The sequence below is a fragment of the Bos taurus genome, chromosome 15 (genome assembly GCF_002263795.3).
Source record: "Bos taurus isolate L1 Dominette 01449 registration number 42190680 breed Hereford chromosome 15, ARS-UCD2.0, whole genome shotgun sequence".
In the NCBI taxonomy this organism is placed as follows: Eukaryota; Metazoa; Chordata; class Mammalia; order Artiodactyla; family Bovidae; genus Bos; species Bos taurus.
Genome location: NC_037342.1, coordinates 40,978,500 through 41,555,215, shown reverse-complemented (window position 1 = coordinate 41,555,215; position 576,716 = coordinate 40,978,500). Strand labels below are relative to the sequence as shown.

General features: G+C 46.2%; 1 protein-coding gene and 2 non-coding genes across 4 annotated transcripts; 2 read left to right on the top strand and 1 right to left on the bottom strand.

Annotated features, from left to right (window-relative positions):
* Positions 1-135,225: 135,225 nt before the first annotated feature.
* Positions 135,226-491,041, bottom strand: GALNT18 (polypeptide N-acetylgalactosaminyltransferase 18). 2 transcript variants are annotated; one of them, NM_001076316.1, is given in 11 exon segments: positions 135,226-135,643; positions 152,269-152,433; positions 186,287-186,382; positions 191,709-191,846; positions 203,313-203,498; positions 241,940-242,054; positions 247,055-247,252; positions 248,788-248,971; positions 305,867-306,033; positions 319,119-319,311; positions 490,390-490,812. In NM_001076316.1, coding segments are annotated over 11 exon segments (1,824 nt in total). In that variant the 5' UTR covers positions 490,625-490,812; the 3' UTR covers positions 135,226-135,496.
* Positions 491,042-527,464: 36,423 nt separating this feature from the next.
* Positions 527,465-527,537, top strand: TRNAG-UCC (transfer RNA glycine (anticodon UCC)). The gene has a single exon. It is a non-coding gene; the product is annotated as a tRNA-Gly (tRNA).
* Positions 527,538-566,364: 38,827 nt separating this feature from the next.
* On the top strand, positions 566,365-566,473 carry LOC112441706 (U6 spliceosomal RNA). The gene has a single exon (XR_003029567.1). It is a non-coding gene; the product is annotated as a U6 spliceosomal RNA (small nuclear RNA).
* The last annotated feature ends 10,243 nt before the right edge of the window (positions 566,474-576,716 follow it).

Genomic DNA, 576,716 nt, shown 5'->3' with positions numbered 1-576,716 from the left:
AACTAATTAAAAATAATTTGAGCACAACTCTTTGACCATAATATACACCCTTGATTTAGGGGAATGAAAGAACTACAAATGCTTTTGATTGTGTGGGTAAAGCTATTTTGAAATCAGTTTTTGGGGGACTTCCCTGAAAGGTCAGTGTACTGTGCTAAGTCGCTTCAGTTGTGTCCAACTCTTTGCGACCCAAGGACTGTAGCCTGCCAGGCTCCTCTGTCCATGGGGTTCTCCAGGCAAGAATACTGGATTTGGTTGCTGTGCCCTTCTGCAGGGGATCTTCCCAGTTCAGGGATTGAACCGACGTCTCTTATATCTCCTGCATTGGCAGGTGGGTGCTTTACCACTAGCACCTCCCGGGAAGTCCAGTGGTTAAGAATCCATGGTTCTCCTGTAGGAGGCATGGGTTGGATCCTTGGTCAAGGAACTAAGATCCCTTCTTGCCATGCAGAGCAGCCAGCAAACAACAACAACAAAAAAACAGCTTTTAAAAGTACATTGTATGACTGAATGGTTGAGTAAATGGAGGCTAAGATTTTCAATGTGGAAGAGATCTAAATATTAAGTAAGAAAATGTGAGGAAGAACTCTATAGGGCTGGACTGGAATTTTAAGTACCAATATGAACTCATGGGAGAAGGCAATGGCATCCCACTCCAGTACTCTTGCCTGGAAAATCCCATGGATGGAGGAGCCTAGTGGGCTGCAGTCCATGGGGTTGCTAAGAGTCGGACATGACTGAGCATCTTCACTTTCACTTTTCACTTTTATGCACTGGAGAAGGAAATGGTAAGCCACTCCAGTGTTCTTGCCAGGAGAATCCCAGGGATGGGGGAGCCTGGTGGGCTGCCATCTATGGGGTCGCACAGAGTTGTACATAACTGAAGCAACTTAGCAGCAGCATGAACTCATGATTTCTTATATATAAATATTCCCTAGATACATATATTGAAAAGAAGCAGTAACACTCCAGTAGCAATGAGTACACTCAGTGCCAAAGTCTTGGTTTCTAAATACCATTCCTCATTAAGATAAACCAAGTATCTTTAGAGAAGCATTAGGGAGGGTACAAGATAAACCTGAACATCTTTTGTGCCAGAAAATAAGAGAGTGTTAAAACAAAAAAAGAATTTGAGCATGTCACAAAAGATATAGAAACCACTTTGAAAGAGGGGGGGCAACCAAGGTAGGATAATTTGAGCAAAACAAATTAAGATTTTAATGGGCTAGGAATTATATTTACATAGGAATTATAAGTTCATGAATAAATAAATGGATAGATAGATAGGTGAGAAGAGAGGTTTCATCAATATGTTGCAAATATTTTCTTACAATGGAACATGAACTAGTATATGCAAGGGAGTCGTGGAAGTGGAAATCCACCGTTTTATAACCATCAGAGTAAAGACTGGATCAGACAAATCACCCATAAATGTTAAATCAAAGGGAAAAGTTTGACAAGGAGCAGGACATTTCAGTTCAGTTTAGTCGCTCGTGTTCACCTCTTTGCAATCCCAAGGACTGCAGCATGCCAGGCTTCCCTGTCCAACACCAACTCCTGGAGTTTGATCAAACTGAAGTCCATCGAATTGGTGATGCCATCCAACCATCTCATCCTCTGCCATCCCCTTCTCCTCCCACCTTCAATCTTTCCCACCATCAGGGTCTTTTCAAAATGAGTCAGTTTTTTGCATCAGGTGGCCAAAGAATTGGAGTTTCAGCTTCAGCATCAGTCCTTCCAATGAATATTCAGGACTGATTTCCTTTAGGATGGACTGGTTGGATCTCCCTGCAGCCCAAGGGACTCTCAAAAGTCTTCTCCAACACCACAGTTCAAAAGCATCAATTCTTCGGTGCTCAGCTTTCTTTAGAGTCCAACTCTCATATTCATACACGACTACTGGAAAAACCATAGCTTTGACTAGATGGACCTTTGTCGGCACAGTAATGTGTCTGCTTTTTAATATGTTGTCTAGGTTGGTCATAGCTTCTCTTCCAAGGTGCAAGCATCTTTTAATTTCATGGCTGCAGTCACCATCTGCAATGATTTTGGAGCCCAGAAAAGTAAAGTCAACCATTGTTTACACTGTTTCCCCATCTATTTGCCTTGAAATGATGGGACTGGATGCCATGATCTTAGTTTTCTGAATGCTGAGTTTTAAGCCAACTTTTTAACTCTCCTCTTTCACTTTCATCAAGAGGCTCTTTAGTTCTTCTTCGATTTCTGCTGTAGGGGTGGTGTCATCTGTGTATCTGAAGTTATTGATATTTCTCCCAGCAATCTTGATTCCAGCTTGTGCTTCCTCTAGCCCAGCATGATGTACTCTGCATATAAGTTAAATAAGCAGGGTGACAATATACAGCCTTGATGTACTCCTTTTCCTATTTGGAACCAGTCTGTTGTTCCATGTCTGGTTCTAACTGTTGCTTCTTGACCTGCATATAGATTTCTCAGGAGGTAGATCAAATGGTCTGGTATTCCCATCTCTTGAAGAATTTTCCATAGTTTTAGTGATCTACACAATCAAAGGCTTTGGTGTAGTCAATAAAGCAGAAGGAGATGCTTTTCTGGAATTCTTTTGCTTTTTCAATAATCCAGCGGATGCTGACTCCTTTGCCTTTTCTAAATCCAGCTTGAACATCTGTAAATTCACAGTTCATGTACTTTTGAAGCCTGGCTTGGAGAATTTTGAGCATTACTTTGCTAGCATGTGAAGTGAGTGCAATTGTGTGGTAGTTTGAGCATTCTTTGGCATTGCCTTTCTTTGGGATTGGAATGAAAACTGACCTTTTCCAGTCCTGTGGCCACTGCTGAGTTTTCCAAATTTGCTGGCATATTGAGTGCAGCACTTTCACAGCATCATCTTTCAGGATTTGAAATAGCTCAACTGGAATTCCATCACCTCCACTAGCTTTGTTCATAGTGATGCTTCCTAAGGCCCCCTTGACTTCCCATTCCAAAATGTCTGGCTTTAGGTGAGTGATCATACCATCATGGTTTATCTGGGTCATGAAGATCTTTTTTGTATAGTTCTTCTGTGTATTCTTGCTACCTCTTCTTAATATCTTCTGCTTCTGTTAGGTCCATACCATTTCTGCCCTTTATTGAGCCCATCTTTGCATGAAATGTTCCCTTGGTATCTCTAAATTTCTTGAAAAGATCTCTAGTCTTTCCCATTCTGTTGTTTTCCTCTATTTCTTTGCGTTGATCACTGAAGAAGGCTTTCTTATCTCTCCTTGCTATTTCTTGGAACCCTACATTCAAACAGGTATTTTTTAGGACAGAACATTTGCTGCTGCTGCTGCTGCATTGCTTCAGTCATGTCCGACTCTGTGCGACCCCATAGACGGCAGCCCACCAGGCTTCTGGTCCCCGGGATTCTCCAGGCAAGAACACTGGAGTGGGTTGCCATTTCCTTCTCCAATGCATGAAAGTGAAAAGTGAAAGTGAAGTTGCTCAGTCGTGTCTGACTCTAGCGACCCCATGGACTGCAGCCCACCAGGCTCCTCCGTCCATGGGATTTTCTAGGCAAAAGTACTGGAGTGGGGTGCCATTGCCTTCTCCGACAGAACATTTAGATGTCTGCAAATGTCTCCCCATAGATTTAGAAGAAAGTCTAGACAGGATGTTTTGGACTAAGAATTGCAATATCTGAAATTTAGATCTCAATGCATGGGCTCAATAGCAGATTGGACACAACAAAAGTCGGGTCATTAAACAATATTCAAACTTGGCACAGAGAAAAATACTAAAACACAGAAAGTTTGGAAGTAAAAGAATAGAAAAATATTTTTTCTTCTAAACACTAACCACAAAAAAAAAAAAAAAAAAAAAACGAAAGCAAAATCCCCCAACCCCACAAACCATTGCATAGTTATATTAATATTAGACAAAATAGAATAGACCTTAAGACAAAAAACATTACCAGAGATAAAGATGGACATTTGAGAATGATATAATACTTGATTCAACTTTAAGATATTACATTTAAAAATGTTAACTGCATTTAATAACATACTCATAAAATGTATAAAACTTGACAGAACTGTGAAAAGAAATAGGTAAATCTGTACTTGTACTTCAAGATTTTAACACATGAATCTCAATATTTGGTGGGCAAAAAAATAAAATAAAATAAGGTAAGTATATAGACATTTGAAAAGCATGATTAGCAGAAAAGCCTCATAAACTTTTAAAAACGATTCCACTTAACAAATTGAGACTACACATATTTCAAGTTACACATGGAACACTTTATTCTAATTGACCTTATGCTCCGTCATAAAACAAGTCTCAGCAAATTTCAAAGAGTTGAAATCACAAAGTGTGTGTTCTTCTTCCAAAATACAATTAGACTTGAAATCAATACTAAAGGCATGATGATAAATTTTGTATAATTTTAGAATTCAGAAATACATTTGAAAATAGCCCCTGAGTCAAAGAAGAAGTCACAAAGGACATTAGAAAAATTTTTGAATTGAATGATAATAAAAGTATCAAAATATTTGTGTGTAGGTAGGTAAGTAAGAAGAAACTATCTTTATATTATGATAGTACAAAGTAATGAGGGCTTCCCTGGTAGCTCAGTTGGTAAAGAATTCGCCTGCAGTGCAGGAGGCCCTGGTTCAATTCCTGGGTTGGGAGGATCCCCTGGAGAAGGGATAAGGCTACCCACTCCAGTATTCTGGCCTGGAGAATTCCACTGACTGTATAGTCCACAGGGTTGCAAAAAGTCGGACACGACTGAGCAACTTTCACAAAGTAATGAATCAGATATCTTTGTCAAGAAGTTAGAAAAAGCATCACATTAATAGCAAAAAAAGAGTAAATTAGTAATAAAGATAAGCAGAAATTAATGAAACAAAACAGTGAAAAGGGTCAACAAAAACTCAAGTTGGTCCTTTGAAAAGAGTAATGTCCTTGATATACCTCTACTGAGTATATAAAAAGGAAAAGAGAGAAGGTATCTACCCAATGTTAGGGATGGAAAGGCAGTACAGTTAGAGATTCTGCTGATGCTAAAAACAAGATGATATTCAGTTCAGTCCCTCAGTTGGGTCTGACTCTTTGAGACCCCATGGACTGCAGCAAGTCAGGCTTCCCTGTCCATTGTCAATTCCCGGAGCTTGCTCAAACTCATGTCCATTGAGTCAGTGGGGCTATCCAACCATCTCATCTTCTGTTGTCCCCTTCTCCTGCCTTCAATCTTTCCCAGCATCAGGGTCTTTTCAAATGAGTCAGTTCTTCGCATCAGTTGGCCAAAGTATTGGAGCTTCAGCTTCAGCATCAGTCCTTCCAGTGAATATTCAGGACTGATTTTTTTTTTTTTTTTTTTTAATGACTGGCATCTCTGGTGTCTCCAGCATTGGCAGGCAGATTCTTTACCACTGCACAACCTGGGAAGACCAATTAATGTATAATTTCATTTATATTAAGTTCAAAAACCAGGCAAAATGCTGGTGTTTAGGGATGTGTGCGTAGGTAGTAAAACTATGAAGTAGGGAACTGATTGCTCTAAAATCAAGGCAATGTTGCCCCTATCGAGGTGAAAGCATGACGTGGCTTCTGAAATGCTGATAATCATCTAAATCAGAGGTCAGCACCCAAGTCTGGTGCTTATTTAAAAAAAATTTTTTTTGATGTGGACCATTTTTTAAAAGTTTGTATTGAATTTGTTGCAATATTGTTTCTGTTTTACATTTTGGTTTTTCAGCCATGAGGCATGTGGGATCTTAGCTCTCTGACCAGGGATCAAACCTACACCCCTTCCCATTGAAAGGTGAAATCATAACCATCGGACCTCTGCATGGTCGCAAAGAGAAGTCCTGTCTGGTGCTTATTTTTGTAAATAAAGTTTTATTAGTACTTAGGAATATATCTACCTAAAGAAACTAAAGACCTATATATAGAAAACTATAAAACACTGGTGAAAGAAATCAAAGAGGACACTAAAAGATGGAGAAATATACCATGTTCATGGATTGGAAGAATCAATATAGTGAAAATGAGTATACTACCCAAAGCAATTTATAGATTCAATGCAATCCCTATCAAGCTACCAACGGTATTCTTCACAGAGCTAGAACAAATAATTTCACAATTTGTATGGAAATACAAAAAACCTCAAATAGCCAAAGCAATCTTGAGAAAGAAGAATGGAACTGGAGGAATCAACCTACCTGACTTCAGGCTCTATTACAAAGCCACAGTTATCAAGACAGTATGGTACTGGCACAAAGACAGAAATATTGATCAATGGAACAAAATAGAAAGCCCAGAGATAAATCCACGCACATATGGACACCTTATCTTTGACAAAGGAGGCAAGAATATACAATGGATTAAAGACAATCTCTTTAACAAGTGGTGCTGGGAAAACTGGTCAACCACTTGTAAAAGAATGAAACTAGAACACTTTCTAACACCATACACAAAAATAAACTCAAAATGGATTAAAGATCTAAACATAAGACCAGAAACTATAAAACTCCTAGAGGAGAACATAGGCAAAACACTCTCCGACATACATCACAGCAGGATCCTCTATGACCCACCTCCCAGAATATTGGAAATAAAAGCAAAAATAAACAAATGGGACCTAATTAAACTTAAAAGCTTCTGCACAACAAAGGAAACTATTAGCAAGGTGAAAAGGCAGCCTTCAGAATGGGAGAAAATAATAGCAAATGAAGCAACAGACAAACAACTAATCTCAAAAATATACAAGCAACTCCTACAGCTCAACTCCAGAAAAATAAATGACCCAATCAAAAAATGGGCCAAAGAACTAAATAGACATTTCTCCATAGAAGACATACAGATGGCTAACAAACACATGAAAAGATGCTCAACATCACTCATTATCAGAGAAATGCAAATCAAAATCACTATGAGGTGCCATTTCACGCCAGTCAGAATGGCTGCAATCCAAAAGTCTACAAGCAATAAATGCTGGAGAGGGTGTGGAGAAAAGGGAACTCTTTTACACTGTTGGTGGGAATGCAATCTAGTACAGCCACTATGGAGAACAGTGTGGAGATTCCTTAAAAAACTGGAAATAGAACTGCCTTATGATCCAGCAATCCCACTGCTGGGCATACACACTGAGGAAACTAGAAGGGAAAGAGACACATGTACCCCAATGTTCATCGCAGCACTGTTTATAATAGCCAGGACATGGAAGCAACCTAGATGCCCATCAGCAGATGAATGGATAAGAAAGCTGTGGTACATATACACAATGGAGTATTACTCAGCCATTAAAAAGAATACATTTGAATCAGTTCTACTGAGATGGATGAAACTGGAACCTATTATACAGAGTGAAGTAAGCCAGAAAGAAAAACACCAATATAGTATACTAACACATATATATGGATTTAGAAAGATGGTAACAATAACCCTGTGTACGAGACAGCAAAAGAGACACCGATGTATAGATCAGTCTTATGGACTCTGTGGGAGAGGGAGAGGGTGGGGAGATTTGGGAGAATAGCATTGAAACATGTATAATATCATGTGTGAAACGAGTCACCAGTCCAGGTTCGATGCACGGTACTGGATGCTAGGGGCTGGTGCACTGGGACGACCCAGAGGGAGGGTAGGGGAGGGAGGAGGGAGGAGGCTTCAGGATGGGGAACGCGGGTATACCTGTGGTGGATTCATTTTGATATTTGGCAAAACTAATACAATATTGTAAAGATTAAAAAAAAATAAAAAAGTTTTATTAGGACAAAGTCAGGCCCACTTGTGTGGTATGGTCCATGGCTGCTTTTACAACACTATGACAGGGTTAAATAGTTGCTAAAGGGACCGAATCAGTTAAGTATTTATTCTCTGGCTCTTAAAAATAGAAAGTTTGCTGACCTTTGACCTAAATCTTCACCTGGAAATTGATTTCACAGGTATTCTTTTGTGACACATCACTGCCCTCTACATTTTTTCTTTTTCTTTGCTGTTCACTCTTGAATATATATTTTTCTTGTATATATCTTATATTTCACATTAAAATGACATTTAGACTCTATATTAACTTTGAGCCAAGATTACCAGAGAAACACCTTACATACAGTTTGTTCTGACATCTCAGCAAATGTACACTTTACGGATTTTCAGGGATGCTCAGAGTAAGTGATCTTGCCAGGATCTCAGAGCTTGTACGGGGAGATCAGATTTGAATCCAGTCTCTCCTGTAAGTCTCTGATGCTTCCATCATATCCTTGAAGTTGTCTCCTGGATATTGTTAGAAAGGCAACAAGTAGGAAAAGAAAGCAAAAACAGCCTGACTGTGAAGCATTTTAAGGGTCCATTGTTGTTGAGTTGCTAAGTCATGTCCAGCTCTTTGCAACCCCATGGACGGTAGCCAGCCAGACTCCTCTGTCCCTGGCATTGTCCAGGCAAGAATACTGGAGTGGGTTGCCATTTCCTCCTCCAGGGGATCTTCACAACCTAGGGATCAAATCCACGTCTCCCATGTCTCCTTCCATGGCGGGCAGATTCTTTATCACTGAGCCACCAGGGAAGCCCTAAAGGGCCCATGCTGTTGCTGCTGCTACGTCGCTTCCAGCCTCTGAATTTAGCCAGTATGCTTTTTTCCAGGAAACAAAAAGAGAAGGCTTAACTGAACCATGTTTTTAGTCTCCTGAATAAATGCTTTACCAAAAGGCTTGCAGATGAGGGGGGAAAAGAACAGAGTTCCGGAAACTTCTAGTTCTAGTAATTTACCTTTGGTGATGCAGGGGAAGCCATCTTCAAACCCCAGTTTGACTCTGAAGCTTGTGGAAGCTGGCAGTTGATTGATGGTTTTCATTGCCACAACACCTGTAAACCTTTCTGCAAGCCTTGAAAAAGAAGTGTCAAGACTGGTCCAGCCACTCAGTCCCTGTGGGAGCTTTATATTCTGCTTCTTCTGCAACATACCGAGTCACAGATGAAACAAGTGCTTTTATCCAGTAATAATTAAAGCAGAGATGCCGTCTCAGAATCTACTCTGCTTAGGCAAAACGTTTATTGCCTCTGCTCTATAGTTCACCAAATGTAAATAATGGGGCGGATTAACCTACCTATTATTATAACTGTTCACTCAAGTCTTTATACCAAGAGCCATTACATGGAAATTAGCCCTGGGGGAATGCTATTTACAGCTGCTGGCCAAGCCCCCAGTGGATGTTCCTAAATTTGTTTACATGTTTTCCCCAGCGAAATCCTCAATGGATTTAGATTACTCAGTCTTGTTCTTTACGTGACCTTAAATTCTCCAGGTCATCCTAGTGACATTTCTTTTTCCGTCATACTTATTTACGTAATTGACGGGATTATGCCCAGTGCTCTTGTTGGCCCTCAAGATATCAAAGGCACTGTGGACTAAGGTGCTTAATTTTGGCACCAGACAGACTTGGGTTCAAATCCCAGGTTCTTCCTCTTACTGGTAGTGGGGATAATGTTAGACAAGTTATTTAACCTCTCAAAACTTCAAATTCTTTGCCTATAAAACACACAATTGTTAAGATTCAATAAGATAATAGAAACAAAGTATTAAACTTGGTGTCAGGCCTATAGAAAGCAATTATTATTATTATTAATTATATATTTTACTCTCTTGCTTAACTCTTAGTATCTATTATTATTGTTGTTTAATGAAATTTATTTATAGACTGGACAGACAGGGAGGCACCAAGAGCAGTGGGGAGAGTTTATGGAGCCTATTGGAAATGGATGGTGTCTGGATGGTCTGAGTTAGTTAGCAAATGGTTTAGGGAAAAAATTCTGCCCCCATCACTAGCTCCCACCAACCATCCACATTCCCTGGGCTGGGGTCTCTGCTTCTTGATCTTCCAGACCTCACATAGTCCAACAGCCCAGGGCCTGGCATGGTCCTTGATTAATCATAATCTCTGTTCACCATATTGTGCTCTTCCTGGCTCTGGCTTCTCACAGCAGAAGTTTTACAAACCTCTTGTTCTGTTTTTTTAAATTATAATATGGTAATTTAATTAGGATAAAGCAAGGCACCATTTCCTCACCTCTCCAGTCCTTGCCTTTTTCTGAAGTCACACGGTTTCTTTGCTCCTAGGGGTTGGGATGCCTCTTCCCTGCTGTGGTTTTGCTATGCTGCATTTTAAAGCCCATGTACAAATGAATCGCCTACAGCAGATGTCATAAAATGGGCACCCATGTTTTCTCACTTGATCCTTAGAACATGCTTATGAGGTTGTTGGGCACTAGTATCATTCCTACTTTACTGGTGAGGAAACCAGGACTCGTTTGATGTTATTTAGTGGCTAAGTCATGTCTGACTCTTTGCAACCCCATGGACAGTAGCCCTTGAGGCTCCTCTGGCCATGGGATTTCCCAGGCAAGAATACTGGAGTGAGTTGCCATTTCTTTCTCCAGGGGATCTTCTAGACCCAGGAATCGAACGGGTGTTTCCTGCACTGGCAGGCAGATTCTTTATCCCTGAGTCACCAGGGAAGCCAGTAGGAACTCTGAGACCTGGGTATATCTGGGTTGAGATGCCAGATCTCCTGGGTCTGTGCCAGCACATTGAGTTTCTCTAGAGATGATCATCCTATCCTCCCTAGACTAGTTGTGGATACAGAAGGATGGGAGCTCATTAAAGCCAGTCCCTTTTAAGACCAGTCTCTGGTCTGACTTGGGTTTGATCCCTAGGTTGGGAAGATCTCCTGCAGTGGGATGTAGCAACTGATTCCAGTATTCTTTCCTGGAGAATCCCATGGACAAAGAAGCCTAGAGGGCTACAGTCCATAGGATTGTAAAGAGTCAGGCACAACTGAGTCGACTTAGCACAGCACACACTGGTCTCAAGCAGACCCCAGGTCCTATGTAAAAAGAGGGTCTAGATCACCCTTCTGCACATGCTGACTTAGCTCATGAACACACATCTCTCTAGTGGCTGCCTTCTTCCATATTCTGACCCGCTTAATATCAACCCCTTCCTGTCCTCCATTCCCTCCCTGTCCCGTCTCTTCCGTGACTGCTTCCATCAGCTCCTTCCACTTTCCAACCTCTGGCTTCATTTCCTGGCTACTGACACCCTCAATCCTGCTTTATGTGGCCCCAGCCACCTCCATACCTTTGTGCTACCCTCTCCAGCAGCCTTCATCTGGAATATGCCTCCTGGACTCTGACACCAGCTCCGGGAGCCCGTCCTGGTTCCTAGTGCTCAGTAATGTTATCCCAGGGGTTGTTAAGCTCTAGACCTTGCCTAACTGGTGCCATTCCTGTCTCATCTGCAAAACTCTAAAACACCCAGGTACCTGGGCAAAATTTCTAGAAGGAAGATAATGTCCTGCATGGTTGGGTTAATGCCTCATCGTTCCTTGCCTCTGGGAAAAGCTGCTCCCAACCTGGCTAGCGTCCAGAGGTTTAGTAGCTAGTATCACATTTGGAAGTCATCCTCAGCAAGCCCTGTCCCTGCTACCTCTTGCCCTTGGCTGCTCAAAGTCCCTCCCCCAGCTTCAATATCTCAGCCTGTTTGCTTCAGACCTGTCTCTACCTTTGGACCCTAGTTTACCTGCATCTCTGAACTCCATTCCACCATTTTAGTTATTGACTTACAGTAATCTGTTCTCTCTTCAGATGTGACACTGTAGGAGGAACTGGCTAATATAGGGAATATTTAAGAGAGTGGGTTTCAGTACCTGATTTAAAAAATTGATTTATGAATTTTAAGTCATATTAAAGGCTATGCTTTTTACTTTCTATTGCAGCAAAATATACATAATATACCATGTACATTCTAACCATTAAAAAAAACTTCTTATTTTGTATTGGATCATAGTTGGTTAACAATGCTTTGATAGTTTCATGTAGACAGCAAAGGGACTGAGTCATACATGTATGCATTCTCCCTCAACACTTTAACCATTTTTAAATGTAGAATTCTGTAGCACTAAGTACATTCACATTGTTGTGAAGCTGAAACCATGCAAATCAGATGGGACTTGAACTCACAGTCTTTTAATTGAAACCACACACCTGGGTCTCAGTACCAAATAAAGCTCAGGTACCTGATGTCTCATTGCAGAAAGAATTCAGTGAGAAACAAAGGGATGGGTAAGAAGTGGTTTTATTTAGAGAAATACACATTCCATAGATAGAATGTGGTCTGTCTCAAGGGGCCAAAGTGGCCTTTGGAGAAATGCACTCCACAGACAGAGTGTGGGCCATCTCAGAAAACGAGAGGCTCAAAATATGGGGTTAGCTTTTATGAGCTGGGTGATTTCATAGGCTAATGGGTGGGAGGATTTTTCCAACTGTTTTGGGGAAGGGGTAGGGATTTCCAGGAATTGGGCTACTGCCCATTTTTCGGCCTTTGATGGTTGGTCTCAGAACCATCATGGAGGTGGTGGGTGTGTCATTTAGCATGCATGTTAAAGCATTGCAATGAGCGTGTATGAGGCTCAAGGTCCACTGGAAGTTGGATCTTCTGCCATCTTGGGCATAGTTCTCACTAGTTTTTGTTATGTTCTATGGTTCCTTGCCTGGAGAATCCCCGTAGACAGAGGAGCCTGGCCAGCTGCGGTCCACGTGGTTGCAAAGAGTCAGACACGACTGAGCGACTAAGCACCCAGCACACAGGGTTGCGTCATTCTTTCAGAGGCTGGGCCCTGCCCCCTTTCCTCCTGTTTCAAAATGGCAGGCAACGTTCTTCTTTTGCTGACAGAATCCTTGGGTAATTTCCTTGCCTACTTGGGTTTCCCATCTGTAAAGTGGGAGCTGTCATGGTGTCCACCTTATAGTGGTGTTCTCTGGCCATCACACCCGCAGCTCCTGGCATGTGGCTGGCTCTCAATGAACATCTCTATCATGAGCATATGAATCAGACTTTTACTCTCCCCAGTTGTGGCCCCAGGGGTCAGATGAAGGACCAGCTCTCTAAGAGGTGACAGGGAGAAAACTGGGCTCTCTTGAGGACCACAGTGGCTTCAACTCCAACAGTTTTCAATACAGTACCCAAAGTCCAGTGGGAATGAGTTAACAGGTTACTGTCAGAATGAAACAGGAAGCAATATTGTCCCCACTGTAGAGCTGACAGGCCCAGGGCATGGCTTAAGATCGTGTTTCGCTACGGGTTGGGGGTACACCTCAGACTAGGAACTTCCTCTTGACAAACTTCGTTTCCTCATCTCTCAGCAGGAACAACAGTCCCTATTTCCCAGGGCTGCCGTGAGATCACGATGGGAACACATTCTGTGTATTCTCCCCTCCAGCACCCTCCTTTCTACCCTTCCTGAGTTCTTGTGGCTAGACCAATAATAACATTGACGCAAGGCAGATTAACAGGAGAAAAAGAAACACATTGCTAATTCGTCACACTGATGTCACAGAAATGGAACCCAACAAGTGGCCAAAGCAGGCAGCTTTTATACTTTGTAGACAAATAAATAATAAATTTGTGAGAAATTGACAGGACTAAGAAATTTAGATTTTTAGGTACTCAGTTGAAGACTCTAAACAGAGTTTGGGCTTGGAGTAGTAAATTAAAGGAGGAACAAGATCTGTATATACAGACTTCTAAGCCCCAAATTCCCCATCTCTGGTGATGAGGGCCTCCTTCCACCTTCAGATGCAGGGAGGGCACCTTTCATATGAGAGATCTATTTCCTGCTTTCAGGGAGACAGAGGAGAGGGTTGGAATGTCCCTCTTGTATCAGTTGTTTCTTAAGTAACTTAAATTCAAAATAATCAACATGCCACTGTGGTATATGTTGGGGTGGACCCTGTCCTGGGCCCCAACAGAGGTCACCCCTTTCCTTGAGGAGCAGCCAAGCTTGGGGGTGGGTCTCAGCTGCAGAGGAGCAACAAGCAATTTGCAGTTTGGATTCAGTCTCTTCCTAATTCTTCTTTTTGTTACTAATGTAACAAAAGTGAAAGAGACAGATGGCAGGACTTGATTCACTTCTACAGTGTTTTTAAGGTGCGAATATAAAACTGAAAACTGGAGGAATGAGTGGAGGGTCCGTCTCCAGGAGAAGACAGAGCTAGGCTGGGGAGGCCCAGGGCTCGGACAGTGTCTCCCAGAGTCTCTTCCGTCACACTGGCCAGTGAGGGGACTCTGTGGTCAGTCAGGAGGGGCTTCTGCCTGGACATGGCATCCTCCCCAAGGCACATGCTGGCTGGGTCAGACCAAATGATGCTGCCTTTCCCAGACAAGGGAGGGCAACACCCTCCAGCCCACACAAGGGCCGTGCAGCACCTGTGCTGAGCCGGGGTTCTTCTGGAACATTCGATCAGGCCAGATGTTCTCAATCTCAGACTACTGACATCCTGGCTTAGAGAAGTCTTTGTTGTGGGGGCTGCCCTGTGCATTTTTGTATGTTTCTCTGTCCTCCTGGCCTCAACCCACTGATGCCGGCAGCACCATCCCCCTTCCCTCTCCAGACTATAAAAATCCAAACTGTCTGCAGACAGTGCCAAGTGCCTCCTGGGGCAGAATTTCCTTCTGCTGAGAACCACTGGTTGGCCCTTCTCCCGGGTGGGCAACTCTGGGCAACACAGGTGGGGGTTACTGAAATGAGCCTCTGTGTCCTTGTCTTTTGAAGTAAAATGCTGATTCATGAGTTAATAATTGCAAAATAAGATGTAGAAGCAATAGGCTGTTGTTCTAGGAAACTGTTAACAATTTAGACTATAATTCTATCACATAACAGATTCGTCAAACTCACAGTTCCCTGAAAGATATAGATATCCTCCTTGACACATATTCCTAAGTTTTTTTTGCAGAACACAGGCCCCCCACCCCAGATGGAAACTGCTGACCACAGGAACATAAACTCTAGACTGGTTGAAACCAGATACTTGATGATGTTCAAAACTTCACCTTGATGACAACCCATCCAAGAATTGTCCATGAACTGATCATTCCCTGCTCCTTGAACACTGTAAAATTCCTCACCACCTCTCCAGGGTGGGTCACTATAAAATTACTCACTACCCTCTACAGTCCTGAGGGCATTAGACCATCGTGGTCCCCCTTGCATGGCAAAGCAATAAAAGCTACTCTGTTCTACTTCACCCAAATCTTGGTCTGGATGTTTATATTCGGCACTGGTAAACAGAGGTTGAGTTTGGCAACAGAATTCCACAGTTCTGTACTTTGCTTTCCCACCGCCCTTCTCCACCTGGAGCGAGGGGTGGCTTCTGCCCTCTGGCTTCCACTTGGCTTCAGTGGAAGGGGGACAAGGGAGGAGATGTGAGGAAGGGAGGACATGAGGTCAGAGTTTCTGCCCTGCAGTCTCTCTCTGCAGATCGAGAGGGACTGGCTGCCTTCCTTGTGAAAGACCACAGCTCCCGTCTGGTGGTCCTCTCCAGGTTTGTTCACTGCTCTCCATCAGCCCTGGTGTGACAATGGCTTCGTCTCCACTCACTATGATGACCCTGGGGTGCTGCCTGTCTTAGCCAGTTCCCTAATTCTGTCTTCACCTTCTAAACTCCTCTCATGACCCAATTTGAATGTGCCCTCTGTTTGTTGCTGAAACTTGAATACATCATGTGACCTTTACAAAACATTTTCACAAAAGATGTTCAACACTGCTAATTTTTAGAGAAATGCAATTCAAACTCCAATGAGATATCACCTCACACCAGTCAGAATGGCTACCATAAAAAAAATCTGAAAACAATAAATGCGAGGGAGTGTGGAGTGAACGGAACCCTCCTACACTGTTGGTGAGAATGTAAATTGGTATAGCCGCTATGGAGAACAGTATGGACCTTCCTTAAAAAACTAAAAACAGAGCTACCGTATGACCTTGCAATCCCACTCCTGGGCACATATCCAGAGAAAAACATGATCCAAAAGGATACATGCACCTCAGTGTTCATTGCAGAGCTGTTTACAGTAGTCAAGACATGGAAGCAACCTGCATGTCCATCTACAGAGGACTGGATAGAGATAATGTGGTACACATACACAATGGAATGTTACTCAACCATTAAAAAGAATGAAATGATGCCATTTTCAGCAACATGAGTGGACCTAAAGAGTGTGTCATACAGAGTAAGTCAGACAGAAGAGAGATATCATATGACATCCCTTATATGTGGAATCTGTAAAGAAATGATACAAAAGAACTTACAAAACACAAAGAGATTCACAGACTTAGAGAATGAACTTATGGTTGCCAGGGGCGAAAGGATAGTTAGGGAGTTTGGGATGGACAGGTACACATGACTATATTTAAAAGGGGTATCCAACAAGGACCTACTGTATAGCACATGGAAGGAACTCTGCTCGGTGTTATGTGGAAGTGGGATGGGAGGGGGGTTAGGGGGAGAATGGATACATGTATATGTGTGAGTTCCTGCTGCTGTTTGCCTGAAACTATCACAATATTGTTAATCAGGTCTACCTCAATAAAAAATAAAAAGCTAAAAAAACCCCCACATTTTCATGAATGAATATTTACTTTTTCTTGCATTAGGACATTTGACTGTTCATTGATTCACTGTTTTTTTGTTTTTGTTTTTTTTACATCCACCTATTCTGGGTCAGGTTCATATGATGCCAGGTGCTGGGGACACAGGAACAGATGTGGTCCCTGCCCAAAGGAATCTTATGTCTTACAGGAAATCAGAAGGGTGGTGGTTATGACAGGTGTTCAGCTGCTTAGAGAGCGGTGTGACAAAGCCTCACTCCTTCCATGGAGGGGGGAGCTCGGAGAGAGTAGGGTCCAGTGGAGAAAATGCTGCCTCTCCCCCAAAGATGTGGCTCTGCTCTAGAAAGATGTCCCCAGATCACGGCAATGTGTCCTTGGAAGGGGCACAGTCTCCAGGCCCTGGGGACTCTGTCCTGGAGGAACAAGCCTTCCTCACCGTGGGCCCCAGAGCACATTCACCATGAGACCCTCCACCCTTGGCTGTCTGACATCCCTGACAGATGCAGTGAAGAAGGAGAACATTCCAGAGCGGAGAAGTCCTTCCCCGCAGCTGCTGCTAAACAGGCTTGCGTCCCAGGCACCCCTCCCCTCACCCCCACCGTTTGCCAGCCAGTTATATTCCAAAGGTCACAGTTTCCTCCCAGCAGTTTGCTTCAGAGCTGCGGTCTCCTGGACCCTGAAATAAATTAAAATACTGATTGATTCTTAATATTCTCTCAAATCTCTCAAAATCTCTGGGTCTTATATAAATCAATGTGCCAGTTACAGGGACTTATTCAATAATCTGCAAAGTATCCTGGTAATTACTTTCGGGTTCACTTCACAGCAGAGGCTGGCTACCTCTCCATCATTTTTGAGGCCCTGGATATAGCAACTTATCAGGGGAACTCTCATTTCTTACTTTAATTACTGAGTCTCTTCGACATGGTGCCTGTACAGCAGAACAAAGCCCACGTGTTAGAATGAGTCTGTTGGGCAGACCTGGGTCAGGAACTCTCAAAACTGGCCACCTCTGCTGCCTTGTCTGTCTCCCTGGCTCTGTCCTCTCTGCCTGTTCTCCAGCGTCCTTAGCTTTCTGACAATGACAGCTCAGAAATTAATTTAATAGCACCTCATTTCCCCAGATGAAACAAAGAACTTGTCTGATGAAGGTTATACTCTCTGAAAACCTCAACACCTCTGCACTTGGGCAGTGGAGGAAGAGCAGGGAGACGGACTGTACGCCTCCCAGAACGTGCTTGTTTCTTCTGCTCTAAGGAACAGAGTGACTTCGGCTTGTTAGGGACCGACGTGGTTCTCTAGGATGGTGGTGTGCTTCTAACAAAGCTGGAGATGCTGCCACAGGCCCCCGCTACTCCGGAGCCTTGTCTTCTGTGCCGACATCCTCCCATGCTAAGCTCCAGCTGTACGGAGGCCCAGCCATCCCAGGAACGCGTTCTGCCCTTCTGCAATGTTTCATCTGTGAATGAATACTCTTCTCTCTGTCTGGAATGCATTCTTCCTCTTTCCTTCACCCAACAAACTCCTCATCAGCTCTCAAAGCCTAGTTCAGATCTGAACTCTTATGGGAAGCTCTGTGCCCCACCACACCCTGCATTTTCCTCTGTTAGGAATCTAGATGAGCTTCCAAGGTCCCTTTTTTCGTCTGTGTGGTGATGGGGGGAACATGCCTGCAGGTGTCTGGCTTCCCATCACCTTACAATGAAGTTCCGTGGTGACCTCTAAGGCCCTAGGTCATCTGCCTTCCCCTGCCTCCGAGCTCACGCCCTGTACACTGTGGAGCTCTCTGGGCTCCAGGTGCACTGGCTACCCGGCTGTTCTTCCAAACCGCAGGCGTGGGCTGCTTCATTTGCTGTTCCCTCTGCCTGGGACACCTTCCCACACCATGTGTGCCTCATCCCCTCCCTCCCCACAGGTCTCTGACTAAATGTCACCTGTCCCTGGAGTCCTTCCCTGACCACTGGGTTTAAAAGAGCCCCTCTTTCATCTCCTCAGCCTTCCTAATTTTTCTTCACAGCTCTTAATACCATCTGATATTACACAATGTGCGCTGCATGCTCAGTCACTAAGTTGTGTCCAACTCTTTTGTGACTCCATGGGAAGTAGCCCCCCAGACTCCTCTGTTCATAGGATTTCCCAGACAAGAATACTGGAGTGGGTGGCCAATTTCCTTCTTCGTGGGGGTCTTTCCAACCCAAGGATCGAACCCATGTCTCCCGCATTGGCAGGTGGATTTTTTACCACTGAGCCACCAGGGAAGCCCTGGTATCATACAATGTTTCTGTTTATTTATTATCTATGTTTCAAACTAAACTGTAGGCTATATAAGGGTAAGGATGTTTATCTGTTGTTTTCACCACTATGACCCTGGAACCTAAATGGTGCTTGACATGCAGTAGGGATATCCACGCCTCTGTTTATAGTATGGAATGAATAAATTGATGGTGAAGCGCTGTTTGTGGGAGCTGATTTGCTGTCTGGTCCATTCCCAACCCCTGGACAGGAATCCAAGTCCCTTGAGGAAGACATGGCAAGCAGAACCTGAAGGAGCTTTTCTCACCAAGGACTGGGAGGCCACATGTTTAGATCTCCAGATGAGCGTGAGGGATGATGTCAGGCACTGGGGCCTTCTGCCAGGGGCCTAGCCACGCTCTGACCTGCAGACAGCTCCAGGGCCTCAGTGGTGCCACTCTGAAGAGGAGCAAGGGGTCTAGAGCCCATGGGAGCTGATAGGATGCTGAGGATGCAGAAGGTCACCGGCAGTGTACGGGAGTGGCTAGTGTGTGAGCACAGCAAAGACATCACCTGGGGCCCCAGGGTTGCAGTCTGGGGTGAGCAGAGGGAAATAATGAGACAGTGAATCAGAGGTAAGACTGCTACTTTTTGAGGTAGGGACTGCATTCCTGCTCACAGGCCAGGAGAGGGGTTTATTGCTGTGTTGATGGGGTTGCTTTGGGTTATAAAGTGAGATTCACACTGAGCCACGTGTGTCCCTGTTCAAAGTAGCCGCAGGTTTAGGTCATCGCCATAGAGAATGCTCTCCAGCCAACCTCCTCAGGCCTTGTGGGAACTGGAACTCATACTCACGCTTATTTTCTTCTCACTGCTGAGAAGAGAACTCTTTGTGTGTCTTTGTACAGACTCCAGCAGTGGGGTGACCGATCCTTTACCACAGGGCGGCCCTGGGCTACATCATCCATGGAGGGGGCTGCCCAGCTGTGGGTGGTGAGTAATCTGTCTTCTGCTCCCCAGACAAATGGGTAAAGAAGACCCTGCAGGGAACACATTTTTGTTTGTTTGCGCAACATCCTTTCTTTCGGGGACCCACCCCTCCCTGACTCAATGTGGCTCAATGTGGAGCTGCAGTCATGGCACCTCGCCCTCTCCACCCCAACACCATGCTTTGAAGCAGCTCGTCTCTGGCTGTGTGGTTAGTCCAGGGCTGGGCAATCAGTACTGCAGAGCTGACCAGCCTTTTCTGAGAGTCTGCTCTGTTTCTTTTGAGAGTCAGCTCTGAGAATAAGGACTGGAGTCTACCGGCAGCCACTTCCCTGAACCTGGAAAACGTCAGCTTGCAGAATAAAGGCACCACTTCCACGGAAGCCAGGTTGAAAGAAGGAGGAAGAGGCAGCCTGGCTGACTCCACTGGAGCCCTGGTTCTGGCCAAGTCTACATCCATGACCCTCTAGGTTTGTTAGGTCATATCCAATAAACCCCTTTTGCTGTGGCTAATTTGAGCTAGATTTCTGTCACTTATAACCAAAATGTCCTGATAAACATAGGTCAGTTCCCTCCTCTCTGCAAACCTCAGGGCTTGAGAGCCCAGGTCAGGGAATGCTATAGGAGAAAACTGGGAGAATTAGTGTACTCCTCTACCCTGAGCCCCTCTCTGCCCACCTTCTGCCCTCTGCCACATACACCTGTGCTCTGGCACGAGGAGCATGGGCCATGAGGCTGGACTTCAGCCAGTAGCACTTGGTACAGTTAGCATCAGCTGCCCTGCCCTTTCTTCAGCCAGCATTATGGATTTTCTTTTTTTTGTCCCACTGCTTCAAATTCCCAAGAGATGGCTTATGGAGAGTTGTCGTAACCTCATCCCTTACTCCCAGGTGGAAACGCAGGGGTCAAGACCAAATGTTTTATTTGTGAGGCCTGAGGCTAGTCTGGCATATGGGCCTGGATGAGGTTGCAGCTAGAATTGGGAGTTTCTCAGTAGGACAGAAGGGGATATTAAATAGGGTGCACCTAAAAGCCATGCAGAAAGACAAGGTCCAAGAAAAGGGGGTAAGTGACCAATCTGAAAAGGCCAGAAGAAAGTTCAGAACTGGGAGCAGTTGCAGAAATCTGGGAGACAGAGACACAGAGCAGGCACAGTGGACACAAGAAGTGCAGTGGCTCCAGGATGACCACCTAGAACAGGGGCAGAGTTTGCTGCTGACTTTCATGGACCCTCAAAGAGTGTGATCAGTGAGTGGACAGACAGCCACTTGGATGGTTGATGTCTTCCTTGCTTTTTGGCTGTGCTGGGTCTGCATTGAGGCAAACGGACTCTTGCTGAGGCACACGGGGGCTTCTCTAGTTGTGGTGCAGGGCCTCTCTGTAGGTGCGGCGCATGGGCTCTAGATTATGCAGGCTCAGTAGCTGTGGCTCATGGGCTTAGTTGCCTCAAGTCATGTGAGATCTTAGTTCCCTGAGCAGGGATTGAACCTGTGTCCCTTGCATTGGAAGGCGGATTCTGAACCACTGTACCACCAGGCAAGTCCTGGATGGTTGACTTCTATGGGAATCAACTGCTTCTTTCCTACTCTTGCCTGTACATACTCATGTTAGGATAATCTTTTTTCTTCTTGCTTTCTTTAAGCTAATGAGGGGTAATAACTTGGGGAATTTTTTTTTTTTTTCTGAAGAGAAGTCAGGTCTGAATTTATTTCTCAATCTTGGTTCATTTTCCCTTGTTTTTCTCTGTGGCAACCACATGCCTCTTACTCTGCATTTCCTTCAGGAGACACTTTCAAGGACCTTCCTTTCACTCCCCCCAGGGGCTGCTACAGCTCTGAACTGGGACTCAGGACCATGGAGTTCTCACCTGCCTGTATCAGTTACTAGCCGTGTGACCTTACTATGTCACTTACCCTCAGCAGGCAGATTAAGTCATTTTCAAAATTCCTCCTAGCTCTGTTATTCTGGGATGCTGTAAATCAGTGTCCTTTACTGATCAGTCTCTAAACCATAGTAACCTCATTCAGAAATACGATTCCTAAGTCTCACTGGTGAGCAGGTGTCTGCCCACAGACCCTGCTCCCCAGATGCTACAGGCAATTTGGGAACTATATTTTTAAAATCACCACAGATGGGAAGACTAAGCTGAAATGAGACTTGTTTAAAAATGCTGCTTTTAGCATTTTAGCCCCATCTCTTCATCCCTCATTGCTTTCAGCTTTTTGGATGGCCGCCCCAAATAGCCCATGATCTTGCTGATTGCTCAACAAAGTCTCCCAGAGAAGAGCCTTGGATCACTGCTGGTCCACGGCCCCTCCTCCCTGCCACCCCATAATTCTCCTCCTAGTCCATTGCAGGGCTATTGAGATCCCACATGATCAATGTTAGGGCCTCTTTAACAGCCTCTGCTATCTGCATAAACATGGGCAGATTTGTGTTTTCATTGTGCCCGAGAGGTCTATAACAGCTTCCATTATCTTCCCTACCATATCTGTCTGTAGCCTTAATCTAAGTCTTGGCTCTATGGGTTCATTTGCATATGTCATCTTTTTATCCACACAGTAATGCTCTTCTTGCCTCCATATTGCTATTTTCTTTTCCTGGAAACAATCCATCTTCAGATAATATCCTCAGAATTGGGATCACCTCCAACCCTAACAAGCTTGTCCCCAACTGGTTGAGTAACATGCCTCTAGGGCTTGGGGCTTGTCCAGCATCTGGTCTTGTCTTTGGGGCAGCATGGCAATGGGCAGGGCCTCCAGTTGGTAGAATGGTGAGTTGGGAGTTGGGCCAGGAAGCAGCATGAGTAAGAATGCAGGGGTGGACCAGGGTGCAGGCCAGGAAAACTCAGGAGCCAGGGTGGATGGAGTCAAGTTGGGAAGGGTTAGGAGGCAGAATGGGAAAACTCAGAGGTGAGGGTCATAGTAACTGGGTGGAATCCAAAAGCTGGGGGCTTGGAATCCAACCCAGCCAGGCCCAAAACTACATTGAGAACCCAGGCAATGTGACAGCTCAGGGCCCAGGGAGACTTGTGCTGGGGACTTTACATGAAAATCTGGAGCTGGACTGTCCGGATTCAAATTCTGGCTATCCTGTTAACAACTGAGTGACTTGGAGCAACTTACTTCCTTCTCTGTGTCTCAGTTTCCCCATGTATAAATTGAATGACTCTAATACTACCTTCCTTATACTGAATTAAAACACATAAAAATCTTAGAAGTGGTACTTGACTCATAGTAGCATTGAATTCAGTTATTATCTTTACATTAAAAAAAATTAAAGAAACAAGATCACTTTGCATATGGAGAATTCTTCTCCTCCCACCCCACAGCCCCATTCCCAGGTATGCTACAGGCTCTGAGCAACTACTGATGCTGCTGTGTGAGGCTTTATCTCCCACCCAGGGGAGGTCTAATCTTGGGGAGCACAGTGTCTCACTGCCTCCATTTAGTTCAGTTCAGTCTCTCAGTCATGTCCGACTCTTTGTGACCCCATGAATCGTAGCACGCCAGGCCTCCCTGTCCATCACCAGCTCCCGGAGTTCACTCAGACTCACGTCCATTGAGTCAGTGATGCCATCCAGCCATCTCATCCTCTGTCGACCTCTTCTCCTCCTGCCCCCAATCCCTCGCAGCATCAGAGTCTTTTCCAATGAGTCAGCTCTTCGCATGAGGTGGCCAAAGTACTGGAATTTCAGCTTCAGCATCATTCCCTCCAAAGAATTCCCAGGGCTGATCTCCTTCAAAATGGATTGGTTGGATCTCCTTGCAGTCCAAGGGACTCTCAAGAGTCTTCTCCAACACCACAGTTCAAAAGCATCAATTCTTCGGCGCTCAGCCTTTTTCACAGTCCAACTCTCACATCCATACATGACCAAAAGAAAAGCCATAGCCTTGACTAGACGGACCTTTGTTGGCAAAGTAATATCTCTGCTTTTGAATATGCTATCTAGGTTGGTCATAACTTTCCTTCCAAAGAGTAAGTGTCTTTTAATTTCATGGCTGCAATCACTATCTGCAGTGATTTCGGAGTCCCCAAAAATAAAGTCTGACACTGTTTCCACTGTTTCCCCATCTATTTCCCATGAAGTGATGGGACCGGATGCCATGATCTTTGTTTTCTGAATGTTGAGCTTTAAGCCAACTTTTTCACTCTCCACTTTCACTTTCATCAAGAGGCTTTTGAGTTCCTCTTCACTTTCTGCCATAAGGGTGGTGTCATCTGCATATCTGAGGCTATTGATATTTCTCCCAGCAATCTTGATTCCAGCTTGTGTTTCTTCCAGTCCAGCGTTTCTCATGATGTACTCTGCATATAAGTTAAATAAGCAGGGTGACAATATACAGCCTTAACGTACTCCTTTTCCTATTTGGAACCAGTCTGTTGTTCCATGTCCAGTTCTAACTATTGCTTCCTGACCTGCATACAGATTTCTCAAGAGGCAGATCAGGTGGTCTGGTATTCCCATCTCTTGAAGAATTTTCCACAGTTTATTGTGATCCACACAGTTAAAGGCTTTGGCATAGTCAATAAAGCAGAAATAGATGTTTTTCTGGAACTCTCTTGCTTTTTCCATGACCCAGCGGATGTTGGCAATTTGATCTCTGGTTCCTCTGCGTTTTCTAAAACAAGCTTGAACATCAGGAAGTTCACGGTTCATGTATTGCTGAATCCTGGCTTGGAGAATTTTGAGCATTACTTTACTAGCATGTGAGATGAGTGCAATTGTGTGGTAGTTTGAGCATTCTTTGGCATTGCCTTTCTTTGGGACTGGAATGAAAACTGACCTTTTCCAGTCCTGTGGCCACTGCTGAGTTTTCCAAATTGCTGGCATATTGAGTGCAGCACTTTCACAGCATCATCTTTCAGGATTTGAAATAGCTCAACTGGAATTCCATCATCTTTCAGGATTTGAAATAGCTCAACTGGAATTCCATCATCTTCACTAGTTTTGTTTGTAGTGGTGCTTTCTAAGGCCCACTGGACTTCACATTCCAGGATGTCTGGCTCTAGGTCAGTGATCACACCACTGTGATTATCTGGGTCGTGAAGATCCTTTTTGTACAGTTCTTCTGCGTATTCTTGCCACCTCTTCTTAATATCTTCTGCTTCTGTTAGGTCCATACCATTTTTGTCCTTTATCGAGCTCATCTTTGCATGAAATGTTCCCTCGGTATCTCTAATTTTCTTGAAGAGATCTCTAGTCTTTCCCATTCTGTTGTTTTCCTCTATTTCTTTGCATTGATCACTGAGGAAGGCTTTCCTATCTCTTCTTGCCGTTCTTTGAAACTGTGTATTCAGATGCTTATATTTTTCCTTTTCTCCTTTGCTTTTCACTTCTCTTCTTTTCACAGCTATTTGTAAGGCCTCCCCAGACAGCCATTTTGCTTTTTTGCATTTCTTTTCCATGGAGATGGTCTTGATCCCTGTCTCCTGTACAATGTCACGAACCTCATTCCATAGTTCATCAGGCACTCTATCAGATCTAGTCCCTTAAATCTATTTCTCACTTCCACTGTATAATCATAAGGGATTTGATTTAGGTCATACCTGAATGGTCTAGTGATTTTCCCTACTTTCTTCAGTTTAAGCCTGAATTTCGTAATTAGTGCTGGGATAATTGAACTATTTGTTTTTATTTCTAAATCCCACTGGGAACACAGAGAGTAAACACTGTATATTTCCACAATAACCAGAATGTGAGCTTTGTCGTTAGTCAGTCCTGTGTTCAAATCTCTATTTTCTATTCACTTATCATAACATGACATTTTACAAATTATAGCCCTTCTGAGTCTTGATTTCCCCATCCACTCCTTGGAGGTAACAACATGTATCTCACAGAATGAGTTCAAAGGTCAAGGTACAGTGTGCAGAGCATGTGACTCAAGCACTCTCTTCCACTCACTGTGTCAGCTGGGGTTGCAGTCTCATCTGACGGCTCTCCTGGACGGAGGTCCCTTCCAAGCCTCCTCCTGCGGCTGCTGGTGGACTGAAGGCTCGCAGTAGGCTGCTGGCTGGAGACCCCCTCGGTTCCTACCACATGGGTCTCTCGATAGGGCAGCTCACAACAGGGCAGCTGACTTTCCTCAGAGCACGCGAATGAGAGGGTGAGCAAGGTGGAAGCCAGAATCTCTTGTGACCTACTATTGGAAGTGATATCCCACACTATTCATTACCAACTCCCACTCAGGATGCGGGGATTAACACAAGGGCATTAATACCAGGAAGTGGGGAAACTTGGGGCCACCTTGGAGACTGCCTACCACACTCTGAAACTGCCTCTCCCCACACATGCCCTCCAAATCCCCCCTCTCAAAAGGCACCACTTTGGTCACCACCTCTAAGTCATTTCTCACTTTATTTCCTCTCCACCCTCAACCAGAGCTAAACTCCACATGCACCAAAGCTTTCAATCTTTAAGCAAGAGATTTACCTTAATAGAAGCTCTTAATATTGTAACTTGAAGATGTTTCTTTTTCTCCTCTGCAGCTCTCTAAGGTTTCCGTTTCTTTAAACAGAGAAGAAACAGCTTTTCCCTATGGGCTTCCCCGGTGACTAGTGGTAAAGAATTCACCTCTAGTGCAGGAGACCTGGATTCAATCTCTGTGTCAGGAAGATCCCCTGGAGAAGGAAATGGCAACCCACTCCAGTATTCTTGCCTGGGAAATCCATGGACAGAGAAGCCTGATGGACACAGTCCATGGGGTCACAAAAGAGTCGGACACGACTTAGCGACTAAATACAATAACAAATCCCCAAGGAAATGTAGTAGCCAAATTCTGTCTTAGGCATGTGTTTACAAGGATATTCAAAATCTACCTTTATCTTGTATTCAGAAATCTTCTAACCCTATACTGTTTAAAAACTGCCTTTGGCAAGACTTAGGTGATAGGGTATGTTGCTTCTATGGGAATGGATCAGCCCTGCCATCCACTCCAAAGCTGAGACACATTTGCCTAAGGTTTGCTGATTTCTTCCAACAGGACTCAGGTTGACTTCAGTAGCACTCTGGCTGAAAAGGAGAGAGCAAAGAAATGCTGAGATGGGAAAGCTGAGAGCAAGCTGGTACCCGCCCTGTGAGGAGAAAGAGAACCATGGGGTAGAGGGAGACACAGGGAGCCTATGAACAGCTAGTCTTGGTCTCGGCAAAAAGTCCCAGTGCTTTTTGTGCCATAGCCCTAATCCAAGCCTGGGTCAGAGTTCACAAGAGGTCAGAGGAAGCAGTGAAATCAGATAATTGGGATAATCCTGGAGACTTCAAAAAGCACGCAGAGTTAGCCACTAGTATTACTGGGAACTTGAGGCTCAGAGAGGCAGAACAGTTCGTTCAAGGTCACGCAGCTTGAAGTGACACCATATCCCCCAACCTTCTTTTCCCAAGGTTACATCAGGGGCCCTGACCCTGGAATGGGGGAATCAGGTAAGTCCAGCAAAGTTACAGAGCAGATTTCTCCCCACTTGTATCCTAAACTCTTCCTACTGGCTTTTCACTTTAACAGACTCAAACCAATCCAACAAACTTTCTTCGCTCTTGCTCCCACCCCTGGTGTTCTTATTTCAGTGCTCCCAGCCTTCCCATCACCATGGATACCCTTTGTATTGTTTTTCCCATCAGAGTCCATGCTTTGGAAAATTCTCTCTACCATGTACTCTCCCCTTGCAGACAATAATAAATTTGTTTCCATGGGTTTTATTCATCAGAACCATATGTAACTGCCAATCAGAGCTTCTGATCCATAAGAGATCATCATAGTTGGTATAAATATTGAGCTGTCTAAATAGAAGCTTGTAGCTTCATTTAGTTTGGGGGCGGGGTTTACTGAGGAAAACATGTGCAGTTTCCATAAGGAACTTTAAAAATTTGAAAAAAGCACATAACTATCTGTCACTGCTCCAACTGTGGAGGTAAAACAAGACCCCAAAGCCCCGCCCCACAGCACAGAGCTCCCTGAGCCCCATGCTAGAAGAGATCTAAGCAACAGTTCCTCCCGTCAGGCACTGAACCCACTACCCCTGGACTCTAGGTGCCCGTCGGAGCCTCAGGGCAGGACCAGATGCCTTCCTATTTAAAGAGAAAGTGGGCAGGGCTCTCTGCCCTGTGGCCCTACTGCCTCCCCTCTCCTTTCTACCATTAGCGCTCCATTCTCCTGATTCTTGGATCCCATGGACAGAGGAGCCTGGTGGGCTACCGTCCATAGGGTTGCAAAGAGTCAGATATGACTGAAGCGACTGAGCATGGGTGCATGTTCCTGATTCTTGAGGCAGATACACTTGAGGCAGGCGAGTAGGCATGATTTAAACTATGATTAGCAGTTTCCTCCACATTATCAGCCAAGCCCTTTGTAGAGTTTCCTATGGCTCCTTCAACATGATGGTCTCAGCAGACCCTCTGGGAGGTGCAGAGGGTCTGAGGTGGGCTGGGAATGGTTCCCCGTTCTCCATATCCTGTCTGTGCACATGCTGTGTCCAGGCTAACAAAGCTGTGGGCACCTCTGCCCAGCATCCCATCCACAGCCCAGACGTGCAGTCTCCATGGAGCTGCCTCAGCAGGAGGCTCAGCCTGCATGTGAGGAGGAGACACTGGGCTTTCCACACCATACCTCATTATTCCTCACGTGCTGGCCACCAGGCCCACAGCTTTCAGATCTCATGGCTGCCTAGGGGTTTGTCCAGCTTGCCTCCAAGGTGCTGTTGGCAGTGTGGCCAGGTAGAACAGTGAACTCCATGAAGACAGGGGAGATAGAGTTGCCCAGAGAGCCTAGCTCTGTCTCCACAGGCCTGTGTGCTGAGGTCCTTTTCCTGCCAAACCCTCTGTAGATCTTCCACTGCTCTCCCCAGGGCCACACACAGCTCCTGGCATCTTCCCAGTGGAGCGTGGGCGTCATGAGGAGGTCAGACCTTATGGCGGGGGAGGAGTTTGGCCCGTGGAGCTGATCTCTCCTTCCCTAGAAGATAGTGAGATGTACAGGTCACTCTGATCCTGCCCCAAGCAACCCTCAGTGGGGTATGCACACACCTATGCTAGAAATCAGATTATCAATTTTTTTGTGTATGACAAAATAGGTAGGATATGGTAGATAACCTTTGTCTTCTTGGATAGATATATATACTATATAAATGTATATTTTAAAAATATATATGCATTTTAATTATTTAATCTTTATTAAAGGAATTGAAAGAAATATATATGATCCTTTCAATGAAATCTAAATTAAAACACTTTAAAAGTTTTAATTTAATAATAGGGACTGGGAACCTAAATAAGGATTCAAGTTAAGAAAGCTGATGGAATGGTTATGAGATGAGTCATTGAAAGCACACAAAATGATAAATAATGAGTTTAAAAAAAATCCTTGTCTTTTAACAAATGCCATGGAAAAACATCAGTTTATTTCTGGATAGTCTGGTTTGGGATGCCCAATTTTATTTTATTTTTTTAAAGTAGCATAAGAGGAAAACATAAGTACCTAATAAATAATAGTAATAAATAAAACAAAATCCTATAGGAAAAGGCTTATCCAAATGGAATCATCAAGGAGCCTTCAGAAGGAGTTTATTACATGAATTTTTCCAGCAACCTTAAACGAGGTCAGGCTCCAGTGGGCCTGGAAACCTGGGTTTAGGGACATATCAACACCTATCAAGCCGTGAATCCTGTGCCTTTACATCTCTAATTGTTTCGACTTCTTCCAGTCCCAAAGGCAGTAATTCAAATGTCTGACTTTTTAAGCCATCCTGATTTCCAAAAGCTCAAGCACTGCATCTCTTTTCATGCCTAGAACTTGAAATTGGCCTCAACAGATTCCTTTTTCTTCTCTTTAAACTCCTAAATATACTGCTCTTGGGCAGGCAGGGAGCCTGTGCCCTCCTTCAAACCAAACTGCAGGGCCAAGGGCAAAGTCAGAGAGACAGGAGGAATAGTCACCTCTGACCTGTGGAGGAGGACTGCCTTCAGCACTGACATTAAGAGACAGCAGGGCTTGGATCAAAAGACCCCAAAGAAAGAAACCCAAGTCTATAGCTCTAAAACTTCTGAAAACTCAAGCTGCAGCATTAAAGTAGGTATAAAGAGGTCAGAAAGGGCCCTTCTTCTCTTAAAACCTCAAGATTGTTTCTTAACTTCTCCAGGTTAAAACCAACAGCTGCAGGAGATGTCCTGAGGCAACTTCCCACAAATAGCCCAAACCTATCTTCCCTCAGTAACGTTTTGTGAGTTTGTGCTGTTTGACAGTGATCTTGTTGCCCTGGTGACAGCTGATTAGACAAGAGAGAAGCCACCCTCTGCTAAGGGGTACCAGCATGAAACCTCTCAGGGAGCTCCATTAGCATGACCCTCTGTTCGGTAGGATGACTGCATATTAGATGGTGATGAACCAACTCATTCAAACCTTTTGGGAAAGAGCACAGGCACACAATAGTAGCTTGGACTCAAGTTGCATCCTGAATGGCAAAGAGCTGTAGTTTTGATTCTTTAGAGAAGCCCTGGATTCCAGAGTGCATGTCGAGTTAGGATGATGATGGCCTATGATTCCCCACTGTATTAGTTTCTTACTGCTGCTATAACAAATTAGCACAACTTTAGTGGCTTGAAAGAAGACGCACTTGTTCTCTGACAGTTATGGAGGCCTAAAGTCTAAAATCAAAATGTTGATGGGGCTGTGTTCCTTGGAGGTTTCAGTGGAGAATCCATTTCCCTGTCTCTTTTAGCTTCTAGAGGCTGCCTGTATTTCTTTTTTTAAAACTAAAGAACATATGTTTTATTGGGGTATAGTTGCTTTGCCTGTTGGTTTCTGCAATACAATGAAGTGAATCAGCTCTAAGTATACATATATCCTCTTCCTCTTGGACCTTCCTCCTTGCCCCTCATCCCATCCTTCTGGGTTACCACAGAACACTGCACAGCTGAGCTCCCTGCGCTATGCAGCACATTCCCACCAGCTATTTCACACAAGAACAGCTGCCATGGATAACATTATGGAGGTTCCTTAAAACGCTAAAAATAGAACTACCGTATGACCCAGCAATCCCACTACTAGGCATATACCCTGAGAAAACCATTCAAAAAGACACTTGCACATGTGTCTAACCATGGGAATATCTTGTCTCTCTAAGGTCACCTGCTCGCTCTATTTCTGTTTCCATTTGATTCTTCTCCTGATTAACTGGCTTCCTCTGCTTACACATACTATTCATGACCCCCATAGCAGCTATCAATCCGGATGCTAGATCATTTTTCAAACTTAAAGAGCCACCATCAACTGGCCACAGTCCCTGTGCTATTTATCCAAAGTCTTTGAAACTGACTGACCATTGGCAAGTCATGCTTGCATGATTTAACTTCATTGCCTGCATTTCTTAACTTGTGGCCTCTTCCTTGAATCACTCCAATCTCTAGTATCTGTTATCACATCTACCACTGCTATGTCTAAGACATTCCCTTTTAAGAGACCTTTGTGATTACATTAAGCCCACTTGAGTTATCCAGCATAATCCTCCCATCACAAGATCATTTACTTAGTCCCTTCCCTGGTGGCTCAGAAGGTAAAAATGTCTGCCTCCAGTGGGGGAGACCCAGGTTCGATCCCTGGGTCAGGAAGATCCCCTGGAGAAGGAAATGGTAACCCATTCCAGTACTCTTGCCTGGAAAATCCCATGGGTGGAGGAGCCTGTTAGGCTACAGTCCATGGGGTTGCAAAAAGTTGGACACAACTGAGTAACTTCACTTCACTTTTGCCATATGAGGTTACAAATTTGTGAGTTCCAGGGATTAGGATGTGGATGTTTTGGGGGACATTATTTGGTCTGCCACACCTGCTCTGCTATATATTCTTTCAACAAATCTGTATTTCTGGTAATTATATAATTCTATACTACTTAGTCTTCAGCATCTGGCCTGCCCACATCCCCTGGAAGGAATAGTGCAAGTTTGGTATGATTCTATCCTCCATGGCAATAACTGGTGAATAGCTGAACTATTTTCTGGTTAATGACCTATTGAGTAATGATGCATTGACTTGCCATTAGCAGCCAATGATTCATTGACTTGCCAATGGTCAGTCAGTTTCAAAGACTTTGGATAAATGGCACAGGGACTGTGGCCAGTTGATGGTGGCTCTTTAGGTTTGAAAAATGATCTAGCATCCGGATTGATAGCTGCTATGGGGGGTCATGAATAGTATGTGTAAGCAGAGGAAGCCAGTTAATCAAGAGAAGAATCAAATGGAAACAGAAATAGAGCGACCAGGTGACCTTAGAGAGACAAGATATTCCCATGTTTAGACTCTATGGGGCCTGGCTGTGTTTCTTACCCTGAATTTCAGTGTAAATTCTCTCTGTGCAGCTGCAATGAACCACATCTCTGCTCTGGAGCCAGATTGTCATTTGATTTTTTGCAACAAAAACAGCTCCAAATAGAAGAATCTTTTTTGCTTGACTTCTTAAAAAGATGACTTACACAACTGAAGAATTGACGCTTTTGAACTGTGGTGTTGGAGAAGCCTCTTGAGAGTCCATTGGACTGCGAGGAGATCCAACCAGTGTATTCTAAAGGAGATCAGCCCTGGGTGTTCTTTGGAAGGAATGATGCTAAAGCTGAAACTCCAGTACTTTGGCCACCTCATGTGAAGAGTTGACTCATTGGAAAAGACTCTGATGCTGGGAGGGATTGGGGACAGGAGGAAAAGGGGACGACAGAGGATGAGATGGCTCGATGGCATCACCTAGTTGATGGACGTGAGTCTGAGTGAACTCCGGGAGTTGGTGATGGACAGGGAGGCCTGGCGTGCTGTGATTCATGGGGTCGCAAAGAGTCAGACACGACTGAGCAACTGAACTGGTCTGAACACAACCCTTTAAACCAAAGATCCTGTCTTCAGGCGGGGGTCTTTGAAAACTCAAGAAGGGCAGTTAGGAGGTAAGGTGTTACCTCCTATGACCTACTTCTGTCCGTGGTGCTTCCATTCCTTGCCCTGGCTGTCCTTCCATCCAGCAGCTAGAACTCTTAAAGGGCAGACCCAGGTTCTCCAGCTCTGATCAGGATGGGGTTTTATGTGACAATTTTCTCAGGGTTGAGTTGCTGAGAAAAAAACAAACTACTCTCACATTCCTATCCTCACCATATCATCTCAGTCCATACTCTGGTCTTCTGCTCTAGTTTCCCTGTGCTGAACTCTGGTTCCTCACCCTCAGCCCTCCCCATCCAGCCCCTCCCAGAATTGACTGCCATGCGCTTCACTCCTAGACCTTGGCTGGGGCTGTGCTGTGACTGAGCACCACTCAGAATCACAGACCAGAAGTGCCCCTACTGCGTAGACACCTGTTGCCACCACCCACCCATCAGGCACTGGCACCTGCTCCCGCCATTCGTGAACTTGCCACACCCTCTGGGCATCGGAACCTGCATCTTCCAGCCTCCCAACACGCCCCTATTCTTTCAGATCAGGGTCTCCCCTTGATCCCCACAAGTAAGTATCAGTGAGAACCCTGCTGCCTTACCCTCCTTGCCGCTCCCTACTTGCCCAGTGTAGGACACTTCAGGAATCCCAGAGCTATGAACTAATGAGCAGATTTTTGTTCATCAGCATGCATTTTGTGAATCCAAGAATGAATGAGATCTCTGCTGCCTCCAGTACCTTTGCTGTCAGGGAAAAATTGAAGAAGACCTGAAATGGCTGAGGAGCCGGCTGGTGATTTAATTTCCTCCTAATTTTTCTGCCTCTTGGGAAATGGCAAATTAATTGGAAGCCAGACTTCTCAACTCTGCTGCAACGTAAGTGGTTGCCCCAGGAATGCAGGTCCCTGGGGTCAGCTGGGAGGTCTCAGACACTGGGTCCGGTGGTACAAGGCCACCTGGGGATCCTAGGACAGTCCTTCCCGTCCCCTGCAGCTCGGCTGCGGGATCCTGGGCACATGTGGGCCGTCCTGTTTCGGCATCCTGTGGAGAGCATCCTGCTGCTCAGTATCATCTATTTCCCTCCCCTGGCGCTGTTTTTGCTGTGGAGCTGATCTTGTTTTGCCTTAATCCATGGGGTGCCAGACAAGACCTGGGTAAGTAGACAGGCCCCCAAGGTGCAACACATTGGTTTCCTAAGCCTTGAGTATAGCACTGGGAGCCCTGTCGTGGGTGCTGCAGCCTGGGTTGAGTCTGCAGCGTTTCCCAGCTGTATTCAATCCCAGAACACTTTGGTTTCAGAGCACTGATGAACATCTCTCTCAAAGAGTGTTCAGTGACACACATTTAGGAAAATGTTATTCTATTACAGGATTTATCACACTGGATTGAAGTGATTTATTTGCATGTCTGCCTTTCCCACCAGGCTGTGAATTTCTAAAGGGCGAGAAATATATCTTATTTATGTTTTTATCTCCAGCACCTGGCACAGTGCTTCTTTGTAGAGTTGGGCCCTTAAACAGCTCTTGCCAAGGTCACCAGTTACCTCCTCTTGGTTCCCATCTTATTAAAATTCCCAATAACATTTTACCCAGTTTGGTGCTCCTTCCTTCATCACTTTTTTTTTTTCTTTTTAAAAAATATTTATTTATTTGACTGTGCTGGGTTTTAGTTGTGACATCCAAGATCTTCAGTTGCAGCAAGAGGGATCTAATTCCCTGACCAGGGATTGAACCTGGGCTCCCTTCTTTGGGAGCAAGGAGTCTTAGCCACTGAACCACCGGGAAAGTCCCCCCACCTTTTTCCCTTTATTTTTTTCTGTCTCGGTTCCTGGGACACCATAGTCTACACAGGACCAGCGACTCGTTTGCATCCCCTGGCTGAACACTTCTCTCTCCGTTATCTAAGCATTGAAGTGCTCAGGGCTCCATCCTTGGACAGTGCCTCTGCCACCAGCTCCACCCTTATCCCGGGTGACCTCGGGCAGATCCACGCCATAAATCACTTTCTGTAATCTGATGATAATCATGCTTATATCTCTAAATGTGGCCTTTTTCTTGAGCCCTGGACACATATCTGGCTACCTATTTGACATCTTCTCTTAAATTTAATATTTAACATGTTCAAAGCAAACCTCCTGATTTTACCCAGTAAATCTGTCCATAGGGCTTTCCTGGTGGCTCAGTGGTAAAGAATCTACCTGTAATGCAGGAGATGTGGGTTTGATTTTTGGGTTGGGAAGAGCTCCTGAAGAAGGAAATGGCAACCTATTCCAGTATTCTTGCCTAGGAAATCCCATGGACAGAGAAGCCTGGCAGACTACAGTCTACAGGGTCTCGAAAGAGTTGGACACAACTTAGTGACTAAACAACAGCAAACCTGTTCATTTTCCAGTCTTTCTGATTAGTAAGTAACATTGTCAGCTACTGATAACTGCTTATATCCAAACTCTAAAACTTATCACATTAAAAAAATTTCCCTTTCAATCCATCAGGACATCACTCTAGTATCCTCTCTATGATTGTTTAGATTATTATTTGGCAACTATTCTTTCTTCTCCTCCTGTCTCTATAGAGTAGGCTTCCCCTGCCTCACCCCCATGCCCCCAAATTGATAATAGATTTGGTCAAGTGACTTGCTTTGGCCATCGGGATGTCAGCAGTGTGTCCAGAGCTGAGACCCTAACTATATTAGCAAAGTGTGGTTTGGCACTTACGTCCTGTGCTGTTATCAGTGTACTACCTGTCAGCTCCAAGTTCACTGTTTGCTGCCTGAATTACGGAAATAGATCAAGGCCCTTTACATCTTTTCCCTTTGCCAGCTGGCATGATGTTAATTTTGTCAACAGAGGGCACTGGATATGACTGCTGAGGAGTCTGTGATGCCCTGCTCCTCAGAGGGCTTCCTGGTTGCTGCTTCTCTGATGATTGTGGAACTCTCTACCTGAGGCACCCAGAGAACCTCTTCATTATCATATTCCTCTTTGACTATTTCAGTAGCCTCTTAACTGTTCTCCTTTCTTGCATTCTTGTTACTCTGGACCATTTCTGGGTCCCAGCTGATTAATGATGCTTCAGTTGGTTATATGTAAATTTAAATTATATCAGGTTCTGTTTCAAACTAATTTATCCTATCCCAGCATCTTGATCCATTTATTTATTTGATTTTGGGCCCTTATCACAACATTTGAATTATGAGATCTTTATAAAGTATCCTCATATCTGGTAGGACAGGTCTTCCTCTTCAGTGCAATTTTTTAGGTTTCTTTTTGTTGTTGTTTTTACAACACTTCCCCACCCCCTCCCCCAAACTGGAGTACAATTGCTTTACAATGTTGCGTTAGTTTCTGCTGTACAACAAAGTGAAGCAGTTATATGTATACATATGTCCCTTCCCTCTTAGACCTCCCTCCTACATCCTTCCCCTCTAGGTCATCACAGAGCACTGGGCTGAGCTCCCCGTCTATACAGTAGCTTCCCGCTAGCTATCTACTTTACACCCAGTAGCGTATATATGTCAATCCTACTCTCCCAGTTCGTCTCACCCTCCTCCTCCCACCCTATGTCCACCCCTTCAATGCATTTTTTCCCAACCTTCTTTTCTATAAACTCTTCCAGTTGAATTTTAGAATCATTTTGTCATGTTCCAAAGAAACCTCAATATTAGAAATTCACTTGGAAACATTCACATCTTTATGCTATTGAGTTTTTCCATCTAACAGATTGACACATCTATATTTAGTTATCTTTTATATCTTCAATAAAGCTTTCTGATTTTCATTATATAGGCCCTGCATTTTCTTTGTTAAGATTATTTGCAGGCATTTATGTCTTTTGTTACTATTCTGCACCAGATTCTTTATTTTTCTATTATATCCTTTAAGTGAGTACTATTGTTATTTAGACAAGTTATTGATTTTTACATGTTTATTCTGTAATGAATCATTTTATTGAATTCTCCTTATCAGTTCTACATGTTTTCAATGAATTATCTTGAGTTTTATGGGTTTGAAATTCATCTTGACTGTAAATAATGATGGTTTTCTTTTTCTTTCCAATAATTATACTGCTTGCTTATGTCTTGCATCCCATTATATCAGTTAGAACTTTTAGAACAAACAATGTTATATAATAATAGTAGTCTGGTACATTTTTACATTTAGATGCAAAAAATGAAAATTGACCCTTTTTTCACTCTCTTTATAAAAATTAACTCAAAATGAATCATACACTCAAATATAAGAGCTAAAACTGTGAAAGTTTTAGAAGCAAGCATAGAGAAAAAATCTTTGGGTCCTTGGGTTAGGCAATAATTTCTTAGATAAGACACAAAAAGCATGAATCATGAAAGAAAAAAATGATAAGCTGGACTTGATCAAAATAAACCTTTTGCTTTTTGAAGGACACTCTTAAGAAAATGAAAAGACAATCCCAAATAGAAGAAAATACTTTCAAAACACAAATCTGACAAAGAACTTGTATTTAGACCATATAAAGAACCCTTGCAGTTCAATAAGAGGGAAAACAACTATATAAAAAATAGATGAAAATTTGAACAGACACTTCACCAAAAAAGATATATTGGTGGGAAACAGACACATGGAAAGATGCTCAATATCACCAGTTATTGGATGAGTGAAAATGAAAGCCTAACCAAGATATTACTGTGTATTTATGAAAGAGCTAAAATCAAAGGACTGATAATACCAAGTGCTGATGTGGAAGTAGAGCAGTACAGAGTTGGTAGAAGTGCCAAGTGGTACTGCATTTTGGAAAACAGCTTGGCAGTTTCTTATAAAATTAAATATTTACTTAAATTTCTACTTTTAGCTTCTCGATGGAAAAATTCCATGAACAGAGAAGCCTGGCAGACTACAGTCCATGGGGTCACAAAGAGTCAGACCATACTGAGCAACTGAGCACGCACGCATGCAATACTTTTAGATATTTCCCTAGTAAAAGTAAACATATATGTTTACATGAACCCCTTTACACAAATGTTTAGAGAGACTTTATTCATAATACTCTGAAGCTTAAAACAAACCAATGTCCATCAATCACAGAATGGGTAAACACATTTGGTACATTTATACACAGAATATATGCATTCAGCAACTTGGATGAGTCTCAAAAGCAGTATTCTAGGTGAAAGAAGCAAGACACCAAAGGCTGCTGCATGATTTCATTATCTGACATTCTGGAGGAGGCCAAAGTATGGGGACAGAAATCAGATCAATGGTTGGCAGGGCTGGGGAAGAGGAAGGAATTGACTCTAAGGGAACTTAAGGGAACTTTTGGGGATGATGAAAATAGTTTATATATTGGACATTGTGGTGCTTAAATGATGGTATATATTTGCTAGAACCTATCAGATTGTACACTATTAAGGGGTAAATTTAGTGTATGCAAATTGTACCTCAACAAACCTTTTTTTAAAAAGACAAGGATAGGACTTCCCTGGGGGTACAGTGGATAAGAATTCGTCTGCCAATGCAGGGAACACAGGTTCGATCCCTGGTCCAAGAAGATCACACATGCTGCAGAGCAACTGAAGCTGTGTGCCACAACTACTGAGCCCAGCTCTAGAGCTCACAATCCAAAACTGCTGAGCCTGCATGTTGCAACTACAGAAGCCCGAGTGCCTAGAGCTTGCGTTCCACAACAAGAGAAGCTACCGCAACGAGAAGCCCGGCTCCACAACCAGAGAGGAGCCCCTGCTGCTGCAGTTAGAGAAAGCCCACACTCAATAATGAAGACCCAAGTACAACCTACAATAAATCAATAATGAAAAGGACAAGGATACATGTATTAGCTGTAATCCTTGTTTTTCTCCTTGTTTTAATAAGAATGCCATTATTTATGTATTATTTTGGCACAGCTTTGAGGGAAAAAAAATGCATTCTTTATTATGTTAAGAAAATAGCCTTTAGTATCATTAAGATTGGGCTTCCCAGGTGGTGCTAGTAGTAAAGAATCTATCTGCCAATGCAGGAGATGTAAGAGAAGTGGGTTTAATCCCTGGGTTGGGAAGATGCTCTGGAGTAGGAAATGGCACCCTACTCCAGTATTCTTGCCTGGAGAATTCCATGGGCAGAGGAGCCTTGTGGGCTACAGTCCATGGGGTTGCAAAGAGTTGGACGTGACTGAGCAGCTGAGCACATCACATTGTAAAGATTTCTGAGTTGTCAGGATAATCATCAGACAGAAACTGATCTGGATGATTTAAGCAGAAAACGAATTTACTAACCAGATCCTGGATAGTTAAGAGAAGCACTGGAAAGTCAGGGCCAAAGGGAGCCTGGGCAACTTGCCCCACAGCCCAGATCATGACACAGAACAAAGAGGAACGTGCTGCCATCTTGGAATGTGGGATCCACCGCTTGAAATACTTGCACTGCTGGGCCTAGGGCCAGGATGCAGCTTCTGTGCTTCTGTCGTGGCTGTTCCTGCAAACTGATGCTGCTGCTACTAATGGAACCACTGTAATTTTTTCCCCTGCATTCAATAAAGTTGAAATTAAAAAAAAAAAAAAATCTCTGCTCCCTGTCATCTTTGCTCCACCTTTTGAGTTTAGGTCAAGTGCCTCATTGTTGCTGCAAGGGTGGGGCTGGCACCCATGGCAGTGAGCATTCGTTTTCTCCATTTCTAAAGGGGAAGAGCTCTGCCTCCACCCAAATTCAGAAAGTGAGGAGTTTCTCAAATACAGGGAGGAGGAGGGATTGCTCTCCCACATGTGTGGAATGCTATCCCACTAAAAAATTCCCACCAGGTGTCCACTGGTATCATCTGTTTCTAGTATTTTGGAGAATGTCCTCTTTAAGAATAAACGTTGAATCTTCATACATGATTTCCCTGCTCCTGCTGAGATACTCATGTGATTTCTCTTATTTGACCCACTGATGTGTTCTATAAACAGATTTACTCATATTAAAATGGCTTTGCATTGCATTCTTTGGGTAAACCCTGCTTGGTTGTGGTAAATTATTCTTTTAATAGACTGTTGAATTCCATCTGCTGGGTTTTGTCTCGAATCTCCATGTCTGTATTCATGAGGGAGCTTGGTCTCGTTTCCTTTTATTTTATGCTGTTTGTCAGTTTCAATGACATGCTGGACTCTTCCTCTCAGGAATTTTCTACCCCCTGGTTGGGATTTCAGCTCTGAAATCTTTTTAATAAACTGTAGTCTTCACTACAGCCCATGTGGCTCATCAAGCAATAGGAAATTATGGGGATGGACACAGATCTGATGAGAGAGTCCAGATGCCTGAGGCACCCCTTAAATTACTCTGGGACAATTACCAAGGGCCGACCATGTGCCAGCTGCTCAGTTATTTAACCTGAAGCTTAAATAAGCTTCTCCTCTGTGGGTAGAATTCAGATGACCCATGAGAATCATCTGGAAATAGAGAATGTGAGAGCACACCCCAGGCCATCTCATCTACCCGTGTGTTATGGTTGGAAAATGTAGGCTCACAGAAGCGAAGAGACCTGCCCCAGGTACATACCCAGCTTTGCCTGATTTTTTCGAAACTTGCTCTTTCAAAGACTCCACTTCAAAGACAGGGCAGCCAAAATATAGATTCAGACCCTGCTGAAAATATCTTTTGGGCCCCTCAGTAAGTGTGGATGAGCTGAAACTCCTAACACAGCTGGTACTGATGTCCGGTACTGTTGGGCCTCAGGTCCCCTGAAGACCTCTGAGCCCCTGCCAGCTGGCCCACCCCTCATGAATCTTGTCCAAAGAGAAGTATGAGGAACATCATATACGGCCCAGAGCCTAAGCCGAGGGTTTGGAGTCTGGTACCCTGGTTTTAAACCCCGCGTCTAGCACGTAGTAGTCGTGAGGCCTGGGATTCAGAAGCCTCAGTTTCTCATCTGTACAATGGGAGACTGAAATAGCCTAAAGTGAAGCCCACCCTGGGCTAGAACAAGCGCTCAGTTATTTCTATAAAGAATGCGCTCCATGCCACACCTGTGGCCGACAGTAGGGCTACAACTGAGACTGAAGATGGTGTAGTGCAAATGTATGTTCAAGACACACTTTTTGCTCATAGGAATGGCATCTTTAAAAAGCCTCATCTTTCACTTTTCTCTGGAAGCAGTGTTTAACATAATAAGAAGGCCTTTGAAGAATTATCAGGACATGTCTTTCTCATCCTCTCAAGCTCTTTGATTTTTATGGAGACACTTTCATGATCTCTCACCTGTGCTCACCTCTTCTACATTGCTCACAGCCCAGGGGTTCTCTGGGAGCTGTGTCCAGGGCCAGAGGCCCAGGCCAACATCCCACAAAATTCTTCCAACCATCTCCTCCATTCCTCACCTCTCCTGTTCACCCAGATCCCACTTGGGAGCTTAGTAGTGTCCTCTGGGCCTATGGCCATTGTCTTGTTTCACAGCAGAACTGTCAGCAAAGCTTTCCCTTGAGTATTTTACCTTGTATCCATGTCCCCAGGTCTGGCATCCCAAGAGTCTATCCCATGTTACTTTCTAGAATACATAACAGACCAAGGTAAAAACTGATCCATAGCAGAGTTCTGCAGACAGTCTGACTCTGTAACAGCCTTGGCCTGTAAAGATGAGGTGCCATGCAAAGGATAAGGCCCCTGATGGTGTGTCTGGAGAAATGACTACACTGAGTCACTGAGTGACCTTGGTGTGTCTGTCCCTCTCTGGGTCTCCATTTTCTCCTCTGTGCAATGAAAATCCTCCCTACAGCACTGATCTCCCTGGTCTAATGGACTTTCAAATGGGGCCAGTGAAGTCAGAGGTCTTTGAAAAGTGTAAAGCTGCAAGGCACTCTTACTGGTTGAGGTTTTGTTTAATTGGCAATATGAGAAGACATCTTGGTCAGAAATTGTTTGGTTACCAGGACACAGGAGAATTTCCAGGCACCCCATGGAGGAATTATAACTGGGCTTCACAGGGGCTGAAAGTCACCAGTCCTCCTCTCTCTGCCTCTGCCTGGGGTCACCTTCTTCTCTGCTCCATTCTCCTCTCTGTTAAACTAGTCTCTTTTCTAAAGCTTGCAGTGATGTTCCCCAGATTCAACTCCTCCGCCACTCTGCCCGGCATTGGTGCAGTAGTTATGGCGCCCAACAGCATATAGTTGACTCTGCCCTTGTGGCCTAAGACTCAGCCTGGGTGGGGCATCCACCCTTAGTGCCATCAGTTTCGGGTGCTGAGTGTGACCCCATGTTACCCAGAACTGACTTCAGTCTGGTGGCAGGTTCTCAGAGAGGAAGAGAGCCCAGAGCAGGCTTGCTGGAGCTAAGTCAGCCATCTTGGTGCTTCCTTTCATAATGGAGTAGAACCAGTCAGGAAACTGGCAGGTGTAAAGTCACACAGAGAAGTAATATAAGAGCTGGCGCTTGAATGCAGGCCTCCCAACCCATGAAATAGGATTTGTTTTTTAATCCCTCCTGCCCTTCTCTAGTTCCGATGCAGAGAACTGTCTGTACTGGGTGGACCTTCTCCTGTAATGGAGAAATGGAAATCAATATGACAGGCCTTATGTGGCTGGGTGGGACCCACGGGTGTGTCTTTTGGGCTGAGGAGCTGGTGTAGGTTTGGAGGGCTGCCTTGCAGGGTGAAGCCTCGGAAGTCAGGCTGTGGCTGCACTCTGCAGTCCTCTGGCCACGTGGGTAGTTACCACTTGGAGCTACAGGAGTTCTAGCGGGCCCTTGAGCTGATTTAGTGCCTCTCCTCAGGGCTCGCGTGCAGGACTGGGCAGGCCACTCACTCAATGTCAGCCACAAAGGCCTCCCCAGGACATGCCTCTTGCATCCCAATCCTCCAGCTCCATATATGGTCATTGAAAGCCTGAACCTCATCTCACATCCACACTCTTTTGATTGCCCCAGAAAAGGAAGCCTTGCATTCATTTTGAGAAGCTTTGCTAGGCTCTGGGGATATAGTGATGAGCAAACAGAAGCGTTTCTGCCCTGAAAGGGGTTCATGGCCTGGAGCAGAAGGCAGACAAATCCACTCTGTGCTGTAGAAGGAAGGAACCAGGAGCTAGGAGGACATAGAACAGCCCCTGACCTGGTGCGGGTGGGGAGGTCCCACCAAGAATGATCTCCCTGAGAAAGGAGCTGAGGTTGGGGCTTGCAGGATGAACTAACAGTTTTGAGCACTCAGGGCTTGCTTGGCCAGGATGAACTAACAGTTTTGAGCACTCAGGGCGTGCTTGGCTCTAAATTCTATACATGCATCATCTCCTTCACTCCTGCAGCTACAAGTGCTATTGTTGCCTCCATTTTACAGACAAGGACATCAGGGTTTGCAGAGCTTTTGTAAATGGCCCAAAGCCACATTTTTTTTTTTCCTTTTAAATGCTAGAGCTGGGGATTTGAAGCCTGGCTGTCTGGCTTCAGGTCCTGCATATGTAACCACTAACCACAGCAGATGTTAAGTAAGCAGAGGTGGCAAGATAATAGCCAGCCTGGGGGAGGCAAGCGAGGCCAACTCGGCAGAGCTCAGCACCATGAGTGAGGACAGCCAGGTGCCAGAGGAGGCCTGAAGCCTGGCAGGGCCTTGTAGGGGCTTGGGGGACCTTGCAGGCCACATTATGAATTTTACTGTTTATCCAGAGCACAACAGGTTAGAAAACGCAGAAGGAATTTAAGGACAGGAAACACAGGATCAAAATTGTAATTTTAAAAGATCATTCTGTTTACAGAATGGAGAACAGATTGGAAGGGGGCAGGAGTGGATGTGCGGAGACAAATTTAGAGGCCACTGCAGGGCCCAGGGAGGGATGATGCAGCTTGGAGGAGGGGGCTGTGAAGACACAGGGTGGGTGGGAAGTAGGAGTGCAGAGTTCTCTAGGAGGGAAAATTGACAGTGTTTGGTGACTGGGGCTGCAGGAGAGGGAGGCCTCAGGGAGATGCTTCAGGTTCTGACTTGTGCAACTAGATGAAGAGTGCGGCCATTCACGGAGAGGGAAGACTTCGGGAGAACGACTTATTTTCTGCATTCATCCACACGTTTATGTGGCTCTCCAATTCTAGGGGCAGTTTTACTTTGCGAATGTTTAATACTAGCTGTGTCTAAGGGGGGTGGTGTGGCACTTCTGGGAAATGACAAAATGGCAGCCTTGCCTTTTCTGCCCCTTATGGAGCCTGCACTGTCACCAGGAAAGTGACTCACCAGGGCCCACTCCAGCACGTGAAGGGAATGAGCTTCTAGGCAGCTTTTCTGGAGGCAAAATCTCAGCCCCTTCTTTCCAAGCTCCCTCTGCAAGAAATTCATACTCTTTCTAGAATTCCACATTCCCCAAAACCCAGGTTCTCCCAAGGACGGCTGAAAGTAAGGTGGGGATGGGAGACATACACTTAAGCACATGATGTGGTAAGTATGAAGCAGTTCAACAGAAAATCCCAGGGAAGCTGTTCAAAGTCCCACTTCCAGCCTAGAAATTGAAGTAGAGATGAGGCAGTAGCCACTAAACAAATAACAGTAAGCAATGGCTAAGAAGAAGAACCAGCCAACTCCTATCAGTAACACAAAGTTTCATTGTCCCACCTGAAAAACTCTCCTCTGGCAGGTGCTTGTTCCATTCCTCACAGTCCAGGCATTTAGTGAAGCAGGTTTGCTGGACATGGTGGTGCCCATCCAGAAGCCCCCTTTCAGACCAGGGCTTTCCATCCTCCAGCTGCCAGGAATGGAAACTTCTGGAAGCTCATAGCCAAATCCACTCTGGAAACTGCCCTCCACCTCCTTGCTGCCATACTTAAGGTTGGGTGCTCTCCTGAGGCAGCCTTGCCTTAATCAAGACAATCCTAAAGGCCACCCCAGCTGCAGAGCGCCAGCCCCAGAGGGTCCCAGTGTACTGGGCATCCCTGTGGGATTCAGTGCTAAGTGAAAATGTGGGGCTCCCTGTTTAAATTATTAAGCATTTCAAGACAGCAATGGATGGCATAGCACTAAACCAAGCACTGGGTCTGTCTGAGCACAGGGCCCTGGTGACTATAGTCTGAGCACACCCACAAAATCAGCTCTGCCAGCTTTGGGGCAGTGGGATAAAGTCCAGTCCCATAACCTGAATCAGGCTATGCTGAAGAGCACGCAGTCCTGCTGGGTCCCAGGGCTGTGCTGCTCACTCCCCCATGGCTGGGAACCACCCGGGAGCTTGCGATCCAGCAGTTCTGGTGCAGGACTTGCATTTCTTACCAGCTCCCTGGGGACACCCGAGGCTGACAGTCTTCAGGTCACACTTTAAGTAACAAGGTCCCAAGAGACAGCTCAGGTCAATGATGTGGACCTGAGCATCAGTGTTTCTTTTCACTTGGCCTCTCCGGCTACAGATCTTATCTTTAGGGACCTGGCACTTCTGTTCTGAACTGTGAGTAGATACCTGAGAGTTAGACTCACCTGTTATGTCGTGAGTCAGTTTGGGTTTAGTCAAAGATAGAATCTCCTAAAGGTAGGTAGTCTGTATCAATCTGTTCCTGGTAACAGGAACAAGGACAACACAAAGACACCTTAACAGGTTGTATTTATTGAGCACAAACCATATGCTAGAAACACAACTAATCATCTCACAGGCATTGTCTTTTTTCCCATAGTTTGTAACTGTATTTAGTTGAAAAGTACTATTAACATTAGCAAATACACATTTTCCAGGCCCTATAACCAGTAATTATATTATATATATAAAAAGTATTTAAAGACATAAACTTTTTACTATTAGTTTTATTTGTTTAAAATTTTTTAATTTATTTTTATTTTTTGGTTGCACCATGCAGCATGTGGTACCTTAGTTCCCCAGCCAGGGATCAATGCATATCCCCTGCATTGGAAATGTGGAGTCTTAACCACTGGGCCACCAGGGAAGTCCCTACTACTAATTTTCATGCATAATCTTGCATATGCCCTCTAACATCCTTGGAGTAGGTACCACCTTGATGCCCATTTTACAAATGTGGAAACTGAAATAAGAACTGTTCAGTAACCTGCCCTTTCTGCCTGGCTCCCAAGTCCTGCTCTTGAATACTCTCAAGCAGTTGGTCTTAGTTGTGAATAAATGGGAACAGGTTTACACTAAACACTTTGCAACGTGAACTCACAGGGGATTGTCCACTTGCTCTTTACAGCCATCCTGAGACACAGCACAGGGATACAGATTATAGATAGAGTGATTGAGGCCTGGAGCTGATGAGTGACTTGCCAAGTTCAGAGCCAGTCTGTGGGAGATGGAAAGCCCAGGGAACTAGGGCTTTGTGGGCACCCCATGCTGTCACTTCTCCATGGGAGGGCTAACAGGAGGAGGAGTGTTTGAGGAGGTGGGGACCCAGCTCCAAGACTGAGGTGTTCAGGCAGTGGCTCCAGGGAAAGGACAAGTCCAGGGACAGCACTGGGGAGACATGTGTTCCCAGGAGGGGCCTTCCTGGAGGCTGGTGCTGAGCTTCTGCTGCCATGGGAGAGGGTGAGAACTTACCCCTTCCTAAGGACTCTCCTCTGATCCTGGAGCAAAGGGCTGGAAGGGAAGCCTCAGACCCTTGGGTTGGAAGACTGACTTCAAATATTGATGGTGAATCGGTCTCAGTGTTTATGCAGTGGAATTAAGAATAGTGCCCTCCCTCCACCCCCAAACTGGCTTGTTAGGAGGATTAAATGATTTCTTCCATGGAGGGCTCTGAGAAGAATGGGTGGTCTTCCTCCTCTGGTAAGAACTGCATGTGTGCTAAGTAGCTTCAGTCGTGTCCGACTCTTTGCAACCCTCTGGACTGTAATCCACCAGGCTCCTCCGTGCATGGGATTCTCCAGGCAAGAATACTCGAGTGGATTGCCACACCTTTCTCTAGGAGATCTTCCCGACCAGGGATCGAAGCCGGGTCTCCTGCATTGCTGGCAGATTCTTTTACCACTGTGCCACCAGGGAAGCCCTGTAAGTGAGTGTTAGTCGCTCAGTACTGTCTGACTCTTTGTGACCCTATGGACTGTAGCCCACCAGACTCCTCTGTCCATGGGATTCTCCAGGCAAGAATACTGGAGTGGGTTGCCATGCCCTTCTCCAGGGAATCTTCCTGATCCAGGGGTCAAACTCACATCTCTCACATCTCCTGCATTGGCAGGCAGGTTCTTTATGCTAATGCCACCGAGGAAGAGTTCATGCAAGTGGCTCTCACCTCCAACATTGGATGCGACCAACAGCAGGTCCCCTTGAGCTGAGGGCCTGGTACATCCTTGTCTGATCAACTACCAGCCTTCACCGTGTTGGTGGGACCCAGCCCCTACATTTCCATCCTCCAGATCTCCCTTCTGTTGACATGTTGGGAAGCAGATCATTGTTGAAATTCTTCCCCATCCATATGGAATATACACAACCTTCAAAGAAAATGACACCAATTTTCTCTCCAAGTGCGATGAAATAGAAACAGCTCACCTCAGGGTCAGGATGACTTCATTTTGGTCACAGCTTTGCCCTTAGGTAGCTGTGTGATTTGCGGAAAGCACCTAAACTTTCTGGACGGTGGTTTCCCCACGTAAACTATGGAGAAGTTGGATCGCATTTAATTTAAGAAAAAAGTGCCCTGAGCTCCTACTCCAAGCTGGGCAATGCATGGGGCCCCAGGGACATAAGACTAGAGAAGCCAAGCCTCTCTCCTCAAGGAATTCCACTCCAGAGGAACACCACTGGAGGAATGCATCATTTAATACTTGGGTTTGGCTCTGACATTCTAGAATTATGCCCATTCTCAGTCTTGACTCCTACCAACAGTCTTGTGTTCAACAGTGAACAAATAAATGTCTGTTGTTAATCTTTGTTCTTCCATCAGATACCCACCCATTCTGGTCAAAGAAACATTCCAATGACAACCATCTAAATTCTGAACCACTGACTTGGTTCTGACCATCTGAGTTCTGAACCACTGGCTTGGTTCAACAATCTAAGTGCTGAACCACTGGCTTGGTATCTGCCCAAACAAGGTCCTCTTGCTGGTCAAAGTCCAATGGCTTCCAAAGTTTAGATCTAGTGATATTATAGGTGACCTTTACTTTCTCTGGGTTAGTGGAGACAGAGACATTGCGAGGTCCCCTCTGACATTCTCCCAGCTTACCTGTGCCCTTTTCCAAGAGGCCTCTGGCTGGTACTTTACATCCGCGGGCCTGGAGGCTTATGTCTCTGTAATTCAACAACCACGGCAGCTGGTTCTTTTCTCTTAAGATTTAATACTTGCCATTTATCTGTGTCAAAATTGCAAAGGACCAAGTTTCCAAAGACAGATTTATTATGTGTGTGGAGTGCCTCAGGTGCAGCAGTGCATAGAGATGGGCTGAATTCCATATTTTCTCTCAGTTTTTGTTCTATAAAAATAGCCACTTTGACTCTGCATTCAGACAAGTGAGAAATATACAGTCTTGAGCTGTGAGTCACCACAGGGCATTCACAGGAAGTAACATTATTGTGGGACTGGGTTCTAGCCGTTGGTTTCAGGGTCAGCTGCCAGGCTTACACAGGCACTGGCTTAAGCAAGAAGCATGCTGTAACCAGAACCGACCACATCATTTGGGAGGCTCAGTGCTAAATGAAAATAAGGGGCCTCGAGGTTAAAAAGTAGGAAAAAATTCTGTAATAGATAAAGCTTTTCCCTTTCTTCTGTGGTCTTTCTTTCACTTGTCATGGTGCTTTTCATTTGCTATTTAATGTTATCCTAAGGAAAGTTAAAGTTTTCCGTTAGAGGTACAAAATTTTTAAATTTTCATAAAGTCTAGTTGTCTTTTTTTGTTTGTTTTTTATAGTCGGTACCTATGGCGTTCTTTTGGAGAAGGAAATGGCAACCCATTCCAGTATTCTTGCCTGGAGAATCCCAGGGACAGAGGAGCCTGGTGGGCTGCTGTCTATGGGGTCGCACAGAGTCGGACACGACTGAAGCGGCTTAGCAGCAGCAGCATGCTTTTACTGTTTACCTATTTATTGGGCAATGCAAACTTAAATGCAAATGTAAAGCATATAACTCCTAGGTGGAACCACTGAAATTATACAATTGTATTTCGCAGCTTGTCCCCAGTGGGTGTCTTGAGTGCTCTAGAAAAGACAAACCCAAGCTAGGATCAGGAATATAGAAGGAAGAAAGGATCTTCAGGTGGGGAGTTGGCTGAGGGGGTGCTCCAGGCGTGCAGTGTGAATCCTCACTGGTGTCCTGGAACTCCTTCCCAGGATGCAAGGTGCATGTGTGCTCATTCTGGCCTGAGAGCTTCCAGCTTTGCCTTCCTGCCGCCCCCCACCCTATCTTGTGCATCTTGGGGATGGGGGCTGGAGACATCAAGCCAGGCATCTCCTCTTCCCATGAACTCATCACCAACAGGCACAGCAGATGGGTTTCTCCACAGATTTTTAAATGTTCATGCTGGAATGGACATTATTTTCTAATCCTTAGAAACTGTTTTGTCTTATTTGGGCAAAAAGTCTTTGCAGATGTGATTAAGCTGAAGAACTTGCAAGGGAAAGATTATCCTGGGTGGTCTGGGTGGGCCCTAAATGCCATCATAAGTGTCCTTATAAGAGAGAGGCAGAGGGAGATTCCACATGCAGACAGAAGAGAAGTCAGTGTAAAGATGAAGGCAGAGATGGGGTTGATGAGCACAAGGAACGTGGAGCCACCAGAAGCTGCAAGAGGCAAGGAACAGATTTTCCCCTAGAGCTTCTGGAGGGAGCTAAGCGCTGCTGGCAGCTTGGTTTTAGCCAGTGAAATTGATTTTGGACTTCTGACTCACAGAACTATGAGAGAACAGTTCTGTTTCAAGCCACCGTGTTTGTGGTAATTTGTTACAGCAATTTTAGAAAACCAAAACACAAGCTACTAGAATAAGAAGTATAATCAGGGAAGTTGCTAGACACAAGGTCAACACACAAAAATCAACTATATTTCTATCAGCAACTAATAAATTAAAAACTAGAATAAAATATTGCATTTATAATAAACATCAAATTCCTATTGTTAAATCCAATGAAAAAAGTATTATTGAGATAAATTAAAGAAGACCTAATTAAATGAAGGTATATACTGTGGTCATGGATTGGAAAACTGCAAGATTCAGTTTTGCAAGATTGCAATACTGCAAGATGTCAATTATCCCCATATTAATCTATAGATTGTATAATGCTTATAAAATTCTGGTAGTTTTTTAAAATTGATAAACTGATGCCAAAATTTATATAGAAATGCAAAGGGCAAAGAATAGCCTAGGCAATCTTGAAGAAGAGTAACATCAGACAGCTTACATTACCAGACAAGATCCATTATTAATTTACTGTAATTTAGACAATATGAAACTGTCACAAGGATAGAAACACTTATCAATGGTATAAAATAAAGCTCAGAAACAGACTCACATATATAATGACCTGATTTATTAATAAGGCAGTGCATAGGAAAAGTTTGTTAGTAAATATTTCTCAATTGATTTTATGTAAAAGATAGTATTTCTATTCCTACTTCATATCAAGCATGAAATCAAATACATATGGATAGCAGCTCTAAGTGTTAATGATAAAAAATAAAGTTGTAGAATAAAGCATAGAAAAATGTCTTCATGACTCTGAATAAGCAAAGCTTTTTTTTTTTAAAGGACACAAAACTGCTAACCAACCAAAGAAAAATATATTGATAATTTAGAATAACTTTGGTTTTCCAAAAGACATCATTAAGAGAGTAAAAAGGTAATGAATGCCCAGAGTAGAAAAGATATCTGCAGTACATATATCTAATTAAGAACTTGTATCCAGAACATACAAAGAACTCCTACAAATCAATTAGAAAAAGACAACCCAATAGAAAAAATTGGCAAAAGGCTTTAATAGACACTTCACCAAGAGAACATCTGAAGAGTGGCAAACAAACAGAAAAACAAAAAACAGCCCTAAACCAACCACATGAAGTGAAGTGAAGTGAAGTGAAGTCGTTCAGTCGTGTCCGACTCTTTGCGACCCCAAGGACTGCAGCATGCCAGGCTCCTCGTCCATGGGATTTTCCAGGCAAGAGTACTGGAGTGGGGTGCCATTGCCTTCCCCACCAACCACATGACGAGGTACTAAATGTCATTAATTATCAAGGAAATGCCTCAATTGTACTACCATACACCCACCAAAATGGCTAAAGTGATAAAGATGAAAGGTTTCAAATCAAGGTAGGTGAGGGTATGGCGCAAAAGGAATTCTCCTACACTGCTGGCAGGAGTGTAAATCAGTGCAATTATTTTGATCAATTGTTTGTCAGTGTCTAATAAAGCTGAACATATGCATACCTCATGACCCAGTTATACACCAAATAGAAAGGCATTCATGCATTCACCAAACAATATGTACTACAATGATCATAGCAACATTATGGGTATTACCCATATTTATTCCACCAGAATAAATAAATTGAGATATTCATATAATGGGTGTCTATACAGATGTGAAAATACATGGTCTAATTCCATGCAACATGTATGAAACTCAGAAACATAATATTGAGTGAAAAAAACTAGATTCCAGTAAATATCCATTTATTATTCCATTTGTATAGAGCCCAAAAACCAACAAAACAAATCTTTACTGTTAGACTCTGGAACAATGTCTCCCCTTCGGTAGGTGCAGTAACTGGAAGGGACCACAGAGAGGGACTTGGGGGTACTGGTCATGTTTTGTTTCTTTTTTTTTTTTTTCTTTTTTAAGATTACTTAATTTATTTTAATTGGAGGATAATTACTTTATATATTGGGATGGTTTTTGCCATACATCAATATGAATGAGCCATGGGTGTACCATGCGTCCCCCATACTGAACCTCCATCCCACCTCCCTCCCCACCCCATCCCTCTGGGTTGTCCCAGAGCACCAGCTTTGAGTGCCCTGCTTCATGCATCAAACTTGCACTGGTTATCTATTTTGCATATGGTAGTATACACGTTTCAATGCTATTCTCTCAAATCATCCCACCCTGGCCTTCTCCCACATAGTCCAAAAGTCTGTTCTTTACTTCTGTGTTTTGTTTTTTTTTTTTGCTGCCTTGCATATAGGATCATCGTTGCTGTCTTTCTAAATTCCATATACATGTGTTAATATATAGTATTTGTGTTTCTCTTTGTGACTTATTTCACTCTGTATAATAGGCTCCAGTTTCATCCACCTCATTAGAACTGACTCAAATGTGTTCCATTGTGTGTATGTACCACAACTTCCTTATCCATTTGTCTGCTGACGGACATCTAGGTTGCTTCCATGTCCTGGCTATTGTAAACAGTGCTGTGATGAACATTGGGGTGCACGTGTCTCTTTCAATTCTGGTTTCCTCCGTGTGTATGCCCAGCAGTGGGATTGCTGGGTTGTATGGCAGTTCTATTTCCAGTTTTTAAAGGAATCTCCACATTGTTCTCCATAGTGGCTGCACCAGTTTGCATTCCCACTAATAGTGTAACAGGGTTCCCTTTTCTCCACACCTTCTTTAGCATTTACTGTTTGTAGACTTTTTGATGACAGCCATTCTGACTGGTGTGAGATGGTCTTCTTTTTAAGATCTGACTTGGATTCACTGGAATAACCGCACAACTTAAAATACATACTTCTTCATGCCCTCCAAGGAAACATGTGGAAAATACAGTCATTTGACTATGAAAAATTAGAAAAAAAAGTCTGTTAGAACTTTGCAATACTTCACAAGTCATCTGGCCCAAACCTCTGATTTTAAAGAAAATGAGATCCAGAGATTTTTCTCAAGGTTGCATTGGTCAGTTCAGTCACTCAGTTGTGTCCGACTCTTTGCGACCCCATGGACTACAGCACACCAGGCTTCCCTGTCCATCACCAACTCCTGGAGCTTGCTCAAACTCATGTCCATTGAGTCGGTGATGCCATTCAATCATCTCATCCTCTTGTGGTCCCTTTCTCCTCCTGCCTTCAATCTCTCCCAGCATCAGGGTCTTTTCAAATGAGTCAGTTCTTCACATCAGGTGGCCAAAGCATTGGAGTTTCAGCTTCAGCATCAGTCCTTTCAAAGAATATTCAGGACTAATTTCCTTTATTTTTTAATTTTTTGATTTAAATTTATTTATTTTAATTGGAGGGTAATTACTTTACAATATTGTGTTGGTTTGCCATACATCAACATGAATCTGCCACGGGTGTACACATGTTCCCAATCCTGAACCCCCCTCCCACCTCCGTCCCTGTACCATCCCTCTGGGTCATCCCAGTGCACCAGCCCTGAGCATCCTGTATCATGCATCAAACCTGGACTGGCAATTCGTCTCTTATATGATATTATACATGTTTCAATGCCATTCTCCCAAATCATCCCACCCTCTCCCTCTCCCACAGAGTCCAAAAGACTGTTCTGTACATCTGTGTCTCTTTTGCTCTCTCACATACAGGGTTATCGTTACCATCTTTCTAAATTCCATATATATGCATTAGTATACTGTATTGGTGTTTTTCTTTCTGGCTTACTTCACGCAGTATAATAGGCTCCACTTTCATCCACTTCATTAGAATTGATTCAAATGTATTCTTTTTAATGGCTGAGTAATACTCCATTGTGTATATGTACCACAGCTTTCTTATCCATTCATCTGCTGATGGACATCTAGGTTGCTTCCATGTCCTGGCTATTATAAACAGTGCTGCAATGAACATTGGGGTACACGTGTCTCTTTCAATTCTGGTTTCTGCGGTGTGTATGCCCAGCAGTGGGATTGCTGGGTCATAAGGCAGTTCTATTTCCAGTTTTTAAAGGAATCTCCACACTGTTCTCCATAGTGGCTGTACTAGTTTGCATTCCCACCAACAGTGTAAGAGGGTTCCCCTTTCTCCACACCCTCTCCAGCATTTATTGCTTGTAGACTTTTGGATTGCAGCCATTCTGACTGGCATGAAATGGTACCTCATAGTGGTTTTGATTTGCATTTCTCTGATAATGAGTGATGTTGAGCATCTTTTCATGTGTTTGTTAGCCATCTGTATGTCTTCTATGGAGAAATGTCTATTTAGTTCTTTGGCCCATTTTTTTGATTGGGTCATTTATTTTTCTGGAATTGAGCTGCAGGAGTTGCTTGTATATTTTTGAGATTAGTTGTTTGTCAGTTGCTTCATTTGCTATTATTTTCTCCCATTCTGAAGGCTGTCTTTTCACCTTGCTTATAGTTTCTTTTGTTGTGCAGAAGCTTTTAATTTTAATTAGGTCCCATTTGTTTATTTTTGCTTTATTTCCAATATTCTGGGAGGTGGGTCATAGAGGATCCTGCTCTGATGTATGTCGGAGAGTTTTTTGCCTATGTTCTCCTCTAGTTTTATAGTTTCTGGTCTTACGTTTAGATCTTTAATCCATTTTGAGTTTATTTTTGTGTATGGTGTTAGAAAGTGTTCTAGTTTCATTCTTTTACAAGTGGTTGACCAGTTTCCCCAGCACCACTTGTTAAAGATTGTCTTTAATCCATTGTATATTCTTGCCTCCTTTGTCAAAGATAAGGTGTCCATATGTGTGTGGATTTATCTCTGGGCTTTCTATTTTGTTCCCATTGATCTATATTTCTGTCTTTGTGCCAGTACCATGCTGTCTTGATGACTGTGGCTTTGTAGTAGAGCCTGAAATCAGGCAGGTTGATTCCTCCAGTTCCATTCTTCTTTCTCAAGATCGCTTTGGCTATTCGAGGTTTTTTGTATTTCCATACAAATTGTGGAGTTATTTATTCTAGCTCTGTGAAAAATAGCGTTAGTAGCTTGATAGGGATTGCATTGAATCTATAAATTGCTTTGGGTAGTATACTCATTTTCACTATATTGATTCTGCCAATCCATGAACATGGTATATTTCTCCATTTATTAGTGTCCTCTTTGATTTCTTTCACCAGTGTTTTATAATTTTCTATATATAGGTCTTTAGTTTCTTTAGGTAGATATATTCCTAAGTATTTTATTCTTTTCGTTGCAATGGTGAATGGAATTGTTTCCTTAATTTCTCTATTTTCTCATTATTAGTGTATAGGAATGCAAGGGATTTCTGTGTGTTGATTTTATATCCTGCAACTTTACTATATTCATTGATTAGCTCTCGTAATTTTCTGGTGGATTCTTTAGGGTTTTCTACGTAGAGGATCATGTCATCTGCAAACAGTGAGAGTTTTACTTCTTCTTTTCCAATTTGGATTCCTTTTATTTCTTTTTCTGCTCTGATTGCTGTGGCCAAAACTTCCAAAACTATGTTGAATAGTAGTGGTGAAAGTGGGCACCCTTGTCTTGTTCCTGACTTTAGGGGAAATGCTTTCAATTTTTCACCATTGAGGATAATGTTTGCTGTGGGTTTGTCATATATAGCTTTTATTATGTTGAGGTATGTTCCTTCGATTCCTGCTTTCTGGAGAGTTTTTATCATAAATGGATGTTGCGTTTTGTCAAAGGCTTTCTCTGCATCTATTGAGATAATCATATGGCTTTTCTTTTTTAGTTTGTTAATGTGGTGTATTACATTGATTGATTTGCAGATATTGAAGAATCCTTGCATCCCTGGGATAAAGCCCACTTGGTCATGGTGTATGATCTTTTTAATGTGTTGTTGGATTCTGATTGCTAGAATTTTGTTAAGGATTTTTGCATCTATGTTCATCAGTGATATTGGCCTGTAGTTTTCTTTTTTTGTGGCATCTTTGTCAGGTTTTGGTATTAGGGTGATGGTGGCCTCATAGAATGAGTTTGGAAGTTTACCTTCATCTGCAATTTTCTCGAAGAGTTTAAGTAGGATAGGTGTTAGCTCTTCTCTAAATTTTTGGTAGAATTCAGCTGTGAAGCCGTCTGGACCTGGGCTTTTGTTTGCTGGAAGATTTCTGATTACAGTTTCAATTTCTGTGCTTGTGATGGGTTTGTTAAGATTTTCTATTTCTTCCTGATTCAGTTTGGAAAGTTGTACTTTTCTAAGAATTTGTCCATTTCTTCCATGTTGTCTTTTATTGGCATATAATTGCTGATGGTAGTCTCTTATGATCCTTTGTATTTCTGTGTTGTCTGTTGTGATCTCTCCATTTTCATTTCTAATTTTATTGATCTGATTTTTCTCCCTTTGTTTCTTGATGAGTCTGGCTAATGGTTTGTCAATTTTATTTATCCTTTCAAAGAACCAACTTTTGGTTTTGTTGATTTTTGCTATGGTCTCTTTTGTTTCTTTTGCATTTATTTCTGCCCTAATTTTTAAGATTTCTTTCCTTCTACTAACCCTGGGGTTCTTCATTTCTTCCTTTTCTAGTTGCTTTAGGTGTAGAGTTAGGTTATTTATTTGACTTTTTTCTTGTTTCTTGAGGTATGCCTGTATTGCTATGAACTTTCCCCTTAGCACTGCTTTTACAGTGTCCCACAGGTTTTGGGTTGTTGTGTTTTCATTTCCATTCATTTCTATGCATATTTTGATTTCTTTTTTGATTTCTTCTGTGATTTGTTGGTTTTTCAGCAGTGTGTTATTCAGCCTCCATATATTGCAATTTTTAATATTTTTTCTCCTGTAATTGAGATCTAATCTTACTGCATTGTGGTCAGAAAAGATGCTTGGAATGATTTCAATTTTTTTGAATTTACCAAGGGTAGATTTATGGCCCAGGATGTGATTTATCCTGGAGAAGGTTCTGTGTGCACTTGAGAAAAAGGTGAAATTCATTTTTTTGGGGTGAAATGTCCTATAGATATCAATTAGGTCTAACTGGTCTATTGTATCATTTAAAGTTTGTGTTTCCTTGTTAATTTTCTGTTTAGTTGATCTATCCATAGGTGTGATAGGGTATTAAAGTCTCCCACTATTATTGTGTTATTGTTAATTTCCCCTTTCATACTTGTTAGCATTTGTCTTACATACTGCAGTGCTCCTATGTTGGGTGCATATATATTTATAATTGTTATATCTTCTTCTTGGATTGATCCTTTGATCATTATGTAGTGACCTTCTTTGTCTCTTTTCACAGCCTTTGTTTTAAAGTCTATTTGATCTGATATGAGTATTGCTACTCCTGCTTTCTTTTGGTCCCTATTTGCATGGAATATATTTTTCCAGCCCTTCACTTTCACTCTGTATGTGTCCCTTGTTTTGAGGTGGGTCTCCTGTAGACAACATATATAGGGGTCTTATTTCTGTATCCATTCAGCCAGTCTTTGTCTTTTGGTTGGGGCATTCAACCCATTTACGTTTAAGGTAATCATTGATAAGTATGATCCCGTTGCCATTTACTTTATTGTTTTGGGTTCGAGTTTATACACCCTTTTTGTGTTTCCTGTCTAGAGAAGATTCTTTAGCATTTGTTGGAGAACTGGTTTGGTGGTGTTGAATTCGCTCAGCTTTTGCTTGTCTGTAAAGCTTCTGATTTCTCCTTCATATTTGAATGAGATCTTTGCTGGGTACAGTAATCTGGGCTGTAGGTTATTTTCTGTCATCAGTTTAAGTATGCCCTGCCATTCCCTCCTGGCCTGAAGAGTTTCTATCAGCTGAAAGAAAGGTCAGCTGTTATCCTTATGAGAATCCTCTTGTGTGTTATTTGTTGTTTTTCCCTTGCTGCTTTTAATATTTGTTCTTTGTGTTTGATCTTTGTTAATTTGATTAATATGTGTCTTGGGGTGTTTCGCCTTGGGTTTATCCTGTTTGGGACTCTCTGGGTTTCTTGGACTTGGGTGATCATTTCCTTCCCCATTTTAGGGAAGTTTTCAACTGTTATCTCCTCAAGTATTTTCTCATGGTTTTTCTTTTTGTCTTCTTCTTCTAGGACTCCTATGATTCGAATGTTGGGGCGTTTAATATTGTCCTGGAGGTCTCTGAGATTGTCCTCATTCTTTTTTCTTTTTTCCTCTCTGATTCATTTATTTCTACCATTCTGTCTTCTACTTCACTAATCCTATCTTCTGCCTCCGTTATTCTACTATTTGTTGTCTCCAGAGTGTTTTTGATCTCATTTATTGCATTATTCATTATATATTGACTCTTTTTTATTTCTTCTAGGTCCTTGTTAAACTTTTCTTGCATCTTTTCAATCCTTGTCTCCAGGCTACTTATCTGTGATTCCATTTTGATTTCAAGATTTTGGATCATTTTCCCTATCATTATTTGGAATTCTTTATCAGGTAGATTCCCTATCTCTTCCTCTTTGGTTTGGTTTGATGGGCATTTATCCTGTTCCTTTACCTGCTGGGTATTCCTCTGTCTCTTCATCTTGTTTATATTGCTGAGTTTGGGGTAGCCTTTCTGTATTCTGGCAGTTTGTGGAGTTCTCTTTATTGTGGAGTTTCCTCACTGTGGGTGGGGTTGTACGGGTGGCTTGTCAAGATTTCTTGGTTAGAGAAGTTTGTGTTGGTGTTCTGGTGGGTGGAGCTGGATATCTTCTCTCTGGAGTGCAATGAAGTGTCCAGTAATGAGTTATGAAATGTCAATGGTTTTGGAGTAACTTTGGGCAGCCTGTATATTGAAGCTCAGGGCTGTGTTCCTGTGTTGCTGGAAAATTTCCATGGTATGTCTTGCTCTGGAACTTGTTGGCCTTTGGGTGGTGCTTGGTTTCAGTGTAGGTATGGAGGCGTTTGATGAGCTCCTATCGATCAATGTTTCCTGGAGTTAGGAGTTCTCTGGTGTTCTCAGGATTTGGACTTAAGCCTCCTGCTTCTGGTTTTCAGTCTTATTTTTACAGTAGTCTCAAGACTTCTCCTTCTATACAGCACCATTGATAAAACATCTGGGTTAAAGATGAAAAGTTTCTCCACAGTGAGGGACACCCAGAGAGGTTCACAGAGTTACATGGAGAAGAGAAGAGGGAGGAGGGAGTTAGAGGTGATCCGAATGAGATGAGGTAGAATCAAAACAGGAGAGAGAAAGCTAGCCACTAATCACTTCTTTATGTGTGCTCCACAGTCTGGACCCCTCAGAGATGTTCATGGAGTTATACAGAGAAGAGAAGAGGGAGGAAGGAGACAGAGGTGTCCAGGAGGATAAAAGGGGGGAATCAAAAGGAGAGAGACAGATCCAGCCAGTAATCAGTTCCCTAAGTGTTCTCCACCGTCTGGAACACACAGAGATTCACAGAGTTGGGTAGAGAAGAGAAAGGGGAGGGAAGAGACAGAGGTGACCTGGTGGAGATAAAGGAGAGTCCGAGGGGGGAGAGCACAGTCAAGCCAGTAATCTCATTCCCAGGTAAAAATGGGTACTGAAGATTGGGTTCTTAAAGGTACAAAATTGATAACCAATACCAAAAAGCAAAGATTAAAAATCTAGAGTAGAGGTTGGATTTTCAAAAATACAATATTAAAGAAAAGAAGAAGAAAAAAAAAGTCACAAAAATTATTATGATCAGATCAGATCAGTCACTCAGTCGTGTCCGACTCTTTGCGACCCCATGAATTGCAGCACGCCAGGCCTCCCTGTCCATCACCAACTCCCGGAGTTCACCCAGACTCACGTCCATCGAGTCAGTGATGCCATCCAGCCATCTCATCCTCTGTCATCCCCTTCTCCTCCTGCCCTCAATCCCTCCCAGCATCAGAGTCTTTTCCAGTGAGTCAACTCTTCACATGAGGTGGCCAAAGTACTGGAGTTTCAGCTTTAGCATCATTCCCTCCAAAGAAATCCCAGGGCTGATCTCCTTCAGAATGGACTGGTTGGATTTCCTTGCAGTCCAAGGGACTCTCAAGAGTCTTCTCCAACACCACAGTTCAAAAGCATCAATTCTTCGGCACTCAGCCTTCTTCACAGTCCAACTCTCAAATCCATACATGACCACAGGAAAAACCTTAGCCTTGACTAGACGGACCTTTGTTGGCAAAGTAATGTCTCTGCTTTTGAATATGCTATCTAGGTTGGTCATAACTTTCCTTCCAAGGAGTAAGCGTCTTTTAATTTCATGGCTGCAGTCACCATCTGCAGTGATTTTGGACCCCAGAAAAATAAAGTCTGACACTGTTTCCAGTGTTTCCCCATCTATTTCCCATGAAGTGATGGGACCGGATGCCATGATCTTCGTTTTCTGAATGTTGAGCTTTAAGCCAACTTTTTCACTCTCCAGTTTCACTTTCATCAAGAGGCTTTTTAGTTCCTCTTCACTTTCTGCCATAAGGATGGTGTCATCTGCATATCTGAAGTTATTGATATTTCTCCCGGCAATCTTGATTCCAGCTTGTGTTTCTTCCAGTCCAGCGTTTCTCATGAAGTTTGATTTAAAAAATAGGGTCTTTTTTTTGGAAAAGTAATAGTAGGGTATAAAAATGAAAATTAAAGGAGTAATAGAGGACTTAAAAATTAAAAAAAAAAAAGAGAATGATCATAAAAATAGTAAAAATATATCTAGGACTTTTCTCTGGTGTTGTTGTGGGCAGTGTGGGGTCAGTTTATTTTCGGATAGTTCCTTGGTCCGGCTTATATTTCTCAGGATCTATAGGCCTCTTCCTATGTAGTCGGTACTAGCTACAGGGTTTTAATCTATTGCACCTGTCACTTCCAAGGCGGTTCCCTCTGTTTTAGCTTCTTCTGTTTGCTGGTCTCTTCAGTGTCTGATTTCCGCCCTGACACAAGGGGGCGGTGGTGGACACTTTTTCCAGGCTCACTTGTTCAGTCGCGCTGTGGGGAGGGAGGGACGCTGCAAACAAATAACACTGGCGTGTGCTCCTAGTGTACCAGCCACACTGGGCCTGCCTCCGCTCACAGTGCGTGCACCCTCCCTGCCCACACTGTTCAGGCTCTAGGTTGCTCCACTGGGAACCGTCCAAGGCTGGCCCTGGGCTGCATGCATCTCCCAGGTCTAAGCCACTCAGGTTCAGGCACTTGGGTAGTCCTCAGAGGCGCAGACCCGGTTGGGCCTGCGTTTTGTGTCCTTCCCATGTCCGAGCAGCTCAGGTGAAGAGGTGTTTGGTGAGCGCGGTCGCTGTGACTTATCGCTTCCCCTGTCCCTGCCGCTTGGTTTTCTGGGTGTACAACCAGCGCACCTTCTCAGGCGGATGTTGACTGTCCAGAACCCCAAGATGTCTTAGTTAGCAAAGAAGCCTGCTTGCAGTTTGGTAGATAATGCTTCTCTGGGGCTGCGATTGCCCCCTTCTGGCTCTGGCTACCTGTCACCAGAGGGGGATGGTCTGCAGCGGGCTAGCTCTGTTCAGTCCTTTGTTCTGTGTGCGGGCCTGGCGGTGTCTTAGGTTAGGGCTTTTCACGTGGTAGCTATCCCACAGTCTGGTTTGCAAGCCCAAGTTAGTTCCCTCAGATTGCCCTCGGGGCATTCAGGCACGGTCCTTACTCAAAGCCATGCAGCCCGCGCCTCCCTGCACAGCCCCCGCTTGCTAGTGGTGGGTGCAGGCATCTGCGCTGCTTCTCCGCTGCGGGAGTTACCGTTGGGCACGTAATCTGTGGGTTTTAATTATTTATTTATTTTTCTTCCCTGTTATGTTGCCTTCTGTGATTCCAAGGCTCACCACAGACTCGACAGTGAGATTGTTTCCTGGTGTTTGGAAACCTCTCTTTAAGACTCCCTTCCTGGGACGGAGCTCCATCCCTCCCTCTTTTGTCTCTTTTTTTGTCTTTCATATTTTTTCCTATCTCCTTTCAAAGACACTGGGCTGCTTTTCTGGGTGCCTGATGTCCTCTGCTGGCATTCAGAAGTTGTTTTGTGGAATTTATTCAGCGTTTAAATGCTCTTTTGGTGAATTTGTGGGGGAGAAAGTGGTCTCCCCATTCTATTCCTCTGCCATCTTAGGACTGCCCCCCCCACCCCCCCTCCCCCCGCGCCATGTTTTGTTTCTTGACTCTGGTTACCTGTGTATGTTTAGTTTGTGAAAATTCATTGAGCTTGAAGCATATTTTGCTTCAACAGAAAGTATATAAAATCTCATTTTATATAAAAACATTAGGACTGGGATTAATGAAAGTAATTTAGCACAGGTCCTGGCACATTGTAACTATTTTAAAAAGACTTCTATTTTTTTCTTCTTCCAATTTATTTTATATTTTTAACTTTTTATTTTATACTGGAGTATAGCTGATTAACAATGTGATAGCTTCAGGTGGACAGCAAAGGGACTCAGCCATACATATACATGTATCCATTCTCCCCAAACTCCCCTCCCATCCAGGCTGCCATACAACATCGAGCAGAGTTTCACATGCTATACAATAGGTTCTTGTTGATTATCCATTTTAAATATAGCAGTGTGGAAATATTGATCCCAAACTTTCTAACTAACCCTTCCCCTCATTCTTCCCTCCTGGCAACCAAAAGTTCAATCTCTGCTGTGAGTCTGTTTCTGTAAAAAGACAGCTATTTTTATTATTGCTACATAATAGAAATGATTTCCTGAGGGACATCTGCTACAGCTGCTACTGCCTCCTTCATTTTGCCTTGCTTGATGTTAGCCTGACAAATGAGGCCCTGTCCAGTCCTGACTCTGCTACAGTGACTCTGAAATTTGTCAAAATTTGTGCAGCAATGCAGATCATCATCAGACGTGTGAACTGAAATCTGGTGAACGGTAATGTCTGTTAACAGGGAGTTATTGTTCTCCACTTTCAACATTTTTCTAAAGCAGTTCTGGCAAATGAGACCAAGACCCATGAAAGGGCAATGACTAAGGTTTTCCAGAATCGTGTCTGACATGGATTTCACATACAGGCACCTTATCTAGGTGAGATTTAGAAATGGCTTCAGTGGGGACTTTTGCAGGGGCCAAGGTATTCTCTGTGTGTGTGTATGTGTGTGTGTGTGTGTGTGCACTCTCAGTAGTGTCTGACTCTTTGCCACCCCAGTGACTGTAGCTTGCCAGACTCCTCTGTCCATGGAATTTCCCAGGCAGTAATATCGGAGTGGGTCGCCATTTCTTACTCCAGGGTATTCTAGGAGTGGCTGTAATGTTCTTTGCTTTTGCCTCCTCAGCACATGCTGGCCCCATTTGCCCTCTGTATGAAGCTTTGTATTGTTTCCCATTGTGATAAGGATCCTAAGGCTGAAGGCTCAGATGCAGATGTAATTCATGTTGCATCCCTATCCATTTGTTTGTCTACACATTTCCTTTTTCCAGAAAGGCACTAAGTAGCTTACATGAATATTACTGTTGGAGTTACTTTTAGGGTATTCGTCTCACTGTCCCTTCTCTTATAAGCTGCCCCTCTCAGTTTTAGTGGTGGGTCTGGAAGGCATGTTTGCATTTCATTAGGTGAAATGACCATGGCCCATGGTCATGGTGACCCATGACCCCAAGTGAATAGATCAGGTGGAGGGGACTGACCCAACGTGGGCCACTTGCAGTCTTTCTCCTGAGATTTGAAACTGATGCTTAGAGACAGTAGTCACTGTGCACTGAGTGGCTGAATGGACAGTTGTACTGACCTATTTTCAGAAGAAGAGAAAAAAGGATGTCTACAGTGACAGACAGAAGGAAATAGACTCAGAGAAGAAAGTAGAAAGCAGGTATTTGAAGAAGAGAAAGGAGAGAGACGGGGATGCCTTGGTTTCTTGTATTTCTCTCAATTCTGGTTCTTGTCTCTCCTGTGGGCCAACTGCACTCTCTCCTCTGGGGCCATGGGATGACCTTGTACTATTACAATGTCCTTCTCTTCTTCTTTGTGCCTGAAGCTAGCTCAAGTAGATTGTCTGGTTTCAGGCTAAAATAAGAAATATTCCAACAAGAAACTCATATTTAAAATGTGTCAACAAATGGAAAATATGTCAACAAATGACATTTAAAACTTGTCCTCATAATGAAGGCTAGTATGATGTCAGGAGAGAGGAGAGGATACCAACGGCAGCCACAGGACCCTGTTCATTTTCTGCTAGCAGCCACAGATGCCAAGGAGGATGAGTCATCAAGATCAGGTAGTCTCAACCCTGATTTGCATAAAAGGGACATGGGAGCTTCTAAATTATACTCCCAGGCTCCACCCCGCAGACCATGATTCAGTTATTCTAGTCTGGGATCTTGGTGTTGGAAAAGCTCCCTTGTGATTCTAAAGTGTGGCCAGGGTCAAGAGCCACTGAATAACATTATTCACAAGATGTAGAAATAAAAATGCATAATAAACCAAACAAAAACAGTTCCTTAAGAGAAGTATAGAAATAGTATTGAGGCCACAGAGAGAAATCCCTTCCACAGAGCCTCATTTGCAGGGCATGTGTGCTCAACAATGTCCCCACAGCAAGCACAGATGTGGCTCTGAATGTGAGCTGATGGATAATCCCAGAGCACATCTGGTAAAGCACTTTTACCTGGTGGAGCAAAGTGTCTCAGTTGTGTGGCTTCATCTTAGAGTGAGTTTTAGACTACTTAGAACAAATGTTTATACTAAGACTCCTGAAATTTAAAGCAACTTTTCCCCCCCGAGGAGAGGGACCATAATTTTCATCAGATCAGTGGTAACTCTGAGTCCCAGGAAGTTTCAGTTGAAGGAGAAGCTTTCACAGGCTAACTATCTTTTCAATGATTCTCTATCATACAGGGGTCTCCCAGCTGCCCAAGCAGGCTTCCAGATAAACCCATTTATGGGCACCCAACAGGTGTAGAGCCTGCTGTGTTGCTGACTAAAGCATGGGGCAAATCTGCCTTAATAGTTGGTTAGCAGGATGAGGATTGGTGTCCCCTTAGGATAGTGAGGAACCTGGCAAAGACACGTGTGTGAATAGAAAGCAAAGAGGAAGGCTGAAGAGGGGCCAAGATGCTCCTTAGAAAGCATCTGAGATACACTCTAGTGCACAGGCAAAAGGGCAAAAAAAACCCCAAAGTTCTCTATCTGAGTATAAACAGCAATAATTTCTGCTTGAAAAAAATTTAAAGCAAGTGGACCAAATACCCATATTGTTCATAAAACATCTCTGTAAACACCCATGGAACATTTAACCTTGAGAAATATAGTTTCCTGGTGCTGTCTCTAAGCTAAATTGTTTGCAAAATATATGGCTATGTGACTGAATTAGTTAACTTCTTCTTTAGGGTTATTGACCATAAGTCAGTTTAATGCTGGAGGCTGTCTACCAAAAATGATGACTTTGTTTTTAGAAGCATTTGATCTCTAGTCCTTCTTTACAACATTAATTAGATAGTAGGTAAGTCATCTATCAAGGTCAGTCTTGGCTCATGACATTGGACTATGATATCTAGGAATAAAGAAATATATACCCTTTCAATTTTTTTATAACTAGGGGTTATATCCTGATATCCTACTCACTGAAGAGGAATAGCAAGACTTTGAGGTGTGGCAAGCCAGAATAAATACCTGTTTTATCTCTTTGGGAAATGGCTTCTGATTCATCAAAAGGATATTTTTATTAGGTAGTACCTAAATCAGGCCTTGGGGCTTCCCTGGTGGCTCAGTGGTAAAGAATCCACCTGCTAATGCAGGTGATGTGGGTTCAATCCCTGGATCAGGAAGATCCCCTGGAGAATGAAATGGCAACCCACTCTAGCATTTTGCCTAAGGAGTCCCATGGACAGAGGTGCCTGGCAGGCTAGAGTCCATGGGGTCACAAAGAGTCAGACACAACTTATCAATTAAAACAACAACAAAATCACGCTTTGGCTAACTACAGCCACAGGCCAAATCTAGTCTGTAGCCTGTTTCTGTGCTGCCTACAAGCTAAGAAGTTCATGGTTCACATACTGTTGAAGCCTGGCTTAGAGAATTTTGAGAATTACTTTGCTAGCATGTGAGATGAGTGCAATTGTGTGGTAGTTTGAACATTCTTTAGCATTGCCTTTCTTTGGGACTGGAATGAAAACTGACCTTTTCCAGTCCTGTGGCCACTGCTGAGTTTTCCAGATTTGCTGGCATATTTAGTGCAGCATCATCTTTTAGGATTTGAAATAGCTCAACTGGAATTCCATCACCTCCACTAGCTTTGGTCATAGTAACACTTCCTAAGGCCCTCTTGACTTCCCATTCCAGGATGTCCGGCTCTAGGTGAGTGATCACACCATTGTGATTATCTGGGTTATGAAGATCTTTTTTGTATAGTTCTTCTGTGGGACGACAGAGGATGAGATGGTTGGATGGCATCACTGACTCAGTGGAGATGAGTTTGGGTAAACTCTGGGAGTTGGTGATGGACGGGGAGGCCTGGCATGCTGCAGTCCAGGAGGTTGCAGAGTTGGACACGACTGAGCGACTGAACTGAACTCTGTGTATTCTTGCTACCTCTTCTTAATATCTTCTTCTTCTGTTAGGTCCATACAAATTTCTGTCGTTTACTGTGCCCATCTCTGCATGAAATGTTCCCTTGTGTATCTTTAATTTTCTTGAAGAGATCTCTAGTCTTTCTCATTCTATTGTTTTCCTCTATTTCTTTGCCTTGATCACTGAGGAAGGCTTTCTTATCTCTCCTTGCTATTCTTTGGAACTCTGCATTCAGATGGGTATATCTTTCCTTTTCTCCTTTGTCTTTCACCTCTCTTCTTTTCGCAGCTATTTGTAAGGTGTCGTCAGACAACCATTTTGCCTTTTTGCATTTCTTTTTCTTGGGGATGGTCTTGATGCCTGCCTTCTGTACAATGTCATGAACTTTCATCCATAGTTCCTTAGATACTCTGTCTGTCAGATCTAATCCCTTGAATCTATTTGTCACTTCCACTGTATAATTGTAAGGAATTTGATTTAGGTCGTACCTGAATGGTCTAGTAGTTTTCCCTACTTTCTTCCATTTAAGCCTGAATTTGGCAATAAGGAGTTCATGATCTGAGCCACAGTCAGCTCCCGGTCTTGTTTTTGCTGGTTGTATAGAGCTTATCCATCTTTGGCTGCAAATAATATAATCAGTCTGATTTCATTATTGACCATCTAATGATGTCCATGAGTAGAGTCTTCTCTTGTGTTGTTGGAAAAGAGTGTTTGCTATGACCTGTGCATTCTCTTCGCAAAACTCTATTAGCCTTTGACCTGCTTTGTTTTGTTATCCAAGGCCAAATTTGCCTGTTACTCCAGGTATCTCTTGACTTCCTACTTTGCATGCCAGTCCCTTATAATGAAAAGGACATCTTTTTGGGGTGTTAGTTCTAGAAGGTCTTGTAGGTCATCATAGAACTGTTCAACTTCAGCTTCTTCAGCATTACTGGTCGGGGTATAGGCTTGGATTACTGTGATATATAATGGTTTGCCTTGGAAACAAACAGAGATCATTCGTTCTGTCGTTTTTGAGATTGCATCCAAGTGCTGCATTTTGGACTCTTTTGTTGACTCTGATGGCTACTCCATTTCCTCTAAGGGATTCTTGCCCACAGTAGTAGATATAATGGTCATCTGAGTTAATTTACCCATTCCAGTCCATTTTAGTTCACTGATCCCTAAAATGTCAATGTTCACTCTTTAGAAAAGGCAGAGGAACCAGAGATCAAATTTCCAACATCTTGCGGATCATAGAAAAAGCAAGAGAGTTCCAGAAAAACATCTACTTCTGCTTTATTTTTTGACTACGCCAAAGCCTTTAACTGTGTTGATCACAACAAACTGTGGAAAATTCTTCAAGAGAAGGAAATACTAGACCACCTGACCTGACTCTTGAGAAATCTGTATGCAGGTCAAGAAGCAACAGTTAGAACTGGACATGGAACAACAGACTGGTTCTAAATCGGAAAAGGAGTACATCAAGGCTGTATATTGTCACCCTGCTTATTTAACTTATATGCAGAGTACACCATGTGAAATGCTAGGCTGGATGAAGCACAAGCTGGAATCAAGATTTCTGGGAGAAATATCAATAACCTCAGATATGCAGATGACATCACCCTTATGGCAGAAAGTGAAGAAGAACTAAAGAGCCTCTTGATGAAAGTGAAAGAGGAGAGTGAAAAAGTTGGCTTAAAACTGAACACTCAGAAAACTAAGATCATGGCATCCAGTCCTATCACTTCATGGCAAATAGATGGGGAAACAATGGGAACAGTGAGAGACTTTATTTTCTTGGGTTCCAAAATCACTGCAGATGGTGACTGCAGCCATGAAATTAAAAGATGCTTACTCCTTGGAAGAAAAGCAATGGCCAATCTAGACAGCATATTAAAAAGCAGAAACGTTACTTTTCCAACAAAGGTCCATCTAGTCAAAGCTATGGTTTTTCCAGTAGTCATGTATGGAAGTGAGAGTTGGAGTATAAAGAAAGCTGAGCACCGAAGAAATGATGCTTTTGAACTGTGGTGTTGGAGAAGACTCTTGAGAGTCCCTTGGACTGAAGGGAAATCTAACCAGTCCATCCTAAAGGAAATCAATCCTGAATATTCATTGGAAGGACTGATGCTGATACTGAAACACCAATACTTTGGCCACATGATGTGAAGAACCGACTCATTTGAAAAGACCCTGATGCTGGGAAAGATTGAAGGTGGGAGGAGAAGGGGATGACAGAGGATGAGATGGTTGGATGACATCACTGACTCAATGGACCTGAGTTTGAGTAGGCTCGGGAGTTGGTGATGGACAGGGAAGCCTGGTGTGCTGCAGTCCATGGGGTAGCAAGGAGACGGACACAGCTGAGTGACTGAACTGACTGACAAGCGAAGAATGTTCTTTTGCATTTTCAGTTCAGTTCAGTTCAGTTCAGTCGCTCAGTCATGTCCGACTCTTTGTGGCCCCATGAACTGCAGCACGCCAGGCCTCCCTGTCCATCACCAACTCCCGGAGTTTACTCAGACTCGTGTCCATCGAGTCGATAATGCTATCCAGCCATTTCATCCTCTGTCGTCCCCTTCTCCTCCTGCCCCCAATGCCTCCCAGCATCAGAGTCTTTTCCAATGAGTCAACTCTTCACATGAGGTGGCCAAAGTATTGGAGTTTCAGCTTCAGCATCAGTCCTTCCAATGAACACCCAGGACTGATCTCCTTTAGAATAGACTGGTTGGATCTCCTTGCAGTCCAAGGGACTCTCAAGAGTCTTCTCCAACACCACAGTTCAAAAGCATCAATTCTTCGGCACTCAGCCTTCTTCACAGTCCAACTCTCACATCCATACAAACCACTGGAAAAGCCATAGCCTTGACTAGACGGACCTTTGTTGGCAAAGTAATGTTTCTGCTTTTTAATATGCTATCTAGGTTGGTCATAACTTTCCTTTCAAGGAGTAAGTGTCTTTTAATTTCATGGCTGCAGTCACCATCTGCAGTGATTTTGGAGCCACCAAAATAAAGTCTGACACTGTTTCCAGTGTTTCCCCATCTATTTCCCATGAAGTGGTGGGACCAGATGCCATGATGTTAGTTTTCTGAATGTTAAGCTTTAGGCCAACTTTTTCACTCCACTTTCACTTTCATCAAGAGGCTCTTTCTTTAGTTCCTCTTCACTTTCTGCCATAAGGGTAATGTCATCTGCATATCTGAGGTTATTGATATTTCTCCTGGCAATCTTGATTCCAGCTTGTGCTTCTTCCAGCCCAGCGTTTCTCATGATGTACTCTGCATATAAGTTAAATAAGCAGGGTGACAATATACAGCCTAGATGTATTCCTTTTCCTATTTGGAACCAGTCTGTCGTTATTTTGCATTTTAAACTGGTTGAAAAAATCAGAGGAATAGTATTTTGTAACCCATAAAAGTTACATAAAATCAAATTTCAGTGTTCATAAAGAGTGTTTACTGAAACACCACCCTGCTTGTTATTTATTGTCTCTGACTGCTTTCATTCTACAGTGGCAGAGTTGGGTAGTTGCAACACAGGTTATATGGCCTCACAGCCTAAGTTATTTACTCTCTGGCCTTCTACAAGAAAAGCTTGTGCATCCTGTGCTAGTGGAATGCAAGCAGCAGCCACACTGAGGCCATATGTGTGTGCTGTTGCTTCAGTCCTGTTTGACTCTGTGTGACCCTATGGACTTTAGCCTGTCAAGCTCCTCTGTCTGTGGGATTCTCCAGGCAAGGATACTGGAGTGGGTTGCCATGCCCTCCTCCAGGAGATCTTCCTGACCCAGAGATTGAACCTGCATCTCTTATGTCCTCTGCATCGGCAGGTGTGTTCTTTACCACTGGAGCCACTTGGGAAGCCCACATTGAGGCCATGTAACACTTATCCACAAATGTCAGTTCAGTTCAGTTCAGTTCAGTTGCTCAGTCGTGTCCGACTCTTTGCGACCCCATGAATCGCAGCACACCAGGCCTCCCTGTCCATCACCAACTCCCGGAGTTCACTCAGACTCACGTCCATCGAGTCAGTGATGCCATCCAGCCATCTCTGTCATCCCCTTCTCCTCCTGCCCCCAATCCCTCCCAGCATCAGAGTCTTTTCCAATGAGTCAACTCTTCCGTGAGGTGGCCAAAGTACTGGAGTTTCAGCTTTAGCATCATTCCTTCCAAAGAACACCCAGGGTGGATCTCCTTCAGAATGGACTGGTTGGATCTCCCTGCAGTCCAAGGGACTCTCAAGAGTCTTCTCCAACACCACAGTTCAAAAGCATCAATTCTTCGGCGCTCAGCCTTCTTCACAGTCCAACTCTCACATCCATACATGACCACAGGAAAAACCATAGCCTTGACTAGATGGACCTTTGTTGGCAAAGTAATGTCTCTGCTTTTGAATATGCTATCTAGGTTGGTCATAACTTTCCTTCCAAGGAGTAAGTGTATTTTAATTTCATGGCTGAAGTCACCATCTGTAGTGATTTTGGAGCCCCAAAAGATAAAGTCTGACACTGTTTCCAGTGTTTCCCCATCTATTTCCCATGAAGTGATGGGACCGGATGCCATGATCTTCGTTTTCTGAATGTTGAGCTTTAAGCCAACTTTTTCACTCTCCAGTTTCACTTTCATCAAGAGGCTTTTTGGTTCTTCTTCACTTTCTGCCATAAGGGTGGTGTCATCTGCATATCTGAGGTTATTGATATTTCTCCCAGCAATCTCAAAGAACTGTCAAATACTACAAACCATCTTATATCATTCTTAGGAAAATTTTTCCCCATAAGAAATAGTACAATAGTCAGTAGTAGAATAACCATGCTTAAAACATATTCTATTCTAGAATAGAACATTGGACTGAGAAATTCAAGTTTAACTTTGGATCAGAAGGCAAAAAGTCAACCGTCATGCATTTAGATGAAATATTGAATAATTGTGGGCATATAGGAAATGCTCTCAAAAATGGCAGATACCACTTTTGAAGTCATTTAATTATTCAGGCAAATATTTATTGATAGATTACTGTGTGTAAAATATCATGCCCAGAGTATTTATAGCAGACTTAAATCTAAAAGCAGACCACTGAGACCAACCCTGAGTAGTTCTGGGCACAGGAGATTTTGTTCAGGTGTTTTATTTAGCTTGAGGCCTTTGTTTTAATCAACTGTATAAAATGAGATCATCACCAGGCCTGAGTCAGCAAGTGGCCTGGGATCTACAAGACTTGAATAATTGAACTTGCTTTGTACAGTTGTGGAAATTAAGCTTCTGGCCTCTCAATCGTCAAATGCGTACATCCTGTAATTATTTTCTAGACTGTTCCCATTTCTGGTTGTCATGGCACGGATCAGGTACACCTGTGGGACCTTAGCATAAGATCAGGAGTTGCCAATGAGTTTTCTCTCTTCCTTGGGGTTATTGTTTGACCACACACTAGGTGAGTAAGCACCTTATTTCCTAGGATACAACACGGAGAGAAGTGTATCTAAGTAATTAGCATTTCTACCTGGGAGGGAGTCCAAGAGAAAACATCTCCCTTGAGGCAGGGGAAGCAAAGATTAATAGCTGAGTAGATAGAAACTGGTGGCTCAGTGATGAAGAATACGCCTGCAAAGCTGGGGATGCGTGTTTGGTCTCTGGGTCAGGAAGATCCCCTGGAGAAGGAAATGGCAACCTGCTCCAGCACTCTTGCCTGAGAAATTGGCTGAACAGAGGAGCCTGGTGGGCTATAGTCCATGGGGTCACAAAAGAATCGGATAAGACTCAGCGACTAGGCAACAACAACAACGAGACAGAAACTGGTCCTAGCAGGGTCTCATTGATTTGGGGATGAAGGATTTAAAAACAGGAAGTCTGTCCCACAGTTTTGGAGGTCATGGGAGGGCAGGCTGCCACACAACTCCCTCCATCAAATGTGTAAGGTTGTATGAAGAGCATTATCGTTCTGGGGAGAGCTAACATGAGTCTTCTGGGTTTTCAGTGGACGGGGTGGATTGGAGACTACTGAATAAGAAAGGGAGCCTCTAGGGACAGGGTGTAATTTTTAGGTCAAATACAAGGAAGAAGGGTCTCAACCTCTTCTTACAGGTGAGCTTTGCTTTTGCTACCACAGGTATAGCAATGAGTTCTGACTAGCCATTGTAAAAAGAAATAATGACTATAACATACATATAAGAAAAGGGAAAAATGAATAAGATGATATCAATTATGAGAGTATAGAAGGTTAGGAGATTAAAACAGCAATAAAAAAGCAATACACATTTTTAAAAGAATATAAATCACAATAAAGTCAGTTAGAAACTTAAAAATAGCAATCAATAAAGTGGTTGAGATTTAAAAGAAAATGTAAAAGGCTATAAACCAACAAAATAGAAGGTTAAAATATAAAAGTAAATGAGATGAAAGATTAAGATAAAAGAGCAAAAACATTAGTTAAAAAATAAAAAAAAAGTACAAGTAGATGGAATTTAAGGATTAAAAACTAAAAACTATAAAGGTAAAAACAGAAATCACAAGAATAATAACATTAAAGAAGCATCTTTAAATAAAAAAATTTAAATGTGTATAGTGTGAGACAGAAAGAGAGATATATCTATATACATATATATATGTATATATATATATATATATATATATATATATAGCCATGAGGAAGGAACCGGCTGGAAGAAATAAGAACAAGTCTTAGGATATTCTAGCCAATGGATCAAACCCTCCTGACTAGGGAACTAAAAGAGAAAGGTGGAGCCTTACATTCTGAGAATCACCTTCTACACAAAATCTTTTTATTTAATTTCTTTTATTGTCCACTCTATGCAGCATATGGGATCTTAGTTTCCCAACCAGGGGTCAAGCCCATGCCCCCTACATTGGAAGTGTGGAGTTTTAACCACTAGACCACCAGGGAAGTCCCATCTACCCAAAATTTAGTGCAGTTGGAAAGCAGTCAAGTCTTGGCTCTTGTCTGTAATGAGAGGAGGCAGGATGCCTTAACACAGGTAGGTGTCAGAGTTGGCCCAGATCTGCCTTTTGAAACAATCCAGCCAGAATGATCATTTCAGGTAATTATCAACATTCCATGGTTCAATTAATATAATTACTTACAATTAGATAACAGAATTGACAATAAAACTCAAGTCTAGTTTTTTATTCTGTAGCTTTGTTCATCCCAAAGCTTCCAAAGTCTAATCTTCAGTCGCCAAACTTGGGAACTGCCCTTTTCTGTTTGTTCTGAATGTTAACTACTCACTCCTGGCTATTAGGAATGAAGGAATAAATTCACTTATTTTCCATTCTACCACATTCCACTTTTCTCCTCTCAGTTTTAAATTGTTGGAGTGTATACTGGAAAAGGTCAGTTTTCATTCCAATCCCAAAGAAAGGCAATTCCAAAGAATGCTCAAACTACCACACAATTGCACTCATCTCACATGCTAGTAAAGTAATGCTCAAAATTCTCCAAGCCAGGCTTCAGCAATATGTGAACCGTGAACTTCCTAATGTTCAAGCTGGTTTTAGAAAAGTCAGAGGAATCAGAGATCAAATTGCCAACATCCACTGGATCATAGAAAAAGCAAGAGAGTTCCAGAAAAACATCTATTTCTGCTTTATTGACTATGCCAAAGCCTTTGACAGTGTGGATCACAATAAACTGTGGAAAATTCTTCAAGAGATGGGAATACCAGACCACCTGATCTGTCTCTTGAGAAATTTGTATGCAGGTCAGGAAGTAACAGTTAGAACTGAACATGGAACAACAGACTGGTTCCAAATAGGAAAAAGAGTACGTCAAGGCTGTATATTGTCATCCTGTTTATTTAACTTATATGCAGAGTACATATTCATGAGAAACGCTAGACTGGAAGAAACACAAACTGGAATCAAGATTGCCGGGAGAAATATCAATAACCTCAGATACGCAGATGACACCATCCTTATGGCAGAAAGTGAAGAGGAACTCAAAAGCCTCTTGATGAAAGTGAAAGTGGAGAATGAAAAAGTTGGCTTAAAGCTCAACATTCAGAAAACAAAGATCATGGCATCCGGTCCCACCACTTCATGGGAAATAGATGGGGAAACACTGGAAACAGTGTCAGACTTTATTTTTCTAGGCTCCAAAATCACTACAGATGGTGACTGCAGCCATGAAATTAAAAGACATTCCTTGGAAGGAAAGTTATGACCAACCTAGATAGCATATTCAAAAGCAGAGACATTACTTTGCCAACAAAGATCCGTCTAGTCAAGGCAATGGTTTTTCCTGTGGTCATGTATGGATGTGAGGTTGGACTGTGAAGAAGGCTGAGCGCTGAAGGATTGATGCTTTTGAACTGTGGTGTTGGAGAAGACTCTTGAGAGTCCCTTGGACTGCAGGGAGATCCAACCAGTTCATTCTGAAGGAGATCAGCCCTGGGATTTCTTTGGAAGGAATGATGCTGAAGCTGAAACTCCAGTACTTTGCCCACCTCATGGGAAGAGTTGACTCATTGGAAAAGACTCTGATGCTGGGAGGCATTGGGGGCAGGAGGAGAAGGGGAGGACAGAGGATGAGATGGCTGGATGGCATCACTGACTCTATGGACGTGAGTCTGGGTGAACTCCGGGAGTTGGTGATGGACAGGCAGGCCTGGCGTGCTGCGATTCATGGGGTCGCAAAGAGTCGGACACGACTGAGCGACTGATCTGATCTGATCTGATCTGATACTATTTATGTTCTATGATGTTGCCTTTCTTTCCACCCTTGTTTGTATTGAGTCTGCATGAGTGTGTGTGCTAAGTGGCTTCAGTTGTGTCTGACTCTGTGACCCCATGAACTGTATCCAGTCAGGGTCCTTTGTTCATGGGGATTCTCCAGGCAAGAATACAGGAGTGGGTTGCCATGCCCTCCTCCAGGGGATCTTCCAACCCAGGGATTGAACCCTCATCTCCATCATTGACAGGGGGGTTCTTTACTACTCTAGTGCCACCTGGGAAGCCAGGTTGCTGCTGCTGCTGCTGCTAAGTCGCTTCAGTTGTGTCCGACTCTGGGTTAAATATATTTAATGCTTAGTGATATTCTTTTTGCCTGGTTTCCTCCAATCATCTCTTGAGTTCATTCTCTACTCTAGAGTCAGTGTTCTCCAGAAAAACAGAATGAACAGGGTGTGTGTGTGTGTGTGTGTGTGTGTGTGTGTGTATAAATATACAGAAAGAGATTTATTATAAGGAACTGATTCACACAATTATGGTGGCTGAAAAATCCCCTAGATGTGTTGTTTTCAAGCTGGAGACCCAGTAGAGCTGATGGTATAGTTCCAGTTCAAAAGCGAGCAGGCTTGAGACCCAAGAAGAGCTGATGCTTCAGTTCAAGTCCAAGTCCAAAGGCAGGAAAAGACCAGTGTTACAGCTCTGTGGTCAGGCAGGAGGGAATTCCCTCTTACTTGAGGGAAGGGCAGCCTTCCTGTTCTTTCCAGGTCTTCAACTGACTGGGTGTGATCCACCCACTTTGGGGAGGGCTACCTGCTTTACTCAGTTTACTGATTTAGATGTTAATCTCATCCAAAAACCTTTCACAGACATACCTAGAATAATGTTTGATTATATATCTGGGCCAACCTAGATAGCATATTGAAAAGCAGAGATATTACTTTGCCAACAAAGGTCTGTCCAGTCAAGGCTATGGTTTTTCCAGTGCTCATGTATGGATGTGAGATTTGGACTGTGAAGAAAGTTGAGCACCGAAGAATTGATGCTTTTGAACTGGTGTTGGAGAAGACTCTTGAGAGGAGATTCAACCAGTCCATCCTAAAGGAGATCAGTCCTAGGTGTTCATTGGAAGGACTGATGCTGAAGCTGAAACTCCAATACTTTGGCCACCTCATGTGAAGAGTTGACTCATTGGAAAAGACCCTGATGCTGGGAGGGATTGGGGGCAGGAGGAGAAGGGGACGACAGAGGATGAGATGGCTGGATGGCATCACTGACTCGATGGACATGAGTTTGAGTGAACTCTGGGAGTTGGTGATGGACAGGGAGGCCTGGCGTACTGCAGTTCATGGGGTTGCAAAGAGTCAGACACAACTGAGTGACTTAACTGAACTGAACTGAACTGAGATATCTGGGCAGCCTGTGGCCCAGTCAAGTTGACACATAAAACTTAATATCACATGCTATTATTTTCCTCAAGAAAGGCTCCTGAGAACAATATTCCCAGAGCTCTTTCATGTTTAAACCATTAGGCTTGAAAGTTTGTCTATATATAAGACCTTTGTTTTAAAATTCTTTCCCTTCATTATCTTATAATTGCTTTGAGAGAGTAGCATTGACATATATACACTGCCATGTATAAAACAGATGGCTAGTTGGGAAGGTGCTGTATAACACAGGGGAGCTCAGCTTGGAGCTCTGTGGTGACCTAGAGGAGTAGGATGGGATTTGATAGGAGGAAGGTTCCAGAGGGAGAGGATATACGTATACTTATAGCTGATTCACTTCGTTGTACAGCAGAAACTTCGTTTCACAACATTGTAAAGCTATTATCCTCCAATTAAAAAAAAGAATGGTTTCACTATATGGGTGTTCAACAATGTCGTGAGGAAGTTTGAGGCAGTTTGGTTTATTTCCTTTACATGTGATTTAATAATTGTTCTTGGCTGCTGAAAGAATCCTTTATCTTTAAAATATAATAATTGCATTAGGATACATCTCAGTTATGATCACTCGGAGTCAGTTTTTCCTAGCACATGATTTGTCTTTTCAATACGTAAATTCAAGTCTTCTTTTACTTTAGGAAAATGTTCTTAAATCTCATTTTAATTATTTTTTGTTGGTTTTATTGTCTCATAGTTTGGTTTTCCTCTTTGGAGACATGACTTATGCATATGTTGGATTTTTGGTGTATCTTCCTTGTCATTTGCAGGCATCTTCTGTGTTGTCTGTAGTCTTTTCTTTGTTGTCTTCTTTCTAATTTCTTCTTTTCTGAAAAGTTTATTTTTTGGAGGAAGGATCTTCCTATTAATATTCTAATTCTTTTACTTCTCATCTCACTTCTTTCCTGAATTCTTGTTTTTCTGATTTTTTAAAAATCATTGCCGGCATCAAGTTTTAAACAGTATGGTGGAACATTTGGTTATAATATTTAGATAGTGAGTTTTCTAGGAAAGTTTTTCTAGGCTTTCAAAGTATATTATGTTTGTGAGTGTTTGGGCTCGTCCTGTGCCTATTCAGTATTTGTTAGCTTATTGTATTAGATGAATTTCTGGACCAACTAGCCGCAGGCAGTTCCTTTGTTCATCTACTGGAGGTGGTTGTGAGATGAGATGAGAGAAGACGTGGAAAATCTCCAGACTTTGCAACTCAAGGGCTTGCTGTTGTATTACTAATGTGCTGGGCCATTTCCTTTAAATACGGCACCCCCATGTAGCCGTACCCACTCTGCCCTAAACTGCTCAGATGGGCTTCTAGAGTCATCTTTGTTTTCCTCTGTTTCTTTATACAAAAGTGTATTTTTCATGCCTTCTGAGCTGTGCCATTCCTTGGTCCTCTTGGATACAATCTCTGGTCCTTCTTAGCCTCACTCACAGAAGTCCCCCCCAGGCTAGTTATTCTCTCCTTCTGGGGATGGAATTTTTGTTGATGATCTGAAGTCTGCACACTCAGTTCTTGTTCCTTTTGGCTTCTCCCATCACTGTGTCTTATGAGGATTCCCATAGGACTCAGCTGGTCACACCTGTTTTGGTGATTATTTAAATGTAACTGGGGGTTTGTGGGTTTTCTCCTTTTATTTAAAACAGTGCTTGTGTTTTTCTTTTCTCAACCTCTCCCTTCAGTTCTCCTTGTCTCTCTATATGGCTTCCAAAAGGGGAGAGGAAAAGTCCAAAACAGAATCAATCAACGCAGTAGTTTTAAAAAATCTCCACAGTAATTTTGATGTCCAGAGGAGAAATGATGGTTCTAAAAAACCCAGGGAATGATAATCACAGCACTTAACATAATGGTTATCCCTGGATACAGGAAGTGTGTGGCATGCAGGAAAATGCAACTGGGGAAAGAAAGCTTTAATGGTACAGGTAATATTTTATTTCTTTTTTAAAATTAATTTTGTTTGTTTGTTTATGTTTGTCTGTGCTGGGGCTTCGTTGCTTTGCTCATGGTTTAGTTGCATCGAGCAGGGGCTGCTCTGCTTGCAGTGCACGGGCATCTCATCGTGGTGGCTTCTCTTTTTGCAGAGCACTTGCTCAGAACCAGTGGGCTTCGGTAGTTGCTGCTCCCAGACTCTAGAGCACAGGCTCAGTAGTTGTGACACATGAGCGTACTTGCCCCTTGGCAAATGGGATCTTCCTGGACCAGGGATTAAACCCATGTTTGCATTGGCAGGTGGATTCTTTACCACTGAAGCACCAGGGAACCCCAAATTTTATTTCTTAAATTGAGTACTAGGTTCAGGAGTATTTACACTATTGTTTGCCATGTATGATTAAAATATTTCGTAATAAAAAATTTAAAAATCCTTTAAACACTCAAGGAGAGAATTATATTTTAGTGATTTGAAATAATGATTTATATTAATTTGACTTGCTGAAAAATGACTGTAATAGATTGTGTTTAAGGACAACAAAAAAACAGCTCTATTCAGGAAGCTAACCAGCCAATCTTACTACTTCTCTCATCCCCAGACATATGAAAGGACTTTCAGAAAGCCCACCAGGGTACCTAGGATACTGGTATTCTTTTTTTATTTCTTCTTTTAAATTTGAGGTATAGTTGATTTACAATATTATTTTAGTTTCAGGTATATAATGTAATGATTCACAATTTTTTTAAGGTTATACTTCACTTTCTATTACTGTAAAATATTGGCTATATTCCCCGTCTGTGCAATATATCCTTGTAGCTTCTATTATATATAATAGTTTGTGTCTCCATCCCCACTCCTATCTTTTCCCTCCTTCTTCCCCTCTTCCCACTGGTAACCACAAGTTTGTTCTCTATATCTGTGAGTCTGTTTCATTTTTGCTATATTCATTAGGTTTTTGTTTTGTTTTGTTTTTAGCTTTCACATGTCAGTGATGTGGAATACAGTATTTGTCTTTCTCTGTTTGACATTTCAGTAAGTATAATATCCTCCAACTCGAACCATGTTGTTGCAAATGGCAAAATTTTGTTCTTTGTTATGGCTGAGTAGTAGTCCATCATGTATACGCACACTACTTCTTTAGTCATCTGCTGATGGACACTTAAGTTGCTTCCATATTGGCGTCCTTATTTTAAAAGAATACCCGCTATGGTATCTTTAACTGGACTCTGAAACAAATGGGATATCAAACAATACATCCATGCTCTATTAATCTTGTTTGGCCAAAACCAGGAGAGCCTGAAGTGGTAACTAGAGGTCTAGTTAATAATGACATGGTCCTTGACACCACAACTCCACACCCCCTTCTGTTTTACAACCACTTCTCAGAGAACTTAAAACATACTTCCTAAGAATAGGATCAGAAAACACATGGCTATAGTAATAATAATAATGATAGAAAAAACAACTATAATTTTCCATATATTGACATGAAAATTTACGTTGCTAAGGAAAAAATAGTCGTGTGGACTAATATATATGACGTGTTCTAGTTTGCAAATAAAATTTAAAGGTATCTGTATCTTTTTTCTGTAGACAGAAGGGTAGACAATGTTATGGCACAGTGAGGACTGATTGGTGTTTAGGATAGAGAAAAGGAGCTTCATTTCTAGATTTAATAATTTGAAAAGTTTATACTTTTAAACTTCTTGTGCATGATTTTATTTTATTGTTTTAAACATATTTTTTCAAATAAAAAATAAAATGCATCTCTTCTTGTTGTCACCAGCCTCCAGAGCACTTGCCACCAGTTCCAGCCCGGGAGTGAGTCCCTGTTTCCTTCCCAAGGGGCTGGACAGCCTTTGTGCCCCTCTTTTGCAGGAGTCCAAGGGCTAGACCATTAGGACTAAAATCCCCAACCTCATTTCTCCAGGACATCCGGGTGGCCTTCCCTGGTAACACAAGTCTCCCAGGCTCAGCTTCAAAGCTAGCCTCCCCCTCCCCTCACTTCAGGTTCTTATTTTTTTAAATGACAGAAGAGATGTGTTTAAACATCCAGTTCAAAACAGAGAAGCTGTGAAGGTGTCTGTGTTTCTTCTCCTCTGGGAGCCCTGACCTGGGTTATGAGCTGGATAGGTGTTTAGGAGTCCTGCCTTGGGTTGCTAACCTCAGCCCCTCATGGATTCCAATCTGCACCAGTTCCCTGTGCGTCAGGGGAGGAAAGAGACCCGGATGCTGAGGTTATCCTGTGGTCAAGAGGCTTTGCTATCCCCAGGCGCTGGGTGTGGCCCATAGGGCTGAGCAGTCCAGATCTGCAGGACAACGGTGTGCGCTGGCCCAAATCAGAACCCAAATGGGGACCGATGATGGCAGGATGTGTGGTTATGGAGGGAGGCTTACTAACGATTCATAGAATTTTCCATCGTTTCCAAAAGGTTTCTCTAAAAATTTCAAACTTGCCATTTTATTGGGGGAAAAAAAGGAAATAGATTTTTTTTTTTCATTTATTGCTGAACTCCAGAGACATCTCCTTGTCAGATGAGGCTCCTATTGCTCCTACAAATAGAGTTCATTATTTTGTCAAAGTGAATTAAAATAGAATGTCACTTAGTGAATGTCACATTTCCAGATTTGACATAGTATATAAAGGTCCTTTTTTTAAAAAAAGGAGAGAAATCTGAAAACCTTGGTCAGAAACCCACTTGAAGAAGAAAGAAATATAGGCATTAAAAAAATCCCATTTGGGTTTCATAAAATTCCTTTCAAATGTGACAGTCTGGTAGAAATCAAGTAGTTTTCAGTTCCAAAAATGCAATTTTGATTAAAAATTTATCAAGCTATTTGGAGGAAAGATACTACATAAACTGAGAATAAGTCTTATGGGTCCCTTAGAAAGAAGCTGGGAAATTTCTACATCGAAGTGGTAAACCGTGTTCACTCCCTATGAACAAATATGCTTTTTAGTGTTTGGAGTGAATCTCTAATCACATTCCGGTGGTTTATGCCTGTGGCAGCTGAGGATGACCAGAGACACTAGAGGCTAATTCAGGAGGCCACACTCAGGAGGTACTCAAGGATCCGATACTTCTCACCTCACAGTGGGACAGGCTTGGGACCTGGAATCCTGTGCTGCAGAGCCTGCATGTGGACACACCTCTCCTCAAGCTACAAAATACAAAGAAACCATATGGGACTAAAAACTGCGTACATGCAAAGTTGGGGCAAATTCTGGACCAAAAGATAACACAAAGACGAAAAAACCTGACCGCCAAATTAAGATTGCCAGGAGAAATATAAATAACCTCAGATATGCAGATGACACTATGTTTATGGCAAAAAAGTAAAGAGGAACTAAAGAGCCTCTTGATGAAGGTGAAAGAGGAGGGTGAAAAAGCTGGTTTAAAATTCACCATTCAAAAAACTAATGTCGTGGCATCTAGTTCCATCACTTCATGGCAAATAGATGGGGAAACAATGGAAAGAGTGACAGACTTTATTTTTTGGGGTCCAAAATCACTGCAGATGTTGACTGTAGCCATGAAATTAATAGACATTTGCTCCTTGGAAGAAAAGCTATGACAAAACTAGACAGTGTATTAAAAAGCAGAGACATCACTTTGCTGACAAAGATCTGTGTAGTCAAAGCTATGATTTTTCCCAGTAGTCACATATGGATGTGGGAGTTGGACCATAAAGAAGGCTGAGTGCTGAAGAATGGATGTTTTCAAATGGAGCTGGAGAATACTCTTGAGAGTTCCTTGGACAACAAGGAGATCAAACCATTCAATCTTAAAGGAAATCAAGCCTGAACATTCATTGGAAAGACTGATGCTGAAGCTAAAGCTCTTATAATTTGGCCACCTAATTCAGAGAGCTGACTCATTAGAAAAGACCCTGATGCTGGGAAAGATTGAGGGCAGGAGAAGAAGGATGTGACAGAGAATGAGATGGTTGGCGGCATCATTGACTCTATGGGCATGAGTTTGACAAAACTCCAGGAGGTAGTGAAGGTCAGGGAAGCCTGGCATGCTGCAGACCAAGGGGTCGAAAAGAGTCAGACATGACTGAGCAACTAGGTAACAACAAGAGTGGGTGTCAGCAGCAAAAGCAGGGTACTCTGATGCCCCCCTGCATGCACCACCAACAGAGGGGTGGGCAAACCACCTAAGCCACCCCTCCAGCCTGATCCCTGGGCACATCCCCACCCTCACCCTATATAAGGAACTACTTGCACTCTCCAGCTTGGGGAGCAAGCAAAGGAACCTGTTATTCCCCATCCCTCCTGCAGCTGGCACAGGAGCCCCAACAAAGCCTTGCCTGAATTTCTTGTCTGGCCTCTAGTCAATTTCTATTGATTGGGGAAGGCCAAGAACTCTGATCATTATCAACAGGATTTCCTGAAAGAGTGAAAACCATCACCTCCATCTTCTGGTGGCAGGTAGAAGTGGGCAGCTAAGTGAAGAATGTTTTGTCTTGTTTTCTGCCCACAGGACACAGGAATCATGAGCCTCTGAGATGAGAGGGAATTAGGAATTATGGGAGCTATGGGCTCACTTCTATAACGTTGAATTTAGGGCTCTCTCTTTTCTTTACCCATACTCTGCCTCAACCTTCTTTGATTGATGAACTCTTATTCAAATATTCTTTGTCCTGGCAAGATTCCCCCTCACTTTTAGGCAAGGATAATCAATTTTGAACTCTCCAAATATATCATATCATACATATACAATGAACCTAAAACACTGCGATGCAATTATGTATATAAATGGCTGTCTAATCCTTTAAACAGTTCTTTAAGAAGAAGGATTTTGTCTTATAGAATTCTATATTCCTAACATAATATGGTACTTAACACATAGTAGATGTTCAGGAAAAGTCTGTTAAATAAATGGTTAGATGGATTGACAAGCAAGTGAGTGAATGAGTGATTGAATAGGTAAAAATATAAGTGAATAAAATTCAGGCATGAAAAAATAAATATGAATGAATGGATCAATGAATAAATCAAATGTCTATTCTCTATATGCATATTTACATATATATTATGCATATACACTTACACAAACTTCCCTATACATGTTATTCATATTGAAGTCATTTCCTCCCCTGTTAAAATTCATTCTGCATCCTCAGGAAAGACACCAATAGGGTTTGAGATCATTCTGTTAGGGAGAGTCAGGAATCAGAGCAGCCTTGTCCCCTGTTGGAGGCTGTTGGGGGGAAGCTGCTTCTTGGGGATTGGCCATGATGATTTTATTTCTGGGACTCTCCCCATTCAAAGACCTGCTTCCTATTTTTGGCCCTGACATCTTGACTCATTGGCTTCCATCCTCCTACAATGAAAACTGAATCCCAACAACTTTGTCTAGAGCATGACCATGACCATTAGTACCTGCACTCAGTCCCTGATACTTGCTCTCTCCTCCAGGAAAACGGGGCAAGAGGTCTAGACCTGAGGTCCACAGACACTTCAGCTGAAATGAGGTCCAAATATACACCCAGAGTATCATGATCCAGGGCCATGCACAGGAGACAGTGTATAGCTGATCTTGCTCCAAATCCTCGCTCTGTCGCTTGTTTGGGTGTATCTTCTGTGAGCCTCAGTTTATTCATTTGTTGAGTGGGGATAACCGTGTCTATGAAGAAGGTACATACAATAAACATAAGAAAGACCAGTTTCCTTCATTATTGATACAAAATTTAAAAATAGCAGCTGAAGGAGGAAAGCTGCTCTTGGACTTGTGGCTCTGGGCATTGACCACCCAAGACATGGCTCCAGAAAGGCATTAATTCCACTGAATCCCACCAGTAGCCCCCTCCCTTCACCTTCAGTGATACTAGCATTCCTGGCTCATCTCCCAGGATAGCCTGTGGCTCCCAGTGGCTACAAAAGCTGCCCTACTGAGCAATTATGACTGGAGAGTGTCTTGTGGTTCAGGGATAAAGACAAGATACGGGACACCTTGGACTTCCCTGGTGACTCAGATGGTAAAGAATCTGCCTGCAACACGGGAGATCTGGGTTCAATCCCTGGATTGGAAAGATTCCCAGGAGAAGGAAATGGCGACCTACTCCAGTATTGTTGCCTGGAGAATTCCAAGGACATAGGAGCCTGGAGAGCTATAGTCCATGGGGTCACAAAGAGTCAGACACAGCTGGGTGACTAACACACACACACACACACACACACACACACACACACGGGACACCTTAGGGCTTCCCAGGGGGCTCGTAAAGAACCTGCCCATCAATGCACAAGACACAAAAGGCTTGGGTTTGATCTCTGGGTTGGGAAGATCTCCTGCAGGAGGAAATGGCAACCCCCTCCACAATTCTTGTCTGGAAAATTTCTCAGACAGAGGAGTCTGGTAGGCTACGGTCCATGGGGTCCCAAAGAGTCACACACAACTGAGCACACACACACATGGGACACCTTGGCTCTTATTTCAGGACAAAGTTTGTTCTGCCAGAAAACCTTGTTCCGCCATCTTTGTCTACCAAGAATCTAGGGTCTTGCTACAGCCTGGATGAGACTGATGGGTCCTCAGCCCTGCTGACACTACTGTCTTATACTGTGTCTGTTAGAGAAAACAGGAGAGAGTGGGCAGTTTCTGCAGAGAGAATGGTCAAACCAGTGTTGGGCTGGAAAAGTCCCTTGATCGCCTGGGTCACAGCCAGGAAGAAGAGTTAAGAAAACAGGGGGTCTCAGTGAGAGCTCAGGGATTCTAGAGTCATCCTGATCTCGCCCCACGCTAAGCAGATGTGAATAGATCATCCCGGCAAGGACTCTGGTGAGGCAGTGACCCTGAGAGGAGGCACCTCCTTAAATTTACACCCTGGGTGCCTTCCTCATTTGCATCACTGTAGTACTGGCCTATGTGTGTGCGTGTGTGTGGACTCAGTTGTGCCTGAGTGACTCTTGGACCTCATGGACTGTAGCCGGCCAGACTCCTCTGTCCATAGGATTTTCCAGGCAAGAATACTGGAGAGGGTTGCCATTTCTTCCTCCAGGGTATCTTCCCAACCCAGGCACTGAGTCCACATCTCTTAAGTCTCCGTACGTCTCTCTTACGTCATTGGCAGGTTCTTTACCTCTCTCACTACCTGGGAAGCCCACTGGCCTAGGTCACAGAATTGTAGCCACCTCATCTATAAAGTGGGATGTTGCGAACTTAAAAATACTATTAATAGTTAATGCTATTGAGCACTGTTATGCTCCCTTTACACACATTAACTGATTTAGTCCTCACAAGTTTACAAGGTAGGTTCAATGATAATCTCGATTTTACAAATGACCACATGGAGGCTTGCCCATGTTCTCACATCTAGTAACTTGGCAGAGCTGGTATTTGAACCCTGGGAGCCTGGCCCCAGTGTCCAGCCTCATCACCATCCTGCCAAACTAGCTAGAGCGCAGGATGGTGTAGGGAGGACCACATGGAATGACGAAGACAAGAAATCAGTGCCAAAGAGAGAGACTGTCATTAATAACCTGAGAGGTGCCCAGTAAGCCCCACCTTAGCTCCTCCATACTTCTTGGAGCATAGCTGGGCAGGTCCAAGGTGACATACACCCTGAAGACCTGACTGGGCAGCAATAGCCTTGGGACACACTTGCTCCAGCAGATCCTGGACTGGAGTTTTCTGGACACACTGAAGACCTGGGTTCAGGGCCATTGGCCTTCCTCCCAGGACCACCATCTGACAGCATTAATCCAACTCCTGTGAAGCTGTCACAAGGTTCATTCACATGCATATTAGATAATGCTGTTAGTGATGCCCATTAATTAAGTAGAGCAATTTGTTTATAATTAACTTGAGAAATTTATGGCTTTAGAAAACAATTACAGGAGCTGATATAAACACATTAAGTAGTGATAGCAATGCCAAATTTAATTGCTTTCAAGAAGAACCACTGATATTAATGCCATGGCCATCACTAGTCATGTTTGACAGCAGCTTGTAAATTTATCAGTTTGTCTATGAGCCAGCTCCTCAGGCAATTTGGAATGAAAAACTTCAGCCCTTGGAAACTGCTTATGATACAGTGCTAAGTAAAAAAGGCAGGCTTAAAAATGTACATGGCACATTCCCAACTTGGTAAAAACATTCTTTGTATATGTATTTCCCCCTCTTATGATATATATATATATATCATATATTTATGTAATACATGTATCTATGAATATACATATACCAATATAAATAAATATATTTCTCTCTGGTGAAAGAAATACATAAAAGTGAAAGAAATACATAAAATGAAAGAAATACGTATGGAGTACATAGAAAAAGGTTTTGGTTATTTTTCCTGGGCAATGAGATTACTGACTTCTTTTATCTTTTTTCTTTATGGTGTTTTGTATTTTTCCAAAATTTCAAGGACTCCCCTGGGAGTCCAATGGTTAAAACACCACACTCCCAGTGCAGGGGGCCCAGGTTCAATCCCTGGTCAGGAAACTAGATGCCATGTGATACAGCTAAGAGCCTGCACACTGCAGCTAAGACCTGGTGCGGCCAAAAAAAGAGAATTGATTCTTTTTACAGCAAAAAAGAGTAAAGGTTATGGAAAGTGTAGAAGTAGAAAAGACTAAAAAGAGATACTTTCTTTTTCAAGTCAATTACTTTTAAAGTTTAAGCAGACCTTCTGTAATAATTGTGTGTGCTACTTCATTGGCATTTTAAGATGACTTTTATTTTTGGATGAGAAAATGACAAAACAAACTCACCATGTTCACAAATGTGATCCCCATCATTGGGATAGTCTGGTTCTTTAATTGGGGAAGAAAGGCAGCACCCTTCAACTTTTAAGAAAGTCAGCTCACGGAAATACTGCAGGAGGTTGTTGACTCAATGCCCACACTGTGGTTCCTGCAAATTCAGGATGAGACACACCAACCAGCCATTCTGGAAAAGGATGAGCTCTCAGAAGACTCCTTGAATAAACCTCCTGCTGACAAGTATGTGTACTTTGAATAGGGGTGAAGACCCATCCTTGCCAAATGATGCATCTTCAAAATGTCACAAGCAAAGAAAAAGGGCATTTGGCTAAAAACTGTGAATGTCTTCTCAGAAAATGCACTCCCAGAATGTCATAAGTCATTTGACCTCTGTCCCCTCCCCAGCTAAGAGGAGACAGTGTGACCTGTGGGGTCATGTGCTTGCCAAAGACAGTGCTCGTTATGAGCACAGATGGGATCCCCTTTCTGTTAACATTTCCTGAACACCAGCTCTGTGTCAGGCAGTAGCTCTCACCTTTCATAGTATAGCACATTTGTAATTATTCTTTGACATCTGCCTATTAAAGATTTTTTAAGCCAGGATCTTGTGCTCCTCTAAGTATGGTCACTGGAACATTCATTTGGCTAGGTGTTCCTTGAAAAAGATTTTGTAGTCCAGAAAGTTGGGAAACACAGATTATTCTTCCCCTTCTTGGAGAGTCCTAATGGCATCAGTTTATCCAAGTCTTTGAGGAATCCCCTTGTAAAGAATCTTACTTATCCTTGTTTAGTATGTTTAACAAGTTTTCCAAACTTCTTTGTGCACAGAATGCTCTTGATCCTATAACATCTCTTAACATTTGAAATTAGTGTTCCTAAAATGAGTGTTTGGAAAAAGGGCAATGTCTTATCTTAGTATGAAGAGGCAGAACAATTGAGTTGAGGACTAGCTGGGCAAGTTATTTCACCCACAGCTCATTGGGTTATTGACAGAATATATCTAGCATGGAATAGACCCTCAAAAAAGTTTCAAAAATTTTTGAGTCAGAGCAAAGTGTGAAGCCCAGACCAGTGAAGCAATGGGCTCAATTGAAACTCACAATCAAGGCTCTGTTTTATTTTTATGACACATGTAGAGAGATGTTCCAGAATCAAATAAAGTAGAAATGCTGTCTGTAAAACTTTATTCATTTGACAGTGAGTCATTCTCTTGCTTGGCTTGGAAACACAACTGTGGGCCTGCATGATCCAAGGCGCCTCGTTATTTTAGAGGCAAAACTGATGCTTGTGAAGCCACATGGTTTATCCAAGATCATAGGACCATCAAGGGGGCTTCTCAGGCTCTGACCCTTCCTGCCTGCTCTCAGTCCCTCCAAATGAGATGGCACAGAAAGGATCTTCTAGATGAGGCAGCTTAAGGGTTAAGTCCTGGCTTTACAGATCTGTGTGCCACTGGGCAAGTGGTCTGAATGCTGTGTGTCTCGGTTTCCCCTTCTGCTGTATGGTGATCACGGGAATTCCCTGGTGGTCCAGTGGTTAAGACTTTCACTGCTGTGGGCCCAGGTTCAATCCCTGGTCAGGGAACTCAGATCCCACAGGCTGCATGGTGTGGCCAAAATAAATAAATAAATAGTAATCACAAACTCTCCACACAAAGCTGTTGAGAAAATAGAATGACATCAGAAAAAAATTTTTTTTAAAAAATCCACTGTTATAAGCTCAGTCGGTATGCGATACATTTTATCCCTGTCTTTTTATTACCAATTTGCAGTGCTTTTGATTATTTTTTCTCCCCAGGATATGCATTCAAGTTTTCTCTTCTCTCTGGCCATTTGTCATTCTGGAACAGTCCTTTATATGTGAGTAACAAGAACTTTCAATATCAATAGAAGACAAATGGACTAAATATATAAATTGCCTGTTGATAAAAAAAATGATGCTCAATTCTAAGGGTGTGAAATTGAGAAAAACAGAGCAGGTGATTTATCACACCCTGGCTCTGTCTTCTAACAGGGCCTGAAGATTCGGAAATCAGGTCACCTCAGATGGAGGCACTGAGGGTCATGTTCTGACTTCTGCCTTGTCATTAGCTCCAGCCCAGAAGGACGGCCTCACTGACTTGACCCCGATGCTATCATGGGTCAGCATAAGGCTCTGGGTGCAGACACCAGCGTGTTTCCCTGGGAGAGTCATTCATTTCAGGCTGGCAGAAGGCTTGCTTCCCCTTGTAGTCAGGCAGTACTTGGAGCATTCTGCAGACAGCTGGGCCCCAGGCAGCCTTACCAAGCTCTTTGGTGGCAGTACAAGAAGAATTTATTTATTCTGACTCCTTGGAGACAGAAGTCTTGCTATCAACATCTAGAGAAACATCCTCCCTTTCCCATCACCTCTAATTCCACCCTCTCATGCCTTTACTCCATGCTGTACCTCACATTTGGTCCATTTTATTGGCCTTCCAGGGGCTTCCCAGGTGGTGCTAGAGATAAAGAACCTGCCTGCCAATGCAGGAGACATAAGAGATGTGGGTTCGATCCCTGGCTTGGGAAGATCCCCTGGAGGAGGGCATGGCAACCCACTCCAGGATTCTTGCCTAGAGAATCCCAGGGACAAAGGAGCCTGGGGGGTTATGGTCCATAGGGTTGCAAAGAGTTGGACAGGACTGAAGTGACTTAGCACACACATTGGCCTTGTAACTGACCTTCCAGCATCTTCTCTATCCACCTTCCTACTGACCATCGGCAGCCAGAACCATTTCCCAAAACTGCTGAGTTTAGAAACTTCAATGACTACCTTTGTTTTCCAAAATCCTTAATCTGATATTTGGGATCCTCCAAATCTGGCTAGCTTACCTTTCACCTTATTTTACATTCCTCTCACATGTGCTTCCTTTGCTGCAATAATATTAAGTTTCTTGATGCTTATTTTTTCCATTCTCAGCCTGTTACTTTAAGTCTGTAAGTCATTGCAGTGGCTATTTCCACTGGATGGCCTTTTCCCCCCTCTTCATCACATGCATAATTCAGCTCAAATGTCAACTTTTTGATGTCATCTTCTACACTCCCTAGAATTAATCATCTTCTGCCTTGGAATCTCATACTGCTCTCTTCATATCCTTCATAAACATTTGCAAAAATTTCCATTTTCTTCACCAAATTATTAGCACTTTTAGTACTGGGCCTGTGTTTACCCAGCTCAGCAGGCCCAGCACCCAGTTCAGTTTCTGGTACACAGGATCCACTTAATCCATGGATAACTGAATGGATGGATAGAAAGATTGGATTGATGGATAGATGGATGGAAGGAGCATTAGATGGAAGATGGCTGGCTGGATGAGTAGATGGAAGGCAGGAAAAGAGGAAGGAATAAAAAAGAAAAGAAGGAAGAAGAGGAGGGAGGGAGGGAGGCATGAAAGAAAGAAAAATCAGTGAGTGACCACGTAGATGTGGTACAGAGATTGTACCCCAAGTAGATTTAAAAGGTTGAAATCTAGTTAAGGACAGCTGTTTTGCCTGTGGGGAGGTTGTGATTGATTTTGTGATAAAACGAAAGGAACTTCTAAAATAAAATAGAAAAGAAAACTTGCTTTTCTCCCTGACGAAGTTTGGGCTTCAGGGAAATTGTAAGAATCGCAGAGGAAAAATGGAGGAAAAATGTCAGGCTCTCTTGGCCAAGACTCAGGGGACAGAAAGTAAAGAAGGCTGAGAGAAAACTGTAGTAGCAGAAAGAGTGAGTCAAAATTTGAACCATGGAGAGGGATTTTGCTATTCATCTGTGAATTGTCCAGAGCCTGGCACATCATTGACTCAATGAACATGAGTTTGAGCAAACTCCAGGAGACAGCAAAGGATAGGGGAGCTTGGTGTGATGCAGTCCATGGGCCACAAACAGTCGAATACGGCTGAGTGAACAACAACAGCAGCATAATGGCTGGCACACAGCAGGTGTACGGTAAATATTACCGAGCGAGCGAGGAAGCATGTGCACAAAGCACGTGTGATACCCAAAGTAGGTATATTCTCCTCTGGGAGCAATAAATGATCCAGAGACTTCTTAGTCTCTGAGCATTACTGAGAGAGGATTCCATGATTTCCATGGTTGCCAAGTTAATGCCAAGGGGCTCAGGTAACAGCTGATTTTTCTCTTATTCTTTTTTTGTATGTTACTATTTTTCTCAAACGCTGAGTGTTTGCACGTGGGTAGCTCTGGACCATGGAGTAGAAGACCTTCCCCTCCTGAGAGTAGAGACTTGAACCAAGAGAAGGAATCTATTTTTCCTGATGGTGGGATGAGCAGAATGAAACATAGCCCAACAGCTGAGTTTCAGCTCTCCACGTGGAATATCAGGTATTGGGTCTCTGAAACAGAGGTTCAACCCTAATTCTAAATAATTAAAACAACACAATGGGAGAGGAGACAAGGAAATTTCCTTACAAAAGGTTTCCTGGCTATTGAGAAAGGGATGGGCTTGCACTGCATGGATTCAGTTGCTAAAGGATTCAGTATGGCTTAGGTATTTTGAGTCTGCAAGTAGAAAGATATCAACACAAAATTCAATTTCTATATCCCTCAGGTAAAAGAGAAAGAGGATTTTGAAAGGCCCCTGTCCTCCTTATTACAGTATTCTTTAGATCAATAAAACACTTATGAGACATTAACTGCTTGCCAAGAGCTGAGTTAGACACTGAGACTCAGAGATGAAGAAAACACGGCCCCTGCTTTCAAGGGGCCCCAGGGGAGAAAGATGGGCCAAAATCAATGGCAGGACCCCATGACCAGGGCTCAAAAGGAGGCATGGGTGCCAGCGCCCGGGGGCTCACTGGGGAAGGGGTTAGGTTTCACTTTATGTGGGGAAATCATAAAAGGACTCCCAGAGGAGGAAGCATTATGAGGAGGGAGAGTTTGCCAGACAGACAAAAAAGAGGATGTTCTAGGCAAATGGACTAAATGTTGAGGCAAGCGTGCTAAGTCTCTTCAGTCACGTCCAACTCTTTGTGACCCCATGGACAGTAGCCTGCCAGGGTCCTCTGTCCATGGGGTTCTCCTGGCAAGAGTACTGGAGTGGGTTGTGATGCCCTCCTCCAGGGGATCTTCCTGACCCAGGGATTGAACCCATGTCTCTTTGTGTCTCCTGCATTGGCATATGGGTTCTTTACCTCGAGCACCAGCTGGGAAGCCCTGTTGGTGCAAGACCAGTGCAAAAAAACCCAGTGAAAAGAATCCAAATGTCAAATGCTGAGAGAAGCTTTAACTTGAATGATTGCAGCAGGGATGGGAAAATGTATATGGATTTTATATATATCTATATCTATCTATCTATCTATCTATCTATCTATATATATGTATCTCATACAGTAAAGAATCTGCTGCAATGCAGGAGACACAGGTTCAAACCCTGGGCCAGGAAGATGCTCTGAAGAATAGAAAGGCTACCCACTCCAGTATTCTTTCCTGGAGAATTCAAGGGACAGAGGAACCTGGTGGGCTACAGTCCATGGGGTCACAAGGAGCCAAGCACAACCGAGTGACGAATATGTTCACTTTTTTCATGTGTGTGTATATATATATGGAATGGGATGGGCTGGATGAATGATTGGACATGAGGGATGGAGAAGGTGGAAACAAGGATGACACCTGTGTTTCTAGCTTGAATGACATGATCCACAGAGGTGGGAAAAAACAGGAAAGATCAGACCTGAGAGCAACATGGAGAGGACAGATTTCAGTTGTCTTGGGGACACTCAGGAGGAAATATCTGGATAAATGGATCTGGGGCAGAGGATAAAGGACAGAATGGAGATACAGATTTGAGAGCCTGTATGGAAATACATGGGGCCCTGGTGATGCACTTTGAAGTCAAGACCCATGAGTGGGGAGCCCTGCCGTCTCTGTGATCAGAGAGGGGTGCAGCTTGGTGAGACGGTGTGATTTCAGAATGGGAGAAGGAGTGAGCCCTTCTTAATAGCCTTAGAGACTTTCCCCACCTATTGTTTAAAATCCATAGAGTGTCTGGAGGGAAGCCCCCCTTCAGTGTTTTTCACTGTGCTCTCTAGAGGCAGAGCTATGGGCTCCAAGGGTTGGGGGATTTTGTGTGAAAAGCTGTGGGCCCAGAGAAGAGGGGACCTGCTGGGTAGATGGTGTCAGTGCTGGATCCTAAGATGGCATTAGTGCCCTTCCTCTTTAATATTTAAGATGTTCTTATCTGTTGGGCATCCAGAGGGGGCCAGGAAGGGGGCCTGAGCGCCTTGTGGGGGAAGCCTGCCCTCATCCCTTCCCTTTCAGCAGGCTCACCCATTGGGCAGCACTATGGCCAGCCCTCCTGAGCCAGCCCCCTGCCTCTCCATCAGGAGAGTAAAGTGTCCCTGATGGAGCTTCTGGCTTGTGCTGCTCAGACCGAGTCAGTGCGCTTCCCGCCATTTCACGTGTCACCTCTCACTCCTTGAGAGGGATTGTTGGGTGGGAAGGAAAACAGCTTCAGTTAGGAGCAGGTATGATTGAGATTCAAATATTCGCTTTCTCTGGCCCCCAGCATAACCCTAAAAGACCCAGGCAACCCCATATCCTGCACAGGAGGCAATGTCCAGGATGGGTCTCCAGGGGCGGGACCAGGTGGTGGGGAGCAGAGAGGGTGGCTGAGAGCACCTCACGGCCTGGCCTGACAACGAGCTGTGTGATGGGAGGTGGGGCTTTTACTTCCTTCTGTCTGGGCAATGCCAGAGGCAAGAGAGTTGCTCTACAGAGCTAGTTTGTGGTTGTTGCTAAGGTCATGTACATTCAGAGAAACAGGGGTAGAGCAGGAGGCTCTAATTCTGGCACAGACACACCCTTCTGCCCCCTGCCTCTTCACACAGAGAGTCAGAAGCTACCTCATTGGACTCCCTGAAGGTGTGGGTCCCTAGAATGCCATTCATGTTACAGTCTAAGAAAAAGGAGGGACAGAAAGTAACTTTTACAGGCTCCTATCACGGGGAGCCCCAAGTTTTATCTACCTCTGCTTCATTGACTATACCAAAGCCTTTGACTGTGTGGATCATTATAAACTGTGGAAAGCTTGTAAAGAGATGGGAATACCAGACCATCTTACCTGTCTGCTGATAAACCTGTATGTGGGGCAAGAAGCAGCAGTTAGAAACATGTGTAGAACAACTGATTGGTTCAAGATCAAGAAAGGAGTATGACAGGGCTGTCTGCTGTCACCCTTTTTAATCTATATGCTGAGCACATCATGAGAAATGCTGGGCTGGATGAGTTACAAGCTGGAATCAAGATAGGCAGGAGAAACACCAACAACCTCAGATATGCGGATGATACCACTCTAGTGGCAGAAAGCGAAGAGGAACTAAAGAGCCTCTTGATGAGGGTGAAGGAGAGTGAAAGAGCCGGCTTAAAACTAAATATTAAAAAAATTAAGATCATGGCATCTGACTCCGTTATTTCATGACAAATAGAGGGGGAAAGTGAAAGTAGTGACAGATTCTTTCTTCTTGGGATTCAAAATCACTGTGCATGGTGAAATGCATCATCAATGAAATGCACTGCAGCCAAGAAATTAGAAGACATTTGCTTCTTGGCAGCAAAGCCATGACAAACCTGGACAGTCTATTGAAAAGCAGACACATTACCAACAAAGGTCTGTATAGTCAAGGCTATGGTCTTCCCAGTGGTCATGTTTAGTTGGACCATAAAAATGTTTAGTTGGACCATGAGAGTTGGACCATAAAAAAGGCAAAGTGTCAAAGAATTGATGCCTTTGAACTATGGTGCTGGAGAAGACTCCTGAGAGTTCCTTGGACAGCAAGGAGCTCAAGCTAGTCAACCTTAAGGGAAATCAAGCCTGAATACTAATTGGAAGGACTGATGCTGAAGCTGAAGCTGCAGTATTTTGGTCATCTGATATGAACAGATGACTCTTTGGAAAAGTCCCTGATGCTGGGAAAGATTGAAGGCAGGAGGAGAAGGTGTCAGAGGATGAGATTGCTGGATGCCATCACGAATGCAGTGGACGTGAACTTGGGCAAACTTCACCATCTGGTGTGCTACAGTCCATGGGGTTGCGAAGAGTCAGACACACCTGGGTGACTGAAGGACAGCAACAATCATGGGGCAGCTGCTATGCTGAGCAGCTTCTCTATGTTGCCCTCACAGAATTCTATGCAGGGATTCAGAGAGGCTAAGCCACTTGCCCAAGGTCACTCAGCTAGTGAGTGGTAGATCCAGGACTTGAGCCCTGGGTGGTCTGGCTCCCGATGCGAGGCTCTTTCTGTCCATCACCCTACCCCTCTGATGGAGGATGCCCAACACCATGCATCTTGTCCCACACCCTCCACTCTGGGCTCCAATCCAGCTCATCCTTACCTGGCTCACTTGCTTACAGCTGCCTCACAGAGGTGTCTAATGCCCCATCCTCCTTCCTGAAGCCCTTTTCCTGCATTCCAATTCCTCGTACTTTTCAAGGCAGTTCAAGACCCAGAGTTTCACCTTTGGAATCTCCCCTTTAGCAGACTCACTCTCCAGTATCACCTCTGCCGGATGCTTCCCAGACTCTGTCTTGGATAATGGGTTCCCTTCCCATTTACCATTTGCCCATTCTCCCAGTCAGTACAGGACCAAACTAATAACTGTCCTCTCTATTTTCAACTGGAGGAAAGCTGGCTGTTGGTGGAATGGCTACTGGTCAGAGCTCCAGTGCTGACTGAGAAAGTTCCTTTTGGGCTGGACTAGCTGAAATGACCTTAGAACTGTCCTCTCATTTCCAACTCCAGGCACTCTGCTGACTTTTCCTATTTCCCCACATCTGTTTCTGTGTGTATTTTCATGTCTCTGACTTTACATCAGAGAATTTGACCCTTGTTTTCAGTCTTTTCTAGAGATTTCCGAGTGAGGACTCGGGCTGTCAGTCCATGATTTTGTCTCTTGGGCCATGGAAAGAACTTAATGATATGTCAGTGATTGACACTCTCCCTGTAAGTCTTCTTGCCTCTTTCTGCCCAGCCTGGCGCAATTATAAGGAGAAGACTACGGGTGTGTAACATGCCCTGCCCATCGCCTCTCATCTCTCACTACTCAACACTGATGCTTCTTTCTGCAATACTGCAACTTTCTGCCTGAGGAGGAGACTGGAAGGACAGGGTTCTGACGCCCCTGGGAGCAGCCCTCAGCCAGTGATGGATGGGAACAGGGGACAGCCAGCCAGCTTCCTCATCCCTCAGGTAGGAGAACCCAGAAGTATATTCTACATGACCAGGTGTCCCTGATGAGGCTTTCCTCAGCTTCCCGCAGCAGTGATCCCCTCACTTGCTCATCTGAGTTGCATCCCTTCCTGTCCCTATCTCACCCCTCACTCCCCTAAAAATACTTCCTGTACAAATTGCTTGTACTCAAATCCTTCTTAGGGTCGGCTTCTGGGGGAGCCCATCCCAAGAAGTCCTCGGTGGCTCTGGCGTCCATGTGGCCACTTTCCAGTGGGGTCACAGTCACACCAAACTCCTGTAATAGTTTCAGAATCCAGTTAGTGCACATGCCAAAGCTCCAGCAAGTGTGGGAGGCCAAAAAAAATGTTGAACATAGTCATCTTAATGGAAGCAAGTTATGGAGCTAATAATACTGATATTTTCAATGGACTGAATTAAATTATGCTTCCCATCTTGTATCTTAATTAAAGGGATAAAAACCATTTTACATTTTAATTAGCAAGCATGTCTTGGAAAGACTTAAATTAATATGGGAGTCATCACCATAGGAGAGCAGCCTCTGCCAAGATTCACGAGGCCAGAGAGAGCTCGGAGAACAGGCTAAGGCTTCTGGTATGGATGAGCGTGGCCACAGCAGGAACTTGGAAACCTCTGAATTTTCTGAAAGAATAAAAACCGGATCCTGGTGTTAGCTGGGAGGCATGACCCCTTCCTTTCCTACAAGGGTTTCTATGCATGAATCTTGAAGATATTGGAACATTTGATCTAGAAGATGTGAGAGTTATGAGGAACCGTTTGAATGATGACTCTGCTTTGGCTGTCTTCTCGGATGAGAGTTCCTGGGGGTTCTGGAAGCCCTGTTGGCAGAGCCTGAAATGAAAAGGGTTTGCCATAGAGCTGGTCTAGCAAATACCTCAATTAAATATCCTGTGCTGGTTTCAGAGAGGAGTTGGGCTCCCAAGGCTGTGTGCTTTCCTTTGTCCAAAGAGGAAGACTATCTGGGGCCGTGCTTGTTGGCTCGCGCTGAGTACATAAGCTCCATGGCGTCCTGTAGGCAAATTATTATTATTAGGTTTTAGTTTTACTTGTAAAAAATGTTACAAGGAATACCTGTGTTTAAACATTGAAAGCATATACGAGAAAAGAAGAAATTCACAACAGAAAGCATAACCCCTCACCCAGAGATAATCGCTGATGACACTGTGCATGGTTTCTTCTACATTTCCTTGGGTGCACCTGGCTCCTGGTATCTCCCTGGCTAACGATTCTGAGCATCCCGGGCAATGAGGGTGGGGTGAGGGGGTGGAGTCTAGTGCTCACGTTCTCCTGCTGCTTCTGGTTCTGAACTCCTGTCCCATCTCCATTCTTTGTTCCTGCTCAGCATCCTCCTTCACTCTTGCAAGCTGCTCCAGGGTTTTTGGTTCATTTCATCAGCCAGGAGCTGGCTCCCCCCGTTTTCATTTCCCTTAACACAGCCCATTGTATAATGACCGGTATTGAAGGATTTAGGTAAAACAAGACTTCAGCATGGGAAAAGGAATAGTAGTCACCATTATTCTTTCCTCAAGGACTTTTTACTGCCTTTCTCCATTTCATCCAAGGTCCTCCCACTGGACTTCTTGGCTTTGCTCTCTCTCCCCAAATTCTCCTCCCATTTCCTCTCTTTTTGGTTATCTCATCATCCCCCAAACTCCTTCCTCCTGAGTTGCCAAGGGACCACCGGAGTATTTCTATTACTTGTGTTATGCTGGACAATTTAGTTTTTTTTTTCCCCTCTATCTCTTACAAATAGGCTAGCCCAAGGACTTTCCTTTCATACCCAAAAAAGCCAGGAATTTTCTAAATCATGTAGCCAACTACTTTTGAGATGAATTTACCATTCCTCTAAAAGATAGAAGTAATTTTATTTTATTTGATCCTTCCCCTGAAATATTCTTTTACCTAAATTAAGGGGGTGGGGAAGTAGGGGGACCTGTGCAAACCCTTATCCACATCTTTAGATTCAGTTCTTAAACATGAGAGTCTAGCTCAGGAAATACAAAACAATTTGAGGTTTCTGATACATTTTGCCGAGTTTCCATAAAGAAAAGAGGTACCATCCCACACTCGCTCTAGCACTGCCACGTGAGGATCTGTTTCTCTCTACCCTGAGTGGCTTTGGATAACATAATTTACAGGGGTAACTGATGAGCTATTTTGATCGGTCAAAGTCACACCTGCATGTTGATGTCATTCCAGCAGCAGTTTCTGAGCCGTGTGTGGGCCAAGACTGGAAGACAGGAGCCGTTGGTGGAAACCCCACATGTCACCTATTTGACATCCCGTTCCCAAATGGAATCTTAAGCTCTGCACAACGATTTATCAAAGAGTTTCTAAATGTCACTTTCCAATTTGCATCAGACCTTTTCTACATATTAATGTGATTCTGTAACTAATGTATATATTTTTGCTGCTCTACCTAAATTTGCATTTGAAACACTAATGAAGCTACAGAGTGAGCCAGCTCTCTGGGGAAAAATGATTCAGTTGCTTCCCTTCGTGGCCTATGAGGATGTCCTCCCAGAGTCAGAGAAAAGTCAGAATTGACTCAGAAAGTCCACTCTCCAGGATCTCCACCAATTTTGGTGCTCAGTTTGGCTCCAGCTCAACTCTCTCTCTCTCTTTTTTAAATATTAGTGGGTTCCATCCCTGGGTTGGGAAGATCCCCTGGAGTAGGAAATGGCAACCCACTCCAATATTCTTGCCTGAAAAATCTCATGGACAGAGGAGCCTGGCAGGCTGCAGTCCATAGAGTCACAAAGAGTTGGACACAACTGAAGTGACTTAGCACAGCACATTTATTTATTTGGTTGAGTTGGGTCTTACTTGTGGCACACAGGCTCTTCCAGTGGCAGCGTATGGGATCTAGTTCCCTGACCAGGGATTGAATCCAGCCGCCCTGAATTGGGAGCATGGAGTCTTAGCCACTGGGCCACCAGGGAAGTCCCCGGCCCAACTCTTGACTCCTGCATCCTCTTGCTCTGGGTAAAGCCTGCTCCAGTTTGTTTGCTTTTCCTCATTCAAAGACGATGAGCCGGCTTTAGAGGGATGGGTCTCTTGCTCCCCAGGAATTTTGTCATTGAGGGGATGGCCTGGTCTGGGGTCCAGAAGTAAGAAGTTTCTTCAGAGGTGACTCACAGCAGGGAGAGCCAGACAGCCAAACCAAGTCCAAGTGCTCTGGGAAAATACCTTTGCTGTGTTGTTCTGGGCTGAAATGGATATCTTTGAGCATCACTTCCCTGGTCAGGGTCTCCAACTCTGAGACCATGGGGTTTGCACTCTAGAGAAAGATTCTGGAGTGTTCACTGCTCCCCATCCTGTCACCCTCTGCTCTCCTCCTCCCCTTTCCTGGCCTGACCTCGAAAACAAGATGTGGCTCCTGGTTGGACACTAAGGGCTTGCTTCAAAGTGTGGGAGGGAAGGGAGCATTCAGCCACTTCCTTCTCCAGAGGATCTTCCTGACCCAGGGATTAGAACCCACTTCTCTTGAGTCTCCTACATTGGCAGGTAGGTTCCTTACCAGCTGAGCCACCAGGGAAGCCTTCAGCCCTACTCAGCAGCAGTCTTTGACCTCTTCACTGTCAAGGCCCTGAATCTGCTCTGACTGGGACCAGGAGGGCACTTGAAGCCTCAGCCACAACCTTAAGCCAAGGAAGAAGTTTTCTAAACTTCTAGCTTCAGTATCTGGTCACTGAGGAGAGACTCTGGCCCCTCATCTCTGACCCAAGACCAGCCTTGACCCATAGCTGCTAGATTGCTGGCATTCCCCGGTCTATCGATGAGTCTCACTGGGAACTGATCCTGTGTTATTTTGCTAAGGCTATTGTAACAAATTACCACCACCTGGCTGGCTTAAAACAACAGAAATTTATTCTCTCACAGTTCTGGAGGCCAAAAGTCTACAATCAAGATATGGGCAGTGTTAGTCACTCAGTTGTGTTCAACTCTTTGCAACCCCGTGGACTGTAGCCTGCCAGGTTCCTCTGTCCATGGGATTCTCCAGGCAAGAATACCGGAGAAGGTTGCCATTTCATTCTCCAGGGGATCTTCCTGACCCAGATGTGGGCAGGGTTGGCTCCTCCTGGAAGTTCTGAGGGGGCCTCCCCTGGCTTCTGGACACTGTAAACAATCCTTGGTGCCCTGTGGCTCACAGATAATGTTGTTCCAACCTCTGGTTCTGTTGCCACACCGCCCTCTCCTCAGTGTGTCTCTCTCACCTTCTCTTCTCTCATAAAGACACTGGCCATTGGATTTAGGGCCCACTGAGGCAATTCAACTAACCTCAGAGCCCTCCCTGAACGCCAGCCATTGCCCATTCTGTCCAGCTTCTTGCTGACTCCCTGCTGCCATCTCTGACCTCAGGTAACCTTCTTTAGCTCCAAGTGCTGCTCATGTCCAAGCTCCCCCAGTAACGCTCTCCCCTTACTTGTCGGCAGAGTTCTTCCTCCACTCAGAATGTCAGAAGTCAACCAGAGTTGACTGTGCCCCACAAGGCACAGAATAATGGATTCCAGACTGTGGTCAAGCCAGGGCAAGGGCAGAAGCTGGGGGGAAAGGGCAGGGGCCTTGGGAGAGACCCGTCTTGGTTTTTGGCATCGACACTTACTCCCCGTGTTAGTGGTTCACTCAACAGTTCTGAGTCCCTGCTTCCTCAGTGTGGCTGATGCTGGACCACGATGGGTGGCTGTGAGAGAGCTGAGGGCATGTGGGTGAAGGGACTAGGGAACCAGTGATGCTATAGGATTGTGATGCTACGGGATTGTCCTGCTCTCTCCTGCTCACCTCACCTTCTACAGTAAGGCCTTCGTTACTATGGAGATGAGGGGTAGTAATTCTGCAATGTGGAAATTCTGTCATGTAGTAACAGCAAAGTTATCCTTAAGAGGAATAGCTGCCTCTTCCCTTCCCTCCCCCCAATAGGAAATAAGATGAAACTAAGCCGGAGCCAGGGGATCCAGCAACACGGTGAAAAGACTGAGGTGACTACAGGGAGAGAAGAGGAAGAGAGGTGACACTCAGCATCCACCAGAGACAGATTCTGAATGAAGTGTCCACTCTTGTAATAGTCTGTGCCTGTAGAACTTTCTAGAATATAAAATATAAATTAAAAACAAAAACCCTTAGGCATCACTAAGGGGTTGCAGATAGGAAGTGCTCAATAAAAGTCAATTCCCTCTCCTCCTATCTTCTTCTGAAGCCACTGCTCTTGGTCCTACCTTCCTCCTTGGCACAGGAAAGCACCACTAAGTCAAAACTTGCCCCTCAGCCCCACAGATCTGACCCTCCCACCATTCCCTGTGCTCTCCTTGTGAGTGGGTTAATCCAGAGTCCTGAGTGCCAACTTCAAAGCCACGGTAATGACTGTGAAAGAAAGGATGGTTAAGGAGTCACCACCTTTCAGAGCTGAGATACTAGTTGCCCTTGGGTAGGGTGAGGGGGGGTGGTGTTTAAGCACAATCACTGCTCGGTTGAATTAGAGGGGAGTCTTCCTTTGTGAGTGTCCAGAAGGACAGGTTTTCAGTCTTCTCTATTCCCCCAAAAATTCAGGCCTAAGGGTTCTTAACATTTTCTGACAGTCACTATGGGTTTTCCACAATGAGTGAATTTAAACAATTCACAGTTGAGGATGAATATGCAAACAGGTGTTAATTAAGACCTTTGCTCTTCCTGCCTCATTTTGAGTGTTCAGGGTATTCAGTCACACTGGGTAGGGTTAGTCTATTCCTCTGATGCCCAACCCTGGGTACCCACGGCCCTGTTGCAGGTCGCCCTCCCCAACCTCTCAAGATTATTCAAGGCTAACATCACGTAGATCTGAGCCCAGGCCAGTCCTTCTCCACCAGTGAGAGCGCACCCACTCACACGGCCTCTGGTTAATTAACCGAGTTCTGCTGAGGGCCTTTTTGTGGATGGATGGAGGAGGGCGTGTGGCCCTTAAACACGCTTAATTAAGCTGGAGGAAATGCTGGGGTCCGTGGCAATGAGCCAGGCCTCAAAGCCAGGCTTGTGGAAAGTTCGCACAGCGCGCTCTGTGTTTGTACCTTTGAAATGGGATCCATCTGTCCGGGGAATGCCTTGTACCTCTTGCATTCCCTGTGTTCCTTCTTGGCAACAGTCAGATTGGGGAGAGCTCAGAGACGTGTGGCTCTCCTCTGCACTCTCCTTAGAGATAAGCTGTGACTTTACCGTTCAGGGAGCTTGGCCAGCTGCTGCTGAGGAAGCGACATGAGATATACATGTAACCATAGTATTAAAGAAAGGAAGTGAAAGTGAAAGTCGCTTAGTTGAGTCTGAAGCTTTGCAACCCCATGGACTATATAGTCCATGAAATTTTCCAGGCCATAATACTGGAGTAGGTAGCTATTTCCTTCTCCAGGGGATCTCCCCAATCCAGGGATCGAACCAAAGCCTCCCACATTGCAGATGGATAGCATTAGATATGGCATTTGACATATTCAGTAACAGGGAGATCACAGGTCCAACCAGAGCAAACAACAGCCATAAATAACAGAGCTAGTCTGGTGGATACTACCTGAATACCAGCCATGGAAAAAGGTATCTATTACAAAGAGTTTCACATACATTTGGGGGCTTCCCAGGTGGCTCAGCAGTAAAGAATCTATCTACCAGTGCAGGAGACTCAGATATGGGTTCGATCGCTGGGTCAAGAAGATTCCCTAGAGAAGGAAACAGTTACCCACTCCAGTATTCTTGCCTGGGAAATTTGATGGACAGAGGAGCCTGGAGGGCCATAGTCCATGGGGTCCCAAAGAGTTGGACACGGCTAAGTGTGCCTGAGCATTTGATTGTTGCCACAATCCCATGAGTTGGGTTGAGATACTTTCTTATTCTAGAGATGGGAAACTGATGCCCAGAAATGTGTCTTCCCCAAGGCCACAGAGGTAATGTCACAGTGGACGCCAAGCACCCTCCTTATTCTTTCTACCACCTCACTCGTTTGTGCCTGTGCAGATGCTGGGACTCTACCAGGTCCAGAGAGATCAAGAGAATACTTCCCAGTGACTGGATTGCTAACTGATAAGTCCAGGGCCAAGGTGACCATGAGGGCAGAGATGTGTGTGTGTGCTCAGTCACTCAGTCGTGTCAGACTCTTTGAGATCCACTAGGCTCCTCTGTCCATGGGATTTCCCAGGCAAGAATATAGGAGTGGGTTGCCATGGCTTCCTCCAGGGGATCTTCCCAACCCAGGGATTAAACCCATGTCTCCTGCATCTCCTGCAATGCAGGCAGATTCTTCATCAACTGAGCCTCTTGGAAGCCTGGAGGGCAGGGATGGGGGATAGCAATACTCTGTGATTTGTGGTCAATCAGGATGAAGCCTAGAGCCAAGTGTAGGCCTTCTTATGGCCTCTGCTCACAAAACCCTGTGATTCTATGGGAGGCTCAGGGGAAGGAAGGATGGTACAGAATATATGCAGAGAGGAACATTCCTGGAAGACAAGGACATGGGTATTTATTTTAGGAGGTCCATCAGGAAGCACAGGAGGAACTGAAGCAAGTTAACTCTGGAAGACAAAGAGCCATTGAAGTAGATGTCAGCAACCAAGTCACCCTCATGGGTGGCCAGCATTAGTCCCCGGGGACTTCTGAAACCAACAAGGCTTTTGCCTCGGAATTGTGCCAATGGAGGATGGGGAGGCTGGAGCACTTACCCACCCACTTCCTCCCCCAGCCCTGGGCATTAACTTCCCAGCACTTTGCAGTTGTTCTTGGCCCCTCAGGGAAACCAGCAGGCAGATAAGAGAGACTGGGTGCTCAGAGGATGGGGTGTTGAGAATGATCTCCATAACCACAGGTGAACTCACGTGGGCTGGGACACGGGACAGGACGCCCAGGCATCTACAATGCCCATGGATCCCCAAGGATGCCAGAAAAGAGCGGAAGGCTCTCCCCTTCGTGGGGCTGGTTTCCTCCAGGTGAGAGGCAAACACGGAGGTTCCTGGCCTCTGTGCATGCCCAGGATTTTCCGAGAAACTTGGAGACTGTGCCCTGTCCCTCTCCAGCTACAGAATGCCAGTGTCTAAACTTCCCACTCCCCACAGCCTGACTTATTTGGAGACTCTCTGGAGCCTCCAAGGTTGGACAGAGACTTCTTGTAGCTCTGGTGGGAAATGCCACCCCGCTAAGGCTGACCGTCTCCCCTTCTCCACGGCCCCCACCTTCACACCAATCTGTAGCTGGCACCTCCACCCTCCAGAGGGCCTGGTAGGGACCTGTGACAGATACAGAACGTTTTAATTTTGGAAGCCATTGATCTAGAGCACATTAACAAATGACACCTGTCATTGGAAATGTTGTTTGCCATTCATCTTGTCTTATCGGAGCACCAACTTCATCAGATAGGATATAGGCCAGTTTTCAGGGACAAATTGCTTGCAGGTCCTCCCTCGCCCCAGAGCCAAGAGGAATTGTTGCACAGTGGCAGTGCCTGTGAGGATGGCTCCAGGGCCAAGGGCAGGAGAAAGTAGGAGGAAATTGCCTGGGAGTGGCTAGAATAGGGGCTCCTTATTTCCACCATGAAGGGAATCTTCTGGTGCCTTTCAGTGGTGAGTTGGAGAGACCTCTGTCACTTGCACATGGACCTCAATAGGCAGCTTCATGCATGTGAAAAGCACCGAGCCAGGGGTTCATCACAGGTGCCTGGAGCTTGCTTCCATCTAGCAAGATGTGAACCTGGGCAGATAGCTTTCCCTCTCTTTTCTTTCAGGACACCATCTGTAAACATAAGCTCCCTGCCCTGTTTCATTAGGCTGCTCAACAGAGTTGAGGCAGAATGGCCCTAAGAAAAGTAGAAGGAACCATGGAGATGCACTTTGTTTATAAATTGATGTGGATGAGTCAAAGTCAAGACAACCTGCATAGGCTGGGCAAGGCTGGGCAGAGTGACTCACCTAAGCTCTGCCACAGATTCAGTGATGCTAATCCCTCTGAACAAAGGCAGAATGTTCCAGCAGAAGGAATGGGATCCAGCACAAAAACCAGGCTCCAAGGAGGGTTGCTAGTCTATCCCCAGCTCTGCCCTAGACACAGGTCTTCTGCATTGGCGTGGGGACAATTCCTAGATCTTAGTAGAAGCCTTCTTGCTCCCTAATATTCCTCTTGCCTCATTTGGACACACTAAGTAAGCCTCTGCAGAATATTTTCGTGTCCTCAAGGGGAGGATGGGACGAATTGAAAAAGTAGCATTGAAATATACACACTGCTGCTGCTGCTGCTAAGTCACTTTAGTCGTGTCCAACTCTATGCGACCCCATACCATGTGTTAAATCGACAGCTAATGGGAAGCTGCTCTATAGCACAGGGAGCTCAGCTCGGTGCTCTGTGATGACCTAAAGTGGTGGGACGGCGTGGGAGGTGGGAGGAGGGGCTCAAGAGGGAGGAGATATGTGTACACATACAGCTGATTCACTTTGTTGTGTAGTAGAAACTAGCACAGCATTGTAAAGCGATTGTACTCCAATAAAAAAGAGTGTTTTGGTGTCCTCAATGTATAAAGGAGTGTCCTGGCATATGGGCATTGGTTGGATTTGCTGCCTAGCGTTGTGGTGCCCTCTTGCCCTCCCTCTTGTCTACTCTCAACCCTTCTACTTTAGATGAGGCATCAGCTATTGGTGGAAGGATGAAACGTCCCTGGATCTCAAGGTGATCTAGGATTCAGGCACTCAGAACATAACATTCCTCTCCTGGACACTGAGCTGAGTTCAGGGTTGGCTATATGATCTAATTAGAACCCAAGCAATGCAATGAAATGCTTTCTGAGGCTTCCAGAAGAGAACCTTTCATTCTTGTCAGCTAGACTTGAAGCTGAGGATGGGATCCTGGAGGGCAGGAAGCATTCTTTCCACCATGTGGAGCCTAAGATGGAAGTCGACACGGTAGAAGACAGAATTCAGAAAAGGAAGAAAGTTGTTTTCCAGTGGTACCATTTGAGCTTTGAATCCAGCTGTGCCTGAAGCTGAACTCACCCCCTGGGACTTTCAGCTTTGAGAGCCAATAAATTTCTTTAGTGCTTAAGTCATTTTGAATTAGGATTCCTGTCTCCTGCAACTGTAACACCTGGAAAAGAGACAGCATCTTTACAAACAGTTCAGTTGGCATTCTCACTTTGCACCAGTGTCTTTTCAGCCTGGATCATGTGAGTTTGCCCTGAAAAACTGATGATTTTGGATGCACTGAAAAGGTCTACATTCTGAACTTGAATGGTGGAGAACTTAGCCAGGGTATAATCCACCAGTGAAGGACCCTTCCCAAGTGGCCATCTCTGGCCCTGAGCGAGAACTTGGTGGTCACCATGGATGGTACCTTATTTGTCAATCGACATGCTGCCCTGGACCTCCTTCCTTCATGATGAGGCTAAGAAGATAACAGGAGTTAGATTATATACCATTCGTTCCTTTATTTACTCAGATGTTCTTTAATTCATTCAACAAATAAATGAAAAAGGGAATGGTGAATGATAAGTCTAATACAGTTGACTGATGCAGAAGTAACATTCACGATACTGCATTTAACAACCAGTGTGGTATATACTGTAGAAGCTGTGGTTCCCAAAGGGGTTCAGGCAAGGGTATCTATCGGGAGTGCTGGGCCATGTCAGGGGCCTCAGTGCAGTGTATGTCCCTGGGGAGCCAGTGCCAAATGCCACCTTTGTCAGAGGTGGCATCTCTCCCACCAGGGCTCTGGCCAGGAGACATACGGGCTAGGATGTTGGTTAGTGGATGGTGAATAGCCATTGGAGGAGCAGAAGTATTTCAACATTTTAACAGCTGGCATGGTGTTTTGGGTGAGTATTGGCTGCATTTCAGGTCTAATGGAAACCAGACTTTGAAGAGCTTGGCACAGCAAGTTGAGAAATCTGCATCCTACTTTGAAGACAATGCAGAGCCATTGGGGGCATTAAGAAAGAGAGTGACATAACCAGATTTGTGATGTGGAAGCACGTGTCTAGTGACGGCCTGGAAGATGACTGGATATAAGACCAGAGACAGGTAACCGTAACGGGAGGCTGGTGACAGTTGTCCAGGCAAAAGATGGTGTGGGGGACCATGTTAGAACAATCTTTTCCCCTTCAGAGGTTATTGGACTGAGTGGCTTGGAAGAAGGTGGCTGTGTGGTGATGTGGGTGGGTTAGCTGAGTATAATACCTTTTCTGATGGTGCAGGGTAAGAGTTGGCTGTTTGATGCAATTCATTTCCTGTTGTATGTAGAAAGTTCCTGAACACTCCCAAGAAATCTGCCATTGCAAGATATCACCCTCCATTCCTTAACTTGGATGCTCCACTGGGATTCTGGAAAGCTTCAATCCATAGATAGACATCATTGAGGACACTGAGCTGCTTAGCTTTGACTATCTCTACTTGAAAGGCTCAAGATAACATTTCCGAAGAATGCTCCTGCCTTCTCTGCTGGAGAGGAGGGCACTTAAGTGTCTCAGGCCCTTAACCAATCACACTCTTCCAGCAACCCTGAGAGTCCCTGAATATTCATGACTGTAAGTGAGTGGGTCACGAACTCTGGGAAATTCACTCATCAAACATTTGCTGAGTGCCTACTGTGCACCAGGCCCTACTGTTAGGGAGAATAGTGACTGAAATTGGCCACCCTGCCCAGGGACCACAGTAACCCTTTGCATGAGTTATTTTACAACAGGAGATAACAAGCCACCACCAACCAGAAGAATTTGGGAAAGGTCAAAAGGAGACACTACATGTCCTACCAACCTCCCAGAATCATCCTTGCTGGAATCCAACTTGGCTGAACAATGTGTACACCACCAGGAAGGACCCTGAGTCAGAATAATTACCCAGAGAAAACCCGGAAACTAATCCTATCACCATAAAACCCAACACTAGGAGCCATGTGGCAGAGCCGTTCTCCTGGGTTGACTTACCCTCTTGCTCCCTACCTGGGTGCCCTTTCCCAATAAAGTCTCTTGCTTTGTCAACTTGTGTATCTCCCCAGGCAGTTCATTTCCAAGTGTTAGACAAGAGCCCACTCTCGGCCCTGGAAGGGGTCCTAGTTCCTGCAACACTGCTGCTGTTTTCACACCAGTGCATCACGGGACACTTCACCAATCCATACATGGAAGTCGTCATCTGCTGCTGCTGCTGCTGCTGCTGCGTCGCTTCAGTCGTGTCCAACTCTGTGCGACCCCACAGATGGCAGCCCACCAGGCTTCCCCATCCCTGGGATTCTCCAGGCAAGAACACTGGAGTGGGTTGCCATTTCCTTCTCCGATGCATGAAAGTGAAAAAATAAAGTGAAGTCACTCAGTCGTGTCCAACTGCTAGCGACTCCATGGACTGCAGCCCACCAGGCCCCTCTGTCCATGGGATTTTCCAGGCAAGAGTACTGGAGTGGGGTGCCATTGCCTTCTCCGGGAAGTGGTCTAAGCAAATCCAAAGCTGTATTTTATTTCCCCATTAGGGAAAATAGCAGCCCATGTTGCTGGGCTTTCTGTACGTCAGTGTCAGGGTTATCTAGGATCTCCAGCAGTTACTCCCTCCTTGGTTCTTCTGTTCCCCTAAGGTAATTCTTAGGCATCCAAAGACTATGGATCTAAGAGGCTGTGGGTCAAAGCAAGCACCAGTGTGGCAGGTCATCTCTGCTACTCCCAAGCACTGGCGAACAGTGTTCTCATAAACATCCTCTTTATTGCACCCTGATGTCTTCTGAAGAATCCGAAAGGAGTAGCTCTAAGGACCCAAATCTGCCACTCAGTCCAAACTAGACTTTGGCCTTGGGGATGGTTTTGCAATTAAGTATGTGACATGGTTCTCTGCTGATAATCCCCTTGCTGCCACTAGGAAGCAGAGTCAAAGCTGCTTCTCGATGGAGAGCTCTCTTTTTGATTCAAAACTGGGCCCTTAAAGGAGACAACTAACTCTTTGTACTGAACATTCAAAAAATACTATTGTTAAAGGCAGCTTTTGAACCAACAAAGACAGTATCATTTCCTCACAGAGACTCAAGGGAGAGCCTGTCTGACTAGGTGTGGGTATAGGGAAGGGGACTCATGGGGAGGAATTGTTGAAGGTATGGGGGAGGAAGAAGGGGACTCAAGGATTGGAGAAGGCTGAGAAAAACCCAGGAAGAGTCTGGATTGTCTTGAGGGCCAGCCTTGTGGTGGGTAAAGAGAGGTTGAGCAACTCCCCTGAGGGCACCAGGGATGCCAAGTAACCTAATGGGAGGAATCTGCTGGAATCCTGGATTAGGGTTAATGCCAGTAATTGCTAATACTTCCATTGCACTTAATGTGTGTCAGGGACTACTGTGTTCTTTGCACTTATTAATACATTTAATCTTCCCATCAATGCTATGAGATAAACATCAGTATTGCTACTATTCGCATATTCCAAATGAGGAAATTGAGGCAGAGAGAGGTTGAATAATTTGCTCAAGCCACTGAGCTCGTGGCTGGTGAAGTGGGATGCAGAGCCGGGGAACTGGCTCCAGGGTCTGTGCTGAGAACCGCTGTGACAGGACGAGGCCTGGGAAGTGGGTCCCCAAGTGCACCAGCAGGAAAGCCAGGCTGAGTTCCTCGGGTCCTCATTTTACCACCTCTGTGATGGAGGAAGTGTGGATAATGATGCGTCTGGTGAAAGTAAATGGAACAGAGTGAAGAAAAAGAGCTTTGTGGGTTGAAGGGTTCTGTACACACATTCAGGGAGGTGGTTTAGTTTGCTCCTGGGGTGAGGGGAGAAGAAGAAGAGGCTGGAAGACTGACTTTCCCAAGGAGAATTCAGCTGGTGCCCCAGCAACAGGGACTTCAGAGAGGCACCGAGGCCAGAGAAGAGATGAGAGGCAGGAGAGGACACCTGGGAAAGGAAGCCAGCCTGGTGGTCAGCACCCATCAGGGATACATCCAGACGCAGAGATGGATTCAGAGTGCTCGCCTCCATACAAGACCCCATCTGGAGCCCCCCTGGGGACTCTGAACACTTGGTTGGAGCCCAGCTGAAGTGCTCCTCCTGCTGACCTGCTTGCCACACCCCGTAGGTCCCCAGATGCTCAGCATACCCTGGAGGTCCCCGGATGCTTGCCCACCGCCCTCCCACCCAGAGGTCCCTAGATATTGTCATCAGGATCCTCCCTCCATCCCTCTCCCTCCTCTTGAAACCATCCTCATCTCTCCAGGGCCAGTTCCAAGGCTGCCGCATTCCTGAAGCTTCCATGCCATTTTTAAGGCTAAAGAGAACCCGGCTCCCTGCATGATTCACAGTGCAGTGTTTTCTGCTTTATTCCATTTGTTGGCCTTATTTGATCTTCCTCCCATGAGCTCCCTGAGCTCAGGGAACAACTCTTTGTTAAACTGAATTGAGGAGAATTTGGGGAGTACCCAGAGCCCTCCCTCCAGCTCTGCGTGTGACTGCAGGTTAGTCACGAAACCTCTCTGGGCCAGTCTCCCTGTCTGATGAAGAGAGGGTTGGGCTGGATGATTTTGAGGTCCTTGCAGCACTGACCTCTGTGCTGTTCTAGGGACGGGACACCACCGGGTGGGGAATCACTGGGCAAGCAGAGGTCAGCCTGTGTGTCTGAGAGGCTGAGCCCACCTCCCCTGTGCTCTCTGTGGACCAGACTCTATGTGTCTTTAGTGGTGGCTGAATCTCACAGTTGGCTCTGAGAGGTGGTTTAGGACCCAGAGTGGATAGAATTAACACCTACTTTATTTAGCTGGCAACAAGAATTTGGTTGGCAATAAATTGTTTTGCCAATGAGAACATAATCACTTCTCATCAGATTACCCCTCACCAGGAGCTGTTCTGAAATCCTTTCCATGTCCCATCCAGCTCTGACTTGGAAGAAAAAAAAATTAAAAATAAATTAGATGTTAGGATGATGAATTTGACAAAGGGCAAAGATTCCCCGAGGCTTTTCCTCCTGCAGAGACACTCAGGAAGTGGGGAGGGGGTTCACCAGCAAGCTTAAGAAGCTGCAAGAGGAATCTAAGGCTGTGAGAGCCAGCTGCACTCCCACAGTCTCACCCCCATGTTGCATGAAACTGGGGTTCAGGCCTGGTTCCACTGTACATGCACTTACTCACTCACAAGGCAACAAATAAAACCGTCCCCAGAGCCTGTTCTGTGAGCTCTGTCTCAGCCCTCCATCCTTTCACATCTAAACTTACCTTGAAAGGAGGATGCAGATGCAACAAAATTCCAGTTGTGGGATTCCATGCTCATAGTCAATATCAGACAGCTGGAAGGCCTCCTAAACCAGTGCCAGACCCAGCACCAGGCCTCGCGGTAAAGGGCACAGGTCTCTGGGGTTCTCCTGTCCTGACCGTGCTCAGGGGAGCATTGTCTCCAAAACATTTTCAGCCAGTCCATATATCCGAACACCTTTCATTCCTTCAATGCAAGCCCACTTCTGATACTCATCTTGCTAGTAAACAGGCTATAGTTTTCACCAAGAAGTCCCATTTGTGGCATGCAAATATGCAAATTTTCAGAGTCTCAGCTGTCGATGGAAATACAAATAATAGAAGTGTTGATAACAGTTGCTTGTAACACATGGGCTTTCTCTTGGGTGTGTTGTTAGCAGCTGTCCCCAGGTCTGGGGGTTCCTGATTAGGGCAACAGCTCTGAAAACTGAATTCTACTCTAAGCTGAAGTATTGGAAAGTAAATTACACACATCATAACAAGGAGCCACAAACGGGAGACCTTGTGACCCTGCCAATCACTGAGTTTGGAGAGAGAAAGTAATTTACTAAATCGTATCTCATGTAGAGTCCTGATCCCTTGCTAGAGATTCAGTCCCTGACTGAGTTCACAATCCCAGATACGGACCCCAACCCCCATCACTTGCTGACCACTGACCCTGGCACAGATGGAGCCACCGTGCTCTGCAGAGCCTGGACCCCCGGCAAGTCTAACGCCAGCCCTGGAGGCGAGCTGGCATGGAGTTTAGAACAGCGTGTGATTGTAACTATTCAGGCCACAGGATAAGCCTTCAAGCCTGAAAGTCCCTAGTAAATTTAGCTTGGTTTGAATATTCTGTCAGTTGCTTTCCTGGGAGAGATGTGGATTTTCACCTCCTTAGGATACAAACCACTAATTCAGGCCTCTGGGAGTTATTTCATTGGGGGCTTTCACTTCCTATAAATGTACTGCCTAGATTTTTGGCACATCTGGGGACTCAGAGTCAGTTTAGCATTTTAAAGAAGCTAAAGAATATGTAAAACGTCCTAATAAAAATATAGTTAGAGCCCAGGTGGGAGGAATACTTATTATATTAATGCATTGGGCTCCTATTCCCAAAGGCAATTTTGCTTATTTAAAATCTGTCCCCCTCACCTTCCAATCCTTGTTAACTGGTCTCAGGGAATGACAATGTATTTACATTTTCTTTCCTGAGAGCTCTGGAATTTCTGAGTCTGGTATTTGAAGTCCCCTCACTTTTTTAAAAAAGTTATTATTATTGGAATATAGTTGGTTTAAAATGTTGTGTTACTTTTTGCTGTACAACAAAGTGAATCAGTTATATACATACATGCATCTGCTCTTTTTTAGATTTCTTCCCATATAGGTCTTTACGGAGTACTGAGTAGAGTTCCCTGTGCTATGGGCTTCTCAAGTGGTGCTAGTGGCAAAGAATCTGCCTGCCAGTGCAACCTGTAAGAGATGCAGGTTCGATCCCTGGGTCGGGAAGATCCTTTGGAGGAGGGCACACAACCCACTCCAGTATACCTGGCTGGAGAATCCCATGGACAGAGGAGCCTGGCAGGCTGCAGTCCTTAGGGTCGCACAGAGTCATACACATCTGAAGTGACTTGGCATGCACGCACCCTGTGCTATACAGTAGGTCCCTGTTAGTTCTCTATTTTATACTCAGTCATGTGTATATGTTAATCCCAGTCTCAGATTTGTCCCTTCCCCCTTTCTCCCCAGTAACCATAAGATTGTTTTCTACACCTGTGACTCTATTTCTGTTTTGTAAATAAATCCATTTGTACCGTTTTTTAAGATTCCACATATGAGTGATATTACCTGATGTTTGTCTTTGTCTGACTTTACTTAGTATAACAATCTCTAGGTCCATCCATTTTGCTGCAAATGGCGTTATTTCATTCATTTTTATGACTGTAATCTTCCATTATCTATATGTACTATATCTTCTTTATCCATTTCTCTGTTGATGGACTTCTAAGTTGCTTCCATATCCTGGCCCCCTCACTGTTTTTATTTATGATGTAACACATAATACAAACACTACCATGAACGGGTTCCAAGCTTCGGAATCAGACATCTGGGCCTCCTCTCATAGCTCTGCCCCCCACTAGCTGTGTAACCTTGGGCTCTCAGCTTCAGCCTCTCTGAGCCTCAGTTGTCTGCATTTGAAAAATGGGGCTAATAAAACTTATCTTATTAGGAGTTAGGGGATGACTACACTGTATGGTAAAGTACTGGTCATTTAGTAAGTGCTCAGTTAAGGGTAGTTGCTATGAATTCAAGGCTAACCCAACAGAGAAGCTGTGTATGGAAATAGCATTAGGAACATTTGCATTTGGGTGCTGTGATTGCTTCTATTTGAAGAATAATTATTCATGAGCCTTAGTAGACCTAAAGCCTGGCAAGTGGTCTTTTAATTTCATGGCTGCTGTCACTGTCTGCAGTGATTTAGGAGCCCAAGAAAATAAAGTCTATCACTGTTCCCATTTTTTTCCCAATCTATTTGCCATGAAGTGATGGGACTGGATGCCATGATCTTAGTTTTTTACAGTGCTTTACAATTTATAAAATTTTCATGCATGACCTCTTATAGTCCATAATAACCTTTTTCCCTTATCCCTATCTTGCCCTATCCCTTCCCTTTCCCTACTGGTAACCACTCGTTTGTTTTCTGTATTTCTGAGTCTGCTTTTTTTTTGTTATATTCACTAGTTTGTTGTGTGTTTTAGATTCTACATATAAGTGATATTATATATATTTGTCTTTCTCTGTCTGACTTATTTCACTTAGCATAATACCCTCCAAGTCTATTCAAATATCATTCTTTTTTATGGCTGAGTAGTATTCCATTGTATATATATACATCACATCTTCTTTATCCATTTGTCTGTTGGTGGACACTTATGTTGCTGTCATAACTTGGCAGTTGTAAATAATGCTACTATGAACACTGGGAGGTTCCCAGGTGATGCTAGTAGTAAAGAATCTGCCTGCCAATGCAAGAGATGCAGGTTTGAACCCTGGTTTGTGAAGATCCCCTGGAGTAGGGAATGACAGCCCACTCCAGTATTCTTGCCTGGAAAATTCCATGGACAGAGGAACATGGCAGGCTACAATCCATGGGGCTGCAGTGTCAGACATGACTGAGCACAGCAGCAGTAGCATGAACACTGGGGTTCATGTTGGGATGGGCTCTTTTCTATTAGTTTTTGGATTCAGTTCTCACTAGAATCCAACTGGGGAAGTATTACTCTCCTCCCTGTGTTACAGTTGAGGATGACATAGAAGCTGAGAGGGGAAATGCCTGCCCATTTCCCAAGGCTGGTATGGAAGGGAGTCAGAATTCAAACCAGATCTGTTTGCCTTGAATTACTTTTATTAAAGGAGGACATTTTCTTCAAGGTATGTGTTTGGGTTTCTAAGTAACACACAGAAAAACCTCCAGTGGTCACTTGATCTAAAACTCCTCTGGTCACTTTATAGTGGAAAAAGCATTCTGAGGGAGATGAGGAAGAGAGAGAAGTCTTATAACTCCCCACGGGAACTGGAGGTGGTGGGGACAGAGGAATCAAGTTGTCTGGTGGTGATTTTCACTCTGTTGTTCTGTATTTTTATCTCTAGAGCATCTTCTACAAGCCAGGCTTCTCACTTGATCCTCATGGCATCCTTTCGAGGTAGTTATTATTACCTCCACTTCACAGATGAAGGGAAGGGTTGATGAGAAGTTTTATCCCCAAAGTGACATAATCTGGTAAATTTTAGAGCCAGTATTTGAACCCAGGTTTGCTGATTGGAAAGCCCTTGCTGTTTTCACCATGCAATCTTATCGATTTAGGAGTTGGAAATTGAGACTTAGAAAGAATTATGATTTTTCTTTCTGGGATTCATGGTGACTGAAGTGAGAAAATAGAGAGGTTCAAGCAAATGCCTCAGAAGCCTACATTAACATCTGAGTTGGCATGATTTGGGAAGGAAGATGTAGACACACCAGTTGGGATGGACGAGAAGGAAACATCTGGTCCAATACCGAAGCTCAGGCACAGAAAAGGAGCACGATCTGATAGGCCATTGCAGAAAAGAGAGAACATGCAGAAAGAACACGAGATGGGACCAAATCCTGCTCCACCACTTCCTACTGGGCACGCTTGGGCAAGTGATATATTGAGCCTTAGCCTTCCTACTTAAAAGGAGGATAAGTGGGGCCTGGTAAAAATTAGAAGAAAAGAAAAGCCCACGGTAGGTACCTGGCAGGCCCCAGCTTTCCCAGGCTACACACCTCTAAAAGGTGAGGACCAACACCTCCTGCCTGGGCATCATTCCTGGAGGCGCTTCTGAGGCATATGGAGGACACTGGAGGCTGGAACCTCCCCCTTCCCCAGTCACTGCTGAAAAACTGGGTTCTCACTCATAGGGCTCCCTGACTCTAGAGGTCACAGAGAGCAGGGCCTGGGGTGGTCAATACTTTGGGGCCAAAGAACTTGCAGAGTTTGGAAATCCAGCTCAGTGTTTCCTCAGTCTACAGCCCCAGGAGACTTGAGTAACAAAGATACTGCAGTCCCACTGGCGGCTGCTTCCCTGTTGCTAAGCAACCAAATATTTGATATTAAGTTCCTGTTGATTAAGCTAATTGCAAAGGTTAATTGTCCTCTGAAATGAAAAAACGCTGCAGGAATGTACTTAGGAGTTGGTCTCTGTACTTCCGAGAGAACGCGATTTTTTTGAAAAATCCTGTTTTTCAGACGGTGATGGCATCAGCACTTTGTTCTTCCTGCATTGTTCACCCCCTCAAGCAGAGGTTTTCAAAGTCAACGAAGGAGATGTTCAAGGGGACTCTTGCATGGAACCTCAATCTATGGAAGAGATCAAGGAAAGCTCACCTGGAGAGGCAGGGTGGATTTCATAGCCCCACCCACCAGAGCCACGCCCATGCAGGGACACTCCCACCCAGAGCCCTTCCTCTCTCTTCCATCCTTCTACCCAGGTCTTATCTGTTGTGCTCCTTGCTGGTATCTCAGTTGTGTCTCTGTCATTTCACTGTGAGATCCTTGAGAGGGTCTCACTTGCGTCTTCATCATTACACATTTACCTCCTTGAGAGGTAAAGCTGTGCTCAGTCTACCTCTGTGTCCTGAGTGGCCAGCATGGAGTCTGATGCAGGGCAAGTGAGTACCAGTGCATGTCTAATAAATGATGCCCTTATCTGTTGTGAACCAGGCTGGGTCAGGTGAATGCAGCTAAATTACTTAATTCAAAGATCATATCATGGAGTTCCAACACTGTTCCAGTTACTGGGTCATGGGTCCCTGGGAAAGCAGGTCAGGGACACAGACAAGAGGAGAGAATGGGTTTCCATCCCACCTCCAGTACTTCCTGGTTATGTGACCTTGGGGAGATGGCCTCACCGTCTTTAAATGGGGATTATAAAGTCCAGTTTGCCTCTGAGGGCTGTCCTAAGAACTGGTGTTGATTCTGTAAAGTCCAGGACATGATGCCTGGCACAGGGCAGGGTTCAGTGAATGGCAGTTGGTTTTATTGTTGTTGTTCTGTATTTGTTGTTGTTGCTGTTTTCCAATAAGAGGTTGAAGCGATCGCTGTAGGGCAGTCTGCCTCAGGAAACTTCTGATTCAGTTCATGAGAGATCTAAGGAAAGGCACAGCCACAAACCTGGGGACAGAAGAGAGCAGGCAAAAAGGAGTAGGGTACGCTCTCCAAACTGTCTCCAGTTGCTTTTCCATTTCACCAATGAGGTTTCCTTCCAAGTAGACGCTGGTCGTGTCATTTGGGAGGCTAAGTGGTGATAGGGTGATATCGTGGTGACCTGTTACTGGTCCTGACTCAGGGTTACCTGTGGGGACCAATAGGCAGCTGGCAGCATCACAGAGTTGAGGGGCTCCCCAGGATCTGAGTGGGGTCAGATCCTGACATCTGGGTTCCTGATGGGGTTGCTCCTTCAGAAGCGGCATCTATTCAAGTCTGACACATCTTCACTCTTTTCCCCACTCAGCATCTACTTAGGGGGCCCCCATCGCATGCCAGGATGAAGGGGTATAGACAGAAATACATGAGTCCTATTTAAGGAGGCGTGGTTCATGTGTGTATACTCAGTCACGTCCAACTCTGGGACCCTGTGGACTGTAGCCTGTCAGGCTCCTCTGTCCATGGGATTTTCCAGACAAGAATATTGAAGTAGGTTGCCACTTCCTCCTCCAGATGATCTTCCCAACCCAGTGATCCAATTGGCATCTTCTGAGTCTCCTGCATCGGCAGGCAGTTTCTTTACCACTGAGCCAGAGCTCACAGTCTAATGCAGGGGTTGGCAATCTTTTAAAATGAAGGGCCAGCTAGTACAGTCATCACTCAGTATCTGCAGGGAATTGGTTCCAGAATACCTGCGTCCCCACCGTGTGGATACCAAACTCCTCAGATGCTCAAGTCCCTTATGTAAAATGGTATACTATTTGCATGAAATCTGAGCACATCTCCCACATACTTTAAATCATCTCTAGATTACTTACAACACCTAGTACAATGTAAGTAGCTGTAAATACAATGTAAATGCTATGTAGTTAGTCACCAGTGCACAGCAACTTCAAGTTTTGCTTTTTGGAACTTTCTGGAACTTTTTTCGCAAATATTTTTGATCTATGGTTACTTGAATCCACTGATGCAGAACCCACAGATATGGAAGACTGACTACAAATATTTTTAGCTTTGTGGACCATATGGTCTCTGTTGCAATTACTCAGCTCAACTATTGTAGCATGAAAACAGCTATAGACAATGTGGAAACAGACATGACTCTGTTCCAATAAAACTTTCCCTAAAAACCCAGTTTGGCCCAAGGGCTATAGTTTGCTCACCCCTTAGAGAGACACAAGGTGGTAAACAGATCGTGACGATGTGTCACCATGCAGATATTACATGATGTGGTAATGGGCCCATAAGGGGAAAAAGTATTTCTTGTTTAAGAAATTCCTGAAGAAATCAGCTGGGTGCTTTTGGGAAAGTCACTCTCTACATCTTAGTTTCTCCGATAGGATTTTGATACTATTATAGATCACAGGATAAATGTGAGGACCTATGCATGCAACATGCTGTTTGGGTCACAGTGATGTCCATAAGTCAACTTGATAAATGTTAGCAATAATAATAATAATGATAATAATGTTTTTGAGGGTTTTTTAGATGTGCTAGCCACACTTTCATGTACTTGGCACATATTATCTCATTTAAACCTGAGAACTATACTCTGGAAGATCTATACTCATTTCTTCCATTTTACATATGAGAAAACTAAGAAACAAAGAGGTTAAATAACTTACCTAATAAGGGCAGAGCCAGGATTCAAAGAGAGTCCAAAGCCAGAACTCTAACATTACATCTACAATTACCACTGATTTTATGTCTGTGGCCCCACTCAAACAAGGAGGGACAGTTGCTGGTCAGTAGCCTCGTTGCTGTGGACAGCTGGCAATGGGCTTCATTGGTCTCCTCTGGCAGCAGAGCCTGAAGCCAAATGTCTGGGTGTTGCAACCGATGAGGGACACCCACACTCTGTGAGCATGACCCCAAGGGTCATTCTCACTGTGTCTGCCTTGGGGACTCAAAGGCACAGGTCTGGGGTGGTGTCTTCCAGCCCTCTGCCCTTTGCAGTTAAGTGTGCTTCTTATTGTATCAAGCTTCGTTCCTCCCCCATCCTTTCGCCCCTTATCTCTTATTACCAGTTACCCCCAAAAAACAAAGAAAAAAATATGAAGTCCTGTAAGGTTGGGTGATGATATCCTTATTCACTAATTCGGAGCCATCTCTTTAGAGTTCAATTTTCATTCTGTGCTCACAATGAGGGCAAATGGACCAACTCTGTCAAGAAACAGAGCCATAAGCCCTCTGGACTAAGGATGACTTTGTCTACTTCTGAGTGATGGCCTCCCAGGGATTGGATGGTCTGGCTTGCAATCATGCTTTTAACAGCTAATTGCATTTCTTAACTATGCTGCTTCAGACCAAGTTACACAAAGTATTGAATACAATTCCTGGAAGTCTGACATAGCTTTTCAGAGTAGCAGGGTAGAGCTCATCTTACTGGAAATCTCCCTTGGCCTTTGGAAGGGGCTCAGAATAGCAAGAGTCAGAAGCCCCCACCCCCTTAGTGTTCTCCAGGATTCCAGTGAGAGTTGGCCCTTGAAGTCGGGGTGGGAGCCAGCCTAGGATAAACCTGTTAAAGGCAGCTTTTACTTGGCCCAAGGTTGAAATTCAGAGCACCAGACTCCAGGGAAGATGCTTGTGTTCAAGGATTGGTATCTGTGGCTAGCTCATAATGATAATAATGACAATAGATACCACTGATTTCACTCCTGTGGATCAAAACCCTCTTAAGCAGCACTTCTCAGCATCACCTTTCTTTTGTTGCAGCTGCTGTTGCCATGGCCACTTCTGCGTGGGATGTGGTCGATTTCCCATGGGTACCGCCAGACAGGTTCTCAGACATGTGTGTGTGTCACTTGCCTCCTATCCTGGGACTTCCCTGTTGATGCCACTGTAAATAGAACCTCACTCTGCACCCACACAAGTGCAAGGAAGTTAGTGTCCCATGAGATGGAATGTTGGCCAATGGGAGATAGAAGCCACTGAGGACATTCTTTTTTCTGTCCCTCCCCTGATAGATGGTCCTCAGACACAACTTGCGTGGCTCAAGAGCTCTCAGAGATGCCACTGTGATTGAGCATTATGGGATTGCTTCTATCAGTGATAACTGGAGTCTGGCGGCTACAGTGTGCTCAGACTGGATTTCTGGGTGTGGGTGGTGGGGAGCTAGTCCACAAGGGTCTCTTTAGGACAAGGGGTTCCCACAAGTATAGAAGGCATCAATTTCAATAGTGAAGATGGGCTGGATGGGGTTAAGCTGGAATCAGGAAGAGGTAAATTTGCTTCAATACCAAGAAGTCTCAGGCCTACATTCTTGACTTTCTGAGGATGTTGGCTATTTACTGCCATAAATGTGGAGTAGGTTAAATGCTACTTTTTAGCTCTGGAGTGCACCCCCTTTGGCTAGTCCGGGGGTTGGGCTATGTAGCTATTCGAGAACTTTCTGGGCCAAGGGCTAATGGACTATCAGGACAGAGAGGGGGTGTTTTGGATGATTTTATATCAGCACTTGAGCCAAAACTCCCACACAACTTTTGAAAGCCCAGACAAAATAAAATTGGGACAGACTCCACTGTGGTAATATCCATCTCCACTATGACTGATGCTGAGCCTGGAATGCATTAATTCCCCATTCATGGTTAGAGGAGATCTACATGCTTACACACAGAGGACAATCAGAGATAATCTAATCTAGGGTTTGTTTGTTTGTTTTCCCTGTCCATGCTGACTGCTGGTCCCTCTTCTACCGGTATTAACTACTAACGATTTTACCCAGAAGTCACAAACGTGGTGTAACAGAGACAATGCTTGTGTGAGAACACGGGAATGTTATATTCCACAATTTCCTTTGCAGTTGTGTGTGGCCTCAGACTAGGTTCTAGCTATTAATAATGGGAAAGTAGGTAGATATTCTTCACTGCCTGGTGGCTCAGGTGGTAAAGAATCCGCCTGCAATGCAGGATACCTGGGTTTGATCCCTGGGTTAGGAAGATCCCCCAGAGAAGGGATAGGCTACCCACTCCAGTATTCTTGCCTGGAGAATCCCCATGGACAGAGGAGCCTGGTGGGCTACAGTCCACGGGGTTGCAAAGAGTCGAACATGACTGAGTGACTAAGCACAGGTAGATATATGCCACTTTCAGTCTTGCCCACAAAACTCTACATATACTACCCACCATTTCTCTCTTTTCCCCTTCTCCTGGCTGGAAGCCAAGAAGTCCAGTTGAGTGGAGCCCATGATGCAAGGGGATTGATCCTTGACACTGCTTGGAGGTGGAGACACCCAGGAGATGCCCCCAGGGGGAGGCACCTGTCCCAGGCAAGGCTTTGTTAAGCCATTGAGAAAGGGGATTGCTCATTCTTGGAGCTTAGCTCACTAATGCTAACAAAGCAAGGAGACAATGCCCTGCCAGCCCTTTGTGTCTCCAAATCTCCATGAGATGGTTGGAGTGCATCTCCAGCCATCTCTTCCACTGGTATCCTAAGGTTCACAGATTTTGCCACACTAGATCATGATGGAGGTATAGGAAGGTTTTACTAATTGGCCAGGTGGGTTCCAGAATAGCAGCCTTCTGTGGGAAGAGCAGAATTTGTAATTCACTGTGATAATTTCTTTCCCTGTGCACACTGGCGAGGGACTGCTGAGAATCAGCCTGCAAAACTCCAGACCTCTCCCTTTGGTTCCATCCAGTGTCCTTTTGAGTCCTTTGAGTTTTGTCCTCAGGCTTGGTTACTCACAAGAAGATGAGGTTCCACTCTTTCGATCCTGTTGGTTTTGTAACCTGGATTGCTGTAGAATTTCCTTACACAGATACGGTGTGGATTCTGCTGTCCTGGGGAGGGAGGGATCAGGGTGCCACCCCTCCTTTCATCTCCTACAAGGGACTCACCTGAGAGTGAGTCCTCTCAGGGGCACCTCTCATGGGGAACGTTACTTTTTTCTCAGAGACAACCTAGCATAGATTTGTTTGAAAAAAGGAAGCTTTTTTTTTGGCAGGAAGTTTTGACCTTATTGCTTTACCAAACAGTGACCTCTGTAATTAATATGTAGGGCATTTGGCTCTTGGCTGGGGTTGGATTAGCTCATAAAGACCACCAACTGAGCTACAAATAGCTCACTTGTTGACATTCAGAAGTGACAGCTCATCCTTTTGGGAAGGATGATTCCCAAGTTGTTCTACTCTATTGAGGGAGTCCCAAGTTATTTTCATATCCTTCCCAAATCATCATTATACATATATATGCACACATCCCCTAGAAGGTGGATAACTCTGTTCCCTATCCCAGCACTCAGATGGTAAAGAATCTGCCTGCAATGCAGGAGCCACAGGAGATCTGGGTTTGATCCCTGGGTCAGGAAGATCCCCTGGAAGAGGGCATGGCAACCCACTCCAGTATTCATGCCCAGAGAATCCCATGGACAGAGGAGCCTGGTGAGCTGCAGTCCATAGGGTTGCGAAGAGTCGGACATAACTGAGCAACTAACACTTTCACTTTTTCACCAGCCCAGCACACCCGGTGCATTCCCACCTCAGAGCTTTTGCACTGGCTGCTTCCTCTGCCTAGAACACTCTTCTCCAGATCTCTGCCTGGCTTGCTCCTTTCTTTCCTTCAAGTTGTTGCTCAGCTGTCATCTTCTCAGAGAGGTATTTCTTGACCATCCTATAAAATTGTATTCCCCACCTCCCAGCAGCTTAATTTCTCTCCCTGTTTTCAATAACGTCACCACAATTATCACCTTCCAACATGCTATTTTACTTATTTGTTATTTACTGCCTCTGGTTTTCCTTAAACAACATATAAGCTCCAAGAAAACAGGGTTTTCATCTGGGTTGTTTCCCTTTATCTTAAACAGTGCCTTTATCTTTATCCCTTGCATCTTAAACAGTGCCTGGACTATGGCAGATGCTCAGTGGATCCTTGTTGAATGAATTAATGACCCCGTTTTACAGATAAAGGAGCAAAGTCTTAGAGGTGGTGGTTAGATTCAGAGCTAGTGAGTATCAGGAAAGATTTCAAACCCACGAATTTCTGCTTCAAAGCGTGTGTACTTTTTCCTCTGACATCAGACTTCAGACATGTTCGATGTGGCCCTGGGGTAGGTATATGGGATGATGTGGCCGTGAGAAGAATATCTGTTGTCCCACATCAGGCACCAGTGAGTGGACTGTTCGGGGGGAGGAGGGGGCATGGTCTGCGATGCTTCTCTTGTATCCACAGAGGCATTTATCTCATCAGCAGCATCTGTGGCCTCTTGAAATCACTTCACCTTTCTGTGGTTCAAACGCCTTGAGCTCCCCACCTGCAAATATCGCCTTTGAGGTTTTTCAAGCCATGCTGAAGTCTAGTCATGCTTGACGGGACTTGGGTTGGGTGTGCCATGACCCCATTGGCAGCCACACACTTCTAACCAACGTGCTGTCTGCGCCCTTCTCTCCCAGGTGACTCGCCTTGGAGGGGGTGACTTGTGATCAGCTGCTCATGTTTTGCTGATGGGCTTGGAACTGCCACAGTCACCTCAATTTGAGCCATAAAATTTTCCACGGAAGGGATCCAGTCTTGCTTTAAATCAGTGGGTCTTCAGGTAGGCTGATACCTGAATCCAACTCCCAGACATTCTGATTCAATTGGTCCAGACATCGTGATTTTTAAAACCTCCCAGGTGGCTCTACATAGGCAGCCAGGGCAGGAAATGCAGCTTAGGTTGATTCTAGAGCCTCGTTGCAAAAGGAGAGGTAGAAAATGCAATTTGACTGAAAGCAGAAGTATTTCCAAAAAGTCACATCTCATCCTCCAATTTTCCTTACTTCTCCTGACATCCTGCTAGTATCTGGAGACCTTGGCCTCTTTAATTTCATTGCAGGATTTTGATGTTTGTTTTCTTGATGCTTTTCTTACTATAGATGATGGCAGCTTTGGTTCTTTCCATTGTCTATCAGTAAAATAGGCATCAAACTAATAGCACTGACCTTATAGGTTTGAGACTAAAATAAGTTAATACATAGTTAAGTGCCTGGCGTGCAGGCATGTATGGATCAGCTACCATTGTTGCTATTAAGCATCTTGCTTATAAAATGCCTATTCCAGAGTCTGTTGTTACAGTAGTTGGTATGAGCTCCACCATAAACTTCCCCTAGATTTTGCATGACTCTTCAAGGGTCTTTGCTGTGTCTCTGGCACAATCCAAAGATTATCACCAGCAAAAGTCTCATCCCATGTCTCTTTAAAGCTTAATTACCACAAATTTTGGATTCTTTGCTGAGAATTTCCTGTTTGGGCACCAGCCAGTCTCACCTGCTTTTGGACTAGCTTTCTGAGCCTGGTACCATAGTGGTGGGCTTCTCTGGTGGCTCAGCGGTAAAGAATCTGCCTGCAATGCAGGAGACTTGGGTTTGATCCCTAGGTGGGGATGATCCCTTGGAGGAGGGCATGGCAACCCACTCCAGTATTCTTGCCTAGAGAATCCCAGGGACAGAGGAGCCTGGCGGGCTACAGAGTCAGACACGACTGAGGTGACTTAGCATGTATGCACCACAGAGGTATCTATTCCAAGGATGCCTGTGACTACTCCTGCCAGCTCTGTGGCCCAGCTTTGTACCCCCAGGAAGACTCTGGATCGTGTCTCTACTGGTCCAAGCCTCAGTTTTCTTCTCTCATTGATGCAGTCCAGGAAGTGGCTGTGGACAGATGCCACCCAGCCTGTGAAAGTGACCATGTGGAAAGAAACAGGAAACTGAATGGAGGGGGCCAGCACTGGCAGGACCTGTGAGCAGAGAGCCCGGGGCTGGTGGGCTGGTGTAGCCAAACTATTTGTTCCAATCATACATACAAAGATCTCCTAGAACTGGACTTGGGAAATTAGCTGTGAGGGCCTGGGATGCTGGATCCAGACCAGGGGAAAAGCACCTACATCTACCCATGGCCTGCATGGGTGAAACAAGGGCACCTACTTTGGGGAGAGCACAGCAACACGAGACAGTGCAATAGATGGTTGTTCCCATTTGGAGAGATCGGCAGAGCGACCTGTGTCTGTGGACTAGACAGACTAGGTGATGCAGACACCAGCTCAGACTCCTGAAACTGCTGGCTGGGGGTGGGGCAGACTAAATATTTAACAGGGGAGCCATGTAGTGTGACATGCAGTTGACTGTGGGCACAAGTCACAGGAAACCCAGCTTCACATGGGACTCCCAGTGGCAGCCACTTCCCTCAACTGTGGCTGAAGGCTGTTTGACCACAAGTTTTTGCTTCATGACCACCCCATTCTGCACATGAGGGAAGCCAGGACACCATGCTTGTTTTGAGCTGGGCCTCATGCAGTTGTCCTGGCCCAGCACCCCTGAGAGGAGGGATTAGGTTCTCTTGTTTACCACCGTCTCTCTAGGGCACAGAAAAGTATGTGGCCTTAGCAGGTGTTTTATAATTACTTGTTGAGTAAATGGATGAATGCATGAACCAGTGAGTGAATCTCAACACAGCACAATGATGGGAAATAGACGCTACATGGCAGGAAGCTGATGGGTACCACAGTCACCTGTACATCTGTGCTGTAAATAAAGTAAATAATGTAAGACTTCAATGCTCACAATGACTGGCATGGGAATTTGCATCAGAGACCAAGATGAGCACAGAGGGAGGGCTGAATGGGTCTCTTTGAATCAGGGCCCAGGACCTGGGCATGTTTGGGCCTGTGGATGGGAAATCAGTGGGCCCAGCAGTTGGGAACGGCTGCCAACGGAGGCAGGACTGACACAGTAATGAAAAAGACATATGGTCCATTCAAGAGAGAGCTAGTTAGTGAGTAAATTGCTCTGAAAGTGGAATATTTCTGAGGTGGATGCAGAATTCACAGGCTTTAACCGTAGATCACGTCACGTTTTAAAACACATTTCTCTGTGTCGACAGTTTCACTTATTTTGCAAATTGTGCCTGATTCAAGAGCCATAATTCCTACCAGTGAGGCTGGAGCCATGTCATTTGTGTTCCCAAACTGGGTTTGCAGATTGCACCTAAACAGCCATCTCTTCATTTAGGGTAGCTGAAGATGCACCATCAGCATGGCCACGGTGACAGACAAGAAACCCCGTGTCTGGTAGGGTTTCCCCCAAGCAGAGCTGACTCTGCAACTGGCAGGTCTTATCCATTCCTGATGATGTTATCATCCGTGTGTGGCCTTCTGCCTTGGAGGCAGGTAGGTGCCCAAGGCAGCTGGTATGCTGAGAGCACTGGTAGAGTCTAGAATTTGAGGGTCATGTCTAGTACCAAGGACAGCTGCGTACGAGGCTCCCCAAGCACAGTTCACAAGGATCAGCAACGGACAGAGACAGCAGGTTGCTGGGAAGCCCAGGCTGACTCCCAGGGACCTCGGGTGTCTGTGTGAGGCAAGGCAGCTGCAGGGATGGGGAGCCTGGTTGAGTCTCAAGGGGAGACACATACAGACAAGCTTCAGTGATGGGGGTTATTACAGGTGTACAGTGGGGTGTGGAGCAGCTCAAACATCTCCTCAACTGACATATACATTTCCTCTGTGTCCAGAGTTTCTGGGACTGTACCAAGATGCCAGATTCCTAGAGAGCCCACTGTTCAGTATCTAGGTCAAGGATCTATTTTTGGGTGATAGGATACCAAATGGGACTTCATCTGTTTTCTTGGAATTGGAAGTAAAAATCCAAAGTTGAAGTGAATAGGGGCTGTTGTGTTTCCATGTTTCTAGATGGAACCATCTGACACATCTCTGTGGGGCAATGACGGCCCACCGTATGCGGTGCTCAGTCATGTCCGACTCTTTGTGATTCTGTGGACTGTATCCCGCCAGCTCCTCTGTCCCTGGGATTCTCCAGGCAAGAATATTGGACTGGCTGCCCTGCCAGGGGATCTTCCCAACCCAGAGATCGAAACCAGGTCTCCTGCGTCTCCTGCATTGGCAGGCAGATTCTTAACTACTGTGCCACCTGGGAATCTCATATGTACATATATACACATGTACCTACCTACATACTTTTTTTCTTTAGATAATTAGCTCCTGAGGTAGACCCTGTATTTGGTTCCCCCCTCTTAGACTCCTTGTGTCCGGTGCTTAGAAACGATGTCTCAAAGAGACTAAATGTTTATTTGGGGATTTGGCTCCCTCAGAGCAAACTAGCCCTGACTGGCCTTTCAGCATGGGATGACTCCAAGTGACAAGGTCCCTGTCCTCTGTGGTAAAGCAGAAGAGAGCATCCCTCTTCTTCCTGTGCTGGGCCATGCTAGCAGCCAACCTCAGGAGAGCACACAGGGGAGCAGAAACTTCCCGTCTCACTTCCCAGGGGTTAGGAAGATTCCCTGGCAGGGGAACCACTCCAATATTCTTGCCTAGAGAATCCCAGAGACAGAGGAGCCTGGTGGGCTACAGTCCACAGAGTCATAAAAAGTCGGACATGACTGAGTGCGTGCACATGGTGTGTGAGGGGCCACTTCCAGGCTCCCCTGTTCCCTCTCAGCCACCGTCCTCTGCACGCTGTGTGCCTGGGCTTCTGGGAGAGCTGACCCGGGAGAAACCGCTGACGGGCAGACACTAGGCTGTCCTCAGACTCGCTCCTGGGTCCTGTGGACTAATGCTTTCGCACTGAATCTTAGGTGCTTGGATTCCTCTTCTCTTAGGATTAATTTTCTCCCAGGAAGCTCCTCAGTATTTCATGTAAACAGCCTTTTGTGTACCTGGCCCCACCAATCCAATAGATTGAACCACAGGAGTAATAGCAGTTAATGTGTTTTGAGTACTTGACTATATTTGAGGTACAGTGTTAAGCACTTTGTATTCTTTAATTGATTGAATTCTCAAAATAACCTTATTAGTCAAGATTCTTTTGATTGCACATTACAGAAACTCCAGCTAAAACCAGCTCAAACATGACAGGCCATGTATCGACTAATGGAACTGAAATGTCTACTCTCAAGCACCTGCCAAAGTTAGACAGAACAATGACCTGGGTACCTCAGGGTGGGACCTGGATACTCTTTCACTTTTTTTTACAGTTCTATATTATGTATTTGTTTACACTAGACATTATTTTTTATAATAAGAGAACTTTTCTTTAAATGAATCTTCTATGGTATTCTCCCACATTGCTTCGTGTATTACAATCAGTTGGGGCTCTTGTTTTCTGGTCTATGATCTCAAGGGCAGGGGCTTTTTTCTTACATGTCTTTGCAGCCTTTCCTTTGCCTTTTAAATTTGTGCTCAAGGATGTATGTAGACTGGATTGGATTCAAGTGTCTCATAAGGGAAGCTTTTTGCAGTTTCAATTCTTCCAGAAGGCAGATGATAATAAGAAAGTAGTTTACCCTTGATCCAATACATGATTTCTCAGGACAAATCTTGTAACCTCAAATGGAGGTAATAATCCCAGGTTCTTGTGAAGCTCAAATGAGTTAGAGCCCCACGTGGGCTGTAAAACTCTGTGCACCTGGCAGTTGGTAATGACCTGGGTTTATGGAGCTGCCTCCTTCCGAAGCCTCTATCCAAGGTGAGTCATGTCTATTTCTACATTTCCTAAGAACCATCATCATTATCTCTTGATGAAAAGAAGTGGTGGAAAAGAGAGAGAAGCTGAGAACATTAATTTAGGACACACTATTAATCCCCTGACATGAGCACCCACATATCCCACTGTCAGATTGTCAAATTCTCCTGACATCTCATTCTGGAGAGCTTGAAGGGTCCTCAAACTCATGATAGACTTAAGACTAAGTTCAGGATCTTGCTTTCCAAATGGATCCTCATGACATACTCTTATTCCAGGGAGTGGTGCCCTTCATACCCTCTCTTCCTCATGCTCCATATTCAAACCACCACTGTGATCCATCTACTTTACCTGCTCTGTGACCTTGGAATTTTTTCTTCTCTCCATCTTCATTGCTGTGACCCTGGTCAAAGCTAGCATCATCCCTACCTCCTCCTTGATCTACCTGGGAAGGGATTCGCCCTCCTCCAATCAAATGCAGCTCTGATCATGTCACCTGCCTGCTTAAAACTTTTCAGTGGCTTCCCTTATCCTGAGGATAAAGGCTCCATCCTTAGCAAAGCTTACAAAGGCCTTCGTGGTAGGGTATCACCTACTCCACTCTCCTATTTTGCCGCTTCACTCTTTCAGACCCTCCTACATGAGCTGTCGGTAGGCCCCCTCACCCGCCTCTGCATGTGCTGGTCCCCAGGATGGAAGGACATGTCTCAGTCCTCCAGTTATTGCTCCTCAACATAGCTCAGCTCAGATGTCACTTCCTCAGCACCCAACTCTTGTCTCCTTCTTAATACTTAACTACCGTTCAATTTCATATCATTTGTTCAATTATGTGGTTAACATTTGTCTTTTCCGCTAGTATGTGAGCGCTATAGAGGTAGTGGCTGTGTCTCTCTTAATTCACTGTTGTGTCCCCAGCACACAGCACCCTGTAGATGATTGGTACACGGGTGCTGAATGACACACACATGCGTGCTGGGCACTGTGCCAGGAGAGAGGGCTACAAGACAGAGTAAGTGATGCCACTGCCCTCAAGATTCTCACAGTCTAACAGGAGGGACAGCACAGGTACACTGATCATTTCAAGGGGTCTGTGGAGATCCTCCAAAGAATTGTTTGATGGGGATAAAACACATGTAGAAGGGAACATAAAGAGGCCCAGTCACACCAATGTCAAAGAAAAACTAGCTTGCATTCTCACAGACAGATCATATCTATATGAAATACAGCAACACTGCTCTTGGAGACTGAAGACCTAGATATGAATATGAACTCTCACTTACTAGCTCTGAGAACTTGTGCAAGTAACTGATATCTTCAGAACCTCTTCTATTCCTCATCTGTAAAATGGATGCTTAATATTAACCTCATGACCTATGTTGAGACTTCATTAGATGTACATCAAAGTCTGTAGATGGGAAATGCACATCATGAATATTTAATTGTTGAATATCTGTTACTTCTGATCACACTGAACCTTCGTGATCTACCATCCCACCCAAGACAACTTTCAAATGGTGAGCACCCCACAAGAGATGCCTGACCTTCTGTCCTTCTGCCCTGTGTCTGCACAGAGGGACCTGAAAAAGACATCCCGTTGAGTACATGACTCTTCACCCCCTGTAGAGGAGGTGAAGGCCTTTTAAGGTTTGGCCCGTTGGATGGAGTTTGGACACACTGTCCCGTTTGGCCAATCTACCCAAGTTTGAAGCAGAGGAAAGAAGTTTCTGCCATGTCTCTGTCCTTGTCCTTCCTAGTGATTTTCCTTGAACCATTAATTGTGAAGCTAGATGCTGAGCCTCCCTGACAATGGTTTCCACGTGTGGGCACTGGGCCTCCAGGGCCAGGGCTCCAGAGCTCTAATCATTCTGCCCTCTGTTCACCCTTCCCCTCGGTCCGCCTTTTCCTGGGGCCCCACCTGCCTGTCTTGCTGTTAACATCGAAGGACAAATGCAGTCCTATATTTCAGAGTCATCTGGCAGATCTGATTAATTTTGGAAATGAACAACGCAAAGATTCATCACAAACTCTCAGGTATGAGCAGCCATAAACAAAACCAGAGCACGGAGCACTATTTATTTATTAAAACTGTAAACTGAAGGGAAATGGGCTATTTATTTTGCACAATGTCTTCCACAGAAGTAATTGGCTCATTAATCACACTCTCACTGTGGTCACGTTTGGAAGGTCAGAATCACCAGGGAAATGAAACAGGGGGTGGTGTTTACAGCTCTGGCAGCATGTGGAGCCCCATGAGGCTGGCTCCTGGGGACCGTGGCACATCCCAGGGAGATTCTATATCATGTGAAGGCAGCCACGCAGTTGGGAGGTGGTGTGGCATAGTGACTGGAAGTTCCCTGGGGGCACAGCAGTAGAGAATCAGCCTGCAATGCAGGAGATGCAAGAGACGTGGGTTCAATCCCTGGGTAGGAAAGATTCCCTGGAGGAGGGCATGACAACCCAGTCCTGTATTCTTGCCTGGAGAATCCCATGGACAGAGGAGCCTGCCTGCTTAAAACTTTTCAGTGGCTTCCCTCATCCTGAGGATAAAGGGTCCATCCTGAGCAAAGCTTACAAAGGCCTTCATGGTAGGGTATCACCTACTCCACTCTCCTATTTTGCCCCTTCACTCTTTCAGACCCTCCTATGTGAGCTGTCACGTAGCTCCGGTCCATCGGGTCACAAAAAGTCAGACATGACTGAGCGACTGAATACAGGGACATACTGGGGAAGGGATCCAGTTATACCAGGGGCACTTCCATGGCCAGGAACTGAAGATGGATGAAGTGTGAGTGGAACATCTTAGGTGAGCAGAAAGTATTGGGAAAAACAACCTCCATGCTCCTCTTTGCTCAAGGGATCACTTTCTTGGATAGTCCCTTTAGTTCAATCCCTTTTGGAAATCTTGGCGCTGCTCGCCAAGGAACCCAGGGGCGGAATTTGAGTGCACCCTTCAGGCAGAGCACAGTGCCCCCTAGGGGCTATCGTGAGGGTGGTGGCAGCAGGAAGTGGAACGTCCTGGAAGAGGACAGGGAGGGATGGGGGCGGGAATCAAGACTGGTTCTGAATTTAGGCCACTGGGATCAGCTGCTTCTCTCACCAGGAGTGGCTCCTCCTGGGAGAAGGTTCTGTGCCATGGACTGGCTTCTGGGTGTTTTCTACAAAAAACGCTGTGTCACAAGAGGGATCTGCTGTATACTTTGCTGGGCCCAGTACAAAGTAAAGATACCCAGCCCCTTGTTCAGAAATTATCAAGACGGTGACAGCAGAGCATCAGACTAAGCTGGGGCTGGAGGTGGCTGGAGGGGACTCTGAACTCAGGGTCCCATGCCACACAACCATGACGCCACCTCTGGCCTTAGCTTCTCCCTGTGGGGACGAGGGATGGGTCTGGGCCCCCTCCCCTGGGTACAGTGATGAGAAGGTTTAACAGAGAGAAGAGGCATTATGTGATGACGATCTTTAAAACCTGGGTCCCAGGTGTGACCACACTGTGTAATCTGAAAACATATCCACGTTAAGGCTGATGCCCCTGAGGCCCTTTCTGGCCAGGCAGTTGGTAAAGCACCGGGGAAAGACAGAACTCCTGTCTGTGGGCAGACAGATGGACTGAGGCCAGAGCCAGGCCGTGGGGGTCTCGTGGGATCAGGAGCTGGGGGTGTGTCCACCGCCTTCCCCTCTCTCCTCTTGGGTGCCGAGGGCTGGAGAGTGAGCAGGGCTGAGCACACGCTTTCGGGTGACTGTGTCCTGCACTTACTTTTCCATGATGAAGAAAGCAAGCAAACCCAGACTCTTAAGGCCAGGGAGTTTCTGTCTTGCCTCAGAACTCCCTTGGATCTCTTGTCTGCATTTAGAAAGAGATGATGAGAATAAAAGGGCTCTGATTTCCAGTAGCCTCTGCTTCATAGGCACCATGTTAAATAATGTTAAATCATGGCAGCCTCGTGGCTGTAAAAAGACTTTTGGAGAGTGGACAGAAATAACTTTCCATTTGGGGTCAGTGTGTGTGTGTGTGACACACTGCACGCGTGTGCACACACATGGATGTGTGAAGCCTGTGCATGTGCATGCAAACACTGAAGGTGGAAACGCATGCCTCCCTGTTACTTGTGTGCACAGCAGTTGTAGGGATTGTGTGTGCGTTCACACACAATTGGTCTGTGCATGAGTAGAGCCTGACGTCTGAAATCTTTACACCCTGCTTCTGGCAGTCAGTCTTGTTTGTTGTAAGGAGCAGGGGCAAGAGTCAGCAGCACATGAGCGGGTTGGGTCTGGGGTGAGGGGGGCTGTCTGTCGTCCCCTTCTGTGTCACGGCCACATCAGAGCTCCATGGGGTGGATCCGCTGCCTCTGTTCACTAGCCTCCTCTGTCCTCTGCTTGCCTTGGCTTCCCCCTCTCAACCTCAGCACACACAGGCTCTGGCTCACTCAGCTCTCTGGGGCTCATCTCTGTGTATGGTCGTGGCTCCTGGCCTTCTTCACGAACTGTGTCACGGTGCCAGTTTGCAGGCAGAATGTGATCAGCCCAGCTCACGTTCTTGTGTTGTCATCAATCACTGACCAGTATCTGGATCCTGCCCACAGGTCAGGTCCGATCAGCTTTGGAGGGAAACCTGGTCATGGTACAAGTGGGGTCACTACTGGGGCTCTGGTTGGGACAGTTTTCCTTAGAAGTGCATGGACACAGAGGGCCATGATGAACATCCCAGGTCCTTCAGCAAAGCCTCTGTCACCTGCTCAGGACCCACCCTGTGGAGGCGGGGACACCTGGGCTGCCCCACAGGCAGGACTTGCTGGGCAAAGTGGGCTCAAGGGGAGGCAGCCATCTGCAGCCTGGGGTCTGCTCTTTACCCCCCTCTGCTCCCCTGTTAGGAGTTAAATTGTGCCCCCTATTCATATGTTGAAGTCTTCACTTCAGAATGTTACCTTGTTTGGAGATGGGGTCTTAACCAAGGTACTGATGCTAAAATGAGGTCATTAGGATGGACATTCAGTTCAGTTCAGTTCAGTCACTCGGTTGTGTCCGACTCTTCGCGACCCCATGAATCACAGCACGCCAGGCCTCCCTGTCCATCACCAACTCCCGGAGTTCACTCAGACTCACGTCCATGGAGTCGGTGATGCCATCCAGCCATCTCATCCTCTGTCGTCCCCTTCTCCTCCTGCCCCCAGTCCCTCCCAGCATCAGAGTCTTTTCCAATGAGTCAACTCTTCGCATGAGGTGGCCAAAGGACTGGAGTTTCAGCTTTAGCCTCATTCCTTCCAAAGAACACCCAGGGCTGATCTTTAGGAAGGACTGGTTGGATCTCCTCGCAGTCCAAAGGACTCTCAAGAGTCTTCTCCAACACCACAGTTCAAAAGCATCAATTCTTCAGCGCCCAGCCTTCTTCACAGTCCAACTCTCACATCCATGCATGACCACGGGAAAAACCATAGCCTTGACTAGATGGAACTTAGTTGGCAAAGTAATGTCTCTGCTTTTTAATATGCTATCTAGGTTGGTCATAACTTTCCTTCCAAGGAGTAAGCGTCTTTTAATTTCATGGCTGCAGTCACCATCTGCAGTGATTTTGGAGCCCCCAAAAATAAAGTCTGACACTGTTTCCACTGTTTCCCCATCTATTAATCCAGTACAAATGGTGTCCTTATAAGAAAGAGAAATTTGGAAACAAGACACAGAGAGAAGATGGTTATTTGCCAGCTAGGGAGCAAGGCCTGGCAAACCCCCTTTCGTCACAGCCCTCGGGGGAATCAACCTGCCGACACCTTCATTTTGGACTTCTGGGCTCCAGGAACATGAAACACCACATTTTCGTTGTTTAAGCCACCTGGTCTATGGTATTTTATTATAGAAGCTCTAACAAACACACCAAGAAAAACTTTCCGAAAAGAAGGGAAGAAGCCATTGGACACCACCGTCCCTAGAGGGTGGACTGGGGCTACAGACGTCCAGTGAGGGTGACAGCCAGGAGGCCAGGCCTTCTTGCATTCACAACCACCCCTGTGTGTAAGGCCTCTAACCTGGGTGCTTCCGACACCTGGCCCCTGGACTCACCGCAGGAGGAAGCTCTGAGTCCGGTACCTTAACTAGGTGTTTACCATCTTTGGTGAGACCCACTGAAGGCCAGGAAAAAAAAATCTCACCCTATTTGTATTTCAGAAAGACTCCTTGAAAACTAGTGTGGAGGGTAGGTAAGATGGCAATGGAGGAAGGCTGGAGACAGGGAGGCAGGCCCTCGTGAGTGATGAGGGGGCCCAGGGAGGGGATTTGGGGGCTGTTGAAGAGGCATCACTGCCACGATGGACTGACAAGATATGGGAGTGAGGAGCAGTGGGGAGGTTAGAGACAGACGACTCTGGTGTGAGCGCCTGGAGGAGGGCGGTGCTGGTCAAGTGGGTGGGCCTGGAAGGATGAGGGACAGGTCTGTTTTCTGCATGTCAGATGAGCACTGTCCAAGGGACAGCCACCCAGCTGCCTGGGGCCTGTCAGCAGCGGGAGACTAGACCTGGGGCGCAGAGGAGAGGTCCGGGCACAGATGGGGAGTTGAGTATCACTGTGTCAGGGGTGGGGGCCCTTGTGCAGAGGGACTGGCTGTGAGCTGCTTCTCCCAGTAACAGGGCTAGAGACTGGCACTCAAGAGGTGATTGGGGTGAGCACAGAAGGAGTGGGGGTGATGACACGGGGAGGGAGGAAACACGCAGGCAGAAGCCGGCCACTTACAAGCCAAGGAACCCCTGAGGCCTCTAGATGCTCGGGGAGAGGCCTGGACCTGATTCTCCTCACAGCTCTCAGAAGGAGCCAGCCCAGCTGACACCCCGACTTCAGACTCCTAGCCTTCAGAACCGTGTGACGACAGCTGTTTAAGCCACCCAGTGTGTGACGTTGTTGCCCCTGGGAACTAATGCACCGTGATTCATGGAAGGAGTTAACGGTCTCGGCAGCTGGACGTGACAGTTGCTGACACGAGGCTCACTGCTGAGGGCCTGGGCCGTGGACGGCTCTGGGAGGTGAAGGCGGTGGCTTCCAGAGAGCAGTGTGGTCTGAAGCCCAGTGGCTGACGAGCCTTCCTGGTTTCTCAGGATGAAAGACTAAGGCGTCTTGTAGAAGCAGAGGGAACCCTCTCTCTGGAGGTGACCCTGAGGTCGAGGTGCCCGTTTCGTCTCCCTGGGCCCCACAGAGAAAGCTGGCAGCTTGCACAACAAGCTCCCACTGTCTGCCCGGCCTTAAAGCCTCGTTTCTCAGGCATGGGAGCAGGGAGGGCAAACAGCCACATCTTGGGCTCCAAGTTCAGAGGAGCCAGGCCTGAATCTCCACCAAATGACTGCAACACCCCTTAATCAATGGTATTTTATTGTCAGTTATAAATATTTTCCACGTATCCCCTATTTACAGTTGCAAAATAGTTTATGATATTATACCCTCACCCACCATTCAGCGTCTTTCTATAAACTCCATGAAAACTGAATAGGAAATACAAAGCTCTTTTGGGGGCCCACCAACCTGGTTCCCCAGACTCCAAACACCCCCACACGGACAGCAGGCAGCGTTGCAGCAGGTGCTACACAGTAGCAAAGGGGCGGGGCGTGGGGGCAGCTCAGGCGGGGTCAGGACGCCAGGCTCCTCAGGACGTTGGTGATGCTCCAGTGCTGGCCCGAGCACCTCTGCAGCACCAGCTGGAAGCCGAACTCCGCTTCGCTGTTCTCCTGCAGCTCCAGACAGCGCTTGGACTTGCGGTTCTGGATGGGGCCTCCCTAGGAGCCAGGGTGGAGAGTGGGGTCAGAGGGTGTGGGGGAGCCTCAGGCCCAGTGGCTGGTGGGGATTACTTGTGGGTGCAGATGCGTGGGATCCTGGGAAGCTGCAGGAGGTCTGGGGTCAGCATGCCCACAGAGCCTGAGGCTTCCCATCTCCAGGTGCTGGTTTCCTCTCCAAGATGGAACCCTGTGCCTCTGTTTTCTTCACAGGGCCCTAGTCCTTTGTTAGGAAAGAGGACAGAAATGCCCCAGCCCAGCTTCCATCTATCTAGCTGCGTGTGGCATGCTGGTTTGCTTCTATTGCACCTGCCATGGGGGCTGGGTCCTGCTCCCCATTTGTTCTGCAAATCCTAGTTCCTTGGGACCGCCCTATGATTGGCCTGAATGTAAGCATCACCAGAGGCCCAGGACCTCCTGCTTTTAGGGTCCTTGCTCCCAAATGAACCTCTGGAGTCATCAGTGCTGGCCTCAACCAAACCCAGGCTCCTAGATACTGTCTTACTGCCCTGGGCTTGGTCAGCCCTGGATATGCTTGGTTTCCCTCTATGCTGCTGATGTCCCAGAAGGTTCTGTAGCCATGCATACTCAGTTTATGCTCAAAGTCCGTGAAAGAAGGGAGGTTCTGCTTCTTAAAGCAGCTCTACAGCAGCAAAAAAGAAACCTCCAATTTTTGCTTTTAGTGAGATCCTTGCAGGCCTTGGACACTCTGAGGCTGCTGGCTGGCACCTGGGTGAAGGTCCAGACTCTCAGAGTATCTCTGAGTTTCATCAAAGATGTGCTCAGCCCGACTTTGGCCTCCCAGGCAGGCAGGCTCTTATAAGTTGGCCTCCTGGAGCTTCATGGTACTGGAGTATATGGACTCCAGTATATGGAAATTCACTTTTCCCCAGAATACTCCTGTGCTTCCCATCTCAGCAATAACCAAGCATTTCCACTGACACCTCTGCTTATCCCCAGGACTGATTAGGCACCAAGTCCTACCAATTCCTCCTCATGCCCTGTGACTGTCCCCTTATCCCCATGCCATCACATCTGCCCTGGTTCAGGCCACGGTCTTCTGTCACCTGGACAACTGCACCAGTCTCCTAACTGACCCCCCTCCACAAGCAGGACTCGGTAGTGCACCCCCAGCTGCCCCCATGCCCATCCCAGTGAACAGCACCCTGTGATAGAGGGGGACACACTCCTCTTCTGTAAGGAAGCCATCCCCTTGGCCACTATTGTCCCCATGGCGACCACTGACACCTCAAGAGAACACTGAGACTCAGTTCTTCCAACCACCTGGGAAACAGGCAGCATCTCCTGCAGCTGAGTGTACACCGCCCTGAGACCCACCGACCCCATGCCCAGGCGGGTATCCAGAACTGTCTGCACCGGTTCTGAAGCATGGTTTATAAAAGCTCCAAATGTCCATCATTTGGACATTTGGACATCAATGGACAACCCAAATGTCCATCAATAGTACAATGGATAAATAACTTGTGGTTATTCACATAACATACTTAGCTTTAAAAATGATCAAACCAGAGCTCCATTCATTAAGGACAAATCCTACAAATATAACGTTAGCAAAAGAAGCCAGACAAAGAACACATACACAATTAGACTTATACATACTTTCCAAACAGGCAAAATAAGGCCACAGGCTCAGAGTCAGGGGTGGGTATCTTGGGGAGTGGGGAGTGGGAAAATGATTGACAGTAGACCAAAGGATGCTTCTTGGGAGTAGGGAGTGTGCTATTTCCTGACCTGGCTGGCGGCCACCTAAATGTTGGCTTTGTTTTAAATTATTGAGTTGAACATTTACTTTGGTATGTATGTTTGGATGGTTCTATCTGGGTATATGTTATTCTTCAGCTAAAAAAATTTAAAACAAAAATCCAGCTCTCTCAGAGGGACTTTGAACAGCAGGTGAAGGAGCCAGGGTGGCAGAGGGGGTAAGGAGTGTGTTTTATATGTATGTCTGGGAGGGGCTGTGGGACTCCCCATTTCCTGTGTGTGGGAGATGGCCCGGGGACTGCAGACCTCCTTAGAAGCATTCGAGGGAGCAAAGCAGTGTCTCCCCATGTGCCCCGGCCCCAGCACCTCCCCCGAGGAGAGTAGGGACTCACTGATCCCACGAGTGGAGAGAGAGCACAACAGAAGCAGCTCACCTGGGGCCCAGAGGTGCAGCCAGAGAGAAGCCCTCAGGCTCAGGCTCTGAGGGGCCGAGGGACGATGGGCCACCAGGCAGGGGCTCAGAAAGGCCCCTGGGGTCCCTGTGTTGGAAGAGATGTGGAAGGCTGGTCCTCTCATTCTCACCTGCAAGCTGACTGAGCCCTCCTGGCTGGGCACGCTTCCCTGGGCCGCTCCATCTTGGGAGAATTCTCCTCTACTGAAGGAAAATTGTTGTCTCAGGGGCACCCAGCAAGGGGCCCCAGACTGTGCCCTGGGGTTTCCACAGGCGGGTGGGCTCCTTCTTCTCCACCTTCTCCTTTACCATAGGGGAAGATGGGGCCCGCAGTCCCCCCTAGTTCCATTCTCTACCAGGTGAAACATTTCCAGTTCCTTGTGAGACAATCTGGTTTCATTTTCCCGCCTGGTGCCCTCCCGTGGACAAACTCCAGCAGTTGTGTGTCACTCAGAACTGACCACAGAGCAGAGGGTCCCCACCTTGTCTCCACTGGACAAGAGGCTCCTTGGACATAGCCAAGGACTTTGTACTTTGGTGGCCACACCACGCTCCCGAGCCCTGACTGGATGACTTTGTTGGCCAGCCCCAAGTCGTATCTTCAGAAGCTGTGCTCCACCTTGGGTCCTCTCCCTGTCCCTCAAAATCTTGGCTTTTGAATCCAGGGGTATCCCTTGTGATATCCGCTCTAAGTGAGGCCAGGCAGCCACTCAGGTTTCCAATGCCTGAGCGCTCTGCTGCCCACACCCAGGCTGGGTCTAGTGCTTTGTGGGCCTGGGGCTAACCCCTCCGATCCTCCTGTGTCCCCAGCAGCCTGGTGGTTGTCTTATTCTATGAGGCTGGAGGAGAGCTCAGGCAGGATGGGAATGAAACCAGCCCAGCTCTCTAATCACAGGGTCTGCTGGTGATTCGGCTGGTGAGACAGAGGAGAGGCCTGGACAAAGATGCTTCTGCCTGGGGCAAGCTGCTCTGCCCTTCTGCTTCCTTTCTCTCTAGGGCCAGATGGTAACTATGGTCCTGATGACTGAAGAATGAGCAGAAGGATCGATGGGCAACCCCTTTAACAGCTATAACACAACAGATGGATATGAAGCTATTCATGGTGTCAGGATCGGGGCTCCAGAAAAAGTGCACAACAGGCAGAAAAGGGGACAGTCGAGGATTCCGACAGCTCAGGATGTCCTTAAGGCCAGGCCAGGCCAGGCCTTGACAACCGTGAGGCTGCTGCACCAAGCCCAGAGCACTGAAGTCTGGAGAAACTTGTCCAAAACAGAGGCATCCATAGCCCTCTCCTTTCCTGCCAGCCACTCGGGCACATTCTAAGCCTTCCCCAGGGGCGCCGTGCCAAGGCCCAGAGAGGGAGGTGGGGCAGAGGTCTCTGAGAAGCAGAGTGTTCCTTCAGAGACTCAAATATGGCATTTCCCAGGCCCTACCCTGACCCAGACGCACTCTCAGCACCCAAGACACAGGAAGCATGGTGACCCTGAGGCAGAAACAGCCGGTATGGCCTCCGGGAAGGCTGTGAGAGAAATGGAGTCAGGCCAAGAGCAGGGCTGTGAAGGAGACACAACCTCAGTGAGGGCATCCGGACCTGAGGGTGGAGAATGAGGCCAAGAGAGCTCTCTCCCCAGAGGCTTTGAAGGAGGATCTTCTAGAACAGAGCAGTAAGGCCACCTTGGAGGCCTGGTATACGTCTTGGGGCATATGTGGGATATGCAGAGAGGAGCCAGCCCACTCTGATGTGCAGCTGCGCTGGTCACCGGCCAGTCTCCCTCCTGTCTTCCTTCCCAGACCTCAAGCTCTGTCATTGAGCAAACCCTGGAATCTCACCTCATTCCTGGGCAAATTTGATTTGCCACAATTATGAAGGAGACTCCTTTTCTCTATTGGGTCCCTTCACAGTGAGCTCAGCACCTTTGGGGGCAGCCTGGGGGTGAGGGGCTGCTATCCTTCCCTCTACCTGTAGGCTCTGCCCTGAGACAAAAGTAGTGACGGTCAGGGCTCATTCCCCGTGTCCCCGGCACTGCGTTAAGTGCTTCACACGCTGTTTCAAGTGTTCCTCACAATAACGCTGAGCAGTGGAGGTAAGAATTATCCCCATTTTGTAGAATTGGAGACTGAGGCTCAGAGAGTTGGGCCACACGGTCAGTCAGTGGGAGAGTCGGGCTGGGAGTCTGCTGCCTTCACTCTTCCCCACTAGGCTGAGTGGCCAGACGCTCCCCTCCATTCATCCCTGCCCAGGCCTGTTGGTGAACTAGACTGAGAGCTGCTGGTGCGCCACAGCTTGGGGTAGGGGAAGGCCACCCGATGAGTCCCAGGGGCTCTGGAGTCAGGTTGATCTCATTCTTTTGAGAGTTCTCTGCAAAGACGTGATTCATCGCTCTATCCATCCATCCAGTATTTAATGAGTGCCTATCACATTCTGGGAACAGTTACTGGCCACTGACACATATCAGTGACTAAACAGAAGGAGAACTTCGTCTTTGTGGAGACTGTATTCTAGGAGGAAGAGAGAACAGTAGATTCTTTAGTGTGTTAAAGGTGCTAAGATTATGCACAAAAATGGAGAACAGTGCTGTGGATTGAATGTGTTCCCTATAAATCCACGTGTTGAAGCCCTGATCCTCAGTGTGATGTGAGGTAGGGACCTTTGGGGAGGAATTAGGTCCCAGGGGCAGAGCCCTCCTGATGGAATTAGTGCCCTTATAAGAAGAGACACAGGAGAGATGGTCTCTTTCTCTGGGCCACGCAAGGACACAGTGAAAATGTGGCCATGTGAAAACCAGGAAGAGGGTTCTCACCAGACACCAAATCTGCTGGCACCTTGATCCTGAACTTTCCAGCCTCCAGAATGGTGAGTAATAAATGTTTGTTGTTCAAGTTTCCCAGTCACTGGTCTTCTTTTTATACCAGCAGCCCAGATAGACTAAGTCCAGCAGGTTGGGAGGATTCGGGAACTGCTGTGAGCAGGAGGCAGGCTGCAGCAGCGGGAGATGCTTGGGGGTAATCCTGAGAAGATGCAAGCTGGGCAAAGCATGAGGGAGGAAAAAAGGAGTCTAGGTGAATTGGGGAGCCTTGTGTCCCAGAATGAAGCTCCCGCACCCCCAGAGGCCTGGTGTGTGCTGGGAACAGCATGGGGTCGGGGGAGGAGAGGACACCCAGGAGCTGAGAGAGGGGCAGGTTGTGTGAAGGGACTTTGGCTCTTCATCCAGTGACAGGACTGGCCACTGCGAGGTGGGACTGACATGCTAAACGGGTCCCTCAGGCTGCTGTGTGGCATGTAGAGCACAGGGGTGGGGAGCGGGGAGGAAGGAGCCAGGACCACCTATTAGCAGGTTCTCAACCAGAGAGCCCCTGGCAGCCCCGCCCTCAGGGGAGGGCGAAGTTGCTGGGTTTACCAGTCCAGTTATCTAAATTATTTGTGTAATACTTACAACAGGATCTGGAAACACACAATACTTTTAATTAAAGAATTTAAATAAGGGCAATTAAACCTGGCAGGAGAGAGGCCGCAGCACACAGAGAGCTTAATTGGAACGGAAACCGAGTTAAGTATGGAAACAGTGTTTAAAAAAAAAAAAAAAAAAGGAAAGCTGAATGTATGGAATTAAGAAGGCTAATAATAATTCCTAGAGCTGGGTTCCCAGCCCCCAGCCTAGCTCCTTCTTCTTCCAAGCCTCTCTGGCGTAGAGACTAGAATGGGCATCAGAGTTGGGATGAGTGGAAGCAAGAACATGGGACTCTGCTCCCAGCCCTGCTTCCAGCTCTCCCTGGCTGTAACCCTGGTAAGTGGCTGAGCCATCCTGGGCTTCAGTCTTCTTGTTTTTAAAAGGTACCATAGGACCGTGGGGGTACAGACACATGGAGCACTGACTATGGACCCAGCGGGGCACATGGTACTATGGTCCATGAGCTCTTTGGGCTGAGGTGCTAAGGAGCCGACTCCGGATTTCACAGCCACGCACTTCCTCTCTGCCTGTTTGCCCAGGTGTGTGTCTACGGCAGGTGACTAACCCTGGGGATGTGGGCAGGGCAAATGGATTAGACAGCCCCTGAAGGGCTTTCTGACACCGTTGATCATTGGGCCCCACCTTCTGACCCACACAGGCCTAGTGTGTACAGGGAACAGCATGGGGCTGGGGGAGAAAATGAGGCCCAAGATCTAATGTGAATGGACTTTGGCTGTTCATCCCATGACAGGACTGGCCACTGCGGGGTGGAACTGACATGCTAACCAGGTCCCTCCGGCTGCTGTGTGGAGTGTAGAGCACTGGCAGGGGTGGGGAAGGAGGAAGCAAGCACATTTTTAAGCTGCCTGTGCCCCACTCCAGTACTCTTGCCTGGAAAATCCCATGGATGCAGAAGCCTGGTGGGCTGCAGTCCATGGGGTTGCTGAGTTGGACACGACTGAGTGACTTCACTTTCACTTTTCACTTTCATGCATTGGAGAAGGAAATGGCAACCCACTCCAGTGTTCTTGCCTGGAGAATCCCAGGGATGCGGGAGCCTGGTGGGAGGCCATCTATGGGGTCGCACAGAGTTGGACACGACTGAAGCGACTTAGCAGCAGTGCTTTTCACAACTGCCGGTGCTGCTGGTCCAGGGACCATACTTTGGGGACCACAAGCAAACCGTGATCCTCTCTGGGGAAAGGATGAGGCTTGGCTTATCGCCCCCAGCTGGAGCACCCGGAGCAGCTGAGCTAAGCTCAGGCTGCTCTCGTGCTTGCAATCAAGGTGTTTACAAGGAGGTTGCGTGAAGACTGAATCCTGTATTCCAAAGACTGCTTCTTTCAGAGCTCTGTTTCCACTTTTCGTTCTAATTAGTTTTCCATGGGCAAGTGGCCCAGTGGGTCTTTGGCTTTAAGCACAGTGGATGTGGGAGTTTCCAGGTTAAGTCGTTAATGATTAATAACCAAGTAATTCAAAGCATGGGTGGGATGTTAGTGCTAGATAAAGAAATCCTGAGATTAAGTCTTTTTTGTAGAGGAAAGTGGTCTTTCTGTACTATGAATATTCAACACTTGGTTTATTTAAAAAGTGCTTTGGTGTTTGTTGTTTTTAAAGGAGACGCACCTGTTCCTGAGTGAGATTCTGCTTAGGATTTGCTCTGAGGTCTGTTGGACTGAAAATAGGGTAATGGCAATGTCAAATGCAAAAGGAAGGGTGAAGGAGGGTATCCAGCAAGATGACTGGAGGGAGTTTGCTGAGGAAGCAGGAATACAGCCTGTTCATACACATCTACAGCTGGCTGTCAAACTCCTACTGCAGTAATCCACGGGTTTTCTAGAGACAAGACAAAGCCTCCTTGGCATTAAGGTTTAAAGCATGGGCCCTGGAGGCAGAATCCTGATTTGACCTCAGACAAATACTATAATCTCTCTGTGCCTCAGTTTCCTCATCTGTAGAATGGGGATATGAAGCGCCTGATGGCAACGTCATGAGGATGAAGTGATATTTATACAGCAGTTACAGTAGTACCTGGTGCACAGTAAGAACCACGTGAATGTTTGATACATAAAATTTAAAATCCCACCCACAGGTTCCCTGGTGGCTCAGTGGTAAAGAATCCACCTGCCAATGCAGGAGACACAGTTTGATCCCTGGTCTGGGAAGATCCCACATGCCTCAGAGCAACTAAGCCCCTGAGCCACAATTACTGAGCTTGAGCTCTAGAGCCCAGAAGCCACAACTACTGAGGCTGCACAACCTAGAGCCCGTGCTCCACAAGAGAAACCACTGCAATGAGAAGCCTGCACGTCGTAACTAGAGAGTCACCCCCACTTGACGCAACTAGAGAAAAGCTGGTGCAGCATGAAGACCCAGCTCAGCCAAAAATAAGTAACTAACTAAAGGAAAATTTTAAATAAATAAGTAAAATTCCCCCTGGGTCTGAACAGTGAGGTACTGAGCCTTCACACCTGGTCCTGGCTCCTGATCTAAAGTGCTGACAGCCATAAACTAAAAATAACTAAGAAAATATTCAGGGCCTAAATAAAGCTTTGTCAGTCCTTCAAAACCGGACAGTTCTACACTTGCCCCTTCATGTGACATGGAAATGAAAAGCTGCTTTATTCCAGAGCTGCAAAGAAACACCCAATTATAGTCTTTTCTTCTCAGTACAAAAGGTTCTCCAAGTTGGACTTCCTGACAGCGCCTGGGGATTGGAGCAGGAGAAAGTCAAGGACTCCTCCTCCTTGCGTGCTGGGAAATTCTTTGGCAGAATCAGTGATGCTCCCTGGGAAATGTGCTCTGCAAATAAGTTCTTTTTGGAGTGAGTTACTCATCTTGCATCAAATTATCAAATTAGAACCCACAAATCAGAACAAGTGGTCCATGGCCAGGCTCTGCACTCAGCTCTCTTCCAGGCAGTCTCTGCAGGCTCTCGAAATGCTTTCTCTCCCGGCCTTAACGGTCATCTCTGCTGTTATCCTTGATGCTCTCCATTTGGAAAAGGCATTAAAAAGCCTTTTAAAGCCCTTGCCTCTGAGCTGAGAATGAGGCAAGACTGGGGGCTGAGATGGGAGGACAGCCCACCAGTGGGAAGGCTGCCCTGTGCACTGAATGGGACTTGCCTGTGTTCCTATCACCCTCAATGGCCCACAGGGATGACAACACATCTCAGAGTCTGGGGCAGCATGAAGTGCGGTCAGAACACACTGACATCTCATCAGAGCCTCTTGTTTTAACAAATATTCATACAAATTGCTACTCCCTTTCATACAGTATGCATACTTGTTTTAGTAAAGATCATTTCCACCTTCCTCCCCCAAATCTGAAGCTATTGGAAGAGTAAGCTGGAGCAGCCTGCTTCAATCATGGCTGTGTATCGCGGCTGGACGCACTACCCTCTAAAAATGTTCTTGCAGGGATTTCCCAACTAAACTGAGCCCTTTGACTACCATGTTCAAATGTCCTTGAAATACTGTCGTACGATTATTTTTTTTTTTTCAGCATGCATACGTGCATGCAAGGAGGAGTTGTTGAGGGTAGAGTTCATCTTTGGGTCTCCCACAAACCTGTCTCGAGATCTGGGACACAGAATATTTGTATTAGTATTTGTGAATTTTTAGAAAGGATTCTTTCATTTAATCGACAGCATCCTGAAGTATCTCTTCTGTTTCAGGCTTTCTGTTAGGTGCTAGAGACACTGAAAGTATAAGATAGCCCATCCCTCCAGTCTATTAGTTGATGGGAGAAAGAGTTATGGAGAAAAATAACAGATAAACAATTCCATAAAGTGGGATAATGATGACCCTCATAGCAGACATGCAGCTCATTTTCAAGTTCATGGTGCTTCTTAGTAAGGTGGGCCCACTTGGGGCTTCTAGGTAGAAAAAGCCCTTTTCTGGGCATTAGGAGCTTAGAATTATAGAATTTCAGAGTTGGCAAGCCCTGAGAACCATCCAATCCAAGTCTACTTAGAGCTGTGACACCACTAATGGCCTGCTGAGTGGTTCTCTGAGTCCACCTCTTCCTTGAATGGCCAATTTCTTTTATTTTTTTTTAATTAAATTTTATTTTTTAACTTTACAATATTGTATTGGTTTTGCCATATATCGAAATGAATCCGCCACAGGTATACATGTGTTCCCCATCCTGAACCCTCCTCCCTCCTCCCTCCCCATACCATCCCTCTGGGTCGTCCCATTGCACCAGCCCCAAGCATCCAGTATCGTGCATCGAACCTGGACTGGCGACTCGTTTCATATATGATATTATACATATTTCAATGCCATTGAATGGCCAATTTCATGTCCAGACATCTCTATGAGAAAGCTGCTCTGTAAATTGCCCTTGTATCCCCCTCCAGCTGGTCCTTCCTCAGAGATGCCTAGGACAAGCCTGTTCTCTTTGCCTACAGAAACCCTTATGATATTTGAGGGTGGAGATCATCCATTCCTGAGGTCATTTTTGCTTCAACCATGTATTCAAATAGACTTTAAGGAAGCTGAAATTTAAAGGACACACATCATAACAGCCTTCCTAGGTCATGAATTCCCTCAATAACATCTTGGAGAGAGGACGTGGCATTTGCTTAACCATTCAAAGCGATAGTGATGGGGGGTGGTGGGGAGGATGGGTGCCTCACTGCCCCTGAGAGGCAGTCCATTGCTTTGGTGCCACACAGTTCTCCTGTGTAGTGACCTAATACCTGCTTCCCCCTGTCTCCTTCTCTTGGTCCAGGGGCACTTATTAGATGCCTCTTTCACTGACACTGCGTTGCCTAATCCCAGAATCCCCCAGATATCAGTATGTGGGGTACTCTGAGAAGATTAAAGTCTTATGCACGTGTGTGTGCTGAGTTGCTTCAGTCATGTCCGACTGTTTGCGACCCCAAGGACTGTAGCCTGCCCAGCTCCTCTGTCCATGGGATTCCAAGTATGGCAAGAATACTGGGGTGGTTTGCCACGCCCTTCTGCAGGGGATCTAACCTGTGTCTCTTATGTCTCCTGCATTGGCAGGCAGGTTCTTTACTACTAGTGACATCTGGGAAGCCCTAAAGTCTTATACCTAATGTATATGAGTCTATGATCCCAGGACATAGTCAGTTTAGGAAATTCTTTAATTCTGGATGAGTCACAAGTTAGAAAAATCATGAAGGAACAAGTACCACTTCTGATGTTAATGAAGTCTCATCACTTGTTGACATGGGAAATGTTGGCTGTTTAGAGATAGGTGCTAACTGACTTCTTCAAACTCAGAGCCTGGGGTGGCCCTCAATTCATAATCTCCCCTCACAACTACCTCCATTTAATTCATCACTACTTCCGATAGACTGATGAACTGTCTCTCAATGTTCTCCCCAGCAGTTGCCTGGTTCCATGCCCCCATGGCAACCTCATCCATCCCTTTTCTCACAAGGGTGATGGAACAGCCTCCTACTTTCTTCTCTGTCCTCCATTCCACCTTGCACTCTGCTGCCAGAGGTATTCAGACCACATCATGTCAATCTAAAGCTTATCGAACCCCTCCTGTGAAAAGTGAAGTGAAAGTGTTAGTCGCTCAGTCTTGTTGGACTCTTTGTGACCCCATGGGCTATAGACTGCCCGGCTCCTCTGTCCATAGAATTCTCCAGGCAAGAGTACTGGAGTGGGTAGCCATTCCCTTCTCCAGGGGATCTCCTGACCCAGGGGTCAAACTCAGGTCTCCTGCACTGCAGGCAGATTCTTTACCATCTGAGCCACCAGGGGAGCCCATGAACACTCCTAGCTCCTCCCTTGGCTTTTAAGGTAAAGTCAAACCTCCTGGGCTTAATTTTCAATGACCATTACCTGCCTCCAAACTGACTCTGTGTCCCATCTCTCTCATACCCAAATTCTAAATTCCACCCACAGCGACACTGAATTTTTATTCCTCAGACATACCCTGCCTTTTTCTGCCTTTGCCCATGCTGAGCCTCTACATAGGCTGTTCTTCCTTTCTACACCTGGGAAGTATCCTGCAACTTTCAAGATCCAGATCAAACATGTCTCGAATGTGAAGCCTTGCCTGAGCTGTGCAGACAGAGCCCGTCACCCTGGGCTTCCAGAACACTGTATCCATCCCCCTCATTTCTGTTCTTGCCATCCAGTTTTGTTATGTGTTTATACACCCAAGAGCTCCTCCAGGGCAGAGGCCGTGTCTGATTCATATCTGCATCCCTCCTGCCCAACCACTGTGCTCAATAAATGTTTGATGAATGACTGAAGGAAAGAATGTTCATCATTGGAAAATTGCTCATCAGAGCCCTGTACATCAGCGTTGCTGAGAGATGTTTTCATCAAATGTGGTTTCTCAGTGTCAGTATCTAATGCTGTTTTGATTCATCCTGAAGCACTGGAAATTCAGAAGAGCGTGCAGGGGTTAGAGGACAGGCATTTTATTTGTTAAACAGAAAAGCAGGCTATGAGATGGAGCACTAAGATATGCAAATACTATCTTCTTTGTAGGAGAAACTGGGAGAATCACACTAGATTATTTTGGAATTAATTCAGCCTAAATGTCTGTGGAGTTTAAATGCAGCCCTCAGGAGAGTAAATAATGCAGAATGTGAAAGTGAGAAGAAGATTTGAAATGCACCAGTAAAATCTTTCAGCCCAACTTCTGCACCAGAACATTTTAGTTGGTAGAATCCCATTGTAATTTGCAAAGATTAAAACCTGTTGCAAGAAAATTAGCCCAGGTCATAACTTTAATCATTTAAGAGGCTTCCAGCTTCCTCTGGCCTCATCAACAGTAGTTCCTAAACAGTAAGGGCTTGAGGACAGATTCCAGGATGCTTGATAAACATTGATCATTTTGCATGAAACAAAAATTTCACAAACATTAATTTTTAAATATCAAGTGAGAGTGGCTGCTCTGGGTTTGCAAATTAGGGATTTAAAAATATTATTTCCAAACAGTTTCCTTGGTAGAAGGATCAAAGAGGTGATGCCAGAGTGCCCTGGGGTTCTAATTAGATTTATGTATAAGGAGCAAAAAACTGCCCGGTCCTCAGGGCTGCACATGCTAACATGGCCTGCTTTTGTCAGAGTGTCCCTTTCAAGCATGAGTGTGTGGGGCTGCCTGTTCAGGGCTGTGTATATGCTGAGATGAGTGAAGGATGGAGCTGGATTTTGGAGGAATATTCCTCTCTCTGCCCAAGTCAGAAAAGGGCAGATGAGATGAGGGCCAGCTGGGGCACCAAGGCCTTTGGATCTGGGCATGGGTGGGAAGGCCATCTGTCTGCGAGGGCTGGAAAGGAGCTGGACATGCCTGTGTGCAGAGATGGGATGTCAAAGCAGTCCAAGTTCAGATTCAAACTGCATGAGGCTAGGCACAGAGAGGCCGAAGCCCCACAGACAATCTAAGACAATCTAAGGAATAGCCCCTCGTGATTCTGGAGCTTCTGGGAGGAGCAAGGACTCGAAAAGAGCCCAGGGAGCTCACTTCAGTTCAGTTCAGGGGCACTCATAGCCAGTGACACACAGTTCCCAGAGTGGCAGGTGCCTGGCTGGGCCCTGATTTCTCGATGGTATTCCAGGGCAACCTGGGTCCTTTCCTCCTCCCTCTCCCAGTGCGTTGAAGTAGCGTGCCTGCCCATCCCAGGACCCCCAGCCACAGCTGCCTGCTTGTTTGGTCCACCCCACCAAACGCTGGGCTCCTGGGGGCAGCCTCAGATTCTGTCCTGACAGGAGATCGTGGGGGCCAGGCAGGGTCCTGAAGACCCCAGGGTCATAGAGGAGAAGGAGGAGGAGGAAGGAACGGCTAAACTTTCAAGCTGCATCTCAGCCTCTGGTAACTCTCCTACCTGTCTCTTCCCCCCTTCTAGAATTTCTCCTCACCATTCAGCTCCACAATTCCAGCCACTGCGGGCTTTCAAAACACAGACCTAACACACCGGTCCCCACATGAAGCCTCACCTTCCATGGGACCAGGTCCATGCCAGTCTGCCCCTTAGACGCATCCCCAGGTGTGCCCCGCGATGCCCGCCAGGATCCAGCCACACGCACCATCTGCAGCTCCCTGCACGTAGCTTGGGTTTGGTGCCTTCAGCTTGCACCTATGCCATTCCTTCTCCCTGGAATGCCCCCTCTCAACTCCTATATGGAGCAAACTCTCATGTCATCTACAAGAGCCAAGTTATGTACTGCTGCTGCTGTTGCTAAGTCACTTCAGTCGTGTTTGACTCTGTGCAACCCCATAGACGGCAGTCCACTGGGCTCCTCCGTCCCTGGGATTCTCCAGGCAAGAACACTGGAATGGGTTAAGTTATGTAGTATCTCTTCTGAAAAGCCACCAGCTCTGCCCCAACCCACCACCCCCATCTTCCTGCATGGTGGCATACAACTCCCAGGAGGAAACTGAAAGCAGGGGAGAAGCAAAGTGACTGAAGGCAGCACTGATGTGAGCCACGACAAGACCCTCCAGATGGTACAGTCCCCATCTCACCCAGCCCAGTCAGCCCCATTCACCTCCGCGGGCCGATGTACCCATTTCTCTCTGTTGCCTCCAGCCTGCGAGTCTATTTTGCATCTAACGTGAGCTGGGAGACAATAGCCACTTCACCACCAAGCCCACGGTTAGCCTTCCTCCCTGACCGCACATCTTCAGGGCTCCCTCTGCCTTGTAATTTAAAGGTGGACAGAAAGTCTGTCTAGTCAAAGCTATGGTTTTTCTAGTAGTCATGTACAAATGTGAGAGTTGGACTATAAACAAGGCTGAGCATTGAAGAATTGATGCTTTCGAATGGTGCTGGAGAAGACTCTTGAGAGTCCCTTGGACAGCAAGGAGATCAAACCAGTCAGTTGTAAAGGAAATCAACCTTGAATATTCATTGAAAGGACTGATGCTGAAGCTGAAGCTCCAATACTTTGGCCACCTGATGGGAAGAGCTGACTCATTGGAAAAGGTCCTGATTCTGGGAAAGATTGAAGGCAGGAGAAGGGGGTGACAGAGGATGAGATGGTTGTATGGAATCACTGATTCAGTGGACATGAGTTTGAGCAAGCTCCAGGAGATGGTGAAGGACAGGGAAGCCTGGCATGCTGCAGTCCGTGGGGTCTCAAAGAGTCGGACATGACTGAGCGACTGAACAACAGAGGGGAGATGCAGCCCTGTGCTGTGTTGCTCCGGGCTGGAAGCCTGGCAGAGGAAACTGATAGAGCCTTCCACTGGGCACAGTGTGGGGCCACAACAGGTCACAGCTGGGCCATGTGGGCTCCACCAGGAGAGAGGGAGGGGGAGGAAGACGTGTCCTCTATTCTAAGCCTCAGCCCTGACCCTGACCTGCTTCTAGGGGCCACTTCCAACATCCTTACACACTTACAAGTAGAAAAGAGAGTCTGAAGTAGGTCAGGAGTAATAATAATAACCAGTGAGCGCCTTGGGTCTGTTGTTTGACATCTTTGTGCCTCATCTATGATCTTGGGCTAACGGTCCACAGCAAATCACACACAGTCGCTGTGATGACTGAATGAGCTGGTGTGTGTCCGGCACCCAGAAGTCTGGCACAGGGTAAACACTGTATGAACCTTAGCTAATTCTTCCTATGGGACAGAACTTTATCGTTTGCAGCACGTGTCAAAGGTCACATGGATAGGGAGGGGCAAGACCAGAGGCCCCAGTCCCTGGGCACCATTCCCTTTCACTGAACCCCACGCCCTGCGCAGGCCCAGCCTGGACTCTGAGCTGCATCCTCTACCTGCCCTTAGGCGTGCTGTCGTTTGTCTCCCTGTGCTGCTCCCCGACATCTGCTTTTCTGGGGTCACAAATTCCTGGTCTGGACTCTCACTCCTGCCCTCCAAGTAGCCCGTGAATCTATGACTTAGGTTGAACTTGTTGCTGAGAGTTGACCTTCACCATCCATTTAGGACCCAACTGAGGGTCTCTCTCAGGTCTATCTGGTTCTGCACACCCAGACCACAGGTCAGAGGTGCCCTGTGCCAGACTTGATGTAGCAGGACCTCCCTGCCCCCCATCCACCACTACAGGGGAGAGTAACTGGACGTGAGGGCTGGAATCAAGGTCAGGCCGACCGAACACCTCCTTCCTGTGCCCGTCAGCCTCCTTCCAGGGTGGAAGCAGCTTGCTGGGAGTCTTGAGTCGGGGCCTCTGCCTCTACATCCTGCGAGTATAGACTTTCTGTTTCTGACTTCCCCAGGAGCATCTACCACGTGCAGCGCCCAGCAGCCTTGAGGCTCTAAAAGAACTCCCTTACCTCCTGTGATGAACGCTTTCCCTGTACTCCCTGGGAGGTGGATGCTCCTATCTGTGGGTGGAAATGGATCCTAACTTAATGGATTCCCTAGGGGCTGGAGGCCTCTGGGCCAAGGCACGGGTTTTCTTCAAAGCTGGGTCATCATGGGGTGTCTGCAGCTGGCGCCCTGCTCCTGGGCCATCATCTTATAACTGGGCCATTGCAGAGCAGGAAGATAAATACAGTCCTCAGAATTGATGGAGACTTAATAAAGGAATGTTTCATGGTCACCAGTGTGCAGACTGCCCTTCACAAAATGGTCCCCAGACACTGCCCTTTGAGGAAACCTCATTCCCCGCAGAACGAGGAGGAAGGCAGAGTGGCTCACAGATCACAGATGACCCAGCACGGTCTGTACCTGGGATACTGGGGCTGCGCTTGTCAGAAGGGGCTTATGCAGAAGAAATGTGAGTTTTAGAGTCAGAGACTCAGTTTCAATCCCAGCCCTGCCCGCTAACTATGTGACTTCAGGCAGGGGACTCCCACCTCTGAGCCTGTTTCCTTATATCTAAAAGTTAAATAAAATACCACTAAAGCAACAACAATGACAATAATAATAAACTCCCTCAGAGCCAGTATCAGGAGTCAATGAGCTAACCAGTTCCACCCCCGCCCATAGTAGGTGCTCTTTAAATCCTGAGACTGGCTCCTCTGCTCTGCCCCTCCATTCCTCCCATGCCTCCCAGGCCTGGCCCCTCCCTTGTTCCTCTTGCTGCTCCTTCGGGCGGGCCGCTACCTGAGAGAACTGCCAGTGGAGCTTCATCCTCTTGGCTCTGGCGTAGCTGCACTCGATGAGCCGCGGCCGGCTGTTGACGTCCACCAGGCACCGGTTGTCGTCGTCATCCACCGTGGGGCTCAGGATGCCCACGTGGATCTGCTGGCTGCTCGTGTAGTACACATTCTGGGGGCCGGGGGTGGGGAGAATGAGGTCAGAGGTTAACAGCCAGAGAGGTGGGGAGGGTCTGCGGGGCATCTCCTTGGGCAGCCGGCCAAGAGAGCACAATCCAGGGGCCTTCAAATAATCTTCCATTGTAACAGACAAGAAGAGACCCTTTTACGTTATGATTCAGTACAGTGCCTGGTCCACAGATATAACTGATACAAAATTCTCAAGAAATCAAACTTAGCCTCACTATATGCAGCATACTCAGTTTTCTATACTTTTTTCATTGAAAAACAGGGGTTATAACCTTTTAAATGGATTTCACCACCCACAGTTTAAGAAACACTGCTTGAATCCATTATTTGCAGGCTTGCTGACTTCTTCCCTCCATAAATATTTTGTGTAAGATGCTGCACTTGACCAGGAGTTAAAGAGCAAAAGACCTGGGCGACGTCTTAGGGAGCTCAGAGTTCTGTGGGAGGGGTGATATGTAATAGGCAATTTCCATCCATCCTAAGACTGTGTAGAGCAGTTGGCAAACTTCTTCTTAAAGGGCCAGGTGGAAAATAAATATCCGGGGCTTTGCAGCATGCTGGGAGGTCTCCCAACCACCACCAGGTTTGGTGGTTCTCTAGGACTCAGAAGATTCAGCATATAGTTGCCCTCACAACTATGATTTATTCTGGGGAAAAGATATAAATCAAAGCAGCAAAGAGAAAGGCATGAGGGCAAAGCCTGGAGGAAACCAGGTGTCAGCTCTCAAGGCTCCTTCTACAGCAGTCACAGAAGATGCCCAGGAGTCCCCAGCAAGGAGTTGAGATAATGCCTGTGAAGGGTTATCTACCAGAGAAACATTTAGAGACTCAGCACCCAGGCTTTTTACTGGAGGCTGGTCACACAGGCAGCCTCTGCCTGGTACATACCTATCGCAGACTTCCAGCAGGAAGGCAGGTGTTCAGCATAAACCATATTAGTTGTATAATCAGTTTGGGCACAGTGAGCTGCTCTTACCATCTGTGGGAGTGGTGGGAACCTTCCTGCAATCCAAGCTCCCAGATGCCAGTCAAGGGCCAACCATGTCAGTGGGCCTTTCAAAGGAGAGCAGTCAGGCTGCTGTTTTAACCATTTTTTTGCACAAAGGGCCAAATGGTCTGGAAAATCAGCTCTGTGACTCTAGTGCAAACACTGACATGGGCAATACAAATGAATGACTTTATTTACAGAGATCGGGGCTGACTCTGGTCTAGCGGAAAGCCATAGGACCTTGGCCTTCACAGTTTTCAGTCACTTCCCCCAACTTTAGGCAATGGTTCCCAACAAGGACAGTCATAGGGTTTGTGAGCTCTCATCCTGTATCACCAAAGAAATTTAAAACCCCAACCTATGATTAGGTCACATGGACAAATCAAGACACCGTACTTCTCTGCTTTAGGTTAGATTTCAGGGTAGGCCCTATTGTTATCTTGATCTATTAAAAAAAACTCTCACTGATAAATATTTTTGATTAATTTCAAATGGTAAAAGGAAGTATTTCTTGTGTTAGTTAAAGAAGGTGATTCTCGAGGACTTTTAAAACAGGGTGCAGAGCATGAAAGGGACTGTGTGGGGAGAAGGGCAGTGCACATGAGGAGAGCAAATAAGGGGTGGACTTTCAGGGCCATATTCTTCCTGAACTTCAGCATCCAGGGAAGGGGTGGAGAGGCAGTCATCCTTCAGATGTTAAAAAGAGCCTCAGGTCAGTGGATCAGCTAAGGTCCCAGCAGGAAATAGGCGGCACGCTCAGGTAGAGGAATCCAAGGAGGGTAAATACAGGCAGGGTTCTCAGCAGTGTGGGTCTACGGGAAGGGAGCACAGGGATAGTTTAGTTCCTTGGGACAGTAACATGGAGCTGTTACCGTCACCAGGCTCAAAGGGATGAGAGGAGACAGCAGGTACCAGAATGTGTAAAAGTTACATGGAGAGACTTGCGAGAAGGGTCCAGGGAGGGAGAGGTTTGAGGTGATGGTGAGTGGTGGTTAATAACCACCCCAACATCACTTTCCCTTCCCCAGTCTGTTCCTCTGCTGGGTTGGCCCATTGGAAGAACCCAGCTGGAAGTCAGACAACATAGGAGCCCATGGAAACTTCTGTAAAGTCAGCCTCACAGGGCAGGACAAAAAGGATGGAGAGACAGATTGTAGACATTCATTACAGCTGGATTTGCTCTCCAAGGAAGTTTTATGAATCCATGGAAATGGACATCAAAACTACCAGGGTGACTGATTCTTCCCGTAAAAGAGGTAAAGGGTGATCAAAGTTCTAAGCAGAGGCCAAATGTAGAATGCCTGCCTTCAACGTGGAAATGTGACTAGAACACAGAGCCAAGGAGGCCCTAGTCAACACCTAAACTGGGTAAGAGATAGGCTTCTCATCAGAATCCTGAGACCGTCCATCGGGTGGCCTGGGTTCCCAGTTCACCATCAAGGGGAGTTGATGACCTGCTGTGGCTTCCAGTTTATTGGCATTGAGGGAGAATTTGATGACTGGTAGGATTTAGGAAGGATTGGGGGCAGGAGGAGAAGGGGACGACAGAGGATGAGATGGCTGGATGGCATTGCTGACTCGATGGACGTGAGTCTCAGTGAACTCAGGGAGTTGGTGATGGACAGGGAGGCCTGGCGTGCTGCGATTCATGGGGTCGCAAAGAGTCGGACACGACTGATCTGATCTGATCTGAGGATTTAGGAAATTAAATTAGATGCAGGTAGGAATCTCATCCATCCATCCAATCATCTAACAAGTAATCTCTAAGTTGGGTCCTGAGGGTCCACAGTTGAGAAAGCCATGGTTCCCTGTCCTGGATGATCCAACAGTCAAGTTGGGGAAACTAACATATCAGGAAATAGTGGTCATAAACACACTGATATGGGAACCGTCCGCACTTCCTCCATCTCTTACCCCAACTCTTGCTATGTTGAAAGTCAATATAAAAGCTCACTACCTCCAAAAAGCCTTCCCTCAATGCACGAAAGTGTGAGCCTGCTACCAGAGCCTCTCTGCAAAGATGCACAGCTATATATTTGCCCTTGGGTTGAACACACCATACTCTGTCCTCAGGACAGTGTAGCTCTTAGTCACATAGCAGGTCAGGACCCGAATTTCCTGAAGCTCCAGGGTGTGGGCCGCCAGACAAGGACAGCCAGGAAGGCAGTTACTGTCACTCCTTCCTTCGTCCCTGTCACTAGGACTTGGCTCTCATTTCTAGGGCGGGCTCCACAGACACAAGTAGCTGCCCAGGTAATAGCTAAAACCAGTTTTATCCACTTAGCTGCTCTGAAGTGCTTGGGGGAGATGCTCAGAGAGTCATGTGTCCACTTACTTACTATCTGGTACCACTGTCATCAGAGCTGTTTATTACTCCAGAGTCTGGGAAAATCATAATAAGGACAGACAGTTGTTTGTTACTTAAAAAGCAAGCAACAAAGTGCATCTCGAGTGGGGTAGCCACCAGCCGGTCAGATCACAGGGCAACTTAGCAAAGAAGATTCTGTTAAGCTGTCGCTTAGACACCTCAAAAGCCCAATCAGCGGTGGACTGAATCAATAAATGGCCTGAACACTAAAGAGGGAAATAGTTTTTTACAAGACACCATGCTTTTAGTGCCTGTAGGTCCAGCAGGCCCAGCTATGCTTCTGAGCAACAGGGAAACTGGAGATTTAATAGAAGATGACTTAGAATTGTGATTCCCAGTGGCGGGCACTTTTGCCAACTAGAGGATATTCGGCAGTGTCTGGGGATATCTTTGGTTGCCACGATGAGGGTGGGAAAGGCTGCTACTGGCATCCAGTGGGTAGAGGTCACGATGCTGCTCAGCACCCTACAATGCACAGGACAGCCCCCCACAGCAAAGAACTATCCAGTCTCAAGTGTTGAGTGCTGCTATGCTTTATCCCAGTGAATCCTAGTAACAACTCTATGAGGCAAGTGTTACCATCACCCCCATCTTGTGGATGAGGAAACTGAGGGACAGAGAAATTAAGAACTTGTCCAAAGTTACACAGTTGGAGAACAGTAGCTGAAATCTAAACCGAGGCAGTTTGATGCCAAAGCTGTGCCTGTAACCTCTCATCTTCCTCGCCTCCCTCCCTCCCTCCAGTTACTCCAGCTCCAGTGACCAGGCTGGAGGGGGAGAGGCCAGCTTGGAGGCTTCCACTGTGATCCTGTGAGCAAAGGGTGGGGCGGGGCAGTCCTGGATTAGGGAACAGCCGCGGGCTGGAGGATCCTTGACAAAAAGGCCTAGAATACAAGGTGCTACCAAGTGCTAAGACCGCAACAGCCCTCCTGTGACTCACATCAGAGGTGGAGGCCGAGCTATTATCCTGTCTGTGGATGATTTATGACTCCCCCTGCCTCCCAGGGCACAGATACACATCCCTGACCCCCCAGCTCCTCCTCAGCCACAAATGACTGCTTCAGCTCACTGTCCTCTCAGCCCACACAGCTCAGCAGGCCTACAAACCCCATCTGATGCTGAAAGAGAAAAATCACCAGCGAGGGAAACGGACAGACATATGGTATACCGGGTCTCGTGCCAGGGGCATCTTCCTGTCCCTCAGGCTGGGGTCAGGAGTAAGGACCCATCGCTGAGCGGGACTGCCAGCCAGGGAGCCTGTAGCGCCCCTCGGGGCACACTCCTGCCTTCAGGGCCACGGAGGCGAGGCTAGGCAAAGCCCCCCAGGGCGAGAGGTTCCCCTGCTGTGTCACCTCATCTCCCAGACAGGCAAGGGCCCCCTCCCTGCAGGAGCTGGGTGGGCCCCCTGCCAGCTGTGCCCAGCATCCCTTCTCTCCCTGGCCAGCTCGGAGGTGGGACCCGCCTCTGTCAGACTGAGGTGCAGCCTTCCAGAGGCTCTACCCCTCACTGTATAAAAGGTCACCTCTCTGGGGGTAGAAACGCTTTGGAAGAGAAGAATGAGAAGAAAACAAACATTTGTATCCTGCACCACGCCAGGGACCGTCCACACCTGAGGCCACCCTCGGCTGTAGGGGTGAGGAAGCAGGCTAAGAGAGCTCTGAAGACCCTGCCAGCTGCACAGGCAGATGGCTCTGCTCCCTCCGTGATGAGGGGGAGATTCCCTGGGAAGGCTGAGATCCTGGCAGTTCAGGGCTTTCCTCCCCCTCCCCGGGCCCAGCCGCCCAAAGGGGCCTCCCATCAGCCTGGCTGGAACTGGGGTGCAATCTCCCCCACAGCCCCAAACCCTCAGTTCAGGCAGGGGAGTGAGGATCCCAGAGGGCCCTCCTGGAGTCACCCCTGGGAACCAGCAAGGGAACTGCCAGGTCATTTCCACCAGATCATTCACACTGAGTCCTGGGACGCCAAGAAAGGGTCTCAGGGGCCCCTGAAGACACTCAGGTCTGGGAGGACGGCTCACTGGGTGGGGTTCTAGGACCCCCTCTCCCAGCCCAACCTGGGCTTGCTTTCTTTATTCAACTTTCACATAACATTTTACTTGAACAAAAGGTTATGAAGAATTTACCAAAGAAGTCTGAAAACCACTGAGGTCAACCATGAGACCTTCATTTGGGAGAAGGTCATTAATGCCCAGTAAACCTTCATCAGCTTAAACCCCACCAATCGGAATTTGTGAACACTGGACGACCAGCTTTAACTTCCTGTCTCCAACCTCCTCCAGGCCGCTAGTACCATGCATTCTTTCGTAGGGTCAGTTTACGCATGTCCCAGTCATTCCGTCCCCTCTTCTGTCCAGGCTCCCATACCTGCACTGGCATACCTTAGCCTCTGTGGAAAGGCTGCAGCCCTCACAGCAAATCATGGGATGGGCAGGGGAAGGGGTGCTGCTGGTGGTGGGAGAGGGCCTCCTAGCAAATCAGGAACAGGGAACAAAATGGGGTAGGATAGATAACTTAATAATACATTTTCAAGGTACAGCAGAAGAACCGGCTCTCCTGCAAACAATGGCGTGTGGATTGTGAGCGACTCTGTTTCTTCCATTAAGCGATGTTTCCTTGGCAACACTGCTGGCCTATTGAGTAAGTGCCCTTGAAAAACGAGGTGTCTTAGAGACAGAGACACTCTCTCACCAGGAGATGCGGCGGCAGTGGTAGTATTTGGCTAAAACATTCCTCGGCCTGGAGAGGGGTGAGGGGGAGGCAGGGGGAGAGGCAGATGGGGACACGCTCAACAAGAAGCTCTAGAACAGGGAGAAAACAACTCTTTCAGAGTGCTTTCATGGGAAAAGTGGGGTCTTTGTGGACATTTCTTAGGATACTTGGAGGGGATCTGTACCCTGGAGGACTGTGGTGGCCCAGCTCTGTGTAGGGGTGGACGTCACCCCAGGGGAGTGACAGTCTAAGGGTTAGAAATTACACTAATTGGATGACCAGAGGGTATCAAAATGGGGGTGTTGACAAAGTCCATCAAAGGGTGAACCAACCTGGGGGCTGGAGGGTGGGTTTCCTGGACAAAGGGGAGAGGAGAAAGATCTGTGAGCAAATGAAATGGGGGAGGATAGAGAAATGAAGAGGACACAGTCCTAAATGCAATCAAGCTCGGGGTGTTCCTCACATCAGAATCACCTGCAGAACTTTAGAAACTATAAACACAGTCTTAGGGGTGGGGCTCAGGTGATTCCAGTGAGCAGCCAAGGTGGAAAACTGGGTGTATCGAGGGGCTGATGGCAGCCTCAGGAGTAAATGTAGCGCCAGCACATACAGCCAGCTGGCTTCCCAGCCTCCCTCTCATCGTGGGGGGCCAGCGGGATCTGTCTGCAGGGCATTGTTTGGAGGACTCTGAGAGGTTAGGATGCACTGTGTTTAGGACAACAGTTCTCAAAGTGTGGTCCCAGCACCAGACAGGAACTTGTTAGAAATGTATATTTTTTAAGCCCAACCCCAGGCATGTTGAATCAGAAACTCTAAGAGTAGGATTCAGGAATCTGAGCTTTCACAAGTCCTCCAGCGAAGTCTGATATAAGTGAACATTTGAGAAGTGCTCGTCTAGGAAACGGGTGGTCTGGTGGGCTTACAAGTCAAGAGGGCTCGGGTCTTCACTTAGCACCCCCACCCTCGCTGACTAGCTGGGAGCCACTCCGAGCCTCAGTTTCCTGACTGTAGAATACAGCTGTGGATGACGAGCCTGATCAGTCCTCTCGTCTGGCCACAGGGACTGGGGCAGGAACCGGCAGCCAGGGAGAAAGGGAGAAAAGAGACTGGGGGGTCCTGCTGCCCTGCCTCAGTGCCCCCATGCCTGGGGTCCCCTCCCCGAGTCTGCCGGGCCAGTAGACCTGTTGTAAGATTCACAGAAACAGCGGGCTGTGTGTGGGCACGTTGGCTGGCTGGGGCAGAGGGGATAAGGAACAGGGCCTTGCTTTCTTAAATTTCAGTCTTGAGTGGCCACTGTGATGTTCGCAGTTTGTACTAGAAATGGCCTTTGTCTTCTTTACCAAGAATGAGCTGCTGGCTCTGCTGCAGGCAGGGAGGGCTGATTTAAGGGCTTGGTTACTGGTCATTAACCCCTTGACACAGAGGTTTCCATGCTGAGAGCTGCAGGGCACTGATGCTAAATCAGGAACAGAGAGGACTCATTTACAAAATGATCTTATGTTCACTAACCACAGGACCGGTTATATTTAAGGAATGGAAACATTTGTAAACATTCTGTCTTGGTAACCGTGAAGGAGTGTACATGTGGAAAGCAAGGTCCCTTGCTCAGGAACCCCCTTTCTGCCCCTGCTCTCGTGAGTCCAGGAGGCAACAGGTGGTGAGGCTAAGCACATGAACCCCCCAGCCTTGTAACTGGCACTCAGCCCCTAGACAGCAATCCGTCTAGTTTAAGTCAGCAAATACTCCTTGGTGCCCTCTACGGTGTGGGCCTGTGCCAGGCAGAGAGGCGGCAGGTAGGGCCTCCCTCAGGGCTCTCAGACTGGAGGGGAGTCAGTCATGCTGAACAGGGCAGTCAGAATAGCCCCCTGGCCAAGCTTAGCACAGACTAGGAGCAGACCAAAGCGCTCGAGAACTGGGGGCCAGAGCTGGAGTGACGAACTCTACTGGGGGCTGGTCAGTGAGTGATGAGCTCTGAGAACAGCCTAGGAAGAGAGCATGGGTGCATGCTCAGTCGCTTCAGTCATGTCTGACTCTTCATGTTCATATGGACTGTAGACTGCCAGGCTCCTCTGTCCATGGGATTCTCCAGGCAAGAATCCTGGATAGGGCTGCCATGCCCTCCTCTAGGGGATCTTCCAACCCAGGGATTGAGTCTCCTGTATCTCCTGCATTGCAGGAGAGTTCTTTACTGCTGAGCTACCAGGAAGCCCAGGAAGAGAGCAGTTTGCCTGGATAACTGACGAGGACAAGCAGCCTCTGGCAGAGCAACTGGGATACACAAGATCACCGAGGCCCAGTGCTGCACTGCCGTCTGGGGAAGGAGAATGCCTCGGGGACGGGGAGGTGAGCTGGGGAAGCAGCTTGGGGTCTGCAGCACTTGGACAGTGTCCTGATGGCCACGGGGAGCTGTGACTTCAGATTAACCAGCCCTCTGCTTGTCCGCACACATGGGGGATCCTCGGAGGAGTTAAAGACATTTAAGGGGCCTGGCAGTGAGCTGAGGTTAGAGGTGACTCAGGCTGCTGGGCAGGAGTACCTGGGAAAGCCCGGTGGTGGGCTGGCAGGGCAGCCAGGAGAAGAGAGGAGCTTCGGACTGAGGGGTGGTCTCTGAACATAAGACTGAATAGAAAAGGCTAAGTCAGGCCCAACTTTTGCCTCCCACTGTGCGCCTGACCCCCTGAGGGAGGGCATGGCAACCCACTCCAGTATCCTTGTCTGGACAATCCCATGGACAGAGGAGCCTGGTGGGCTACAGTCTATAGGGTCACAAGGAGTCAGACACGCTGAGTGACTTAGCACCCGTGCAGCACGTGCACCTGACCCGAGCAGCTGGGGAACAGTCATGGGCACTACTGCTGGGCTCAGAAAGTCTGCCTTCAATTCCCGGCTGGCTGTGTGTTTTCATGTTTCATCCCAGGCTTTGTGCCTGAAGCACAGGTGTCAGCTCTGTACCACCACCTGTGAGGTTGTGTGCAGCCCAGTCAGTCCCATCAGCGACCCTAATCCCCGGCCTTGCACTGTCTGTTCTCCCTGGGTCTGCTGGGGTCTCCTGGCTAGGAGTATGTCCCAGTGAGCCCCTCATTCTCAGGAGAGAGCCGAGTGACAGGCGTCACCCTGGGGTTCCTGCATGGGAACCCGTGAGAAACCAGAGACAAACCGGAAAAGAAGGCTGCCGGATTCCTGATGCTGAGAGTCTCATTCACTTTCTTGTAATAGCAACTTGCTCACCCTGGCCATACGGGGAGGCCTGATCCACAGGCTGGCCAAGTAGAGCACCCCATTGCTTGGTCTAGGGTTGGTTCCAGAATGGGACCCAGTCTGGGCCAATAAAAGCCCCCTGGTTTCCCTGTTTGTGGGGCCAAGCTGGGAGGCTCTGCTGCCCTTTATCGTCAGGTGAGTCGCAGAAGCCCTTTCCTCTTTGACTAAGGAGAGAGTAAGTTTACACATAATGGAAACCAGAGTCATAGAGTGGTGAGAGAAAGAGAGAGAGAGGGAGGGAGGGAGAAAGTTAGGTAAATGCCTTTCAAGCCCGTGAATCCAGCCCTGCCTGAAGCCGGGACAGACATGAATTTGTCAATTACATTAGGTGATAAAATCTGTTTTGCATTTAAGTTGATTTGAGTTGAGTTTCTGTCACTTGGAACCAAGAATCTCAACTAATACAGAAGATACAGGAGACCTTTCCAGAATACCAAAGGGAATGAGGCAAAAGTTTCATGGAGTCATACAGCCCAGTAGTCCTTGGCACAGGGTGTATGCAGATATCATGCATGTATAACATTTATTCATTCTTATATTTATTATAAGAATGTTTTCAAATAAAGTACTGAAGTTCTGAATGTCTGCTTTTTTTTTTTTTTTTACAAGGCAATCTCTCACTCATATGCATGCCAGTATACTTTCTTCAGAGAGTGAGAAGCTAGTGAGGCTAGAGGTTCACATGACCCTAGTAAATCCCCAGGAGTGGGCTGAGTGTCTGAACATTATTCATTATGTGGGTGTAAGCGGAGAATTTGAGAGCTGCAGAGGGAGCCCAAGTTTAGGGAAATAAGATCAGCACTGGTCCAGGATAAGGCAAGGAACAGGTGCCCTGGAATCGGGCTTGATGGCTGAGCCCATCATTTTCTGCAGCCTCCAGTGTCTGTCTCGAGGGAGCAGTGCCAGCCAACTGCCCCGGCCTGGACCTCAGACCCACACCCAGTTCTGCTCCTGCCACCCCTCCCTTACCCCTCCTGCAGAGTCTCTGTCTGCACCCCGCACCTGACACAGGTGCCTGCCTGAACAGCTCTTCCAGCAGAATCCCACGGATGGAGGCTGCAGATGAAGGCTACTTCAGGCAGAAGCACACTGCCGAGGGACAGATCAATAGCCCCACCCATAGCAATGGCCAGTGAGGTGGGTCAGGGTCTGCGCTTGTCACAGAGAGGAAGCATGGCAAGGATGGGTGCTGCTGTCAGAAGCAGGCAAGGAGGGCAGACCCAGCGACTGGTGCCGGCAGCTGCGAAGAGGCAGGACTGAGCCTGTGATGCCTAACAGTGAACCATCTCCCCCGAGAATGGCTCTGCCCAGGGATGGGCCCCTGGCGGTCTGTATGCTGTGACACTACCACCTGCCCACTGGGGAAAATAGAGCTGTTAAGGGGTTGAGAAGCCTCCCTCCTCCCAGGAATTTAAACCATGAAATGGAGAGACAGAGATGAGGCAGTGCGATAGCTATTAATAAGACACATTTAGGGGAACTCCCTAGAGAAGATCTATGAACTTGTACTGCTGAGGGCTGCCCCATTTCTGCCTTTCCCCAGGCAACCCTCCTTTTGAGTCTAGAAATGAATCACTATTGGCTTTCTCTAACAGCACCCACCCTTTGTGTTTAGCTTAAGCTACCCGTATCTGCTTCAGCTCTTGATGATTGTCATTCCTTTCTATCAAGTCCAGTTGTGCAAGTAAAAACAGCTGTCTGTTGCTTATCTGTGCTTTCTCCATCTTCAAGAAAGCTCACACACCTGCTGTCTGCCTGCTGGCCCTTTGTAGGTCCTTATTCTGGAAGGTGCTTTTCAAAACCCTTTAAAGCTGTGTCTGGTCGTCTACCACCCGCTCCATCTGCTCTCTGACAAACAGCTAAGAGCATATCACATGCCCTGAGGAAAACACGCCCTGGCATTCCTCTCTTCAAAACAGTGTCTGCCAACTCTGCATCCGCCTGTGACAATCAATGCTGGCTCCTTAGTGCCTCTAACAGATTGACTCACTGTCCTGTCCTGCCACCCCGTGCCTCCCTCCAGACCGAGCTCTGGTATGTCCCTTCGTCATTAGTGTCAGACTGGGCCACGTGCCTTTAACCAATGGAACGTGAGTGGGAGAGACGCGTGTCATTTCCAGTCAGAAGCTGTAAGAGCAATCATGTCATCTGCCGTGTCTCCTTCTGCTCTCGGCCACTGGACTGGCAGTGTCCCAGGGCAGGGCTGCTCCGCTGGTCCCAGACAGAGACGAGGTGACACAGAGCTGTAGCTGAATCCTGATGACCATGTAGCCTGAGCAAGAACTCAGTACTTTTTGTTGTAAGACCTTGAGATTTGGGGGTCATCAGCCTAAGTTGAACGATTAAGAAACTGATTCTAGATAAGGAGTACTGCCAAACCCTAAAATGTGAGACACTGACTTTGAAGCCACAAGGTGGGTGGTAAGGAACCACCCCTGGAGGTATAAAGACGGTGACCTCTTTATGCAGTGGTGAAATACTTGACTAAACTGTTGCCTGCCATAAGCTGGTAGACAAAACATGGCAAGTGAGCTTGTGCTTTCCATGAAGAGCACGCCTTTGTTACTGTCGGCTGCTCGTGACAAGCACTGCAAAAGGAAGATAAGGTCAAGAAAGACTTGGACATGGAGCATGATAAAGAAATGTTTGTTATTGTAAGGCACTGGGATTTTGAGGTCATCTGTTACTGGAGCATAACGAAGCCTGAACTGGCTGACACCTATTTTGCTACGCTCCCTCAGCAAACAATCACGCACAGATAGAATCACAAAATGCGATGCGTGAGCTTAAAGACGAGTAAAAGGGGTTTGCAAAGTATATACCGAGAGGACTTGCTCCAGCAGGGAAGGGGAGGGAGAAGGATCCAAGAAGGACTGACTCTGGATGCATGTTCCCAGTCTCATTCATTAGCTGTGTGACTGTAGACAATTGACTTGGCCATTCATTCTTTTGATTTACTCATCTGTGAAAGCAGGAGATAACAACAGTACCCATGCATGTTGATGGGGGACTGCCTTGTACTAGTTAACGTTAGCCATTAGTAATGCTCCAGCAACATCGGTCTTTCCCAATCAGATTCCAAGATCTCTAAGGGTTGGGACCGTGCTTGTCTTGCTCACGATTGTATCTCTCTTATCCAACCCAGAGCTTAATGTGTAACGTATACTCAAAACATATTAGTTGATTAGATGAATCAGTTACTAAACTATTCCAGGGACACTGAACTCCAGCTCAGACATCCATCCAGGCTCCCTCCCTTGGTGCCGGTCACAGTCCTTACTCTAAGAGTCCTCTAAGCTTCTCTCTGTTTAGTTTTGGATCAGTACCTTGTAGCTTCATGTAGCCTTGTGGATTAGTAGTTTGGCCAGAAAAGGATTCTCTCTCCAAGATAAGATCCTCAATATTTGCCCCAGCACACCATCTGTGCCAGGCCTAACTCTTACCTACCCCTCATGAGCAATGAGGGGCTTGCTCCCTTCCTGCCACAGTACAGCTGTTAACCTGCACTGAATTGAGAAGATCTTACTAACAGAATGTTCCCAGGAAGAGTGTGTGTGTGTGTTTCATAGAGTTTTTAACATGCGGTCAATGGTGACCTAGACTCACAAGTAATCTCAGTGATTTGGAAGATGGAGGAAAGAATATGGTAATAAAATCTACGGGTTAAGATCCAGCAGGGAGAAGTTAGCCCAGAAAAATGGGCTTCCTGAGGATGAAATATTGGTGCTTGATTTCGATTTGCAAATATAACTCTTCCTGTTTCATATGTTCCAGCACCATCCCCCATGCCATCTCTCCTCCCTGGGAAGAGTATAACCTGATATACTGGGGAAAAAAGGTCCATCCCACATCTCTACTGGATGTCACAGGCCTCAGATAGCAACGCCTGATGGGCTGCACTGGGACGGGGAAACTGAGGCCGTTCCTCTGGGGACTCCTCTTCTTGCCATCCCACAAGATAGGCACTCCATTATTATTTTTTGTATGAATGAATGAACAAATGAATGAGTGAATTAGTGAGATAATACAAAGTGAACACAGTAGGACATTGTGATATATTATAAAAATAGTTACAGGTTTTCCTCATCCTTGCACTGAACACTTTGCAAGGTGACTTTGTTACTCCTCCTTTCAAAGATAGAGTCTGTCTCTATGCCCATTGAGTTTGTGCTTGGCTGTGTGACTTCTCTGACTCCTGAAAAAGTTTCCATAGGCAAACGTCATCCAAGCAGAGACAGGAAAAACATTCATGTGGTCATGCTTGCTGTTTCTTGCTGCCCTTAGAGTCCCTGTCACCAGCATCATGTGAAGCAGCCTGGAGTAGCCTACTGGATGAGAAACCACTCACGGCCCAGAAGCACCATGACTCCAGCAGTCAGTCAACCCACCTCCAGAAGCTGACTCAACCAGCTAACCAGCAACTGGCCACAGCTGCCTGACTGAGCCCAGCAGAAGACAGGGCCAGCACAGCCCAGCCAAAACTGTGGACCCTCAGAATCTGGAGCTAAGTCAACGGATGTGTCTTAAGCCACTAAACCCTGGGGTAGTTTGCTATGTAGCAGAAGTGTACTCATCCCGGTCCCTCACTTCACAGGTGTATCAAGGATGCTCAGTGTTTTACAAACACAATTCCTTAATCCTCAAAATAACCCTGCATAAGTGGGGGTGCTATCCACTGTTAGGTGAGAAAACAGAATTAGATAGAGGTAAGCAGACAGCAAATGGCAGAGCTGGGAGCTGAACTCGGGTCATCTGGCTCCATAGCCCAGCTCTCAATCACTCCAATATCCTGCTTTTAACTAAAGAAAGAAAGGAAGGCTCAATTCCACCCTTTCCCATGTGAGCTGTGCTCCTGACATGTCTTCCTGCCCTTCTTTTGCCCCATGCATCCTACTCTTTCTTTAGGGTCCAGGCGCAGCTCCTCCTCCAGGAAGGCTTCCCTGACTCTTCAGGTTGCCAAGACCCAGTTCTCTTTGCCCTTGGAAGCTGAGACTCTGATTGCTTTTTCCAGCTGAAAGGAGGCTTCACGGAGTCCTGCTGACCCTGGACCGAAAGCAGCATGACATGACCAGGACAGAGTTCTACTGCAGGTGTGGTACGCGGTCTCCACACTGTACCTGTGGAGCGAGCTTTGGAAGTGGGTGCTTTGTCCTGACCACAGAACCTGGGGGCTGAGGGTAACTGCAGTGGCAGCAGGAAAGGGGATGTGGCCCCCTCACATTCTTTCCCTCTCACCCTCCCAGTTCCCATGGGGCCTAAACATGCACCTAAGATTTAATTTGTGTTGTCTTTACGGGACTTTCTCACCCTCTCTCACCCCTGATATGTTCTGTGTGTACTTCCTCTCCTGGTTGATCTTTTCTGATTTGCTTTCCTCCTAAGCTTCACTTTAGGGCTCCCCTGGTGGCTCAGAGGTTAAAGCATCTGCCTGCAATGCAGGAGACCTAAGTTCGATCCCTGGGTCAGGAAGATCCCCTGGAGAAGGAAATGGCAACCCACTCCAGTATTCTTGCCTGGACAATCCCATGGACAGAGGAGCCTGGTGGGCTACCATCCACAGGGTTGCAAAAAGTCGGACACGACTGAGCGACTTCAGTTTCAGTTTTAGTTAAGCTTCACTTTGAGTCTTCTGAAAACACCTATTAAAATCCTGGTGTATTTCAAAGACAGTCCTTTCCAACCAAAAGGGCCTTTGACTGTCTAGATGGTTAGGCCCTTCAACATGGCTATTCTCTTGCTCTCTACAGATCCCCGGCTTCACTCACATGACTATCCAATCCTCTTACTTATAGGGCTCAGTAAGCCCCTGGAAACTGATGAGTCTACCTGACCTCAATCTGCCCTCTGGATGGTAGCCTCCTTCCCCTCCTAGTAGCAAAGACTGCTGCCACGTCCTGTCCACCCTCTGCGCACACGGTGGGGTGTCACCCTTTGTGTAAGATCCCTGGGTCCAATGAGCCATTGATGTCTCTGTTGCTGTCCCTGGGCTTTTTCTTCAGTCTCGAGGCTAAGCAACTACAAGGCTGGCAGGCCTATGGGATGTAGCCCCACACTGTCCCTACCAAAATAGCTTTCCTGGAGGGTACCGCCACTCTTGTGTGCCTCTGAAACGTGCTGATTCTCTCATCAGGGACATGGGATGGAGTCAACCCTCTCCTCTCCCTGTAGCTCTCCTTCCACACCTCGCTCCTCCATCCTGGCATAGAAACATCTCCGCCTTAAGTATCAGACATTAGACACCACTGCACTCTGCACACTTTGTTCTCATCAGGTACTTCCCAGGTAGCTGTCACATCCTGGGATGTGACAAAGACAAAGGTCTTTGGCATCAGGCTCATCCCTCTATATCCCGCCAGCAAGACTTTGGCATCTCAATCAATGAATGCACCATGGCCTCAATTCCAGGGAGGGCCACCCGCCCCCAGGCCCCAGCTCTCAGTGCTTGAACTGCTGTGCCCCTGAAATCTTAATCTTGATTACTCCCTCTTTTACTTCCCAAATGCCTTCTCATCAACCTGAAACCTTCAGAATAATAACCCTTTTCTACCTTCCTCTCCCTTCTGGCCTCTCAAGTCCCTAGAAAGGCTGTACTCACATTCTTGCAATCACCCCCTTGCCATCATCTTCAAGTCTTTAATTCCTCATTTTTTTCTGTCTTTCACACCCTGTAAACCCCACCTCTGCAGCCTCATTCACCTTCTCCACACCTGTACCCTGGATGTAGCATGTGTGTTATGTTGCTTCAGTCATGTGTGACTCTTAGCGACCCCATAGACTGTAGCCCGCCAAGCTCCTCTGTTCACGGAAGTTCTCCAGGTAAGAATACTGGAGTGGTTTGCCGTTTCCCCCTCCAGGGGATCTCCCCAAGCCAGGGAAAGAACCTGTGTCTCTTATGTCTCTTACACTGGCAGGGGGGTTCTTTACCACTAGTACCACCTGGGAAGCCTCCATCCTTTCTGTAACTCCAAGAAAAGTCATAGCACCGGGCAAGTTAGACCCATCACAAGCTCCTGGTCTTCAACATCAAGGGGGCCCTGCAGAAATACCTGGTGTTCCTTCTTCAGGTGCCTGCCGAGCCTCTGCACCACTTCCCCTGAGCATGCTTCCTAAATTTTCTTTACTCTCTAATGCAGCCAGATCCCCCCGCTCTACTTGCAAGGCAGCTGCCAACTTACTCCTTTTGAACCTCCCTCCATCCTGCCCTTGAGCCTCAGAGGCAACTGTTCTTCTCCAATCCCAGTGCTCACCCCTGGCCTTGGCCCCCATCCTCTCCCATCCCTGCTCTATGCCCATCCTGAGAATGTGGCTTCATTCTCTTTCCAGTAGACATCTTTCTCTATAGACTTCTCATGTTCCTTTATTGCTTTCCTTAAAAAGCACTTCTTAATACACATGGCCTTATCTCAACCCCACTCACTTCTAAAAGGCAGCCCCTTTGTCCATCCTTTCATAGCAAACTCGGAGGAAGAGGAGTCTTCACTCATTGGTTCCTCCTCACTCACTTCCCTGGATGGAGACTCTCTGGCTACCAGGTCCTTCTAGTCTTTCCACAACTACCACCTACATCATAGGGGATAGAATGTCCCCATCATATCAGCAGTCCTCATTTTCCAGGGCAAAATTTGTGTGCATACACACGTGTTAGGCCTCTTGAGTCGTGTCTGACTCTTTGCAACCCCGTGGACCGTAGTCCGCCAGGATCCTCTGTCCATGGGGATTCTCCAGGCAAGAATATTGGAGTGGGTTGCCATGCCCCCCTCTAGGGGAATTTCCTGACCCACAGATGGAACCAGCATCTCCTGTGACTCCTGCATTGCAGGTGGATTCTTTACTGCTCAGCCACCCGGGAGGCCGGCCAGGGTGAAACTTGCCACCCCAGAAACCCCCAGGGGGATTGAGAAGGTGAATACTGATCAGCCCATACTGTGGTCATCACTTAAAAGGCTTAAATTTTCCATGAATTTAGTCATTTCTGTATCCAACACAAATTTGTTAAGCACCTATAATGCCCCAGACAAACATGACTGTTTTCTGAGTAGCCCAGGATGTTCCGAGGAGCTAAAGATACTGCAGAGACATAAATGTGTTTTGTAGCTCAATTCTACAAGAATTAAGACCAGCGGGTCCTTTTTCCTACAGAAGAAAGGTATGAAATTTTCCTTTTAAGCATGTCCTTCACCCAAGTCAACCCCACTCCCACACATGTTCCCGCATTTCAGAATGTATTTTTGAGCAAGGAAAAAAATAAAGCTGTTTTGGTGATAGATTTAGAGAGCCCAGCTCTGCTGAAATTCCCAGTGTATTAACACAGTGCTAACCTCAGGGACTCCGCTAAAACTCGACACTGGCAGGACTAATGTACAGCAGTGAATAGATTTCAAGAAAAGCAGCTGGGACAAAGGCAGTGCGGGGACAATGGAGGCAGCTGGGAAAATCAAATAGAAGGCTCCATTTCAGCCCATGATATATGCTGAACACGTCTACTTAGAAACTTTCTTGAAACAGACAAGCATGTTCTTAAGCTTTCCTGATGTAAACACAATTCAGACATCCCCACTCAATGCCACCAGCCGTTTTCAAGTCCCCACGACTATTTCTTACACTCCTTTGTCACATTCTTAGCGAGGGGGTGGTACGACCTCCTCCAGGGGACCCTTGGGAATGCTTGGGGGATGATTTGGTCCCACGCTGACACTCATGATAGTCAGGGTGCAGGGATGCTAAACATCCTGCATTGAGGAGGATAGTCCCATGCAGTGAAGAACTGCCCCAGCCAAAATGCCACTACCATCCTAATAAAAAGCAGCAGGGCAGGAGGGGGCAGCCCACTTCTTGATGGCTAGTGCTTTGTGCAAAGGGCAGTGAGAACTCATATAGACTATGTGGAAAACTCCCCACTCCCTGCTCCAAATGGATGAAAGAAAGAGGGAGTGCCCTTGAACAGGTGTGGAATGTACCTGTGCTGTTCAGGAGTAGTCTCCTGAGACGGAATGCCTGCAACTTAGATTTTGTCGTTGGCTTAATGTTCTGATCCTGGGCTCTCCTCAGTGCAGTTGTGCAAAACCAGCTTGAGTGGGGGATTGAGTTATAGAAAGCTCTGGGGGTGGGATGTGTGTGTAAGTACAGCCCTGCCAATAGGGCAACCCTTAGAGTCTGAGCGGAAAAGGCAATGGCACCCAACTCCAGTACTGTTGCCTGGAAAATCCCATGGATGGAGGACCCTGGTAGGCTGCAGTCCATGGGGTCACTGAGAGTCAGACATGACTGAACGACTTGACTTTCACTTTCATGCATTGGAGAAGGAAATGGCACAGTGTTCTTGCCTGGAGAATCTCAGGGACGGGGGAGCCTGGTAGGCTGCCGTCCATGGGGTCACACAGAGTCGGACACGACTGAAGTGACTTAGCAGTAGAGTCTGAGAGTCTTTCTCGCTGGGGGTTGGGTCAAATGGAAAGGCAGCTGATAACTGGGTGACTTGAATGTGTCACCTGATTGCCTTGACCCTGGTTTCTCTCCTGTACACATAGAGTAATAGCAGCACCTCCTTCCCAGGGCTCTTGGGGATTTCAACAGAGATTATACACACAGAGCATTTAGAAAAATGCCTAGAAACAGTAAACAATAAATGTAGGCTGTTATTAGCATTATCTTTATTTAGACTAGCAAGTTCCCCAAACTGTTGAGAGATTGCCCCAACCAGAACAAGAAGCCACATTACTCAGCCCAGTTCTGTGCCAGGCTTGGTGCCAGACACACGAGAGTTTGTTACTTAACTCCAAGTACCCACCCGCATTTTCCTGATCAGGAAGCTGAGGCTCAGGGAAGTACAGTGACTTGTCAGAGAACACAAAACAAAGTCCTGGGAGGCTGGTTCAGTGACCCATCTGCAAGGCCCAAGGCCTGGGAGGCGAAGCTCTCTAAGAGTGGCGGGCTGGTGGTGGGTGGGAGGCTCAGACCCTGGGTAGTGAGCCGGAACTGGTCTCCTCATTGCTGGCCCACTGTGGGGCCTCTGATGACCGCTGCTTCCCAGTCTGTGGGAGATTAATAAAAGGGACACAGAACTTGCTGTTTACAACTCTAATTGTGGAGTTCGGACATGAAGTGAAGAACATATCATGTGAAATGAATAACAAGCCAAGTGGCTCCCGCTGAAGCTGGGGGAGCAGCCCGTGCTAAGTTGCTTCAGTCCTGTCTGACTCTTTGCAACCCTGTGGACTGTAGCCTGCCAGGCTCCTCTGTCGAAGGAATTTTCCAGGCAAGAATACTGGAGTGGGTTGCTCTGCCCTCCTCCAGGGGATCTTCCTGACCCATGGATCGAACCCACGCCTCTTACACCTCCTGCATTGGCAGGTGGGTTCTTTACCACTAGACTGCCTGGGAAGCCAGGGAGCAGCCCAGGGTTCAGCATCGCTCGGGGGAGGAGGAGGTCACCGCTGCAGCACTGACATCTGGGCAGCAGACCCGTCTGTCCGCTGTCGCCCTGTGCGCCTGCACCACACACCAAGCACATGTCTGGGCCATGGCTCCGCTCCGTGTGTCACTACTGAACGGGAAATGGCAGTGCGGTGCTTTCCTAAAGCAGGGTGGGGCCAGCTCCAGGCAGATGCTCACAGGCAGGCCCAGTGGGTGTCAGTGATGGAGACGGAGCCCTGTGATGGTCACCGAGGCCACGCCCTGTGGAGGAGCCAGATCTGGGAGGTAGTGCTGTGAGAGAAACAGCAGGGGGGGTCTGCCTGCTCCTCCCGCCCTCAAGTGTTCCCCTTCTGCTCACATGGAGAGGCTGCCCTTGGGCGTGACATAATCACACCAACCATCGTGTCCTAGGCACTGGGCTAGGTGCTGTCACATATGGGCCATCAGAACCCTCAGGCCCATTTAGTGAAGCCCCTGTTCAGGGGTTACAACTGGCATTAGAAAGATGGAGTCACCAGCCACAATCACACATGTGCTGTGGGAAGTATTGGGCCTAGATCCCAGCCTCGCCTGACCCCAAGTTTGTGAAGGTACAATCACACTGCCCTGAGTCCTCTGGTGCAAACGCTATCCCCTCGAACAAGTGGCCTGCACATGGATGGGGGAGTGCTGAGGGATGGCTGCCCGTAGAGTGTGCAGAAAGTGGGTCGTCCCAGGGCCAGGCATTGCATCACCCCAGAGGCCTCACTCACCCTGTATTCCATAGAAATGGTGGCCCCTGGAATCATGTGTGGTTATAGCTTAGAGACTGATAGAGAGCCACTTTATAACCCAGTGATTCCATTCCTGAGTATTTATCCAAAAAATCCAAAACCACTAATTAGAAAAGGTACGTGGCACCCCAATGTTTGTAGCAGCACTATCTACAATTGCCAAGATGTGGGAGTAAGCTAAGTGTCCATCAACAGATGAATGGATAGAGAAGATGTGGTTCATAGATACAATGGAACACTACTCAGCCAGGAAAAGGAACAAAATTTGCCATTTGCAGTGACGTGGATGGACTTGCAGTGAGACAAGGCAGACAGAGAAAGACAAACATTGTATGATAGCACTTACATGTGGAATCTAAAAATAATGCAAGCCAGTGAGTATAACAAAAAAGGAACATACTCACAGATACAAAGATCAGAGAAGTGGTTACCAGTGGAGAGAGAGGCAAGGCAAGGGTGGGAACTAACAGGTACCTACTAGAAGGCAATGGCACCCCACTCCAGTACTCTTGCCTGGAAAATCCCATGGAAGGAGGAGCCTGGTGGGCTGCAGTCCATGGGGTCACTGAGGGTCGGACACAACCGAGCAACTTCACTTTCACTTTTCACTTTCATGCATTGGAGAAGGAAATGGCAGCCCACTCCAGTGTTCTTGCCTGGAGAATCCCAGGGACAGGGGTGCCTGGTGGGCTGCCATCTATGGGGTCACACAGAGTCGGACACGACTGAGGTGACTTAGCTGCAGCATTAGGCACATCATAAGCCACAAGGATATATTTTACAACACTGGGAATATAACCAATTTTGTAACAACTGTAAATGGACTTGTTGTTTGGTTACTAAGCTGTGCCCTACTCTTTGTGACCCCATGGAGTATATCTGGCCAGGTGCCTCTGTCCATGGGATTTCCAGGCAAGAATACTGGAATGGGTTGCCATTTCCTTCTCCAGGGGATCTTCCTGACCTAGGGATCAAAACCCATGTCTCCTGCACTGGCAGGTGGATTCTTTACCACTGAGCCACCAGGGAAGCCAAATAAATGAAGTATAATCTTTAAAACTGTGAATCACTATTTGCACACCTGTAACATATAATATTGTATAGTAATTATACTTCAATTAAAACAAACAAAAAAAGAATTATAAAGGATTCAACCTGCTAACAAGCTAACCTAATGGATGTTGGTAGAAAACACGACTTCTGGGTCAGGAACAAAGGACCATTATCCTCTGTATCTTACCACAGTCCATTTCTACTTTACTGAAAGAGTTAACAATTTACAGAATTTTTATTAATAAAAACATGATCAAATTAGTATTTGGAAGCTCTAAGGATTGTATTGTAAAATAAAATATTAAATGCAGAAGATGTCTTAAGAAATGAAGGGACCCTGTGTGGATTAGTCCTTGAACAATTCAGACTTGGAGGTGGCCAGCTAGAGCTTCAGGCTTGGGTGAGGCTCCTCCCAGACTGTAATTGAGTCAGGACCCTGTACTAACAGTCCTCAGCTGACACCTGGGTGATACAACCACACACGAGGAGCCAAGAAACAAACTCAGGGAAGTTTTTCAAAACCTTACAACAACTTGATGCCTGGCATTCTTATTTATTTATAGATAAAAATTGTAGAGAAGTGAAGAAGTCCACCAAAGTTCGCAGAGAAGTGGCTGGCGATTTAAATTCTCAGCCCACGAAGTAAAACTTTTCAACTGTCTCTGAGATGTTACTTGAAAGTTCTGGGGATGCAAACACAGTGCAAGAAAGGCCTCTAACACCCCATGCGTTGGTCTTGGGAGCACTGCCAACCAGGCCAGGGGTGATGGCTTTATTATGACCCCGTGTGGGAATGGCAGTTTCTAGAGAGTGATTAGCAGACAAATAAGCTAATCCTTTCTCTCATTTCTCTCTCTCTCTCTCTGCCTGTGTGTGTACATGTACGGAGAGCCAAGTGAGAAAAAATGAATAAATTCTAAAAATTCCAAAAAGCGAAGGAAACAAATTCCATTTACAATCCCACACTTCTCTTAAACACATTACCTGATCTAACATGAAATTCATCTCCAGGATGAGTTCTAATCTTTATACCTTGAGTCAAAAACACTTCCTGAAGCATAAATGTGACAGCTTCGGTATTTCAAAAATTTTAGAAGGAATTAAAGTCCCTTTCATCTTCCTTCTTCTACGGAATTTGCTTTCCTATAGAAAAAACACCTACCCCTCCCCACTCCATTCCCATCCCCACCGCCCCACCGGGTGTCTTTCACAGGCTAGAAGATTCAGGCAGAAAGAGTGGGAAAGGCCCTCAGAACCTGTCTTGACCCATCTCTCCTCTGAAGGCCTAATGAGAAAGTGGTTTGGGGCCATAGGTTGCATCATATGAATGGTAATTATCCAAGTGCCCGCCTGTCTCTCCAGACCAGGGCTCTTCCAGGTCAGAGACCTGGGTAACGCTGTCTCTGCCTCTCACAGTTCTTGGCTGACATGATACTCAATGCAAGTTTGTTGAATGAGCAAATGAATATATGAGTGAATGAATGAGTGAGTGACTGGATGAATAGAGCCTGTGGGGAGACCCCACTGCTGTATTTCTCCCAGCAGAAGAAATTTTCCAGGCTGTTACACTAATTAGGGCTAATATTCTCAGTTATTTTGAGGATTGCTTGAAATTTGCTGCTAATTAAAAAAAAAAAAAGGTTACGTTTACTCATTAACCAATTAGCATGCTTCCCAGCATGCTTCACTTCATGAAGCTTCACTTCACTAATTTGATTAGTTACACTAGGCTTTCTCCTACCCAGGGCCTTCTCTGAGACCCAGGAATATCACAACGCTGACAGAGTGAACTTTTCAAACATTTAAACAGAACTTCTCAAAGGGCTGAACCCAGATGTGAACATGGCCCCTCTGCCCCACCCAAGCTGCCTGTGGGGCCCTGATGTCTTTGAGACCCACTGGGCTCCACAGGGAGTAGCTGTTCTACAGCACCACTCCGATTACTAGACGACATTTGCTCTTCAAGGGAAATGAAACTTCCCAAAATGTGAGGACTTCCTAAAAGACAATCCAGCCTGTGTCTGATGAATGAATGAACAAAACTGGAGGAGAAAATGGAAGGCAAAATACAGGCATCCTTCCCAGCCCTGGTCTGGGCCAGTAACTCATAGTGTGACCCAGGCAGGAAGTTCACATTCCCAGATGCCATTTTCTTGTTTTCTTATTTGTCAGAGGAGGAACTGATTTAGAAGATACCTAAGTTTGTGTGGTAGAGACAAGGCTTCCCGGGCACCCAGAAAACCCTGACTTCCCACGTCCTCTGTTTGAGGCAGGGCCATGTGATAATTCTGGTTAATTGAATGTGAGGTGATGTGAGGCCCTTTTCATCTGAGGCACGAAAGTCAGGTTACCAGTCACATTCTTTCTTTTTAGGGATGCTGGGGGTTGACCTGTGTACCTCAAAAATTCACATGTTGAAGTCTTAACATCTAGTACCTGAGAACGTGACCTTATTTGGAAATACAGTTAGCTGCAGATATAATTATAAATTAGGATGAGAGTGGAGTGGGAGGGCCCCTAATCCAATATGACTGGCATCCTCATAAAACGGGGGATGTGGACGCAGACAAGCACTCGGGGAGAACACATGTGACGGGGAATTTCGCTGCCACAAGCCAAGAAACTACAGAAACCGAGGACAGAGTCCTGGAGTAGGTGCTTCCCAGGTGCCTTCAGAGACAGCATGGCCCTGCTGACACCTCAGTCTCAGATTTCTAGCCTTCAGAACTGTGAGACGATAAATTTCCATTCTTTAAGCCACCCAGTTTGGGCTTCTTTGTTACAGCTGCCCTAGGAAATAATAGGGGGAAAGACCATGTGCTTAGGCTATGAATCCACAAGGGTTTCTGAGTCACTAATGGCCTGGAAGTCACCCCACCTTTAGCCAACATTGTGAAAAGACTAAGAGAAATACTAAAACCTGGGAATAAGGCAAAAGGGAAGGGAGGTGATCTATCCATTCAGTATCATACTGGAGCATTGTCTAACAAGCCCACCCGAGAGCATGTAATTTTCCAAGAGAATATACCCATGTTTGACTTTGTTATTAACCTTTCGATTAGTACTCAGACACACTAACTTCTAGACTTCTGTCTGGGTTGAAAAGATCACATCATAGGCTCTGATTTTATTTCTGTGTAGGGTGTTAACTACTTTTGGATCAAATTCACAGTCTTATTCTAACACTCTTCTTTAGAAAATGCCCACAGACATTGAGTTCCTCAAATGCTTTCAGTACTTGCTTGCTGCTTCCCTTATTAATGAGCTAAATATGTTTTTATTACATGTTCATTTTAAGAGTCATGTTTTCCTTTTTTTTGAATTGATTAGTTAATGCTAGTGTGATTTGGGATTGATTATTACATAGTTGATACCGGTTCTTTCTGAGAACCTGTATTTTTAAAACCCCAAATGGAAAAACTTAGAAATTTGGATGAAGAAAAGAAGGAAGGGAAGTTCACCTTCAAGTCAGCAGGACGAACTTAGCCAGCCCGAGATCCTGCCTTCTTTCCCTCTTCCTCCTTCACCATTATATTCAAAAACTCTGTGTCCTTATAATTTTGGAAGTTTCATATCCCTCTTGAATCTATTCCTCTCTGGGCTACACAATTCCCTTTCTTAAGGACATGGTCTTTACCAATCTGGTAATAATTATCCGATATTTAGCAAGCAGTGACTGTGTACCGGGTTTGTTGTCTAAGTGTTTTCGTGTGCATCAATTTATTGTTTGTTTGATTCTTAAAATTAATGTTTATTTAATTCTTAAAACAACCTAAAGGGTAGATACTACTCTAATCTCTACTTTTTAGGTTGTGAAATTGACACAGAGAAGTTATGACACTTACCCAGGGAACTGGGTTAGTAAGTGATAAGGCTGGGATCTGAACCCAGGTAGTCTGGTTCTTGACCACTATATACCTTGTCATTTGCCTTTTAACATTGTTATGCTTCCTATCAAGTGTGATGCTCAGGAAGGAATATATGGGGTTTCATAACAGAGGCCAGCAAGACTGTCACCTTGGGTAGGTCTCTGTTCCCCACCCCTCTGCTGGAGTTGTGCAGTGCACGACCTGCACGATGCACATGGCAGTCCTGTCTGCGAACTTCCTTGGGTTCTCCTTGACCTCTGTGGCCATGGTACTAAAAGATTTGCTGAGAACTGTTAGTAGGAGGGGAAATGCTCCTAGAAATGCATGTTGAGCATTTTATTTGGACCAAGCCTAGGAGATTTGGAGTATCCCAGAGGCCTGTATCTGTTCACAGTCCCTTCTGAGATGTACCCTGACCTTGTACTAAGGTCATCCTCCTCCTCATCTTGTCTCTTCCATGAGCCAATCAATTTCTTAAGGGTTAGTAGATGCCATTGGAAACCCTTGAGAACCAGAGGCCCTGCCTCCTCACCATCTGCTTATCCCCTGCACCTCAGTCAGTTCAGTTCAGTCGCTTAGTCATGTCCAATTCTTTGCGACCCCGTGGACTGCAGCACAACAGGTTTCTGTCCATCACCAACTCCCGGAGTCTACTCAAACTCATGTCCATTAGTCAGTGATGCCATCCAACCATCTCATCCTCTGTTGTCCCCTTCTCCTCCACCTTCAATCTTTCCTAGCATCAGGGTCTTTTCAAATGAGTCAGTTCTTTGCATCAGGAGGCCAAAGTATTGGAGTTTCAGCTTCAGCATCAGTCCTTCCAATGAATATTCAGGACTGATTTCCTTTAGGATGGACTGGTTTGATCTCCTTGCAGTCCAAGGGACTCTTAAGCGTCTTCTCCAATACCACAGTTCAAAAGCATCAATTTTTAGGCACTCAGTTTTCTTTATAGTTCAACTCTCACATCCATACATGACTACTGAAAAAACCACAGCTTTGACTAGACAGACCTTTGTTGGCAAAGTAATGTTTCTGCTTTTTAATATGCTCTCTAGGTTGGTCATAACTTTTCTTCCAAGGAGTAAGTGTTGTTTAATTTCATGGCTACAGTCACCATCTGCAGTGATTTTGGAGCCCCCCAAAATAAAATCTGTCACTGTTTCCATTGTTTCCCCATCTATTTGCCATGAAGTGATGGGACCAGATGCCATGGTCTTAGTTTTTTGAATGTTGAGTTTTAAGCCAACTTTTTCACTCTCGTCTTTCACTTTAATCAAGAAGCTCTTCAGTTCTTCTTCACTTTCTGCCATAAGGGTGATGTCATCTGCATATCTGAGGTTATTGGTATTTCTCCTGGCAATCTTGATTCCAGTTTGTGCTTCATCCAGTTCATTATTTTCATGATGACGTACTCTGCATGTAAGTTAAATAAGCAGGGTGACAATATAGAGCCTTGATGTAATCCTTTCCCAATCTGGAACCAGTCTGTTGTTCCATGTCCAGTTCTAACTGTTGCTTCTTGACCTGCATACAGATTTCTCTGGAGGTAGATAAGGTGGTATGGCATTTCCATCTCTTGAAAGAATTTGCCACAGTTTGTTGTGACCCACACAGTCAAAGACTTGGGCTTAGTCAATAAAACAGAAATAGATGCTTTTCTGGAACTCTCTTGCTTTTTCGATGATCCAGTGGATGTTGGCAGTTTGGTCTCTGGTTGGGCTTCTTTGGTGGCTCAGAGGATAAAGCATCTGCCTGCAATGTGGGAGACCTGGGTTCGATCCCTGGGTTGGGAAGATTCCCTGGAGAAGGAAATGGCAACCCACTCCAGTAGTCTTTCCTGGAGAATCCCATGGATGGAGGAGCCTGATAGGCTATACAGTTCACGGGGTTGTCAAGAGTTGGACATGACTGAGTGACTTCACTTTCTTTCTTCTTCCTTTTCTAAATCCAGCTTGAACATCTGGAAGTTCACAGTTCACGTACTATTAAAGCTTGACTTGAAGATTTTTGAGCATTACTTTGCTAGCAAGTGAGATGAGTGCAATTGTGCGGTAATTTGAGCATTCTTTGGCTTTGCCTTTCTTTGGGATTGGAATGAAAACTGACCTTTTCCAGTCCTGTGGCCACTGCTGAGTTTTCCAAATTTGCTGGCATATTGAGTGCAGCACTTTCACAGCATCATCTTTTAGGATTTGAAAGAACTCAACTGGAATTCCATCACCTCCACTAGCTTTGTTCATAGTGATACTTCCTAAAGTCCCCTTCATTTCACATTCCAGGATGTCTGGCTCTAGGTGAGTGATCACACCATTGTGGTTATCTGGGTCCTGAAGATCTTTTTTGTATAGTTCTTCTGTGTATTCTTGCCACCTCTTTTTAATATCTTCCGCTTCTGTTAGGTCCATACAAGTTTCTGTCCTTTATTGTGCCCATATTTGCATGAAATGTTCCCTTGGTATCTCTAATTTTCTTGAAGAGATCTCTACTCTTTCCCATTCTATTGTTTTCCTCTATTTCTTTGCATTGATTACTAAGCAAGGCTTTCTTATCTCTCCCTGCTATTCTTTGAAACTCTGCATTCAAAGGGGTATATCTTTCCTTTTTATCCTTTGCCTTTCATTTTTCTTCTTTACACAGCTCTTTGTAAGGCCTCCTCAGACAACCATTTTGCCTTTTTGCATTTCTTCTTCTTGGGGATGGTCTTGATAATTGCCTCCTGTACAATGACACGAACCTCCATCCATAGTTCTTCAGGCACTCTGTCTATCAGATCTAATCCCTTGAATCTATTTGTCACTTCCGCTGTATAATGGTAAGGGATTTGATTTCGGTAATACCTGAATGGTCTAGTAGTTTTCCCTACTTTCTTCAATTTAAGTCTGAATTTGGCAATAAGGAGTTCCTGATCTGAGCCACAGTCAGCTCCCAGTCTTGTTTTTGCTGACTGTATAGAGCGTCTCCATCTTTGGCTGCAAAGAATATAATCAATCTGATTTCAGTATTGACCATCTGGTGATGTCCATGTGTAGAGTCTTCTCTTGTGTTGTTAGAAGAGGGTGTTTGCTATGACCAGGGCCTGCACCTAATGGATGCAGTCCACCCTAATGGATGGATGAACACCTGCCAAGGATACACAGCCCATCTCCAGGATGACCCAGTTCTCCCCAGATCTCCCAACTCATTGGGAAGGCCAGACTCAACAAATTCCTGCCACAGCAGAGTCCCTACACCTCCCTGTTCTTGGAAATGTGTGTGATTTGAGGCTGGTCTCAAGCCTCCTTACCTCTGGGTATTGACAGCTGTGTACCTCAAGCCTGGTAGGAGAGGGCAGCTGGACCCCAGTGTTCATGTACAGACCAGTTACAGGAAGGTTCTGCAGGGTATGAGAGGGGGACCCAAGTTTTTAAGGCCTGCTGCAGCTCCACAACAAAAAGCTGATTTACAAAGCATCAAGGCAAGGCAGCTCCAAGTATTCCTGGCAAGCACAGCACAAGCTCACATCCTAGGCACCTGGATTTCAGAACAAAAGAATTCAAGGTAAACAGATTGGCAGAGCTGGCAGAGCTGGGCCTGGAGATGGCCAGTCCAACTTCCTCACTGGCAGATAAGAATACACACCCAGACAAAACTAATCAATTGTGCTAGAGATGAAAATTGTCATTACCTGGACTTCCCTGGTGTTTCAGATGGTAAAGAATCTGCCCACAATGTGGGAGACTTGGGTTCAATCCCTGAATCGGGAAGATCCCCTGGAGAAGGAAGTAGCAACCCGCTCCAGTATTCTTGCCTGGAGAATCCCATGGGCAGAGAAGCCTGGAGGGGTACAGTCCATGGGTTCCCAAAGATTTGGACACGACTAAGCGACTAACACATAGCATTGGATGGAAGTGTTGACCAAAAGGCAGAACGAGGAAGCCCACTGGGATGATGGGTTTGATGTAGGTGGTGCCTGTACAGTGTTTATGAATGTGGAAACTCACGGAACTGTATACTTAAGATGTGTATGCTGCTGCTGCTGCTAAGTCGCTTCAGTCGTGTCCGACTCTGTGCAACCCCATAGATGGCAGACCACCAGGCTCCTCTGTCCCTGGGATTCTCCAGGAAAGAACACTGGAATGGGTTGCCATTTCCTTCTCCAATTAAGATGTGTATACCTTAGTGTAAAAGCATACCTCAGTAAAAGAATAAAACAAAATAAGGCCCAGAGAGGGTTAAGGTGATTGCAAATGTGTGCCAAGACCAAGCCTCAGGCTTCCTGATGCCCCATTCACTGTCCTCACCCCTACCCCACTGCATTTTTGCTACTATAGCAAAATGCTCTCAGAGCCTATGGGTCAGCTCTGACCAAGGTTGGAGCCCATAGCACATGACACCTGAGGTCAAGGAAAGTCAGTCCAGTGTGAGCTGGGGTTAGAAACTGGAAGGGTATTTATACTGAGTAAGGCTCAATGATCAGTAATGATAATAATATCATCATAGCAATAGTAATAGCTAAACATTTATTTAGCCCTTACTATATGCTAGGCATTATTTTAAATGTATTAAATCCTTACAACATTGTTCTTTACGGTATACACCATTATTAATCCATATTTTACAGGTGAAAGAAATAGGCCCACATTTAAAACCATGTCCAAAGGTTCACAACTGGAAAGTTTCAAAGCTGCCATTTGAACTCAGGCAATCTGGCTCCAGAATCCATGCTTCTTACAGCAAAGACTGTCCCCATACTGAATCACCTGCAGCTGGAAGACTCGGCTTGCCCAGGCACCCACCATCCCACAGAAGAAACGTCTGACACGTGGCCAGAGATGCAGATGAGCATCGACACCACACGTTTCCACCTAGATTCGTTAAAAGTGAGTTCACCCATTGCGTCTTGGATCATACGTATTACAACACAGAGAGGGAATTTACACAAAGATGGAACTACTGTGACCTTGGCCATCTTGGCCCACACTCAGGAACAACTGAAACTCAGGTGCCTGATGGCACTAACAATCAGAGAAATGCAAATTAAAACTACAACGTGATAGCACTATACAACCACCACAATATCTCGAAGTTTAGAAAGACAGATAATACGGAATACTGTCAAGGATGGAGAAGAATTACAGCTCTCATATATGGCTGGTGGGGTAAAAATTAATACAACTACTTAGGAAAACTGTTTGACAGTGTATTAGATGGCTCTGGCTGCCATTACAAAATGCCACAGACTGGGTGGCTTAGAGGAAGATGGAACTACCTATGACCTTGTTTATTTTTTCGTACAGTTTTGGAGTCAGGAAGTCTAAGATCAAGGTGGTGGCCTGTTCAGTTTCCGGTGAGAGTTTCTGGTGCAAATGGCCACCTTCTTGCTGTGTCCTCACATGGCAGAGAGTGACGGACGGAGCGCTCTGGTGGCTCTTATAAGGACACTATCCCCATAAAATCAGTGTTGCACTTTATGACCTTATTTAACCTGATTACTTCCTTACTCCGCATATAGACAGGCTTAGCACTTCAACACGTGAATTTTGGAGTGACACAGTTTCAGTCTATAGCATTCTGCTCTTGGCTCCCCAAGTTAATTTCCTTCTTTCACGCAACGTACATTCACTTCATCCCAACAACCTTGAAAGTCTTAACCCATTCCAGCATTGACTCTTAAGTCAAGATATCATCTAAATCAGGTATGTGTGAGACTCAAGGTATGATTCATTCTGAGGCAGAATTTCTCTCCAGCTAAGAACCTGTGAAATCAGACAAGTTATGCACTTTCAAAATATGATGGTGGGACAGGCACAGGATAGGTGATCACATTCCAAAAGGGAGAAACTGGAAGGAAGAAAGGGGTGATGGGTTGCAAGCAAGCCCAAAACCCAGAAAGGCAAAATTCCACTGGATCTTAAGGCTCAGGAAAAATCACCTTTGTCTGGATATTCTGCCCTCCAGACCCACTGGGGTGGCAGCATCACCCCTCACTGCTCTGTGGGGCAGCCTGCCCCTTTGGCTCTCTGGAGTGGCCCTGCTTACTGTTCAAGTTGCTTAGTGTCCAAGCTGCTTACTGCCTTGGTCCCACTCCACTGGCTTGTGGCAGGGTCATCCTGGCCTACTGAAACCAGAGTGGCAGGCCCATCCTATGAGTGAACAGCCTTACCCTGGGGCCAGTGGTAGGAGTAAGGACTTGTGCCCTGATGATCTCTAAATCACCTTCAGTATCTTATGTCCCTTTTCTTGTGGAACAGTACATGTTAACAATTGAATAGCTTTATGGTCCCATCTTACAGAATCCAAGAAGTCCAATAGCGTTCCTTTGTCTTTCCCTGATTTACCTTTACTTCAAACTGGCAGTGTCCCTGCTGGTATAACCCCCTCTCTATGGATGCCTTCTGCTGTGAGATGGTTGATTAAGCCCAAGAGCCCCACCCTTTATCTCTTAATCAAATGATCGTTCAGCAGCACTTTTGGTATCCTCTCCAAATCAACCTTTCTCATTTTTTGTAACGTGGATAGGCTGAGAATTTCCCAGACCTTCACATTACGGTTAAACGAGGTCATAAGAGCAGAGCTCTGATGCAATAGGATCAGTGTCCTTTTAAGAAGAGACTCCAGAGAGCTTGCTCGTTCTTTCCCCCTTGCCACACAAGGACACAGTGAGAAGGTGACTATCTGCAAGCTAGAAAAAGAGAGACCAGCTCAGCTGGCACTTTGATCTTGGACTTTCAGCCTCAGAACTGTGAGCAAATACATTTCTATTGTTTAAGCTATCTGGTTTCTGGCATTTTGTTACAGCAGCCCTAGCAGACTATAGAATATAGGCAGTGTCTACTAAAAGTGATCATACGTCAAACCTATGACTCAGTGATTTGACTTCTAGGTTTAAATCCAGAAGAAACGAGTACATATGCACACCAAAAGACATGGACAAGAATGTCCATAGCAGTAGTATTTGTAATATTCCCAACCTGGCAGTAGCCCAACTGTCCATCAACAGTAGAATATACAGTAAATATGGCATGTTCATAAAATGGAATATGACATGGTAGGAAAAAAAATGAGCAAATTACAACTATATATAATGGCATGGACACACTTTATAGAAATAATGATGAAGGAAAGATTCCAAAATGAGAAAGCATATACCCTATGAAACTATTTACATAAGGCTCAAAGCAATACTGTGTTTTTTTTTTTTTTTTTGACCTGGGTGCTGTTCCACAGGTGTGTTTGCTCTGAAAGTTCATTACTCTGTACACTTATAATTTGTCTATTTTCTGCATATATGTTATATGCCAACAAAAAGTTTGCATAAAAGTAGTCACTCACTAAAAATGTTATACCATTCTAACAATGGAGAATGAGTTGATATGCTGTGTGGTGTGAGGATAATGTGATCTGCTGACTGTGACAGACCAATCAATGATGTCACAGCAGCTCGGCCCACAGAAGGGACCGGGGGGTAGAGATCACAGTGGGCATTTCTGGCAAGTCTTGAGATAGCACACTGGATAGAGATCACAGTGGGCATTTCTGGCAAGTCTTGGGATAGCACACTAATGACACATCACAGTATCCTTCAATTGTATAACCTTCAGTTTAGGCAGGTAACAGCTCTTTAAAACACTTAACTTCAACTGCACAAACACATGTATCTTCTATACTAAAGTATCTTTTAAAAATCTTTCCATACTTCTGAAGGTATACTTCAGAAGGTATGTATACTGAAGCATGTATACTGAAGGTATACATACTTACTTAAGATAAGTAAACTCTGAAAATGCCAAGTCATAATGGGTCAGTCCATGGTGTCCTTGGTCATTGATTGTCCATTGTACTTTGCTGAATAAATCATTTTTCTTGCCAGTGTCTCAATGTCCTCTTTGGATACCTGAAGCCTAGGCTGTGAATGGAGAATTTTAGGGGGATAACTTACTTTTCTGATAGCTTCCCTTCATTCTCTGCTAGAAGGTCAGAAGACCTAGAAAGGATCTCATGGCTATAAATTTTGGTCCCAGCTACGATGGACCAAAGGGTAGAACCTGAGGCACTCTGAAGAGACTCTGAGATGGCAGGGAGTCTAGGGGAAACTTAGGGCTCCCTCCAGCCAGGGAAAGGCAGGGCTGCCAGAGCCAAGACTGTAACCTGTGACAGTCTCCCCAGTGGAGGCAGGTGTCTCTCTTTAGAGATGTATCACCTTCCTTGTGCCCACCCCAGGGGATACTGGCATCCCAGCCTCTGCTCCTTTAGACTCCTTCCAGACATATAAGTATGACTCTCTTTTTTTCTCATGAGGATACTTTCTAATGAAAAGCCCCCAAAGGTCCATGGGCCCAGAGTAGCCACGACAGAGTTGAGCTTCTCTTTTCCCACCAGACACACACATGCACACACCCGGCACGGGGATCTCAGAACACTCACCTGGGGTGTCATCCCGTGGCAGATGTACACAATAGGAACATTTTCTGTCTCTGGACCCTGATCAAGACACAAATCACTCTTCAGGGAGTTCTGCAACTGAACACCAGAGGAGAGGCAGAGAAATAAAAGCATTAAATCAGGAGAAACAATCATTCCACTGAGACAGGCTCTGCTTCCATAGTCAACTCTGCTTTCAGTCAACCCTGAATACTACAGAAATCAACAAGTACCAACTAATACCAAGAAACCAACAGCGTTGGCCTTGCATTAAAGGTGCTGAAGGCAGAGCAGCCTCCTCTGAAGGACAAGACCTTGGACGCTGTTAAACAGCAAGCTGGATTTTGGGAGCTGAGAGGGTCTAGGTAAAAATATGGCATACACACACAAGATGGTACTACACTTCTCATCCTCTCCTTTTGCACAAGGGTGGCATAATGGCCAACAGAAGTCCCTGGATAGAAGACTTTGTTCTTGAGTGTTGGGGGAGGTGAGGAACATGTCAGCCGTTTGGGGGCCTGGGATGTCCCCTGGGATCAGGCCTTCTCTGTCTCCTCCAGATCCAGTGGTGGCTGGCCAGGCCCCATTGGGGACCCAGCTGATGAAGTTTCCCTAGAGTGGAAGGAAGGTCTGGTGGGTGAATAAGAGAGAAGGGGACCAGAGAGGGAATAGGAGAGGGGAGAGGTGTCTCTTATCCTCACCTACAAACACATGCCAGTCAACAGTACAAAAGTCCTATGAATCAATATCTTAGCATATCTAGGTAGGAAAGCTGATAGTCAACATCCCCTTCTGGCTTAGCCCACTCTCAGCCCTTGGAAAGGGCAGCTTGTGGTTCACGTGGCCCTGCTTACACGCCACAGCTGAGGAGACCAGGGCAGGCACCAACTCTCAGTTTAGAATGAATGGACAATTCTCTTTCTTTCCTCCTCTCTCCCCATCCTTCTCTTTCTGGAATGTGACAATCTCATCATCCTCTTATTCTGCCCTAGGAGTCCTGATGAGAGACCAAACAGTGTGCTCAGTGGGTGCTGGCCTCTCAGATTGTGGGGCCGTTTAGATCGGGCATGGAGATCTGTTGGGCTTGTGCAAGCAGAGAAATCCAGCTGTGATGAAGTGGGGATGAAGCAGGAGGCAGACGGATTTAGAGACAAGAGATGATCCTGCCCCCACTGTGGTTTTCGTGGCTTCCCAGCACGAGTGCCTGGGTCCAGCTGTACTTCAGTTCCTGGGCCTGTAAGAGAGCTTATGGTATCCTTACCCACCTAAACTGAAGCCAGTTTATATAGCTCTTCTTAGTGATCAAAGCACTTTATTTACAACTGGAGGCTGGAGATGGGGATCCAGGGGAGACCAGGGCAATGGGCCACAGGTGGGTCATCTATCCGGGGAGGGCCAGAGGCAGACAGCAGCTAAGTTCTTGTAGTCTTCATGGATGTGGTAGGAGTGCAGTGAACCCAATTAAGGAGTGTGAAGCGCAACAGATAACTGGAGGCCCCCACTTGATCTATGAACATCCTGTTCTTGACAGGGGACAAAGAACAGAGTCAAATTCTTTTCTTTTGAGCTCCCTTTCCCTTACTGGGTGATAGCAGCTCAATCTCAAACTTGGAGTCTAGAGGTTCTAAAGAAATATGAACATGTGTCAGCTCCCTAGGCAGGGCCCCAGAAGCATCCATGCAGCACAAAATCCTCTATCATAAACCAACTACCTGACTGACCTGTGTGGGAGGTGTGTATGCAAATATACCCCAGACTCCTCCCACGGCCCACTGATCCATTAGTGAGACCTGCATAAAGTTCCAGAAAGCCCTGGAGTCAGACACGGCTCTTCTGTGGGCCCCCAAAGCTGGCCTCTGAATGAGGGTGGGTGGTGACTTTTGATAAAGTCCTCTTTGATTCTGTGTCATCCATCCCCCATTAAGCAGATTTTCTGTTGAGGAAGTTGGGAGAGAAGCTGAGATGAAATCCTGGCTCCAGCTGTTTGGTCTTGGGCAAAGCTACATAACTCCTTGTCCGTTTCCTTCTGTCTCTCAAATACGGACAATTATATTGCCAACCTCATACGTCTGTGAATTAACTGAAATAATCTCTGCAAGTGCTTAGTACAGGGCCTGACAAATAGCAAAAGTGCGATAATTGTTAGATGCTGTTATTACTGCTATAACTATCCTGAAAGCCATTCAGGGAAGTTAGTGTTTATGACTGCATCTATGTGCCAGGTTCCAGGTGAAGGGCTTTCCATGCTTTATCCCACCTAATCCTCAAAATTCCTCAGCCAGATTGGTAATATTAACTCTCTTAAGGGTGCAGGAAGTTATGTTGTAGCAAGAAGCTCTGCCTCACCTCTCGGTCTGTAATGCTGTTCCCACTGTATGGGCCCTCTGCTTTGGCCTTCTCTTTTCCCTGACTAAGCCCTCCTCCTCCCGTGGTTCTCAGCCTCTCTGTCACTCTGGAAGCCTTTCCTGGCCCACATCTGGGTGTGAGGCCACCGCACCTCCATTTCTCTGAGCGCAGCACTTACACACTGTATTCTTGTCACTTCTCTACTTGCCTGGCTCCTCTATCAGTCACCAGACTAGGTCTCAGGCTTTCTCACTGCCTGTGACACAGGACAGCCCTGGCACATATTAGACTGTAAGTACATATGGGATGAACGAATGAAGAAAATGAGTAATGAATGAATGGCCTCATAGTTGGAAAAATGGCAGAGCTGGAGTCTGTCTCCAAAGCCCAAGCTCTTTCCATCATAAAATAGTGACAATCCTGAGACTGTGAAAAATGTCCCGTGAAGTGATATGACTAACCTTTAAGGTTTTACAAACTGCCAGGGTTACACAGTGATTAAGTAGCAAAGCTAACTTTCAGAAGCAGGCATGTCTGTTTCTGGATGCTACTCCATCTCTCCTGTCAGCACCAGAGCTGGGATTATTCAAAACCATGCTGTCTCCCAGGCCTGAAGCTCAGTAATCCTGGAGGAGGCCCATGCCCACACTGCAAGGTCCATGATCCTTCTGCCTGCCAGAGGCATCAATGAGACCTTTTACTAGATTAATGGTCTGGGTTATACAGACTTGACAGTGGCCTGAGAGTTCCGGGGGGTTATTTGACCTGAGCAATGAAGTTTAGGCATGAGTTGGAAGGGGAAAAAAAAAAAATCCCTTCACCGAGAAGACATCTGGTCTCTCCACTTCAGAATAAAAGTAATCACCAGGAAGAAAGATTCAGCTCCACAAACTGTCTTGCTCTTGTACTGCATCCTGCCTCAACCGTCGTCAGCTTACTGCCCTCATTGAGTTCATCATGCTCCTGGACAAGCAAGTGTCTCTGCTCATGTAAGAGCGCAGCCCATGGAGGAGGCAGGAGAGAGGGGCTCCAGCTGAGCCCTGAACAGTAGCCGGCGAATGCACATGCACAGGGTCACAGACATCCGCCAGTCCCAGGAATGGCTGACACAGCTCAGCCCTCTGGAGTGGCGGGAGGATGGATTTTCAGCATGACAGAGTGAAAACAGCCTCCACTGTGGACTCAGCCAGATCTAGATCACAACATGGATATGCCACTTACTATTTGACCAATCAAAGGTTTCTGGGTGTGATCTGGGTGAGGGGTCTACATGGTAAACGTGCGATCTGTGCTCCTAAGATGCGACTCTTTGGCTTACAAGACCAGAATGTCTTGGGCCCAGACCCAGGATTGGAATGGCTGCGTGCAAGCACCTCCACTGTTATGCCTCTCTGGCTGAGTTTGGTGAATACTTTTAGCTACAGCTAATAGCTTGGTGAGACCATGCATCCAGAAGCTTGCCTTGGCTCTCAGAGGCCTGGGCCAACAGCTTCTCCGGAGCCGCAGCAGCATGTCTGTCCTGTTTTGGTCCAAGAGTAACCAGGCAGCACACATAACGTGCTGTGGACAGCGTGTCCGCCGTGTCCTCAGGACGGTTCTGGGGGGCTGGATGGGGCAGATGGGCACCTCACAGTCCAGTGTGCTTCCACGGCGAAGGTGGGATCTGGGGCCTCAGGTAACAGCTGAGCAGCGCCAGCTGATGAGTTTCCTGACATCTGAATTATACCAGCCTGAGAAGGGGAGAGGCAAGAGGCTACTGGATGGTTCTCTCAGGACATGTCAGCCACAACATGGGGACTCTCATGGGAAGACACGACCCCCTCCGATAGTCAGGCCTTTGGGGACAACAGAGGCCCTGCAGGGGCGTAGAAAGGGGTAGTTCCTGGGACCCTGGCTCTGTCTCCTTTAGAATCCTAGGATGTGAGTGTTGGCAGGCCCGTGGGAACACTGAAGCCGGCCCTTCAGCAGAATTCTTCCTCTCTAGGCTGAGGCTGTGCCCATTAAGTTCCTGCTGAGGCAGGCCTTGAACTCAGTTCTGGCCACAGGCCATCAGAGGAAGAATTCTTCCTTCAAGTTTTCATCCTGGAATATCTAAAAGGCCTGAGGGAACACTCCAAAGGGAGGAGTGGGAGTGATATCAGAAGCTGACGTGCTAGACTCAGTTTCACTCAGGCTGACGGCCTGTGTGAACATGGGCAGTCACTGTACATCTGTAACACACCAGGGGCAGGGAGTGAGCCTAGTAACCCCAGGGGATAGTTATGAGGGTAATTTTGAGGGCTTAACTGTCATAGAGAATTTTCATGTGTTAGCTCAGCAAAAACCAGAACAGGTATCCAAAAATCAATCAGGTATTTAAAATACCTTAAGAGTTGTAATGTCCTCAGGATATTGGAAGCATGGGGAGAGTTCATCATCTTCAAAGTATTTTAACCTCAGACACAAAATACATTTCTATATCGGAGACTTTCTTCTACCCATGAGGAGAGCATTATTTTACCCCACTTAACATATGAAGAAACTAAGACCCATAGACATTAAGACACTTGCCCAGGAAGTGGCTGGGTCAAGATTGGAACCAGGTCCATGTGGATCCAAACCCTCTGCTCTGCCTCTCTGTCTTGCTGTCTCTGCTGGGGGAACCACCAATCAATAAGTGGTACTAAAACATCGCTGAAAATCCAATGAACTCTGGAAGGATATGTTTCCCAAATCTGCTTTCTAGGAGGCTCTGCGTGAGTGGAAGATGTAGCACCTCGGGTAAGGGAGGCATGCAGGCTGGTCGGTAGAATCTCAGGCACCCATGCTTGGGAAACAGTTGGGGTTGTCTTGCAATGTTAACCTAACTGCATGTTTTTGCTTTATTAAGTAGCATATTCATGTGTGGGGCCAGAGCTGAATTGCTTAGGATTGTAAGGAGAGACTAAGCACCTCTCTCAAGAGAATGGAGAGGTCTGGGCTATGAACATATAGGCTGCTTCACATGAAGTTCCAGAAACCAGCCTCTTGTCCACAGGTCTACCACAGGTCCCACTCGGGCAGATGTGTCTGGATGAAACCCCAAGGGTGGGCTCCTTACCACCCCGTAGGCAATGATGTCTGAGTACATCCTCATTTCTGGGTACACGCTGACCAGGTACCACCGGAAGGTCTTGCACTGCAGCTGTTTCCTCAGAGCCTTCCTTGCAGTGATGTCCCCGATGTCGATTCCTGAGTCCTGTGCGAGATGCAAACACAGAGATGCAGCTGCCACCATGGTATTGCTTTTCCCAGAACCTCCCTAACCACAGTTCTGGAGACTGCCTGGTGAAGGCATTACCTGGGAACTCAACTCAGGCATTTCCCCATGTGTGCCCTAGCCCCATAACCGTCCCTGTTTGGTCTGCAAAACAGGAGATCAGCACCGATGGGGACTGTTATCAAAGGCCATTGAAAATAAAGGGACTAAATCCTTAAAAAATACTAAAGAAAAAAAGCTGTGGTCTTTGTGTAAGTAAAAGAAATGGAAGAATATAGTCTGAGTAAGGCTATCACTTTGCTGACAAATGTCTATATAGTCAAAGCTATGGTTCTTCCAGTAGTCATGTATGGATGTGAGAGCTGGACCATAAAGAAGGCTGAGTGCCAAAGAACTGATGCTTTCAAATTATGATGTTGGAGTAGACTCTTGAGAGTCCCTTGGACAGCAAGGCGATCAAGCCAATCAATCCTAAAGGAAATCAGTCCTGAATATTCAGTGGAAGGACTGATGCTGAAGCTCCAATAGTTTGGCCACCTTATGTGAAGAGCTGACTCATTGGAAAAGATCCTGATGCTGGGGAAGATTGAGGGCAGGAGAGAAGGGGGCGATGGAGGAAGAGACGGTTGGATGGCATCACTGACTCAATGGACATGAGTTTGAGCAAACTCCGGGAGATAGTGAGGGAGAGGGAAGTCTGGTGTGCTGCAGCCCATGGGGTTGCAAAGAGATGGACATGACTGAGCGACTGAACCGACAACACGGTTACCTCTATCTCAAGAGATAAGATGAGAGATTCTGAACTGTGTGGGCAGAGGGAGAGGAAAGGAAAAGAGTTGAAGATGGAATACTGCTAATTCTAATACTATTTCTAGTGATCAGGGCAGCTAAGGCTTACATAACACAATGTGCCAGGCTCTGTTCCATATGAGACAGACACATATATTTTTATATTTTACTTATAGTAAATGTTTAGGATTCCATGGCAGGTCAGCTGGTAAAGAATCCACCTGCAATGCAGGAGACTTCAGTTCGATCCCTGGGTTGGGAAGATCCCCTGGAGAAGGGAATGGCTACTCACTCCAGTATTCTGGTCAGGAGAATTCCATGGACTGTATAGTTCATGGGGTTGCAAAGAGTCAGACACGACTGAGCAACTTTCATTTTCACTTTATATGAAATTTACATATATGGTCCTATTTAAACTCATGAGGGAGCACAACATAACCCTCATTTTATAGATGTGGGAGGTTGAGTGACCTCCTGCATGACTTGCCTAAATCCCACAGCTAGTAAGTGATGGAGTTGAAAGTTGAACCCAATCAGCCTGGGTCTGGAGTTTGTGCTTTAAAATTTCCAGGGCATTTGCAGGAGCCTGACCTTCTGCCTGCTTAGACCAAGTCCTTGTTGAAGAAGCAGAGCCCCTGTCTCTAAGCCTGGGGTGGAGGGGTGCTTAGCACAGACAGTACTATGTCCCTCATTTCCCAGGTGTACCAAAGACGTGGCCCTGAGCCACTGAGGTGGAGCAGGCAAGGAGCAGTCACAGAGACAAGGGTGTGTCCTTGAGTGTGAGCAAGAGAGAATCTCCCACATTTTTTGTGGTCCCAGGAAGCCCTGGGACCTGCACCCCAGCTGTTGAATAGGGCACAAAATCAGCTGAGAAACAGCTGATGCCACAGCAGGAGATGGAGAGGGGTCCCTCCAGTTGGGGATCAGATGGAGACAGGTGACATCTCAGAGGATGACACCATGGAGCCAGGGACCAGATGGGGCAAGTGTCACCTCATGAGATACCAGCCCAGAGCAGAGACAGGAGGATGGGGAAGCACAGGTCTCTCCCTCTGACACTGTGGTCCATGGGCTGCCAGTGTGACTCCACCTGGTTCTACCATCAATTCTGGGATCAAGTTAGTGGGGTTGGGAAAATAATGAAATTGATAGTTTAACTCTGAAATGTCTGGGAAAACCCACAAAGATAGTTGCTGCATGTATCTGGACATGATCAGAACACATTCTTAATATCAGACAATGGGGGCTTGAGTCAAAACAAAAATAAATATAGAAGAAATACATTTATTTTTGTCTACCGAAGTTGAGGTCATGCAAAAATTTGAACTTGCTACAGCCTGAAGGTTTAAGCTCTGGAATCCCAGGGTGCAATTTCAGTGAGGTTATGCCCTTTGAGCATTTCCTAATAACCTCTTCTATGATTGGTCTGCCCCCCAGCTCCTGCCCAGAGCCTTCCCAGCAACTTCTGCTTGTTCTTTCTCTGCTGGACCCCCGCTCCCTGATGATCAGGAAACGTGTCCTGCTGATCTCTGTGCCCCTAGTCTAGCACTGCACCTGAGCTCTACTGATGAGACTGAGTTGAAAAAATATGTACGAAACAATGAACGCAGCAACTGACGATAAATGTATCCTGCTCAATCCTCTGTTACGTATTAACTTAAAGACATCTCCTAAGTACTAACTCTTTAAATTTCTCTGTACTTTACCCATACATCACAAAGCTATTTGCCTGGACCCAGGCCATCCCACTTAATGCTATATGTGATGACAAACAAACACTGTCTCAGCTTTTACAGAAAGCCACTAGAAGAATCTGTCTCAGGAAGACCTCTGTGTTTTCCTAAAAAATCTAGGTTCCCATGGGAAAACTTCCTTTCTACATTCAGGATCAAGGGAGAGTTTTTCTCTCTACTTATAACCTAATCAAAAGTGGGAGAGAGACAATACATCACGAGTACACTCTACTTTAACTTCTAAGAGACTCAAGAAACAGAGTTTTGCTCGGCTTCTGTGTCTGGATATCATGTCCCTTTCCCCTTCCTGTTTATTAATTGACTTTTGCCTTCCCATTTTAATGGTTCAGCACATCTGTACTGTGCTGTTCGCTGTAAATTGCATCAAACTATTTCGGAGCAGGAGGCAGAAATTGGGAAATAAGCAAACTTCCTCAGAGAAGGTCACCTTGACCCTTATTATCAGAAAACAATACATGTATCTTCCCTTTTTGCCAAATAGTTAATGTAGAGGGTTGAACAGTGTCCACCCAGAACCTCTGAAGGGGACCTTGTTTGGGAAAAGGGTGTTTGTGGATATAATTAATTAGAGATGTTGAGATGATTCTGGATTTAGGATGATCTTAAATCTATGAGAGAAAGGAGAGGAAACACGGAGACAGAAGCATAGAATGAAAAGACACATCTACAAGCCAAGGAACCCCGAGAGCCCCCCATAAGCTGGAAAAGGCCAGGAAGGATCCTCCCCCAGGGCCTTTGGAGGGAGCACGGCCCTGGCAGTCCCTTGAGTGTGGGCTTCTGACCTCCAAAACTACCAGAGAACACATTTCTGTTGTTTTAAGCCACCCAGTTTGTGATAATTTGTTCCGGCAGTCCTGGGACACTAATATACTTAACCACAAAAAAAGCTGTCCAGTGTTCCTGCCTGTGTGTGCAGCCACACACAGAATTCCTTGTAGCCAAACCTCAAGAATGGTTGTTGCCTAAAAACCACGGTGAGTCATCCTTGGCACTCAGCCTGTCTTCAGGCAAGAGGAAGCAGGGGCGAGTCTAGAGTTTCCGAATCCTGTGTAAGGAAATATTGATGCTTTGCTGCAGACTGACTTTCTGTTTGCTGATAAGCAAACCAACTTTCAATTAAAGTAGAGGAAGCATGAGTGGAAGGCTCCTCTGATCTTCCGAAAGCTTGGGACGGCACGTGGTAAGGGAGTGGCTGAGACCAGGGAAGAACTCCGCATAGAGGGCAGCAAGGGAGGATGACTGCCCAACAAGGGCATGCTGAAGCTCCGGTGAGAATGCAGAAGGTGCAGGTGATGACACTGACAAGAATTTACACTTCTCTAATGCATCTATTTCTGCTTTATTGACTATGCCAAAGCTTTTGACTGTGTGGATCACAATAAACTGTGGAAAATTCTGAAAGAGATGGGAATATCAGACCACCTGACCTGCCTCTTGAGAAATTTGTATGCAGGTCGGGAAGCAACAGTTAGAACTGGACATGGAACAACAGACTGGTTCCAAACAGGAAAAGGAGTTCATCAGGGCTGTATATTGTCACCCTGTTTAACTTATATGCAGAGTACATAATGAGAAACGCTGGGCTGGAAGAAACACAAACTGGAATCAAGATTGCCGGGAGAAATATCAATAACCTCAGATATGCAGATGATACCACCCTTATGGCAGAAAGTGAAGAGGAACTAAAAAGCCTCTTGATGAAAGTGAAAGTGGAGAGTGAAAAAGTTGGCTTAAAGCTCAACATTCAGAAAACAAAGATCATGGCATCCGGTCCCATCGCTTCATGGGAAATAGATGGGGAAACCGTGGAAACAGTGTCAGACTTTATTTTTGGGGGCTCCAAAATCACTGCAGATAGTGACTGCAGCCATGAAATTAAAAGACGCTTACTCCTTGGAAGGAAAGTTATGGCCAACCTAGACGGCGTATTCAAAAGCAGAGACATTACTTTGCCAACAAAGGTTCGTCTAGTCAAGGCTATGGTTTTTCCTGTGGTCATGTATGGATGTGAGAGTTGGACTATGAAGAAGGCTGAACACCGAAGAATTGATGCTTTTGAACTGTGGTGTTGGAGAAGACTCTTGAGAGTCCCTTGGACTGCAAGGAGATCCAACCAGTCCATTCTGAAGGAGATCAGCCCTGGGATTTCTCTGGAAGGAATGATGCTAAAGCTGAAACTCCAGTACTTTGGCCACCTCATGCGAAGAGTTGACTCATTGGAAAAGACTCTGATGCTGGGAGGGATTGGGGGCAGGAGGAGAAGGGGACGACAGAGGATGAGATAGCTGGATGGCATCACTGAATCGATGGACGTGCATCTGGGTGAACTCCGGGAGTTGGTGATGGACAGGGAGGCCTGGCGTGCTGCAATTCATGGGGTCGCAAATTGTCGGACACGACTGAGTGACTGATCTGATCTCAATGCTTTCTATTGGCCAAGCACTGATCAAAGTCCTTCCACATATTAACTTATTTAATTCTCCAAGCAGCCAACTAGGCAGGGTTGAAGGGTTCCAGCTCTGCCTTCGTAGACAGAAGCTTAAGTAAATTGGGAGCAGATGTGCCTGGGACTGAGCAGAAGGTATTGCGATGCTGCCACATCAAGGACAGCTGGGGAAAGTCCTGGGGAAAACACAGAGGGATGCAGAACCCATAATTCCTTCCTTTGGTTTCTTTTTCAACTCATCTTTACTGAGTGCCTAGACTGTGTCAGGCACTGTCCTAAGCATCATGAACACAAACAGGAAGAAGTCACATTCTGTCTGAAAGGAGACTTTGAAAGATCCAGACAAGTAAACAGACTCTGCACAGAGTGTGAAGCATGGAGGGAAGCAGAGTGTTGAGGGGCAACAGAAAAGAGGCCCTTAGTCCATCCCATGGTGTGGGACCGCCAGGATGATGCGGAAGGGGAGGACAGCAGTCAAAGAAGGCTTCCTGGAGTAGGTGATGCTATAGGTGAGCTGGGAAAGATGAGCAGGTAAACGAGGTTGCCCAAATCTGGCTTTCCCAAACCAGCACCTAGAGAGCTTTTCATAGGTTCTGGCACCACTACACACCTCCTCATCAAAATCTCTGAGGATGAGACACAGAATCAACATTTTTAAAAGGTTTCCAAGTGACTCTGATGCAATTGGTCAGTATATCTGTTTTTGGGAGTCCTTGATCAAAGGAGAATGGGATCGCACACATGGCCAGCAGATTCATTTGTTAATAAATGTTAGTGAGGTTTTACTGAGCCCTGACCATACACCTCACCTTGGGCTAGATCTGGTGACACATATAAGAATATCACAATCTGTCCTCAGGGAACCCATGGTCCAGAGCAGTGATTCGCAGCCCTGGATGAACATTAAAATCCCCAAAGAGCTTTCAAAAAAAAAAAAAAAATCCCTAGTTCCCTTCCAAACCAATTAAATCATAATCTCTGGGGTGGAGCCCAAATGATTTTAAAGTTCAGCCAGATTTAAGAGCCATTGATCTAATGAGAAAAAGATTTTTCAGACAACAGAACATTCTCTTGCAGGGTAATGATGCAATGACAGAGACACGCAGGAGAAAAGGGCATTCTTCCCAGATGGGACTGGCTTCTAGAGAAGATGTCAGCAGAGCTGAGTCTAAAAAGATGGAGGAGAAGTGGTAAGGGTGGAGGCTGGGGAAGAAGTTTTGAGAGGAATTGCAAGCAGAGAGGACAAAATGGGCCACCACAGAGAGATAAGAAACAGCCTGACATGGGCAGCACTCAGGGAAGTGCCCCTAGTCCATGCAATGTGCAGAGCCTACAACCTCAGGGTGGTGGGTGGTGGGACTGGGGAGGTGGTTGGAGGAGACAGTGTAGATCCATGTCCAGTGCTGTTCTCTATGCCTGATCCTGTGCACATGGAGAGTCGTTTAAAGATTTCAAGTAGGACAGTGACATGGTCATTGTGAGTTTAAAAAGATGACTTTGGGTAGTGGGAAGGATAGATTTAAGGGGTAAGACTTGAGTCAGGGAAACCAGCCAGAGGCTCTTGCAGAGGAACAGGCAAGGCCTGAACTCAGAAGCGAGAGGAATGGAAAGGTGGGCTCGATGATGGGCTGGGAATGGAAGATGATTAAAGAATCATGCTCAGGAATAAGCTCACAAGTCTAGGCAGATGGGGGCATCATGCATTTAGATAGAGGATAAGAACAGAAGCAGATTTGGGGAAGAAAGATATACTCAGTTTTGGTCAGATTCAGACTGAAGTGCCTGTGGGAACACCCAGGGGAAGATGTGCAGGTAAAGTCTGAAGCTAAAGGCAGGAGTCAGGCTAAGGTCCTTTCTATGTAGGCAGTGCAGAACCCAAGAGTCACTGGGATTTCCCTGCAGAAGTATATCACTAGAGCAGACGCCCAAGGATGGATCCCTGGGGAGCACTTAAACATTCCCTGGAAGTAAGAGTTGCCTACAAGGAGTTAGGAGCAGTCAGAGAGATGAGGACGGTCTAGGGTGTGGAATCATGGAGCCAAGGGAGTGAAGAGTTTCAAGGAAAAGGTGGGATCCTGTAAGTTGAAGACTTTAAAATACTCATTAAATTAAGCAGGTGATAACTCTGATAACCCATGATAACTCTGTCAAAAGCAGCTTCAGTATTGATATGTGACTTCAGAAGTGAATGGGAGGTGCAGAGTGGCTCTTTCCACAAGCCTGAGAGAGGCAGAAGGGGGAGTTTGGACATAGTAGTGAACAGGGGGTCCAGAGGAAACACACTGACCTCTTCCTTCTCCCCCTAAAGGCTTTATCCTGGACATTTCCACCTCTCATCTGTCCTTGTCTTACCACCCCCTCCAGCCCCCACCCACTTGACTTGGTCTGAACTCCTCTAGGAGTCACCAGCAGACACTGAGTTTCATCATTTTCCAATTACTTTTACTCAAAGTACACTCAATTCTCTACCACTCTTCGTATTTGCTGTTTGTTTCAACATCTGTCAGCTGCAATGGCGGGGGGTGTGGTGGAGAAGGCTACAAAGTTTGCAGCTTTATGGTGCAGAGAGAAGGGGGACAAGGACATGCACAGGACCCCAGTCCTTCACAGAACCCGGGGAATCACACTGCTTTGCTGGTGAGCTCCTGGGGAATTTCCAAGTGTGCTCAACAGTTTGCTCTCAGAGGACTCCCACAGCAGGGCTCAGCATCTTGCCCAGAGTGCTGTGATCCAACGCCCACAGCCACAGATGGGTCCAGAATGCACCACCGTTTCCCTAGAAACACTCCCACTGTCAGAGCTGCGTTCGGGGCTGGTTCATCAAGGTTGGACTCCCGCTGGTACTGCTGGGGTTCCTCATTCTTTCTCCCGACTGCTGAAGTCTCGCTGATTGTACAAAGGTGCAGCCAACCCAAGACCCCTCCCCATGGTGGTGGTCCTTAGGGGGCTGCTTGAAAGATCCCGCCCAGCCTACTTTCTCAATCCCTCAGCCTGAGTGAAATATTAGCTTGGTGGAGACATCAGGAAACAAGGCCTTTACATGGAAACTTTAAGCAAAGATCAACCGTTTTCCTGTCCAGAAGAGAGAGCAGAGGCTTTCCAAAGGACTCTCGAGGAGAAGCCACGGCCTTGGGAGCAAAGCAGGAGGTCATGCAGTCAACAGCTCCATGTCACATAAAATGCAACCTAAGCAATGACATTCAGGCAGACTGGCTGGCAGGCAGGTGGGGATCCCATGTCTGGCATCTGTTCAGTTCGCCTAACCCAGCTGTCCAAGGTCATTTCCATATGACACACAGCAAGGCTGAACAAAGCTACCAGAGATACACTGCTTCCTCTCTTGCACTTTTTAAAAAAAATTATTTTTTAATTGAAGGATAATTGGTTTACAGAATTTTGTTGTTTTCTGTCAAACCTGAACATGAATCAGCCATAAGTACACATATGTCCCCTCCCTCTTGAACCTCCCTCCCATCTCCCTCCCCATCATACCCCTCTAGGTTGATACAGAGCCCCTGTTTGAGTTCCCTGAGACATACAGCAAATTCCCTCTGGCTTTCTATTTTACATATGGTAATGTAAGTTTTGCAGCCATGAAATTAAAAGACGCTTACTCCTTGGAAGGAAAGTTATGACCAACCTAGACAGCATATTAAAAAGCAGAGACATTACTTTGCCAACAAAGGTCTGTCTAGTCAAGGCTATGGTTTTTCCAGTTGTCATGTAGGGATGTGAGAGTTGGACTGTGAAGAAAGCTGAGCGCCGAAGAATTGATGCTTTTGAACTGTGGTGTTGGAGAAGACTCTTGAGAGTTCCTTGTTCTGCAAGGAGATCCAACCAGTCCATCCTAAAGGAGATCAGTCCTGGGTGTTCATTGGAAGGACTAATGCTGAAGCTGAAACTCCAATACTTTCGCCACCTCATGTGAAGAGCTGACTCATCAGAAAAGACCCTGACGCTGGAAGGGATTGGGGTCAGGAGGAGAAGGGGACAACAGAGGATGAGATGGCTGGATGGCATCACCGACTCTATGGACTTGAGTTTGAGCAGACTCCGGGAGTTGGTAATGGACAGGGAGGCCTGGTGTGCTGTGATTCATGGGGTCACAAAGAGTCGGACACGACTGAGCGGCTGAACTGAACTGAACTGAACTGAATGTAAGTTTCCATGTTACTCTTTCTATACATTTCACCCTCTCCTCTCCCCATGTCCATAAGTCTGTTCTCCATGTCTCTTTCTCCATTGCTGCTCTGCAAATAAACTCTTCAGTACCATCTTTCTAGATTCCATATATGCATGTTAGTATACAATATTTATCTTTCTCTGACTTAATTCACTCTGTATAATAGGCTCTAGGTTCATCCACCTCATTAGAATGGACTCAAATACATTCCTTTTTATGGCTGAGTAATATTCCATTGTTTATATGTTCCACAATTTATTTATCCACTCATCTGTCGATGGACATCTAGGTTGCTTCCTGTTCTGTGCTAAGTCACTTTAGTAGTGTCTGACTCTTTGCGACCCCATGGACTGTAGCCCTCCAGGCTTCTCTGTCCATGGTATTTTCCAAGCAAGAATACTGGAGTGGGTTGCCATTTCCTCCTCCAGGGGATCTTCCTGACCAGGGACCCATGTCTCTTTGTATCTCCTGCTTTGGCAGGTGGGTTCTTTACCACTATCACCACCTGGGAAGTCCCACATGTTCTAGCTACTGTAAATAGTCTGCTGCACTTCTTAAATATGGGTGACTGGAAAGCCCTTGAGAAACTTGTGTGCAGGTCAGGAAGCAACAGTTAGAACTGGACATGGAACAACAGACTGGTTCCAAATAGGAAAAGGAGTACATCAAGGCTGTATATTGTCACCCTGCTTATTTAACTTCTATGCAGAGTACATCATGAGAAACGCTGGGCTGGAAGAAGCACAAGCTGGAATCAAGATTACCGGGAGAAATATCAATAACCTCAGATATGCAGATGATACCACCCTTATGGCAGAAAGTGAAGAGGAACTAAAAAGCCTCTTCATGAAAGTGAAAGAGGAGAGTGAAAAAGTTGGCTTAAAGCTCAACATTCAGAAAACGAAGATCATGGCATCTGGTCCCATTACCTCATGGCAAATAGATGGGGAAACAGTGGTCACAATTTCAGACTTTATTTTTTTGGGCTCCAAAGTCACTGTGGATGGTGATTGCAGCCATGAAATTAAAAGACGCTTACTCCTTGGAAGGAAAGTTATGACCAACCTAGATAGCATATTCAAAAGCAGAGACATTATTTGCCAACAAAGGTCTGTCTAGTCAAGGCTATGGTTTTTCCTGTGGTCATGTATGGATGTGAGAGTTGGACTGTGAAGAAGGCTGAGCACCGAAGAATTGATGCTTTTGAACTGTGGTGTTGGAGAAGACTCTTGAGAGTCCCTTGGACTGCAAGGAGATCCAACCAGTCCATTCTGAGGGGACGAAGAGGATGAGATGGCTGGATGGCATCGCTGACTCGATGGACGTGAGTCTCAGTGAACTCCAGGAGTTGGTGATGGACAGGGAGGCCTGGCGTGCTGCGATTCATGGGGTCGCAAAGAGTCGGACACAACTGAGCGACTGAACTGAACTGAACTGAGAGGACTAGAGGGCTTCACTGGTGGCTCAGTGGTAAAGCCTCTACCTGCCAATGAGAAGATGTGGGTTTGATCCCTGGGTCAGGAAAATACCCTAGAGAAGGAAATGGTAACTTACTCTGGTATTCTTGCCTGGGAAATCCCATGGACAGAGAAGCCTGGTGGTCTACAGTCCAAGGAGTCACAGAGAGTTGGACACAGCTTAGTGTTTAAACAATAAGAGGGCTAGAGGACAGTAGCAGACAATGATGAGGTTCTCTGAAGGTAACAAGCAGCCTCAAAAATGCCCAGAATGGGTCCCTTCTCCTGAGGGTCCCTGTGGGAGTGCCCCACCCACATGGTTCAAGAAATCCCAAAGGTATAAGGACGTTGCTTATTGGTTTGGTCAAAGTTTCGACGGAGAAGCTTGCATTCAGTCTACAGGGATATTAAGGTGCATTTGGTGAATTTTGGTAATTTCTGGGATATTTGTAATGTGGGACCATGAAATATCCATTGTCAGAGAAGCTGAGGACCTGAGAGCATGTTGGAAACTTGGAGCCACCTGGTTCAACTTTCTCAGATAGAATGAGGACATTGTGGTCTGGAGGGAAAGGAGCCCACGTTCAAGGAGGAGGTGACCAGAGATGGGGCGGGTAAGACACACCTTAGCACGCCGTAGCGCCCTACAGTCAGGCCCTTTTCTGCGTTATGCAGTATCTTAGGACTGAGAGTTCACTCAGCATGGCAAACAAGACTCTGGCTGTCTCCTGGGAAGAAGAGTTTAGTTGTACATTTGCTTTGTTTGTTTGCTCCCCATCAACCCTCAAGAAAGCCATCCCCACAGTGGCTTCCTACCTCTTGGGGTATGTTCCATGCCATGTACACATGGCTTTTAAATTCGTCCATCCAGACTTCAGCCACCCTGAGGGCGTTCCTGCGGACATGGGCCGTGAGGTCCTCGGTGTAGGGCTTGTGGGCTCGCTCGATGTGGGCAATCCGTGAGCAGGGCAGGACCTCCACGCTCCCACCACACTGCCATACCTGCGGAAGACATAGAGCCACTCATCAGTGCCCAGACTTGACTCTGAGCCTTGAACCCAGACCACGGGTGACAATGAACAGGACCTTGGACCCATCCAGCTCTCCTCACCTTACTCTCCTGCCTGCAAAGGGAGTGCACCGTACCTTAATTCTACTCCTAGAACTGGAAGGTTATTGAGTCATTCATTCGTGTCTTGTTTCCGTTTGCTGTGGTTACCAGCAAAGAGTTAATGCACCCTTCCTCTCCAGTCTTTCCACCTTCCTTCCCCCAAGGAAGACACTAGACATTTCATGACCAGTTATCTGAGTTCTCCTTGCCCCAAGTTAACAAAATCCTTGGTAATTTTCTCTGCAGCAGTGCTTGACATGGAGGGACCAGCAGAACCTGCAGGAGAGATGTCACATTACAACAAGCCTGCACAAGGATGAGCAATCTCCACAGGGAGAGCCAGCGCCCTGCTCCTGCTCCATCCTTCCTGGGCCCTGAGTTCTGATGGAACCCAAGGAAGGGGGAGGTTAAAAGGAAGGAATGATATGAAACTTCTCCTGATTTTGGTGAGTAGGAGCTTCAACTGGCGGAGAAGGCAATGGCAACCCACTCCAGTACTCTTGCCTAGAAAATCCCATGGATGGAGGAGGAGCCTGGTGGGCTGCCATCTATGGGGTCACACAGAGTCGGACACGACTGAAGTGACTTAGCAGCAGCAGCTTCAACTGGATGCAATTCAGTTTTGAAAAATAAAGAAAACTGACCTTGCAACCTGAGTGTTGAGGGACAGTGTCTTGGAGCCCTTGCCACAATCATCCCAGCCACTCTGGATGTCTAGCGTTCTGGAACATGCATGTCCTTTTGTGCCTTTAGGCCTTTTCTCACCCTATTTGCAATTTGGGGATGCCCGCCCTACTCTTCTCCAGCTGAAAAAAATTATCATCTCTCAAGATCTCAGCCACACTGTTGTGGGGTCTTTGCTCAGTTCTTGGGGCACAGCCGATGGCTCCCTCCTCTGGCCTTCAAAGCTCTTGACACCACAACTTACCTGCTACTCTGTTCCTAGAGGGCAGAGTATCTCATTCATTTCTCTAGCACTGAACACAGCCTGGTACATATAGGTACATAAATAAATAAATAGTTAAATGATTGGTGTATATAACCAGACAATCGATCAATAAGTGATTAATACTTAATAAAGTGGGATGGACCTGAAATACCTGATCAGAACTGATGAGTAAGACTTTGGAGAAAAGCAATCAAGATCTCCTGGTGGACAGCAGTGGTTGTTTGTCAGGTATTGTCAGTTGAACAATTTGGCAGATGATATTCACGCCTGTAACGTGCACCCATCAGCACCCACAGGTCTTCCTCTAAGGCTAGGTCAGTTTCAGGTTTAGCTTAATTTCCCCCTGTGTTGCTTAGGAAGAGACTGCCTTCTCTTCCACCAGGCTTTTTCACACCAACTGGTCCCTGTAGGTTGCTAGAGTTGGAAAGCAAGGGACTGACTGACCACTTTCTGAGCTTCTCTTGCATTTAGTATACCATTTAGGGTCGGTGGGCTTCCCTTGTGGCTCAGCTGGTAAAGAATCCACCTGCAATGACCTGGACTTGATCCCTGGGTTAGGAAGATTCCCTGGAGAAGGGAAAGGCTACCCACTCCAGTATTCGGGCCTGGAGAGTTCCATGGACTGTATAGTCCATGGTGTTGCAAAGAATCGGACACCACCGGGCAACATTCACTTTCACTTTAGGGCCAATGGAAAGGAAACAAGCATCTCCACTGAGCATCCCCTGTGTGCCAGCACTGGACTGTGTAGCATGGTGGTTATGAGCAAAGGGTTTGAACTCAGACTACTTGGATTGAAATCCGGGCTCTGGTTCATACTAGCTGTGTGACCGTGAGTTATTCACTTGATCTCAGTGTGTCTCAGTTTCCTCATCTCCAATGGGGATCCTAATATTCCCATCTCATGAGGCTGCTGAGAAGATTAAAGGGCTAATATACAAAGTGCTTAGAAAGATGCCTAGCACATAATTAGCACTTGATCAGCCTCAGCTACTATTGTACAAATGATGTACGGCGGAATCTTCAGAATAAGATACTGTGAGGTAGTGGTTATTGCGCATGCGTGCGTGCTAGATCGATTCAGTCATGTCTGACTCTTTGCAACTCTATGGACTGTAGCCTGCCTGGCTCCTCTGTCCATGGGATTCTCCAAGCAAGAATACTGGAGTGGATTGTCTAGGGGATCTTCCCCACCCAGGGACCAAACCTGTGTCTTACGTCTACTGCACTGGCAGGAGGGTTCTTTGCCACTAGCGCCACCTAGTGGTAGCGCCGCTGGAAGCCCAATGGTTATTGTCTCCAATGCCAAATGCGGAAACTGAGACCAAGGCTGTCCCTTGCCCAAGACCACACAGCTGTTACGGAAAACAGAAGGATGTATCTGAACTTGACTAAAGCTCAAGGAAGAGCTAGTGCTTCCCCTAGGGTGACCAAGATTTGAAGGAGGTTCCCACACCCAGGGGTGTTTCTGCGGATCAGAAGAGGGAGCCATGGGAGGCCCCAGGCTGTGCATCTTTGTGTCTATGACCTCCGCATTCTGGGACTGTGCTGATTTCCAATTCACAGGTTGCTCAGATTTTTCAAGAAAAGCCTTGTAAATACCATGAATATGTTACTGACAACACAGAGTCAGGGTAATTATTCTTTGTGCAACCAGAATGGAGGCTACTAATTGACATATTTCAGCAACACAGAACATGATTTGTAACAAAGCTGTTTTATTCCAAGACCAGTTTCTCAAAGAGTTGGTCACCATTTCACCTCAGAGTGGACACATGTGCTATGGTTCTAATCAGAAGGGTGGCTGCAGCACCTCCCACTGTGCCTTTGGCTGCTCAGTGAAAGCAGCAGGGTGGACTCTGCTGAGCTCTTGAAGCCACACCCCTGTCCCCATCCTGCAGCCACGCCCTCATCCAGACCACTGCCGTGTCCCATCTGGACACGGCAACAGCCTTCGAACAACTGCCTTTTTTCCTCTCTTCCTCCAGTCTCGTCTCCACCTAGCAGCCAGAATGATTTTATTTTAAATTGGAGAATAATTGTTTCACAGTGTTGTATTGGTTTCTGTCCTGTAACAATGTGGATCGGCCGTAAGTATACATATGTCCCTTCCCTCTGGATCCTTCCTCCCAACCCCCACCCCTCCTTACCCCTCTAGGTTGTCCTAGAGAACTGGGTTGAACTCCCTGTGTTACATGCTACTTCCCACAAACTATCTATTTTACATATGGTAGTGTATATGTTTCAAAGCTACGCTCTCAATTCGTCCCACCCTCTCCTTCCCCCACTGGCCACAAGTCTGTTCTCTACATCTGTGTCTCTATTCCTACCCTGCAAACAGGTTCATCAATACCATTTTTCTGGATTCCATATATATACATTAATATACAACATTTGTTTTGAAGGTGCACCCTGGATCGTGTCCTGTAGGCACCGCACCCTTCCCAGTACAGCCTCTGAAGCTCCTGGGGCCTGGCCCCTGCCTGTCCCTCCAGCCTCATGCTTGCTCCCTGACACAGTCCACGCTGGAGCCACGCTGACATTCCTCTGTTTCCTCCAGCACACCCGGGTTCCTCTCACCTATGGACTTCTGCACATGCCATTACATACCCCCCAACCCCACTTCATGTAACATTCTCAGGGTGTCACTTCAGCGTCACAGTTCTGTATCCCCTTCAACTAGGTTAACCTCTCATGTTCTGTGGCCCCAGCCCTATCTTTCCCGATCATGACAGTCTTGTATTTGCTTCTTTGACTATTTCCTTCCCTCTTTCAAAATGTTCTCCAAGCTCTTCACCTGATTCTTCTTTAGACAGGTACTAAATGGTGCCTAGAACAGATCATGGGTTTCCAGCAGAGGTGGGGTGGCTGGGCCGGGTTGGAGTAGCACGTAGTGTTTAAAAGCACAGCTTTGAAGCCAGAGAGAATTGGATTCACGTGTTTTTCTCTGCCACTTGCTGCTGTCACCTTTGGCAGGATATCTCCTCCCAAGCCTCAATTTCACCCCAGAGAAGAAGGGGATGGAGTGCAGATATGTATTTACCCTGAGCCTGCCTCCATGTGAGCTCTGCATGCATGGTAGTTGAGGCGGGGGCAGGATATCTGGGTCTATTCTGGTCCTATCATGTCCTGGCTGAGTGGCAACTCTGGGGTGTTTCACCTCAGGTCTCAGAAATGTGCAAAGCAGTGACTGCTGCCCTGGGCTGTGGGCTCTGGAAGCCCCTGTCGTAATGCAGGGAATATTGCTAAGCCCTTAGTCTGCACTTGGTATTTTTAGGTATTTTATAATAACCATTATGGTTGCTATTGACTTCTGTACAGCCATATTCAGGAGACAAGTGATTGCAGAGGAGTTACGTATCTGGTGAAGCCCAACAGACAACAGACGTGTTACCCTCAAGAGTGCCTGACCCAGCAGGGAGAGGCTCCTCTCCAGGGACTGGGGGCACCTGTTCACCTAGAACACCTCCGCCCTCTTCTCTTCTGCGAAAAGAAACTCATCTATGGAGACCATCTGCCTTGTGTATTGCCTTTGGGTTCCTGGAAACTTCTGGTTGGAGCAGAAGAGTGTATTTTGCATGTTTGCCCCTCCACTTCTGGACCCTGCACAATGACCCTGAAATAAACAAGAGAAAGCCTGAGCTCCATGATCCTCACATGAGGAGTGACTCCACTGACCCATGGCTTGACCCAGAGAGAACCTCAGAAGTCTGCCCCACAGCTGATCTCAGAGACCCTCTCACGGATTGCAGACAAAGGACAGGGAAGAAAACCACTGGCATTTGGGTTTCATGAAAGATGATGCCCTGAAGCATCCATGGAGGCTTGGGAGGAACAGGGGATGAGGAAGTAAAAGGGTGCCAGGCCTGGGACACCGGTCATAGCTGGCATGTTGTGGCATGTTATGGGAGGTGATAGACAGGAGGCATTGTGCTAGAGAAGTAGGGCCACTGGAGGGAGGACAAAGGGGCAAGATGATGGCTCAGTCTCGCAAGTTCTAGGGGGTAGAGATGCCAGGAGGAGGAAGGGCAAGGGTTGGGTATCAGAGCGGTGACTGAGGAACAAAGCCCAAGGGTCACGAATGAAGAAGGCAGATGAGGTCGCTGGGCATAGGAAGCGGCTACCAAGGTAGAACCGAACGTTTGCCTTGTGTGCTTGTCACACTTCGTTATAAGAAGTGAGGTGTATGCTAGTCTTATGGGCAACCAGGGATGCCCGGTGGAATGGAGTCCGAGGCTGGACCTCGTGGCCTCCGGATGGGCACTGGGCATGTTTCTTGACCACACCAAGTTCTTCCTCTCTCTGTGCCTTTGTACCCACTATTGCGCCTTTCTGGAAAAACTCCCTCACTTGTTACCCAGTTCAAATATCACCTTCTTTCACCCACCCAGTCGAAATTAGATCCCTGGGAGTACTTTTGCACTCCACTCTTTTTTCTTAATGATGCTTATTCATAATACTTCTATTTATGCATTTATTCTTTCAATGTCTGCCCTCTGCCTCCATAAAGGATAAGCTCCAGGAAGACAAGGAGCATGTTGTATATGCCAGGGCTGAGCACTTATTACATGTTCAATAACTGTGATTTGAATGAGTGGTTCCAGCAATCCCAGAGCCCTGGGCTTGCACTAACCATACAGAGAGGCGGTTTAACTCGCTCAGCTGGCTCCTCTAATAAAGGCCATAAACATAAAATGTGCCAGATTTTACTGAACACAATGACTTCCTTCAAACCCAAGTGGTTTTTCAGCAAAGCTCTGACATTTAAGTGCAGGCTGCTGCAATGGAGGAGAGTTACTTTGGCTGCAGAGCTTAAATTACCATCGTAAAACCTGGGAAGTTATCAAATGAGTCTGGGAGATCGCAGGTGGTTTTGTCTTACAGAGTCATGAACTCAGTGTAGGGAAAGCCCCTGACCTTGCCAATGCTCACAGATGCCCACGGAGGAGCTGCCAGGCTGCCCCCAGATGTGACAGTGACTGAGAACCTGAACTGTTGTAAATAGAAGCGTGAGTCCTGCTCACCACCAGCTCTTCCCAGGGAGCCCTAATTTTGTGATTGTTTCAGAAAAACTTGGTGCATCCACCTGGGAACTGCAAGAAAGCACGCAGGTCTTGGGGCTGGTGGAGAAAGTGTGGATCCTGCCTCTGTCACACGTTAGCCTTCAACTAGGACTTGTCCTTGGATGTCAGGTGCCTTCTTATTGGGGCAACTGGCAGGTTTAAAAGAGATCATGAATGAAAAGCTCCCACTAGCAAAGATAGCCATCTAGTAGGTTCATAGGAGGAGAAGGCAATGGCACCCCACTCCAGTACTCTTGCCTGGAAAATCCCATGGATGGAGGAGCCTGGTAGGCTGCAGTCCATGGGGTCACGAAGAGTCAGACATGACTGAGCGACTTTACTTTCACTTTTCACTTTCATGCATTGGAGAAGGAAATGGCAACCCCCTCCAGTGTTCTTGCCTGGAGAATCCCAGGGATGGGGGAGCCTGGTGGGCTGCCGTCTATGGGGTCACACAGAGTTGGACACGACTGAAGTGACTTAACAGCAGCAGTAGCAGGTTCGTAGGAAAGATAGGATTCCTTTCTCTTCCTGGGACTGGGAGCTGCCTGGGGTCAGGGTCAGGAGACCGAATTTATGTCCTATGTTTGCCAGTTACATAAACAGACCCGTTTCCGTCCCAAGCCCCTGTTTTTCCTAGCTGCCAAATGGAGGAGGTGGACTCAGGGACATCTTAGATCACTTCTTCCTTTTGCATTCTGTGCTTCTAAGTTTTCTTGCCAATACCTCAAGTGCTGCCCAGTATGTGAGACACAACTGGTAGAGTTGTGAATTGGGAGCTGGAAAGTAGGGAGACACTGGAAGCAAGACTCCAGGATACAGTGTGACCATTCCTCCTATTTACAGACTGGTGATCACTCTGTAAACTTTGGTAGGAATCACAGGTAACATCCCCATATTGAATCCATTCACTTATTAATGTCCTTCTGAGGCACTGGGTTAAGAAGGATTCTAAGGGACTTCCCTGGTGGTCCAGTGGTTAAGAATCTGCCTTGCACTGCAGGGGTTCGATCCCTGATTGGGGAGTTCGGGGAATCAGTTGCTCCACATACCACAGAACAACTGAGTCCACACACAGCAACCACGGGGCCTGCTCGTTCCAGAGCCCACATGTCACAGCTAGAGACTGTGTGATGCAATAAAGACCCTGCATGCAGCCAAGACCTGACGCAGCCAAATATATATATATATTTAAAAGGATTCCGAGCCTCTGTCTGGGCTCAATGGAAAAGCATACTACCATTTATTAGTAATATCTACCATAAGTATGGAGAAGGCAATGGCACCCCACTCCAGCACTCTTGCCTGGAAACTCCCATGGACGGAGGAGCCTGGTAGGCTGCAGTCCATGGGGTCACTAAGAGTCGGACACGACTGAGCGACTTCACTTTCACTTTTCATTTTCATGCATTGGAGAAGGAAATGGCAACCCACTCCAATGTTCTTGCCTGGAGAATCCCAGGGACAGGGGGAGCCTGGTGGGCTGCCGTCTATGGGGTCGCACAGAGTCGGACACGACTAAAGCGACTTAGCAGCAGCAGCAACCATAAGTAAGGGATTGAGGGTGGTGGCACCTTAGTCTTGTACTTCATAATCATGTTTCACAGGATAAGATCCCAAATCCTGTCCAGCTTTTATCTCCTTATGGCTTTTAATGAGCTATTCTCTCTTGGCAAAATGTTCCCACTGTTCCCTTAGTCCAGAAACCCTTCTTCCTACTCTCCGTCCATCCAAAACCAGCCTGGCCCTGTTCCTCCTAACTCCTGGAACACATGATTTGCTCCACTCATGTGGTCCTTATTTCTTGGCTCATGTTGTTAATTACCTTTTTATGTGTAGCTGTCTTGCCTAACTTGGCTGTGAAATGCTGAGACAAGAGCTGAAAGCCAAACCAGGCAGGCTAGGGGAACAAGACGAGGAGGATAGAGGCTGAGGCCTGAGAATGGCTGGCAGGAGACCAGACACGTGTTTGCAGAGTGATTGTAGGGTCAGAAAGGCAGGCAAACAAAGACACTGATAAGGGCTGGGTATTCTTAAGACATTCTTCAATTTTCACCTTAGACATGGCAGGCGTTTTACTCTATTCACAGCCCTGCATGGGATTGAGAAGGAAAGAGAGGTCAAACCTGGGCAAAGCTAAGACAAAAGCCAGTGGTGGTCAGCCTCTTCCCCCTGTCACATTTATATTTATTTGCCTGGCTAATTCCAAAATGGCTGTCTGGGGAGGCCTTACAAATAGCTGTGAAAAGAAGAGAAGCAAAAAGCAAAGGAGAAAAGGAAAGATATAAGCATCTGAATGCAGAGTTCCAAAGAATAGCAAGAAGAGATAAGAAAGCCTTCCTCAGCAATCAATGCAAAGAAATAGAGGAAAACAACAGAATGGGAAAGACTAGAGACCTCTTCAAGAAAATCAGAGATACCAAGGGAACATTTCATGCAAAGATGGGCTCGACAAAGGACAGAAATGGTATGGACCTAACAGAAGCAGAAGATATTAAGAAGAGGTGGCAAGAATACACAGAAGAACTATACAAAAAAGATCTTCACAACCCAGATAATCACAATGGTGTGATCACTGACCTAGAGCCAGACATCCTGGAATGTGAAGTCAAGTGGGCCTTAGAAAGCATCACTATGAACAAAGCTAGTGGAGGTGATGGAATTCCAGTTGAGCTATTTCAAATCCTGAAAGATGATGCTGTGAAAGTGCTGCACTCAATATGCCAGCAAATTTGGAAAACTCAGCAGGGGCCACAGGACTGGAAAAGGTCTGTTTTCATTCCAATCCCAAAGAAAGGCAATGCCAAAGAATGCTCAGACTACCGCATAATTGCACTCATCTCACACGCTAGTAAAGTAATGTTCAAAATTCTCTAATTCAGGCTTCAGCAATATGGGAACCATGAACTTCCAGATGTTCAAGCTGGTTTTAGAAAAGGCAGAGGAACCAGAGATCAAATTGCCAACATCTGCTGGATCATGGAAAAAGCAAGAGAGTTCCAGAAAAACATCTATTTCTGCTTTATTGACTATGCCAAAGCCTTTGACTGTGTGGATCACAATAAACTGTGGAAAATTGTGAAAGAGATGGGAATACCAGACCACCTGACCTGCCTCTTGAGAAACCTATATGCAGGTCAGGAAGTAACAGAACTGGACATGGAACAACAGACTGGTTCCAAATAGGAAAAGGAGTACATCAAGGCTGTATATTGTCACCCTGCTTATTTAACTTTTATGCAGAGTACATCATGAGAAACACTGGGCTGGAAGAAACACAAGCTGGAATCAAGATTGTCAGGAGAAATATCAATAACCTCAGATATGCAGATGACACCACCCTTATGGCAGAAAGTGAAGAGGAACTCAAAAACCTCTTGATGAAAGTGAAAGAGGAGGGTGAAAAAGTTGGCTTAAAGCTCAACATTCAGAAAACGAAGATCATGGCATCTGGTCCCATTACTTCATGGCAAATAGATGGGGAAACAGTGGAAACAGTGTCAGACTTTATTTTTTGGGGCTCCAAAATCACTGCAGATGGTGACTGCAGCCATGAAATTAAAAGATGCTTCCTCCTTGGAAGGAAAGTTATGGCCAACCTAGATAGCATATTCAAAAGCAGAAGACATTACTTTGCCAACAAAGGTCTGTCTAGCCAAGGCTAGGGTTTTTCCAGTGGTCAGGTATGGATGTGGGAGTTGGACTGTGAAGAAAGCTGAGCGCTTAAGAATTGATGCTTTTGAACTGTGGTGTTGAAGAAGACTCTTGAGAGTACCTTGGACTGCAAGGAGATCCAACCAGTCCATTCTGAAGGAGATCAGCCCTCGGTATTCTTTGGAAGGAATGATACTAAAGCTGAAACTTCAGTACTTTGGCCACCTCATGTGAAAAGTTGACTCATTGGAACAGACTCTGATGGTAGGAAGGATTGGGGGCAGGAGGAGAAGGGGACGACAGAGGATGAGATGGCTGGATGGCATCACCAACTCGATGGACGTGAATTTGAGTGAATGCCGGAAGTTGGTGATGGACAGGGAGGCCTGGCGTGCTGCGATTCATGGGGTCGCAAAGAGTCGGACACGACTGAGCGACTGAACTGAACTGAATTCCTACCTACTTGCCTAGCTGCCCTACGTTTATTAAATGCCTCTGCTCTGCATTCCCATGTTCCCTGTACTTCCTCTAACTCTGTGTGTGTGTGTGTGTGTGTGTGTGTGTACACAATGCATATGTACATCTAAAGACATAACACAAGGGACAACTGCCTATGTACCATCAGCATAAGAAAGAGTGCACTGGCAGCAACATCTTTGTGTGTTCCTCCCTACCCCCAAGGTAAGCCCCCTTCCTGAATCTTGTTAATAATGTCCTTGCCATCAAGCTCAGCTACTTTAGTTTTACCTGGTTTTGAAGGCTACATAAATGGAAGCATATCGTCTGCATTCAGCCACTTGCTTCTTGCCTCATTTATTTTCATCACTATCACGTCCCATTGTATAAATATACAGGCATTTATTTACGCATTGCTCCTGGTGGTCCCCGGTCTGGTTATTTCCTGGATTATGAATAGTGCTCCTTGGAACGTATACATGTCTCTCGGCACCCAAGGGAGGGCACCTCTCCGTGTATCTACACCACGGTGCGACTTCTGAGGCACAGGTTATGATGCACATTCAGCTCTCCTAAGGAGAGTGAACCTCTTCCACAGTGAGAGTCCTGTGCTCCACCAGCAGCACAGTGAGCACTCACGCTGCTTCACAATCTTGCCAACGTTTGGCATTGTCCAGAGATGGGTGTGAAACTCACTGTCACTGTGGATTTAATTTGCAGCTCCCTGAGCACCAGTGAGATGGAGCCTGAAGCACTGGCCTGCGAGAGAAGGGCCTTATAGCTGAAACAGGGCCTGGCGCATGACAGGTGCTTGATAGACTGCATGGACAAAGGCCTGAGGGCTGGGCCTTAGTTCTGAGTCACCCCCTGTGTGCTTTCCTTGGTGCCTCCCAGGTTTCCAAGGGCAGATATTTCATTATTTTCAAGTGTAAGGAAACATTTTTATAGTCCGGCGGTGCTTATTCTTCCATCAGAAAAACACTCCCTGGGGATCCAGTTTCCCAAGCCCTGTTTTTACAATAAAACACTGCCAAAGAGTCTTTTGGACAGAATTGCTACTCGGAATTAAAAAAAAAAAAAAATGATGCTTTTTCTTGGACGGTGTCCCTGAAGGGGTCTGATGTGGGGTCAGCCCTAAGAAGCGCTTGAAGCAGTTCCCCTGTTTGAAAGGGATTTTTCATAACTATCAGAAGGCAGCAGGAGGATTCATCTGGCAGGAATCCAGGAAGAGACCAGCTGGGCTGGAATGTCTGGAAGCTTTTTACGAAGAAAAAGTAAAAAGGCTGTTTTGCAGGGTATTGAGATTTGCTGAAATAGCTGTTTACCTATTGGAAACCCAGGGCCCGCCACGGCGCCAAGTTCAGCAAACCAGCCCATCATAGACAGGGGCTCCAGCTTTTCCTTGGACCCTAGTGCTCTGACTATAAAGAGTGGGACCATGAGAGTTCATTTCCTTATAGGAAATTCCAGGAGGATCACTTTATAAACATGCAGTCATTGAGATTATAGGATATATTTCAATGGTTCTAACCAAGGAGAATTTATTTATGGTTACCTCAAACCTCTTATCAGCCAACAGCCCTGATTACTTATTGTTCAAACACAATGGGCTTGATTGGACTCAAGACAAATGGAAAAAAAGGAAGAAGACACGCCTGACTCTATCCGGGGTTGGGGAAGTGAAGCCAGGAGAAGGGGGTCTCCACGGATGTGGCTGAAGCCTGCTGCTCACGAAACCTGTGTGCTCCTCTGCATCTCCCAGCCTTCCTTGAGTCAGGAGGGATCGTGGGAGCCAATGAAACGAGAGGAAATTACAGCTGTCACTTTCAAGCCCAGATATTTAAGTGTCCAGTGAGGGAACCCATGAACACTTCTGCCTCTTTTTTCCCCAGTCCACTGGATGTTTTCGTCGAAATGACCTTGAAGTTCAAAGATGGGGAAGACACAAAAAAAGCACCCTCAGCCCTCAGTTAGCACTTGAAGGGGAGCCACCAGGAGCGCCTCGCACCCTTTAGGGGGTGAGTGAGTGAGAAATAAACTTGTCCTGGGTTCAGCCTTTGGGGTCTGGGGGCTGCTGTTGCAGACTGTGATCATTTCCTTGCTTCATACAAGCTGCAAGCGTGTGAGGGGCAAGGTGACCAGAGAGGCCTGGGCCCTGCAGCATGGATAACCAGGGGTTCAATCTATTAAGTGAGACTTTGCCACAGAAGGTCCAGGCGTGGGGAGAGATTTCCAAGTCCAGATAATGAGTCCATTCAGAGCAGGTTCCCACCAGGGGCTGAAGCTACAAAGAGGGGATTTAATTCTCAGTAGGGAGAAAGGGAACTGTCGGGGGAAGGTAGGCATTAGGACTCCTACAAAACAGGCTATAGGGAGAGTCTGGTTCAAGGTCAGGACCAGAGAAGCTGTGAGAAAACCAAAGGAGAACCCAGCAGGCTGGAAAAGGGAAAGCCAGGGGCCTGGAGACCACGCGTGGCTCAGTGGTCCTCTGATAGCCACAGGCAGCAGCCCCGTGACGGCTCCACAGAGCCTAGAGTGAGCCATGGGAAGTGGGGCTGCAGCCACACCTCCAGCCCTGGGCAGGTGACACAGTCTAGGCAGGGCTGCCCCTCTGTGTGAAGCTGAGAAAGCTGGGGAGGCTGGCTAGTTCCAGCCCAGGCGTTTCTATAGACCCAACACTACAGAAGCGTTCCAGCTCTGAGACCGAAGTGTCAGCCACGTTCCAAATCAGGGTCCCATTGACACGTGTGCTGTCTACTCTAATCACGTCTTTTTGTTTTGAACTAAGATCTCTGGCCCCATTACCATCACCAATGCTATGTCAGAGAATAATAATGAGCTTGAATGTCACAGGGACTCAGGGAATAATTTTCTGAAATCCAAATAAAACCCTTCCCATCCCTAGTGTGAGAGTCATTTTTATCAGGTTCGGAGAAGGCAATGGCACCCCACTCCAGTACTCTTGCCTGGAAAATCCCATGGATGGAGGAGCCTGGAAGGCTGTAGTCCATGGGGTCGCTGAAGGTGAGACACGACTGAGCGACTTCACTTTCACTTTTCACTTTCATGCATTGGAGAAGGAAATGGCAACCCACTCCAGTGTTCTTGCCTGGAGAATCCCAGGGACGGGGGAGCCTGGTGGGCTGCCGTCTATGGGGTCACAGAGTCGGACACGACTGAAGTGACTTAGCAATAGCAACAGCCCCTCCATTTACTCAGGAGTGCTCAGAGCCCTCTCTGGTGGGTTAAGCCCCCGAATTGCTGTGAGCACCTTCTCCTTGCGGATGTATTCAGAAAAGCTCGCTCTATCCAGCTGCTATTCAAAGCTGATCCCTGGACTATGTTTAATTTATACTTCGCTATATGAAGATGAGCCACTTACTACTCATTTAAAGTGTTTCCTTTTTTATGTCTTTAATCAGTGGCTCTTTCCTCTCTCAGAAGTTTAATCTAATCAGAAACAACCTCCCACCAACACATATGAATGGCTCTTTAGCATGTTCCAGCAAAATTCAAATTGAAAGTCCATACTAGATGAACTCCAAAACACTGGCCCAAAGAATAAGCCAGGAGGAGAAGTCGGGAGGTCCTTTATGAAATGCAGGGCAATCAGAATCACTGGAGGAAAGCATAACACACTCTGTCACCTCCCAGCACAGTGGGGGCCAGGTGACAGGGAACCCATGTGTCACCGTGACAGCATAGGTGGCGAAGTTTGGCAGACCCTGGGTGCAGACATTAGAGGAAGCTGTGTGTCTGGCTCATGCATCACACCCACCTTTGGCTCAGAGGGATCCTTGAGGTTAACATTTAGATGATAAAAGTGAATATGAGATGCTGAACACTTTCTCACTCAGAAATATTTGTTCTAAAGAGTTTTACTCCACTGGAATTCAGATTAAGAAAGCAGTGTGCTGGGTCTTCACTTAAAGAAATTTGCCCTTCTCATACACATCAAAATGACTTGTCAGCTTGAGTTTCATCTCTGATAGGTACCTACAGCAAACTCACATTAAAAATGGGATTTGTGGGCTTCTCTGGTGGTCCATTGGTTGGAATCCACCTTGCAATGTGGGGGACCCCAGTTTGATCCCTGGTCCCACATGCCATGGAGCAGATCCCACATGTCTCAGAGCAAGCTTCGTGCACCACAACTACTGAGCCTGCGTGCCTAGAGCCCGTGTTCCACAAGAAGAGGAGCCATCGCCATGAGAAGCCCACACACCACACCTAGAGAGTAGCCTCTGCTGACTTCAACTAGAGGACGCCTGCACAGCAATGAAGACCTAGCATAGACAATAAATAAATAAATTAAAAGGGATTTATGAAATAGATCAGCATTGCAGGAGCTGCAGGGGCCCTAACCAATTACCTTCCCTTTCCCATCTGAGGCTCAAGGTTGCATGATACTTTAGGAGCCGAGTAGGAAATGTTGCCAAGGCCTCTGCCTCTTGGGAGATAGGAGGTCACCGTGGTCAGAGCACAGAGGTTAAACAGTCTTGATGTCAAATCCTGGGCTTCTCAGGTGGTACTAATTGCAAAGAACCTGCCTGCCAGTGCAGGAGACATAAGAGATGCTGGTTCGATCCCTGCGTCAGGAAGATCTCCTGGAGAAGGAATTGGCAACCCACTCCACGCATGCATGATGTCAAATCCTACATTTTCCATTTGCTGGATTGCTGACTTTAGAGAATTTATTTCACTTTCTAACATACAGTTTTATTGTTTGTGAAATGGAGACAAAAATGACACACTGCAAAAATAACTGTGAGCGTCAAATGAGTGAATACACATAGAGGGTTATTTCAACACCTAGCCCAAGTTTAGAGCCCGTTAAGTATGTGGTATAACTATTATCTCTGTAAAATTTTGTTGATGGTAAGATTTGCTACCGCTGTAGTGAGAGATTTTTAGGGCAGGAGGACACACTACATTCCATTGAGCTCAAGATTTGTATGTCCGTCTGCCTACACATCACCTCCACTTGTGCATCTCTCAGACATGGCACGTTTACCTTGTCCAAAACCAAGCTCTTGATTTCCTTCCCTGCCTCCCTGGGTGTCCCTTCATTTTCCCCTCATCGACCTAATAGCCCATGCCTGAAACCTACATAAATAATTATGTAACTCATCTATAACTATGTCCCCTTCCTTTCCTTAACATTCAATAATACGTCAGTAAATGCAGTCAGTTCTACCTCCTAAATATAGCTTAACTTTAATCACACCTCTCAATCTGCTCAGACAACATTCTGGGCTGAGCTGCCATTATCTTTGTGTGGACAACTCTATCAATAGCCTTCTAACAAGTTGGGTTTTTTGTGTGTGTGTGGCTGCAACTCTTGTTGCCCTCCACTCCATCTTCCAAAATTATAAATCAATCATGTCCCTTCTACCCTTTAATTCAACTTAACCATTATTTGTGGAGTACTTCCTTCCTTTGGGCTGGGGGCCTTAGTGTGAGATGGGAATTTTGTCTGAAAAAAACCATTCAAAGTCCATGACCTTCGGGAACTTATATTCTTACATTTTTTGTTGTGTCCCTCAGTTCAGTTTAGTCGCTCAGTAGTGTCTGACTCTGCAACCCCATGGACTGCAGCACACCAGGTTTCCCTGTCCATCTCCAACTCTCAGAGCTTGCTCAAACTCATGTCCATCGAGTTGGTGAAGCCATCCAACCATCTCATCCTCTGTCATCCCCTTCTCCTTCTGCCTTCAACCTTTCCCAGCATCAGGGTCTTTCCCAATGAGTCAGTTCGCATTAGGTGGCCAAAGTGTTGGCACTTCAGCTTCAGCATCAGTCCTTCCAATGAATATTCAGGACTGATTTCCTTTAGGATGGACTGGTTGGATCTCCTTGCAGTCCAAGGAACTCTCAAGAGTCTTCTTCAATACCACAGTTCAAAAGCATCAATTCTTTGTCGCTTAGCTTTCTTTATAGTCCAACTGTTTCATCCATACATGACTACTGGAAAAACCATAGCTTCAACTAGATGGACCTTTGTCAGCAAAGTAATGTCTCTTCTTTTTAATATTCTTTTTAGGTTGGTCATAGCTTTTCTTCCAAGGAGCAAGTGGTCAAGGCTGCAGTCACCATCTGCAGTGATTTTGTAGTCCAAGAAAACAAAGTCTGTCACTGTGTCCATTGTTTCCCCATCTATTTGCCATGAAGTGATGGGACCAGGCACCATGATCTTAGTTTTTTGAATGTTGAGTTTTAAGCCAGCTTTTTCACTCTCCTCTTTCACTTTCATCAAGAGGCTTTTTAGTTCCTCTTCGCTTTCTGCCATAAGGGTGCATATCTGAGGTTACTGATATTTCTCCCCACAATCTTGATTTCAGTTTGTGCTTCATCCAGCCCAGTATTTCATATGATGTACTCTGCATGTAAGTTAAATAAGCAGGGTGACAATATACAGCCTTGATGTACTCCTTTCCCAATTTGGAACCAGTTATCTGTTTCATGTCCAGTTTTATTGCTCCTTGAGCTGCATATAGATTTCTCAGGAGGCAGGTAAGGAGGCAAAATTTAAGTCCAAATTTTGCAATAAGGAGTTCATGATCTGAGCCACAGTCAGCTCCCAGTCTTGTTTTTGCTGACTGTATAGAGCTTCTCCATCTTCAGCTACGAAGAATATAATCAATTTCAAACCCTTCAAATTCATGTTTTGAAGCCCTAAGCCCCCGTGTGACTCTTTTGGGGAGAGAGCCTTTATGGATGTGATAAAGGTCAAAGGACATTGTAAGGGTGGAATCCTGACCAGACAGAACTGGTGTCCTTATAAGAAGGGGGAGGGACCATAGAGCTCTCTTTCTACCATGAGGGCACAGCAGGAAGGTGGTTGTTTGGACGCCAGGAAGAGAGCTCTTACCAGGATCTGACCCTGCCGGTTCCCTGACCTCAGACGTTCGGCCTTCAGAACTCTGACAAACACACTTCTGTTGTTTAAGTCATCCAGTCTATGGTGTTTTGTTAATGCGGCACTTACTATGATTTGTAAATATACATCTATTCTTTGTTCCCTTTTATCAGCTATCTGTCTCTTTATACCATCAGTTCCAAGAGGGAGAGGTCTGTGTTTACCTTTTAAACACTGTAAGCCAAATGTTAAGCATGTAATTTTAAGCACTATATGCCCAGTGTGGATGTGACTGGTGATAGAAGCAAGGTCCGATGCTGTAAAGAGCAATATTGCATAGGAACCTGGAATGTCAGGTCCATGAATCAAGACAAATTGGAAGTGGTCAAACAAGAGATGGCAAGAGTGAATGTCCACATTCTAGGAATCAATGAACTGAAATGGACTGGAATGGGTGAATTTAACTCAGATGACCATTATATCTACTACTGCGGGCAGGAATCCCTCAGAAGAAATGGAGTGGCCATCGTGGTCAACAAAAGAGTCCGAAATGCGGTACTTGGATCCAATCTCAAAAACAACAGAATGATCTCTGTTCGTTTCCAAGGCAAACCATTCAATATCACAGTAATCCAAGTCTATGCCCCAACCAGTAACGCTGAAGAAGCTGAAGTTGAATGGTTCTATGAAGACCTACAAGACCTTTTAGAACTAACACCCAAAAAAGATGTCCTTTTCATTATAGGGGACTGGAATGCAAAAGTAGGAAGTCAAGAAACACCTGGAGTAACAGGCAAATTTGGCCTTGGAATACGGAATGAAGCAGGGCAAAGACTAATAGAGTTTTGCCAAGAAAATGCTCTGGTCATAACAAACACCCTCTTCCAACAACACAAGAGAAGACTCTATACATGGACATCACCAGATGGTCAACACCAAAATCAAATTGATTATATTCTTTGCAGCCAAAGATGGAGAAGCTGTATACAGTCAGCAAAAACAAGACCAGGAGCTGACTGTGGCTCAGACCATGAACTCCTTATTGCCAAATTCAGACTTAAAATGAAGAAAGTAGGGAAAACCACTAGGTCATTCAGGTATGACCTAAATCAAATCCCTTATGATTATACAGTGGAAGTGAGAAATAGATTTAAGGGCTTAGATCTGATAGATAAGAGTGCCTGGTGAACTATGGAATGAAGTTCATGACATTGTACAGGAGACAGGGATCAAGACCATCCCCATGGAAAAGAAATGCAAAAAAGCAAAATGGCTGTCTGGGGAGGCCTTACAAATAGCTGTGAAAAGAAGAGAAGCAAAAAGCAAAGGAGAAAAGGAAAGATATAAACATCTGAATGCAGAGTTCCAAAGAATAGCAAGAAGAGATAAGAAAGCCTTCTTCAGCGATCAATGCAAAGAAATAGAGGAAAACAACAGAATGGGAAAGACTAAGGATCTCTTCAAGAAAATCAGAGATACCAAAGGAACATTTCATGCAAAGATGGGCTCAATAAAGGACAGAAATGGTATGGACCTAACAGAAGCAGAAGATATTAAGAAGAGATGGCAAGAATACACAGAAGAACTATACAAAAAAGATCTTCACGACCCAGATAATCACGATGGTGTGATCACTGACCTAGAGCCAGACATCCTGGAATGTGAAGTCAAGTGGGCCTTAGAAAGCATCACTATGAACAAAGCTAGTGGAGGTGATGGAATTCCAGTTGAGCTATTCCAAATCCTGAAAGATGATGCTGTGAAAGTGCTGCACTCAATATGCCAGCAAATTTGGAAAACTCAGCAGTGGCCACAGGACTGGAAAAGGTCCGTTTTCATTCCAATCCCAAAGAAAGGCAATGCCAAAGAATGCTCAGACTACCGCACAATTGCACTCGTCTCACACGCTAGTAAAGTAATGTTCAAAATTCTCCAAGCCAGGCTTCAGCAGTATGTGAACCGTGAACTTCCTGATGTTCAAGCTGGTTTTAGAAAAGGCAGAGGAACCAGAGATCAAATTGCCAACATCTGCTGGATCATGGAAAAAGCAAGAGAGTTCCAGAAAAACATCTATTTCTGCTTTATTGACTATGCCAAAGCCTTTGACTGTGTGGATCACAATAAACTGTGGAAAATTGTGAAAGAGATGGGAATACCAGACCACCCGATCTGCCTCTTGAGAAATTTGTATGCAGGTCAGGAAGTAACAGTTAGAACTGGACATGGAACAACAGACTGGTTCCAAATAGGAAAAGGAGTTCGTCAAGGCTGTATATTGTCACCCTGTTTATTTAACTTCTATGCAGAGTACATCATGAGATACGCTGGACTGGAAGAAACACAAGCCAGAATCAAGATTGCCGGGAGAAATATCAATAACCTCAGATATGCAGATGACACCACCCTTATGGCAGAAAGTGAAGAGGAACTCAGAAGCCTCTTGATGAAGGTGAAAGTGGAGAGTGAAAAAGTTGGCTTAAAACTCAACATTCAGAAAACGAAGATCATGGCATCCGGTCCCATCACTTCATGGGAAATAGATGGGGAAACAGTGGAAACAGTGTCAGACTTTATTTTTTGGGGCTCCAAAATCACTGCAGATGGTGACTGCAGCCATGAAATTAAAAGATGCTTCCTCCTTGGAAGGAAAGTTATGGCCAACCTAGATAGCATATTCAAAAGCAGAGACATTACTTTGCCAACAAAGGTCTGTCTAGTCAAGGCTATGGTTTTTCCAGTGGTCAGGTATGGATGTGGGAGTTGGACTGTGAAGAAAGCTGAGCGCTGAAGAATTGATGCTTTTGAACTGTGGTGTTGGAGAAGACTCTTGAGAGTCCCTTGGACTGCAAGGAGATCCAACCAGTTCATTCTGAAGGAGATCAGCCCTGGGATTTCTTTGGAAGGAATGAGGCTAAAGCTGAAACTCCAGTACTTTGGCCACCTCATGCAAAGAGTTAACTCATTGGAAAAGACTCTGATGCTGGGAGGGATTGGGGGCAAGAGGAGAAGGGAACGACAGAGAATGAGATGGCCGGATGGCATCACTAAATCAATGGACGTGTGTTTGAGTGAACTCTGGGAGTTGGTGATGGACAGGGAGGCCTGGCATGCTGCGATTCATGGGGTCACAAAGAGTCGGACACGACTGAGCGACTGATCTGATCTGATGCCCAGTGTTAAACATTGTACACCCTACATGACGTGTGTATACCTAACAAATAACGTCAAATGAATGAATTGCATTAAATGTACATATAAAATTATAAGTTGAGTGATCGTATGTCCTGGTTTGCTTGTGACAACACTGATTCATACCTGCTGTTTCAGTGTAACAATTAGCAGTACCCTCTTTAACTCTCAAAAGTGTTCTGGTTTGGATAATAAATTGTCATTTCTGTATATATTTATTATTTATCTGTATGCCAAATTTATCAGGCACAATCCGATTTTAGAAACATTGAAATCCAAGAGAAGCATCTGTCTTGAAGTCATGGTATTATTAATATTTTCTCTTCCTTACTCCACGATTTCTTTATAGGACTAACAATTCTAAGGTAGTGGAAATGACACAAGTCATCAAGATCCTCTGTCACTGATGAGCAGCATCTGAAGCAGTGATAATGAGTAAAGCCAGGCCCACTGCGTTGAGTGTGGCCTATATCAAGCAAGGAAAGAGGCCGCATTCATTAGACTTTCCAAAACAGTCCAGACACAGAGAGAAACAGGACTTCAGGGAGGACGTGTGCCCTGGGGGTGTTACTGGGGGTTAATTCTATCTTCAGGACTGACTTCATGTGCAGGTAAGCCTGCTTGATGGAAACACTCGTATGTGGCGATAATTTCTGCAAACCATCACTGGTAAGCACTGGGAGGTTTTCCTCACTGGGAACTTGTACCTTGCATTGCTTTACAAAGTGAAGAGCATTTGCAATGAGAGTAGATGTCTCTGAATTCCCCTTCTGTGATTTCAGATTTGTGAACATGAGGATTTTTCAAAAGAAAACCACAAGAGTGTCTGGATGGTGATGATGCTGATACTGCTGCTGAGGCTGAAGAGGTAGAATGGGAGGGGGAGGAGGAGGCGAGGAGGAGGGAAGGAGAGGATGCGAGGAGGAGGGGAGGAAGATGGGGAAGAGGCAGCAGTCCCTGCTCAGCTTCTACCAGTCATTCTGAGGAACTGATTTTGGCCTTGCCTGGTGGTCCCTTCCTGGAAAATTGGAAACATGATGTATTGGTGGCAAAGAAGTTACCTTCCAACGGCACAATACAAAGCAGCTGCTGCTGCTGCTGCTAAGTCTATTCAGTAGTGTCCGACTCTGTGCGACCCCATAGACGGCAGCCCACCAGGCTCCCCCATCCCTGGGATTCTCCAGGCAAGAACACTGGAGTGGGTTGCCATTTCCTTCTCCTATGCATGAAAGTGAAAAGTGAAAGTGAAGTCACTCAGTCGTGTCTGACACTCAGCGACCCCATGGACTGCAGCCTACCAGGCTCCTCCGTCCATGGGATTTTCCAGGTAGGAGTACTGGAGTGGGGTGCCATTGCCTTCTCTGGAGGTAGGGCGGGGTGAGATGAATTGGGAGAGGATTGACGTATATACACTGCTGCTGCTGCTGCTGAGTCACTTCAGTCGTGTCCGACTCTGTGCGACCCCATAGATGGCAGCCCACCAGGCTGCCCCGTCCCTGGGATTCTCCAGGGAAGAACACTGGAGTAGGTTGCCATTTCCTTCTCCAATGCATGAAAGTGAAAAGTGAAAGTGAAGTCACTCAGTCGTGTCCGACTCTTAGCGACCCCATGGACTGCAGCCTACCAGGCTCCTCCGTCCATAGGATTCTCCAGGCAAGAGTATGGGAGTGGGGTGCCATCGCCTTCTCCGATACAAAGCAGCAGGCAGACTCAATTAAAGAAAGACAAAATTTTAAAAAAAGAAAAGAAAAGGAGAGAGAACCTCACTCTCTGGAGCTTTAAAACTCATTGCTGGCTCCCAGGTTTTTTTCTCCCCACAACCAGGAAATTAAACACTGATACATGACTATTGTCTAATCCACAGCCTATAATCAAATTTTGTTAATGATCACAATAATGGCCTTTATAGCTATTTTCCCTTTTGGTCCCATCTTTTTAAGAAAGTAAAACATTTTCTTCAGCTTGGCTCTCAAAATCTTTTATCAATTGTTACCTCTTCTGTGCATCTTATTAATTGTACTTCTCTAAGGCTCCCTCATTGAACACAATTAAAAAAACCTAAATGTGAAGACCCTTCCAGAGTAAATTTGTCCATGGGCCCTCTCCTCCTTCTGCTCCCCACCATTTCTAGCTAATTACTTCATTAAGTACTTTTTTAATTACTTTGTTCTTTAGGGATTAATTTTGCACATATCTTTACTAATCGTAAACTTTTACAACATACAGTTAGGCTGCGTCTGTTCAGCGGCTGGTTTGTAATTGCAGAGTTACTCTGTGGCTGCTGAGCTGAAGATAATGTGCTGAGGCAAAGAGCCTTCCTCTTGGTGTTTTCAGATGCCTTCTGGCCACCCAGCATGGCAGAATAATTGGCTCTGGGCTGCTTGGGGGCACCAAGCTCCCCTCCCACGTGGAGATCACAATCAGAAAAGGCCTCCGATTCTGGAGGTTTAGGGTTCATAGGCCCCAGGCTGCTCAGACTTCATGCGCCCTGGGGATTTCAGGCCCCCTGGTCCTTGGAGGCCAGGCCCAGTGGCCACATGCCAACAGATCAGGACTGGCTATGGCAGACCTCCTAGAAGGAAAATGCCAACTCCTCTCTCAAGGTCAAATCCACACATTCCCAGGGCCCTTGTACATGGCCTGTCCCTGCAAGCAGTTTTTAAGGAATCCTTCTCCCTGCATTCATGGTCATATAAATCTCTAAACTCCCTACCTCTGCAGTCTCTCGTCTGACATCCATATTCCATCATCACCTCCTGCCCCCAAAACTCCCCTCAAAGCCTTCTTCCCCTCACATCTGGATGCCCCTTCTCCACTCATATCCTCACAGTACCAGGTGGGGATTTAGAGGTTTTGGCACCATGCAGGACCATGTTCAAATGCCAGTTTTACCAAACTCTTTCGCTGCAGGACCTGGGCAAGTGACTCAACCTCTCTGAGCCTCAGTCTTCTCGTCTGTAAAATGAGGATAATAATTCTAGCCTTTCATGGTTCCCAGGAAGAAATGATGTACAGAATAAAACTCACCGGGATGTAAGAAGCCCTATGAGGGCACAACCTAGCTGATCCTGTTCACCACTGTATGCCCAAAGCTTAGCACAGTGCCTAGTGTTAAATACATAAAAGCACAAAGTAAACAAGAACGGGTAGCTATTATCGTCAGTGGTCATTTTAGCGTGACTGGTGCACTCCTGACACGCTTCCCTTGGCATCTGGGGTTTTCCACCAACACAGCTCTCTTTCTAGTCGACTCTTCTCTGTAACTATGGGCACCACCCTGCCACCCACCGTATTTCCTATGCCCATGCTCAACTCTAAAATCTCTTTTTAGTTCAGATTTTCATCCTCTCTGGGATCCTCCATCCTCTATCCTTGACTGGGCACACAGAGGGTACCCAGGCCCTGTCTCACCTGCAAACCTTCTCTTTACCTTTAGTTAGATAGTTCTGGCTTCTTGCAGAAGTCAAGACCCAGGTCTTAAATTTCTCCCCTAATGCCACTATCAGCAACTAACACAGTGCTAAGGGAACACGTGGACAATGCTTCAGCTAAAGCTTGGAGTCACTGGGCAAATTCCCTCAGGAAAAACAAAAGCCTGCAAGCTTGAAACCTGTGTTTGATGTCCTGAAACTTTTGGCCTCAGAAGATGGCAGAAATGAATATTTATTCCATTTTATGGCTGTGAGCTGTAGGTTTTATTTACCCCATGGCAGCAGCTGAAGGACAATGCCACAGCAGATTTCAATTCATGACAAAACGGTCTAAAACAGAGGCAAGGCTCATGTCCCCACCCACCCACAACACATGCACACACACACACACACACACACACACAGAAGGATGTGTTACTCTAAGCTCTCAGATTATTCTGAACTCCAGCTCCAGCTGGCCTGGCCCAACCATAACATTTAGAAGCGATCAGAGACTAAAATCCAATTTAAGGTGTTTAATTTTCTCTGTCTCCGGGGATGGGAGGTCAGAGAATCTGCTTGCAGCCTTTCTATGAGGTGTTGCTTCTGGTGGTTTCCTGAGACCACAGTTGAGCAAGAATGCTGGTGCCCACGTCCCTTCTCTTCCTTTTCAAGTCTCTCTCTCACTGTGCTGGCAGAGACTAGCTGACTTACCTAAAATTGTGGTGTCCAGTGGCATTGTCCTCATGGCTGGGTGAGATCAGTTATGGTGTTAGCCATGAGCTAACTCAGTCCACTAAGCCCAAGGCCTCTGGAGAGAACCACGTGGTCCCTCAAGTGCTTCAAAAAGCAGGAGGCTTGTCAAGCAGACGTTCACTTGCCTGAGCCTTTTTCACTGGTAATTTTAGCAAAGTCTCTAGCCTTTTAACCCTAGATACATTTTGTAAAAATCTCAAATAATGGCAATGCCTGTTCTGAGCAGTTGCTATACCCCCTACTTTGCTTTCTCTTCCTCCTCTGTGTCTCTGGCTCCCTGAACCCAGGTTTCTGACTTCCTGTCTGTTACGGGCATTTCTCCTTTGGCAGCTCCTCAATCTACCTCTTTTCTGAGGCTCTGGACTCTGGCTTTCAGCTCAGCTCTTGTCTCTGTCACCTCTTCTAGTGTTGAAGTCTCCTGCAACCTCAGGCGGAGAAGGCAATGGCACCCCACTCCAGTACTCTTGCCTGGAAAATCCCATGGATGGAGGAGCCTGGTGGGCCGCAGTCCATAGTTGGACAAGACTCAGAGACTTCACTTTCACTTTTCACTTTCATGCATTGGAGAAGAACACTCCAGTGTTCTTGCCTGGAGAATCCCAGGGACAGGGGAGCCTCGTGGGCTGCCGTCTATGGGGTCGCACAGAGTCAGACACGGCTGAAGCGACTTAGCAGCAGCAGCAGCAACCTCAGGTGAAGACACCATGTGATCCTGTCTGATCCAAGCCTATCTCCCATAAGGGATTTGAGCAGAAACCTCAAGCACTGAAATGGTATTGTGGTCATTTTCCAAAGCGATGCTGGCCCAGGTTTAGCTTCTGAAATTCAACTTTATGCCCTGGGTGATTTTAAATCCTGAAGGCAGAGGTGGATGAGCACTGTGACACAGTGATAAGGCATGAGCCCTGAACCACTCTGGCTAGTTCTGATCTTGAGTGGCTTGGGGAGGCATTTTATTCTGTTACTTCCAGTTTCCTAACTTAGAATATGGGGATAACAACACGGACCTCATGGGACTCACATTAAAATTAACCAGATAATATATACAAAGTGATGGTATTCAATAATGGAAGTTCCTCTCATTATTATTATCTTCCAGACTTGTGGCCTGATAGTTTATCAGCTGTGGAGCATGTATGAAATAATAGCTTTATGAAATAATAACCTTCTTTTGTTGCCCAAGAATCAATGTCACTTAGCCAAATCTTAGACATTGCAGACCTAGAAAGGCCAGTGACGGTAGCCAAAGAAATGTTTGCCTGGGCTCTCAGCAAATAGGTCATCCATCATGAGTTTACCTTTTCCTTTTACTGAAGTCACTGGTGAAAATGTTGAACAAGCCAGGATGAGCAAAAAGCCCACCAAAGGCCACTTTCTGGATTGCCAATGACCACTCTTCTTCCTCATCTGATAACCGGGCTTGCCTGTCACCCTCTGTTTCAGCACCAAGTTACAGATCCCTAGTTCTCAGCCTTAGAGCTCAGCCATAGTCAGGTTCTTTCTCAGTCGTCACTCTACGCCTGTCACCTCAACTCTCCGGAATGCCTGTCCTCCTCTTCCCACCTGGACAAAACACTTTCCTTCCTTAGGCCCAGGCTAAATGCTGCCCCCTCCGTGAAGCCTCACCCAGCTCTGAAGGGCTGAGTGGTCACTCCCTCAGCTACTACAATACAAAGTGATGGTGTTCAATAATGGAAGTTCCTCTCACTATTATTATCTTCCAGACTTGTGGCCTGATAATTTATCAGCTGTGGAGCATGTATCTGATTGCAATACACATGCAATATTCATCCTCACCATTCTGATCCTGAGCACTGGGTTATGCCTTACTTAGGGCTTTAATCCAAATTGTATTCACAATGATGAATTTTCATTCAGGAAATATTTCTGGAATAAATGTCATTAAGGGACTTTAACTCTCTAGGTCATTTTCTATATAAGGTAATTAAAATATATTTCCTTTCATGCTAATTTTCCCATTTTATTTTACTAGACTTATTTTCATAGGGGTTAATACTTTTTTGCATTGATTTTACAACTGGGATATGATTTATCTATCAGCATTTTTTAAATCTACATCTATTTTACAATTATGGCCTCCCTCACAAAGTGGTCATGATCTCACCAAGTTGAGTTTTTCTGAATCAAATTTTGCAGATGTAAATTATATTACTATTTATTTCTTCAATCAGTCTTTTAACTTTCACTGTGTTCATTTTTTTTTATTGCTTCAGTTCATGTTAATGATCTTTACTACTACTCACAATTTGGAAAAAGAATGATGGTTGGCTATTCAAAAATTTTTAAAGAATTATCACAAGAAATAGTGTCTGCAGGGAGCTGTGTACTTACTATGGTTGCCAAAGATAGATCAAAGAACAAAGAAGTCCTTAAAGTCACAATGGAGCTTTAGGTCATGACATCCTGTTTAGGCTCAAGACATTTTCTATAATCTGTTAGCTAGTACTTAGAAGATGGGAAGGTGGTTGTCTTTCCAGCTAGTCTGAGAGCCACTCAAAGACAGAGTCTGTGTCATTCACCTCTAGTTTTCCAGCGCCTGGCAAGAATGAATGAATGAATATATACATAAATCCACAAGCAGAACATGAGAAATCTGATCTGATTTCTTACTGAAGGCCACTACACTATGCCTACCTATATAAGGCATAATGGTTTCTGAAGCCCCTTTCCCTGAGTTCATATCTTAGCTTTACCATTTTCCTGGGACAAGTTATACCATTTCTCGATGCTTCAGTATATCCTCCTGGAAGCGGGGGTAATAAAAGATTCTGCATCACAAGGTGGCTGCAAGGATTAAAGGAGCTAATATACGTAAAGCACTTAGGATGGTAGCTCACATGTAATTATTGCCACACTTCTATTAACTATTTCAGTCATAAGTCTCATCTACCTTTCTAATTATACCAAGGGGTGTTTATGTTCCCTGTTATAGGGAGCTCATGATTCCATTTGCCATCCTTTCCTTTTTAATGATTCTAATCTTCGTTTCTTGTATGGAATTGATATCTACATCCATTACAGCTTCCACCCCACTGTCTGTGGCTCTAACTTTCTGAGATATATAGAATAAAGTCTCTTACATTTGACTGGCCTTCAAACTTGACAGCTGTCCATTGAGCACTTACTAGTTTCCAAGCATCAGTATGAAGATTAACCAGTCATAAATCCTGACATTAAGTATTTTAAAGTATAGACAGAAAAGAAGTGGGAAAGATGCTATTTGGTTCTTTCATAGATCTTTTCTTCCTTTGAATCCAAGGTTTTCTTGATACACTGTTGGCAAGCCAAAATCCAACTTACAAACTTAATTCACAAACATTCGTGAGTTTGAACATACAAACATAATATAACGGCTACATAATAGAAATTGTGTGATATTAGTACATGAATACACAAATAGATTAATAGAACTGAAATAAAAAAATCCAGAAGCAAACCCTAAGTATGACATGATAATTTAGCCTATAATAACGGTAGTATTGTAAACCAGTGAGGAAAAGATGCAATTTTAAAAAGAAGGTATTAGGATAACTGGAGGGTCATTCAGAAAAATGAGACATTGGGTTCATTCCTCACACCATACATCAAGATCAATTCTGATGAACTGGAGATTAAAATGCAAAAAAACCAATCCTACAACTATTAGAAGAAAACATAGGTGACTTTTCTCTTTAAACTTAAAGTGGGTAAATTTTATTCTGACTAAACTCTGGAAGCAAGAAAGAAAAGCTAATGCATTTGCTTATGTTTAAAAAAAAAAAGGCTTCTTTTGCATAGCAAAAAAAAAAAAAAAAACCAACCCAGCAAAACACCAAAAGCAAAATCAAAAGACAAGTAACACACTGGGAAAAAATATTTGCAATGTATATGATGGGAAAAGTATTACCATTCCTAATGTGTAAAGAGGTTCTAAAAATAAAGATTAACAATCCTATAGGAAAATGGGCCAAAGATAAGAAAAGGTCATGGAAAAAAGAAATGCTAATAGCCTTAATCATGTGAAAAGCTTCTCAACCTACTTCTTAATAAGAGAAACGCAAATTAAAACTACTCTGAAAGCCATTTCTATCTGTCAGATTGGAAAAACTCCAAATATTTCACAACATACTTTGTTGATTGACGGTGAGGAAACAGGCAGCTTCACCATTCCTGGTGGGAAAAATACTACTCTAGAAGGATATTTGATGTCTAGCAAAATTACACATGTATTTGCCTTTTTATCTCACAATTTCCCTTTTAGGAAACTATTCAAACAATAATCCAGAAAAATATGAAAAATTGTATGCATGAGATGATTCATTACAGCACCAAGCACCAGAATAAACTATGAAATGTGCATGCATTGGAGCACCATGCGGCTATGAAAAAGCAATGAGGAATACCTCTATACACCATTGTAATCTTCAGAAAAAAATTTATATAGTGAAAAAAATCACAGCAGTGAAAAGTATACTAGCATACTTCTATTTATCTAAGAAAAAGAGATGTAAGTATATGCACATTTCCATTTTTTAAAAGGGTAAAATAAAACAAACAAGGTGTTTATGTTAGAGGTACTAAAGAAACAGGATAAAAAGGACAGTAATAGCAAATAGATTTTTCTGAATACACTTTCTTTTCTAGATTTGGTCTTGGAATTATGCAAATATTTACATAGCTGTAAGAATTAAACATGAAAAAAGCAATTCCTAAAAATCAAAAGCAAAATAAAAGAAATGAACCTATTTATTTGGTTAGTAGAATAATGCACAGAGAAGAACTATTCTAGTTTAAATCACAGTGATTTGACTTTACATTTCCAGTGGAATATAACCTAAAAGCAGAAAGAAATGCCAAAAAGAAAATTTAAACTGTTTTTAGTAATCATATCATTGGTGATAGTGTTCAGAGACAGTTGTATGCATGCTGAGGAATAAAACAAATAAGTAATTATGTTGATGTCATTGAGAACCAGAATTTTTGGCATCAGAGAAAGGAAACAGAGCTGTAAGATTGATGAAATTAAGTAAAAATCCTGTAGTGGGTTTCCCTGGTGGTCCAGTGGTTAAGAATCTGCCTGCCAGTGCAGGGAACACAGGTTCAATCCCAGGTCCGGGAAGATCCCACACGCAGTGAGGCAACTAAGCCTGTGTGCCAGAGCTACTGAAGCCGGCGCCCTAGAGCCTATGCTCTGCAACAAAAGAAAGCCACCACAATGAGAAGCCTGCTCACCCCAACTAGAGAGCAGGCCCCTGCTCTCTGCAGCAAGAGAAAGCCCTCATGCAGAAATGAAAGCCCCGTGCAGCCACACACACACACACACAAAGCCTGTAGTACTAAATTTGATTCAGAGAGATCATCATGAACATTGCAAGTGTTTTCTTTAAACAAAAAGAATATATCTAGCTCTAACCACTGAAAAGACCCAGAAACACAGACCAACTCAGTAGCAATGAATGCCTGTAGTGCCCAGACCTAGACTGTGATTTTTAAATACCACTTCTCACTAAAAGAAAGCTGAGCTCCTTAGAAAAAATGGCTGGTTACAAGTCTGGAGCAAGAAATGCATAGAGGGAACATTTCTGATGCCAGAGAAGTCATTAAAGAGGCAAAAGGACTCTTTCCTGAGGAACGAATGTCAATAGGCTCCCAATGGCCAAAGGTGAAAAAACTGCAAATCAATTAGGGTATTATATAAAATGAATTGAAACACATCAAATATATTTAAAACTAAGTTCATAACAGTACTCAAAAACCGAATTGGCTCCCTCTAAAAGATGGTAGAGAATCAACTCATTATTTTGCAAACTGTAATAGAATTATTTATTCTGACTTTTCCTAATGAACTGTGTTGTATTTCCAGGCAACCAAAGAATGGATGACTATAAATGTCTCTTTATGAAAGTTATTCCAGCTAATAAACAAAGAAGGAAAAATAAAATTAAAATATCACCATTTTCCAACCCTTAATGAATTACTTGATCTAGGCACTAATCAGCAGTAACTGCTAACATCACAAACGGGGAGACAGCAAGACATTAGATACCCGGTGATGAAAGCGCGCACATATTGCCTTTGAAATATTCTTGCTACAAAACTGAACCTACACCTCCAGGTCTAACTAGCAATTTAGAAGAAATATACAGAACAGGAGTGTTAAATGACATCAGGGAAATGCAATCAGAAAAACCTAGACTGTGGGAGTCTCCACAGGACAAATAACCTGGTCTTTTTAAAAATAAATTACAGGGAGAAAAAAAGAAATGGAGAAAGAAATCCAGTGGATTAATAGAGACTTATAAGACATTAATCAACTGGATCCTGATTCAAGCAAATTGTAAAACAAAGTAAAAACTGCTGAGAGAATTGGCGGAAATGTGAACACTGACTGGATAATTGATGGTATTAGGGAATTCTGTTCAACACTTTTAGGACTGAAATAGTATTGTGATCATGTTTCTCTCAAAAAGTTCTTATCTATTTTAGATGCATATTGAAATATTTTTTGATGATATAATATCTGGGATTTGCTTCAAAAAGCCAGAGTTAGGGAGAATTGGGTATGAATAGAGATTAAAACCAAATTGCCCATTAGTTGACAATGTTGATATTGGGTGATGGATGGAAGGGGATTTATTATACCATTCTCTCTATTTGGGGATATGTTTGAAATTGCCCATAATAAAGAAGCTTTTTTAAAAAAATTCCATTTATGATAAGGTATTTGGAATATAGAGTACAGTATCCTAGACACTATATTACATGTTTTAGAGGACATTTGAACCTAGGTTCCAAATTCCCTTCCTATATGAGAGACAACATCATGTGTGATACTTGGACCCATGGAACTTGAAAGGAGGCATATGTGACCTGTCCCTGACCCCTGGAAGCATGTGCCTATAACCTAGGTTTAGCCAACTGTATGAGCTCATGCAGTACTTTGAATTTTGGTGACTGTCACCAAGACCCAAGCAATGGGACTGGCTTATAGCAGGACTATAATACTCTGTACCAATTAAAGTGTGCTTAAAAAAATAAAGCACTATATGAAATGTATGGTTGTATATTTATGGGACATAGATATATCTGCATGTATAATAATAATAGATATGATCATGTTTTGTATAGAGCCCTTTATAGTTTACAAAGTATTTGAATTGATTTCTTGTTATCTTTATTGTTAAAATAATGATTATAATAATGAGATAATAAACCATAAGAAGGAATTAACATTTTTTGGCCAATATAAATATTTTTAGTTGTATAACACTATTAGGATAGTAATATCTGGCTTGCCTATAGCACTTGATTGCTAGGTACATTAAATAGGATAATTGTAGGGAAACAGCTTTGAAATACAGATGTCAAGGAATTTACTGCCTATATTTTCTTCTAGGAGTTTTATGGTTTCAGGTCTTATGTTCAGGTCTTTAATCCATTTTGAGTCAATTTTTGTATATGGTTACATTTTTGTATTATGTTAGATAATGGTCCAGTTTTGTGATTTTGCATGTGGCTGTCCAGTTTTCCCAATACCATTTATTGAAGACACCATCTTTTGTCTGTTGTATATTCTTGGTTCATTTGTTGTAAATTAATTGAGCATATATGAATGGGCTTATTTCCGGGATCTCTATTCTTTTCCTTTGATTTATTTGTCTGAGTTTATGCCAATACCGTACTGTTTTGATTTACAGTTTTTTAAAGTGCTATTTTGGTTGCATTTCACATAATGTAATATGCAGTATTCAATATATTTGTTATATTGCTATATTCAGTTCAAAATAGGAGAAGGAAATGGCAACCCACTCCAGTATTCTTGCCTAGAGAATCCCATGGACAGAGGAGCCTGGTGGGCTGCTGTCCATAGGGTCGCACAGAGCCGGACACAACTGAAGCGACTTAGCATGCATGCATGCATTGGAGAAGGAAATGGCAACCCACTCCAGTATTCTTGCCTGGAGAATCCCAGGGACAGAGGAGCCTGGTGGGCTGCCGTCTATGGGGTTGCACAGAGTCGGACATGACTGAAGTGACTTAGCAGCAGCAGTTCAAAATGTTTTAAAATTACTAGTATATTTCTCCTTTGACCTATGCTATTCAGAAATGTTTCACAATTTCCAAAAATATGGCTTCTTCCTATACTTTTTAGGTATAGATTTTTAATTTAATTCCATTGAGATCAAAGAATGTGCTTATATGATGTTACTCCCTTGAAATTGAATTTTGTGGTTGTTAGATGCAGTGTTGCACATATGCCCATTTGATTTAAACTATCAATTATGTTGGTCTATCAATTACTGGGAAAATTTATTAAAATCCTCAACTACATTAGTGATGCTGTTGATGTCTCCTTTAAATTCTACCCATTTTATGTTTTATAAATTAAAGCTGTGCCATTAAGGTACATAGAAACTTATAATTTTCATATATTCCTGATAAACTTAACATACTTTCACCTTGTAGAAATCTACCTTATTTATCCTAAAGCATGGTGCAATAGTATTTTTTTAAACATTAATTTAACTACAGCAACTTTCTTTTGATAGTATTTACCTGCCATGACATTCTCCATCTGTTTACATTTTAACTTATCTGTATTATCATATTTCAGGCTTATAAATAGACTACAGATAAGTTCTAAAATCCAGTCTGCAAATGTTAATCTTAATTTGGCCCATGCACATTTACTACATTTACTGATATATTTGGATTATTTCTACCATTTCATATATTTTCTTCTTGAATTACCTGTCTTGTTTCTCTTTCTTACCATTTTCATATCTTGTTTTTTTCCCTCTACTTCTTTAGAAGTTAGACTTTCTATATCTATGATATTCATGGCTTCTCTAGGAATTTTAACAGATTACTTTATCAGAATTTAAAGTCAACTAGGATCTTCTCCATCTTCACAAACAATATAGACATTTTAAGCACTTTATTTATAATCACTCCCTCCCAACTTATTTGCAATTTTCATCATGCACTGTAATTTTGTTTTAATAACCCCACAATACATTACTGGTGTTAATAACTCTATAATACCGTACTAAAGTGTTATTTACCATGAATATTTCTTTACATTTACTCATATATCTGTACTTACTCATATATGAGCTAATTATTAATCTTTTATTTCAGAATTCCTTCTGAGCTCAGGAATACAAGTATCATTCAGATACTTGTGTCTGAAGTATATCCTTTAAAAACTTTTTAATGAGGATCTGTCAGTAGCAAACTCAGTTTTGTGTCAGAAAATAGCTTCCTTTTACCCTAGTTCTTGAAGGAATTTTTTAAATTGAATGTACATGTAAAAGTTGGCTTTTCTCTAGCAATATAGAAGATGTTATTTCATGGTCTTCTGGGTTCCACTATTACCACTGGAAAGTCTGCTGTTATTCTAATTATCATAAAATTTTAGGTAGTCTCTCTTTTCTGATTGTAAGGTCTCCTTGTCATCTTTGCTTTTCTATGGTTCCATGTCTATGGAACCCTATTCTATGTCTAAATGTGAATATTTTTGTATTTATTTTACTTTGGACAGGTTGACTTCCTGAATCTGAGAATTGGTGTCTTTCAGCAGTATGGGAACATTTTCAGTCATTTCTCTCCAAATATTGCTGCTGCTTAATCCTCTTTCTATCATCACCATTTGGAATTCTAAGCTATTTGACCCTCCTCCTCATTTCTACATATCTCTCAACCTCTTTCTTTCGTATTTTTTTTCCTTGTCTTCCCAGATGATTTTGAATTATTTCTTTAGCACTATTTTCCAGTTTACTTAGCTTTTCCCTTTAATATCTATCTAGCTGTTTAATCCATCCACTAAGCTTTTAATTTCCATTTTTATGTTAGTCATGTTTGAAATTCTATTTTTATCCAAATATGACTGGTCTTTTTATAGTCTCCTGCTTTATACTCATATTTAAATCTCTTTTAAAAGTTACTAAATATACAACTTCTATCCTATATCTGATAGATTCAATGCTTGAAGACTTTGTAGATCAAATTTGGCTGTCCAATGCTTTTGCTGGTGTTTGCTCTTGGTTCTTTTTCCGTTGTCTGCTTTATGATTTAAAAAAAAAACAAAAGGAAAACAACTTGAAATCACATTTCTTGGAACTCTAGCTAGGAGAAACTTTGTGGCCTGGGTCCTTCTCAGAGAGGATTTGTATACACTTTTGCAGATGCCTAAAAACTTCCAATAACTTTAAGCTAAATTTTCCTCTTGAGATTCTCTCGATTTTAGATGATAGGCACGAGGGAGGGGCTCACAGGGGAGAATTTTTCTTTTCTTCCTGGTCTAAGGTTGAGACAGGCAATCTTCACTGTAATAATGAAAATGTGGGTGGGAGTAGTTCTAGCCCACCTTTACATTCAGGTAATTGGCCTTTGCAGTCCCTGCTTTACGGGAGGTAAGGGGTAGGGGTTATTTTATTAGTCTCTTAATGTTGGTTAAGCCTCGCGTTTTGTGCTTTGTCTTTCAGTCGTGTCTGACTCTTTGCGACCCATGGACTGTAGCCTGCCAGATACCTCTGTCCATGGGGATTTTCCGGGAAAGAATACTGGAGTGGGTTGCCATGCCCTCCTCCAGCTTAAGCCTTAGTCTTTGTGTCCTGTCCTCTGTATACTCCATGAAACTGGGATATCATAAGCTTCAAGTTACCAGGTTCTTCAGATATAATGGACTCAGGCTTTCTATGGTTCCTACTTTCACATAGGTTTTGGTGTTTGTATTGATTTCCTTGGGTTGTTATAACAAAGCATGGCCAACTGAATTATCTAAAACTACTGAAATGTACTCTCTCACAGTTCTGAAGGCTAGAAGTCTGAAATCAAGTATTGGTAGGCAATGCCCTCCCTAAAGCTCTGGGAAAGGATCCTTCCTTTCCTCGTCTAGCTTCTGGTAGCCACAGCATTCAGTGGCCTGTGGCATCATAACTCCAATCTCTGTCTCCATCTTCACATGGTCATCTTCCCTCTGTGTCTGGGTCCAAAGTCTACTTCTTTTATAAGGACACCAGTCATACTGGATTAAGGCCCACCCTGACCCAGTATGACCTCATCTTAACCTGATTACATCTGTGAAGGTCCTATTTCCAAATATGATCATATTTAAAGGTACAGAGGGTTAGAATTTCAACATGTTTTAAAGGAGATTCAATTCAACCCATAACAGTTCCTAGCCACTTTTTAATTCCCTGCCAGCTCCTGAATTCTTTCTTATATATTCTAGTATTTTATAGCTATCATCGGTATAATCTTTCTGTCTTCTATTCAGTGTCAGCTCTTATTTCTCACTCTTTTCATTCTGCTTTCCCATAGCAGTTCCCTTCTTTTTTTCCTATTGACTTGTAGACTTAGAAATTGGGGAAAACAAGGCTTATTAGAATTGAGTGCAAAATAAGAATAAGGTTGTAAATGAAGACTCTGTGGACACGATTGTGTAAAGTAGAAGAAAATTACTGCATAGGCACTGTAATACTCTTTGGGGAATGCACAAGGAACATTTATTCCTAGATCACTGTGGTATATCTAACTAGGCTTTTGAATCATAAAGACCCGAGGGTGAATCTTTTCTCTGCCTCTTATAAGTCATATGACTTTGAGAACATATTATGTAAGCTTTTCATTTCACAACTTCCTCATCTGAAAAAGGGGGTATTATGATAACAGCTACTTTTTAGGGTGCTTTGTAGATGGATGATATAAGTAAACTGCCAGAGCAGGTATTGAATATTTGTGCAAATGACTCTGTTTCTGTGTGCCAGATGGGTAAGGACTTTGAATAAGTTGCCTCTGAATAAGTGAGGGGAGGAAAGCAATGTCTCTAACTTTTTTTTTTTTTAATCACACGGCATGTGAGATCCTAGTTCTATGACCAAGGATTGAAACCAAGTTAATTCAAATTAACTAGCTTCTGTCCTCAGCTCTGCCAGCCAACAAGTTGCTCGGTATCTGCTTTAAAAACCACGTTTCCTTCAACTCCATGACACTTCACCGCTGTCAAACAGGAGGAAACAGACAGAAAAAAAAAAAAAAAAAAAGCCAGGCAACATTTTGTATTGTATTTTACACCCCCAGCACAAAACCCCCAAATTTTAAACAAGTATTGAAAGCCTCACCCAGGCCTATACTCCAGAACACCTTTATATTAATAATCTAGGCAAGGAAAAGCCAGAAATCTCCCACCACTCTGTGATTGACTCACATATATGTTGGAGGCAGAGTTCACAAATCTAATTCCTTTCCCCATTCCCAGACATTTTTACCCAGAAAGCCTAAGTGACTAGAGGCGGTTCTGCCCGTTCAGCCAATTCCCAGCAGCAGCTTCTAGTGAAAAATATTATGTTTGGGGGCAAGCATTTATCCAGGAGTGTTTGGAAATGAGATGGTGAGGACGCAAATGGTGACTAAATGACCGGTGTAGGGAGAGCAGAGGAATGAGGGCGATTATGCAGGCTCTGTCCTCTATGAATACATTAGCTCCTCAATGAACCCATGTATCTTGACTGCCTCCAAAGCAATTTCTTTGGGTTTCAGTGAATACAGGTGTATGGAAGTGTTCTCTAAGCTCGGCTTCAGACAGGCCGCTCCAGCCTCCAGAACTTAAAGCCCTAGCATTAAGCCTGGGTGACAAGCCAGGCCCATGCAGCCTGCCAGGCCATTATAGTTGTGAGATGCTCATTAGAGATGCCCAGTCTCCAGTCAGGAAAGGGCAGGGGCTGTCCAGCTCCAGTTGACTGCCCAGTGGGTAGTAGGGATGGCTAAGGAGGGTTATCCAAGCTGGAGTCCTTGAGTGGAAACTGGAGATTGGGAACAGGAGATGGCCAGATACAGACACTGAGGTCAAAGGGGCAGGAGTGGGGTCACTGGTGGGAACCAGGCAGATGCTAGGTGGCCTGCATGGAGGGTTGGCAGTGAGGGGGAACAGCTTGGATGACTGCCTTGAACAGAGCAGGTACGAGGGCTGGCCAGGGACTGGCAAGCCTGTAGTGCATGTGGGCCAGGCTGCTTAAAGATCCCTGTGGAGAGGACAATGGGGACCACAGTGGGGACAAGCCCAGCTTGCATGTCGCTTTTTTCAAGAGGCGAGAACCACAACCTGGACAGAGAGGTGGTCCTCCCTTTACAGGGCGAGGCCCTTCCTTGCATCCCAGATCACACTTCTGTCAACTGCCAAGGGGTCGAATGTGTCTCTCAGTCATGGGGAAGGCTTCCTTTTGGAGTTACCTTTTCACAGGCCCAGAGGAAGGGGTCAGTGCCTTGGAAACATTCCTATATGATGAGAAAATAAATGCTGCCTAGTGTGGACTCACACCACACATTGAGAGCTGCAAAGGGCCCTGTACTTTGGGGTAGGATGGTGGATATCTCTGGAGAGTGATGTGAGGCATGTACGTGCCTGAGGGTCTGAACCACGTTGGGGGTCAGGAACCTGCATGGCGTGAGCCTGGCTGTGCTCTGCTGTTTATACTCCGCGAGTTTATTTCTCTGTGGCACTCTCTTGACAAAGTCTTTAGGAAGGTTCTGTGGGCCACTGTGGAGGAGATGGAGAATAACAGAAACCCCGAGGGGAGGTAACAGTGAAGAGAAGCGGCTCTGAGGGTCCCTCTTATTCACCTCCCTGTTCCTGGAGCTCCCTTTTGCTCACTCCCTGTGAAACCTGCATTTGGTTTCAAAACAGGGGTTTATTTCCTTGATTTGGGAGATCAACTCTCTCATGTTTCCACCTCAGCAAAAACAGTTTCTGATGTTCTTTTCTTCCTGAAAATTCTAGAGGCCCCAACCTGTGTCTCTATCCCATCCCTAGCAGCCCTGATCACATATGCATGGGCCTAGCAGCCCTGATCACATATGCATGGGCCAAGGTTAGGGACTGGACGTTCAGTATCAGTCCGCCACCATCAAGCCTAAACCAAATTTCTGCACCCCCTGGACTCATTCACCCACTGGGGAGCTGAGCGAAGCCTTCCTGGTGAGAAACCCTGCTCACCCTGATCCCGAGCTCGACATTTTCGCCTCCGTAGACCTCCATGCCTTCATCCAGCAGGCCGATCTCCTGGAAGTACTGGCGGTCCACGATGAAGCAGCCGATGAGGGCAGGGCTCCTGCAGGGCATGGAGAGATGGAGGGCAGTTAGCAGAGGGGCCGTCTCATGGGGGTCAACAGAACAGGAAGCACAGTGCTGCCTTCCTGCCAGGAGGGTCTGGCCTTCTCCCTTCCTTTGCTGCCAAAATTGGCAGCCTCGTTCTCTGAGTGGCTCCCCCAGGTCCACCCTCACCAACTACTCCAGGGAGCCTTTTCCATTAGGACAGAGGCAGACAGCTCCTGTCCTGTGACCAGGCATTGTTTTTGGTGGTGGTTGCCTGTGTGTCGACCAGAGAAGTAATGCTTAGTCTGCCAGTCTTGACCACATTGTATCTCTGGCTGTCCTGACCCCTGCATTTTGAACTACAAAGCTGGCCTCTGTTGCTACCTGTGTACCCACAACAACCTCCCCATTCTTCACCTTGGTCCCTTTAGAGAGATGAGCTGGGGCTTTGGATAGCATAGTAAATCATTTGGATTTTATCTGTGGATAAAGGAATGTCAACGAAGAATTTTAAGCAGACAGTGGTAGTAAGCAGATCTGTGTTTATAAAAAGAATACTCTGGCAGCCGTGGGGTGATCGATTGGAGGAGATTGGGTAGAAATCGAGGAATCCGGTTGGGAAGCTTATTGTTATATCCAGGTGAGCAATGATGAAGACCTGGGCTGGAGTACCAGGAATGGAGATAGGGATTGTTTAAAGACATATATGGAGGTAAAATCAGCAGAAGTTTGAGACAGATGAACTCTGAAGGTGAGAAGGAGGAATCTGGATGCCAGCTGGCCTTCTGCTTGGGTGATGATGGGGTGAGGGCCATTGCTAGGTGGATAGAGAAGAAGCTGGTTTTAGAAGAAAGAGGGATTCCATGCTGGGAAAACTGATCTTAAGGTGCCTCTGGGTCACCAGGGGGAGATATCCAACAGGCAGGGCCTGGGTGGCTGGTCTGGGTTGGAATTCAGCAGTGGTCTTAGGCTGGAGCAACGTGCCACACAGCTGGAGGGGCCAGGAACTGAAAGGCCTTTCCTAGTAAGCATGATTGCGGGGCTCATGGCTGTGTGCAGACACCCAGCTCAGACTGTCACGAGGAAATTTACATTAGGTGAATCAGCAAGAGACCGAGTGGGTTGCTTCTCTGCTGAGAGCATCATCTTACACAAATAACATTAAATTGTTCCATTGCACACTGCTACCACGTCTAGCCCCTGTGCAGCATCTTATCAGCTGGTGGCTGAGAAACTGGAGGAGAAGAGAAAGAAAAGGAGAAATGAAGAATACTCAGTGATGAGAAAACTGTCACTCAAGTGCAAATGGACTCATCTTTGAAATTGGAAACTCATCAAGGTGGAGAAACAGCTATTTTGCAGGCCATTTCTTTGGAGAATGCTGATGCAGGAGACTGCTTAGGTAGAGACTGGTGCTTTGGGGTCCCTACCCCTCCTGCTTTCAAATTCAGTCAGTCAGTTCATTTGCTCAGTCGTGTCCAACTCTTTGCGATCCAATGGACTGCAGCGTGCCTGGCCTCCCTGTCCATCACCAACTCCTGGAGTTTACTCAAACTCATGTCCATTGAGTCAGTGATACCATCCAACCATCTCATCCTCTGTCGTCCCCTTCTCAAATTGCAGCCTTTTATTCTGAAAGGACTCAGCTTCCGCATGAAGGCATCCAGGGCAGTCAGTACAACCCAATCCATTGCTCCTTTAGGCTGAGTTCTGGTGGGGGGTACTTGACCTGCCCTTAGAGGCGACTGCTAGGGGAAAGGTTCCCCATTCTGGCTGTGCATCTCTGAAAGAAGTTCCCTAGCCTCCCTGAACCTCTGATTCCATATCTATCAAATAGAATCAACTATAACCTCACAAGGATTAAATTAAATAATATAAAGCACTTGAAAACCTCTCGTACATAACTGGAACTCAAAAGATCATTTTTAAAAGATGCACTTGTACACTGAAGAAGCCCAGAGAATCCTCTCTCTAAGTGCACAGTGATTTTAAAACATCGACCCTGCAGAGTTAACATCAGCATTTTCCTTGATGTTACTGAAGTGCTGAGCAGGGTAGGGCATTCCAGGATACAAAGGAGGGAGCCTTCCCCTCATGGCCAGGCCCAGTCAAAGCAAGAACAGAATCTAAAATAGTTTCTCTTGGAAGAGCACAGGCATCCTCAGTCTATTACTTATTAACTGGCTAGGGTATTAAGTGGACCCACTCAGCCTGAAAGTGTTATTGATTTATATCTTGCCTTATTCTCCAAAGGGTTAGAAATAGTTTATAAGAAAAAGTAAAATACATTATAAAAAAAGAGATAAATGTCTGAAAAGCTAAAATTTCACCCCAAATTAGAGGTCAGTTAGAATGCATGAGTCTTCCTTCATGGTTCTTAAAGTAGACCTGCAAAGTTGACCCTAAACTTCCTGGTGGCCAAAGAGAAACACACAGGCCTTAGAAATAAGATTCAGAGTTCCCATGTGGAAATGTTATACTAATTTCTCAGGAATAGAAAGCTTTCAGTTTGAAAGAAATTTCTCAGGTCAGTCCTCTTAAAGAGGTCACTTTGGGTCGTAGTGAACACCAGTCTCAAAGCCATCCCTTTAGAGTTCAATAGAAGATCTCTCTGGGCTCTGTTTACAGCTTACATCATCTGTGGGCAAAGCATCAAAGTATAGCTCTGAGGAAATAGGAGCCAAGGTGGGCAAGATACATATGTATAACCCACAGCTTGCTGTGAGGCATCTTCATCTTCCTATGGGGTATAAAACCAAGAATGTTCTTTCAAAGTCTTCCATTAATATAATTTCTTCCATTAATATAATTTAAAGTTAAAATTTTAAATTAATTTTTGTATTGGAGTATAGTTGATACACAATGTTGCATTAATTTCTGTTATACAGCAAAGTCAGTCAGTTATATATACTTATCTATCCAGTCTTTTTTAGATTCTATTAGCACACAGGTCATTGCAGAATACTGAATGGAGTTCCCTGTGCTCTGTGTGCACACATGCTCAGTCACTTCAGTCTTGTCTGATTTTTTGTGACTCCATGGACTGTAGCCTGCCAGGCTCCTTTGTCCATGGTACTCTCCAGGCAAGAGTACCTGGAGAGTACCGGAGATGATTGCCAGGCCCTCCTCCAAGGGATCTTCCCCACCCAGGGATTGAACCAGTGTCTCTTATGTGTCCTGGATTGTCAAGTGGGTTCTTTACCACTAGTGCCACCTGGGAAGCCCTCCCTGTGCTATACACAGGTTCTTACAATGATCTATTCTATATAGAGTAGTGTGTATATGCCAGTCCCAATCTCTCAATTTATCCCTCCCTCCTCCTTCTTGCTTCAGTTAAGTTTTTGATATAGATTAGGTGATGGAATATTTGAGGTTCAGATGATACTCTTTGTCAGGAACCTAGAATGCAGGTTTAATGATTAAGTCCAGGCTGATGCATTTAGAGATGAGGGGAGCAGAAGCAGCTGGTACCAGTGCACAGACTTCAGCAAGAACGCTCAAGGTGTGATGGTCTATTTTCCACCAATAGGGGTCAGCAGACCTGGGGGTAGAATTCAGCCACACCAGTTCTGAGCTCGACAGTGGGTGCCTGGGAGGATGGTAGGCGTGGAATCTAGCTGATCTGGGTGCGGATCCTGTCTTCACTGGCTGGAGCCTTTGGCAGGGCCATTCCCCTTTGTCAGTCTCTCTTTCCTTATCTTGTGAAAGGGGAATGGCACCGTGAGCTGTCCCCAGGCCTATGACAAAGAGCAGGTGAGACCACGTGTGTAAGAGGCCCAGTGACCTCTCAGCAAACATTTGTTAATAATAACACAGAAGTGTGGCACAGGCCAAACAGATAGGTGACAGAGACAACGCAGGAAAGACAGGTGGAGTTCTCTTCCATCTTGTTTTAAGTATGAATATGGCTTTTTTCTTCTGGCAAGGAAAAATGCAATCCCAGATAATAATCACCCATTTTCAATTATATTTTTCATAATCTTTCTCCTTCACATAATACAAAGCAACACCAGTTTTTAATCTCCTTTTTCATTCCAGGAACTGTCCCCTAGGCCACCTTCTGATGCCATCTGTGTATTTAATGGGCAGGGCTTTGCAGGGAGCATATAGGCACCTGGTCAGTGATTAACCAGGTAGAAATAAAGGCTGGTGTGGCTGGCTTTTTCAGGAGTCCTGACCCATAAGAAAAAGGCCACGTAGAGGAGTCACTTGAGTGTCTCTAAAGGCAGCAGCAAAGACAGAGTTTGGGATCTTAGCACGGCAGTTTGGAGCCACTTTTGACTGAGTCCTGCAGGGTAAGCTCAAACATCAGCCAGGCATACAAGTGCCATGGGGTGCGCCAGCCTCATTGCCTGGGGCTGCCGCCTCCCTGTTCTCCTTCCTCCCAGACCCTCTGAACCTCCTCTGTGTCCATGAACTCACTCTGCTCCTGTGAATATGCATGTCCTTGCTCCAACCCGCAATCTCCTACTTTCCCATAAAAACAAGTGTGAATATTACACTCTCTATAAAGGATCCCCACCCCCACTTCCCATCAGCATGGGGAATAATTTGTTATTCCAATTATTTTGTCCGTCTTCCCTATATTCTAGGCTTTTGAGGGCAGGAATCGAGTGGTGATCACTGTAGATCCCCAGCACACAGCACATAGTTGGCACCCAGCAGGGGTCCCACAGCGATGTGTTGAAATGAGTAATTTTGAGCCTTTGAATGGGTTCTGGATGCCACAGCTTTTTTAAAAGGGATCATCAGTATGTATACCTATGGGTGACTCATGTTGATATATGGCAGAAACCAATACAATATTGTAAAGCAATTATACTCCAATTAAAAATAAATAAATTTAACTTTTTAAAAAAGGGATCACAGAGGCTGTAAGCTGTGACTGAAGGTCATTTGTAATTTCTCCCCACCACCCATAATGGGGCTGGAGTTTGGTGAATGAGGGTCAGGCTGGGCGGGGAGCCCTTGCCTGGAAGTCAACACAGGGAGACTCCCCAGGTAAGAATACATTACCTGATCGGGGCGGTGGAGTTCTCCAGCTTCCACCAGGCCTTGGGGGGGTTGAGGTAGCGGCACCACAGCTCCCAGTCAAAGCCTTGGGCCGCCAGCGGGTACTCTTCTATCTCAAAGTTGTCGTATTTGATGTTGTCAAAGGATGGGGAGATGATCCGTTTCCGGTTCTCCTTAATGCGGGTGAGTACGGGTTCAGCCCTAAGCAGGGAGGAGGGGGAGGGAGATTGGCATCTTTATTAGCTCCTTCCCCCGCAGAAGGAGGAAGGGACTCCCGGCTCTCTCCTCCAGGGGAGAGCTGCTCTGCCTCCCACCTCCATGCTGCTGGGTTACACAAGGCTGGACTCCTCATTCAGCGTGAACCAGTCTGAGCGGACAGATTCTTAGTACCTTAGATCCTGATGTCTGCTTGGTTTCCTTTATTCCATTAGAAAAAATAAAGAAATCAAGACTCAAGAAAGAAGAAAGAAATAGTTCTGAGGTTCCACGGAAAGCTTTCAACTTGGGCTTTGATTTTGCTAAAATTCAGCGTGTCACCCAGGAGGAAAAAGCAGATGAGGACGGCAGACACACGGAGGCGAGAACAAACGTGTCTCCACCCATCGTGCGGTGCCTCTTCAGCCCTTCCAGGCATGCCATACCCTACCCCCCCACCCCACCGCCCAAGGAGAGGTAAGCGGGGTCGTGCTTCCACAGAGCCCGAGCCCCCCTGGGTACCAGGCGAGCAAAATGTTTGCAGACAGGAATGATAAGCTTCTCATTAATAATGCATTTGTTGCATAATTGTTTATTCAAATCTGCTTGAAATAGTAAGTGTCCCTCTCTTCTCCTGGCCATAAATCCAATGAAAATGCTTTTTAAACAGTCACAAATGGCAAGCAGGGACTTCAGCTATAAAAAATGACTGCGTTGCAGCCTTAATTCGGACCTGTTATGTCAAAGTATGCTGTGTGCATGCCTGCTGTTCCCTCCTGCCAAAGGACCCTCCTCACTCTACTCTGGGGAGGCAGAGGGTGGTGCTCAGAGTTCAAGAGGGACAGCAGACCCCAATGCTACCAGGCATAGTGGCTAAGAGGGCGGTACACTTGGCCATCCCCAGCACCCAGGCCCCCCCACCCCCAGGCTCTCTGCAGAGCCACACCCAGTGGACCACACAGCATGCCCTTGGCCTGCAGGGATGTCAGCATCAGGTACCTTGTCTCTTCTTGGCTGAAGCCACTGAGGCTTTGCCCCACTCAGCACCTGAGCAGCCCTGGCCAGAGAAAGAAAGGTGCTCTAAGACCTAGTTTTACCAGTGGAATGAATCTGAGATTTTCTGCTACCTCTGATCTGGAATCTGGAGGGAGCCCAGGGTACTTAGCTCCCTTTGCTCTCTTGGTCTTGGCCCTGTCTGTGGGCTGGGCTTCAATTCATGTCTGGTCCAGCTCCCCTTTCCCGGGGGTTGCAGCCTGGTCCTTGGTTGGGCTGGAACTCTCGCTCTGCCCCAGGCATTTACTCTTCTCCCCCATCATGTCTCCTAGAGGACCACGTCGGCCCTTATGCCACCAACCCTTGAGACACTGTGTTTTGACCTGTTGATCCCTGACCCTTTCCCACCCTGAAGGGCCAGCATGGTGCCTGGGCACCTGCACACCCAGATGCTGACTCCTTTCCCCATCATGACAGAGATCCCAGTGGGCTTTGCACCCTGGACCACACTGGGACTCAACTTCCTCAGCTCCCAAATGGGCACTTACCAGCCCACATTGAACTCCACGTGGGCATCAAAGAGAGCCACTACAGGGGCAGTGGCGGCCCTCCAGCCGCTGACCCTGGAGCGGATGAGGCCTTCCTGCTTGCTGTGCCGCACGACCTTGATGAAGCCTGGCTTCTGGCCGTTCACCTTGTCCACGTACTCTGTCAGCTTCTCCTTCAGCTCCTCTGTGAGGGAGAAAATGCACTGTTAGCATGATGACGACGTTCACCCTTCCAGGGTGAGCTGACCCTAGAGAGAGGCAGGAGGGGCCAGTCCCCTCCCCGGGTCTTCCTTGGAATTCCCCAGGATGGCCAACACAGCTCAGCTTTGTGGAGAAAAACGGAGGTGAAAACAGTATTTATTATGCCCAGCAACACGAAGAGGGTCACCTGCTTCACACACAGTGCATTTAATCTTCACAACAGGCCCTTGGGAAAATCCAGCTCTGAAGTTTGATCAGTTTGTCCAACACCCTGAAGTTATGAGTTGGTGTTCAGTTCAAGCCAGGTCTAATGACCTCAGAAGCCCCATTCTTTCTCATCTGTTCAGGGTCTTCCTTCTTCCCCAGTGTTCTCCATCAGTCCTCCCCAATCCCCAGAGAAAGCTCCATATACAAAGATTATAGCTTGAGACCCACTCCTTGCCTAGAACTCCATCTTTCCAGGAAGTGGATGACCAAGAGCTGTGTAAGTGGCTGGCATCAATTTGTTGCTGGGTGTCCCTGGGCCTGGCTGAACATCCAATTCCCCTGCATCTTCATAACCGCATATGACCCCACAGCAGCAGAACAGGGCAGCACGTTCATCGTGTTTTCCATAGCTGCTCAGGCAACACAGTATGACACCTCCCTCCTCCCAGACAGTGGCCTAAGTGGGCCGCATTCACCCACTTCCAACCACAGCACTTCCCTAGGACTTGATTTCCAACTGCCCCGCCTCCCATCTTCCCAGCCTGCCCATGCCCAGGCTCTGGGACAGACCCAGGTGGGCTGAGCCCTGCGTGTCCCTTGGTGTCCAATCTTGGGTCTTGCCAGACAGGCAGCCCATTAGGAGTGAGGAAAGGGCAGGAGGCAGTTGGCACACCTCCTGGCAGGAGCCTAGGGTACTAGAAAGAGGACAGCACTTGGAGCCAGCAACATAGCATTTTAATCCTATTTGCTATGGAATTAGCCTTATGACGTGTTATTAAATCACTGCTAGATTTCCATGGGGATGTTCAGATAGAGTGACTGTACTCGGCACATAGGAAGGACATGAATGAGGGGCTGAGGATTTGATGGCAGACTATTATGGATTGAATTGTTTCTCCCCAAAGGCTTTGGTCTGACCCCAGACTTCAGAACACAACCTTATTTGGAAATAGAATCTTTACAGATTTAATCAAGTTAAGATAGGTCATTAGGTCCTAATCCAATAGGATTAGTGTTCTTATATTAATAAAGGGGGGAAATTTAGACACAGAGACAGACTACACAGAAGGAAGACAGGGTGGAGAGATGCAGAGATAGCCGTCTAGCAGCCAAGGAACATTTGAGGGTACCAGAAACTGGGGAGGAGGCCTGGAACAGATCCCTCCCATCTTCAGAGGGAGCACCTTGATTTTGGACTTCTAGCCTCCAGAACAGTGAGACAATACATTTATGTTGTCACCCAGTCTGGGGTGCTTTGTACTCTGCAGCCCCAGGGTACAGATATGGTTGTTATGAGGATTAAATGGGAGTGACATCTGTGAAAAGTGCATAGCACTTTCTTTCCTGTTCACAGTTTCCATCATAGTGGGAGTTATAAAAGCTGGGGGAGCTGACTGTCCCTGCAAATCAAGGGGTCCATCTCTGGCTGACAAAGCCCTCTTCACATGCTCTGGTCCAGGGCCACGTCTTCCTGTTCTGGCCTGACCCCAGCTCCAAAGTCTGCAAGCAGCGAGGCCACGGGAGCCAAATAGGAGATACAGATATGTGCTGTGGCCGCATGCCCAGGAAAGGCAACAGAGCACGGTGGCTACTGCTGGAACTGGTAGCAGGTATTGGTTTCAAGTCGTTTACCACATGATGCTGGCCAAACAAAAGGCTGTGTTAGATGTGGCCCCTAGGCTGCTTTTTGTACCGCTGCCTGAGTTACCATTAAGGAGATGAGAAAACTGAGTCTGAGGCAAAGAAGCTGAGAGGGAGGCAGGCTTTTGTGCTAGACAACTACTCCCTTGCTCTGTGACCTTGGTCAAGTTCCTGGGAATCCCAAGACCTCAGAGTTAGTACCTGGAATTTCATTTTGAACCAACTACCCATCGAAGGTTTGAATCCCCTCTGTGGATCCAGATGAGTGATTATCCAGCCTGTGCAATGACAGAAAACCCTGTACCATCTATTCCAGGTATTAGATGTTTTTTCCTTTTACTCTTTAAATGCCACAGTTCCTCAACCTTCCACTCATTTGGGGACCACTGAGGGCAGATCAAGTCCCTCTTCCACGTGGCAACCTTTTAGAGCCAAAGACCATCCTTAAGTCCTTGCTGCGAATTTCTCTAGGTCAAATGTCTTTAATTCCTCCTTGTATTTCCTCATCTCTTGTAAGTTCAAGTTCTTTTATCACAGTGAACTTCTCCTAAAAATGTAAGTTTTTCTCTAACTTAAATTACAAAGCTAGAAATTGGCCTATTTTTTCCCCTGGAGCAAACTGAGCTGTATAGACTATAAGGAACCAATCACCTCCCTGAATCTAGAATTGATGTACCCATTAATATCATAATAGCTTAAGGTCACATTAACTCTGCCTACTTTTGATACAAATTGACCTTACTAGAAACATATACTTAGATTCTGTTCATGTGATGCTGCTGAGTCAGGCCTCCTCCATCCCATCTCTTCATGGATGCAGGTGTGAGTGGATGGATGCAGGTGTGAGTAGATGCACACGTGTATGCTTGTGTGTGTGTGTACTCCAGTGCTCCGAGTCAAAACAAGGATCTTTCATTTACACCCCTTTATTTCAATCTTTTCAAAGATTTACAGCACTTCTCTGAAGTCAAACTGTTTTTTCCCTTGATTCTGTTATCCAATGCTTTGTTATCTAGCTCAACCAGCTTTCCAGCTTCTGCAAAAGTGATGAGCATGTGGCTTTTGTTGATGTTCAACTCATCCTTTCAAACAGTGTGACCCTTGTCTGGGGCTAGGCTCAGTGGGGGCTGTCAGGCATTCTCATTCAGCCCATAGAAAATTCGGCTGACCCTTGGGTCACACCAACATGCTGTGCAGCTCACTCTGGCCAATAAGAAAATGACCTTGCACTCTCCCACTGACCAGGGAGGCCTGGGGACGCGGCTGGCTCAGTAATGGCAGGAAGTCATTGGTACAGTGGCAGAGATCAGTGTACCCCTTACACGCTTACAAGGTCTTCAAGCATGGTTGCCAGGAGGCCTCTTAAAATACATACTGTTTCATCATTTCAAAGGTCCACTCATCATGGATCCAAAAAGGATCTTCATAGATCTTACATAGATCTATGTAAACATCATAAAGCCTGATGTTTGGACTTTTGTTGGTGGTCATTAAGTGGTGAGTGCACACAACTTGGAAAGAGACTGAGCTAGCACCAAAAGACCCCTCTCCCTGCCCCCAGGGAGGATAGATCCCTGGTCTCCCTCCCCACTCTCAGGTGAGGACACTGCCTGCGGGGACCACTGTTACTGAGCTGTTGCTGGGACAGGGCTGTGGGTCATTGCCACCAAGTGATGTGCCATGAAGGTGAAAGAGGAGAGTGAAAAAGGTGGCGTAAAGCTCAACATTCAGAAAACGAAGATCATGGCATCCGGTCCCATCGCTTCATGGCAAATAGATGGGGAAACAGTGGAAACAGTGGCTGGCTTTATTTTTCTGGGCTCCAAAATCACTGCAGATGGTGATTGCAGCCATGAAATTAAAAGACACTTACTCCTTGGAAGGAAGGTTATGACCAACCTAGACAGCATATTAAAAAGCAGACACATTACTTTGCCAACAAAGGTCCGTCTAGTCAAGGCTATGGTTTTTCCAGTGGTCATTTATGGATGTGAGAGTTGGACTATAAGGAAAGCTGAGCACCAAAGAATTGATGCTTTTGAACTGTGGTGTTGGAGAAGACTCTTGAGAGTCCCTTGGACTGCAAGGAGATCCAACCAGTCCATCCTAAAGGAGATCAGTCCTGGGTGTTCATTGGAAGGACTGACATTGAAGCTGAAACTCTAGTATTTTGGCTACCTGATGCGAAGAGCTGACTCATTTGAAAAGACCCTGATGCTGGTAAAGATTGAGGGCAGGAGGAGAAGGGGACAACAGAGGACGAGATGGTTGGATGGCATCACCGACTCGATGAACAAGGGTTTGGGTGAACTCCAGGAGTTGGTGATGGACAGGGAGGCCTGGCGTGCTGTGGTTCATGGGGTCATAAAGAGTCAGACACAACTGAGCGACTGAACTGAACTGAACTGATGTGCCATGAATCCCGCCTCTCTGAATTCTCATCCTGGGAGGCCACTTTGCACACTGAATCTCAGCTAACCCTGGGACAACAGAATGCAGCCAGAGGGTCCCTGTGAAAATTCCAGGCCTAGGCCTTCGGAGGCTTTGCAGCTTTTTCTGCTTTTGCTCACTTGGTGGCCTAAGTAAAGAAGCTGGCCTCCTCGAGTGGAGCAGCCCAGGGAGTCCTGGTCATTTAGGTCATCTCACCGAGGCCCTACAGGTGTGAGTGAGGCCATCTTTTTTTTTTTTTGCCATGTTGTACAGCATGTGGGATCTTAGTTTCCTGACCAGAGATCAAACCTGTGCCTTCTGCAGTGGAAGCACCAAGTCTTAACCACAGGACTGCTATGGAAGCCCATCCAGGGATATTTTATTTATTTTTTTTAATGTGAACCATTTTTTAAAAAGTCTTTATTGAATTTGCTACAATATTGCTTCTGTTTTATATATATATATATATATATATATATATATATATATATATATTTTTGGCCCTGAGGCATGTGGGATCTCATCTCCCTGACTAAGATCAAACTTGCACCTCCTGCATTGGAAGGTGAAGTCTTACCACTGGACTTCCCAGGAAGTCACGTGTATGGCCATCTTGGATCCTTCAACCACCAGTAGATCACAGTCACATCAGTGATCCTAGCTGACATCATAGAGCAGAGACAAGCTGGGCTTATTACAGAATTGTGAGGCAGTGAATGGTTGCTGTTTCAAGCCATGAACTTCTGGGGTGGTTTGCTATACACAAAAGTTAATAAAATGGGATCTATTGTCTCGAAACAGTGCTGGGTTTAAAATAAGATTGTGAATTCCTGATGCACAGGAAATGAAACCAGACACAGAAGAGCCAGCTTGGAAGGTGGCAGCAGGAGATGAGACAGCTTTGCTTCTTGTAGGAGTTGCCTGCCCCTTTGTATCTCTGAGTTTTGCTGTTAACCAGAATAAAGATTTCTCATGGAGCAGCTAGGAAAAAAGATTCTGTTCTCAGTCTGTTGTATCTCAAATATTAGCTACTGGTTAGAAGAGAGGATTCCCTTAGCCCCCACCAAACAATTGCTATCAAACAAATTTTTAAAGGCCTGAAATACCCTTGACAATACTGGTTCGGTCTTGGCAAAGTCCCTTTACTTAATTAGATTTTCATGTTTTCCTTTAAACTTTGCTAACAGCCAAAGCAAGAAAGAACAATATCAAAAACATTTTGACTTGTGCTAGAAAACTGTTATGTAAGATATCACCTATTTTATATATACATGGAATACCTCTCAGAACAGCTCAAAAAAACATATAAAGAACTTGAGGTTTTCTTTATACTTAAACACAAACACATAACCTGTTATATTTACTTTTTTTGCCAAGGCTGCTAGGAAGCTCGGAGACAATATAATGACGAATCACAGGGTTCTACCAGCATTTTTGCTTCTGTTAAAGCTTTAATTTTCAAGTCGCAGCCTAAAAGCTGCACTGTCTTTTACCTTTGGTAACTACTTTGTTTTTTGAAATATCTATAAATAATTTTTAATAAAGTGTCTTCATAAGAGCAGGACAGGAGTATAAATGTGGAAAGAAGGGGAAGGCCATACTTCACACTGGTTTGACTATGCTGGGAAAGTGGAGGCAGGGAGTCCGCTCTCTGTGGCTTTGTCAGATGTAGACTCAATGGCAGAGCTGTTAACTCACCGCCAGTGCTGCCAGAGGAATACAATTTGCACCCTGCATGGGGCCAGGTGCCCTCCTGCTTATGTTGCTCCTCCGCCTCTCCTGCTGTCCACAAATCCCTGCTCTGCTGATCTCTGAACGACCTCTGTACATCAGCACTCCCGGAAGCTGTGCTGATGAAACAACATTCTGCTCTTAGGAGGTCACAGGCCACTCCCCACCCTCCCCAGCCCGTGCCCCACCTTGGAGCCAGCTGAGTGCAAGCTGCTATTCTCCCCCTTCAGACTTAGATGCCAAGTGAAAATGCAACATTCACCAGGCTGGTCAGACAGAGCCCTTTCTTCCCTGACTATATATGCCCCTTGTACTGCTAAACGAAAAGCAATTAGCTCTTCAGAGTCACCCTAAAAGAAACATAATGCAAGCTGAACAGAAGTCTGGTACCAATGGCTGTTAATATGATTTAAACACCTAATGAGATACTCTTTATCTCTTGCATAAAGGAAAATAAAGGATCAGGACACTGACGTCCAATGGGGCTTCACCATGAAAGATGGCTGCACAGGCATCCTTGTAAACCAGCCAGCCCAGCTTTGTCACAGAGAACCAGGTCCAGCTCCTCATCCTTCTCTTAGTGCTCAGACAATCATTTCTCCTGTCTGCTGGAGGTTTGGGGGAAGGAAGAATGAAGGGAGGGGCCACTCATTCATTCATTCAACAAACAATGAGCACTCGCTGTGTACCAGCTATTGATCAGCTGCTATGGCTCTAACTTGTGAGCAGGATAGTCCGTAAAGAGCTTTCATTCTGCTGGATGTTTAAAAGGCATGTGCTGTAGTCTACACAGAGAGGGGACGGGGTAGAGATGAGGAGAGAGAGGGAGAGAGAAAGGAGGGAAGGAAGAAGAGGCGGGTGGGTGAGAGAGAATGAGGAGCAGGAAAGGGAGAGATTTTTGCAAAGGAACTCCGGGCACTGATTCAGTGCTCCCTGATGCTGAGACTTCCTAAATGACTGGGCCTCCTGAGCCTGAAAAGCAGTGCTTGGTGCAGTGGGTGGGCAGGCAGGGGAGCACAGGCTGAAGTTAGAAGACTCATATTCTGTTACTTTCGGAGCCCAGTGGTTTTTTGCCACATTCTCACCCCTTGAGGGGGTATTTGGCAGTGTCTGCAGACAGTTTTGATGGTCACATCTGGAGAGGGTGCTACAGGCATGCATGCCACTGAACATCCTACAATGCACAGGATAGCCCTCCACAATCAAAAGTTTTCCAGTTCACAATGTCAGCAGTGCTGAGTTTGAGAAACCCTGCAGGGCTGTTAATGAACCCTGCAGGAGGTCCCATTCTGGAAATCCGAACATGCATGAGTTTTCAAACTGGCAGCTCTGGTCCTACATCTGTATTTCTTTGGTCTACAGGGCAATCCTTGCTTGGCAGCAACGGAACCAAGTAGGAGCTGCTCCTATAAAAAGGGCTCAGCAACAGGTATAAACTCCCTATGAGATTCTGACGGGCAGCCAAGATTGGTAACAACTGAAATAAATGAAGATTGGCTATAACAGGTGGGAAAGGAGCCTCCTCTAGAATTATGTATGGTTTCAGCCCACAATAGAGGGTCAGAGTCTGAAAGAGTCTCCCCTACGACCTGGCTGGATAGTTAGTTGTCCTTTTCATTCTCCCAAACCCATGGGCTCCACCTGGCTGCTTCCGACTGCAGGCCTTTCACTTGACAGTTGTTTTCTCTGCGTAGTCATCTTTGGATCAAATGCTTTGGACAGTCCTCTGTAGGTCCCCTGCTGCCCTCTGCACAAGGCAGACTCTTGTTTGCCCCCTCTCCCCATCTGCACACTTTCATGCCACCCAGTCCTACCACTAGCTCAGTAATGTCCTCCAAAGCCCAGCCTAGATTAGAGTTGCCACCCCCTCCCTCCAGTTGCCTGGGAGGGGTGGGTGAACACCCCACTGACAAGTGCTAATAACTACTAGTTGCCAATGATGCTAATCTGAAGATTAAAAGCACAGCACATTTCTGTTTATTCCTCCAAAAGTGAACAGTAGCTGATCTTCCTCAGATCAGAAGATTAACTGGCTTTCCTCTAAAGCCATTTAGGGCCATTGAAACACCAATGATGTGTCAAAACCCTTTAAAAGAGAAATTATTCATTTGGATGCAATGGTTGTCGTACCTAGCTGCTCATCCACTCATTGGGGGATCTAAAAAATAAAAGAAAATGCCAGCCCACCCCCCTCCCCCGCCACCCCTAAAGAATATAGAGGGAGACTGTGGACTCATACGGTCCTGAGATTAATGATGGTGAGCTGGGCTTGAGCAGTTTCAACCCTAGAAGAATAGACCAGCCTGAGACTCCAGCCCAAGAGCAGCCTTTTTTGTGAGTTGCTCTTTCTTTAAGATCACTCTGGACAGGCTTTCAAACCCTGGGCAGTTTACAAATGCCTTCCATGCCATTCCCTCTTCTCTCCCATATACTCCTTTAATAGCTTCACTTATTCAAAGTCAATTGATACTGAAGTAGCTCTGGAATGACCTTTAATGGTTCTCCTTACTCAGGACTTAGAGAAAGGCTCCACCTAGGAGCCACACAGACAGCATATAAAATATGGTCACAGGGTCCAGGCAGATTGTCACAATCTTCCGAGTTTCCAGGCTTTAATTCAGCTATTCCAAGTCCCAGAATTACCACCTATTAATAGACCCAGCCATTTGTTTCCAGGTCTACTCTTTTGTATCATAGCCAGGCATGAGTGATCACCAAAACCCACATGAAATATGTACTCCTCACTTAGTGAGGTCTCCAAACCCAAGCTCTTAGCATCCATTAACAGTCTCTTATCTGCTCCTAAATGACTTATTTTCCCAAAGATCCTGGATCTTGCAACAAAATGGTCAGAACTGGTTTCTAAAGATGATTGAGGTGGATGATGTATAAATGGTCCCTTGGACAGTCAAGGATGTGTGTTGGGTGCCAGTCAATGTGTAACTCTCCATCTCTCTCTCTGTTTTTCTTTTTCTCTCCCTCTCAACAAACGAAAACCTGATTTATAACATCTTCCAATGTCTGTAGTTTAAATACTCTCCCATCATAGCTGGTTTCAGGCTACTCACCTGATGATACTGACTTTAAGTTCAGAAGAGATGTGCAAAGACTGGAAAGTATGATCAGCCAGCAGCGGTCCAGGTCAGCCAAGCACACTGGTTCCAGTGGCCAAGGCAGAAAGGCTGTGGTTCTGTGGGTGCTTCCCTTCACTCACTATATAATGGGCACTGTGCTCAGGGCTTTACATCAATCCATCCCGTTCTTTATTCATTCATTCAGTAATTATATATTAAGCACTTTTGAAGTGCTGTACATTATTCTAGATTTTGCTGTACGTTATTCTAGGGTGGTATTGAAATCTCACTACCACCCTACCAACAATGACATTTATAGCTAATGGGAATTTATTTGGTGCTTATCATGTGCCATGTACTGTTCCAAACCGGGTTTATATATGACTGATTCAGTCCTCTCAACGACTGTACTACTACTCAAGGTAGGCAGTACTGTCGTTCCCATTCCATACATTAGGAAACCCCAGCAGAGAGAGGTGGAACTAGAGGAGTTAGGCTGGGATGCAAATACAGGCAGCCTGCCTCGAATCTGTGTCCTTAATCCCACAGATTATTATCTCCAAATGATAAAAGAGAGAGTTCAAAGATCAGACTTGACATGCCCAAGATGACACAGACAGTAAAAAATAAGCAGGGATTCAAACACATCCGCCTGCCTGCACAGACCCTGCTCTACCACCTGCCCCTCTGTCCACCAAAGGAGCTGCGTGTCCCAGGTTTCAGCAGCATTCTATGATCACAGATCTGTTCTGGGAGGAAAACAGCCTCTTTTTTTTACAGCTATGTATCCTTAGAACCCAAGGGAAGGAATTAGACTGACAGACTCAGCTTTCTTTTGATGTGAGGGCAGATAGATCATTTATACACAAACTCTAGTTTCTCTGGGATACAAATCCTCGAGCAAGCAAGATCAAGCAATGAGGGAACAGGGCCTCAGACTGAGTGCTTGTTACCTTTGGATTCACAGTGCAGTCTCACCTGGAAAATCCACTGTGGCTCCAAGGACATAACGTTGCCTGAATCCATCTGGGTGTTCCCCGTGGGCCAGTCTGGGGCATAGGCGTGTGCTCCAGCACCCTTCAGTTCCAGGCAGGGGCTTCTGAGTGCTCACGTCCGCTTGGCTCCTGCCACACCCAGATTTGCCCAAATATGAAAAGCCAGCAAAAGAACCCAGCTCTTCTTCCCCCAGGGCCAGAGCACCAGGCTCTCGATTCCATCCGCTCTCCTATGTTTCCACCATGAGTAACTCAGAAAATGAAAATGAGAAAAGCAGAAGCATAGACCTCAGTTGTCCTCATGGACTAGAAGACCTTGGAAAAGGACCGACTTGCCTTTGCCCTCTCTGGGGCCACGTGAGAAGGAAACCCTTGTAAACTAAAGGTGAGCACCAGCACAGATGCCGTGAAATTGCTTGCAGGACATAAAATGCTCCTGCTATTCTGAAGGTTCTCAGCAGGAATCTCAGGACTTGTTAAAAATGCCATGAATGTCAGGGGTCCAGCAGAATGGACATTGCTCCAGTCCAGCCGCTCCAGCTCAAGTGTACTAGGTAGGTAGGCCCCCCGTGAGCTTCCAGGGAGGCTGTGACCCAGAACTCAAAGCCTTGGAAAATACTGGAGTCCAGCCATTAACCACAGGTTAAATCCAGGCTGAGAACAGGCCCTGTTGATGTCCCAGCAGGCAAAGGCGATCCCAGAGGCTGGGCCCACGTGCTGGCACTGGGGAAGGACCATTGCCATGAGCACTTAAGTCAGGGACCAACCAGAATTTTGGTGGTAACTCATCTCGTGCCAGAGTTGGAGAGTTTGAGTGTTGCCTAGCTCAGAAAATTGATGATCAAAATCTCAGGAAGAAGAGCCCAAGACTTCATGATTATGAGTCCAAAACCTTGAGATTCTCAGATACCAAGCTCCATGATCCTGAGATCCTAGAGTCTAAGCTTCTGTAAATGCCTACAGTACCAGCTTCCCTATGCCCACTCCTACTCCCCACCCCTGCCATTGCTATTGGCATACCAGGTCCTGGTCCCTTTTTGCTTCTCAGACTCTTCTGCCAGACTCTGCACACGTCATGTTTCCAAATATACCAAGCTTGGTGGTGCCACAGTGCCTTTGCATGAACTACTCTCTCTGCTTGAAAAGAGTCTTCCTGTCTCATATGACCTGGTTCAGGTTCTTTAGAAACACTTCCCTCCCCTGCTTGTTGCTCTTTAACTGGAAGGAAAGGCCAGAGGAAGAGAGGTTTTTTTCTTTTTTCCTCCTTGGAAAACAGACATGGGATGCTAGAAACACTGGTGTTCCTCTGGGTGACCAGTGAGGACTGACATCAGGCTTTAGGGTCCAAGTCCTGCTGATGCAGCTCTGAACATCCTCCAGGGGAAAAGTGAAGGCTCCCCCAGGCTTGTAAGTCAGCTCAGTACTCATGCAAATCACTGCTGTTCAGGCTGTGTGACCGGCAGCCTCAGCTTGGCTTATTCACGACTCAGGACACCCAGAGGTGTGGGCTTTGCACACATATTTACACTTCAGTCTGCTGTTGTGCCTGTCAGCTCAGGAGGTTTGATGAGCTTCTCTTCAGCTCCAGAACATCTTCAGGCAATCTATTCTCAGCAGGAAGGATCCCATGAAGGGGTGGGTGATAAGGAAGAACTGAAGTGTTCTGCTTTTAGCCTTTAAGATTTTATTTCTTTATTGCAAGATCAGGGGCTTAGGAGAGAGGTTTAAACCCTTGTTGTGGAGTCGCTAAGTCATTTTCAACTCTTTGTGACCCCATGGACTGCAGTACGCCAGGATTCCCTGTCCTTCACTGTCTCCCAGAGTTTGCTCAAACTTATGTTCATGGAGTTGATGCTATCCAACCACCTCATCCTCTGTCACCTCCTTCTCCTCCTGCCCTCAATCTTTACCAGCATCAGGGTCTTTTCCAGTAAGTCAGCTGTTCGCATCAGGTGGCCAAAGTATTGGAGCTTCAGCTTCAGCATCAGTCCTTCCAATGAATAGTCAGGACTGATTTCCTTTAGGATGGACTGGTTGGATCTCCTTGCAGTCCAAGGGACTCTCAAGAGTCTTCTCCAACACCACAGTTTGAAAGCATCAATTCTTTGGCACTCAGACTTCTTTATTGTCCAACTCTCATATCCATACATAACTACTGGAAAAATGGACCCTTGTTGACAAAGTAATGTCTCTGTTTTTTAATATGCTGTCTAGGTTTGTCATAGCTTTCCTTCCAAGGAGCAAGCATCTTTTAATTTCATGGCTGCAGTCACCATCTGCAGTAATTCTGGAGTCCAGGAAAATAAAATCTGTCACTGTTTCCATTTTTTCCCCTTCTATTTGCCATGAAGTGATGGGACCAGATGCCATGATCTTAACTTTTTGAATGTTCATTTTTAAGCCAGCTTTTTCACTTTCCTCTTTTACCCTCATCAAGAGGCTCTTTAGTTCCTCCTCACTTTATGCCATCAGAGTGGTATCATCTGCATATCTGAGGTTGTTGATATTTCTTTCAGCAATCTTGATTCCAGCCTGTGATTCATCCAGCATGGTATTTCACATGATATACTCTGCATATAAGTTGAATCAGCAGGGTGACAATATACAGTCTTGATGTACTCATTTCTCAATTTTGAACCAGTCCATTGTTTCATATCTGGTTCTAACTATTGCTTCTTGACCAGCATACAAGTTTCTCAGAAGGCAGGTAGGTGGTCTGCTATTCCCATCTCTTTAAGAATTTTCCACAGTTTGTTGTGATCCACACAGTTAAAGGCATAGTTAATGAAGCAGATGTTTTTCTGGAATTCCTTGCTTTCTCTATGATCCAACAAATGTTGGTAATTTGAGCTCTTGTTCCTCTGCCTTTTCTAAACCCAGCTTGTACATCTGAAATTTCTTGGTTCATGTACTGCTGAAGCCTGTCTTGAAGGATTTTGAGCATTATACTGCTAGCATGTAAAATAAGGGCAATTATACAATAGTTTGAGCATTCTTTGTCATTGCCCTTCTTTGGGATTGGAATGAAAACTGATCTTTATTCAATTTAGTGTTAGTCATTCAGTTGTATCCGACTCTTTGCAACCCCATGGACTGTAGTCCGCAAGCTCCTCTATGCATAGAATTCTCCAGGCAAGAATACTGGAGTTGGTAGCCATTCCCTTCTCCAGGGCATCTTCCCGACCCAGGGATCGAGCACAGGTCTCCTACATTGCAAGGTAGATTCTTTACCATCTGAGCCACCAGGAAGGCCCTCATTTAAATCCTAGGCAGGCCATTCATCAGCTGTGTAACTTTGGGTATGTAATTTAACCACCCTGAGCCTCAGTTTTCTTATCATTAAGATGGGAATAACTCTATCTACCTCTTTAGTTGCTATAGGATTCTGTAAGGTATTGCCCAGCATGTAATAATTACTTAATAGGTGGAGCTATTATTTTCTCATTAGCCTGAGCCCCTTTGTTCCCTTCCTCCTTTTTGAAGGAAGGGGCCTAAGGCTGGAAGCAGGGACCCTTGCATTATTTGGGAAAGTTGGGCCTATAGCAAATTGCCCAGGCCCAGGATTTCCCCAGGCACAGGATCCCACTGACCCTCCTGGGGGCCACTCACCATCTGGCCACTTCATATTCAGGCCCCAAACCCTTCCCATCCTGACCTGTCATCCTTTGACCACTCCTATGGGGGCAACTTCTATGTGCAAGGCTTTCTTTTTATTAAATCACTGGATACTAATGAGAACTCAATTTGGTAAGGATTAATAGTAATTCATTTTATAGATGAGGAACCTGAGGCACAAAGATGTTAAGTAATTTATGCAAGTTCAAACACATGCAAACCTTGGAGCTATCATGGGTTTGGTTCCAGATTATTGCAACAGAGCAAATAGCACACTAAAATGAGTCACAGGAATTTTTTGTTTTCTTGTGCACATACAAGTTACTTTTACACTAGACTATAGTCTATTAAGTGTGCAATAACATTATGTCTAAAAAATGTGTATGCTTTAACTAAAAAATACTTTATTGCTGAAAAAAGGCTGTCACCTGAGCCTTCAGCAAGTTGTAATCTTTTTGCTGGTGGAGGGTTTGAATATTGTGAGAATTACCAAAATGTGGCTTAGATACACAAAGTGAGCAAATGCTGTAGGGGAAATGGTGCTGATAGACTTCCTTGACTCAGGATTGCCACAAACCTTCAATCTGTAAAAAACAAACAAAAAAAACACGGTATCTTCAAAGCATAATAAAGTGAACTATGCCTGTAACTAACAAGTGGTGGAGCTGACATCCAAAGTTGGCAGCTTGGCCTCAGAGTTCACATTTTAACACATTTCCTACCTTTGGGATTAGCAGTGGGAGGGTGCACTTAATGAGCATTAGCCCAGGCTCTGTGCTGGGCACTTCAGTGTGTCTCATCAGCCTCACTTTATGATTTAAAGCCGATAAAAAGCAAAAGAAGCCTGTGCTACCTTGGTTCTCATTCACAGCACATCCATGAAGCAGGGACCTTTTACACTCTTGGGCCTATTTCCCACATGAGCGAAATGAGGCTAGGACGAGGGGGCCAGGGTATCCATATGTCAGTTCCCACAGTCACTGTTGAGGGCTGCTCCTGGGGCCTGCTAATTCTCAGCATATCCAGGCTGCTCTGTGCATGGCAGAGAAACCTGCCTTGGCTTTGGAGAAAACCCCTAGATAAAGAGATGCAAATGGGGCAGTGGGAAGGCAGCTGCGTGTACCTAAAAGGTGAGGCCGGAAGTGTAGCCTAGCATCACCTGCTCTGCCAAACTGTCCTGGCTTTGGGCACCCACCAAGACTGGCATACAGCAGGGATGCCATCCGTGTTCATTCTGATTTTTTATAAACACATTTACAGGAATGAATGAATGGTGTCTCAGCTCAATGGGTCCTGGTGACCAGGATTAAAAGCGTCCAGAAAGACCTCGGGGCTTATTGTCTTTGGTTTCCTCTGCCCCAGGGCTCCCCCTCCCTCATTGTACTGACTTGTTCAGTGTCCCACTGGGCTGTGAGCTCTTGGCAAAGGAATAAGGGTCTTCCTCTTTCCTGTCCCCAGAGTCCAGCAGAGCCTGACGTTTATGGAGGGATGTTGCTGGCTGGGCAGCACCTGGAACAGAAGTCTTCAAACTAAGGTTTGGAGATTTTTCTGGAAAATACCCCCCAAACCCAGTGGTGTTTCTGGTAAGCCTATACTGGAGTTAAAAAAATCACACTTTGTCTGGAACCCACTTTATGAAGTTTCCTCACAGCTGCTAAGCAACAGTGGTACCTGGGCTCACTGGTTTGTTTCATATGCATCGTCCTGGTCAGTCCTATGCAGGCTAAACAGTACTGTGGTCCTTGTTCACAGATGAAAACTGAGGCTTAGTAACATGAAGATTCTTCCCTAAAATCATACAGCTTATAGTGGCAAGGTGCAGACTCAGTCCCAGGGGCAGGAGGCTGGTAGGAAGCCAGGCTTTGCCACCTCCCCTCTTCAAGGTCACTGTTGAACTTCTGCCTGCTCAATCCCCTCAATAAACGGAATAACCTTGAGAAACACGTCATCCTTTCTACACCCCTGCTCCTGGGGGTCCACAGAAGCTGAACAGGTCCTACTCCCTCTGCCGCCTGTCCTGACCACGGTGTTGGGAAACGTTTACAGCCAACATTGCTCAGGTGTTGTCACATGCGCCAGGCACTGTCTTAAGCCCTTCCTCTGACCTGTCACACTAAGTCCTTATCTGGACCTAGCTAGACCTTCCTGGGAGGAAGGATCTAGTACAAGGCCTACCATCTAGATGATAAAGCAGATTCAACTTGCCCAGCATCACATTACTAACAGTGAAGCCTGGATCCAAACCGCATCTGTGCCACTCAAGTCCAGTGCCAGCATCCAGCCTTCTAGAACCCAAACTTTCCAGGGTAAAAATGGACATGTGAACTCTGGCTCAAGGGAAGACATCCTACTGCCTCAGTACTCAGCCATTCACAGAGCATCCCTCTGGACCAGCTGCTGCCTAGACTGAATTTCCTCAAAGAGGAAACCTAGCTCCCTTCCCTCGAGGACTCACAGACTATTAATGGAGACCAGCAATGCATACATACATACATGGATTTATTCTCTGATGTCAGGCAGTGAGTCCGTGTATGTGAAAACAAAAGCAAGCACCGTGAGGGGCAGACAGTGATGGAGAAGGGACCTGGCAGCCACGATCTCCAGGCAGAGGTGATATTGACCACAGAGGAGCAGCGATGTCATTTATCTAACACAGAGGAGGAAGCTGAAAGCATTTGGAAAGCCGGAGACAAGTTGTGGCTCTCAGGGGAAACTCCAGCAAAGGCTTAGGGCTATGGGCTGGTCTCAGCAAGGGGCTGGGTTTCCAGGAAAGGCCCCAGGCTGAGAAGTGAAATGAACTGTGTGTTCAGCTTGGCATGGCGCAACCAGACAAAGCAGGCAGCCCCTAGAAAGTAAGACTGGCCCCCATGCATCCCTCCCATGACCTCTCAGCCTTGGACTGCCCAGCCTCATTGATGAAACTGAGCAGAGATGAGGCCTGAGAAGGGAGAGGGCCAGCCCAGCACTGTCCCCTCCTCCCCTGCCCCAGGCAAAGCCTTTTCTGTCCAGGTTTCAGTTCTGGTGGGACTGGGAGAGGCTGGGGTTGAGAGAGACGCAAATCTAGGCTTGGGTTCTGGGAGGGCGAGAGCTGTCTAATAAAACTCACTGAGCGCTCCAGGCTGCTGAGGCTGTGCTGCATTGCAAGTGGAAATAACAACAACAACAAAAATCAACCGCTGGAATCATTGCTTTGTGTTTAAGTTTAGTGCCTCGGACTGATGCCTGTGCCTGCATGTTGATGTGGACGGCTAATGCTGGCTGGCTCTTGGGCTCCCCTGTGCATCCAGCACTGGCCTTCCTCTTCCTTTAAAACTACCAAAGGTAGAGCTGAGGGGCCTAGAGATGCCATCAGGATGCAGGACGTAGGTAAGTAGGTAGGATTCCAGTGGCTCAGTGGTAAAGAACCCACCTGCCAATGCAGGAGATGTGGGTTTGATCTCTGGTTGGGAAGATCCCCTGCAGGAGGAAACTGGCAACCCACTCCAGTATTCTTGCCTGAGAAATCCCATGGACAGAGGAGCCTGGCAGGCTACAGTCCATGGCATTGCACAAGAGTTGGACATGACTTAGCCGCTAAACAGCAGCAAGGTAATTACAGGCACCCCAACCGCTGGCAGGAGACTGTGGGACCAGGTGGGTGAGCAGCCCCGCTGAACAGCTGCCCTCTATAAAGTCTGCAAACGTTCACAGCTAGCAGCAGTCATGTCATTTTTGCAGGCCTTTGGAATTATTGATTTTTTTTCAGACCCCGTTATTTCAGCAACATGTATCCTCATATTCCTCTAGCAAGACTTGCTTCAGAAAATCCAAGAAATATTACTTCCCAGACAGACAGGCACCAAATATTGACCACATCGCTCTTCCTCACTTCATGTCCCATTGTGTTCCTTTCATTCAGGTGTTCAACTGGCAGATGCTTCCAGAGCGCTCAGCACGTGGCAGGCCGGGTGCTCGGGGCTGGGTATGTGGAGTAAGTGTGAGCTCCACCCTCAAGAAGCTCAGTGCAGGGCAGGAAATAACTGGACAGATATCATTTTCGTGCATTGAAATATATTCTTGTGATAATACAGCATGGGTTGGGACCAGCGTCATAGGATGACATTTAAGTTTGTCTCAAATGGATGGATGACGGGACTTGGCTATAGGAAGATAAAAGGGGACAAAAAGAAGTGTCCTAGGAAGAAAATTAACATGCATAAAGCCTGAGAGGCATGAACATGCACATTTGACAAATGGTGAGTGGCAGGCACGCCAAATGTGGGTGACAGCTGAGCTTGGGGGAACAGAGTCAATGAGTGGAGAGGTCACTAGATATATGAGTTGTGTCTAGGTTGTAAGGGGACTTGAAGGCTGGGCTAAAAAAATATTAGGAAGTTTTAAGGAAGTTGTTTGGTATCCTCTCACCTTAAGGTCTCTGAGAAATCAGCTGAAATGTCAGGAAAGACCTTTAATCCATTTATTAATGTTAAAATGTACCATAGCAGCAAAAGAAACCGCCCCCTTCCAGAAAGTCAAGCAAGTGAGGTTTTTGGTTCCCACTCCCCAATTAATACAAAACATTGTATTACTTATTATTGTGAGTTCCTCACCCAGCCCCAAGCCTCACTCAGGCCTGTCCTGGGTCTCTAACAAGGGCCAGGGACCATTGTCTGAGCCAGTAGGACATGGAATCAGCATGTCTGGCCTGTCATGAGCATGTCAAAGCTAGGTCTGGCCACTTCCAGGGTCACTGAAACCCTTCCTGACCACATGCTGACTGTGCCTGGCCTGTGATGAGTTCCTTGCTCCCCCAGAACATCTGGAGTTAAAGCATCCAGGCCTGATGCTCCTACCATGGAAACAACTCATGGGTCACCCAGGTGTGAGGCCCGCCTGGTCCCTGGGCAGGTCTGGCTTTGTGCCTAGACTTCTGCAGAGAACTCCACACACAGAATCAGCTCTGCAGCATCAGCCTGTGTTGGCCTCCAGCCTCAGAAGCTGGGCTTTTTGTCATCTTTTTCAAATCATTCATTCATTCAGTGAAAATATGGAGGACATAGTATCAGACACCCATCGTCAGATAAGATTCAGTCCCTGTCTATCCAGGTCCTGAAAGGTGCCGCATCAGAACTCCTTTATGGACGGGTGTCTGAATCCCTATGACTGTTATAATGCCCATAGCCCAGAGAGCCCCAGACAGAAGCCTGGTCATGGTGAAGTGACTTCAACCACAAGAGGAGGAGATGGCCCCAGAGGAAACAGAGAGAAGGGAAGTAGGAGAGGAGAGGGAACTTTGTCTGATTACCTACCATGTGCTAGGTACTTCCTCCATGTGTGTGTTTTAGTCACTTAGTCAGATCCAACTCTTTGCAACCCCATGGACTGTAGCTTGCCAGGTACTTCTGCCCATGGAACCCTCCAGGAAAGGATACTGGAGTGGGTATTCCCTTCTCCAGGGGATCTTCTTGACCCAGGGACTGAACACCAGTCTCTCACATTGCAGGCAAAGTCTTTACCATCTGAGTCACCAGGGAAGCCCAGGTACTTCATCTGTATTATCTCATTTCATCTTTACAATGATCCCATGAGATGGGAAAACTGGACCCAGAGCCTAGGAGAAAGGTGATGGCACAGCTTCAGGAACCACAGAGTTTGGGGTCCTCTTGCCAGAGATGGAAGCTAGAACACTGAGAAAATGTTAGGGGAAACTCAACCTTCTGTAGGCAAATCACATCCACCTAAACCTGATGTGAACCTCAAGTAACTCCAAGGGGCCTCTCCAACCCTGGCGAGGACAAGGGCGGCATTGCTGCTTATTGCTGTGGGCATGGCCAGGTGGGACGGCTGAGCCTTCCCCAACCACGACGACCTACCTCTGTCGCTAATCCACCAGGGACTGGACAACCTCACCCAGAAGCATGTCTCTAAAGTCTGGGCCGGACACCGAGGAACTGGGATAGTTGAGTGGTACTTTAATTCCTTTTTTCCCCACTGACTCTGAAAGAGCAAAGGCTTGGCAGGACATCAGCTGGGTCTGCTGATGGTATTCGTAAGCATCCTTGGCTTTCTTGATTCTGGCCTGGAATCCACAAAAGCTGGATCAAGCAGGACATTGCGTGAGGAGAGTGCGAGAGGGTATGTTTAGAGATGAAGTGACGCCAGAGGAGAAATGCGTGAACCGGTTACTATGGAGAGAAGCAGGGATGCTGGAGAGAGGATGCACATGTGGGAGGTGGTCGTGAGTCAGAGGAGGAGACCATGAGGCGGAGCTGAAAACAAACCTTCTCTCTCAGAAGAAGTCTGCTCAACAATATGGACAGACTGGTCAGGAGCAAAGGGAACTCGAGAATGGGTGCCAGGCGAGAGGACGGTCCCATGGCGAGTACAGAGAAGTGTGTGTGACCTGAGGCTGGGGATCAGGGCTGCTGGGGCGGGAAGTATCAACCTCGGCCTGCCTGGCAGCAGCTAACCCGAGGGTGTACGTGTCTGGTGAGGCTGAAAGGGGAGAAGAGAGGTGAGCGCTCTGGCTCTCTACTCTGCTACTGGTGCTGTAACCAGATGGAGCCAGAGGAAAGCTGCTTCTGGTCCAAACACCAAGATTGGCAGGGAGGGTCTTGGCTGCCCAGATGCCAAAGGGAAGGCTTCCATCTCATTCAAAGCAGGATGCTGGACAACTAGCTAACAATTCTCTGCCACCATGGCTAGAGAGAACAGTGTCACGGTTATTTGCCCTTTGTGCGTCTTAGTGACCTCAGAGTCTAATAAAACCTACAGGTCTTTTCCCCTGAAAAAAAAATGCACACACACACACACAAGCACAGATACATGCATGCACACATGCAAACACATAGACACTGCCTATTTCAAGGGGTCAGGAAGTCCCCAGTGATCATGACTGTTCTTCTAGGAGTCAAGGGTACTTCCTGCCTCATACATCTCCTGATCTTAACACAGCTAATTCTCAGGGTTCAGTCTCTGCTTGAATTTATAACCTCAGAAAGGCATTCCCTGACTGCCTCATCAACCCACTCCTCCAGTCCATCCCTCCACCTTCCCTGTCTTGTTTTTCTGAAAGCATTTTTAATTATCTAAGAATTACATCAACCCTTATTTTATTGTTTTGATGTTGTTGTCTGTGTCTGTAGCTAAAATGTCAGATTTATATAGGCATGGGCTTTTTCTCTACTAATTTCTAGTGCTAAGACAGTACTTGATATATGATAGGGGAGCAATAAAAAAAAAAACAACACCTTTGCTATTCTGGACTTATCATTCCTACAAACCATGAGGAATTGGTGCAGTGTTGGGAACCTTGGGGGAAATATTCTTCCTGGAAATATATTCTTCCAGGGCCTGGCAGAGAGGGCCTGGGTTCTAGTAGACAGACTTCCAAGAGTGGACACAAAAAGATCTGTGATTTCATGGAGTATTGCAGAAGACTCTTGAAAGCCCCTTGGACTTCAAGGAAGTCAAACCAGTCAATCCTAAAGGAAATTAACCCTGAATATCCATTGGAAGGATGGATGCTGAAGCAGAAGCTCCAATACTTTCGCCACCTGATGTGAAGAGCTGACTTACTTCCCAGCCTGATGCTGGGAAAGAGTGAGGGCAGGAGGAGAGGGGAGCGACAGAGAGGAGATGGTTGGATGGCATCACCATCTCAGAGGACATGAGTTTGAGCACGTTTCCAGAGATAGTGAAGGACAGGGAGGCCTGGCTCACGCAGTCCATGGGGTCTCAATCAGACACGACTCAGCCACTGAACAACAAGAACAACTTTGAAAGGAAGCCCTTGGAACCAAAAATCTGCTTGTACAACCAGTGATGATCCGAAACAGGAAGAACACAGGAAACCCAGAAAAATCAGACCCTAGAGAACTCTTTTAAGAGGGCTCTCATTTTTTAAAGATTGTATAGAGAAAATAGGAGATTCAAAATTGATATTGATGGTGATCTGTAAGAATCAAGTTAAGAAAGGGCCTGTTATTTGGGCCGATGGCATGTATGAGACATCTGAGAGAAAGCACGGCTCCCCAGCTTCCATCCTGCAGCTCACTGCTGTTGCCCTCCAGAATAATGCTTGATTTGAAGGGAAGAGGAAGGAAATTAACATTTATTAAATAACTGCTATGTTCCCGCACTAAACTGCTCCACACATTAGAGACATTATTTAATCTTCACAACGATCCTGAAGGAGCTATTGGTATTTGCATTTTATAGATGAGAAAACGGAGGTGTTAAGCACATGCCCAAGATTGCATACCTAATAGGCAGCAGAGGCTGGATTCAAATCTGTATATGTCTCTCTCTCCCAACTGAGCTCCTGCCGTGCCCACTGCCCCCTCTCTGTAAATCCTAGAGGTCAGGACCTGGACCCCTGCACTGGGCATAACCACCTTGTCAGTTACGCCTGAGCCCCCTGGGCAGTAGGTTGAATTGGAGGAAGGAATAAATAGTCACCATAGGAGACACTGACTGTGGGCCGGCTGGTACTTTCTAAGCATTTTCCACAACTATCTCATGCACTCCTCACAACACGCTTATGGGAAGATTACTCTAAACTATTTTCTCTCTTTTAAAGATGAGGAAACTGAAGCACAGAGGCATCAGGGTAAGTCACCGGCTTATAAACGGCAAGATCAGGTTTTAGAATCAGGAATTCAGTCTCTTCTGGGTGTTCACTAAAAATGAACAGGAAGACAGTGCCTGACTATTCCCAGGGCACTCCAGCCTCCCAGCCAGGAAGACCACAACTCAGGGCACCAAGATCCATTGCAGATAATAACACTGAACTAATACGCAGAAGAAAAGGGCTGGGAAACCAGATGGATTTCAACCCCAGCAAAGGGAAAGGATTAGTCACATTGCAGGCAATTGGATTTAATACCAAACACAGGTAAGATTTACTTAAAAAAAAAAAATCTTTTTTAATGTGGACCATTTTAAAGTCTTTACGGAATTTGTTACAATATTGCTTCTGGTTTTTTTTGGTTTTGGATGCAGGCAGGATCTCAGATTCCCAACCAAGGATTGAACCACATCCCCTGCATTGGAAGGTGGAGTCTTAACCACTGGACTGCCGGGGAAGTCCCAAGATGTACTTTTTAAGAGAAGAAGAAAGGTGTTCCAGGCACATAAAACCAGCATGTGCACATATCCTGAAAACAGGAGTATGGGGCTAACGCGTGGCTGAAGCCCCTTCAGCCAGGGCAGAGGACACCAGGTTGGAGGGGATGAGATGGAGGTGAGAGGAGGGAGGGGCAGACCCTGAAGAAGGGGCCCTGGAGGTCATGTTTAAGAGGCTCATCTTTACCCGAGAGCAAGGAGCAAGACTGGAAAAGGTGAGAAATGAGTACCTACTTCATAAAATGGTGATTCCTAGGACCCAGCACAGGTTTATCAGAGCAAGGCGGTAAGTGAAACACATTTCTTTGCATTAAAGCTTGTCAGTGCCTCTGGTCAGGGAAATTCATGGAAATGTGTAAATAGTAACAATAACATCAATAACAACTACAAACAGCAACAATAAAAAATTCTACAAATCAGTGTAGTATAATGGTTACATGGACAGATTTGTGATCCATACTGCTTCCCCATTTACTAGTGTGGGAACATGAGCTATATTTGTTCTACCTCACTGGACATGTGGTCTAAGTTGTAAAATGAGAATAAGAATAAAAAACTACCTTACATAGCTGTTGTGAGGTTAAAGAGTTAATGCAGGCAAAGCTTTTAGAAGAGTGACTGGCAGGTATTCAACACTGTTACCTATTACTATTGTTATTAATAGTAACATTTATTGAGCACTTACTATGCAATAACTACACAGCGCTAAAGATTCTACATGCATTCTCCAATTTAAAGATTGTGGTGGTATTAAAATATATCCACAAGGTCTTTGATATTTCTCTTTTTGAGAAATGGAAATTGATTCCTTTCCCCCTTGAGTGTGGGCTGGACTCTGCTACCTGCTCCTAAAGAATAGAATGTGGCAGAAGGGGAAGTGTGTCACTTCTGAGACCGCGATGAGAAGCGTCGCAGCTTGGTCTTTGTCTCTTGGATCACTCGCTCTGGGGGAAGCCAGCTGGCATGTCAGGAAGACAGATCCACGCAGGGGCTCTGGCACAATCAAGCCTGCACGTGACTGTAGCCCTAGTCAGCACCTCGACCACAGCCTGATGACCCAGAACCACCCAGCTAAGATACTCCTGGTTTCCTGACCCTCAAACGTTGTGTGTGATAATAAATATTTGTTGTTTTAACCTGTTAAGATTGGGTAATTTGTAACATAGAAATGACTTCCCTGGGGGCTCAGCCAGTAAAGAATCCACCTGCAATGCGGGAGACCTGGGATCAATCTCTGGGTCGGGAAGATCCCCTGAAGAAAAGAATGGCCACCCACTCCAGTATTCTTGCCTGGAGAATTCCATGGATAGAAGAACCTGGTAGGTTACAGCCTGTGGGGTCACAAACAGTTGGACACAATTGAGCGACTAACACTTTCAACTAATACAATGATAAATATGACAGATAACTATTACAAAGTCTCTCTTCCTATCCTTTAGAAAGATTGCAAACTCAAAACATAAATGAGCAAAGTAATCAGGGAAAGTAGCAAACCAGAGATGGCATATCTTGTGTAACAAAGGCACTTGCTATCCAATTCCAGCGGATGATTACTAAGTATTTTTCAAGAGAAGCCAGAAATCTGGATATCCCGGTGACAAATCTCCTGATTTTCAATTTGAGTTCAGATTTTTTAAATGCTGTGCAGACCAAACAAAACATTTGCCAGTAAGCTACCATTTTGAAATATCTGGACTGGATGCTTGAAAATTTTAGCTTGGGTGCTTACATGATCAAGTGAAATAGTAATTAAGTGAAGAACTATGTCCAAAGAGATTGATTTATGGCTCGATATCAATGAGAGAGGGGTTTCTAGGAGCAAGCAAAAATCTCTGTCCTTAATTCCATCCCAGATACATATTTTTCCTGATAACTTAGACAAAGATAGAGAGGTTGTACACATCAAGATTTGTGACCAATAAGAGAGCGGGGGGAATTGTGATAACTCCAGAAAAGAAGAGCTTTAGTAAGTGGGGCTGGGTAAAATCTAACAAGGGGACATTTTACAGACATAAAATTGGAAACTGTACACCTGTGCCCTCAGCTCAGGTGCACGAGGCAGGAAGCGGAGCCAAACTGTCCTATTGGCCCTGTGGCAGCTCCTGCGGGGAGGGACAGGGGTAAAGTGAGAAATGCCCGTCAGCCTTGGATGGGTGGCCGAAGCAGAGAGGAGGAAGGAGGTGAGCCAGGCACAAGGAACCCCAGGGGAGCCTGGCAGCAGCTGACGGGCTGAGGTCCCAGCTTGTGGTCAGTGTCTGGGAGGCACAGCTGAGGTCTGCAGGTTGTGCCGAAGGGAGATACAACATGAACCCCATCCCAGGAGGCTGATTGCCTGCAGCAGTTGAAAAGTCAAATAGAAGATTCTTCAGCAGAGAACACAGCTCATCTACCTGGACCAAGAGTCAGGGGCTTGGTCATGTGGGAAAAGCAAGAACTCAGTTACAAAGGTCAGCATCCCACAAGTAAGTTGGAACCACTTGCTGTTATCATCATTCAGTGCATCCCAGAGGCTTGCTTCATTCAGATGCAATGGACAGGTGGAGGGGAGAGAAAGAGTCCAGATGAGACCCATGAAGAACAGTACCTGGGAATTCCCTGCATTTGGTACCTGGGTAGCGTCCCCAGACTTCAGCCTTGGATCCCATTTTCATTCTTAAATGTGCTTCTCACTCCTGGCTTTATCACTAGGAAAATCTGTGCTGTCACCCGGCTAATCGTGCCTTGACTCAAATTGTCTAGATGGACATGAAATAGGCTTGGAATAGGTCTTGTTAAGCTCTCATTCTATTTCTTACCAGTCCCCCTCTATTGGAATCTTGTGATTCCAATCATTGAGTTACTGATCTAAAGAGCAATAAACATCTCTGAACTTAGAACAGAATCGGCTCCAGTGTCAGGAGCGGGGACAAATGCCCCACTCTTTAGTGGCTGAAGGTAGGCTGGGGCAGGAACACAGATGGGATTTAGATACAGGACACAGGAAAGCAGCAGTAAGCAAAGGGGGCAGCCAGAGTCCAATTATGGAGGATTCTAAATGTGAGACTGAGCTGCCTGGCTTTAAGTTGTCAAGTAATAAGGAGCTATGGAATGGTCTTGAACAGCAGTATAATGTCCTCAGAGCTTTCCTTTGGCAAGATCCTTCCAGCAGTTGGTGCATATTCTCGAAGATGGAAAAATATAGACTGGACGTGCGTGGGGGCAGGGGAGCAAGTGAATTAAGTAAGAAAGAGGCTGCATTAATCTTGGAGATGACCAGTAGGGCCTCAGAATCCCACACACTGAAGTTTTCAGGTCCCTTAGAGTTTCCACAGCACATTTAAGCTCCTTCTTCACATTTGCGTGTTTGACTCCTAATCTCAAGTCTTAGAAAGTTCTCCCTTCCTCTATGAAGCCTCGCTGAGCCCCCTAAGATAGGCTGGATGCTTTCCCTTCACCCCAGTGTTTCCTAGGCCATTTCCCCCACTAGACCATAAGTTCCTTGAGGGCCCTGTCCATGGCTTGCTTGGTTATAGCTTTGGTGCCTAGTACTGAACTTCACCCAGAGAACCTGATCTGGAAAAGGTTTTTGAAAAAGAAGAACGAATGCTTTTCTTCTGACTCTGGGAGGGGGCTGTGTGAAGTTCACCCACATCACACAAATTCTTTCTATTGCTTCTAGCAAAACACTCAAGGGACTATTTGCAGGACTGGGGAGCTGTCCACATTCTTCCATGCAACTAGTTTAAAACACACTCACCCATCCACCCCCCCACACCCTTAAATTTCTGAAATTAAGTTCATGGCATGTAAACAGTAGGGCAGACCAGTCCAGTTCTCTGTAAGGACCTCTATCTGACCTACTCCAAACCCCTTACAGTCAGAGGGGAAGGGTGTTTCTAGATCTTTTGCATTCCAGAAGAGAACCAGGGAATCATGATATGTTTGAACTCAGAAATTCCAGGCCTGGAAGTGCAGAGAAAGTAACTCTTTTCATAAATGAGAAATGAACAAATAAACACGCAAACCCAGATCAGCCTCCTGAATGTGGCAAATACATGCTTTGGTGGGAAGGCAAAACAGGGACTCAGGCTACCAGGTAAACTCCCTGAAGGGCATGATGCTAGGTAGTACGGTCAGCCTGGCTGCTCCCAGCCCTCTGCTCCAAGGCTCAGGTCCCAGTCTGAACCATGCTGCCTCTTGTGATACTTGAAGAGGCTGAGTGGGGAGCACTCAAAGTTCCCCTTTAACATTCTGGTCATCAAACACATCTTTTAGGAACAATAGTACTAGGGTCCCTCTACTAGGAAATAGTCCTTTCTGCTATTTTGATCAGACATTTCACCTTCACTTGCTTAATATCACCATTTAAAGTAGTAAGCAAGAGAGGGGCAAGTTGCTTTGTATATAGTAGGAAAAGTACATTAAGCAAACTCTTATTGGGAACATATTATGTGCCAGGCACTAAGTGCTGAAGAAACACAGTCTCTGGTCTTGAGGAATTCCTGGCCCAACAGGAGACAGACGTGACAAGAGATGAACAGAGTCCATTCTAAACGGTGAGTCCAGAACAATAGAGGTGAAGACACACAGCTCAGGGGACTCCCAGGAGCTAAGTCTTGGTGAGAGTAAAGGAGGGCTTCACAGAAGAGGTGGCATCTCAGCTGGGCTTTGAGGATTGAAGAGAAGTTTTCCAGGTGGGTAAGGGTGAGACTATTCTTCTAGTTAGAGTAAGAGCATGGACCGAAGCCAGAAGGTATGTCATGGACTTACTGAGTAAATCAAAAGTCATCAGCTATGGCTGGCATGGAATTCTTCACATAAAGAAGAATTAGGCTGGAAAGCTAGAAAGCAAATAGTGAGGCACTAGAAGAATCATACAAGCATGATTTATTTTATATCACCTTGGGAACACTACTCTTCAGCATGTTTACAGAACGTAGATTGCCTTTAAATGATCCAGCCTAGTGGAATTAGATTTCTTTCCCCCTTGTCTGTGAAATGTAAGCAATGCGTTCAATAGTCTCAGAAAAAATAACTGTTGTCGTCGGGGGCGTAGACATGTTTTAATCTGCGATGACAGTTTGTCTTGAATCATAAACTGCTTGTATCTTGCGGAACCAGGCTTTGATGGCGGGCGGATTGGCTGTCATGTCGAGCAAAACTTCAAAGCGACGGAAAGCAAGATAACTTGCTCCCTTAGTCAGGTGCCCACGGGTAACTGTCTGTGCAGTGTGTGGAGCCGTGTGAGATCCAGGACAGCTGCCACAGCGTCTGACGGGAAGGACTTAACACGGCATCATCCCTAAGTCCTGCTCTTCCTGCTCTTCATGAATAGTGCCCCCCCAAAATCTTTGGGGAGCTCTAAGTTTTTCTCCTTTTCCAAGTCTGAAGTGCAACATGGCGATGCACCTGTCTTGCAACTGCAGACAGGAACAGAGACTGAGGGTGGGAACAGGAAGACATGAAGGCCTCTTCAGTGCCGCTGGCGTTTGACAGGGAACCTCAGGTGTCTCTGTGGGCCCTGGGGAATGCGGTGATGCTTGTTTTTCTCTGGAGTTAGCACACCCCTGGAAGACGGGCACTTTCCTTTTCCCTGCCCCAGGCATTCCCCTGAAGAAAGTGAGCCTTGGAACCAGGAAAGAATGGTGGTCATTGAGAAAGAATCACGCTCTCCTTAGGGCAGAAGGGAAGATAAAGTTCAAACATGGTGTGGAGGAGATGATAAGACGCAGGGCAAGAAGCAAGGACCTGGAGAGTGGAGAGGGATGCAGAAAGCCAAGGCGTACCTGCAGTCAGGCACTTGACCTTGAACTTGTGACATCCTTCTCAGACCCCCTCCCAAGAAGGGTCTTTGACAGTCTGCTTATCTAATCCTTCACTGTTGCATGAATCCCCCACATCGTATTTCTGACAAGGAGCGCCTGCTTTGTTTGATAATCTGTCCTGGAGAACTCAGTACCTCACAAAGCAGTTCATTCTTCTGTTCAGTGGCTCTGGCTGAGAGACAGTGCTTCCATTCCTGACTCCCCACACCTGTTCCCAGGGAGTAGTGTGCCATGGTATGATCCAGGAAATGACAGTGAGTCCCTTCCAGGCAGCCTGTCTACTACAAGGAATCTGAGCCCAGACATGCCAGGCAGATGATGAGCTAATGCCGGACCACTTGCCTGGCAGTGAGAGGAGAGTGCTCCCACTCCTCATGAGGTCCCTGAAAGGCAGGGCTTCCCTTCTGGAAAGCGGTAGTGAGTGTCAAGAGAAGCCCATGCATGCACAGCACAGAGCCAATTATCTCTGCTCCAGGAAATGGGGATGGCATCGACCACTGGATTCCCTGGGGAAGCCTGGGCTTCCATCTATCTGCAGATGGGCCAGACAAGTGGTGAGATCACCAGGATTCAACTCAGCTGTTTTTATTCTTGTGCCCTCCCCTAAGCAATACCCGTGAAATATGGGAAGGCAGAGGAATGGGAGCGAGCGCTAAAGCACTCACGGTTGACATAAGCCTGGGTCCTGAAGGAGTTAAGGGGCCCTGAAGGAATTACGCGGGGTGCTTAACAGGTCGAACATTCGGTGCAGGAGACTTTAGGAGACTGTGACTTTATGGAACCATGGCTCCAACCAAACTTAACCCAGTTCTCAAACTCTATGCTCATGACCACATTCTCATTCAGTGCGACTCTGCCTTATCTCAACTCTGATCGCAACCTAACTCTGACTTCATCTTGACTTTGATCTCCTGCTGATCCTAACCATCATCCCTTTCCAGATCCTGACCCACCCTGGTGACTCCACCAGCCATGGCTTCACCATCACCCTGGACTCACCCTGAATACACCCTAGACATGTTCTACACTAGCCTTCAGTGGGCCCTGACTCTACTCCCAGTCCTAGGCTGTTTCAGACAGCAAAGGATGGCAGGGGTCCCTCCTGCAACTGGGCAACAGACTCTCAGTCACAGGACTGTTTTGATGGGCCATGTGTCTCCTTTCTTCCCTCACCCCCAGTACATTTCATGTGGTCCAGACACCTTCTTCTTTAGAGAAGGAAAAAAAGCCTGATTTGGTCACATATCGCTTCTGTGTCTTGAGTCAGGGGACGTGGCTACAAGGCCATCACTCATCTTTCCTATCTGTTCTGTGCTGGGTAACGGGAGGAGGGGAGTGGGGTTTCGGTGCTCAGACAAGATAGAGATAGGATGTCTCTTTTCCCTTCCCTTTCTTTGTTTTAGCTTTCTAGGTTATGAAGGAGACATGGGAGGAAATTACTGCACCACCTGTCTGAAAATCATTTCCAATTGTATTTAAATCATTCTTAAGACTAAGACTGTGGTCATGTCCTCAGCAGAGGCCAGTTAGATAAATCCTTTCCAAAGTAAATTTGAAATGGCCAGACTTAAGAAGGAATTAGGTGAAAAGGAAGAGGGTAAGTCTCATTGCCTGAGTTTGGGGGTTGAGTCGGGTAAACAGGGTGAGGAGGGCTTGTACAAATGATGCCTGGGCTTGGGGTTTCTTCCTCCTCCAACCACACAGCATGACTCTAGGATTTAGAGCAGAGAGAACCCCATGGAAGCAAGAGGGCTCTTTCTTGGGGGTCCATTCTACAAGGTCTGCAATATAAGAAAGGATGATATTTTCTTGTTAAAAAAAAAAAAACTAGAGAGAAGTAATGAATGCAGAACACAAGCAGAAGTTTCCCAAGGGCCCCATTTTATCCAGTCTACAAGCTGGAAAATGTCTCTTCAGTGCCCAGGAACTATAAGAGTAGGAGGAGAAAGTTAACGTTTCTCAAGAGTGAAAAAAATGTCAAGATTGATGAAGTAGTGATGGATAAGAGTTCTACTTGGGAAGGAAGAAATATGACTTTCACCTAAGTGGGGGTATGTCTCTTTTACCCTATGGCTTGGAACCCTGCATTTCTGTCTTTCTCTGGGCAGGCAGCTTTACTGATACACTAGTCCTAACCCAATTTTTAGCTCCTTCAGTGTGGTACTTGACAGTGGGCAGAGCATCAACAGTTCTGCCAGACCAGAAGCCTAGTATCCATAGAGATTTCTGTTAGAGAGATCTGAATGTTCCAATGAATCACAAGTAGATAAACATTCCCCATAGTGTGGACTGTATAGTTCATGGGGTCGCAAAGAGTCAATGTGAAATGAGCAACTTTCACTTTTCGTAGTATGTCTCCCTATTGTGACTTTCTTACTGCGAATCACTGTGTAACTTACGTTGTCATTAAAAAAAAAAATCACATCTATTAGAGAAATAAGTAGGTCACTGAATCTCAAAATAATAGCCATTATTTACTGAGTACCTACTATGGGCCAATGGAATATTCCAATATGCTAGAATAGCAGTTTTCTGGTTTATGGTAAGAAAAAACCAAAACAAACAAAAAAACTTTCCTCATTAAGTGAGAGGCAGGTCCTCATGATGTCTGCAGCTCCCACAACATAAGCGTCTATTATAATGACTGGGCTCTGTGATTTATTGCACCTTTTCTGAGTTTCCATGCTGGCACCTGAGGACAACTACTGCATTGCAGGTCAATGTTGAAATATTCCCTCTCCGTAGGACTAACACTTTATACTAAGCACAATAAGAGCTGGTCAACCTAACAAACATCTAAGAGCTGACATTTCCAGTCCCATTTCTATCCCCAAAGTCACTTACGTAAATGGTCCAATATTTGCAAGCCCTTTCAGTCCTGTGGCAAAGAGAGGATGGTTCCAGGTACCATGGTGGTGCAACAAAGGCAAAATTGAATATGAGGGGCCATGGGAATAAAATATCATAGAAACTGGGGTCCAGAACACGGTCAAGGTCATATTCTAGAATGACAGCCATCAAAACTAATATGAAAACCACCATTCATGGAGGATGCCCAAGATAGAAGACAACAGATGAGAAAGGACACGAAAGTTCTCACACATGGTACAGGGTCATCTCTGTGGCCAGTGGGTGTTCCCATCATTTCCTTTTGGAAAGATGAGAGCCTTGTCCCCATGGGCATGAATCTTCAGGTCCTTTGCAAGAGAGTGAACCCCAGAGGAGCATTATCCATGGGGGATTTAGGCAGAGGTGAGGGGCCTGGGGCCAGATTGGACCAGCAGGTAGACTAACCTAGGACAGCCTTCAGCAGCTTCACTTGAGAAAGACTCCTAATCAGCGTCAAGGAAGGAAGCAAGTAAGTTCAACGTCAAGGTGCTGAGCCTACATGGATGTGAGCCAACAGATTCCCAAATCTGGGAGCTGGGAACAGATTGGGATTTTTTAAAATATCTATTTATTTATTTGGCTGCATTGGGTCTTTGTTGCATCATGCAAAATCTCTTGTTGGTATGCAAGGACTCTCTACTTGTGGCTCGTGAACTCAGTAGTTGGCAGCATGCAGGCTTAGTTGCTGTGTGGACCTTAGTTCCCTGACCAGGGATCAAACCCACATCCCCTGCATTGCCAGGTGGATTCTTAACCACTAGACCCCCAGGGAAGTCCCCAGGTTGGGATTCTATACACGCAGTGGGCTGAGGCAGGCTGCTCAGGCAGGATCTTATAGGGGAGGAGTGCTCGAGGACTGTGATGGGTGGGGCTGGCTGGGGACTACAGGGCGTGGCTTTAAGGGCTGGCATTTCAGCCAGTGGTCATCACCACTTCATAATCGTGTGCCTTTCTGACAGACCAGGCAAAGGGTGGAACCGAACTGCTGAAAGCATCCTTTAGTCAGATCAGCAAATTGTCCTGTGAGAAAACAGACCAGACAATGCTTACAAAGGAGTGGCAGTTAGGGAAGCTGCCTCCGCCTGAGAGAATGGCCACCTCTTCAGCATACATGTCTCTGCTCTGCAGAACCACAGAAAAAGAGCAAAGGCCATCGGGCTTCAGTTCTGTTTCTTATTATTCAGAAACAGCACTGTGGAGCTTTCTCAAAAGTCAGCTTTGTGATGTAGCCAGCCAACACTGCAAGATGATTTATGGGAGAGAAGAGGAGATATTCCCTGTGACTGCTATTATCCAGACACAGTCAGAGAACACTGCAGGATGAGGGGAGCCTAGAGTTTTATTTGGCCACTGAACTTAATAAACCTAAGAGGAGGGCAAAGTGGAAGAAGGAATATGTCCAAGGAAAGGTTTACTAGACTAATGGAATAGGGCTCAAGTCCTCTGGGAATGCATGTGAAGAGCATGAGTGAAAAGTCAGAAGCCAGAACTGACTCTAGAGAGACAGGAGACCTGATGAGAACTCTTAGTTGATATATTGAGTGGAAGCCCCACCTCCACCACTTACAACTTGAGCAAGTGTGTCCTGGACATTCCCTGGGAGGCACTGGGTCTAAGATATGATCCTCTTCTTGAGGAATTTACAAACTAGCTGGTCAGAGGAAATGAATGAAAAAGTACACAGCATGCATGCATGCATGCTAAGTCACTTCAGTCGTGTCCTACTGTGCAACCCCATGGACAGCAGCCCACCAGGCTCCTCTGTCCACGGGATTCTCTAGGCAAGAACACTGGAGTGGGTACACAGAGGCCAGACATATAACTAAAAAGTATATGTGTCAAAAGGGGACCTTCCAGGACCGCTGCTGCCTGTGCCCCTGTCCCTGTGGTGAGCCCCTGCTGACCCATGCCTTCACAGGAGACCCTCCAACACTAGCAGATATTATGAACTGGATCCTGACAGAAGTCTCCTTGACAATTGGTTTCCATGGCTTCTCAAGCTCCCATCCTCATCCACCAACCACAAGCTCCTGGAGGACAATGGCTGGGCATATGTAACCAAGAAAGCAATGCCAGCCTGGCTCAGAGCTGTGCTCTATGAAGGAACCATCTGACTTTGGTCAGTCACAGGCTGGATTCCTAGACTCTTCTCAAGGCAGACACACAAACCCAGACAATGTGGCTTCAAATGAGCAAAACAGCAAGGACCCCTAACCAAAGCTGTACCCTAATCACCAAGACTGCCATTTTGGACCTGCACTCAAGTGTCAGGATGCATTTTTAGGGGGGAGATGCCTTTAGTTAAACAGCCCTGGTACCATAGGTTGAAGGTGAAACCAGCACTTTCTTCCAAATGCTACAGACAGTCCTCACTCACTCACTGAGGCACAAGCAAGGCCAGAGTTCTCTGGCTCCTGCCCACCCATCCCCAGCTGTTGGCTCTTGGAAGAAGTGAGAATGCCCTTCTCATAGATTCCCAGCTTAGGGCCAGCACACTCATTTCCTGGGAAAGAAGTCTAGTTAGCACTCCCCATACCCCACCCAGGTTCCTGGAGCTCAGGGTTCCCAAGGGCAGGCTAGGTGGGCTACAGAGCTTTTCCTCATAGTCTGGTCTGGCCAAAGAGCAAGGCCTAGGAAAAGCTCAGGGGCCCACCTGGCCACAGTTGTGGGCCTCAGCAGCCCTCTGTCTCCACGTTGACCTGGCATTAATGAGCTGACAAGGTCCCTGGGGCACCCCAAGTCCCTCTTTGCCCATGCCCACCCCAGCTCTGCACTCTCCCTGTCAACAGAGGCAGCTACACCCAGAAATCTCAGATCTCAGCTCTTCCCTAAGACAGTTACCCCACCACATCCTGCATGTTATCCAGCACTGACCTGGATTCTAGCTTTGTCCCTAAATCACTGTGTGACCTTGAACAAGGCACTTCCCCTCTCTGAGCCTCAGTTCCTTATCTGAAAAATAAAGGCACTGGACTAAGCAGGTTCTCCTACCATAAATCTCTGGGGGCTGACAGCCCATGAGTCTCTAGTCTTTGCTGGAGGTCCTCTCAATCCCTCCTGCAAACAGAATAACACATGCAGACATGCACACAATCAACAAACTCCATCCAAGCAGTCAGAAGCTAAACTTGAAGCCACTTGCATTAGGAGGGTTAGGTCCTGAGGCATTGAGCTGGGACAACATGCATCCACTCCCCTGAGTCCTCTCTGCGCCCCAGGGGCTGACCTGTGGGGAGACCAGAGGGAAGGTGGGCATTCTCCCAGTATTTCCCTGTGGGGATCCCCTCCTGGACCTGCAGTGGGAGGGGCCACTGCTATATCCAGCCCCAAGGTCTTGTGCTGCCTTCTGTGGCTTCCCTACACCCTGCTCACATTTTCGTGAATCATCTCTATTATTAAACTCTCCTCAGATTCCCCAGTTTGAGAGTACCACCTGCTTCCTGCCAGGACCCTGCAGCTACGTGAGTACGGATTTGATCTTGTAGTTAGAGGACGAAAGATCCATATGGAAAAGAGGAAGATGGAGAAGTGAGCTCAGAACTGAATCTTTGAAAGCCCAACTCACACTTTTACCTTCATCATACTCAAAAACTAAGGATGGCAAATGAACTAAAGAGACTATCAGTGGAATTTTTACATGTCTTAAATGAGTAATCACTGGCCCTGTATAATTAATTTCTATTTACCAATCTCTGTTCACTAAAACTTTTCCCAGATTTCTCTCCCCTGCAGTTTTCAATGACACGCATGAAAGTTTGTTTTGCTTCGTGGCAGAGAATATGCACACAGAGTGTGCCTGGAGTTCCAGTTAAATGATCACGATCTGTTTAATTTTATGACTCAGAGCTGGTGGCTCTGGCCTCCTGTGTTACCGTCGCTCCAGAAATGCAGCAGCACTTGATGTGTTAGATTAAAAGGTCTGAGTGATGCTTATTTAACCCAGGCTGCTGGCCACTCTGAAACGCTGCATGTTTCTCAAGCTCTCCTCCATATACACAGGAATTATGCAGGTGGCACCCTCCACAACAGCTTCCCGCTGGGGTGGGGCATGTTGGAAGTGGCAGGACCCTGACTGTCTGGCTGCTCCTCCCAGGACAGCCTGCATGTGATGAAGGGCCTGGGCTTTTTTTCTTTTTGGCCTCAGTTTTCTTCATCTCTCCCCAAGGTCAAATTGCCAAAACCTCTTTGTCTTTTGCCTCATCGCCTTTTTCTTTGTCCCCACTTCCAGTTTTCTTTTATCTACGCTGATATCTACCCACAGGGAGTGACTTGAGTATACAAGAAGTGAAATCCCCACAACGTGGGGAAAGGCTTGTGGAAATAAGACCCTCGCTTAGTTGAACTTCACTGAAGACACTCCTTTGTGCTCCTTTTTGGTCCCCATTGAGTCTAACACAGCTCGGGGCTCACATGGGGAACTCAGTTCACTCCATGGATCAATTAAGACATTGATCCACAGGGCAAACAACCATCCTAGTTAGTCAGAAGGAGCCAGGTTAGCGCAGAAAATCCCCGACACTTTGGGAGGGTTGGCCACCCTTCTCGAGCTGACCATGTGTGCACCTGACTTGTTACTGCTGTCCCGTCTCACATATCTGGAAGTCTTAGATGAGGTTCTCTAAAAGTAGAGCCTGAGAAGGGGAGCCTTGAGTAGGTGTTTACCTGAGTGCCGGCTCCCAAGTAATTCCCCTGAGGGAGTGAGGAGAGCAGCTTAGGGCAGGGAAAGAAGCTGGGCAAACATCTGCCTTCAGCAGCAGACCGGGCTCAGAGTTGTCCCCTCTTGCAGTGAGGAGTGGGGTTTAGACCCCCGCATCAATCAGGCACTAGTTCTGGGCCATCTCGAGGATGAGCATAACCTCCCAGGCATTTCTGGGTGAGGCAGCTCTCAACAGAGAGGGCAATCTCCAGGGGAGGGGACCCTCACAGCCTCCGGGGGACAGGTGGACTGGCCAGTAAAAGGGCTCTGGGTGGGACACCAATAGCACCCATGACACCGACCACAGCTTCAGCCTGGTCTTTCAGATGCTGAGGGGGCGCCCTCAGGACCCGTTGCCAGTCAAGCTGCAGCTTCCTTCCTGCTTCACCCCAAGCACACCCAGACCTCACAAGTGTGCTTCTTCCTCAGTTTCCTGGTTTGTACTCTAGGAACTCACCTGAGACCCTCCTTGGTCAGGGTCTGACCCCTACTAGAATTTGCCAGTTTCCCTCAGAGACTTCTCCTGACCCTTTTCTCCCAGATGTAGCTTGGATTGTGCTTCAAAACTCCTGAAGCTGGGAATCTCTGATTCCTACCCAGGTCTAAGTTAGTCTGCGTGCGTGCTAAGTCACTTCAGTCGTGTCCAACTCTTTGTGACGCCATGGGCTATAGCGCGCCAGGCTCCTCTCTCCATGGGATTCTTCAGGCAAGCACACTGGAGTGGGTTGCCATGTCCTCCTCCAGGGGATCTTCCCCACCCAGGGATCGAACCCACATCTCCTGTGTCTCCTGCATCGGCAGGCAGGTTTTTTTTTTTTTTTTTTTTTTACCACTAGCACCACCTAGAAAGCCCTGTAAGTTAGTCAATATCACCCCCAAGTTACAGCTTCCTGCAGGGGTTCTGTCCATCTGACAGATCTGCTGGACAGAGACACAAAATGAAGTGGGTCTTGATGCACAGTGGGCTCTGCCAATGGGTAGCAGGTCAACCTCACAGGGCAGGAAATGCTCTCACCCTAGTTTTGCTTGAGCTGGATGGTAGCTTCACCTGCCGCAGAGGTCCCAGCATGCCTTGCAGCTTGCTCAGTGAGGACTCAGTCAACATCGCAGGCTTTTAGAAATGCAGCTTTTAAAAGTATCAGAATATATGCATCATGGCCCCTGTGGCGGATGCTGTGGATGCCCCAGCCGTATCCTTGGAGATTCATCCTTTTCCAGTGCTCCTCTCACCCGCACATCTAAGTGCCAGAATATTTACCCTAGGGCTTTACTCACAGAGCAGCCTGCTCTGCCTCAGCACACAGGAGCTGGAGTGCTAGAGACTAACAGCCCCGAGAGCTGCCTGAACCAATGACTTAAGGGAGCTGGCACATAAATACCCTAGTTCCCTCACCTCTCATTTGTGGGCATGTGTTTTATACCATTTCCCAGAGTTCCCCTGGAGGTTTCAGCTCCACCTGCCCACTGTGGTGCTTGACTTGATAACATGCTCTTTTTTTTTATCTGCTTCCCTTCCTTGTCTTAACTCCCCATTCTGCTGGTACATCTTGAACTTCCTGAATAAACTACTTCCCATTGAATCTGTGTCTCAGGGTCTGATACCTGGGGAACATCCCTTCCAAGGCAAAGCTGAAGAAGCTGGGGCCAGGCCTGCCACACAAGACTTAGGCCCTGTGTAGGCTGCTGCTACATGCCTGAGCCCCGTGGTGAGCTCCCTGTGGGACCTCTCTTCACGCCAGCCCGTCCTGCACTGAGCAGCCCCAGAGAAGGAAGAGGTGGCCCCATCAAACATCCTTCCAGAGTCCCAGATGCCCTATTAGTATTCGGAGGTGTTCCCCACTTTCTCTAGAGGCCACTGACCCTGGGAGGTGATTTTAATCAGGGATTTGATCATCCTACAGATGATTCCTTGTTCATGCTCATTCTTCCCAGCCTCCCTGAGGCCCCTTAACAACATTAGACTGCAATTTTAGGTTTATATAATTTGGTGCTTAATGCCCCTTATTATTAGCCCAGAACAATGGAAGTAACTTGTTGGAATGTCAGCTTCATGACAGAGCCACCCCTTCCCAGAATGCCCCACTCTGGGTGTGTGGCTGCACCCTGGGCTCGGCATGGGAGCAGGGGCTCCAGGCGGGAAGGCTACTCTCAAGGTCTGGGCCCTGGTCTTTGAAGCCTTCCTGTGTAGCCCGGGGATTCTGTCTCTCTTCAAGGGAGTGAGCATGGAGCCAGGTCTGCCACCAAGACAGGTCACCTGGTCCTGACCTCCTTGAGCCTGGATATTGGCCCCACTCAGTGGTGCCTCTGTGTCCAAATGACTACTTAAGAACTTCTTTCGAATGTCTCAAAGGCATCTCACATTCAGCATATCCAAACTTCAGTGCTTGGTCTTTGTCTCCAAACCTGTTCTTCTCCTCTTCTCTGCTTTCCCATCTCAGTAAGTAGCACCATTATTCAAACCAGAAACCTGAATGTCATCTCTCCTTCACTCCCTTCATCCAATCACCAGCAAATCCAAATATATATCAAATCCATGGTCTCCTCTTTGTCTCCAGTCACCATAGTGCAAATCACCATTATCTCTGATCTGAAGTATTGCGATAGCCTCCTAAATGATTCCTCTGCTTCCTTCCATTTGTATCTCAAACTCTTTACCACAGACTACAGACTAGTCAGAGAGATCTTCCAAAATATCAGTCAGATCATACTTCTCCCCCATTTAAAATTCACCAGTGTTTCAGGTCTCCAGAGGGCATCTCTATGACTTCCCTTTCTGCAATCAGCCAGAGGAAACTGCTTTTTAAAGGGCTCTTGTATTAATACTCAGGTCAGACCCACCCAACTGACTGTGGACCTTAATTACATCAGCAAAAATTCCTTCACAGCAATATCCAGATGAGGGCTTGATTGAACAACTGGAGTCCACACCAGAGGCCAGGAGTCTTGGGGCTCCATCTTGGAACTCTGCCTACACAGTCATCAATAATATTTGCTGAATTAAAAAAAAAGAGAAGATTCTCCTTCTGGCCACCTGTTTGTACAAGCAATTGGTCCAAGTCCAGGTGGGTCTGTCTCTAGGTATACGGCAGGCCATCTATACAAAAACAAACAAACAAGCCCGGTGGGCAACATAGGAAAAGAGAAGGGGGACACACCAAACTTGGAGCTGAAAAATGTGGGCTTAAGCCCTAGTCCTGCCACCCTCTTACAGTGAGAGCTCTGGTGACCCACTGTCTCCTCTGACCCTCAATTCCTTCCATCTCTAAAATGGGCATGAAATATCTGTGTCATAAAATGGAAAACATCAATTCCATCCATTCATCTTCCTATCCACCTTCCACTCACCCACCTGTGTATCCACCCACCTACTCACCCATCCATCAATTCACCTACCCAGCCACTCCACCTCCCCCACTTCTCTCTCTCTTCTCTTTCCCTCCCTCCCCCATGGATGCACCTGGCATATTGTAGAAACCCAATAACCGAGAAATGGGAGGATGGGATTGGTTTTTCCTGCCATGAAGAATTTGGGAATTCAGGGAGGAGTAACCTCACCCACTGCTGGACTGATCCATGTAGGAATGTGGAGCACGCAGGTTCAGAGGACAGCAACTGGGCATCTAAGATTGTGGGGACTCACTCCACAGAGATTAAACAACAGCCTTGAATGTTTTTTCAGAGAAAATACAATCACTTCAGGCAATGCCCCAGCCTCATGCCTGAGCAGCTCCGGTCAGGAGCAGTCAGCAAACAATCTTGTTTTCTTTGATTCTCTGCATTAGTTCTCACGTTTTAAGCCAAATGAAATTTGACAACACAGACAAGCTTGCAGACACTCCAATCTATGGGACTTCACCAGGAACCTCTTTCAAGGTGGAGAAAATGTTCCTTTCTTCAGCTTCTCAGCACTGTGGGGCAGGTGAAGAAGGCAATGGCACCACTGGCAGCTGGTCTGGCATTAAACATACCCTGCATCACTGGAATTTTCTGTCCCATCTGTGAGCATCAATTAATGACAAGTCAATTCCTCCCCACTGTCTGGGTAGAGAACTCTCTCTGAACCTCCTGATCTCATCCACAGGATCCTTCAATCAACCCCCTCTGAGACCCGAGTCAGGACATTCTGCCAAGGCAGGAAGCCTGCCTTCACCATTAACCCTGCTGAAGATGCTTTTGTTAATTTCCATTTGGCTCAGAACCCATGGTAGTGCTGAGCCTTGATCTAATTTCTAATTCATTTTTGTCACCCAGCAAATTCACTGGGTGAGGAAGGGTTTAAAGATTTGGGTTTGTAAAGCTCCACACTTCTTTCCCCCAAGGAGACAAACAGGAGGCCTAGGCTCTTTTCCCCCTAGGTCTTATTCAGCTTCAAAATGTTGTGGTTATTCACTCCCAGACGGCAACCAGAACAGTATCAACCCACGGACCACAAACACACTCCAAGACACTCAGGGTTGCAGGTTGCAGGCTATGCAAGAAATGGAACTAATGTGGTGGGAGAGAATCAGGCCTGCTGGTAAGTGCTGGTGAGCTGTGGCAAATCCAAACCACAGCCCCCACGCCCGGGGATGGCCCATGGGCGGGGCTGTGCTCCTGCTTCCCTCCCCTGTTTCCTCTCCCATTTCCCGCCCTGAGAGAGTCCTGCTACGATGAGCCTGATCAGACTGGCACGCTCTCCAAATGACTGTCACACTATCTGGCTCCTCTTAGACCTAGTCAGCTTTCCGGGTGCTGGTCACTCCTGTCCCCCACTACTGGCCTGTCCCAGGGTACCTAATGCAAGTTGCATCCAAGGTCTCAAGATGCAAGGATGTCACCAAGAATGGCATTCAAGTCCATCACCTAGGAACAAAATCTACAATTTGATTGCGTGGTCATATGCTTTACTGAAAGGGTCCATCAGCCCAGAAGGGGCCTCCCTGAATCAGTGAAACTCACCTGTGTGGCCTGTGCATTGTGAATTTCTTAAACTGTGCCTGCGATGAACGGAGACTGCACAAAGACTTCCCTAGATTAGCCTACCTGGACTGGCTGCTTTCTGAAATGTGGGAACCAGCAAATGTGAGAGGGAGTGAGTGTGAGATGAGGTTCTCACTAAGGATGTCTGAGTTAAAGAGCACCTCTAGAGAAGCTTCTATTTCTCAGATTGGCAGTGAACATGATCAGGCTGTAGACAGCCAGATATAACCATATCTGACCTGCCCACGTGGCTTGTTCAGCCCACCAAACATGAAAGTATTATTTCCAACTTGGAAAAAAAGTCAGCAGGTCTTGCAGGCTAGGAATAGGCTACACCCAGCATTGGCTGCCTCTCTGAGCTGAACTTGGGCTCATTCTCTTGTTCACCACCGTCCCCACCAGTCCTCATTGCCTCACCTCCTCCATTCACATTATCTATCCAGCCTTGATGGGTAACTGAGTTTAGGACCCCTGAATACAGTGACAAGGTTAAGTGCTCAGGTTCTACAGCCAGATCCAACTTGGTTCAGATGCTGGCTCTGCGTTTCTTAGCTGTGTCATCTGTAGCTTTTCCAAGCCTTGATGCTGTCGTCTGTGAAATGAGCAGAAGACCTAAACAGACATTTCTCCAAAGAAGACATACAGATGGCCAATAAACACAGGAAAAGGTGCTTAACATCTCTCCTTATTAGAGAAATGCAAATCAAAACTACAAAGAGGTATCACTTCACATCAGTCAGAATGGTCGTCATCAAACAATCCATAAGCAATAAATGCTGGAGAGGGTGTGGGGAAAAGGGAAGCCTCTTGCACTGTTGGTGGGAATGTAAATTGATACAGCCACTACAGAGAACAGTATGGAGATTCCTTAAAATCTAAAAATACAACTACCATGTGACCCAGCAATCCCACTACTGGGCATATACCCTGAGAAAATCATAATTGAAAAAGACAATCCACCACTGCTCATTGCAGCATTATTTACAGTAGCCAAGACATGGAAGCAACCTAGATGTCCATCAAGAGATGAATGGATAAAGAAGGTGTGGTACATATATACAACGGGCTATTACTCAGCCATAAAAAGGAACAAATTTAAGTCAGTTTTAGTGAGGTGGATGAACCTAGAGCCTGTCATACAGAGTGAAGCAAGTCAGAAAGAGAAAAATATCATAAAGCTCCAGTGGCTCAGTGGGTAAAGAATGTGCCTGCAATGTGGAGATACAGGTTTGATTCCTGGGTCAGGAAGATCCTCTGGAGTAGGAAATGGCAACGCATTCCAGTACTCTTACCTGGAAAATTCCATGAACAAAGGAGCCTGAAAGGCTACAGTCCATGGGGTCACAAGGAGTCAGACACGACTGAGCACATGGCACAACACATATACACGGAATCTAGAAAAACGGTACTGATGAACCTATCTGCAGGGCAGGAATAGGGGCACAGACACAGTGAACAGACATGGACACAGCGGGGGAAGGAGAGGGTGGCACGGACTGAGAGAGTAGCACTGAAACATATACACTGCCATATGTAAAACAGACAGCCAGTGGGAAGTTGTATAAACACAGAGAGCTCAACCTGGTGCTCTGGGACAACCTAGAGGGGTGTGATGGGGTGGGAGGTGGGTGGGAGGCTCAAGAGGGAAGGGACATATGTATACTTGTGGCTGATTCACAGTTGTTGTACGGCAGAAACCAACACAATATTGTAAAGCAATTATCCTTCAATTAAAAATAAATTAAAAAAAAAACACAATACCTACCTCATTTGGTTGTTCTTTCAATTAAACAAAGTAACACATCAAAGATGCTTAGAAACAAATGGTAGCTCTGATTACATAGCATTTGCCTAGGCTAAGAACCTACCAGCGTGGAGGCAGGGTGTATATATGAAAGGGGAAGACATTTATTCTGATGACCGAAATCCTAAATAGCCCTTAGCTCCATGTTGTCTAAGGAAGCAGGATGCTGCCTTCCCTATGGCTTTGCAAATGCTCTACCCCCATCTCTGTCTCCATTTTCATTCAATCATCAGATTCACTAACGAATCACCAGAGTGTTGGTGGGGCACAAGGCACTGTGTGAGCCTTGTGGGAAAGAGAAGGAATCAAAGAAGAAACTTTTGTTCAGACTAAGTAACTACTGAGTCTCAGTTTCCTCATCTATAAAGTGGGTAAAAGTACTGGAAAAATTAAAGAATACAGTGCGACAAGTACCTAGCACATTGCTTGGATCAAATCAGATGCCCAACACATGATCATGCTGTCACCTTCCATAAAGTCTAGTTGTTGCTGTTCAGTCGCTAAGTTGTGTCCGACTCTTTGCAAATCCATGGACTGTAGCCCACCAGGTTCCTCTGTCCATGGGATTTCCCAGGCAAGAATACTGGAGTGGGTTGCCATTTCCTCCTCCGTAAAGTCTAATTAGAGACACACACCAAAAAAGGCAGCTTGTCTTTTACCCCCTCAATCCCATTCAATCCCCAAGGCCCAGCTCAAATGTCAGTTCTTCCAGGAAGACTTCCCAGAATGACTGAAACCTCTCCCTGGTCTCCCCCAGCACTCTCCCCTTCACTTGTGACTGGTGGCAGACATTTTTACATTGTGCATAATGGCTGTGTCTGTGGTTTATCAGCTGCCCTAGGCTGGGAGCTCTCTGGGAGCGGAAACTATTCCTCCCCTGTCCTCGGATCATTGGTGCTGAGTGTGATGCCTCACGCTCCCTGAGCATTTGTTGAATGAATGCGTGAGTACCGTCAGCAAAGCACTGAGCAGGGTCAGTCTCCGGCTATGCCAGTGATCAGGTGTGTGACATTGCTCTGGATCTCAGTTTTTCCTCAAGTAAAATGAGGACCTTGAACTACATTTTAGGGCTATATTTACATTTTAGCTTGCTTCAAGCTGCCCAGTGCCCCGTAAGGGAAGCTCATCCAGGTAGGGGAGGAACCCACAAAGTGAGCTAGGTCACACATCTCTACCACAGGTCAGGGGCTCAGTGGAAAAGCGTCTAAGCCAGGGGAAGCCACTGGAAGTCATAGTACAGGGGCCAGGGAGGAACAAATCAATGGAGCCATATGTGCTGGTACCCTACTTGGTAGGGTGTGCCCTACTTGGTTAGATGAAAAATCAAGCCCCCACTCCAGCAGCACAGGCGGGGTCAAAGGGCAACTGTGTGCTGTCTCATAAACCAGCCTTCCATCAGTGCTACTCAACTCACCCTTCTTGCCCACTGATCTCACATCCCCCTGGTTTCTTTCTGTTCAGACCCTTTCTCCCTAAAATTCGACTTACATCTAGAGCTCCTGAGATATGGGCTTTTAAAAACAGCTAGAAATGAGAATCTCATTTTTGCATCAGCGTCAAAAGAGAGCCATAGACTGTATGTACTACTTGCTTCCATCCTCTAGAACTCGCCTGAAGTAGGGAACCACATCCAGTTCACCTCTGCCTCCCCTATGCCAAGCTTAGAGCCTGGGGCTTGGTTTGCCAAATGTATGCATGTGCATGACTTACGGAACAGAACAGGAATAAGTATCTATGGGCTTGAGCAGACAAGCAAGGCAGTCTCTAAAAAAAAAAAAAATTTTTTTAAGGAGTTGTTCTACAATTTAGAGCCCTGAGTCTAGATTGGGCTTCCCAGATGGCTCAGTGGTAAAGAATCCACCTGCCAATACTGGAGACGTGGGTTCGATCCCTTGGTCAGGAAAATCCCCTGGAGAAAGAAATGGCAACCCACTCTAGTATTCCTGCCTGGAAAAATCCCTTGGACAGAGGAACCTGATGGACTACAGTCCATGGGGTCCCAAAGAGTCAGATACGACTGAGTGACCGAGCATGAGCCCAAGACTAGATTAGGGCCCCGGTAAATAAAAACAAAACCCAAACAGCCCTATGCCCGGCCCCTGCCACAGTGAATCCATACCTGCTATTGGACCCCCTGGCCCCAGTTATTTGTACTGGCTTCCCCCACCCCCAGCATTATTTTCAGCATAACCTCCCACCCAACATCCAACCGGGGGGTGCTGGTCTCCCACAGACTCTGAAGGCTAACAGGCAGGACAGATCTGGGTGGCAGCGGGCTCTCCAGCTGTGGGTGCCAACTCTCGTGCATTCACACCTCTTCTTGCTGAGCGCTCAGGCCCAGGAGATGCTGGAGGACATTTGGGTCACTGTGTGGTTTGGGGTAGTCTTTCAGGAAACCAGTCCCACCAGAAGACATTCCACCCTCCATAGATTTGCTATCAGTATTTGATTGATTGTGCTTTGAGCGCTTTCCACTACTGGGAAGTGGGGGGTGAGGGGCGGGATGTGAGCTCACTGCATGGCCTGGTGTTCAGCTTGGCTTGTCTTCAGCACCAGTTTGTCTTTTCAAGCTGCTGAACAAGATAGGCTGCGGGCCAGGAGTGGACAAGGAGACCTTTCCTGCTGGCCGCACCACAGGCTGGGCCAGTGTGTCCCTGGCCTTTGCCAAGGGCAGCTTGCCTCCCAGCTGCGGGAAGCAGGACCCCTGACCTGAGGGCAAGAGACACCTCTCCTGGGTCCTCCCACACTTGGCTCAGTGCTCCAGCTCCAGGAATTTCCCCGTCGACAGATGGCCACCCAGCTGACCAGAGGAAGAGCACCATTGGTATCTGGTTCCTGCTGGCTTTGTTAGCCAGATACTGGTCACCTTGGCCAGTCTGTAAAGCAAAATGGTCCAAAGCTCCCTTGTGCAGACTGCTTCCAGGTGGCTCATGAGCTACAGAGAAGGCTGGCACTTTGCCCTCCTGGGGTTGTTCTTGGTCAGCAGGGGAATATTTTAAGGAATTCCTGGTTACTGAAGTCAGTTTCCTTTATTGGCAAAGGAACACAAAACGGTGATGAACCACCCATCCACACCATAGCCAGACTCAAGCAGGCTCAGCTGTGTGACATGCCAGGGCCTCAACAGAGTGGCTGGTGAGGACAGAGAGGTGGCTGACAGCCACACAGGTTAGAGCTGGAGAAACTGACAGAGGTCTGGGGCAGGCCTACAAAGAGGCAGTGTTCCCAGTGCCAGGCACGCCGAGGCATCACGGACTAAGGATGCTCTTTTGGGTGGCTCAGTGGTAAAGAATCTGCCTACCAGTGTAAGAGACTCAAGAGAAGTGGGTTCAATCCCCGAGTAGGGAAGATAACCCTGGAGGAGGAAATGGCAACCCACTCCAGTATTCTTGCCTGAAGAAATCCTCTGGACATGGAAGCCTGGTAGGCTACAGTCCATGGAGTTGTAAAAGAGTCGGACACAACTAAGCAACTGAGCACATGGTTTCAGGTGGAGCGGCCTATCAGTGGGAGGTCCCAGCCCCCAGGATGCAGGAAGGAAGGTGGAGCAAACCAGCAGAGTGGGACCCCAGCACCTGGTGGTACAGGGAACAGGGTCCAATCTCTCAAGGAAGAGGGCTAGCCAGGAAGAGATGCGGATCCAGGCCCTCGGGGAGTATTTGAACAAGGCTGCATCCCTGCAGGGGACTGATGACTCTCAGCTGGGTGCCCTGGTGAAGGGCACAACCCCAGGACCATGTGGGGTGTGACCAGATGCTAACATGATGGAATCTGCCAGAGATAGTTATCTGACTCCCTTCTACCCCCACAGCCACTCGCCAAAGCAGACTCAGTCTGACGATCAGGGCCTGAGAAGGCAGGGAGGGGTGGGCAGTGCTGCTCAGAGCAGCCAGGAACTCGAGTCGTGTAAGCCGTGTCCTCAGGAGAGTGCTGCCGGATGACATGCGAAGACACGAATCTGTGGCCACAGCCAAGAGTAACTCTCAGGCTGGTGATGAAGGATGAATTTTGTCAGGGAGAGGCAGCCCCAGGCATAAGGAGCAACAGTGAGAGCCTCCAGGACTCTTGTAGGATTCAGGACCAGCTATTTCCCAGGTGGCACTAGTGGTAAAGAATCTGCCTGCCAATTCAGGAGACACAGAAGATGTGGGTTCGATCCCTGGGTCAGGAAGACCCCTGGAGGAGGGCATAGCAACCCACTTCAGTACTCTTGCCTGGAGAATCCCATGGACATAGGAGCCTGGTGGGCTACAGTCTATAGCATCACAAAGAGACGTGACTGAAGTGGCTTAGCACGCACCCACGCCTCCATCTCGAGGTTGCTGGGTATCAGCTCCTGGGTATGTGGGCGTGACCCTGAAGTCACACTGGTCAAAGGCACAGGGGTGGGTGGTGACAAGCAGCCTTCTGCTGAGCTGGCTGACGGCCCACATGCCTGGTTGTATAAACACCTTTAAGCTGCCTGAGCCTTGGCTGTAATTAGATTAGCTATATGGGATTCTTTAAGCTCCATAAAGCACAATACTGTTGGACCATTCTTTTTCTCTGCTTTTTTAATTTTTGCAATTATTCCAGCTGCACACAAAGCTGTTGGTATTTTTACAGCCTGGAATGAGTATCTCTCGTGTAGGACAGCATCTTTGAAACATTAAACAATGATTAGGCAGGCTCTGGGCCAAGGGATGATGGGGGCTTTCCGGGAAGTGCAGGGGGACCCAGCAGCTGGTGGCAAGCAAGCTGGCAGCTCTGATTCTATTTTGTCACTACACTGTGGTTTTCTTACGAACAATTAAAAATAACAACGATTCACAGTTGTACGATAACCTATCATTCAGCAGGATTCTGAAGATGTCCTGGGTAGTGGTGGAAGGGGCTAAACCACAGTGGGTGGGGACTTGCACACCTCAGCTCACATGTGCACACACAAGCCCAGCATTGTGGACTGAATGCATGTGTCCCCAGAACCATATATTCAAGCCCTAACCCCCAAGGTGAAGGTATCTGAAGGTGGGCCCTTTGGAAGGTAATTGGGTTTAGAGGAGGTCACAGGGGTGGAGCCCGCATAATGGGATTAGTGCCCTTATAGGAAGAGGAGAAGACACCAGAGCTTAGCTCTCTCCACACCCAGGCACCAAGGAGGGCCATGTGAGGACACGGAGAGAAGGCAGCTGTCTATGAGCCAGGAAGCAGGCTCTCAGCAGACACTGAATCTGCTAGTACCTTGATCTTGGACTTCCCAGACTCCAGAACATGAGAAGTAAACCCCTACTGTTTAAGCCACTCAGATCACCGTGTTTTGTTACAGCAGCCCAGACGGACTAAGACACCAGGTACATACGTGCTTGCTCACAGCACTTACACATGATCACATGTATAAATGCACACGCACAGGTTTGTACCCACTCATCCACATGTGTTCACATGCACATATATGTGTGCACACACAAGCATATCAACTTTCCTCTATTTCAAAGAAAACATGAAGCTGACTCCCTCTCACAAGGTGACCTAAAGCACGGCTGCCAACTCCACCTGTTACCTCTCAACTCTGAGCCTAGAAGCCTCTGTGCAATGTCCCTCCTTCTTACCGAGCCCAGGGCAGAGCTCCAGCTGAGGAGATGGCCACACCTTCTCTTCAGGGCCTTCTTCACCTCCTCCTTCACTCACCCTGCTGCCAAACATCTCTCTTTGTGGAGTGTATGGAGGTAAGAGAATGAGGGTAAAATTCGAGTCAGAAACCCACAGTGCACCAGAGGCAGCCTTGTTTAATAGTCCAGGGTGCAGCAGGCTCTGAGGCCAGACAGCCTAGGTGCAAACTCTACCTCTGTGTGACTCTGGACACGTTCCTCAACTCTTTTGTGCCTATTTCCTTCTTATATAAAATGATATTAATCATGGTCCTTACCATTGCCACAGAGTGCTGATTATGAAAAGTTTCTTAGAATAGTCTCTGGCACAAACCTGATCCAGCCAGCAGGGGGAGTAGCACAGAGTGATGCCAGACTGCCTGGAAGCAGTGGCCTGGGAGTGGACCCTGAAGCCCGGAGCTGGCAAAGGGGCTGGAGGGGAGGGATGAGTGTCATTCCCAGAAGATGACTAAGCAGGTCCCACAGTCACCGTGAGCAAGCCTGAGGGGCCTGGCCGTGGGCCACATGTCCATGTACAGTGCAGACAGCAGAAAGACTGGCCACTGGACCAAGCAGGGACACAGTGTGGAGTTGAGCAGCGAGCCTTGGCAGGAGTCAGGAGACCTGAGGTCCCACCCGGCCTCTGCCACTCACATACTGTGGGGCCCTGGCCAGTCTCTGCCCGATGTAGACACTGGTTCCTTCCGGAGACCCGGCTGGGGCTGGCCTGTCAGCCTGCCTGCCTCCTGACACTGTGGTGGGGGAAAGTGTTAGTCACTCAGTCATCATGTCCAACTCTTTGTGACCCCATGGACTGTAGCCCGCCAGGCTTCTCCTTTCATGAGATTTTCCAGGCAAGAATGCTGGAGTGGATCTCCTTCTCCAGGAGATCTTCCCAGGAATCTAACCCAGGTCTCCTGCATTGCAGGCAGACTCTTTACCATCCGAGCAACCAGAGGGAGAGTCCGTTTGGCCTGTATCTCAAGGCCTGCATACTTCTAAGCCTCCTCCTGCCAGAAGGTGTGGAAGGCTTTGAGCAAACATGGCCAGTGTGAAGGCTGGATCCCTGGGCGAAGGCTATCCACTGCCCAGGAGACAGCTCAATCCCAGCTGAAGCATGTGAGGTGCTGGGAATTGGCCATTCTCTTGTTGGCAGGCAAGAGAAGAGCACAAGCATCAGGCTGGTGTGGGCTGGGCAAGTCACTGCCAACCACGTGCTGACCAAAATCTCCAAGGAACGAGATGCTTAAAAGAATATTTGATATCACCATGGCTTTGATGTGCTTTTAGTCACAAAATTCAGACTCATTTTGCAATTTCAAGTAGCATGAAAGAAGACTGCCTGATTTTTCAACTTTATTAAAAGAAAACATGAGTTAAGAAAGGAAACAGAGAAACTGAGCAGAGCAAAAGCAGTGGGGGTGGCTGGATTGTGGGATGGGGTGACTCTGGGGCAGCTGGTGAGAGAGCCGGAAAGGGCTCATGTTCATCGAGCACCTGTTCTGGGCCACGTGCTGAATACCTGAGTCTCATGAGAGTGTTCACAATGTGTGTGGGGTGGGTGATGTGGAGGTAAATGTTTAGCTGTGAGTTAGAGTACTTGGCACAAAGTATGTGGCCATTAAAAACCTGTTGAGGGGACGAATGAATGAAGTGAACGATCAAGTGAATGAAAGCCAAGAATCAAAGGCAGAGATGATTTTATCAGCTGCAAGTCCTGGTGCTTCCTTTCCTCTGAAGGTCTATAAAGGTTGAATCACTCAGTCCCAGCTAAAGACATTGGCCCATTGGGATTCACTGCAAAGCACAGTAATTAAAACCAGGAGGCTCTGAGTTGTGTTCCAACCATTGCTTTGAGACACTGCCTTAGAGTGGTAGGGCAGGCAGCCTGGCAGCCACTGTCAGGAACGCCTGCAGGGGCTGGGTAACATGGAAGAGAGGAGGCTCAGGCTGGCCATCTGACTCCATGCGTAGGACCTGAGGTCAGGCCATGACTGTGTAACCGCAAAAGAAGCTCCCCTTCTGCTCTGCACCCCTTCCCCATTCCTGCCATCTCCCTAGGATGCAGCAGAAGGGTCCCAAGGGCCCCGCCCCAGGAAGACATACTCCACCCAGCAGTGCCTACTGCCAGGCTAGCCCTGGAGGCTCTGAAGTGCCTGCTGTCCCAGGCTCCTCAGCTGCAGCACTCAGGATGATGGGAGACAGAAATTAGAACTGTGATTCCCGGAGAAGGTCCCATTGCATCAGAATGCTCTGGGGTGCTTATTGATGTGCAGATTCCAAGCCTTGCCTCAGGCTACAGAATCCACATGCATTCTTCCACTGAATCAATATTTACTGAACACCTACAAGAATCAAGCACCATTGTAGGTGCTGGGGACACAGCAATGAACAAAACAAATGTCCCTGTCTTCATGGAACATGCATACTAGTGGAGGGAAAATGTACAAATAAATAAGGGAGAGTAACTAAGTGAGTACAGTGTACCAGAAGGTGACAGATACTGTCGAAGAAAAGAAGCGCTGAAGGGATGAAGAGAGACAGAGGTTAAGGCTGCCATTTTAATAATGTGTCATTTGCAACATTTGAAGGGGTAAAGGAACAAGTGGTGCAGTATCAGAGGGTAAGAGCATTCCAAAAGACAGGGGAGTGTGTGCATGCTAAGTTGCTTCAGTGTGTCCAACTCTGTGCGACCCCATGGACTGTAGCCCACCAGGCTCCTCTGTCCATGGAATTCTCCAGGCAAGAATACTGGAGTGGCTTGCCATGCCCTCCTCCAGGGGATCTTCCTGACCCAGGGATCGAGCTCACCTATGTCTGTATTGGCAGATGGGTTCTTTACCATTAGCGTCACCAGCGGAAGCAAGTGCAAATGTCCTGAATCAAGAATGTGCCTGGTATAATTCTCTGTCTGAGGCCACTTTAGAGGACTGACGGCACGCTACACAGGTGCCAGCCCCTGAAAGAGTGGAGCTTGTGCAGGAAATGGCCAAGGTGGCGAAGGACAGGGACTCCAAGTCCTACACAAGGACCACCCACAGAAACTTCAGTCCTTGACTTCCGGGACAAAGATAAAGGTCTCGAGTGGCGTGGATGAAGAAAGTAGTGATCGACTGCCCTGTTTTTGTGTGTGTGAAAACACAAGGCTGACCCCAAAGCAAAGGTGCCCTTGGGGGTCTGGAGGCAGTTGGGGAACACGAGGCACCAGCACATACAGAACCTGTGACAACCACCTTGTAGACAGTCTCTGGAAGCTCAGTCCTCCGGCTTCAGGCTTCACTTAGAGTTTTAAACACCAGCATAGCTTCCATCATGCATTATCTCATTCAAGCCTCCAAACAATCCCAGAGATAAGAATTAGACACCTCAATTTTATAGATAAGGAAAATAGGGTTCACAGAAGTTAAGAACACACAGCTGGGAAGAAGCTAGAAAGAACTGGAACTAAATAGCTGGCCTAATGTGAATTCTGGCTCTTCTCACCAGGGCACACTTATTTCGCGAAGAAAGAAAAGCCTGGGTTGCCTCTAACTGGGGGCCGCACGGCAGCTATTAACGTTGTTGTTTTAGTGCTCTCGTTTTAACTCTTCCTTAGTGCTCTCTTTGCAGCTTGCGGCACGTTCACCCTTATTACCGAGTGTCCTCGGTGACCATCGAGCAGACAGGGAGGGGCAAAGCCTGATGGCTACACAGGGCACAAAAGAAAACCACAGGAAAGGCTCGTGGCTGGCAAGTGGCAGAACTGAGACCAGAAACCAAGTCCTGTTATGTCTCATCCCACTTGGCTTTTAATCACAGGATTCCTTGATGGCAGGGACTGGATCTGACCCATCACTCCCTCCACGCCCTTGGCCCAGGCTGGGCACCCTATGAATGTTAGCTGAGCTGAGTTGGCCTGATGTCAAATCAATGAAAGTCCGGTGCTGAGTGGGCTGATGCCCTAGAGGGAGTCCTCCAAGGATACGGCCAGAGCCACCTTCTCCGTCAGGCTGGGCCCCCAGGGCAGCCCTCGGCTAAGGCTAGAGGTGGCTCCCTTCCTCCAAGAGCCACAGTCTCAATGTCTCGGCTGCCCCTCCTTGAGAGCTCAGAGCAGGCTGGTCTCAGGGAGACCCATTACTGGTCAGATCTCCAGCCCTTTCCCCACAGGGGCCAACCCTTCATTGCCTCCAGCTCCCTTCCCATTCGCCCATCTGCTCTTTCTTCCCAGAGGCAAGCCCGGTTTCTATGCTCTGGGTCCCATCCTCTCCTCCCTTCTCAGAGGCTGTCCTCACTTTTGCCTCAGGCACGTCCTCCCCAGACCAAGGGCCTCATATGTTCCCTCTCCAGAGCAATTAAATTACTAGAGTTAAGGCATGACACCCCTAGATTTCTTAAAAGCCCTCCAAGCGATTCCAATGTGCAGTCAGAGTCACAAGAACAATCTGCCTTTCAAAAAGAGAGAAGAACACAATGTAACACAGCACAGTATAATAGAAGACAATAGAAATGAATAACATAGGCCAAATTACAGTAGAGCGAATCAGAGAGCCTTGCACATTATAGGAGTTAACTATTGTCTCTTGAAAGTTTCATTTCAATTGTGTGTGCATGTGTATGTGTATGACTAGGCCTGTCATCCTGGGTCATGACCGCAGACCATGGTTAATCGGTGGAAAACATCGCTCCAGCTCCTCCTTGGCTCCTGATTCTCCTTCGCAGTCAACATCCCTGATGGAAGCATCTACCTTCCAGCTACTCTTCATCTGGCTTCTGCAGCCCCACCCCCACCCTTCCCCACTAAGATTTCCATGCTCTGCACCCCTCAGATCTAATGGCTTCTTCCTAGACTCTGTGTCCTTCCACTTGCCTGTGAAAGTGAAAGTCACTCAGTCGTGTCCTACTCTTTGCAACCCCATGGACTATACAGCTCATGGAATTCTCTAGGCCAGAATATTGGAGTTGGTAAGCCTTTCCCTTCTCCAGGGGATCTTCCCAACCCAGGGATCGAACCCGGGTCTCCCATATTGCAGGCGGATTCTTTACCAGCTGAGCCACAAGGGGAGCCCTTTGAATGCCTTGGGCTTAGTCAAAGAGGTGGCTTGCTCCTGAAATTCTCTTTGTCCTCAGAGTCTGGCTTGCCCTCCAGATTCACTTGGCCATTCCCTCTCTGTCTCTATCATCTAACCCTCTTCCTCCTGACTCCTAAACACCTTATCCTCGGCATCCTCTCAAACTTCTACTTCTTTTGTTCTCTCCTCTTCAGTTTTCCATCCTTTCCTCCCAACCAAAGGCTGTAATTAATGTGTGTACAAGACTCCCCATTCGTGTCCCCATACTTTTTTATCAGGCTCCAGTGTGCGGTTGGCCAGCTGTGATGCAGTCTCCTGGGAACGGAGGTGGGGGCTGGGGAGGGGTAATGATGATGGTTGCTCAACTCACAGTGAGATCCTTGACCATGTCAGGCAGGTGAGGTAAGCAAGGGAGGATAACCATCCCTGTTTACAGAGGAAGGAACTGAGACTCTGAGAGGTTGAGGAAAGTTTCTGTGGTCACTCACCCATAATGGAGAGGGTCCTAGAACCCATGACTTCGGACTTGAGAGTTCTTTCCCTTCACATCATGCACTGGAACTCAGCACATGCATCCTATTTGTTAAACCAGAGATTCTCAACCAGAGCTGTGTAACAGAATCGTCAAGGATGCTCTGAAAAGCAGAGATGGTCAGATTCCATCACAAACTTACTGGGTTAGAATCTTCTGGGAAGGCTTTTGCTTGATTTGTATTTTGAAGTAATTACAGACTCACAGGAAAGTACACAGAAGTACACAAGGAGGTCCCATGAACCTTTCACCCAGCCTCCCCCAACATCTTATACAACTATAGTATGATATCAAAATGAGGACACTGACATTACCAACATCACAAAGCTTCTCCAGGTCTTTTCAGGAATATGTGCAGTCATCTGGGTGTGTGCTTGTAGTCCTGTGGAATTTTGTCAAGTCTAGCCTTGTGTAATCATCACCAAGGTACTTAACTATGCCATCAACTCAATACTTCCCAGAGCTTTGGGTTTAAAAGGCCCCCATCTCTGATCTGATGAAGAACCCACCCACTCTTCCTCCTGCCCCCTATCCTGGGAATGACCACCGTCCTCTAGGTCACCCTGGTTTGACGCTGATTCATCATTTACCAGCCCTCCTTTGGCCTTCTCTCAGTCAAGAGATCCAACAGATGCTTCCTTTATAAAACCTCTCAGGCTCATATCTCGCCCTCAGGCCCCACACCCAACACAGCTCCAGGCCCCTTTATTTCTTGCTATATGGCTGCAATTACGATGCATCTAGTTCCCTTCTTCAAGATGTCTCTTTCCCCCAAACAATGATATAAAACACATCCACAGCCCTTCATTCCCCAGTCCTGACTGTATCACTCCTCTTACCAAAATATGGTTAATTCAAATATGAAACCTTCTATATGTGGCTCACTTTCCTTATCTAAATTTCTCAATCTCAGTTTTCCCCCTCTTTCCCACAAGAATTAATGACAAAACAGCATCCTTCAGGCCACGATAAAGTTTTTACCATGGGAATGAAATGAAAGACCCCAAGATTTCCTTCTTCTTGATGTTTTGTTCTCTGTTTTGTGATGAGAGGAGGTAGGGTGGGATGGAGAAGGCAATGGCACCCCACTCCAGTACTCTTGCCTGGAAAATCCCATGGATGGAGGAGCCTGGTAGGCTGCAGTCCATGGGGTCATGAAGAGTCGGACATGACTGCGTGACTTCACTTTCACTTTTCACTTTCATGCATTGGAGAAGGAAATGGCAGCCCACTCCAGTGTTCTTGCCTGGAGAATCCCAGGGATGGGGGAGCCTGGTGGGCTGCTGTCTATGGGGTCACACAGAGTCAGACACGACTGAAGCAACTTAGCAGCAGCAGCAGGGTGGGATGGAGCCTGGGGATGCCTCTTGCTTGGGGGATACCATCACCCTTGGAAGGATGGCTCTTCCATCCCTTGCCTCCTGACAATGTAAGAGGCCAAGAGGACAGATGGCCTTGCTGGAGCAAGATAGGGTTCATGGGCAGGCTAGTCACAAAATTGCAGTGTTAGCCACTGGGGAGTGGGAGCTTTCTCAGCATCCACTCTGTGGAGCCAGGCAGGTAGCTGCATAGGTAGGTCTCCCTACTCGAGGTCTCCTTCACAAGGTCATCAACTTTAAGCCTCCTCTGCCTACCTGCTGCCATCCGAGGTGCCTTTTCCTTCCTTCACATCCACGGAACAATGAGAGTCACATGATGCATAAGCACTACCCTTCAGAAAGCTCTAGAAGTCCCTTCTTTCTACACTACACTTCTTACTGCATGATATAAAATGAAATAGAAAATTTGCTTATAGAGATTAAAAATATTTCAATTATCTGATAGGTTTCAGCTTTAATTGATAACAAAATACAAATTGCTCATCTGAACTTCTCATTACAGCAATGGATTCACTGGGAAATTTACTACCTGACATCAGAGAAAATGCTAAAGATAACAAGCCCAATGACTGTGCTCCTGTGACCAGGTTGTATTATCTATAGCACATTCATATTAAAGCTCCTATCAGGAGAGCTGGTTCTCAAACTGTCTCAGTGCATGGTCTCTAAGTTCGGAAAATATTATGGAGACGGTATATATGGGAAGAATCAGAAGTTATGGAATATGTACCAAGGGAAAGAGGCACCTGGTAGTAGCTGGAGAAAGGGAGAAGTGCTGTGAGGGCTTCAACAAGGGATTGCAGGTCGCCTGGGGCTTTGCTCAGGTCAGATGGAATGTGGAGCAGGGGATGCAGAAAAAAAGCTAGACTTTCAACAGCTCTGTTGCTGTCATTGCAGTTCATATCTTCTACCATCCTCAGCATCAACATCACTATGACCACCACCAGCACCATCAACACTTCCACCGTCGCCACCACCTAGGACAACGTCAATGAAAAATCTTCTGGGCAAAGGCCAAGGCACAGAGCAAAATGGAATGATGCTTCACAGAAAGGAGTCACCGGAAAGGCTCACTGCGTATATGGAGGGGGTGGAGGTCATGGCTATTTATCTCATCACATTGCACTAGGATGTTGAAGGAGAGAGTTGACAGCCATCGAGGAAAAGCTTGGGGACCAGGCCCCTCCGGAAGGTGAAGAGAGTGCAACTATGGACTGAACCTTCATGAACTTCAGGAACCTCTCCTCTAGGAGCCAACATCCCAGAGAAGGAAGAGCCATGGAGAGCCTGTAGAAGCATGGAGGCTGAGACGCCCGCACAGGGCAGCGAGCTGGGCACTCACCGTTACTGCTGTTGTCATCCACCAGGATGATCTCCTTGAGCAGGTGTGGAGGTGTGCGCTCGATGGCCGAGTGGATGGAGCGCAGCAGCACGGAGAGTGCTTCATTGACAAAGATGAACACGATGCTCACCTCTGGGAGGCCGTCGGGGAACGAGAGGTTGCGGCACCTGGAAAGAAGAGCAGCCAGGCTCTTAGATAGGTCACTGACTCAGTGGGGGTCGCCCCAGGTGCCGGCCCGCCCATGTCTTGGCTCCAGCTTTGCTGGAAAGCTCAGGAGTCCAGATTCTCCCCTGGGGTCTTCTCTTTGATATACTTAAGATAATCACAAAGTGCACAGCAGACAGACCCTCAACCACTGAAACCCGTATGCCCCACTACAGAGTCTGAATTTGTCAACAACTCTCCCAGATGAACAGTTGTATCACTGGACCCTGGTACAGGGCCTGGAACCCAGCAGGCTGTCACCAAATGCTTACTGGAAGAATGACACTGTATTTCTAAATCCAATAGGATGGGAAATGCAACCAAAAGAAAATCTTAGTTTTTCCAAAATGACAGCCAATGCTTAAATGAGGCCAGACCTTAGATGACCTGCTTCAGGAGAAAAACATGTCTCCTTCCAGAGACTCCTGCCAGAATCCACTCTGCCTCACTCCAGAAGGAATGCTGCCTAGAGCCTCTCTTATGGCTCTTTCATCTTATGGATCCAGCCTCCAGAAACAGGTGGAAACCAGAGGCAGAGTCTCACCATGATTGAGGAATGGAAGGACAATTCGGACCTCATTTCACAGATAAAGATGCTAAGGCTCAGAGAGGCTAGGTCCCCACCATGTGTCAGCTGCCAAGATGAAACCTCAACTCTGGTCTTCTTATTCTACACCAAGGCTCTCCCTTCAAGGAGAAGTGGTCAGGTGAGAGACTGCCCCTAATTGTCCCATTTCCTCCCTAGCTCCATTGAAACCCATTTGGAGGTCCATTTGGAGGTCTCTTATCCAAAGGACGTGAGGCAAAATCACAAAAGTCTGCATGCCACTCTCCATGGGAAGAGGAACGTGAGACCCTAAAATTAGACCCCATCACGAGGCCAGACAATAAGGAATGTCATGGCTCCCAAGGGCATGTCAATTCTTTCTCCTGTAAGCATTGACTTTGTAGATGGGAAACCACTGCTGGTACCCTTCTCTGGCTGACACTAGATACTGTTCCAGAGGGCACTGAGCTCCCATCTTCAGGACAGCTGAATGAAAGGAGAGAGCAGCAACTGTGGCCCTGACCTCGGTCCTCGGCTCAGAGTGGAGGCTGCCTGCTCCCACTATCGGCCACCAAAGGTTCCAGGGGCTCAGGGCTGGTGACCGTGTCGCACTGCTCCAAAGTGGGAGGCACAGTCAGGTGAGCATAATAATGCAATAATGAGCATAATAGCACAGGGCTTCTGCTCGTTGTAATTAAAGTGCTGCAGGATAGGGATGGGCCTGCTCTTCCTTAATGAGGAGGGCTGCAGGATAACCAGCGCTGAGCAATTTTGGAGAAATCACAGTGGGGCCCCAGCCTGCTTAAGAGCAGGAGATTAATAAACTAAAATCACTATCTCTATGGTTACCAGAAGTTTACAGAAACTTCTCTCATTCTATTTCCAGCTCTTTTTTTCTCTCATGAAAAAAATGAATGGGGGAAGGGAAAGAACCAAGGTTTTATCCAAATCTGCTTCATACTTAGGATGTGAGTAAAGCCATCAGGGTAACAGATTGGTGTAGAATTCGTTCATTCTTGCATTTGATGGAATCTATTGAGTTTTTTCCCATGAGGTGGGTATTGCATTCAGGGTTAAAACAACAAGGACAAAGTGCCTGTCCTCATGGAACTTGTGCTCTGAAGTGGGAAACAGGCAAACATGGGAGCAAACAAATGATACAATTTCATACAAGCGCTGAAATGAACAGTAATGTGGTGTTAGAGGACAGTGTGGTGCCCTGGCAGCTGTTTTAGGAGCGGTCAGGGAAGGGCTCTATGAGGGGGAGAGGCTGGGTCAGAAACTCACCTGGCACACCACAGGTGCAAAGGCCTGCGGGGTCGAGGGGACAGAGTTGCGACTAGAGAGGAGGCGATGGAGGGAGCCAGCTCAGGTAACTGCAGTGAAGGGAGGAAGAGATGAGGAGGATGAGGGAGAAAGGCTGAATGAAGGAGAAAGGCTGGGATGTCTCCTTAAGCTCATCTGCTGCTGCTAAGTCACTTCAGTCGTGTCCAACTCTGTGCGACCCCATAGACGGCAGCCTACCAGGCTCCCCCATCTCTGGGATTCTCCAGGCAAGAACACTGGAGTGGGTTGCCATTTCCTTCTCCAACAATGAAAGTGAAAAGTGAAAGCGAAGTCGCTCAGTTGTGTCCGACCCTCAGCGACCCCATGAACTGCAGCCTTCCAGGCTCCTCCATCCATGGGATTTTCCAGGCAAGAGTACTGGAGTGGGGTGCCATTGCCTTCTCCGTTAAGCTCATCAGACCCTTTCAAAAAAGTGTTGTTGTGAATAGTACTGTTATAACAGCAATTAAAAGGTGGTGGTTAACAGTCAAATAATTCTGGCTAGTGCTTACTTATGGTTACCAAGACCAGCAGTTGACCTTTCCTTAGGAATGGAAAATGATAGAAGTGTTAACACACAACCTACTTGCTAATTGCAGTTAAAGAAAACACTTTATATGGTCAGACTACTAGCACATGACCTTTATTTTTCTTTTTTGAAAGTGTAATGAAGAGCTCCTAATAAGGTCACTATATCAGTACAAGCTAACTGTCTGCCCCACCAGCCATGAGACTGACTCTAGTCTGTTCCTACACCTCCAGGGGTTTCCTCTGAGTTCTCAGAGCCTCCGTATCTAAAGCTTCAGGTGTTTCCCAAGTGTTTTTCAGAGTTAAGGGTTAACTGCCTTCCACCCCTCTCTTTTCTTTTTTAAAGCTCCACATAACCACTCCAAGTTGAATTTCTCCCAGTAATGGCCATGGCCGTCCTGATGGGTTGAGCTGCCGTGTCTGGTATCCATCTCCTGGTGACCTTTCTCTAAGCAGAGCAGGAATGTTATATTCGTTTTTCAAGCTAAACTCTACTGATCACTATTTTTACATGCAAGACTCTTTCAAACTCAGCTGTTATATGACAATCCTTTTGAACATAACACCTAGGAGAGTACATCACATTTGTGTGTGTTCATTTCTGTCTCCTCCCACTATAATGACCTTCCCTCAGAGCAGGGACTTTATTTTGCTACTGTGTTAGCTCCCAACCTTAAACCAGAGTCTGGCATATAGTAGGTTTTCAGAATTAAACCAACATGTTTATTTATTTTGTCCATGGATACCTCAGAGATATTGCAGGTTTGAGTCCACTGCAATAAGGCAAATACTGCAATGTAGTGAGTTATATGAATATTCTGGTTTCTCAGTGTATTTAAAGTTATGTTTCTATTACATGATAGTATATTGTGGGTGATAGCATTGTCTGAAAAAAACAATGTACATGACTTAATTTAAAAATGCTTTATGGCTACAAAATGCTAACCATCACATGATAACACAACACTTCAACTTGTAGAAAATTTAGTATCTGTGAAGCACTGTAACGTGAAATGCAGTAAGACAAGGTATGTCTGCATAAGGCCTGAACTTCACATGCATGCCACTGATCCCAGCTCGCTCCTTTTTGTATAAACCTCCTCCCTAGAAGGAGAGTCAGGTCTTCTCTCACCAGCAGGTCCTTCCTTCTCCTGCTCTCCTTCCCTGGGATTTTGGCCCCAGTTGCTCACATTCCATCTCCAGCAGCTCTCAGTTCTTCTGCACTATAATTAAGCGATCTCCCCTGGCCAAATGTATCGAGCTCCTTAAATCCTCCCTCCCTCCCTTCTCTCTGGAGAGTCACTCAAGGCCTTCCCAGGATCAGCCTCGGTGCTTTTTCTCCAGACTGCACAGCATCTAACCTTAACCTGGGTTTCTGTGAGTAGAGAGGTGAAGAGTGGGCAGGATAAGAAAGATGAGGTGGGCTAGTTTATAGGGAGAGAGCATTGTGGGGGAGAAGGGATGGATAAAGCCACCCAGGCACTGACCCAGCTGTGCCCCAAATTGCTGTGTGATCCTGGGCAAGCCACTCCCCTGCTCTCTATATCTTTTCACGTGGAGGCAGGGACAGAGGGAGGCAGGAGAAATGATCACTTAGGTGTCTTCTCCATATAGTTCAGGATCTTCTCTCTCATATGTGATGAATGGAAAACTTCTCACTAAAGAAATAGTTTGCAAACTTTCTCTTCCTCCTAGCCAGCACCTGGCCATCACCAAACGCCACAGGACACATATATCCAATCACCACTGTAGTAGTGACTAGGCAGTGTGACCAACTCATCCAAGTCTGCCCAGGACTCTCCCAGTTTCCACACTGAGAATCCCAAGCACACCAGGATGGTTGGCCATCCTATGACTAGACCACAGCTTCTTGATGGCAAGGATCTTGTTCACGACTGTGCATGCTCTGCCTGGCACTGTTCTGGCCATCAGCAAGCATTCATTCAGCCAACATCTGCTGAATAAACTGAGGCTACTGTTTCAAAGCACCCAACACACATATAATGGATACACATAGTCCCGGTTCCTATTTTCATCTCAACATTGAAGCAGAACTTACAAGGCTGAGGGGAGAGGCAAAAAGAGGGAGGAAGACCAGCATGTCAGACGAGATGTCCTCATACCTGCCGGTCCCACCCACCATCATTACTGCCAGACACTGAACTGAGGACAGGAGCCTGCCTACAGCAGGGCATCCCAAGTCCTGCCAAAGGAACACACGTCCAAGAGCTGCTATGGAAGAGGGTTGTTCAGATCAAGCCCAGCGCTTCTGGTCCAAAATCTGGCCACTTTACCCAACAACCAGCCCCAGCCTCTACCTGAGGGCTATGTATTCACATGCCAATGATCTCCCGCAGCCCCTATGTCTACTGGAGTCTGGCCAGTACAGCCTCTGTTCCCAGAGCCTGCCGTCCCCACCCGCTCTGGTGTCTGCTTCTGTCTACCCCCGTCTCTGCTCACCTCTCCAGAGAAGGGCCAGGGTACGTGAGAGTCAGAGGAGCCACCAGGGTGGCTATAACCGACCCTTCCCTATTTACATGCCTTGAGAAAGCCTGACTGTACCAGACTGGTGCCTTAATCATTTTGAGAAGAGGCACATTCTCCTGTAAAATTAAGCCATAAAAGTTCCCTTTGTACTTTTATTCTTGTTCAAAGTTAAGCCATTTTCCACTAAAGATAAAAACAAGGCATTTCTGAGCAGGGAGAACTGTGGCTGTCTAATAAGCTGGGATTGATGGTCCTGATAAAGCTGACTGCATCGATCCCTGCACACAGAGGTGGTATGGGGACAGGAGCCTCCCACCAGAGCTCCCCAGGACGGTTTTGAGCTGTTCATGAGGCAAGTTTATGTCAAGAGCTTTAGTGATGCCATTACCTGCGAGAGGCAGAGAGGCAGTACCAGACTAAGAGAGGCCAAGTCAGGCACCTGGGAACTGGGTATCAGCCAGGGCAGCAGCCAGACCCCTCCACAGTGGAGGGATGGATCTTCCTGTGACTCGGGCAAATCTATGAGCTCCCAGTGCATCGAAGCATGACTCGTGGAGGCTGATTGACCCCTTCCAGTGTGAAGATCAAAGTAGAATGTGAGCTGGGGGCTGCTGGCCAGTGTGTATGGGGAACTGGGTCTAACTATGCCTGGGTTCTGGGAGTGCAGGAGGGACCCACCTAGACCAAGCAGAGAGAAGATAACACGCCCCTGAATACCCACTTCCCTGAGTGTCCCCAGCCCCTCCTTTCTCCTAGATAGCATCAAGGGTCTCCCCTATACTGCGGCGGTCAGCACACGATGGTTCAGCTGTACTGTTGACCTCCTAAGGATGGCACCCTGGGATCAGCAGTGTCTTCTTATCCCTTCATGGCCATCTGTGTCCTCACCCTGGCCTCCACCCTCCCACCTGCACCCACAGGACTTGTTTGATCCTCCTCTGACTTCACTTGGTTACACTTCTGGCTTCTTCCAGAACTTTTCAGATTAGACAGGTTCCCAGCCTGCCAGCATTCAGTCTGCTGGACTTAATGAGACCCAAGGATGAGAGCAGTGTGGGGGTTCTCACTGGGCACGCATGCAATCAAGACTTCCACTCCTGGTGGCTGGCATCTCTATCTCTGTAACCTCTGGAGCTCAGAGACTGCACCGTGCTTGCTACCCCTACTGCCCAGGGACTCCATACAGAATATCTTGAAGTAACAACATTAATAATTTCCACCTACTGAGTGCTAATGACTCATGACAAATCATACTAAGAGATGTATGTATATTTTTACCTTTCCCCCCCTCTGATTTTTATTCTTTCCTATAGGAAAAGTCCTATAGGGTAAACATTTTATCCCCATTTTATAGATGAGGGCAGTTGGACTGAGACAGCAAGTTATTTTCCAGGGCTTCCACCTGGGCTCATTTGCCTCCAAAGTCAGTGCTCAAAGGTCCCGTTAAACCAGGGTCTGCACCTTCCTTCTATGACCATCTAGAGATTTGTCTGGCCAGACATCGGTGTTATGACAACCCAGAGACCTGGTGGAGGGAGGGATGAAATGGAAGTCACTCCAGGTCAACTCTGATGAAAGATAGGGTAGACACAGCGCATCTAGGAGGATGATGTGGACTATTACAATAAAGCTCTACTGGTCATGTGAAGCCTAGATTGCCTTCCTGTTTCATTGAGCCCATAGAGATAGCAATCCCCGAACACACTCTTTGTTTGAAGCCGGGTTCTCTGCGCTCCTCCAGAGCCTGGGTGTGTGGTTTCCAATGGTGTGATTATGCAACTGTGTGTAGACACTGGCGTACAAAGAATCCCAGCCACCTGCTGTCACCTGAGTAAGCTCAGCTCCTTCCTCCCTGACAGCACACGTATAAACCAGCGAAGAAAGACACAGTGTGCTTCCTGGCCTGGGGTGTGATCCCTGTTAGACTCTCACAGGCTCCTTTGTTTTTCTTTCATGCCACGTATATGCTATCGCCACTTAGCTTTTATGTGATTATTTAACAGATGTCAGTATTTCCACTAGACTATAAGCTGCATGAGATCAAGACCACATCTGCTTTGCTCACCAGCCCCCCACCCCCACCCCCGTGCCTCACGCAGCACCCAGCACAGAGAACAAACTCAGGAAGCACCCAGGATCTGGCTGAATGAACAACTGAACAAACGTTCAAGCAGTGAACAGTAGAATGAATGCAGGCCCAGGAAAAGCCCGCGGGTGGGACTTCCACCACAGCCTAACAGAATGGAATCCTGGAGTTGGACATTTACTCCCTGCCCAACCACAACCACAAGCCCAGATCATCCAATAAGCCAGAGGGGTCGTGGAGGCAATGGGATATTTAGTGTAGCCAGGGGCTTCAGGGTCCTGGTAGGATGCATGTCTGGCTCAGATGTGGAAGAGATAGTGGACAGAAGTTTTAATCATCTACAAGGCAAGCCTCATCTCAGAAGAGTGTCTGACACCAGAATGACAACAGGTAAAATTCTAAGTAGAGGTGATCATCAAAGTGTCCAGCTTTCACTCAGAAACAGTTCTACTAACATCCTTTCAGGGGACTCTACTGATTTGGAGCAAGGATCTGCTATATCAAACATAGACTATAAGTAGAAGAAGGAGGGAAATGAATCAATTAAACTGTAAATAGCCAACAGGAAGCAGGGCAATCATTTGCTCCTAAAACTTATTAGAAATCCAGGGAAAATGGGATTGCTGGGACTACACAGATAGCATCCAGCGCTAGTGGAGAAGTCAGACAAGGGAGGGAATGAGCGTCTCCGTGTGGGGGGTTTGTGGGTGAGCAGACCAGGCCTGTGGCAAGCAGAGCTGAGGAACGTGGGGGAGGTGGGGAAGGCAGGCACTGCAGGTGGGAAGGAGGAGGATAGGGCATCTTTGCTTTCCAGCAGAGCCTGGCTCCAGCCTCTGATGCTCAGAACTCTGGGGCTGGGGAGAAACCACTCTGATCTGTCTTGCAATGCCCGCCTGGCCCTCCTCTCATCTAGTGCCAGCGTGGAAGGCCTGGCCTGTGTCACTCCTTGCCTGCTTAGTGGTCCTTCTAGTACATAAAGTCATGACCGTGCCCCCAGGCCATCCATTTTACAAATCAGAGACCCAGATGTGTTCAGTTGCTCAGTCGTGTCTGACTCTTTATGACCCCTTTGACTGTAGGCCTGCCAGGCTCCTCCGTCCAGGGAGTTTTTCAGACAAGAATACTGGAATAGGCTGTCATTTCCTCCTCCAAGGGATCTTCCCAACCCAGGGATCAAACCCAGGTCTCTTGCATCTCCTGCACTGGCAGGCAGATTCTTTACCATTGAGCCAGCAGGGAAGCCCAGGGACCCAGAGTAACAAAAAGTTAAATAGCAGTTACTGTGATGTTAGGCAATGTTCTAAGGTGTCTACATATATTACATGTTCAATCTGTGTATTACTATCTCCAATTTACAGACAGGAAAACCAAGGCATAGAAACGCTAGTTAACTTGCTGGAGGTCAACCAGTTTAGAAGCGAGAGACCTGGCCTTGGAATCCAGGCAATCGGGTTTTACATATTATTCTATAATCCAGCAGAAACTTCATCTGTCTGTCATGTTACCCAGTTTTTCCTCTTGAGTTGTTCTCTAAACATACCTCACTTTCTCTATATCCCATAAAATCCAATTCTGTAGCTTTGATCTGAGTAGCAGAATAGAACAAAACTATTCACCTCCCCATTTTAAGACATTAATATTGCTCAAGATTACATTATATTTAAGAACAATCATGTGATACTACTGGTTCATAATATGTTTAATTAACCAGGAACCACAAGTACTTTCCCAGATTGCCCCAGTTAAGAAGTATTTCCTCCCGTGTCTGTGCAGTTAGCATTTTTGATGCAGCAGCAGAATCATTATTTGGGGTGTTGATTTTACCCCTTTGTTCTGAGGCAACCGTCATGGAAGCCTCATCTTCCAAAGACCTCTGGGTCATCTCCACAGAGCCAAGATTCCAAACTAGAAAAGCCCCCCTAGGAAGGGTGGGGCGAGGGGGCTGTATAGCATCCTAGAGACACAGACTTACGTAAAAACACCAGGAACTTGATCAAGTTTCTTAACCTAGGAAATATTCAGCATTCTCCTAAATAAAATGTGAACAATAATAACTACCCCATAGAGACATGAGGATAAAAGTTAAAGGAGAAGGCGGACATTAATCTGTCTGCACAGTGCCTGCCACACAGGAAGGACTGGTGAGCAGACAGTGGCTCTTGGGGTAAATCCTTGGCCCTGGGGAAGCAACCCCTAGATAATCCAGTGATCATGTCCCAGCTTCTCACCTGAAACTGCCCTGCTTCCCCACCAGGACCAGATACATAACCTGTGGGGCTCAGTGCAAAAGGAAAACATGGTGGCCTTTGTCGAAAACTTACTAAGAATTTTAACACAGCAAAGGCAGAACATTAAACCAAGGGCAGGGCACTTTTAGCCTTCTGAGGATCTTGTGCCCACTGGATAGTGTCCTAACACTGCCACTGTAAGAAAGTCCTGCATCTTGGTGCCTTCAAACAACACACATTAGTTATCTTCCATTCTGGAGGCCAGAAGTCTGACAGAGGTCTCACTGGGCTGAAGTCAAAGTGTCAGCAGAACCGCATTCCTTTCTGGAAGTTCCAGGTGATAACCTGTTAGACACTGTCCTTGCTTTTTCAGTATCTACAGGTTTCCCCCATTTACAGCTCTTTTCCATCTTCAAAGCCAGCAGTGTCTGGCTGAGTCCTTCTCACATTGCCATCGCTCTGGCTTTCTCTTCCACATTTAAATGCTCTGGGATTACTCTGGGCTCGTCCAGATAATTCAGGATGATCTCCTTATTCTAAAGCCAACTGATTAGCCACCTCAATTCCATCTGCAACCTTGATTCTCCTTTGCATACACCATGTTTAAAGGTTCCAGAGACCAGGATGTGGACACCCTTGGGAGGCTGTTACCTGCCTACCATACATGATGCTCATGAAGACAGTCCTCCTGAACCCCAAAGTTCAGAGATCTCAGAGGTTTGTCTAGCGGCTGCAGCATGAAGACCCTGTGACCCTCCAATCTGTACACACAGATCTGCTGGCCATACTCATAGTGGTAACACCGCAAACACCCATAGCCACCTTGGATGGACCCTAACCTGCTCCCAGGAGGATCCAGAACCCTGGCTCCAGGCTTTATTCTTTCCCTGCTGTAATCCCGTCCTGACTCTTTCCACTTCAATGTTCTTCTTTCCAGAGTCTCCCCAGCTGAAGACCCACGACTCCTTTGGGGACAGGCGTGCGTGCTTCTGCCCCAGTTGCTACCACTAGGGGCTGCAGAAGATAGTCCAGTCCCCTTTACCAGCCCCTTGTACCCTGGTGGCTCAGACGGTAAAGAATCTGCCTGCAGTGCTGGAGACCCAGGTTCAATCCTTGGGTCAGAAAGGGAATGGCTACCCACTCCAGTATTCCTGCCTGGAGAATTCCATGGACAGAGGAGTCTCTGGGCCTGGGCTACAGTTCATGGAGTAGCAAAAGAGTCAAACATGATTTAGTGACTAAACCACCACCAGCAGCAAGGAGCAGTTGAATCCCAAATTACAGCTGGGCAGTGACAAGTACAGATGACAACTGGGACTTGTGACTGGTACCTAAAGTGGGGCCAGTCTTGTGGGACTGAGCCTTTAACTTATGGGATCTGACACTAACTCTGGTAGGTAGCATCTAAGGCTAATTGAATTGTAGGGACACACAGCTGGTGTCACAGAATTGGTCGATATTGGGGAAAAAAACCCACATCTGGTGTCAAAGTGTCATGAGTAGAAGAGTAAAGCGTGTGTCTTCTACCTGCTCCAGAAGGTTACTGTGAGACATCAAAGAGTTAATGTAAATAAAGTGTGAAATGCTTCCCTGAAAACATGGCTCATGCCATATAAACGTTTGGCAGTGTAATTTGAAATAGGATGACAGTAAAGATATTGAAAAGATATTTCTAAAATGAGTTAAACGGGATAAGCAAGCAATGACCTTGTTACAAGGCAGAGATGTTTTCATGGAAATTAACAGACAAAGAGAGGCACTGTTTTACCCAAGCATGTGCTTGTTTCGAGTGGTCCACCATCGGCTCTCTAATCCTGGGTGTGTGTCTGGCACAGCAGCTGAAGTAGAGCTAGACAGAGCCTTCCAAGTCCATGTGCAAAGAGACACCACCGTCCTTAGAGCCTCCGCAGGAGCCCCTGCTGAGAGCAGGCAGGCTCAGCTCTGCCTTTTATCAGAGATTCTGTTTTACTGGCTATAAAAAGGGGTTGACAGAAGTCGCCTTGCCCACAGGGGAGGTGTGGAAGCTCGATAAACTGTAAAGTTCTGTGCAGAGGAAAGGTCTTTCCATTATGATTACTGCTTCTCTCCAGTGGCTCAGGAGGAAACCACAGAATTCAGCTCACCTGGAGTCCTCCAGAGACATCCCCCTCCAGCCCCGGCCCACGCACCTGCCACCACCTTCTTAGCAAACTCGGGAAGTCCAGGCTGGGCTGCCTTTTCTGCATGCACTCCCTTCAGAGCAGGCTTTCCAGGGAGCCCTGCACTTCAGAGAAAGGCCATGCGGTCTCTCCACCCAGCAACTCCTGCTTCTCTCCCATGGAAGCAGGAAGGACTGGTGTGCACGGCGCCTCTCTCAGTGAAGGGTGGAAGGGTGTCAGTCGGCTCTCAGCATGCCTCCTGCACAGTCAAGGCAGCCCAGCTGTGGGCTCGGGTCAAAGGCCTGGATTTGGTTTCTGGATACATTGGTTCAAGTCTCAGCTCAGTCACTTGTTCAACTGTGTGATGCCAGCCAGAGTTCTTACTCTTTCTGTTCCTCAGCTGCTTCGACTCTGAATGGGACTATGCCAACTGCCTGCCCACCTTCATGCAGGTTGGTGTGGTCCACATGGGAAGCACATCTCAACCAGTCAAGCTCATGCAAACACCAGTCATCATTACAGCCACGCTACAGTCAGCAAAATCTACCATTTCCCCTTATTTTGGGAAAAATGTGTATTGAGTTGTGCCTGAGTCTATAGCTTCTGTGCTGGCCAAGATCATGGCTGAGGCCTCTGCAGAGTCCTGTGTGTGTGTGCTAAGTCGCTTCAGTCATGTCTGACTCTTTGCAACCCTACAGACTATAGCCCACCAGGTTCCTCTGTCCACGGGATTCTCCAGGCATGAGCACTGGGGTGGGTTGCCATGCCCTCCTCCAGGGGATCTTCCTGACCCAGGGTTTGAACCTGTGTTTCCTGCATTGCAGGTGGATTCTTTACCCACCGAGCCATCTGGGAAGCCCCCAAGTATTCTTTAAATGAACATATACTCTTCTTTCCCTGTGTAGATCCTTAGATGGTCTTTCATCCCTAGAGCACAGCCAGGCTCACTTGGGCTAAGAAAAACCATACCTCACTACAGGGCATACAGCAGATGTTCAATAAATGTCTATGAAACTGAACTGAACTCTCCTTCCCAAAGAACACAGACTCCAAACCCAGAAGCAAGATCTTTCTTGAAAACTCCAGACACAAGCTAACTGTGGTTTGCAGCTTTAAGAAAATTTTTAAAATAAGTAGAAAGGAAGAGAAGGTGTGGAGGGGGGAGCTCACAAAAGTTAATGAGATTTTCTCAGCTGTGGTACGTGCCCACATTTTTAATAATTAGGAGTAATAAAAATTCTAACTGAACCTTAAAGGAACATCTTTTGTAACAAAGAGAGAAGTCAAGACAGACTTCTCTGTCGGGTGTAATGACTTGTTAGCCTTGGAAGATGGATATACTTTAAGAAACTAATTTACAGAAAAAAATAATTGTTCATAAAAATGCAACTAATTGGGTTAAAATGACTTATTAACAGGAGTGCCAGATGATTCTTGTGCCCTTAAGGATTAAATTCGGTTATTAGTCCTCAAAATTTCTTATTTCTAATGGAAGAAAGCCTTCTCCCTGCTTAGCAGATGGAGAAACTGAGGCTGGAGGAGAGGGAGAGTGACTTGCTCGATGCAGGCCGAGGAGGGAGGACCCTAAGCTAAAGCTGGGAAGCGAATCAGGAGTCCAGACACCCCTCCTGGCTCTGTCCCCAGCACCATGGGGACCCCACCTCCCCACCGGCAGGTCAACAAGGGCCCGGCCACTGACTCTGCTCACCCACTGGGTCTGAGGTCAGGCAGGGGCCGGTCGAGGGGTAGGCGGTCACTGAGGTAGGCGTTGTAGCCGTAGTACTGGAACTGCTTCAGGGCCACACGCCGGCCTTCGGGGCTGAGCTCCTGGCCCCAGTGTGCAAACAGAGAGGAGTCTGTGAAGGGCTCAGCCTCTGCCTCCTCAGGTTTGGCGGGGGCTTCTGGAGAAAGAAGGGATAAGGAGACAGTGGGTCAGAGTACATGCCTGCATATGCCATGACAGCCCCTTACCCTTCCTCACCATTGCTTTGGATAAAATGATCTTAGCCCCAACTTTGGGGGTGGGGGGAATAGAATCATCATGCTCCCCCAAGCCCATTTATCCTTCCATATATCCATTCATCCACCCAACAAGCACTAACACAATGGATATGGAAATACACCCAGCAAAGTCCACAGGGAAGCCAGTGGGTGTGACCCTGATGCCCCATGGCTTTATGTCAGAATCTCCTTTTCCAGTCTGCCTTCTCATCAGGCACTGGGCCCAGCCCTTGAATGGGGTTTCTGCTTCTCTTTCCCCAGAGCACACCCCTGTTCCCTGTTAGTCCTAAACTGTCCCACACCCGGATCCCCAAGCTGAGTGCCTGCTCCATTGTCCAGTTCTTGCCAGTCCACTCTCTCTCCACTGTCTGGTCCTGCTGAGAGTTTCCTGGCTACACCCTATGAGATTCACCTAACTGCTAGGACCCTCGGCCAAATTGCCTCCTGCTGCTTCAGGATAGGGGCTCGTTGGCACAGCAGATAGACAAACCATCCCCAAATCTCCACACACTCTGGGCACTGCTCATTGGACCTCTGGTAGACTTTGTAGGGGCAATGCTCACACCAGATCAAGAGAATTCATGGTTCTCCTGGAAATTTCCAAGAAAATGGAGGGGGTATTATTACTACAAGAGCAGAGGCTTGGATTTATATAGACACAGATTCAAACAAATCCCTGCCCCACTATTCACTGGCAATACGATCATAAGCAAACACTCAACTTCTTGACGCCTTGATTTCCTCACTTGCAATGTGGGGATATTAATAATAATACCTACTCCTCATTCCTGAGATCTGTGAGGATTACATGCAATAATGTACATGAAACACTTGTTTCAGAGTACGCGCACAATAACAGGGTTGCTATAGCAAAGGGCAGCCTGGAGGGTCAAGTCCCTCTTTTACAGGGATAGTGAGTAGGTCTTGCCAGGACACAGGCTGACTGGTCAGGACTATAGAACTCATTCCAAGGGACCAGGTAGTCAGGCCCACCATTCAAATGCCAGCAATCACAGAAATTAGACAGGGATGCTAAGGCCACTGGACTGGCCTTTCATGTTCATAAACATGATGTAAGTAAGAGATGGAGCCTGGAATGAGACAGGGACCAGGAAGAAAGCAGAAGGGGGTTCAGAACAGGAGAGGCAGGCTTAGGACACTTGCCAAAGTCCCTTCAGCTATCTACATGGAGCCAGGAGGTGCAAACACACTTATGTCAGGTAACTTAAAGGTACAGTCTGGAGACAGGCAAAGGGAGGGCCGCTTGGTCTTCAAGGCCAGAGAGCTCAGAGCGGCATACCACCACCTCCTCCTGACAGATTCTTGGAAGTGTCCATCTGGGAAGAGGAGGAGGCTTGCGAATAAGAGGGGGACACTTCCAGCACCCAGAACACTCCTGTCACAGAAGAGGTGCTCCCAGGAGAGGAAGCGCCATCACTGGAGGTACACAAAGGATGTCATGGACAGAGGCGCTGTCCCCGCTCCTTGCAAATCAGACAGCGCCTGATTCTGAAAGCAGAGGAGCACACCAACGCCAGAGACTTGCGTCAGGGAGACACCGAAATTCGTGCCCATGGAGCTGGCACTCACACCAACGCCAGAGACTCGAGTCAGGGAGACACCGAAAGTCGTGCCCACAGAGCTGGCACTCACACCAACGCCAGAGACTCGAGTCAGGGAGACACCGAAACTCGTGCCCACGGAGCTGGCACTCACAACAGTGCCAGAGACTCGAGTCAGGGAGACACCGAAACTCGTGCCCACAGACCTGGCCCTCACACCAACGCCAGAGACTCGAGTCAGGAGACACCAAAACTCGTGCCCACGGATCTGGCACTCACACCAACGCCAGAGACTCGAGTCAGGGAGACACCAAAAGTCCTGCCCACGGAGCTGGCCCTCACACCAACGCCAGAGACTCGAGTCAGGGAGACACCGAAACTCGTGCCCACGGAGCTGGCACTCACACCAAAGCCAGAGACTCCAGTCACCGAGACACCAAAACTCGTGCCCACAGACCTGGCCCTCACACCAACGCCAGAGACTCGAGTCAGGAGACACCAAAACTCGTGCCCACGGATCTGGCACTCACACCAATGCCAGAGACTCGAGTCAGGGAGACACCAAAAGTCCTGCCCACGGAGCTGGCCCTCACACCAACGCCAGAGACTCGAGTCAGGGAGACACCGAAACTCGTGCCCACGGAGCTGGCACTCACACCAAAGCCAGAGACTCCAGTCACCGAGACACCAAAACTCGTGCCCACGGAGCTGGCCCTCACACCAGCGCCAGAGACTCGAGTCAGGGAGACACCGAAAGTCCTGCCCACGGAGCTGGCCCTCACACCAACGCCAGAGACTCGAGTCAGGGAGACACCGAAACTCGTGCCCACGGAGCTGGCACTCACACCAAAGCCAGAGACTCCAGTCACCGAGACACCAAAACTCGTGCCCACGGAGCTGGCACTCACACCAATGCCAGAGACTCGAGTCAGGGAGACACCGAAACTCGTGCCCACGGAGCTGGCACTCACAACAGTGCCAGAGACTCGAGTCAGGGAGACACCGAAACTCGTGCCCACAGACCTGGCCCTCACACCAACGCCAGAGACTCGAGTCAGGAGACACCAAAACTCGTGCCCACGGATCTGGCACTCACACCAACGCCAGAGACTCGAGTCAGGGAGACACCAAAAGTCCTGCCCACGGAGCTGGCCCTCACACCAACGCCAGAGACTCGAGTCAGGGAGACACCGAAACTCGTGCCCACGGAGCTGGCACTCACACCAAAGCCAGAGACTCCAGTCACCGAGACACCAAAACTCGTGCCCACAGACCTGGCCCTCACACCAACGCCAGAGACTCGAGTCAGGAGACACCAAAACTCGTGCCCACGGATCTGGCACTCACACCAATGCCAGAGACTCGAGTCAGGGAGACACCAAAAGTCCTGCCCACGGAGCTGGCCCTCACACCAACGCCAGAGACTCGAGTCAGGGAGACACCGAAACTCGTGCCCACGGAGCTGGCACTCACACCAAAGCCAGAGACTCCAGTCACCGAGACACCAAAACTCGTGCCCACGGAGCTGGCCCTCACACCAGCGCCAGAGACTCGAGTCAGGGAGACACCGAAACTCGTGCCCACGGAGCTGGCCCTCACACCAATGCCAAAGACTCGAGTCAGGGAGACACCAAAACTTGTGCCCACAGAGCTGGCACTCACACCAGCGCCAGAGACTCGAGTCAGGGAGACACCAAAACTCGTGCCCACGGAGCTGGCACTCACACCAATGCCAGAGACTCGAGTCAGGGAGACACCGAAACTCGTGCCCACGGAGCTGGCACTCACACCAGCGCCAGAGACTCGAGTCAGGGAGACACCAAAACTCGTGCCCATGGAGCTGGCCCTCACACCAATGCCAGAGACTCGAGTCAGGGAGACACCGAAACTCGTGCCCACGGAGCTGGCACTCACAACAGTGCCAGAGACTCGAGTCAGGGAGACACTGAAACTCGTGCCCACAGACCTGGCCCTCACACCAACGCCAGAGACTCGAGTCAGGAGACACCAAAACTCGTGCCCACGGATCTGGCACTCACACCAACGCCAGAGACTCGAGTCAGGAGACACCAAAACTCATGCCCACGGATCTGGCACTCACACCAATGCCAGAGACTCGAGTCAGGGAGACACCAAAAGTCCTGCCCACGGAGCTGGCCCTCACACCAACGCCAGAGACTCGAGTCAGGGAGACACCGAAACTCGTGCCCACGGAGCTGGCACTCACACCAAAGCCAGAGACTCCAGTCACCGAGACACCAAAACTCGTGCCCACGGAGCTGGCCCTCACACCAGCGCCAGAGACTCGAGTCAGGGAGACACCGAAACGCGTGCCCACGGAGCTGGCCCTCACACCAATGCCAAAGACTCGAGTCAGGGAGACACCAAAACTTGTGCCCACAGAGCTGGCACTCACACCAGCGCCAGAGACTCGAGTCAGGGAGACACCAAAACTCGTGCCCACGGAGCTGGCACTCACACCAATGCCAGAGACTCGAGTCAGGGAGACACCGAAACTCGTGCCCACGGAGCTGGCACTCACACCAACGCCAGAGACTCGAGTCAGGGAGACACCGAAACGCGTGCCCACGGAGCTGGCCCTCATACCAATGCCAAAGACTCGAGTCAGGGAGACACCAAAACTTGTGCCCACGGAGCTGGCACCCACACCAATGCCAGAGAATCGCGTCAGGGAGACACCGAAACTCGTGCCCACGGAGCTGGCCCTCGCAGGTGCTGGGTGAACGTGTGTAAGCACCTCTGCTTTTTGGGGGCCATGTCCTGGGCATATACTCACACTGGAGATCCATGTAACTCCTGGGATAACCATCACAGCTAGCACTTGCTGAGTGCTTACTATGAGTGAGGCTCTGCCATAAGCATTTTCCACTTACCAACTCATTTCCCCCCTACAGGGTGGGGACTGCCACTGTCACCATTCTAGAGAGAGTGAACATGAGGCGCACAGAGGATAAGAACCTTGACCTTCACTTAGGAGGAAGTGAAGTAGCTGAGATGCAGTCTGAGGTAGTCTGTCCCCCGAGGCAGTGGCCCTAACCATTAGGCTGCACTGCCTCTACAGAGCAAAGGGCTGGATACAGGTGAATTCCAAAGATGAACACTGCCTGTCATCTCAGTTGCCAATTTTCCTTAAAGATGCAGGAGGAAACTCAGATATATTAAACACATTAGGACATTTAAAGGAGTAAAATGCGAACTACAAACACATTAGGACATTTAAAGGAGTAAAATGCGAACTACGTGCGCATTTCTATGACAAAGCAAGAACTTCTGGGACTGCGGTGCTGCTCAAAGCTCCATCCCAGAGCTCAGGCTGCCCTTGGCCCCTCGACTTGGTGTGTTCGAAAGGAAATACAGGGCTCACCTGATCTTGAAGGTCCTTGTTCTTTCTAAAAAGATGGATGGTTCATTGTTTGGATTCAGGAGTAGTAAAAATCTAAATGAGTGAACCAACTGAATCACACATATAATATTTAACACAAATGGAGTTTTACTGCTCTCACATACCTAAACGGATATTATCAAGTAAAATCAGGTCATTTAATGAAAAAATTATGATTCATAATTAGACCGGTATAGCATGAAAATGGATTATAAACATATTAAAGTCCTGGGTCCCAGCACATGCTTTTGCCTTTTTACTCAGTATGGTACAAAGGACAACAAATTTGATGGCGGTGGGTTCTGAATGATGAGTCAGGGGCAGGACAGGGAGAAGAGGGGGTATATTTGGTGAATTTCTGCCTGAGCCAAGCACAGCGCTGGCTGATGTCTTTACCCAAGGTTATCTCTGTCATGCTCACAGGCTGGATCCCATGAGGGTAGGAGGACATCTGTCTTGTTCCCTGCTGTATCTGTGGCTCCCAGCAGAGTACGTGGCTCTTACAAGGAGATCAGTCCATCATTTCAAAACAAACCGGTTAATCAGTACTCCATAGTAGTTAGTTACTAGACACGAGGAAACCAGAGATGAAGAAGCTGAATGACTAATCTGAGGTCACCCAGTTTGTCAGGGGCATTGACGCTTTCCTCTGCACCGCCAAGTGGCAAACTATGGTCTGAGGGCCAAATCTGGCCCACCGTCTTTTACATAAATAAAGCTTTATTGTAACACATGATATTCGCTTGCTCTAAATTTAGCTATAGTGCTTCAGGACAACAAAGGCAGAGTATGACAGAGACCCATATGGCTTGAAAAGTGGAAAATATGTACTTTCTGGCCCTTTAAGAAAAAATACGCTGACCCCTGCTCTACACCTCACATTTGACATCCCTTAGGTAAAGAGGACGTGACTCTGCTAATCCATTCATCTTGTTTCCTTAGGAGTACTGGCTGTAGAGAAAGAATGTATACTCCAGCTCTGCCATTTACCGGATTAGCTTAGCTGCACCTCAGTTCCTCATCTGGAAAGTGGAATGGGTACCAATAGTACCTTCTTCTTAGACTATTGGTGCACATTCAATGAGAAGGTCCATGTGAGAGCTTAGCACGGTGCCCAGCATGTAAGAAATGTTAGCACAGGGAGCGGCAGTGGCTAAGGACACACACAGCCCCACAGCCCGCCAGGGTGCTCCTCCACTGACACTTCTTGAGCTCAGGTGAGGAAGATGAATGAGGTCCCAGCTCTGGAAGATGCTGCTGTTGTGTAGCCCCAGATGAAGGGTGTCCATGTCGACAGAGTGGCCTCCCATTAACCAGTCCTAGACTCAACCCCTCGCACTCTCCAGTAAGAGAGCAGACCTATAAGAAGGAACATGTCTGACACAGTTAGGGTGACAAAGAGACCCCAGGGAAGTGCCTGGCTGGGTCCTCCGCAGGGGTCTGGAGGTGTCCAGACAGATCTGGTGAGGCGCAAGACCCACAGACGTCTCTCACCCAATGATCAGGTGTCCCCGAAGGGCAAACATGAGCCATGGCCCACGCTGGGGTTCACTCTTGACTCACGGAAGGGGTGACCTGAGAGACGTGTATATTCAGGGGGCTGAGTGCCTCCCCGGGCGAGCTCATTCATGGCACAAATGAGAAGAACACAAGGAACTCAGCCGGGCAGCTGAGCCAATGTTTGGAGGGTTCTGAGCGCAGCATGGAGGCTGTGGTTCCAGCCCACTCCTCACCCAGCCTTGTGCTCGTCTGTGTCCCAGGGAGAAGCAGGCTGAGAGGGAACACCGAAGGGCCATTTCCCTAGACGGTCACACACGGGGCACAAGCGGCGCCTGTGTGACGCTCGGGCAGGAGAGCTATTCCTCTGCCTCCCCTGACCCACTGTGAACAACCACGTGCTGTGGGCAGGAGGGGGGCCCCAGTGGGGCCCGACTCATGGAGGATACTCACTGGAGACTCATTGGTTGAGGGGGGGCAGTGCCGTGTTCTGCCCCTCTCTGCTCATGACCTCCCATAGCCAATGGTCCTTCTTGGCCTCTGGACAGATGGCTCTAACAGGGCAAAAACTACAGAACAAGAACTGGAGCTGCCAGCACCTCAGCAGGCCTGGGACGGCCAGTGAATGGGGAAGGAAGAATCACAACACACACCGCAAGTCCGAAAGGCCCGACTGGCCATGTGATTTGGAAATAGTTTCTGAACCTTCAAGCACGTATGCCAAGGTGCCACTTGCCAGCCATCACCAAAGGTTCTGTCCAAAGTGGCCAAGTGCCATTCAAAAATTATTGGAGGTCCAGTGAGGAGGGGACTGAAGGCTAATCTTGGGGGTTTACCGCAAAACCTTGCCCCTGAAGCCGATCCCCTCATACACTGTACCCCAATTCCACTGCACTGGCCCTGCCCAGTGGTAAGACCAGGCCATCGCAGTGGTCCCATGATGTAGGTTCTATCATTCCCATCACAGATGAGAGGAGACTGCAGCTCAGAGACAGGAAAGAGCTTGATGCTGAAACTGTACTCCTGAGCACAGCCCAGCCTCTATGTTGTAGGAGAGATATACTGTCTGGCCTGAGGACTAGAGCACTTCAGGCCCTGAGAGGCTGCTGAAGTTGGTCTGCACTGGTTCACAGCAGCTGTTAACCCACTGCAATACCTTCACAGCACTGGTAACAGCTGCTTCCCCGAGGCCCTCCACGTGGCCCTCTTACCCCAACTGCTCTGGCCCTTTTCTTGGATTGATCCAGATCTTCCTACCAGCCAGCCTCTGCCTCCCCATCCCAGCTGCTCCACACTGTGACCAGCATTTATGCCAACTGGTTAGTGTCTCTGCCTTGCTAGTTAAGTACAATTTGACTATTACTTGCTCGCGCCCTTCCTAGGAGGCCTCTGAAAAAGAATTATGGGTTTCTGGAGACCTTTCACTCAGTTCATCTGTTCCCCACGTTAGTGCCCAGGCCTCATTACGCATGACCTGTTTTCCAGAAAGTTCTGCCAGGGATCACAGAAGGCATCCAGGAAATGCCACGATATGGTCCCAGAGATAGGCCCACAGAGCCTGACATGCAGCCCACTAATGAGAGCGGAGAATTGCAGATCCAGGTCCTGACAGCCTCCATGCTAATTCACAGAGACAGGAGGGAACTGGGGCAGGAAAGCAGCTTGCGAAGCTCCAAGCAGTGAAGGTACCCGAGGCTGCAGCTCTGAGCCTGAGCCCCAGCTCGCCAGCCAGGCACGAGGAGGCCATCTGGAGACCCAATCAAGGCCCGTGAGGCCTCTAAAGCCGCTGATGCTGAAAGCGGGAGGAATACCTGTGTGAGGAGGGCTGCTTCAGGGAGCAGCCGGAGTGAAGGCTCTCCCCGCTGCTTCTGCCTGTCTGGGCGGTGCCAAGACTGCACGATGGAGTAGAAAGAAAATGGGTCTTGGAGTGAAGCAGACATTACCATGCTGCCCAGCCCCTCCCATTTCTGATGGCCTGTCCTCTCTAGGACCACGTTCCTGAGGATCCCTGTCTTTCGGAGCTGAGCCATTTTGTCCGCTCCCACCACGCCCTTCAGTGGAAACTCTGAGGCTGGAGGAGCTGCAGAAGAGGCTGTAGCCCAGACCTCTCCCTGAGCCCGACTCTGCTCCTTAGACTTTAAGATGAATCTTAAAATAGCAACAGAAGGGGTCACGTGCTCGATCCCTGCTGGTGGTCAAAGTGATTTGGGGCTGGACAGCAGGACTGGCCAGGCTCTGCTGGGGGACAGACTGAGCCACCTGGGACGAGGCCCTCTTCGCTAAGGGCCAGTTAGCCAGTTGCTCAAGCTGGACTACGGCTCACTGGAAGTGGCAGCCCTGCTTCTGATCCCATCATATGGGCACCTTTGGGAATATTTCCCCAAGCAGTGGAGCCCTCTTTTTTTTTTTTTTTTTTTAATGGTTTTTCTCAGTTCTCTATATGCTCCTCTTCAAGGCAGAGTTAAGAAGACTTTGAGGGTGGGTGGCAAGAGGGCCTGCCTTCTGCCCTGCTGCCAGTCCTATAGCCTGCTATTTCGGTTTCTGCCCTTGGGCCATGCTCAGAGCTGAAGCTTTGGTGTTTGGTGGTGAGATCCATAGTCTAGGGACAGGGAGGCAGGGAGGAAGCAGGACAGGCAGGCCAATGTCCCAGGTAATTGCCTGCTGTGTGCACTGGGGCCCTATGTCTAAAGGACCTCTGGGGGACAAGCACAGATGGTCCTGTTGCCTTGTCCTCCTCCCGGAGTGTCCTGGGGCCTCCTTCTCCCACTCTCCTAGGTCTGGTCTTCATTTTCTCTGGATTAGATCCACAGTCCAGCCCTTCAAGTCTGCATTTCCTTGGTTGTGGAACAGGAAGAGACTGCCAGGCTGGTGGGGGGAGCCGCTGTGAAGTCGGCTTTTGGAGGGATGAAGGCTAAGCATGAAATAATGGAGCTGGCAGTGCTGAATATCCAGATAAGAATTCTTAAAGCAGTTTCCTTTCCTTCCACTCCTTTTATTTTTTTTTAACAGCTTTATTAGGGTGTAATTTACATATCATAAAATTCACCTGTTTCAAAAGTACAGTTAAGTGATTTCTAGAAAACTTTTTTTCCGTTCTTGAGATGTCCTGTTGTATGCTTTATTTGGTGTTAAAAAGAGAAGGGCTAATTGAATATCCAGAAATGTACGTTGTTGGTGTTCAGTATCACCTGCTGGCTGGCTCCCTGCTGATGATAAAGGACCATTGTTCCCACTTAAACAGCCTGATGCCTGGGCCTCGCCCGAGAAGCCCGGAAGCCTGGGAAGTGTCTTCAGAGCCTCAAATTCCATCCATGGGAGCAATATTGATGAGGCAGGATTCACACCTCCGCACATGGGGTGGTTCACCCCAGAACAGCAGCGGCTAGTTCTGACTGCTTCTGCTTGCCCTCTGCAGTGCCACCTCCACACTCCACGGTGTGTGCCCTCCCCACTTCTCTTCCAACACCCAGCCCTGGATCCAAAGTGGTGCCCCTGGGCCTGTCCTAGCTGGAGGGAGGCACCGAGATCCTGGGGGAGACAGGCGGTCCTGAGAGGCAGGAAGCCTCAGTCCACCCTCCCCTCCAACACGGGGCAAATCCCCGTTTCCCGCTCTGTGAGATGAACCCAGTGTTTGGGCTCTACTGGGGAAAAAAAGGAGGACTTGCAAATGTCACCATGATGCTTTTCTTACTCCTCGAAAAGGAAGGCATCAGGCCTCCACTTGTACCTGGGCTCCCAAGGGGAGATCTTCAGGTTTTTAAAAACATCCTTTGATGTGCTAAGAGTCCTAATAATAAGGAAGCAAAGTACTGTGTTGAGTTGAGGGCCTCCCCTCCTCTCCACTTTTAGAGACGCAGTACTGACATGAGCTGAAGGTCTTTTGCCCCCACAATTTGGCTTTCTTTTCCAGGAATCCTAAGAATGGCTAAGAGAAAGCAGTGGGATCTGGCAGGAAAGAGCTTGGAGATAATCAGAAGCAAGGAGCTCTGACAGTCTCAGGCCCCACACCATTAGAAGCCTCTGCAGAACAACTTTATCCACTGTGGAAAAGACACACAGGGAGAGCTTCCTCTGGCACGTGGAGAGCACTGTGGGGAAGGGGAGTGGCTGCCACAGAAGGCCTCCTGACCAGGCAGGGCCAGGCCTGCATGGCGAAGGACAGCCTCCCTCAGGGGCTCCAGAGTCAGCTCTGCCCATGACAGGCTGTGTGACCTTCGTCAATCTCCCTGAACCTCAGCCGGCTTGTCTGTTTGATGGGGATAATAAAACCTCTCGCTAACTGTGAAGATAAGGCGAGCTGCTGGCATCAGTAAAGTGCTTCGCAAACTGTCAGACTCCTGGCTGGTGGATTTGTTTCCTGTTGCTGCCGTAACACATGTCTACAAATTTAGTGACTTTATACCAATGTATTATCTTGTAGTTCTGGAGGTTAAGGGTCTGACAGGGTCTCTCTAGGATAAAATCAAGGTATTGGCAAGGCTGTGTTCCTTTCCGCATGTCCTAGAGGACAATTCTTGAATCCTTGAATCCCCCATTCCAGCTTCTAGAGGCCACCTACTGTCCTTGGCCCATGACCCTCTTATTTCATGGCCAATGCCAACAACAGTGGGTTGAATTCCTCTCACGTGGCATCCCTCTGACTTCTGATCCCCTTTGACACTTTGAAGGACCCCATAATTACAGTAGGCCCACCTGGACAATCCCGGACACTCCCTATTTTAAGGTCAACTGATGAGCACCCTGAATTCCATCTGCAACCTTAACTCCCCATTGCCGTATCAGCTAACATTCACAAACCCTAGAAATTGGGATGTACTTATCTTTGTGTGTGTGTGGGGAGGCACATTATTCTGTCTTACCTAGTAAGAGGTCCATCATTGTGGGTTTTGCTCTTTATAAAGGTGTGGTTCTAATACTCTGCTCTCAGGGTTGGAACCCTGAGAGGCAGAGGAATGACAATTCACGTTTGTTGAGAGCTGACCAGCTCTCAGCACAGTGGTGGTCTCCTCCCTGACATGGCTCTGGGACTGCACGAGGGGACACACACCCAGGAAACCAAGGGCAGGGCTGCCAGTCAGGCTCTCTGAAGGAGGCAGGTGCACATGAGGGCAGCAGGTGGCTGGAGCCTCGCCCTGACCTTGAAGCCACCCTGGCCCTGCCTCCTTCATGCACCACTAATGAACAACAAACAAGAGCCCGGGAGGTGCAAGGCATGTGCCGAGGCCACTGCCCTCCTGCCTCCTGCTTCCCCACCAGCTCTGACCGAACCATCCTCGTCTCCAACCGGCTCCTCACTGCCGGCCCTGCCTCCACTGCTGTGCTTTGAATTGGTGAGTTTGGTTACCCCAAACTCTGGCTTTCAAAACTCCCTGAAGCTGCAGTTCTATTGTTTCGGGAGTTTTCTCATCTGGGAATCTGAGAAATTGCATACTGGCAGATACCTAAAACCATCTGCATTAGATTTCATGGGAGTCATCAGAGGCAGTATGATGTAATGCGAGGGTTGGCAGACTCTTTCTGTAAAGGACCAGTAGTGAATATTTTAGGTTTTCAGGTCACGAGGTCTTGGTTATAATTACTCCACTCTACCCTGGTCTCTTGAAAGCAGTCATAGATCATATGTAAATGAGTGGGTGTGGCCTTGTTCCAGAAAGAGTGTTTCTACAGCAGGCAGCCGGTCAGCTCTGGCCCCTGGGCTGCAGTTGCTGACCCCTGGTGCAGAGGCAGCAGAGACTGGCTCCTGGCTGCTGCATCTACTAAGCAGGTCATAACTGCTCTGTGCCTCAGTTTCCTCACTAGTAAATAGGATAACAATAGCAACCCTGTAGGGTAGTAGTGAGAAATGGAGAAGGGAACCTGTGTCCAGCACTCAGAGCAGAGCCTGGCAGCTTGTAAGCTGGGTGAGTGTTAGCCAGGATCTGCCTGTCGGTCAAGAGCATCCACCTCCAGGACGCTGGCTATGACACACCTCTCAGCCTCACTGTATGAAGGCCCACTCTTACTCTCCTAGTACTGGCCTCATGGGCCACTACTCAAGCCCACCTAATTCAGCCCCAGCTGGGAGGGACCAAGGTAGTTATGATCCTGGGTGTTCAAGTCATTGAAAACAGGATCCTGAGCAAGGCCAGAATAGAGGACAGAGGAATCAGGCCTGCCCTTCTGGGAGGGGCTGGGAAGGATATGAGAAGGCTGGGGTTCAAGAAGTGTGACGGGTCCTAACAAGAAACCAGAGAATGGGTCTAGGGAGAAGCACTAGTCATTTCATTCTGGGCTGACATGGCAGACAAGAAACAGGAACTCGTCTGACTCCAGATACTGTGTGATGGCCTCTGGCAGTCAGACAAATCTCACTGCAGGTTCCTTGCCAGCCTGGGACTGCCATGCCCTCTACCATGGGCTGTGGGCCTGGGTGTGGCTGAGCTCACAGCTGAGACAGCCTGGCAGGTAGGGACAGCCAGAGCTCAGCATGTGCATCCATGCTCATGGAAATGGAAATGGACTTGATTAGAAATTATGCAGAATGAAAGCAGCCATTAAAGGTCCAGGTTTTTATGCTCTGAGCCAACCACATAAAGAACATGTGAAAAACTCATTTTAGGGAGTGACAAATGTACATACCTTAGGAACGAGGATTTATAGGTGCCATTATGTGCTACTTTAAAACAACCCTTTAAACCTAGAATTCTGCCTAGGAGATATAATGAACTCTGAAGCACATATCATCTTTGTTTTTTTTCCCTGAGAGCTGACAGCCTGGAGCTGAGCACCCAGACTTCTACTAAATATACACCTCACCATTCACACATAAAACACAGTGTTTCCACTCATCAATTCTTGGGATGAACTAGTTGGTGACCCTGTTGACGTTAAAGTGGCATGCTTCTCCTGGCACAAATACGCAGATGGGAACAGCTGGGCTCGACAGGGAGAAAGAAATGTGCTCCTTTGCAGCAAGACGGTCTACAACCCGGACCAGCTTCAGACTGCCTGCAACAGCTGCAGCTCCTAGGTGTGGGACAGGCTACAGGAGAGTCCTTGCGTTGGGAAACCTGCAGCCTGAGGTAAGCTGGGAAGAGTGTGTCCCTGTCCTCTGTAATATTACTTTACCCTCTTCTCTCTGGTCTCAGCCTCTCTGGAAGCCTGCGGGTTTCCAGTGTCTTTCTTCTGGTCTTAAAGGGGCAGCCGTGTGCTGTCTGGCAGTGGTTCCCCTTCATGAATGAACATCAGACTTACCCAGAGGGCTTGATGCACCATGGCTGATGCTGGGCCCCGCCCCCAGGGTTTCTGATGTAGCAGCAGGTCTGGGGTGGGACCTGAGAATGTGCATGTCTAACAAATTCCCAGGAGATGCTGAAGCTGCTGAAGGGGTCCCACTCTGAGAACCAGGCTGTAGAGATGATGGGAGTCACAGGCTTCCTTCCAGCCCTGACTCTGCAGCTTATTCATCCTGAGAATGAGCAAGTCCCTCCCTCTCTTCAGGCCTTAGTTTTCTCTTGGGTAAACTTCCTGGAGTGGGATGTGATGATCTAAGACCCTTTCACATGATGCTAAGATAGTTTAGCTCACATGGGAATTGGTGAAGCAGAATGTTCAATTGTATCCTTAGGTCTCTAGTTCAAATTTTTTATTTTATAAATAAACTAAGGTCCAGAGAGGTTAAAATGACTTGCCCAAGGTCATACAGCTCGGTAGCAGCTGATTCTTAGACCATGTAAGTAGATCAAGCCTCTGAGTGCCCTCTTTCGCTTCTCAGTGCATCTTCTACTACCCTTGAGGATTTCTGCAAAGTGGTGCTAGGGACAGACAACCTGCTGGACCCCCAAGTCTACCCAGTACCTCTGAAGCCGCCAAACCCTAGAGCCCAAGCCTTGGACAGATCAGCAGCTCCTCCCTCAGATACTCCTCCCCAAGGCTGGTGCCCAGGTCTAGATCTGCAGATGCACCTGCAGCCTATACGTCAGGCTGGCAGGGAGGTGAGAGGAGCACTGCAGGTGTGGAGGGAGAGGATGTTAATCACCAGAGCCCGGGACTATTCACCAGGCTCCCAGAGGACAGCAGGCTTCCTGTTTTGCTCAGTTATCGTCAGCTGTATCCTTATGCAGGGGTGCACGTATGCACACACACACAGAGAGTCACAGCAGCCCACAGCAGCCTACAAAGGCTCGTTCTGAAAACAGATTTCTCTAGTCCCAAGAGGCTGCTCACCGCATGTTGGAAGACCATTAAAATGTGTCATTTCAAAGATGAGAGAAGAACACTTGTAAAAACAAACTTGCATGAAGAAATATTATGGGGTTGCATTCTGGTTCAACAGCCACATTTGCATCTCTAAGTGCAGTTGCCAGTGGAGAAGGATCCATAGGACCTGGGTCGGGGTGGGGGGGCGGTGGGTGTGGTCACAGGCTCCTGGGTACCCGGGCTGTGGGGGCCCCAGGGCCAAGCGCCACCACTCCCAGCAGCTGTTGGCTCTCTGGACATCTTTTCTTGGTTGCTCTGAGTCGTAAATCTCCCAGCCCTGGCAGCCAAGGCTGTATTTCAGTGAAGAGAAGTGGATTTGTCCTTCGAAAAAAGTTAACAAACAGGCCCTCCCAACCCCAGGCTCTTGCAGGACCAGGAAAGGCTTTGAATCCATGTCAAAGAAGCCATCAAAGGAAATAGGCCGTTTCAAACAAAATCCATTTCTCAAGCATGACGGTAAAAATATTTATCACATGAAAGATGTGAAAACCTTTATGATGTCTCAACGTTCTGTATTATGGATGCAGCATGTGTCCAGCAGAATGTGTGCAAAAAAAAAAAAAAAAAACCCCGTTATGCCTGTGATTTTGAAAGGAAGAAAAAAATTAGACCTTTCCATCTGGTAAATTCTTAATTTACCAACCCCGTCGTGCTACATGGGCACCTGAGGCAGAGGATGGAGGTGGGCTCGGCTCAGAGTCAGATAAAAGAATCAAGGGCTTCAGACAAAGAAAGTCTACATGTCCGGACACAGTGAATAGGGGTCCCACACTTATCTATCTCTGTCAGCCGGGGGCCTTGGAGAGCATCCAAGCTCCTGCCTCGTGCACAGGGTCAGAGAAGGCCACCACGGTGCACTTCAGGATTACCAACAGGGTCCAGACTTCCTTCAGGGACCTCCACAATCAGGAGCATTTGCTGTTCTAATGGATTTTCAAGGTGCAAGACAAAGCCTGTTCTTTCACCCAGAAAGGATCACAGGGGTGGGGAGGGGTGGGGGTGGGGGGCAAGCCAGCCTTTCTGGGAGGCCCAAGTTTCTCAGTCTCAGATCTGAGGATGAAAGGTCTGCTCAGAGAACCTAGGGTGCCCAGGTTCTACCGTCATGCCACACCTCACAGTTGGTGGATTGCCAGAGAGGGCACTGGGATGCACGGCCTCTAACGGATCCATGAGCATATCCTTCTCTTCAAGAAGGAGAGGCACCCAACTCTAATGCCCTTTCCTCTGGATGGGTGGCTTAAAAAGAAGTGCCCTGGTGGGCCCTGGCACACTGAAAAAGACACAGGGGCTTGCCCTACCTTTTCTGGGTACCCACAGAGAGGTAGAAATTAAACTCTATGCATTTGGAGGAACAAATGTAAGTTAATTCACTTAATCAACAAACTGCATCGAGATGCAACTGTGCAGAGATAGCCTGGTCTGGCGGGGAAGTCCAGGACCTCTGAGCCACACAGCTGCAGTTTGGCTTCATTCTTCATTAGCTATGTGGCCTGGTATAAGTCACTTAACCTCTCTGTGCCTTGGTTTCCTAACGTGGAAAATCGGGGATAATCACACTACCTGCTTCCTCATGGGGACTGAATAAATTAGTAAGACAGCCTCTCACATTCTATGTGCTATATAATCCCTGGCAAAGGTTGCTATAGTTATGGGCAGGTACTATGCTGGGTGCTAGGATAGAACTATGAGCAAACAGTGGGGCGTTTATGAGGTGGCTGCTCATTGCTTTCTCACCTTTCCCACCAGAGTCAGGGATACAGAGTAACTGAGAACAGGTAGCTATAGGGAAGGCTCCTATACCTTCCCTAATGGGACAAGAGGACCCAGAGCCCGCTGGTATCCTGGGGTGAGGTTCCTGGGGAAAGTCAGGCTCTGCTCCCTGCTCCTCCCCCCATTCCTGCTAGGGTGAGGAGAGTAAGGGAAGTCGGGAAAGCTGCACGGGAGGAGGGGAGCCCAGTGCCCAAATGTGAGAGCCTCTGCATCAGGATGGATCTGTCTGACTGGGGAGCTGGGTGGGAGGCAGTGCCTTTTCCGGCCAGGTTGGTCTGTCATACATGCAGCCCAGGGGCTAGGACTCGGGGATTCCCTTCCTAGGGGGCTGTTACTCTGAGGGAGACCCTATGGATTCCTTGTAGCACGGGAGCTGTCCAGGCTGGCCTCTGCTCATGACCCAGTGGGCGGGCACCTTAGCAAGACAACCCGGAGTGTGAGGCTGAGAAGTGTAGCTCAGGCAGGGTCCTGAAGGCAGACCCCACGAACCAGAGAGGCCTGGAGGTGACAAGACCCTCCACTGTTGGGAGTCACAAAGAGGAAGCCCCCAGACCCCTCACACATATATGCCACTTGTCTTGTATAAGATATACCACAGTAAGCATCCTGAACCATAGAATTGGGCAAGGTCAGTGCCACATTAACCTTTCCTTCTGCCAGGCCCAAGTAGGAGGAGTGGAATTGAGGGATGTGTGGGGGTGCTGGGCTCTCTTGGGGTGAGGGGCTCACCCTGCCCAGAAGTCCTGCCTCTGAGCCCTTGTCTCCCTGCATTCCTTGACAGTGCACAGCTGAGCACAGCAGGTCAGAAAGTTCCCAGATGCAGACATGGGGCAGTCAGAGCCTGAAGGACCATCCATCCAGGACCACAGGAACCATCCATCCAGACCAGTGTTCTTTATAACTCACTACATTGATGTCTAGTGCATACATGTAAACACACGTAAGGGAAACCACAATTTACAATTTACAACAGTCTTTAGCTTTACTATATGTGACCAACACTGGTATATTCTATTTTTTGCTACACTATTTTGTTAAGAACAAATGTTGGGGACTTCCCTGATGGTCCGGTGGTTAAGAATACACCTGCCAATGCAGGGGAGCGCAGGTCCGACCCTGGTTCGGGGCGATTCCACATACCTTGGGGCAACTAAGCCCATGTGCCACACCTGCTGGGCCTGCACACCTGGAGCCTGTGCTCTGCAGCCAGAGAAGCCACCACAACGAGGAGTGTGCACATCACAACTGCAGAGTGGCCCCCACTCCCCACAACTAGGAAAAGCCCACACACAGCAACGAAGACCTAGCAGCGCATCTAAAAAAAAAAAAGAACAAATGCTGGTTATGAACTAGGAAATTGATTCCATAACCTACTAATGGGTTGTGACCAGCATTTCGTAGAACAATGATCTAGATCAATGGATTGCAGCCTTTTATAAATCAATGTCTCCTTTTCATAAATATTAAAAATTCCTACTTTCATATTCCTTGAAATTTGAAAATAAATTATCACAATCGAAAACAAAAATAATGGCCATTTTGGAATACTTTTTCAAAGTATGCACGCCACCTGACTACTTTCCCAAGACTTTGATATAGAATCCCCCCATAGGAGAGAAGATGCCCTCCCCACAATTAACCTAGCTAAGAGTGGTTTTCAAGAGCTTCTGTGGACCCCCCTTTGGGGAAAGTGGACCCTGTGTTGGGGGAAAGGGAGACCTGAGGTCCCTTTACCATAATGCTTTGAGTCCTAAATTCCTAGAATTTTGCATAGAAAACTTTTGAAAGAAAGGGTCACTGGCTGAAAAAATGGTTGGAACCCCACAGGCTCATGCGTTCACCTGTCTCATTTCCCTGGGGAGACAAAGAGGCGAAACCATTCATTCCATTAGATTCAGGGATTTGCTGAAGGGAACACAGAGGCCAGAAGTGAGAGGGAGACAGGACAGGACCTGAGACCTGATCTATGGCTACACCACCTTGAATGCACCCCATCTCATCTGATCTCAGAAGTGGGGCCTGGGCAGGATGTTCTGAGGCCTTCAAAATGTTACAAAAAGGCCCAGCAATAAGGACATGCACAATGAAGGGACCCAATTCCCTGGCTTTGAGTTTGATTTCTAGAAGACTCAGGGTGGAAAAATATTAACTGGGAGTCAGACGCCCTGCTTGACAGCTATATGTGGCTGTGATTAATAAAAGATGGAAAATAAACTGACCATCTCTGAATGGGGGTAGCGTGTCTGGAGAAGAACATCTTCCTAATCTGGGATCCAGGAGGAAGGGAGCTCTTGATTGTGAGAAGACAGGCGCCCCTGTGTGAGCGTGTGTCCATGGGGGTGGTGGGCGGGCAAGGAGAAGGCTCTGCTGGCTCTTCCACTAATATACAGAAGTTGATGCCAAGTGTCAGGCTCACGGCTCTGTGGCACCCTCTATCAGGTGCTGCTCCCCCAGGCTGTCCTCCACCATTTGATAATCGGAACACCCCCAGGATGGGCTGGTTCCAGACGCAGCTGTTGCCCTCTGCTCCTTCAGAAGGACTTGTCTGACCCAGAGCCCGGAGCGGCAATGCCAGAGGCTCTTTCCTGGACTCCTGCAAGATCCTCTGAACACAGCAGAGGCTGCCGTGCCTATCTGATGGCCAACCAGAGGCGTCAGAGGGAATCACTCAGTATCCTGGAGTGAGCCCAGGTCCGGGCCATAAATGTCTCTGAGGGTTGGAGCCGGCCCAGAAGACACTCACACACACTCACACACAGAGCACAGATGGGCGCTGTCCCTGAGTCTGTGGCTTACCCTAGTTCCCAACCCTGGCTGCACACCAGTGCCAACTGGGGAGCAGACAACAACAAAGCCACAAATGTTCAGGCCCACCCCAGACTGTCCTCCTCAAATTCTCTGCAGGTGGGGTTCCAGGCATCCTTATAGTTCTGTTTCATTTTTTTAATCTCTCCAGGTGATTTCAATACACAGCCAATTTAGAACCACTGGGTTGGGGAACAGTTCCCAAACTTCAGTGTGTACACAAAAGGTTATATGGAAAGTCTGGGGAAAAGACAAATTCACTCCAAGATGGTCCACCCCTCAAGATTCTAGAGTAGATTTGGTTCAATGGCTCAATCGTGTCCGACTTTTGATTCCCCACGGACTATAGCCTGACTGGCTCCTCTGTCCATGGGATTTTCCAAACAAGAATACTAGAATGGGTCGCCATTTCCTTCTCCAGGGGATCTTCGTAACCCGGGGATTGAACCCGAGTCTCCTGCAATGCAGATGAATGCTTTACTGGTGAACCACCAGGGAAGCCAAGCAGAAGGTTTGGGACAGGGTAATTATTAACAAGTCCTAAGAAATGAGCTCCTCCCTATCAACAGAACTTCATGTCAATTCAAACCATTGCACATTTCAAAGGACAAAGCAGTCCTTAGTGTTTCATCCCCTTAACAAATACTGTAATCCTTTTATATTCCGTAAATGTTTATTGGACAAATACTATTCCGTCTCTCAGATGGAGCACTGTGGTATCATTACCTTCTTCCAAAAAGCCTTCTGGAAGTTTAATAACTGATGGTGCCAGCTCTATTTTCCTCACCTGAGCATCATGATGCCTCATTTTCCCAACCTGGGCATCAAAGGGCTCTTCCTCCCAAGGGCAAATCGTGGAAGGCACTTGGATATACAGATACAGAAAAGAAAGGCACTCCAGGCCTGGAGTTGTAGCGCCCCAGCTCCACACTGGTGACTATGGTCCTCCCTCCTGCCATGCATGTCTCATAAAGGCTGAGCCTGTTCTGATATTCTGAGTCTTTCCTCTGCACCACAATCTCCTCTTGTGTTTCTGATGCAGTGTTCCCTAGAACACACATTGACAAACAGAGCTGCTGAGCCCAGGCTGCATGGAGGTTGCTGGAGAGTAAAAGAGGCCAAGTTGGGGGTGGGAGGATCGCACAGGCTCTTCACTGAACCCCCATTTCCCTGTGTTTCCTGCTAGCAGAATTCTTGGAACTGGGAGCTTTTTCAAACAGCACCCCTATAAATCAAAGTGGCCCCCTCTACTTTGAGAATGCCTGTTTAGCCCGCAGCCACTGCAGCAGATTCTGCAGGTGCTAGTGCTGGAGAAAGTCTGGGAACCACAGAAGGGATACAGAGATGAGGGAGCCTCCCTGCAACCTCACACTCAGTACGAGATGGACAGGTAACCAGATGTCCCACCAGCGTAGCAACCTCACATTCAGTACGAGATGGACAGGTAACCAGGTGTCCCATCAGTGTACCAACCTCACACTCAGGCATGAGATGAACAGGTAACCAGGTGTCCCGCCAGTGTACCAACCTCACACTCAGGTATAAGATGGACCTCACACTCAGGCATGAGATGAACAGGTAACCAGGTGTCCCGCCAGTGTACCAACCTCACACTCAGGTATAAGATGGACCTCACACTCAGGCATGAGATGGACAGGTAACCAGGTGTCCTGCCAGTGTACCAACCTCACACTCAGGCATGAGATGGACAGGTAACCAGATGTCCCGCCAGTGTACCAACCTCACACTCAGGCATGACATGGACAGGTAACCAGGGGTCCCGCCAGTGTACCAACCTCACACTCAGGTATGAGATGGACAGGTAACCAGGTGTCCCACCAGTGTACCAACCTCACACTCAGTACAATATGGACAGGTAACCAGGTGTCCCACGAGTACTAACCTCACACTCAGTAAGAGATGGACAGGTAACCAGGTGTCCCACCAGTGTACCAACCTCACACTCAGTACAAGATAGACAGGTAACCAGGTGTCCCACGAGTGTACCAACCTCACACTCAGGTATGAGATGGACAGGTAACCAGGTGTCCCGCCAGCGTACCAACCTCACACTCAGGTATAAGATGGACCTCACACTCAGGTATGAGATGGACAGGTAACCAGGTGTCCCGCCAGTGTACCAACCTCACACTCAGGTATGAGATGGACAGGTAACCAGGTGTACTACTGGATACCATCATGTCACAATGGACTGGCTGGCTGGACAGATGGACAGACTGACAGCGGGTCATTGGGGCTTGCTGCTCCAGCCAGGGCTTGGTAGCGGGGTATGTTGGCGGGGGGCTATGTTGGTAGCGGGGTAGCAGGCATGATTGCTGCCTCTGGAGACACGCTGACAGAACGCAGCGTTCCACATGACTGCCAGTAAGCCAGCTCTGAGGAGATTGTTTTTTGGCTCCTGGGAGCCAGGAAAGGCTGTCTGAGTTGTATAAACGACTGTCTCAGACAGCACAGTGCTAATGATGGCCTCAAACTAGGGCCCCAGACTGTTCCCAAGGACTTCACAGAGGGAGCGGATAAAAGGCATCTGGGCAGCTCTGCAAACCTCCCCCTCATTATGAGCACGGTTCCAACACCTCATGGCACCACAAGGGCCTCGCTGTTCCTGTCTGCAGCCTCCCCTTCACTGGAAGCCCAGGCTTTTCCTCAGGAGCCTGGGGGGCCCTCGAGGTAGGCGAGTCAGCAGGCGCACCCTGGAACAGGCACCCTTCCCCGTGAGCATTTTCACAGCCCTGATTCCACATGCCACTCAGCCACCCACAGCATCCATTTCATGTGTGAGCACATCAGAGTGGTCAAGACCATGGGCACCGAATGCGACAGGCCAAGGTTTGACTCCCAGCTTGCCACTCATTACCCGTGTGACCTTGAGCAAATGCTAGAATCTTTCTCAGCACCTCAGATTACTCAGATGTGGGAAAAGGATAAAAAGAAAACCTACCTCCTAAGAGCTGGGAAGAGTATATGAAACATTTCATGGAAAGCATTTACATGAAACATTTGATGGAAAGTACTTACCATGCCTGGGATGGGGTAAGCACCCAATCAGTGTCAGCGAGTACTACCAAGGTCATTGTTGCAGCACAGGTTACAAAATACACACACACACACACACACACACACACACACACACACACACACAAGGACTGAGAAGCAAATCCCCAAGCAGAGGTCTCTGCCCTGCGCCAGGCACATGAGACCTTGTGCTCCGAACCTTTTAAGCCTCTGCTTAGACCAAACAATGGCTACCACCCCCAACAGCCAGAAATACTGTCTTTCCAATCTGCTTTTGTGTCTCAGGTTCCCTTGGCAATGGACAGTGACACCTAGATGGAGATGGTTTTGAAGTTGTGCCCAAAGTGTCTCCCTGCCTTGGGAGGGCTCAGGGCCAACCCTGTTTCACACCTGGCCCCCGCTGCCATTCTTGCTGTGTCCCTGAGCCTGCAGACCTGGGGTTCTCAGGCTGAGGGCCAAGTCTTTGGCTCCAGGTTCCCAGAATTGAGACCCCAGGCACTCAGTTACATCTACAGTCCGTCTGTCTGTGCACGTTCCTATTGTTGGTGCAGAGGAAATTCTACTGTGCCATGCCCCATGTTTGTGGCCTGGCCTGTAGTTGGGAACTTTCACCTTCTCAGAAGATGGAAAAAAGCCCCTACCTTCCTCTGTACACCTCACTTCCTCGCAATCATTAGGGTGTGAGAAAGAGCCTACCCTCCATGCCATTGTCTGGGTAAGTGGCCACTCTGCAGACCCCATTATTCCTCAGGCATAGCCTTGAGGACAGTGATAGGATGACTATACACTGGCAGAATTTTGATCTTGCAATCTCTCTCTGACTCCTTTCTACTCAAGGGCTAGTTGAGATACTGGCAGAGAACAGAACATCAACTGAAAATCTGGTTAGGACCTCCTTAGCTGGGTCTCTTGGCAGATTCTCAGACCTCTCCCTTCCTCCAGAGAGCTTCTCCTACCACCGCGAACCTAGCTATGGTTGGCCTGTACCAGCATCTCCCCAGGGCCTGTCCCCACACTCAAAGACCAGGAAGGACAGCCAGGACCTGTGGCTGCCATGGTGTGTCTATAGTACCTCTGCAGTCCCCAACCACCTGCGGCCCCAGGATTCACCCACTGTGTCCAGGGGCACTTTCCCCCTCCATGTCCCCATCCTAAAAACCTCTGCCTGGCAATTAAATATCCCTTCCAATGACTTAAAAAAAAAAACAACAACGTTGGCAGCACTGCACAACACGCAGGATCTTAGTTCCCTGACCAGGGATCGAACCTAAGCTCCCTGCAGTGAAAGCACAGTCTTAACCGCTGGACTGCTGCGGAGTCCTCCAGTGACTTCTTGGTTCCTCCCCATCCACACTCAAAAGCCGCCGCACATATGTCATCACCCTCTCACTGTGTCTTCATTCCTCACCTTTCCTCTGGATCAGTGTCCTGACATCACCCATGTGCCCCAGTCCCCCTCACCTGACAAAACCTTTCTTGGATCCCCTCACCCTATCCTCTCATTTCTCCCCGCTTCTTCAATTCCAGTCTTCTTGCAAGAGAAGTCTACACAGACTGCCTCCTCCTCTCATCCTTGGCTGGTTGGCTGGGCCTCAATTCTGCTCATGGTTGCAGGGATTCCCTGAAGCCAGGACTGTGTCCCCAAAATATGTCTTCATCCCCAGACATGGCCCAGGGCTTAGGACATGACAGAGGCCCAACAGATGTTTGACGAATGAATGAATGGACAAATGGACACAACTCATATGAGTTGTGCCATTCTATGACTTCATTTTCTTATCTGAGAATCAGGGAAGCAGGTAGTGCTGGTCCAGTCTGACACGGCATTGGTCCAAGACCTCCCTCTCCATGCTATCATGACAGGCAGGTGGTGACTGGCTGCTTATAAGGGTGCCAGTGACTGGGGTAGCAACATTAATCCCAGGCAAGCTTTTTCTTGCTCCGATTCCCTGGCTTTCTTTCAATACATCCCCTTTCCTTTCACTCTGTTGAGCACACCCACTCTGTTGTGAGATTTTGAGCTTACCTGAGATGATATTCATAATGTCCACGTCACAGGAGTTGGCACATAAAAGTAGAATCCTCATGGAGCTGTACTAAGCAAGAAAACTGAGGCTCAGAGAAGTTTGGTAACCTGCCTGGGATACCCAGCAAGAAAATGAGGTAGGAAGCTTCCATCACACTGGTCCCATTTTAGTTCTTTGGACCCCCCCAGACAAGATACTCTCAAACCATCTCTGAGATACAAAGGCCCAGGAAATCCCTGGAACCATACAGAACATTATTGAATAGAATTAAATAGAACTCAATAGGGCTACCATCACTTATTTGACTATCTCAGTGCAAAATACTCTGAGGCAAGAGCTTGCGGGAGTGAAAATGTATTTATTGAGCAATCAAATGAAAGTGCTCTGGGCCCAGAATATGCCCTCGTATAGAACTTACGTTATAAATACAAACCCAGTCTTATTCCAAGGTTTGAAATGAAAGATTTGCCTTTCAGTAGAGAATCTGCATTTCAACATAAAGATGTCTTAGCTATTCAGGAGAGATGCAAGACCTGGTTAATGCTGTATATTCACAGCATTTAGAAAGCCCAGGGATTCCAGAAGGCTCATTTCAGCCCAGAAGGCGACAGCACACACAGACAGTGCCCGGTGAAATATGTGAGTGTCACTGGCAGCATCCTGGCTACCGTCTCTAAAGGAAGTCTCCAGGGACAGCAGCAGCAGGGTCATCCTTTTGCAAGGCTGAAGTGGACATGTATGTTGGGGGAGACAGCAGCAAGTTCACTCCCAGGCCATTCGGTCAGCACTGAACACCTAGTACCTGTCAAGTGCCAGGTGCTATGACTGTGACAGTGAACTTTCCAGGCATGTCTGCCTCATGGAGCCCACATTCTACTGATGGAGACAGACACTAAGTAGAATACAAGCAGGTCATTGCAGATTGTGACACTTGTTATGAAGGAAATAGACCTAGTGGCATAATAAAGAGAAACCTTGAAGGGAGGTGCTGCTTTAGTCAGACTAGTCGGAACAGGTCAGGCTGAAGATACATTTGAGCTGGTATACAAAGGGTGAGAAGAATGGGCTGCAGGGCAAGGGAGACAGTATGCATGAGAGTCTTACAGCTTAAGGGGGTCCAAGGGGGCCCAAAGAGCTAAAATGGACCAGCATGACTGGAAGCTGGGAAAAGATCACATGGGAGTCTGTAAGTTGGGGTAAGGAGTGTGGGTCTTGCTCCAACAGCAAGGGAAAACTTTGAAGGGTTTAAGCAAAGGGGCTTCCCTGATGTCTCAGATGATAAAGATCCTGCCTGCAATGCAGGAGACCCAGGTTCCATCCCTGGGTCAGGAAGATCCCCTAGAGAAGGAAATAGCTATCCACTCCAGTATTCTTGCCTGGAGAATTCCATGGACAGAGGTGGGCTACAGTCCAGGGGTTCACAAAGAGTCGGACACAACTGAGTGACTAACACTTTCACAAGCAAAGGAACAACAGGAGCTGATGAATATATGAAAAAGCTCATTCTGATCAGACAATGAATGGGAGGAAGCCAGTTACGAGCTATAGACCAAGCCAGGCAAGAACGGCCTTGGATGAGGCTGGTAGTTTGAGATACAGAGAAGTAACCAGATTTAAGTTACCTCTTAGAAGTAGAAACATCAGGCTTTAAAATTAAGTAGAGGTAGATTCATTCATTCATTCATTTAACAAACATTGAAGATCAAGAAACAGGAGGTTCCTAACCATGGAAGAGTTGCTGGAACAGAGGCAAGGCTTGGGAGGCCTTAGATTTCCCATAGGTCAAATATATAGATACAGACATTTATCTGTCTGTCTGTCTATCTATCTATCATCTGTCTGTCTATCTATTTATTTCTAGTGATGCACCTTTCATGGAAAGACATTGCATTTATTCAACAAACAGATATGGACTACTAAATACTATGAAAATTTCAACATATAAATTCCAATTTACTTGCACTTTAATTTTATCACAACAAAGAGAATAGCCAAACAAGATCTCCTTCTTCTTCTTCTTATAATCCTACTTTCTGTCATTTCTCTGGGTGCTTTCTACCTGCATAATATATCTTCTTATCATATCACAGTCACTGCATCTCAAATAGCTGATAATTATCATATTTCTAGAGCCTGCTAACATTTACTTAGTACAGTGATATCCTTCTAAATATCCATGTGAGTCATTTCTTTCTTTCTTTTTTTTTTTTTAATGAAAATCACAGGTAGGTGCTCAGGGGAAAAAACAATCAACCTCATTAAGACAGCAGGGTGAAAACCTGAGAGCCAGACTCCTGACATCCTAAGAGTTTAGAGTTGGAGTTCCCAAGACCCCAAATTGAGTTTTGCTCCTTTTAGTGATAATGAATGTTAAAATCCAAGGCATCCTTTAAAACAAAGCCTTCAAAACTTGACCAGAAGTTGCTGGATTCTGTTGCTTTTGCTCGGTATGGGACTTAGTGATACCACTAGCCAGTTCTGAAAGGAGAAAGGTGGACAGTTGTTGTACCTGTCCAACTTTTATTTCTTCTGTTTTCAGCAGATGCGCAGCCTCAGGCAGAATAAGTGACATTACAAAACTAGAAAAGAGCCAGTCTGACTCTCCCAGTGCCAAAAGGCCTCCTTCAGGGAGTCTCTAGTGAAACCAGTGCCCCATGGCCTCTGGGTGGCCACTGTCATGGTCCACACTCAGCTGCCGCACACACACCTTGACTCCATAGAAATCCAAACCATGCAGACCCTGACTCCACTGTCTACACCAGAGGAAGCAACAGCTGCCAAATCTAGGAGCAGAGCTGGGGAGCCACGGTTTTCATGACCTACCTCTAAAGTCGAAATTTCCTTTCCTGAATGGGGACATGCTCATGGTGATGGAAATATGGACATGGAGAAGACGTTAAGTGTCTTCTCTATTCAGCTTTCCCTTCTTGTCCCCTGGAGGCTCTCTCTCAACATATGAGTTCAAGAGTCATATTTCCCCTTTATATCTGTCAGCCAGGCCCATGGAAATCAGAAATCAATTCGTTTAGGCTGCCCCCAAACCAGCTGATAACACTAGTTCAGCATAAAGGCTCTCATGGAAAGCAGTGGAACTGGGGGCCATCTAGACACCAATAACAGCACGGAGATGGCACCCTTCAGAGTCAGGCTCCCTGGGGTCCCAGGCTCTTACCCTTGCAATAGCTGACTTATTGGAGCTAGAATTGTTCACACCTGGGAATATATCTTTCCGTTCTCCTTCTATTTTCTCTTGTGCATATTCAGGAATACTCAGAGCCAGGGAGTGTGATTCCTCTTGGGTGAACAGAGCTAACTGGGCACATTCAGAAGGGAGAAATTTTCCCCATAGCCTATAAAATTAACAGCAATAGATAACCAAATAAAATGTGCTTGCCACCACTCTGGAGGTGCTGTGGCATCCTCCTTTATTGGCTCATAAAGCATCACCCAGCACTCTTGCTCTGCTATTGACAGCACCAGTGACAGGCTGAGCTTTCAGCTCACTAATTGCAATGTCCTTTTCCCAGGAAACTCTTTCTGAAGGAATCAAATTTCCAGTCCCCCAGTGATTCCTTCAGGAGCCACTACCCACTACTATCTCCAATATCTATCTATTGTAGATAGATCTCTCCAATATCTATCTACTCCAATAGATACTGGAGATGGCTATTTCATAGCAACTTTCAGATGGTATGACAGGACTGCACAGGGGAGGCAGATTCTTGAAGATGCCTGTGTAACAGGAAATGCTAAGATGGGAGTCTTCACTAAGGCACCAAGACGTGATGGAGACCAGATGCCCAAATTGAGTTTTACTTACTAGCGGGGAAACGTCAAAGTAGGTGATTGGAAAGGACTGGGTTGTTAGAGATGAAAGAGAGGATTTTTGAAGAGGATTTCTGAGTTGGGGGTCTCTGTCAAGGGGAAAGGTTGGATGACCTACCTCCCACACCAAGCTTAATAAGAGAGGCTTCAATGGTACCATCTACAGTACAGATGTGTGTGTTCTCTACAGCTGGGGGACACAGGAGGCTCACAACTGATGTCTCATGCCTGAGAAAGCTAAAGCAACCACTAACCACCACCCCCACCCCCTTCAAAAGCAGGACAGTGGTGCACAAACATGGAACCCAGGGAGGGAATGTCAGTCTGCTGTCATTTTAATAGGTCTCCTTTCCAAGAAGGTAGCTAGCCAATGTAAGGGATCCTTCCATAAGCCACTATGGGGATCAAAAACTATGGAAGGATTGGGAGGAGACAGTTAAAACTTAGGCATGGCCTCTGTCAAGAAAGTGTCAGTTACCCGGTCCAGCAGGGTAATCTCCAGAGAACTCATGAAAATTATAGTAACAAAGTCATCTTCCATGTCTGACAGATGAAGAAGGTACAAAGCCATCTTCAGACAGTATCAGCTAAGTTAGGGAGATCCTGCCATCTGCTCCCCCTACCTGCCCCACTTTCCTCCCTCCATTCCAGAATGATGGAAGAGCACAGCTAGCAAATAAGGAAGGAGGTGTGAAGAAAGAGAGAAGCAGGACTGCCCTGCCCCTCCTTGGACTGCAGAACCTTTAGAGAAGAATCAGCATCAAACCAAGTGTGAAATTTCATGATTATATAGCCCTGTACTCTCTTACAGAGAAGGCAATGGCACCCCACTCCAGTACTCTTGCCTGGAAAATCCCATAGGCAGAGGAGCCTGGTGGGCTGCAGTCCATGTGGTCACTGAGGGTCGGACACAACTGAGCGACTTCACTTTCACTTTTCACTTTTCACTTTCATGCGTTGGAGAAGGAGATGGCAACCCACTCCAGTGTTCTTGCCTGGAGAATCCCAGGGATGGGGGAGCCTGGTGGGCTGCCGTCTATGGGGTCACAGAGAGTCGGACACGACTGAAGCGACTTAGCAGCAGCAGCAGCAGTACTCTCTTAATGATGGAATCTAGACTGTACTTTGGTTTAAAGTAATCATATGACTTATTCTTGCCCCTTAATTAAAGAAAGTCCTGGTCCTGTCTGAATTTTCACCCCACTGAGGTGGAAGACTTACTCCTATTGAAGATGTTTGAAAGGACAGAGATATCAGAAATACAGATGCTTTTTTAATTACACCCCAGGGGTCCTGTTTATTCAAAATACCAGATTCACCAAGTTAGAGCAGAAAGGGAAGGCTTCATTTCATCATCCATGGTTGATGGCTAATTCTGCCAGAAAGCCCTACAATTAGCAGCTGATCCCTTTGGGATATCATGCTCGATCTAAGATGAAAGCTTTAGTCCCATTGGGTCTTGATATTTTCCTTACTGTGGAGAAAAGCCCCACCGAGCTGGTGGCTTTATGCTCACAACAAAACAAATCTATATTTGGGGTTGTTTATCTCGATTTGCAAAGATAATTTGGGGATATATAGAAAATCCTAAAAGCTTCCAAAGAGGTCATATATAAAGGAGCGGAAAACTGGATAGCAGCAGATCTCCAAAGCAATACTGGTATTTAGAAGTCAATGAATCAGCACCTTCAAGAGTCTAAAGAAAATCTGTTCTCACTTAGAGGTCTAAAGCCAGCCTGTCAATCAAATGTGAGTGTAGAATAAAGATATTTTCAGACATGCAAGGACAAAATATTTATTTCCCATGGCTTCTTTCTTGGGAATCTGCTGGAAGACAAGCTGGTATAAAAAAGGGAAAAAACAAAAAGGGGGAATCCATGGGATTAACCCAGGGAATTCAGCCCAGGAGTGAGGATGAGGGGCCATACCTCAAGATGAAGTTGCCCTGAAGCCTCAGACAGCAGCACTGAGGCGGGCCTGGAGCAAACCACCCCGACTGGAGCGGAAGGATTAAGCACTCCAGGAGACAAAATGAAACTGATGGATTATACGAGAGATTCAAATACTTGCAAAGTAATATCAAAGGCATAAGACAGATATGATAGAGCACATAGGGGAAAAAATCAATGCTAAATACTAATGTAATTATTTTTTCTAAAAAGGGCAGATATTAATATTAGTGTGCCTGGCATTTGCTTGTCTGCCCTCATAGCCATTCCCTGCCCTTCTCTGCCCTGTTCTGTACCATGGGAGCTAGGTGGGGTTGACTCCTGCTGGCTGCACTTCTCAATTGGCTTCTATCTGTATTTGGCCAAGAAAGACGAGGCACTATAGGGAGATGGAAGGCGAGCAGGAGGAAGAAGCCAGGGTATTTCTCCCCCTCATTCTCTGCTTTATGTGGCATCTCTCACAGGAGTGGCATCTCTCACAGGAGTGGCATCTCCCACAGAGGTGGCACCTCCTCCATGGCTTTGACTCCTCTTTGATAAGTCTATTTTGGTTCCACCTTTGGCCCACAGCCTTGGCTCTCCAGGCTTAAGCATGATAGCAGCTTCCTGTTTGCCTCATCTTCTCCTGTTTGGCTTTCCAGCTTTTCCATGACTTGTTCAAACCAGCCAACCCTAGAGGAAATCAACCCTGAACATTCATTGAAAGGACTGATGCTGAAGCTCCAATACTTTGGTCAACCTGACACAAAGGGCCCATTCATTGGAAAAGACCCTGATTCTGGGAAAGACTAAAGGCAGGAGAAGGGGGTGACAGAGGATGAGACGGCTAGATGGTATCACTGACTCAGTGGACATGAGTTTGAGCAAGCTCCAGGAGATGGTAAACGACAGGGAAGTCTGGCGTGCTTCAGGCCATGGACTTGCAGAGTTGGACACAACTTAGTGACTGAACAATATATATATATACACACACACACACACACACACACATACAACAAAGTCTCATCTACTATATCAGGAAATCAATATATACTGCCTAATACTGGTGAGTCAGGAAACAGTGGTATAAACATATTATTTAGAAACATGGTGGCAAATATGAGAAGAAATAGCTAAAAGGTTTAAATAGATCTCCTTTAAGGGTCAAAGCTGGACAGATGACTGGTGAAGCAGAGAACTACTGTATTTTATTACAGATAATATTTGATGATTTTAAGTAAGTAAAGAATTACTTTACTTAAACAGTGGAAACAGTGGCAGTCTTTATTTTGGGGGGCTCCAAAATCACTGCAGATGGTGACTGTAGCCATGAAATTAAAAAACACTTGCTCCTTGGAAGAAAAGTTATGACCAACCTAGACAGCATATTAAAAAGCAGAGACATTACTTTGACAACAAAGGTCCGTCTAGTCAAGGCTATGGCTTTTCCAGTAGTCATGTATGGATGTGAGAGTTGGACTATAAAGAAAGCTGAGTGCTGAAAAATTGATGCTTTTGAACTGTGGTGTTGGAGAAGACTCTTGAGAGTCCCTTGGACTGCTAGGAGATCCAACCAGTCCATCCTAAAGGAAATCAGTCCTGAATATTCATTGGAAGGACTGATGTTGAAGCTGAAACTCCAATACTGTGGCCACCTAATGTGAAGAGCTGACTCATTTGAAAAGACCCTGATGCTGAGAAAGATTGAAGGCAGGAGGAGAAGGGGATGACAGAGGATGAGATGGTTGGATGGCATCACTGACTCAATGGATATGAGTTTCAGTAAACTCCCGGAGTTGGTGATAGACAGGGAGGCCTAGTGTGCTGCAATTCATGGGGTTGCAAAGAGCTGGACACAACTGGACAGGAGCTGGAGCGACTGAACTGAACTGAACTGAACAGAATTACTTTGATAAAAGTCAAAAATAATTTTTTAAAAATGATTCATTCTGGCGGTTTGCTAAGGGATGACATTAAACTCACTAACCTATAGTTCATAAAGCTGACCTTTTGCCCCCATGTGGCAAAATCAGGGCACTTATTTGTTTTGACTTCTGTCCCCAGTCCCACTCCCCACAACACCCTGAAGCCCCTGGATGCTGGATCAATGGTTTCTTCTGTAAATTTACCTTCTGTGAAGCTTCATCTAGTGAAGCTCAGGTCAGAAAGGTGAACTCATTTAAAACTACTGTGTTTCCAATCACTGTTTCTAAAGTCAAGCTGCACTGTGGATAGGTAAGTTACCTGCTCACCTCCCCAATCCAGGAGTGAGGGAGAGGCAAGGAGAGGGTAGAGAGAGGGGAGCAGAGGTGCAAGCCCACCCCATCCCCACCAGGAGACAGCAAAAGTGACCTCTTGAGTTTTCAGATTCACGCAGGGAAACACTGCTCCTTGTTGCCTTCACTACTTGGGCTGAAACTTCCTTTTATTTGATGAGCTAATCTGAAATGTAAACTCCCAGAACAAGTCAGGGGTGGTGGAATGCAGCGGTGCCATTCCTGCTGGGGCTCACTGTCAGCAGAGGAGTGATCATGGCAGGCTGGTTCCTGCCGTCTGGAGGATTCCTGACTCTCCAGATGAGTCCTCCCATCCCCCATCAGCATCTGCTGCAGCGTGCTCTGCAGAACCTTCCTTCTGTGCAGAGTTATTACTGCTGTGACACGGAAGTTTCCAGATCAAATGACTATGCAAAATGCTGGCTAGTTTTGGTTAAGCGGAAAAGAATTGTGACTCAGGACTTCTCAGGCCTCTGATGTGCATTGGAAACCTCTAAGAGTGAAGTATAATTATAGCACTGGGTAAACCCGGTGCCTGGGGAGCCCTCTTCTGAGAGGGGCAACCCAGGACCAATGTTCCACGGAACCTGCTTTGGGAGATGTTTCCATCAAAAATCTTCTCCAAGTTCCTTAGCTCTGATCCTTCAACATAATGGAATTTGCTCAAATTGTTTCTAGAGGGTTCTTCCAATGGGATTATGGTGGCAGGCTCTCCACGGGTCTGCACAGCTGCACACAAGAGCTGGGTAAGTGAACTCATGGCTGAGAGGGTGATTGAGCCACCCAAAGCATCCTTAGCCCAGCAAGGTGAGTCTTCCTCAAGTTCCCATGAGCGAAGACAGCCTGTGCCACCACTCACCCAGGTACTGCACAGCACCCACAGCTCCCTGCAGGCCACGTGCGTCCCCACCTCTGTGCTCTCCCTCATGCCAGTGCCCCTTCCAAAACATGGGTCCCTCCTTCTCTACTGTCTTAGTGTAAGCTCACTTGAAAGCCACCTCTGGGACAAGCATTTGGGTTCGAGTAGGAGGTGAAGAAAATCCTGAAGTGAGAACAGTGACCCAGAAAAGGGAAGGCAGGAACAGAGGGTACTTTCTCCCTTTGTTGGGTGGGTGACTGGGGCAGAGTGCTGCTAGGGCAACTCAGGAGTGTAGAATCCACACCTCAGAGTTGTCTTCCCCATGGGCGAGGCACCTGGGGTATTTATACTCCATCTCCTGCCAGTCATTGGTTGATGGCTGTTGGGGGCAGCAGCATCAATTGCCCAGCCTTCTCGCCTGCCCTTCACAGCAGAGGGAACACTAGTGGGAAGAGAACACACCCCAAGAAAGAAGTGCAGGTGCTGGTGGCGGGAAGCTGGGCCAGTGTGCACTGAAGGAGCTAGGCGGGGGGATGTAGGCGAGGCCTGGACAGCACTTCCTGTACCTGCCAGGACACGCTCACTGCCCACCCACTAGCCCCCACCACACACGCATACCGGTAGGCCCTTCAAGGCATGGTCCTTGTTTGTTTTGTCCCAGTGCCTAGCTCAGCGTAAGGATTTGTTGAATGAACATACTCCATTCTACAGAATCAGTCACCCCCTACCTAGTTAGTTACGTACCGTCCCCACGCTCCTCTCTAACCACACTGAATGATAACTGTCAATGTCCTTGTCCGTTTTCCTACTGAACTGTGACTTCTTGAGAAAAGGACCCTTGTTTCCCCAGGGCCCAGGCCCATGGTGGGTGTTCAATGTGCCATTTCTGAACTGGACTGAATGGAACCGACTTTCCACTAGCATCCGTGGGATGGAGAATCTGGGGTGAGAAAGGACAGTGTGCTGTCGAGGGTGGATGAGCTCAGCACCAGCCTGGCTGCTGAGAAGCCTTTGTGAGCCGCACTGAGCCTGAGGGCCAGATGGAGCCCCTGTCACCCTCCCCCAGCTATGCTGGTACCCACATGATTGGCACGCCTAGGCTGGGCCCTCAGCCCCACCTGGGATTTGTGCCTCCACGCTGTTCTCCATCACAGCCCACAGACCCACAGACCCAGTGGGCAAGGGAATGAGAGGACTCTGGGTAGGAGATCTGTCTTGGACTGCTCTGCAATGAGGGGAAACCCATGGAGGCTGGAGGGAGAGAAGGCATCTCTGGACTCACTGAAGAGGGGCTATCTTCCCCTGAGGGTGAGGCCCCAGCCCTTTATGCTCACACAGAATCTATGGGGACCATTACACCAGCCTGGATTCCCATAGACAGGACAGTGTGTCTTCCTCTGGGAAATCCTTGCCTTGCCTGAATGGGAATTCAGAAACAGGACTACTTAGACAATCATCATTAAAAAGAAAATAAAAGCAAACTAGCATCGCAGTCATACTAAGGGCCTGTGCATTGGCTAAAATATCAGTCTCAGATGCTTCATGGAATTAGCTAAAGCAAATTCCCATTCACTAGTCAGGCACAGTTGCAAAAAACGAGGAATAAAACCCTCCAAGGTCAAATACACAAGGCTTGCCCTTCCTGCCACAGGTTTACCCTTTGCTACTCAAAGTGTGGTGCATGGACCAGTGGCATGGAGTTTCACCCAGGAACTTGTTAGAAAAGCACACTCTTAGACCCCAGCCCAGACCTACCCAAGCATAATCGGATTTAACAAGCCCCTGGGTGACTTACATCCACATTAAAATCTTTCTCAGATTTTAGTCTGAGACACCTTTGCTCAGGCTCACTCCAGTGGCTCAGGATTTTCTTCTTTAAACCCTGAGAAGCTCACGGGTTTGCCAGTCCAAAATCTTGACTCCCACCACATCGGTCCATTCTGCTGCCTGCCATTGTGCTGAGAGGGAAACCCATGGCCCTTGGCCTCCACTCTCGCTATTCCCTTTAACCAGAGTTCTCTCTTCCCCCCAGCTCCCTTCTTAGCCTGGCTAAACTATCTTCCAAAACTCAGCTTTTAGGAAGCTGCCCTTGACTCTCCGGGCTGTGAGAGGCACTTCTCTGGGCTCCCACAGCACTCAGCCCTCAGTCCTGGCTTAGCTGTCACACTGGGAAGTTCTGCTTACTTTTCTTTCTCCCCCATCATGCTGGAAGCTGTGCGGTCACCTTTACAGAACCAACTGCTAGCAAAGACACTTAAAACATCTTGGGTGAAGAGAACTGAATGTTCACTGGATGCTTTTCTGAGGACTTAATTGCCCATCCATTCTGGAGAAGCCCATGGCAGGGTGGATCTAGGATTGTGCCCCCAGCCCACTTCTGGCCTGTCACAGAAATCCTGGAAGCCAAAGTGTGTGGAAGTCTTGGGAACTGTCAGCCTGCCACCCCACAAGGCAGCTCTGAAACACACATACTTTTCCTGTCAATCGAGTCACAACTCTGAAAGGCAGAAGGCACCAAAGCCAGCCCTCAGTGACACTAGTGAGCTGCAGGAGGGCAGGTTGATGTGGGCTGTGCCTTCAAGGTGCACCAAAGTGCCTTCAATAAATAATGAGCTCAATATCTGGGGGCGAGTTGATATTTAGGCTCCTTTCCGTGAATTTTTGGAGGGACAATTAATGTGGCTTTAAAAGAGCAGCCATGAACTGCGTGTGGACAGATGCTGGTTGAAATGAAGGCCCAGAGCAAAGCAACCATCACGGGACAGGTTGGATGCAATGCATAACCCTCCCTGAAAAGAAACAGAATCTCCTCCATCCCAGAGCCTCTCCACTCATTTAATCTTCCCGAGAGCTCAGTGAGATTACCATTATCATCTGCATTTTACAAATTAGAAGTTAGAAGCTCAGCATGGTTTAAAGGATTATCTGAAGTCCCAGAGCAGGTGAGTGTTGGGGTCAGGATGGAGGTAGGAGCAGTGAGAATGACTGTTGGAGGCTGGCCATCTCCAAGGACATCTTGTGGAATCCTGCAATATCAAGAGCCTTCTGATGACCACTGGGAACCCAGCTTATCCTGAGCAATTTCCTTCCCTTCAAAAATAGCTAAGTGAACTGTTAACAAAGCACCCCAGGATCTGTCTGCTGCCTTCTAATGATGGAACAGGCACAAGATAGAGTGTGTATGAAGTCAGCTGGCTTATGAGAATGAGATCGGTGGAGACTGGAAGGACTGGTCCTCAGCAGCCCTGGCAAAGGGGAGAGGAAGGCGCTGTGATCAGGTCCAGGAGGGGTGAGGAGAAGCCAAGCAGCTGTGCAAGGCCCTTGGGAGGGCCTCTCTACAGGGGACTGTAGACAAGTTACTCAGCATTTCCAAGTCCCAGCTTCCTCATCAATAAAATGTGATCATTATGTCAATCTCCAGGTGAGACTATCATAAGATAAAATGGGGATAACCAGTGAATCCTCCTCGGGATAGATCTTTGAAAACCAGTGTTATGAGAGCTGGGTAGAAGGTGACCAGAGCACCAGCTGTGGCCCAGGAGTCAGAGGAGGTGGCCTTCATGGGGAGGATGAAGAGCCGGGAGTTTGCTTTTGAGAAAGAGAAGCGAGGGCAAGGAGTGCCAGGCTGGCCAGCTGGAGTGGGCCTGGGATGAAATGTGAGCAGTGAAACTCCCTTTAAGAACTTCCATGATTCTGGAACCATTGAAAGCTGCTGCCCTCATAATCTTCTTCAGGAAGGCCTACTGTGAACCTGAACCCTTTGTGAAGTCCCTGTAAACTCACCAAGTCAGCACACTGAGCACACTGTGGAGGTGATCCATGGGAAGACAGGAGCCCTGGGGGGACCAGCCTTAAGACCCTGAGAGTGAGCAGGAATCTATACGGGCTGTATTCCTGTGCATGCACTCTCAGTCATGTCCGACTCTTTGAGACCTCATGGACTGTAGCCCACCAGGCTCCTCTGTCCATGGGATTCTCCAGGCAATACTGGAGTTGGTTGCCATTACCTCCTCCAGGGGATCTTCCCAACCCAGGGATCAAACCTGTGTCTCCTGCCTCTCCTGCATTGGCAGGAGGATTCTTTACGACTGAGCCACCTGAGAAGCCCTTTATTCCCAGGGCTGCAAAATTACCCAGAATGATGTGTAGATCTTTGAGGAGGGAGTAGGTCCAGCTGACAACTGCTCACATTCGTCAGATCCACAACTGTCCCAAGAGCTTCGCAACGCTTGTCTTTCTTGCCTTCTTTTTCTCCTGCATTCCTTTCCTGAACATTCTCTGCCTATCACAAGATCCTCTGAAGGTCAGAAATCAGAAATTCATTTTGCATCAAGCCTGTCCTCATCACAGGAAAGACAGAAAAAAGAATATTTCTTTTTTTTATGAGAGGAAAGTATGTGTAATTCCAAGGTCCTTGGGTACCACAGGACACGGGTGCTCCTGTCAAGAAGGGACAGAGCTGAGGAGTAGATCTGAAAGTTAAATAACTCCAAGTGGGGTTTCTTCACCACTTTTTTTTTTTTTAATAATTCATAGTACCAGACAGGTTGACAACTTATTGAAAATGGTTCCTCACCTGGAAAGTGCTTATTACTCACAGTGTACCATCTTTATTACATCGATACTGACATTTAACACTCAATAAATCTCCTCTCCTTCCATGGAGATGTGCCTGACAGCCAACAGGAGTCCCTGTCTTCTCTCTGCTTTCCAGCAGGTTTTGGTTTCAGGAACTGTGCTCAGCCCCCAGGTCCCTCAAGTCCAAGGCAAATCTGAGTGGGAAAGGGCAGTCCTGGGATTTCCTTTGTCCAAGTTGGGCCCCTTCCCCGACCTAGCCAAACCTCTGGTCTGCTAACAGCAGCTGATACATCCATGTAACAGGAGTTGGGTAAAAGCTGAGTAAGTGAATGAGGGAAGGAAGGAATGTCACGGCCACGTGCCACTGCATGGGCTGCTATGACAGCCGAGGCCCCTCCCAGTCCAGCCTCCTTCTACCACCCGACTCTCCACTCTCTCCTGCCCTGGGAAGGACCAGCCATCATCTCCCAATAAGCCAGTATGCCCCCCAACCTCTTGGCCTTTGCTTATGTGTTTCCCTCTGCCCCAAATGCCTGATCCCCCGTCAAGTCCAAGTCTAACGCCTCCTGCTCTGTGTATACCCACCCTGCCTTCCCACAGAAACACTCACTGCTCTCTGGCCTGTGCGCCGTATAACCTGGCACAGATCGCACACAGTTCCACTCAGCACAGCTGTCTGTTACTTCCTGAGATTCTCCAGGAAGGGGGTGATCTTTCTCATTTCAGTGTCTGACTTATCGAAGGCCCAGAATTAAACCATATACAGGTAGCCCCCAGCTTTTGGAAAGTTCACATCATGCCACTTTATTTTCATGAAAGACCTAGTTAGTTAGTACCTGTTTTCACTAGTGGAAAGAAATCCAAAGAGGATTTTTGCCTTTACAAAAAAAAAAAAAAAGATGAAAAGCAAAAATAGAATTCAGCATTTATTTTGCAGCAAACCAAATAATCTGTTGCCTCACTTAGAGGCAGTATCACCCTAAGCAGAGAGAGTGGCACTACCAAGCTCCTTACTTGGGAATTACACTCAGCCTCTCAGCCTCAAGCCGCCGTACCTTTGAACTGTGTCCGTGAGCAACTGTGCTTTATCTCAGTTTATTTTGTGCATCCGTTAGCGAGATGTGTCTTCAGGTAACTGCTTCTTAGCTTTCCACTATTTCAGTTTATGAAAGGTTCAATAGGAATGCTCTATTTTGGGGAAATGTAGAGTGAATGAATGAATGGGTATGTCACCTTCTTCCCTGCCTTCTCCCCCTTCTTCCCTTTCTCTCCTTACTTCCTCTACCTCTATCTGGCAATTTCACAGACTCTTCTTTCTTTGGGTTTGCTAAGTCCCTGAAATGGTAGATTATGGTAGCTAACATTTTGAGCTCTCAAGTCAGACAAATATATCTTAATGACCCTGCCTTGAAGCTTACCAAGTAAGGGATCTCTTAATCCCTTGAGCCTTAACTTTCTTATCTATAAAATGGGGATAATAATATACAGTGTATAATAATATACATTAGGTGGTTGGAAGGATCAATGAGGTCATGCATGTAAAGTGCTTGCATAAGCTATGCTGCCTGGGAACATAGAAACTGTCCCCTGCCCTGGGAGGACAGGAACTCCCAGTGTCCCCAGTGGGAACTCCAGGGAAGCCCCAAACATTTCCAACAGTCATAGAGCACTTATGATATGCCAGTTATTGCTCATTGGAGCCTCCAGATGATCCTCTGTGGTAGGAAGAATAAGGCCCCCAGAGATGTCTACCTCCTGACCCTCAAAATCTTTGAATATGGTCTATTATATGAAAAAGGGGACTTAAGTTTGCTAATCAACTGACCTTGAGATGGGGAGATTATCATGGATTACCTGGGAGGGCCCAGTGTAAACATAAGAATCCTTACAAGTGAAAGACAGGCAGGAGTGTCAGAGTGATTCAATGTTAGAAAGACTCAACTACTCTTGCTGAGTTTGATAGAGGAAGACAACCATGATTTAAGGAACACAGGCAATTTATAGAAGTTGAAAAAGACCAGAAAACAGATTCTCTCCAGAGCCTTCATGAGGAAGATGATGTCTATTTGTCTCCTCTGTTATCCCTGCCAGCTGCGTGAATATGGAATCCCCACACAGGTCTCTCCCTGGAGGGAAGGTGTGATCACGTCCAGTCCGGCCTGCATGGTGGAGCTTGGGAATTAGATGTGGTCCCTTAGCCATGAAAACATTGAAGATTTAGGGAACATTCTTAATTTCTCTGTGCTTCAGATTTCTCATTTGTATAATGATAGGAACAACAGCAAACACATATGGGTGTTTACCAAGTGACAGGCTTTGTTCAACAAGCATTATATATGTTAACCTATTCCTTATAACAACCCATTGAGGTAGGTATTATTGTTATCCTATCCTGGTGGCTCAGTGGGAAAGTATCCACCTGCCAAAGTAGGTGACACAGGTTCGATCCCAGGTCTGGAAGACCTCCTGGAGGAGGAAGGGGCAACCCACTCCAGTATTCTTGCCTGGAAAATCCCAAGGACAGAGGAGCCTAGTGGGCTACAGTCCTTGTAGTTACAAAAAGAGTCAGACACGACTTAGTGACTAAACAAAAAAATTTTTCCAGATAGGATACTAATGCACAGAAAGTTTATATTGAACATCATACCCAAGGTCACAGAGCCAATGGTGGGAAGAGCTAAAAATTGAATACACCTAGTCTGGCTCGAGCCTCAGCAGTCCTACCCACTGTTCTATACTGCCTCACAAACATGGCTCACTTCATAGGACTGTTAGGAATTAAATAAGATATCTACGTAACACACATTTATAATTATCATATAATAAAGTACATAAATTCCTGATATAATAAATATTAAACATTGGTTGACATGAAGGGATTGACAAATGGAGGGAGGCTCAGTGATGGAACCTTCCAGTACAGTCCAGGGACCTGCAGATTCTACTCTTTACAAAACGGGCGACAATGTGACCAGAGTCATAAGAGAATGCAAGCCCTCTACAGGACCATCTCTGACTTGTATGCCTGACCAGAAGGTCTTCCCCAGCAAACACAGCCAAGAAACTTGCTGATGCCTTTGACCAATGATGTCTCCAAATCACGTTATGTTGGGGCTGGTTCTCCTCGAGGAAACTGAGACAGCTCAGCATTGACTCTTAGAGGATCTGTCTGCTGGATCCACAATTGGATAAGGAACACAGCAGCCCTGTCACTCTGACACAGCTTTGCTCATCAGACCTGAAAGCCCAGTCCCTAAACGTGGGCTCTGGAAGGTATTTGTGGGGGTGGGGGGAGGGAGCAGAAGTATTGTGTTCACTGACACAGGGAGGACCACCCGTAGAGGTCAGATCTGGGACCCCAACACGTATCCAGAGAGAGGTGATTATCTTTGGTCCATCTCACTTGTCTCTCTGGCCCACGTGAGGCCATCACCAGCAGGGAGGGCAGGAGCCAGGTCTGTGATGCCAGGTGACTCTCTATCAGAGGTCCTGGCCATACAAGGGTACCTTGCTTCTCTGACATCCCAGGAGTTCTGTGGGAGCTGCTCAGACATAAGATGTAACCTAGGAACCATTTGGAAGAGTCAGATGGCAGAAGAGACTCACTATCATCACACAACCATAGCAGTGACATGTATAGGCATGAACACCTTCCAGGCCTCCTTCCTGGCTCAGAGCACCAATCTATTCACTGAATGCAAAGAACAATTCTTCCTGCCAGATGGGGGAATGTATCAAAAACGCTCTCCCAGAGTATAACCAATTAAAGCCTGGGTTTTAAAAAATCCAACTGATTGGCTCAAAGAAGCAAAGCCTGGGCTGCAGGGGCTCTTCCTGCTGAGCCGCTTCTCTGTTTCCCAAAGCAGATCTAAAACCTCCCCACGGACTTGGTTTTCAGATGGCTATGCGCAGAGTCCGCTGATAATCTCCATGCTTCAAAGCACTTACCAGGCATTTTCTGATGCATATTCATTTAATCATTCAACACAATTTCACTTTACCCTTTAACCCCGGAATCTGAGCCCTGGGAAGGCTGACAGCAGAGTGCTACGGTGGCAGGTTGCACACACTGAGCAGTTCTGGCTGATGCAGCCTACACCACAGTCACAGAGGCAGATGAGAACGGGGACCTCGGAGGCACTCGCTCCCCTCGACAAGCATGACAATCTCATGTGGCCCCCGCAGCCACGCTGAGCCCGAGGAACAAAGCCTGCCTGTTACAGGCAACTCAAACTGACGGACTCGGTAATGAAAATCTCATCTCTCATAGAAGGAAAGAGTACCCGTGATCCATTTAGCATTGACTCAAAATTTGACTCTTAAATTCTAAAATGAATAATGAGTGATGAGTTTTATTGGCTCAACCAGAAGCAATGGATTAAAAAAAAAAACAAACCAACTCCTTCAGGGCACATGAAAATCACTCCAAATTATATCCTGGTGTTTAAGTAACACTGGGCATCCTGGTGCCAGACAAGGACCTAGAGTTTTATCCAGCAAGTCCACATCGATGTCCTGTCTGTCGTGTGCAGCAGTGGGCACTCAGAAATGAGTGGGCACCGGCTTACTTTCCTAAGCACAGCCTCACAAGGGGCATCTCTCAAGTCTGGAAGCCGCTGTTTTGAAACCAGGGATACCTGCACCCTAGAAGCCAAGAATGCTGCAAACAGAAGGAAGAAGTGGCCTTGCCAGCAACAGACAGAAGCACATGGCTGATAATGAATCTGTATTCTCAAGCTCCTGAGGCAAAGCCCAGGCCCATGACTTTCAATCTCTGGGGTCTCAACAAGGCGGCTTTCCCTCAACTGGATGGTTCCTTTTATCTGGCTTCTCTTGGTAGCCTAAGGCTGAGACCACTCAAGAAACAACAACCCCTCATTCATTAAAACCCCTCAGTTTTAGAAACAGCTCAAACTTGCTGCATAAACTTAGCAAGCAACCTCAGCTTTCTCATCTGTAAGAAGATGGTGTTAGCTACTTTGAAGAATTGTTAGGGGAATGAGGGGAAAGACTGGAAGTTTCTAGTGCTGTTCCTAGCACGGCGGTGTTCAGCTAATGGTTGTTGGTTACAAAGAGGAAATGTTATCTATCTACATCTCCAGAGTTTTTTTGAAAGAAAATACATGAGGAACACCTACTACTGGGCCTTCCAGTTGGTAAGCTCAGGGTAAATAGTAATGTCCACCCTTTTCTTCTACCTTCTCACTCCGCAGAATGTGGCAGGTAACCAGAGGCCAGATCATAATCATTCAGACTGCCTAGTTCAGATGCCAAGGGAGGCAAGTTACTTACCCTCTTTGTGCCTCTGTTTACTTACCTGCAAAATGGGGTTAAAAATAGCTCGGAGGGCTGCTATAAGGATTTAACGAGGCCATGTACATAACAACTAGGCACACAGTACCTGGCACATAGTAAATGCTTAATAAATGTTTACAATGAGTGTGCTTTTTTCCATACCACCAAGCAATGCTCCAGCACCAGCTGGGTGTCTTACAATTCAGCTCAGTCCTGATATTATCACTATCTACCTAAAGATAGTATCAGATCCCACAGATTAAGGGCTCAATCCTACAAGACAACCCTACCCCCACCTCACTTCAGATGCGAATCTCAAGTCTACATTGTCACATGGGCTTCGGACTGACCAGCTATAGAATGAAGCTTCTCATGACCCCTCTTTGGGTCTGATTGATTTGCTAGAGTGACTCACAGAATTCAGAGAAACAGCCAACTTACCAGATTACTGGTTTATTTTAAAAGGACATATCTCAGGAACAGTCAGAGGGAAGAGATACTTAGGGCAAGGTGTGTGGAAACAGTACGGAGCTTCTGAGCTCTGTGAGTATACCACTCGCCGGCATCTCCATGGGTTCACCAACCTGGAAACGCTCCAAAGCCTGGCCTTGGGGGTCTTTATGGAGGCTTCATGACACAAGGATGCTCACTTAAATCATTGGCCACTGGTATTTAACTCAACCTCTAGCCCCTCTCCCTTCCCTGGAGGTTGGGGTGAGACTAAATTGCCCAACCCTCCAAGTGTAAGGTATAGTTCGGGCCGAGGCAGAAAGAGGAAAGATGACCTCAACAGAAGTCAGTTACCTTTAATCAGGCAAGGAGGACTGACCAGGCTGAGCGAGGAGAGGGATCAGGGAGGCTCCATATTTGTAGGGAGGCTTGTGGAAGTGATAAGGGAAACATTAATCAGGTGGGATGTTTTGGGTATTTTTTAGTTGAGGTGGCATTTGTAGTTGGGCAGGGGGTGATAAGTCTTCCGGGCAGGTGTAGGGGGTGGAAGGTTTCTGGACAGGGGGTGATAAGTCCCAGATAGATGCAACCGGCCTGAAGCATCAGGGCGGGACCTAAAGTTCTGTTTTGTTTTCTCTGAAGTTAGATGATTCAGCGAGGGCCTTTGAAACTGTTGTTTTCTTTTCTAGGCCCAAAAGACTCCTTCACCAATCACATGGCTGGCTCCATAGACCACCTCTCAACCTTAGGTGACCTAGAGGCTTCCCAAAAGTCACCTCATTAACATAACAAAAGACACCTTTACAGCTCCCATCACTTAGGAAATTCTGAGGGGTTTAGGCGCTCTGTGCCAGGAATAGCGACAAAGACCAAATATATATTTCTTACTACAAATCACAATATCACAATGTTAAGTATTATCATTACCATTATGACCATCATCATCAGGAATAAGAGGTCAAGAAAAGGACTAAATCTCCAGAGTAAAAACTGAACACAGGAAGATGATATTAAAATTCCCAGCAGAAAACATACTATTTTAAGAAGCAGTATAAACAAGGTGAAGAACTGACTCATTTGAAAAAACCCTGATGCTGGGAAAGATTGAAGGTGGGAGGAGAAGTGGACGACAGAGGATGAGATGGTTGGACGGCATCACCGACTCGATGGACATGACTTTGAGTGAACTCCGGGAGCTGGTGATGGACAGGGAGGCCTGGCGTGCTGCGATTCATGGGGTCGCAAAGAGTCGGACACGACTGAGCGACTGAACTGAACTGATAAGCAAGGCAGACACTTGAACCTAGGAACCGGGGTCCCTTCCCCAGCACCTCCAGTCTAGCATCTTCTGTGACCAGTCTATTTCTCTAAGTCTGTACTGGTTTTTGACCACCTTTTCTAAAACACAAGGCAGCTCCCTCTCTCTTGGCGGGTTCTGACAGACACTGCAGAATAGCAGTGGGGTGGGGGTGGGGGGGCTATTATAAGGGGTGGAAGAAGGAAAGACCACACCAGGAGGGAAGGACAGACCCTGAAGAATGGCCTGGGGGCAATGCTGAGTTTCCTTGTGCAGATCGCACCACTTTTCTGACTGTTGCCACCTCTGTGCCTCTGCTGTTTCCACCACAGTGCTCTACACTCTCACCCGGGCTGCTGGCCTGGATCTCTGTGGTGCTCTGAGCTAGTCTAAGCACCTCTACGTCTATCCCTTACTCCCTCCAATCCATCACTGTGGCAGCCAGAGCAGACTTTTAAAAACTTAGATCACATCACTCTCTTACTTAAAACTGAACAAAAGCTTCTCTTCACAGCATAGGGTTTCCCAGGTGGCTCAGTGAGTAAAGAATCTGCCTACAATGAAGGAGACACAGGAGACGTGGGTTCAATCCCTGGGTCAGGAAGATCCCCTGGAGGAGGAAATGGCGACCCACTCCAGTATTCTTGCCTGGAGAATCCCATGGACAGAGGAGCCTGGTGGGCTACAGTCCATGGGGTTGCAAAGAGTCGGATATGACTGAAGTGGCTAAGTACGCATACGCGCATGCTCACTTAGTATAACGCTCAAAGTCTTCACCTTGGTCTATGGGGGCCTCACTGCTCCCACCCACTGCACCCTCCCTAACATTTTACCTCTTTTTAATAACTCATACCCTTTAGGTATCATCTGTAATTTCCAGATTTGGCTTTAAACTGGAAAAAGAACTTAAATTCGCATAGGAAACAATCTGAATGCAACATTCTTCTAGGATTATGTACAATTTCTTCTAATTTGCCAGTGGCCCTGCTCACAACTAATTTGGCAGCCTTCATTGCTATCAACTGATGTTTAGCAAGTTGTTCAATGCACACCACTTGATTTTCCTAAGAAACAACTCTTTTCACTCATATTTCACTGGGTCGCTTAAAATTTAATTAAATTATGTTATCACAAGTGCAGGCAGCATAAGGAGGACTGGACAGGAGCACAACTCTCTAAGCCTTGGTAGCATTCACCCCAGAGGTGGGCGCAGAGGCTCATAGGAAACCCAGGGGCTCCCTATGGGCTCTGAGTACCCAGCAGGCCACACCCCTCAGTCAGAAGCTTCTACAGAAGGACGAGCACGGAGAGCATGGACGAATTTGTGAGTTGGTTAAGTAGAGATGAGTTGAGAGAGATTCTATTGCAGTAGTAGCACTTATTATCAGCCGTAATTGTAGCTGTAGTCACAGAAGATTAAATGGAAATTTGCCAAAATGCTTTCTCTGGTAGACTGTTAGATTCCTCCTAACGATTTCCCTTATCTTTTAAACTTTTGACATGTCATAAATAATATTTCACAAAAATAAAGAGTAAATTGTGCTTGTGGCTGAGTCAAAGAATACTGCTGACAGTTACCATTTCAAGAGCTCCTTTTCTATGCCAGCAATTTTCACATGACCTCGTGTCCTCATAGTCACTCTGCAGAGCCAATGATGCCCCACTTTACGACTGTATGACTGTGTTCACTTAGGAGGCCCCATATCCAGGCCCAGGTCTCTGTCCCAATACTCTGTCTGTTCTCTGGCCCATAAAGCGGTGAATGCAGTCAGCTTCTCCCTGAGCTGCCAGGGTGTCAAGTCCACAGCTATCAGGAGGAACAAATCTTCACTTATGCCACTGTCCCACCCTCCTCTTTGCAAGCTGGTCGGAAATAAAGCCTTTCCTCATCAGCTACCCCCTGCCCCGTCCTCTCCCCGTGGCTGCAGCCTGTCCCTACTCCTCACTGTGGACTCGAGACGCCCATCCTGGGACAGATGCAGCCCCGTCAGCATGGCCCTCCTGAGGCTACACAAGGATTGCTCTATCTCACCTCCCTTCTGGAAGCTCCTTTTCTGGACTGTGGATTTCTTGTTCAGCCCTCTGCTGCCTGCATTCCATCTTGGCCCATCTTAGCCATTCCATCTTGGCCCATCTTAGCCACTCCATCTTGGCCTCACTCTTGGCCCATCTGGGTTTCTGCACCATCCCAGCCCTGACCTCCAGGGATGCCAGTGTTGCCCTCTAAGAAGCACAAGCCACCCCATGGCCCGTCCTATGTTCACACACATCCATGCCTTACATCTTGGTGACTCAAGCTCTGTTCTGACCTGGAGCCCTGACTGTGACCCCCCCAAAAGACTCAGGCCTCTGCTGCCCTGATTTCATACTGACACAGCACCTTCTCACATTGCTGGGGTGGAGGGATCACAGGAAGTGGACAATGTATGCGAAGAGGCTTCTCCGACAGGTTCTTGAGTATCCCAGTGGCAGCTTCAGACAGAGGCAGCCTTCCCAGTGATGGCAGCAGTTAGCTCCCAACAGCCCCAAACCCAAAGGATTCAAAGAGATTAAGACTCAGGCTTAGTGAAACAGAGGCAGAAACAAGATCCAAAGAAAGGGATCAGAATCTGAAAGAAAGGCCAAGTGATATTGAAACTTGGCATTTTCACCACATTTGTTCTCATCTCATTCTCTTCTACAAAAAGATTTCATTGGAAATCACAAATAGGATCTTAGAGCAAATGATAAAGAAACTGCAGGTCTACAGGAAGAAAAGTCACAGTTCAGAACTCTAGGGAAGTGTGACTCTGGACAGATGGCATTCGTGACGGAGGACGTGTAAGACGCTGGCCCTTCAGGAGTCTCTGATCTGGTGGACAGACACGGGTTTCAAATCCCAGTGTCATCACTCGCCACTTATGTGGCTTTACGCTTGTGTCTTAACTTCTCTAAGTTTTTACTTCGTTCCATGTGAAATAATGACAGTAACACCTGCCTCGTGACTGTTGAGGCTTAAATGAGTTAGTACTGGCCCAGCACCTAGACTAGCAATGGCTGGAGACATTTTTGGTGTTCGCACATGGTGGGTATGGATGGAGGTGCAGGGCTGGTTGTCAGCAGGTAGAAGCCAGAAGCCAGGGATGCTGGTTAACACTGGTAGTCATCCCACAATGAAGAGGACAGCTCCCACAACACAGAACAATCCAGTCCAAAGTGTCAATAGTGCCAAGGTGGAGAAGCTTGTCAAAGCACAGGTAAGCAATTATTAGTCTTTAACCCCATGCTCGAGCCACCCTGCCCATCTCTTTCTGGACAGTGCATTTCATCAGGTAAGGACCAGGGACCTCTTTTTCTTATATTTCTCCTATCGTGGCATCTGGTCCCATCACTTCATGGCAAATATATGGGGAAACAGTGGACACAATGGCTGATTATATTTTTCTGGGCTCCAAAATCACTGCAGATGGTGATTGCAGCTATGAAATTAAAAGACGCTTACTCCTTGGAAGGAAAGTTATGACCAACCTAGAAAGCATGTTAAAAAGCAGAGACATCACTTTGTCAACTAAGGTCCGTCTAGTCAAGGCTATGGTTTTTCCAGTGGTCATGTATGGATGTCACAGTTGGACTATAAAGAAAGCTGAGTGCCGAAGAATTGATGCTTTTGAACTGTGGTGTTGGAGAAGACTCTTGAGAGTCCCTTGGACTGCAAGGAGATCCAACCAGTCCATCCTAAAGCAGATCAGTCCTAGGTGTTCATTGGTAGGACTGATTCTGAAGCTGAAACTCCAATTCTTTGGCCACCTGATGCGAAGAGCTGACTCATTTGAATAGACCCTGATGCTGGGAAAGATTGAGGGCAGGAGGAGAAGGGGACGACAGAGGATGAGATGGTTGGATGTCATCACAGATTCAATGGACATGGGTTTGGGTGGACTCCAGGAGTTGGTGATGGATAGGGAGGCCTGGTGTGCTGCAGTTCATGGGGTCACAAAGACTGAGGGACTGAGCTTAACTGAACTGAACAAAGGGAGAAAGTAGAGTACTGAGCACTTCACCTGGCTTCCCATATATGTGGAAGTTCCTGTCGTCTCTGCTGTTCCCACAGACCTGTGCCTACCTGGCAGCCAGGCACAGAGCAGGGATGCACAAGACAGATTTGCTAGCTGACTGGCAGGGAGGGCCGGAGCCATGCCATGTCAGCCTGCAGGCTGGGCAGCTCCAAGGAGGCTAAACTCACAGAGAAAGGCTTGGCCAGGGGGCATCTCTGAGAAGGACCCCTCTTCCACACCCACTCACAGAGACCAAAAGTGACCATCTGATTTCTCCCAGACTTGACAACAATCCTGTATTCAGGTGGTAGAAGGCAGAATTCATCCCTTCACTCAATTCAGCAAACATTGGGCGTGTACTCTGGTCTGCATAGCACTAACAATCTATGTTTTAAAAAAAAAAAAACTTCAGTGTTATTTTTAGAAAAAAAAATTTAATGTTTTTTTTTTCCAGCTATGCAACTGTTTAACCAAGACATCGATGAAACTGAATAAATAAAAGAGGGAAGGAGATGTTTAAATCTCATAGAACTTTGCATCTGACCAGCCTCATTTTTAAATGGGGAAAATACCTACTTGATAAAATGGCCAAAAAAAAAAAAACTAATATTATTCTATTACTCACTCTCTCTTGATTCACTGAGCTTCTGAAGCATAGTATTTTTTTTTAATGTAACTCTCTTATGAACAAACTATTCTAAAACACAGTCTGCCTGTGTTAGATAATAATGTGTCTTCCACAGAAATGGCCCAATAAGTGAAGCCACTTATTCCTCATTCCTAAATTCAATAAGGCCTGTTTATATATTGCCTGTGTGTGAGAGAGAACAGAGGGGAAAGTGCCTTGAGAACAGAAGGCCTGTACAAATGTTGGCCCTGTGATCTGTACTAGCCATCATAATTTCCAGATTCCTAGGGGCAGGACAAGGGAGGTTTTGCTTTTTTGGATCCTTGGCTCATAAGTTGCTAAGATGCCTGTCCTTTTTTTTCCTCTTGCTGACTCTCCAGTCTGGGGAGGGTAGAAGCAAATGCAGCCCAGGAAGGCCTGAGGTCACTCTCCCAGGATTTTGCTCCTCTGCCAATGGCATTGCTCCCTTGTACAGTGAAGGTCCTTGCGGGACCCTCTGGAGGAGCCTCGACCAGAAGGTGCCCAGCTGGAAGGAGCCAAGAAGAGCCTTGCCTGTTGCCAAATGCCCGTCTGGCCCAAAGCAGGAAGTCTGCAGGAACACACCCACAGCACTGAGTGTGGGGCCTGTCTGACGATGAAGTGCCCTCCCCCTGAGCCAGGCCCAGCACCTCATAAAGCCAGGCCTAGACTGCATAAATAAGATGTCTCTCTAAGGCGAGGTGAGTCTTGCAGGATTTATGTGCTCTGAGGCCCCCTTGCAAACAAGCTTAAACCAACAGGACCTGAGTCCCTCCCTTCTGTGAGCTGTGTGACTTGGCTCCAAAGGTTGGGGTAAAAGGCTGCTATGTTTGCCTGGGGTTTGCCACTGGACGAGCAGAGGCATGTGTGGCCTTTGAGAGACCTGGGTCTCAGAGCCCTTTGGGGGAAGGACGGCTCAGGAGCAGAGACAGGAGGCCTCTGACATGCTCTGCTGGCTTCTGTGTAAAGGAAAACAGGTAGAGAGAGCCAGGAAGGGAACAAGAAAGGAAAGTCATTTACAGGAACGGCCTGAGCAGAGAAACCAAATGTGGGCTCCCGGCAGCATCGTGAGTGGCCTGCTGCATAATTCACCCATTGTGGTTCTGTTTATGTGTCTGTTTTTAAGGTTAATCATTTGTTGGTTTGATCGAGGCCTCCTCCACTGATCACTTCTGTTAGCACATGAACAGTGTGCCTGGTATGAAATGCAAACATCCTCATTTGGCAGACGCCGAGTTTGCTAAATTATCCTTCCAGCTGCAGATAAGTTGTGACATTTGTAATAAGTTGCCAGTCAGGAGGGGCGCCGCGCATCCTTAGAGAAATTCACGGCTGAATTTCTCACCAGCACCAGTCCATAACTCTCTTTGAAAGAGAGAGGAAGTATTCTTTCTAGCTCCAAGAAGGAAAACATTTGAGATGGAAGCCTAGCCGCTGACCCTCGGGGTTTCAGGCTAGTCCGTGAGCCCCGACTTGCCCAGACTCCCCAACTGAAGGTTTGCAGTACACAGGCCAGGCCAACACCTTGCAGGACTAGAGGGCTTTTCGACCCGACACCGTGAAAGCTGTACCTCGGCTTTCCCGACAGCCATCTCTAAGGAAGTAGATAGAGCCTAGCACTGAAGAGGGCCAGGAGTGAGAGCAGACGCTGAGGGTATTGGAGGTAACGTGCTGTAGGAGGAAGAACGAGGCTTTGAGGAAGAGAAGCCTTATTTCGAACGTCAGCTTTGTCTCACTCATGAGCTGAGTGGGCTTGGATAAGGTAACTTGCCTCTCTGAGCTTCAGTTTCTTTTAGGTCATGTAGAGTTACTAGGAAGAGCCTGGAAGGACATACATGGAGAGCCTGGCAGGACATACATGGAGAGCCTGGCACACTATGATTTCTTGATAGAGAGCAGCTATTGCTATCACCGTTACTGCAGCGAATCCAATCAAGTGCCCACCGCCACGGCAATTTCCAGTCAAACTTCTACCTGAAGTGATGCTACTGGCCGCAGGCACCATCTGCCTTTCATTTTACAAAGATGTGATGTCGGCCTCTTTAGACTTGGACCTATGCTAGGTTCAAATACCAATAAAATTGGCTCCTTCCCAGCCCAAAGTTGAGATCATCTGTGGGTGATTTTGACAGAAAAGATTTCCTAGTTCTTTTTTGGTTTTTTTTGTATTGAAGTCTAGTTGATTTATAACATTGTTAGTTTCAGGTACACAGGAAAATGATTCAAGATTCCTTAATTATGAGTCAAAACTATTGCAATGCAACAGTATTCCTTGGTTGAAAGGATTATGAGAAAACTTTACTACCTTCTCTGACAGTTTCAGCTTTACTTCCAGGCTTCATCTTTTTTCTTCTTTTTTGGAGATGTGTAATGTACATACAGAAAAGTACATCTAACACGAGCGTACAATCTGGTGAACTGTCACAAGCTGAGCACCTCCATACAACTCCCATCATCACCAGCGCCCCAGACATCCCACATAACCATAATGCTGAGTTCTAGATGTACACATTCATTTTGCCTGTTTTACTACTTTGACATTATCTTTAAAAGATTTTCTGTAAGGGGTTCTTGTCTTTCCTGGACTATTTTCACCTAGTGAAAGTGAGAGTTGCTCGGTCGTGTCTGACTCTTTGTGACCCCATGTACTATACAGTCCATGGAATTCTCCAGTCCAGAATACTAGAGTGGGTAGCCTTTCCCTTCTCCAGGGGATCTTCCCAACCTGGGGATCGAACTCAGGTCTCCCACATTGCAGGCAGATTCTTTATCAGCTGAGCCACAAGGGAAGTCCAAGAATGCTGAAGTGAGTAGCCTATCCCTTCTCCAGAGGATCTTCCTGACCCAGGAATCAAACCGGGGTCTTCTGCATTACAGGTGGATTCTCTACCAACTGAGCTATCAGGGAAACCCTAGACAAAGAAGAGGTTTCCTTTTACATCATGAAATTCCACCATTACATGGTTTTCATTTATGATGAGCCCCTGAGGGCTGCTGGGGCAAGTGTGCTTGACCAAAATAGGTGCTCGGTAAATTGAGTAAATGAATAATAATATCAGATCCCTCAACAGTCAACACACTTGAGCAAAAGGACGATCATGAAAAACAGGTGCAGGGCAGGGAGTATGGTGATGGGTCTTAGAAGGAACTGTAGAGCAGACGCCTCTTTTCTAGGTCATTCTGTTCAGGTGGACTGGACAACCCTGGGCCCAATCCTGATTCACCAATGTTCTGTTGAGTATCAGGCATTTTGTGCTGCCTTTAAACAGATTTCCTTGTTAAAAAGAAAAAAACTGACCACAAGTAAACCAGGTCATCAAATATTAAATGAACACCTACACTAGGTAAGTGGGACAATCTACTGAGTGCCAATTATGAAGATTCAGAGATGAATCAGGCACTCCTGCTGCCCAGAAGTAGCTTAGAGGCTAAAGGAAGATAAAGGCACATAAGCAAACAACTGCAAAATTAAAGTGTAGGAAGTGCTATAATCCAGATATACATCAAGTGTCATGGAACACAGGAGCAAAGTTTATAAGAAATGCTACACTGAAGAGACGCCATTTGAAGAGGATCTGAAGAATGAGTGGTGTTTACTAGATCAACACAGGGGCAGGACACTATAGGTTGAGCAAACAGGAGCATCAGTAGGGTTATTTGGTAGTAAGCACTCCTATGGGCACACTGGTTGTTTATAGCTTATGTCTGCTGGGATTAGTCATGGGCTAGTTGTGAGAGATCATGAATATTCACCCTAAGTACAAACAGGAAGACTAGGAAGGGCAGGCCATACTGGGGGAATGGTGTTGAGGTACCAGCTCCTTGAACATCTAACCTCTGCTAAGGATGGCACGCACGGAGGTGTGGTACATGCCAACACGGACCCCTCCTAAGCCCACATTAGACATTAGTAAGCACTCACAGCACTCCTACTTGATTCACCCAGAAACCACCCCCAGATCCTGCTCTGCAAAGAGCTCTAGGCAGCAAATACAAATAATAGGAGTTGGCATCATCCTGGCTTGCACTTTATGGCTTCCATTGCCTCACCACATCTTCCCCCATAAATGGCATAGAGTCTGGCTTCAGTCCTCAATGTTCCACTGAAACTGTTCTATCAAGAATCTCTATCAACTTCCTTCTCACCAAATTCAGACGTCCTTCTGACTTGATACCACGCCCACTCCCTACTGAAAACCCTTGTTTCCTACTCTATGAATCCAGCGTACTGCTCCCTCCTTTATTCCAGTGTCTTCAAGTTATGTCTACACTTCCTTCCCAGTGTTTCAGATCTGCCCTTTCTTCACTGTCAGCATCCTAGTCCAGGTCTTAGTGATGGAACCTCCAAGTCGGAGAAGTTAGCCATCCATCCTCACACACCTTGAAAGGGAGTCGCCCTCCCATTATAGTTTCTTCATCAGTGCAGGTTGGCAATGTTTAAAGCCTGGCTCAGCTTTGGGGGATGAAACTCTGGATTACTGAGGCCTCCTCCAGCCACCCTACAGCAACTTGTAATGCCCAGAACCAACTGATTGATTTAGTTCTTAGGAGCTTCTGTGATGGAAGATCCAGCTGAGCAACAGGGTAGAAGTTACCAGCTGAAATAAAGTTTAGGGCTTATCTATTGATTTCAAATGATCTATGTCCACAGAGGTCCAGCACACGGCACCTCTAGCAAGTGAATATAAAAAATGTACAAGCAACACACACACACACCCCATAAAATCCCACATGGATTTGCTACAGACACATGAATCTAAGTAATTCATCCATTTTGCAAAAGAAAAGCCACCACAAAATATCTAATATAGGTTTAATACACATATGGGCTTTTTTCTGCAGGGAGATAATTTCAGATTCAGAATGGTCAGGGATGATGTCTAAATTCTATCCAGATGACCAACTATTTCCCCAAATAGCTACAAGGAGACCCCAGAAAAACAATGAGGATTATCAGCCAACTGGTAATTCAGGCATTGGGAGTAGGAGGTGACTTGCCAGAGTGCCTACATTGAAGGGTAGTCCTGTCCCAGCCTCACATTTCCTGGAAGAAGGCTAACAGTGCATCAGCTGACAATACTGATTCCTGTTTTTGTTTTTCCTGGTAGAAAGTGGGGCATTTGTCTTAGATAAATTAAAAATGAACTAGGAGAAAGAACTGTGTTCTTAGAAAAGTGAAGGCATGTGAAGAAATTCACAAGACCATGCCAAGCAGATAAAACTTCTAGTTGATGGGCAAGAAAATGCTCAGGAGACCTGCAGCTGGCCAGACTGGTATGCTGGCAGCAGGTATGCCCTGGAGACTTATAGCAACGGAGAAGGGTAGAGAACTGGTCATGTAAAATGGCCTGCTGGCCCTCTCTCAGGCAGTCATACAATCCTTCGCTCCTCTCCAGACCACACTGTTGCTTCTGTATCTTCCACACTAGGTACCCCAGACAAGGAAACGTGCAGGGCAAAACCTGCCAGGGATGTTTCCCATGGAAAGGGCATCTCTCTGTGAGGGAGCCTCTCCCTTGCAGAGGCTGTTCTGCATATATGAAAATGCGGACAAACAGAAGCAAAAGTGTCCAGTGACTTAGGGCTGGCTGCCTCGGCTTTGTTAGTCACGACCATTATATGGACACTAGCATTTGAGAATGAGTAGATAATGAGAAGATAAATGAATTTTTCCATTAATGAAAATGTCAACTTTTAAAAAGCTGCTCATTCATTAAAAACAAAAGAAATTATTGAAATAAACATTTATTAAAGACTTACTTTATACCAGGAACATTCAAGTTCCATAAAAACCCATAAAAGACACATTTTCCCCATCTTATAAGAACATTGAGTCTCAAAGAAAAACCCTGAACTGAGTCAGTCTCCCATCCACCAGCCCCAATGCACTTTCCTTTTTATTCTTTCTTCCTTTTCCTCTTCTTCCTCCTCCTTCTCTTCCTCTGCTTCAACTTCTTTCCCCCGCCCCCCACTTTTACTTTTTACTGTCTTATATTTATACAAGCTTTATAGGCACAAAGATTAAAAGATCAGCTATTTCTATGTGCTGTGCTGTGCTTAGTCACTCAGTTATGCACGACTCTTTGTGACCCCATGGACGGTAGCCTGCCAGGCTCATCTGTCCATGGAATTTTCCAAGCAAGCATAATGGAGTGGGTTGCCATTTCCCACTCCCAGGGATCTTCCCAACCCAGGGATCAAACCCATGTCTCTTACATCTCCTTCATTGGGAGGTGGATTTTTTATCACTGCACCAACTAGGAAGCTCAACTACTCCTATAAACCTTAAAAAAATATCCTGCTCCTCCTCCAACCCTGCCTCCCAACATTTTCCAAGGCAACTAACTGCTTTCAATTCTTTTGGCTTTTTCCCTTAGTATATACTCCCTATCTTTATATAACATATAACATGAAGAAGTGAAGTGAAGTTGCTCAGTTGTGTCCATGGACTCTTTGCAACCCCATGGACTATAGCCCTCCAGGCTCCTCTATCCATGGGATTTCCAGGCAAGAATACTGGAGTGAGTTGCCACTTCCTACTCCAGGGGATCTTCCCAACCCAGGGATCAAACCCAGATCTCCCACATTACAGGCAGACTTATTACTGTCTGAGCCACAACATGTCTTTATATTACTTTTTCCTAATTGTTTAGGTGAAAGCATTATCTATTGACATTCCCTATTGGAGAAGGAAATGGCAACCCACTCCAGTGTTCTTGCCTGGAGAATCCCAGAGACGGGGGAGCCTGGTGGGCTGCCATCTATGGGGTCACACAAAGTCGGACACGACTGAAGCGACTTAGCAGCAGCAGCAGCAGCAGTAGAAGATAAAGATTTAATGTCACAAACATACTTTGCCTCCCCTTCCCTCTCATTTCCAGCTATGCATTTCTGAATGACTTTGTTCTATACCCACAATTAGTAATTTAGGTCGGTATAGAATTTCAAGTTAAAAACCATTCCCCCTCAGAATTTTAAAGGCATTGTTCTCTTTTTTCTAGTTTCCAACATTGTTTTTGAGTGAACTGTGAAATTCCAGATGTTCAAGCTGGTTTTAGAAAAGGCAGAGGAACCAGAGATCAAATTGCCAACATCCATTGGATCATGGAAAAAGCAAGAGAGTTCCAGAAAAACATCTATTTCTGCTTTATTGACTATGCCAAAGCCTTTGACTGTGTGGATCACAATAAACTATGGAAAATTCTGAAAGAGATGGGAATACCAGATCACCTGACCTGCCTCTTGAGAAACGTGTATGCAGGTCAGGAAGCAACAGTTAGAACTGGACATGGAACAAGAGACTGGTTCCAAATTGGGAAAGGAGTGCGTCAAGGCTGTATATTGTCACCCTGCTTAATTAACTTATATGCAGAGTACATCATGAGAAATGCTAGACTGGAAGAAACACAAGCTGGAATCAAGATTGCCAGGAGAAATATCAATAACCTCACATATGCAGATGATACCACCCTTATGGCAGAAAGTGAAGAGGAACTAAAAAGCTTCTTGATGAAAGTGAAAGTGGAAAGTGAAAAAGTTGGCTTAAAACTCAACATTCAGAAAACGAAGATCATGGCATCTGGTCCCATCACTTCATGGGAAATAGATGGGGAAACAGTGGAAACAGTGTCAGACTTTATTTTTCTGGGCTCCAAAATCACTGTAGATGGTGACTGGAGCCATGAAATTAAAAGACGCTTACTCCTTGGAAGAAAGTTATGACCAACCTAGATAGCATATTCAAAAGCAGAGACATTACTTTGCCAACAAAGGTCTGTCTAGTCAAGGCTATGGTTTTTCCAGTGGTCATGTATGGATGTGAGAGTTGGACTGTGAAGAAGGCTGAGCGCTGAAGAATTGATGCTTTTGAACTGTGGTGTTGGAGAAGACTCTTGAGAGTCCCTTGGACTGCAAGGAGACCCAACCAGTCCATTCTGAAGATCAGCCCAGGGATTTCTTTGGAAGGAATGATGCTAAAGCTGAAACTCCAGGACTTTGGCCACCTCATGCGAAGAGTTGACTCATTGGAAAAGACTCTGATGCTGGGAGGGATTGGGGGCAGGAGGAGAAGGGGACGACAGAGGATGAGATGGCTGGATGGCATCACTGACTTGATGGACGTGAGTCTGAGTGAACTCCGGGAGTTGGTGATGGACAGGGAGGCCTGGCGTGCTGCGATTCATGGGGTCCCAAAGAGTCGGACACGACTGAGCGACTGAACTGACTGACTGACTAAAGCCATTGTGATTCTTCCTCCTTTGTCTTTTCTGTACAGGAGTACAGGAGCTTGAAAGAGCTTCACTTTGTCCATGGTATTCTGAAAATTCACCTTTATATGTCTTGATATTAGTCTATTTTCATTCATTATGAGAAGCAGTCAGTGGGCCCTCTCGATCCTGATATGTGCCTCAATTACAAAATGGTTTCTTGTATTATTTCTTTGATGGTTTCTCCTTTCTTATCCATCCTTTCTATGATTTGCTCTTGGACTTCCAGGACTGATGTACTACCTGCCTCTTCTCTCCTACTTTCCATCTTTTTGTCTTTATCTCATTTCCACAGTCTAAAAGATTGCTCCAATTTTAGCTTCCAGCATATCTGCTGTTTCATTTTTGTTAGCATGCTAATTTTGTTAATTCCCAAGAACTCTGACTGTGATCTTACTTTTGTAAAAGCATCTTCTTCCTGAACACAGTTTCTACTCTTATCCCTCTGAAGATATTTAATAATTTTTAAAACTTCATTTCCTGGATTGTCTACTTCCTTTAGGTTTTTCTCAGTTGTTTGTTTCACATCCCTTGTATATTGTTTCCTGATGTTCTTCTGGGGTGTCTGGTGACCTTCAATCATCTCCTCTTATTTAAGGGTTGGGCACTAAAAGATTTGCTGGAAATTCTGCAGAGGGGGAATGTTGTGACTATGAGGCTTACAGTGGGGCAATCTGGATGCATCATTTTGAGGGGAAACATACATTATTACTGTTTTCTTAGTGTTTTAGTTTTTCAGCACAGATAACTCTTTGTACATTGACAAGGGTTTTTGTTTCACTTTTTGTCATTTCAAAATTTCATGACGTCAGCCACCAGAATACAAAAAAAGTAGGCTCTTCACTTTGTACAAAGAGGAAAGTAATGCATTTCATTAAAAGTTCACTTTGACCAAAGAAGAGACAACATTCAACAAAAAGCCACATGCAAGAAGACCCATGAAAATCCAAGTTTCATAGTGTTATCTCCAGTAAGAAGGACTAATTTTACCAGCTTTTCAAGCATTAATGGTGCAGTGGTAAAGAATCCACCTGCTAATGAAGGAGATGCAAGAGATGTGGATTCGATTCCTGGGTGGGAAATATCCCCTGGAGGAGGAAATGGCAACCTACTCCACTCCACTGTTTTTGAAAGACTAATCAGGTTTCTCAGAGAAGACTCTTCTTATTACACAAAAGTGAGTCACTCAGTCATGTCCAACTCTTTGCGACCCCATGGACTATATAGCCCATGGAATTCTCCAGGCCCGAATACTAGACTGGGTACCATTCCCTTCTCCAGGGGGATCTTCCCAACTCAGGGATTGAACCCAGGTCTCCCACATTGCAGGTGGATTGTTTACCAGCTGAGCCACCAGGGAAACCCAAGAATACTAGAGTGGATAGCCTATCCCTTCTCCAGCGGATCTTCCTGACCCAGGAATTGAACGGGGGTCTCCTGCATTGCAGGAAGATTCTTTGCCAACTATCAGGGGCTATCAGGGAAGCCCCTCTTATCACATGACTAGAGCATAAAAATTTGCTCTTGTTCTAGGAACAAGTGGAGGATAATGGCCAGGGATGTCTCTATGTCCAGTGTAAGACAGGCTTTCACTTTATCCTGCTGTTTTCGGTATGGCATCCCACTTGGCTAGATGTTCCTCAGCCCCAAATCCTGTTTTACTCTCCTGAAAGAGTAAATCTTCAGTCTTCTGTCAAAGTTGGTGGTGGGTGGTAGCATTTGTTTACCTAATTCCATGGAGTAAAAGAGAAAACTGGAGGGTCTAACTGCTTATCAAAGGACTTTCAGCCAGTCCTCTTGCTTTCAGTCCTGATCATATCTACACTTTGAGCAGTAGCTGCTAGCAATGTAAATATGGGAAAAGTAGAGATTGCAAAGATACTTCTAGAGTATTGTCTGTTAGGAAGGGAATGGGAGTGAGATCATGATGGAACAGAGGACAGCAAAGGTGTGCTTGAGGGACCTCAGGTTCAAATCAGAGGTTCAGTGTTTGTAACCTAGTGAGAGCTTTGGAGGGCAAGGATATTTGTGAACCAAGAGGGCAGATTTGGAGCTTGAGATATGAGCATGAATCAGAACCAAATGATGAGGAGATTCCAATAGAAGGAACCAAAGAAGAACCTTTCAGGTACCACCCTCTGGTCCCCAGAGACCCATCTCCTCTCCTAGGCTCTCAGGCCACAGGTGGACAGAATCCCATAAGGACAGATAAGAATGGCCAGAGCTTTTAAAAAGGGGGGAAGGCATTGAATACACCAAGCGAAAATGCAACTGGTGCTCAGGGCCCCACATCTGATCTTTCACCAACAGGCCTCAAGTCTCCAGGCTCCCTTTCCTTAGCACTTCCAGCTTTCACACCCTGACCTTCCTCCCCATTTATTACCTGCAAGTATCAAGGAGATGACCACTGCAAGGGCTGTCCCAGAATGTGTCCTCTGTCTTCTAGGACTGCCTAAACTCCCTTCAGTAGGAGAAAAAGCCCTTCCAGTCCCACTCAGAGATGGACAGTATGCCAGTTTCCCTGGAGGCTCAGTGGTAAAGAACTCACTGCCAGTGTACAAGATGCAGGTTCGATTCCTGGATTGGGAAGATCCCCTGGAGAAGGAAACTGGCAACCCACTCTAGTACTCTTGCCTGGGAAATCCCATGGACAGAGAAGCCTGGCAGGCTGCAGTCCACAGGGCCACAAAAGAGTTGGACACAACTGAGAGATTAACAATAACAAGAAGTTTCTCTGGGAGGGTAGACAAATTGGGTTCACTGAAGTCTGAACAGAGCCCAGGTTTTACAGTCAGGTTTTGAACCTTGGTTCTACATTTGCTTCAAACTGTGTGGCTGTGGCAAGTTACTTAGCCTCTTTGAGTCTAAGTTTCTATACTTTTAAAATGTAAAGAATCATGTTCATCTCACAGGATTTTCCTGAGGATTACACATACAGTTTTAAAGTACCGCATAGAATTATTTGGCATGCAATGGATAGTCAGTAGCAGTAAAAGTAGCAGTAGCTAGAGAAGAAAATGGCAACCCAATGCAATAATCTTGCCTGGAAAAACCCATGGACAGTGGAGCCTAGCAGGCTACAGTCCATGGGGTTGCAAAAGAGTCGGACACAACTGAGCAACTCGACAACTAGCAGTAGCAGTAAGCAGTGATGCTGCTGTCGCTGACACACAAAAGAACCAGAAACATAAAAAGCACCTTCCCGAGTCTACTAGTTTCTGTGTGTGCTGGACTTTGTCTATGAGTAAGACACTGGGTGGAAGACTTGCACGTCCTACACAGCAGCCACACTCGTACCCTGGTGTTAACTGTGGGTGCAGTGTAGATTAACTGCAGGTTCTCAAAAGGTATTCTTTGGTTTTAGATAAGCATCGTAACTGAATTTTAGTTCACAGAATTGATAAGGGGAATTACTGATATACATTTTCTAGATTCTGATGCTGCAGACAGAAAATTTTAACGTTGTTGATCAGTGACACTTACTGGCAAAGTGCAGCGTGGCAGCCTAGCTCCATTAGACACGGTGAGAGGGGACAACTGCCAGGAAGAATCTCCCAAAGGGTGTAAGTAAATAGGGGGTGGTAGATTAGAGACCGCCGAGCATGGCAGAACACATTATCTTAGCAAGAGTAAAGTGAATAAAGCACTAAGGGAAGTAAAGCTTGTAATCAAGAAAATTTTTAGTCTTGAAATACTCCCATAAACACCCTGGGATGCCACAGAAAAGCACTTCATGCAAACATCTCTCTTAACAAACATTTTCCCTCAATTATTCTCCATTTTACAAGGGAAATCAATAAAAAATAGCGTGTATATATATATATATATATATACACACACACACACACACACATATATATGTATAGTATAACTGAATTTATAACTAAGTATAACTAAATCATTTTGCTGTATACTTGAAACTAATGCAACATTGTAAATTAACTATGGTTCAATTTAAAATAGGATGAACCACAAAAATTCACTTTTCAGTCAGCCTATAGCACACGTCTCTTATTAAGCAAGGAATAGTACTACATTGGGCTCCCCAGGTGGTGGTGGTGGTCAAGAACCCACCTGTCAATGCAGCTGACATAAGAGACTTGGGTTTGATCCCTGGGTCAGGAAGATCCCCTGGAGGAGGGCAGAGCAATCCACTCCAGTATTCTTGCATGGAAAATCCCATGAATAGAGGAGCCTGGCAGGCTGCAGTCCATGGGGTCCCACAGAGTTGGACACGACAGAAGCAACTGAGCACGCAATACGTACATTTGGTCTAGAGCAGCTCTGCAACATGTAAAATTAACTTCATGCCAATTTGAGATCACAGTTCTAAGAATATATATTGTCTTACATTACTACACAAGGAATTGTTGTTGCTTTGGTTTAAGGTTTTAGTTTGAAAAACTTAAAACCTATAGAAAAGTTGAAAGAGTAGCACAATGAATGTCTGTACAGCCATCACTTAGATTTATCAGTTGTTAATATCTTACACATTACTCATGCTCTCTGTCTTTGTTACTCTACCTCTAAATACAGCATCAATTATCACCTAAGTACCAGGCGTTCTTGTACATTAATATAATACCATTGTCATTCTCAACTAGTTTAACATTGATAGAATGAATTATCTAATATACATTCTGTATTCAAATTTTCCCTGTTATCCCAACAATGTTGTTTATAGCTCTTGTAAGTTTCCCAGTTCATGATCAAATCAGAGATAAAGCGTTACATTTCATTGTCGTATCTTCTTGGTCTCCTTTTAATCTAACATAGTCCCTTTGAACACACACACATCACACATCCTTTTTTTTTCTTTCTTTCAAAACATTTATAGCTTTAGAGTTTATGCTATTTGATTTTAAGGCTATCTTATGATGTGAATGTGTCTGATTAATTTCTCTTTATTACATTCAGGTCAATTTTTTGACTTGAATACTACGTAAGTGATGTGTCTTTCCCATTGCACGCCATCAAAAATCACATTGTCCTATTATTGGTAATGCTAAGTGTGATCACTTGATGGAGATGATGTCTGCTATGTTTCTCCACAGTAAAATCACTTTGTTCCTTTGTAATTAATAAGTAATGTGTGGGGCTGTTACTTTGAGGCCATGTAGATATCTGCGTCCCCAAATTGTTGTTGTTTTTTAATCACTGCAATTATTGTGATCTCTCCCTAACAGATTTGAGCAGTAATGGGATGACAAAGGCATGGTCTTCATTCATTCACTATCTCTGTAAACCCCATTTAGCACTGGTTAATGATAATGAAGCCTTTGGCACTTTTTTTTCCCTATAGATGCACTTACAGGATACAATTCCATTTAAAAAATGCATTACACCAAAGCACAGTGAAAGCAATTACCAATACTCAATTACTCTGGCATCACTTCATCACTGGAGATACTCTTAAATGCAATGCAAGGGCGATTTTGAATATCCTGAAGGTGAAAATTGGTCTACAACAGCAGAGGCTCAGAAACCCTCAGTGGCTCCCAAGAATTACCCAATACATCCCCAAACCCTTATCTTGGCATTCAAGGCTAGAGGATCTGGCCACACAGTTCATCCTCTCTCCCATGACTCCCTTTCACATCCCCACCACGTTGAACTGTCCTCTTCTTCTTAGATACCCCTTCATGCTCTTCCATTGCTCATTTGGATTCCTTTGCCTTGAACATTCTGATCTCCATCAGAGAATTTACAGACATTTTTACTCAGATTTGAAGGCCAAGGTCAAATGTGTGCTCTTCCATAAGCATTTGTTCCAAAAGTAACGTCTCCCTTGTCTGAGTTCTCTTTATCTGGGAAATGAGAGCCCTCGGTACCTGCCCTTGGTACAGCTTTGTTCTCTCTGTGTCTTCTCTTCCCATAAGGCTGAAATCACAGCTGTGGTTTCTGAACAGTACCCTGAGAATGTGTTCAGAACATCAATGATGTTCAAGTACCAAAACATTTTTGAGAAAATTTGATATCTAAAAAAAAAATGTAAGCATTTAAGTAGTTATCATGAGAAAAATTAGAACTGGCTGGTATTCCTCATAAATATTTATAATTTAATATATTTTTATTTTGAATTACATATGGGGGAAAAGAGAAGGGAGAACTTTCTTTCTTAGGATCCCATATATCTTAATCTAGCCTGGGCTGAAAACTCCAGCAACAGAATTCACAATATTTCTTCCCTAGCCCCAGGCCCAGCACAATGTGCTATGCATGGTAACTGCTCAGTAAGTAGCTATTGAATGACTGAGAGAAAACTAGGAATTACAATTGTTTTGCTCCCTTGAAGATGGAATGACTCTCCCCAGCTCTCCTATGCCCCTCATCCAAGGCACAGCTCATCCCAAGAGGCCCTCTGTGACCACCACATCAGAGAACAAAGGATGGCCATAGGCCTTTGGCTTCAGGCTTGCATATTTGAATTCAAGACTTTCATTGGCCTGTGTTCTGCACACGGCAACTCCGTCCTCTGTGAAAAATGGAAGGTCCTGTTCATGATGACAACTGGAGGGCGAGTTCACTTCTTTGGCTATGCTTGGGGCCACCCTAGCACCACTCAGAAGATATATTCATATAAGACACAGCTCAGGTGGTCTTTCTCTGGAAATCTTCTCAGAGGCAGAGCCTATTAATACATCCCTCAGTTCTTGGTTATAGCATCTGACCCCTCCAGTCCCCTCACTGCGGCCCTGTGAATACTAATAAAGTGCCTATGCTCTGCCAGCCATGGCATGCGGAATTTGGCATGGAGGTATTACCACCACATCACAGAGAAAATACTGAAATACCTGGAAGACCCCAGAATAAACAAGGCAATGTAAGATGAGGGGCTTTGGAAATTCCCACACTGGAAAAATTACCTTTAAAGATAGCCAGCGTTTTGCCCAGCACTAAAGAGCACAAAGCACTTTAACATCTCTTGTCTCAGTATGCTTTCCCAAAAGCCCTCTGGGATGGGCTGGTAAGAAGCATTAAACATGAAACAGGGTAATAATGAAAGCTTTTTTCTCTGTGTCTCCTCTTCAATGAAGTCTCTCCATGTCCCAAACTCTATTCAGGCCACTCGGCGAGTATCACTAATCACCAGCCTTATGCCAGGCCCTGGGGACATAGAAAGACCCTTTGAGCACTAACTATATGCAAAGAATCTGACCATTTAGTGACACATTTTCTGAGTCTGACTCTGGGCTCAGCGCAAGGAGCACAGAAATTAAAGTGCCTAACCGTGAGGACTTCTCCAGTTATTGTCCACTTTTCACACCATCTGCTGGGAAGCTGCTGACCCATCTGTCTCTTCTTCCAGACTGTGATCTTTTTCAAAAAAGAGGCATCTCTGTGGCCCCATGGCAAGCCTCAGGGTTGAACACACCGCAACACTGTTTCTAAGACAGGCTTCCTGTTGCTGGACAGTCCTGGGAGCCCAAGCACGTGTGCCCACTGAGCTCCACCCTTAGGAGAAGAATATCCAGCAGGTTGCAGGTGGCTGCCCCAGGCAACAGTCTCCACACACCCTGCCATCGCTCCGCCGGTGCGGACAGTGCCCAGGCAGCCCAGTGCAGTTCCTGTAGACTCAGTGGTCCTCCCCCCGGGAGGGTGTGCAGCTGGCACCACCGTCTACATCTGCCAAAGACATGGGGTCAGGTGATGGGGTTCCCTGGGGCTTTCAGACGAAGGACAGGCTGCAGCTGACGACCTTCTGTCCTGGACAGTCTGAAATCAGGCTGCCCTTACCTTGGGCTGAATGAGGTTTCCCACTGGAGACGTGGTGCTAAAGCGTCCAAGGACCAGGTTCAGGGACCCACACCCTGACATCCCAACCAAGGGATCTGATGAAGACTGGATGGACCAGCTGTCTGGCTTTGCACAGGGGGACTCCTCACAACTACCCCAGCTCCCAGGCCCTGGTCTCATACCTTACAGACTGGCCCACACACAGCTCCATCCTGAGGTTGCTCTGTCCTCCAGTCACCAATGAAGTACAGCTGAGCCAGTCCCCTGGCGCAGACAGAGCAGCGCCTTACACGTGACCCCAGAGAGCCTCTGCCCATCCCCCATCCCGATCCTAAGGAGACCTGCTGGGCCTCCAGTTACACTGATGCAATGGTTCCTCTGCTCTTCTGGGTCACACACACCTTGGAAAAACTGAGAAAAGGGTTGGATGCTCTCTCTTCAAAATGCATACACACACACACACCCCTACATATATATACACATATATATATGTGTGTGTTGGGGAGCATATATATACAGACACAGAATTATTCCCACAATTTTTGCATGTTTACATATTCTCTAAAACCCATCCATGAAGTCCAGGTTAAGAACTCTTGCTTTTAAATCTTCCCAGTAGCCTAGCAACCCTGGGTTCTTAGCAAACTTCCTCCTCAAAGTCCCCAGAGTAGAAGCCAATTTCTCCATCTGAAACCTCGTGCCCCCATGGGGTCAGAGCTGAGCTCTGTCTCCCGGGCAGGAATAAGCAGTTAACACAACCCCAGGGCCAAGTGGCCTGTGACCTCGCACACAGCGTGGAGGACTGTGGCTGGGCGCGCTCGACCCCTGTCACAGCTGTCAGGCTCTGCCCGACCCAGACCTGCCACCGGGACAGACTGCTATCTTTGTGGGAGGAGTTCATGGCACTCTGTCACTCACAAGCATTCTCTCTGGGTTTCACTCAGAGATGGAGGGACGCATCCGAGTGCTGTAGAAATCCCTCATTCTGACTGGGCCCAGGACTTTGGGATGAAAGGTGTGGAGGGGGGAGTCTCATCGGGGGGATGTGCGTGCAAACACACACAGGCATACATCGTTCTTCCTGAGCCCAGGGCAGTGACAGCAAATGAGCCATTTTCTCAGGATGGCTCAGCCCAGCTCAGACCTTATTATGACATAATTTAAGTGACAGGGTCTTCATCCCAACTGGCATTTTGTGTAGGGATTGTGTGTCTAGAAGGTGCTATGGGGGGCTAGGCAGTCCCCGAGGTCTGGGCTCATCATGTGCCCTAACCCAGTGGTACTATCCACGCCTGACTACTCTCTTAGCCCATCTAGCCAAGCAACCAGGACACAGGTGACATGGTCAGAAAAAGGACACCTTTCGACAAAGTCCCAGAATGAAGGTAACTCCTCTCATCAATCAGGTGGCCCCTGAGTATGTTGTGGGGAGGCGCTTTCCTGTGGTGTGTGTGTGTGTGTGTGTATGAGTTTACGCATCAACAGGCCCCCCAGTCCAAGGGGTCACAAAGAGTCGGTCACATGACTGAGCACACACACGTGTACCCTCCAGACTATAGAAACACATTGGAGAAGAAAAAGGCGACTTGAGGAGAAAGAAGAGCAGCTACTTTAGAATCACAGACACTTAGACCCAGATTCAGGTCCAGATTCCTGTGCCTAATCCCTGTGTGACCTCAGGAAAGGCACTTCACATCTCTGAGCCTGTTTTCTCTTCTGTGACAGGGGACTCAGAACCTTCCTCTGAGGTCTGGTAGAAATAAATGTGAGGATTGAAGGTGAGGTGTCAGCATCATGCCTGGTACATCACAGATGGTCGAGACCCATCTGTTGCTTTTCTGTCCCTTGCTGTAGTCTATCCAACTCCTGATGGAATCATCTGAGTGAAAAATCTGGCTCTGGCTTTTTAAGCCCTCCATCGACCCCAGAGTCTACCTGTTTTGTGCTTCCACATCCTACAAGAGGCCAGTGACTGGCGCCACTCAGAGCTCTCCAAGCTCTCAGAGAGGACTTGGATGATAAAACTGAGGATACTGAGTTTCCCCAAATGTAAAGCTGCCTCTCGTTATGCATCACCAGCAGAGCCCGACCTGTCTTCCCTGCCAGACCCCAAGCTCCTGCTTCTTAAACAATCTAATCCATTTTGTTCAAAGCAAGAAGCAAGAGGGCTTTAAGGAATAGGAAGGCAGTCTTCCTAGGACATTCACATAGTCACAGTAAAGCAGTTTATGTCTCCAATGGCATTTCTTCTGGGATTGTTCACAAGGAACATAACTTATTATTTTTTGCAGCACTTTAAAGACTGTTGTTCTTTTGTTGTAAGTGGGACTGAAAATGTGTTTCTAGGTACCTACAGGGTCCCGTTTGACTGATTCTGATGGGATTTCTAAAAAGAAAGCATCAAGCTTGAATGGGTCCCGGATGGACAGTGGGCCAAATGGTGAGTGAGCAGCTCAGACCCTGAGCGCTGGACCTGCCATGGTCTAAAGGTGGTCACTGAGAGTGAAGGGGACCCTCTCCCTGGGACATCCCCTGTGATCACAGAGGAGGGGGTCAGAACAGGAAGGGGAGCTTCCTAGAACACCCTCACTTAAAGAGAATCCTAGATTCAAACCCACCTGATGAGTCCCATATTACAGATGAGGGAACTGAGGCTCAGAGATGTGAGGTCACTTGTCCAGGGTTATGCAGAGAGTAAGTGCCGGGGCCTGGGCTCCAGCATTCACACCTGGAGCTGCCGCGCCAGGCGGACGTGTCAGGGGAATCGCCTCCAGCTTGTAGACCGAGGCTCCCCACGTGGAATGACAAAGACTCCAGCCCTTTATTCCACAGCATCCTGAAACCCTGCCAGGAAGCAGCTCCCCTGGGCACTGGTTTTGCAGTGACGGTGGGTGGCAGGCCTCGCTGGTGGCCAAGAGTCTCCAATCCTGGCACATCTGAGTGTAGATAAGGAGAAAAGCAATCACACAGAGAATTTTTTTCCAAGTGTGAAATTTCACATTGCCTATTACTTGTCACTGATCTGACTGTGGCCACAAGTCACTAGTCTTATGTCCAGGGACGTGGGGCTACACTTGAGGTCATCCATCTGTAAGTGGCAGAAGCAGGTCTCTGTCTGCATCTGAGACTCCTGCTCTTTCCAGGGGACCTCCTTTTCAGATGCAGCAACTAAGCCCACACAGCCCTACCCTCACTCAAATAACACAGCGGGCAGACACACCAAGCGTATAAACAGAAGGGGGTCTCAGATGGAGACAAGTGCTGCTCAGAACAATGAAGCAGAGTAAGGGAGACAGAGACGGACAGGCCAGCAACTATCTGATGAAGGTGGTTGGGGAAGGCCTCTTCAACAGGGCAAACTAAACCTGAGCAGAGACCTGGGGGAAGGGAGGGAGGGAGGGAGAGGGCAGCCACCTGGCCTCCAGGAAGGAAGAGCAATCCAGCCCAAGCAGCAGGTGCAAGGACCCCAGGGGATGGGGGAGAGTGCTTGGTGAGGGGAAGGAAGAGTGAAAGGCCCCACGGCTGGGGCTCAGGAGTGACAGCGAGAGTGGGGCAGAGCTGGTTCCTGCAGGTGGGAGAGGAGCCTGTCTGCAGGGTGCTCTGCCAGAGTGGAGGGCCGGAGTTCCTCTCCAAGCCCAGGGCCCTGGCCAGGTGTGCTGGTGCTAGGACAGAGACACAGAGGGGCTGAGGCTTCTGGGAGGTTCAGCAACAGAGGGCAGGTGCTTTGGGACTTAGGAACTGGGCTTCTAGAAGGAGAACAGGGTGAGGCCCCTAAGAGCTGGGAAGACCGGGGAAAGGGTCCATGAAGAAGGGCTGGGACCAGGTCCAAGCAAGAATGGCTGTAAGATGGACCTTCACCACAGCCTCTTTCTAGCCCCAGCTCCACTTGGGAGTGGCCACAGAGCTATGACATAGACCCAGCTGCAAGGGAAGATCATACAGGGACAGGGAGCCAGGCATCCTGTACGAAGTAAAACACTCAAAAGCCAAGGTCTTAGACCCTGAAAAGTCAATTAGAATCTCCTCCAAGTAGCCTTGTCCCTGGACTGTTGAAGAAAAGGAGACAGGGTGTGTGTGTGTGTGCATGTGTGATAGTTGCTCAATTGTGTCCAGCTCTTTGCGACTCCATAGACTGTAGCCTGCCAGGCTCCTCTGTCCATGGAATTCTCCAGGCAAGAATACTGGAGTGGGTAGCCAGTCCCTTCTCCAGGGAATCTTCCTGACCCAGGGATCAAACCCAGGTCTCCTGCATCACGGGCAGATTCTTTACCATCTGAACCACAAGGGAAGCCTGAAGAAAAGGAGGCCTGGACTTAAATTCTCAGTTTTACATAAGAGGCCTTAGAAAAGTCAACGGACCACTCTCCAAGTTTCCATTTCCTATAGGTAACACGCCCCGCCCCATGGGGGTGTCACGGGGGATACATGTGATTGAGCTCCCAGCACACACTGGCACACAGCAGACCCTCAGTAAAGGGTGGTCGTCCCTGCTACCACTGCAGTATATGGATGGACTAAGAGAGATGCCAAGGCCTTGACTGATGTCAGCTGACCCAGTTACAATGCATCAGAAAAGGTCAGCTCTGTGAAACAGATCATGCAGTGATCACTGCAGCCCAGGGGCAGCCAGACAGCCCAAGAGATGGGAGACGAGGCTCCACCCACTCAAACCTGCTGGGATTCAGCACTCCCGTCTTTCACTGCTGTGCTGAGAATGCTCGTTCCCACCCTGGAAGAAATAAATAGGGGGGTGGGGGGGGTGAGGGAAGGTCTATACAAATATATAAACCCATATGTGCACACATATGGATTTACTGTAGTCAGTTAAAAGGAGCATTTGGGGTGTTTTAGTTATCCTCAGACAACTAAAGACCAAGGGACCCTCACATACAGCCCTGGCATCCCTGGTCTGGCTGGTCCTAAAACAACATTTAAATAAAAGCAGTCACTCCCTTCTCTATCCCTTGAGAGACACTAGCTGCCTGGATGAAGCTGGCAGCAACAGAGCTCCTGCCCCAACCCCCAGTCTCAGTGGCCCATCCCACTGAGTCACCCGGGTCCCCTCTTCTCATCCCCTGTGATTCCTGTCACAGTCCCTGAGTTTCAAATCCTGCTCAGAAGGCTTGAAAAATTATTGTAACCAAAGTGAGAAAGAACACTGATAATCTTGCAAAATGAGCCTTCTAGGAAAAGGATCTGCACTTTCTCAGTCTTACCAACTTTAGCTGAAGAGGTGATGCTGTAATGGGGGGACTTTAGACAGGCTTCCCCATGGCCAGTGCCTCCTCTGGCCTGGTTTAACAGCTCTGCTCTGAAGGCCTGTCTCTTACCAGCAATCCCCAAGGTGGTAGAGCCCTAGAGATGCCAGTAGAAGGATGACATCCTCAGATACAATGCTGGGCTCCAGAGAATGTCTCAGGAGCCATGGGATGCCAGGTTGTTTGAACATGATTGCCCAAGATCCTGCCTATCCCCAAGCTGGGACCTTTCTCACCAACCAGCCCAAAGCCCTTTCTGTACCATTAGCCCAATACAGACAGCAACTGCATTTCATGGTTGAAAAAGCCAGTGACGGGATAAGTGGTGTTTGTTATCTAACCAAATTGTAGAGGAAATGATGTGTGAATGAGAAAATTCTAACACAACCGTGGATCACTTCTGACAGCTTCGATTATGGTTTTGTTTAGTTAAGCACTTGTGCATCCTAATGAACTGTCTTATGGAATTATTAATTGGACCTGGGATTTCCAGGGCTTTTCCACTGCCCTAACTCCTTCCTAGTGGAGATGACATGTCTCTGGGTGTCTTGACTACAAAGGTTGGTTTTCCACTTGAAAATCCTGAGGCTAAAGATCAGAATAAACCAGATTCAGACATGCAAGTTGAAATAGGTAGAGGAAATTTTGGTCTTTCTACCAAGTTAAGGACACAGAGAAGCAAATTCTTGAAATTATAGGGATATAGAATAAGACCGATACAGGGGCACTGATCTGTGGCTTTTCATTAGGAAAGCAATCCAGTTGAGAAATAAGTCAGAACCAGTGGCTCAATTGTCCAGGAGCCGAGCGCTAGTCATCTGAGATAAGGGAGGGAACCCTGGACCCATCAACTCCCCTAAACACAGACCAGGAAGACCTGGCAGAGGCCCCAGGCCCCTGTCCCTCAGAACATCCAGTGTCCGCTCGCCCAGCTCTGGCTGCACCAGCACCTCAAGCCTGCTTCTGTCCCATTCCCTCCCCAGGGACACTGCTGTCACAGTTGAAGGATCCTGTCAGCCCCCTGGATGAAGCCAAACCCAGATCTTCTGCTGCTGGCAATGGAGGGGATGTCCCACACTGGGAATAAAGAGGTTCCCTGGGACCCACCGGCCACTGCCGCATGCAGTCTTACAGATGGTGCCCTGCACGTGCACCCTGCCATTCAGCCCATGCCCGCTCGCCTGCCAGAGGGGTATGTGTCAGTTAGGGCCCCACAGGAAACTAGCCAAGAGGACTTAACAAGGAACCCTTCACAAAGGTGGGAAGGGTTGAGGGAAGTCAACAAGGGCTGGAGGCAGCCTGGGCTAGCAAGACAGGGGCTATCACTGACTCAGGTTGGAGAGGGTTATAGAGGGGAGTCCCCATAGAAAGGAGCAGGATCTGTGGGTGAGGGGAGAGAGGAAGAACACGGACACTGCACCCCCAGCACGAAGAGACTTGGACAGGAAATGGCCAGTCTTGGCCTAGCTCTCCTGCTGGTGCCACCCACTGGCTATGCCCACGTGGGAGCCCAGCCAGGGGCATGGAAGCTTGTTGGATGCAATCTGTAGGGGTCACCTACTGCGACTCAGGGCATCATAGAGAAAAGTGGGGAGTGAATGCAGACAAAGTGGAGGGGCAAAGCGGACCCTCCCAGGCCTGAAACCCATTCTCTGATTCCCACAAAGGGCCACATGGTTGAACCTGATTCACATCTTCTTTTCACTCCCTATGATTGCGTTTCATCTTGCCCTTGGGGGATCTCTCCCGGTTGCCCCCCACCACCAGCACACTCTATGCACTTTTCCATTTCTATGTATCTCAGCGCCATCCCCATGTCAGGATAAACCTTAGGAAGAAGGGGTGGTGACCCATCCATCAAGCTGCAATCAGGAAAATCTGGATGCCAGGTCTCCTTGGGACCACTGGCAGCCTGGGAACCTGCTACTCTCCTTCCTGGGAGCATGTAGAGCTTGTGGGTAAGAATGGGCTCTGCCTGCTGTGCAAGGGCCAGCAGCAGTTCCCAGTGCCTGCCAGGGACCGGCTTCTGTATCCTAGGAGAAAACTGGGGCAGGGCTGCCAACCAAGCACCCGACAGGAGATGCCAAACACGTCATCCAAGGCCAAGGGGGCAGCAAGCACTGCAGGTAGCCACCAACCTGCAGTGAGAGAGGTTGGAGAGAGCCTGGAGAGAGCCCTGGAGAGAGGGCCCCGGGCCGCGTTCTTGAGTGATGTTTTAACAAACACTCCTAAATAGCTTATAATTGCAATCTTATGCCCAGCAGGCACTGTTGGTTTTAAAAGCTTTACGAAGATCTTCCCATTTACTCCTCATAAGAAGCTATGAGGGAGGGATAGTTATCTTCTCCATTTTACAGATGAGAAAAGTGAGGCGCAAAGGGGTTAATTAACCTGCCTTAGATCACATGGGGAGCAAATGGTAGAGCAAGACTCAGACTCAGGCAACCTGGCACCCAGATGTGTCCTCTTAGCTTCTGAGCTAGCGGGAGCACACTGACTGCCATCCCTGCCAGCCACAGACATGAACTGCCACCCAGACATATGGCCTACTTCCCACTCCTCCCAGACTGGATATTTAAGGCATCGCTGGAAAGACTTCTGCCGGTCATCAAACGAAAGTGAACAATCTCGGAAATGACCCAAGGCCTCTCTGCCCTGCAAGGAAAAGTCGTGGGCTGAGTTTCTGAGAGGTGGCCTCTGAAATGGATATGAGCATGTGGGGGTTCAGGAGGGAGAGCTCTGAGGACCCACCTTTCCTGAAGGGAGGGAAGAAGTGGGACTGGGCAGAGTGAGAAGTCTCAAAAGAAGCCAGAGCTGTCCCTGAGGTGAGTGTTAGAGGGGGTGATCTCACAGAGCTGGGGTGAAGGTACCCTATATCAGCAGTCATTTCATGCAGAACAGCCCAAGGAGGCACCATGGCCTGGGCAAGGCAGCCCTCTCCATCGAGGCACTCCCTCAACAGCAGGGCTTTCTACCAGCAGTGCTCCCGGCGGGTGGGAACCATTGCTTTGTTCCTGGAGGGGATCCGGGACACACATCACCATGCCCATCATAAGCTGTAAATCAGAAACCTGCTGCCTAGCTTTGGCCACCCAGGAAGTCTCTCCAAACGTCCTTGTGTCTGGCTACTTGGCTATATCAACCAGGACGCAGCTCCAGAGGTGTCAGGAATCCAGGGTTCCCTTGCCCTAAACACAAGGCCTATGCCTCCTGGCTCTCTTCTGTGCCCCATAATGGGTCCCACATGGGCTGACACCCACACTCCCAAGCCAGAAGTTTTCTAAGGGTCTTGAAAGATCACAATTTTCTGAATACTCACATGGGTAACAACTAGCAAACATCAGAAATAAGCAGAAATGTGAAAACAGAAGGAGAGTCTGGAGCTCTGAAGACCTGCGGGCCCAGCTCAGCTCTTGGCCACCAGCTGGACTTGTTCCTCATTCCCTGGCTCTTTGGTCTGTGCCCTGGGCTCCCCTGATCCCTCCAGGCCGACTCGTTCTCCAGCTCTTGTGCACTCTGTAGGCCTCACCAGAAAGGCCACTCTCAGAAAGGGATGTTCTGAGAGGCCGAGGGGAGTTTCACTTGCATCTCAGAAGAAATGCTAGGCAGGACAGCCACTTTTCTGAGCTCCTACCTTACCGCTGAACTGTCCTCTTCCACAATCAGAAAATGTCAGAGAAAATCCCCATGGAGAGAATCTAAAGAATTATTCAAAGCCACCTTCATCTAACATAATTTACACCACAATCAGTGGCTTCTGACAGCAGCTTAAACGAAGGGAACTGTTGAGTGGCTCAGACACTCCCTCTGGGAGGACCAACCAGCGCCCCATTGGTGGGGAAGCCCAGCGCTTCTCCATGCGGTCCCAGGCAGCTGCCCCTGCTCCTGCAGTCCTGACGCCCTGCTGGGGACTCTTCCACCATCATCCCTTCATAGGGGCCCAAGACCAGCTGACCCAAGAGTCCACCCCCAAGAACACTTTCTTAAGGTCCAAGAAAAAGCAAGAACCAAAGAACAGGGACACGGGTGGTTCAAAAGTGAGGAAAACCCTAGCACCCCATCAGCCACCCTCGAGAGAGATGGTGGCATCCCCCTGACCTGAGAAGGGAGCTTCCAGGTCTCTTGTCTTACAAGAGTCCTCCTCCTGAGGTGCTCCTCACCCCAGTCCAGAGAATAAGTAGTAGATCAGACACACATCGTCTCTGCCCTGCAAACTCTATGCCCACTGCTGGACCCCCAAGAGAGAGCTGCACCTCACAGCCCCTACACCTCACAGCCAACCTGCCACTCTTTCAGCACAACTTCCAGTGGTCAGTAGGGGCACGTAGATGAGGACAGAGATGGAGCCAGGCTGGAGGGCCCTCCCTTCCAGAGGGGAGTAGGGACTGAGGTCTTTGCTAATTTTTTGTAGTTGTTTTTGAACCATGGCCTTGGCTCATGGCACAGGTAAGAGGCATGTCCACAGAAACACGCAGCTCACTGTTAGGCTCAAAAAGCAAATGAAGACCTCCAGATTGGTCCATGCCACATGTTAAGTCCCTCGGGACAACTGAAGGAAAGCTCAGAGCCTGCTGGGATCCTGAGACAAGGCACCGGGACTACATTCTTTTCTGGATGCTGAAAAACAAAAACAGAACAGACACCTCACTGCACCCGTGAAATCCAGGTCTCTAACAGTCTTGGGGTGATGGCTCCTCCTCTGCTGACAAGGACACTTGGCCATTGGCACACAGCTAGTAGTACACCATCTGCATCTCGCATGTGGCATCCTGGAGCATGCATTTGCCATGTGGGCAGTACAGGTTAGACCCACTTCCAAATCTAGGTTCTACAGCCTCCCTACTGTTGAAATACCGACAAAGATGTCAAGTCTTAAACTTCTTTCCTCGTCCTCAGATTAGGCAACTGGGATTAAAGTGAGAGACAGAGCTCAGTGCCACCCACCAAGAGTTCAGACAGAAGTCCTCCTTTATGAATTGCTTGCCAAGACAGCAGCAATTTATGTACACTTTCTTACCTGAGCCCTGCCATTATGTCCGCAAGGCAAATTCCATCTGAGTGAAAGCTGAGCACTGCTGAGCACTGCTTCTGGAGCCAGGAGGCCTGCCTTCTGGACTCAATTTTACCACCAGCATATTTTATGAAGCTGAGAAAGTCATTTCACTTTCTTGTGAATAACGGTCATCATAATAGGCACTAAACTCCCTCCATGCATGTTATCACCTTTAATACGACAACCCTGTAAGGCATCCTTACCCCCATTTCACAGATAAGGAAACTGAGGCTGATGGAGGCTAAGTAGCTTGCTCCAAGTACAGGGGAAGCTGGAGTCTTCAAAGCCAAGAAGTCTGGTTTCAAAGCTGACAGTGTTAACTACCTTGAACACTGCCCACCCTGGGAAAGTCGGTGGGCGAGCCAGGGGACATGACTATAAGCAACAGCAACAGCACTGGCCGATGCGAGCAGACAAGGAATTAGTAAAAGGACATTCAGTGACCATGGCATTGCCAGGAGAGCTAGAGGACCAGATTCTCGGTAATGTCAGCAAACACATTACTCCAAGTCTCGTTTCAGTAGAGGCCCACCCAGGACTGCCCACGGTGCTGATATTGGATATTGCTCCCCACACTGCAGCCTCCAGCGCCCTGAAAATTTGAAGTTCCTGGCACCCCAGCCATTGCCAGCCAACCTTGACTCAAAGCCTGGGAAGCCACATATGATGGATGCAAGCCTGGATCAAGGGAGGCCAGGAAATCACTTTTCTTGTAGGAGGCTGTTCTGATAGGTCTCTCTTCCCACCAAGACTCAAAAGGAGGGAATTCCTCAAACAGAAGAAGTGAGTTCAGATGCTAGGTAGTTCAAAATGACAAAAGTCCAACATGTGAGGAAATTGAACACTGAATTCTGTAAGGTTCTTTTCAGTAGCTCGAGTCCATTTAATTTGACAAGCACATTGCAGTGCAGTATATCATAATTCCCACTCATTAGCTCCATCATACATAAAAAAATATTAGACATCGTTATTCATTGCCTTTGACTTGTGGGGCCCCTTCCCTCCTATGGGAGAATACGTCTCCAGTGATATCAGGCTTGAGCAGTAACTGGCTTTGACCAATAGGATATGACATAAATTATGCCCTAAAAGAAACTTTGGGAACCATCACATGGAAGACTCTTGCTTTTTTTTCTCTTCCAGGAAAACAGTATGTCCCAAATGGAACAACCTCCAGACTATGCCTCAGAATGGGAAGAAACTAGCAGAGCCCTGTAGTAACCACAATTGACCCACATGGTCTCCAACATTAATAAGAACAAGAAATAAATGTTATTTTTAATAAGTCATTGATTGGGGGGGGCAGTGTTTGTTATAACAAAACTGCCTGATTCAACACTGAGACTCATTCCACATCACTGCCTATTAAACAAAGAGAATACACAAATAAACAGGATCCAGTCCCCACCTTTGTGGCACTTCTCTGTGACACGTTCAAGTCATAGCTGGCACAGAGAGTGGAGATGTTTCAAAGGAAGCATAAACACAATGCCCAGGGAACACTAGGAGAGGAGACAGAGATTCTGCCTGGGGCTTCCAAGAAGGTTTCCTAGGGGATGTGAAATTTGAACTGGATCTTGAAGGTTAAGGTCAGTGTTACCAGAGAAGGTTAAAGAGGAAAGAGGGGAGAATTCCATGCAAATAGGCAAATTCAGAGGTACAAGAAAAAATATATATGTATGGAAGAATAAATTCCGGCGTTGCTGGAGTATAGGCAGTTAAGGAGGAGGAGCAGTGGGGAAAAAAGCAAAATGGAGAAGCAGATTTCAAATGCCCCAGAATGCCATGCCAACAGGATTCAACCTCATACTCCAGACTACAGGAATGATCAAAAGCTTGCAGCAAACCTCTATTTCAGAAATATCAACCTAGAGGTGATAGAGTGGAGGATGAGGTAGAAGCAAAGAACGCAGTGAAGAAGAAGACTGTTAGACCAAAATCAGTTCCAGAACTGGAAAAGTGATGATGAGAACAAAAAGTTCACAAAGTATTTCACAGTTCCTCAGTGAGACTTGGTTGGATGAGGGATGAGGCAGGAAAGATGAAGATGGCACAGCATATGATGGCATAGATTTAATCACTGACTGGAGGGTAGAGGCATTCGTGGATATGGGGCAGCAGAAAGGGAAGCAGGCATGGGAGAAGCTGATGACTTGGCGTTGAACACAGCACATGTGAGCTGTCTCTGGGACAAACCCATAGAGGTGTCCAGTTGGTCACCGGAAGAGACGGAAGAAATTCCCACCTGCCTGGAGTTGGGAAGGGTGTGGGAAAAGCTTCAGAGAGTGTTGACATTTGCATCAAGGCCACTAGGTACTTCTGGAAGAGGGGAAGAGAACAGCACTCCTGGCAGGGGCTATACAATTAGAAAGCCGAAGGATATAATCAGGGAAGATCAAGCTTTTAAACACGGTTGAAGGAAGAGGAGCAGATATGTGGTGACTTCCCTATGTGACATCCCACAATCCATGGGACTGGTCACGGAGTTATCCTTTCTATGGGAGTGGCTGTGTGACAGGGATGTAGTAACACTTTATGAATAAATCTGCAGACTCTGAAAAGTGGATGCCTTGGGTCCTTGATGTTACTTTATACACTCAACTGTGGGTCCATTTCTGGCATTTATGCGTTCTTCTTTCTCTTTTTGTCCTTCTGCTATAAAAATCAGAATATGATTAGCTATTCAAAGAAGGAATAAATGTCATATCATTCCTCCTTTAAAAATAGAGAGTATTCGTCAAGACAGACTGGGTTAGACTGCAGTAACAAAAACTCTCAAAACATCAGTACAGCAATGGTTTACTTCTCATTCATGCTATGCATCCATCAAGGGTCAACCAGGAGCCCTGCTCCTGTGTTCTCACTGCCATCTTCATACTGAGATCCAAGCTGATAGAGCAGCTGCACCCCAGACCCTTGTGTTTATGGCGAGAGGGAAGAGAACAAGGTGAAGCACACACTGGCTCCTAAAGCTTCCACCTGAAAATGAAGCATGTCACTTCTGCTCATATCTCCTTGGCCAAAACAATTAAGCCACATGGCCAAGGCTGGCATGCAGGGGCACTGGCGGAAGTATAGCCCTCCCAAAGGAGCATATGAGATCTCACTGAGCAGCAGTGGAGTCTATAACACACACTCACTAAGCTGGCCAGCTTATTCAATATCTGTGATGTTGTTCCACCTAGAGTATGACAATTCTCATGTGACCTGGGCACCTCCTCCAAAAGGGGTTCAACCCTGGGGCTACATTTTCCCATTTAGAAATGCATCTCTTCAGTCATTAGCATCAGATTGCCAATGATCTTAAATTTCCAGCCAAGAGCATTTCAAGTTGACACCTGTACTCCCTGCATTGTGATTCTTGCAAAAGACTTAATTATCTTGAGGTGCCCCCCAACCGTAAACTAAGGATGGAGCCAAGAATCACCTACTTCTGATTCCACTATGGCTTTTCTCTACATAAAAAAAAGAAAAGAAAAGAAAACTTAGCACAGAACCTGTATTTCACTCTCAGAGGCATTTTCAAATCAAAAGTCACTTACTGGTCTGCTGCTGGGTGGGTAGGATTTCTCTCTACACCTGTAGATAATTTGTTGACCTTGAAATTCTCCAGTGTGATGCAGTCAAATCATTCCAGTACCATACAGGGACAATAATTATTATTCCCAGGTGGTTTTGCAATTAATGGATTTTTACTAAGTAAATGTCCACATGAGTTTCATTCAATGGAACTGCAAACAGAAACCAATGAGCACTGTTTCCACTACGGTGGTTCACCAATGAGAGGTACCAGACTGTGAGCAATGAAATATTTAAACCCCTTCAAGATTAGATAGGTAGATATATATATATATATTTTCATCTCAAGTCTAAATGTATTTATAAAACCATATTTTAATTTTCTTTGTGTTGCTTTCTCAAACAGATCTTTCTGAGCTTAAGAAATTCCTCCCTCCACCCCTAGTCTTGCATGACCCCATCAAGCAGGCATCTGCAATAGGCTAATTCCTACTGCTTGATAGACACTAATTATTATCTATTTGTTTGAACTGTGAAAGGTAAAAAGCCTGGCAAAGTCAGGCCCCCCTGGTCAAAGACAGACTGAAGGCTCCCTATAGTCACCACTGCCCAAAACACTGACATCTCTAGTGCAAGGCAGGCTGGTGGCTGAGTATTTCTTGGACTCTTTCTACCTGCCGGACACTGTGCTAAGCACTTTACCTGGGCTGTCTCATTTAATCCTCATGACAACCCCATCAGGTAGATCCTATGATTGCTGCTGCTGCTGCTGCTAAATCACTTCAGTCATGTCCGACTCTGTGTGACCCCCTAGATGGCAGCCCACCAGGCTCCCCCGTCCCTGGGATTCTCCAGGCAAGAACACTGGAGTGGGTTGCCATTTCCTTCTCCAATGCAGGAAAGTGAAAAGTGAAAGTGAAGTCGCTCAGTCGTATCCGACTCCCAGCGATGCCATGGACTGCAGCCCACCAGGCTCCTCCATCCATGGGATTTTCCAGGCAAGAGTACTGGAGTGGGGTGCCATTGCCGTCTCCGAAGAGTACTGGAGTGGGGTGCCATTGCCTTCTCTGAGATCCTATGATTACCCCATTTTATAGAGGAAACTGAGATGTACAGAATTTTATGGGAAGACTATAAAAAGCGGGCACCATGTGAATAGAGTCTTACAGGACAGTTTGGACTAGCCAGGGGTTCAAAGAGAGGAAGACCCCTCAATCAGACTAAACAACATGGGTAAAGGTGTGGAAATGAGGAAGACTGCAATTGTCCCTTGAACAACAAGAGTTTGAAGTGTGCTGGGTATTTTTCCACAGTAAACACTACATAACCCAGGGTTGGTTGAATCTGTGGATATGGCAGAACCACAGATAGAAAGGCTATCTATAACGTATAGGCGAATTAACCCCTGCTGTTATTCAAGGGTCAACTCAACTGTGTGTTTGGGAAAGGTACAGAGCAGCATGGCTAGAACACACGGTACTTAGGTAGGACAGCCTCAAAATAAGCGTGCGAGGGCCAAATCATGAAGGGACTCCACTTTCACACGAGAGTTTGGGGCTCTGGACTTCTCTGGGGGCGCAGTGGATAAGAATCCTCCTGCCAGTGCAGGGAACACAGGTTGGATCCCTGCTCCTGAAGAGTCCACATGCCTCAGGACAACCAAGGCCATATGCCACAACTACTTAGCTCGCACTCTCGATCTCGCAAGCCGCAGCGACTGAGCCTGCACGCTCTAGGGCCCTCGAGCCACAACCAGTGAGCCCCTGTGCCACAACTACTGAAGCCCGCACACCCTGGCGCCAGCAAGTCACAACTCCTGAGCCTGTGTGCTACAATGACTGAAGCCCGGGTGCCCAGAGCCTGTCTCCACAGCAAGAGAAGCCACTGCAGTGAGAAGTCTGCTCGCCACAGCTAGAGAAAGCCCACATGCAGCAGCAAAGGCCTGGTGCAGCCAAAAATAAGTAACAAATAAATATAGCAGCGTGTACAGGTCAAAGAAAAATTTTTTAGGAGTTTGGAATCCTCTGATTTCAGGAACTGGACAAGAAGCAATGGAGGGAAGCAGGCATGGGTAAGACCGTGAGGATGAGGACTGTGGAACTGGAAGGCACCCTTCAATAGGCAAAAGCATTTGAATTCTTTCTTTTTTCTTTTTTTGGGTAAGTGTAAGCTGAATTTGGCCCTTAGAGAATTAGCTTACAACTCTACTAGATGGTGAGAAGCTGATAAAATGATTAATCAGGGAACAAGGTAGTTGGATCTCTTATTTTAGAGAGCTCCCTTTGGCAAAGAGTGTGAATGACAGGCTCTGTAAGACAAGACTGAGGGCAAGAAAAGCACTTGCCCGCAGGTGCAGGGAAGCGGCAGGAGATGAAGCCAGGTAGGGCCCCAGCAATGGCAGCGGGTAGGAAACAGTAATGGATTGGAGAAGGAAATATTAAGGAGAAAGAAACTGTCAGGACTTGAAAGCAATTAAGATGTAGGGAAAAAACATATTTCAAATATAATGCCCAGGTTTCCAGTACAGACCATGGTGCAAAGATTATTATTAAACCCAGAGGGTATGGGAAGAAGATAATGAGAGTCATTTTAGACAAGCTGATGGGCAAAGCTCTGACATTACTGCTACCAAGAGAGGCCCACAGGGCTGGAGTAGGTCTTGGTCATGACACCTTGCTATCTTCATGGCTGAAGAGCTGATGGACTCACCTGAGATATGAAATTCTGCCACCCCAGAGGACAACCTCTGCTGTATTACAGGGGTGATCAAAAGCTCCAGGAGGCCCTAAGACTGGTGCTTATCCCCAGGACACCCACTGTGTTAGGACACCCACTGATGCATGAGGTCACCAGATACTAGATGTGATACAGATACATTTTGGGGGGCTGTGACTGGACCATGGAGTACCCAGCACTTGGTTAAACATTCTAGGTGTGTCTACAAGAGTGTTTCTAAGTGAGCTTAATATTGAATTTGGCAGATTGAGTAAAACAGATTGTCCTCCTCTATGTGGGTGGGCCCCATCCAATCAGTTGAAGGCCTGAATAGAATGAGAAAGCTGACTCTCCACAAGTTATAGGAAATTCCTCCTGCCTGACTGTTTGATTTGGGATATCTGTCTTTTCTTGCCTTCAGATTGGAACTGAAACATTGGCTCTTTGAGCTTGCTAGCCTTGGAACTGGATATATCCACCTTGCTGATTAGATTTAGGGACTCCTCAGCCTCCATAATCATGCGAGCTAATTCCTTATAATTAATCTCTTTATTACACACAGCACACACTCTGTGGTTCTGGTCCTCTGAAGACGTAACTGATACATCAGGTCAAAAAGGAGCAGGCCAGAACCCTGTCCCCTTGTCATCAGAACTGGCTGGGGCCGCTCAGGCTACATGGAGAGCTATCTGTGTCTGCGGAGAAGGTGATGGCACCCCACTCCAGTACTCTTGCCTGGAAAAATCCCATGGACGGAGGAGCCTGGTAGGCTGCAGTCCAGGGGGTCGCTAAGAGTCAGACACGACTGAGCGACTTCCCTTTCACTTTTCACTTTCATGCATTGAAGAAGGAAATGGCAACCCACTCCAGTGTTCCTGCCTGGAGAATCCCAGGGACAGGGGAGCCTGGTGGGCTGCTGTCTATGGGGTCGCACAGAGTCAGACATAACTGAAGTGACTTAGCAGCAACCTGTGTCTGAATGGGTCTATTTCTCCTGTGTAGATTGTCCAGGAGAATATAAAACCAAGACAGGAGTTAGGAGCTCCCCATTTATTGAGCACCTATTGTATGCTAGTCACATTGCTGGTGGCTTTAATAGCTAATTATTTAAACCTCATAGCAGGACTAAGAAGTGGGCTCAAATATCCTCACTTGATAGACAGAAAAACAAGATTCAGGGCTTTAGTCAGTCACACAGCTGGCCCAGATACAAATATGATTCCATCTTACTGAAGAGTTCTGCTCTCAGCACCCTGCCTCCCTAGCTAAGCACCTCCTCTAGGGATGGAAGAACAGTTATGAGTGCACAGAGGATGAATTTGACCATAACATGCAAACTCAAGCATTCATGGTCCAGTCCTGAAGTCCACAGGTGCTGGCCCTTCAGGGGATGGGATTGGCCAGGTGTGGGCTCATGGAGGGGTACAATCTGACATGTGGGACATGTATCCCAACCAGGTACTGGTGATTCATGCCAGCCTGGCATTCCTTGGGGAACTTGCAGCTCAGGAAGGAATCTAACCCTGCCCTTGACCTGTGTGGTCCTAGGGGCCCTGGCCTTGGGATGTGGTGTCTCTAGTCCCAGAACTGGCTGGGTACCCATGGCACAGAGTCACCAGCTCTGCACCCACTCTATGCTGAGCAAATCAATCTAACTCATCCAGAAGGGGATTAAGCTGGATCAGCAATCCTCTCTAACAGGTTTACTTGTTCTGACCAAACATGAACCGCACGTATCTGTGAGTGTGTGTGTGTGAGAAAGAGAGATTGTTTATAGGTGCGTGTCTGAGTATGAGTATGTATGCCTGTGTAGCTCTCCTTGCTTTTCACACTTGGCGTGGATTTTTCTACAGAAATATGCCTGCCTCTTCCTGAAGGTCCTCTAAGTCCAGTCCCTGGCACTGCAGGACCCTGGACTGCAGCTGGGAGATGGCTTGGGTACCACAGATTTACCGAAATCCTAGATGAGCAGCTTTTCGTGGAGCCCAGGCCCTCCCCACTCCTCCTGGGCACAGATTCATTCACATGCAAAGTCCTACACAGAAAGGCCAGGCCAGGCCAGCCAGAGAGGAGAAACACAAGGCAAATTCCAGCCTTAACATGGGCAGGGCTGGGAACTAGCTCCCTGCCAACTTAACATCCACTCAGTAACTTAGGGCAATTTCTAAATCCAGTGGACAAATGTCCTCCCTCTGTAGGAAACAGGAAGATAGACCTTTTCTTTGGGCTGCTGACGGGGCTCTGTCTCCAGTACCAGGAGACGACTTCAAGGTGTGGGCTCTCTCAGTGACATCAGGGTGATGTTAACTGTACCCAGCAAATGGGCGACACAGGCCCATAAGCTTTGCTATCCAGGGTGCCTTTTGCAATTAACCCTTCTGGAAGCCAACCTGCTCAGAATACGTGTGCTGCAGGCATCCTGTTGAGGAAAAAGAGAGGCAGACCAGTGACCATTTAGTCGGATATCTCTCACAGGCCACACAGAGCTGGGATTTGAGACAGAGCTCCCCACCAACCCCCTTTGCTGCCTGCCACCTGGACTGAGGAGTCACCTGTGGGAACTTTCAGAGTTCACACCACGAGGCCACACTGGTCAGTTGTGCTGGCCTGTGGAGAACACACATCCTCTTGTCAACCAGCAGTGCAAACTCACTGTCTGCTGGGTGCTGGCGGGAAGCTAAGCCTGGCACCGCCAATTCCCAGTTCCTGGGAAAGCCCTGATAGGATTAATGGTGTTGGAGAGGGCAGAGCCAGGGAGGTGAAGCCAGCAGGGAGGAACCTAAGAGTCCCTCTGGGGCCTCCAGGAGCTGAGGGTGGGGCCAAGCTGCTCACTGAGGACCGCACATGTTGCCCATGTCCACACCAAGCTGGGCATGCTCTGAGGACACGACTCCAGCCAGCTGCAGCCCTTGCCCAGGGCCATTGTTATATCCCTCACGCCTCCTGAACATAGGCACTGGGGCGAAAGAGAAAGCGCGACACACAGATTTATCTCAAATAAGTGCAAACTCACAGTCGCCTTCTGCAAAGACTAGCCAGGCTAGAAGCCAATTTGTGGTTTCCCATAAACAACTGAGACATGACAGTGTATGAGCTTTCAGAAAATCCTGCAGAGAACTCCAAGAGGCATCTGAGAGCCCTTTCTGGCATTACAGACATGTGGGAGGGGCTTGGGAATCATCCAGCTGCATCACACCTGCCCAGCCCTCATCTGGCCACCCCACCTGCCCTTCAGGAAGAAGCTCTGGGCAGCTGACGCCTGTGCATGAGCTCACTCCCTGCATGCTTATCCCTGCCACTTACTCTCCTTTTGCACCCTTCTAAGGGGCCACTCTCCACCCTTCCCTGGGGGCTCTGTGCCCAGGAAGGAGGCTCCTGCCTATGCTATCACCTACCCTCCCTGGGTAGGGCTCAGCCAACGGGAGGGAAAAAAATCAAAGGGTAAGAGGAGGGGTGGGGGGCTCACAACTCTAGGAGTAGTCATGTCCACCCATGATTATCGTTCTTGCCAGACTGTGACACTTCCAAGACTTAGGCTCTTTCCTACCTTGGTAACACCATGTCTTCCCTTGTTCCATCAGCCCTAGGTGTGGCAGTGCTTCCTCCCACTGTGAGTTTCTGGGCACCTCACTGTTCGTGACCTTTAACTCCATCCTTGCCTCTTGGTTAAGGCTTCTATGTGAACCAATAGGGCTAAGTCCTGCTTTGTGCCAGGTCCCTTCTAATAGGTATGATTGTCTATATATGAATGTCTATATGACATTCATATTTCTGTAAGTGTGGGTATAGGCAGGCTATACACACATTCAGCCCTGTGTGTGCATCTGGACACACACACACGACTCAGTTTTTCCCTGAACTTTCAAGGCCGACAGAAGGAAGCCATCTGTGTGTGTCCACCTCTGTATTCCAGAATTTCCTGTACCTACTCTTATCCTGGTGCCATTTGAAATGTTTAGTTTAGGTCTCTGCCTGACCTCCCTCGATGGTAAACTCCTTGAGAGCAAGGAAAGAAGGAGTAGTGGGAGAAAGTAGAAAGGAGGAAGGGAGATGAATGGAGAGAGGAACACAGGAAGATGACTCTCATCCATTGAGTACCTGCTATGGAGCATTTCTCTAGTCTAAAAACCATGTAGATAACCGGTCTCAGTTTGCAAGTGGGAAGCCAGGGTTCAAAGGTTTGGGGTAACAATTCAAAAACCACACAGTAATGAGCAGTGGAGAAGCATTCATCTGTAGGGTCGGGGGGTCGTGCCCCTTCCCAGGCCACCGTGTTCCTTTGTTGTCCCCCAACCTGGATCACAGTCAAAGCCAAATAGTAGGTGCTCAACCAAGGCTTGTAAAACTGATCTGAATCTGAGAAGGAGGTCCAGAGGCATGCTTAAGTCCAGGGAGAAAGCTGACAGTCATGAAGAGGGCCAAACTGCTCAAGGGCTGAGCTCAGGTCATCTTGAGTGACATGGATGGTGTCTGTGGAGGCAGTTCTACAGTAACCATCAGGGCTTCCTTTGGAGCTGCTTCAAGGCTGGTCCTTAGTCAAAGCCAGGGTGTTGGTAAGTGGCGGGACAAGGACTTTCTGATGGTCAGATGCATGGCTGAGGATCAGAGCATCAGGAGGACTGAGCTGCGAACACACTCAGGCTACCTACTCAGCAAGGCTGGGGCAGGAACTCAGTGGCAGATAATTTGCGGTGACAGACTGTCACTCACAGAAACTGAAAGGCCAGGGAACCAAGTAGACAGCAATGAAGATGTTTAATAATTATAATAATGGTAACTAGACTCATCCTTTGAAGGTCAGATGGCTCAAAGTTTGGGGTCTATTCCGGGGTCAAAGTGGCACCTGGGCATACCAGCTCCATCATAGTGACCAGTATGTCATCCTTGTCTAGCCCTGTTACTCCTCAGCCATTAGTTAATCTGAGGCCCCTAAAACTCTTGCTGCTGTCTGGCCTCAGAAGTATCTGCTTGCCTTGCCAAAATTTAGCAAGAGATGCTGTTGAGCTGGTGCAGGAATAAGCTCCATCTTCACAGCAATCCTGTATTCGTGGTATATCTGGTGAATACAGGTATAGCAAACCCGTATTCACAGCTAGTCAGTGAATGGAGGAGAATCTGAGGCCTGGCCAATTTGCCAACAGTCACACAGCTGGCAAGTGATGGAGACGGATGCAAATCCCAGTCTGCTGTATTCAAATCCTGTACACTTTGCCACACCCAGTGATGCCAATGCCTTCCAATACCATTGGAATGCCACAGTGCTCCTTATCCCCACAGTCGAAGCACGTAGGTCTCCCAAAGGAGCCACTGGGAGTGAGGCGACAGTGGCTCAGAGGCAGACACGTGGAACATCTCAGATCGGCAGAGCCGGCCCCCACGGAACTGAGTCAGGGCTCACTGTGGGCACCCTGATCTCTCCACGGTGCCAGCTCTCCACAACAGCTATTTATAAACCTCATTTGTACAAACAGGACAGCATATTCTGGCTTTTTTCCTGCACTTTAAATAACTAAGTTATGGATGAAGGAAACAGAATGGAAATGTTATCCAGTCCCTGGCTGGCCCTAGTGCACATCTATATATCCGATAGCTTCTCCTGCTGCCATTTCTAATAGACTCTTCTCTTCTCTTCCTCATAATCCCCTGCTCTCCTTTGTGCTCCTAAACAAAGGCAAGGTGGGCACACAGCCAAAGTTGCTTACCACCCCCCTGGCAGACGGAGCAGAAAGGGACCAGCCACGCTCCCAGGCCCCTCGGGGAATGATAGAACAAAGGCCTGACATGGATTGAGCCCTTACTATGTGCCAGCACTGGACGTGGTCTCATTCAATCCTCATCGTTCTCCGTGCTATGACCCCTATTCTAAAGGTAAGGAGTCAGACTTAGAGAGGTCAAGCATCTTGCCCAAGGTCACACAGCTGGAAAGTGATGAAGCCAACACTCAAACTGGGACAACCTGACCCTGGCATCCAGGCTTTTGACCACAGCCAGTTGGCTCAGGCCCCTGACCATAGTTAGTCAGCCCTAACGACGTCCAGTGGTGATCCCGGACACCAAGCCGATAGCTCCCAAGGGAGGCCAATATTTAAAAAGGCAGAGGAGGACCATGGGATCTCCTAGGGCTCTCTGCAAGCCAAAACTGGAGACATTGAGCCCATGGCAGGTGTAATATGAAAGGAGGGGAGAGCTCTGAGCCATTCGGTCTCACCCTTAACCTGAGTCATGGTTCTCAAACATTCATTCCGTCGATCATTCAATAAACATTTGCTGAATACCTACTCCATGCCAGACCCTGTACTACATGCTGTTGACGCAAAGATAAATATGCCACAGTATTGTCCTTAAGACACTTAGCCAGTCAGGAAGACAGATGAGAATGTGGTGGCCGAGCCAACTGAGTCACACATCCAACTGAGGCTCAGGACTACCCTTGCCCAAGACACGGGAGTGCCGTCCTCCTGCCATTCCGCGTTGACTTGAAAACGTCCACCTTTTCTCCAATCCATCTTCTTTCCCCCTGGTACCTCCCTTGTTTTAATTCGCAGACAAATAGAACCTGTACGATCCTCGCTGGCTTCCTGATGTGTTCTCCATGCTGTGTTTACAAATGCAACTGCAGACAAATTGCTCCTGCCACCTGTCCTGAGAGATGTGCTCGTGGCCTTTAAATGTTTGATTCTGTAGATGTTCCTTATGCAGCAGGGCCACATAATGAGTCTGCCCATATCTTCTTCAGGGTGGGAGGGAAACAGCTCGATGCAGTGGAGACAACACCAGGCGGGGAGCCAGCAGACGTGGTTTGGGTCCTTGGCTCTGCCACTTTCTTCTGAGTGTCCCCAGGCCAGGCTTCTAACTTCTCTGAACCTCCACCCCCCTATCGTTAGGCAGAGGAGATTGGATAAGGCACCCCATTGGGTCACTTCCAAAGTCCCAGGGAGCGTCTTGGTGGTTCTCAGCCCACAGCTGGTGCTTTTCATATAACAAAAGAATGCGTGAGGAATTCTGTTGGTGAGGCAAGCCCTGGCCCCACCAGCTGGAGACCTACACACACTGGTACCTGGATGAGAGCAGGAGATTCTGAGCAAGCAGACCTGGGCATTCCTGCTTCTGCCACAGAGCAGCTCTGGAACATGGGGCACATCAGTGAACCTAAAGGAGCCTCAGTTTACTCATCAATAATATGGTGATACCAATACTTTTTCCATTGGGCTTGTGTGAAAACTTGTCTGAAATAATGTGATTTGGGGTACACGACAAAGCTCTGGGTACAGTCTCCTGAGTTATCTTTTTCTGTGTGACCTCTGTGGTCCTCCAGGGCCAAGTTCCAATGTCCTAAGGTGACCCTTTGTTCCCATGGGCTCCAGTTTCCAGGCCTGGGTCCTGAGCTGGTGCCACTCCCCAGGGAGCAGAGCCTGCCCTGCCCCCGCTGGATAGCTAGGCCCAGCTGCTGCTGGCTAGACCTTCTGCGCTCCTGCAGAAGGTCCTGCGAGATCCACCTGCCCAACTGGTATGCAGGAAATTCCTCCCTGAAAGTATGGGTGCCACCTGCTGGCAGATGTTTCCTAGACCTTCTCTGCCACGTCAGTGACCCCGGCCCACCCGGCCTGCCCCTGAGTGAGTTCCCTGCCAGGCTAGCATCTTCATCTGTTTCTACCCTGGGGATCGTCTGTGGTGCTGGGCTCTGCCCTGCTCCCTGGGTCTCTCTCAGAAATGAGTTTCTGCGGCTCCTTTTGGAGCACCCAGAGGAGTCACATGGAGTCACCAGGAGGGTCTTTACCATGGGGAGGGTAGTCCCTGCCCGAGGAGCTCCAAGTCCCTCACACACTTCCTATCCAAACACATACACAGCAACTCATGGGTCTGTCCCAGCAAGCTGGTTGTTCAGTCTTCGTTCCTTCTCCAGCTATTCTGGACTATTCTTTGAAGGAGTCTGTACTGGGTGAGACCTGAATCATCCGATCTTGGACTAGATTGGGCCCATGGAAAAGTCCACGTAGCAATAAGAATAATAAAAGCTTTCATTTACTGAGTTTCTGGCACTTTATATATTTTACTTCACTGAATTTGACCCAACAATTCAGTGACATGGGTACTGCTATCCCTTTTATTTTCCAGAGGAGGATTAGACTTGTCAGTCAGGTTCTCAAGATCACACCACTAACAGGTAAGACGGCAGGCTGTCCAGCCAGCTCTGCCTGCTCCAAGGCCTAGTGCTAAGCCATACTGCTGTCCCAGGGGACACAAGGCAGGCTAACCTGGCAGGGGTAGATGAGGGGGAAGTGAGCCCGGTTTCCTTTCCCTGGTCTTTCATCATCACTGACGGCCTGATTGGACACTGCGGTTCTGGTCTCTTAATTCCTCCCTTTCCTATATCAGGTTCTTCCCCTGTAGCTCTTCAGTCAAGGAAGCCAGCCAAGACCTTCAGCAATTCCATATCTTGGAAATGAAAATTGAGACAAAGGGAAAAGCCCCCTGGTCCCTGCCTGCCACTTAGATAGGTCACAGCTAGAATGATTCTGCACAGACAAGGCTTTACGGAGTTTGCTGATGGGGCTCAGCAAAACAATGTTGTGCTTCGTACATGGTTGGTGGTCATGATAGGGCTTCCTTTACTGCCTTCATGGTTTGGTTCTTTCTTCAAGGCAGAATTGTGTGTCAGGAAAGAACAGGACTTGGCTAAAGCCAGTCAGCATCATTACGGTAAGTTTCTCATTTACTTTCCTGGAAAGCATGTAATGTTCATGCTCCCTGGATCTCCCACGCTGTCTCATGCAGGTACATTTCACGGTCTATTGTGAAGGCTCACTATGGGTCAGGCATTGTTTTAAGTGCTTTATCGATCCTTCTAACAACTCTGGGGGATAGCTGCTACTATTAGTCCTATTCTAAAAACAAGGAAACCGAGGCACAGAAACTGGGTTGCAGAACTTGCCCAGGGTCACACAGCTAAGAAGGGGCAGAGCTGGGATTCAAACCCAGGCAGTCCAGTGCCACAGTCTGTATGTTTAGCCACTCTGCTAAGCCAGTCTTCATTTGCTAGGGATCATTCTGTATACAAATAAAGGGAGATATACAATTATACTATTATAACACATTTAAAATGGATTCTCAAGTCAGGAAAAAAAAAAAAAAAGCCCCTATCTAAGTGTGTTTTTTAGGAGAGAGTTCAAAAATTGCAGCCGCCCAGAGACAGGTGATCACGTTTTCAAGGAGAAAAGGTTTTGCGGGTCTGCATGGTGTCTAGATAGAAAGCTGAAGAGAAAGGATCTGTCCATGTGTGTCTCCAGGGGTGCCCAGGGAAGAAGAGCCTGACTTGAGGCAACAGCTCCTAGTGATTAGACAGAAATAGCCCAGCCGTGGAGGAGAGCCAGCCACGAGGCTGGCCGGGGCTGGAAGAAACAGATTTTAAAGCAGTGCTGTCCAAAACCTAATTCCTGGGCTTCCTGCAACAGAGTCACCTCAGGATTTTAGTAAAAACACAGATTCAAAACCTCCCCCCAGACCCATGAACGGGAATCTCTAGGGAGGGAAGAGGGCAATGGGAGGGGGTATAGCCCCCAACCCTGAATCTGTAACAAGCACCCCAGGTGTTCTGATGACAGGGAAGTTTGGAATCCTCTGCTGTAAAACCTGATGTTTCTGTTTGCCATAAGTCTCTCTGCCCCATGCATCCCTGGGAAATATGGCTCGGCCACCAGAATAAACCATGACTTACAGCCCAGCCCCAGCTACATGGAGGAGTATAACCTGATACTAATATAATAAATTAACATCAATCATGACAGCTACTGATTATTAGCATTTACTGCATGCCAGACACTGCTGGGTACGTTCCCAATCCTATTTAGGCTCATTCTCATCACAGCCTTCTGCTGTAGTTGTGGTCAACCTTGTTTTGCTGATGATAAAATTAAGGCTCAGAGAGTCTGGGTGACTAGCTCAGGGCTACAAGCAAAGTGAGCAGTGGAGATGGAATTCAAACTCGTTCTGTCACTTCGGCTGTTGTGGCTTTGAGCACAAGGTCAGTGCTGCAAGCACGGCCCCCTCCACCATCATCCCCAGGGCCACGCTGGGGCTGGGCAGCAGCCGGCTGAGGAAGCGGCCCTTCCGGCTGCACACCCCACTTCAGCTCATCCCCCAGGGACACCTGTCCCCCTGTTCTGATGCCTGTCAACATGCTGGGCTGATACCAGCTCTATTAGGCCTGAGTCTGCAGGACGGGAGAGGCCAGGGTATCACCACCTGAGGTGAACCCTTTGTGACTAGAAGACACAAGCCTGAGGCCCCAGAGCCTATAGAGCGTCTCTGGGCACCTCACACAGCTCTCCTTCTGCTGACGGAATGATGTCTGCTGACCCCAGGGAGAATCCTCACTTCCAAGATGTGTGCCAGGAGGGGAGGCTGTTCACATTCCTGGGGAATCTATGACGATGACTGGGGCTTCACTGGGGCTCTGGGAGGATTAATGCTGACACCGTGTAGAAAGAAGTGGGCCCAGCCCCCGGCCCCTACACAGTAGGTGCCCAGACCTCCCGCCTTACTCCTGCTGTTGCCATCTTTAATTTCTTGGTATCATCCCCATCTGGACAGCACTACCAGATCCCCTACCCTAGGCCGCAGGTCAGAAATCCCCAGAAACTCTGGGGGCTCCTTTGCTGGAAGAGGTACCCCACGTGCCCCAACTCTCTTGCCATCGGTGCTGTGGGTTCCCTCAGTCTCCCTGAGAACTCAGCCTAGGACATCAGCTTCCCAGAGGCAGGGCCCTAACTCTCTTGTTCTGTGCTCTTTCCCTGGGCTAGAAGTGTGCCTGGAAGGGAGCAGGCCCTGCATTCATGTTGAATGGATGAATCCAGTCTTCTGACACACGGGAACTGCACACCTGCTCTGCACAGGGCCCAGGACTGAGGACAAACACACCTGGAGAGTGTGGTTCTGCCCTCACCCCTGACACCCAGGCTCCCTCTCCAGGGCTCCAGACTGGCGGAAGTCCCCTTCCACCCACCCTGCTCCTCTTGTCCCGAAGTGAGTCTAACTCAGCAGTGGAGCCACACTCTCCTACTCCCTTCACTTCTGTCCCGGGATCAAGACTCCCAGAGAGAGAAGCTCAGACCACGGCCTCCTTCTGGAACTTTCCATGTAGGCCCAGAGCTGGATCCAAGCCCCAAGGCACAAACAGTAGCTGTCTCCTGGCCTGGCAACCCCTCCAGAGAGCTGTCCTGACACATTCTTACTGCTCACAGCCTCTTGCAGGAAAATCCACTTGCAAGACAGGAAGAGACACAGGCATGAGCCAGAAGAGCTTCACATCCACCTCTCAGAAAGCCCCGGGAGGACCCAGCTCCAAATAGTGGGAATACCAAGCAGTCACAAGGTTGGGTTGCAGGGAACATAGAAGGAAGCTGTCCACAGGGGAACCTGCGAAAGGGGCCTCCTGGCCCCCCACTGATGGGCTAATGGATCCCTCTCAACTACTTAACTATATTTACTGAACAATAAAGACTCTGCTCAAAAGCTGCAAGAAAAGCTATGTCCGGATCTTATGAAGCAAATAAAAAAAAAAAGACAAAACCATAGCACTAAAGTGCTGGAAGGGGCTGCCAAAAGATGGATCATAAATAAAGAAGACATCGTCTCAGAATATCAAGGAAGTTGATGGCAGACTAGAATTTTCTCTACACAAATGTGATATATGGCTTTGAGACATAGCACCTGGCAGAGATGAGGAGCACCTCTATCCCCAGTACCTACTCCAGGGACGGCAAAAAAGGGCACAGGGCCAGGAACCAGAGAACCATGGTGGCACTGCAGACCAGCTCTTCTCAAGCTGGGCCACCTTGAATGAGGGGTTTAACCTCCCTGGGTCTTTGTTTCCTTCTCTGAAAACAGCAAGAGATTGTCCTGCACATATTTTGTGGTGTCATAAATATTTTTTCATTTCCATGTCAACATTTTAGACTGAGATAGTTCTGTCATCTTCTCCAGTGCTTAGACAGTGTGCTTGTGACCTTGGCAAAGGGCCCTGGAAGGCACGTGATAATTGTTTCTCTGCCTCGTTGCTATGGATACTTGCAACTCCTGCATCCCTGGTGCTAGGACAATAGAGTGCCTGGAACTCCTGGGTGGTTTGGGTTTGTTTTGTCCGCATGTATTGTTCAAAGGAAGCACTGAAGTTTTCCCAGAGCTGAAGGTGGTGGCTTGCTGATATGAGTCACTGCCACTCCCCCTTTAATTACTAAGTTTTGCTAGAAAGCTTGGGGTCATGACAATCACATTAGCAATACTGATACTGCCCTGAGGGGCTCCCACTATTGGCACACCCCTCGGCCCTGAAAACTGACTCCAGTTCTGCCTTCTTTGGGCTTCCCTTGGCTTGCTCTGAAACTTTGGGGTGATGCTTTATGGCTTTCCTGCCACTTCTAATGAGACACACACTTCAAAAACATGCCCTCACCAAGCACTGAAGAGTCCAACAGCACCTCTGTGTGACTCCCTCTGATAATGAAAACACATCAACTCAGCAGACATGTGTGTCAGAAAGCGGGTCTTTAAGGGCCCAAACAGAAACAGGTAATTGGCAGAAAGGCCACCGATGGTGGTATATTCGAACTCTGAATTGCTGGAGAGGGAAAGCAGGTTAGAAAATCATCCCCTGTCTAGAACCCTATATGATGCCTCAGATTTGCTCAAAGGTTGGTGCATTGTTACAGTTCTCTGTCTCCAGTGGTAGTGATTTCAGGAGCCAGCAATGTGATCAAGGCACACTGCCTCGCTCCTGATGAAACGGCATGCAACAGGTCTTCGCTCGCCCCACATCCAATCCTGAGACCACCATGGTCTCCACTGGCTGAAATTAACGGGGTGACACCGTGGCTGCCAACAATTCTCACATCACGCTCTGCACCTACAAGCTCTTTCGCCCTCCCTTCCCAAACAGCCTGCCACTGCCTGAATAATTGCTAGCATTTCCATACATGCAGCAGACCCAGAATCAACCCCGACTCCTTCACCTCTCTCGCCCTCCCAAAGCTGACTGGTCATCAAGTCTTCCTTGAATTCCACCTCTACTGCCTCCACTGCTGTGCTGGCCTTTTTCACAGGCACTCATCCAGTCGTCTCCTAGTTGGCCTCCTTGCCTTCAGCCTTACCCTCTCTAAGCCATCCTCCGCCAGAGGGGTCTCCCTAACCACAGACCTCATCATGCCACCCTACTTACAATTCTTCCATGGCTCTCTAAGCCTTGCACCATCAAGTCTTTCCTCATTTGTTGTTGTGGTGGTGGTTGTTTAGTCACTAAGTCGTATCTGACTCTTTGCGACCCCATGGACTGTAGCCTGACAGGTTCCTCTGGCTATGGGATTTCCCAGGCAAGAATACTAGAGTGGGTTGCTATTTCCTTCTCCAGGGAATCTTTTTGATCCAGGGATTGAACCCATGTCTCTTGCATTGGAAGGAGGATTCTATAACCACTGAGCTACCAGAGAAGCCCCGTCATCCATTAGCCTGACATATAAGGCTCTTCCTGCACTGGTCCCCATCCACAAATAGCCACTGGGGGAACAGTTCTTCATCTAGCTCAAACCCCCTCCTCTTAAAACCTTCCTTCACCCTCTCTACCATACTGGATAGAGCAAGTCATAGCCACCTCTGTGCTACCATAGCAACCCGGGCTCCCTCCTCTTAGCTCTCCTCCTTCCATGATGTCTGCATATTTCTTTCAATGATATCTGTCTTCTCACTAGACCATGAGCTCTTTGTGGGCAGGGACCTCAATCTAGACAGTCTCATGAAGAGCATGGTACTGGCACACACTTAACAATTTTTCAGTGCATCAGTGAACGAACACATGAATGAAGAACCTGCCACGTGCTGCTTGCTTTTCACATGAAGAAAACTCTTTCCACACCTTAATCACAGAAAGCAATCAAGCCAAGCTCAAAGAGAAAGACCCTGGGTATCAAGAAAAGAATGTGGAGTGAAAAGGTGAACAGTTATGCTCCTTGGGTTCAAATCATATCCCTACCCTTTTCTACTGTGTGACTTTAGTTAATTTTCTTCACTTCTCTGAGCATCCACTTTCCTACTTGTAATATGGAGGGAAAGTAAATAATCTGACCTTCTTCATAAGTTTTTGTGAACATTGAATGTTACATAAAGTACTTGGGAAGGGCCTGGTGCAAGGCAAGCGCTCAGTCAACATTAGTGACTACTGTGAGGTCTTAAAAGATGCTTACTCCTTGGAAGGAAAGTTATGACCAACCTAGATAGCATATTCAAAAGCAGAGACATTACTTTGCCAACAAAGTTCCGTCCAGTCAAGGCTATGGTTTTTCCAGTAGTCATGTATGGATGTGAGAGTTGGACTGTGAAGAAAGCTGAGCGCTGAAGAATTGATGATTTTGAACTGTGGTGTTGGAGAAGACTCTTGAGAGTCCCTTGGACTGCAAGGAGACCCAATCAGTCCATTCTAAAGGAGATCAGTCCTGAGTGTTCTTTGGAAGGACTGATGCTAAAGCTGAAACTCCAATACTTTGACCACCTCATGCAAAGAGTTGACTCATTGGAAAAGACTCTGATGCTGCGAGGGATTGGGGGCAGGAGGAGAAGGGGACAACAGAGGATGAGATGGCTGGATGGCACCACTGACTCGATGGACATGAGTTTGGGTGAACTCCGGGAGTTGGTGATGGACAGGGACGCCTGGCATGCTGCAATTCATGGGGTCGCAAAGAGTCAGACATGACTGAGCGACTGAACTGAACTGAACTGAACTGTGAGGTAGGCACCAGCTTCCCAGATGTTTCTACCATTTAGAGAACAAAGAGCTCTGCCCAAATGGCCTCCATGTCTTAGATATTTCTAGAGCCTCCATTTCAGGAAGTTGTGAATCCCGGCCTTGCTGACCTGTGACAAGTGTGGGTCCTCAGGGGCAGAATCAAGGGAGGTCTCAGGGGAAACAGCATCTCTGGCATAGGTGTCCACCATCGTAGCTTCATCCCCACCTCCTAATTGGGCCGCCTCAGCCCCAGTCCTGTGCCCGCTCCCCTGGCTGGCTGAAATGACAGGGGCCTGGTGCAGGGAAAAGGGGGCTCAGTGGGGACCCTGGGGACCCTGAGTCAGCAGTGTTTCATGCCCTCAGTTTCAGGGCATGCTACCATCTTAGTCTATTCAACCTGCTATATCGAAACACCACAGACTGCGTGGCTTAGAAACAACAGAAAGTTGCTTCTGACAGATATAGAGGCAGGAAGTCTGAGACCATGATGTCAGCATGGTCATGTTTCCCCGTTTCCACACACAATGGAAGGGGCTGGGGAACTCTCTGGAGCCTCTCTCATAAGGGCACTAATCCCATTCCCAAGGGCTCCACCCCCATCACCTAATCTCCTCCCAAAGGCCCCACCTTCATCTGGATGGGGGGAGGGTTAGTATTCCAACATTTGAATCTGGGAGGGACTCAAATATTGGGACCATAGCAGCTACCCTGCCCCATCCTTCATACCACTTGGCACAGGGAGGTCACTCACAAGTGTTGCTGGAGGCTTTCCGATCCTGGGGGTATGGGGTGAGGAGGGCCAAGGTGTGGGGAAGGAGACAGGCAGAGTGGCACGGGGAAGGGCCTGGCTTTAACATTCAGCACTCGGGGCCTCAAGGCTCAGCTTTGCCCCAGCCGCCCACTGACCTGCACGAACTCCATCTCCCCCAAAGACCCAGGCTTGCTCCTCCGTAAAGTAAAGGGCTCTGGGTTAGATCACCATCTCCTGCATCCTGTGGCTCAGGGACGTGACCCAGGCTTTGAATGTGTTGCAGGGTAGGGGTGGGAGGGGGTGCAGCGTCGTTTCCTATTTCCTTCCCTCCGTCCCCCATGCTGGTGCTTTGAGCTCTAGTCTAGTGGCTTCTGGAAATACCCATTCTTCTTCAGACAGGAAGAGCCTTTTCTAAATCATTTTTCCTCTCGCCAAGTCCAAGCCAAGAAACCTGGAACAATAAAAAGCCAGGCCAGTCTTCCATCATGATTGTCTGCAAACCTAATAAAAATAGATGCCTTGGGCTCTGGAATGGTAAGCACGATTCTTCCTCATCAGCCCAGAAGGTCCTTGGGCTTCAGTAACTCTTCCAGAGGCAAGAAGCAGATGACCAGTAGGCCCAACCGGGATATCAAGACCCCATGGGTGTGGGTGGCCCAGTCTCCTCTGGCTTCAATTGTCAGCCTCAGAGAAACCAGGCATGTTGTGATGGAAATGAAGGCGAGCCAGCCTTCAGTGCATGTGAGGAGGCAGCAACGGTGCTCTGTGGGCCAGAGTGCTGGGTCCTGCTGATTTATTTCCAGAGACATGCCTTCCCTATTATTAATAATGAAACACTGGGATATCTACAGAGGTCTTGCTCTGTGTCAGGCACTACACTAAATGCTCTGGCTGTATCAAGTTATAAAATGATTTGTTTATTCAAATGAAAACTTAGTGGGCACTCAGCATGTGCCTGAAGCCGTGCTGGGCACCGAGGCAGAGTGTAGAGTCATGGTACCCGCACTCAGGGAGCAAACGGCCTAGGGTCACGGCTCTCAGCTTATGTGTGCACCCAGTAGGAATCACTTGGTGTGTAACTCTGGGCCACACCCACCAAACAGGATTCTTCATTCTTCTCAAGCACCTGGTTCCTAATTCACACTTTGTGAAACACTGGTCTGGTGCTATGGGAGAAATCTATTACCAGGTTCATGTTACAGCTGAAGAAACTGAGGTTCAGAGAGGCTGAGTAACTTGCACTCATCACACAGCTCATAAGGGGCAAACTTGAATAGAGATATTTCTCCACCAGATTTCAGAGCCAATGTTCTTAATTACTACTCTAGCCTGCCTTCCCAAACCTAACCCAAAGAATTGTAAGTGTATTCATAGTTTACCAAATCATTTCATTGCTGTGTGATCCTTGTGACTACCTAACCACATGAGGTGGAAAGCGTTACTATCATTCTCATTTTTCAAATACTGATATAAGAATGGGGCTTAGAGAGTAAAGCAACTTGTTCAAGGTCACAAGGTAAGCAGGCCCTGGAGCCAAGCTTCAAAGTCAGGTCTGTCCCACTGTAAGGCTTATGCTTTTTCTAAGACTCTCCTTCTGAAAATTATTTTATAAAGATGAGGAGCAATCAGACAGAAAGGCAACCACAAAAGCCAGTCATGCTCAAAAGGGAAGGAAAAAATTGCAGGTATTCTGTTAGCAGGTTAAACTTGGAGGAGGGGAACTCTTTTTCCCACGGTTCTAGAGGTGTTCACAGGCATAGAACTCCCGAATTGCCTTGCCCCATGGAGCTCAACCCACAGACTGGGAAATTCTGTATGTACACGTATCACCATGAGGATACATGCTTACCACCGCACATGTGGCATATATGGCCACGTTGGGACATTCATGCGCACACACCATATCCAGGCCACACTCCTTGAAATCCCAGCCCCTCGGGAACACCCCATGAAAAAGTCACCTTGTTCCAGGTGGTCCTCCACCACCCCAAATGGCCATCGCCACAGGATTAAACAGCCTCTGCTGAAAAGTGTTTTCCAGTCAAAAGGGGTTTTAATAGTCAGAGTGCATGTGTAAAGGTCAGTCCCCACTCAGGGGACACCCATGCCAGGGGAAGAGACAGACAGCTGGGGAAGGGCTGCCTGGGGATGACATTTGGAATTACGTGTCTCTCTAAGCTGCCTGCAGAGCTGCAGCGCTCACGGGAAGGCCTGGATCCCAGGGGACTTGGTCTTACCTTTACATGACAAGCCCCTGTGCATATAGCAAACACCAACTAACCTGCAAGGGGAGAGGAGATGCATCTCACAGCCCTGAGCAAGTGCAGAGCTAACTCTTCCCAGAGCTGGACACCTTGGGAAAGGTGCCGATGGTTGGGCCCCCCCCGGCATCTTAGCCAGGCTGCCAGTGCCGATTCCCTTGCTTCTTTTTTGACTCACACTGAGCCCTGACGTCCCTGAGGAGGCTCACAAGCCCACGGAGACCTTGTTGCCTAGCTACCCCTGGACCACAGCATGCTTGCAAGATGGGTGCACAGGGAGGAGGCTCAGCCACACCCACCTACTTGGTGAACACCAATTCTACATGACCTGTCAACCCAGCCAGGACCCTAGGATCATCCAGACTTCCCCTCACCCACAACCTCAAGCACCCAGTCCTGCTGTTTCTGCCCTTTTTATTCTCTCCCAGGTCTGTCCTCTTCTCTCTGTCCCAACTGACAAAGCATCCTTGGCAGGACTTTAGTCAGGCTCCTCAGAATCCACGTTCTGACTGTACTTTGACTTTTGGGCTCTTGTGTTCATCTCTGCATCATGCAAATTCAGCAAGAATCCTACTAAATCCAGCTCCCCCACCACCACTCCCACCCTCAGGATCTGATCAGACTCAGTTGATCAGATTGGTTTGTGCATCCTCCACAACCCTCCAAATGATGTCTGATCACCTCAGCCTGCCTGCAAGAATCTCAGTCAGTTTAGCCCAAATCTCTTACCCTTGATGCTCCTCCCAGTAATTTTCCCTCCACTGAGCCCACCCTGCTCCTTGGCTATACATTCCCACTTGTCTTGTTGTATTTGAAATCGAGCCTGGTTCTATAGGGAGGTCTCTTTTCCTCTACCGCAATAGTCTTGAATAAAATCTGCCTTTTCCAATTTAGCTACTGTCCAGCTCTGTTTTGTTTTTATTTTTTTTAATAAAATTACACCCACCCCTGTTCCCTAGGCCCTAAAGCATCATCTCCTGCACGTCCTCCCTATGAGGATCTCCCAGCAGTTGTCATCTCAGAACCCATTCTGTCTAAAGTTGTCCAACACAACTCAGATCCTGCCATTGCAATGCTTTAAGATGCAACGTGACTCCCACTGGATAAACCCAAAATCTTGACTTGGCCTTCTAAGCCCTTGGCAACCTAGAACCAGCCAATCTGCATGACATTATCTACTGCCCAACCTCTCCAAATACTCCAACCTCTAGCCATGTAAACACATCTGTTCCCCAAATGGTTCATGGTATCTACTGCAGTAGATATCCTGAATGTTATGGGTTTCTTCCCAGGTCTTTATCCCTCTGTCTTATAAACTCCTGGAAGGCCTGGCACAGAGTGGGCACTGAGTGAAATTTTAGATCAGATAGGTAGCTGAGTAGGTGATGGATGGATAGACAGATGGATGAGGAATCTCTTATCTGCTCTTGTCGTCTTTATCCGATGTGTCCCTGGGAGGCAAGTAGCCTGATCAGACATTCTCAGAAAGGTTGCTTGGCCTCTACTTTTAAACTGATGAATATGAAAGATGAGAATAACAACACCTACACCGTAGAGCTGTTGTGAAGATTAAATGAGAAAACAAAGTATTTAGCCCTGTGCCTGACACATAGTCAGGATACAATATACAGTAGCTGCCGCTGCTGCTGGAACCAGCACCTATGTGTAAGCTCCTTTGCCTCCCAGTGGGCAAGAGCCAGGTGCCCCAGCCTCCCCTAGTTCTGGTTGAGATGAATCTTTCCTGAAGGCTGGAGTGAAGGTAGAGGGTAGCCACAGAGGAGCGCCTGGCCTACTTTGTGTAATTTTAGGCTCAGTCAAGGCTCCAGACAATAAGTGATGGAAAGAGCACTCAAAGCCAACTGCAGATAATGAGGCCTGGGGGACAGGGAGCTCGGGGTGGCTCTCTCCAGCAGGGCCTGCTCCACCTGAAGGCCCAGGGCTCTCATGCAGCTTCAGGCTGTGCCCAGGGCTCAGGCCTCTGCAAAGTTGCCAGGCATGCTCCCATTCCACAAAAAGAAAAACAGAAAAAAAAAAAAAGAAAGAAAAGAAAGGCAACCTCTGACATCCCAAGCTACAGGGAAACTCCTCTCCAATACCCAACTAAAAAGGCAGGAGGAGTTAAGATAAAGTTTCTCCATATAACACAGAGGCCTGTGTGTCCAAGCAAGTCCTCTAGCCCCTGCTACCAGGGTGCTTAGGGGCCTCACAAGTCTCCCTGCATCCATACACTCCCCACTAGCTCATCTTCCACACAGTACCCAGGGGGAGCAGTATACACATAGATTCTATCCTCCCCAGCCTATAATCCACTCAGGGGAGCTGATTGCCTTCCAGAAAAAGTCCAGATTCCTTGGTATGGTCTTCAAGACCCTTCCAGCCCCTCACTCTGCCCCACATGCTAGCATACACTTACACAGGCCTCTGCATATGCTCTTCCCTCTGACTGGAACACACCAGAGTCACTCAGCAAGGAGGTGATGGAGCCAGGACTCCAGGCCTTGGTGCTAGTGGTAAAGAACCTGCCTGCCAATGCAGGAGACGTAAGAGACTTGATCAGACTCAATCCCTGGGTCTGGAAGATTCCCTGGAGGAGGGCATGACAACCCACTCCAGTATTCTTGCCTGGAGAATCCCGTGGACAAAGGAGCCTGGTGGGCTACAGTCCAGAGGGTAACAAAGAGTCGGACTGAAGCGACTGAGCACGCACGCACACTCACGGCACTGAGTGCCACGCTCCTTGGGCGGGAAGGGCTTTGGGCTTCCAAAGCAGCCCAGTCTCATGTACTGAGATGCCAGGACAGATCTCTCCCATTTCTCACATCCCAGATTCCCTGGATTTGCCCTCATTACACATCACTGTGTGACACCGTGAGCACCTAGTCGATGGTTACCCAAATAGAGCCGGCACAGGCTGCAATCTGCATCTCCAAGGCTCTGAACGGCTCAGCTGCAAAAGGGACCACAAGCTGACATTTCAGTTAACCTGGTTTTTACTCTCAGTCCCTGTGCACTGCACGGTACACCCATGTGTAGTACACAGGACTACAGAGACAGGAGTCTGGGGGGTGATGGCAGACCCTGGCATCCAGGGCAGCAGGAAGCACCTCTTCAACACCCATTCGGGAAGGCAGCTAGAGCTAAGACAAGACCACTCTGTCCATCACAAGACTCTTGTCCCAGCTAGGCCTCTGGTCCCTGCTGCTCTGCTCTCAGGCACCTCCCTGCAGCCTCAGCTCCCTCTGACATCTGAACCTTCCGGGGCCTCTGGACCAGGGACCTCCTGATTTGTCAGGAGAAGAGCCTCTGAAGACCTCCAGCCATGTGCTCAAAACTATTGCTCCCCTCCATCAATAATGGCTCCTCACATCCAAACACATCTTGAATCGCACTGTCAGGCATACAAGAGTAAACACATATGACTTATCACTTTTCCCACTTCAACAGACTCCACTTTTGCATGCGAAGCCTCCTCCTATTTAAGGCAGTATCTATAAATTCAATAAATCTCTCTGCTGAGAGCAGAAGATTCAACACAAACAAAAAATCTCTTTGACCACAATAGGATGTTTTCCTCGATGTCTCATCTATACCTGCACTTATACTAATGCACTTCAAATTAGCTGCTGTAGCAGAAACCATTAGTTAGAACTTCCAAATTATGTCTGGGAACATGACTATCCAGAAGAAAGACCATACTTCCCAGCTTCCCCTAAAGCTAGGTGTGGCCATGTGACTATTTTCTGGATAATAGGATGTAGGAGGAAGTGGTATGTGTAACTTCCAGGAATTTTCCTTAAAGAAAAAGGATGTGCCCTTCTCCTCCTTCCTTTTCCTTTTAGGTGGAATGTACATACCATGGCTGGAGCTGGAGCAGCCACTCTGGACCATGGATTGGAAGGCTCATATTGAGGATGATAGCAACAAGCTAAAAAGAACCCAGGCCTCTGATGCTGGAATAGCCAAACCAGCCCCAGAGTCAAACCAGTTAACCAGAGTCTGCTTAACTCCAGACCCTTTGAATATAACAGAGAAACACACTTCTATTCTGCCTAAACCACTGTTATACTGAGTTTTCTGTCGAGTCACTGCTAAACCTAACTCTAATTGATACAACAGGTTACCTAAAAAGGCTTATTTGCTTCTCTAGGCATTTTCCTCTGTATTAGTACCAAACACTGCAGGTAGAGCTACTCTGTCCCACATGCTTGGGTTTCTGCAAAGGAGTGCTTTATTCTAAATGGAATATGTAATCCCAGATCTTAGCCAGAACTTGTCACTGGCAAAGCCTCCCTTGACTCTTGCAGTTTCTTCTCCTCGCTTCTATCTGCCCTGACCTTCCAGTTTGATATCCACTGGCCAGTCTTCTGGCCTACAACTCTATCCTGCCATTCCCGGTTTCTTCTCCATGTTGCATATAGGCAGGGTTTATTTCACATAGTGCTTTCCAAATGTCTAGCTTCTTGGGACTGTTCTGAGTACAAATCTGATGGGACCCTGAGCATTGCCCCTCCCCTGCCCTCACCCTGTAGGAGAGGCTAGCCCACACAATGGAGGCTAGTGGCTGCTATCTCGAACACGGACAATCTGGAGGAGTCAAATAAGCAAATAGTTGCTCAAACATGGAGATGAATGTTAATAATTGTGATAATCACCATGGAAGGAATGAGCAGTGTGTAGTGAGTATGTATGATGGGGGAATTTACCCTTTCCAGAGGGCGAGGGACTGTTCCTCTGAAGCAGTCGTGTTTTAGTGAGTGACCCAACTACAGACATACAAAACAAAACTCCATGAGGAAAAAAAAAGTCCAAAAGGAAAGATACCAAAAATATTTTTCAAATGCTTTGTAACAAATTCATCTTATTTATATAAAGAAGAATAAACTTTTTTTTTTTTAAGTGGGTCAACTCAACACTATATATTTCTCTCTGAGGAAAAGTAAACTAAATAAAGTTGCTGTCTATTTATATGTGGGCCAAGCCTAATTTTTTTTTTCTTATGCAACAGAGTCTGTCAGAGAACAAAGTGCTTCCCTGCCCATCCTGGGGAAAGGGGCCAAACGGCCCCAGGATCACTGCTTCAGTCACACGCCTTGCCTTCCATCATCAGAGACTTTAGGGCCTGAGATCATCGCTGAGGCCTGGCCACACACACATTCATCAAGCCCAGAAATTTCTAGCACTTTGGACCTCTTTAGCTTCCTTAGGATAAAGTCACAGTGGCTCTGCCTGGGAGGCCATGAGAGCTCACCCCACTGGTGAGGACAGAGCAGGCTGAAGCTTTGGAAAAGCTGGTGGATACAGTTGCCTGGAGAACTGCCCGGGTGACTGCTCATTTTCTGGACTGGAATAAGAACGTGTAAAAAGGGAAGTGACATATTACAAATGCATTCAACAAAGGGAAGGGAGAGGTGGAGCAGCCAGGGGTGTTGGGAGGCTCCTGTCTTCTGCCAGGAGCCAGGAAGTCAGGCCTTTGCCCTCTGGTTACGGGTTCTAGGCAGTGAGACGTGTCATGTGAGAGATGCAGGCACTGGCCCTCACTCATCGGCCAGGGCCACACTGTGGCAAGGAGCCTAGGCCTCTGAGAAAGTTAGCCCCTCTCCCATTGGCCCTCGTAACTCTTGGTCCAGACATTCACAGCAGGGGTCGTCATGTTGTGTTCATGTATGTACAAGCTTCCATCACTGCAGAGAGACCAGAAGCTCTTAGGGGCGGGCACTAGTTCATCCATCCCAGCACCCTCGTGCCCTGCTCAGGGTCTAGTGGAGAGCAGGTGTGAGAAAATGACCGTTGAATCGAGAAAAAGAGTATACGCGCAGCATAGTGTTCAAATCCCAGCCAGCCTCCTGATGGCTGTGTGAGGCCAGCTATACAACCTCAAAGAGTCTCAAAGCCTGTATTAAATGTGAGGCAGCAGTTTAGGCCTAGCCTGGACCCTGGCTCCCAGTAGCCCAGTAGGCAGGGATTTATCATGGACAGAGCAGGAGGGTGATGAGACCCCGCTAAGTACAAAGTAATTCCCAGAGACCCCTCACCCTAACTTACAGAACGTGCCTTTGGCCTGAGGCTATCCCCAATACTCTAGCTTCCACATGGTGCTGCTGGCTTTTCTCAGGGAAGACAAGCCTCACCTCATAACCAAGCCTCTATCCCCATGCCCAGTCTCTAAAGCCTCACCCCCACTCCTGAGCCACTCCAGACAGAGATCAGCAGTTTTCCCAGAGCCATAGTTTCCCACCCAACAGACCTCAGGCAGACATCATTAGCAATCCCAAAGCCCTGGACAGCTCTAGGCACCTGGGTGGACCTCCCAGTCACAGCTCTTCCGGTTCAGTCTAGATCAGTAGTGCTTAAGCTGTTGACCCAGGACCAACAGTATCAGCATCACCTGGGAATCTGCTAGATATGCAAATGCTAGGGCCCCGCCCCATTCCACACCAACTCTTGGGGGTGGGGCTCAGACGTCTACCTTTTAACAAGCCCTCCAAAGGATTCTGATAGATTCTTAAATTTGAGAACCACTCTGAAATTTTCCCTAGTTCCCCTTTCTTTACTGCACCTCTTCCCATCCCCAAACTGGTGTTTTCCTCCAGTGCCTGAGCCAGGGCTAGTACTAAGGCCCTGAGCAGACTTTCCTGCCTGCTACCTGAATCTCACAGTGGCCCCAACTGTGTATATTCTCCTTCCTGACCCAGCACCCAGAGCCAGCCTCTACTGGAATGAAGACATTGCTCAACCAGCAGGGCTGCCTCTCCAAAGCCCATTTCCACAGACTCAGGGCATGGATGGAGCGAGAGCAGCCACCATGCCCTCCCAGAACCCCACAGGCCAGAGCGAATCCACAGAGGAGACAGGAAAGAAAGCTCAGGGATGAGAAAAGCCTTTGAAATTCATTGTAAAGAGAACTGAGAGACCCAGGGAAGACCCTAAGCAGAAGGGAGAAATGTGGAGAGGACAGAGGGGCACCAAGCTCCCCCCATGGTTACCAGGCTTCTCCTGGCGCTGCTACCCAGGTGGCCCCTCCTGGGCCCTGCTAAGCAGTCCTCCTTTGAAGTTTCACTTTCTGCTTAGCTGCAATCCCTGGCTGCTGGGTGCCAGGGTTGCCTGCCATGCCCCTGACTGCAAGTCCTCAAGTGTGGCCCAGAAATCCACTTAACTCCTAGAAAATGCAGGGGCACAGTCCTAAGGGAGCACTAAAGAATTTGCAGCACAAGACACAAACACTTCTTGCTCCGCCTTGCTGATTCTTTTGTAATTATGCATTGATTACCTCGCTCCATCTGCACTGCTGGCCCCTGCTCAGCACTTCCTAACCACGAATGGGTTTGCTCGTTCAGGGCCAGGGGATGAATCCCCCAGGTCATCACCATGATGGTGCCCACCCTGCCCTCCTCAGCTCAGGTTCATCTCTCTGCCCCAGGGCAGTACTCCAGCTGGAAGCCCTACCAACTCACTGTGACAACAGTAGCTGTAGAGTAGCTCCCCTTCCTGCCCTCTGTCCTGCCCTGGACATTTCCCCAGTCGGCCTGCTCCCCTCTACTCCAACCCAGCCCCCAAAGCCATCCCAATGACCCTCTCGGCCTTGTCTCTTTCCCAAGAGCAGCTGGATTCTAGAGGAAGCACGATAAGAGGAGGGGCCACAGAGATGTGGGGGGTCTGGTAAAGGAGGGGCACAGTGAGACTCGGGGTGTCTTGGTCTGAAATATCTCAGGGAATATCTAAAATCTGTGTCTCTAATGAGAACCTACTGTGTAGCACAGGGAACTCTACTCAGTGCTCTATGGTGACCTAAATGGGAAGGAAATCCAAAAAGGAAGGGATTATATGTATCCGTATAGCTGATTCACTCAGCTGTACAGTAGAAACTAACCCAACATTGTAAAGCAACTATACTCCAATATAAACTAAAATGAAAAATAAAATCTGTGTCTCCAGTGTTTTCCAACATGCCTTCTGTGGAAGATGTAATCTGCAGCTGTTAGCAGGTGTTATGTGAAAAACGAGGGGCAGAGGCTACTTCTGTGATGAAATGCATTTGGAACATCCTAGAAATGAACCAGGCTTTCTTATAAGAAGGTGTCCTAGAGCCTTGGGTGTGGAAATATATTGAGGTCATTCACAAAGAAAGATTTTCAAACATATTTAGCCACAGTGCTCTACTGTGTGGACCTGGCATGGAACTAGAGTTCTGCGGGGCACACTTCGGGAATGGGGGTGCTCTCAGCAGTTGGGTTGTACGAGTGTGTCTGATTTCCTCCCGTGACTTACACAGATCCATCTCTCCCGAGATGCCACACATGTGAAAGATGTTCACAGACAGTCAAAAGTAGCCAGATTAGAGGCCGGTAGGGCCCTGTTGCTGACAGCATGTGTCTGAGCCCACTGTCCCCCAGCAGGGGCTAAGGACCCTGGAAGGAGCAAGTGTGGGGTGGAAGTGAGCAACAGGAGTGGGTCCTAAGCAGCCTGTTGGTCAAGAATCTGTAATCCTTGAACCTGCTTTTGCAGGCACCTTCCTAGGCACTTTGAAACCATGGTCCCATTACATCCTACCAACAACCCAGTGAGGTATATATCATTATTGTCATTTTACAGATGTGGAAACTGAGACTCAAAGATGCCAAGAAACCAGCAGGATTTAAATTAAGATTCCCAATGATGAGTCCTGCTAAGGACCCTGAGGGGAGACCTGGCACCCAAAAAAGGGCAAAGGGAAAGGACAGAGCCCACTGACCAAAGACTTCCTGTCTACTCCCCTGCCCACCACCACCACCCACACCAGTGAGGATGCCAAGCACCCGTCCTCTCTGACAGCCAGCAGGCTGCAGGGGTCTCTTTTATCAGATCTAACTTGTGAGTATTTTCCTGACATGGTGTAAACATTTGCCAGGAACAGTGTTCTCATCTTCCCCTGCTGCTGCTAAGTCACTTCAGTCGTGTCCGACTCGGTGCGACCCCATAGGCAGAAGCCCACCAGGCTCCCCCGTCCCTGGGGTTGTCCAGGCAAGAACACTGGAGTGGGTTGCCATTTCCTTCTCCAATGCATGAAAGGGAAAAGTGAAAGTGAAGTCGCTCAGTTGTGTCCGACTCTTAGCGACCCCATGGACTGCAACCCACTAGGCTCCTCCATCCATGGGAGTTTCCAGGCAAGAGTACTGGAGTGGGGTGCCATCGCCTTCTCCGTTATCTTCCCCAGTCCCAGCTTAACCTATGCTCTAGTGCTCAAAAGAGTCAGACCTCAATAGCATCACCCCGAGAGTGGGCATGTGCGGCATGTGGAAACACAGGTCTGGTGAGCACCTCTTGTGACAATACTCACCTGGGGTCTGCTTTCTCACTTAAACTGCCCTGTTTGTTTGGAGGAAATCCCATTATTCTCCATGAAGTAATTCCCTGCACCCCATAATTTCCAAGCGACTTAGTCCCATGCATGGCACAGATACTCAGGGGAGGCTTCTGCACCTCTGAACACATTCAAGCAGATCCTTGTCAACCTCCCAGAAACCCACATTTCTACAAGGAAAAAGAGGAGCAGGGGAGAGACATTTTTGGTGCCAGAGGGAGCAGAGGGCTCACAGACCCTCTGGAGACTCCAAAGACAAGCAGCCTTTCGTCTCATTTGTCTGGTGCACACGTGCATGCTAAGTTGCTTCAGTCCTGGGTCCAACTTTTTGTAACCCCATGAACAGAAGCCTGCCAGGCTCCTCTGTCCATGGGATTCTCCAGGCAACAATACTGGAGTGGGTTGCCATTCCCTCCTCCAGGGGATCTTCCCGACCCAGGGATCAGACCCGAGTCTCTTACGTGTCCTGCATTGGCAGGAGGGTTCTTGACCACCACCACCACCACCTGGGAAGCCCCTCATTTGCCCCATTCATCCACAAATGTTTTCAGCACCCACTCTGTGCCATTGAAAGATCACAGAAGCTTCCCTGGTCAATAAAATGTGCCTGTCTTACGGGGTCTTTATTTACAAGTGAATGGGATTTGAGCTAATATTTGTGAGCATCAGCTACATGACTCAGGTTTACTTCACTGAATCTTGACTATAGCACGACAAGATAGGAAGAGCATCCCCATTTTCTAGACGGGAGAGTTATGTTCAGGGAAGTTAAATTACTTGTAAAACGTCATATAGCTCTGCTGATCTGTCACCAGGAGTCAACCTTTTTCCTCCTTACCATGCTGCCTTCCTAGACTTTCAAAGCATAAAAGGAGTCAGACAAGACCTAGTGACTAAACTGCAACAACAACAAGTACTGAACAGTCATAGGGAAAGGAAGGATTTCTCTGCCTCCCCTATCTCAAACACAGCCTTCTCCCTCCCACGACTCTATCCTTTTCACAAGGCTTATCACTGCTTCCTTAGTAACTATATGTCTTCTTCTTTAGTCTGTGTCCACCATGGAAGCAACAATTTAATTGTCACTCCAGTTTACACGGTATCTATGGGACTAGCATATACCTGAAACACAGAAAGCTCTCAATAACTAGTTGTTGAATGAAGAAATAAACAGAAACCCAAGGTGGTCCAAGAAGATGCAAGATGGCACTTGGCTACCTAAATGAGGCATGTTTTCTGCCTTGGATGAATTCAGAGCTAGTGAATAACTAGGCCCATTTTAATGGTCTTTAATGAGTTTTGGAGAATAGAAGGAAAGTCAAGAAATTAACCAAGCATCCTACAGCTCCAGTTTCTAAAGAGAGAGAGGAAGTAAATCCTAGACGACAGACATGTAGAGGTACCCATGTAGAGGTACGAGATTCTAGGAGAATGACACCTGGGAGGATTTGAGCACTAGGGGCCCAGATGGCCTGTTGTACTGGGTCAAATAATTCTCACCCACCCCCAAATTCATGTCCATCCAGAACTTCAGGATGTGAACGTATTTGAAAATGGCATCGTAGGTATAATTAGATAAGATGAGGTCCTAGTAGACTAGGGTGGGCCTTAATCCAATGACTGAAAAACAGAGATGCCGAGACACACAGGGAAGAAGTTCACAGGAAGACAGAGGTAGAGATTGCAGTGATGCATCTACAAGCCAAAGAACACCGAGGATTGATGACAACCACCAGAGGCTAGGAAGAAGCAAGCTAGGACTGGCCCCTCGATCCTTGAGGAAGCACGGTCTTATAGAACACCTTGACTTTGCACTTCTAGACTCCAGAATCGTAAAAGAACACATGTCTAATGAGGTAAGTCACCCACTCTGTGGGACTTTGTTACAACCACCTTCGGAAACTACTGTACCTACAGAGGATACATCCCCTCAGATTTACCTCAGTTTCTTCACAGAACTACTACAGCGGAAGGCAGTGGTGAAGGTTTCCTGCAAACCTTCCTTGGCTAGATCTTCCACAGACCAAGGGACAGACCCATGGTCAGATGTAACAGCCTGGTTAGGGAGCACCTCTCCTGGACCAGACGGACTCTTCCTTGAAGAGACAACCTCTTCTCCAAGGATTCCAGTACCTGCTTTCACGCAGTTGGGGTAAATGTAAGGGGCAAAGGTGAAACTCCATTGTGTGGTTAAGAAATCAACTGTCGGGTCCAAGCAGCATATATATGTACGTGGTAAAACTTTAAGAGGGCACCATTCACACTTTCATTTGTGCCCAGAATTGTGTAGACACCCCCTGTACCCCACACAGGGAAGCCCTGACAGGAATTACAAAAATATATTGCTGAATTCATCAGCAATATGGCACCAGTCAACTCAGTTTTCCATGGGCAATTATGGAATAAATGGAGCTGGAAAAAGGTGAGTCAGTCTCACTTCTATACAAAACAGTGTCCTTGAGGGGGGAAAAAAAATCAATATAAAAATAAAACTTCTTGCTGGCTCCAGCTCCCTACCACTGCTGAGTATTTTTGCAATCTGCATGTGGAAGCTGCACCATGCAAATGCAGACCATACCACCAACTCCCATGATGCCAGTAGCCAGCAACTTGAACTTGGCAGAACAGTCAACTGATATTCTGAAAGAAGTAAAGCATGGTTTGCAGGGAGCAAATATTTTATGATGTGACAATGTAAGCTACCGTTATCTTTAACGGATATCAGTGACGAACACTATCCAGTTATGAGTGACAGAAAAATATGTAGTAAACTGTAGTCTCAAGTAAGCTTAAATGTTACGTTCAGCTCATGTTATCACCTAGAGCACACAAAGAAAAAGGTATACAGATTTCGTTATTAGGAAGTCCATTTCTCCATGGTCCCAAAAAATAAATGTTGAAGAGATATTTCCAGAATGCTAGAGAGAAGATGTGTCATGCCATTTGCCTGCCCCTGAAGCCAACAAGTCTCAGAGAGGCCCTGGTGCCCCATCTTGGGTCTTCCCCTGATAATCTCAGGACACTACCACTGGTGGCCCTTGGAAATTGTCTAGTCTAGCTATTTTCATGCTGTTTCAAGGAGCTGAGGATACCACAAAAGTGCCCTCCCACCAGGTCCCTGCAAACAAGAGAGCCTCTGAGCCTTACTCCAAAGTGGGCAGGGTGGCTAAAGATGAAGGCAGCAGAGGCAGGGCTGGATAGATGTGGGTCTCCACCACTCTGCCCTGGCCAGCGCCAGCCAGCACCACCCCTGTCCCTTGTTGGACAACCTCACCACGCAGAGGTCCTCACTTGACCACAATATGTTTAGAAAACATCATACTCCTTATATTCTTAGATGTTCATTTCTTTTTTACATTTCAACATTTCTGAAATGGTGATGAATCTTAAAATTAATGTGTACCTTTATGCCATAATGTTTCTTTGTTGTCCTCTGAAAAACGATTATTAAATCAGTGATCTGTCTTACAATAGGTGGAGTGCTAAAATATAGAAAAGAGCATACCTCATAACAGATGCAGTGGGACCCTGAGTTTTGTCTAGGAAAAGACAGGAGAGAATGCCTAAGTCCTACTGCTGAGCGCTTGCAAATGCTCCAGCTGGTGCGCTTCACTGAGGCCGGGCACTGGGTGGAGCCTGGGCGTACCCGAGCTGTGAGGCAAGTAGCAGCAAGAACGGTCATGACTGATGCCTGGGCCCTGCAGCATTTCCCACCTGCTCTGCAAACATCAGAGACGAAAGGCTCAGAGTTTCCTGGCCCGGAGTCCCAGCAGCTGAGAAGCTGCTGAATTTGCCCAGCTTCTCTGGCAGGAAAGCAAGGGGAGGTGAAGAAAGGTGGCGGTGGTTCCTGTTGTTCCTCGGTGGCCAAGAAGTTGGATAGTTTGGCTTAAGGAGACGTACTTCATGGAGAAAATAATACAGTATCTGCACCATAGGAGGAGGGGTTCCTGCAGCCCCTTGTTATGGTCTCCCTGATCAAGGACAGTGCCGTTCTCACCTCTGTGTCTGGAATGTCCTCCCTGTCTTTCCAGAGCGGCCATGAGGCACGGTGATTAAAGCCACAGCCTGCGTGTGTTGGACCTGGCTCTATCATCTACTAAACTATTGTTTTGTGCCTCTGCTTCCTCGTTCAGAAAATGCAAGCAATAAAAGCACTTCCCTCACAGGCTATTTTGAGGAGTAAATGAGTTAAAACATATAAAATGTCAGGAATGTGGCCCACCACCTAGCAAGTTCTCTTGAAGCGCTAGTTCAGAGATTAGCTGTTGGCCTAGTAAACCCCCATTCACTCTTTGAAAACTCAACCCCATAATCACCTTCAAGGAGCCTTCCCTGACTACACCCTCCCTCACTTTCCTTCTGCTACCTCTGTTACCGGGATATTTATGGGTGAAGTGACTTTGTCTGGGAGAAGCGGGGACAGCCAGTCTCTCCTCTGTATCATCTGCATCACACTACAACTGTCTGCTTACTTCCCTCGTTAGAGGGGGTCTTCATAAAGGCAGGTGTTGTGTCTTGATCATCTCTGTGCCGTCATGCTTAGAACATGACCTGGAACTGCATATAACTCATGACTGTTTAGAGCATAGAGAGTGATGGGATGGGATGGGATGGGATGGGAGAGAATGGAACAATGGAATCATGAAATGTAACAGAACAGTTGTGACGAGATCTTTTCAAATCACAAAAGGACACTTGCTCAAGGTAGATTCAGGAAGATAAATCATCTTAATCTATCTGGAAGGCAATTCACCAGTTGGCACCAACATATTTAAGGCCTGGAACAAGCGGGTATCCCTGAGGACATAGAATCAGGCAAACCCTTTGAATCCCACCCGTGGAAGAAACTTCCTTCTGAGCCAGCAGGAGCTCAGCTGGAAAGGGCTCTGCACCACCACCCAGTTCCTGACCCTCTCAAGGTTTCGGGCTCCATGTCAGGTGGGCCAGGAAATAGAGCCCAGCTCCCCACATGGCCAGTGCTGATGCAGACCATCGCCTTGGGCCTTCAGACCCAATTAAGTCTCCAGGGAGCATAGCTACTGAAATTCCCACCAGGCCTTTCTTGGAGAACCCCTCATTGGCATAACATGCCATAACTCTGCCACCAGGGAGCTGACAAAGTTTACAGCTCAGCTACCTGAGGGTACTGTCCTGCAGAGGCCCCTTGATTGACACTTCTACCATGGAAAACTCATTTTATTTAACCTTTCCTTCCGTTATGGCATTTTAACGAAAAAGTCACTTAAGACCCGCAGTGAAAAATACCTTTTACTAGAACAATGCATAACCCAAATACCATTTGCCTTTCCTTATCAATTCTTGTTTCATTCATCATCTTTATTAAAAATCCATGAAGAAACAGCAGACTTGAAACTGCTGGGTGCCTTCTTCCAGGAGATGAGGAGGGAAGGGAAAGAAAAGGGAAGGGGATCTGGGCTCCCTGTAAGCATAGCCATATTCTCTTCATGGCAGCCCTGGAGGGGCCTTTCTCATCCTTCACCTGCAGTCCCGCCCCGGAAACTCCATATCTGAGGCCAAAATCCAACACTTCTCCTGCAAATGAAGCTCTATGTCACAAGAAGAGAAAGTGTACAGCTCTGGATTCAAATCCTTGCCCTGCCTCCTATGCCCAGTTGATCTGGGGCAAGTTACACAAGCTCCCGACATTCAGTTCCCTAGTCTGCAAAATGGATGTAGTAATACAAGATGGCTGTTAAGGATTAAATGAGAAAGCAAATGTGAAAACGCCTAGCAGAGTCAGGCAAAAACTAGATGCTCAGTAAAAGATGGTCCCTTCATTAATTCATCTTGAAAGTGTAGTTTTCCGAGGGAATGCTTTCTGGTCCAGCTTGGGAGTAGGGATGGAGGAGGTGATAAACTTTAGTGCAGAACTGAGACCGGGGATCTTCCCCAAAGTCTTCCAGGGGTCCTAGGTGTGGTTTCTCCAAAGAAATAAGGCACTACCTCCAGAAATCTTGGGCTCCCCAGCATAGCGAGGGAGAGTGGCTGATGAGCAGAGGCAGCAAAGGGGAGGCATCTATGTGGAAAGAGGAGGTCAGGATAGAGGCCAAGGATGAAATAATAATGGCCACTACCACCGCCGAATTTCACCTCCCCACAGATCTTCAGGGCAGCAGATGTTATTAACTCCGTGTCCTGATGCCATGGCTCACAGGGGTGATGGGACCTGCCACAGTCACACAGTGGGCAGTGCTCTGGCCAGGTCATCCGAGCACCCCCACTCTTAAGCTCTTCTCTTTTAACAAAGCTCTCCCAAGAGGCAGAAATAAGTTATTCTGGAAACATCCACCACTCTTAAGCTCTTCTCTTTAACAAAAGTCTCCTAAGAGGCTTCAGAAGTTATTTTGGAAACATCCACCACCACCATCCCTGACAAGCTGGCCTCCAAGCTCAGGGCACACAACATGATTTCAAAGCTCCTTGTAAGACTCCACATGAACTTCTGCAAATAGCAATTAAGTCAGTAGATAAGTAGATGATACGTTATGAAATTCCATGAGGAAAAGAAATCAATCACACATTGCTGCTGCTGCTAAGTCACATCAGTCGTGACCAGCTCTGTGAGACCCCATAGATGGCAGCCCACCAGGCTCCCGTCCCTGGGATTCTCCAGGCAAGAACACTGGAGTGGGTTGCCATTTTCTCCTCCAGTGCATTAAAGTGAAAAGTGAAGGTGAAGTCGCTCAGTCGTGTCTGACTCTTCGAGACCCCATAGACTGTGGCCTACCAGGCTCCTCCGTCCATGGTATTTTCCAGGCAAGAGTACTGGAGTGGGGTGCCATCGCCTTCTCTAATCACACATTCAGTTCATCTAAATACTAGGGTCCTCCTTTAATCCCCATGTTATTGATGGGTACCTCGAGGCTGAGGGAGGCTATTGAATCTGGGTCACATGAAGGAAAGCAGCAAAGCACGCTTGAACTCGGGTCTGCTTAGCCTGGGGCCCAGGCCCTCCCTGCAGACCACCCTGCCCGAGGCTTCATTCCGTCCCCTGCAGTCCTCACGTTCACAGATGGAGACAACAAGAACTGTCCTGTTTCTTCCACATGCTGTGCTCTCCCTGTCTTCTACAATTTGCCATCTTTCTTGATATTTCCTGATCAGCTTCCCCGCTGAAAACAAGAACCCCACAGCCCAGCAGCTGCCTCCTAGACCCCTATCGCATCAGGCAGGGGTGCTCTCAGCAGCCCCTCGGTTCACAGGGGTGTATCCAAATCCGTCCTCCTGGAGTCAGCATACGGCTGTGGGCCTCATGCCTCTGCAGTCTGGGGACTTGGCTCTTTCCGACTTTACTTCCACGGTGCAAATCAGCTTAGCCTGTGGCCTGTTCTTTCTAGAAGCTTGGTTTCGACAGTCTAAATAGGGTCCTTTGGTAGAGGAACAGCAAAGAGCCAAGAAGACTGATCTGCTGCCCTTCACTGCAGAACTGGACAGCTTCCAGCTGAGAGCCCCACCATGAAGAGCCCCCCATAGCTTCCTACTTGTGAGTCTGAACATTTAAGCCGACAAAGGATTTAAGTGCTCACATTCAACTGACACCATGTCTTGTGCAGGCAGTGGTCTGGGCCCACCCTTATGCATTATCTCATCTGATTATCACTCTAACCTCATTTCACACGTGAGGAAACCGAGGCTCAGAATATTTACTGAGCTTGTGGTTGAGGGTGAGGGTCACACACAGAGCAAGTGGGATTCAAACTCAGGCTCTGAGGCCAAGTCCAACAGTCTCTCTCCACAGCCCTTCCTCCCCCAACACCACACTTTTGTGGAAACTATTCTGAGAAATCAAAGCAACTCTTTTCTATCCAGAACTATAAATATCCAGAGACAGGGAGATGAGATGAGAAAACAGACATCCTTTCCCAGGATTTGGGAGCAAATTCTTGCAAAGCTCCCAAAAGCATTTTGAGTTCTGAGAGCAAAAAAACTGCCAATGCAGACAAAAAGAAGGAAAGAGAAAAAGAAAGAAAAAGCAGAGGGCAGAACATAAAAGGCTATGCTGATCTGACACTGGGCTGTCACGGCTGTGCGAACACCCTAAAACCACCGAAGATCTGCTGGATGCTGACTGCAAGCGAGGCACAGGCTAAATGCGGGTTGCCTTGTTTAACCCTTACAGCAGCCCTACCAGCTAGGGACCAACATTAACTCCATTCTACGGTTGCAGAAACTTGGGCACAGAGAAGTGAAGTAACTTGCTCAAGGTCATAGAGTTTGTAAGCTTTAACTCCAAGGTGTGTGGCCTCGAAGTCCAGGTTTATAACCACTGTGTAGACAGCCTCCAACTGAACAGCCCAGCTTAAGACAACTGACTCTCTGCTGGCACCCCATTCTAGGTCCTAAAAGGACAGGCATATTCTTGAGTCTAAACTCCACTGTGAACTTCAGCTGGGAACCCAGAGCCAGCCCTGCATTCCCAAATGGATGACAGGATGACAGGCAAGCACTTGGAAGAGCACAACTGGAATAAATAAATGAACAACACCTCCACCATTCTGGTCCTTTGGGTCCTCTCTCCCATGTCTCCTTTCTTCTCTTCCCCACAGCCCTGTGCATTTCCTCTGCCTCCATTCGGGGCTAGAAGATACATTTGCTTCAAATGCAAACCTGAAAACTGTCCCTGCTCATCACAGTGACGGCAGGGCAGGCAGTCCCCCCTTCCAGAACAAACTGGTTGCTAAACGAGTTGTTTGGAATTTAATGCCAATTCTTTCTATCACAACCGTGCTAACCCAAGAAGTCTCCAGCCAGCCAACCCACACAGCATATTTACCCAGAATGTACTCAGCCAACATTTACTCTAGTCTCTACTGTCCAATGCAGTAGGTACTAGCCACGTGTGGCTATTTAAATTTTAACAATGTTAATTAAAATTAAATAAATCACACGAACCACACTTCAAGTATTTGAAAGTGGCAGGTGACTACTGAATACCACGTTGAGCAGAGCAGATATAGAACATTTCCATCATCCCAGAAAGTTCTACTGGGCAGCCTGATCTAAACTCTAGCCCCTGGTTCCAACTCTGTGTAAGACAATAAATTCCTTCAGAGGTTAAACTTAGCGTGCCAGTACCACACCACCCTTCCTAAGGGAAATTATGGTAAATAGCGAGGAGCAAGGAGGGAGGTTTTGGAGTCACACAACTCCTAGTCTGTCCCAGCTCTGACACTTCTAACCATGTCATTAGCTTCTCTGTGTCTCAGTTTCCTCATTCCAGCATGGGGACAAGATCCTCTGAGTGGGTATCCATGAAGATCTAGTGAGAGGGTGCTCAGCACACCCAGAGCTCCCTCTGTTCACTGCTAATTCTATCAGCCACACAGTGGTGACTGGGAACCCTAACCGGAAGCCATCACCAGTGACTGTGCAGTCTGGGCCAGTGGTGGTAAAGGGCCAAAATGGGACCCATGGTTGCAGAGGCTGGTAGCCTCAAGGGTCTGCCCTTCTCTCCTCTCTCCATCTTGGGTCATTTCAGTCCCTGCATTGGAATGATCTAAGGTCACTTATAAATCAGCAACCAGGAGGGTGAGTACCTCATCACAGGCACTGGGAGGGAAAGGGCAGGAGAACGAGAAGCCTGGAAATCCCCCAAGGTGGCCCTAGGGAAAAAAAGAAAGAGAAGCCCTCAAGCTGTGGAAAGATCTTTTCATTCATTCAATAAGAAATTATTCAGCATGTCAGGTCTGTATACTAGGCAGCAAGGAGACACGGATGAATGAGACATAGTCCCTGACCTCAAGCCCTCCACAAACAAGCAAGTAAACAACAGAAAATGAATCAGCACATGAGTGCAGTAAGTGCTGCGGTCATGGAAAATCCAGTGGGTCTCGGGAGCTTAGACAACCAGATGGTGGGTGAAGGGATCTTGGGAATGGGGAATGAGAACGATTTGGGAGGCTTCCAAGACGTGGCACTTGCACTAAATCTTCAAAGGAAGTGTGGAGAGGCGTCCCAGGCAGAGGAAGCTGCAGGAACAAGGATATATGAGGCATGAATACTTTATGTCACTACATCAAGCAGCTCCACGGAGTCAGGGGCTTACACAGGGGTGTGATGGGGACAGAGGATGGAGGCAGCAGGTCATGTAGTCTTAGGGCATCAGGCTGTGGTTCTGCCCCATGTACTCTCTTGTTCCAAGTCATACCCGTTTCATCGTGACTGAGAAGAACAAGAAGCTGAGCCAAATTGCAGTCACATTTCAAATACTGTTCTGAACGGGCATACTCCATATCTGCTCACATTCCATCAGGGAGCCTGTTGGCATTACGTGTAAGGAATGTTCATAAGTTAGAGATCATTTATACCTTTTTTTAAAAATTTAAAATGTAGGCAAAGTATGAGCCTTGATTGGATCCTGGATGACACAAATGCTAATAATGCACGAGTTAGCACCTTTTTTCTTAAAGGGTCAGATGGTAAAATATTTCAGGCTTTGTGGAACATACAGTCTCTGTCACAACTACTCAGTTCTGCAGCTGTAGCACAAAAGCAGCCATAAACAATACGTAAATGACTGAGTGTATCTGTGTTCCAAGAAAACCTTCATTTATGAAAACAGGCAGCGGGCAGGATTTGGCCCCCATAGCTGACCCTTGCTATAAAGAACATCCTCATGCTCAGAATGGAAATATAAATAGAGAATGTAGATAATAGTATTGTACTGATGTTAATTTTCCTGAGTGTGATAAGTATACTGTGGTTCTGCAGGAAAATGTCTTTGTTCTTAGGAGATACATGCTGAAGTATTTAGAGGGCATAAAGCCTACAACTAATTCTCAAGTGGATCAGGGAGATAATAAATATATGAAGAAAGCAAGATAAGGCAAATGTGCAAAATGTTAAGAATAGTGAAGCCAGGTGAACGGAATATGGATGTTCTCTGAATTAATCTTGCGACTTCTTTATGAGTTTGAAATCTTTCAAAATAAAGATGTTTGGAGGAAAACTAGAAACTGAAGCAGCTTCAGAGGACCAAAGGTCTTCATGAACAGACCGCTCTGTACTTCCCTCGTCCTTCAGAGCTTTGTGACCTGACCTAGGACAGGCCTGTCTTTCTGCAGAGTGGATGTAACCCACTTTGGATCATGCATCTTGTTTTTCTTGATTCGTTCTGCAATACCAGGGAAAGCCATTGGAATGCAAAAATGGGTACAGGTTCTTGGCTCATTCTCAGACCCCTTTTTGTCTGAATTCTTGTTTTCCTCACCCAACGGCCTGGAGACCAGCCTGCTTTTGACACTGAGCCTCAGCGGCTGTGGAAGAAGCAGCAGCTCTGAGAGCCCTAAGTACTCCCAGTCATGGGATTTTCTGCAGAAGACAGACTCGGGAGCAGCCGCTGTGGGAAGAAAGCCTTCAGTGCTCCATGTCTGATCAAAGGCCACTTAGACCCCCCAGGTGCTTGGGGTGACGCTTTCTGCTGAACTAGGAGCTGCTGACCCTGTTGAAAACGTTGGCAGCAGCACTTTCCCAAGTAACCCAGGTCCAAATCTCCAATGATCCCATTGCAGAGTGACTTCCTAATTCTTGACTTACTAGTAATCAATACCATGAAAAACACTAACCCTTCCATTAAAGTAGGCATCCATTGATTTCCATTGGGAAGGTGTCGTTTGGAGGCCCAGAATCTCAACGAACTTCAGGTTTGATTTTTCATCTGTCAAAGCAATACCCAAAAATACAAAATACGTAATTCTTAGAAAGGGTTGAAGGGAGCAGAGTAGAAATGACCACTCAGCCCTCCCACCCTCCCACTCTCTGGCCAAGCATGGCCTTGGAGCAATGCCCATCGGTGCAGCTCCTTGGACCTCCCTGGGCACCAAACCTGGCCAGCACCCACAGGGGATGCCCATCACCGCCTCTGCAAGCCAGTTCAGGACCACATCCTCTTCCAGGAAAGGAAAAGGAAAACAGAAGTCCTCCACCAATGATGGATGACAGCACTTGGGAACCAGGACTCTGAGAGACTGGGCATACACTTCTTAGTGTCCTCAGGAGCTGGCTTCTAGAGACTTTCTATCTCCAAAGACTATATCCTATGAAGATAAGCACCCTGTATATCTTCTTCCACCACCTCTCCCAACTTCCCTGGTGGTAGGCCACACGCATGTGCAATTACTTGCTACCCTCACCCTGTCAGTAAGAGAATTATACAACCTCTCCTCTTGCCTTGTGACTTACAAAGGTCCCACCCCACTATCAGGCTCTGTCATGTGACCTATTCTGGCCAAAGGGATGTGAGAAGACATGAAGTGTGCCTGGTCTGAGCAGAAGTTTTAAAAGTGACTCTGCAGATGTGACTAAAGATCCTCTTGCTCTTTTCAGCCATAATAAAATAGGCATGTCACCACATGAGAAAGTACATGGAGCAGAACCACAGTCAATGCATAGTCCAAATGCAACACAAGGAAGACCTTTGTAAGCCACTGAGATTGGGGGGCTGTTTGTTATGCAGCCAGACTTAGCAACAACTGACTCACCACACTCATACAGGAGCAGTAAGTAGGCTGCAGGGAGTCTGCTGACTCTTCACACCCTTATCCTGTGACTCCTATCCACCACCTAACAAAGCCCAGGCCAGGTTCCCTCTTCACTGAGACTCATTTTTCATCTATTTACACCTGAGGCTCCTTAGGAAACGAGTCTTTCCATCAGCATCCTTAGTTCATGACTCATTCCTGCCAGTGATTCTAGTTGAGGTAAGGAAAAGCAGGCCTAACATTTCAGCAACACTAACGGGAATCTCAGAATGAATATTCCTTCTTGACTTCTCCTGGAGAGACTCCATACCAAGGGCGGATGGACACTCACTGTTGGATAGAGGGAGCTCCATTATAGGAGAGGGAGTCTGAAGTGCTGGATCCCCCGTCCAGGGGAAGTTGCTGGACCATATCACCCCCTTAAGCCATTGGTCTCCAAGGGTCTCAGTTACTTCAGAAAGTCACTCCCCTGTCTGAACTGATCAGTGGTTTCCGAAGCCAGCTCTGGGTTCCTCAGAGGTCTCAGCAAACAGTCAAGGTAAGAAGAAGCCTGTGGCCAGTGGGCCCTCATCCCCTGCTTCATTCAGTCAAACCAGCTCTGCTTTATACTTTTGAATATATTGGATTTATAAATAAGATTCTGTTCAGCCAGGAATTCCATGATTAACTGCATTCAAAACTACTGAACAGGTGATCTCTAGCAACTTTCCAGCTCTGATGCACTGGGAGCCTCTCTGAGCCCAACTTCTTGTGCATTCTGCATCTGCCTGCCTCCTTGTCACTGTAAGCAGGGATTTATTAACACCCAGAGGGCAGCCTGTGATGACTGACTGACAAGCAAGGATAGAATGAGGTAGATTCAAAACAACTCAACCAAGAGTTATAAAACAGCTGCCACTAAGTTCTGCAAGGCAATTGGCCTTTGGAAGGCTAAAGATAAAAGAAAAAATTCAGTTCAAGATGTCACCATGGAAATGAACTCAGAGTTTTCTATTTCAGCTCAAAGTTTATCTTCTGCTTGAGGGTTCTGGTAAGACTACCACCTGCCCCAACCCTAACATCCCAACTTGAAATGGGTCCGTTGGAGTGAGTGAGGTTCATACTTTCAGATCACATTATATGGCTAACATGTCCTGGAAACTATCTCTGGGTGTGGAACTTTATAGGGGAATTTGTTGATCAGAATTCTCTGATTCTCATTCTGTACCCTACCCCACGCCTTTTTTTTTTTTTTTTCTGTCTCTCTCATATTCTCTCTGAATTCTTCTAAGAAACTCTGGTCTTAGGGAACTCGTTGGTCATGGGGCCTCCAGCTGAGGGATGGAGAGTCTTCTGGTTTCCCAAAGCCCCCATGGGAGAACACACACTCTGAGCCCAGGGCAATGGGGCAGTCTTAATAGTCAGGACTTCACTACACCAAGGGCTACTTCCCATCCATCCAGGCAAACTGTGCCTCCTAAAATGATTGAACAATTCCCCATGTGACAAGAATCCATTTTTCCACCCAGCACCATAGGACAAAGAGTGGGCTGGATGCTGGGGCAAAACCAGGGATGACTGCGACCTACATTCAAGTTGCTGATAAGTAGGCAAGCAGGGCAGAGATGAGAAACAGGGGCCAGAAAACAGGGTATGAGATTGCTGGAGCAGTCAGAGGAGAGAAACTGAAGCAGAGATGAGCTGGCCAGTGGAGACAGGAAATGCTCAGGAAAGAGAAAAACTCCAGTTCAAGGAGATTTCCATAAGAGGGATGTAAACAGGGCAGGCTGCTCAGGAAGTAAGGGGCTGCTTGATGGAAAATGCAGCTTGGACTTTTCCTGGCTGGGAAAACACACGGAATGGGCCTAGATTCCTCTGTGAGCAGAGATGTGAGCAAGCTCAGGCAGGCTAGAGTCAGAGTCAGAGTGAACCCAGGACTGTGACGGGAAGAGAACCCCATCGCATGGATCAGTATTAGCCCCAAAAAGCTTAGCAGCGGGCTGAGCACTCAGTGTGAGATCTAGTGTGACGGGAAGAGAACCCCATCGCATGGATCAGTATTAGCCCCAAAAGGCTTAGCAGCGGGCTGAGCGCTCAGTGTGAGATCTAGTGTGACGGGAAGAGAACCCCATCGCATGGATCAGTATTAGCCCCAAAAAGCTTAGCAGTGGGCTGAGCGCTCAGTGTGAGATCTAGTGTGTTGGACTGGGTCTACCAGGAACCACCCCAGCAGCCTCGCTGTTGAGCCCACCACCCCCTCCACCGCACAGTCAGGGCAGCCCTCCCCACTGCCCCCGTCAGGTCTCCTCCCTTCTCACATGCCCCAGCTGGCCCACCGTTGCCCCATCTGCCTGCCTCTTCCAGCAGCTCAGCCCAGCAGGTCTTGCACACTCTGCCCCTGTCCACAACTCCAGCCCCATCCGGGCTCCTTCCCCTCACTCCCTAGGTTTCTCCCGCATACCAAGCTCTGTTCTTCCTTGATGACTCTGCCCCTTGCCTTGAAAGCTTTTTTCCCCTCATGATTTCACTAACCAGAAACTTCTTTTCTATCAGATCTCAGTTTAACGGTCTCAAAACCTCCCCTGACCACCCAAGCTTAAGGACCTCCCCACCCCAAGGGGAGAGGACCGTGCTCCTCTCATAGTCTTCCTACCTTGTAGGCACTTCTTACAATGCGTGCTGACCCATATTTAACATCAGACTCCAGACCTAGCTGAGCACCATGGGAAAGGGACCATCTAGCTCTCAACACAGCCTCAGTGCCAGCCCTGAGCATCCAGGCATCATTAAATTGTCACTGAATAAACTGAATAAAACATCACTTACTTGCCTGTAGAGGGTCAGTCTCCAAAGTGCTCCTACATCCTCCCTCAAATCATATTAAACCCACACCATACTGAAGACAAGCAGTAACACTGAAGCTAACATTCACTCAGGGCTTTTCATGTGACTCAGGCTTTCCTGGGTTACCTCCCTGAATCCTCACCACAACTTAAGGAGGTAAGATTTCTTCTTAGCATTTCACAGATGAGAAAATCAAGGCTTAAAACAAATGCAATTGCTTGACCAAGAGCACATGGCTAGTGTGTAGTAGGGTTTGGATTCCAACTCAGGCAGACTGGTCTTTGGCCCACGTGCTTAGCTACCACCAGGATGGCATCTCCAGGACGCCAAAGGGAAGGTCTTCCCAAGGGTGTGTCTTTGGAGAATCAACTCCTGACTGTTAGAAGGAGGAAGTCAATGAGCCATAATATGTTTTCTTAGCATTCTGGGAAACGAGATTACTTGCTGATAAGTGGAGCTCTTCAAAACTAGTGCCATCTTCCGAGTCTGGGCCCCTGCATTTCCAGAAGCCCCCCAAGGCTTCAGTCCTCTCAAGGACTAGGTCAGATCAAAGTCAGAGGAAGTGCAATGTGAATGTTCTGTCCCCCTGGGAAGAGGTACCTCTCCCTTTGCAGGGAGAATGGGCTGTGGAGGGTGCTATGCAATTTTCAAACCATCTGTGTCCCCAGGGGCCCTTTTCAAGGGACCACGTTGGATCTGACAACCTCCTGTTGATTAGCTGTGTCCAGGCCAAACATAATAACTTGACAAAGAAAGTTTCAATTCAGGGCAAACAGGCTTTCTCCACAGAGCCCATAATATGCAATGAGGTTATTTAATCTAGAAAAAAATCCAATGACCTGGAAAAAATTCGGTGTGCATTAGAGACCATTTCCTTCACCCACATCTCAGTAAGCTCCTACTTAACTTGTGGACAGCCTTATTCACCTGGCTTGAAGTTGCTAGTTATTTCTGGAGTTTTTCTCCTGTCCCCCTGCCTGGGAATGACACAGTGAGCTGTGTGCCCAGCAATGGAGACAGCGACTCCAACACTGGGCATCACTCCCTTAAGGAAGTAAAGTCGCTCAGTCGTGTCTGACTCTTTGCAACCCCATGGACTGTAGCCTAACAGCCTCCTCCATCCATGGGATTTTCCAGGCAAGAGTACTGGAGTGGGGTGCCATTTCCTTCTCCAGGGGATCTTCCCGACCCAGGGATCAAACCTGGGTCTTCCTCATTGTAGGCAGACTCTACCATCTGAGCCACTAGGGAAGCCCTAAAGAAAGTGAAACTTGCTCAGTGGTGTCTGACTCTTTGAGGCTCCGTGGATATAGTCCATCGAATTCTTTAGGCCAGAATACTGGAGTGGGTAGCCTTTCCCTTCTCCAGGGGATCTTCCCAACCCAGGGATCAAACCCAGGTCTCCCACACTGCAGGCAGATTCTTTACCAACTGAGCCACTTAAGGGAAGCCCTCCCTTAAGGAGGCACTTTACAAATGCAGATGCCCAGGCTCCACTCCTGGGGATTATGGTTCAGCAGACCTAAGCCGGGCCCAGGAGAGGAATCTGAATCTTTCTGTGCAGGCAGGCCTGTGGGGCAGTGTTCAGACACAATCGAGCAGTGGTGCAGATGCTGTTGCCAAGTAGCACCATGCAGGGATCCAGGCTCAGTCACTCGTTCCTGTGAGCTCCTTGATTATGAAACATTCAGCCTCAGTTTCCTAATCTAGAGAAGGAATATACAATATACAGCCTTCTTGCCCCTTGGGTGGCTCATGGGGATCAAGGGAGATGATATGAGTAAAATAAGAAAATAGCTAACATTCACTACCTATTGACCACACACCAGGCATCAGATGAAGCGCTTTGCCTGCATAACATAGTCTTCATTTAAAAAATTGTATGAAGGAGTTACCTTCAACTCAGTTACCTGTGTTTTAAAGGTGAGTAAACTGAGGCACAAAGAGCTTAGGCAACTGGCCCCAAATCACAGAGCTAGGATATGAGCTCGGGCTTCTCTCCAGTCCCACCAGTGAAACCTGGAATGTGCTGGGCACGTTTGAGACAGTGGTTCTAGAGCCTGCTTTCCTGCCCCATCCCCACTAATGGCATCAGGATGGGAGATCTAAGCCAAAGGGACCTGAGAGGAGAAGCCTTGAACTTAAACACAGTCGGCTGGTGCCCTTCCGCAGGAAGACCAGCAACAATGGCCCTCACGTGACCCACTCCTCCCTGCCAGCTGTCAGGGATGTCACTGAGTCATTCCCAGGCAGGGGGACAGGAGAGAAACTCCTGGAAGCATGCACCAGTTTCTACTGACAGGAAAGAAGGAAAAGATAACTAAGTCAGAGGAGCCCAGCTCCAGAGTCCTGCCCTTCCTGAGCCGCAACACCCCCACAGGCACTTCATCAAAACGCTGGCTGCCTTTGAAGAGGTTAATACCTCACAACCCTACAAACTCCCTCCTGGAAACTCCCTACACACAACTTTAGATCCTAAATATGAAGCTCCCTGTCCTGGGCAGGGAGGGTTGGGGTGGGAATGGGGAGCAGAGCATCCTGAAGCTTGTGAGAAGGCTGAGAAGACTGAGTGCAAAGGGGTTTCAGCCTCATGCTAAGGGTGTGCCTACCTCAGTTATCAGTCAGGCCAAGATGAAAAGTCACGATTAACTGAACACTACCTAGTACCCAGAACTTGCTCATAGATGATAAGATTCAAGTTTCACCACCACCATGCCACGCTGGGCTTTAGTACCCATTTTACAGATGCAGAACCTGAAGGTCAGGGAAGGGGAAGAAAAAGAGGGGGTTGGGAGCACTATTCAACCCTGTCCTTGCCCAGCAATCTGGGCCAGCATGGGAAGACGTGCTTGGCTGGTCAACAAACAGCTTCCAGGAAGGAGGAACTGCTGCGAACAAATCCTCAAACCCCGAAGGCAAAGCACTAGATGCTGTGAGGACAGACAGATTTTCTCTCCAACAAGGGCTCCATGAGACTGAAGAGGCTGTCCTATTTCCTACCGTGTATCCTCGTCATTGTCCCAATAAACCCATTCAGAGGACGCCCAGGCACGGGCACGGGCAGCAACTCTCTGAGGCTGACCTCAATCCTTCATGCTCCAGGGCCTAGTGTTCTGACCCCACCATGTTTGAGGCACTGCTCTGGGGCTTACTGGACATGTTTCATCTGGTGCTCATGGCAACGGGAAGAGTTGGTGCATCCCATCAGGACAGTCATTTTAGAAGAAATTGCTCAGGGAAATTAGACCAGCTCCCTGAATCTCCCAGCAAGTCTCAGGAAGGGTTGGCCCACAAGCGTGAGCTCTCTGTGTGACACCAGGGGGTCTTTCAACAGCAGATAAGGCTCCAAGCAAATCAATCATTGTGGGTGTGGCTGCCCACCCCCATGGAAGAGGGAGTTCCCTGATCACAGGACAAGTTCCACCCCCACCAGTGGCTGTCTGTGGCATCAGCTGAGGAAATGGCCTCCCCGTAGGACAACTGCCAGGTGGATCAGACAAAACCAAAACACAGAAACAAAAAAGCCCTGGGTCCCTATACTGCAGAAAGGACCAGAGAAGACAAATGGCTCCTGAAGGCTACAAGTGAACCCCTGGCCTCTTGGACCAGAGAGTGGTTAAATCTGCTTCCTCAGGCTGGGAGAGTAGAGAGAGCTGGCAGGTTAGGTATATGGTGGACTTAAAGGCCTGATTGGAATAGATAGTCCTGAACTTTTGTATAATTATGCATGCATGTGTGTGTGCTAAGTCGTCCAGTCATGCGTTACCTTAAAACTATCAAAACACAAGATCTTCCCTCAATTCCTAACCACACCAAATTCTGACTATTTCGCACAATATCACATTCTGCAGAAGAAGGCATCAGACCTGGCTTCTGGCTTGGCCTTTCACCTTCTTAAAGGAACTCATAGCATCATGGCCACCAGGACGCCACGTGAGGTCTATTTAGGGTCAAAATCTGTTTCATGACATGAAAAGTCCACCCACCAGCACAGACCACTTTCCAAGATGGCGAAAAGAAAGCCAAATGCACTCTGGGAGCAGGCAGGAGCCTGTGTCAAAGGGGAAGCCCTTCTGCAGGCCGACCAGGAGAGCCATGCGAAACAGATGCAGCCACTTCATGATCTCTCCCAGCAAAGGAGTCATGTTAGGGGAGCAAGGACAAGCAGAAGCGCTGGCGTAAATTACTCTGCGTGTTCATAAAGGCTCACCGCTCAGCACTCCCAGGAGGCTTACGGATGGTTTTCTCCAGCCTGGCAGACCCAAAGCATGCAAATTAATAGTCATGATTTATCATGGGGTGTTTTTCACCGATGTTCTTGGACCAGGTTTCTTTAAGTATTTCAGTTCATCTATCTAGCATGTGCCCAGTCGAGTTACTGCTACTATTCTACAAAACGCATCATAAATCCACCATTTAAGAGAGGTTTATTTAAGCCAGCCTGGTGTCCAGGGTCTAAGCTCATTATCATGAATACAATTAATTCCTGGCAGGGCATTAGAGGGTGGAAGCCAATTCACTGCATCCGTGAGGCACTGAACAGTCATGCAGAGTCTGTGTGGGGGTGGGGAGGGGACCGTCAAAGTACTGCTCCTCTACTCCAGAGCCATTTGCTAGGCGTGAATCAGCCTCTGCTTTTAGGCTGCCACACCTCTGGCTCAAGCTGTGTCTGCATGCCCTCTCTATCCCACAGCTTTGCCTTCCAAAATTCTCAACAGCCTTCAAGGCCCAGTTCAAGGACTTACTCCACTAAAGCTTTTCCTGATCATCTGAGGCAAGACCATCCCTCTCGCCTCTCCAGCCTAAGCAGGGGTAGATGAAGAGGCTAGATGAGAGATGGCAGACCCTGGGCCCAGTCTCTTCTCTTTCCAGAATCCAAGTCTCATTTGGTAAGATAACCTCAAATTTTCTCAGGCGAAAGTTGAATGTACTTCTCACCCTTTGGAACTCATGCCCTGTGTTATCTTCTATGAGATCACGAGTTCCTCACGTCCTTCCTAGCATCCAGCACAATGTGTCCGGCAAATAGCAGATGCTATGAGATGATGGAAGGGAGGAAAGGAATGGAAAGAGAAAGAAAAGAAGACGGGAAGATGAATCTCGCAGGGAATTAAGGGTCCTTGTGTAAGTCATCAAATATCCTAGAGAAAATAAGTTACCAGCATAATGGAAATGTAATATCAGTCTCAAATATTGAAAACAATATCAGTTTACTGAGAATAACACTGGGAGGAGTGACCTGACCTCCATTTCACAGAAGTGGGCACTATGGTTCAGAGCATGTGCAGCAACTAACCCAGTATCACCCGGAAAGAAGAGATAGTCAGGACTTCAGGCTTTTCTTTTGAACCATCTGGCTATCTGTTTTCTCTTTCTTTCTGGAAGGCCAGGATACCTGGCATGTATGAGAGCCTGGGTAGGTAAGTACATGCTGCCCTTCTCTAACACCACACTCCTCCTGCCGTGACTGCATGTAACCTGGGGCCAGGGCAGTGATTCTGGGGTCTTTGGCCAGGTTGCTGCTCACCAGGCTGTGGGTTCCAGGTAAAGCCTCACTCTGGTTTCATGGCTTGGGTTTGGAATAACTAAGAGAAAAATCTAAATGATGGCACATCATATGATTCCAATGGTTTTCTCCAAAGACATGAACTACAAGATGCTGCTTTAGCCAGATGCAGTTAGAGGACAGGCCAGCGTGGGCAGGAGGAGGCATTAACATCCAGTGACATATTCAGCTACTCTATGCAGGCACCTGCTCTGCCACACCGAGCATCCACATTGTGAAACTCATTTAAGTTTCACAATGACCATATCAGGAGAGATTATTATCCCATTTCATAGATCAAGAATTTGAGACTCTGAGTGGTTAAATATTTCATGTAGGGTCACGAAGCTGGGAGGAGGTCGAGATAGAATTCAATCCCAGGCCCACTCAACTATGAAGTTCAAGCTAGGGCTAAGCCTGTTCCCTTAGCTGGGTTAGCACATGGAACTAATGAGGTCAGGGATCTGGGTGTGGGCTCACATTATCTGAGAATGAAAATGGGCTTTGACCTAGATGATCATTTCTTTTTAATTGTTCTTGGTTTTGCACAGAGCAAATCTCTTTTCTTTGGCTGTGGCCTGAGCCCCAGTTATCACGCTGTGAATGAACTCCCTTAGTCCAGAGATGGAACAAGGTAAGGGAGCTGACTGAGTGCAGACCTTCACCACCCTTCCGTAGAAAGCCCTTAGCCCTGGCGCACGACTGCCGGGTGTTAGGAGGCCTGCCTTCTGTAGACAGAGACCCAAACTCAAGCTTCAGCAATGGTCAAATCACCTTTTCTGCCTTTTGGACTGTCAGACTGTCACCTTGATGCAAGATTACTTAGCATTGACTGGCTGTGTGGTCTGAACTCAGTCTCCTCATCTGTAAAATGGGGAGGATCACAGATGATCATACTTCATTACAGGTTAGTGGTGGGGATGAAATGAAATAATGTATATGCTCTACTCAGCAAGTCCCTGACCATACCAGCTCTCAGTAATGTTAGCTATTGCTCTGATTATTGTCATAGTCTTTCAAGTTCATACCCACCAGGCCCTACTAGACTCAGAAGATAGTTGGAGAGGACCACTGTGGAGTCACTGAACCATGCATTGCTACAGGCCACAGAATGGAGCCAGGCCCCAGCTGCGGCAGCCCTACCTATCTAGCCCTGCTCTGGGCAAGTGTCCTCTGAAGATTTCCATCTGAAAAATGCCTAGCTTATTGGCAGCAGAGTGACCACTGAATGACAGAAGAAGACTTCCACCCTCTGTGCTTTCCTGACTCCATGCCTTCTGGCTTCTGTTTCATTAGAGACAATGTCATTGGTTAGGGGTCTACTGTCTCCTCTCTAAACCAAGGAGTCTCAGTGAAGCTCACGGAATCCTGAATTCCGAACACAGAAGCCAGTGATGCTACATGATTCAGGGACAGGCCCTAGGAAAGATGGACCCTTTTCTCTTAGTAGAAAGGGGAGGTGGCAGGCAAGTTTTTGACTGATCTCTTGTTAAGGAACAGTCTTGCTTTGGAAGGTGCTTACGTAAAAGCAAAAGAGGGGGCCCGGTGGTGTGGGTATAGCCAAGTCTTCCAAGAAGTGAGAGACTACCCTGTACAATGAAGGGAACCACTGCAGCAATGTAGGAGAAGGAGAAAAAGGGCTTGACCTCAAGACATGACCTTCACCATGACCTTCTAATCTTCCCAGAAGTGAAGATTCTATGAATGCCTCACAAAATGCTGCTTGCGGGAATGGTTTTCTGGCTGGTGCTGACTTGAGGCAAAGCAGAGACCACAGGGACACAGATCACAGCCTGACATGGGGGACTCTGAGATGTGCCCTGGAATGTGCCGAAGTCCTGGGAAGGCTAACAATACCCCTGGGCCATGGAATCAAGGACCAGGAGGAGGTGAGCCAAGAAAACTGGCGGGTTTGTACAAGGATCCAGGGCAGACTATTCTGCAGGTCATTGGCTTTGAAAAGACTGATACTCATAAGGAGAAACTGAAAAGAGTAACAATGAGCAACATCAAACTCAGAAGCCAAATGCTCTCCTTGCCTTCTCTGTGTAATTGCTCCCCCAAACCCCCTATTTCAGGGACAGAACACATGGCTCAATGTTCAGCTTTTCCTGTAGGTAGAAAGAACTTTGATTAAGAAGTAAATTGCAGCTTGAGTGTACCTGGTAATGTGTGTGATAGCCTTGAGCCAATTAAGAAGTTTCCCTTTTATCCTTTCCTTTGCTGGGATGGATTGATCGCTTGGCTTTTGAAGAAATGAGAAAAGACAACAAGGCATCTCAGGAAGGGACCTCAACTCCCAGACTCAGAAGGGAACTGGGGTCACATGTAGTGGCAGCCCTGGGCCTCCATGTGCAGGACAAAAGGGTGCTGCAGTCTGCTTGCTTCCACTGGCTCCCTTGGAGATGCCCACTGTGCCAGCAGAGGCAGTGATGGAGGAAGAAAGGAAAGCACAATCCCAGTCCATCTTTCCCCACAAGCTACTCTCCCCAGATCAGCCTAGGCTGCTATGTGCCTTCTTAAAAACGGAAAGGGCTACAACAATAGCAAAAAACTTGAGGCCAGAACCAGCTGGCTCCCTGGAGATCCAGAAGGGACGGAGTGGCCTCTCTTGGCCTCAGAAAGGAAGGAGATGAGGGCAGCACCATTGGACAGCTGGGAAAAGGACAGGTCACTTCCGGAGCTATACCCAGCTTGAGTTTCCTGGCCAGCAGCACCCCAGCAGACATGCAGGGCTGGCCAGGAACTGGCTATGGACAGATAGCATCCCACTGGGGAAAATGTGAGTCTGGGAATTTGTTGGGCCAAGCAATGGTGATGACAGAGAATCATCCTATCCCTCTGTCATGGCATGGGCCCACCCTGGTCAGCCCCCAGCTGGCTCCAGTGAGTGCCAAGGTGAGGCCCAGCTGCCACCAACTCTTCAGGCTTGACCAGGGCTTGGAGGTGACAGACAGCAGTCTACCTGCCCAGGCTCTATGGCTTGCTCCAAACAGTAATTTCCAAAATTGTTTTAATCCTCTAATATGTGTCCAAATAAACTTCTATGTGAACCCTAATATATAATACAGATAGAGCAGAGCCGCTTTGGAAGTGGAGAGAGAGATGGGGTCTCTACCCCTACAATTACCCATCTGTCACAAGCCCCTGGATCACTGCCAAGGTGCCCATGGGCTTAATCAGAAACCAGGAAGATTAGATGAGAGCCTAGGAACTGACACCCAGAGCTCCAATGTAGGAAGGAGCAGTGAAAGAGGTGTGATTAAGATTAATTGATAATCTGTTCCTTTCTAAATAAACTATTAAACTCATTCCTGTATGCTCTGAAGTCATGCTAACAGACAACTTTATAAATCAGTGCACTAAGCCCCGAAATGCTCAAGAGCTAATTTCCACATTTTAGAGCCTGGTCTCAGTTAGGAAAGAGTCCTAGGGTCTGGAGGCTGTTAGGAAGCAGATTTAACATGCTGGGTCTACACCCAGCCCACGGCTGAGCTGTGACTCAGTCACTGCACTTGTACATGGTTTCATAGGACCTAAGAACTCAACAAAAGATGCTCCCCAAACCGCAGAGTGGTGGGCCTCCTATGGCAATGAGAGGAGGGCCAGAATGGAGGGAGTTGGGAGATGGAAAGATCTGCATCGATCAACTTTGGACAAGAAAGCAAAAGGGAGACAAAGTGGATTAGTGAGATGGGGAGACAGAGGATGGATGGATGGATAGATGGATAGATAGATAGAAAGATAGACAGAGGATGGATGGATGGATGGATGGATGACAGATAGATAGATGGATGGACAGATATCTCTGTGAAGCAGAGGCCTATATTCAACAATCAGATAAACTCTGGCTTCACCACTAACTCATCTTGTCACCTTTGGCACTGCACATTCTGTATTTGGACACAGGTTTTGTGGTCTGTACCCAGACCCCTTTGCGAAAGCACCTTGGTAGGTCCAGGCAAACCTTACCTGTTATTGATCTTAAAGGCTGATGATAAGGAGAAGGAAGAACTGTTCCTTTTCCACCTTGAGACCTAACTCTGGGTTCTCCTTCCCAAAGGTTTTGCAAAACAATCCCCAGATGAACCCCTAAATATTCTTGGCTATCTCCTGCCTCTGGGCCTTTGCCCAGACTGCTCCTCAGTCCCTCCCTTCACCATCTTGCTACTGAACTCTTGCACAGTATTCAAGTTCAAATGACTACAGCTCCATGCCCAGACAGTCCAGCCACCAGAGGTTACAGATTAACAAGGCTTCCACACAGGAGTAATATTCTAAATATTTATTAACTAGAATAGGATGAGCACTGCCCAAGCAGAACACCCAACTAATCGAAACAGATACTTATCAAGACAAGCAAGATGGCCACCCAAGCACGTCCAGTGACCATCCAGCCTGCCTCCACCTACCCTCACCCCACATCAGGGCTGTCTCTCCCCAAGTCTAATGAGGACCTAACTCACTCCTGGCTCAGTAGTGCTGAAGACAGAGGGCAGGACACTCTATACCTGCTGACAAGCATCTCTAAGCTGCAGGATCTTATTTCTACCCTATCCCGGCCAGGTCAACTGCAGTGCAGGTTCAGTGACCTTTGAAGTGAAGTGAAAGTCACTCAGTAGTGCCTGACTCTTTGCGACCCCATGGACTATACAGTCCATGGAATTCTCCAGGCCAGAATACTTAAGTGGGTAGCTTTTCCTTTCTCCAGGGGGCCTTCCCAACCCAGGGATCAAACCCAGGTCTCCTGCATTGCAGGTGGATCCTTTACCAGCTGAGCCACAAGGGAAGCTCAAAAATGCTGGAGCAGGTAGCCTATCCCTTCTCCAGCAGATCTTCCTGACCCAGGAATCGAACTGGATCTCCTGCATTGCAGTCGGACTCTACCAACTGAGCTACCAGGGAAGCCCAGTGGCCTTTACCCACCTCCAACACAAAGACATCCTAGTAAAAGAACAAAAGAGATTATGTCCTCCACAGTGCCACCCTGAAGCCTGCTTCGCAGCTCCCTGTAGCCCTTGGAGAGAGGGAGGCAGTGTGTTTGTTGACAAGAAAATTTTATGTGTTGTGAGTTTTGTCTATCTGCTAGTATCCCAAGAGAAGCAAGCTTGCTGAGCCCCAGCTGTGACAGCCAGAAAAGCCTCATCTTTCCTAAGTTGTTCAAAGACACAGAAGTGTCTTGAGGGGTGGGGCAGAAATGGGGGTGGGAGACAGGTGGCTCAGGCCACACTGGTGCTGAGTGGACTTGGCACAGGGCAGAGGGGGGCTGGGGCAAGAGGCAGGACCCAGGTGGTCCTAGTTTCCTGGCTGTTCCCTGGATTCAGAAAATCGCTGAATCTACTGGCTCCAACTGATGTGACAAACTCACTTCTCATCCAGCTACAAATGGGCTCTAAACAGAGCCAGGTGCCGGTCGTGTGTAAGTTCTGCCTTCCGGGGATGCCTGCCAGGATTTTCTGCTTTTCTCACCCATCTGTAATAACTGCTGACCTCCCTGCTCTTTTGGATCTGACCATGAATCCAAGCAGAGCCATGAGCAGCTGAGACCCCGGCGGACCTCCTGACTACCCGGCTGGCCCCTCCCTGTACACAGTCCTAATCCCACCACAAGCCCAAGTCATCTACTGCAGCACCCAGAGCAGGGCTGCAGAAGGGAGCAGCTCCTTGTTATCTCAACAGGGGCTGCTCCTGGGTGCTTGGTAATGCCAGTGGGCTCTGGCTGCCCACCCCAGCTAGACTTGCAGGTGTAGGCAGAGGTCTCTACACAGGCGCGTATAAAGACTGCATCTGTCTGTTTCATGCTCAGCAGGACAGAAACAACCAGGCTGGCCAGAGACTTGTGCTTGTTCCCAAATGGGCTGCCACCCTCCATATGCTGGGAGCCTCTCTGCTTGGGGACTGATTGTTCTATGGGTGAGCAGCCACTCATTCAGAAAGCATTCACAGAAAGCTGACCAAGTGTCAGGCCCCCAGGTATGTGAGATCCTGAGAACAGGACCAAGTCCCTGAGGACAGTCACAGTCTCCAGGAGAAGAAAGACAACAAGTGAACAGATATATCAAGTCATCTCAAGTAGATACATAAAGGAAAGCAAAGGAGAAGCAATGGGAAAGAGGAGCAAGCCTCTATGAGGAGGTGAGATCTGGGCAAAGGGCCCAATGAAGTGATGAGGGTCCATGCAAGGAGCTGGGAATTCTGGGTAGAGGCCCCAAGGCAGGAACAAAGATGGATGTTTGAGAAGCAGCACAAGGCCGACGGGACCAGGGTAGAATAAGAGGCTCGGGAAGGTGGTGGGAGGGGAGTTCAGGAAGGCAGGCAGGGCCAGATGACCTTTCCCAATTATTTACTGCCTCCCTGTAAGAGGGTTTACTTGCCCACTCATCACCCTATGAATGACCATGCTATCCACTGGGGGGACTGTACACCCAGCCCTACAGTGAGTGGCTATCTGACTTGCTTGGGCCAGTGGAACACGAGTGGAAGTGACGTATGCCACTTGCAGGAGAAGCCTTAAGAGCTATTATTTAGTTCAGCCACTGCCACTCCTCAGCCTGGGTCCTCCTTGAAGCAGGGATGACATTCAATGTGAATGAGAAATATACTGTAGGGGTTGAAAGCATTTGATGTTACTGCCACAAACCCTAGCAGAAACTCACTAACAGCCTCATGGTGGCCATTAAAGGAGGTAGAATTTATTCTTCATCTAATGAATAGCCATTATAGGGCTTTGAGAAAAGAACCATGAACTGAATGATTGCACTTTTGAAAGACCACCCTGGCTGCTGAGTGGAGAACAGAATTCCCTCTCAGCCATTCCCCTGTCAGCTATTCCCCTCAACCCAATCACCTAGCACATCTCTTGACACACATTCCATGAAGATGTGACCATCAGGGGCCTCTGGGGGTTAAGGGTCCAAGATACCCCTGAGGCATCTTATCCCTCATGTTATTCTATACCCCAAACTGAAAGGCACTGGCCTCTCTTTAAATTCTGCCAACACACACTTTGGAAAAAAATGTTCATGTGATGTACTGAGGAAGCCGTGGGGGCCAGCAAAGAGATGGTGTCTTCCATTCTAACTGAGAAGTTACATTCCATTTTTCACTATACTAGGGGATTGGTCTCCATTCAGTTACTCATCAGGGAAGATAAAGCCAATTCTGCCCCTGTTTCTGCATTCTTTGCAGGAACATCTCTCAGGTTCTCTCTCCTGGCACTTGGTCCTTCTGCATGAGTATTCTGCATGTTCATCTCAAATCTCCTACATATCTCCTGATAGATAATGACCTATAGATGACTCTGCATTCTCCAGAGCATATCATACAGTGCTCAATTAGCATATTTTAAATGAATGAATAAAAGCATATTATCAAAATCCATAGATGAAAATAAAATCCAGAAGGCAGAAAGGCTGCTAGCTCTGTTCCTGGCTGGAAAGTACATGAAAGCTGGATTTAATCAATAAATGAAAAAGGTTATAGTTACTAAATTTCTTTCTACTTGGCACCAGCAAAGGACACATTTACATCCCATTCCCTAAAGGTAGAACATCAAAGACCAGAGGTTTTATGAGATGTCATTCATTCAAATGCAGATCTTCAGAAGGGCATATATCAGGCCAGTCCTAATGCCCTGACCACATATGCGGCCAGAGAAAATCTGAAATCTTCTGTTCTACTCTTAGTGAAGGCAAAAACTGAATGGGCAATGTATACTCTCTCACCCAGTGGTTGAATCTTCACAACGTACCAGGCATTAGCTGGACCAGGAGAGAAAAATGAAGTTGTCCAAGGAACAGCCCTGTCTGTAAGAAGCACATGATCTCAAAACCCACACAAGACCCCAGGAAGTAAATTCTGGTTTTGAGCAAGTCAACAGCTCTCCACAAAATGAAAACACAAGGTCACACTCAGTGAAACAGAAGTAAAAGACGTTCTTACAAGGACATAAGAATTTAGGGGAAATGGCATCAGGAGCTGGCAGGCTACAGACACTGTAAGCTTTGAAGAGTGCAGCCAGGCCGAGAGGAAGAGCAAAGACGACACACAGAGAAGCAAGAAAGGGCAGCAGGAGAAGAAGTGGCCCCGGATTCCAGGGACTTGGTTCCAAAAGGCAGGACAAGCGGCCAGAAGCGATAAAATTAAAGCCAACTGTCCTGCCAACACTTGCGGACAGGAAGCGCAAGGATAGACAGTGTGCTACACCCGGAGAAGCTAGGAAGTTATGTCCAGGAAAGAAAAAAGCATACACACACACACACGAGCTTGCATTTCAGTCTTAAAAATGGAAACCAAAGTAAACAGGAACCTGAGAGACATCAGATTATCAACAGATGAAAAGCTGATGGGAAATACTATGAGAGAGACCAATTCCTATTCTCCAGGGCATTTCAACTGGTCACATTCTCACCCGTGAGTGAGGGTGGGTAGAGCTCAGAAGAGCCCTTTTGAACATGTAAAGAAAGAAAAGAAAGCCTTCAGTAAAACACCGAGAGAGCCATTTGCTCCTTGGCATTCTTGGGGAGCATGAAGTGCAAACAAGCAAAACCAATGAGGCACAGTGTAAATTATTCCTATTATCCAGAAATATTTATGAGCACAGATGCACACATAAAGCTTCTGCTGCAGATTGAAGAATGAGATTGTCTCCCGAAAAAGTTTCTGTATGATTGAACTGTGAGCTGAACTAGCCAGTTTTTCTTCTTCATGGAACACTATTTTTACTTGAAAGAACAACTAACAGATAATAATTATTCAAAAGTTGGGAATCTGTTATGGTGGAGCTCTGATTGTGGCGAGGCTGATAAAATGAAAGTAAGCTAGTCAAGTCACAGAAAATAACTGATAGTAATTTTCCCAATGATAAAATGTAAGCTTTTAAGCCAAAAACAATAATAAAATCAGAATTTTTGGAAACCTGCATCACTACCATGAGCTTGACAGTTTTCTCATTCTGTACTTAAAAGCTTTTAATATCAGTGGCAATAGTAGTAAAAGTTACTTTTGTTACTTTATAGTAAAACTAGTTCAACATTTAAAAGATCTGAATAACTCAGTGAACCTACTTTTTTTCCAAATGAATAATGCAAAGTGTTACCAGATCATGCTTGGGTAAAAGAAACAAGCATAAAAGTTCAAGACAGATCACTGGATTTTAATGTAATGGAGTACAAAAAAATTTTTTTATGTAATTTCAGATTCCACATTGCAACTAGTCTAAAAACCTGCCATTTGTCCAGTTTGGGGATAGTATCAAAAAACAGTATCTATAATTATCTGAAAATGCTATTAATATACAAGAATGTTTTTCATATTCTTCAACCAAAACCATATATTGAAACATACAATGCAGAAGCTGATATGACAACCCAGTTTTTTTTTTTTTTTTATCAAACCAGATATTAAAGAGACTCGTGAAAATATAAAACAAGCTCATGCTTCCCAAGTATCTTTTGTTTTGGAAACTCTGGTTATTTTTTATTTTAAAAAATATTATCTATGTGGACATTTAATTGAGTTTACTATTGTTATTGGTAACTAAATTGATAAATAACTATTTTGAAATTTTCTCAGTTTAAATTTCTTAACGTGGCAAATAGTGATAGGTGAAACCTACCTGAACAAAAGCTCTTTGAGGTCCTTAATGATTTTTAAGAGCATAAAGGAATCCTATGATTAAAGCACTTGAAAACGTAGATTTAAATTATTGTGAGATGATAGGAAATTCTACTTGTTCAGAGCCCAGCATCCATAAGACCCAGGCCCAGCCTCCTCCAAATCCCAACGATGAGATCATCCTTATTAACAAGCAGATGCCACAAGGGACATTTTCACTGGGGCTATAAACAATCAGGGCAAGGCTGATAAAATAATTTGTTTCAGAGTCTATATTTAGCTGGTACACATTGGCCCCACCATAATAGTAATTAAAATACTGAAATAACTTTTTACCATTTGGTTAAAAGCTACTGTCTCCCACCACCAAACAGAAATTTCCCACCCCCCACTATCTGGACAATGCTTTATCAGTTACTCACACTTTTGAATATCAACCTTCCTCAGCTTCTCCCTCAAGGAAGAGAAAAAATGTGAGGCAAACTGATTTCAGCGGGACAACATTCCAGAGGTCTGAACACTGACTGGAAACAGTGTGATGCCCAAGTCACTAGGTCCTGGAGACGGACCCTGTCAGCAAAGCAGCCTGCCGCTGAAGAACGAGTCACACACCAAATCAACGAGCTGCCAGAGGTGGCTGTGGGACCGCCAGCTTGCCTACAAGGTGGGGATGAGCAGTGACCGTATTAAGCCCAGATCCAGGAGGGAGCTCCTGGTAGCTCAGCCCAGTCTTGGAAGAGGAGCTCCAGACTCAGCTTTGCAGGACCACACACAGCCAAGCAGGGGAAACATCCTGAAGTGGGGAAAGCTGAGATTGAGGCTTAAAATCTAATGTCCTCATGAATTCTGTTTCAGAAGTTACATCCCTGTGGAGTAAGACCAGTAATCAACATCAAAGTCAACCTGTAACAAGGAAAATTATGGTGAAAATTTTTTCCCTTTGACTTTCCCTGGTAGGTACTTAAAATGAAAATGGTCATGGCTGGGAAGGCAAGGTGGAGCCTCACCCCGACTCGGACCCCCAACACTCCCAGTCAGACTTAAGCAAGAACACCTCTTCATGACCCCAAAGGTTCCTATTAAATCAAAATGCAGAAATCCAAGGTGAAAGAGAGAGAGAAGGAGAAATAAAGCCTTTCCTTGAATTCATTGGGTGATGTATTTTCCCACTATTTAATCGCAATACAGATGTTTCACAAATCTCCATCTTCTTTTCTAACTTCCACACCTTTATACATGCAGGTCTTTCTGACTTGAGGATCCTAACCCTTTCCCCAAAATTTGAAGTTGAAATCCAACCCTGATTTCTCAGTGATCAGTTCAAATACCTCTTTCTCCATGAAAACTTCCCCAAGCACAGGCACATACCTGCTCAGCTGCAAGTCCACCCCCTGTTGACTTTCCACCACACATGCTTTTCAGTACTTTCTTATGGCACTTATCATATTTTGCCTTGGGGATGGGTTACCTTTGTCCCTGCCTTCATCCCCATACTGGACTATGAACTTGTAGGCAAGGACTACATGCCCTCCTTTGCATGTCTCTGGGCACCATGCATAGAATCTGGCATTGTCTCTTGACTAAATCAACAAATGCATGAAAGAATAGATGGAAGGAAGGAACAATGGTGTAATGTTAAGCTCCTGCCTGGTGAGTCAATTCTTATATTTCCCTACTGGTTATGAAGTCTCTCCCTGGATCAGGCAGATGCTAGGTTCAACAATATCCCTTTTTAACTCCATCTACTTCCTTCAAATCTGGTGGATGAAGACTCAGGGATGCCTTGAAACATGAAGAGATTCATCTGGGTAATTTCTGGGCTCTGGAGGAAATTTCTAGTTCTGTTTTCTCTATCCAAAGAGGAATATTGTAAACACCTTATGCACACACATAAGCAGGCTCTAGATTTCAAACCCCAGCTCCAGGATTTATTAAGAGTGACTTATGATTTGTATTTTACCACTTTCCCTTTTGATGAGAACAGATGTTATTTGTCTCTAACTCCCAGACACCTGGAACTAGGGAAATTCCCAGTGCCCACTTAATTATCACTGAACAAGCAGTGCCCATTAGAACTCTTTACCTACAAGGCATGTTTCTGCCCAAACCTGAGGAATCAGGATCAGTTATACCCGTGAGCACAGTGACTGCCATAAACCTGGCATGGTCCCCTTTATCTTGGGGAAGACAGCATGGATGGAATCCCAAGGCATGGAATCACCTTCCCATTCGATAGCAGAAAGTGAAGGGACTCTGAAACCCTGAATTAAGGGAATGGATTGTTTGGGCCTTGCTGTTTAGTCATGCGTCCCTCCCCTGAGGGTCCCCATAGGAGTGGGGAGAGAGGCTTGGAGGGAGAAAGGGCCTGCAGGCGCTTTGCAACTTGAGTCTTCTGCCATAGACCAGTGAGGAAGTGGGGCAAGACATGTTTTTTCCAGAAAAGAAGCACATTCATAAAACCAAGCTCCTTCTTACTCCTCTGAATAAACAAGATCTGAAGCTCTAAAAAGCAGCAAGCAGTGCCCTTTGCCAAAGATAGCAAATACCTACATTCCAAGAGCATCTTCACGTTTAGCCACATTGCTAAAAACGACACCCAAATATGCCCCAAAGGGAAAACACTATACCAAGGCTCCCCTTTTGCTGTTCAACAAGCGTGGGAAACTGTTAGTTCCATAAGAGCTTCAACCAAGAGAGGCTTTTAGTAGTTTTTTTTTAAAAAAGCCCTAAAAAGCCGATTTGTACAAGACTCCCAGCCTTGCTGAATGCTAATGACAGCCAGATCCAGCCTGAGGAGGGTGACACAGCTTGTCCATCGTCCATCACTCCCGGCACAGCCGCTGAGTGCCACATGAGCCGGGGCCTTCAAAGGCTCAATCCCAAGTCAGCTGCCCACAAGGATTCCCTACAACCTACTCTCAGATCCACAGCCTAGAGAATCCGTGGCAGGACCCAGGGAGGGCATCCATATGTTTCACAGAACTAATGTGGCCCAGGAATGCAGAAACCACATGGTCACATGGAGCACCCACTGCATCCAGGGCTACAGAACTCATCCAGCCGCTGGAGGAGAGAGAGAGAAAGAGAGCAAAGAATCCAGAGCCAGGGTTCCACAGATCTGGGTCCTGCTCCTGGCTCTGCCACTTGCTGCCTTTGTGACTTTACCAAGGGTAACACCCAAATATGTAACAACCAAAACAGCAAGCCCATGTGGCAGAGACTGTTGTGTGTTCACTGAATGCGCTTCCTTTTCCTCCTGGGCGACCAGCTACACTATGTTTCTCAGCCTCCCTTACTGTTAGGAAACACCACGCGACTGAGTTCCTGCCAATAAAACATGGCAGAAATTATGTGCTCCACTTCTAATCCGGGCCCATGAAAACTCCCCGTGAGGTCCTCCATGTTCTCTCTCTCCATGTATCTGCCAGCTGCAAGCAGAGGGTCCAGCAGAAGGCTGCAAGTCCCAAGCCCGCGTCCTTGGGTGGAAGGAAGACTGCCAGCTCACTAGGAACTTCCAGGCTGGTCACTGGATAAGTGAGGAATACATTTTTATTGGTTAAAGCCACTGAAGTTTGGAAGTTGGTACTACAGTTAGCTTTCTTTACTCTAAATAAAATAGGCATCAACCAATCAGAAGGACTCTGACTATTATGCTGTATCAACACACTTAGTATATTCTAGAGGGATATTACCACCCAACTTACTTCTGAAACTTCTTCATTTCCTCATTGGTGAGTAGGAATGTCATTGTCTACCTAATAAGGTTATTATAAGGATTGACTGAGATCATGTATGTACAGCATCTAAGCACAGTACTTTGCCCACAGCTGACTGGACTGGATGGACTTCACTGAGTTCCTTCTCATTTGTAGTTCTCAGGTTCCTTATTTGTCCAGTGAAAATTATTCCAAATAGCCTGAATTTTCTCTCCTTCTCTTATATTTTCAACCACGGTCATCCAATCTATAAGCAAAGCAGTCCCCCACCACCAGCCCACCACAGTAAGCACTTCTGTCATTTCTAAACAGCTTTATGGAAACTGGTTCCTTTTGGGTAAATGTGAGCTCCAGAGGAGGCCAAGACGATGATGGAAGTGCATCTTCTTTGGTGCCAGGTGGAGATACAATGAGCCCAGTCATATAGATGGGCCCCAGATTCTTTTAAGAGACCAAAATACATCAGTTACAAGGTTTGAGGCCCTGAGAACACATCTATAATCCTGAAAGCCAATACTAACTGTGATTAAATTCTACATGGACTTAAACGTTCTGGTTTTGATGTGACACAGTCATTAAAGGTTCAGAACTGTTGTCAAACCACATGCACAACCAATCCCTTTCACATAGAGTGCTAACAGTGTTATTGTGGATACATGATTTAATATTTGTGCACCTCAATTTTATCAGGAAAGGGAGATAATAATATCTCCCTATCTCAGACTGTTGCTGTGAAAATAAAGTGAGATAATTCATATTTAGCACTTGACATGGTACCTGACGCATAATAAATACTCGATAAACATTAGCTATTCATATGTTTGGCACACGTCAGAACAAACTTTTCAAGCAGTTACAAAGCCTCCTATTTCTCTAAGCAAGTACCTAGAAACACTGTCAATCGCTCTCCTGCAGACATTTTTCTATTTAATGGCTCTAAAGAGACAGAAAAGCTTTAATCAATTCCCAGAAGTAAAATGCTAAGAAATTATATGTACGGTTACAAAAGAAAAAAAAATCAAAGATGTTTCCCATACATTTTTCAGCAGACAAAAACATATTGACGTGTTGCTCCTACAGGGAAATGGGATGAATTTTCTGGATAATCCTGAGCCATACGTCTTTTCCACCACTGTGACTGCTCTGAGGCTAAAATGTCCCTCCAGCCAAACAAAGGGCTCTTTCCCCAAAAGTTCCTACCCTGGTTCCCTGGAGGAACCATGTTCCTCTATTCTTCTTCTAATGCTTTTTTGTTCATTAAGTGAATATTTTCTTGCAGACTATTTTAATTTCCAGAATATTTTAATTTAACTCTATTTCTTAGGCTATTTTCTTGGTGATTGATCTGGGGCTTACATTATACATTTTAGTCCATTCAAGTTCATTAACTTAATTCTAGTGAAATACAGACATTTTACTACTTATAGATCTGGTCCATCCTTTCTATTTTTGTTCCTCTTCTGTGCTTATCATCAAACATATTACATTTCCATATGTTATAGTCAATGCAATTATATACTGTATATTGTTTATGCAATTCCTTTTTAAATCAGTTAAGAGAAAAAGGAAGAATAAATATGGAATTATACTGTATTTTACAACTGTCCTTATAATTACATTTAGCGGCACTTTTTAGTTTTTTAAATGAATTCAGATTTGTCTGTTGTCACTTGCACTGAACCTGAAGGAAATCCTTTAGTACTTCTTGTAAAGTGGATCTCATGGTAACAAAATCTCTCAGTTTTGTTTACCTGGCAATCTCTTTATTTAAGCTTCATTTTTGAAGAATAGTTTTGCTATATATAAGATTCTTAGCCACCATCATTTCTTTAAAAAAATAATTGGAGTATAATTGTTTTATAGTGGTATGTTGGTTTCTGTGCTGTACATGAAGTGAATCATATATATATATATATATATATACACACACACACACACACACACACACATATCTGATACATATATGTGTGCATATATCCCCTCCCTCTTAGACCTCTCTCCAACCCCACCTGCATCCCATCCGTTTAGGTCATCATAGCACATAGAGCCAGACATCCTGGAATGTGAAGTCAAGTGGGCCTTAGAAAGCATCACTACAAACAAAGCTAGTGGAGGTGATGGAATTCCAGTTGAGCTATTTCAAGTCCTGAAAGATGATGCTGTGAAAGTGCTGCACTCAATACGCCAGCAAATTTGGAAAACTCAGCAGTGGCCACAGGACTGCAAAAGGTCAGTTTTCATTCCAATCCCAAAGAAAGGCAACGCCAAAGAATGCTCAAACTACCACACAATTGCACTCATCTCATACGCTAGTAAAGTAATGCTCAAAATTCTCCAAGCCAGGCTTCAGCAATACGTGAACCGTGAACTTCCTGATGTTGAAGCTGGTTTTAGAAAAGGCAGAGGAACCAGAGATCAAATTGCCAACATCCGCTGGATCATGGAAAAAGCAAGAGAGTTCCAGAAAAACATCTATTTCTGCTTTTATTGACTATGCCAAAGTCTTTGACTGTGTGGATCACAATAAACTGTGGAAAATTCTGAAAGAGATGGGAATACCAGACCACCTGATCTGCCTCTTGAGAAATTTGTATGCAGGTCAGGAAGTAACAGTTAGAACTGGACATGGAACAACAGACTGGTTCCAAATAGGAAAAGGAGTTCGTCAAGGCTGTATATTGTCACCCTGCTTATTTAACTTCTATGCAGAGTACATCATGAGAAACGCTGGACTGGAAGAAACACAAGCCGGAATCAAGATTGCCGGGAGAAATATCAATAACCTCAGATATGCAGATGACACCACCCTTATGGCAGAAAGTGAAGAGGAACTCAAAAGCCTCTTGATGAAGGTGAAAGTGGAGAGTGAAAAAGTTGGCTTAAAGCTCAACATTCAGAAAACGAACATCATGGCATCCGGTCCCATCGCTTCATGGGAAATAGATGGGGAAACAGTGGAAACAGTGTCAGACTTTATTTTGTTGGGCTCCAAAATCACTGCAGATGGTGACTGCAGCCATGAAATTAAAAGACGCTTACTCCTTGGAAGGAAAGTTATGACCAACCTAGATAGCATATTCAAAAGCAGAGACATTACCTTGCCAACAAAGGTTCGTCTAGTCAAGGCTATGGTTTTTCCTGTGGTCATGTACGGATCTGAGAGTTGGACTGTGAAGAAGGCTGAGCGCCAAAGAATTGATGCTTTTGAACTGTGGTGTTGGAGAAGGCTCTTGAGAGTCCCTTGGACTGCAAGGAGATCCAACCAGTCCTTTCTGAAGGAGATCAGCCCTGGGATTTCTTTGGAGGGAATGATGCTGAAGCTGAAACTCCAGTACTTTGGCCACCTCATGCGAAGAGTTGACTCATTGGAAAAGACTCTGATGCTGGGAGGGATTGGGGGCAGGAGGAGAAGGGGACGACAGAGGATGAGATGGCTGGATGGCATCACTGACTCGATGGACGTGAGTCTGTGTGAACTCCGGGAGTTGGTGATGGACAGGGAGGCCTGGTGTGCTGCGATTCATGGGGTCACAAAGAGTCGGACATGCCTGAGCGACTGATCTGATCTGATCTGAGCACACTGAGCTGAGCTTCCTGTTCTTTATAGTAGGTTCCCACTAGCTATCGAATTTATACATGGTAGTGTATATAGTCGATTTTAATCCCCCAGTTCATCCCACCTTCTCCTTCCCTCCCAGTATCCACATCTCCATTTTCTACTTCTGTGTCTCTACTCTTGTCCTGGAAATAGGTTCATCTGTACCATTTTTCTAACCATTGTTTCTAATGAGAAATCACCTGTTAATTGTACTGGGTTTCTCTTATAGGTGACGAGTAGTTCTGTTCTGCTACTGCTTTCAAGATTTTTTCATTTTCTATCATTAAATATGCCATTGGTGTTTTTTTTTTTTTATTAATGGTATTTCACATTTCTCCAAGGCTCTGCCTATTTTTATTCATTATTTTTTCTCTTTTCTTCAGATTTCATAATCTCTATTGATCTATTTTCAAGTTTGCTAATACTGATACTTTCTTTTGTCAACTCAAATCTAATTTTAAATGTTTCTAGTGAACTTTTCATTTCACTTTTCATATTTTCAAATCCAAAATTTCCAGTTTGTTCTTTTTCATAATTTTTCTCTTTATTTATATTCCCCATTGATAAGATGCCGTCATCAAGTGCTTAGTCGTTCACTTGTGTCCGAATCTTTGCAACACAATGAACAGTAGCCCCCAGGCTCCTCCATCCACAGGGATTCTCCAGGCAAGAATACTGGAGTGGGTTGCCATGCCCTTCTCCAGGGGATCTTCCCAACCCAAGGATCAAACCCAGATCTCCCGCACTGCAGGTGGATTCTTTACCATCTGAGCTATGAGGGAAGCTTAAGAATACTGGAGTGGGTAGCCTATCCCTTCTCCAGCAGATCTTCCTGACCCAGGAATCAAACTGGAGTCCCCTGCACTGCAGGTGGATTCTTTACCAGCTGAGCTACCAAGGAAGTCCTGCTGTCATTATACTTTAATTATTTCAGCAATGTTTTCTTTAGTTCTTTGGAAAAATTTATAATAACTGCTTTGAAGTCTGCATCTGGTAATTCCAACATCCAGGTACCCTCAAAGATAATTTCTGTTGTCTGCTTTTTTCCTCTTTATGGGCTACATGTTCTTCTGTCCTTGCTGTCTTATAAATTTTTGTTGAAAACCAGACATTTTAGATAATACATGTTAGCCTCTTCGAACACTGACGATTACCTCTGCCCTCCCCTCCAGGACTCGTTTTTGTTTACTTATTTGCTTATTTGTTCAGTGGCATAAATGGAGTAGTTCACATCTTTTAGCTGCACAGTGTGCAGTCTATGATGTGAGTCCTTGGAGTGCATCGCCTTAGCCCTGTGAGTCCCGCTATTTAATCTCTTGGGATGACAGTTGTTTTCTTAGGTTGGTTTTTTTCTTTTTAACTATCTCTTTTACTTTTCTCCCTATTAAGCTTCCGGATGGACTACCCTATTGGTATTACACCAAGCTGTTAGCTTCCACTAATTACTATCTGATTGCTCTATTATTTTCAACAGAACTTTGAGGCATAAGTTGCTCCACAGTCTGATCCACTTAAGTTCAGACTCCTATGCAGGGCCTGTCTTGGAGCCAAGTCTTCAAAGCTTGCTTTGAAGAACCCTCCCAAGAGGGTTCTTCTCAGATAATTCATTCTCTGGTTCTCTCTGTAAAATGTCTAGCTGGGCTGCTGTCTCTCTCATCGCCATTATGGAGCTACTAACCTCCTCTTAAATACTCACCAAATGCTTTTTGTCTTGAAATTCCTCACACTTTGTTCCAAATAAACTGGACAGCTACAGAACTCTGTGCTCTTACAGCCCACCTCTCCCCCCAGGTAGGATCTCTGTACCACAACGCTGGAGCTAAGAGTGGGAGTGGCAGTCCACTTCTCTCGGTGACATCGCTGCTCCCTTAGCGGTGTACCGAGGGTGGATGGCACCACTGCTCATCTTGGATTGCCTCTCCTGGCATGGAAACTTCACCCTATGTGTGGACTAGGGTGTGGATGATTAGGGCCCAGTATTCGTGGCCAAGGATAGAACTTGCTCTCTACAAATGGGGACTGGATGGCAGAAAGTCATAGACTGCTTGGCCAGGCTTGCATGCAATAAAGCTTCTGTAACACAAAATTGGGAGTGATAAAAAATACAGTGGCTTGACTCTCCTAGGGAGAAACTGTAGCCTTAGAGTAGAAGCTGGAGGGGAAAGGGAGCCCTGTCTTCTTATCCACATCTGCACAGAGAAGAGATCTGTCTCACTGAGTTCGTGTTCAAGGGGAGAGTAGGTCGTGGCTCAAATACCACAGATTGTTGCTATACCTACTGAGATTTAGTACATTTTCTTGAATAAGTGTTTTTCCATTTGACATGGGCCTTTAAAATAACTTCCAGGGACTTTAAATGGTTGGAATTTTTAAAATAATTTCCCCAGTTATGTTTGTTTCACTGGGGAGAGGCTCCACAGAGATCCTCACACTGCCATTCCTGAAGTGCTTCTCCTAACCCCATGTGATTTGCACTAAAAAAAGATCCATTTAGGAACAGCTGGCTCCATTTACCAGTGTTGTTTACTTCATTGTGACCATATTTTCTAAATTAAATATAAGGGACATATGGTCTGGCAAGGGCTTTGTACTGCTTCCAGGTAGGGGAGTTGATGTAGGCAGGTAAACTTTGGAAATAGTAGAATTTACAATTCATTTAGATGGTTTCTGGGGCTAATAGGTCAGAATATTTGAAATTCAGTTGTCCCAGGTAACCTAGGGATATATAGTTGCTAAAACTCTTGTTCTCTTTAGAAGTTAGAAGGAATTCCTGGCTGATACAAAGTCTCCTTTGAAAGGGGACACTTCTAAATTGTGTCTTCCCATCAATGATCTCAATCTATGTTTGGTAGTTCTCCAAAAGACAATCAATTAATTCTAATGGGAATTCAACACAGAGAGAATTGGGTTCCACACAAATTAACACTCAATAGCCAAGACCAAGTCTTGCTACATAACACCAGTCCTCCAAGGCTGGAAACAAGCTGTTTCGCTTCCACTCTGAATTAGTCACCACCTTAGCATACAGAATCTGGAGAGTTTTCTGTCTCCCAGAACTTCGAAATTTCTCAGCTGAAGTATGGGAATATGGATGTAGGTAAAGGAATGCGGCCTGGCAAAGGGAGGGAAAGAAGTAGGATTGTCTCTGAGACTTCATTCTCCATTCAGACTGAAGTCACCAGGGAAATCTGGTTTTAAAATGATAGACAGTCCCAACCCCCTCAGCCATCAGGGTAACATACCCTCCCTGGAAATATGCATCTGCCTAATTGCTTGAGATTGTGCACAAACTGAATATTTATGATCTTCATGTTATCACAAAGGCTGTACTTTTAAATGTTCTACCCAATATTTAAAGCCATTTTTTTCTATCCTTAAAAAGACCCACAGATTTTATTGGACCGACTGCTATTTGAGACGTGTGGCTAGCCAGGGACTGCCAGGACTGTGGACTGCAGATTTCCAGATCAGGGGAAAGGGGGACAGAAAGTACTGGAGTCAGAGTGATTGCAATTCATAGCCAGTTTCTTACCTATAGTGTGAATAAGGACACGAACTTGAGCAAACTACAGGTGGCGGTGAGGGACGGGGAGGCCCGGCGTGCTGCAGCCCGTGGGGTCGAGAAGAGTCGACACAACTGGGCAACTGGACAACTGGACAAAAACAACAATATATTTAACCATTTTTCAATGATATGTATGGGCTTGATAAGTAAGTTAAAAATCCATTTAAAAGCACTATGAATTTCTGGTCACCCTTGGTCTTGTGTGAGCTCCACTGACAGGTGGTGACCATATCATGCACCTGGCTGGGTCTCAGTTCTAGGATCAACAAAGTGAGGCAGGCCTACAATTTCAGGTTACCCGTCACTGAGCTCATGTTGCTAGGGAGAGGGAGGGACAGAGCAGACAAGCAATCTGTTTCCAGTCCTGGATACTCTGGGCAACGTCACACCGATGACTGCCCATACCAGGATTTGAGCCACATCTGTCTGACTTCAAACCTTAGCACCTTGTCTGAGCTGAAAGAGGCAGGGCTGCTGCGTATCAGAAAGAGACGTTTAGGACCAGAACGCAAACTGCCATTTCAGAGCTTTGAGAAGCTTCCTGGATTTTGCTCCTGTTTTTGCAAACTGGCAAAGACCAAAAGACCTCTGCTCTCAAGGCAAAGAGAAATTGATAAGGAATTTGGGAAGCTTTTCTGCCCCAGGGAAGAATCAACCTCAATGACAGTTTGGTATTAACTAGCTCAGCCATGCAGGGAGGCATAATTAGTTTCCCAGCTCAGAGCTTCATTCCACTGGTCCCCCACACCCCAAGGGCTATACAATCTGTTTGAAATGAAAAGAAAAACAAAATCACTGCTCTCCTCAGCTCACCCATTGGGCTATTTGCTCATGGCCACAGGCAAAAGGTGAGGCAGCCATCTGTCTATTGAGGTATAAGAAGAATGGAATAGTCATTTTTAAATGACATTTTCAATTTTTCCCCTATGTCTACTATGCCCTCTTCCACCCTACTGCTTAAATGACTCTTCTCAAATTGAAAATATCAGGGAATAATAGGAAAAGAAAAATTGTAGTAATCCTTAGCTCCTGCCAATGGGCTGCTCTGTCCTGGTGGGCAGAGTCTGAGAAGAAACTTCTTCCTGTGACCATGTCATGGCTGTACCAACTGGGGAGGATGGGAGAAGCTGTGCTGGGCCACTCTGAAGACCTGCACCCATGGGTGGGTGATTTCCCAGGTGGCACCCGGGGGCCCAGGAGGTCTGGGCTGCCCAGCCCTGCTTTTTGCACCAGCTCCTGCCTGTGATGCCCAAGGAATTTCAACAGAGCAGGAAGGGAAACCCTCTCCCTCTCCTGACTCGGGAGTCATTCTCTGAGAGTCCTTCCTCCTCTCACAGTCCATGAGCCTTCTGAGTGTGAAAGGTCAGATCGCAATTCACCACCACCACCCGAGACACCCTGAAAGGGTGTGGCTCTCACAGAGGCCTCAGGGCAGAGAGGAGACCGAGTCCAGCCAGAAGCCAAAAGCTAACTTTCTCTTAGCTCCGGGGCCCGGAGGAGTTCTTTATTCTTTCTTGGAAATTAAGCTATACTTTCTCCTTCCAATTGACTCACCAGGTATCCATTTAAATGATCTCAACCTCATCTCTCCTCCTGAAACATAGACATCCTGTTCAGCTGCATCTTTTCTGGAGTCATTCTCCGCTTTTGGTGCGGTTTACTCTTCCTCTTTGGTACCCACGGGATTGCTTTCTTTTGAAAGTGGCCACAAGTGACAGCTTCATTACAATAAAGACATCGTGGGTCCCTTGAAGGCTCCAGGCTTTTCTCACAAGCTGGTTCCTGGGAGATCTCCGTGGAGGAAAGCACATTTTACACACACACACACACACACACACACACACACACACACACACATAGAGCCATGGCGTCCCTTTAATTAAACCTTGAAACAGCAGTGTAAGCCAAGAGAGGCCATGAGAGAGGCCCCAGGACTGCATGTCTTCCTGTCGCTGATCAAGAAGGCGGGCACAGCGTGAGACATCCTCACAGAAGCCACCCCCAAGCCTGGAGGGACAAGAATCAGCTCTTTGGGCCCCTGGCTTCCCTTCCAGATGACTCTGAAGCCAGAGACCTGGGTGTGAATCCTCTTACTAAGTGGGTTTAGGCAGGTCTGCTTATTTATTCATTTAGTCACTCAACAAATTCCTAATTAACCCAACTATAGAAGGCAATGGCACCCCACTCCAGTACTCTTGCCTGGAAAATCCCATGGATGGAGGAGCCTGGTAGGCTGCAGTCCATGGGGTAGCTAAGAGTCGAACACGACTGAGTGACTTCACTTTCAGTTTTCACTTTCATGCATTGGAGAAGGAAATGGCAACCCGCTCCAGTGTTCTTGCCTGGAGAATCCCAGGGACAGCGGAGCCTGGTGGACTGCCATCTATGAGGTCGCACAGAGTCAGACACGACTGAAGTGACTTAGCAGCAGCATACGCCCTACTGGCATGTAGTTTCCAGTGAAACACAGAAAAATGGAAAAAAATAGGACTCTGTCTCCACTCTTAGGGAACTTACAGTCTAATGGGAAAGCAGATGAACAGTCAGTGTATAGTACAACTTTCTCACCTGTAAAATGGGGCTAGGATATGATTTTAAGGATGAAATCCTAATAGTACAAAGATTAACAGTACCAACCAAACAACTAGTCAGTGCCTGATAATTGTTGATTTTTTTCTCTTTTCCTGTCCTTGGCGCAAAATCTCTGCCCCTTCTCCATCTGCACCACTGTGCAGGTTTGAAAGGCCTGCTCCTGATATAAAGACTGCACCACCAGGAGCTGCCATGTGCTGCGGGACCTGAACACAGGTTCTGCTCCAAGTGCTGTGTCCCCAGTCCTGGACAGGATCCCAGGTGCTGGGGTGCAGGCCCCAAGGACCCAGACAGGGCCCCTCCAGCCTCACCTCATAGAAAGAAGTCTGCCCATCCTCTGTCCCTGGAGCACCCGACTTCATCTGAGAATACACAACAAAGGGTTACTTCTCACTGCGGAAGTTTCTTCTCATGTTGAAGGGAGTAACAGGATATAGAGGGGAATTTTCTAGAACTGACTCAGGACCTCTCCACCCCCATCCCAGAATCTCTGGCACCAAGGGGAGGATCCTCAGGGCAGTCACCAAGTTGCTCTGGGTCGTGCATCCCTCAGCACAAAGTTTGAGGGTGAGGGTCCTCTTGTACCTTCTGGTTCTAGCATACTCTGAATCTCAATAAAGAGCCTTCAGACAACAGCCTTCACAGTTGACATGACTTGGGAACTGCCAAAGTTGGACAGCTCAACTTTTTTGTTTAATAGGTGAAGAAAGAGGGAAGGGGCTACACAGAGCTGCATCACACAATACTTTGTTTCTAATAGTGACCAGAGTGAAATAAGATTTAATTTTTGATTTATAAAAATCAATGCATAATTTCTGTACTTCTAAAGTAATTACAAACCAAAAAATACATATGCTGTTTGCTGAAATAAAAAAAAAAAAAGAAAACAAACAACTAGCTGTTGTTGAAAAACATTCACAATTGTATAGTTTTAGGTACATAAAAGAAATATTTTAATTGTTTTGTTAAGGCAATTCTTATCCCCTACTCTTAAGTGATCAAAAAAAATTCCCACTAATCAAGAAATGGTTTATTGTCCAGGAAGTTTCATAATGATTTACTTCAATTCTCTCTAGTAAAAAAGCAAAACCATCCCTCTGTTTTCTGTCACTAGTAAGGGATCTCTTTCAAAAAGGACTTTAAATAGATAAGTACTTTTTTTAAAAAAATGTAGAATGCACCTTCTCAATATGAAACTACATCTATCTTTGAGTTGTAAAGAATGTATATTAAAATTAGATCATGCAACAAAATGCACATTTTGTAGAGAAGAAAGAAAGAAAAGATTAAATTGAATCTTCCTGACAATTGTCTTAAATCATACCTTCCTGCCTGCAATTGAAATTATAAGTCACGTTGCTTTGTGTTAAATCAAATTCCCCCCAGCAGGAAGACAGGCTGTTGCAGCTCCAATTCTGTTGGGAGGTGGGTTGAGATGGAAGAAAACACTTCTCTCCTCCAGGAGGCTCTTCCACTACCAGGGATTTGAGGAAAAGAGATTCTGGACCAGGTAACAGGATACCTTGCATAACTCTCCCACCAGGTTTCTACAAACAGTGCATTCCTAACATTGTCCCCGGACCACTGTGATGCCAAGTGGGCTTTATTTTACAAAACAAATATTTCTCTACAAATGAGGGCAGGTCCCAGGCCTGCGGGCTTAAAGATTACCAGGCAACAGTCAAATCAAACTGAAACACTCCAGGTGTCCAAATGTCACAGTGTGAGGCTGGGCTCCCCTCTAACCTCACTTCTGAACCATCTCAGTTCAGTTCAGTTAGTCGCTCACTTGTGTCCGACTCTTTGCGACCCCATGAATTGCAGCACTCCAGGCCTCCCTGTCCATCACCAACTCCTGGAGTCCACCCAAACCCATGTCCATTGAGTCAGTGATGCCATCCAACCATCTCATCCTCTGTCGTCCCCTTCTCCTCCTGCCCTCAATCTTTCCCAGCATCAGGGTCTTTTCAAATGAGTCAGCTCTTTGCATCAGGTGGCCAAAGTATTGGAGTTTCAGCTTCAGCATCAGTCCTTCCAATGAACACCCAGGACTGATCTCCTTTAGGATGGACTGGTTGGATCTCCTTGCAGTCCAAGGGACTCTCAAGAGTCTTCTCCAACACCACAGTTCAAAAGCTGAACCATCCCAGGCTGGCCTTAACTGGGGAAGTCCTAACACACTCATCCTGTCAGCTGCACTGTAACAGGGATCAAGGTTGATAGTCTGGGTGTTACAACCAGAAAATGTATCCCTGACCGTATTTTCTATGCCAGCTCCAAGAGGAAAAGGTGGTGGGAACGAAAGGAAGAGGGAAAATGGAAGACTGAAGGAAAGAACGTGCTCCCCACCACATGCCCACCAAGTGATAGGCAGGGTGGGGTGCTGTCCAGTCCTGCATTTAATCAGCACCTCAATTAATTTCAACTCTTAATCAGCACAACAATCCTACAGGGTTTAAGGAGCAGTCATCCTCATTTCCATAGCTGGGGAAACTGAGGCACAGGGAAGTGAAGAGCCTTGCCCAAGGTCACCCAGTCTGTAAAGGGCCACGCTGATTCCAGCCACTGTCTGCCTGCACATACTTTGCCACAATTCACAAGACTCCGGTTTCCCTCTTCCAGGTAACTGTTGGTTTTACTTAATGCCTGAACTTGCCCTCTCCTAAACTTCTCTATTCCACTCCTCTAAATCCTCCTCATTCTCCAAAGGTGTGTCATTAAATCCCAGCTCCTCCCCATTCTGCTCTACCAGCACACTCTTCGAGAATTCAGTATTAACCCTCACTACCTTTGTTAGTTTGCAAAAGATCATCACCTGTTTCTTGGGTTGTCTTCCTAGCCTGACGATGAGATTTTCAAAGCAAAGGACTGTGTCCTACATATTTTATCATTTTCTGACATGCCTGGCACAGAGTCAAGCCCATAAGGCGTGTTCAGAAGCAGCCACAGAAAAGCCTGGATTGGTGCCTTTAAAAGCTGGGCTCCTCTGCGACCCCTTCCCAGGGCTCCCCCTTTCTCCCAGGACATTTCTTCCACAGTGTCCTCCAAGGCCAGTACAACCTGCTCCCCGACTGGCCCTCTCTGACCTCAGCCCCTACCCCTTTCTCCCACAGTCGCTCTGCCCTGGCCACACTGTTCTCAAATCCACAGACACCAGGTCCACTCCTACCTCGGACTTTGCACACCTGTTGTTTCCTCCACCTGGAACTGTTACCCCAGACAGACCTCACACCTAATTTTCTTCAAGCTTCTCTTTATCAGAAGGCACCTGACTATCTCACTTCATTGCAAACCCTTCATACGTCTGTCTTCATCCCACTGACATACCTCCACCACTTACTAGGTGCTTAATAAAAGCTATTTGGATGAAGAAAGGAAAGAATCTGAGCACGTGACCAACAGAAGGTAGGAGTACCTCCCAGGTCACTGTCAAACTCTGAGTCATAGGAGAGGGGAACAGGAACTTGGAAGTAGTTTCTTCCAACCATCCCAAGCCTCCACCCCAAGCCTTAGTGCTAGATCTGGGGCCCCTCTCCAACACCTGCCCACAGAACTAGGGCCCACATTCTATACACCTGAGCCCAGATATGTTGCTTTCTTGATTAAATGGGAATTATGGACAAACCTGGACATGTCTGCAGTTTCCTCTGTATGCAACGCTCCACTTCACGGCCCCCAACTTGACGCCATCCCCTGATCCTGGAAGACACTTCAGTGAAGCTTTGCTCTGAATGAGCAGAGGAGATGGTTTTGTTCACACTTAAGTCATGAAGTCAAGTAGGCCTTAGGAAGCATCACTACAAACAAAGCTAGTGGAAGTGATGGAATTCCAGTTGAGCTATTTCAAACTCTGAAAGATGATGCTGTGAAAGTGCTGCACTCAATATGTCAGCAAATTTGGAAAACTCAGCAGTGGCCACAGGACTGCAAAAGGTCAGTTTTCATTCCAATCCCAAAGAAAGGCAACGCCAAAGAATGCTCAAACTACCACACAATTGCACTCATCTCACACGCTAGTAAAGTAATGCTCAAAATTCTCCAAGCCAGGCTTCAGCAATACGTGAACCACAAACTTCCAGATGTTCAAGCTGGTTTTAGAAAAGGCAGAGGAACCAGAGATCAAATTGCCAACAACCGCTGGATCATGGAAAAAGCAAGAGAGTTCCAGAAAAACATCTATTTCTGCTTTATTGACTATGCCAAAGCCTTTGACTGTGTGGATCACAATAAACTGTGGAAAATTCTGAAAGAGATGGGAATACCAGACCACCTGACCAGCCTCTTGAGAAACCTGTATGCAGGTCAGGAAGCAACAATGAGAACTGGACTTGGATCAACAGACTGGTTCCAAATAGGAAAAGGAGTACGTCAAGGCTGTATATTGTCACCCTGCTGATTTAACTTATATGCAGAGTACATCATGAGAAATGCTGGGCTGAAGGAAGTACAAGCTGGAATCAAGATTGCTGGGAGAAATTGTCAATAACCTCAGATATGCAGATGACACCACCCTTATGGCAGAAAGTGAAGAAGAACTAAAGAGTCTCTTGATGAAAGTGAAAGAGGAGAGTGAAAAAGTTGGCTTAAAGCTCAGCATTCAGAAAACTATGATCATGGAATCCGGTCCCATCACTTCATGGGAAATAGATGGGGAAAGAGTGGAAACAGTGGCTGATTTTATTTTTCTGGGCTCCAAAATCACTGCAGATGGTGACTGCAACCATGAAATTAAAAGACACTCCTTGGAAGGAAAGTTATGACCAACCTAGACAGCATATTGAAAAGCAGAGACATTACTTTGCCAACAAAGGTCCATCTAGTCAAGGCTATGGTTTTTCCAGTGGTCATGTATGGATGTGAGAGTTGGACTTTAAATAAAGCTGAGCGCCAAAGAATTGATGCTTTTGAACTGTGGTGTTGGAGAAGACTCTTGAGAGTCCCTTGGACTGCAAGGAGATCCAACCAGTCCATCCTAAAGGAGATCAGTCCTGGGTGTTCATTGGAAGGACTGATGCTGAAGCTGAAACTCCAATACTTTGGCCACCTGATGCAAAGAGCTGACTCATTTGAAAAGACCCTGATGCTGGGAAAGATTGAGGGCAGGAGGAGAAGGGGACGACAGAGGATGAGATGGTTGGATGGCATCACTGACTCACTGAACATGGGTTTGGGTGGACTTCAGGAGCTGGTTATGAACAGGGAGGCCTGGAGTGCTGTGGTTCATGGGGTCGCAAAGAGTCGGACATGACTGAGCGACTGAACTGAACTGAAGTCTTCTCCTAGAAACAGAGATACTGCTGGGTGTGAAGAGCCAGGCCTTCAGTCTCTTAGCCTTCCACAGCACTCCAGCCTGACAACCCCTGGCACAGGCCACCTCCTGTACCTCCAGGGAAGGGCACTAAGAAAACAGTCGCTTGGTGACCTACCTCAGGGTCATGCTCCTCTCATGAATCCTTCTAGTATCACCTGCAACCTTCCTACTGAGAGAAAGGGGTGATCCTATTTTCTCTTGCTTAGCATCACTGGAGCAGAAAAACAAGAGGGTGCCTAGCTCCATACTAAGGAGCTGGAGAGAGGTAACTTACTAACTGCATCGCCTTAGACAAGTTAACTACAGTCACTGAGACTGGATTTCCTCATCTGTAAAATGGGGGTAACAACATAATCCCACAGGGTTACTTACAAAGTTAAAATGAGTTTTCACATGTAAAGCGTTTAGCATATAACAGGTGCTCAACAGATATTGATTCTCTTCCTCGTCCAGTTTCTTCTCTAGACAAGTTCAGAGCTATTTCTACAACCCCTCCTCTCCTTTGTTCTTCTATTTTAATTTTTGAATCATTGATAAAATTTTCTTCCATTATTTTCCTTTGGATTCTCCTTCTAATATAAATCCTCATGCATGCATGCTAAGTTGCTTCAGTAGTGTCCTACTTTTCGCAACCCTATGGACTGTAGCCTACCAGTCTCTTCTGTCCATGGGGATTCTCCAGGCAAGAATACTGGAGTGGGTTGCCATGCCTCCTCCAGGGATCTTCCCAACCCAGGGATCAAACCTGCGTCTCCTATGGTTCCTGCATTGTAGGTGGGTTGTTTTGGTTTTGGTTTTTGCCACTGAGCTACTGGGGAGGGCCCTCAGGTTCTAATAAAATTTTTTAAAAGTCTGGCCCAATTATAGTCTTGGAGAGTATACGTCATAATTCTTGCCTGTTATACTTTCCTCCCATATACTCTTTTTAAAAAGCAAAGTAAATCAGAGGATCAGTTTATTATTAAAGTGAGATTTAGAAATGTTAAAAGACTGCTTCTCCAACTGTGAGGCACGTCTACAGCCTTACCAACACCCCTCCCATTACTTGGTGGCTCCTTCTCTCCCTTCAGAAAAATATGATGATGATTAATTACAAAAAGCCTGTCCCACTCATCAAGATCCTTTGAGGCAGGAACCACATAAACACCAAAGATCATAACTGCAATAAAGAGAAACCAGAAAACCTCTCTGCTCTGGGACCCTACCCAGGCAGAGCTAAATAAATCTGAAACAGAAGATCAAAAAGGATCCTCCACATGGATAATAGAAAATGTCACCAGCATAAACAGGAAGAGAGATTAGTTCAATAAAGGAATAAAGTCACATCTGTGGGTCTCAAGTAAGATTTTTGCTTACTTTTAACTTCCCAGCATATAACTCACAAGGTTATTAATACGGACTCCTACTGTTTTGGGCAAATAAACAGCTGCTGATGTTTTGTGCCCAAACCACTTTATTAGAGCTTTCCTTTACAGCAATTGTTTTTTCCTTTCCAAATCCTGAGAGGCTCAGACAGCTGAAAAAAAAAAAAAAAACAGGGAGTATTAAGGCAGAATGAATAACAAAGAAGAGAGGAGGCAGCTTGTGGGGGCAGAGCAAATGGGGCAGGGGCTGCCAGACCCTCACCATCCCTTCTACCACTCTTGGACAAAGTCAACGTTCAAGATCAGAGAGCAGAAGACACAGACGTGGTGCAATCAGAAGAGCTATTTTTACCATGATGCTAGGAGTTACCATTGAAAAGAAAAAAAAAGAAAAGAATTTACCAGCTTGAGAAGCTGAGGATGACCAACTCTCCAGGTTTTCCCAAGTTTGAGGGTCCTCCGCGGACACAGGAATTTCAGTTTTAAAAAAGGGAAAGTCCTTGGGCTTCCCAGGCAATCCAGTGGTTAAGATTTCACACTTCCACTGCAGGCGGTGCAGGTTTGATCCCTGGTCAGGGAACTAAGATCCTGCATGCCATGCAGTGTGGCTGATAAATAAATAAACTTTTTAAAAAAGAGGGGAAGTCAAGCAGGGCTAGTTGGTCACCCCAGGAGCCACTTGGCTGCGCCAGTGCACAGGAAAGCATTATAGGAGTTTGAAAGTCACATGTGAAATCTGAATGAGGTCCAGCCTGCAGCCAGCACACGCCGCTTTTCCTATGAGGCCAAGTTCCTGGGGGGCTCACAGTGATTCCAGAGAAAGGGCTTTCTGGAGTCTCCCATGCTAGTACCCCGACTCCGAGGTTCCTTAATTATACGAGGATAAAGCAAGCCGCCTGCCTGGATCCCTTTTTCATCAGTCTCCTGCTAGACCTAAGGCCTCTAAGCTTACATTTGAAAACCATCTTTGATAAAATGATCTTCCAGTCCCTCCTCTGTGAGACTGTCATCTTCTGTTCTCTTCTGGAGAGAGCACAAATGCTGGAGACAGTTTCCCTTTCTGGCTCCACCACCTAGCAGCTCTGTGACCTTGGGCAAACTCTCTAAGTCTCTATGCCTCAATGTTCTCGCCTCTCAAACTCTCCCTCACCATGCAGTGACGCTAAAAGGCGATCATGCATGGACAGCACCAGCCCAGTCTCTGACCCATAGGAGTAGTTCTCGTCCTCTGTTCCCTTTGATATCATCCAGCTTCAATTCTTTATATGCCTGTTGCTCTTAAAATAAATCAAGGGTTTGGCTAAGATTATCATTTGGCATTTCTGTAACTTCAAATCTCTCCTTAACTTTCATTCTCATTTGGCATTTCTGTAGCTTCAAATCTCTCCCTAGCTTTCTAACTCTTAAATTCATTGTCCCAAGCAATCTTGTACTCTTAAGTCCTAATATACCACTAACATGACACTTATTAGCCCAAGTTTCAAATCTTGCCCTGGTCGCTGAACTGCCTTCCCTCTCCTGCAGGATCTCAGTGGCCTTTTTAACTCTAAGCCCCCATAGGACAGAGATGGATAAGCAAGTCAGACCACTGAAGCCAAATCAGGCACCAGAACTTAAGATGCAACATCCCTATGGGTCCAGTGGTTAAGAATCCACCTGCCAATTCAGGGGACACAGGTTTGATCCCTGGTCCAGAAAGATCCTCCGAGCAACTAAGACTGTGTACCACAAGAGGAGGTGGTGCACATCCTGATCCTACTGAGCCCACCTATCTAGAGCCCATGCTCCGCAACAAGAGAAGCCCCTGCTTGCTGCAACTAGAGAGATTCCATGTACAGCAACAAAGACCCAGAACATCCAAAAATAAATAAGTAAATAAAAATTTTACAAAATAATAATACAAAATTAAGTATAGATGCAGCACCTAACCATCTCAAATAGGTGCTCTACCCTGAATCTTAAACTCTGGACATGGGTGGAATGAACCCAATCATGCCGAAGAGCTGGCCTTAGCCTGCTCTTCAGGCATCATTTTCCATTGCTCTTATGTGTCCCGAGGAGATGAGTGCTAATGTCACTTCTCTGGATCTCTCCAAACACTGTTTATGTGAGCTCAGAGAGGACAGTGGTAACAAACGCAGCGGAACAAAGTGTGTCTGGCAGCCCCAGTACCATTTCAGCAATACCATCATAAAGGAAGTCTGTCACTCTCATTAGAGTTGGACATGAAGGCTTTCCACTGGCATCACGAAGGGCAGCTTCATCTCCCAAAAGCAAACCTTCACAAAACTAAAATTGAATGTTGGGCAGTGAAAGAGAACTACATCTCAGAAATACATACCTACTGACTGGGATGATCTGTCCTAGCAACATATTTTAATCTATAATTGTGTAGCCAGAAAAAACTACCAAAGCATTAGTGTTCACACTATCAGGAATCCTCTTGCTTAAAGCTCCAGTGGGCCGCATTCAGCTGGGTCCATAGAGTACAAAGACTCACACCGAAGATTCCAGAACAGCAGCTGTTTCCAGTCATTGTCACAACATATTGTAAATTGGAACTGTTTGCAGTAATGTGTTATTAACAATAATTTAAGTACCAAAGCATATGAATGATTAACTATGAATTGAAGCCATGTCAAGGTTATCACATTCTCTTGCATATTAATATGCTTTCTCGTGTGGGAGAGAAAGGGATGGAGTGAGAATGAATGCAACATGTTGGGACATGCGTGGTCCTGGCCCTGCCCTGGGGTGTGTGCTCTGCATGCGAAGGCATGTGTGTGAAGAGCGGGGAGCATGGAGAACGCCTGTGCTCAAGCGTTGCCCTGTGGAATGGCACTCACTCTGACCCTGAAGGCAAAGTGAAATTTGGTAAGTTAACAACTGTAGGCACAATGGAATTATCAAGTCTTTGCAAATTCAAGGCACTCCAGCCCTAGGGAGACCTTCAAGGTCAGCATAAAAGTGCAATCCACCATTTACAGAATCGAGACCATCAACCAGTGGACCTAAACCTCTCTGGCCCTTGCTCTCGACCAAAGTACCCATGCCACAGTGATGGACTGCCCTTCCAGCATCTCTCTCTCTCCCCAAATCCCACCTTGGCGCCTTCTGGCTACATTCATCACTCATACTCAGTTTGGTGTTTCCACAAAGGACCTTCTGTGTAATATCAGCTCAATCTGGGCTGCCCTCCAATATGCCTCTCACAAGGCACCCTATCTGTCCTAGTCTCCAGAATAGAACACAAGCAACGAAAAGTGGCAACAATCCTAAAGAGACTCCCAAGCTCTACATCAAAGCAGTAGCCCGTTCAACTTCCAAGTTAAGGGACATCAGAAATCCTGTAGGACACTAGTGAAGATGTTCCAGCAACCCTGCACTGGCTCTGGATCCCACAAACAGCTTTAAAAAAACACAGACCACCTAAATCCGAATAACTGAAGCTGACCTTCAAGGCCCTCACAAACCAGAAAAACAAACTGTGGCTCTCCAACATTTCATTCTGAATTCTCCTTGAGGCTCTACATCAACCTACTTATCAAGGGCAAATAACAATTTATGTCAAGTGAGTGGGAAAGAATGTGGAATTCATTTATTTTACAGCCTACACACTTCTGGATAAAAATGAAAATTCTTTGGCCATGGTAAAAAAAAGTCGTATTCTTTGGCAAGGTTTTTCTATTCCATGGAGATATGGTCCTGGGCTATTCATAAAGATAATTGGGCTCAACTTCTACATTCTGCTATTGGACTCTCTCAAAATATCAATCTCTGTTACTATTATAATTTCACATGCCACAGTTCATTCCGAAGGACAAATAAGTTTACTCTTTAAATGACACCCTTTCCTCAAGTAATCTTCAAGCATTTTGCAAACATCAAAATGATATCTTCTTTACAACCCTGCCAAGTCAGGGATGAGATGAGAAGGACATTAGCCAATTCTCAGTAACATCCAGAAGCTATAAGGGGACAAAAAAAAAACCCTCCCAACAACTGGGCCTTGGATATTTTCGTATTTTTAGGAACCATATATGTGTTTGTAATCCTGGTGACCGACCTACTGTTACTGAATTGATTACTGTTAGCGGTACATTAATATGCACATAATATGCCTAATAAAATTTTAGGAAACAAAAGCACTTAATAATCCATTTCTCCCATTGTTCAGATGATCTTGACTCAGTGAAGTAAGATAATGGATTTAGAAATTAGTCATATAATGTAATACATTATTAATCATGGTATTCAGAAGGGTAAATAGATGTTACAAGTATACCACCCAGGAATTCAATTTCATTTTAGATTTGTTTACTCTCTTAAATTCTTTACGCTATCATCATCCCTCAAAGAAATCTAAGTCTGATGTTTCCTTTTCTTCCAAAATAGTGATTTCCAACCCCTTTTTAAAAAGAAAGCAGAGTCCTTTAAAAAAAATGAAATATCTTACAGAAAACCAAATATAAGACAGATGAAAGAGAAACAGCATTGGTTGCATAGAGGGGAGAGAATGAGGAAAGGAGGGATCAAAGAGACCTCACTTGACCCTTCTATTTCTTAAGTCCCAGATCAAACCTTCTAGAAGCTTGGGGCTCCTGGGGACAGAGTTTGAGAATCACTGCCCTAAAGCATATGTGCAAAGCAAAAATTATGTGTATAAAATAGAATACAGGCATGATATAAATTTCATCAATTAATGATATATGGAAATAAAACACATACATAAAATACACAAATCGCAAACACTGATATCCCAAGAGAAAAACCAGCAAAGGACACCAATACAAAGTTAAAGCAAACACAGGGCTCGGGAGAAGATGCTAAGTTCTACAGTAATCAAGAAAGTACAAAGCAAAAGAATAGAACATTTGATGGTGGTTACATTTGCCCAGAAAAAGTTGAAGGGTAACACCCAAGGCTGGCCAGGCTCTGAGAAGCAGGTACAATATTATATTGCCATTGGCTGTATAGAAAGATTTTCCTTTTGAAAAACAATCTTTCATAAATATTGTTCATATTTTTTGAGTCAGTAATAATCCCATTTGTGGAAATGCATCATTAAAGTCATTCCAAAGAAGAACACAGTGAGGTAAAGATGTTTATTTCTGATTAGTTATAATAGAAAAGAAAATGTTCAATAATAGGCAAGGGGTTAAATCAATAACGGTATACTGATGGTGGAATATTATACAGTCACTAAAAATACAGTAAAAGTTCTCTTTAAGAAAGAAAGTGAAAGTGAGAGTCATTCAGTCCTGTCCGACTCTTTGCAACCCCATGGACTACACAGTCCATGGAATTCTCCAGGCCAGAATACTGGAGTGGGTAGCTGTTCCCTTCTCCAGGGGATCTTCCCAACCCAGGGATTGAACCCAAGTGTCCCACATTACAGGCGGATTCTTTACCAGCTGAGCCACCAGGGAAGCCCTCTCTTTAAGAACTCTCCAGTTAATTGCCTCTCCAGATTAAGCATGTTTTCATTCTCTCCATGAAAAACAAAACCAAACCAGGATGCGATTGTCCCTCTGTGTCAATTTCTCTCCCTCACCCCATTTACATTTCCAGCTAACAATGGCATTATAAGCCAACCAAGAGTACACTGGGTTTGCTTCCAAATGTGTTTAGAATCTTGGTACTTGTCATTGTAACGGCATAACTTAATTACATGTTATATAACCAATGGAAGATCATCGTTAAAAATTTAGAGTTATTTCTAAGAAAATTAATTTAAAGCTTTGGAAAGACTTTATAGAACTAATCACATAAATAGCAGTCAAATTACTCATGAACAAAGTCACTGCAAAAGACCAAATAAAAATGTGGGCCACTACACTGCTTCATAAGTACCTTCAAGTTCTCAGTGAATGCTAAAGAAAACAGAACTAGAAATCAGACTTTGTAAACTGCACTTTATGGGAGTGGCTTATTCCATGAAGAAGCTGTTTACAAAGTCAGATTTCTAGTTCTGTTTTCTTTAACAGATCCAAACCAAAGATAAAGCCTTGGCCTTCCATCAAAAAGCTGAGAAATGAATGCACAGTAAAACAAAATACTTAATGCATGTATGTGATATTTTGTTTTAGTTTCTTCTTTAATCAGGTTTTCAGTAAACTAGCTAACTCAAACCCAAACTGTGTTGAAGAAGAGGTATACTGCTGCTGCTGCCGCTGCTAAGTCGCTTCAGTCGTGTCTGACTCTGTGCGACCCCAGAGACGGCAGCCCACCAGGCTCCCCCGCCCCTGAGATTCTCCAGGCAAGAACACTGGAGTGGGCTGCCATTTCCTTCTCCAATGCATGAGAGTGAAGAGTGAAAATGAAGTCGCTCAGTCATGTCCAACTCTTCTCGATCCCATGGACTGCAGCCCACCAGGCTCCTCCGTCCATGGGATTTTCCAAGCAAGAGTACTGGAGTGGGGTGCCATTGCCTTCTCCGAAGAGGTATACTATCATCCTTCAAAAACGCGTTCACTGCAACAGGGACCAGGAGCGTCTGGATTCACCACTGTACCCAAAGTCACCACTCAGTGTGGCACCTGGCACATACCAGGCCTCCAATAAATAAGGACTAAATCAATAAGAGAAATCAACTCTGAATACTCGTTGGAAGGACTGATGCTGAAGTTGAAACTCCAGTATTTTGGTCATCTGATGCGAACAGCTGACTCATTGGAAAAGTCCCTGATGCTGGGAAAGATTGAGGGCAGAAAAAGAAGAGGGCATCACCCATGCAATGGACATGAACTTGGGCAAACTTGAGGAGATGGTGAGGGACAGAGAGGCCTGGCTTGCTGCAGTCCATGGGGTCGCAAAGAGTCAGACACCACTGGGCAACTGAACAACAACAACAAAATCAATAAACTATGTACCAAATATTGAAAAAGTGCTTCTAACAAAAAGCAAACTGAGAAAAGCAGAATATAAAATTACATGTAAACCACGACTACACCTGCATTTTTAAATATGGAGCCAGATGGACAAAGCTAGAAGGCAATGTCAAAATACAAAATAGTTGTGTTAGATTAGAATGAATTAGAGGAATTTTATACATTTTAAAATATTTTATTTAATGTTGGCTCACTCGTTTTTATATTCAAGAAAGATGCTAACCAAGAAAAAAGAAAGGCTGTATGGGTTTCTGCTCGACTTCCACAGTAAGACGTGAACCCACATGTCCATTTCCTAAGCTCTCCAACACTCCAGGGTCCTTCACACTCTGTACTTAACCCACTGCACCACCTCCAGCAATTCCATCTTTCTCCTCCAAGACCGGAGAAGGCAATGGCACCCTCCAAGACCAGACCTGTACGAACACTTGCTTTGTGTTTCCAACCCATCAGGATGCTATTTTTAAAATCCGGAGTTATCCACCCTCTCATTTACCATCTATCTGGTTAAAAAATAATGATCAAAACTGCAATTTACATTCCCAAGAGATTCCCAAACACCATCTAATTAAATCATTCAATCAGAAAACAAATTAAAATGAAATATCACTGCAACCCCCAAGAGGAAAATAAACTTTTCAGTCATGACTAGAACGTAGCTCCGGGGTGACGCTCCAAAGCCTCTTCTAATTGCAAGTCCTATGGAACATCCAGTAGAACATTTTGTGACATTTGCAGCTTCCAGGACAACTTTCCTTCCAAAGCAAAGAGGAGCCTGTGCAAGGCTCCAAAGCAAAACATAGTCATTTGAGAATGGAAATGCTTTACTAATGACTAACCAGTGCCCTTGCCACCGCACTGTGTGCTCATTCATTCATGTGCTCAGCCATCCAACACACACTCTCTGAAGAATGTGCCAGGAACTGTCCTGGGTGTTCCACAAACACTTCTTGTGTGAATGTAACCTCTGCCTTTTGGTGTGAAACAAACCCAGAGCTTCCTGAGTTTAACTATGGAAGAGTCTCCAAGTGGAAAGGCTATGACTCCATCATCCCTCGGCCACCCTCTGAGGTCTCCAACTCCGACACCCACTCCCACCATCCAGGGACTCTAGGAGAGCCCTGCTGCCCCTGTGACTCGCTGGCCCTCTTAAGAGATAGCAAGGCAATGGCACCCCACTCCAGTACTCTTGCCTGGAATATCCCATGGATGGAGGAGCCTGGTGGGCTGCAGTCCATGAGGTCTCAAAGAGTCGGACACGACTGAGCAACTTCACTTTCACTTTTCAGTTTCACGCATTGGAGAAGGAAATGGCAACCCACTCCAGTGTTCTTGCCTGGAGAATCTCAGGGACGGGGGAGCCTGGTAGGCTGCCATCTATGGGGTCACACAGAGTCAGACATGACTGAAGCGACTTAGCAGTAGCAGCATGTGGTTAAGAACACAGGTCCTGAAGCAACATGAGCTTGGTTTAAATCTCTGTACCTTAGACAAATTATATAAGCTCTCCATACGTAAAACGGAGCTTACATACTTACCTCATAGAGGGAGGAGAATTAAATGTCAACATACATAAAGTACTTAAATAATGCCTGGCACACAGCTGGTGCTATATAATTTTTAGCTACTAACTATTATTATTATCCCTATTCCCCCTGAGCTTAGCAGAGTAAACTGGTTTGCTCAAAAGGCCCTCCCTACTAACTAGAGGAAACTCGGCAGTGGAATACATGTAAATGGCCCATATCATCAAGGACAAGCCTCTGATCTTTTCCTTTCCCACCCTCTGCCTTCAGAAAGTGGCATTTGGCCAGTCCCAAACACCATAGGCCCCTTACATAAGTAAGATAAATCCCTAGCCCACCCAGCACCTCTGTCCATGGACTTCTCCAGGCAAGAATACTGGACTGGGTAGCCATTCCCTTCTCCAAGGGATCTTCCTGACCCAGGGATTGAACCTGGGTCTCCTGCATTGCAGGCAGATTCTTTACCAGCTGGGCCGCCAGGCAAGCCAAATTTTACTTTAAATTCCCCCAACTACTTGCTGAAGGACGGCTCCAGCATCACTGGGGGTGCTGTCACTAGTTCTGGCAACACCATCATGGCACAACAGCCAAGCATCCTGTGCCTCCCCCTGCCTCATGGCCAGTCTTTGCTAAGTCACTGGCCCTTCCCCACCCGACTGTGCACTGTGGCTTCTACCTCTCCAGCTGAGAATCTGGCCTTTTCTGAATATCCACAGGACTCATAATACAGTCATTGCACATACACAAGAGAGCTGGATCACCATGCGTTTTAAGGATAATGCACCCTCTTTTTTTCTTCCCCTTTCAATTTTTTCAGGTATACATTTGAAAGTTTCAAACAAGGCATAGCTATAAGGTTTCCTGGGAGCAAAAACACAAAGGCTCCTTTCAGCTTCCACACCGCGCTCATTTGCATGTAGAGTCTTATAAATCACATGATACGGTCCACATTCAACATGACAGAGGTGCCCTCTGGGATGAGCCCATGACCCCAAGATCTCCTCACTGCTTCCCAATGTAGTATCTTGCTCACCTCCTCCCTGACCAGACTGGAAAGCACAAGAGGATCATTTTCCAGAAACATGAACACACACACACACACACACACACAGAATCTGTGAATGAAAATCTCTTAAAATCTGTGGGCAAACTAGAAATGTCAAAGTAAGGTATGGTCTGCATCCCTCTGGGAACATTATGAATCACCCTGGGGCAAACACTGTACTTCTACTGCTGACTAATTGTCAATCTGGACCCACAGGAAGGAAAAGAACAAGTAAGAAACACAGCAACAGGCACATCAGAGAGATAAATTGGTCTGCTATGCAAGCCCAGTGGCAGGTACCAAGGAGAGTTGCGAAGCAGAGGCGTCAGAGCCATGAACTTGTTTTAAAGTCATCAGTCAGTCAGGAAGCACCATGGATATGTATACCTCTCCTGCACTCACCTGAACCTCCCCCCTGGGAAGGAACTTTTGTACATACCGGGAAGCAAACCAAATGTAGAGAGCAGCTGTCCCCACCATGGCAGGGGCAGCAGATGCAAGGCTGGATTCTGACAACCATGTGTAAACAAATGAGAGTGCTCCTGGGAGAGAAACAGTCAACCAGATACGTGCCAAAGTCTGCCTGGTTGACAGGTGAACTAGGCTCTGCTGGCGCTGTCCTGCCCTTAAAAAGCTGACAAGCCTGGTAGAAAACAGGGCGAACAGAAGCAAAGAAAAAAGAAATGTGAACGTGAGAGACGGGCATGTGTGTGCACACTCTGACCTGTGGTGCCCAGCCGGAGCTCTCTATCTGCTGCCTCTGACAGCTCATCGGACAGGGTCGCCTGGGGAGAGTGCTCGGTACCCCATCCTTCCCTTGACCCCAGCCCTGGCCTGGAGCGCAATCTCCCGGCTCAGCCTGACTCCAGACCTAGCCCGCGCGAATCTGTTTGCTCTGCCCCAGCCACTCCCTGGGCCTGGGAGTGGAGCTACCGGAGGGAATGGCCTTCGCTGGCAGCCCAGGGCGGGTTCTCCCAGTCCTGGGCGGAGGCGCCACCGCAGTGGACAGAGCTCCAGGAGCCCATGCTTCTTCACCGCGCCAACACCTGCTCCTGGAGAGGGTCTTGGACCCGCGGGCTGTGGTGTGGGTGGAGACCGCTAAGGTTCAGACAGCACTCCTAGCCACAGATACCTCTGCACACCCAATTGCCTATGGGCCGCTCACAGCCGGGCTGGGACTAGGGCCGTGCAGTCTTCCCAGCTCTGGCTCGTCCCGCAGCCTGTAGGTCCTAAATGGCAACGACTTGGGCCTCTCACGCTTCTCCCCATAGGCCCAACAGTAGCCAAATGAGCTCGATTGCCTTTGAGCGCTCCCTTGTACACACACCAACATTCACACGTACCCACACTCTGAACCGGACCTGTGTGCGACCCCGAGAGCCCTCGAGCAACTAGCCGGTAGTCCCACGCACACTGGGACACGTGCGCAGCGCGCCCCCATACCGCCAGCGAGCTGCACACACCCGCGCGTGGAGCCCCGCGCATACACGTGTGCCCTGGAGAAGCGCGCACAGCCGCCGACACTGAGGGTCCCGTACTCAGGCAAGAACATACACGCAGCCCCGCCAAGCGTCTGCGGCCTCAGAGCCCCGCAGTCACTCGAGAGATGCCCACCAGCCTCGGCGCACCGCGCACGGCTCTGGGCACTCCCCGGCCCCGTGGGCTGCCCAAGTTTCCCCGGGCGCCCGTACCTTGGATATGCTGCTTTATGACATTCTCCAGGTGATCCAGCCGTTCAATAATCTTCAGGGTGTCCCCTTTGTCTTCCTCCAGCTTCTTGTCGGGCGCCGGCTCCTGCCCCCGCACATACACGCTGGCGATGTAGTTGGTGACCCAGCCCACGTAGAGCAGACATATGATGTTGGTCATGCCGCTCAGGATCACGCAAGTGGACACCAAAGTTTTGGTCTTCCTGGTGCACACCATTCTGGGCTCTCTCCTCCATATAGAGCTCCCGGGGGCCCCTTGTCTCTGCGCACCCGGGACTCCCCCGCGATCACACCCCCTCGGACGCCCGCGGCAGCCGGGCGCCGGAGCACCTGAGTCCCGACGGTCTCCAAAGCCCGGACCGCTGGCAGTGGAGCCGCTGTGCCCAAGTTTGGAGCTCCCGCCGCTGGCCGCCTTTGAGAGAGAGCTTGACAAAGGAAATGAGGTGGATTATTTTTCCAAATTAAAAATCTCCGAGCCCTTCTCGGAGCAGTCACGGGTGGTCGGCAGCCGCGCGCCTTGATATTAGCGTCTGGAAAACTTTGCCACAGCCTGGATCCGCGGCCGCGCCGCTTCCCATCGCCGGGCGCCGATTGCCTTGGCGGTCCGACCCGCCCGCGCTGCTGGAAGGACGGCGGCGGCGGCAGCGGCAGGGAGAACCGCGGAGCCCAGCGGCCCGGCCCCCTCCGAGCGACAAGCGGCGCCACCAATCGCGCTCGGGCTCGGAAGAGGGGCCGGGGCTGGGCGGTCGCGGACCAACGAGGAGGGTGCGTGGGGCGGAGTCCGGCCCGGGGCCCCACCTGCTGGCCGTCCCTGGCCCCCGCCCTCCAGGGACGCTCCAGAGCCTCCACCCGTGCCCGCGCTGGCTGCCCCAGAGCCGAGGCTCCCGGAGAGGGCGCGCCACCAATCCCAGTCCTAGGCCGGCAGATTCCACCTCTAGGGGTATCCCACTTGCTCTCGCGCAGAAACCTCCAGGCTTCCGGAGGGAGCTCGGCTCAGCGCTCCACCACTCGACCGCTGGGCTTCTCGCGTGGATCCCACCTGCCGGCTCTCAACCCTTTTTCTGGTTGCCGGGACTCAGGGAGGCCAGGGAAGCGTGGGCCGGATGGCCTATCCTGTCTCGCCCTCTGTCAGGCCCCGTGGGCGTCCACTTCTTCCTTGACTTCACCCTGTCAGCAGGCTTCCTGAATGTCTCCAGACCCCACAACTGTCAAAGGAGTCAACCCTTTTAGGAATCTCTTATAAGGTTCTGTACCATCTCCACTACCAAACACCTCAGAGGTTTTTAACGCCCCTAGCTATATATATATATATTTTTTAAGTCTGTGCAGTTCCAGGACAAACTGTGTCTTGTAACCCCAGTTGTCATTCATGTGGGCCCGGGCTCATCCCAATGCGTGTGGAGATCCTGCACAGAAATATCCCTGGGGGGATTAAGCTTTCTGTGAGCTGTAAGTCCCTGTACATGCTGTTGTGATTGATGTTAGGGAGGACAGAACTGTACCTCACAGCAGAGGGGCATGGCTGGACTCCAGTGGCTGACACTATTTTGTTATTAGAGTAAATGCTTATTCATATTATTCCTTTCTGCTGAACACTCACTTCTTCTCAGAACCTGAATAAAATTCCTTCAAACAAAGATTCTTCAAAACACAGATTTCTGTCCTCTTTGTCTCTGGGATGCATTTTTCTGTCCTGAAGAGTGTCCCTTGGCGTGCCAGCACCCCAACCAGCTGTGATCCTGGTACCCAAGGCAGCTCCCTCAAGTGATGTTTTCTGGACCTGGCCCAGCAAAAGAGGGTGGACACAAAACCAGTGAAGGAGCATTTGATGGCCATCAGCCTGGAAGCCCTTTAACCACTGCTTTGCATACAGAACTCCCAAAAGATACCATGAAAACAGACACAAACTAAAGATCTTGGAAGACTTCTCTCTACCCGTAACTGGGAAAGAGAACAATATGTGTAGGTTGGATAGAGAGTAGAGCAGGGTACTATGTATGAGTCCATATGAAAAAAGAGAGTACAGACTATTTCTGGAAAAAAATCAAGGTACAGAAATCTGCATCCATGAGGGAATAACACCTGTCTCTCTTTCTTTTCCTCTAGAAATATAATCAGATCACAAACAGAGGTTCTGGACTTCCTTCTAGTTGGATGAATTTATAAGCTGTGGCTTTGAATACAGCTAATGGTAAAGGTCTAATTACTCCTGTTTCATACTCTCTCCCAGGAGGGGACTTGGAAATTCAGCTCTTCCCAGGATCTTCCTAAACCACCACAGGGCTGGACAGAGAGAAGCAATACTCATTTTTCACATTCTTATTGGGGAAAAAACCCAAATTTAAAAATAAGGTTCAAATAGAAAACAGAATGGATTGTGTGACTTTGTATTTTGATCCAGCTGGCCCTATCATCTATTTGTAATGTGGAGGGACTGAATGCATTAAAAGAAGAATGAGGATCAGACTCTTCTCTAGAGAGGTCACAAGCTCTAGTTGACCAGTTCAAAGAATATTCACTGTAGGTGCAGCCAGGCTCCACAACTCTCATCCCAGATCCACCACTTATTGGTTACGAGAGTTTGGACGAGCTTCAAAACACCAAAGGGGCTCAGTTTCCCCTTATATCAAATATAAACAATACTTGCTGGAGAACTGGTTGTGATGATGAAATGAGAGAATGTACCAGGCAGAATGTTTCATTAGTGCAGGGTATATAGTGGGTGCTCTGGATCATGTGAGCTTTCCTTCTGGGATATGGTGAACTCGACTAGAATTCCATGAACTCCATTTACTATTCAGCAATAGTTAGTTTCTCCACCAACCAGTATCAGTTCTCTCTCCCCTAATGGAAGTTAACAGGAACCAGAACTATAGGCAGCAAGTTGCTTAACTTTCCGAGCTGAGCTCCAGCACACTGACTTTCTATTCATAGTGTCTGTCTTCACCATCAGTAGGGTACACAGGTCAATAAGATGTTCAAACGAATGGTGGTTTCCGGGACCCTCTAATTCCCACTAAAAATCCCTAATTCTTTGGTTTTAAACAAGCAAATTGGAAGGGAATACAAAGATTTAACCCAGAAAGATTTCAGAGTCACAAGGACAGGAAAGAGTTAGCCTCTATGTCTGAATGACCAGATGCCCCAGACCCTGCCCAATTTACTACAAACCTGTGTATATAACCTCTCATAGTCTCAATAATGGGCCTCTTTCCTGAAACTGGAAAGCTGCTAAAAAGGGATCCCTGTGAAGTTAATCAGACAATGGGTGTGAGCAGGCTTAGCAGAGACTCAAGGACAATATATTTCTGTAAATTTATACCTATTATTTGAACCTAGAGTCTCCTACTGCTACAAGAGGAAAGAGTATCTTGAAGAGTCTATGTGAGGGGCTAGAGGTCCTTGAGAGGGTCTTTGTGGCACAACCTTTGGATATTACCCATCTTTTATATTGGGTAGGCAGCTTCCTTCTTTATGTGATTGAGTAGGGGGCAAGTACAACCCATTCCAGTATTCTTGCCTAGAAATTCCATAGACAGAGGAGCCTGGTAAACTACAGTCCATGGGGTCACAAAGTTGAACACGATGGAGTGACTGAGCACAGCACAACACAGCAAGTAGGACTTCTTACCCCCAAGTACAGCCAATCTTGTTGTCGTTGTTCAGTCACTCCTTTGTGTCCAACTCTTTGCAACCCCATGACTGAGGACTCCATGCTTCCCTGTCCATCACCAACTCCCGGAGCTTACTCAAACTCATGTCCATTGAGTCAGTGATGTGATACTATCCAGCCATCTCATCCTCTGTCATCCCCTTTTCCTCCCGCCTTCAGTCTTTCCCAGCATCAGGGTCTTTTCCAGTGAGTCAGCTCTTCGAATCAGGTGACCAAAGTATTGGAGCCACTCTGCCATCCCCCCAATACTAAGCCTACATTCAGAATGCTTTTGATACCAGGGTTGGAAAAACCAGTCATTAATGGATCTTAATTACCAGTTGATGACCTTCTGAGAAGGGTATCCTGACCTGAGGACTAAAGAGGAGCAGGAGACCAATCTCCATTAATGGCGAGTCATTCATCAGAGTGCTGTCAGTGGTCATCTATACCCACCAGATGGCAGCACCATGCAACACCTTGGTACCAAAGGTGCCAAATGGGATTTGGGGGCTGCAGGGGGAAAATGAGCCTGGACAGTGGAAAGTCAATTTCCAGGCAGGGTACGTGGGAAGTGGGTTTTCCAGGTCCCTGGGAGAATAGGGATTACTAGGGCTTCTGGCAGGGAGGGATGCAAGGTTCAGACACAAAGACTGTGGAGAAACAACAGATCCAAGACTGGATTCTGCCAAACCACAGGACTGAGATGTTATTGACAGAAAAGGCACTCTTCTGGAGGAGGGATGGTGAACAAAGAGAGAAATGTTTGTTCAGTGCTTACGTTGTATCCAGTGTAGTATTTTTCACATGTTGTCTCTTGAGCAAAGACTAAGGAATCCAGGGAGCTGGATTCATATTCCAGGCCTGGCACTTACTAGTATGATCTTGGGCAAATTACCTAAACTCTCTGTTCCTTGGTTTTTTATCTGTAAAATGGGGATGATAATAATAATATCTCCTCCTAATAGGGATGTTGTGAGCATTAGATGAACTCATAAAGCACACTGAAGGCACTATATGTGCCTAGTCACTCAGTCGTGTCCGACTCTTTGCGACCCCATGGACTGTTGCCTGCCAGGCACCTCTGTCCACAGGGATTCTCCAGGCAAGAATACTGGATTGGGTTGCCATGCCCTTCTCCAGGGGATCGTCCCAACCCAGGAATCAAACCCAGGTCTCCCACATTGCAGGCAGATTCATTACCATCTGAGCCACCAGGGAAGCCCAAAGGCATTATGTAAGAATTGGCTATTGTTATTTTTACCATCTCTGGGCACCAAAGTATTTGAAAGTTCACCCAGAAGGAACTTTCCTCTATCTAGGAGCAAAAGGTCCTAGAAACCAGCTCTTGGCTTCTCCTCTTTCACCTTGTTGAAGGACCCAAAGCAACTCCTAGAGGAATCACAGTGTAGCAGATCCCAACTGAAATCCTGCAACTAGAGCCATCTAACGCTCTGTGTCTACTTATTCACCTACAGAGTATTTTTGAGTGCCTGCTCTGTGCTAGACCCAGTGCTGGCTGCTGCTAACACAGAGATGACTTATAGACATACACCCTTGCCCTCAAGAAGATCATGGTTCAGTGGAGGAGGCCAATGAATAAACAGCTATCATACAGCCTGATGAGCTCCGAACTGATATACTATATTCATATGAAAGAAAAAGGCACAGGTAGACACACCAGATTCCTCCCAAATAAGTGATTGTACAACTTCCGAACAGCTCTGCTTTCATTCAATCACTAGACAGCTCTTCTGGGTGGGAATTTGTTCTTTAGACCTAGAGGAAAGTATTTGCAAGATAGTTAGTAGACCAAGGATTGATATCCAGCATATATATAAAGAATTCATATAAACCAACAAAAGAGAGAGTCAAGAATATCCAAAGGGAAACATGGGCCAAAAATATGAACAAGGAATTAACCAAAGAAGTGTAGATATCCAATATAAATAAGAAATGATCCTTAAACTTGTTAAAAATCAGGAAGTTACATTTTAAAATATAAATACCATATCTCATGTATCAGATTGACAAATTTAAGGAGATGATTTTCAAGTATTGGAGAGAGTATAAAAGAAATAGGTACTCATTATCTTGCTGGTGAAAGTGTGACTGGTATAGTCACTTTGGAATGCTGTCTAGCAGTAATGATGAAATTTAAAATGCACATGCCCTATGACCTTGTACTTGAAGTGTAGTCCATGGAACATTCCGGTGCTTATTTAAAATGAAGAGTATCAGGCCCACCCCACATCTATTGAATCAGAATCCGTGTTTTTATCAAAATCCTCAGATGAGTCATGTATACAATAAGGCCTGAGAAGCAATACACATGAAACTTTTAACCATAGGCTTTCTTCGGAAAAAGAACCTGATTAAGGGTAGTGGTCAAGTGCTGAACTTCTTACCAGGTACCTCTGTAATGTCTGAATTTTTATAATGACTACTTCTTAATGTTACACTTCTGAAATTCAAATTATTATTTTCTTAATTTAAAATTTGACTCCTGTTTTTGTGGTTAAAACAACCTGCTTCTCACTGGTTGCCATCCTTTGTGAACTGAGCTAGTCTTGGAGGTACTCTAAGCCTGTTTCTTAATCTGTCAAAGAGGAATAGTAACTATACCTCAGCCCAGCCTCACACATTGGTAGGCTCTGAGCACAGCATATCAAAGATAACTCAGCCTTTGACATTCATGATAATGCTTCTTCATCATCAGGAAAATGGACATACCTATGGTTTATGGCCATTGAGAAGAGAGCAGTACCACAGGAAGAAGATTTCTGGTGAATGGAATAAACACAGAAACAAGCCCATGCACACACACACACACACAGTTCTTGAGTGACCTATACTTATTGTGGGTATTTCCTATTGAACAAAAACGAAAGGAATCATTAAGGTACATGACGACTGTCATCATGTAGGGAAAGCAGGAATGTTATCAACCACCATCTCTTTCTTTTGCTCACTCAGAACCATTTCTTAGTTTTGTGTGCTTTACATAAATAACATTATGTTGTCTGCTGCTAGAGATACAGTAAAGAATTTTGGCTTCTTGTCCTTTAACAGGATGCTCAGAAGAAGATACATTGATTAGGGAAGCAATAGAGCATGATGGTTACACATACATAACCAGGCAGACTTGGGTTTGAATTCTAGATCTGCCATTTACTAGTTTTGTGAATTAGTGCAAGGTGTTGTTGTGAAGATTAAATGAAATAATATTTGTAAAACTTGGTACTGAACCTCTGGAAAGCATTCAACAAATGTTAGTTTTAGTGTTACTTAACACTTTTATTTAGACAACAAATTAATGGTATTTCATTTCCAATCCATAATTATACATATTTTATAGCATATATTGAGGAGTCCAACCCTTCTGTAGCCCAAGGACTATATATACATTTTTATTGTCCTATTACTTAGAGGGATGAGTATCAGTTTTTACACAATTTATGTAAGTAACCAAGTAAACGCTATGGAGAACAGTGATGCGTCTTACTTGACTGCCTAGACTTCTAGGCAGGTCGGGTGTACCAGCACTGTTCAATCCACAGAGCACTGTTCACACATACCTTGTCTTAAGCTTCACAGCCACCCCGAAAGGCAAGTTATTATCACGCCCATTTTCCAGATGAGGAAACTGTATGTAAGGCAAATATTCATGAGTAAAAGTGGTAGAGGGCTTCTGACTCCAAGTCCAGTACTCCTTTCCATGTGTCACATCCCTCCTGGGTATCTGGTAAGGAATATCATCTTCACTGAAGAAATAACTAGCTGATAAGACCCCAATTAAAAAAAAAAGAAAAGGAAAAAAGACCACAAGTGAGAGATCTCTTGGAAGTATTTGCATCTTCAAAGATGATTGTTAAAAACAGAAGCACTCTCAAGCCCTAAATGGATGCTGTCCTCTGAGCAAGGAAAAGAGCTACTAAATCCCTTTTCCAAAGGATAGAATCTGGCTGGGGAAGTGGGGGAAAGGAAGTCATGTGTATTGAGCCCTTACTGAGAGCAGAAGTATGGTCACAGATTTCCTCAAACCCATGAAAGATTCTTGCCTGCTAATTTATGTGGCTTCAAGAAGGCAGAAAAAAGAACTGGGATGGCAAAATGCCTCTCTTCTCAGAAGATGCCTGGAGGCTCCTCTCATGCCTGGGTGAAAGGACAGCACAGAGCCTCCTTCCCAGAGCCAGCAAGGAGGAGCACAGGACCCGTGTGAGGGATGGCTGGTGCCAACCAGGCATGAGGAGAAGCCAACGACCTTTTCAGGTTTGGTATATGATGGTGTGGGGCATTAAGTATGTTCTGTGCTTCTCTGCCAAGCAGATGGTAAATAAAATATTCAGCAGACATGCAACCTCCTCACCACGGTGAGGTGACTGGCTTGTTCAGAACAGAGTGATTGTGGTGGAAGGCACAAATTGCGAGTGGCAAGAAGCAGCTGGGAAAGAGGCAACAATCTGCTTCTTGTGGCAGAGCCAGAGACCAGAGCTGGGGACAGCTTGCATTTGCAGCAGGCCCAGAGCCCCTCCTCAGAGAACCGTGGAATCTGTCATCAAAGGACTTCTGTAAACTTAGTTCCGAGACAAATGCAGATGCAGAAAAGTACACAGAAGTACAAAGTACTCAGATGGATGATTCCAGATAAAACAGCCTTAGCAGGTACCAACAGTTAGGCTGATATAGCAGGATGTATTTGCAGATACCAATAAAATCAGTCTTCTGAAAGAGTCCAAATCCAAAGAGCATCTAGGCATTTGCTAGTAATTCTCCACCGCACATGGAATCTCTTATCCAAGCACTTGATGAGGGAGCGGCCAGACTCCAGAAGAGAGAGCTTAGGACCTTGTATCCCCAGGTAGTTTGACAGAACTAACGTTCAATCCAGCAATTCCACATTCAGGTGGTTTTCCAAAGACAAGATAAACAAACAGTTATTCAAAAAGTTTTCTAGTCACTGTAGCATTACTTGCAATAACCAAGATATGGAAGCAACCTAAGTGTCCACTCATAGATGAATGGATAAAGAGAACATGATATATAAAAAATGGAACATTACTCAGCCATAAAGAAGAATGAAATCTTGCCACTTGCCACAACGTGGATGGACCTAGAGTGTATTTGCTAAGTGAAATATGCCAGAGAAAGATAAATACCTATGATAAATAGTATCATAAGATAAATACTAAAATTTCATTTATATGTGGAATACAAAAAAACAAAATGAACAAACAAAAACAACAGAAAAGACTCATAGATACCAGGGAAGGGTGGAGACAGATGGGTGAAATAGGCAAGGGAGATTGACAGGCACACACTTCCAGTTACAATGGAACAAATCCCACCACATGGGGATGTAACGTGTAGTGTAGGAAATATGATGAATAATACTGTAAGAACTCTGTATGGTGACAGATGAAACTACACTCTTCATGGTGATCATTTTGTAATTTATAAAAATATCAGGCTTCCCTAGTGGTCCAGTAGTTAAGAGTCTGCCTCGCAATGCAGGGAACAACAGTTTGATCACCCATCAGGGAAGAGTCCACATGCTTTAGGGCAACTAGGCTCTTGGGCCACAGCTACTGAGCCTGCGCTCCTGAGCCCTCAAACTGCAATACTGAGCCCGAGCGTGGCAACTACTAAAGCCCACACCCACCACAGCCCGTGATCTGCAGTAAGACAAGCCACTGCAAAAAGAAGCCCACGCACCTCACCTAGAGAGTAGCCCCTACTCTCCACAACTAGAGAAAGCCCACGCACAGCAACGAAGGCCCAGCACAAAGGTAAAACTAAATATGAATTCTTAAGAATTTTTTTTAATTTATAAAGATATAAAATCACTATGTTGCACACCTAAAATTAATATAATTTTGTAAGTCAACTGGACTTAAATTACAAATAAATACATAAATAATTTAATAAGTTCCTGGATATTTGATCAATAAATAAAAATCAATTGCTTTTCAGTACTTTAATGAAAATATTTTATTTATAGCAACAGAAAATACACCTAAAACCCCAGCTAGCAAAAGTTGTGCAAGAGACACATCACAGCTCCAACAGTCACACTTTCAATGGTCACAGTTCCTTCTAAGAATGTCATGACCAAGTAAAAAGTTGAGATCCAAAGCTGACCTCTCAGAACTACCCAACTATCTTTTGCTGAGGATCTTTGCCCCCAGATGGAATCCATGGGTCTCCAATAACTCAATGGAGGCCAAGTGTCCAGAATAGTTGGAAGAGACAGTGGGGGATCTAACCCCTTATAAAATGGAGTCTTCCCCACTCTTCAGACAGTATTTTTTCATGCTCCACCCTCCCAGATCTTAAACAAATAATGGGTATTTTTTCCTTTTTAGTCTAATCGTGGTAACAGCAACAAAAGAAGCTGCCTGAACTTGAAGAACTTATTCAGAAGTCTTCCATCTTCTCAGCTCCCTGACCATAATTCTATCCACTCAAAGCAGGATAACAGGCAAGTCAAGGCACCCAGTGGCTAGCGTCTGACATGGCCAACTGTGAAAGGCCATGTATCATCACCTCTGGGATAATGTCTGAGTACACTGATGCTGTAGGGCATCAGTCCAAGACTGGAGAAGACCAAGTCTACTTCCTTACAGAACAGAAGGCTCCCATCCTCAGGGTGGGCAGGGGCCTAGCAAGGGGACCCACTGAGGGGCTGGAGCCATGCCCTCACTCAGTGAAATCCCAGAGTCCAGATACTGAGAGATCTTTTATACCCTGTGCTTCTCTGAGTGAGTTCCCTAGCAGCTGCAACTTTTTCTAAATCTCTAAAAGGCTGCAGCAGTCTAGAAATTGTTGAACTTCTGAAGGCAGAGGCCCACGGTTACCATGGCCACTGTCAGTTTGCCTCAGCTCATGTTCTGCGTTCACTGGTGAGAATCCAGAGTCTTTGACAGAGCTCCAGACCCTCTACTCCAGCAATCCGTGGATGGCCACCTTCATTTGGGGAGACTCGGTGCTGGCCATGGAGACTGAAGTGGGAACACAGTCCAGGGCTTGGCCACCATCTTGGGATTGAGCCACTGACAACCCGCAAGTGCTTCTGGGAATGTGGAGTCCATTTTTTTTCCTGACTCTTTAAAGAGAGGTTACTTTTCAACATCACACTGTGTTGTTGACTCAAATTAATCATCTAATTTATCAAGTACTGACTTAACAATGGGAGGATGACATTAAGGTAGGGCTATTTGCCTTTCCATAGAATAATCCCAATCTGCTGGGCAATTTAAATGCTTATTAATATTTTTAAAGTATGTCCTTCCTTACAATCAAGCTGCCGCTTTTCACAGCTACCTGTGTCCCTACCTCCCACAGCACTGTCAGATTCTTTCTTAAGTGTTTACTCTTAACCTGTTATAAATTGGGAAAACAGCTGAATTATTAGAATTGTATGTAAATGAGGGCAGAAAGGCTTTTTTGTTGTTTTTGGCTTTAACCAAGGAACTAAGGAACTCTCCCATGAATAAAGTATTCAAGGGTTTGACACATTTATTAATTCACTTATTTCCTGCTTTTCAACTTCCTCACTGTTCCAGCAGCTGGTACTCCAGCCCCACCAGTCAATTCCCCACAAACCAGCCAGAGTGAACACACACACACCCTCAGTCCCTCCCATTTTAGAATCCTTTAGCAGCTTCTCATTGCTCTGGGAATGAAGTCTGGCCTTCCTGTGGCCTTTGATAAGCACTGAGAGCCTGGTCAGATCTGGCTTCTCCTACCTTCCTCCTTCATCACTTCCAGGCCCTTGTATAGGCCACTCTTAACCTCACCCTAGGCCCCCCAGCTCATCTTACAGATTTCCTCTTAACCCCTCCCTTTACAGGCTTCCCCAGTGTCTCAGAAGTTAAAGAATCTGCCCACAATGTGGGAGTCCTGGGTTAGACCGCTGGATTGGGAAGATCCCCTGGAGAAGGGAATAGCTACCCACTCCAGTATTCTTGCCTGGAGAATCCCGTGGACAGTCAGGCAGGCAACAGTCTATGGGACCACAAAGAGTCGGACATAACTGAGCAACTAACACTGTCACTTCCTTTCCTTCCTCTACAGCCTCCTTGACCCCTTGAACAAATCCATGCATCCAACATTGGCCCATGGTCTCATTTACTTCTCCATCCAAACATTTAGCCCCAAATCATAACTGCATAATGGCATTCCAGATTTAAGGCTCTACCATTTATTAGCTGAATTGTCTTAGGCAATTTACTTAACCTCTCTCAGCTTGTTTCTTTATCTATGTGTGTGTGTTACACCACTTCAGTCATGTCTGACTCTTCGTGACCCCGTGGACTGTAGCCTGCCAGGCTCCACTGTCCATGGGATTCTCCAGGCAAGGATACTGGAGTGGGTAGCTATTCCCTTCTCTAGGGGATCTTCCCAACCCAGGGATCAAATCCACATTTCTTATGTCTCCTGCGTTGGCAGGTGGGTTCTTTACCAGTCATGCCACCTTGGAAGTCCTTCTTTATCTATAAAATGGAGATAATTATGTCACCTACCTCATTTCACAGTGAGGGCTGAGATGGTAATAGATACAGCACCTAGCATAATAAATGTGATCACTATTTTTTTCAATTATCTGTTTTCCTCCCCAAAATATAAGTCCCCTGAGGTAAGGAACCATGCCTGTCTTGCACTTACCATGGGGTGCACGGTACTGAGCAGGGAATCTGGAACACAGCTACTCAACTATTGCTAAATATTTACTGAATGAATACATGAATGTCAGAATGCCACCTAAGAATCCGCAGAGGCTCCCATTTCAAACCTGAGCAAATTTCCATTCTTTCACATGCATTCTCCAACCAGCCTGTTCAGCTTTTCTCTGCTGCACTGTAACAGCTTGTCTGATGAAATTCCTTTCACTTCATCAAGTCCTCCCTTTCAGAGCTGGGTCTTCCCTCCCCCAAGAAGCTTTCCTGTGCCCACTGCTCAGGTCTTCTTGAATCTCCCACTTTGAATCATTTGTTTTGCTCTCTGGCGTTCCCAAGCTCCTTTTGGCCCTCATCTCTCTGTCAGTTGATATGCAGTGATATGCAGTGGCCTTGAAGGCAACCTCTGCTTTACCTCTCCCTGTGTGGCCCATCCCCACCCCAGCCCTGGTCAGAGTCAGCCCGCCCTCAGTCAGGGTCGCTCTGCCTCCCACTCCTGCCAGAGGACCTTTCCTTTTGATAACATTCTCTCAAAAATCACATCCTTGCAGTGTTTACCTCTCAGTTTCCGAGCTTTGCCACGCCTCACTTAAGGTATTGACTTTTCAATTCGGGATAAATTATTCAGCAGCTCATTTTCAGCCAGACTCCTCTTTTCTTCAGGGCCTTCTCCTCCAGCCACCATTTCGGGGCAGCCTTTAAGTTCTAATGACGTGTTTACAATTCATGCTCTGCCAGACATTAAAGCATCGTGGTGCACTCAGGGATGATGAAGCGCTACTTGGGATTCTCAGCAGAGGGAAGGGCCTAATAAGAGGGCTGCTCTGTTGTTTACAGAGAGCAAAGATTTCTGTCTTCACTACAAAAGATGTGTGTGCACACAGTGGCAGAGGGGTTCTGGTTCAAAGGCAGGGCTTTTGCTGGAACTTTCCAAGCCTCCCTGAAGAGTAGACTGGCAGCTGATAGGGACAGCTAGTCCTAATCCAATCAACTGTAGACTTAAGGATTTTCACTCTCTGTGCTAGTGGGTTGAATGTTGGGGTGGGGGCGGGAGGGGGGAGTGGAGGAGGGGGAAAGGAAAGGGAAAAGAAATAAAAGAAACCATGATCTTCTATAATCAGAGGCATCTGACAAAGCAAGCAAGAAGCAGCACATAATGCTTACCCTTAGGACTGAGTTTTTACATAGAGGCTTTGCCTCCTTTTCAAAGCACCACTACCAGCCCCTGTCTGAGCCCTTCCTGTTGAAAGGTCTTGTAGCCCACCACAAGCTCCCTTCCTGCTGGATGTTACTGGCCCTAGCTGTCTAGCTCCTTGGCTCTTGGCCTTCCAGGCTCCTAGTTGGAGACCTCACCCCCCGCCCCCCACAGCTTCCTAACCTGATTGTGCCATAAGATCACAGGCTGTGACTATATATTCAGGGCCATCGGACATACGAAGGTGTAATGTACATGGTCAGTAATGGGGGAAGACAGGTGAGAGAACTCTCACTGAGAGTCATATGAAGGGAAGGAGACTCCCTGTTATCTTAGATGTTGCTGACATCATTCTCTAAATTATTTGATTAATCTCCAGCCTAGGGTTTAGGCTAATGATCCCATCCCAAAGAATATCAAAATTGAGAGGCAGGCAACAGGACTTTTTGGATTCCATCAAAACTGGAGTTTCTGGTGGCATTACAGAAGGAACTGAAAACAAATGATAACAACACAAATAAGGAAGGTAGCATGTGCCATAGCCAGAGGAAGAAAATAAAAATAGTTGGTATTATGGCCACTTTTGCTCTGCCACAAAATTCCATCTTTCCCTCCTTGTCCCTCTCTCTTTCACTAAACACTGTGCTGTGTTTAGTCATGTCCAACTCTTTTGCAACTCCATGGCCTGAGGCCCACCAGGCTCCTCTGCCCATGGAATTCTCCAGGCAAGAATATTGGAGTGGGGTGCCATTTCCTACTGCAGGGGATCTTCCCAACCCAAGGGTCAAACCCACATCTCTTGTGTCTCCTGCATTGGCAGGCGGATTCTTTACCACTGAGCCACCCACTGAATGCTGAAAAGATACAAAACATGAGAGGACAAGATACTGTACCAGAGGCACCCATGCTCCCTTCTTAGAGAAACCCTCAGCCCTGCCAGGTGTGTCCTGGCACCCTGCTTCTCCCAAGATCCTTATCCCTGCTTCCGGCAAAGCTGATTGAATAAGGGGTGGACACCTCTTGGCCAGAAGTCAGCCCCATCAGATTCTCTCTCCCAAGAATCTGTGGCTGAGACACAAAAGATTGAATCAGTTAGCAGTGAGGGGTAAAGAAGGGTAGTGGTGTGCAGTCGGGAGGTAAGGCCACCATTTTTGGAGAGCCAGGATGGGTCGTGTGAAAGCAGATAAAGAAATAGAGAAGCTAGCTGAACAGAGAGAATGAAAGACGGGAAGAGAGAGAGATGGGGATGGGGCGGGGAGGAGGGGGACTTCTACAATTACATATTATGAGTCACCTGAACGTATCCCTACCTCTAAGTTACTCTCGAACTAATAAAGAAATAATTCACCCAGCAATGCAAGTGGTGGCGGTGGTTTAGTCTCTAAGTTGTGTCCAACTCTTAGAACCCCATGGACTGTAGCCTTCCAGACTTCTCTGTCCACGGGATTCTCCAGAAAAGAGTACTGGAGTGCGTTGCCATTTCCTTCTCCAGGGGATCTTCCCAGGAATTGAACCTGGATCTCCTGCACTGCAGGCAGATTCTTTACCAACTGAGCTACAAGGGAAGCCCAGCGATGCAAGTAGAAATAACTAACACTTAATGAGCACCTACTAAGTGCTACAGATATGGTTTGCTATAGATTAGAATACATCAGTTCTAGTAGAAACAATCCAGTGACATTGACCAACTGGTGAGTGATTTACTGCCACTCTCTAGCTAAGGCGACTGATGCTCACACAGCTTAGGTAGACAGCAGAAGGTCCTGTAACCAGAACGTGGCAAAGCCTGGATGGGAACGTGTTGGGGATGATGGCAGACCCATGGTTCTTCAGCTCCCACTCTAATGTATAAAGGTATGAGGACAACATACCTTGGCAACACTGAGAAACCAACAGGTTCACATCAATGAGGTTTCCAACAAAGTGAAGCAAATCCTTCAAGGGAAATTAAAAAAAAAAAATGTTAGTTGGAAGTCCTAAAACATATGTGACATTCTCCTGCCTGTTTAAACTAATCACTGACTGAGTGCAATGTAACATTTCCCTGATCCGTTCATCCCTTCAGAAATATATGGAGGATATCCTGTTTGCCTCGCACTAGGGCTGTAAGGAGATCCAACCAGTCCATCCTAAAGGAGATGGGTCCTTCATGGAAAGACTGATGCTGAAGCTGAAACTCCAATACTTTGGCCACCACATGCGAAGAGTTGACTCATTGGAAAAGACCCTGGTGCTGGGAGGGATTGGGGGCAGGAGGAGAAGGGGAAGATAGAGGATGAGATGGCTGGATGGCATCACCGACTCAATGGACGTGAGTTTGAGTGAACTCCAGGAGTTGGTGATGGACAGGGAGGCCTGGCGTGCTGCGATTCATGGGGTTGCAAAGAGTCGGACACAACTGAGCGACTGAACTGAACTGAACTGAAGAACTAAGAAAACAAAGTTGCATAAAACAAAAGACTTTCCCCCAAGGAGTTCAAAGCCTGGAGGGGAAATACATAAATAATATACAATACCCATGATGGTGGTAGCTAACATCTTTGGTTAGCTGGTATTTTACTTGCATTATCTTAATCCTCATAGATTTATCTATGCAGGAAATACTGTTATTATTATTCTCATTTTACAGAAGCAGAAATTGAGATTCAAAGAGTCCAAGTAATTTGCTGCTGCTAAACAGTGAAGCAGGGCAAATTCATAAAATCAGTCTGGAATCTGAGCTATTAGCATTGCACTCTACAGTTTCCTCCATGTAAGCAAATAATTGCAAGCAGGATAATCAGGACAAAGTCAGGTACTGGCTTATGACCGCAAGGAAAGAGTGATCAGACCACTGGTAGTAGAATTTCACCAGGAGGACACAGGAAACCATCCAGACAAAGAGAATAGCATAAGCAAAAGCACAGCGATGGGAAATGGCATCAGACACCAAGAGAGCCGCCAGGAGGCTCATGCATTTGGAGCACCGTGTGTGGGAAATGGAGGGCAAAGGAAAAAGTGGAGAGAAATGAGGGCAGAAAGACAGGAAGGACCAGATGTGGGCAACCTCATGTTACACCTCACCTGCCCAGAGGAAATTAGGAGGCAATGAGGGTGTCAGGTGGGGAGAGGATGGGATATTCTTTGTATTTTCAGAGAGATAAGAAAGATTGTTCAAAGACAAGGGTGCCCACTTTCACCATTACTATTCAACATAGTTTTGGAAGTTTTGGCCACAGCAATCAGAGCAGAAAAAGAAATAAAAGGAATCCAAATTGGAAAAGAAGAAGTAAAACTCTCACTATTTGCAGATGACATGATCCTCTACATAGAAAACCCTAAAGAGTCCACCAGAAAATTACTAGAAATAATCAATGACTACAGTAAAGTTGCAGGATATAAAATCAACACACAGAAATCCCTTGCATTCCTATACACTAATAATGAGAAAACAGAGAGAGAAATTAAGGAAACAATTCCATTCACCATTGCAACAGAAAGAATAAAATACTTAGGAATATATCTACCTAAAGAAACTAAAGACCTATATATAGAAAACTATAAAACACTGGTGAAAGAAATCAAAGAGGACACTAATAGATGGAGAAATCTACCATGTTCATGGATTGGAAGAATCAATATAGTGAAAATGAGTATACTACCCAAAGCAATTTATAGATTCAATGCAATCCCTATCAAGCTACCAACAGTATTCTTCACAGAGCTAGAACAAATAATTTCACAATTTGTATGGAAATACAAAAAACCTCGAATAGCCAAAGCGATCTTGAGAAAGAAGAATGGAACTGGAGGAATCAACCTACCTGACTTCAGGCTCTACTACAAAGCCACAGTTATCAAGACAGTATGGTACTGGCACAAAGACAGAAATATTGATCAATGGAATAAAATAGAAAGCCCAGAGATAAATCCACGCACATATGGACACCTTATCTTCGACAAAGGAGGCAAGAATATACAATGGATTAAAGACAATCTCTTTAACAAGTGGTGCTGGGAAATCTTGTCAACCACTTGTAAAAGAATGAAACTGGACCACTTTCTAACACCATACACAAAAATAAACTCAAAATGGATTAAAGATCTAAACGTAAGACCAGAAACTATAAAACTCCTAGAGGAGAACATAGGCAAAACACTCTCCGACATACATCACAGCAGGATCCTCTATGACCCACCTCCCAGAATATTGGAAATAAAAGCAAAAATAAACAAATGGGACCTAATTAACCTTAAAAGCTTCTGCACATCAAAGGAAACTATTAGCAAGGTGAAAAGACAGCCTTCAGAATGGGAGAAAATAATAGCAAATGAAGCAACCGACAAACAACTAATCTCAAAAATATACAAGCAACTCCTACAGCTCAACTCCAGAAAAATAAACGACCCAATCAAAAAATGGGCCAAAGAACTAAATAGACATTTCTCCAAAGAAGACATACAGATGGCTAACAAACACATGAAAAGATGCTCAACATCACTCATTATCAGAGAAATGCAAATCAAAACCACTATGAGGTACCATTTCACACCAGTCAGAATGGCTGCGATCCAAAAGTCTACAAATAATAAATGCTGGAGAGGGTGTGGAGAAAAGGGAACCCTCTTACACTGTTGGTGGGAATGCAAACTAGTACAGCCACTATGGAGAACAGTGTGGAGATTCCTTAAAAAACTGGAAATAGAACTGCCTTATGATCCAGCAACCCCACTGCTGGGCATACACACTGAGGAAACCAGAAGGGAAAGAGACACGTGTACCCCAATGTTCATCGCAGCACTGTTTATAATAGCCAAGACATGGAAGCAACCTAGATGTCCATCAGCAGATGAATGGATAAGAAAGCTGTGGTACATATACACAATGGAGTATTACTCAGCCATTAAAAAGAATACATTTGAATCAGTTCTAATGAGGTGGATGAAACTGGAGCCTATTATACAGAGTGAAGTAAGCCAGAAGGAAAAACATAAATACAGTATTCTAACGCATATATATGGAATTTAGAAAGATGGTAACAATAACCCTGTGTATGAGACAGCAAAAGAGACACTGATGTATAGAACAGTCTTATGGACTCTGTGGGAGAGGGAGAGGGTGGGAAGATTTGGGAGAATGACATTGTAACATGTAAAATATCATGTAAGAAACGAGTTGCCAGTCCAGGTTCGATGCACGATACTGGATGCTTGGGGCTAGTGCACTGGGACGACCCAGAGGGATGGTATGGGGAGGGAGGAGGGAGGAGGGTTCAGGATGGGGAACACATGTATACCTGTGGTGGATTCATTTTGATGTTTGGCAAAACTAATACAATTATGTAAAGTTTAAAAATAAAATAAAATTAAAACCAAAAAAAAAAAAAAGAATATTAAGAAGGAAAAAAAAGTAAAGGAAAAGAAGAAATTAAAAAAAAAAAAAAAGAAAGATTGTTCAGGCTGCAGGGTGGAGCTTGAGAGTAAAGCTGGTGGTTCTGAAAAGGGAGGGGAGCAGGAAGGAGGGGATACTGCCCTTCTAGGGACATACGGAAATGGTGTGTGTGTGTGTGTTTGGGGACTAGTCACAATAAATGACTAGAAATGAAGCACTGGAGTCCTGAAACGTTACATAGCCATCTGCAGATGAGACAGATCTGCCCAATGAATTGTCCTGCTCCAAATGTCCAATGAGAAGCCCTAGGTCAAGAGAAACTTGAAGTCATTCTAGAAGCTTCTTTCCTTCACCCTGCCTCACCCCACAGCCAACACACATATGTATTAACAGTCTGAAAGTCCTGTGTCTTCCGCTACTTCTCCACATCTAAGTGCAGTTCTCAGCATTTCTCCTTCTGTGAGTGTGCTCTTTGTCTTTGGATTCCTGACACTTAACATTGTGCTGAGAACAGAGTGGCTGATGGCTGATGTTTGTTGAACCCAATGGAGCTGCTTAATCCTGTGGGATACATGGTCCCTGTACAATACCCTTGACTTGAGTGAAATCAATTAATGCCCTCTTCACTTGTGATCTTGACATGAGTATTTCTCCCAGGTCTCAGCAAAGCTGATGGTTTCTGCTTGGTTTCCTCACAACATAAGAAACACCACGTTTCATCATCCAGTTGCTATTCTCTTCAGAAACTCTTTATATTGCCCAGCATCCCTTGAGTAATCAGAGCAAATATAATGTCTTTACTGCATCTATTTGTTATTTGGAATGCATAGCAAGCCTTCATGGAAAATTTCCTTAAGTTCACACATTTCCTTTCAGAATGAATCTTTATCTACATTTAACTCTTGAGTCACCTCTCTCTCTCTCAGACACACACACACACACACACACACACACACACAAACACACACACACACATAAACGATCTTTAGATCTTAAATAGAAATAGTCTTCAACTGAGAGCCAAATCTCCACTCTGGACCAGGTTTTGATGTTACTTGACCTTAATTAAGCAACTTAACCTCAATTTCCTCATTTATAAAATAAGGGATCTGACTCAAATAGTTTTCAAATGACTTTTCATGGAATCTAGGCGTTCTTTGGAGGTAACTAGAGATAACACTGGAGATGAGGGAGAGCTCACACACACACACACACACTCACACACACACACTCACTGTGATAATCAGTGGTGGTTTCCACCAAACAATTTTACTAGAAAATGCCTTCTGGGCATATGGCAGTATCTCACTTGTGGGCCTCTTTGTGGCTGAGTAGGATCACACGGCTGGTTTTGATCCATGTGACCTAAAAAGTTTTGTGGGTCACTGTCATATCAGAGCATTTAATTACCAATGCAATACTCTTCAAAGTTGTCTCTTTTCTTCTGCTATGGCAACCAGCAATACTGGGATGGTGGCTGCTTCATCCTCTGGTGTCCTGGAGTGGAATTATGACCTGAGCCCAAGCCCATCTATGTCAGACATACAGCATGAACAAGAAAAGCCTTTTCATAACAGCTGATAAACTTAGGAGGCTGATTTTCACTGCACGTAACCTAGCCTATGCTGACTAATACACACACACACACACACTCTCATACATAAATTCTACTTAAGATTTTGTTTGACAAATGGGTCCAAAGGCTAAAAACAAAATTGAAAATTTCATTTCTGAGGACCCTTACAATCAGAAATCTCTGAGTCTACACAGATTCTTCCAATACTCTGGCTATCTTCCCTATCCTCTTTACATATTTCAATTTTACTTAATTTCCATGAACTTCTCTTAATTTTATGGGTATCGCCCACCCCTACAGAGATTTACTTTCACATAAAATTGTATGCCAATTTTGGAATCTCAAAATGGTGACCCACTTTTTCTTCACCACACGGACGTTCACTTACCACAGCCATCAGAACAGACTTATCTGCCAAAGTTGGCAGCTGCACTCTGACAAGGTGAGACTTGTTGCAAGCTGTACCCGACTGTCTCTATTTACCTTAGACACAAGTGAAAATGTGTCCTCACTTTAGAGCCACTGCTTGTGTGAGTGTTTTAGTCAGCTAGTACCCCTACTGTGCCTGGAAAGAGTTCTATGCAAAGTGGTTTCCCAGTAAATATATTGATGGTTTTTGTGAAAATAGTGGATACATGTAGCACCACTGTTTCTTTCACAGTCTGATGTCTTATGGAACCTCCCTCTTTCAAGTTCAGCTAGGCCAGATGGGTTCTTTGACGCTTAAAATAGCTTAGATGGGATACCAACTGGAATCTGAGAGATTAAATTCAATCAGTAATTTAAAATTTTTGTTGCACCTAATCTAATAATCTACTTCAATTCAGTAGGTCTGGGATGATGGCTTATAATCCGTATTGTTAATAAGGTAACTCTGATGCAGGTAGTTACAGAACCACAATTTGAGAGGTTTAACGCTTGATCTTTAAGCTTTTTGGAATCCTAGGAATCTGGCTAATTTCAAATTCCAGATATGCAAGAGATCCTAAATGTTCAGTAAAAGGTACCACAGGAGAAGCACTAGTCATTTTTAGGCATTGCCCCTTTGGTGGTTAGGCCAAGGCATGGGAATGAAGGAGCTGGGATTTCACAGCATCAGAAAAGGCTGTAGGAAACAGGAGGGAGGGTCTCTCCTAAGGGTCTCAACATCTAAGTCTAAAGGTACCAGTGATGCCAGAGCAGGGCCCAGAGTTTACAAAGAACTGTGGTGGGTAGACCAAGAACTCAAAAAGGTTGCCAAACCAAGGCAAGGACGGGACCCAAAGCAGGTTCTGGATGTGAAGCCCAGGGCGTGCAGGGAAATGAGAAGGTGGACATACAAGTGACGGATCTAGGCAGTTATTTGGAGGAGAGATCTGAGTGAGTCCTAGAGATACACACAGTGGCCAGGATGTCAGTTATCCCCTTGTAGGGGACTAAGGATCAACCTGGTAGAGTGGTTCCTAGAGTAAGGAATAATGTCTCTGGAAGACAGATTCAGTAAAAATTGGGTTGGGCTTTAATCAAAATGTCCAGGAGTGGGAAAAGTCAGAGGATGAGTATAATTCATGACCCAGGGAGAACTGAGAGTTGAACCCAATAAATCTGGTTGTTAAGTTAAAGGGTTGACTCAATAGGGTTAGAAATAGGAGACAAAGTTAAAATTTGGGGGAGCTGGTAGAAATCAGAATGGAGCAGACAGAACATGAGAGCAGGAGTGAAGAAAAAGGTCAAAGGCAATCTCTCTTCTTACAGCTATGAGACTGGTATCTCACTTTTGCTGGTTCCATGTGGTGTGGGGTGGGTGGCCTGGTTTGAAGACAAATGAGGCAGGTGCTGACCTGTCCTCAGTGGATTGTAGAGAGAATGGGCCCTTCGACTCAGAAGTCAGCCAAGGTCTATTCATCCATCTTGGCAACAAAACAGAGCTGAGCCATCAGATACCAAACACAGCACTGAGGAATCAGGGTAGACAGTGGGATTGCTTGGGTCATGTGACTTCCTAGGCTCCAGTTTGACAAACAAGCATAGCTTAATGGGGAGAGAAAATTTTTTCAGAACAAGAAAGGGCAGCATTCTCTTCTTCCTCATCTTCTTGTTCCTCCCATTACAGAAGGCCTTTGCTAAAACAGTGGAACATGGCCCAGTAATTCCACTGACGCTGTGTTAATTGTTTCTCATCACAAATTTGGGCACATCCTTTCCCAATTAAAAATTCGTTACATTCAAGGAAAAAATAATTTAGGGCTCTTTAGAGTTTTGTTTTTTAATCAGTTAATAGAATGTGGTAGATAATGGAGGGAGAAGGCAGAGTTGGGCTGGAAGACTGGAAAATTGATTCTCTTCCCAGTTCTGACATTTACTAGCCATGTGACCTTAGGCAAATTGCTTCATGTATTTAGGCTTTTGTTCCCTTGTTTGTAACAAGAAGGTTATCAAACTTGATGGTTTCTAAAAGTCCTTCCAACTCAGACGTTCTCTGGTGTCTGATTGTACTTCCTTTCCACCTAACAAGAAGGCTTAGGAAAATGGAATTGGCTCACCTTGCAGAAATGGGCATTTAATTGTTGGATGACTAGATGGAGGGATTAAAGGATGAGTCGCATGCAATGACACGTATTTCTGGACATCTCCAATGAAAGGGTTACCGTACCAATGTGAGGGGGAGACCTAAGCAGGTGATGAAAGCAAATCATAAAGTTAAAGAAATGGGGACATGGTTATATGAGTTGTAGATCCAGATCCACCTTTGACCTTCAGTGATGTTAAATCCTAGAATTCATGAATATAGACTCTCGGAACTCAAAGGCTTATCATGTCAAATCAACCCATTTGACAGGTGGGGAAACTAAGGCTAGGCGAAGTGACTTGCCTGCAGTCCCAGAACTTGCTAGCAACAGAAAGTCTGAACCAGCTCTTCTGCCTCTCCCTCCTGTGCTTTTTCTCTGCACTGTGCTGTATCACATTTCCCACAAGTGCAGCTAAAAATGGAGCTGAAGCGTTAGGCAAAAGCCCAGAGCTGATGACCCAGTGTTAATGGCAAACTATTATCAAAGCGAAGGACTTCCCCCAAGCCTCTATACCCAGTATCCCAACCTGTGCTCTGGAACCACCCTCCCCCTAACAACTGCAGCTGAAAAGCAGCATGAAACTGTGGACTCTGAAAAATGCACATCCCATAAGAGAAGATGATTAGGAGCAAAGACAGAAACAGCTAATTTTAGGGATTTTCTGGGAATAATTCCAAAGAGAGTTGGGCTTACTGAGAATACTCATGGGCAGTGGCAAAAGTTAGAACCTCCTCCTCTCCCCAGAACCATGAAAAACCCCCTTCCCATCTGGCCAGGAGCTTTGCCAACTAACTTCCTTCTAAGGCATTCAAACTCTCTGGACCTTGATTTCTCTTCTATAAAATAGAGAAGAACAAAGCCTGTGATAATTAAGTGAGGCTCATGCATATCCAAGCACCATATTCATCCATTCAAGACTGTCTTCACTTCAGGTCATCATTGCTTAAGAATCCCTCGTGGCTCCCTGTGTTCATTCTTACCCCTGAAACATTGCTTCTTTAGTTCTTTTGCCTAATGTGAAGAGTTCCTTGATCACTCAAGGCCCCAAGGAGGGCTTTCCTCCTGTTTTCTCCACTGGTGATCTATAACACTCATTTGGCAACATACCTGATGCTTAGAATCACAAGTTACTGTTAGTTCAGGAAAAGATCTCTTTCTAGCTAGGCAGAATAATAGGTTCTGGATATGTCTACATTTGAATCCCCAGAACCTGTGAATATATTATATTATGTGGCAAGGGAGAATTAAGCTTGCAGATGGAATTAAAGTTACTAATCTGTTGACCTTAAGGAAAGTATCCTGGGTTATCCAGGTGAGCCCAATGTAATCACTGTTGCTGCTGCTGCTAAATCGCTTCAGTCGTGTCTGACTCTGTGCAACCCCATAGATGGCAGCCCACCAGACTTCCCCACCCCTGGGATTCTCCAGGCAAGAACACTGGAGTGGGTTGCCATTTCCTTCTCCAATGCATGAAAGTGAAAAGTGAAAGTGAAGTCGCTCAGTTGTGCCCAACTCTTAGCAACCCCATGGACTGCAGCCTATCAGGCTCCTCCGTCCATGGGTTTTCCAGGCAAGAGTACTAGAGTGGAGTGCCATTACAGGTGTCCTTAAATAAAGAAGAGGGAAACAGGAGACTCAGAACAAGAGATAGCATTGTGAGAATGACTCCACCAGCCATAACTAGGTTGGAAGATGGATGAGGCCACCAGCCATGGAATGCAGGAGGCCTCTGGAAGCTGGGAGAGGGAAGGAAATGGATTCTTGTCTAGAGCCTCCAGAGGGAACACAGTTGTTTGCCAACAGCTTGATCTTGACCCACTGAGACTGATTTTAAAATTCTTATCTCCAGAAAAGTAAGATAAAATTTTGTTTTAAGTCATTATGTTTGTGGTTATTTGTTATAGTGTGTGTGTGTGTGTGCTCAGCCACTTCAGGCATGTCCAACTCTTTGTGAGCCTATAGACTGTAGTCCACCAGGCCCCTCTGTCCATGGAGTTCTCCAGGCAAAAATACTGGAGTGGATTGCCATGCCCTCCTCCAGGGGATCTTACTGACCCAGGATCAGTATCTCCTGCATTGCAGGCGGGTTCTTTACCCACTGAGCAACCTACCTATACACACTACAATTTGTGCTGAACTACTGGATGTTGTGTAGTCAGTATTTATACTTTAGTACTGTTTAGTCTAGAAAGCATCACTACGAACAAAGCTAGCGGAGGTGATGGAATTCCAGTTGAGCTATTCCAAATTCTGAAAGATGATGCTGTGAAAGTGCTGCACTCAATACGCCAGCAAATTTGGAAAACTCAGCAGTGGCCACAGGACTGGAAAACGTCAGTTTTCATTCCAATCTCAAAGAAAGGCAATGCCAAAGAATGCTCAAACTACCGCACAATTGCACTCATCTCATACGGTAGTAAAGTAATGCTCAAAATTCTCCAAGCCAGGCTTCAGCAATATGTGAACCGTGAACTTCCTGATGTGCAAGCTGGTTTTAGAAAAGGCAGAGGAACCAGAGATCAAATTGCCAACATCCGCTGGATCATGGAAAAAGCAAGAGAGTTCCAGAAAAACATCTATTTCTGCTTTTATTGACTATGCCAAAGTCTTTGACTGTGTGGATCACAATAAACTGTGGAAAATTTGTCAAGAGATGGGAATACCAGACCACCTGATCTGCCTCTTGAGAAATCTGTGTGCAGGTCAGGAAGCAACAGTTAGAACTGGACATGGAACAACAGACTGGTTCCAAATAGGAAAAGGAGTACGTCAAGGCTGTGTATTGTCACCCTGCTTATTGAACTTATATGCAGAGTACATCTGCATATAAGAGAAACGCTGGACTGGACGAAACACAAGCTGGAATCAAGATTGCCGGGAGAAATATCAATAACCTCAGATATGCAGATGATACCACCCTTATGGCAGAAAGTGAAGAGGAACTCAAAAGCCTCTTGATGAAAGTGAAAGTGGAGAATGAAAAAGTTGGCTTAAAGCTCAACATTCAGAAAACGAAGATCATGGCACCTGGTCCCACCACTTCATGAGAAATAGATGGGGAAACAGTGGAAACAGTGTCAGACTTTATTTTTGGGGGCTCCAAAATCACTGTGGATGGTGACTGCAGCCATGAAATTAAAAGATGTTTACTCCTTAGAAGGAAAGTTACGACCAACCTAGATAGCATATTCAAAAGCAGAGACATTACTTTGACAGCAAAGGTCCGTCCAGTCAAGGCTGTGATTTTTCCTGTGGTCATGTATGGATGTGAGAGTTGGACTGTGAAGAAGGCTGAGCACCAAAGAATTGATGCTTTTGAACTGTGATGTTGGAGAAAACTCTTGAGAGTCCCTTGGACTGCAAGGAGACCCAACCAGTCCATTCTGAAGGAGATCAGCCCTGGGATTTCTTTGGAAGGAATGATGCTAAAGCTGAAACTCCAGTACTTTGGCCACCTCATGTGAAGAGTTGACTCATTGGAAAATACTCTGATGCTGGGAGGGACTGGGGGCAGGAGGAGAAGGGGACGACAGAGGATGAGATGGCTGGATGGCATCACTGACTCGATGGGCATGAGTCTGAGTGAACTCCGGGAGTTGGTGATGGACAGGGAGGCCTGGCGTGCTGCGATTCATGGGGTCGCAAAGAGTCGGACACAACTGAGCGACTGAACTGAACTGAACTGTTTAGTCAGCACTAAACACAAAGTAAAAGTAAACAACTCATGGTTATTTTTTAAGTTAGTGGATGAATGAACTAACTGATATAAAAACAATTTGGAAATTAATCAATCAAATGATAAATAGCTCTAAGTTATAAAAACCCTTGAAAGCAGACTCAGGTGTCTGGGTATAATATAATATGATTTCATGGACATTGCTTGTGTTGTCATCATGTTTCCAAGGCCACATCACACACTGGAAATTACCCTGGACTTGAAATCAAAAGACCTGGGACAGAGTCTTATTGCTGGCACACATTAGCTGTCAGACCTTGGATAAATTGTGTAACTTATCTACACCTCAGTTACATCATCCATAAAAGAAAGTAGTATTTACTATTCTGAGAACTTCCTGGAGCAGTTCTGGGACTCTGATGAGCCAATGCACAGACAAGGGCTGTGAAAACTGTAAAATGCTATGCAAATGGGAGTGGCTGTTCATTTACCATCCTTTTCTTTGGACTAATTTTTAACTAAAAAGCATTTTCTTGGTGCCTGTACTGTGCTCACATTACTACATGAATCCTTGTGGCAAAATAAAAGAAATAAAAGTTTTGGAAGGGTTGATAATTCAAACTAGAGACCAGGGTGAAATGAGACAAGTCATTCTAGTCTAGGAGCCCAGGACCACCCCTTGCTTATTTGGCCCAAGACACTGAGGGACCAGGTACTGCTGATAATGGGCTAGAAGCTTCCTGTACAGACCACAGTTCAGTGAGCTGAGGCCCAGAGCCTGGAGTGAACCAACAAGAGGGGTCTCTCATTTGGGGGAAGCCTTTAAAAAAACTATTTTTTATTGTTTTAAAACACACATGATACAAAATTTACCATCTTAACAATTTTAAACATACAGTTGAATGGCATTAACCACTTTCACAACCTTGTACAACAATCACCACCATCCATTTCCAGAAGTTTTTCGTCATCCAAACAAAAATTCTGTATCCATTGAACAATAAAGTCCTATTCTCCATTGAAAGAAGACTTGGTCCCACCCCAAACACAGAGCACTTCTGGAGCAGTTCCTTCCTGCTGAATGAGCCCTGCAAGCCCTGTCTCCACCCTGTGGGATCTCCACAGACACATGGCCCACTGGGGATGGGGTCTGGGAGGATAGACTTTTGGCGTACACAGGTGTAATCTCTGAAAGATGTCTGGCCCTCAGGACTAACACGTTGGGCTTCTTAGTAGAGTTTTTATTTCCTTGGAGAGTTAAGTCTTCTGGACTGCCAACTGGCCTGCCCCAGGCCAAGAACTGAGTTTGACAAAACTACCCTTATAAAGCTCCTTACTTCTCAAAGAAAAGTGCTCTAGACCCTCCTACTTACTTCAAGAGTCAAGGCATTCACACTTCTGTTTCTTACTGGTGAGCTCATCAACAAAGAAAAAGAAGGAGCTGAAAACATGTGATACAGAGCTTTCTTTCTTCCCAATAGGCTCAAATTCTCTCTACAACTCTTCTCAGCTTCAGAAAAGTGGGATAAATGTCCTTCTAGCTATTTAAATCTAATTTCTTACTTATGCCTTTGATTCTATACTAATCCATAAATGCAAAAGGATAAAAAAAATGCTATAGACACAAGAAAGTTTTCATTATTGCAATATCAATAAAAATTACATAAGCTAAAATTTTGGTCAAAAATGGCTGTTTGCTAGTATGTGTTTATTTCTTCTGTGTCCCCAATAATGTGATAGAAAGGAAAACTCTTTAAGGCCACAAAGGGAATGGGAAAGGGAACATCAGTATATGAGAGAGCGTAATAAATTTTTAGAACACTACAAATTGTTGGAGGAATAGTTACTGGCTTAGTAAGATAAAGGAAAACCAGAGGAGGGGATAAAAAAAAAAGAGCAATTTGTTCGATAAAACCCTGGAAAGACTAAGAATTCAGGGGAACCAGAACACCTAGATCAAGGCATTTGGTTCCCAACCCACTTACTTCTTTGCCAGGTAGAAGATATGAGTTTTCTTCTTTGGCAAAATTAACAGAAGTTCAGGTTTCAGAGGCACCTAGGAGGTAGAAAGCAGGATTAATGACAAAAAGATTAATTGAAAGTCTGTAAAATGAAGTGATAGATCCAAGTCTTCTTTTGTCCCCATCTGGACTCCAGGCAGAATGCCGGTAATCAGGCACTTCCCTGGTTGGCTTTTGGAGGTCTCTTCTCTGGCATTTGGGGAGAACCAGTAAAATGACCAACAACTTGTCCAACTATCTTTTAAGTGAACCCCACCACCCACTCCCACACGCTATACACACACGCACACGCACACACACACACTTTTGTGTCTTACTGTTAAATATGAAGAGCCAAGGCTCATCAAAAATAATTGAGAACAACCTCTAACATAGAAGTGAAAGATCAAAACAATCACAGGGAAAAAACACTTTATCTAACAGATAATACAAAGAAGAAGAAAAGATTTGCTCCAAATTATTACCCTGTCAGATACAGGGGAAAAAAAAAAAAAAGAAACAAGCACATTAAACAGCAGGAAACTAAGACAGAAAACACTCAAAGATTAAGAAAGAGCTCTTGGAAATTAGCATATATGATTGCCAAAATAAAAAACTTGAATAGAATGTCTTCAAAATAAAGTCCAAAAAATCTGAAGGAAAATATAACAAAAAGACAAAGAGATAACCGAAGGAGAGGGAAAAAATTAAATAGAAGTTAAAACCAAGAATTATATCATACAGCTTACAGGAGCCACAGAAAGAAAAAAACAGAAAGTTAGGGGAAAGGAGTAGAGAACATCTCAAATATATGTCTCCAGGTTGAAAGAACCCACAGGTTATCTAGCACAATAATTGAAGAAAACATGCAATTTCAAGGACCAGAGTAGAGAGAGAAAATTATAATATATTCCAAAGTGAAAATAATTTAAAAGAGATAAGAATTATGATGATTTCAGACTTTTCCTTCAGTTCAGTTCAGTCGCTCAGTCATGTCCGACTCTTTGCGACCCCATGAATCGCAGCACACCAGACCTCCCTGTCCATCACCAACTCCCAGAGTTCACTCAGACTCACGTCTATCGAGTCAGTGATGCCATCCAGCCATCTCATCCTATGTCGTCCCCTTCTCCTCCTGCCCACAGTCCCTCCCAGCATCAGAGTCTTTTCCAATGAGTCAACTCTTCGCATGAGGCGGCCAAAGTACTGGAGTTTCAGCTTTAGCATCATTCCTTCCAAAGAAATCCCAGGGCTGATCTCCTTCAGAATGGACTGCTTGGATCTCCTTGCAGTCCAAGGGACTCTCAAGAGTCTTCTCCAACACCACAGTTCAAAAGCATCAATTCTTCGACGCTCAGCTTTCTTCACAGTCCAACTCTCACATCCATACATGACCACAGGAAAAACCATAGCCTTGACTGGACGGACCTTTGCTGTCAAAGTAATGTCTCTGCTTTTGAATATGCTATCTAGGTTGGTCATAACTTTCCTTCCAAGGAGTAAGCGTCTTTTAATTTCATGGCTGCAGTCACCATCCACAGTGATTTTGGAGCCCCCCAAAATAAAGTCTGACACTGTTTCCACTGTTTCCCCATCTATTTCCCATGAAGTGATGGGACCAGATGCCATGATCTTCATTTTCCGAATGTTGAGCTTTAAGCCAACTTTTTCACTCTCCACTTTCACTTTCATCAAGAGGCTTTTAGTTCCTCAGCAATACCAAAAGCTATGGATCAAGGCTATCTAATTTGATTGGAAACTTTTTTAACTTAAAACTTTACAGGTAGTCAAACTAGCCACCAAAATTCAACAGTGGAACAAAGGTATTTCAGGTATTTAATGAACCCAAAATGATATCCATTTACTAGGAAACTACGTAGCACATACTTCAGCAAAAAAAAGAGGGAGTAAACCAAGAAAGATAATGACATAGAAAACAGGAAGCAATGGATACAACTTAGGAAAACAGTGGCTGGGGGACTCCAGGGCAACAGATCTGCAACTTCCTGGCATCACAGAGAATCTGAGGAGAATCACTTGCAATAAAAAGAGAAGGAGACTCCATATGATATCCTAAAAATGGAATATTTGGAAAAGATTAAGAACACGTGAATGGTGAAATAAATATTTTTAAATTAAGTAATTATGAATTTGAATAATAAAAACTGAAGGAGAAATAAAACAGAATCATAGTGATATGTTAGGGTTTGAAGTAAGCAATATTTGCATAGTCATAATGATATAAAACTAATTATTTGTTATATAAAAAATTGTGATACAATTTTATTGGGAAGGTGAAAGATGAGAAATCAAGATGTGGTATAAAAAAGCTTAATCTTTCCTACCATAAAAGGAAGTCAATAGATAACATCAGAAATAAATGAGAAATAGCAGTAGAAATATATTATTTAGAAATATAGATTAGCTATAATAAGAAAACCTAAGTAATTAAAGAAGCGGTTGTTTCTACATAGCGGGGTTAAGATGGGATGGCACAGGATATTGAAATGTTGTCTTTTATTATCGTTAAGATATATTTAATGTCTTAAAATATAAAATACACATATACTGTAAAAATACACATATTCTGCTTACTAAAAGATGTTTCTAATTAAAAACAATTACACGGGGCATTCATTTTGGGCATGAGGGAGTGCCAGGTATTGAATTTACCATCTCGAATTACACGATTAGAAAACCAGACAAAATATATGAAACAACAATTTTTCAGACATTGAACAACACAGGACCATGATCTCAGTGAGAAGAGAAGTGAATGTGGTAAGTTCTGTAACTGCCCTAGAATACTGCCTGAAGGCTATTTGCAGGCTACAATGCAAGGACAAGGATTCCAAACAGCCTGGTGATCTTGGTGAGTCAAGAAGATAGAAACCAGAGTTCAGAAAGGCCAATGACTAGGATTTGTATGAGAGAGTACCAGAGAGAAGAGAGTTGCTCAGAAAGAGGGAGAGAGCTTGAAAGATCTGAAGAGAGGGTCCTTTGAATTTAGGTTGAGTACTGATCTGCACATGTATAAGATAAAACTGCCTGAGGCTGATGAAAAAATCACCAAAAAGTAGCAGGCTGAACAACTTTCAGAGCTCACCCAGGACTGAGAATATTTCAGATTGCCACCAACATAGTGGCGAAGGAAATGGCAACCTATTACCGGATTCTTGCCTGGGAAGTCCCATGGACAGAGGAGCCTGGTGGACTACAGTCCATGGGGTGGCAAAAGAGTCAGACATGATTTAGCAACTAAACCATCACAACCACCACCAAAGTAGAAAGACCTCATAGTACAAATGACATCAACTAGAGTCTTCCAAAGGGTATCGTTTAAATTAACCCCATACCAAAGGCTGCTCTGGATCTGCTCCAACAAAGCCTAATTTTGAGCCTGAGAAAGATCTAACTAATCTCAAGGAATATAACTGCATGTCAGATAAAGACAACCCAACAGTATTTTTTCAAAAAATACAATGACATCTAGTAACTAACTAAAATCAATAACATCAGCATCCAACAAAAAATTACCAAACATGCAAATGATAGAAACTTGTAGTTCTAAGACAAACAAGTTCTAGAGATCTAATGTACAGCATGGAGTATGGTGATTATAACTAATAATACTGTAACATATACTTGAAATTTGCTAAGAGAATAGATCATATATTCTCACTACACACACAAAAATGGAAACCATGTGAGATAATGGAAATGTTAATTAACTTGATTGTGGTCATTACTTCACAATGTATACATATATTAAGTTATCGCATTGTACACCTTAAAGAAACCATATTGTTACAACCTAAGTATATACAGGTGTAGCTTGTTTTATTGTGCTTTGCCTTATCGAACTTCACAGATACTGTGTTTTAGCAAATTGAAGGTTTATGGTAACCCTGCACTGCCAAATGATGGTTAGCATTTTTTATCAATAGAATATTTTTAAAATTAAGGAATGCATATTTTTTAGACAAAATGCTATTGCACATTTAACCTCAGTATAGTATCAACTTAACTTTTATATGCACTGGGAAAGCAAAAAATCCTGTGACTCACTGTATTGGGATATTTGCTTTGTTGTAATAGTCTGGAACCAAACTTGCAATATCTTTGGGGTGTGACTGTACAATTTTTGTTTGTCAATCATACCTCAATAAAGCTAGAAAAGATTTTTTAAAGAAATACATCTTGTTAACAATAAAACATTACTAGTAATAAATTGAAAATAAAAACTATAAACTCACAGTTCTAAAAAAAGTTCATTGACTCCAAGGAGATCAAACATTTAAAAAATGCAGCCTGTGCATTATTCTGTTTCTGTTCCATAGGTAGTTTCATTAAGAAGATAAGCTAAAGGCAAAGGAGAAAAGGAAAGATATATCTATCTGAATTCAGAGTTCCAAGGAAGAGCAAGGAGAGAGAAGAAAGACTTCCTCAGCGATCAATGCAAAGAAATAGAGGAAAACAATAGAATCCAAGAAAATTAGAGATACCAAGGGAACATTTCATGCAAAGATGGGTATGGAAATGGTATGGACCCAACAGAAGCAGATTTATTAATAAAAGGTGGCAAGAATACACAGAAGGACTATAAAAAAGATCTTAATGACCCAGGTAACCACGATGGTGTGATCACTCACCTAGAGCCAGACATCCTGGAATGCGAAGTCAAGTGGACCTTAGGAATCATCACTACGAACAAAGCTAGTGAAGGTGATGGAATTCCAGCTGAGCTATTTCAAATCCTGAAAGGTGATGCTGTGAAAGTGCTTCACTCAATATGCCAGCAAATTTGGAAAACTCAGCAGTGGCCACAGGCCTGGAAAAGCTCAGTTTTCATTCCAATTGCAAAGAAAGGCAATGCCAAAGAATGTTCAAACTACGACACAATTGCACTCATCTCACACTCTAGCAAAGTAATGCTCAAAATTCTTCAAGTGAGGGTTCAACAGTATGTGAACTGAGAACTTCCAGATGTTTAAGCTGGATTTAGAAAAGGCAGAGGAGCCAGAGATCAAATTGCCAACATCCACTGGATTATTGGAAAAGCAAGAGAGTTCCAGAAAAGCATCTACTTCTGCTTTATTGATTACCCTAAAGCCTTTGACTGTGTGGATCACAACAAACTGAGGAAAATTCTTCAAGAGATGGGAATACCAGACCACCTGACCTGCCTCCTGAGAAGTCTGTATGCAGGTCAAGAAGCAACAGTTAGAACTGGACATGGAACAACGGACTGGTTCCAAATTGGGAAAGGAGTATGTGTATATTGTCACCCTGCTTATTTAACTTCTATGCAGAGTACATCATGTGAAATGCCAGGCTGGAAGAAGCACAAGCTGGAATCAAGTTTGCCGGGAGAAATATCAATAACCTCAGATATACAGATGACACCACCCTTATGGCAGAAAGCAAAGAGGAACTGAGGAGCTTCTTGATGAAAATGAAAGAGAAGAGTGAAAAGGTGGCCTAAAGCTCAACATTCAAAAAAGGAAGATCATGACATCTGGTCCCATCACTTCATGGCAAATAGATGGGGAAACGATGGACACAGTGACAGACTTTATATTTTGGGGCTCCAAAATCACTGCAGATGGTGACTGCAGCCACAAAATTAAAAGACACTTGTTCCTGGAAAGAAAAGCTATGACCAACCTAGACAGCATATTAAAAAGAAGAGACATTACTTTGCCAACAAAGGTCTGTCTAGTCAAAGCTATGGTTTTTCCAGTAGTCATGTATGGATGTGAGAGTGGACTATAAAGAAAGCTGAGCACCAAAGAAGTGATGCTTTCAAATTGTGGTGCTGGAGAAGACTTTTGAGAGTCCCCTGGATAGCAGGGAGATCCAACCAGTCAATCCTAAAGAAGATCAGTCCTGGGTGTTCATTGGAAGGACTGATGCTGAAGCTGAAGTTCCAATACTTTGGCCACCTGATGTGAAGAACTGACTCACTGGAAAATACACTGATGCTGGGCAAGACTAAAGGCAGGAGGAGAAGGGGATGACAGAGGATGAGATGGTTGGATAGCACCGCCAACTCGATGGACCTGAGTTTGAGCAAGCTCTGGGAGTTGGTGATGGACAGGGAAGCCTGGCGTGCTGCAGTCCATGGGGTTACAAAAAGCTGGACACGACTGAGCAACTTCATTTTCATTTTCATAGTTGCTTTACAGTGTTGTGTTAGTTTCTGCTATACAGCAAAGTGAATCAGTATACAAAAGTATCCAATCTTTTTTAGATTTCCTTCCCATTTAGGTCACCACAGATCATTGAGCAGGGTTCCCTGTGGATGGAGTGGGAGGTTGGGGTTAACAGATATAAACTTTTATGTATAGAATGGATAAACAACAAAGTCCTACTGTATAGCACAGAGAATTATATTCAATATCCTATGATAAACCATAATAGAAAAGAATATTTTTAAAAGAATGTTTATGTATGTATGGCTGCATTATTTTGCTGCACAGAAGAAATTAACACAATATTGTAAATCAACTATACTTCAATACAGATACTGATTAAAAATAAAATAAAAATGCAACAGACCACTTAATAATCAAATTACCGAAAAAAAATGGTTAAAAAGAAATTCTTACAAGCAGTCGGAGGAAAACAAATACATTATGTACAGAGAAATGAAGACAAGAATGACAGAAGATTTTATGTCAGAAACTGTGCAAACCAGAAGAAGATAAAGCTATCAGCTGGAGTTTTGTGCCCAACAAAAGTATCTTTCAAAAATGAAAGTGAGCTAAAAACTTTTTAAAGCAAACAATATCTGAGAAAATTCATTACCAGCATAGCTGCACTATAAAATATACTAAAGGAAATTCTTCAAGCATAAGGAATAATACTATTTGGAAATTTGTATCTACCCAAAAGAATCAAGAGGAATATGTGGACTAATATAAAAGATATTTTCCACTGTTTAATCTCTTTATTAAAACTGTCTATTGAAAATAAAATAATACCAGCATCCCATGGTGTTTATAACATACATAGGAGTAAAATGCGACAATAGTTTACAAAAGAAGAGAAAAATTTCTTACACTTTACATGAAATGGTTTAACACTATCTGAGAGTAGACTGTGATGAGTTAAAGATGTATCAATATATTGTAAATGGTAGAGGAACCAATAACAAGACAAGGTAGAGGTATAGCTAATAAGGCAACAAAGAGATCAGTAGGAATCATAAAAATAATGCAAAAAAAAAAAAAGGAAAAAGTAGGAATGAAAAACAAATAGGAAAATAGAAAACAAACAGCAATATGGTAGATTTAAACCCAGACATATCAATAATCACATTAAATATAGGCAATCTAAACACTGCAATTAAAAGCAGAGATTATTAGATTGGATTAAAAAAAGCAAGAACCAATTTTGTTCTATCTATAAGAACCCACTTTAAAACTTTAGACACTAATTTGTTTTTAATATAAATTTATTTATTTTAATTGGAGGCTAATTACTTGACAATATTGTATTGGTTTTGCCATACATTAACATGAATCCGCCACGGGTGTACACGTGTTCCCCACCCTGAACTCCCCTCCCACCTCCCTCCCCATACCATATTTTCCACCCATCTGCAAAACTTGAAATTTAGAGGGACTTCCCTGGTGGTCCAGTGACTAGGACTCTGCCTTCCCAATGCAGGGGGCCTGGGTTCAACCCCTTGTCAGGGAACTAGATCCCACATGCCTCAACCAAGAAGTTGTATGCGCAGACTAAAGATCCCGCATACCACAACAAGGCCCAGTGCAGACAAATAAAGAGACGACTTTTTTTTAAGTTAAAATTTAGAAACACAAAAGTTTTAGTAGTACACGGAAATGCAAGGACATGTGAGTTCAGTGCATTTGCAAATAAGAGCTAGACTCATTCTGAAAACCAAAAGATGAGCAAAGAAACATAATCTGACCAAATGGAATAATGTGTCTGACAATGGGATGGCAAAAAAATAATAAAAATAAGTAAATAAAACTGTAGACACAAGCAAGTTAAAAGAATGCAAAAAGATACACCGTGAAAGCACTAATTGAAGGTAAGTTTGAGGGGCTACATTAATACAGAGAAAACACTTTTGGACAAGAAATATTAAAAGATAAAGGGATACATTTATAATAATAAATTGATTAACCCATCAAGAGGAGAGAACATATGTATATATGTTCTAATGTATATACCGTTAATAACAGAACCTCAAAAAAGGAAGTAAAAAACTGATAGAACTGAAGGAAGAATTAGATAAATCCACAATTGCAGTTGCATGTTTTAACACCTTTCAGTACTGAACAACTTGGTGAAGATCACTAAAAATATAGAAAAAATGAATGGGGAATTCCCTGGTGGTTCGGTGGTTAGGACTCTGCACTTCCACTGCAAGGGGCCTGGGTTCAATCCCCAGTCAGGGAACTAAGATCCCACAAGCTGAAACAGAAACAAAACATGAATAAGCCAAACCAAACAGACCCATATAGAACATACCAGTTCAAGCACACATGCAACATTTACCAAGAATGACTATATTCTGGACCATAAAAAGCCTATAATTAAAAAAGATCAGACTATATAATGTATGTCTTTTGGTCACAATGAAATTAACTGAATCATTAACATAAAGATATCTGCAAAAAGCCAAATGTTTGGAATTTAACAGCATGCTTACAAATATTCCATTTGACAAAGGAGAAATCAAAAGGAAAAAGACAATATTTTTCAACTAAATAAACATAAAATCACAAAATGTCAAAATTTCTGGGATAGATGTAAAGATTAGAAGTGCTTAGAGGAGATTCCACAGATTAAAGAAACAGAGGGACGGTGTGGTGAGCACCATAGGTAAAAGCAGAGGGAGGGAATGTTCATCTGGCAGAAGCAATAAATGCTCACCACATTTTCCCTCTGTCCTACCTTATCAAGCTTCTGTTACATCTCTTTTATCCTCTCAACTAGATGTTTCCAAAACATGGACACAATAGAGCCATCTCTATCGACATCAGCCATTTATCTTCTTTAATTCATCGTAGTTATATTTTTGTAAAAGAAGGAAATCCAAAAAGGACAAGATCTATGTGTATGTATGACTGACTCACTGTGCTGTACAGCAGAGAAGAACACAACATTATAAAGCAACTATACTCCAATAAGAAATTTAAAAAAAAAAAACATTTTTCTGCCCTGCCTATAGTTTCGCACACACACCTCCTTCTGACCAACATCCATCCAAAAACACACGCACACACACAACTAAGGCCGAACTGAACGAAGGATGACCACCTGACTCCAAATTAGCCAGTGTGTTGAAAGCTAAAAAAGTGAAAATGTTAGTTGTTCAGTCATATTCTACTCTTTGTGACCCCATGGACTGTAGCCTGCCAGGCTCCTCTGCCCATGGAATTTTCCAGGCAAGACTACTGGAGTGGGTAGCCATTCCCTTCTCCAGGGGATCTTCCCAACCCAGGGATCAAAACCAGGTCTCCTGCATTACAGCCAGATTCTTTACAGTCTGAGCCACTAGTTGCCTAGAAATCTGACTTTGTGTGACCTTGCACCAAGAGAAGAGCGAGGCTGAACAGATTCTATCTTGAGAACTTAATATGAGACATAAGATTGCTGACAGTTGGTGGTGAAAAAGTCTTGTAAACTGAAAATAATGGCAAACGTTTGCAAGTTGATGAGTAAAAGGCGGAAGCTGTTCTGCAGAGAAAGGAAAATGGAGCTGACAAGAAGGAAAGAGCAGAGAAGAGCCCGTGGCCCAAGAGAGAGAAATAGAACCAGTAGCCAGCTGCTTCTGTTCCTCTCCATCTCCCCTGATGCTCGACTGCACTTGATTTCATGTCCTTTGATTCTGTGAGAGCTCTGCTTCCTTGCAATAAACACTATTCTTTACTTGAGTAACTCTGAGTTTTGTTTTCTTGCAACCCAAGGAACCATAACTTGAACAATTTCATGTCTTTTTAATTGCCTCCCAACATTGCATGGTAACTTCTTTAATGTTAATCAGTGTCTTTTATTTCATCTGTATAACACAGCTTATAGTCACATGACTTGAATTATATAAATGCTGATAAGGTTCACAATGAATTAATTCATTAATCTGGTTACTGACACCTCTACCACCATCAGAATCATGAATTGCTTGTTTTGTCTGCTCTATCGAGTCCTTTGTGAATCTTTTTTTTTTTTTTCCCTCTACTCCCTTTGGCTCTAGTGGGACTAAGAATCTCAGGCTTCCAACCCCCTCCCACTGAAGCAGGCATATGGCTCTCGGTGTAGGTCAGTCGGGCTCTCATTTGGAATCTCAGTCATCCGATAGTAGTTTCCTAAAGAAATGTTGATCACTTGAGAACCCCGGAGCTCCCTTGACAACTGGCCTTTCGGGCGTCTGATTGTTCAGCTTTTTCTTCAGTCCTAGGGCTGTTCACTATCCTTCCAAACCCCCCCTTTTCTAGTTTAAGTAGTCAGAGTCCATTTCTACTGCGTTCAGCCTGATTCCTCTCTGATACAGGCTGGTTCCCAAAGAGGTCAGTTTCTTCCCTGGCTATATAGAATAACTGGAAGAAATTCTTCTTTTTGGAAAGAGCAGCTAATTTTGAAGCACGCTATCTTTGAAACAAATAAAATATTTCTTTATTGATCAGTTGCCCCACTGCTGTCTTCTTTTATATATCACCAACCCAGCCTCTGGGTTGCCTTTTCTGCAAGAGGCATCATTAGTTTTGCCTCAGTTGTTTATACTCAACCTCATCCTCATCTTCTAAAGCTGTCTATGAGTGAATGAGTCATGAACGTGACCCTTTAGAGGTGTCATATGCATTTGGGAAACCAGGCAACAGAGGCTAACTTCACTTAGCCAAGTTAGCACTTTTTCTACAGCAATATAAAGCAGAGTTCATTCTTTGGGTCTGAAGGATCTGTAATCAACCAAGAAGGCATCTCCCAGGCTTGAATCTGGTGTCCCAGTTTCCGATGATGAACCCACTGTGGCCCTTTGAACCAACATCCCTCCTTAAAGAGAAGCAACACTTAGGGTGTTGGCTCTGATTCTTCCAAGACCTCAAGTTCCAAGGCAGTTTGTCTCCTCTCAACACTCTGACTCATTATCCTATTTTACTGAAGTACTTAGAATGAGAGCTCTGGAGAAGTGCTCTGTGCAATTACATAAATGAATAGACACATTTATTTGAAACATTTTCAGATTTCCTAGAAAGAAATTTTATGGTCTTTCCCTGACACTAATTTCTGAAACTGGGTAACAGTCCTGGGGGTCTCCTTGCCCTGCCCAGGGACTTGCATTTCCAAGGCAATATAAAACCCTGTCATTAGCTGTTCATTCATTTTGCAAGCCATTGTTGAGCATCCACTGCATGCCAGGCACTGTACTGTGAGTGGGGTATATGATGGAGAAGAAAACAAACACAACCCTGCCTTCAAGAGAACACAGTCCAGTGGAGGAGAGAGGGAAAAAATCATACACGAGTAATTGCATGTGTACGTGTGTGTGTGTTGCTCAGTTGCTTCAGTCGTGTCCAACTCTACAACACTATGGACTGTTGCCTAACAGACTTCTCTGTCCATGGGATTCTCCAGGCAAGAACACTGGAGTGGGTTGCCATGCCCTCCTCCAGAGAATCTTCCCAACCCAGGGACTGAACCCATGTCTCTTGCATCTCCTGCATTGCAGGCAGATTCTTTACCCACTGAGCCACCTGAGAAATATCAATAGCATTAGAAGGGAATATTAGATGGCAGAGGGCAGAAGAGTCTCCCTGAAACCTGAAGAATAAGAAGTGAGGAGAACTAGAATTAAGTAGACGGAGTAGCATAGATGAGGCCTAGAGGTAGGAAAGAGCTCCTCATGTGTTTGAGGAACTAAGTGGAGCTCTGTTTAGGCATATTTAGACTAAGATGCTTATGATGTATCCAAGTAGAAAACTCAAGTAGGTAGCTGAATCAGGTAGCTGGATATGTAGGACTGGAGTTCAAATGAGAGAGTGAGATGGAGATACAAATATGGTCATTATCAGCATGTAGATGATATCTTGGGCTATATAAATTGATCATTTAGGAAGAGAGAAAGAAGCAGCCCTGCAGAACACCAATATTTAGACATTGGAAGAGAGTCTATAACAAAGACTGAGAAGAAATTGTCATAGACATCAGAGATAAGAAGAAAATCAGTGGTGTAAGAGTGGTCATCGGGATCTAATGCAACTGAGAGAGTAAGATGAGAAAATAAATTGTCCATTGAACTTGACAACATGGAGATTACAGTAACCTTGACACAGGAAGTTTTGGTGAAATGGTGCAATGGAAGAGACATAATTTGAGAATTTTGAGGTGATAAAATGTGAAATAGAGATAAGCATGTAAACAAATATTGTGAGACATTAAGTTGTGAAGGGATGCAGAGAAATGGGCAGTAATTGGAGAGGGATGAGGAACCAAAGAAGGACTTTAAACATAAAGGATAGTCAATCATGCTTATGAGCTGAAGAAAATAGTCCCACTGAAAAGGGGGGGAGGGGTTGATCATTTAGAAGGGACAGGAGATAACTGGAGAAGTAAGTCTTGAGAAAGTGAGAGAAGATGGCAACAAGAGCCTGTTAAGGACGTAGCTCTAGGAGATTTTGAGCTGTGATAGAAGCAACACATTTTCTCTTTGTTCCACCCACTTAATGAAATCCTTAACCTTTTATTCTGACATCCACTGCAGCATGACTGTTACGGACTGAATTGTGCCTCCCCAAAAAGATATGTTGGAATCCTAACCTCAGTGCCCTAGAATGTGAATGTGACCTTATTTAAAAACAGGGTCATAACAGATGCAATTAGTTAAGATAAGGTCACACTGGACTAGGGTAGGCCTTTAATCCAATGTGGCTGGTGTCCTCATAAGCAGAGAAGAGACAGGGATACATGGAGGAAGAATGGCGTATGATGACAGACGCACGAATTGAAGCGCAGCAGCTGCAAGTCAAGGAATATCAGGAATTGCCGGCAAACCATCAGAAGCTAGGAAGAGGCCAGAAAGAATTCTCCTCCACAGGTTTTAGAGACAGCATGACCCTGCCAACACGCTGATTTTGGACTTTTAGCCTTCAGGACTATGAGGCAGTAAACTTGTTGTTTTAAGTCACCTGGGCTGTGGTATTTTTTTATGGCAGGCTTAGAAACAAATACAGCTTCTACCATCCCTGTGGTCCCCACAGACACCTGCCTTTCTGCTAGACTGAAACTTCTCTAAGTGAAAGAATCTAAGTCTGCCTGGAGTTTCTGGTCCCTTTCTAGTGGATGAGCTTTATTCAAAGTCCCAGGTCTCTCCTGCCCAGCCTTAGAAAACCAGGTAGTGCTGAGCTCTGTGCTAAGTTAGCCAAGCACAAATTTGCCTCGTTTTATAGAGGCTTAACCTAATCCCAGCCTTGGCCCCAGGGGAGTCCATTTGACATGGTGAACATGGCAACCATCCAGCTGAGGAAACTATTCCCTTACTAGCAATGCAAGAAAAATCCCTTCTGAAAGAGACCAGAAGGGATTCAGGCTGAGCCTTCTGCACAGCAACCCAGGGAAGATAGGATCCTTTTGTCCTGGGGTGTTTGCATGAGATGATGGAATGAGGAAAGCAGGGATCAGCCAATAGCATGAGGAAGAGTGAGTGATACCATGTCGGGTGGAGGTGGAGGGAGGTGCTATACTAGCCAAAGTGTTTCTGGAGTTTAAATACGGTCCACACGAGCAAGGGACAGAAATGGGAGTGTAGCGATCACTGCCTAATCTAACATGAAGAAGAAAACAGAAGAGCCCCTTAGAGCAGGCAGCTGTGCTGTATCATGTACAATGCCGCATCATGGTGCCTGAGATCTGTCTGTTCAGGTTGGATCCAGGCAGTGATGCGAGGAGGAACACGATTCAGGGTCTGATCTGCTAAGAAGAGGGCTACAAAGGTCAGGCATAGGATCAAGGCTCCAGCCAAGTGGGCTGGGGTTTGGGTAAGACCCATAATCTGAAAGAAAGTGTGTGAAATGAATCAGGAAGCCATGGGAGGACCCCCAACTATGGATGGAGTCCACATAATGAGAAGCAGAAAGGCAGGGAACTCTTCCACTTGGCTGCTGCACAGATATCCAAGGTTTGCCTGGGCTCATTGAGTCCTGGGTCTGGTTCATTCAACAAATATTTATTGAACTTTTACTATGTTCAGATCCAATTCATGCTAGGAATACAAAAGGAACACAATAAAGATTCCCAAAGGAGCCTGGTCTAGCGAGGAAAACAGACCCATCAGCAAACAGTTACCACAAAGTATGATAAATGGTATTTTGAGATATGAACAAAGTGCTGTGGGAATGCAGAGGGGAGGGACACTGCTCTGCCCAGAGGACTCAGGGAGGCAGAAAATACATTGCACTTGTTTTATAGACCTAGATAAATTATAGAATAAAAGGAAAACAAATTTTTTTTACAGCTTCATAACCCTACATCCTCAACCCCATAGTCCAGACTTGATTTCATTCTTGCTGTTTGCTACCCCTTTTGAATTACTGAGTTCAAACTAAGAACAATCACATATTGGCATTATTCATCACTGTATCATTACAACATTAAGGCCAGGAACATTCCCCAGGAAGGCCACACAGGCTTTTGCACAGTCTCAATAGCCTCTATCCTATGGAGTCAGATGACAGACCTGGGCACCAGGTTGTCAAATGGTGACACTTCTCAGGTTTACATGGAACACTTGGTGAACCCTCTTCTATGTTTCATGAAAATACCAAGAGGTAACACAATAAAGCCATGGAAACCAGAGCCAGCACTCTCCCTGCCTTGCCATCTCTACTCCCAGAGAGACTTCCCCCAGGGCCTCCATTGATTGGACAGTGGGCTTGTAGCCCAACCCAAACTGACCAACCTGAGTCTTACTTCCCAGTCTTTAAAATTGCAATATAGGAGCTCTATTCGAGAGTAGCTCATCTGGGGAGGTATGTAAAACTGGAAGTTGTGTTTGGTTAGGTTTAAGTAGGGCAGACAACGGCACTCTGAAAAAATGGCAGAACAGAGAGGTTCACTGAGAGAAGCGGAGAGGAGCAGCCCGGGGAAGGGGAGGGGCCGGGAAGAGGTGAAGACCGCCTTTGAGGCTGATGACATCTACTTCCTTTCAGGTTATCCTAGAGTGCCCTGAGTTCATAATCTTTTTTACTTTGGTGAAGGAAAAAGAGTCAGTTGGTCTGCTCTTGAGGACTTCTCTTATTTTTATAATGTAAAGCAGGCAGTCCCAGCCATGAAGAAAAAAAGATACGATGGGACCCTTTTACTTGTTTATAGTGTAGGGAGTACTGACGAAAAAGTGGAGGAATTTGTAACATGAAAAGTTTCTAGGAGGGAAGAAACCCATGCCTTTAACTATTCCCTCCAAGACTTAAATGGAGGAATATTTGTGGGGTGGTCTTAGACAATGGGGTGCCCAGTGACAGTGGTAGGCAAAGGAATGCCACAAATAAATCGCCATGGGAGTAGAGACAGGTAGAACTTATGGGTTGTCCTGCCACCCTATTGGGCTTCCCCGATAGCTAAGTGGGTAAAGAATCCGCCTGCAATGCAGGCGACCCAGTTCAGTTCCTGCATTCGGAAGATCCACTGGAGAAGGGACAGGCTACCCACTCCAGCAACAGAGATTGTGAATGAGTAGGCACTAAAGCCAGCCTGCCTCCAGTCTTTCAGACACTGACTTGAGTCCCATTCTGTGGCCATGGACTGTACTGAAAAAGGCAGATCCTGAATGCTCTAACTTATAGGCTTATAACATGGAGCCCTCCCAAGTAAAACCCTGAGGAAGCATAGCAAATGAAGAGGGTTTCACACCACCATCCATAGTAGAGATCCATGTGGAAATAACCTGAGAGGTGGCTGTGCTCCGTAAATGATTTTCTACAGCAGAAAGCAGGGCTTTGTTGCATTTTTCTAACAATCTAAAAAGAGAAGGTCATTGTGTTGACTGGGTCACCCAAGGCGCAGGCTCCACACACTGTGGTAGACCCTAGGTGATATGGCCAATTTGCTGGGGGAGCCCTCTTATGGGGCAGTGGCTTCTTGAAACTTACGATGGCTGGGGCCACAGCCCACCGAGGCCAGCTTTAACTCAGCAGCAGCCTCCTTCCAAAACAGTCTGCACCACACTGGGATAAGCAGGGTCCCCAAGCTGAAAGTACAAGCATTGCATACATAAAGGGCGAGGCATTTGAGCCTTGCAAGGGTAAAGTGAGTTTCTGATTTTCCTACTGCTCCCAGAATGGGTGGTACCGCATTCTCCCCTGACACTTGGCCAAGGCATGCTAATCACATCCTATGATATAAGTCAGAGACCTCTGACTACCCAGTCCCTCATGGGGCTGGGAACTTCATTTCCCAGCCTTGAATTTTTGAGAAACTGTTATGTCCTTCTGATTAATTCTACTTTTTCCTTAAATTAGCTTGCACAGTCCTGTCACTTGCACCTAATAATCCTTGAATAAGGCAGAAACTAAGGTTAAGAGAAGATCATTGCCAGAATCGGGGTGGAAATTTTTCTAATTTATAGAGGTAATTTAAAAAGCAAACATTTGGTATGTTTCTGTTAAGGTCAGATTGAGTTACATGCCTAATGACTAAATACCCTGCCCTGTGAACACAAGGCAGGGAACAGGGAAAAAAGCAATAAAATACTTTGTATGATGCTCTCCATCCCCCACTGTCTTCCTCTGGCCTGTGAGAATCTACCAAAAATAAGAGAATTACCAACTATACTGTTCAATATTTGCTTTCTGAGGCAGGAAAATTCATGTTGATTTATTTGCTCCCTTCCCTCTGACCCTCACCATATTTTCTAGAACTCTTTAGAAACTCAAACTCTGAGTAGAGGGTGCTACATCCTGGAAAACCCTAGAAGCCCAGTATTCCAGAGCTTAGGGCTTTCTGTGTGCTGCATCAGACAAAAAAGAACTGGACTCAGGCTCACATTTAGACCGGGAACCAGGACTTCAGAACAGGAGACAGTTCCTCTGCCCAAAGACAGATGCCTGAGGACCATGGGATACTGATGCTGGAGCAGAAGCCATGCTTCTCAGACCACAGAGCAGGTCAAGATATGCAAGGGGGTTGGGGAGTGAGTGAGATGCCAGGACACTTGAGGAATGAGGGCAATCTGTTGGCAAAATAAAAGAAAGTCTAGTTTAATTTCTTCTCACAAATGGACAAACAACTGGAAAATCCAACATGAAACACAATGAAGAAACAGGCAAAATTACATCTTTGAAAAATTATTTACCACAGGAGACACAGTAAATTGTTAGAAACCTGCTTGATGCTTCAATACCACGAAAGAAGACCTGGATGCTGGAAGGCAGACCAAAAGAACCACAAAGGGAAACCAAGCAAAGATGAAACCTAGGATGCAAAGGGAACTGGGTAAAATATTAAAAGATGTAACAGAACCCCAAAGAAAAAGGCAAAAAAGTTTGCTGCTGTTCAGTTTCTAAGTGTGTCTGAGTCTTTGCAACCCCATGGACTGCAGCACACCAGGCTCCTCCGTCCTGTACTATCTCCTGGAGTTTGCTCAAATTTATGTCCGTTGAGTTGGTGATGGTATCTAACCATCTCATCCTCTGTCTCCCCCTTCTTCTCCTGCTCTTGGTCTTTCCCAGCATCAGGGTCTTTTCCAGTTAGTTGGCTGTTCACATCAGGTGGACCAAGTATTGGAGATTCAGCTTCAAATCAGTCCTTCCAATGAATATTCAGAGTTGACTTCCTTTAGGATTGACTGGTTTGATCTCCTTCCCCATAAATGAGAATGATGGGAGGGAGGTGATAACCATAGAAACAGATTGAACATCAAATCACAAAATAGTTGGTATCCATAGCAAGAAGCTAAACTGAGCTAGCATCTCTGAAACCATTCCAACGTACAGTACCACTCTTAGACAAGAAGGGTCCCTGTCCTGGTCCCCACATTTTAGAGAGCCCTGTTTTGGCCCTCCTCTGGCCACACCCCTCCCCATGAAGCAGAGAGTCCACAGGGCCAAGTGGTTGCACCCACTCTCAGCTGGTCCCCTGCTCTGCACCAGACTGTGCTCTGGGTGAAAGGGTGAAAGTGTTGGTCACTCAGTCATGTCCAACTCTGCGACCACATGGCCTGTAGCCTGCCAGGCTTCTCTGTCTGTGGGATTTCCCAGGCAAGAGTACTGGAGTGGGGAGTCATTCCCTTCTCCAGGGGATCTCCCTGACCAAGGGATCAAATCCAGGTCTCCTGTTTTGCAGGCAGATTCTTTACCATTTGAGCATCAGCTGCTTTGGGTGCCCTGAATTAAATTCTTTGCCCATTCAGTCAGAGTCTGCTTCCCAGATCTGAGCAGGCCTCCTCCCAGGACAAGTCCTCCACTCATTAGGTCTAACTCCACAAGTTAGACCCCTCCACTCATGTGTATGCCCCTAGGCTTGAGTGGCGGCCAAAAGGAGCTGTTGGCAGGCCTTACAGACAGAGCTTAGACATGTATGCTGGGACATCCACTGGGTGCTTGCAATGGCCCTTGCAGTGGGGGTCAGAGCCAGAAACGGGAAGAGAAACAGAAGTGACCTGGAGGCTGGGGGCCATGTGACAGCTCTCCCTGCAACACCATATTCTCAGAACTCAGGGGAGGCTGAGGATTCCAAATTCAGACTGGCCTTCTGGGTGCTTATGAAGCGACTGTTGTCCAGGTAGGAGGACAGAATGTATTGTATTTAACAGTGTTTAATTTTTAAATATGTAAGCATACGGTATGTGGTCCTTCATTGGTGCTCTTACTCTCTCACCAGCTTGAGGGGTGGGGGAGGCAGGGCTTGCCAGTTCTTGATGATCCACTCCTTCAGTCCCCTCTAAAAGAAATGGAACCTTTTAGGACTGCCTGCACAGAGAGTAGTGGCCAGCATCTTTCAGGGAAGAAGGGAGAAAGGCTTTCTGGGAGGGCACCCGGCTACAGTTAGGACTGGGGCGGAGCCACGGCAAGCTGACAGCTCAGTCTTTCCCTCTGGGGTTAGGCTGTGGGGGCAGCGGGCTCCAGAGCCGTGAACTCCTGCCCAAGGGCAGCCAGAGCAGAGGATGCACCTCCACTCTCGTGCTGTAAGCATCGCCTTCAGGGTAGCTGAGCTGCTTTTGCCACCGAGGCTCAGCTGCATAATCCATAAACATCCTGGTGCCCAGCCCACTTGGGCATTTGGCTTCTAGTTTCACAGTCTGCCATAGCAAATGCCATCTCCTCATGCCTGGGGATTTGAAAAGCTGAGTACCATCCTCTGAACACGATGCTGGGGAGATTTGCTACTGCTATTTATGGTGACACCTGTGTGGCCATTGTAGGAACTTCAGGGAGCTTCAAGGAGCTACAGAGGCATGGACTGGACTCCCAGACTTGCCAGTATTTTTCACAGATGGGCGCCTGTGATGGTTCATTTTATGTGTCAACTTGACTAGGCTATGATGTTCAGCTCTTCAAACACCAGTCTAGATGTTGCTGTGAAGATATTTTTTAGATATGATTAACATTTAAATCTATAGACTTTGAATAAAGCAGATTACCCTCCACAAGTGGGTGGGCCTCATTCAATCAGTTAAAGGCCTTGAGCAAAGACCAAGTTTTCCCAAAGAGGAAAGCGCTGTCTTCCTGACTGTAACAGAAATCCTGCCCTACAGATTTCAGACTTGTCCACCCCCACAGTTGGTGAGTCAATCCCTTAGAACAAATACTCCCCTGTCTATGTGTGTGTGAGTGAATGTTAGTCACTCAGTCCCATCTGATTCTTTGCAGTCCCATGGACTGTAGCCCACCCGGCTCCTCTATCCATGGAGTTCTCCAGGCAAGAATACTGGAGTGGATTGCCATTTCCTTCTCCAGGAGATCTTCCTGACCCAGGGATCGAACCTTGGTCTCCTGCACTGCAGGCCAATTCTTTACCATCTAGCCACCAGGGAAGCCCATACATATGTGTGTGTGTGTATATATATATATGTTCATATACATATAGGTGGATATACATACACATGTGTGTGTGTATCAAATTGGTTCTGTTTCTCTGTAGAGCCCAAACTAATATAGAACTCAAGCAGTGCATTCTGGGAATGTGTTGGGGGTATTGTTTGTCCCCCAACCTATACAGTAGAGCACTTTGCTTGATCAAGATATACTCAAGTCAGATCAAAGGCCCAGATCAAAGGCAGAGGGTCAAGACCATTCTCCAGGCCCACTAGGCCCTGTGATGTAAGAACTGGATTGAAACTGGTGTCCTGGCATAACGCCAAGGAGGCACAGGGTCAAGGAGGGAGGCCACAGCTTGATGCTCCCGCAGCCACCACCTGCTCAGCTCACTCATTCTGGGCAACTATCACAGGGCATGGGACAGCAGTCCCACTCCAGAAGTCACTCTCCAATGGACAGGGAATTGCCACTGTGCTGGGCCAGGCTCCCCTTGGCTGCAGGCCTTGGCAGAACTGAGCCCGCCAGTGGCTGGTTATGAAAGTCGGCAGCTGGGGAGGCCTGGAGACAATGAGCCAGCGAGGCTGGAGGGAGAGCTGGGTGGGTCCCAGTGGCACCCACACCGGACGGGCTAGCCTAAGTCAGCTTAACCTGAGTCACTGCTCTGTGGGGACAACAAGCAGAAGAACCATGGCTGGAGCCCTGATGTCACATCTGATGATTCAGCCTCTGAGACTTGGCTTCCTCACCTGTAAACTGGGGCTAATAGAATCTCAGAGCTGTCAATTCTAACCTAAAAGGGTAACGTTGGCGTGGGAGCACCTGGCACAGAGCTAGTGCCCAGTGAATGTCAGTGTGCTTCCTCTGCCCAGGGAGGATGGGACAGCATCGCCATGAAGGGTGACGTGAGCGGGCTCTCAAGCTCTTTGTGAACCCCAGGCCTCCCCCTTCCTCTGTCAGACGAGATTCTCTCTCCACACAGGATGCCTGTGAAGACTGGATGAGACTACCCATGTAGACCACTTCACGGAGGATGCCTTCAGTCAGTGCTAGAAAAAGGAAGCCCTGTGCCCTCCTGCTCCTCAGGAGGAAGCAGAAACAACTGGGCTGTGTTTAATTCGCTCCTGTAACATCTCAGGACAGGGAGAAGCGCATATGAGCAGCATGATTTTCAAGGTGGTGCCGGGTCTGCCAAGAGCTGGGGCTGGTCAGCATGAGTGCTGGCCTCTGGCTGAAACCTTCGGCCTGTAATATTATGCTCACCACCTGTCTCCCAGGCTTGTTAGTCCAAGGCAGTGAGAGGATCTGCCGAGCGACAGACGCGGCCCTGTGTGCAGACGGCCAGGGCCTGAGGCTGCATCCAAAACCCATGTCCAGCCAGAGGACGGAGCCAAGCTGGCCAGTCCATTCTCCCGGCTGGAAAGGGAGACCAGCAGCTCCAGACAGGTAGTTCTGACCTTTGTCTTGTTCAGCTCAGGAGGAAGCATCTTCCTGCACATGGAGCACATTTTCATGACCTTCTTTAACAAACAGGTGGAGAAATCCTCCTGGTTCTGAGTATGCAGTGGGAAATGGGGGGCAATTTATAAGCACATCTGCCTTCTGACGATGGTGACAGTCCCTTTGGATATGCAAGATGGCAGGGAACTGAATCTGGAGAAGGGCATGGCAACCCACTCCAGTATTCTTGCCTGGAGAATCCCATGGACAGAAGAGCCTGGCGGGCTACTGTCCACAGTGTCACAAAGAATCGGACACAACTGAAGCAACTTAGCACACACACACACAGGGAGCTGAATTGGACAGTAGGAACTAGTCACTAGAGAAAGCCAAGAAGAGAGAGAGTTAGAGAGGGAGGCAATGCTCCCCGTGGAGGAAATGGCTAAAGAACATTCTAGGAATGAGAACATCTAATTTTAATTTATGAACTTTTTTATCCAAATGTTCAGTACAGTCTATGTGAGTTCACGTGGGCGTGAATTTAGAACAGGGAAGAGGCCCGCATCTGACTAAACATGGTAGAGACGTGAGGTCACAGGGGTTACAGAAATTCTGTGTCCTCAGTCGCTCAGTCGTGTCCAACTCTTTGCGACCCCATGAACTGCAGCCTGCCAGGCTCCTCTGTCCATGGGATTTTTCCAGGCAAGAATACTGGGGCAGGTTGCCGTTTCCTTCTCTATTCGTAGACATCGTAGAGAGGAACTAAATTCCACAGTCCTGGAATGGGGCTTCACATCCATCTCCAGGGCTCACAGGCGAGGGAGGTCTCAGTCATCATCAATTATGTATCAGGTCGGTGCAGTGATCATCTCACTGAGCCTTGGTCTTGCAAATCTGCTCAGTTTGTTACTGGGATGAAGTTTGAAGCAGCCGCTTCCCTTGTACAGCCATGCTAGAAATGAAGCCATTTGTCGTGAGTGCCCTAAACTGTGTATTTGCAGGTGGAAATCAGACTAGTCCGCCGAATTACTCCTGGGATTCCAAGGACAGGGTGCCTGGAGCTGGTCTCACGGGGCTTCCTGTGCCCTCCAGCTGCCTTCTTTCTTGTCACAAAAAGCATCACGTGGAACTGATCTAGACTCCTTGTGCCTTGCAAAGGAACTAGCAGCCCCAAATGTTCTTTGGATTATCTCTGTCCCTCTGCTTACTTCTCTGTCCTAATCCTCCCACACCTCACACTCCAGCCTGTGTGGTGTGGAGAGCTGAGTCTCCTCAGGGGAGTCATTTCTCTCTTCCTTCAAATTACCCACATTATGAAAATCCCAGAGCCTGCAAAGTTGATAATAATAACAGGGAACAGATATTGACGACTCCGTGTATGACAGGCACTGAGCTCTTTGTACAGATTATCTCACTTCATTCTGTCAGACTCCCTGCCAGCAGGTACTGTGATTATTATTGCCATTTTCACAGATAAGACAACTGATCAAATTCAGATTCCACTAATATATCTTGATGGCCCATTTGGTATCAGGTTATGTCCTTTACTTATTTTTTTTTCCAAAATTATTTATTGAATATCTATTCTGGGTGCCAATATGCTCGATATTGCTATTCCTATGGTAAAAATCAAGCTGGCGGTAGTGAATTAAAATCATTCAAGATGACTCAGTCCATGGTGGATCCTTAAATTGTGCCTAAGGACCTGACCTATGAGGGGCTCTGAGTTACAAGCCAGTCCATTTTCATTAGGACCTCAGTCTTTGGAAACATTTCTGGAATGTGACGCAAACAACACAGGCAAGAAGAGAGAGGTAGAAATAGACCAGGCAGCAAGAAAGCAAGGGGCCTCCCAAGTCCAGCACATTCAGTTCAAGAGAATAAAGGAATCATTCCATTTCAGGGTGTAATTAAGCTTCTTTTTTTAGAGGATCATTATCACATACCAAACCCCGGGCCAGACTTCACTCTTTCTATTACCCGTCGCCCACAAGGCCCAGTCCGTGTTTGCATTTGTCGTCTCTACCCCATGACAGCAGGTCAAGGGCCCAGTGGAGCTGATGGGCTCATGCAGCCCAGGCCAGCTGGGAGGGAGCAAGCAGCGGAACAGGGTAAGAAGAGGGGAACCAAGAGGAAACTAGGGATCTCACTCTGACACCAAGGCTAGCCCCAAAGAGGTGGCAGGATGACCTAGAACAGTGTCTCAAAGAGCACAGCTCTCTGAGGCTCCACAGTGCTTTCCAGATGCAAGAGGCTGCCATTTGGGGGCAATGCATAGCTAAGAATGTGATGCCATTACAGTGTCTGGGCAGGGGTTGTAGCACAACCATCTCTCTGTCTCCATTTCTGGAAAGGGAGACAGGTATCATACACCACCTTACACACTTCAGGACCACTTTCAGGTGCAGAAGGATTTGTGGTCGTATAAATCCAGAGGCTGTAGGTCTGACCATTTCACAGCAGTCTCCCTCCTCTCTGTGTCAGCCAACAGAAAGCTGAGCAGAAGTCCTAAAAACAGCCCCAATGACTGAGCATGTATATAGCAAGCCCTGTGCCATGTCCTTCACGCACATTCTCTCATTAATTCCCACCATGGCCCAAAAAGGATGGTGTCTCTCGTCTCATTTTGTAAATGAGAAAATAGGCATCCAGAGGTTCCAAGCTTCACTCCCAAGGTCGCAGACGTTGTAAGTGGCAGAGCCAGGATTGGTCGGAACCAGGGCTATCTGCCTACAAACATTGACCTGTAGGTGGTTTAGCCTTTTTCTGATCTTTATTTCTACCCTGACACCCTCTGACGACCCTACACACAGGAAAGCATCTCCTCCCTTAACAATTCAACTTTGATTCCAGAAAGTTCTACTGTTGGGACTGGGGACAAAGAGAAAGTCTTCATGATGCACAAATAATGGTGCTGACATTTTTGCCATAAACCAGTGAAGAACTACTTTTCTCACACAGACTAAAGAGGGAAGGGGGACTGTATACTTAAGAATAGCATTTTTTTGCATTCAGAACAAAACTAGCTTTATGAATCACAAAAAGAAGAATATACATGTTCTCATTATTATGAAGGAATATGTTAATGGGAGAACTGTGCTGTTAACAATTAGAAAAATGTGATACCTGGGCATATTTGAAAAGGAACAATAGACACTGTCTTGGAGATTTTCACGCCTTAGAATGGTTCAGGGCTCCAGAGGCTACAAGATGCATTCACTGCACTTGTTCTTCAAGATGAACTCTGCCAGGTGGCTGCTAATCTCATGCCCATGTGGCAGGTGAGGGAAAACAAGTTCAAAGAGGTGATACAGCTTCACCAGGGTCACCCAGAGAACAGGTGACAGGGCAGGAGCACAGTTACTTCATCCTACCCACTATTACAGTGCAACACTTCCCAAGGGTCCATCGTGTATCCAGCTTCCAGCCAAACAGAGATGAAAAAAGGACGCTCACCCTTTCCCTGCTTCTTACCTCCCACCCTTACCTCCAAAACTAAGTATCAAGGGTCTGCTCTTCTATACGTGTACCTGGTGGAGCAGGGGGAGCCATACAGTCTGGAATTCCATTAAAGTGAAGCATTTACAAGGAGGTCCAGTTGCAGGGCCTCTGAATCCCTCCCCTCTATACTTTGTCCTTCCAGTGTCTCCAAACTCAGCCCAGATCCCGCAGGATTGGCCCCACCCATACCACTGGGTAAGCCTTTCTGGCAAGATCCTCCCTTTCTCCATCTTACTGGCTTTATTTCTCTTCTGGGAACTTCCCCATAGTTCCACTATCTTGAGGCAATAACTAATAATAATAGCAATATTTATTGATAGTGGAAGTGGTAGAAAAAGGATGGAAAAACCATTTTGAAAGCAGATCCCAGCCCATTGAGAAGAGCAGGCAAGGGCTCTCTCTCTCTCTCTCTCAATCCTCTATCATCAGCCAGGAGTTCTGGATCATTACATTCTGGAGCACATTGGATGAGAAAACAATTTCAGACAATTAGAAGTAAAACCCATGGGCCTGATGGGTCCAGCACAGAATAAATTAACAGCACTTCCCCATCACATCTTGGGTGATCAGGTCTCTAAATGACATAATTAAAGTTTGTGATGCTCAGGCTACACTCCAAGAAATCTGTCTCTACTTACAGTCACGCTGAGCTCTATGTCACAGTGAATCCACTGGAGACCCTCCTTCATGGGGGTAAGAGCACAGAGTCTGGACTCAGCTAGAACTAGATTTTCAGTCAAACTCCATTTATTAGTTGTGTGACTCTGAGCAAGTTATTCAACTTAATTTCTCTGTGTCTCAGTTTCTGTGTGATGGAAAACAAAATGTACTGGTAAGTTCAGAATTGTGAAGGATCTGAGAGTTTGCACTAACAAGTGAGCCTGGTTTGCATTTTACTTAAAGAAAAACCCAAACTCCCCATGGTTGCCAACAAAGCTGTATATGACTAATTTAGCTCTACTCTCCAGATACACTGGTCTCCTTTCAGTTCTAGAGCATATCTGATTTTTTCCTACCTTGAAACCTTTGCTTGCATTGTTCTATGCTTACAATAATCCAGCTTTTAAGCATGAAAGTCAAGGCCTCAGAAAATCTTTCTTAACTACCCAGCTAAGCATCCTCATTGCCCCACCAACCGTACTGTTCATTGTTCTCTATCTTTATTTCATTTGTAGTATTTTAGGGGCGAATGGAGTAGCCATCCTCAGAGACCTGCAGAGTCTAGGGAAGGCACAAGATTAAAGATTGCACATGGAGAGCGGACAGGGAGATGGTACTCTTTTTAAAATGCAAGTCCTGCTGAGAAGGCACAAATTAACAAGTTCAACAAGAACCTCTCAGATCCTATAGGAGAAGCTTCTGTCCTTAAGAGCCTTAAGCATGGAAGGAAGGAGGAGTATGAAGAAACAGTGGCAAAATCCTACCTCCCCAAAACAATGAATTTGAATTTTTGAGCTATACCCTGACTCCTGTCCCACTCCTAGGCATTGAATTGCAAACATGGGATCCAAGCATTTTTAATGGTCATAGACTTTAACCTCCTCATGTGTATTGGCGATACCATGTATTCATTTCCTTGTGGCCGCTATAATAAATTACAACAAATGAAGTGCCTTAAAAGCACAGAAAAATTTTTGGTAGACAATGCATATTTACAACTTCATTTTTTTCTCTTATTTTATCAAAGTATAGTTACTATACAATATTATATAGGTTCAGTCAGTTCAGTTCAGTCTCTCAGTCCTGTCCAACTCTTTGCGACCCCATGAATCGCAGCACGCCAGGCCTCCCTGTCCATCACCAACTCCCGGAGTTCACTGAGACTCACGTCCATCGAGTCGGTGATGCCATCCAGCCATCTCATCCTCTGTCGTCCCCTTCTCCTCCTGCCCCCAATCCCTCCCAGCATCAGAGTCTTTTCCAATGAGTCAACTCTTCGCATGAGGTGGCCAAAGTGCTGGAGTTTCAGCTTTAGCATCATTCCTTCCAAAGGTTACAGGTGTACAATATAATGATTCACAATCTTCACAAGCTTATATTCCTTTTATAGTTATTATAAAATATTGGCTATATTCTCTGTGTTATACAATAAATCCTTGTAGCTTATTTTATATATAGTAGTTTGTACCTCTTAATCCTTTACCCCCATCTTGCCCCTCCCCCCTTCCTCTACCCATTGGTAACCACTAATCTGTCCTCTATACCTGTGAGTCTGTTTCCTTTTTGTTATATTCCCTAGTCTGTTGTATTTTTCAGATTGCACATATAAGTGAAATCATACCGTATTTGCTTTCTGTGTCTGACTTATTTAACTTAGCATAATGTTCTCCAAGTCCTTCCATGTTGCTGCAAATGGCAACAATCATTCTTCTATGGCTGAGTTGTATCCCATTGTTTGTTTATATCACATCTTTATCCACTCACCGGGCTGATGACATTTAGGTTGCTTCCACATCTTGGCAATTGTACATAATGCTGCTATGAAAATTGGGGTGCATGTATCTTTTCAAATTAGTGGTTTTGGGGGGTTGGATATATACCCATAAAAGCACAGAAATTTATTCTCTTAGGTTTCTAAAAGTTAGAAGTTCAAAATCAGTGTCACTAGGCCAAAATCAAAAGGTTGGCAGGGCCATGCTGGCTTCACAGAGTCTAAGAGAGAATCCTTTCTGTGATGCTTCCTTCTGGTGGCTGCTGGTATTCCTTGACTTGAGGCCATGTCACTGCAGTCTTCAAGGTCAGAATCTTTTAATTACTCTGTTTCATTTTCACATTGCCTTCTCTTCTCAGCCTTTGACACCAGATGGTATCCAATATTCCTCTGCCTCTCTCTTATAAAGATACATATAATTTCATTTAGTGCCCATTAGGATAACCCAGGCTAATCTCCCCATCTCAAAAATTTTAACTTAATCACATCTTCAAAGACCTCTTTTTGCCATATAAGGTAACATTCACAGGTTCCAGCAATAAGGATGGATATATCTCTTAGGGATTGTTCTTTACCCACCCATACCTCAGCTAGTTGTGGTGGAAACTATAACAGAATTAAAGACCCCTATTCTACCCAGGTTATGGCAAGGAGGGAAGGAAGGGAGGAAGAGAAATGGGAAAGCAAGAGTGTGCTGGCAATGCAGTCAGAGGCAGACCCATGGACTGGAGCAGGAGATCTGAGTCCAGGTCCATGCATAGGGAGGAGATGGAGCATCCTTACCTTCCCAGGTGTTCTCACCTGGGCCTGCCCTCTGAGAGCCCAAGTGGAAACCAGGAGGTGGATTGGAGAGAGTTTGGATTCTTGGGACCAGAGAAGCTTGGGGAGAACCCTTATGGAGACGAAGGTCAGTGATATCTGTGTAGTCAGTGCATGGGCCTAGGATCCTTCTAGAGGCCAGAAAATGGGTCCAGTGGGGGCACTTACCTTGAAAGGAAGACCAACGTGGAATCATTATATTTGACCTTTCTGTGTATTTGGTGCGGATCATCTCCTTTTTGAAGCTCTCCTGTCTTGTTCTCCTGCCTCTCTCAGAGGCCTTTGCCTTAGCCCCAGTTGTCCACAGAGTCACCTGCTCCTGAATTACCCATTATGGGCTCTTCCCATCCTTGCTTCACTTTGTGCAAAGTAAGTAGAGTATAATGGAAGGTGTTCAGAGCACTGTGTCTGAAGTCCTACTGCCTGGCTTTCAGCTCAGGCTGTACCAACTCCTGGCTGTGGTCTCAGACAAGTGCCTTATGGCTCTATAGCTGAACTTAGAATCTTCTTGGATAGAATAGGGACCACCAGGTCCTTATAGTCAAAGCTGTGGTTTTTCCGGTAGTCATGTACGGATGTGAGAGTTGGACTATAAATAAGGCTGAGAATCGAAGAATTGATGCTTTTGAATTATGGTCCTGGAGAAGACTCCTGGGAGTCCCTTGGGCAGCAAGGGGATCAAACCAGTCAATCATAAAGGAAATCAATCCTGAATATTCATTGGAAGGACTGATGCAGAAGCTGAAGCTCTAATACTTTGGCCACCTGATGTGAAGAGCTCACTCATTGGAAAAGACCTTGATACTGGGAAAGACTGAGGGCAGGAGGAGAAGGAGGTGACAGAGGATGATGTGGTTGGATGGCATCACCGACTCGATGGACATGAGTTTCAGGAAACTCCAGGAGATGGTGAAGGACAGGGAAGCCTGGCATGCTGCAGTCCATGGGGTCATAAAGAGTCGGACATGACTGAACAACAACAAGGTTGTTTGAAGAGTTGAGATACAGCATACGGTCAGCTGACAGCTCATGACCAATGTTAGCTGTTGTCTGTGGCTGCTGCCTGCTGGTCTGCTCTCCACATGCCTTCTCTTGTGCATCTGAACCCAGTGGAAGGTTCTCGGTGATGGTGGTCAGCGTGGAGGTGGCAGAGCCAGAAAGGAGAAGGGGAGAAAAGCTGGGAGCCAAGGCTGTACCCTGGTAGAAAAAAAAAAATACCTTTGTCCTCTTTCTCTAAGAGCAGGAGCAGCAAGGAGAGAAGTTGAGTCTGTGCACTTGAAACCCGGGGACAACAGAAAGTGTCATGGGACCCCCCGCCCCCACTTGGCTGCCCTGCCCTTACCCCTCAGCCAGCAGTGACTTCTGAGCCTGGGCCAACCCCTCGGCTTCCTAGGCTCCTGGTGGTGTGGGGAAGACAAAGGGGCTCCAAACAGTGCTGTACAGAGTGGAGAAACAACCCGTGGAGAAAAGGTGAAAGGGGCAGCGATGGTTTATTTGGGCGGGAGGCAGCCAAGGGGAGAGTTAATAACCGTCTTTGAGGATCTGAAGAGTTATTAGATAGAAATCAGTGACCACTGCCCCTCTCTGCTCAGAGCACAGGCCCAAAGGAAATGAGTTAACATCCCACAGAAGCAGATGCTCAGGTTAAGGTAAAAAGAAGACAGTCTCCAGTCCAGGTAGAGATGGACCGTAACAGGAACTGAGGGGACCATCGGGCAGAGCCTCGTGGCACCTGGTGGACCAGCCTCCTGAACTCACGCAGATGCCTCTGTTCAGATGGGGCTCCAGTGAGGGGGGCAGCCAAGCTCACCCCTTCTGGGATGACAGGGGTCTTTCCCAGTGGGTGTGGTGACTGCCCCCTCATCCCCTTTCCCAACCCCCATCCCACCTCCTATTCCCAGAATAAAATCCCCAGGAACTATATGGAGAAAAGGTGGCCATTCTATTGGGGGTGGGATGGTGGTGACCCATGCAGGTATCTCTCTTTTCTATTAATAAAAAGCAGAGCCCAATGTGTGGCAAAAACCACTACAATACTGTAAAGTAATTAGCCTCCAATTAAAATAAATTAATTAATTTTTTTTTAAAAAGCAGAGCCCAGAGGCGCAAGAGCACCCGTACTCCTTCTCTCAGGTAAGAACTTTCTGTGTCTGAGGAAACAACCAGTCTGTTCTGGAATATACGATGGCAAAATCAGTCAGCTCCGGGGAACTGTGAGCCTGTGGCTCATTCTCTAGCTGACATTATGGAGCACCGGGTGGCAGCTTCATGAACAAGAGCAGTTACACTGGGCGGAGGAAATCAAAGAGAGCCCAGATTCTAGTCCAGATCAGTGTTGTATCTTCTCACAAATGGAGGATGTTGGCAGTGAAGAGCTGGCTCTCGTGTCTTTCTCAGAGCTGTAGTCACCCAGATTCCCTATTATTTAGCACTTACTGCCAGACCAAGCACTCACACACATAGAGTATCTCATTTAACCTCCATGTGATCCCACTGCGGTCACTGTTATTAACTCCCTGGCAACATAATAGTATCAATCTCAAAGGACTATTGCAAGTAAAACAACTTAACATAGTAAAGCACACCTGACTCCTAGCAAGAGCCCTGTAAGTATGAGTCATTATCATTCCTGCTGCTGCCACTGTTACCTTCTGGCCGTTAAGGAGACTTGATGGTCTGTCCACGTTCACACAGCTTGTAAGGCAAACTCAGGTCCCTCTGACACCAAAGTCCAAGACTTTCTGTCTACTCTTCACACATGGAGTCAAAACACATAGCAGCCGAAAGCCCTGGGGCTTAGAAACACAGACCTAAGCTCGAATTCCAGCTCTGCCAGTAACTATCTGGGCACTGGTCAGACTGGACACTGACCGCAAACATTCTAGGCCCAGGAGGGAACCTTCACAGTCAAACTGCTTCCAGTATGATTTTCTGGTTGTTCTGTGCATGCGTTATTATCTTCGCCTACCACTCCCAGCGAAGCTTTTAAAGAACTTGTCATAAGAGATGATATTTTAAACATTTATCTCAAAAAGTAACAATTAGTCACAATGACTGATGGATTGGTTAATGAGCTGAGAGAACTAGCTGGAGGGAGGTTTTGTGACTCATCCCTTCCACTCACCCACTACCCCTGACATGGAGCAGGAGAGTCTGTGACGGAGGAAGACAAGACTGAGACTCCTGAGCACTCGTGTGCTCAGAGTCAGGCCCATTGCCCATTAATCATCCTGATTAAACCTCACAACACCCTTGAGAGGGAGCTGTTGCAGGTAGAAGGGAGAAGGTGGAGCTCTGACACTCCCAGAGAGGCGTTCTTAGGGGACATAGATCACCCTGGCAGTTTCACCATGCTTCATGCCCAGGCATCCTTGGTCTTGCAGGCCCAGAAGACTCACCAGGTCAGAACAAAGAGTAGGTCCATTTCTCAGGGACAGGCTCACAGGAACCAAGTTCAAGAGCAGATACTACCGTGGCCTTGGCGTTGAGAAATGCCCCCATCACAAGGACCTGAACAGTGCATTCTCTCACTGTGGATATCAGAAGTCAAATTAGTTACAGCTACCTAGAGAGTGTGGAATCAGAAGAAGGTGACCACTTGGAGGAATCCATGGTGGTGCTCAGGGGACTCTAATTCCAGTTTGTCTCCTGAATCTCAGCTCAAGAGTCACCTTCTATGAGAAGCCTCCCTGGACTGAACCCAGGATCTCTGTCCCTGCTCCCAGAACAGAGTCCCACCATGGCACAGACTGCACTGCCCCACATCTTCACAGTCACACTGAACAGCTGCCTGCCCTGCTAAATGTGTGCTCCTGTGAGGTATGGAGGGTGCCTTACTCCTATGGAGTCTCCTTCACCTGCCATACACAGGGGGTCAGGAAAGACTTACCCAAGGAGTAAAAAGTACACATCTTTGGGCCAGGACTCCCTCCCTGCTGAGCAGGGCCCGCATGAATCTGCCAGCCTCCAGTTCTTTCTTTTCCAGGCTGCATGTTGGGGTCAGCCTTCTGTTTGTTCTCCAAACCAGATATAAACTGCTGTGAGTTTGGGTCCTACTAGCAAAATTATAATCACATACCAGTCTCATCTTTCCAAGATTACATGCAACTACCTCACCTGAAGGTTTGTGTAGCCCTGGTCACACAGTCAGTCTCTCGGAGTCTCCTGGATCCCTCCACCTGTGCTTGTGCTGTATGTGCTGAGTTTAGTGTTTTACTCTTAGAGGGCAAGCTAAGTGTCTACCGATAAGGATGTGGCTAGATAAACCGTACCTCCTAACAATGGAATATTGTGCAGCCAACACAATGCTGTTTACAAAGCAGTTTTAATAAACCAGAGGAATGCTGAGTCTATGATATCATGGGGGAAAGAAGTATGTGCATGCATCATGTGATTTTAGCCATGTGAACAAAGGGCAAAGATAAAACACTGGAAAAGATATATTAAACTGTTTTAACAGCAGTGGCCACTGTACAGTTACTTCTGTAGTGAAGTGAAAGTGAAGTCACTCAGTCGTGTCCGACTCTCAGCGACCCCATGGACTGCAGCCTACCAGGCTCCTCCATCCATGGGATTTTCCAGGCAAGAGTACTGGAGTGGGGTGCCATTGTGTAGGGTGGGCTAATTGGTGATTTCCCCCTTTTTTCTTTATGCTTATCTGTACTTCCCAATGAGGAGGCAATGGCACCCCACTCCAGTACACTTGCCTGGAAAATCCCATGGATGGAGGAGCCTGGTGGGCTGCAATTCATGGGATAGCTAAGAGTCGGGCATGACTGAGCGACTTCACTTTCACTTTTCACTTTTCACTTTCATGCGTCGGAGAAAGAAATGGCAACCCACTCCAGTGTTCTTGCCTGGAGAATCCCAGGGACGGGGAAGCCTGGTGGGCTGCCGTCTCCCGGATCGCACAGAGTCGGACACGACTGAAGTGACTTAGCAGCAGCAGCAGCAGTACTTCCCAAGCTATATATAATATGTAGGTTGCTTTTATAGTTAAGTAAAAAGTTATAGTTAACTTTAAGAGAAAAATTCATAAGGAGAACATTTCTCTAAAAATATACTACTACTCAATTATGCATTCTTTAATTGATTTTTTTTACAGGTCATAGAGAAAGTGGGTTTTTAAGTCTCCTCCCTCCCACATCCCAGGCAGAAGAGATGGCCCAGTGTATCTTGAACTGGAGTCTAACCCACCCTGTCTGGGTACTTCTCCCTTCCCCACGACTCTCTTCTACCCCAGACGCTCTCCCAGGATACACCGGGTTAACACACACTGCCTCCCTGCACTGTGGGACTATGTTGACCCCTGGGGACCTGTAAAGAGGAGGAAATTCATATGCTGCTGCCACTGAAGGACTAGGTAGCTTCTGTCATGACTTCAAGCTCTTTCCAATAAGTATACGGTGCTTTAATCAAATCTTTCCTATGTAATGTTTTAAAAACTTGGCCCCATTTTAAGCTGAGAGTTACATAACATAAAGTTAACCGTTTGAACGTGAACAAATTCGTGGCATTTAGTACATGCGTGATGTTGTGTAACCATCACCTCCATCTAATTGCAAAACATTTTCATCACCCCAACGGGAAGCCCCAGGCCCATAAAGCAGTTGCTCCCCATCCTCACTCCTCCCAGTCCCAAGCAACCACCAATCTACACATGTCTCTATGGATTTACTGCTTCTAGCTATTTCATACAAATGGAGTCATACAATATGTGACCTTTGGGGTCTGACTTCTTATACTTGGTATAAGCACATTTTCAAGGTTCTTCCACATTGCAGCATGTATCAATACTTCATTCTTTTGCTATTATGAATAGGCCTTCCGTGAACATATGTGAACAAGTATTGGACTTCTAAATAATATTAATGAAATTATATTTTAGAGTAAATATTTATATTCACCATCTCAAGGCTTCCATCTGGGGCTCCCCGCATTCAGGAGCAAATCTCTCTGTGCTCCAAACCACAACGAAGTCCTAGCAAGTTAGGAAGATGAAAGAGTTCAGAAACAGTCAGCCAGGACAGGCCTCAGGTTGTAGGGGAATTCCAGAAGCAAATTAGTGGGAGAAAGGGGGGACATGACAGAAAAGGAGTAATTACATCTGCACATCCCTGGGAGTATCACTTAATTAAGCAAAATGATGTCAGTAGAATAAGGCACATCCTACCTTCTCATGCTATGCATTATTTATGCCTGAGAGTTGGATCTATTTGCATCTCTCTAGCATCTCATTCGGGCTTCCCTGATGGCTCAGATGATAAAGAATCTGCCTGCAATGCAGGAGACTTGGGTTTGATCCCTGGGTTGGTAAGATCTCCTGGAGGAGGAAATGGCAACCCATTTCAGTTTCCTTTCCTGGAGAAGCCCACAGACAGAGGAGTCTGATGGGCTACAGTCCATAAGGTTGCAAAGAGTCAGACTTGATTGAGTGGCTAACACACACACACACACACACACACACAACATCTCATGGTGCAGCTCTGACCAAGCCCCCAGACATATTCAGGCACTTAGCACTACACTGCTCAACTGACCACTGACTCCCAGATGTCTAGGACTCATCAAATAGCTTCTCCAATCCCAGAAAATGAATGTGTCCAAGCAAAAGTGTGAACAGGACATCATCCCAAATCCAGTGATCCATCCCCACTGGCAACAGTGGGCAGTCAGTACAAATTATGGAAAATAGCTCAGAGGGACTATGAACTAAGCTAGTGGAGGTGATGGAATTCCGGCTGAGCTATTTCAAATCCTAAAAGATGATGCTATTAAAGTGATGCACTCAATATGCCAGCAAATTTGGAAAACCCTGCAGTGACCACAGGACTGGTAAAGGTCAGTTTTTATTCCAGTCCCAAAGAAGGACAGTGCCAAAGAATGTTCAAACTACCACACAATTGCACTCATTTCACATACTAATAAAGTAATGCTCAAAATTCTCCAAACTAGGCTTCAAATAGGACATGAACCGTGAACTTCCAGATGTTCAAGCTGGGTTTAGAAAAGGCAGAGAAGCAGAGATCAAAATGCCAACATCAACTGGATCATTGAAAAAGAAAGAGAGTTCCAGGAAAACATCTATTTCTGCTTTGTTGACTACACTAAAGCCTCTGACTGTGTAGATTACAACAAACTGTGGAAAATTCTTAAAGAGATGAGAATACCAAACCACCTGACCTGCCTCTTGAGAAACCTGTATGCAGGTCAAGAAGCAACAGTTAGAACCAGACATGGAACAATGGACTGGCTCCAGTTTGGGAAAGGAGTATGTCAAGGCTGTATATTGTTACCCTGCTTATTTAACTTATATGCAGAGTACATCATGTGATATGCCAGGCTGGATGAAGCACAAGCTGGAATCAAGATTGCTGTGAGAAATATCAGTAACCTCAGATACACAGATGACACCACCCTAATGGAAGAAAGTGAAGAGGAACTAAAGAGCTTCTTCATGAAAGTGAAAGAGGAGAGTGAAAAAGTTGGCTTAAAACTCAACATTCAAAAAATGAAGATCATGGCATCGGGTCCCATCACTTCATGGCAAATAGAAAGGGAAATAATGGACACAGTGACAGACTTTATTTTCTTGGGCTCAAAAATCACTGCAGATGGTGACTGCAGCCATGAAATTAAAAGCCACTTGCTCCTTGGAAGAAAAGCTATGACCAGCCTAGACAACATATTAAAAAGCCGAGACATTACTTTGCCTACTAGTCAAAGCTATGATTTTTCTAGTAGTCATGTATGGATGTGAGAGTTGGACCATAAAGAAAGCTGAGCACAGAAGAACTGATGCTTTTGAATTGTGGTGTTGAAAAAGACTCTTGAGAGTACCTTGGAGATCGCTCCAGTTTCCTGAATATTCTTTGGAAGGACAGATGTTGAAGGTGGAACTCCAATACTTTGACCACCTGATGCAAAGAACTGACTCTTGGAAAAGACCCTGATGCTGGGAAACATCTGAACTCTAAGCTGATAGGACCCTGTCAGGGAAGTTGGCCAAAATGAAAGCTGTGAGGTCAGGGTTTTATAATATGCTGGTTATTGTCAGAGTGTTGAAATATTATAATACATGTGTGATGCTATCATGGGAGGTACAGTGGGGTGATCAGGTTGCCATATTACAATCTTAGCTTTACAGCATGGTGGTATGCTGTGCAGCTCCCCATCATAACCTCACATTGTGGGCTTGTGTTGGTGCCAAGTCCATTCTGTAGTGTGATGTGCAGTGTGTCACAGTGTTGCAATGGCAGCTTGCCAGGATGTCACAGGCCATGGTGACTTCTGCTGTGTTCTGGCTTTGTGATCTTATAAGAAGTGGGGATGAGATGTGTCTGAAACTGCCTTTCTCACTAGAGGGATTCCCAACTGGTTTGAGGTACAAGAAATCTTTTCATCTCAGTGCCCGAGACACTGTTTGCTACCTTGCTCTGGTCCATTTCCTCCCAGAATCCCAGAGGAGGCTCCAAACACGCCACACATGTTTCTCCTGAAGTGTAAGAGCACGTGGTGATGGTTACCCCAGAGGCTGAAGAGCTGTGACCTGGGCTTCACCTCAGGTGTCCTCCAGGTGCTTCCTGAAGCTTGCCACGTGAGAGGCAGCTGTCAGTCTGCGGTGGAGGATGCAGGCTGGGAGCAGAGGCACAGAGAAGTAACGCTTGCCTGGCAAGAGCAAGAAGTGGCTCCACACTCACCGATGGCAGCAGTCAAGAGTCCAGTTTCTGCCCTTGTGCATGGGGCCCATGGCCCACCCGCCACTACTGCAAAGAGACACCCACCCTCTAGGTGGACATTTCCCAAAATACCCATGTCCTCCCCACATTTTGTCAAGAAAAGCATAAAACCGTGTTGTTGTCTTTCAGTTGCTAAGTCAAGTTTAGCTCTTCTGTGACTCCATGGATGGTAGCCCACCAGGCTCCTCTGTCCATGGAATTTTCCAGGCAAGTACACTGGAGTGGGTTGCCATTTCCTCCTCCAGGGGATCTTCCCAACCCAGGGATCGAACGCGGGTTTTTTGCATTGCAGGCAGACTCTTTACCATCTGAGTCACCAGGAAAGCCCCTATGAAACCATATGAAAGTGTAGTTCAGAGCTTAAAACATTTCTGTTCCAGCTCCAGAAAAGAAGACATTGGCTCACTTCCCTCAGCCTCACTTCTCCAGGCCACAGATGCTGGGAGAGTCCAGGTGAGACAAGATAGCTGATGCCCCCCACTCACAGTAGTCACGTTCTGTAAAACTGTTGTGGACACAGAGCCAGTGCTGATAGGGGAAATCAGGGTTGGGCTCCTGTGAGCCTCTGGTCACAACATTTTCACCAACTGATCAATACATAACCTTGTTTTCTGTATGTATCTGTGTAAAGACACTTTAATGTTTATCGTTGATTCGTTAACATTGAATCACAGCCAAAGCAATATAACTCATGCCTGAATGAAGCTTATCTAATGTACTTGTTTTCTATGAAAGGATCATCACAGCTTTCTTGTGCTTAGGAACAGTCGACAGCACTTCAGCACTAGGCTTGAGGGTGCATTTTAGACAGTGAAGTTGCCAACAAAAATGCAAAAGAAAATGTAGTACTCAAAAGATCACAAAAAGAACACTTGTCTACAGTCTGAAAGGTGAAACAAGAAGGCAGAGCATCACCTATTCAGCCTCAGCCAGGAATATGCCCATTGGAGATGTAAACTTTTTACTGTTCTGCACGTGGTTCACAGATGACCATGAAAGCATCATGGGTATTGATGTTGGAATCACAAATTTTAGCCAGTAAAGTCAAATTTGCAAAAACAGAACCTGCAAATAGTGAGGATGGACTGTAATTAGAAGGAACATATCTAGAGATTTATAGGGCACAAGGAATCATCCTAAAGTGCTTTACATATATTAACTCATTTAATCCCACCAGCAACAAAATGAAGCAGCTATTACTATTGTCCCCATTTCCACAGCTCAGCCAACAGAGACAAAGAAAAAAGAAGTAAAGTAACTTGGTAAATGTCCCATAGCCAAGAGTTGACAAAGACAGGATATGAACCCAGATATCTTCCTCTAGAAACCCCCACGCTTAATCCATATTGCCTCTGGGTAGCATTCTCCATCAGTGGCCTTGGTTTCTCCAGAGAACCACTTGGAAGCCAAAGACTGGAACCCCCTGCCTTACTAGCAGAGCAAATATGGCTCCTACTTTCTCACCCAGATCAGCTGAAGCCTTCCAGATGCTTCCACTTGCCTGACCTCCTGTCTGTCATTTGGTGACTTCCACCAAAGCTGGCCTTGCCATTGACACATTCACCTTGGTTGTCTTGCCTGATTGAAGAGGAGCCTCTCTTTCTGCCACTGGACTATTGAGTTGACACTTTCTTCAAAGTTTTCCTTTTTTTGGTGGGGTGGTGGGGGAGGGTGGAACAGACAGTGCTACATTATATCCTCAGGACATTAAATGCCCTGAGGATATAATTTAATGACATCCTCAAGTCATTAAATCTAGCCATGTGATGCCCTCCCCATAACTCAACAAGAGTTTAGGTACCCATTGAGAGTTATTTCCTAAAAGAGAGTAATCCCCTGACCTTCTGAGTTCCATTCCCCACTGGTGTATGTACACAAATAGGTGGGAGGTGGTATGGCAGAGTGTCTACAGTGCTTTTGAAGTTTGGGAGATTCATGTGACTGTGGAAAAGTCACAAACCTCTCTATGTCTCATTTCAACACGGTCAAGTAGAGGTGATACTATCTGCCTAGTGACAAAAGCGATAAAGTAGGGGAGCTAATAGTACCTGGATTATCAGGTGGCTGAGACACTTAATTGAGAAAATTCATGTTAAAAGCCTTCACACAACACCTGGCACCAAGAAGAACTCAACAAGAAGCTTCTTATTTTTCTTCTCACTTTTTTCCACATGTATTAATTTTAGTGTTCTGGACTTGCTACCATCAAGTCTAAAGGAGTTCTGCAGTTTTTCACAAGAGTTGTAACATTTCAAAAATCAAATAGAACCCTTGGTGATTTGTACATATTGCCTAAGCTCCCAGGTGGGCATACAATTGGATATCTTTACCCCACCCCCTCCACCACAAAATTTCCAGAGACAGTAAGGGATTTCTAGGAAGGTAATGACAATGGTATTATAATTTTTTAATCTTTTTGAATCACTCTACACAACAGACAGAGCCTAAGCAAATTCAAAGTTCTGCAGACAACACAGCAAAACAAAGATATACACCAGCCTCAAAATGTGAACTGTTGCAGGAAAACTACACACAACACCAAGACCATATGGCATCAGTGAGTGTGCAGTGGGAAGCAAAGGAGAGACAAAGGGGAACCTGAAAGTCGGAGAAGCCAAAATTGTCAACAGATACTCCCAAGGGAAGGGGAACACACTCTAGGGGAAACAGCCATAACAGCAGGTGCCTTACAGGCTTCAGGTTATGAGCTTGAGATCGGAGAACACTAGAGCAGTCTGGGTTCTATGAACTCTTAGAATAACAAGTGCTCCTTTCCAAGACAATGGCCAACACTGAGTAGAAATTACTGGAAGTAGAATCTAATTTGTCTAGGACAATGTATTAAGGAAAAAGGAAAGCAAAGTTCCTTTTAAATCTGGAGGACTGTAACTGAGCCAACAGGTGCTGGAATATATAAGGTCACATATTTGAATACTTGGAAATAACAACAGCATAATGAACTTAACAGCTGTGAAGCTAGGGAAAGGATCCTGGACCACTCTCTCCTCCAAAGTGAATAGGAGAACTCATGCTCTTTAAGCATGGATAACAAAAAAGGATTGTGTTTGAATCCCACACAAATTTATTTTAAGATAAAAAGAGAAGAGTGAGCAAAATAATGTCCCCACAGACAATAAAGTATGCCAGAAATAAAGACTAAAAATGTAGAAAAGAAAACAAAGAAAACCCCAGGCACAGATGGCTGCCCTGGTAAATTCTGTCAAAACATTTAAAAGAAATAATGCCAATCTTACAAAACGCTTTTAGAGAAACAGAGGAGGGCGGAACTCTTCCAAACTAATTTTATGAGATCAGAATAATTTTGGTACCAAAACCTTAGGAAGACACTAGGCATTACAGATCAATATCTCCTACGAATACAAAACACTTGAAAATATTGCAACAAAGATACAACAGTACGTAAGAAGGATAAAACTTCATGACCAACCAGTGTTTATCTCAGGAATGCAAGGTTGGCTTAACTTTTAAAAAGCAATCAATGTAACACACAAAAAAAGGAGGAAAAAATTTATATGATCATTTTAGTAAATACATAAAAATCCTTTCACAGAATTCAATACGTGTTTGTGACTAAAGGACGAAAGACTTTCCTCAGCTAAATTGGAAAAGAACAGGAATTCCTCAGTCTTTGTGTATCGGTCCTCCAAGAAGTGGACGTCAAGATAGGATTAGACATGCAAGAGATTTATTAGAGGAGATGCTTGTGAGAGGAAGTGAAAAGGCCTGGAAGAGGATGAGAGACTTGTCAGATCATGATATGAATCTGAGCTCAGGTGAAGAAGAAAGGAAGAAGGCAAATAGTGCATAAGCATCTGAAACTCCAGGGCAGCTTTTAGAGACTTGGCCAAAGCCGTCTTGGAATCTTCAAGTTACCATCTCCCACCAGAAGAACCCCACATCTCCTAGGCACTGAGGGGGAGAAGACTTTGGGAAATGTGGCATCTGCACAAAATGATGGGTTTCAGAATGCAGCTGCTGGACCTGTCAATCTTTAACCTAGGACTCTGAAAGGTACACTTTCATAGCCACTGAGGATGTTATAACTTTCCTCCCAAGGAGAAAGCGTCTTTTAATTTCATGGCTGCAGTCACCATCTGCAGTGATTTTGGAGCCCCCAAAAATAAAGTCTGACACTGTTTCCACTGTTTCCCCAAAGTTCTGACCAACCTAGATAGCATATTCAAAAGCAGAGACATTACTTTGCCAACAAAGGTCCGTCTAGTCAAGGCTATGGTTTTTCCTGTGGGCATGTATAGATGTGAGAGTTGGACTGTGAAGAGAACTGAGCACCGAAGAGTTGATGCTTTTGAACCTGCAGTGTTGGAGAAGACTCTTGAGAGTCCCTTGGACTGCAAGGAGATCCAACCAGTCCATTCTGAAGGAGATCAGCCCTGGGATTTCTTTGGAAGGACTGATGCTAAAGCTGAAACTCCAGTACTTTGGCCACCTCATGTGAAGAGTTGACTCATTGGAAAAGACTCTGATGCTGGGAGGGATTGGGGGCAGGAGGAAAAGGGGACGACAGAGGATGAGATGGCTGGATGGCATCAGCCGACTCGATGGACGTGAGTCTGGGTGAACTCCAGGAGTTGGTGATGGACAGGGAGGCCTGGCGTGCTGCAATTCATGGGGTTGCAAAGAGTCGGACACAACTGAGCGACTGAACTGAACTGAACTGAGGATGTTATAGGATAACTATGAGAAATCTAAAACTGACCTATACTTATTGGCAAACATGGAACACTTTTCCTATAAGATCAGGAAAAAGTCAGCGATGTCTACCGTAATAAGGGAATTCAACAACATTTCAGAATGTGTGGTCAATATATGAACTAACTGCATTTCTATACACTAATCACAAACTGTTAAAAAAAATTGAAATACCACTTATCATAGCACCCCAAAACCAGACAATATTTAGAGGTAAATTTAACAAAATATGTGCAAGCCCTTTACACCGAAAACTACAAAATATCTCTAGGAAATTAAAGAAGACTAAGATATATGGAGAGAGAAAATATGCTCTTGGATTGGAAGGCTCAGTATTGTTAAGATATCAATGATCTCAAGATTGATATATAGATATGGTACAATCCTCTTATGAGCTGAATTGTGTCCCATTCAAAATCCATATGTTGAAGCCCTATTCACCTCAGAAGGTGACAATAAAGACAGAGCCTTCAGAGAGGTGATTAGATTAAATAAGGCCTCAGTGTGAGCCCTAATCCAATCTGACTGATGTACTAATACAAAGGGGAAATGTGGACACATAAAGCGATACCAGGCTTGTGCTTCCGCAAAAGAAAGGCTGTATGAAGACACAGTATGAAGATGGCCATCTGCAATCCAAGGAGACAGTAAACCTGCTGAAGCTCTGGTCTTGGGTTTTCGGCCTGCAGAACAGTGAGAATATAAATTTCTATAGTTTAAGCCACCCAGTCTGTGGTATTCTGTTATGGCAGCCCTATCTAACACAAATCCCCACCACAAAAATCTTAGAAAGCTTTCCTATAGGAATTGACAGACTGATTCTAAAATGGAAATGCAAATGGTATAGAATAACCACAACAGTCTTATTAAGTTTATTTTTTTAAGTCACAGGACTTTCATTGCCTGGTTTGAAAATATTTAAGGTAATCAAGATGGTGTAGTACTGGTGTTAGGATACAGATCAATGAAACAGACTGGAGAAAACAGAAATAGACCCACAAATAGATAGACAATTGATCTTCAGCAAAGACACTAAGCCAGTTCATTGGGGAAAGAAAAGCCCTTGCAAGGAATAAAACAACTGGATATGTTTGCTAAAAACAAACACCTCCACCACATACAATAATTCATTCAAAATGGAAAATAGACTTAAACGTAAATACTAAAGCAACAAAACTGGAAGACAACATAGGAGAATATTCTTATGACCTTGGGACAAGGAAAATTTTTCCAGAGAGGACATAAAATGCATTACATATAAAAGAAAAAATAAATAAGTCTTCACCAGAACTAATAACATCTACTCATCAAAAGATAGAATTAAGGAAAAGAAAAAGTAAGTCACAGACTGAGAGAAAGTATTTGCAAAGCATATATCTGACAAACTGTCTCAAAAATATATAAAGGTTACATATAAATCAAACATAAAAAGACTAAGAACTCAATAAAAAGGGAAAATGCTTTTAAAATTACTTCACAAAAGAAGATATATAAATGGCTAATAAGCACATGGAAAGACCCTCAACATTAGTCTTCAAAGAAATTAAAATTAAAACCATAATGAGATGTCACCCCACATCCACTAGAATGGCTAAATTTTAAAAGATTGATAATACTGTCTAAGAGGATTCAGAGCACCTGGAACATTCATATGTTGGTGGATGGTTAATGGTGCAACCCTTTGGAAAAATAATTGCCTGTTTCCTTTATTAAAAAAGTTTTTGCTTTTTCATTTTTTCCCTTGAGGTATAATAGGCATAACATTATATTAGTTTCTAGTGTACAACATAAAGACTTGGTATTTGTGTGTATTGCTAAGTGATCACCACAATAAATCTGGCTAACATCTGTCACCTTGGCTGTAATTTTTTTTCTTATGATGAGAACTTTTAAGGTGTGCTTTCTTAGCCACTTGCAAATAAACAATACAGTGCTATTAACTATGGGCACCATGCAAATATCTTTTGATTCATGTTTTCATTCCCTTAGGCTAAATACTCAGAAACAAAATGGTGTTTTTTATACAGTTTAGCACGCACTTACCCTATGAGCCAACTACTCGACTTCTAGGTATTCATCCAAGAAAAGTGAAACCAAGTGTCCACAAAAAGACTCGAACAAAAAATATTTATAGTAGCTTTTCTTTATAGCCCCAAGCTGCTCAAACCAAAATCACCAACAAACGGATACAAAAACTATGGTAAAACTAACAGGGAATGCTACTCAGAAACTTTTAAACAATGCATTATGAGTATACTCAAGAACATGTATGAGGCTCAAAAATATATTAAGAACAAAAAGTCAGGCACAAAACAGGACAAACTGTATAATCCCATTTGTGTGATGGTTGAGAACTTGCAAAACTAAACAATAGAGAGAAATATTAGAACACTCACCTCTGGGAGAGGGTAGGAAGTTATCTGGAAAGGAGGAATGGATAAAGAAGATGTGGTATGTGTATACAATAGAATATTAAGCAGTCATTGAAAAGAATGAAATAATGTCATAGGCAGCAACACAGATGAACCTAGAGATTATCATACTCATTCAGAGAGAGAAAGACAAATACCAGATGATATCACTTACATGTGGAATTGAAAATATGATACAGATGAACTTATTTACAAAACAGAAGCAGATATAAAGAACAGATTTGTGGTTGGGAAGGGGGAGGGGTGGGGGAGGGAGGGAGTGACAGTTTGAGGTTGGTAGGTGCGAACTATTACATATAGAATGGATGACAACAAGGTCCTACTGCATAGCACAGGGAGCCATATTCAATATTCTGTAATAAACCATGATGGAAAAGAGAAAAAAGATATGAGTTAGAAACAGAAAACATAGGACTAATACATACATTCAAAAGTTAATTATTTGAAAAAAGGACACAATAAAAGAGCCCATTAGTTAACATAATTGTGAGGGAAAAAGCAGGGGTAAAGGGGTGTACCATATACATAAAATAAAAAGGAGGAAATAACCATCAAAACTGCATACTTTTTTAATTATAAGAATCTACTTTGTACAGTTCTTTGCAAATAAATTTGGAATAATAAAGCAGATAATTTTCTAGACAAATACAACTTGTCAAAATCAACCTCAGTGGAGGCAGAAAGTCTAAATGTATAAAATACCACAGAGGAAATAGAAAAAGTATATAAAAAAAGAGCTTTCCCATGAAAATGTACCAGGTCCGGATTGTTTCTCAGGGAAATTCTTTTTCTAAAAGTTATTTTATGAAGTGAATATAACTTCAATCTGAAAAGATTGCATTAACAAAAGGAAACTATAGACAGCAGTCACTTCTAAATATCAATAAAAATATTAAATAATTAGTAAATAGAATCCAACAGCACATTAAAATATTCATGATGACCAAGAAAAGCGGATTCAATATTCTAAAATCCATCAGTATTACTCATCATATTACTAGAGCTAAGAATTATATATGCATACATCTAGATAATACAGGGCTTCCCAAGTGGTGCTACTACTGTCTTCTGAGCGGTAAAGAATCTGCCTGCCAATGTAGGAGACTCAGGCAGGAAACAAGTGTTTGAGCCCTGGGTCAGGAAGATCCCCTGGAGGAGGAAATGGCAACCCACTCCAGGATTCTCACCTGGAAAATTCCATGGACAGAGAAGCCTGGTGGGCTACAGTTCATGGAGGAGCAAAGAGCTGGCCACGACTTGCTTGACTGAGCACATGAGAGAGAAATAACCCAAAAGAACCCATAGAAAATTACTATAAGCACAAAAATTAGTAAAATAGGGTATAGAATCAATCTACAAAAATGAAGTTTTCATATATTCAAATAAGAATCATTTTATATTGGAAAAGAAAACCCCCTTTGTGAAAGCCAAAAAACATTAAATACCATACCATAAACTTAACAAGAAATGTCCAAATCCTCTATGAAGAAAAACTATAAAACCATGCAAAAATACACAAAAATAACCTCGCATAAATAGAAAGACATACTGTATTCTTGGATAGGAAGACTTAATATCAAAGATTTCAGGTCTCCCCAAAAGTGATTGACAAAATTTAATTTAATGTAATTGTGAAATTTAATATAATCCAATAAAATATGACTAAATTTCTTTCTGGAGCTAGGTGAGTTTATTATAAAATTCACTGGAAAGAACAGATAAGCAAAAATAGTCAAGAGGGAAAATCCTGAAAATAATCTTTAAAAAAAAAAACAGTGAGAAAAAAAAGAGAGAAAGAGAAGTAAGAAAGGATAGCCTTGTCAGATTTTAAAACCTATTAGAATCTTTAATTAAAAGTGTGTGGTGGAGTGGGGGGACTTTTCCATTCATTGGAAAGTTCTTGATGCTGGGAAAGATTGAAGGCAGGAGGAGAAGGGGGTGACAGAGGATGAGACGGTTGGATGGCGTCATTGATGAGTGTGCGCAAAGCCCAGGGTATAGTAAAGGACAAGGAAGCCTGGCATCCATGCTGCAGTCCACGGGGCTGCCAAGAGTCAGACACAACTTAGCGACTCAACAACCACAAGGGACAAAGGAGCGAGGCAGGTGAGGCCAATGCGGCGCATCCCATCTGGAAAGTAGGACATGACCTCTTCCACAAACTAACTGCAAGGGAATAAAAAGAGGGCAGGGAAATCCATAAACGGAAGAGAAGAAAAGGAATATCAGCCCCTTGTAATGTGTGAATCGGATTTAGATCCTGATCTAACTGGAAAAATAAAAGACAGTTTGTGGAAATTTGAGCACTAACTGGATAGTTGATCATACTAAAAAGTTTCTAATGTTTTCCTTGTAATAGTGATGTTAAGATTGTTCTCTTTTTTAAGTTCTTTTCTTTTAGAAAGATGTATGCAAATATTTACAGGTGAAATGAAATGATCTGGGGCAATAGTTAATGTTTTAAATACTCTGGCAAGGAGAGTATATATGAAACTAAAGTGGCCATGAGTTTCCTTTGTGACTGGGTGACAGAAACATGAAGATTGCCTGTAGTATCATGCCCAATTTTGTAAACGTTTTTATACCAAAGATTTTTAAATGTAAGAAGCTCATAACATAGGTAATCGTTATTTTCAGTGAAGGTAGGCCATTTGAAAGGAGAGAACAGAGCAGGAAAATTCATTGCGTGCATGTAACTCACCCAAAATACATCTCTCTTGCTGCCTTTTACTGGGGCTGGATTACCTGTGAAACAAACGCTCCACGTAGAGTGTGGCATGCCAACAAAGCTCTCCATCTGCAGAGGCTGCCAAGCCTTGACACAGGACACTGGCAGACCAGGTATCTTTCCCAGGCTAAAACAGCCTTTTCTAAAAGTTGGTCTAAGGCATTCTTCCAATCCGCAGTCAGTTGGTGGGCATCCTGCTGGCATGTCCAGTAACATATCTCAGACACTCAGGTAGCTCAGTCGCCTCTTCTGCAAAGAAGTCTTCTCTGACCTGTCTTGTCTGACACTCTCTCTCCTCTAGATTTTAATAGGTACTTTTTCACCAAAAATTTCCTGTCTGTACTACCTATGTTGCTGCTGTTTCTTCAGGTCTATCAAATCACACACACTCACACACACACACACACACACAGAGTAGTGTCTTGTAAGAATAGGCACCAGTGCTCACTTAGCAAGCAGCACAGAGACTAAAATTGGAACAGTACAGAGAGGATTAACATGACCCATATGCAATGATGACATGCAAATCATGAAGCATTCTCTATTTCAAAAAAATTTTAAAGAATAGGCACCATCTGCCTATCACCTCCTGTGTCAGGCATTACTCAGCCCTTTGCACTCAAACCTCACCAGGACCCTGAGAAAATTATTCCATTTTAAGATGAGGAAAATGGAGACAGAAATTTTAAGTAACTTAAGCAAAGCCACAGAGTTTATAAATGGCAGAGCTGGGATTTAAATCCAGGTCTATCTGCTTACAAAGAATGTTTATTTAACCACTGTGCTGAATTGCCTCCTTTAGCAGCAAGGTGGCTATTCAATCAGTGATTGCCAGGAGATACATGGATCTGGCTGAGAAATTCAAGCATGCCGTCCCCATGTCTCCCCTTTCATATCTTCATTATATCCCAATGCCAGGACATCCTCTCTGCTCCGTGTAATGATAGAGGGGCAGAAGGATACATTCCACTGGGCCTGGAGGAATATAAACACATCTGGAAGGAGGCCACTGCCGAGCAAACCAAACTCCTCCCTGAGTGTGGACAGGAGGGGGTGTCTATAAATAATCATAAGAGTGTGAGAGATTCTTTCCTCTGGGGCTCCCTTTGCAAAAGGTTGATGGTAATTGATGAGACTACAGAGACACGCCAGTCCTTCTTCTCTTAGAACCAGGTGTGGCTATTTACAGAAATGTCATTTTCCCAGCCCTCCCTCCCCATCTCTGCCAGAGGCCTAGAGATCAGCAAATATCAATTTACTGCTGCCCTGGGGCACATAGCAATGAGCCACCTGTATACACCACAGCCTATAAACCATGCTCAGGCTCCTGGTCTGGCTGAGAGCTGCTTCCTCTTTGGAAACTTGGTGAGAAAGACAGAGAGAGGTCACAGATCTCTCCTTCCCAGGAAGAGGGAGGTCAGGCAACCGCACTTGAACCCATATCACAAGCCACCAAATCAAGAAAATCTGGAGTTCCCACCCCGCCCAGCTCATAGCAGAAGAAATAAATGGACTGCTGGACCGGAAGTCAGAAGCGTGGATACAGACCAATCAATGTCTGAGTTCTAGCTCCTACATCTGTAAAATGGAGGCACGTCTTTGATCACATACCAGATACAAAGGTTTTTGGAAAGAATAAATTAAGTGATCCTGTTAAATAATTTGTACTGTGTGAGAGATCATCATTATCACAGTGCAGTCCTTTGAGTCACTGTTGCAAGTGCCTAAGACAGATCTCAGAAAATACCTTAAAACAGTACTACCAGTACTCTCACGGCCTTGCTGGCTAGTGACCAGCCCAAATTGCCATAAAAGACATGCAAACCAAACATATGAATAGAATCTAGAGAATAAACAACAATTTGCCTGTGTATAGACTAGATCTGAGGATTCTTTCATGTGGACTATCGAAGGACATTGTGTGGGATGGGAGGTTGAGTTTTGAAACCATCCAAATGGTAAACTTCATTTTAATAGTATCCCTTTCCATTTTAAAATAGAAAAATATGTCAGAGATAGAAACTCTGTAGGTCTTCCACTGTGCACTACAGCAAATTCAACAATCCCGTCTGCTGCACCAGGAAGCCATGGTATCACCAAGTTCACCAAGGGTGGAATGGTGCCCAAGTCTGACTTATTGGAAGAAGATGCTCATCATGGAGCCCATGACTCCTAGGGGTAGAAGCCTGACCCCAGGATGGAAAATAGAGACTCTTAGGTCAACCAGTAGTCCTTATCACGGGCTTCCCTGGTAGCTCAGCGGTTAAAGCGTCTGCCTGCAATGCAGGGGACCTGGGTTCAATCCCTGGATTGGGAAGATCCCCTGGAGAAGGAAATGGCAACCCACTCCAGTATTCATGCCTGGAGAATCCCATGGACGGAAGAGCCTGCGGGCTACAGTCCACGGGGTCACAAAGAGTCGGACACGACTGTGTGACTTCACTCCACTTCACTTCACTTCAGTCCTGATCACTACAGTCAGGTTACTGAATGCTCTGTCCTTGGTGCTGGGCTAAAGAAGTAAAGCCATTTTAGTTGCTATTCCATCTGTGTTGCTCCTTCCTACTCCCTCCCTCCACACCATCTCAATATCTTAACTTCTCTCCATCACCAAGCCACTGACCAAGTTTAAACATCTTCTTTTTCCTGGACCAGGACAATAACTTCCTAACTGCTCTTATTCATCCGTCAAATATCCATTGAGTACTAGTCATGTGATAGGCACTGTTCTAGACCCTAGGGGAAAGTAATGAACTAAAGAACCAAGACAGCTGGCTCTCAGGGAGCCTTCTTATGAACTCCATCATCTAGTATCACAATTTTATAGCCCATCCTCCTTTAACCAACAGAGAAATCTTTCTGAATCACAGATCTCATCATGGCCCTCCCAGGCTGGCAACCCTTCCCTTGTTCCTGATGCCTAAGGTTGAATTTCAAGCTTCATGGCCCACAAGACCCTTCCAAACTTAGCCCCACCAAACCACGCAGCTTCATCTTCACCTTTTCTCTGCTCCAGCACCTCTTCTATGGTGAAAACAGCTTGCAACAAACAATAGCAAGCACCGTAGGTGTACTTGAACTTTGAGGGCAGAGAGTCAGCAGGTACGCCCAGCCGCCATCCTCCAGCATCCTGAAGAGAAGCATGTTTAGGCTGTAGCAAGACTTTGTATATGTGGGTCATCAGATGGCTCTGCCCCTTGTTGTTCTCTCTTTGTAAGGAGTAAATGTGAAAGTGGCTTTGCCTCAAGAAGAAGAGAAACAATAAGCATTTGGGGTTCAGGTACAGAGAAATTCGGGCTTCCCTGGTAGCTCCACTAGTAAAGAGTCTGCCTGCAATGCAAGAGACCCTGGTTAGATTCCTGGGTCAGAAAGTTCCCCTGGAGAATGGATAGGCTACCCACTTCCAGTATGCTTGGGCTTCCCTGGTGGCTCAGACGGTAAAGAATCCACCTGCAATGTGAGAGACCTGGGTTTGATCCCTGGGTTGGGAAGATCCCCTGGAGGAGGGCATGGCAACCCACTCCAATATTCTTGCCTGGAGAATCCTCATGGATAGAGGAGCCTGGTGGGCTACAGTCCATGGGGTTGCAAAGAGTCAGACACAACTGAGTGACTAAGCACAGCACAGCACACACTGACAGATGAAGGCTGAAGTGCCTGGTGTGTGGAGGACTGCTAGGAGATGCCAGCTGCCTAGCACCTAGAGACCCTGAGAGCCCCCATTCTATAAAAACTGAATTCAGGCACAGCTAACTGATCAAAGAAGGAGGTGAGTTTATTCAGGTCCCGGGGAATTTGCAGCCTCTTCTGGGATTTGAGAATCGTCCATCCTAGCTACCTCTAATGCCAGGGAGCCCAGAGAGAGTCCCTAATATCATTCATTTGTCAGTTCCACCCATCTCCAGCCATACTTCCAGCACAGCATATGGCCCCATCGGAAGCCCCATACACACCAACGTCTTTGCCTCCATGCCTTTACACACGTGCTTTCTGGCACCTATGGCACTCTGTCCCCTGTCAGTCTGGAGAATTCTTCCCACAGATGTCAAAAAGAGCATCTGACAAAAGAGGTGGTTTATGTCATCATTCAAAGCCTTAATTCTCTCCACTGAGACCCCTGAGATATATACATATATAGGTCCCCTGGTGGCTCAGATGGTAAACCATCTGTCTATCAATGTGGGAGACCTGGGTTCGATCCCTGGGTCAGGAAGATTCCCTGGAGAAGGAAATGGCAACCCGCTCCAGTACTCTTGCCTAGAAAATTCCATGGATGGAGGAGCCTGGTGCGGGCTACTGTCCATGGGGTTGCAAAGAGTCAGACATGACTGAGCGATTTCACTTCATATTTCACTTCATATATATAGATAGATAGATAGATATAGATATAGATAGATAGATATATAGATAGATATACACACACTCAGTCGCTCGGTCATGGCTGACTCGTTGCAACCCCATGGACTGTAGCCTTCCAGGCTCCTCTGTCCATGGAATTTTCCAGGCAAGAACACTGGAGTAGGTTGCCACTTCCTTCTCCAGAGTGTATGTATACATACAGTGGTATATACATACCACTATTCCATACAGTGGTTAAATTTCTCCCCCAAGAGTCCTACTGAATTTTGCCTCTTGCGATATATTTCTCTTCACAGAGTCTCCCCACTGAATTATGAGCTTCTCAAATGTAGGGACCATGCCTGCCATCCCTATATTCTGCCTGCCAAGGAGTAGGTAATCAGAGAATGTTTGTGGTAGATACTGGACTGCAGTAGACACACCAAGCCTTCTCCTGCTGTGAAAGCTTAGCACATGCTAATCCCTCAGCCTAGGAATGCTCTCCCCATCATGCCAAATGACTGGTTCCTTCCTTTTCTGTAGATCTCAGCTTAAGTTTCTCCTCCCCATAAATCAATATAAAACAAATCATTTTCCACATAACTTCCTGCTTTTTTCTCCATGGGGTTTCCAGAATTTATAATGTTCATGGTCTGTCTCTCCTACTTGACTATAGGCTCCATAATGCATGGAACTGTGTCTATTTTATTCATCACCATGGGGGTGGGGAAGGAGGAAAGGAGCTTAATCTGTAACCATTTTTTGTGTGTGTAAAGGAAGCACATTTAGCTCAGAAAAAAGCCAGGTTAATGAGTTTCTTCTGACCCAGCTCTGCAGCACTCCTGCAGCAGTGCTTCTCCATCTTGTCACATATTGGAATTACCTGGGCAGTTGTAAACATTACTGACTTCTGGGTCCCACCACCAGGCCTTCTGATTCAATTATTAGGGGTGTTGCCTGAACATGCTGAGGTTCAGATGCTGCCCAGGTGCTTCTAACGTATAGCCAGGGCTTGGAGCCACTGCCCTAGAGTGGGGCTTGCTTTCCAGGGTTTTTAGTGGCCTCCTGGGGTCATGACTGACAGCTTTGTCACCAGAGATCATTGTTGTCATCTGACAGGGAGAAGAAGCCCATGGCACCTCTGGCCACCTGAGTACCATCACCTGAGCTCCTTAGAGCAGGTAACACATGAGACATAATAGGTTCTGAAGCTCCACCATGAGGTTCCCAATGATCAGGAAGGATTGAGGAGTCAGAGCTGGCTTGGCCCAGAGAGGAGCTAAGGCAGTCATTCCTTTGGACATGACTACCAAAGCAGGATGGTCACCTATCCAGGCCTTTGCTTCTCCTTCCCTTCCTCTTGATTTCTGTGTTTCCTCGGTTACACTGCCTTAGGTGACCTGGGTTAAACAGCTCTCCAGCCAGGCTCCTCCTGGTCCTGCAAGGGAGAAGCTGGTTTCAAGTCTTGTGGTTTATCCTGCAAATAGTCCTCACTCTTTCAGAATCAACATCTTCAAGCAGAGAAACATTGTCTTCAGATATGTGTTTACAAAGATAGCTCTAATAGTGGGATTTTTATTAGCAGTCTAACCTCTTCCAACCCACAAACTTTTACTGCATTTCTTCTAAATACTCATCACTAAGCTAGAGGCAGGAAAACGTTTAAGTGAGTAAGATGCAACCCCTTCTCTTCATGAGCTAGTGGGGGAAATATGCTGGTAAAGGCATCACTGTAGACAAAGCTGAAAATGTGAAGCCAAGGATGAGCCCAAGGTGTCACGTGAGGTAGGGAGGCGATTCCTGAACTCAGTCATTGAGGATGGCTGAGAGTTGGCCAGGTGCAGGTGGGGAGGATGTTCTCGAGGCAGAGAAGTCCATGTAAATAAAGGCTCCTTGAACAAAAATGAGGCAACAAAGATGACTAAGAAAGGAAACTGCATTAAGAAGGGCAAGCCAGGGGCTTCCTTGGTGCTTCAGTGGATAAGACTCCACACTCCCAATGAATGCAGGGGGCCCTGTTCAATCTCTGGTCAGGGAACTAGATCCCACATGCCGCAACTAAAGATCCCAAATGTGGCAACAAAGACTGAAGATCCCGCGTACCACAACTGAGACCCAGCGCAGTCAAATAAACAAATAAAATAAATAAAAAAAGAAGGGAGGGCAAACCATAAGATGCTGTGGGACGAAGTGTATGTGAAAGGAGTCACAGCAGCAAATGCTTATACGGCGCTTACTGTGTGGCTGGCAATTTTCTGTATGCGTGTGCATTTATTTTACTTTATTTGTTTACTCGCTTCATTCCCATAACAACCTAATGAGATAAGATGATCATCCCCATTTTACAGATAAGAAAATCAAGACACAGGCGGTAAAAGTAACAGCCGCAAATCACACAGCTAGTGACAAAGCCAAGACAGGCTAACGCTGGAGTGTACACTCTGGACTGCCATGCTTCACAAAATTTATGATAGATTATTGGCATCAGCTATGCTTAAGGAAATTGGGCATTATCATGGAGGGCAAAGGCAGCCACTGAAGAATTTTATACAGAGGGTGGAACCATCACACACAGAGTTGAGGGGGAGCTTTCAGGGTAGGAATAGCCTTTGGAAGATTGGTGGTAGAAGAGGAGAAAGAAAAGTCTAACCCAGGGCTATTGTATGAAGGGTGGAAAGGAGAAAATGAACTTGACACAAATTCTGGCATTTGAATTAATGAGACTTTACAGTTGATCAGAATTGGGCACGTGAGATGCAGTCAAGAATGCCACCCAGAGTTCTAATCTGGATGGAAAACAGACTTGAGGGGAAGGGATGTCGTTTTGGACGGGCCTGGTTTCAGCTGTCTGTGGGTCCCAGTGGGGATGGAGGGCAGGCAGTTGGATGTGCGGACATTTCCATGGTGACAGTGTGGTCAACACCTTTGTGTGAGTGGAATGGAGGAGGGGTGAGGATAAATGCTACAGAAAGTCCCATGACCTAGTGCCCCACACCTCTGAGTACTTCTCCACTAAACAGGTTGTCAGTATCACTCATCAATCTCTCCAAGGTCCTGACACATTCATTTTTGGCTGACATTCAGCTCTTTCTCTACAAGCAGGTAAAGATAGATTTTCACTCATCAAACTCTATTCATTATTCTAATTTAACTTCTCTGCAACCAGAGTTATAAGCAGTTTTAAGCAGAGCATTATCCTGATCTGAAAGACACAATTGCTTTACACCGTCATGAGAGGTCAATTTAAGATTGCAAGAGGCTGATAGCCTCATTTCTGAGAACTCAAACTCGTTTCAGTGGTGTGGGGCTTCTCAGGCAGCTTGCTGAAATAGCAGAACTCCTTTGCTGTTGTAGATTCAGGTCAGGGCATCTTAGCCAAAGAAATGGCCCCAAAATACTGATTACCTCCTGATGTTCTCTTCAGCTTTCCCCATTTCAGTGGAAAACAGGAAAAGTAGCTTCTCTGATTGTAGGAGTCAGGGCTGCCTCTGTGCGCCATTCAGAAAACCAATCCCAGGAAGCCACTTCCTTCTGAGTCGGCCTCCAATCAGCTCAGCCACTTCATCTCATCTCCATCTTTCACTCCATTGGCCCTCACTCACCATATCAAGAATACCAGTCAACACAAATCCTGCCATTGAAAACCATGGTATCTCATCTAGTACCACAAAGCTTCATCACTGGTTCAGCCCTACCACTCCCTCATCCATCTTTATTTTTAAACAGTTGTAAGAAATCTCAAGGTGGTGGAAAAGTTAATATTCTAACAAGTGGATGTGGTGACTGCTAGTTTTCTATACAAAAAGCACTCTCCCTTCCTATTCTGTAGGGCTTCCCTGGTGGCTCAGACAGTAAAGAATCTGCCTGCATTGCAGGAGACCTGGGTTCAGTCCCTGGGTTGGGAAGATCCCCTGGAGTAGGGCATGGCAACCCACTCCAGTATTCCTGCCTGGGAAATCCTATGGACAGAGGAGCCTGGCGGGCTACAGTTTATGGGGTCCCAAAGAGTTGGACACGTAACACTTTACACTTCCTATTCTGTAGGGGGCAGCAAAATGCCCTGCTAGCAGACTGGGAGGGTCTCAACAAGAGCCCAGAGTTTCCACTTTCAGCTGAGAGTAAACACCTTTTGTCTCTTCACCCTTTCCCTTCTTCCTGCTGGCATGCTGACAGGACAGCTGGAGCACCTCAGCCCCAGCCACTGACCTCCAGACTTCTTTCACAGGTCAGAAAACAATCTGATAATGTGTTTAAGCCAGAGTTTCCTTTTCTAGCAGCTCTGCTCCTATGTGTCCCTCTGAAAAAGTGGAAAATAAGGACACCTAGAAAGGCCTTCCCAGCCTTGGCAAGTGTTTCTTTGGGAACAGCCACTAGAGCTCTGCATTACCATTATGTGTGTTGGTATTCCACCATAAATAGTGAGGCCTTGAAGGCAAACATGCTGACTTACCCACAATTACGTAGCAGCACCTTGCATTACCATTATGAGTGTTGGTATTCCACCCTAAATAATGAGGCCTTGAAGGCAAACATGCTGACTTACCCACAATTACGTAGCAGCACCTTGCAAGGTGAGAAGTTTACAAATGGATGTTGAATAAACAAGTGGAAATTGCACTGGGGTCTGGTGTTCATGACTGAGTCCCAGGAACTGGCCAATTGATGAAGCTATGCACGGTCAGCCTTGTAGGCAGGATACTGCCATTGTTACCAAAATGCAAAAAGCACCAGGCCCATTATCTCCATGTGGTGGTTGTTGAATCAGTTCATCCTTGGGATGAGAAGAAACCCTTCTTAGGCATTCAAATATTCTGCCATGGTTAGTCAACTCCACAAAAAAAGCATTATATATCTTTGCAGACTACTTTTTTCAGGGCTTCCCAGGTGGCTTAGCAGTACAGAATCCACCTGCATTGTAGGAGACACTTGGGTTCAATCCCTAAGTCAGGAAGATCCCCTGGAGTAGGAAATGGCAACCCACTTCAGTATTCTTGCCCAGAAAATTCCAGACAGAGGAGCCTGGTGGACTACAGTCCATGGGATCACAAAGAGTTAGACATAACTGAGCATGAGCTACTTTTTTCATTAAAATTTTATGGAGGATCTTTGAGCTTGATAATTAAGCTTAACATCTGCTTTGTGAGTTAAATGTCCTCATTGCCTCTATTTTACTGATGAGAAGCCTGAGATCTAGAAGTTGAAATGACTCACCCAAGGTTATGTGCCATTACAGGTAAGGTAGGGATCTGAACCCAGCTCTGCCTACACTATTTCTTGTTACCTCACTGCCTTTCTACTTCGTGTTTTCAGTTCCAAAAGGGGAAACATGGGGCATAGAAGGAGGCCTATGCTTCCCGCCCTGTGATCACTAGGCTCTTCCAGCCCTAAGTGGAGAAGTTGGGTGGGGAAGGAGGAAGGCCATGAGCCACTGGTAACCTGAAACCCCAGAGTCCCTCCTAAGACCTAAAAACATGTGCAGTTGCCTAAATTAAAATTAACATGCTGCTTGGCTGGAAGGCTGTGCAATTGTTTTTGAAGCTGAATATATTATGTTCTAAATGTTTAATCTGGCAGAGGCCATAAAAGACGAGTTCCAGGCCATTTGGAACTTATATTGCAAACAAGATAGTCTGGGAGGCAGCTTAAAAAAACTGATAGCTATCCCAACAGAGTGGCACAGACAAATTGATCTGGTTCAGATGGATGCAAGGCAACAATTTGGGGTGAAAGAGACTCCTTCTTTGACAGGAGACAGGCAATGATAAAAGCAAAATGGTCAGCTGTCGGGTCTTGCTTCCTGATGCTTGGGGAGGCCCCGCTGAGATGGCAGGAAAAATCAATATAGCCAAGGCAGACATGGTGATTCATGGCGCCAGACGGTCACAGAAGGCAATCCTACCCTTCAGATATTGAGAGATGCCCATTTAGCATGTTCAAGTCTGATGCACTCCATGCCCCAGAAGGCAGAGCCTCCCAACCCAAAGCCTGCAGCCGAAACAAGCACATATAAAACACCAGCCAGGGATTCTCCTATTGAAGGCGTCCCAGCTGAGGGGAAAGTATAGCGTGGTGGCTAAATGCTCAGGTCTAACTGTCAGACAGATGTGGATTCAAATCCTAGCTCTTCTACCTATTGAAAACATGCCTCTTTGTACTCTGTCTAGGCCCCTGTTTCCTCATTGAGTCGACTTCTCAAAGAGGAGTACTGGTCTACCAGCATTGTTGTGAGAATTAAATTAATAATTGGCATTGTTGCTGCTGTAGATTAAGTGTTGAATAATGTGAGCTGCTCATATTAAGTTTTCAGGATGCCAAAGCACGTGGCCCAGGCATAGCAGTATTTCAATGCTGGGAAAGGTCACAACCCAGCTTCCCCTTTTGGTATTGCAGGAATTAGGTACATTCTTGGCAATGGACACTGTCTGGCATCTCTCAGTTACTATTATGACAAGGG

What these genes read in the sequence shown, in the direction of transcription:
- GALNT18 (XM_024975529.2), bottom strand. Translation starts at nt 490,624, where the DNA reads ATGGTGTGCACCAGGAAGACCAAAACTTTGGTGTCCACTTGCGTGATC. An exon ending in AACTCCACCGCCCCGATCAG is followed by an intron (nt 242,055 to 247,054) that starts GTAATGTATTCT and finishes CATGCCCTGCAG; the next exon opens with GAGCCCTGCCCTCATCGGCT. An exon ending in ACATCATTGCCTACGGGGTG is followed by an intron (nt 186,383 to 191,708) that starts GTAAGGAGCCCA and finishes TCTGGTGTTCAG; the next exon opens with TTGCAGAACTCCCTGAAGAG.